Source organism: Phyllostomus hastatus, unplaced genomic scaffold (genome assembly GCF_019186645.2).
Source record: "Phyllostomus hastatus isolate PE091 unplaced genomic scaffold, TTU_PhHast_1.1 phas_scaffold_21, whole genome shotgun sequence".
In the NCBI taxonomy this organism is placed as follows: Eukaryota; Metazoa; Chordata; class Mammalia; order Chiroptera; family Phyllostomidae; genus Phyllostomus; species Phyllostomus hastatus.
This window is the reverse complement of record NW_025334017.1, coordinates 13,006,101-13,582,816: the sequence shown is the minus strand read 5'-3', so window position 1 is coordinate 13,582,816 and position 576,716 is coordinate 13,006,101. Positions and strand designations below refer to the sequence as shown.

The 576,716-nt window shown below is 40.5% G+C and overlaps 3 protein-coding genes, 1 long non-coding RNA gene and 4 pseudogenes across 9 annotated transcripts in view; 4 read left to right on the top strand and 4 right to left on the bottom strand.

Annotated features, from left to right (window-relative positions):
• Positions 1-5,854, top strand: part of PRDM14 (PR/SET domain 14) — a 14,296-nt gene extending 8,442 nt beyond the window's left edge. Inside the window, exons 6-7 of the mRNA XM_045861371.1 lie at positions 3,807-3,908; positions 5,627-5,854. Of these exons, the coding sequence (XP_045717327.1) occupies positions 3,807-3,908; positions 5,627-5,854 (330 nt within the window). The remainder of the gene's footprint in view (positions 1-3,806; positions 3,909-5,626) is intronic.
• Positions 5,855-19,035: 13,181 nt separating this feature from the next.
• LOC123833320 lies at positions 19,036-19,490 on the top strand (annotated as a pseudogene).
• Positions 19,491-136,402: 116,912 nt separating this feature from the next.
• SLCO5A1 (solute carrier organic anion transporter family member 5A1) lies at positions 136,403-256,145 on the top strand. 3 transcript variants are annotated; one of them, XM_045861151.1, is made up of 10 exons: positions 136,403-136,575; positions 138,150-139,543; positions 186,224-186,356; positions 191,273-191,487; positions 209,177-209,341; positions 233,926-234,124; positions 243,559-243,718; positions 245,290-245,531; positions 247,566-247,630; positions 250,179-256,145. In XM_045861151.1, the coding sequence occupies exons 2-10, from the start codon at positions 138,634-138,636 to the stop codon at positions 250,634-250,636; spliced, it is 2,547 nt and encodes an 848-aa protein (XP_045717107.1). In that variant the 5' UTR covers positions 136,403-136,575; positions 138,150-138,633; the 3' UTR covers positions 250,637-256,145. The 3 variants fall into 3 exon arrangements, with proteins under 3 accessions (XP_045717107.1, XP_045717108.1, XP_045717109.1); XM_045861152.1 differs by lacking the exon at positions 209,177-209,341; XM_045861153.1 differs by lacking the exons at positions 186,224-186,356; positions 191,273-191,487.
• LOC123833211 lies at positions 150,630-152,446 on the bottom strand (annotated as a pseudogene).
• On the bottom strand, positions 152,844-153,638 carry LOC123833095 (annotated as a pseudogene).
• LOC123833096 lies at positions 167,753-168,308 on the bottom strand (annotated as a pseudogene).
• Positions 256,146-263,099: 6,954 nt separating the features above from the next.
• On the bottom strand, positions 263,100-418,792 carry SULF1 (sulfatase 1). 4 transcript variants are annotated; one of them, XM_045861204.1, is made up of 24 exons: positions 418,500-418,792; positions 394,774-394,825; positions 386,050-386,144; positions 336,543-336,612; positions 336,007-336,238; positions 325,381-325,620; positions 315,884-316,035; positions 313,422-313,591; positions 303,165-303,315; positions 302,077-302,252; positions 300,668-300,796; positions 300,354-300,410; positions 299,444-299,573; positions 287,471-287,687; positions 284,594-284,846; positions 283,261-283,357; positions 282,608-282,702; positions 282,229-282,294; positions 281,118-281,290; positions 278,508-278,650; positions 278,291-278,414; positions 276,454-276,487; positions 275,122-275,187; positions 263,100-265,371 (listed from the first exon to the last, which is right to left on the bottom strand). In XM_045861204.1, the coding sequence occupies exons 5-24, from the start codon at positions 336,191-336,193 to the stop codon at positions 265,341-265,343; spliced, it is 2,691 nt and encodes an 896-aa protein (XP_045717160.1). In that variant the 5' UTR covers positions 336,194-336,238; positions 336,543-336,612; positions 386,050-386,144; positions 394,774-394,825; positions 418,500-418,792; the 3' UTR covers positions 263,100-265,340. The 4 variants fall into 4 exon arrangements, with proteins under 4 accessions (XP_045717160.1, XP_045717162.1, XP_045717161.1 ...); XM_045861206.1 differs by lacking the exon at positions 394,774-394,825; XM_045861205.1 differs by lacking the exon at positions 418,500-418,792 and having other exon boundaries at positions 394,774-395,054.
• Positions 418,793-437,068: 18,276 nt separating this feature from the next.
• Positions 437,069-443,520, top strand: LOC123832913. The gene is made up of 4 exons (XR_006788145.1): positions 437,069-437,184; positions 438,660-438,738; positions 442,417-442,559; positions 443,386-443,520. It is a non-coding gene; the product is annotated as an uncharacterized LOC123832913 (long non-coding RNA).
• Positions 443,521-576,716: the final 133,196 nt, after the last annotated feature.

Sequence of the window (576,716 nt, the reverse complement as noted above, 5' to 3'; positions counted from 1 at the left end):
ACGGATGGAAGGTGAGAATGATAAGGAATAATTGGAAGCTGGTAAGAAAGCGAAGACTTGCCCTGGCTGGCGTAGCTCAGTGGATTGAGCGCGGGCTGCGAACCAAAGCATCGCAGGTTCGATTCCCAGTCAGGGCACATGCCTGGGTTACGGGGCACAGCCCCCAGCAACCGCACATTGATGTTTCTCTCTCTCTCTCTTTCTCCCTCCCTTCCCTCTCTAAAAATAAATAAATAAAATCTGAAAAAAAAAGAAAGCGAAGACTTGACCTTCATAAGAGGAGTTGTTTTTTCCGAGAGACGGAAGAAATAATTTTAAACTGGCAATCAAAGGCTGAGTGAGTCCTGTCATACTCAGTGTTCCCAGGGCTGCTTTACTTACCTTTTCACAAGCTCTAACTGCCACTTATCGTGACTCTAAATGCCACTTAACACGGGGTTTCCCGTCTCTGGCTGAGAATGCCGTCCGGAGCTCAGGGGCTGTGTGTGGTCCATGACGCTTTGCCCTTGTGTTTACGATTTTCCGGGTATTTGTTCTGATTTTACTGTGCAACATTTTTATTCTCTTGTAGTTTTCCTTATTTTACATACTTTAGATTGAGTAGTATTTAACTTTTACCATGAGAAAATACATTTTTAATTTCCACAGAAGCCCAAAAGATAACATTTAAGTTGAACAGAAGAAAAAGAGCAAGTGAAATACACATGTAGAACTTCAGATAAATGATTTTTAACAAAAATTTCAGAAGCAGCTGGGTGTACAACCAGCAATGAAAACCCTGGGTTACCATCCTACTTCCAGCCTTTAAACCTGAATGTACTCACTTCCTTTCAGATGAGTCTAGTCCAGCAAAATTGATGTAGAACACAGAATAAAAATGTCAGGAGAGCCCTGTACTCTGTAGCAACAACCACCCACAGTTCACACATAAATTCAGAATATTGGTTCTATCCAGCCTTCTGAAATACCTGACCCATGGAGAGACGGCTTCGGTTTTTTTTGTTGTTGTTGTTGGGGTTTTTTTTGTTTGTTTTGTTTTGTTTTTTCAGAAAACATTATTTCACATACTCCATAAATTGCTCAAATTTAGCAAGACTTTAACTTATTTTATCTTTGACTCCCTTGTAAACTTTGTTTTTGCTAGGATTTGTAACTGCAAGAAATTCAGTTATTTAATTTACTGATTTTTAGAGAGAGAAAGAGAAACATCTGCCCGCTGTTCCACTTGTTCCGCACTCACTGCGCCCCCTCCTGTGTGCGCCCTGTCTGGGGAGCAAACCCGCAGCCATGGCCTGTCAGCCGATGCTCTAAGCAACAGCTGCCTGGCCAGGGTGAAATTTCATTTCTTAATTGTGTAACTTATCTGGGGACATTTACATTCTTCCTAAAGCTTATTCTGGATTGAGCCAGTGATTTCTGGGTTTGTGAACTATCATTTGGGCTGTTTGTTATTGGTTTTTTTCTTAATCTGAATAAGTTCTACTGATGGTTACATTCTACACTTCCTCTTTCTTGATTTCTTTTTTTGTATTTACTGGGGCATATCTTCAAGTAATTGCATTTAGGCTACCTAGTGAAAGGTTTTCTGAATCCTACTCTATCTGAGGATATTTTACTCTAATATCTCTCACAATTTGGCTGGATACAGAATTCTAGGTAGAAATGATTTTTCCCTCAGAATATTCAAGGCATCATTCCATTTTCTTCTGTCATTTGATGCCAATCTGGCTCTTGTTTCTTCATACATCACCAGTTTTCTTCTTTTTTTATTTTAAAGATTTTGTTTATTCATTTTTAGAGAGAAGGGAAAGGAGGGAGAAAGAGAGGGAGAGAAACATCCATGTGTGGTTGCCTCTTGCATACCCCCCACCAGGGACCTGGCCCGCAACTCAGGCAAGTGCCCTGACTGGGAATCGAACTGGAGACCCTTTAGTTCACAGGCTGGCACTCAAGGCACTGAGCCACACCAGCCAGGGCCCAGTTTTCTTCTTTGTAGAAATTGTTCTTTATCTTTCGAGCTCTGAAATTTTAACAGAATGTGTCAGATTGGATGCATTTTTTTCTTCCCCTTGCTTTGTGTGCAGTGATGTACAAAAGAGTACTCTTTCCATCTGAGTCACAAATCCTAAGCACAAAAGGAAAGAACAGTTTCTTTTTCTTATTGCTTCCTTTTTATAATTAATCTGTTCTTTTTGCAATATTATCTCAAACATCTTTTTTTTACTCTAGCAACAATCATATACACTCATCATTAAAATTTCAAGCACTACAGAAAAATTATGGAAGACCCACCCAAAATCCCACAATCTAAAACTACTCACTCTCCCCTCTGTTCATAAGTATACGGGGCAGGCAAGGCAGGACCTGGAAGCAGAGTAGTTTCCTCCACCTGGTCCGGAGCTCCTGAGAAGATTAGGCGGGAGTCAGCAGGGTCAAGAGCACAGAGAAGTTATATGAACTGTTCACAGCAGGTGGCTGTACCACATGCTCCCTCTGGACCCCCAAAATCCTACTCTTGTTTTGTGGGCACAACATATCACAGGTCATCTTGCCACCTATGTTGCCATTTTGCTCTACATCAGTGATTTTCCACCAGGGTGCTACAAGAATTTTTAAAACATACAATATCCGACTATTAAGTCAGGGACACTGACCTCTTTTCTCTTAAATTGTCAAATTAAAAAATGACAACTGCCAATACAACAATAACTGTTAGCCCTGGCTGGCGTAGCTCAGTGGATTGAGCGCGGGCTGGGAACCAAAGTGTCCCAGGTTCGATTCCCAGCAAGGGTACATTCCTGGGTTGCAGGCCATAACCCCCAGCAACCACACATTGATCTCTCTCTCTCTCTCCCTCTCTCTCTTTCTCTCTCCCACTCCCTCCTTTCCCTCCCTAAAAATAAATAAATAAAATATTAAAAAAAAAAACAAAAAACAATAACTGTTTAGCATGAATAAATCAAAATTATACCTTTTTTGTCATATTGGCAAAAGGTATATTTTTTTGGTGTGCTGCAGATTTTTAGTAATTTATGTGTGCCCTGTGGTACAAAAGGGTGAGAATTGCTGGTCTACATATTCACCATCCCCAACTCTGTTTTTAGCTCCTTATCTCTAGCAGAGTATCCAGCACATAGTAGGTACTTCATAAATAATTGTTGAGCCCTACCTGGCGTGGCTCAGTGGATTGAGCACTAGCCTACAAATGGAAAGGTTGCCTTTGTTGGGTCCCTGGCAAGCAAGGCACATGCCTGGGTTGGGGGCCAGGTCCCCAACTGGGAGAGTATGACAGGCAACAGACTGATGTTACTCTCCTCCTTCTCCTTCCCTTCCTATCTCTAAAAAATAAGTAGAAATCTTTACAAGAAAAATGTGTATTGAATTAACTGTGTAGTGCTTACCTTGTAAGACAAGCAGAGATGTATTTTGCCCATGAGGAAAATCAGGAGACAGATTCCAACTTTAACTGACTAGTGCTGGCCATGCAGCTACTTATGGGCAGAACAGGACTAATTCAGGCCTCTATTAAACACCACGACCCTATTTAATTCCCACATTTTTACCTCTGAGGCAACTGACAACACAAAGATGTTAGATAACATTAGCACCGGGCAGGCCCTGGACCAGAACCCACACTGCTGGATTCTCCAGTGCAGTCCCAGTGGGTCTGGCTACTACCAATTAGCCTCGGCCTGCTTGATCCTCTGCTTACAGATACATAATTAATACAATAGTTAACATCGCAGGGAAATTAACTTGTTAGAGGAAGATGTGATTGCAAGTCTATGCTTTCTCTTTTGCCTTAGTGTTCTACATGTGGGAAATGTTTCTCTCAGTCTTCCAGCCTGAATAAGCACATGAGAGTCCACTCTGGAGACAGACCCTACCAGTGTGTGTATTGTACGAAGGTAAGTGGAACCTCCTAGCAGGGGTGTCCAACCCATGGCCCAGGACGGCTATGAATGTGGCCCAACACAGAATCATAAATTTACTTAAACCCTTTTTCTTGTTCATCAGTTTTCACTGGTGTTTGTGTATTCAATGTGCAGCCTGAGACAACTCGTTTTCTTCCAGTGTGGCCCAGAGACACCAAAAGTTTGGACGCCCTGAATCTGCCTTGAGCTCTGTTTTGGTGGCCAGGGACAGAAACCTGAAGCATCAAGCCTGGCTTATAACGAGTTTTTACTATCAAGTCAATCCCCATTTCCACCCCCAAATATGTTCACATTTGCTTATGATGGTCAGGTACAACCACCTGTTGCCAAATCGGCATGTCGGGCGGGGTGATGAAATGACACAGTGGACTCCCACTACGTAAGATGGTGGACAATGACCGTGCCTGGGTATCGTCAACAAAGGTCAGAGCATAGTATTGCTATGAATGAAGGGAAAAGGAAAGGGGAAAGCAGAGATACATAAGAAGATACAAAAGAAGAGATACATAAAAACGGAAAAGTACCTGGGGATCTAAAATGTTGCAGCTACTCTGCAAAACAATTGGACTTTTTTTTTTTTTTTTTAGCTAGCCTTGTAAGTCCCACACAACCCAGCAACCCAGGTGTCCTTCGCAGGGTAAGTGGTGGGAAAGGTGGGCCCACACACCACGGAACATCACTCAGCAATAAATGGGAATGAACTGCATACACAGCCTGGGCAGCTCGTCAGGGAATTATGCTAAGTGAGAAAAACCACATACTATATGATACCGTGTACCTAACATTCTGAAATGATAAAATTATAGAAATGGAGGACAGGTTAGTGGTTGCCACGGCTTAAGAAAAAAAATGGGAGAGGGCCCTGGCCCGTGTGTCTCGGTTGGTTGGAGCATCCTGTATCCGAAGGGCTGTGGGTTCAGTTCCTGGTCGGGGCACAAACCTAGGTGTTGGGTTCAGTCCCAGGGCTGGGAGCATATGGGAGATGACCAATCTCTGCTTCTGTTTCATGCTGATGTTTCTCTCCCTCTCCCTAAAAGCAATGAAAAAAAAAAGTCCTTAGGTAAGTATTAAAAATTAAAAAATTTTTAAAATGGGAGTATAAGGGACTAGGTTTTTCCATTAAACGGCAACATGAAGGATATTTATGATGAAGATTTGCTGTATCTTAACTCTATCAACATCAATATCCCAGTGGTGTATTACAGTTCGTAAGGTGTAACCCTTGGGAAATTGGGAAAAGGGTACACAGAAGCGAAGACATTGGCCGGTATTAGCTACATTGTGTGTAATGCAGTTTAGCTTGGAGTGTGGTCCTAGGACCCTCTACATCAGAATTACTTATTTAAATGCATTCCTTATTACCCCAAAGAGTGTACTTACTGGGTACATTCTCTGGGCTTAAGCTATCAATCTGTATTTTTAACCAGACCACAGGTGATTTTAGACACTAAAAAGCCACTGTTCTAGTAGCCTGGGTTACTCAAAACTAGCCAGAATGACACATCCATCATGTCCTTTTATGAAAAGGCTACTCTTGTTGACTTGGCATACTCTAGAGCATTCATACTCAAGGTTCCTCTGCTGGAAAACTGTGGGGTGACATATGCATCAGTAATAATGAAAGTAAACCCTTTGTTTCTTTGGTCTTCTGGTTGATGGAAGTTTGCTTTTCTGCTTTCTGTTCTCGGCAGAAGTTCACTGCCTCCAGCATACTTCGCACACACATCAGGCAGCACTCCGGGGAGAAACCCTTCAAATGCAAACACTGTGGCAAGTCGTTTGCATCGCACGCTGCCCATGACAGCCATGTCCGCCGTTCACACAAGGAGGACCAGGGTTCCTCCTGTAGCATCTGTGGGAAAACCTTCCCAGATCAAGAAGCCTTCTGCTCCCACATGAAGTTTCATGAAGACGGCTAGCCCTCAGTTTGGGGATGTTGTGAAAACTAAGAACTTGGATTCTGTCTTTATTTTTCTTGTTTATTTGTGTGTTGTGTGAACAGATGATAATTCCATTGAGATACACTGAAAAATGGAACTGACTATGAGTTAATCTCTCCTCTCTATGTGATTCATTTTAAACCCTTAGTTCCCAGCCCTCTTCCCTGTCACGTGGCAAATGTCTGTTAATAATTCGGTTAGCCCCACACAGGATTACTCAGAGGTCACAGAAGTTACTCATTCACTCCACCATCTGTGGCCTCTACCAATTGGGAAAGAAAAATTATTACCCAACAAAGAGGCTAAAATAATTTCAATATACTAAAAAACAAATGTATTTATGTTGCTCTAGTTTTAAGCCTGGTTTCATGCCTGATGAATGGACAAATAAAATGTTTTAGATTTTTTTAAATTAGCGGGTTCATGATAGTATATAGAGTGTAAAAACAAAGAAACTCAGTTTTTAAAATGTGCCATATAAGTTATGACAAGGCTGATGTCGGGGTGTGAGGAGTAATCTCTTCTATGTTCAGGGGGATGGGAGACTCATCTCGTGGGTGATAATGGCCAACATTTATGGAGTGTTGACCCTGAGTTCAGCACTATACAAATGAGGAGATCGAGGCCCAGAATAAGGAACTGGTGCCTCCGAGGGACAAAGCCAGGGCCACCGGCCTCCACGGCCCAGCCTCCTACCTCACCAGTATGCTCAATTCATGATTCCTGCTAAGGAAGTAGAAATAGCGCTTTTCTACTAATGATCCCATTCTGCCCTATATTAAGGAAAGTAACAACAAACTTAGATATTTACACAGAAGACCAGCATGAGCAGAATAGAAGTGCTTTGTAGGCTACCTAGCTACTAGATCACATGTTCTATTGACGACCAAGGATTTTTCTACACCCTTTATCCACGGTCCGCATCTCAAAATGGAGCAAATTCATTATGGAACAGATGCTCCTTCCAGAGGGAGGCTCCCAGCTGTGGCCCAGTCCTTTGAGACAGAGGGAGTGCTGGAGTGCACGTGGAAAAGCAGTGACAGATCTTCCTCTAGGGAATGCTTAGCTGCGGTGACGGGGTCTGAGCCATTTATCCTAATGGGAATGTGCCCTGTTGTGTTAGGGCTGTTTTAGTTCATGTTAATTAAGTCAGAACTATGGTCAGGGAAAGAATTGGGGCTCATCTTGTAATTAGGCAGACTTTCCTTTGACTGCTAGTTCAAAATGTATTTCTTACTGTTTATGGGTTTGAACATTGTTTTAAAAATCAAACAGTAAAGCAAGACATCAGAATCTGGTGTGATGCCAATTTTTTCACTAGATGAATAACTCAAATGAACCACTTTGTGTTTTGAACCATAATAGTAGCAAAGAAGGTAATATTTCTGTTTTCTAAAGGCACTCTAAAATGCATGCATGCAAAATAATACTCTGTGGATTGGGCAAGCCCACACTAACTGGAAACTATAGACAGTTGAAGAAGCTTTGGTCATATTGATCTGATTACATATATCAAATTTTGGTTTGGAAAATACAATCAATTCATGGCATCTTTCTTCAGTGATTACCTTAAGCTCTCTTTGTTTAAAATGTGTATTTTGCCTATTTCTAAACATAATTTGGGTCAACTTATAATAATAATACAAAATAGAATAAGACAAAGTAGGAGACACATTGCCACATAGAAAATAGAATGAGTTAATACAATTGTGCTGGCTGAAGACTGTTGGGACATAACAAATAGGATACAGATTTCAGAGTTGGACAAACTTTGTCCACCATGTCCACGCTGTGGGATGTCAGGCACCTCATTTAATTGCTGAGGTTTAACATCCTCATTCATAAAATAGTTATTTCGTTGTAGGGTGTTGTGAGAATTAAATACAGTGAAATGACTTGTATTCTTCATGATACTTAACAAATGTATTTCCTTTCTCTTAACCAGCCAAAGCAAAAGGGAGACAGAATTATGCACCTTTTATTGTTACATGTGCTTTCCTTCAGTGGTTCTCCAGAGTGGCGTTTCTGGACTAGCAGCACAGCGTCGTCACCTGGGAACTTGTTACAAAGGCCCAACTGAGCATCCACTGAATCAGAAATTGTGGGCGTGGGGCTCAGCAATCCGTATTTAAGTTTGAAAACCATCTCTTTATTTGATTTATCCTCCTGGTCCCCGGAGAGCAATGGGTAAAACTGAGTAGCTAAGGCGACTTAGCAGAATCACGAAGCTGTTCAGTTGGGAGGAACCAGTAGAATGCAGATTCTCGATAGTGCTCCTTTGGGGACTAACTGGTACCAGCAGGACTCAGACATCATTTTCCTGTTGGAACTGTGGAACAGCTACTAGCCTGGCCAATCGAATTTAAGGACCACCTCTCAGTGAGTGAGTGTCTCTGCTCATCTTCCTTTTCCCTCCTTGAGTCTCTGTCTGGTGATATATCACCTGTTCATTCATTAGACTAGAAAATATATACAAGAAGGAACATCTGAACCCTGGAAAAATAGCCAGGCTCAGAGTGGCACCCATGATGTTGATGAAGCTCTTAATGGACCCTTAGGGTGTCCAAGGGAAGTTGGAATGAACAAAGCTATCAAAGTAGACAGACACTTGGGTCCCCCATGGGGCCAGCAGTCAGCTCAGCATCGTGGCCATAAAGTCATTGCTCACTTTGTCACCACAGGGCAGGCAGGTTGGGGTTGCAAGGAATTGCCGTTCACAATATGATTAAGTCTCAAATACTGTCCCTGACTGTCTATCATTGCTGGGTCTGAATTTGACATGACAGGTTGTACACGTTGGTCATGGAGGGCTTGAGTGCTTTCAGCAAACCCTGTGATGTCCTAGGGGCCACAATTGCACTGAATTATTTTTTTATGGACCCGACCCACATTTCAGGAGAACAAATTTATACAGTGAGTTCTTTCAACAGAAATATTTAACTAGAATATGTCAAAACACTTTTGTTGACATGTCAAAAATAGAAGAATCAAATTTTTAAAAGACAAATAGTGTTAAGAGTAATATAAAATAGAAAGTTACTCCACATTGATCATCTTTTCATAAAATATGGGGATCTCAGAAAACAATTTTCTACATTGTTGTAAGAGGTATTTTTCAGCTTCCATTTATTGTTGCAAAGAATTTTCATTGCTTTGTTGGCTTAAAGTAACCAGTAAAACTAAAATATTTTGAAGTGAGATAGCCAGCCATAATTACAGCTAAGGAAGACAATGTTTAAGGAGAAGATTATGGTCTTATTTGTATATATAGTCTCAGGATAAAATATTCTCACTGTCTTTCATCTGACATTTTCTCAGGATTTTTGTAATCATATATAAAAAGGTGGGATAAATTGTGTGGGGGGGGTTTGTGAAATTTGTTTTGGGTTTAGTACTTTGTGAAAAAATGTTTGCTATCAAGGAAGGGTACCAAAGAGATTGAAATTTCATTCTTGGTTTTTATAAAATGATTTAAAATGCTGTGTTCTTCCATTTACTTACATGGTGTGTTCTATTTGACATTTATATCTCTATATCAATTATTTTTAAAGTGCCAATAAAAATGTTAGGTAAGACTTTAGGGCCACATTTGTGATTTTTCCTCATTCTTAACCAATTAAATGCAGCAAGACAACAAAGGCCTAACAGGGTGCACTGCTCACTAGAGCTTGTTAAAGACAGGACTTTTCCTTTGAAAAGGTGATCTTCACCTCTGATTATTTTAAGACTGTACTTAAACCTAGGAAGGTAGGCGGAGTCCTCTTGGAGAATTCTCCTGGGTTATCTGATTTAAAGGTACAGGAACCAGAATCTCTTAAATTTTATTTTGAAACTCTGGTCCACTAAGGACGGCAGGGTGTCTTCCAAGGCTGTCCCAGGTTCTTGCTTACAGTGAGGCTGCTGTAAATCCCTTCAGCCACAAAGCCCCCTGGGCAAGCTGAAGGCAGGTCTAACTCAGTAGTAGGAGAGCCTGAAATCTTCAGGTTGATTAGGAGCTTAAGGCTGGGCAGTCCAGAGAAGGCAGGATGGGATTCAAATTTTTTCCTTTTGCAGAAAGGGAGGACAATGCTAAAAATAGCCCTGAGATATGCAAGCCAAAAGCCCTTGGGCTAACCACAGCTCTGGGAGCCTGGGGGTCCTGCAGGGTGGTGGGATTTGAGAGGGAGAAGAATAGAAATGAAGAAGTGGGGGTTTTCCATCTAAATTACTTGAATAACAAATACAAAGTGTTGAGAAACACTAAAAAATGGGGGGAGTGAATTAATCACAGAAATACTTCAGTGCAGAATAGGGGGATTTCCACAACCCAAAATGTGTTTCAGATGTGACAAGAGAAGAGTGGGGACTCAGACAAAGCCAAGGGGGGCATGGAATCAGGGGAGGGAGGAGGGGGCTGTAAATGCAGACAACTGGACTTGAACAACAACAAATATTAAATGAAGAGTGGGTCTGTGGTTACAGCTGTTTACCTATTCAGCCTCTGAGCTGATGTCTGGCACCTAACTGTCCAATAATAGATGACATACTGCCAGACACAGAAGCCATATTTAATCCCAAATAGAAGAGGCTTGTTGGTAGTAAAGGATCCCTATCAAGCTACAGCCCGTTTCTCAAGCTTGCCTAAGGATGAGAATCCCCCCAAACTCATGTACAACCTCAGAGCCCCAGGACCCTCCTCCGCACTACTGAGTCCCTGGGTGAGGTGAGGTGTGAAAAACATCCATCATGTTGAAAAGATGCCATCGTTATAGTATCTACTCTTAATAGTAAATGCTGAGGAATGGGGCTGGAATGGGGACAGGAGGCTTGGGATGCTTCAAATGAAGTTTTATTTTTTTCTAAGAATCTCAGGAAGGTTTTCTAGGTCTTGGAGATTTTTAAAAACTATCTAGGAAAAAAAATGAGTAAGTGAATTTAGGGTCAAAGAATACAACTTCAAAATAGCCAGGATGTGGAAGCAACCCAAGTGTCCATCAACCCATGAGCAGACAAACAAATGTGATCTGTACACACAATGGAATATTATTTAGCCTTGAAGGAAATTCTGACACATGCTGCTTACATAATGGGTGAAACTTGAGGACATTATGAAGTAAACCAGTCATAAAAGAACAACTATTGTAGTCAAACCATAGGAAGAGAAAGCGGAATGGTGGTTGCCAGGGGCAGGAAGGGAAGGGAGGGGAAAGTTTTGAGGGTAGAGAGTTTCAGTTTTGCAACATGAACAGAGTTTTCGAGCTGGATGGTGGTGGCAGCTGCACAATGCGTGAATGTACTTAGTGCTACTGAACTGCACACTTGACGGTAAGATGGTAAGTTGCATAATAGGTGTTTCACTGCAATCTAAAAAATGAGACTGCTGGTAGGAACAGGTGTCCTCGCTTTCAAAAGTTTACACCACTTTGCTTTTACAAAAGACCTGTATTAGTACGTATTTTTGCTAACGCGAAGAAATATACACAGAATTTTTTTGCTTCAAAGGAAAAAAGGCAAAATGTGAAAAAAGCATTCAGGTTTGTTTTGCAGTGAGCGTCCACAGAGGCAGTGCACACCCGGAGCCACAGGTGTGGCCCGTTCAGCCCCTGCCTCGAGAGCCACACGCAGCATCGAGCCCCAGGGCTCTGGACTGGGTCTGTGAGCAACTGTGCTTCATCTCCGCTTATCCTGTGCATATGCCAGCAAGATGGGTCCTAACGTTAAGTGCTTCTTGCGTTAGGCCGTTTCAGCTTACCAAAGACTCCACAGGAATGAGCTCATTTTGGATAGAAGGCTAACAGGCACTACAGGTGGACGAACCACTGTGAATTCTGGGGTTCTGAAAGTACCACCCTGATGGAAGGCCTTGCCTGAGCTCCGAGGGGCCTGCCCTCTGCGATCTAGTCTTTATTCCTGACCGCCTCCTACGTGATCTCAGCACTGGCTGTGATGTGCCCGCCAGACGCTCCCTCTCTCCCGAGAGGAGCTTCACTTTCACGTGTTGACCCCAGGCCCTCTCTCTAAGTGGCTACCTGTCAGTTTCCATTTTAGCTCCACCTTTCTACCTAAAGGACTGCTGACCACCAGCCAGCATATTACCTGTATTGATTCTCTCTAAAAGCCGTCAAGGTGGAGGGAGAGACTATATAGTAAGGCAGCCCTGAGCTCTTAGAGGAGTGGGATCATAAACGCCCCCATTAAAGGTTTCATTCAATAACAATCTTTGCTAAAGTAAATGGACATCAGCTCCCCCACCCTGGACTAAAATGGAGGCCATTATCCATGGGCAGAGAGCACTGGGCTGTGACAGTATCAGTTTCCACATTTTCAAATGATTCCTTTAATGAAAAGCTGCATTCTTTTCAGGCCATAAAACACCGAGGAAAAGTCTATTCATTTAGCTATTGTACATATTAGCTTATTTATTTATGGCTAATGCTGCCATCAGCATTCCCTGGGTGGAGCGTTAACTCACTTGGTGATTGGTGGATAAACTGCTAGAAAACAGGCTAAATTGGTGGGCATGCAGCAAGTGCAGGGGATTGCTATCATGCAGAGCGATTTAAGTTTATTTTTGCATTTCAAACACAAATACACTGTATGCTCTATTCTGAATCATTCATGTCATGTAAAGCATTTTATATTCACATGCCTATTTCACCCAGAGGTCACGAAGATTTATTTTCAGCCATGCTTTTACAAAATAAACATACTCCGTCATTTAAGCAAATCTTTAGTTATTTAAAGATCTTTACCACCAAATCATGAGTTCTTTTATGTCAAAAAAAACATCTTTCCTGCCCTGGCTAGTTTGGCTCAGTGGATTGAGTGCCGGCCTGTCAACCAAAAAGGGCCACCGGTATGATTCCCAGTTGGGGGCATGTGACAGGCAACCACACATTGATATTTCTCTCCCTCTCTTTCTCCCTCCTTTCCCCTCTCTCTAAAAAATAATAAATATTGCTTAAAAAGAGAAACATCGCCCTGGCTGGCGTAGCTCAGTGGATTGAGCGCAGGCTGCAGACCAAAGCATCGCAGATTCGATTCCCAGTCAGGGCACATGCCTGGGTTGAGACATCATGATGATGAGGCTATACCTAGAGTTACCAGGCAGAGAGTGTCAGCCCAGAGATCCGCCCTGTGTGACCTATGGAAGTGGGGGGCAAGGTGGGAATGTATTCATTCAGTCAACAATAGGCATGGAGCTTAGGGCTAGAGTGGCCAAGCCCAATGGGATAAAGAGCATACACTACCCCATGATGCATTGAGAATCCCACACCACCACCTTATAGCCACAACTAGACTTGTCACTTTCATGGCCTCCACAGATTCTCAACCTCACTTGTAATTGAAGGGCACCCTCATTCTGCTAGGTCCAGTACGCAGACTGGGCAACTCTTTTAGAAAGCAATCCAGTCCTGTGCACCAAATGCCTTAAAAAGGCCTGTAGTCTTTAACCTGGTAATTCCAGTTTTAGGAACCCATTCTATTGAGTCAGCAATGCAAAGATTTGTCAAGAAGGATGTTCTTAGCACCATTTTTTTAAATTTTTATTATAAGAGACAGTTTATTTAGAAAGTTACAGAGGTAGTAGAAGTGAGCCAGTTAGGCTGCAGAGGCTTAGGAAACAAGTTACAGGGGGGAAAAAAAAGGCGGGGTGTGGGGGGCATCCCTCGGAGCTTAGCAGAGGGAAAAGAAAAGGCTAAACGCCTGGGGTGGGGGCGGGAGAGGAGAAGGGGAGGGAAGGGAAGGGCGTCCCCGCATCCCCAGGCCGAGAACTGCCCTTAGCACTGTTTTTGACAAAGGAAACTGATAACGCAGATGTTCAGCAACAGGGTAATATGAAGTATTGGTTGGCTATTAAAACTTCAGTTTCGAAGAATGTTTGATATTCTTTCTACAAACCTAAAAAAGCTCACAGTTTACAGTTGACCCTTGAACAATGTGAGGAAGGGCGGGTAGGGCCTCCAAATGCAGCGAAGTTGAAAATCCCAGAGCAAGTTTTCACTACAGTCAGCCCTTCGTGATGGCGGATTCAACCAACTGCAGCTGGGAGACAGCACCTTACATCGCAGTGGGCATCAGCGGCTGGGAACCTGCCACTGGGAGTGTTTTCCACCCGCGGTTTGTTGAAACCGCGTATGGGAACGCCGCGGTAGGACGGGAAGAGCCCACTGCATTCAATGGTGTTGGCGGGGGGGGGGGGGGGCAGGGGGGGCTCCTATAAGTGGACCCGCACAGTTCAAACACTTGTGTTTCAAGGACCAACTGTAAAGTTCAGCCAAAAAGAACACAAACCGTCTCTACAGCAGGTGTGTATCCATGGAGAGCGTGTCTATTGCGTCGTCATTGAAGACTGGTAGAAACCACAGGTTTCCAGGTATTAGTAGCTAGCTAGGCAGAGGGACATTATTACATAGGAAAACCCCCAACAGGCCTTATTTTTGGTTTTTCAGGGCAGTCTTTATGCACTGAAGCCGTCAGGCCATCCAGGGCGAGCCTGCCACTCTGTTGGGTCGCGCTTTCCTTATTTGTCAAAGGAGGAGGATGGACTACTTCATCGCTAAGGCTTCTATGAACAAATATGCAATCTAGGCACGAGCTCGGTTAACATTTGCTGTTGAACTGGGTGCAAAGCCGCAGTCAAGGTGGAAAAAGAAAAGCGCAGAAGGGGCGTAGGGTTGTGGGACAGGGATGGGGTGGTTGTGGTACTGGGGTGGGTGGGGTGGGGGGCAACATGGCAGATTCTGAGGAATGTGGGAATGTGATCGCCGATCCCAGGGACTCGCCAGCAGATGCCTCGGAGTCACCAGATGGCTGAGACAGTCTCGGGGCTGCGTTTCCCGGACCCAGCGGCTGCCCGGGTTCCACCTCCCCCCTGGTCTTCTGGTCTCGAGTGGGCATCGACCCGGTCTCTACTTTGAGTCGCTAAGACCGTCCCCCACCCCCCCCCACACACACAGCCGGGGAGGGGGTTGGGGCTGCCAGAAGAGGCGCAGCCCTCTCCCGCGCGCAGTGATCCCCTTGGGCACATTTCTGGGTAAGGGGACGCCAAAGGTCACTGCAGCGGAGACCTCCGAGGGACTGAGGGGCCGTTTGAAGTCTTTCAGGCCTAACCAGAGCTCTAAATCGGAGGGCATTTAATTGGCCTTGTAATTTCCGATCGATTGCCGAATTCAACACATTGAAGGGCACTGGGGAGAGAGGAGGTGGAGACGCCACAACCGCGTCCGCCTCGATAAACAAGAAAGGCCATCCGCCCCATCCTCTGGCAGAGGGTGGCGGTCCCCCGGCCCCTCCCCGGCTCTCACCGCCTCTCCCCTCCGCAGCTAACCAGGAACCTTGGGTGCTTGGGTTCCCTGCATGTGGTGGGATCGGGGGGGGGGGGGGGGGGGGGGGGGGGGGAGGGTAGGTTCTGGGAGGGAAGCTAGTAGCGACCTTCCTGCAGCCCCAGCCTGCTTCTCCGAACGTGGCGACCCGAGGGAGGCAGGAGGGGAGAGCGGATTTGAAGAGGAGCAGAACGGAGATTTTTAAATGACTGCTTTCTCTTTCTGAGCACCCAACCACCTAAACATCCAATCTCTATCCAAATCACGTCTATACGTTTTCTTTTTTAAACAGAAACTTTTGTAAACTTCTCTCCCCAGACATGCACCATATAGTGAACGTTTTCTGTTGATGAAAACTATTTTCCATAACATGACTTTAAATGTGTGCATTAAATCAAAGGCGTGCTGTCATTTAAGTAGCTTCTGATTTTTCAATATTACCAACAGCTGTGCTAAACATCGGTATCTGTCACTGTTTGCCTACATCCCGGATTGCTTTTCATTCTAATCCACTTCTAGGTGCGAACTAGTGGATCCGCACACAGGTACAGAAGGGAAAGGTGCTGCCGCAGGGACGGCGCAGTGGCAGCACAGTGGCAGAGACTTCAGGGGCAGCCATTGTTACTACTTTCTTCATTTACCCTCCAGCTTTCTCTCCACACCCTCAACAGTGATTATTCAGAACGTTCCTGAGCGGCCACAGGTTTCCCGACAGGGAGGGCTGACCCGGCCAGGAGACTGGGGTGTGGGTGAGAGCTCTGGAGGGGAAGAGACACAGGCTGGGTCTAGATCCAGTTTAAGGACACTCGTCCCTCCGAGGTGACAACCTGGGCCCGGCCCCGCCCCATCCCCGTGCATGGGCGTGGCATGGGGGGTCGTGACAATGGCTGTGATGACAGGTGGCCCTCCCCTAAGCTGCTGGCCATGGGGGTGCGCAGTCTCCCTCTCCCTCCTTTTCTCCCTTCCTTCCCTAATCCCACGCCTTCGGACTTCCTCCCCTCGCCCCCACCCGAGGCTACCGGAGCCCCCACGCCCGGGTGAGTGGGCAGCCCAGCTTCTGCAAAGGCTGGTCTGGGGCTAGAGAGGGGGCGGGAGAGCGCGTTGCATCCTGCGGAGAGAACTGAGGCTCTTTCTCTGGCGCCCCGGGCTGGAGCTGTGGTTCCAGGCTGAGCCCTGGCCCAGCGCCCTAACCCTGGAGGCTGGGCCGGCTCTTCTCACTCTTCGGGGCCGCCTTGGTTGCAGCTAGAGACCGGCCTTTTAAGGAAAGGGGCACACGAAATAGGGCGCCCCATTTCTTCTGGTGGTCTTTTCCTTTTTGCTGCTCATCTGTCCTAGACCTCAGAGGTAGAGAGTCTCTTGATGGATGCCAGGCTGAATTCAGCAAGGCATCCAAGGAAGTAGGAGCCTTTCCCGCGATCCTCCTTTTTCTGTTTCACCCGCTGGTCAGGGAATGAAAGGGTGAAGGCTTAAGTACTAGCTTGATGCAGGCCCTTCACCTGGCATTTTGTGGTTTTTCCATTACTCACTTGTCATAAGTCTGGTTCCTGTGTATATCCTCTTCACTACTATTTAAACTTCTTGAATACAACAGAGTATGTTTTATACTTCTTATGTTAGTTCACTGATAGATGAATATGCATATAATACATATTTTTTTACATACCAAATATATGTTTTTAGTATATAACCTGCCTACCTGTATACTACCGTTTGGGGAAGAGAAGAAACTGGGACTAAAATGGTAACATGGCAATAGGCTGCCTGTCGTGCTCATGGCCCTCTGAACCATTTTTAAGGGAAATGTCCCCCAAATACTGTGGGACGGGAAGACATGTGGGTAGATCATCTTGTCTACTTGGATAACTGTGTTTTACATAGAGCTAAATTCCACACCCTTTAAGTCTCAGTTTAAGTTTTACTCCTCTGGGAAGAAAACTCATTCTGATGTTTCCCCTAACAAAATTAGGAAACATAAATTCCCAGCATTCAATGGATTGATTGAAATGGATAATCCTGCCCTGGCTTGTGTGACTCAGTGGATTGAGTGCTGGACTGAGAACCAAAGGGTCACTGGTTCAATTCCCAGTCAGGACACATGCCTAGGTTATAGGCCAGGTCCCCCAAGTAGGCAGCATATAAGAGGCAACTACACATTGATGTCTCTCTCCCTCTCTTTCTCCCTCCTTTTCCTTCTCTCTAAAAATAAATAAAATCTGAAAAATACTCACAGACACACGGATGATTCTCAAAAATGTTAATGAAAAAGAAAGAAATGGATAACCCCTCTCTGCTGGTCTGCTATCACTAGAAGTGAGGGCCTGGGGGTCTGGGAAGTGTACCAGACGTACTGGTGCATGAAAGATGCATTCAGTGTGAGCTGTCCCCAGCTGGGGGCTGGGGACAAGCTGCAGTCAGCACGCAGGGAAGCTTTATGGAAGGCAAACATGGTAAAGGGAATTTTGGAAACATGGAAGGTCAGCATTTAAGAAAAGGGATGAAGTCTCATTAGGTCATCATTTGAGAAAGACCAACTCAAGATGTGGAAAGTGGGGAAAGAAAAAGTCAGGCAGTTTGGAAAATCTAAGGGTTTATTATGCTTTTATTGTTATGTTTCTGGAAGAAGGTGTGACAAGGACAAGTGCATGAGTGCAAAAGTGTAAATTAGGAAGGAAGTGTCTATTTTATTTGCTTGGTTTGGAAAGGCCAGAGGAAACACAGCAGTTTGAACCGAGATATTTATAGCTCTCCCTCATAAAAACTACTACAAGTATACTAAAAGGCTCAAAAAAGTCAGACAACTCTAAGGACAAGGGATTAGGAAATCACAGTAGATGAGATATTTTGAAAGCAGATAGTCCAGTAATAACGGATTGAGTCAGCCTGAGTCAGCCTGAGAGGGCTGACTCCTGAGGCGGTAAGGGAACTTGAACTGAGAGGGCTTTCGCCACAGACCCCAGGGAGACTCAGCAAATGAAACACCCTATTCCGCAAATGGGATTGTGGGTGGGGATGAAGTTAGGAGAACTGGGGGAACGTTTTGTAAGGAGCATTCAGACCATCAGATCTCATCTCCAACCTGTGCACCCAGGCCCACCTGAGCGTGGGCAGAACATGCCTCACTGAAGTCCACACCCTGAACAAGGGCCTGTGACATTGAAAAAGCCTCCAATATGCCAGATGGAGATCAACGTGAGAAAATAGGGGGTGGAAAAACATTAACCGGGAGGAAACAAAAACAATGTATGGAGCAGGAAAAAAAAATTTTTTTTAAACTCCCAACCTTCAGAGATGCACTAGAAGCCCTCACATTCCTGGGACAGAAACATGGGACTCTAAATGGGAACTTAGAGGACAAGCACCTCCTGGAAATTAAAAATATGATAGAAAAAAGTAGAAAAGTTAAAAGAGTAGATGAAATTGAGGAAATTACCTAGAAAGTAGAACAAAGAGACAAATAAGTGGGAAATGGCAGAGAAGAAAATTTAAAGTCCAATCTAGGAGACCCCAAATCCAAATACTAGAAGTTAAAGTCATTCCCCCCTCCCCTGGACAACTTTATCTCATAAGCACACTTTCCTAGAAAGTATCTGAAGGATGTTTCACTAAAAAAAGCAAAAACCAAGACAGAGATAATCATAGGATCCAGGAAATGGGGCACAACCCAGAAGTTTGTTTCTCAGAAGAGAATCAAAGGGTAATGGCTATGCTGCAGGGCAAGAAGGCGACCAGTCCAAACCTGAGTAGCATGAAGGCCACCAGGAGGGACATCTCCAAAGGGATAGGGAGGGGAATGAGGAAGAAACCCGTAGAAAACTAAGTAAGGACTCTTCCCAGGAGGCCTATGCTGCCACCGCCATGTCTCTCATGATTCCTGAGAAGTTCCACCACATTTTTGCAAGTACTCAACACCAATGTCAACGGGCAACGGAAAACAGCCTTTGCCGTCACTGCAGTGAAGGGCATGGGTGAAGACAGGCTCAGTGGCGTTGAGGAAAGCAGACGCCGACCTCAGCAAGAGGGCAGCAGAGCTCACAGGGAATGTGGTGGAACATGTGATCACCAGGGTGCAGAACCCACACCAGTACAAGATTCCAGACTGGAGCTTGCACAGACAGAAGGATGAGAAGGATGTGAAGTACAGCCTGGTCCTGGCCAAGGGTCTGGACAACAAGCTTCATAAAGACCTGGAGCGGCTGAAGAAAATGAGGACCCACAGGGGGCTGTGCCACTTCTGGGGTCTTGTTGGAGGCCTGCACACCAGGATCACAGACCGCTGGGGTGGCACTGTGGGTGTGTCCAAGAAGAAATAAATCTGTGGGCCTTGTCTGTTAATAAGTAGTTTATATACCTAAAAAGAAAAAAAAAATCCTAAGTAAGCAAGTGACCAAACAGTTAGACAATGATTAATTCCAGAGATAAAAAGAAATGATACATAAACAGAAAAGGACACTGTAGCTAGTACATTATTTAGCTCAGCTGGGAATAATACCTACAGCCATAATAACAATGGCTAATATTGGTTGGTTAAACTGAAAGGACTATACAATTATACAGGGGTTGGCAAAAGTAGATTTACGGTTGTTCATATGAAAAAAGATAATAATTAATAAATAAAAACTCAAGATTACACTGTGTTTCTTGCACTCACAACTGTAAACTTACATTTGCCCTCTATTGGGACAGGAGGGAAGGGGATGACACCTGTGGGACTCTGGAGGTGAGAGAGCCTCCTTTTCCAGCAGGGACACAGTAGGCAGCAGTTAAATCCAAAAAGAAAAGAAATGCGAGAGGCAGGTGTGAAACAGCAATGGGGGCAGCTGCTGTTCATGGTTTCTTGGGGAGACTAGGGATCGGCAATGGGGAAGGCCAGGGCGAGGGCCTGTTACAAACCGGGTAAAACTTTGTGAGTTTCAAAAGTTTTTGTTTAGAAATGTTTGAAGCCTCGCAACAAGTTGCAAAAGTGCTAGAGTTCCCATGTATGCTTATCCCACCCCATCCCCATCATAACAGCTTACATAGCCACAGAATGTGATCAGAACCAAGCAACTGACCCTGTTATAATGCTGTTCGCTCTACAGAATTCTAAAAATCACTTTCAGGTATTATTTTGTTTTGAATAAACATTAAAAATAAAAGTCTAGTGTCTACTTTGCTCTTAAATGTATTAGTATAAAGTTATATAAGCCATTCTCTTATAATTTAAAAATCTTGGTATTTGGATTATGTCTATTTTCTGTTCCTGTTATTTATGTGTCTCCTTCATTCTCATTCTCTTGCCCCCTTCTTACTTTATATCAAGACTTGCTTATTCTGCCCTGGCTGGCGTAGCTCAGCGGATTGAGCACGGGCTGCAAACCAGGCATCGCAGGTTCGATTCCCAGTCAGGGCACATGCCTAGGTTGCAGGCCATGGCCCCCAGCAACCGCACATTGATGTTTCTCTCTCTCTCTCTCTCCCTCTCCTTCTCCCTCCCTTCCCTCTCTAAAAATAAATAAAATCTTAAAAAAAAAGACTTGCTTATTCTTTTATTAGTCTTCTGTTTTATCGATCACTTCTAGTAGCTTTTTAACTTCCTATATAAATGATTTTTTTGTTTTCATCTTTATTCATCACTGTTTTTTGATGGTATACTACATGGTTCTTGTTCCTAGTGTCTTGAGTCAAATCCCTATTCGTTTCTATCTCATATCAGGTAAAGTTCTAGCAGGAGACAGTGTTGTTCGAAGAGTTGAATAAAGGAACTATGTGCAAAGGCGCAGGCACCTGTACCCTCCTTGGGCCTGAAGGGGGAGAGATGCAGTGACCATGGTGCAGGCGACACCTGATCTAATACAAGTGACCACTGTGCAGGGGATCCCTGATCCAACCTACCTCTCTCTGACACACACCAGTGCTGGGGACTCTGCAGGGTGGGGAGCTCTCTGATGCTGTCCACAGGGGCATTTTCTCTGTGCCCAGGAAGCATGGGGAAGGGGAAGCGTGAGCAATACAAAAATCAGCAGAAGATATTCAGCACACTTTTTTCCCTGATAGTCATGTCAGGGTGTGGCATTTCCTCTGAGTATTACTTTGACTGTATTCTTAGTTTTTGACTAGTTTGCAATTTCCTCCTGAAATCAGTAATTTTCTGGAATAGTACATAAAAATTTCAAGAAGAGTATTTTGGAAGGGGCATTCCTTTGGCTAATTTCTGATTTGATGAGCGAGAGAGAAAACTGTGAGTTTGATAATGAGGTCTAACATTTTCATGAGCATTTCCCAAATTGTGTTAATATAATTTTGGGTGTTTTTTTTTTGTTTTTTTCCTGTTCCAATATTCCTGCTCACACTTCACCAGGAACTTTCATCCTCTAAGGAAGGAGCTGTGAGGGTCCCAGGAGGTGGGGCAGTGTGCTGGTGGCTGCTTCCACTCTGGAGGAGCAGGGAGCTCCCACACCCGGAATTCTAGAACAGCTTGAGTGGAAGGAGCAATGCGTGGTTTTTTATAAACTCATTTTTATGTGTTTGTTACTACTTTGAGTTTTGAATGTCATGCTTGTTTGAGTTGTTACATGTGAAAAATTTTACATGAAAAAATGCATACTCAGATGCCCTTTTATAATTTTGTAAATTTATATTATACAGTATGGACATCAAGTGGAATCTAGACAATAATAATTAAATTAATTAGAAGTGTGTTTGTAAACAGAGTAAACATTTTATACATATATACCAGTTCAAGCTATAAATAGGTAAAGTCATCTGTATCCTTCCAATTTAGTCCAATGGGTAGTTCTTTTTATTCTAATATTAAAGGAGCTCATAACTGACCTATTTCTGTTAGTCTAGTTTTAATGCTCAGAAAGAATTGCCTTAACATACTCACCTGCCTTTCCACAAGAGGGGCTTAGTAGTCTGGTTTTACACTATGTCCTTGAATAATTCCTATAATTTGCTGGGCACATTCCCTCAAACTCCAAATTATAATTTTCTGTCCCATTTTTGGAGGAAATACCCTTTTTTCTGGACATTTCTTTTTCTTTCTTTTAAAAAATGACAACCTCTCTGTAGAAATATACTTATTCTTTAGGCTTACTGTGCAATTTAGTCTACTAAACAAGAAACTCCAAATTATTGAAAATATTTTTTCTAATGGAATTTCAGACAGAAAGTCACTGACCTATCATTCTAAGTGGTTTGGTTAAGATCATAATTCAGTCTTTTTTTGGCTAGGGCATAAGTTTTGGGAGAACGTGTAATCTTGCCCATTTCTTCCTCAGTCACCTGGTGCACATTTCTGGTGCCTTTTCCCTTCTGTGCCTCTGAGCAAACACTGGGCACTGATTGAACATATGCTTAACTCATGCAAAAGGCTTCTTGCTAGAAATTGATTTGTTGAGTTTTAAAATGCCTCTTAGAATAAGAATCCCCATGAAATTTCATCTTGGAAAAAGAGCAATATGTGTGATTGACATCACCAGGAATGTCTGTATGCTGCATATGTACAATTTTTTGTAGTCATTATATTGAACATGCCTCATTTTGAGAGTGTGACCTTGAGCTGTCATGGCTTTAGAAAACATGGACTGGTTAGAGCATCCATTAATGTCCTAGAACAAATGCTGTAGCAGAATCCTCAAGGGGGACAGGGGTTTTACTGGTCTCTGGACACAGGAATCCATTTGTTGGAGCGAACGCTGAGTGTGATGAGCTGTAAAATGAAGTTAATGTCTGTTGTCTGTGCCAGACCAAAGTAGGCGAAAGACCGAGCAAGCAGATAAGATGAAAGCTGCATTTCCTTCAGAAGGAAAAATAAGGGCATTTTTTCAGATATTGTCACAGGCACGTTTGGTTTCTTTGACACGGCCCATGTAGAACTATAAAGAGGAGTGTAATCTAAGTAGGAGCTCCAAGTCAGCATCTAGGAGGATCTCATTGTGAAACCTTTAATTTCAGATTGTACTTCATGCAGAGTAGTAGAAGAAAACCGGAGAACACCTTAGTGCTCAAAGTATCCTGTAAGTGACAAAGCTACTAATATCGTTCTTGTGAGTGGTTGTAGTTGAAAATTTTGAAACAGAAGAATTGGAATTTTCTATCTTCCATTTGGGGTACTGATTATTGAAGCCGGGACAGTGTAACATTTTTATTTTCTATTTACTAGTAGGAGTTAATTTAGTTGAAGTTTGGGGGTATCTTTCTGGATGAGATTCTCTCTAAGTTACTAATAGTTTTCCTACTACTTCTCATGGAAAGTTTTCCCCCTGTTATTTACAGTTGCCCTGCTGTTTTTAAACACAACATACATTATATTAGACAGACTGCATTTATATTTTTCTTCTCACCCCTCCCCACCCCCACTCACTCATAATTGTTTGGTAAGCAAAGTATTAGCCTTACCATACTGCCCAGGATGACGATATAGCTTGGAGATTTTTAAGTTGTTATATTTAAAATTCTACCTCTTTTTACATATTGAGGAACTTACTTCCTATTTTCTGACTAGTGTGCTGTAAAAATTAAAAGCATAAAGAGTGCAGAGAGATAAAATTACTTGTATGATTCTGAGCAGGAAACTCAGATGTTTCCTGTTGGTAAAATGAGGAGGATAGTTCCTATCACACAGGTATTTTGGATGGATTTTATAAGTACTTAGAATAATATCAGGTTCAAGCACAGTAGTATCTTTTTCACTAACTGTATGACTGATATTATTTAAGTGCTTTTTGAAAATAGGACTGTAGTTTATTTTTAAAGCTTTAAACATCCTGATTAAAATTTTACCTTCCAAAGGTAATATTTTACGTGCCAGGTCCTGTTCTAAATACTTTATGGTGGATTTGATTATTATCTCCCTTGCACGGATGAGAAAATTGAAATACGAAGAGAAAAAGTAATTTGCTCAGGTGTAGTGTAGATCTGAGAGTTTTACACAGCACACCTCTGTGGAGGCCTTTTTATTCTTAATTTTTTAAAAAATATTTTATTTATTTATTTTTTAGAGAGAGGGGAGGGAGGGAGAAAGGGGGAGAAACATCGGTGTGAGAGGGAAACCTTGATCAGTTGCCTCTCGCACATGCTCCACCTGGGCACCAGGCCCGCAACCCTGGCTGTGCCCAAACTAGGAATTGAACTGGTGACCCTTCGTTTTGTGGGATGACACCCAACCAACTGAGCCATGCCTGCCAGGGCTTACATTTTTTGAGTAGGTAAGACAGTCACATGCTTTAAAAATAAAATAAGATATATGAAATAAAAATGTGCAATGAAATATCTTCCCACCTCCCACAAGTGTCTCTCGCTCTCATAAACAGTTACTGGTTTTTCAGGTGTCCTTCTGGAGTTTTGTCAGCCATGTGAGGCAAATGCAGATGCATTCTTTTCCCCTCCCCATTTTTTTCTGCATGAAGTTTTAAAATTTATCAAAACACCTGCAAAACCTTTCCAATCAGAAGCTAGACTGCATCCTTACTCTTTTTTAGAGCTGTGTAATACTCCATTGTATAATACATTATAGTTTATTTAGTTCATCTTTTTTTTTAGACAGAGGGGAAGGGTGGGAGAAACAGTGGGAGAGAAATGTTGACGTGAAAGAGAAACATAGATCGGCTGTGTCTCATACATGTCCTGACTGGGGACTGAGCCTGCAACCTAGGTATGTGCCCTGACTGGGAATTGAACAGGTGACTTTTTGATTTGCAGGATGACGCCCAACCAATTGAGCCACTCGGGCCAGGGCCTTAGTTCACCTATTGATGTACCATTGTTTCTGATCTTTGCTGTTATACTTAATGCAGCAATGGATAACCATGTGTGCAAGTATAACTGGATGCATTCCACATGTGGTCAAATACTCTCGTGCACAACACTGACAGGTGCCGCCAAGTTGCAGTCCAGTGTAAAAGGATGTGCATTCTCTCACAGCCCTGGCAGGTGTGTTACCCAATTTATGGAGTTTTGCTAATCTGATACATGAGAAATGGTATCTCAGAGCAGCTCTAATTTGCATCTCTTATTGTGTTGGAGGTCCTTAGCCTATGTTCCTGACCACTGTACCGGATGGCCACTGAGCGTACTAGGGGGCCCTAATTGAAGAGAATTTTTATCCTCCCATTCTAACATTTAATTTAAAATGCGTGGGCTCAAAGTTATTGCTTCTATTATTTTGGCCAAAAAAGGATGTTACATTCCCTGGCCTATTGTAAAGTCTCAGACAAAATAAAGTGAGAGGTTCGCCCTCAGAGACCAAGTGGATGGGAACCGGCGGGGCCAGTGACTCCTGAGGTGCTTCAGCCTGGGAGCTTCTTTTGACCTCAGTAAACTCCGTCAGCACCTGCTGTATAATTGTTTGCAGGTTTGTTGAACTCCAGGGCTTAAATGCAAATGGAATTCAACTATATGTATTCCATTTGAACATTTAATTATGACTTATCTACATACATTATTCAGATTTCGATAAAATCCCTCCTGAAAAGTGCCCCCAGCCACCTCAAATAAGTATAAATTCTTTGTACATTTTATTATAACTTGAAGACATGTCCCTTAGCATACCCTCTCCCGGCAGACTGCCTCCCTTAAGCCCCTATATAGGAGTGGATGTGGAAAAATCAAAACCTGCTTTAGTCCCTTGTGAACATGCCCATCAAAATGTTGCTCAGATAAAGCTTGAATACTACCTTCTACACATCCTATTCCATCTTTATGGTGCTTGAACGCTGTGAGAACATTTTTCTTTGTACTTAGTTGCAATATACCTTCCAGTAGCTTCCATTCATTGGCACCATACAGAACATGTAGAATCTCTAGTGCAAAACCATTTTAAAAATTTTGTTTTAAACAATTTCACTTTCTTTTCTTCTTTTTAAAATTTTTTATTTATTTTTAGAGAGAGAGGAAGGGAGGGAAAAAGAGAGGGAGAGAAACATTAATGTGTGGTTGCCTCTTGTGTGCCCCCTGCTGGGGACCTGACCCAAAACCCAGGCATGTGCCCTGGCTAGGAATTGAACCTGCGACCCTTTGGTTCACAGGCCAGCACTCAATCCACTGAGCCACACCAGCCAGGGCTAGAGTTCCACTTTTAATGCATAAGCATAAATACAAGAATTAAAAACATTTACATAGATACAGAATTAGTACTAACAATGTATAATGCACATCCTTATTTTTCCCTCAAACACTTGGGCAAGAAGGTGAGCATTATTCACAGCAGAATACAGTAATACTTGATGGAAGTGGCACAATTTCTTCCCTCTTGCTTGCTATCTTTCTATCCTCACATCCTTTTTCTTTTAAAGATGTTATTTATTTTTAGACAGAGGGGGAGGGAGAAGGAGAGAGAGAGAAACGTCAATGTGTGGTTGACCCTCTCAAGCCCCCTACTGGGGACCTGACCCACAACCCAGGCATGTGTCCTGACTGGGAATCAAACCGGCAACCCTTTGGTTCACAGGCTGGTACTCAATCCACTGAGCCACACCAGCCAGGGTTATCCTCACATCTTTCAAAACGTGTAAACCACACTTTATCTTAAAAATACACTTGTTTCCTTATTAAATAAAATATCTACAGGCATTGCTCAGATTTCTTTTTCTCTGATCAAAGAATGGTTTTGTTTTGGACTGCAGTTTCAGAAACTACATAGTTTGAACTCACTGCAGCAGCATGCATTTTTTTATTGTCATAAAATATATGTGACATAAAATTTATTATTTGAACCATTAGTATTAGTTTTATTTATTATTATGTTTAATTGTGTTAAGATATGCATGACATAAAATTTGGCCTCTTAACCATTTTGAAGTGTGTAGTTCAGTGGCATTAAGTGTATTCCCAGTGTAGTAGTGCAACCAGCACCAGCATCATCTCCAGAGCTTTGCAAAACTGAAACTCTCTACTCATGGAACACTACTTGTCATTTCTCCCTTTCCCCGTAGGCCCTGGCAACCACCATTCTACTCCTGTCTCTGTGATTTTGACTACTACTCTGGGTTCCTCATGTAAATGGAACCACACTATATTTTCCGAAGTGACTGGTTGATTTCACTTTGCATAAGGTTTTCAAGGTCCACTAACATTAGAGCATGTACCAGGATTTCCTTCCTTTTTAAGTCTGAATAATCTTCCATTGCATGTGTATACCTTGTTTTGTTTATCCATTCGTCCATCTGTACTCACTTGGGTTGCTTCTACCTTGTTATTATTTTAAATAATTCTGTCATGATTCTAGGTGTACAAATACCTTTTTGAGACCCTGTTTTTAATTTTTGAGGGCCATTTTAACCATTTTTAAGTATACTACTTAGTGGCACTAAGTACATTCACAATGTTGTACAACCACTACCACCATCTTGCTCCAGAACTTTTTCACCTTCCTCCTGACATTTTAATGAACACCAGTTTTAAGTCAGGCAGGTGCTCCTGGAGATCAACAATGGACAAGATAAAATTCCCCTCATACTAAAAATGCTTGCAAAACAAACACTCCTTTCAAAGCCTCAGCACCAGCCACTCTTCATTCACCTGCTGTTGGAATGAATAGCTTCGGGCTCAGTACACTCCCATCTGCCCTTGTTCCCTGCACTCCTTCTTCCTCACAACACGAATTCAAAAAACACAAACCTGATTTTACCACTCCATCATTCAGAGCCCATTCCTATTGCTCTTAGGAAGTGTCCAAATATTTTAACATGCAAGCAGAGCCTAGCCTGATCTGGCTTCTGCTGGCCTCTCCAACTTGGAGTGGGATACTTTTCTCCTTTCTTGTAATCCAGGTGCTTTGGTTATTTCACGTGCCATTCTGTCTGGATGACCTATCGCCTCCCCCTTTTCCCTTCCTTTCATGCCTCTTGCCAGGTGAACTTATTTTTAGTTTTCAGCTTAAATGCCTCTTCCTACCACTTCTGCTTCTCCTCTGTACATTGGTTTGGTCTCCCCTTACCTTGTTCATAATACAAGGTGTGGAGGAGACAGGTGTGTGCAGAGCTAGGCATGGAAAAGGGCAGGTGGAATAGGGAGGTGGTAGCAGCTGGGGTAAGAACACCTGAGAAAGTAGGCGAGTGAAGGGGCATGGGTTTGGGGAAGAGATGCAAAGTGGTCAGAATGGTGACGTAGTTGCTCTCATTAGGAAAGCGATTTTAGGTAAGTCACTCAGTTTCTCTAAACCTTAGTTTTTTTAATCTTTAATGGGTTAATAGACACATTATAGTTTTAACATGAGGTTTAAACAAGGTAATGGTGTAAAGTAGATTCAGAGTGCTACCAAAAGTTGGGCATGTTCTCAGGTCCTTTTGGTAGCCTAGTCTGGAGATCAGGGTCTGGCTTAAGGCTGGCTCTGTGGATTTGGGGGGGGTCTCAACATATGGGTGATGCTTAAAACCAGAAGACAGCGTGAGACTGTCAAGGAGGTGTGGAGAGAAGTGTGTGAGGGAGGCCCGAGGCTGGGCCCCGGGATGTCGGCATTCGCCAAGTGGGCACCCAGCCTGGCGTGGTGCACGGCAGGCACCCAATACATTCTATGTGTGGACATATGGGTAAAATAACCAGACTTCTGATGGAATCTCGGTCCTCCTTATTTCCCCAAATTCTGGCCTTTGGGGGAAAAGAAAAAAACATTTCCCAGTAGCTCAGCCCAAAGTTGAGTCCTAGTATCGAGTACTGAGAGTAACTGAAAAAGAACTGCTTGTGTTAAAAGTCCTTTCCAGCATTCAGCATGTCGCGCTGCTGCTCTCTTTCCAGTCTTCCAGCACTGTCTCTTCGGAACGAGTATTCTTAGGCAAATGACCAGGGGAGGAAGAAGCAAAGTGAAACAACCTTTGTTCTTATCCAACCATCTCCTCCACCACATATTTGAAATCGAAATACCCAATGCAGACCAAAGTACCACATTTCTAAGCCACTTTTCTTTAACAGAGGTCTGATTAGATGGGAAGGTGCAAACCTCAAGGATTTATTTAAGGTGATTACGTGGTCATTAAAAGAAGCTTCCTCTTTGGGCCCCGGGAGGGATGGCTTTATATCTGGAACAAAGGCCCGAGTGCACTTTGGATGGGCGAGAGTGGCTCCTTTCTTTTATCAAGCTGTTGCAAAACTGCATAACAATAGAAGTAAAGGATCCAGAAATAATTCCTTTAGGACCACCCAAGGTCGTATAATCCCTAGAAAGTCTGTGCACCCAGGGGTACCTGCAGTTCAATTTGAAGACTTGACCTTGGGAGGAGTCTGTGGGAGGCAGAATTTTTCCTGGGATAAAATTCAACCCTCCTGGGAACCTCCGTGTCAACTTTCTGGTCACAAAAAAAGAGGCTGACTCTATTTTTTTAAAATTTATTTGTATTTTATTTATTTATTTGAGAGAGAGAGAGAGAATCAATTTGTTGTTCCACTTATCTATACATTTATTGGTTGATTCTTGTATGTGCCCTAACTGAAGATTGAACCTGAAACCTTGCTGTATAGAGACAACACTAACCAACTGAGCTACACAGCCAGGGCTGAGGCTGACTCTCGTTTTAAAGATGTAACAACCAAGGTGCTGACAGAAGTTCTAGAACTAGTGTACTGTCACACGATTGCTTGTGGCAGAGCAAGCACATGGGATTGTCTGTTGGACTCCACAGCACAGCCCTGTTTCCTCGCTTCTGCTCCTGCTATTATTCTGCCAACACCCTACTGTCCAACAGTCCGAAAGTCTCAGCTGTTTCCAGAGCTCTTTTGTGACCATTTTTGTAAGACAACTTTGTAAGGTTGGTCAGTATAATCTTCACTTAGTAATTTGCAACAGTGTGGTGGCACTGGTCAGGGAAAGCATTCTGGAGGAAGCGACGCCTAAACTGAGTCTTAAAGGGGAAGCAAGAATTAGCCAAGGCAAGGAGAAGGGGAAACTTTCCTGGTTGGGGGAACCGTACGGTCAAAGGTGAGGCAAAAATAAAAACATCTTGATGAAGGCAAGGGAGTCTAAGCATTTTCAGAGATGGAGGGTAGAGTGGGAGCTTGGGAGAGGGGAAGACATGGAAATCAAGAATTAGACAAGGGATTTATAAACTGAATCTCAAAGTACGAAATCACAGAAGAGTTTTAAAGAATGACTCTGGGTTGGTGCTTTAGATGGTTTTGATGGCCCTGTGGACAGTGGTGCTGAGGTGGCTGAAAGGCTGGAAAGTGGGGAGAGCATTTGGAGAGAGTGAGAGTGTGGGTGGACCAATCATAATTATGAATTATTTTAATGATGGCCATCTTCACCTGAAGGGATTGGGCACAGTCAGTGCCGTGTGCCTGGAAGGGAGGAGAGCAGCTCACAGATAAATAAAATTTAATTATCCTGCTCTGCCTGGTGTGGCTCAGTTGGTTGGGCATCATTCTGCAAAGCAAAGAGTCACAGGTTAGACTCCAGGTCTGGGCACATGCTTGGGTTGCAGGTTTGGTGCCCAGATGGGGTGCATACAAGAAGCAACTGATGACTGTTTCTCTCTCACATTGATGTTTCTCTCCCTCTTGCTCTTCCTCCCTTCCACTCTCTTCAAAAATAAATAAATAAAATCTTGAAAAAACCTGAACTCCATCTCAGTATTACCAGTCTTTTATGAAGAGCTTTTCTGTTGTTTTGTCAAAGTCAAAAGATTGTGTTTTGAAATGCAACATTCTTTCTGCCATCTTCAGTATATGAAGGAAGGGATGAAGCTTTGGAAATTCACTCTGGAATTCTAGAGGACGCTTGGGTTTCTTAGGCATCTACAGAAGTCACAGTTTCTTAAACAAGTAACATGGAGGAGCCTTGTGTTGCTGGTTTCTTGTCTGGCAATTCAAAGATATCTAAGTGCTCGGTGCTTCTTTGATATTAATCTTGTATTCTTTTCAATTTTTGTATTTTTTAAAAAGATTTCAGAGCCCTGGCTGGCGTAGCTCAGTGGATTGAGTGCAGGCTGCGCACCAAAGTGTCGCAGGTTCAATTCCTAGTCAGGGCACATGCCTGGGTTGCAAGCCACAGCCCCCAGCAACTGCACATTGATGTTTCTCTCTCTCTCTTTCTCCCTCCCTTCCCTCTCTAAAAATAAATAAATAAAATCTTTTAAAAAATAAATAAAAAAGAAATATAAAGTGAGGGGTACAACTGAAAAAAAAAAAAGATTTCATCTATTCTCAAGCAGAGGGGAAGGGAGGGAGGAAGACAGGGAGAGAAACATCAATGTGTGGTTGCCTCTAGTGCACCCCCCACTGGGGACCTGGCCTGCAACCCAGGCATGTGCCCTGAATGGGAATCAAACTGGCAACCCTTTGGTTCGCAGGCTGGGGCTCAATCCACTGAACCACACCAGCCAGGGCTCTTGGATTCTTTTTTTTTTTAAACTAATGCTCTGTTATTCTTAATATCAGATTTTATTTTCATTGTTATATACCTTAATGCTCAATGACAACTTTTTATTGGGTTTTAGAGAGGAGTTTAATTTAAGAAAATATTGTGGAATGGAAATGGTAATCCTCTTGTGACCTTGGTCTGTCTTCAAGTTACCTTGCCTGAATCTCAGGGTTATTGCTTGGGTTGAAGTTTATCTTTTCCTATCTCCCACATTTCACATTAAAAGGTCGGTGTGTTGTATTTAATTTTGTAGGTTCTAGAATTGTGTTTAAGATACAACTCACTTCATGTCTTAGAGGTGAAGTAGGGCTGAATGTGAATGGGCTTGATTTCGTCTTTCAGTTTAAAACAATACGAATACACAGATACAGGCGTATCAGAGCACATAGACCATTTATGCTCCATTATTTCTGAAAGACACATAAAACATTCGTGATATGGGTTAAGTTCCTGGGGGAGAATTGGTTGGGGAAAACAAGCAGGGGGGTGGGAAGGAGGTATTACTTTTTCACTGTCCACTTTTGTGATGTCTGAGCTTTTGCCTGTGTGCCTGCAAATATACTGACTTTGTTTAATAAAGAAAAGATCTGGAGACAAAAAGGAGACAGAGTATTTAATTTATGGCAATTTTCTTAAGTTGGCAGTAAAGGGAAGGCAGCCTGAGATGACAGAGGAGCCATGGGGTGGGGAGTGAGGCCAGGTGCAGGGGCGCCAGCTCCGCCCCTGCCCAGCGGACCTGGGGCAGGTGAGGCCTTTCTCAGACGCTTTCACTTTGCAAAGTGGAAACAACTCTGGAGAGAAAGAGAGCCTGGAAAAACACACGATGTCTTGTAGTTCAATCTTTCAGCACATGCAAAATGAAAATAATTTAAAGTTGAAGGCAAAATGTAGTCTATTCCCTAAACTTCAGAATTTCATGTGATTTGGGGGGAAATTGGAGGGTTGAAACTACACCAGGCTCTAAAAGAGATGGAAGGAAATAAAACTGATACCAAGTCACGAGTCTATCTTGTCGGAAGGGAATGTTGTTCTCGCCTAGATCTCCAAAACCTGAAAAAAGTGGGTTGACATCAGTCCTGTTTCTGGACCAGCAGCATCAGCATCACCTGGGAATTTATGAGAAATGCAAATTCTCTGGCCCCACTCCAGCCTACTAATGGGAAGACTCTGAGTGTGGGACCAGTCGTGCATGTTTTAATAAGCCCTCCAGGTGGTCTGGGGGCGTGTTGAACTTGGAGATTCCTTAATCTAGAATGCTATCTAGTAAGGTAGCATTAGCTGCATGTGGCGATCGAGCACTTAAAATGTGGCCAGTCAGCAAAGAGATGTGCCACAAGTATGAAATACCAAATTCCAAAGGTTTAGTGTGGGAAAGGAAAGCAGCACACTATCTTGTCCATTGATGCATGAATGGATAACAAAATGTGTGTGGCGGAGGGGCGGGGTGTTTAAAAGAAGGAAGCGACCGCATGGATGGACCTTGAGAGCGAGCGGTATGCTAAGTGAAGTAGGGAAAGTCAAATACTGTATGCTATATTATGTCATAAAAATATACTATCAAAATGAATTTCACTTGTGAGTTTTTAAATTTTTTAATGTGGCTACTAGAAAATGTAAACTATTTATATTAAATGGTGCTGGTCTAGAATATTGGAATATTCCCTCAGTGGTAGAGAACTCCATTCTCAGTTTGGATTTGAAGGAGAGTTTCTTGTTACAAATTTGGTCAGTTTCCTGCAGAGAAGGAAAAATGGTATCATCATTATCAGTATCATCATATTCTTTCTCTGGCTGTGAGCGACACTTACCTGATACCCTGGGCAATAGAGGCATTAAGAAAATTCAAGGTCCCCAGACAGTGCCACCAAATTGCAGTGTTGCACCAGGTAAAGTGGCTATGACTGGAGAGTGCGTATGGCCTTCATAGGTTTGTTACTCCATTGTTGTATTCTGACCCGGCTGCATTAAAAAGTAAGATGAGAAAAAAAAAATAAAAAGATGGCTAAAAAAACAGTAGACACTCTGTCTTGAAATAAAATAGCCTCCTTAGTTTGCCCTTGCCCAGCTTAGCATCAGTGCCTTATTGATCAGAATGAGGAAGTTAATAAGTTTTGGGCTAATTAATCAGATGGGTAGGGACTGGAACTGCACTGCATGCCTTAATCAAGTCATCAAAGCTCGCAAGCCATGAAGAAGGTAATTAAAGGAAAAGGATGCCTGTTATATAGTAACAGGAAACCAGGAGAGGACAAGAGGGAGATAGAGAACCTCCATCTTCCTTTGTACGCTTTTCTGATGTAAATCAGACCCAATGACCAGACCACATTGCTCAGCTTCCTATCAGAGAATTGATTGAGTGCATTTATAAATCATTTCATTGGGTAATTTACTTGCCCTAGACCAAATGTCAATGAAACAATACTCATTTATAACAAAGTTTGTCTTTGCCAGATTCCACAGCAATGAGTTCTTTTAAGATAACCTGCGATTGTCATTAATGACCGCAGCAATTCTGATTTATAAGCAACTGATAATTCAGTAGTTGATTATTCAACAGATATTGAGAGCCTGTGCTTCCAAACATTGTGCCAGACACTCTACCTTATACACTGTAGAGAGCCATTTATTCAGGTAAATTATACCGTATGGCAAATGTTGGAGAATCTTGGGAAATATTTCCTAATCCCGGGGCCTCCCTCAGTCTGTCCCTACCCGACCCCAACCCCTTGAGATAATTCATGGTAAATAAGATCTGTGTGGGGAGGAGGCTGAGAAGAGGGGGAAGATGTGATAGTGAAGGCAGAGATTCCTGTGCGTGATCAAGACATCACTGGGCATGGATTGGATTCTCTTGGCCTGGCGAGAGTGACTAAACTGCAAAGAAGCTGACATTTGCAGCCCTCCACACTGGGTCTGATCTTACAGTCTAATGAGGGTATCAGCAAAGCACCGCTATACTTTGGGGGCTAAGCACAGGACCCTAAGAGAAGAGTTCATTGCAATTAGGAACCAGAAAACCTAGTGTCCTTGGCAAGAGCATTACAGTGGAATGGAGACCGCAGAAGCCAGATCACAGGGGTAGAGTGCAAGCCTCATCTTTCAGGCCTTCCCCTACCTCTCTCAAAATTCCTCTCCCTCTTCTCTCAGGACCTCTGAGGTCTGAGCGGGCCTGTCGAGCTAATTAACATCTGAATGTTCCCTGTTTCTTCTGTCCCAGTCAAGCCTCTGATTCATTGAGTTCTTCTAGTATTTAGTAACTCTTATCAGCATGTGAATGAGAAGTATCTCTAAATTAATTAGTCTATTCAGTACAGTGTAATTTCCCCAGATTAGCTGGGAAAATCCTGAAAATAAGTAAAAGGAATAAGGGAGTCCTGTATTAACAGATATTAAAATGTTCCATAAAATTACAATAACTGAAACAGTGTGGTATTGACACCTGCATGTATGAATCAAGAGTATTCAGATTTTACCCTGGTCAGGTAGCTCAGTTAGAATTTTGTCCCCATATGCCAAGGCTGCAGGTTCAACCCAGTCATGTACATACAAGAAGCAACCAATGAATGCATAAGTAAGAAGAACAACAAATTTATGTTTCTCTCTAAAATCAATAAAGTATATATACTGACTTTTTATTATATTAACTTTTATAAAACATCACTGTTCAATGCAAAACAATAAAAATTTATGTTGTGATTTATATCATATATTAAAGCAAAATATATGACACAAATATAGACCAGTGGAATAGAACAGGAAGTATAGAAATACAGCAGAATTTATTTGAGAATTTAGTATGGTATAAGATAAAGGTGACATATTAAATTACTGAGGTAGAATACAATTTAGTCAAAAAATGATGTTGGGATAAATATCTAGCATTCTCACCCCAAAATTAAATTCCAGATGGAGACAGGCATATATGCAGGGGTAACCAATATTATGTTATTTATAATAGAAAAAGATGCAAAACAACCTAAAATCTGTACAACAGATTAAAATAATTTATGGAGTTAAATAATTTACAGTATCAGCCCTGGCTGGTGTGGTTCAGTGGATTGAGTGCCGGCCTGTGAACCAAAGGGTCGCCAGTTGGATTCCCAGGCAGGGTGCGTGCTTGAGTTGTGAGCCAGGTCCCCAGTTAAGGGCATGAAAGAGGCAACTGATCAATGTTTCTCTCCTTCTCTTTCTCCCCCCTTCCCCTCTCTCTAAAGATAAATAAAATCTTAAATCCTTGATAAACTGTGTGACTTATGGGCATATATCCTTCTTGAGTACACATTTTCTTTAATAGGAATAATCATCCCTGACTTTTAGGTTTATTTTGAAAGTCAAAGAAATTAATATCTGTGTACAATTGATAGCATAATGCCTGACACTCAATATGAGCTGATTAAGTGTAGGCTGGCTTCCATTTCAAATAACTCTTTCATGGTCCTCTTTCTCTCAGGACTTAACTGTCCTTTTTACCCCGTTTTAGAGATTTCTTCCTGAGGTGGCTGTGAACTCCACCTTCTGAAATCAGATAAGATATGGGAATCTCCAAACCGTTGCCCAGTTATTTTTTCCTCAATCTTTCATATCTCTCTAAGTCTTTAGTTTTTTCCTAGTCTAGCTTAGATTTCACAGGGACTCTCTAAGCACTCTCCTGCTAAATCTTTTTACCATTTGTCCTTTTGTCACATTCACCAGGCAAACCCAAACACTGATCACCCCAGTTCTGCCTTCTGCAGCCTCTCCCCGGGCTGCTGCAGAGTGCCTGAGCACCAGTCAGAGTCTAGGTGTCCAGCCAAAGGTGAAACCTCAGCATAGCCTGGCAGGGCTTTCTTTGCCCTGGGAAGCTCGTTTTGCTGTTCATGACAATGGCTCTTCAAACCCCTACTCTCTGAAAACTTTTCTGATCCTTCTAATGCCGTCAGCAAATCCACCTTATCTCCAGATTCACAGAGAAAAGAGAAGCCATCGGAAGAGAATGCTGTCAAATTCTGTCTCGTTCCACTATACAACAAGGGAAAATATGCCCTTTATTCTACCAAAAACCCGTGCTCTGGATTAGCTTTCTCCACAGCTTCCTCCTTCCTCAGAATCGATCAAGACTTCGCCCTCCTTGCCATCAGACATTCTCTAACCTCCCTGTCTCACACCACAGGGACAGTAACATTATCACCATTACTAGCAATAACCTCCTCACCGTCAAGGGCCCTAAATCCTCCCTCTAAACCATAGAAACAATACACTTCAGACTCTCCCTGGGCTATCTCCCTTCTCCAGCTATCACCACATACTCTCCGCCCCCTTTCAGGAAGGACCAAATGTTCAGAATTTGCACATTCACTGTATCTGCCTCCACCCTTCCCACCCCTCCCCCTGTAATCTGGCTTCTGCTCCCTCCACTCCACACCAAGGGTCTTCCTCCTTTAACAAGAGAAACCATCTTCTTCTAGTCTTTCCCCTGCCTCTTGGCATCTACCGAACTTGGCCCTACCCAGATCTCGGTTCCCACTGTGCACACTCCCCAGGGACACGCTCATCCAGATCCTGGGCTTCCCCCACTATTTGCTAATGAGTCTCTCATCTATACCTTCAGCCCAAACCTCTCTCTTGAACTTCAGTACATCTGGCCACTCATTCACTAAACAATTATTTACTGAGCAGTTACTATGGGCCTGGGAACATAGAAGGCAAACAACATTTGACTCTACTGTTTCCTCCTTAGACTAAATGTTCAAAAGTTTAATCATATTTCCCTTTAAATTCCATCTCTTATGGAGTCTCTGCATACCAACATTGGGCACAATCAACTACTCAAATATATCCAAACCGAAGTCTGTGTGTGACCTTCTTTATAAGCTTATTAATCACCAAGATCTATTTTACCTCTTGAGTCTCTCTTTTAGTTTTTTGTAAACCCTCACCCTAGGATGTGTTTATTGATTTCAAGAGAGAGAGAGAGAAACATCGATGTAAGAGAGAAACATTGATCGCTTGCCTCCTGTACCCACCCTGACCAGGGGTTAAATCTGTGGCCTACTTATGTGCCTTGACCAGGAATGGAACCGTACCTTTTGGTGCACGGAACAATGCTCCACCAACTAAACCACCAGGCCAGGCAGGGCTCACTCCCTCTTTTAAATATTGCTAGCTCTTGAATTGTGAGACTTTCCACTTCTTTTTATTTCACTGTCACTTCCATAACAGAAGCCATATTACCTTTCTTCTTCATTCTCCCCTTAGAAGGCTGAATGACTGACCTTTCTAGAATGCAAATCTGATCACACCCTCTTTCATGCCTTAACTATCAGTGGCTTCCAGTTGTTCTCAGCATAAAATCTACATTCTGATCATAACATGATTTAGAAGCTTCCCTTAAATCAGGGCTGCTTATCTCTCTAGTCTCACATTTCACCACCCCTGCAGATCCTGGATAGGTGTAGCATGCTCTCTCTCATCTCTACTTTATGCTTGTATTTCTTCTGCCTATATTACTTCTCTAGTCCCCTCTTTGCTCCATTTGTAACTCCTACTCAGTCTGGTAACCCCTACTCAGCCTTCATGTCTTAGCATAGATGCTGTTTCCTCTGGGAAATCTCCCCTAATTCTCCACATCTGAATTTCTGTACTTGAAGGAGGCAGAATGGCTTCTTTTTTAGGAACATAGACTCACAATTGCCTGGGTTCAAGTCCTGGCTTTGGTGCCTCATGTGTGACCTGGATCAAGTGACATAACCTCTTTATACCTAAGTTCCTCACTGGCAAAATGAGGCTGATAATACTACTTTCATTACGGGGCTGTTGTGAGGATTAAGTGAGCACATTTAAATGTTCCCATCACAGAATAAATGCTATGTGGCTATAATGGCTGCTTTGCAAGCCGGTGTTCTGCCCTGTGAGGGCTCAGGCTGGTTCAGGGCTGGGACCAGGTCTACCTGGCCCACCATCACTATCCTCAGGACTCAGCCCAGCACCTAAAAGCAACATTCATGAGCCAGCAAGGCTCTATGCACTGAGCACACATTAATGCACATAATACACACAGAATCATAAGGTAGTCACTATTATTGCCCCACTTTATAGCTGAGAAAATTGTGACATACTAAGCGAAGCAATTTGCTCACGATGACCAAGAGTTAATAAGGCAGAGCCAGGATTTTACCCTATTTTCTCTGCTTCCCAAGCCCATGTTCTTAACCACTACACTCTATTACAGAGGGTACCGCAAATCAATATTATCGACTCACTGGCCGGCTGGATTTCTGTGGGAGTTTTATTAGCAAGCTTCTTGTATCACACTAGTCCCAAGATGGGCTAGTTTTCTAGGATACGAATAAAAACTAATCAGCAGTGTAGCCCTCATTCCATGGTTCCTGTTTCTCCTTGAATAATTATCCTATTGAGTTGGTTGGGTTGGTGCAGCCAAGCATTTACAAGTGAAAGCTGTTGTGTATGCAGACAATGGTTTTGTTGGAGACTGAGTCATAAATATGAAAAACAAGTCTTCTATATTCTTGCCTCTTGCCTCATGAAGGGCATTCATAATTTCTAAGTCTTAACGACATAGCAAAGTTACCACTTGGAGTCAACCACATTTATTTAAGTCTGTTTTGAATCAGTAATCAAAAAATAATGGCCCTGGTTGGTGTGGCTTCATGAACTGAGTGCTGGCCTATGAACCAAAGGGTCACTAGTTCGATTCCCAGTCAGGGCATATTTCCTGGGTTGCAGGCCAGGTTGCAGGCCAGGTCCTCGGTAGGAGGCATGTGAGAGGCAACCACACACTGATGTTTCTCTCCCTCTCTTTTTCTCTCCCTTCCTTTCTCTAAAAATAAATAAATGAAATCTTTAAAAATGAAATTTATGACAATTATTTTAAATTTTTTTCACAAGTTTCAAACTTGGGGAGAACAAATTGAGGAAAAGTTCAAAGAACTCCCATATACCCTTAACCAAAAACAGTCACCAAATTGTAAAACAAATTCACTAATTATCTAAAAAAAACTTTCTACCTATTTTTATTAGACGTGGTGCTTGTTAGCTAGTATATTACGTACAGTATCTAATTAAGCACCAAGTATATCTTTTATACACTGCCTTTTTATGTCAGTTTTTCATGGTTGTTCATAATGAGAACCTCTATTTCCGGGTGTTCTATATCATGAAATATTTTTTTAAATGTCATCTGTTGGAAATTTCACAAACACTATTAAAACAAGCAGCATCTTTTCCTGGACCTTCAGTTCAATGGGATTTTCCCCAAAGGATTGTGTTATTTTAACAACGGACTATCTAAGGAAATGAAAGTATCGATACAAAGAAGTCCCCTTTTCAGTAGTTAAATTAGCAATTCTCTTCTTATTCTTGCTCTGTTGGTATTATGTAATGTGCATGACTTTTGAAGTCACACAAACCTGGAATTGAAATATGACTGTCACTAGAAGTTGGACTTGCTCTTCAGGCCTTGGAGTTCTTACTTGTCAAGTAGCTGATCACAGGGTTGCTGAAAGGTTTAAAGGGATTCACCTAAGCAAAGCCAGGTACATCACAGTGCTGTTAAATGATCTAGATTGTTATGAAATTCAGTAGGCCAGGAAGATCGGAGGGGGCATAGACCTTACAGGGTTGTCTTTGATTTTATTACCTGGGATGTTTTTGAATTCTCGTCCTACCTCCGTTTCTCTTGTCTACTGTGGTAATCACGGGATGGTGTCATGGGCTTCTTATCAACTGCTGGTGCTGAGTTTTTATTAACTCCCTTTTAACTTTTTCACACGTTTTGTCTTAATTTTCCAACAATTCTGTGTGGTGGGTACTTTTATGATCCTCATTAGAGATGAGGAGATGGAAGCTTTACGGTTTTGTAATTTGGTAGGGATCCCTCAACTATCATCTAATCATTGCATTCTACTGATGATAGAGCATATTTATGCTGATGGCCCTGAAGAAAAGTTTCAATAATACTCAATATAGTTCCTTAGAAAAGCAGGAAATTGTGTAGTACCTTTCAAAAACAGTTTCACTGGGGTACTTAGACGCAATGCAGTTTATCTATTGTAAGTGCACAGTTCAGTGATTTCTGGTAAATTTGTATTACCACAACAATTTCACAATCCAGTTTTCAAACATTTCCATCAGCCTCCAGGTTCCTGCCTGCTTATTTAAATCAGTCCCCACCCCTTACCCTCAGCCACAGACAACCAACCACCAATCTGCTTTCTTTCTCTATAGATTTACCTTTACTAGAAATGTCACAAAAATAGATAAATGCATGTGTCATACATCTGTATCTGGCTTCTTTTCCTTAGCATAATGTCTTTTGACGTTCATGCATATTGTTGCAAATATCAGTAATTTGTTCCTATTTAGCGTGAGGAATATTCCATTGTAAGGACATACCCCCAGTTAAGTTTTCAATTGTTATGAATACTGTTTCTAGAGACATTTGCATACAAGCCTGTGTGTGGAAGAAGGGCTTGTGAGACCCAAAAGTTTTAGAGAGTTCAATGATTGCCATGTTTTTGGCCCAAAACTAGTAAGATTTAAGTTGGTTGCTTCTGAGAGCTGAGGGGGCTGGGAGAAAAAGTGTGAAAACCAAAGGATGAGGAAGTGAGGACTTAGAGGAGAAGGACCGCTAATCTTTAACAGACTCTCACTTTCCCTCAATAATCCTCCCAGGTCTCTATTTTCTCCTGGCTTCACTCTCTTTTTTAAAAAATTTATTTATTTATTTACTTTTAGAGAGAGGGACAGAGAGGGAGAAAGATAGATAAACATCAGTGTGAGAGAGAAACATTGATCTGCTGCCTCTTGCATGCTCCCAACTGGGGACCCACCTACAACCCAGGCATTTGCCCTGACTGAGAATTGAACCAGTGACCTTTGAGTTTGCAGGCTGGTGCTCAACCCACTGAACCACACCAGTAAGGGCCTGGCTTCACTCTTTTTTTTTTTAGGATTTTATTTATGTATTTTTAGAGAGAGGAGAAGGGAAGGAGAAAGAGAGGGAAAGAAACATCCATACGTGGTTGCCTCTTATGTGCCCCCCTTACTAGGGACCTGGCCTGCAACCCAGGCATGTGTCCTGACTGGGAATCAAACCAGTGACCCCTTGATTCACAGGCCAGCACTCAATCCACTGAGCCACACTAACCAGGGCCCTAGCTTCACTCTTTAAAAAAAGAATTCAGTTTATATCTCTTGCCAGATATCAGTCAATTTACCGACTGTGTGGCTCCAGATTTGCACACTGGCTCTTGGACACAGCTGGCTGTGGTGCTGTGTGGGAGGCGTGGACTGGCCACGTGTTCTAATTCATCCACATTCAGCCTCCTTGACCACCTTCCTTTAGCCAGGAGGGTTGGAGACCCTTGGGATCTCTTAATATCTCTACACAGCAGTTGTCTTCAGCTCTCTGTTAGTCATCCACACATCTACTGGATATAGTCTCTGTATCTATATCCATACCCAAGTCCATAATTACCCCTCAATTTCTTTTGTTGACTTGGCTGACTTCCCCCAGTAGATATTTTTTGTCTTGATCATCACGTGTCCTTAGCATGTAGCACCGTCAATGTTTGTGGAATGAGTAAACAAACAGCAAGCAAATAAATGAATGATGGATAAGTGTTGTAGACAGAATGGGAAGGTGGCCTCACTGCAGCCCTGTCAGTGATTCCCAAGCGTGAAGTCACAGTTGACCCACTGATGTGTCACAGTGAGTTGTGAGGTAATTCACAAATATACTTGTTTTTTTCAGTAGTATATCCAAGTTTGCAAATATACCCAATTGATTTGCTTAAAAAGAAAAACAGAGTTGGCTCTGGCCAGGTAGCTCAGTTGGTTGGAGGGCCGTCTCAATGTGACACAGTATGCCAAGGCCATGGTTTGATCCCCAGTCGGAGCACATGCAAGAATCAACCCATGAATGCGTAAATAAGTGGAACAACATTGATGTTTCTCTCCCTCTTTCTGTTCCCTCCTTCCTCTTGCTCTCTAAAATCAACCAATAAAAGAAACTCTTAAAAAAAAGCAGAGCTGACTTGAGATTGTCTGTACAGTAATATTGCTGTTATCACTTGCTTTCCAATGTGCTTTCTTGAGTGTGGGAAAAAGGGTGAAGCTGTAAGTGACCAGCCAAGACTGGTGCCTGGCACTGCAGATGCTCAGACATGTACTACAAAGGTGGACAGCATTTGTTAGGAGTCACAGGGGAAAAGAGGACAAAACTTCGAGGCTAGACTACCATGATGAAGCAGCCTATGAGATGTTAATTCCAGAGTCTCCTTCCCTGACTCTGAATGGGACAGGGGCAGTCATTTCAATGAAGCACAAAGAGGATGGTGAATTTACAAGATTCACATCCTTACATGCACATACATACATACGGCATGCATGCCTTCTTTTCTCTGAAAGAGTGAAGCCCTTTCTGTTTCTGGGTTGACCAGAAACCATGTTCTTTTTTGGATGTGAAATCATATTTCCCTAAAAGAAGGACCTGGACTCTCTTGAAAAATGAAAGCGTTTAGGAAGATTTCTATTTAAATTGATTAAAAATGATGATGAAATCTTCTGTGACCTGGAAAATTAACTTGTGTTTTACTTCCTTATAGCTCGAGTACAAACACCCATTGTATACTCATTCTTCTTAGAGTTCAATTATCAGAAAATTGATCACATGTCAAAATGTGACAGATTAATTTCTCCATAAATCCAAATGTGTGAGAGCCTGGCCCCTGCAGACCCACTGGGGCTTACACGCTTGGCCCAAGTAGAAGTGACCAGGCTCATAGACACGTGCTCTTTTGGCCATTTAATAGATATCATGGCTCATATGGATTTGGTGGGGGGTACAGTGTGATTCAATAGCGACAGCCAAAGAAGGTAATGTGTATTTTATTTATTAGTACTTTAATTGTAATGGAAAATCTTGAAGAATCTATGTGTGATTTCTTTCCAAGATTTATTTGTAAATTAACATTGTTAAGAATAGCCATTTTTCTGTAGTATCATTTCAATTATGCAAAAATAGATACTGAATAATAATAATAATAATAATAATAATAATAATAATAATAACAGCTCTCAAAAGAAAGTGTCCTGGTTTCCGTCCTATGATCATGCTACTCACTGAGCACTCATTTTGTGCTGTGTGCTCTTCTCCGTGCTTTACTTGGAATCATTTTTGTGTAGTTGGGGTCTCATATATCATAAGGCCGTGCCTTCAATTAACCATTCAGCATTAGTTAGAATGATATTGTGCAAGCTCTTAATAGACTCTTCTTAGCATTTTCATTAGTCAGGAGTGTAATGGTGCTGGGAAAATCTAATAATAAAGGTAAGCAATGGTAATTGGCTGTTATGGATTAATCAAAGAGTATATAAAGCAGAGCATATAAATTTTGGATTTAATCATCACTGTTTGGAAGTGTTCCATGTACTTTCAGGGAAGATGAATGAACATTGAGAGAAAAATGACTTTTTTTTCTCATTAATGACACTTCTTTTCATTAAAGATGAGTTTATCACTGGTAATTATCTTCTTTCTTTTTAGCAGGCTTGTACATAGCATCATAGCCATCGTCAAATGGAAACTGTTGGTTCTTTCACATTTGCTCTCCTATACAACAAAGGTTACCTGTTAGAGCCCTGACAATTCTGTGAATATACTAAAAAGCATTGAATTGTCTACTCTAAATGGGTGAATTGCTTGGTATGTGAATTATATCACAATAAAGTTGTTAAAAATCAATTTAGGTATTTGTTCCACTTGAAGTGTACTGTTGCATATATTTTATGAAAAAAGTATATGTAACCACACCAATTTATGTTTGTTGCAATTTGTACATTAATGTATGTTTTTGTAGCATTATTTTACTTGGAAGGGGATTATAGGCCTGGGTGGTGTGGCTCAGAGGACTGAGTGTGGGCCTGCAAACCAAAAGGTCTCAGGTTAGATTCCAGGTCAGGGCACATGCTTGGGTTTCAGGCCAGGTCCCCAGTTGGGGGTGTGCAAGAAGCAACCTGCTGATGTTTCTCTCCCTCTCTTTCTCCTTCCCCTCTCTCTAAAAATAAATAAATAAAAAGCAGAGATTATATAATTGGGCATTGGGTGCTCTGTACAAGAATGAACTACGCTTCATTAAGACAGACTATAATGTCAGTTGAGCAATGGTTTTTGATAAATATTGTAAATTCAACAAATGTAAAAAGTGGAATCTCACCTAGTCGCACCCAGATATAGCAAATCAGAATATCTGAGAGTGGGATTGGAGCATCAGGATTTTAAAAGCTTCCTAGGTGATTTTAGTATGCCACCAAGGTTGGGGGATACCAGTTTAGCTGACAGTGGCTGGGATGAGAGCGCTGGGCGACAAGAACCTTCCTTCAATAGTGTGTACTAGCAATGAGCTTTTTCCTGTCCCCCTTACGTAAATGTACTCATGGATACTTGTAAGCACTAGCTTAGCATGAGCTCTGAAGGTGCTGAGTGGACAGAAAGTAAGAGGAAAACAGTAGGGAGTGGGTAGAGGGTGGGTGGAAAGCATGAATTTAAAAAAAATCAAAATAAGAAAGCGTGAAGGAGGTAAAGAAGAACCTACAGGCTCTCTGATCATTCTCACATCTTAACACTAGAAAGGATGTTAAGAATCTAATCCAATATCTACATTTTGAAGGTAAGGGATCAGAAGTTCAGCACTGAGTTGAAGGACACACAGCTAGTTCGTAGAAGTCAGGACTTGTCAGTGCCTGTCTATTCTAATTCTAATACCGGGTGGGAGGGGCTCCCTCCCTTCCAAACCATCTGCTGCTGAAATAATTGTGTATGTCCAGAAAAGCCACAGAAATAGTAGGGGTGATAATGTTCACTCAGCTTTCCCTAATATTACCCTCTTAAATGGCCAAGGTACTGACTTACCAAGCCTGGAAATTTACATCGGTACAATGCTATTATTTTGCAAATGAAGACACTGAGGCTTACAGAGGTCAAATGGCTTGCCCAAGGGCACGCAGCAATCAGTTGCAGAGTCCAGTCACTTGTAGGGGCAGAAGCATCCAGTTGTCTTTGTTTCATCTGAAATGCACCTGATATAAGAGCATATTTCTAGACTGAAGGCTGGGTGGAAACAACACACTGTCTAGATGACACCATGGATGCAAGGGCACTCACATTTGATTTAATGCTCTGCTGCTGCTGTCTTGAAATTCCTAATAATTTTATCTGGGAACTTGTGTTTTGTAAGTAAAGGCCGATGAAGTGATAAACCTGTCCCACCAGATCTGGCCTGGTGCCACCTGCGCAAGCCTGGGGCCGGGCCTAGATGCAGGGCTGCAGGGCAGGGATTTAGACCAGATTAGAGGTGGCCACAGTGACTGCAGCAGCAGAAGTAGGAGAGAGGAGGGGGTGTGCACATCTGTCTCTGGAGCCAGTCCCTGCAGCACCTCCCGGGCCTGCACAGTTTGCCAGTAAATAATTACGGGACAAAAGTGTACGCACGAACATTGGGATAAAGCACATTAGGAATTACTAGAATTCTTCAGTGAATTTAGGAGCTCTGGTTTTGAAAACTGCTGTCACATTGCAAAGCCAATATCCATAACCTTAGGAATAGAAATTAAATTTAATGATAGTCACAATCAATGGAAAAGAACACTATTTTCTTTAAAAAAATTTTTTTTAAAGATTTTATTGATTTATTTTTAGAGAGGGAAGGGAGGGAGATAGAGATAGAGATAGAGAGAGATAGATAGATAGATAGATAGAGAGAGAGAGAGAGAGAGAAACATCAATGTGCGGTTGCTGGGGGTTATGTCCTGCAACCCAGGCATGTACCCTGGCTGGGAATCGAACCTGGGACACTTTGATTCCCAGCCTGCACTCAATCCACTGAGCTATGCCAGCCAGGGCTTCTTTATTAAAATTTTTATTTATTGATTTTAGAGAGAGAGAGGAAGTGAGGGGGAGAGTGGGGGAGGGAGGGAAAAATATGCATTTGTTGTTCCACTATTTACATTCACTGGAAGATTCCTGCATGGGCCCTGGCTGACCCATACAAGAATCTACCAATGGAACCTGCAACTTCGAGTATCAGGAGGACGCTTCGAGTATCAGGAGGAGCTACCCGGTCAGGGCAAGAACACTGTTTTCATGTGATGTTTAAAAAAAAAAGCCAATTCTTTTTTTTTTTAATAAATTACTTGATTGTTGTTCAGTTACATTTTCTGCATTTTCTCCCCACCCCTCACCCCACCCCAGCCAGACCCGCCTCCCTCCCTTGCTTGCACCCTTCCCCTTGTTTTGTCCCTACCTCCTTTATAGTAGTTCCTGAAAAACCTCCCCGCTGTCGCCTCCTCCCTCCCCTCTGGCTATTGTTAGACTCTTCTTAATTTCAATGTCTCTGGTTATATTCAGTTTGCTTTTTTTCTTTTGTTGATTATGTTCCAGTTAAAGGTGAGATCATACGGTATTTTTCCCTCACTTATGCCTGGCTTATTTTGCTTAGCATAATGTTCTCCAGTTCTATCCACGCTGTAGCAAAGGGTAGAAGCTCCTTCTTTCTCTCTGCTGCGTAGAATTCCATTGTGTAAATGTACCACAGTTTCTTGATCCATTCATTTCTTGATGGGCACTTAGGTTGCTTCCAGCACTTGGCTGTTGTAAATTGTGCTGCTGTGAACATTGGGGTGCATAGGTTCTTTCGGATTGGTGTTTCAGGGCTCCTGGGGTATAATCCCAGCAGTGGAACTGCTGGGTCAAAAGTCAGTTGTATTTTTAGTTTTCTGAGGAAGTTCCACACTGTTTTCCACAGTGGCTGCACCAGTCTGCATTCCCACCAACAGTTCCCTTTTCTCCGCATCCTCTCTCACACTTGTTTGTTGGTTTGTTTATGACGGCCATTCTGACCTGTGTGAAGTGGTATCTCATTGTGGTTTTAATTTGTATCTTTCTGATGGCTAATGATGCTGAGCATCTTTTCATATGTCTCTGGACCCTCTGTATGTCCTTTTTGGAGAAGTGTCTGTTTAAGTCTTTTGCCCATTTTTTTAATTGGGTTTTTTGTCTTCCTAGAGTGGAGTCATATTTTGGAAATCAAACCCTTGTCTGAGGTATCATTGGCAAATATGTTTTCCCATATAGTTGGTTCTCTTTTCATTTTAATGCTGTTTTCTTTAGCCATGCAGAAGCTTTCTAATTTGATGAGGTCCCATTTGTTTATTCTTTCCTTATGTCCTTTGCTTTAGGGGACATATCCATGAAGATGTTGCTGCATGGAATGTCTGAGATTTTCCTGCCAAAGTTTTCCTCCAGGACTTTTATGGTGTTATGACTTATATTTAAGTCTTTTATCCACCTTGAATTTATTTTTGTGTATGGTGTAAGTTGATGGTCGAGTTTCAGTTTTTGCATGTAGCTGTCCAGATCTCCCAACATCATTTATTGAAGGGTCATTTGGGTTCCATATAAATTTCTGAAATGTTTTTTCTATATCTGTGAAATATGTCATTGGTACTTTAATAGGGACTGCATTGAATCTATAAATCCCTGCCTCGGCCCACGAGGCAGTCAACGGGGTCCGCCGATATACCTGCAACAGATGAAAAGGGATGGGACAGGAGGCGCGAAAGAATGACAGCAAGTCAAAGGATTCTGATCAAGCTGCCAGTTTTATTTTAAAATGGAGGGAGTTATATAGAGGAGGGTAGAGGAAGGCAAATAGGGAAGTAGCTCTGGTTGGTAGCTTTGGGGTGTGCTCTTAACTGGGATAGGCTAGGGGGTGCATGATAGGCGCGTGATCAAGGCACTGATTGGTGTGCCGCCCGTGTGCTCAGGCTAGGCACCTACAATGTTTCTAATCGCAGATATCCTGTTGTGCAGGAAACTTCTGACCACAGATGTCCTGTTATGTACGCGCAATTTCCATCTCTGGCTGCATCAGCCTGCTTTAGGCTTATCCCTGCCCCCAACAAATCCCTTTGGGTAGTATGGCCATTTTGATATTAATTCTTCCAATCCATGAGCATGGTACATGTTTCCATTCATTTGTGTCTTAATTTCTTTCTTCAGTGTTGTATAGTTTTCTGTATACAGGCCTTTTACTTCCTTGGTTAGATTTATTCCTAGGTATTTTATTTTTCTGTTTGCTATATCAAATGGGATTTTTTTCCTGATTTCTGCTTCTGCTGTTTCATTGCTGGTATACAAAAATGCCTTTGATTTCTGGATATTGACTTTGTATCCCGCAGTTTTGCCATATTCGTTTATTAGGTCAAGTAGTTTTTTAGCAGAGTCTATAGGATTTTCTATGTACACTATCATGTCATCTGCAAACAATGACAGTTTTACTTCTTCCTTTCCAATTTGGATGCCTTTTATTTCTTTTTCTTGTCTGATTGCTGTAGCTAGGACCTCCAGTACTATGTTGACTAGGAGTGGTGAAAGTGGGCATCCTTGTCTTGTTCCTGATCTTAGTGGAAAAGCTCTAAGTTTTTGTCCATTGAGTATGATGTTGGCTGTAGGCTCTCATATAGGGCCTTTATTATGTTGAGGAATGCTCCCTCTATTCCTACTTTACAGAGTGTTTTTATCATAAATGGGTGCTGTGCCTTATCAAATGCTTTTTTCACATCTATTGATATGATCGTGTGATTTTTATCTTTTATTTTGTTTATGTGGTGTATTACATTTACTGATTTGCAAATATTGTACCATACTTGCATCCCTGGAATGAATCCCACTTGATCATGGTGTATGATCTGTTAACATATTGCTGGATGCAGTTTGCCAATATGTTGTTGAGGATTTTTAGCATCTATGTTCATCAGCAATATTGGCCTGAAGTTTTCTTTCTTTGTTATGTCTTTATCTGGTTTTGGGATTAGGATGATGCTGGCTTCATAAAAAGAGTTTGGGAGTCTTCCATCTTCTTAAATTTTTTGGAATAATCTGTGGAGGATGGGGTTAGCTCTCCCTTAAATGCTTTGTAAAATTCTCCTGCGAAACCATTTGGTCCAGGGCTTTTGTGTGTTGGAAGCTTTTTGATTACTGCTTCAATATCATCAGCTGTTATTGGTCTGTTCAGGCTTTCTGCTTCTTCTTCATTGAGTTTTGGAAGATTATATTTTTCTAGAAATATGTCCATTTCACCTAGGTTTTCAAATCTCTTGACATATAGTTCTTCATAGTAATTTCATACAATTGTTTGTATTTCTGTGGTATCAGTTGTAATTTCTCCTCTTTCATTTCTGATTGTGTTTATTTGGGTCCTGGTGCAGACCACAGCTGGCAGGGTCTGTGTGTTGTGGCTGCAATAAACAAATTCACATGGACTGCAGAAACCCTGTGGAGAAAAAGGGACGGCATGGCAACTCTCTAAGTGAGAGAGAGGGCCGCAACCCTTGCTGGGACAGGTTTTTATTGTTTTTCTGGGCATATTACATTGAGGATGGCCCTCATTTACTATGCACAGGTTTGCTTTAGACGGTTACCTTTTACAGAAAGCAAAGGAGAGGGTGTTGCTAATTATATCACAAAAGAAGGATATTTGCAAATGCAAAGGGAAAACTGGTTGAACTGGTTACACACCACCCTTGGGAGGTTTAGCATAGATTTTAGGAAGTTACTTTAAAGATATGCAGTAAACATTTTCTGCCTCAATTGAGGGTGAGGGAGTTTTAGTAAAAGCAAGCCTCATAGCAGCCTAGGTACAATGCAGGCCTGATTCCCCATGGGAGAACCTATTCGTGGGTGTGGGTCCTGTGTGCTGGACCTTGCTCCCCACTGGCCTTTCCGAGTGGAGACTGGGCTACATTTCCCATGCCACGAGAAACAGTTCCCTACAGGGTCCTCTCTCTTTTTTCCTTGATGAGCCTGCTTAAAGGCTTGTCAATTTTGTTTATCTTGGCAAAGAATCAGCTCCTCAATTCATTGATCCTTAGAATTGTGCTTTTAGTCTCAATGTCATTTAATTCTGCTCTGATCTTGGTTATTTCATTCCTTCTACTTGCTCTGGGTTGTCTTTGTTGTTGTTCCTCGAGTTCTTGTAGGCATAGGGTAGGTTGTTTGTTTGAAATGTTTCTATCTTTTTTAGGTAGGTCTGTATCGCTATGAACTTCCCTCTCAGGACAGCCTTCCCTCTCAGGACTGTCCCATAAGTTTTAGATTGTTGTGAGTTCATTTTCATTTGTTTCCAGAAACTTTTTTATGTCTTCCCTAATCTCATTCTTGACCCATTCATTGTTTAATAGCATGCTATTCAATCTCCATGAGTTTGAGGTTGGTTTCTAGTTTTAGTCCCTTGTGGTTGGAGAAAATGCTTGATATGATTTCAATTTTCTTGAATTTGTTGAGGCTTGTTTTGTGTACTATCATGTGGTTTATCTTTGAAAATGTTCCATGTGCATTTGAAAAAAATGTGTATTTTGCTGCTTCTTTGGGATGAAAGGCTTTATATATATCAGTTAAGTCCATTTCATCTAGGGCATTGTTCAATGTCAAATATCTTTGCTGATATTTTGTTTGGAAGATCTGTCCATTTTTGACAGCGGGGTGTTAAAATCCCCTACTATAATTTTGTTGCTGTTGGTATCTTTCTTGAAGTCCTCCAAGATTTTCTTTATGTATTTGGGTGCTCCTATGTTGGGTGCATATATATTTACAATGTTTATGTCTTCTTGGTGGATTCTTCCCTTGAGTGTTATGAAGTGACCTTCTAGGTCCTTTTTCATGGCTCTTTTTTTTTGAAGTCTATTTTGTCTGATATGAGTATTGCTACTCTGGCTTTTTCTTCCTGTCTGTTTGCTTGGAATATTTGTTTCTAGACCTTCACTTTCAGTCTGTGTAAGTCTTTTGTTCTGAGGTGGGTCTCCAGTAGGCAGCATATGTGTGGGTCATGTTTTCTTATCTATTTGACAATTCTGTGTCTTTTGATTGGGGTATTTAATTCATTTACATTTAAGGTTATTATTGATAGGTACTTATTCATTGCCATCTTTTCATACCTGTGTTAGAGGAACCAATTCTTAATGAAGAAGATCATTTTAAAATTAAAATTTATCTTGCAATTGAAGATATGGTGATAGAATGCATAAACAGTCAATTGGAATTAGGTACAAATCATGAAGCCGCTTTCTGTTTCTTGTAAACTGCAAGTTACAGGAAATGTCAGAGGAAACATTAAAACGCTACTGCTAGCCCGCTGGTGTGGCTCAATGGGCTGAATGTTGGGCTGTGAACTAAAAGGTCACAGGTTTGATTCCCTGGTTGTGGTCCAGGTCAAGTCCCCAGTAGGGGGCGTGAGAGAGGCAACCGCACATTGATGTTTCTCTCCCTCTCTTTCTCCCTTCCCCTCTGTCTAAAATAACTAAAATCTTTAGTGCCACTGCTACATTTGCTTTTAAAAATTAAACTTATACTGACTAATTTGTGTGAAGGAAAAGCTAAATCTTTTTTAGAAAAATTATTCCATGAGAACCATCATCTACACATATATTAATATTTATTTTTTAAAATAATTTACTTGAAGTTCATCCCAGTAAACCATAGGTTGCCAGTGTATAGACTACTCTCAACTCTAACAGTTACGCATGAGCAGAAAAGTCCTCAAAATTAAAAATTACCAAAAATTATTTGTGATCTTGCATTAGCAAGAGCAACTTTCAATTATATCAATTGAAAATGAGGTTGCTTCTGCTTCCACATTGAAATATGGAGATTTAAAATCCCTGACGGGTGTGTCTGTTGGCAGAGCCAGGTCTGTACCCATGCCCTCGCTGCAAGGGAGCCCAGGATGGGCAAGGGAGTATCTAGTGTGTGTATGTTTTTATACATATGTGTATGTATATACATAATATCACTACACATATTTAGATCCTTTAGTAGGAGGTGGCTCAGCCTTATAGTGTGAGGGGTTAGAAAGATGGCTCAGATACTGGACAGAAAAGAAGAGAATGATGACTCTCCACTGGAAAGGAATGCCTCAACACTGAAGTGGGAACAGCTGTTGTACAGGACCCACTGAGTGAGACATGCTCTGAGTTGAAAACAAGTGCATTAAATGGGGTGACACTATCGACTTAAACTTGAATTTGAGTACCTAAAGGTGTCACTTGACTAAGCAGCTCTGTAACTTCGGTTACTTAGTGAACACATGGCTATGAGTGAATGAAAGTATTATTGAGTAGAGAAACCCCATCAGAAGGTTTAAAGCATGGAAAGTAGCATGTCAGCACCTGAATATAATTTTAGGGTCAGATATAGGGAGTGAAATTGGCCAAATGTTGTCTTTTCAGCACAGGAAACCTGATTAGCAGTTAAAATGCAATTCAGGGCTCCAGAGTGGGGGACACTGAGGTGCACTGGACAGAGGTTCACAAAGGGACAGGGGCCTGCAAAGATACTACAAACGTTGAATCAAGGAGAGATTTTACCAAAGACTCCAATCAAATTAACTTTTGGTTATCATGGCTTGCTCCACTTGAAGGTAACCTACAGGAATTGGCCTTCTAACAAATAATCAGGAAAAAACTAACCAGGAAGGCCAAGTAAATGTAAGCAAAGCATTTGCCCTTGTGTCTCCCTTATGCCTCCCGTAATGTTAGCCTTGTTTTTTGCTGCTATCTGTCATCACTTTAATGAGAAGGTAGGATATTTAACATCCAAAGGAGTAATATTCAAATTCAGTAGTTGTGGTGGAGTGAATGGTGGGCCCTCCAAAGATATGTCCCCATTCTAACTTGTAGAATCCATGAATGTAACCTTATTTCCAGAAAGGGCCTTTGCAGACGTAGTTAAAGATCTCGTGATGAGATTATCTTGGTTTATCTCCATGGGCCTAAATACAAGGACATGTGTCTGGTGAGAGACAGCAGAAGGCCTTGAGAGGATGAGACAGAGACTGGAGTGAGGCAGCCACAAACCAAGGAATGCCTGGAGCCACTGAATGCTAGAAGAAGCAAGGAATAATCTTCTGTTAGAGCCTTTGGAAAGAGTACAGCCCTGCCCACAACATCTTGATTTCTGATTTCTAACCCTCAGAACTGTGGGAAAATACATTTCTATTGTTATAGGCCACCCAGTTTGTGGGTCTGGGTTGCAGCAGCCCTGGAAAATTGATGTGCGGTTGCCTCTTGTGCGCCCCCAACTGGGGACCCTGCCTACAACCCAGGCATGTGCCCTGACTGGGAATTGAGCTGGGAACCCTTTGTTTTGCAGGCTGGTGCTCAATCTACTAAGCCACACCAGCTGGGGCTCAGCTCTGGAAAATTGAAACAGTAGTCTCCCAGAGGGTAGTGAAGCTGAACTTCAGTGCTCATAAATTCTTGTTAAGAAGATTTATTAACCTTGTTATTTATGAAAATGACATCTCAATTGCATCTTCCAGAACTATCCTGTGGCTCCTTGATCTTGCCACCAACATTATCTAATGCCCATAAACACCTCCCCTGCTTTCCATGTTTTTCCGGAACCACTGGCCTGAATAGGGCACACACAGGTAATGCCCTAGGTGGCTTATTAGTGTTCCAGCACCTGAAAACATAAATCTAATAAGAGATGATTTTTACCCAAACGAACGTCAGGAAGGTAATTATCATGGTGATTTTGGGGTGAAGTAATGCACACGGTTTCCTCAAGGTATTACTTCCCTGTGTTAACAGTGCGCTCCCCTGGCCTTAGAACTCCTTGTTAAGAGAGGAAAAGACACTTTCTCCTAAAGCTGTAAGCTGTATTTTTTCTTTGTATTCTCCCTTTAAAAAAATACAGTTTAATACTTAGGTAATCATATTCTGTATTCTTTTTCTAAAATAAGATTTGAGAGCTGAGCACTTTTACAGCAAAACATTAATTTTACTTAATAGTATCTTGACTTCAGACAGCGCTGTGCTTGTAGCTGGGCCGCTTCTCCACGAGCAGCATCCTGGAAGCGGAGGCTCAGGTCTCTCACGGGGCAGTTCTTTCGGATGCTTCTCATTCTCCATACTTCACCTTTATCTAAGGAGACCTTTTGTTTCTCCCGAGATGGAAAGGAAACAATTTTTGAGCAGTTCCAAGGAACTGCCTGGTGACCTACTCTGATTGGGTAATTAAATTAGGACAGTTTACCCTCAGGTTAGAGATAGAGTTTTATCTTTAATTTGCATTCCTCTTTGATTTCTCAGAGAAAAGGAACAGCCATTTGAAATCAAATGCAATTTGCCCTGTGAGTACTTTTCAGATGAATTTTTGAAGGCCTCTCATTGGATTTTTCCCCCTATTCAGTTTGTAAATTGATGTCGGCTATTGAAAAATGCTACATAACCCCACTAATGATGGACTTAAAGCTTAGAGCCTGGAATTGCCTCTTGAAAGTGGTAGTGAATTGTTTTCAGCTAAATGACATTTCATGACAGTTCCAGAAGAAAAAGAACCTTTTATGAAGTTTTTAAAAAATCGTAACTTTTAATTTTGTCAGAAACAATTATCATTCTAAAACAAAACAGCTAGAAGCATGGCTACTAAATTTAAAATACCTTGGGTTTTATATTATAATAACTCTAAAATCTGCATTTCTATTAAAGAACTCATCCTCTAAGTTATTAACTCATAGGGTTCCCTAAATTTATTTTTTTAGGAAATATTTATTGTATTCTCTATTTAATTTATTATCTTTCCTGTTTCGTTCTTGACAAAGCGACGTGCCTTCACCAGGGTTGTAGCTGAACAAAGCTCTGCAGACCTAGGCTCTGCAGATAACTCTCCACGATGCCTTGACACATGATTGTGTTAGTGTAGCAGTTGTTCACATACTTGATTTGAATATAGTTGAATGTACTTATTGATTAAAAAGTATTTTAGTTTTAAAAGCAAGGGTTAGTAAAGTCATTGTGCTGTTTATCTTCAGGTTCTCTGTCCCCTACTTTTTCTCGCTGCCTGAACCCTGGGAGGATAGCTGTCTGGACTGCGGCAATGGGCTCCCTCCCCTCTGGCTCCTGTTTGGGTCTGGCTAGCTGGGAACTCCAGCAGCAGGGGTGTGAGGCTGGGCTGTTGGCTCCCCTGCCTTGCCCTCTGTGTGGTGCCACTGGTCGTCTGCTTCCCTTGTCTGTCTGCTCAGATGGCTCAGCTCCTGATTGTCTCTGTCCGTACTAGTTATCTATTGCTGTGGAACAATATCCCCATAAACATAGTAGCTTAAAACAATACATATTTATTATCTTACAGTTTCTGTGGCTCAGAGATCCACGGCCACAGCTTAGCTGAGTCTTCTGCAAAGCTACAGTCCGGGTGCCTACAGGGCCACAGTGTTCCCTCCAGACATGATGAGGGCGGGATCTGCTTTCATATTCACATGGCTGTTGGCGGCACCTGGTTCCTAGGAGGCCGAGGGCCTCAGTTTCTTGCTAGCTATTGGCAGAAACTGCCCTAGCTCCTTGCCATGTGCCTTTCTCCCTAGAGCAGCTCATACCACTACAGCTTGGTTCTTCAAGGCCAGCATGGGAGAGAACTGGACCTTTGCCTTGAATAACGTAATCACAGAATTGATACCCTCTCTCATTGCCATGTTGTGTGGGGCAGAAGCAAGGCACAGGTCCTGCCATACTCAAGGGGAGGAGTTATACAAGGGTGGGTGGGACATATTAGAGGCTGTGCACTGCACTCTCCATCCCGCCGTGCAGCCTGGGTTCTGGAGTTGGCTCCCTCTCTCTGACCTTTGTTACCTCCCCCAGGTCTCATTACTTATAGCAGGGTTCTCTACTCTTTAGCTCTTCTCTCTGCTTTGCACACGGTCCCTTTTTAAAATGCTCTATAATCAGTTGAGTGTGACATCTTTCCTCCACCATTTTCTTTAGTTGGTGTGGAAAGAAGCAGATGAGCATTTTGAAGAAAATATCATAAATTATTAACCGTGGCTGGTGTAGCTCAATGGATTGAGTGCGGGCTGTGAACCAAAGCATCGCGGGTTTGATTCCCAGTCAGGGCACATGCCTGGGTTGCAGGCTACAGCCCCCAGCAACTGCACATTGATGATTCTCTCTCTCTCTCTTTCTCCCTCCCTTCCCTCTCTAACAATAAATAAATAAAATCTAAAAAAAGTAAATATAATAAATTAATCTGTTTTTATCATTTAACTTATAAAAATTGAAACACACCGTGGCTGGGTAGCTCAGTTGGTTAGAGCATCATTCTGATATGCCAAAGTTGTGGGTTCAATCTCTGGTCAGGGCACATACAAGAATCAATCGATGAATGCATAAATCAGTGGAACAACAAATCAATGTTTCTCTTTCTCACTCTCAAATCAATCAATCAATTTTAGCTCTGGCAAGTATGGCTTAGTTGGTTGGGCATTGTCCTGTAGACCGTAGGGTTGTGGTTTTGATTCTTAGCCAGGGCACATGCCTCGGCTGCTTGTTCAAGTCCAGTAGGGGTGCAGAAGAAAGGCAGCCGATCGATTTTTCTCTTTCACATTGATATGTCTGCCCTCTCTTTCTTCCTCCCTTTCCCCCTCCCTAAAGTCAATATGCACGTCCCTGGGTGAAGATTTTTTTTAATGAATACATTTTTTAATAAAAAAATAAATAAAAGTTAAAATATATTGTGATAAATTGGAAGCAAAAAATTTTTTTTAATTTGTACGTTTCAAGTCATTTGATACTTCAGTTCTGGTAAAACCATTAAATTAAGAGATATGTATTCTTTAATTTAGTTGGGACCAAAACATCTTTACTTTTCCTGTTAGGTTAGAAACTCCTCAGGGAACAGGGAGGGACCTTGTCTCATCCTGAAGTGGTTCCTGATTTGCTGACATAAACTTCACTTCTCACCTAACTATTGTAACTATAAGAAATTCTGGGTTCTAGCACAAGAATAAAAATTTTCATACTTGACCTGCAGTGGTGAGCACACAATACAGTGTACAGGTAATGTATTATAGAATGTACACCTGAAACCTATATAATTTTATTAACCAATGTCACCCCAATAAATTTGATTTTAAAAGTTTTAAAAATACTTCTCTTTTGAAAGAACATAAATCAATTTTCTTCAAATGTTCATGGCTACCTGGGGGAAAATTCTATTAGGGATTCTAGTAATCTGTGAACATAATCTCTTTACAGAGGTCCTTAAATAGTGTGTGTATTTGTGTGTGTGTGCGATGACCCCCCTGCTCAGAATGTTTTTAAATGCATATGTATAATGAGATACCACCATACGCCCACCACAATGGCTAATAGTAAAATGATTAACAGTATCAAGTGTTGGCAAGGATAGAAGCAACTAGAGTGCTCATACGTGGCTGGTGGGAGTGTAAAATACTGCATTCATTTTGGAATATTGGCAGTGTCTAATGCAGTCCAACATATACCTACTTTATGATCAAGCAGTGGCATTCTAAGTAAGCAGCCAAGTGAAATAAGGGCCTGTGTCCACCAAGAGATTTATACTGCAATGTTTATGGCAGCCCTAGTCATAATAGCCCAAACTGGAATCCACACAAGTGCCCATCTACAAATGAATGGGCAAACATATTGTAGTATATTCATACATTGGAGTACTACATAGCAATAAAAAATAAACAAAAATTTAGTGTAAGAATATGGATGGATCTCAAAATCATGTTAACAGCAATCAGACAAAAAGAGTAAGAGTATGCATATACACTGTGATTCCCTTTATATGAAGTTCAAGGTCAGGAATAGTTGAGCTTTGGTGATAGAAAATGGAACAGTGGTTGGTGGGTGGGCTATTGACTGAGAAGGAGCATTGAGAAACATTCTGGGGCAATAAAAATGTTCTATACCTTGAACTAAATAGTGGTTATAGGGATGTAGACATATGTAAAAGTTTATTGAATTAACCTCTAAGATTTGTGTATTTTGCTATAAATAAAAAATATATAAGATTTCAAGAGGAACTATTTATATTGAAATAGTTATTAAAATATTTAAAATGTTTGTGATATATTAATATACTGACTTCTTTCTTAACACATTAGATAACAAGATTCAGCAGCAGATCTAAGTGAAGAAATTTCACAGTATTATGTATTTATATTCTGTTGCATATAATTTATGCAGTTATGCAGTTTTAGAGTTATACAAATTATGATTTAATATAATTTATATTATACAATTTATAATAAAATCTATTTTACAATTTATAATTTATTTATAAATTATATAGCAAGTTATATGGAACAATAGTAATATGATAAGAAAAACTTGTGGTTTCTCTTAGTAACAGTCTCAGATGCTGAGAATTCTATTGCCATTTGTTGCCTGTTTCCTCTGCTGTCATCAGTGGAATTGATAAATTTCAGTTGGAGGTTAGTGAAATTAAAAGTGTATTTATCATCCTACCCAAGTTCATGAATCCCTGATTCAATCCACAAACTGTATTTGAAGAGAATTGTGTTTAATATTATTTTTTGGTGGGGTAATACCTTGTATTTAATATATTTATCAATATCTTTTTAAATATTTTATTTATTTATATTTAGAGAGAGGGGAAGGGAGGGAGAAATAGAAAGAAAGAAAGATAGATGCAAGAGAGAAACATTGATTGGCTGTCTGTTGTTTGTGCCTAATCCAGGGACTGAACCTGCAACCCAGGCATGTGCCCTTATGGGCAATCGAACTAGAGATCTTTCTTCTTTGGGGATGATGCCAACCAGCTGAGCCATACTGGTCAGGGCACATTTAACAATCACCAGGCAAGGTCCTAGAGACTATCTAATGGTGGTGGTGGTGGCAGTTACTGTTAGTGTCATGATAAAGGCCATTTAAAATGTAGGCAATGCCATCCCAAAGCTTCAATTCTTGAGAGAACAGAGAAAACCTGCAGTTTTGTTTTGTTTTGTTTTGTTTCTCTTCAGCTTCTTTGAAATCTAGGACAGTGAAAACATTATCCCGCACATGCTACTGGGCTCCAGTTTTTCTAAAACAACGAGGTTCCATTGCATGTTCATTTCAACGAACATTCCTGAACTAATTTTTGTTAGTAGATTAAGAAACACAATTACATAGACCCCAAAATAATATGATTTTAAAAACATAATAGATCATTTGGATAACGCCATCAGCAAAGAAAGCAGATCATGACAGGAGGTCTTACAAACACAGCAGACTATTGCATCCTTTCGTTTGACTGGCAACAGGTTGGGAATAAATACATATTTGGGGAAAAGGATCTGAAGAAAGATAACTTTGGGGCCCTGATTTTTTAGTACATTTTAATTTATTTTTCCTGAATAAGATAAGTAGTTACTCCTCTTTGTTATGCCACAGAAAACTCATTTAACGACCTCTTTTGAATTGTGAGTGAGTTCACAAATCCCTCAGCAGGTTGATGAGACTATTGCATAACATGTTTAATGACTTTTAAAGTTCACTCTCACCGCTGCATGGCTAAATGACCTACAGCACTTTCCTCCCATTTGTTTTCTGTTCGATACACACATGCATTTCTCATCACCCTCAGTAATGGAGCAGGATTCTCTGAAAGGTTAGCCTCAGAACTGGACGCAACAGTTCAAAACCTATTTCAGGATACGTTCTTAGACCTTTAGAAGAACACCCACCCACCCCCTATGAAAGCCAGTTTTTAAATTTACAATGAGACCCACCTGACACAGTACTTGGCACCGTGTTTGTGGAGCACAGTGCTTCCTCCCTGCAGGCTAGTGTATGTGGAAACCAAACTACGGTCAGAAGGTTGCTGGGGAGCCTCTCATCGGAGTGAGGGGGATGGATGATTGTGTTGGTGGGTGGTCGTGGTCCGAGGACCTTTCATCTTGTGGGACTCTCCTTTCCCCTGGGTTGTCCATGAGTCACCACACGCTTTTGTTAGATTCTTTTCCACCTGGATTTAGGAACAGTCCTTTCTATTATAATTTTCAGTTGTACATGTATAAATTTCAGTTTTCATTTTGATATTATCAGGAAAGTTATTTTTACTTCACTATTCGTTAACAAGCAGTTAACACTCAAACTTTGGAGCCAGCCTGCCTAGGCTAGAAACCTGCTCTGCAACTCCACTAGTCATGTGACCTTGAGCAAGGCATTGGACCTCTCTGTGCCTCAGTGTGATCTATAATAGGCCAAGATAACAACAGTACCTGTGTAACAGGACCATCACGAGAATTAACAGTACTTGGCACCTACTGAGCCATAGGTATATGTTAGCCACTATCCCCCCACCCCCACACACACACCTCCAGGGCAGGATTTTCTTGCCCTGTAATAGTTTACAGTGATGGAGAAATTGGCAACAAGTTAAATGTACAAAAATAGGGAAATGGCCAAATAAATTATGGCATATCTGTGGATTAGTTTCCTAAGGATGTCACAACAAAATAACTCAAACTGGGTGGCTTAAAATGACAAAGATTTATTCTCTCACAGTTCCGGAGGCTAGAAGTCCAAAATCAAGGTGTTGGCAGGGCCGTGTTCTCTGCAGGAAAAATCTGTTCCATGCCTCTCTCTTACCTCCTGTGCTGCCAGCAACCCTTGTCGTTCCGTGGTTTGCAGCTGCCTAACTCCAGTCTCCGCTTCTGCTGTCACTTGGAGTCCTCCCTCTGTGTCAGCCTTCTCTTCTTGTAAGGACACCTGTCACATAAGACCAAAGGCCCACCATACTCCATTATGGCCTCATTTTGACTAGTTCCATCTGCAATGACCCTATTTCCAAATAAGTGCACATTCTGAGGTCCTGGGGGCTAGGATTTTTCAACATAACTGTTTTTAGGGAAAACAAATCAACCAACTCATAACAATCCATAAGTTACAAAGTCATTTAAAATCGTACTTTCACAGAATATTTAATTTCTCTTGGTATTAATGACCTTACATCAACACTCACAGGTGCACAAAAGGGAAGCTTATGGGGGTATTTATACTGGTGAGACATTGGGAAAAATTGCATATTCAATAGTAAGGAAGTGGACACACCAACTCATATAACTGTTACAGAACAAACAAGGGGGGCCTGGGACAATATACTATTATTGAAAGAAGCCCCCAGGTCCATTATGTCCGCTGCCAGAGGAAAGACGTCTCTCAATGCCAGAGATTTGTGAAAAGGAAAGGAAATGTTTATTTAATGCTATACAAACTTAAAGTAGTGACCTAATGTCTTTATCAAAAATCCTAAAGTCCCTTAAAACACTCACAAACACACACAGTCCTTCTTTCCCCCTTTGCCCAGTCCAGAGTACCATATGTCAGGAAAGGAAATAGAAGTCCATGGCTCAGGCAGTCCTCTGGTTATTCCCAGTTAGTACTCCATCTCGACTGGGAGACCTCCCTGGGTTCCCAGCACCTCAGCTGAGTCGCCAGGATCTCTGCTAAAACCAGGTGGTGGTTCCCCCTTCTAAAGCTGCGAGGGCCCCCACTCTGGCAAAGGCACGTGGTTCTCTCTCCCAGGGCCAAGGGAGTCCCCACTCAGCCAAAACCATGAGCTTCTCCCCCTACACAATGGCTGCAAGGTGGGGGGTTGGGGGTCGCCACTCTGCCAAAGCCGAGTGGCGGTTCTCTGCTAAAGCCACATGGTGATTCTCTCTTGCAGGGCTGCGGGAGTCCTCACTCTGCTAAAGCTGCGTGGTTCTCTCTCTCAGGGCTGCCGCATCTGGGTTTAAATCCCCACGCCAGTCTTCCTCTGCGGCCCCATTTCCGACTCCTCCCACACTCGGGCACACCTGCCCTCAATCTGCTGTCTTTTCCAGCTTTTCTGGTCGCCATCGTGGGTCTGGGCAGGTGTCACCCCATGTCATGGAGCCAATCTTCTCCGAGCTCCCACACAGGCACTGTAACTCGGGGGACCTGCTTCCCAGTCCCATCTTGGGGGGAGGTCCCTTTCCATCCCCCTGGCCTTGAGTATGGCCATAGCTATTTAGCATATCTAAGTGACCAGCCAAAGGTAGGTTAAATGACCATGCCATGGATTAGCTGCAAAGCTGCCCTGCATGTTCTTGCTCTGTGTGCCCCTTCCCCCAACACACCTGTGGGGGAGGGGGTGAAGACATCTTAAAATCTCCGGGACACCTTGAGTTCTGGACCCCATTTCAAATGCCTATTTGGGGTCCCCCCTCTTGGCTGCACCCTGTAACATAACCATACCAAATATACAATGCAGCAGTTAGAAAGAATGAGATAGATTTATGTTTACTGATTACAAAAACAGAAGCAGCATCTTTCAGGACAATGGCTATTTAGTCCTTGGACTTACTCTATTCTAGTCTCATGGCTTTGAGAATTATCTTTATGTGGACGAATCTTGTATTTATTTATGTCTTCAGCCTGAATCTCCTCCTGGAACCTGGCCCTGGGAGGTCAAACAGATGTCTCAGACCTAACTCATGCAGAATCAGACTCATGACCTTGTTCCCTTGAGCGCTCCACCTCATGCCTTCCCTTGATGCGGATCCTGGCTGGCAGGATCTGTGTGTCGTGGCAGCTATGAACAAATTCACAAGGACTACAGAAGTCCTGTGGAGAAAAAGGGACGGCATGGCTGCTCTCTTAGTGAGAAAGAGGGCCCCAGCCCCTGCCTGGACAGGCCTTTATTGTTTTTCTGGGTACATTACATTTAGGATGGTCCTCATTAACTATGCACAGGTTCACTGTAAGTGATTACCTTTTACAGATAACAAAGGAAAGAATGTTGCTCATTCAAAGAGAAGGATGTTGCAGACCAAGGGGAAAAGTGGTTAAACTGGTTACACTTCATACTTGGGAGGTTTAGCACAGATTTTAGGAACTTACTTTAAAGATATGCAGTAAACATTTGCTGCCTCAATTCAGGGTGAGGGAGTTTTAGCAAAAAGTCTCATAGCAGCCTAGGTACAATGCAGGCCTGATTCTCCGTGGGAAAACCTATCCCTGGGTGTGGCTCCTGTGTACCAACTCACTGGCCTGTCTGAGTGGGGCTGAGCTACATTCTCATACCACACAGACGGCTCCCTATAATCCCTACTGTAGCGACTGCCACTCTGGTCTTCAGTTGCTCAGGCAAAAGCAAGCAAACCGGTCGGCAAGCAGAGAGGAGCAAAAAGCCTGGTGCCATCCTTCACCCCGTCTCTTACCCCACACTGAATCTGTCAGCAAGCCCTGTTGTCTGTGCCTTACCCAAACATCTGAATCGGAGTGGCCCTCACCACCTCCATGGCTGCTCCATAGGTCTGAACTTCCGTCACCTTTCTGTGGACCCAGCCATGGAGTCATTGGCTCGTAAGGGGGCTCCTTCTCTGTCTCTTCCCTCCCTTCGCCAAGTAGTATCTGTTCCCAGCACAACAGTGACACTGATCCTTTTAAAACCTAAGGCAGATCATATGTCACGCTTCTGTTCAAAATCTATGGAATAAATGGAGACCAACTATATGAGAGAAACAAAGGCTTTTATTGATTAAGCGCTTGCTGTACAAGGAAGTCAGCCACTGTCAAGAGCATGTCAGCAGAGACTCAACTGCTGGTGGAGGGGTGGGAAGGCTATATGGTGAAAAAGGGAAGGCCAAGTGGGCCCAATGGGAGGCTGTGCAATGAGGGAGCTGGAGGCAGGATACCTGGAAGAGGGCATCTTGTGTGATTGGCAGGGGAGCATATTTGACCTTCTCTGGTTGGTTCTAAGTTGGGGGTGCAGACAAAAGTCAGGGAAGCTGGTATTCATTAATCAAGTCCTGACCAGTTTGGGCCAATTGTTACAGAAGTGATTATTTAACTTCCTGGATTGTTACTAGAGATAGCAATCTAGCTTTCCACATGTTTGGTTTATAGTAGGCGGGCCTCCTGGCCTGGTTGCTGTAACTCAGGGGTTGGTTTCCTGAGCCGAAGACAGCAGAATGTGGGTCAGAGCTCTTTTTTCACATAGGGTCTGGCCACTCTTCATCTCTGTAGTCAGTTGGTCACTTCCAACTGCACCTCACTTCCTAATGAAATCCGAAGTTCTAATAGCCTGCTGAGTCATGTGACTTGTCCCCAAGTGCCTCTGTTCCTGTTCCCACTATTCTCTACTCGACCTTTCCCCTCCAGCCACACGGCAGGCACAGTCCTCTCAGTGTGCACAGAGGCTCCCTCCCTCACTTCTTCCAGCTCTTTCCCAACTGCAGTGGTCCCAGTGTGGCCTCTGCAGAGCCCTCATCTGCATAGCCTTCTTCCTGTAGGACTTACATCTTCGACATGATTAGAAAACTCTCCCCATCGCAATGCTGACTCCTGAGGGCAGAGAACTTGTGTGTTTTGTCCAGTTAACAGTCTGCAGTACCTAGAATAGAGCAAGGCACATATTAGGGACTCAATATGTATGTGTGGAATAAATAAGTGTGTGACAAACAATACTCTCTTATTTTTCATTATCATTTTAGCCAGATTACATCATAAAATAGCCTTGTGACCTGCCAGTACAATATCCAACATTACGGCTTTCCCCATTGTCCGTCCATCTGTAAGTCGTTCCTTGTTTTGCTGTTTTTACAAAACCTGCACAATCCGCCCCATGCCCTCTGACCTCACCCCTTCTCTTTCTTCCTTGCTCTTTCTAGAAGTTCAGGTCCATATGGCTCCTCGATTCTCCTCAAGCAACCAGGCAGCTCCTCCCTACTGCTTTTCACAACTGCTCTCCGTCCACCTGAATGCCCTTCCTCCAGGCATCCCCAGGGACATTTGTATAAAAATAAAATAATTAGGTTTGTAGAGCCCTTTCTTAGAACATCCCTCAACCCAGGCTGATGGCATAATACCAGAAAACAGGAACAAGATGATGTGGTCTGCATTCACCATTCTCTGAAGCTCTGGCTGAGGGATAGCATATAGACTATCAGAGCAGAATTGAAGGCCTCCATAGATTCCAGAAAATTCTCTAAGTAAATCCCATTCTTCTGAACCAGCCTTTGGCCAAGTATTGAGCTGCATTGAGTTGGAAGTTGGGTCCCCAGCAGGTGTCAGGGGAGCAGATCTCACACTGTGTCACATGAACTGCAGACCCTTTGGGCTTAAAGGCCATTCAGGTGGTTGAGAGAACGCATATCCTCTCATTGGATGCAGCTGCAGATACACACCTGGAGGCAAGATCACCCCTCCCCCGAGGGGAAGCAGACAGAGCCCTCAGGCAAGGCTTCATTTTTCTCCTGGAAGAAAATCCTGGATCTACTATAGCAAGTGGAAGAATAAGACACTATAATTCTATAACATGAAGAAAGGCCAAATAATTTTGGCCTGGCAAATTTTAAGCTATATGTTAAAACATGTCCTGTGCCTATTAAAATATATATATAGAAAAAGTACCCACAAGACATCTGACTCAAGCAATGCACCTACTGGGCAGAGCCCCTGTGGATTGTTAACTTAAAGTGGGTTAATGATTTCCAATTTTTTGAATTATATACCCTTATCAGTAAAAACTTTTTGATAAACACCATCAATATGTTTATATTTTTGCTTTAGAAATGCTATTCACCTAATCCATAATAATTTCTTATCTATATTATTAAAATTTTAAATGATGAGACAAATATAAACATGAGCAAAATATTTTCACTCATCCGATCCCACAGGCTCATTGGGAACATGGGCAGGGACCCTGAGGCCCACACATCATACTTCGGAGGACACTGTGCCTTTTTGAAAGTTGAGGGGAAATTCCCACAACATCCAGTGAATCATTTTAAGATATATAGTTTGAGGCATTTGGTGCATTCACATTGTTGTGCAATCACCATTTCAATAGAATTTCAAAATATTTTCATCATTCCAAAAGGAAACTACCACTAAGCAGTCACTCCATTCCTCTCTTCTTCTGCTCTGGTCTCTAGATTTACCTATTTTGGATACCTCTTACAAATGGGATCATAGACAATATGATCTTTTGTGTGTGTGTGTTTTTTTTTCACTCAGCATGTTTTGCAGTTCATCCACATTGTAGTACACTTCATTCCTTTTGGTGGCCGAGGTGCATCCCACCATATGTATAGACCACGTGTTGTTCATCCACTTATCTGCTGAAAGACATTGGGTTGTTTCCACCTTTTGGCTATTGTGGATAGTGCTGCTATGGACATTCGTGTACAGGTATTTGAATCCTGCTTTCAACTCTTTTTGCTATATACCCTGGAATGAAACTTATGGGTCTCCTGGTAATTCTATCTTTAACTTTCTGAGTAACCGCCAAACTTTCCCACAGCAGCTGTACCATTGTACGTTCCCACTGGCTATGTGAGAAGGTTGCAATCCTTAATGACCCTTGTTATTTTCCATTTTTGTCATTGTAGTCATCTCAATAGGTGTACAGTGGTATCTCATTGTCATTATGATTTGCATTTCCCTGATGACTGATGATGTTGTGTATCTTTTCATGTGCTTGTTGTCTATTTGTATAATGCTGGGGAAATATCTGTTCAAGTCCTCTGCCTGCTGTTGTTAATTGGGTTGTTTGTCTTTCTGTGTTGGAACCACTGCACCTTTTCATTTCTGCCACACAATGACAGGCATTTTTATTTTATTTTTTATTTTTAAAGATTTTATTTATTTACTTTTAGAGAAGGAAGAAGGGAGGGAGAAAGAGAAGGAGAGAAACATCAATGTGTGAGAGATACCTCAATCAGCTGCCCCTCACACGCCCCCAACTGGGGACATGCAACCCAGGTCCCTGCAACCCAGGCATGTGCCCTGACTGGGAATCAAACCAGTGGCCCTTTGGTTCACAAGCTGGCACTCAGTCCACTTAGCCATACCAGTCTGGGCATGACTGGCATTTTTAATGATGACTCAGAAACTCTGCAAGGAAGAATATATTACATTCCCTATACTTCTGATGTTATAAAATTAATAATCATATTTCAATTTTTTGAGAATTGATAATTCAAGTTTGATAAACATATTAATCATTAGTGAGGCTAGTTAATCATCAGAACACATCATTCTTCAACTTATTTCATTGAGTAACAGAGTTTGTTATGTAAATATCTTGACTTTCAGGTATCATAGTATGGTTTGTGGTTGATAGTTGTCTGTTTTCTTTTTTGGTTCTCCACATAACAGCTAAAGCAATTGCAGATGCTTGAAAAGGTTTTTAATTAATGCAAGCTTGAAGTTTTCCACACTTGAGTTTAAGTGTATATAATAATCACTCTACAAATAATTGCAAATTAATTGGCTATTACCCGGATGCTAGAACATGTCTTTTCTGATGGTGGATTATTATTACGTACTTGGCCAAGTATACTACTTCAAAAGCCAAATTTTCAAAATTGTGCTCTTTTTTTTTTAGTTATATACTCTATTCTTAGTTGACATATTAACAGGCTAAGTAAAGGATCATATTGACCTTTAGGAAAAGTATAAGAAATAATGGGGTTGAACCCAAAGAGAAAAGTATAAGGAAAATCAGTCTTTTTATTCTGAACTGTATAGTTTACTCTTAAATTTGTGTAATTCTTGAAACCTCTCAGCTTTGGTGATCATTGGTTATCTTTTAGTTGATAGTCAATTAAAAACATGAGGGGATATAAGGAGACTAAATGGTAATGGAAAAAATATAATAAAGATTATATGTTTAAAAAAACCCATGAACAATGAAGGAAGTTAAGGGAGGTAGAAGAGGGTGAAGCGGGGATAAATGGTGATGGAAGGAGACTTGACTTGGGGTGGTGAACACACAATACAATATACAGATGATGTATTATTCAATTGTATACCTGAAACCTATATAATTTTATTAACCAATGTTACCCCGATAAATTCAATAAAAGTAATAAAAATAAATAAAAAATAAAAGCATGAACAATGAGTTTATTGGGCAAGAAACAAAGATAGCTATCATAATCTTCATTTCTGATGCTGAAGGCCACTGTCCCTTAACTCAGCTAAATGACCTGATGGGAATGATTGCATTTTAAGCTAAGAAATGCAGTGTTCGAATCTTTTATTTTAGCTAAATTTTTACAATCAAATGAAGATCAGTATTGGAAGGGAAGCCATGTGGTGCTTGTAGGTCTGTCTGGTGCCTCATGCAGTTTGGGCCCTGGAGTGTTTCTGTTTGTTTTAACCCTTCATCCCTTTATTACTCGCCTGAACACATTTACAGGATTCTGGAGTTCTTGCTCTATACAATGGGAGAAATATTTTGTGCTGTATTTTTAACTCCTAAATGTTCTGTTTAGGTTCCTAAGCATGAATTGTGTAGAATGAGAAGATGGCACTTATTGATTAAGGCAACTTACATTCTGCATCCTACTCTTCAGAAGAGAACAGCAAATGGTTATTGCTCATCAATGTCTTTTTTCCCTGTGGTCACAGGGAGACATGGGGAAGGAGCAAGAAACTATTTTTTAGCCAATTTGGTAAGAGGACCTAATTAGATCCTGCACCCCCCGCCCCAGCCAAAGCAAAGCATTTGCTTTTACATATCCTTTCCCACTGGATTTCAGCTATAGCACTTTATGGATAAGGGCAGATCAGGGATGCCGAGGATGAATATATTACAACAATGCTTTTGTGACAAATACTGATTAAAAATTCATACACTGACACACTAATTTATGTTATACTTGCTTATTGCATAGAATATAAAAAGAAGTTTAATAGTTAAAGCAACTGCCAATCCAACACTGGTAATCTACTTAGAAGGGACCCAAAAGTTCATTTCTCTCTCCCACATGAATCAATTAACACTAAGCAAATAGGCTCTTTAATTTCACTAAGATTATACTCTTTTGATTTTATTTTGACTTAGTTTTTTTTTTTTTTATGAAAGACATGCCAACAGGTACACCAGTGAAATACACATACTCGTACGTAGTATCTCCTTCCGAAGAGAGATTCTTTACCCAGTGGGATTGAGGCTTATTAACCTTGGCCTAATTGTGGTCTTGAGCTGTCACTCATTTATTATTTATCTTCATACCCTCTAACCTGGTTCTCTATCCATTTTAAACAGACAAGACAGCCTTAAGGGCTCTTTTAAACAGTCTAAAATGTAGGCATTCTTCAGGCAACCAATGAATGCATAAAGAAGTGGAGCAACAAATTGATGTTGCTCTCTCTTTCTGTGTCTAAAAAATCAATAGATAAAAATTAAAAAGAAAATAAAATATAGGCATTCTACTTAGACATGGGCACTAGATCTTCTCCCTGCAAAAAGTATCTGAGGTATGCAGGGCCAGTAGCAGAATTTTTGTAATAATTAAGACTTAATTCCTGCATTTTAAAAAGAGATCCGAAAAGCTATTGAAAGAAACCTGAGGGGTGTAGTCCTAGGCATTTGTCAGCAGAGGCCTGAAGTCCTCCTGGGCTTACTCCTCGGCCGGCACATCAGAGGGCCTCCGCTCACTGGCACTGTTTCTAGTGTCAGCACCGAAATCTAATGTGAAGGGAGGAGCTGTCTGCACAGCTTGAATGGCAACACTGCAGGCACCCAGTCCCTTACATTAGGGACACCGATTTAAGACTATCCCAACAGGGTCAGTGGTCAATTTCATACTATTTTCCTTATCTCCTTCTTGCCTGGAAGCCATGTCAGTTAGCAACCAAAGTCTAACCAAACTGTGCTTTTCATGTTTCTTGTGTCTCTACACACAGGCTCCGTGGCCCAGCCAGTCTCCCTTCATCCCTTTGTCTTTTACTGACAAGGGTGTCCTTACTGAAGGAGACACAATCTCTTTATCTTCACCTGTCCCCTTCAGTCAAACTCTGATCCAACCCTTTCATCTCAACCTCACTGTTCCCTTTCCCTCATTCAAAACACTGTTCTCCTCAAGCCACAAAGAAAAACCAGACCTAGAATGTAGCCCAGCAGAGATAACCAGATCCAGAGCTTCCCGAACTTGCCTGAGGAAAAGATGCACTTGGCTGCTGGCTAAAATTCAGACTCCACTGAATGAGTCTCCAGGGAAGGGCCCTGGGAATCTTTCCTTTTAATCAGGGCCTCAGGTTATTTTTTAGCACCAGGATATGAGTAGTTTGACGCTTCTCAAACTGTAGCAGGCCTCAGAATGCCTTGTTAAAACCCATTGCTGGGCCCTAATCCATGGCTTTCAGTTGGTTGGGCATCATCCTGGTCAGGGCACATGCCTGGGTTGCAAGCCCACTCATTCCGGGTGAAGGCCTTGCAAGAGGCAACAGATGGATGTTTCTCTCTCACAAGTTTCTCTCTCCCTCCCTCCCCTTCTCTCTTTCTCAAAGAAAACAAACAAAAAAGAGATTGCTGGGCCCCAACTCACAGTGGCCGTTTTAGTAAATCTAGGGTGGGTCCTGAGAATTTGCATTCCTACACAAATCCAAATGCTGTTGCAGGTCTGGTAGCCCCACCCTGACAATTACTGATTCTAGTCAATTTGAAACTGAGTTACTCCCTGTGAAGGGACTTGCTCAAGACTGATATGTTAATAGTGCTACCCCTGTGTCAAAGAAAAGGCAAGACATACTTCTCAAATACACAAACTGGACAACACAAGTAGAGAAGGAGCAACCTTGCCTCCAGACCAAAGTCCACAAAAGACTCCAATTCTGCTTTTCCCACATACTAGAATCACCGATCCATAAACAAATGTCTTATTCTTTGTTTTCAAAGTTTTGTTTCACTTCATTTTTGCTTTCAAGTCTTTTTTCATTGCAAACGATCAGAATGACTAGGAATTTTTCTGTCCAGGCCACAGAATCTCACAAACTCTTGTAAAGGTTTTCCGATTAAATGTGAGCTTTGAACACACCTTGGGGACAGGTCTGGCTGATTCCAGTACAGCGCAGTGAGTGTTTCTTGTAGGTTCGTCGCATGTAGTGGAAATTGTAAGAGAACCCAGCAAGTGACTGGAAGCAAATTGCATCTGCTGGCCTTTTGCTGATCAATTAGGCATTGATGCCTTTGCTCCTGTAAGTAGGTCTTTGGGGAGTGACTAAAAAGAGATCCAATACTTTAATGCTGAGCTACTTTGCAGACATTATGAGAGTTAATAAAACTCATTACCTCTTAGCTTCTTAGCTTTCTTCTGTCAAGGGACGCAATGCTCTAGCATAGTTGTGTGTGTGTGTGTGTGTGTGTGTGTGTGTGTTACAGTACAAATATCAGTCAGAGAACTCGTGGACACAGTTTTTTAAAATTAAAGAAAATAAAACATAAATATCAGCCAGAGACTTATGGTAGCCTAGGGTGCCCTTACAAATAAACATTTCCGTTTATTGCCACAGACACGTGAGCAAGGTTCTAATACACAACTCAAGTCAGCAGGCAAGGGAAGGAGCATTTGTGAAAAATGTTAATTATTATTTCACTGTATAAAGTGTAGAAGAAAATACATAATTTAACAAAAGGGAAAAAGCAAAATTTTTTCAGGATATTATCTTTAGGCAGAAAAGTTTAAATTCCTTACAGAGGGAGGAAAAAAAGTATTGGAGACTCATCTTAACTGGTGATACAAACTGAGCTGTTTTCAGTTCTTCCTAAAGTCTTTGTGTAAATATAGTGAATAGTCAAACAGGAAATTAGATGTAAATTAAACTTACAAGTAACCAGGCAAAGGCAATCAGAATTAAAGGAAAAAGAATGTAATCAAATCAAACTTCTGTTTTCGAAACTGCTTCTGTTTCGTGCTGTCTTTCAAGATTCCTGGACTTAGTTTTCATCCATGGAGGAGAGATGAGACTTTGTGATTCGGCTTTGTACGTGGTTCAGGAAAATAACTCCAAAAACATGTTTCCGTCTAGCACAACACTTTGGAGGAGTGTGACGGAGGAGGTGGAAGAATGGAATGAAAAATCGGAATATGGGAAGGCGTACCTAGCAGAAGTTCTGTAAGGGGCGGAGAGTAACTACAACGTTCATAGAATAGATGCGTTAAAACAAGACAAAAACAGGTTCATAGAGAGAGACCAAAGTGATGGTTACCTGGATTGAAGGAGGGAGGTGTAAAAGGTAAGGGTCTATAATCAATACTATTCTGACATGTTTGCACGGTGATCGATGAGGTTACTAGGGCCAGTGGGGTGACTACAGTGTACGGCGTACAAATGCATGCACCACTGTATGATGCACCTGAAACGAATATAACCATAGAAGGTAGCATACCAACTCTTCTTAAGTTAAAATAATAATAAATTAAAATAAATGAGAAAAAAGATTGCATACATTTCTTTTTCTTTTTTGAAAATTAGTGAAGGTCAGCGTTTTGTCAAATATTTGTTTAATTTAAAAAACTTCTGGCCTGGCTGGTGTAGCTCGGTGGATTGAGCGCAGGCCTGCAAACCAAAGCATTGCCAGTTTGATTCCCAGTCAGGGCATATGCCTGGGTTGCAGGCCAGGTCCCCAGTATGGGGTGTGCTAGAGGCAACCATACATTGATGTTTCACTCCCTCTCTTTCTTCCTCCCTTCCCCTTTCTCTAAAAATAAATAAATAAAATCTTAAAAAATTCTTGTTTCTTATGATTACAAAAGTACCGTGTGCTTATCATAAAACCTGAAATATTACAGAAGTGTGTATGAAATATCTCACTCTCCTTCCCAATATTTTTGAATCTGGTTAGCACCAGTATTCCTGTTTTGATCAGAAAACTATGTTAGATTAGGAATGAGACTAAGTTCACGAAGTTTCCCGGAGCATTACTAGGAACCATAACCATTGACTCTGGAGTTCACGGCATAGTTTTGTAGGCTTTGTCTCTGTGGACTTACAAAAATGTTTATTTTATAACTATTTTCTATGCTGCATCAGTTTAAGAATAAAATTTAATGTTTTTAATTACATTTTGGCATTCAATAAGATCTGTCAGTTAATCATTCTTTTAGAGGATAAATCATTGCTCACAAATGTTTCACTTTTCCTTTGTGGTTCTATTAGTCCGCTCATTGATGAGTGTCTCATGAAAAAATAAAAAGGTCAAAATGGACGTAGTTAATAATCTACAGATGAGACTTGAGTGCTTCTGCAGGAAATACCCAGACCAAAACCATGACCTAATGATATGAATTAATTTGTGTAAAAATAATTGCAGTTGGTGCAATGTGGTTAGCAAGAAGGGACTCCGATGATGATGATGATGACGATGACGACGATGATGATGACTAAAATTGGGAGGCATGATTTTAAAACATTGAGGGGTTTTCTGAGTTTCTGTTCTCATTGTTATGTGAGGATGTTGCTTGGACTCGTGACTGACTTTGGTTCTTTGTGCTGGTGGGGTCTCTATTTAGTTTAAAACGAAGCACTTAGCCCGTCTTTTAAACAATAAAAGGTAGTCATGCTCTAATACCTTAACCCTGCGGGGCTATTGTCTGCTTTCCAGTATGTTCGATAGACTTTGCAGTCAGGATTGAGCTATGCAAATAAGACTATCTTTTGTTAAGTAAATTTAGAAATGCAAATAAAGATGCAAGAAAAAGAAGCATTAAAAAAATTTTTTTACTTACATTTCTAGCCATTCAAGTAATAAAACAATTCGAGAAAAAATAGAAATTGTGTGGGGTTGTAAATTTATTCTTCTTATAATGCTAATATAGAACAACCTTGTTCGTACTCCTGAATACAATTACGGTGTATGAGATACAGCCTAACCATTCACAATTTATCTTTTTGTTTGTCTTGCCTCTTTTATAAAGAGGCAAGAAACATCAACTAAAGTAATACATTTACAGAACAAAATTTCCAGAAGTGTGCTTTCTACATATGGCATCTTTGGTAATCATCATTGTTAGGACTATGGGGTGGCAAATTTACCGTGGTCGTAGTTCTAGATAGAACAATCTCAATGACATTGGTCACATACAGACATCTCCTGGTAGGTATGGGCACGTGGAACAGAAAGTCATTTTGGCGATGCCTTTCCTAGCTCTGTTCTGGACGAAGAACTTCTTCCTTCATTCCCACACCCCTTCATGCTTATGATGAATGTATGACCTTGAGCAAATATATCAACCTCTCAATACTTCAGTTTTTTCATCTGTAAAATGGGAATACTAAACATAATATTGAATGAGAGAAATGCTACATGGATTGAAGAGACTACTGCAAAACACCCAGTACTCTGAAATCTAGCAAGTGCTTAATAGAAGTGCTTTCTTCTTCTTCCTCTTTAAAAAATTACTTATTTTTAGAGATAGGGGAAGGGAGAGAGAAAGAGACATCAGTGTGTGAGAAATATATCAATTGGTTGCCTCGTGCATGCCCCCGACTGGGAACCTGGCCTGCAACCCAAGCGTGTGCCCTGACTGGGAATTGAACTGGTGAGTTTTTGGTTTATAGGCTGGCATTCAGTCCACTGAACCACACCAGCCAGGGCTTCTTCCTCTTCTTTCTCCTCCTCCTTCTTCCCTTTCCTCTTTGTTATAGTCATCTCCTGGTTATTTAATTTTAGTAGACATGGAGTTATACTTACACACACTCATAAACCTTTGAAAACATTGAAATGTTTTCCGGTAGAGATAATAACCAACATTTATGAAGTATTTGCTTGGGGACAGGCTCTGCATGGGTTCTGTAGATGCTCTTTCTTGTCTGACTCACAGTTGTTTCATGGCGGAGCTGGGATAGAGCCCAGTATGTCAGGCTCCAGTGCTGGCCACACACTCACTGCACGAAGTCACAGTTGAGTTGTTCCTTAGCCTTTTTCCTCTTTACATGCCATTTCTGAGTGAATTCATCCTCTGTGCTTCCTACCACCATTGGTGATTCTGCAGTTCCAGCCAGATCTTTCTTCTAAGATCCAAATCAATTATTATGCCTTCTCTTTTTATATTTCAAATTGAACTCTTTTCCCAACAAATTGAGTCCCTCCTGAGTTCTCTATTGTCATTTTAATGGAATCACTAGAAACTTGAGAGTTACTCTGGGCCCTGAACCTCTCTTCTTTGTCCTCCACGTCACTGATTACCCGGTCCTGCTCCACTCCAACTGTCAATTATCTGTCAGATCTTCCCTCTTTCACCGAATAATCATCACTTTAATTCAGAACCTCATGAGTGACTTTCCAAAACATACCCTGATTACGTCTCTTCTTTGCTTTCAGTTCTCTGTCTGGTCCCCTCACTTCATTCAGAATGTATTTTGAACTTCTTCGTGAGGCTTCCAGGACACTTTATGATCTGGCCCCTCCCCATTGCCCAGTTTCAATGCCAAGTATCCATCATTCCTGATAAACCCACTGACTTGAGGTTTCCTGAATGATCTGGGTTGCTCCAGGCCTCTATGTATGTGCTCCGGTCATTTTCACAGGTTGGAAAATTACAAGTTCCTTGATTTCCCCATCCCTACTGACTTGGATAATAACTCCTTTTCCCTGAAGACTGAGAGCTCTTATGTCCTATTTAGCTTCTCTCCACCATCAGCTTTCCCAGAGTAACTTTTGACCCTTTTATGTAATCTACAAAGCACTGTGCATCTCCCCTGCTATACACTGACTTATTCCATTGTATTTTTATCTATAGTTTTCTATTAGTTTGAACTTGTTAAAGCCAAGAAGGCAAAACCATTGGAATAGAGTAGAAAAATCATGTTCTTAGAGACACACTAGGCTTATTCACTGTGACTTTCATCCAAAGTTGGCTCAGTTTCCTTTTCTATTGAATGGAAATGATAGCATCAGTCTCATGGGATTGCTATGATGGTTAAATGAGATAATGATGGTATTATTATTAATCTTTAACCAATACATCAGCATGTAGAAAGTTCTCAACAAATGTCACATAAATTAATAAATGTATTCATACTTATATTCTGTCCTTTCCCCTGGTGACCAGTAGGATGTTAATTATAAGACAAAGACATCCAGTCCTGGCCAGTGTGGCTCAGTGGAGTGAGCACCAGCCTGCAAACCGAAGGGTTGCCAGTTTGATTCCCAATCTTTATACGTACACACACACACACACACACACACATTTTCTTTATCCTTTCATCTGTGGATGGACATTTAGGTTGCTTCCATGTCTTGCCCATCGTAAATAATGCTGCAGTGTACATGGGGGTGCAGACACCCCTTTGAGACTGTTTTTCTTTCTTTTGGAAGTATACCCAGAAATGGAATTGCTGGATCATATGATAATTCTATGTTTAATTTTTTGAGGAAACTCCATACTTTTTTCCATACACCAATTTACATTTCCACCAACAGTGCACAAGGTCTCCCAAGGAGGAAAGGTTTCTGCTCACTGCAGTTTGAGCCAGGTTCCCAGTGGGACTAATCAGCCTTGACCAGGGCCACGTTAGGCCTCTCCATAAACCTGGAGGGAGTAATTTCTGCAACCTGCAGTTTGGACAGAACTCACTCCCGCCCTCACACAAATGATAGTACAAGAGGGGTCCGCTGTGCAATATTATAGCATTTTTACTGAGTGCTCAGAAGTTATTGACCAAGATCTAATATATATAACACTTCTTAAACTTTTCCCCAATCTTCATCCAAAAAGAGATATATTCACTGTGTAACACTTAATTCTCAACATTACTGGACTACTTATGCTACATGCCGTTTGCTTTCATGAGCTCCTGAATTATTTTCTTAGACTATTGACTTTCTTCTTGTTCTCTTAAGATTTTTTTTTAATGTGGTATGATCATAACCCAGCCAACACTCTTGCTAACATTTCTGTCTATAAATGGAATAAGGAAGCAGCAATTTCTCCATGTCATGCAAATCTCAGTTTTTGGATTTATTTTTTTTTTTCTCCCACTGATTCATGAAGCCTGGCCAGGGAGGACTATTAGTCAATTAATTTTGGTTACTCCTAGCAGTGAACTCATCAGGTATCTCATTAGTTAGGTGCTTCATGCCTTTTGCATGCACTCTTTTCAGTTTGTTACTGAATTAAAGAGGCAGGTGACTCATGAGAGAGATAGGGATCACACCTGTGATGCTGTATTCACATGTGGGAGCTGAGAGCCCTGTCCTGTTTCATTTCAAAGAGATGATAAGGCAGCAGCAGATGGGTTCTCAGACCCTCCCTGGCTACTGGAGGGAATGGCTTCGAAGTTTTAATGACCTTCCGGAAGCACAGGGGAATTTTGAAAAGCTTAATGAGCTTCTGAAAACACCTGGTAACATCCCCCAGCAAAGCTGATCTTCAAAGAGAAAGAAAGTAAATGCAGAATCCATTCACTTTCCTTGTGTCATGACACATCACTCCTGACTTTAATTTGTTTGTTGGAATCTGAGTCAGGAGCATCTGAACAAAACTGAGCTTAGATTGAGGGTAGGGGTTAGGGATGTTCATGTACTAAAAAGGCAACCTTCCAGCCAGAGATAATTTTGTTAATGAATTTTGTAATTTAAAAATAATTTCTTTAATTTATTGATTTTAGAGAGGGAGAGAGAGGAAGAGGGAGGGAGAGAGAGACAGACTTGTTCCACTCATTTACGCATTCATTGGTTGATTCTTATTTGTGCCCTGGCTTGGGAGGGAACCTGCAACCTCGGAGTATCAGGCCAATGCTCTAAGCAACTGAGCTACGGGCAAAGGTTATTTAAATTTTGTCAACACTTAGGAAATATGAAATGATGACAGGTAATTGTTTCTTTAATTCTCCCAATAAATATGGGAAAAAGTGATGTGAGCGTGTGTGGTTGGGTGGGATTCGTAGGTATCCGGCTTTGTGTTAGTTTCCTAGAGCTGCAGTAACAAAGTTTGACAAACTGGGTGGCTTTAAACAACAAAAACCTATTTTCTCACTGTTCCGGAGGTTACATGTCTGGAATCAAGATACTGGCAGGGACTTAGCTATCCCAGAAACCTCTTTCTTGTCTTTTCCAGCTGCTGGTGGCCCCAGTTCTTGGCTTAACTTCCATCCCTGCTTCTGTCTTCACACAGTGGTCTTCCCCCTTATAAGGGCACCAGTCACATTGGATTAGGGACCTCTCTGGTGGCCTCATCTTAACTCTCTTACATTTGCACAGACTCTATTTCCAAACAAGGCCTCATTTGTAGGTGAGGGGAGGTTAGCACTTTACTACAGGGTTTTGGACAACACCGTTCCACCCGTGACAGGGTTTCAGCCTGCCCGTTCTCTGGTGGGTGTGTTGTATCCTTCTTTCTCCACCACTGGGTTTGAGATTCCTCAGAGAAGACACAGATCAGTTGAAGCAAGTGTAAATTCTTAAAATGGTGGCTGGGGCTTTTGTCCTGGATATCAAACCTCAAAGGAATGCCTTTTAACCTCAGTCTCTAAGCATAGATGGAAACTTTCCCTAAGAACCTGGCTCTGAGGAATACTCACCTCCCTGTGGAAAGGTTCAACCTCAAGGGAGCTAGTTCAGGTCTGCATTATTTGAATCGCTCTTCCCAGAGAGCTCCCTATCCTGCTCCTCATTCTTGGGAGCTCCGTTCATGATTTTGTGTCTTGAAGATGAAGTGGGGTGAGGAGAATGTGTGCCCAACAGAACACCTCTTCCTTTTTCTTCTAAAAGTTAAAAATGTATTGATTTTTTTTTGAGAGACAGAAAGAGAGAGAGAGAAACTTCGATTTGTTGTTCCACCTTCAAACTTTTGTTTTTGATTTATGGATTTTTAGAGAAATAAAGGAAGGGAGAGAGAGAAAAAAATCCATTTGTTGTTCTAATTATTCTTTCATTCACTGGTTGATTCTTGTATGTGCTCTGACTGAGGATCGGACTCATGACCTTGGGATATTCAAAGTATGCTCTAACCAGCTGAGCAACCAGCCAGGGCTATTTCTTGAATCTTAAATGGTAAGATATATCCCCTGCTTTTCTAAAACCAAACTGTCATACCAGTAGACTTTTTGATATTCAGAATTTCCAGTTAAAACAAAGATTCACTATAAAATAGTGAAAAAATAGGTAGCCATTTCAATGATCCCACATGCAAGTGCAGAAGAAGAGACTAAGATGCTCAGTTTTCTGATTTCAGCCGGGTCTGTGCTCTTCAAGAAAGTGTGGTGTCACCCCTCTCTGATGGCTCTCTGTAATCAGGGGTAGTTGTCAGGTTGAGAATGGTGATTGACCCTTCAGCCTTGGCTGAGAAACATTATCTATTCAATTAATGGCCCATAAAGTGATTTAGGTAAAAGACAAGATGGAAATTTCTTCTTCCAAAGGAGAAAGACAATATGGTCTAATTTACCAAAATTCAAGCTTTTAAAAGGTTTTAGAAAATGTAATATATCACTTGTATAGGATTATAGAAACCATAAGAGGAAACCAGAGGCTAACAGGCAAAGAAATACTACTGGTACATTTCGAAGAGAAAAATATAGGTGAACATTAATGCTCATTTGATTAGCCCAATTGTTGATATGAAATGAGGTGAACAGTTGTTCTGTGTGTTTAAAAATGAAATGCCCCCAAAAGTGAATATGGCACTGTATGGAATATACACAGAGCCTTTGCTCTTTATCACACACACCTGAGTAAAGCTGGTGAATCAAAATAATCTTACACATGAAAGAAAGTGTGTGGAACACGGTAGCACTCCCAGATGGCATCAAGGGACCATTTATTATGTATGGGGTGTTGTACTCTGGACATCAGAATCTGGACACAATTTTTCAAGAAGTCTCTTCCCTATGAGATTGTTAACTTCATCAATACCTACAGAGGTTCTTTAATTCAGGACCTTATAACATCAAAAAGTTTAATTTGGAGTGGCTGGATGCACAACAGCCCGAGACCTTTGTCTTCTGAGCACTGGCTTGAGTGCAGATACCGTACAGTGCAGCCCAGGCTGGGCTGCCAGCTCCTCAGGAGGAAGCTGGTGGGCACCCCAGACAGGCATGTCTCAGGGAAGGTCTCTCTGCTGGTTCCAGGCTCCCTCGGCTGCCCTGGTTCTTTTCTGGCTCCTTCTCTGCAAATTCCCAAGAGGTGCTCCAGACATCAACTACAGAAGCACTCAAGCCTCTCTCTGCAGTACTCAGGGTGCTGATGATTGGAGGTTTGCTAGTGTTTGGAAGTCCCCTGCCTTTTCCTGGGAGGGTCTCTCTCAGGGTCCCTCTGAGCCATGGAGTGGGGTGGGATGTGGTGAGGGTACTGCTTAACTCTCTAGTATTAGCAGAGTAGCTTCTGGTTTGAATGGCACCTGAAAATCAGTGGTGGATTCTGGGATTTATTCAATCACTCTTCCATTTATTCATTCAATTTTGCCCCCTCTCTCTTTACAGTAGCTAAGCAATCAAAAACACAAATTTGATCATGCCATTTTCCTGCTCAAAGTCTCATTGCCCTTAGAACAAATCCCATGTCTTTATCTCAGCCTACATGACATTCCTTCATTCACCAAGCATTTATTGTGTGTCCTATGCTCTGTGCAGGACTGGTTTAGGTTCTTGGCATGGATCAGGAGAGTTAACAGACGAGATCCATGTGCTGTGGCGCTTGCATTCTGGCAAGGGAGATAGTGAAAATGAGTATGCTACAGTACAAAAACTCAGCGTTTGTTAGAAGGTATAGCCCACAGTGCAGCTGTGGGCTGGCAGACTGCCTTTTTAATGGAGCTCCTCCTGCACACTCCCCAGGGTCCTCAGGGAGCTGACTACAAAGACTCTGCCTCAGGGCCTTGGCATGAATCTCTCCTCTGTGGGGAGCTGTCTCCCACGGATCCAGTTTGCTGCTCACTTGGGTCAATTCTCTGCTCAGATGCCATCTCCCTGAGGAGACCTTGCTCACTTCAAATCCCACCTCTAAACACCCTCTTTTCCCCTTCTCTGGCTCTATTTTTCTTCACGACACTTACATCACCGTGTAATAGTTGTACTGGTTCATTTATTTGTTGTCTCTCTCTCCACACTAGAACACAAGCATTCTGGGGTCTTGACTTTTCATCCTTTCTATCACCAGCACTTAGTATTTTCGCCATCTGAGCTGCTGCTGGGGGTGGAGGTAGAAGTCCATGTGACCTTACCCTTACCGGGAAGCTTCCTCAGGGTTTAACTGTTCCCTCTGGGGGCTGCCCCAGGGAGTCTGTCCTCTAATGCTCCCCTTTCTGAAGCTCCAGGTGGGTATTTACAATATGAATTAAAAGCCTGATTACGCTGACACCAAATCCCTGGATTCTAACCTCACCTTGTATAGCTCATTATAATCACAATGGCCAATATTTTAGGAGCTCCTACTTTGCACTTACTTCCCCCCCGATAATCTCTTTATGAGCTTCAAGCCTTTGGATTCTACCCTCCTGAGGTGGATACTAGAACCATCATCAGTTTGTAGATAAGGGAGCTGAGGCTCAGGGTCACACTGTCCATACAAGACTGAGCCGACACGGAGAAGCAGCCCGCCTGACTCCAGGATTCTACTCTTCACTACAGTCTAGTGCCACTTGGTTCTAGAACATTCATCGTTTTGGGAGACTGGTTTCCATATTCCTACAGTCCAAGTCCCTTGTCAGCCCTTATTGGGATGGTTGGTTCCTGGGCTAAAGGGGCATGCCGACAATTACTCTTTACTTAAAAAAAAAGTTTTATTTTTTTAATTACTGCTACAAGTTTTCCCCAAATTCCTATTATGTCTCCCGTTGATAAGCTGAGGAGAATAGTATGGGAATCTAAGAATTTCTTTCTTCCTCGCATCCTAAGGCCTTGAGAAGAGCCAGTTGCAGTCTGCCTGCTATGGGCGTGCTTCGTAACCTGGGTGCCACAGGGGTCTGGCAGGGCCTGTTAGGGCGAGGGCACCCCACAATCTGGAGGGGCCCTGAAGTCCCTCTTTTCTATACTTTTTGGTGGGTACAGGGGTTTTTGAGCTCTATTTCTCCCTCGATGGACAGTTCCATTCTCTACCAATGTTTCCAAATTATGCATCTTTTTGACATCATTTTGTCCTTTATCAGAGCTCCTTTAAAGGGGTAGAGTACAGGGTGGGAATGAGGCCTTGACCTCCACCCTTAAAGGTGAGAGGGTCTGACCCAACACAGAGCAACATGCATTTGGACTTAGTTTTCATTTTAACAAAGAGGTGATGATTTTCCGAAGTGACATATAATCATTAACCTCCTAGTTGGATTGGAAAATGGATCTCTCTTTGCAGCTTCTATGCTCAAACCACTTCATCACACTGTTGTCTTTGGGTAATTTCAATTAGAGTGTTGTCTGTCTGGCAGAGTATCACGTCTCCTATCAGTTGGTGGCTGGCTAAAGGACAGGGAGAGGTGAAGGAATTATGTGAATCATATTCTATCCTTTTGCATGTCTATGGGAAGTCTGTGACTGAAGCTCCACGTAATGTGGTCTCACCTTCCGGAACAGTGGGATTAAGCTGGGTGTGTAAAAATCCACGTTCCTAGCCACTAAGACACTATTTGACTGAAATACTGGTTCAGGGATCTAAGACTTACCAGTGCACTGAAAAGCAACTCCCACAAAGGTCTGGTTTGCTCCTAAGAGCCTCCAGTTACTGAACATGGAGCCTCAATGGTCAGTTTTGGGGGAACCAGAGATTAAAATGTGATGATTCTTTGTCTCCCTCCCTGGGTGTGTTACATGTGGTGCAAAAGTTCAGCTACAGAACATCCCATTTCCACACTCACCTGACTGCAGAGCCCTGTGGGAGGCCAACAGGGGCAACTAAGCTTACATTTGTCAGGATTCCTGTCTTCTCTGCCTTGGCCCTCACAGCTTCTATGCCAATGAAAATGAAACAGGAAAATGTGAGTGGGTGATCCTGGAGCCTGCTGATCCTGGTGAGAATTATTGAGGTGAACAGAGGATCAGGCCAGTTTAAGAGAAGGGGCTCCTTTCTGCTGACGTCGGCAGAGGACATTGGGGGCATGTTGCTCATTCCGGGTCATCCGGACCGCTGCTGCGTGTGTCCCATAGAGTCCCAATGAAAGTCTGTCATTGAAATAGGCATCAAAAGCAGTGCTAGATAACTTTAAAAAGCAGCTAATGTCACATGAACATAAAACTCCATTCAATAAATGCACAAGATAATAAAAGAGATAATTTCCAGTGACCATTAGGGAGCAATACTAAAGAAAAATAAGATGAAAGGAAACCATTGGACTGAGTCATAGATGTCCTATTAAGCACTGCATAATGTGGATGATGAAGCCGGACTCGATGGGCCAAATCTAATATCAATAAATTCAGTCAAGGACATATAAAAAAGCCTTTGATTTGTCAGATAAAAACCAGCTGCAGAGGAACAGGGTAGGCGCTGTTAACTGGGCACGAAGGTGTCAAATGGGCGGTAATGTATCTGTGTGTCAACTGTCAGTGCTTGCTGGGCACTGTGTGGAGGAGGAATCTGAGTGCCCTCCTGGATTCCGGGGAACAATGTGTTGCATCGATTAGCATTGTCTGAGACACATGCATAGGAGAACACATGCAATGGATAGCATTGCACAAAATCATCTGTGCAACTTGATTGATTGCAAATTCTGAATGTGTTTGCAGGATAATGTGGCTGCCTGCAATCCGGCTGTGCTAGAGGAAGTCGAGTGTCCAGAGGAAGGGACATGGTCCGTTGCAGGCTGCTGTGGTCAGCACTGGGACTGCACTTCAGGCAGGGTGTGATTGGCTCCCCAGGCTGGGTCAGATGAGGGCCCTGGGAGGTGAAGAGATTCACAACCATGCCAAATAAAGAATGACTAAAAGTACTAGATCATCTGCGTATGAACATAATTAAGAGGGTCATTTACTGCCTTGAAATATCACTATTAACTGTCCTGTGGAAGAAGAATTAGGTCTATTCAGAAGGCAGAAATAAGACCTGTGAGATGGAACTGTAAGGAGTCAGATTTCCACTTCATTTAAAGTAGGGTTCCTTAACAATTTAAGGCTTGATTTTTTTTGTCCAGTGAAATGAGCCCCCTGCTGGTGAAGGTGTTTGAGCAGCGACTGGATGGCTGGAATGGCCAATTTTTCAGGGAGGTACATACAGTATGTTTGTTATAGAACACACTAGAAGTTTGAATGAAAGGATGTCTAAGATTCCCCTGACTTTAAGATTCTCTGATCCTAAGGGAGGCAAAGGGAATTGAGAGTTAAAGGGAAAGACTGACTCACCTTGAACTCCCACCAGGGGTGCCGGCCTCCCACCTGGCCAGAGTACCTGCAGGTCTCAGTTCCACCCTTCAGGCCCCAAGGGCATTTCTCACCCTGTTATCAGAAAGCCCAAACCAGTTTTTGGAGCATTCTGCTATCTCAGAGTTTAGTCTTCTTACACGCCCCACCCCAGTCCTAGGCCTACCCCAAGCTGGTATGCAGCTTTGCTATGGCTGCAGAGCTCCTGATCGCCTCACCCCCTTCCTGCCCATCATCTCTTTGGGAGCAAAGCAGGGCAATACAGTTTGAACTATATGCTGCTCCAATTAGGCAAATTATTATGTAGCTAAAAAAAAGGACATTCAACATCCATGATAAATGCTTAATTCATGGGTTATTTCTAACATGAAAAGTGATTTCTAATAATGTCTTTAGGTTGTCAGTGTTTTAATAGACTTGGATAAATATAAATTTTACTTAGTCAAACTTGTGGATAACAGGAAGTTGAAGGGGATTACACATATATAGGGTCAAAATTCCAAAAAACCATATGGCCTGGCTAGAATAATGAATCAGATCCAGGAAACAAATGTAAAGGGGATTAATATAAAGTTCTACAATGGAATCCAAAACCCAAGTGGGCAAATTTGCACAGGAAAGACAGACCAGCAGCTACTTGGAATAATTTGAAGCGGGATGATCTACTAAATAATACAAGCCATAAATGTAATTTTACATTTTCTAGTAGGTCCATTAGTTAAAAGTAAAAAAAAATTATTTTTAATAATAAATTTCACTGAACTCAATGTATTTAAAATAGCTTTTCAACATATAATCAATATAATCATTATCGAGATGTTTACATATTTTATATGAAATCTTTGAAATCCAGTGTGTATTTTACACTTAGAGCCCATCTCAGCCTTAAAGCTAAATTTTCATTGGAAACACTTTATCTGCATTTAGATTTAATAAAATTCACAGTTGAAAAAGTAGATTCAGCCCTGGCTGGTGTGGCTCAGTAGACTGAGTACCAGCCTTTGAACCAAAGGGTCACCTGTTCGATTCTCAGTCAGGGCACAAGCCTGGGTTTTGGGCCAGGTCCCCAGTAGGGGACGTGTGAGAGGCAACCACACATTGATGTTCCTCTCCCTCTCTTTCTCCCTCTCTTCTTCCTCTCTAAAAATAAACAAGTAAAATCTTTTTAAAAAGAAAAAGTAAAAGTAGATTCACATGTCTGAGTTTTTCAAACATGTTTAAAAATTTTCCAATAACTTGAGTGTCTGGTTTTCAATTTAAGTTATGTAAATTAAAATAATTTAGTTCCTTAGTCCCAATGGCCCCATATCAAGTGCTCAATAGGCATATTGGATCATGTGGCTTCAGAAGTTTTTGTTGACTAGAGGTGTTTTGTTGACTAGAGGTGTAATGTGAAATGATAAAGGTATAGCACTTGGAACAACAAAGTTGACAGCTCTGTTTACTCCACTTTAGTTAGACACAGCTGGATCATTTCACTTCCTTCTAGACAGGATTCGAGGGGGCATAGAAATTCTGGGGGTGTGCATATGTGTGACAATGTGAAGTGGGGGGCATGATCAGTCTTCCTGATAAATGGACACCTGACTGGCGGGGTGAGACTGACCTGAGGGGTAGGGTGAGGCCCAGCATGGACATTCAGCATTCAGAGCTTTTCAGTAGTCTCACGAGCTTCCTGTGGCTGAGTAAACTGAGGACTCCTGGGGGCCAACAGTCTTTTGGGGAGACATGTAGAGGAGTCTAAGAATGCAATGGCTTTCTGAGCTGGATCGCCCCCATAGTCCCTTTCAACTTTGCTTTTACAAATTCCTTTTATTCTCCTTAGGGACCATTCAGGTTTCTTTTTCTATTTTTGTAGGGGAGAAGGGTAGGGAACAAAATAAAATTTATGAATGTGAAGGGACTTGAGAAGCTGTCTAGATCACCCTTACTATTTTCTAGGTGAGACACAGGGACCCTTAGAAGTTAGGTGTCTGCTAAAGATCTTACGGCTGTTGAGGCTCAGAGGTGTCTCTGGACGCTGGCATTTCTCCCTCCGCGCACAGTATATGGCCCCTGCTGGTGAACACAAACCTTATTAAAAGGGAGACTTTCTTAGGTGAAGGCTCAGGAAGCAAGGTTAAACTTCCTTCCTTCTTTCTCACTTAGAATAAATGGAGTTTTTACGGTTGATGCCTGCTGTCTGCCTCATCTGATTCCTGCAGGGGCAATGCTGGGTTCCTTCGGTTGAAACCAGTGCGTGGGCGCCACCTACAGGATTGTGGGGAAAATACACGCACCGTTTTCCTTTCGGGACTCTTGGCTTTCAGTACAAAGGTCCTAGATAATCATTTAAGGCCAGCTGAGAATTACTGTTATTAATATTCCAAAAAGGCAGTTAACTAGTGGTTTTGCTGAGAGAAAAAGTATATCTATAGAAATCATAGATCTAGGGGTAAATTACAGACCTGTGTGTCTGTGGGACACGTGGTCAGGACCATCCTAAAAATCCCCCCTTTTTCCCCCAAGGGCCTACTGTTTATCCAGGCTTTGCTCCTCTGGCTCTTACACACTTCCCCTTTAGAACTCTGTGTTTTAATAAAATACAGTTACTGGGGGTCTATTACACTTGAGAGAGGCAGAATGGAGTCACAAGAACCACGTGGGCTTCTGTCTTAGATTTGGGATCGAACCTGGACTACCATGCCATGTCGCAGGTGACCACTGTGCTCAGCCCAGTGTCTGCATCTGCGAGAATAGCAGTGTTTCCCTTGTATGGCTGTCGTGAGGATTAAAGACACACAAGGTCCTAATATCATGCCTGGAAGTTCTACAAGGCTCATGGGAATGAATTTGACCAGCTCTCACCACAGAGGGATTTGGGTGCCTGTGATAACAGGAGGTGGGTGGGTCTCTGGAGACTGATTGCCCGAGAGTAGAAGCTGCTGAGATCCTAACCACAATGGTTTCTTCATTACTCTCCTCAGCTTCACAGGAACAGTGCTTTTCTGCTGTAATCTGCTCATGACTTTCTGATAGTGTTGGCCATATTCTGACCTGCAGAATATGGTAATGTGTGTAGTTGTCTAAACCCTACTTTTCGATTATGAACTCATGTGGACAGAGACTGAATTTGCATGTTTCCAGCCTCCGTGGCATCGGGCATCTTGTTTGCCCATAAAAAGTGCTTAAAATGAGTATATTGAGTGAATGTTTAAAATTCAGAAGGATTCAGTGATATGACATATTGGGGGAAATTATTAATAAAATAGGTCTTAACTGATGGAAATACTTTACCTGTTTTTGGTGACCGTTCTAAGGGGTGACTTGTTGGGAAAGGCTATTAAAGCTCCAAGGATTTCTATGGGCAATTCCACTCCATCTCCCCCTTCTGTGTAAACACACCTTCCAATCCCTCCTGGCTTCCACCCAGAATGTTACCCCAAGTACCTTCTGTATAGAAATTTTGGAGGTGGGCAGGAAACCAACGTGCGCTTTCTTTGAATTCTCAACTAAGAAGTGGACCACTCCGCTGTGCTTTCTACCGATACCAGAGCGCCCTCTGCTGGAAATACCCCAAAGTAATTCTCGCAACCCAATGTGCTGGAATTGGCTCTTTCCCCCTCATTTGCAGAAAGAGGTGACCCTTTTCTCTCAATGTGGGGTAATAATGAATATTTCCAGTTTCTCTTCACTTTTCCTCATCCCTCTTCTCAGCCAATACGGACCTCTTTCCTTGCAGCGAGCATTACCAGTTGTGGCGCGGCCCTGAGCCAGGAGAGCTGCCCTATTTTGCTCAATTCTGTCCAGTTGCAGATCCCAGCTCAGAGGTTACCACAGAGTTGAGTTCTCTGGCCTTGTTCAAGGTGAAATGACACTGTGCAGACCACTGGATCCTTCGGAAAGGGCACCTGCAAACTCTACACTTACTTGCATTAAGGCGGAATCGTTAAAAGGATGGGATTGAACCCAGAGTTGATACAGTGAAGTCTAGTGAATTTTAGAAGGGGGCATAAAATTGACTCTGAGTTTTCCATCAGTGAGCTTGAGGAGGAAAGCATGACCAGGCAGGGCATGTGGTGAAGAGCAAGGAGGGTCACTGCATACCTCAGTGAACAAAGCTGCACTCACATGTGCCCACTGGGGCGTCAGGTTCACTTACTGCCAGAGTTTCAGACCACACTCCAGCTTCACAGCCGTTGTGAGTTAGATAGGAGGCTCATCTGACTCTTCTCTTTTGGGCAGTTGAAAATACAAAGATCAAATCTGCGAATGCTGTTCATGGTTTTTATCTAATAATGAGCTGGCTTCTTAGTAGAAGTATAACTCTTCCCGGGGCTGAAACCAAAGATGAATTTCTTCTGTCTTGTAGAGGACATCATATTATATAGCAAACAGCATCCTCAACAACATTCGTATAATAAATAAGAATGTCATATGGTTATTTCTGTTAATGTTATATTGCTGCAGGCTGGTGGCATGTTACCAAGACACAACTCACTAAAAGTAACTGAAGGGTGGGGTGAGGCTGGGTTTGGTATATAAAAACAATTCAGTCCAAGACACATACCAGGAAGAAGAATATTCTGGCAAAGTGTCAGGTCAAAGTGGCATTTGCCTGAGTACATTTTCTTCCATAGTAAACTTTCCAAGCTGGTTGAGGATACTATTTCAGCAATGGATTATCCTCTGTCCTGGTTGTTAAATGATCATTTTTATTTCTTAATACTCAGCAAAACCCCCATCTCGGCACAATTAATGAACACAAGATCTTCCTGACCTTGAGCAGAACAATGGATTAATTAAATGAAAATTTAGAGGACTGAATCTGTCATCTTGTGATGTAATGCAGAAGGCTCGTTAGCCAATGATTTAATAACTCCACGATGTTGTGTAGCATCATTGCTTTGTCAGTTTTCATCATTAGATTGATTATATATCATAAAGTGGTGGGGAAAACACATGGAAGGTCATATTGATTTGGCCCAGACCAGAGATTGTCCAGGCTCATATACTCAAAAATTGTCGGTGATAACTCTTTCCTCTTTAAAAGGGTTAGAAAAAAAATAGGTGATCAATATTTTTGCCTTAGCTTGTGTATTTGTTTTTTATGAAGCTCCCAAATGTCACAATAGGGGCTGGGTCTGAGTGGCTGTTCTGCATCTGCTGTGGTTTGCAACGTGACACTGTTCAGAGGAATTGTGTTAGGATGTGGGTGTGGAAGGTTATGTGAGACACTCGTCCAGTGGAGGCTTTGTGGTTACGGAGACCACGCACTCTCAAGGAGGGAGGCTTGGAAGGGTGGTGGGGACACAGTCACTCCCAAGACAGTGGTCACTGGTTCTCCATGGGGTGGGGATCACAATATCTTAGATGCTTTAATAGAGTGTGTGCAACGGGACACAGTACAGAAACAGGACATCTGTACTGTTAAAATCTCATGGTGGGGAAGATTAGGAAAAAATGCCTATCGGTGGAGAAAGGTACATTTATATGCTGGTGCAGCTCTCCTGGTGAGATAGAGGCCACACGGTAATGATGAGAGGCTGACTTATGCTTTTTAAAAAACTAACTATAAAGGTTCATCTTCATTTATTTTAATTTTATTTGTGTGTGTGTGTGTGTGTGTGGTAAGACTACTTAATATGAGATCTACCCTGTCTGCAACTTTCTGAGTGTATCGTACATTACGGCCGACTGTAGGTACATGTCACACAGCACATCCCTGGAGCCCGTTGGTCCTGCTTCCTGGCAATCGGATGCCCATTGTGTGTTACCTCCCCCCTCGCCCCTCCCCCAGCATCAGGCAGCTAGCTACCTTTCCACTCTCGGATTCTAAATGTCTGACTACTTTAGAAACTCACGTAAGTGGAATCACAAGGTATTTGTTTTGCTATGACTGGTTCATGTCACTTTGCATCATGTTCTCAAGGTTCATCCATATTGTGGAATATGACAGGATTTCCTTCTTTTAAAAGACTGACTGATATTTCATTACATGTGTAGACCACACTTTCTTTATTCATTAATTCGCAGATGGACATTTAGGTTGTGTCCCTACCTTGGCTCTGGCGAATAGTTCTGGTGTCTCTCTGAGACCCTGATTTTAATTCTTTGAGATAAGTACCCAGAGGTGGGATTACTAGATCGTATGGCAGTTCTAGCTTTAATTTTTCGAGCAGCTTCCACGCTGTTTTCCACAGTGGCTGCGCCAACCTGCATTCCTACCAACAGTGCACAAGGGTTCCGGTTTCTTAGCATCCTCAACAGCATACCTCGTGTTTTATGACATACCCCTCATTAAGGGTGTACTCTGTGCTAGGACTGTGCTAAGCACTATATATATACAGATGATGTCACTTAGTCTGCATGAGACTGGGTGTGGAGGGTGAGGCTTGGAGAGGCTGGACGAGTTGCCTCGAGAGGCGGTGACTGTGAGTGCTCAGGAGCTCAGGCTGAGGCCCAGCCTCGGAGCACAGCGTTTACTAGGCATCTGACTCCTGCAGGCTTGTTTCCTCGATTGTAAATTGGAAATATTAAGTGGTGTTCTCTAAAACGTTATTGTGAGAATCATGAGAAAATGCACATAAAGTGCTCAGCAAGGTGTCTGAGTTGATACTGGTCATTGTTATAATAATCACTCCTATTATTAATGCCTGTGTCCTTAGTCACTTCTCTTTCTGTGTCAGCTGACCGAACTCGCTACCTTTTGGTGTGTGGGGCAAGGCTCCCACCAACTGAGCCCCCTGGCTAGGGCAGAATTGGCAAAATTTGAAACAGTCTGTCTGTTGTTGCTGAGAACGTGAGAAAGCGAGCGATCACGCATTATTATTGGCAGCATAAAACGACTCAGCCCACCAGCGGGGAGGATCACTGTTTCTGGAGGAAAGTTTGTGTGTATCAGGCTTCAGAAATATGGAAGCCTTTTGACCTAACAAGTCCACTTCAAGAAACTATTTTAAGGCAAAATCAGATGAGTGGAAAGAGGTATGTTTAGGATGTTCCGTGCTGCTGTATTTATAGTAATAAAAGATTAGAAACAGCCTAAATGTTCAGTAATAGCTATTATAATTATTACTGTCAAAGGCAAATTGTTCAGTAACATGAAAAGACTCTTTCTTGCTTGAAAAAGAATTTAAATTTTTTTCTAACTTAAAATTTTTTTCCACATTTATTGATTTGAGAGAGAGAAAGAGAGAGAGAGAGAGAGAGAGCAATGATTTATTGTCCCACTTGTTTATGCACTCAGTGGTTGATTCTTGTATATGCCCTGACCAGGGATTAAACCCACAACCTTGGCATTTTGGGATGATGGTTTAACCAGCTTAGCTACCTGGCAAGGGATGGAAAGACTTTTTTAAAGTAATACAGTTGAAACCAAAAATCAGACCTGTGCTCTGTTTAAGAAGAAAAAAGTATGCACATAGCCATTAAAAATGATTGGAAGCACATACCTCAAAATTTTGAAAGCATTTGCCTTTGTATATAGAATTACAAATGATTATTTTCTCTTTTGACTTTTCTGCAGTGAGCATGCAGTATGTTTCATTTCCTATTGCTGATAGTAGACCACAGTAAATGTAATGGCGAAGGCAGCAGTCCTTTTGCAATGGTAACAGATTCTATGGGTCAAGAATTTCAAAAGGTCATAGCAGGGTCAGCTAGTCTCTGCTTCATTGTGTCTCGGACTCAGGTGGGGAGACTTGGAGTCTGGGGATGGCCCAGCGTCTGGGGGCTGGAACCACCTGAAGGTGACATGTCTGATCCCTGGGCCAGGGGGATTGGAAGACCGGATCTGCCTCCACGTCAGCTCCTACACGTGGCGTGACTCCCTCCCAGTGTGGTGGCCTCAGTGTCGTTCTTACGTAGCAGTTCAGGGCTCCAAGGGTGCATGGTGCCATGGGTAAGGCAGATGTCTCCTTGCCTTTTCCGATCTGGCCTTGGAAGTGGTGAGGTGTCACTTCTGCTGCTGCTACTGGGTGCCCATCACGAGCTTGTCTCTGTTCAAGGGGGAAGGGACACAGACATTTGGTTACTTGGTTACAAGTGTGGAAAAGTGAGATGGGAGATGCACCCATGTTACTTTTGTAAATAGGAAAAAACTCTATAAACATCATTACATTTTTTAAAAGCTCATTATAAAATACCTAAGAGCCTAAATCGCTGAGGTTTGAATAGGAGAACCATTTTGCATCATTGAGTTGAGAACATCCTTCCCGCGTGTCTGTGATGTTTTCTGTCCTGGGTGAGTTTCCTGCTTTTGGTGCATTCCTGTGTGTGGGCTGGAGAGGAGATGTGGGGCGAGGAAGGCAGAGTCGTCAGATACCATACAGGGGCGATCTAGTTAAACTGGGTTTCAGAGAAATAGCAAATACATTTTTAGTGTAAGTATGTCCCAAATATGGCATGGGCTGTACTTACACTAAACAATTCATTATCCTTTATCTGAAATTCAAATTTAACTGGGTATCTTGTATTACTCTTTTGCTAAACCTGGCAGGATAATTCAGGGGACATCTGGAGATAAGCCTGGTGGGCCATTGCCATCTTCTCCCGACTCCCTCTCTGTGGGACAATGAAGAGAAGAGCTTTTGGCAGTACTAGGGGATTCTATTTTCAGTGTGGGCTCAACACTGCTGAGAATAGAACAGGGTGAGACATGGGGGGAGGGGATCAGCCAGTAGAAGTTGGAAACCTGGACTCGATTCCTGGACTTCTTGAAAACCCACTGTGACCTTGGATAAGTCATTAAATCCCTTGTACGAATCATATTAGCCTGATATAGGGTTTTGGGAAGATGAGTAATACGTGAGTGAAACTGCTTTGAAAACCTTGAAGAGATTTAAAGTATTGGTGCTAGCTCCCCCTCACTCTGAGCCTGGCCAGCACAGGACAGGGCAGGCACACCATGGGGCTTTCTCCACCAGCAATGAGCTCACATCCATTTTTAAACAACATATCACAGCAAAAGGGTTGTCGCTTTTTAAAGTCTTTTATCCCCTGTCCCACCATGAGCTACATGAACTAGGACAACAGAGACATTTCTGTTGAGGAAAGAGTTAAATGTGTCATTAAGTCAAGTCCTTCTTTTTCCTCTTCATTTACCCACTGTGACTCTCTCTTCCGTGGAGTTCACACAAGTTAGAGGTAATATGCACTAAAAATTACACTCTTTCTTCTCTCTGCTAAGATGCAATTCCAGTAGCTAAAATTAAGACTAGTGAATTTATTCCTGTTTCCAAGTAGAGATCTGGCCAATGGCAAACTTTTTTTGTTTTTTTGTTTTTAAAACCAGTTGCTAGGTAGAAAAGGATCCTGCATAGCTGCAAGCTGGCATAGTTCTGCCAGGCAAGAAGAAAGGCAGGCAGCCTGCTCTGTGAATAAGAGGAAGTCATTTTTACATTGTTCTTGTAAAGATAGAAAGCACAATCAATTACAAATTTTGTTTTTAATCCTCACCTGAGTATATATTCATTGATTTTAGAGAGAAAGGAAGGGAGAGAGAGAGAGAGAAACATCAATGTGAGAGAGAAACATTGATCAGCCACCTATAGTATGCGCCCTGATAGGGGATTGAACCCGCAGCCGACGTAGGTGCCCTGACCTGGAGACTGAAGCTGCAACCAGGAGGTGTACAGGATGATGTTCCAATCAACTGAGCCACTCAGACAGGCCACAATAAATTTTTGTATTGTTTGTATTGTTGGTGATTTAATTAGAACAAAACTTCTAGTAGTAAAGAACAAATTATCTGGAACCTACAAATTTGCCCCCATCTCCAATTCTACCTTTTAGCACCTAGAGTATTATTATTATTTTTTAAATCTTTATTGTATTTTTCCATCACACTATTGTGTATGTGCATGTGTTCTTTTTCCTTTTTGCTCAATCCCTCCACTCTCTTACCGCACCCCCGTAGCTGTCATCTGCTCTCCATCTATGAGTCTGCCTCTGTGTTGCTTGTTAGTTCAGTTTGTTCATTAGATTCCACATATAAGTGAAATCATATGGTAGTTGTCTTTCTTTGACTGACTTATTTCACTTAGCATAATGTTCTCCAGTTCCTTCCATACTATTGCAAAGGGTAAAATTTTCTTCTTTTTTACAGCTTAGTATTCCATTGTGTAAGTGCTTCTTTTATCCACTCATCTACTCATGGACATTTGGGCTACTTCTATGTCTTGGTGAGAGTAAATGATGATGCATTGAACAAAGGGGTGATTTTGTTCTTTCAGATTAGCGTTTTGGGTTTCTTCAGATATATTCCCTGAAGTGGGATCACTGGGTCAAAAGGCAGATCCATTTTTAATTTTTTGAGGTGTCTCTGTACTGCTTTCCATAGTGGGTACACAAATCTGCATTTCCACCAACAGTGCAAAAGCGTTCCCCTTTCTCCACACCCTTGCCAGAACTTGTTGTTTGTTGATTTATTGACGATAACCATTCTGACAGGTGTGAGATGGTATCTCATTGTGGTCTTAATTTGCATCTGTCTGATGATTAATGATGTCGAGCACCTTTTTATATGTCTACTGGCATCCATATGTCCTCTGTAGAGAAGTGTCTATTCAGGTCCTTTGCCCATTTTTTAATTGGGTTGTTTGTGTTTTTGGTGGTGAGTTTTGTAAGTACTTTATAAATTTTGAATATTGACCCTTTATCAGATGTATTGGTGAATATATTCTCCCATTCTGTGGGTTGTCTTTTTATTTTGTTGATGTTTTCCTTTGCTGTGCAAAACCTTTTTAGTTTTATGCAGTCCCATTTATTTATCTTTTCTTGTGTTTCCCTCACCTGGGGAGATTTATTGCTAGTAGCGATAAAAAAATTGCTACTAGCAATGTCTGAGATTTTGCTGTCTATGTTTTCTCCTAGAATTTTTATGGTTTGGGGTCTAATATTTAAGTCTTTGATCCATTTTGAATTTATTCTTGTATGTGGTGTAAGAATGTGGTCTACTTTTACTTTTCTGCATGTATCTGTCCAATTTTCCTAACATCATTTATTGTATAAACCATCTTTACTCCATTGCATGTGCTTGCTTCCTCTGTTGAATATTAATTGACTATAAATGTGTGGGTTTATTTCTGAGCTCTCTATTCTGTTCCATTGATCTATGTGTCTGTTTTTAGGCCAGTGCCATGCTGTTTTGATTACTATGACCTTATAGTATAGTTTGATACTAGGTAACATGATTCCTCTAACTTTGTCCTTCTTTCTCAGGAATACTGTTGCTATGTAGGGTCTTTTGTGGTTCCATATACACTTTTGAAACATTTGTTCTAGTTCTGTGAAATACATCACTGGAAACTTGATAGGAATTGCATTGAATCTATAGATTGCTTTGGGTAGTATGGACATTTTAATGATGTTAATTCATCCTATCCGTGAACATGGTATGTATTTCCACTTATTTATATCTTCTTCACTTTCTTTCTTCAGTGTCTTACAATTTTCCATGTACAGGTCTTTAACATGCTTATGTGGTTTATTCCTAAGTATTTTATTCTTTTTGCAGCAATTGTGAATGGGGTTGTTTTCTTAATTTCCCTTTCTGTTAGTTTGTTATTGGCATATAAAAATGCAACTGATTTCTGGATACTCAAATATTTGCTGAGTATTCATCTAGAAAAACAAACCACTCTTAAGAAAAAGTCATACTATAAGTTTAATAAGAATAAATAAAACTATTTTAAGGATATCATAAGGGGGTCATACATTCAACTAGGTTTCTTATTTTTGTATTTTGTATTTCAGGTGTAGCATTGTAGTCATAAGGCAGACAATGAGGCTAAGGCCTGAATGAGGACTGAGGCTGGGCAAAATCCTTAGCCATAGAAGTAAGATGCATTTACATACACACACACACACACACACACACACACACACACACACACACACACACACACACACACTATACATTATTTATTTTATTTTTAAATTTTTAATCCTCACCCAAGCATATATTTATTGGAGAGGGAGAGAGAGAAAGAGAGAGAAAGAGAACGAGAGATCAAGAGAGACATCGCTGTAAGAGAAATATGAACCAAATGCCTCGGGCCGCCTCCCGTGCGTGCTGGATGGGCACCGAGGACAAACCCGGGACCTGGGTACCGGCCCTGACCAGGGATCAGACTTGATCTTTCAGCATGTGGGACGGTGCTCCAACCAACTGAGCCTCACCGGCCAGGCCTGTTAGACATTATTTATATTAAAGCACTATATGGCTCTCAGTCAAGGAGAAATATTTATGTTAAAAATAAATTATTTGCTACAATAAAAGGAAAATAAAAAATTAGGGATCTAGGATGTATGTTCATGTCACTAGAAATTTAAATGATTGTATTTACAAAAATATTTATAATCATAGTGTTACCTTATACTAATAATATCGCAAAAATGTTCTGGAAAACCATCTACTAAGCCATCTCCCATTGAAATTGTTTCTTGGTTATTCGTGGGTTATTTTATGACGAGTTCGACTTCCACTTCGACTCTGTGTAGATTTCACTGGTCCTGTTCACACATTGGATTCTGGGGGGGCGAGGTAAAATCTTGTTCACTTGTTCACTTGACACACAGTTTACTCTTAGTAAATAGTAAATGAACAAAGCGAATGAACTGATAAGTAGGATTTCTTGAACTTCAGTCTTGCACAGCTTAGAGAGGTTACATAAATTCCTCAAGGCCACCCAGTAAGAGGTGTGTGGGGATTCCAAATCAGTAACTCAGGATCTGTGACCCAGAATGTTATACAATCTTCTCAAAATGATGCATGCATACATATGTGTGTATATACATGTATATATATATATATTTGATGTACAATATTAAATGTCTTAGAATTCAGAGATATCTCAGGAGATATGGATTTTCAGAGGAAGTTTGGGGAAGGAACAGGGATTTGAAATAAGCCTTGAAGGATGGGACATATTTCTCTCTCTCTCTTTTTTTATTGAATTGCTTTTAAATCTTTTTTAAAAAAGATTTTGTTTGTTTATTTTTATTTATTTTCAGAGAGAGGGGTAGGGAGAGAGAAAGAGAGGGGGAGAAACATGGCTGTGAGAGGGAAACATCTCACAGGCCCCAACTGGGTACCTGGCCCACAGCCCAGGCATGTGTCCTGATGGGGGGCGGGAATGGAACCGGTGCCCTTTCGTTCACAGGCCAGCACCCCATCCACTGAGCCACATCAGCCAGGGTGAGGCTGGGACATATTTCAATAGGTAAATTGGAACTGGGGGTGTAATGAGGGGTGAACGGGGTGAGCAAGGGTGAGGAGGTAAGGAAACTTGGAGTTTGTGCAGGGGAGGAATGAAAGAGGAGACTGGAAAGGTGGTCAGGGAAAGGCCGGGTAACCGACTTGTTTCGTTTCCACTTGTGTATACCAGCATCTCATGCATGTCAACAAAAAGCAGTGCAAAGGGTCTGCAGAGCAGTGATTCATCAATAATTATAGTATGCTGATCTCTCGAAAGAGTTCATGAGAATTAAAATTCTCTCAGCTTTTATCTTTGGGTCCGGACCACGTCAAGTGCTTCCTGCTGCTCCCACAAGGACGAAATTCCTTCTCACCTTTGCTGTGTCTGTCCCACGTCCCAGGCCGACAGAGGTGAAGGGGCCAAGGGCCTGTTGGCAGCCCCTTTTGGGGGACCTGCCCGGGCTCCTTTGCTTCCCCTGCAGACAACACAGAGGCTGGGGCCCCAGCTTTGTGTGACCCTTAGGCTGGCCCCAGCAGGAACCATGTCCTGTAACAATAAAGCAAAACTAATATCCTTAATGGACAAATTGGAAGGGTTGTTAGCTGCTTACCACACTTTTTGCCTATTCAGATACATTCTGATTATTGATAGCTGTTCTCGGCTGGCATTTGAAGGATGTTTGAAAATTGTTGTGTTAAGATGACAACTTAGGTGTTGGTGGGGAGAACCTGAGAGCTGTGTTGTAAATCTCATGAAAACCTGCCTCTATCTGAAAATACTTTTAAAAGTTTTTGTTCCCTAAATACGTATAATTATTGTTTTGTCCTCCTGCTCCACAGACTTCCTCAAAACTGGGGGTTTTTGAGACAACTGACAAAAGAAGAGTTCAATTCTACTCATTTGTCTTTGTTCTCACATATACACACATACACACACACACATATATATGTGTACACCCATCACATGTGTATTTTTTCTGACTCCTAATGAGACTGAGTTTTCATTGCTTTTATTCTATATTGTTGCAGGAGTGGGTGGTATTTCAGTTTCTTTTCTAAAGACATCTGTTCAACCATTCAATCTGAAGGTAATCAGTGTTCGTAGCTAAGACATTTGTAGTGATTACCTTTTCCCTTAATACATGTTTTGGGGTCTGGGCAATGATGATGGTACTAAATGCAAAAGATCCTAAGGCTTATGTTAAAAAGGAAGCTTTCCTCTTATTTCTGTGACTTTTCTTGTTCACGGGGCAACTGCTGTTTCTTTTTTCTTTTCTTTGCTTTTGGCTGGGTACAGTAAACTTTACTGATGGTGCATGACAAGATAGAGCTCCCTAAGCTCCCCACCTTTGTCAGGGAGTCCGGCATGGAAACTGGAAGCCAGGAGATTCTCAGTGTGTTGTGGGATCAATTTGGACCAAGGACTCCCCAGTAGCTGAGGGCCTCTCTTCCTCTTGCTGGGGCTGGTGGTCCAGGGGCTCTTACTCCTTGGAGGTCACATGGACCATAAGGTGCACCATCCTGTTGCTGTAGCCAAATTCATTGTCATGCCAGGAACTGAGCTTGACCTAGTGGTCACTGAGGGCAATGCCTGCCCAGCATCAAAGGTGGGAGAGTGGGTGTCACTGTCAAAGTCACAGGAGACAACCTGGTCCTCAGTACAGCCCAGGATGCCCTTGAGGGGCCCTCTGATGTCTGCTTCACCACCTTCTTGATGTCCTCATATTTGTCAGTTTTCTCCAGATTTCAGGTCAGATCCACAACAGACACATTGGTGTGGGGACATGGAAGGCTGTGCCAGTGAGCTTCTCATTCAGCTCAGGGATGACCTTGCCCACGGCCTTGGCAGTGCCAGAAGAAGCAGGGATGATGTTCTAGTCAGCCCCTTGGCCATCACACCACAGATTCCTAGAGGGGCCATCCACAGTCTTCTGGGAGGCAGTGGTGGCGTGGACTGTGGTCATGAGCCCCTCCATGATGCCAACGTTGTCATGGATGTCCTTGGCCAGGGCGGCCAAGCAGTTGGTAGTGCAGGATCACTGCTGACAATCTTGAGGAAGTCGTCATACTTGTCATGCTTCACACCCATCACAAACATGGGGGCATCTGCTGAAGGGGCAGAGATGGTGACCTCTTGGCTCCAGCCTTCAATGAGCCCCAGTCCTCTCCAGGGTAGTGAAGACTCCAGTGGGCTCCATAGCATATGCAGCACCAGCATCACCCCATTTGATGTTGGTGGGGTTTTGCTCCTGGAATTTGGAGGTGGACTTTCTATTGATGATGAGCTTCCCATTCTCAGCCTTGACTGTGCCTTTGAACTTGCTGTGAGTAGAATCATACTGGAACATGCAGACCATGTAGTTGAGGTCGATGAAGGGGTCATTGATGGCGACGGTATCAACTATGCCAGAGTTTAAAGCTGCCCCGGTGACCTGGTGCCCAATATGGCCAGATCCTTCATTTCACCAGCGTGTGTCAGGGTTGCAGCTGACAGCTGTGCAGGAAGATGCTGCCGTATGTCCAAGCTACCAGTGTTTCTTTGTATCAGTTCAGAGAAGTCTCCTGAACATTTGAGCTGTGTGTGTGTTGTGTGTGTGTATAAATGTGTGTTTGTATTTCCCTTAAAAAGGCACATACGTGCAAATGGGGGCATATGCATGCTGCTCTGCCCCTTGCTTTTTTTCATTATGCATATTGGGTAGGAGACATTTCACTAGCTACATAGTGTTTCATTACCTAAGCGGTTCTTTAACCAGACATCTCGTTTCCAGTGAAAACTGTTGTGCAAACAGCATTTGTGCTAAGTGTGAGCCTAAATGCAGGATAAATTTTTAAATATGGAATTGCTAGTCCAAAGAGAATATGCATTAAACATTGTTTTAGAGATTTTATTTATTTATTTTTAGAGAGAGGGGAAGGGAAGGAGAAAGAGAGGGGGAGAAATATCAATGTGTGGTTGCCTCTCACACGCCCCCCAGCAGGAACCTGGCCTGCAGCCCAGGCATGTACCCTGACTGGGAATTGAACCAGCAACCCTTTGGTTCTCAGGCCAGCGCTTAGTACACTGAGCCACACCAGCCAGGGCCCTGGTAACTATTTTATAACCACCAGTTTGTACTTAATCCTTTCCCTTTTTCCACCATCCTACCAACCCCCCTCCCATTTGTCAACTATCAAAAGAAAATCCTCACCCAAGGATATGTGTATTGATTTTAGGTTGAGAGGAAGGAAGAAGGGAAAACATCGATGTGAGAGAGAAACATCAATTGGTTGCCTCCTGTGCACTGAACCCACCCTAAGTGTGTGCCCTGACTGGGAATCAAACCTGTAACCTTTTGGTGTATGGGATGATGCTCTAACCAACTGAGACACCCAACCAGGGCAAGTAAGTCCACCTTTATTGTATACTAAATTTCTGAATGAATTGGGGTTTATTTCTAGGCTATGTTCTATTCTGTTGGTGACACCAAGCAAATCTGACAACTTTTCAAGATATTTCTTGTAAAATGATATAAAATTTAATTGAAACACAGCATTCTATCATTTTAGACAATTGAAATAAATCAGAGTTTTAAGAGATTTGATTTTTGATTTGTTAAGAGTCTCCCCAAACCCTTAGATCTATTAATATTTTGAGCCCAGTCTTTAGAAAAAAAATGCCTTCAGTTTGTGCTAGTGAGAAACTGTAGGTTCCTATGCAAATGTTATGCTTGAAAAAAAACTCCACATTTGTTTTTATTAAATCTCTTCCTTACTTGCTGTTTTGTCGTTTACCATTGAAATATACTTATGTAAAGTTACTCTTGTCAGCATTATTATATCTCTGTACTCTATTATTAAAGATGAAATTTTCAAATATGTTTTCATTTACTTTTTTTCCAAGTAAAAATTTTTAAGTTGTGGTAAAATATACTTAACATGAAGTCGACTGTTAATCACTTCTGAGTGTGTACAGTTCAGTGGCACTGAGTACATTCACATTGTTGTGCAACTACCACTTCTAGCTGTTTACTTTTTAAAAATAAATGTACAGCCTTTCTTTAAAAAGACAGAGATCAGATTAAAAAATGGTATGTTGAATCCCTGAGAAGCAAAAGCCAGTCAGCAATGTGAAGCTGATGGGCCTAGCAACTTTCTGGAACACAAATGCCTTCTCTAAAGGAATGTGTTTCTTGGCTGCAAATGCCAATACATTAAATCTGTCCATTTGGAAATTGGTCTGAAGCCTGGTTTTTAAACTCCCAGATTCAGCTTGAGCTCAGAGGAGACTGAGCCGCAGCCGCTGCCCTGTGTTACCTTTAGGATGACAGGATGGGTCAGTACCCGCCAATCAGAAGCTGTGGTCTTCTTTGTGGAATTGTCCAAGGCCCAGAGCTTTTGATTTTTTGGATTAAGTTTCTTCTAACGTTATTTAGATAAGTGGAGACACCCCTCTCTCACACCTGCTGAATATTTATCCCCTGCTCTTTCACCTTGCTTCAGGAGTCACTCTCAGGGAATAACCCACTTATTCTGGGAAATTTTTTTTTTCATCTCGACATATGTCATTGCTGCTCTGAATGAAAAGGTGCTAGCCGTCCTATTGCTGCTCATTTCCACATAAAAAGTGTCATCCAGGCGGGACTCTAAGGGCTACCATTCTGAGTGTTTTCCTTCTCAGTCTTGTGGGTGGACATATGTTAATGAACGTGAGCAGGGGAGTCAGTTAAAGGAAGCTGCTGGCCACACAGCAGAACCCGCTCCTGGAGCCAGATCTGAACCAGCTGTGTGGCAATTCCTGCCAGAACCCTGGCTCTGTGTGCACCGCGGAGGCTGCTGCCACAGCGGAGGACATCAGGCGTCATCGTCCCGTTCCTGCCGCCCTTGCTCCCTGTTGTGTGCATTCTGTTCGGCCATGGTTATTTGCATAATTTGTCTCATCAACATTAAAAATTCACATCCTGTTATGAGAAATTATAGGACGTGATGCTACATGTGTTAGTGGAATTAATCTTTGGGTGAGAAGGGTATAAAGATTTCCTCTCTTTCCACTTTCTAAATCATGCTGAGCGAAGCTGGAAAGATGAAAAATCCAAATGAGGCATGAACCAGGCAATGAAATTGTGAGAAACAATGTTATGATAGAGCTCTGGTCATTTTTTTTTCTGGAGATGAAGCTAAATGGGTTATTCCCCCCACCCCATGTATTAGATTAGAATAGTAACAGTGTCATCTTTGCAGGGTTGTGAGGATTAAGCAAGCACACAGTGTTCAGGTGAGTGCCCAGAACTGAAGAACCTGAGTGCTAGCTATTTTTGTAACTATTATAATTATTATGATCATTTCTCATTCCACCTCTGAGTATGTTTTGAGACACTGGTATTCTGAAAACTTCTCTTTTATGTTTTTCTCTGTTTGGGTTTTGCTTCCACTTGTTCTTAAGAGGCAAAAGAGCAGCCACGGTCCCTGTGGATGATGAAACAAAGTGGAATAACACAGCCGCAACTCGATTTCAAATTATATTTCGATGTGGAACAGAGCTAGAGATTACATTGCCTTTTTTCTCTAATAAATGATGCCTTATTTATTTATTTATTTATGCATTTTTGTGTTTTTTCCCATTACCATTTATCACCCTTATATCCTCCCGCCCGCAATCACCACATTGCTGTCCATGACCACGAGTCTCGTTTCCTTTTTGCTTGATTCCTCCATCCCTTAAACCCCCTTTCCCCATAATGCTTTCTTTTTTTTTAAATAAAATTTTTGAAAAGTTATTTGTTTTTAGGGAGAGGGGAAGGGACGGGAAGAGAAAGGGAGAGAAACATCGATGTGTGAGAGATACATCAGTTGGTTGCCTCTCATGTGCCCCCAACTGGGGACCTGGCCCACAACCCAGGCATGTGCCCTGATAGGGTAGGGAATTGGACTAGTGACCTCTTGGTTTGCAGGCCAGCGCTCAATCCACTGAGCCACATAAACCCAGGCCCAATAATGATTTCCCAAGTGCACTTGTTCACAGAAAGATAATTTGGAAGATGAAATGGGCCCCGGAGTCTTAGAGTTGGAAGGTTTCCATTCATCCATTCGACTGCCCAGTGCTGTCGCTTCAGTGGGGAACACAGAAATGAGCGAGCAGTTGTGGCTGCTGACCTCAAGGAGCTTTATATGTAGAAGGGAAGACAGTCAGTACACATGTGAATGAGTAGACAAGATGACTTTATAAATAAGTGTAATAAGAAATCTAAAGAGGCATATTGATAAAGAGTCACTGGGGTGGTGGAGGGCATTGCTTTCGATCAGTGATCCTGGAAGACTTTTTAAAAGCAGGTGACATTTGAGGCTCGAATGGTGAGGAGGCGAACTGGGCCCTGGAAGATCTGGGGGAAGGGTTCAAATCAGAAGGACCAACAAGCGCCAAGTCCTGAAGCAGAAGCCAGGTTGACTTGCTCGGAGGACTGAAAGGTTGCATGGACCAAAACTGAGGCTGGAGAGGGAGGCAGCACCAGGTCTTATAGGGTTTTTTCTAATGGTAAGGAATTTGGCTTTTATTCTAGATGGAAGTGAAACCACTTGAGGGGCTTTAAAGGGAAGTCATGACCAAATTTACATTTTGTATTGCTCTGGTTGCTGAGTGGAAAATGAATTCAAGTGATGGGCAAAGAGTGGACCAGGGGGACCAGTTAGGAACCTGTGCAGTGGCCCTGGTGAGAGAGGTGATGGAGGCTTGGGTTAGGGTCATCATGCAGGGGAGATGGGTCGCTTTGAGGACATGTCGTGGACATGGTAATGGTTGGATATGGGTGTTGAGAGAAGAAGACTTGAGGTGTTGAGATGACCCAATAACAAGGTTTTGGCTTGAACAACGAGGTGAATTTGAGTTTATCTAGGCCAGTAGTTCCCCAGTTTCTGAATTCTATGAACCATTAACATAGAAGAAAAATTGGGGGTAGTAAGCATAAGGATGCTATTTTTGCTTTTGCCATTTAAGTGAAAAAACCAAAAGCAACAACTATCATCATCTCCTACCACTGCTATTTCATGGAACAGTGGAGACTCATGGACCAGTGAAAAAGTAGGAAGGACTGATTTTGCATTATTTCAGAATTAAGAGCAACTCTTTAAATTCAATAAAAGGGGCTTTAGAAATAATTCATAACATTCTTCTTTTTTAATGTTTTGTCTAAGATCAATAGAAATGTCATAACTGGACATGTATATGGGAACCATTGGTCAAGTTCATCTTTCAAATTTAGGCAGCAGTCCCAGTCATAGAATCCCCAGCAGATGCTCCTCCAGCTTCTGCATGAACACTTCTGTGGAGGGTGCACATCACCTCACCAGGCAGCCCAAGCCGTATGGAAGGGTTCCAGTTGATGGATGGCTTCTCTGCCAGCTCCACATCCTAGCCCTGCCTGCTGCGTGTACACAGTAAAGCTGATCTGTCTTCAGCATCTCAGTCTTTCAAACATCTGAAGGTATCAGTCATGTCCACCTCTTTCAAAGAGCAAACACTTTTAGCTCCTTTAGCCAATTCTCATTCTATCCAAGTGCAGAGTGTGTGAACCAACAACACGGGCAGGGAAGGTTCCAGATATCGTGGCTCGTTAATGGACATTTAGTGGGTGTTTGGTAGCTGTTCTACAGAGGAAAGAGAAAGCTGGAGGGAAAAACACCTGCCTTTAGATGGATTTAAAGGCTAGATGTTTTGACATCTATTTTGGAAGTGAGGCAGGATGAGGAATTTAAATGTACACGCAGACCTTGATCTCATAACCCCCTTGGGCATTAACATTCTTTGAGTCGGAGAGACCTGGATTTAGAGGATAAATTAATTCATGTTCAAAGCTTTAAGACTTTAAAGAAACCTGGCCCTGTTCATGATGAATGGCCAAGAGATTATTTTTAACTTAATAGGCACGTAATTTAGAACTACTGTTTGTGAAAGCACCCAGCTACTGACTACTTGATAAAGATTTATTTCTTTTTTCTTTTCTCCCTTCCTGACATCTCCTTTCCTCCTTCCTTCTTCTTCTTAATTAGAATCTGTTGACAGAGTTCTGCTGGGGTTCATCGTGTATGTCCATCATGTCAAAGCTCAGGAGACTTGTTAAAGGTCTCATTCTAACTTGATCTTTATGTATTTAATGGCAAAGATGTGTCCCCTTAAAACAGTTGTCTAAGAATGCTGTTTCCTAAGTTCTGCATATATTGGACATCAAGAATTCTAAATAGAGTAGGTAGGCTTCTCCTAGTTTAGATATTTTTACTTAACAGTAAACAAAGTCAGACTCACAGGATGAGAAAACTTCCATGCAGGGGGACACAGGCAGCTATCTCCCAGCAGACAGTGAGGGTATCAACTTTGTGTTTCTAACAGTTTTGTTTTTTTATATTTGGGTGCTATACAGTACAGTTTTTAAAGGTATAGAATGATTCTGTCTTCTATGTGGGTGATATGTTTTATAATATAAAGGGTGTCTTAAACCTTTTGACTCTAATTCCACTTAGCCTGATGTTATTAAACTGGAACTCCTTCTTTCTTTTTGTTAGTAATGACCCAGACCACCTTTGTTCCCAGTGTTAATTGAGAATGCTGATGGGTCCTTGTTTAGGTGATGGAGGGAGAAGGGTCGGAGAAGGAGCGGCGGCCAGTTCTAATAAGCCTTCAGGAAAACTTGCCTGACTGCGTGGCTTTCTTCACTTTGTAGCCACTAAGTACCTTTTGTTCAGCTCTCATGCTGCTGTCTACATGCTTCATGATTATAGTTCACCATATGCCTGTCTCTGGACCTGGAGCGGTGGGTTCCTTGATGACAGGGATTTTTCATCTACATAGTACGGGAGGCTGTAGTCCATGTACAGGTAAACTTCCCCGTATAGAGAGCATTTTCTCTGGGGAATGCTTCAAAGTTGCAAAAACCACCTCCTCCCTTGAGGAATTTGCATCATTTTGTGCTTTCTGACCACTTGGAGATGCTAATTCTATAAACCAAATGTATAATTTACTATAACAAATTCTGTTGGTGAGAATTGGAGGTCCATTACCATTATGCATACATATATTCTTGTTGGTGTTATTAAGACCCTTCTAAGTGTTCTTTTTCTCAATCTTTTCAACACCTGTATACCTAACTAGGTTTAGGTCTTGGTGAATCATAGTCCTTAGGTTTGTTCTGTTGTCACAGATGTTAAACATTTCTAGGTGTTTACAGGAGATAATTACAAATATGACAAAGATTTTGATACAAAGATGTTTATTGATATCTAAGCATTGTATTGAAAAAATTCCAAATGTTTGATTAATCATTGGCTAAATCACTGGTTTTCAATTCTGCCTTTTTGTTACATTCATTTGGGGAAAAATACTGATGCCTGGATCCTACTTCCAGATCCATAATTAATTTTTCTGAGGTGGGGCCCGGGCAGGTAATTATAATATGCAGCTAGGACTGAGAATCTCTGGAACAGAATACATTTGTGAGTTATTACATTAAGGAATACCATGATGCCCTTAAATTGATGATATGGAAGAATATTTACTGAAACAGGAAAATGTTCCAGATATATCAACGTTTGTGGGGAAAAAACTAGGCTACAACACGCTTTATGTCATTGTAGTTTGATAAGAATGAAAATTTATATTTTCTTACAGTTACTTAACAGATATATTCCAAAAAGTTAGCAGTGGTCATCTCTGATTATTTTTCCTTCTTCTTGCTTATCTGTATTTTCCAGATTTTCCATTATGAGCACACATTTCTTGGTACTAAAAAGAAAATTTACGGTAGCAAAGATTTTCCAGGTATTTATGAAGCTCTGCCAGAACACGACAGTGTATTAATGGTTTTGTGTGTAGAAACACAGAGCTGACATAAATCCTGGACAGCAGACCTAAATTGTCTACAGAGAACTTAAACTATTGAGAAACCAGACCCATTCAGTCAGCAGTTCTCACACCCTGGGAACGCCTCGGGGTGGGGGGGCCTGCTTGTGCCTCGGAGGTCATGCAGGGACCCTGGAAGCCAGGGTGATTCTGTGACAGGTGGTCACAGAATATACCTTTAAACCACGGGATTATGTATGTAATCAACTGTTATCAGAAATACATACCCACGAGAGCAAATAGCAAAAGTGCTCTCAACTAGCTTTTTTGAAGCTATTTTATTTTTTATTACAGTTGACACTCAAATTATATTAGTGTCAAGCGCACAGCACAGTGGCTAGACATTTGTGTAACTTACAGAGTGATCCCCTGATAAGTCCACCATACACCCGGCACCATGCACGGCTATCACACTGTTACTGACTGTATTCCCCACGCTGTGCTTTCCGTCCCGGGACTGTTTCCTAACTGCCAATCTGTGTTTCTGAATCCCTTCCCGTTTTTCACCCAGGCCCCAGCCCCCATCCCAACCATCTCAAATAATGTTTAATAATGATGCTATCATCTATTTCAAATGCATCCCCCTAAAATATACTTCTGAAACTTCCCAGCTAGAACACTTATTTAACGAATATCTCTGGGTGTGTGCCTGAGGCCAGCATTGTGCCACTTGCTGGGATAGAGCAGTGCGCAAAGTAGGCGTGACTCCTGCGGGTGGAGCTTGGTACGGCGTCACCCACCTCTCATTCTCCACTTCTATCACTCCTTTGTTGACGTCTGGCAAGTTCCAGTGAGCTTTGCTGTCACCCGTCTGCTCTCTTTTCACCTAGGTCCGGGGGCGTGCTCACTTAGTTTGGTTAAAAAGATCTCTATGAGCCCTGTCTGGCGTGGTTGGTTGGAGCATCATCCTGTAAGCGCAGGGTCACTGGTTTGATTCCTGGTGTTTCTCTCTCACATCAGTATTTTTCTCTCTCTCCCTTCCCATCTTGAGTGAGAATAAAAGAACCCTTTAAAGACAAGATCTCTTTAATTGGCGATTAACCTCCATGTCAGAGTGAACCACTCTGTAAATATCTTTGTGATTTTCTTCTTATATCCCTTCAGAATGTTAAGTCTTGTGCTACTATTAACAAAACACTGCGGACTGGGTGGTTTAAACAACAGACATTTATCGTCTCACAGTTCTGGAGGCTGGAAATCCAAAATCAAGGTCCGGCAGGGTTTGGTTTCTCGGGGAGGGGGGGGGGGCGGGGGGGGGCGTGGGGGGGGCTCTTCCTGGCTTGCAGACGCTGCTTCTTTTCAGGGCTCACCGGCAGGGGGCGGGAGGGGGGAGAGCAATTTCTCCAATGTCTCTTCTTGATTTTATAAGGGCACTAATGTCATAGCCGCCCCCCGCAAATAAATATATTGGCAGTTAAGGCTTCAACATGTGAATTTTGTGGGAAACAGACCCATTCAATCTATAATGGTCAACTCTTGATGGTCAGGTTGAAGTCTAAAGTCTGAAAAACTAAAGGAGTCCTGTACCTATTTACGTAGCATGACTTGCACACACATGTAACGTTTTAGGAACACTGCCAACATACACATACATGTAAAATTAAACATGGCACATAAAACCGACCTATTTCAATCGCGACGTCAAAGGACAAAGATTCCCAAACCTTCTCAGTTCATAGGCCCCATTGACTAAGTAGTTAGGTCCAAGCAATAGTATTTAGCAGCCATGGAAAAAAAAATGCATACATACATTGAAAGGAAGATTTATACCTTTTATTCCTAAACAACCAAAATTACAGATGAAATGTTTGTGACTGTTGGGCTGTGCGTGACTTCTTCAATCTTGGACAAGGATGGGATGCTGCCTCCCTCATTGCCTGTCCCACGCTCATTTTTATGTGGTACTTGCTCTTTATCCAGGCTCCTGCCAAAGACCTAGCTATGCCTAGCTTTGCGACACCATCGGAGGAATGCAGCTCTCTGATGTGGAAGCTGTGGACTGTCTCGTGTGAGCAGTTTGTGTGGCATCTGGCAGGTGCCAAGTGTCTCTCAGGAATGTGAGAATGATCTGTGAGTTTGCTGTGGTGCTCCCCAGTGTCTGAGCGCCAAGTTTGAGAGCATTATTAATCAGGGAGTTTTGTTTGAGTATGATCGCTAATTCCAGAAATGAGTGCAAACTGGCCTGATTCTTAGATTTGTTCGTCTAGGACAGGTGAGAGATAAACACTGAACCGGCCTTTTAAAGATGCTGAGTGAGTCTTAAACTGCAGGGTGTTACTAACTTTCATGGAGAAACATATTTTTAATTCCCATTCCACTGCCTCCTTCCCTTTGGTAACTTTATCTACTTGTTCTAACACTATTAGTCTGATACTATGGGTCTGTATCTGTTTTGTTTTGTTTGTTCATTTGTTTTGTTCTTTTTTAAGATTCTGCATTCAGTATTTGTCTTTCTCTGTCTGACTTATTTTAGTTAGGATAATACCCTCTAGGTCCATCCGCGTTGTTGTAAATGGTAAGGTTTCATTCTTTTTTATTGTTGAATAATATTCCATTGTATATATTCTTTGTCTGTTCACCTACTGATGGACCTCCAGGTTGCTTCCATATGTTGGCTCTTACTAGTAGTGCTGCAGTAAACAGAGGAGTGCATTTTACCTGTTTAAAACAGGTAAAAGTGTAAGCCATTTTGAAAATAAGGGGTGAGATAAAAGATTTAAAATAAAGGCTGTGAAAATTGACAACTACAGAAGTAAAGGCTAAGGATGAAAGAGAGAAGGATGTAAAAAACATTTTTTTGCCGAAAAGAGTACTTGAACAACAATTAAAATAAAAAAAGAAAAGAAATCATTCATAATCCCCCCAAAAAGTTTTTTAAAGCATCAAAATAAAGAACTTTTAAAAGCTCTCAAAAGAGAACATAATGCAAATTAAAGTAAAAGAAACAAAAGGGAAACTAGAAGCAAAAAGTCCAAAAGGGAAACAAACAGGCCGAAATGTGAGGGAGGCTAAGCTTCCACTTCCAGGGCACCGTGTGTGGTGCCTGACCTCAGGAAGCAGTCCCTCCAGGGTGGCCGCTGGCATTTGGGTAACGTGCTACATGCACTGCTCTGTAGGGCTCGAGCCTGTCTGATGTGAAGCTGGGCTAGTTGAGCATGTGCAAAATTGAGAACCTTCAAATATTTGCCACAGGAAGTTACTGTGTTTGAGAAATATTAAACTAATAGGACAGGAGGCTGGTGATGAGCTAAGAAGTTACGTTAGTGAGTAATCCAGGAGAGAAGTGTTGTATGAGCTTGGACTGGTAGTGAGATGTGTATGGGAAGGGGTAGGTGGGTGAGAGAAGTTAAAAAGAATTGACAATATATAGCAACAGATTAGGTTGTGAACTGAGTGCATATTTTGGGATGTTAACAAGAAATATTGCCTCAATGAACTTAATAAGAAAAATGTACTCCCTCAAGTAAAAATGAATCTAGTGTAATTCTGGGGTTGCTTAGTTAATGGCTCAAAGTCACTGGCAATATCAAGGATGCATTCTCCATCTCAGTCGGTCTGTTTTCTTTGGCTGGTTTTCTTCTTGGCCCAAGAGGGCTACTCTAGCTCCATATTCCCAACCTCAAGTGCAGATAATAACTCTAACTGGATGAGGAGGTGCTGTCTCTTTCCACCCAGGTAAAACCCTCCTTCTTCCCCCAACAGACTTCCTTTCATGTCGCACTGGTTGGAATCAGGTCTAAACTAATTATTGGTGAGGGAAGTCAGAGCATGAAGGCTCTGGGCTCCTCTGAAAAAAAAAATGGCCATGTGCTTTGCTCCCTGAACAGAATCAAGATTCTGTGAGCAAGGAAGAAGGCAGAGGCATGATCTATATCTCTAAGAATTCTAGCAATTGGTAATTTCTCACAAGCTGTGTTTTGTTCCAGGCCAGCTTCCATGTGCTTTTTGTTCTCCTTTTACATGAAGAGCCCTAAACACCCCTAACATCCATGTTCATTTGTCATGCTGCAGAATTTGGGTCCCAGCACTCGTTCAAACCACCTCCATTGTCTCTAGAACTCACTAAGATTTGTTGCATAGAGAATCACCTTTAGCAGTTGAAGCTTGGCTGAAGGTTAAAAGAATAGTCTGTAATCTCTTCTTTAACGTAATCATAGCTTTAAGGATGCCTTTCCAGCCCTTGGAAGGAAAAGGGAGCAGTATAAAATTTATCTCCCCACTGATGTGAATGCTGTGTCACTCTCCTTCTCTTATAGGGAGAATTCACCACCAGATTTTGCTCTTTCCCCCTTCTGATAAACACGCATGCATACATATTTATGTATGCATAAGTATATATGCACCGGTATACCTACAACCTTACATGCGCAGCCTCCACTCCAAAGAATGACCTACTGATATCATTGAGATTTTTGTCAAAAAAAAAGGGGGGGTCTAGATTTTCCACAACACTTGAAGAAGTAGAAGACAGAGACAGGAGAGTCTTAAGTCATAGATCAGTGGGCTTCAAACTGTGTCCTGGCTTTGTGAGTTGGTGAAGCCCTGCGGGAAACAGGAGTGTGGGGTCAGAGGTGAGGATAGCACAGGAAGCAGCAAACCAGCAAGACTTAGCCCTCATGTTCCTCCTCCAACCAGACCAAGTCTTGCTCTCTTTTACATATTTGGACACCAGTGAAATTTAGTCTGGATAGTGAGTTTTGAGGCTAGAAAAGGGTTTAAAAGTTATTGTCATAAAACAGGAGTCTACAATAGGCGAAGCATGGTCTGTGTACAGCTTGTTTTGTACAGCTTATGAGCTAGGAACTGTTTTAATATTGTTAAGGAGCTGTTCAAACAACAAGAGAAAGAAGAATATGTGAGAGGGACCACAGGTGACCTTCAAAGCTCAGAAAAGTAACTATCTGGCCCTTTGCAAGGAAAGCGAGTTAGCTCCTGCCATGGAGCATGGCTGTAGCATCATTGGAGAGGCTAAAAAGGAAAAAAATTACTAAACACACAGTAAGAAATAAGTAAAACATGTGTATTACTTAGGATTAGGTTCAGCTGCAAATAAATCCTCCAAATACCAGAAACTTAAGGAAAATACAAATTGATTTCATATTCAAGAATTTCAAATGCCATCTGTCCTGGGATGTTATGAAATTGCATGGGCCAGAGACCCAGGCTCTGTCCCTCCTGGGCTCCACTCTGGGTCACTTTCACTCCCAGGGTCACCTCTTGGCATACAGCATGATTATTGGAGCTCTCGGGTTTTCGCTTGCATTCCAGCCAGCAGGAAGGAGGAAGCAGAGAAGACAATGGGGCCTTCCACTTCTGCCTGTATCCTATTGGTCAGAACTTAATTACATGAGCACATTTAGGGGCAACGGAGCCTGGGAAATGTGGTCTTGATTCTGGGCATTCTGGTACTCAGATGACAATTGCAGAAGTGATTTCAATGGCAGAAATAAAGACTGGATTTTAGTGTGTCTCCATGACAGTGGAGAATGTCATGCACTTATTTATTTGTTCAGCCTCCTACCATGTGGCAGGCACCTTGTTATAAACACTGGGAATATAAATTGGATAGAGTTCAATGTCTAGGGTCTTCTTATATATTTTTTGCATTAAAAATTTTTATTCAATTATAGTTGTCACCACTTTTCCCCCATTACTCTCCCCTGCTCTGCCCACCCCTCCTCTCCCACATTCAATCCTTCCCCCAACCCTGTTGTCCATGTTCATGGGTCTTTCATACATGTTCCTTGACTTGACCCATCCCCTTCTTTCCCCCATTATCCTCCTCCCCCTCCCCTTTGGTTACTTCTTATATTTTTGATGGTTTTAAGTGGCTTTTCCAGTCTCATTCAACTTGTAATTCAATGCTAGCATTTTTAAAAAAGGTTTATATTTATTTATTTTTAGAGAGAGGGGAAGAAAGGAAGAGAGAAAGGCAGAGAAACATCGGTGTGAGAGAGAAACATCAATCGGCTGCCTCTTCAACATACTCTGGTCAGGGACCGAAGCTAAAACCCAGGCATACACCCTGACCAGGAGTCGAACCAGGGACCTTTCAGTTTGCTGACAACACCCAACCAACTGAGCCACACCGGTCAGAGCACAATGCTAGCCCTTTTTTTAAAATTTTTATTGATGATACTATTACAGATGTCCCCATTCCCCTCCCTGCCCTTTGCCCACCTCCACCCCATCCCCACTTTCTTCCCTCTGGCCAACAACACACTGTGGTCTGTGACCATGGGTTGTGCATACATGTTATTTGTCTGATCCCTTCACCTTCCTTCATGCAGTCCTCCCCACCCCCTCTCCTCTGACAGTGGTCACTCTGTTCCCTGTGTCCGTGCTTCTGTTTCCATTTTGTTCATCAGTTTATTTTGTTCATTAGATTCCACATATAACTGAAATCTCATATAGTACTTGTCTTTCCCTGACTGGCTTATTTCACTTAGCACAATAATCTCCAGGTCCATCCATGCTGGCACACAAGGTAAGATTTCCTTCTTTTTTTATGGCTGTGTAGTATTGTATAAATGTGCCACAGCTTTTTTATTCACTCACCTACTGATGGGCACTTATGCAGTTTCCAGATCTTGGCTATTGTAAATAATGCTGCAATGAACATAGGGGTGCATATATTCTCTTTTTTAAATAAGTATTTTTATTGATTATACTGTTACTGTTTTCCCAATTTTCCCCACTTTATCCCCTCTCCACCCTGCCCCCCACAACCCTCCCACATTCCCCACCCCCTTAGTTCATGTCCATGGATTGTACATATAAGTTCTTTGAGTCCTCTGTTTCCCATACCATTTTTATCTCTCCCTGTCTATTTTATGCCTACTAATTATACTTCTTCTTCCCTGTACCTTTTCCCCCCTATTCCTCCCTCCCCCCCTCCCCACTGAACTCCCTCTGTGTGATGTCCATTTCTCTGATTCTGTTCCTGTTCTGGTTGTTTGCTTAGTTTTTGTTTTCATTGTTTTTCTTTTCTTTTAGGTTCATTTGTTGATAGTTGTGAGTTTGTTGTTATTTTACTGTTCACATTTTTTATCTTTTTCTTAGATAAGTTACTTTAACACTTCATATGATTAGGGCTTGGTGATAATGAATTCCTTTAATTTGACCTTACTGGGAAGCAATTTATCTGCCCTTCTATTCTAAATGAAAGCTTTGCTGGATAGAGTAATCTTGGATGTAGGTCTTTGCCTTTCATGACTTCAAATTCTTCTTTCCAGCCCCTTCTTGCCTGCAAGATTTCTTTTGAGAAATCAGCTGATAATCTTACAGGAACTCCTTTGTAGGTAATGTCTCCTTTTTTTCTTGCTGCTTTTAGGATTTTCTCTTTGTCTTTAATCTTGCATAACTTAATGATGACATGCCTTGGTGTGTTCCTCTTTGGCTCCAACTTCTTTGGGACTCTCTGGGCTTCCTGGACTTCTCGAAAGTCTATTTCCTTCACCAGATAGGGGAAGTTTTCCTTCATTATTTATTCAAATAAATTTTCAATTTCTTGCTGTTGTTCTTATTCTGGCACGGGGTGAATATATTCTTTCAAATTAGTGTTTTGGGACTCATAGGATATAGTCCTAGAAGTGGAATTGCTGGGTCTAAAGGCAGTTTCACTTTTAATTTTTTGAGGCAACTCCATACTGCTTTCCACAATGGCTGCAGTAGAATTCCCTTTTCTTCACATCCTCACCAGTACTTGTTGTTTGTTGATTTATTGATGGTAACTCTTCTGGCAGGTATGAGGTGATATCTCAATGTAGTTTTAATTTGCATCTCTCTGATGATTAGTGATATTGAGCATTTGTTCATATGCCTATTGGTCATCTGTATGTCCTCTTTGGAGAAGTGTGTATCCAGGCCCTTTGCCCATTTTTTAATTGGATTGTTTGTCTTCCTGGTGTTGAGTTGTATAAGTTCTTCGTATGTTTTGGAAATCAACCCCTTATCAGATGTATTATTGGCAAACATGTTTTCTCATACACTGGGTTTCCTTTTCATGTTGTTGCTGTTTTCTTTTGCTGTGCAAGAGATTTTTAGTTTGATGTAGTAACATTTGTTTATTTTTTCTTCATACACTTTGCCCTAGGGTTTTTTTTTTATTAATTGTCTTCCTTAGAGTCACAAGTTTTTGACCATTCTCAATTGTGCTTGGACACTGCATCTTTCACTTTTTAAAAAATGTTAAGGGTTCTAATGAATATTGTGTGAGCAATGTGCATGGAGTTCTTTGTCCTGTTATCATTATTACTGCATTTAAATTATGCTGTAGACATCTGCATTCTGAAAGGAACATTGGCATGTGCAGAGTAGTCCTGTACTGAGAAGCAAAATAAAGGGGTTCTTTACTTTTAACTGCATACAGATTTGCATTAGGCCTGTATTGGTTAAATTAATGCAAACCCACCATACTCAGTGATTACTGGATGTATTTATAAATAGGTTAATCTCTGGGTCAGCTGAACAATTTTCTGGGAATATTTTGTGGAAAGTGCTCAGGTTCTAATGTATGGTGAGTAGGTCGGGGCTCTTATCCTTTTCTGGGTTGAGTCATATCATTCTAAACTCTGATAACAGTGAAGAGGTACTCAAGGAAGGGCTGTTTAAAGTGAACAAGAATTTTTGTCTAATATATATTCATAGGTTTCATCGAACTAAGGCATTTTTTCCTCATTAAAAATCCCTTAAGCCAGTATCATATTTTGGGATATTACTTATTATTTATGATGTTTACTTTGACTAAATTCCCAAGCCACTTAATGGTTGTTGCCATAGTTTTTGTCAGTAATGCAGATTTTTAGTGATGTTTTCATTGCTTTTTTTCTCTTGCTGTTGTCTTACATTGCCTTTTGAAGTGTTTCTACTATAAACCAGGTCAGCTCCCAGATGAAAGACATGGGCGCTGGGAAGAGAAATGTAATCAACTCCTGTAAGCCCACGCTGACTCAGTGTCATTTTCACAGCTGATAGGTGGCCCCCAGAAGTGCCACATGTTCCTCAGAATGGGTAATGCTGTGTGGAAGGCAGGCATGTCGGGACATTTAAACACATTTTTAAAAACATGATTAGTCTATACCTGTAATTTTAAATATTAGTGGTGATATGAAGAACATCAATTATTTATTAAAGACAGCTCATTATAAATACTTTTTATTTTTTTAAGAAACAGGAATAAAAGTAAGTTGAAATCACATCAAATGATTCTGTATAAAATTTTTTTTAATCCTCACCCAAGGATTTTTTTTATTGATTTGAGAGAGAGAGGAAAAGACAAAGATAGAGACATATGATAGATAGATAGGTGGATGGATAGATAGATAGATAGATAGACAGATAGATAGATGCACTGATGTGAGAGAGAAACATCGATCAGGTGCCTCCCCTACATGCCCCAACCAGGGATCGAACCCGCAACCTCTTGGTGTATGGGATGATGCTCCAATGAACTGTGCCACCCAGCCAAGGCTGAAATTTTTTTTATTATCATTAAGCACAAAGTGGCTTTGTTAACTAAAACAATGTTGTACGAGTACTCTAGTCCACGCTTTAACCCTGTAGGACCTGCATGTTTGTTCCTTTCTTTTTCTGTTAATGTCAACCTAACTTACAGGGCCCCTTACAAGCAATAAAATATATAACGAGAGCCCAGGGATTCTGTCTTTTGGAGAATTGTTATAATAGCATATAAATCTCAATGTCTGCTTTCTGGTGCCCTTGGGCAGGACAAACCTGCATAGCCTTCTGCGGTGATCCTCCAGGGAGATGGTCTTGTCAAATGTTTGTGCAGCTTCCACAGGTGGGAGCTGGAGACAGTTTGCTCCCCAGTGCACACAAGGGAGTCTGCATGGTAGGAATCTCAGTCTTGGAAACAGAGGGAACTTTCTTCTTTCTCTTCTCTTTCTCTTTCCTTCTCTTTCTTGCTTTAATTCTTTTTTCCTTCTTTCTCACTTTTCCTCTTATTGTCAATATTTTTTGCTTTTCTTGAGAATCCAAAATTTATTTATTATATCATTTTTTCTAATATTCAAAAAAGTTGAAAGAATATAATAAGGACTCCTATCCAGCAACTATCTTCAACAATTTTCATTAGTTTGTCATATTTGCTTTATATCTATTTTCTACATTTTTAAAATTGATTTGAGAAAGAGGGAGAGATATTGACTTGTTCCACTTATTTACGCATTTACTGATTGATTCTTGTATGTGCCCTAACTGGGGATTGACCCTCCAACCTTGGCATGTTGGGATGATGCTCTAACCAACTGAGGTACATGGCCAGGGCAACATATAGGAATTTCTTTAAAAAAGAATTAGCATGTTCTGGCATCTGGAATCCTGATTCACTTCAGGACCTTCAAGGCCACTGGAAGCTGTCTGCAGACAAGAATCAAATCCTCCCCACACCTGGAAGGCAAGTCAGCTCTGGGGCCAGCAACAACCAGTGCTAGAGTTCCAGTCTTGAGATTAGTTAATTTCATGGCTTCTGTGCCTGTCCTCACCCACCACCCACAATGCCAGTGCTGGGAACACTGTCCACCTTCCTCTCCTGTCCTCTCATTTCAGTGTGGCTGGGGCTTCAGACAAGCACACCTCGCTGTCTCTCTGCCTCTCTCTCCCCCACATCCTCTCCCTCCTCTCTGACTCATCACATTTACAGTTAACAGTGTGGTGGTAATTTACTCAATGTCTGAATCTGTCTAGTAGAATTTTTTGGGGGGGTGGAGGAGGTTAGTGCTCCCGCCACCCCCAAGCTGCTTTAAATATTTTTCTGTGACAAGTGCAAGGAGATCAGATTCATAGTTCTAAATAAATGCAAGGCAAAATTTTATGCTTTTTGATTTGGAAGTTTAAAGCTCTTTTTTGATGTGACATAAACATCTTGGGCATCTAAATAATCTGTAGAAAATACACTGAGTTTATTTTTACTTCTTATTTTGGAAAGACAGTTACATAATGAGCCTAACCACGTCTTAGTTCGACTGCATTTCTCATTGTCCTATTTTTTCCTCCTTGTTAAATAGGTGATATATATATATAATTTTTTGGGGGGGATTAGTTATTTAAACATGACAATATAAGACACATTCTTTTTTCCTGGAGTCTCTATTTTTTTAAGTTGAGGCAACATTAGTTTATAACATTTTACATGTTTCTCTATTTCTTTTTTAATCCCAGTATTCCAGAAGAATGTATAAAGCTATGGTACTAGTAACAGTGGGGTCTTATATCAAACTATCATGTTGTACACCTTAAATATATATACTTTTTATATAGTAATCTAACTCAGCAAAGCTGGGAAAAAGTTTTCTTTTCTTTTCTTTTCTTTCTTTTTTTCTTTCTTTATTTAAATCTAAAGAGTTTATTTATTTATTTTAAGAGAGAGGGGAAGGGAAAGAGAGAGAGGAAGAGAAACATTAATGTTTGGTTGCCTCTCACGTGCTCCCTACTGGGGTCCTGGCCCGCAACCCAGGCATGTGTCCTGACTGGGAATCGAACCAGCAACCCTTTGGTTCACAGGCCAGTGCTCAGTCCCCTGAGCCACATCAGCCAGGGAAGCTGGGAAAAAATTTTAAATGAATAAACATCCCACATATAAGTGTGACAATACAGTGTTTGTTGTTCAGTATCTGACTTATTTTACTTAGGATAATGCCCTCAAGGTTTTTTTTTTAAGATTTTATTTATTTATTTTTAGAGAGAGAAAGGGAGGGAGAGAAATATCAATGTGTGGTTGCCTCTCATGTGCCCCCTTACTGGGGACCTGGCCTGCAACCCAGGCATGTGCTCTAGACTGGGAATGTAACCGCCAACCCTTTGGTTCACAGGCTGGTGCTCAACCCACTGAGCTATACCAGCCAGGGCTAATGCCCTCAAGTTTTATCCATATTGTCACAAATGGCAGGATTTCCTTTTTTTCTATGGGTGAATAATATTCTATTATTTATACATATCACATTTTCTTTATTCATTTATCTGTGGATGGACACATAGGTTGCTTCCATGTCTCGCCCATTGTAGGTAATGCTGCAATGTACATGGGGATGCAGGCATCTCTTTGAGATGGTGTTTTTGTTTCCTTTGGAAGGATACTCAGAAGTGGAATTGCTGGGCCATAGGAGAGTTCTATTCTAATTTTCGGGGGAACCCCCATACTGTTTTCAATAGTGGCCACACCACCAGCAGTGTAACAGGGCTCCCTTTTCTCCATTCCTCTCCATCACTTGTTATTTCTTATCTTTTTTTTTAAGTAGCCTTTCTAACTGGTGTGAGGTAGTATCTTATTGTGGTTATAATTTGTATTTTCCTGATGATTAGTGATGTTGAACACCTTTTCATGTACCTTTGGCCATGTGTGTATCTTTTTTTTTTTTGAAAATGTCTAATCAGGTTTTTTGCTCATTTTAAACTATTTTGTTATTATTATTATTTTGCTATTGAGTTGCATGAATTCTTTATGTATTATGCATAGTAACCCTTTAACAGACATATGATAACGAGCAAATATTTTCTCCCATTTCATAGGCTGTGGGTGGTTTCCTTTGCTCTTCAGAACCTTTTCAGTTTGATGTTGTCCCACTTGCTCACTGTTGCTTTTGTTGCTTGTGCTTAGGTGCCAAGACCAAAAAATACCATTGCCAAGACCAATATCAAGGAGTTTTCCCCTATGTTTTCATGGAGGAGTTTTGTGGCTTTAGATCTTACATTTAAGTCCTTAATCCAATTCAAGTTAAGTTCTGTTAGTGATGTAATATGGGAGTCCAGTTTCACTCTTTTGCGTGTGAATACCCAATTTTCCCATCATCATTTATTGAAGACTATCTTTCTCCCACTGACTATTCATGGCTCTCTTTTCACATATTTGTTGAGCTAAATTCAATGTAATCTTCACGCAAAATCTTCTTGACTTATGTCTATGGTTGCTGGCACTAACGATAATAGCAGAACAGTGTGTGTTAGGGTTTGCGGTTCTTACCATTTGTCCATATGTTCACATGTGAAGAAACAGTTTTACATATGGACCTAAGAAATTGTAAAATATTTTCACAATTTTTCTTTTCACTGTATAAAATGTTAATTGGGAGATTACTGTGGTAATCCAGTAACCATAATCATTCCAAAAAATTAGCAAAAAAATTTTTTTAACCTGCTTATGGTACTCCTACTTAAAATGAAGAGCGAATCATGTGGGACATTTCTATTTTAATGATGTTTCATTTATTTGTATCTTAAAAAGGCTTTGTTTTAGAAAAGGCTAATCCCACTTTCTGGTTTGTTAAACCATGGTTTTATTTCTGTGTATGATGGATAAACCACCGAATGTGTGATTTTTGTAATCTCAATATAATGTATTTTTTCCATTGATGTTCTTGCCTGAGGTGTTCCCTTCCCTGTTATGACTAGTATTATAATAGCATTCTATTTTTGCTTCTGCAGATTGGAGTGAGAGTAGGTGAAGAATGGAAAAATAGGGCTCCTTTGTTTTGGCCGATCGGTTGTTATCAAGAGTGTATAATTTCTGAACTAGACAGACCCAAAGGGCACTGTTAGCCCTCTGAATGCAGCCAAGCCAGATCCTTTTCCTTGTTGCTCTATCATTACTGTGGGATCGCACCATTTTCTCCTCACACAGTTAAAAAAAAAAACAATCCTTACAGCTGCCTGGGCAGCCCGCCTGCCACAGAATGATGATTCCGGACTGTGCATGGCTCTGTCGCTTACTGGGCAGTGTATCAGCCCTCACTTTCCATGCTAATGAATGTAAACTGATAATCCCCCTGGGTCCATCTTAGCCCGGAGTTCCAACCTGTTCTTTCATCAAATCTCCTGTGAGCATTGCCCACAAGAATGGGCATGGCGAATGAAGTTCAGTTTGATCTCTTTCGTGTACCCAGCCTCACTCTAAGCTGCCAAATTTCTATTTTTCTATATTTTCATTGATTTTCTTCTCCTCCCACATTAAGGAGTATAGACAAAGGGATTGGTTGCCATAGATTCCAGGGCTGTCTCTGCCAAGCACATCAGATGGCCTGCATTCGTCTCCCACTCTGTGCTCCTCTCTGATTTAGGCAGAGCTCACCTGGCCTCACCCAGGACCTCCCTGCCACTTCCTGCTTGTCCAGGCCATAGTCTGTTGTACCCCATGTGGATCTTCCTTGGTTCTATTCTGTGCATCCACCATTTCCCTTCTCAAATTAAAGGCTTTCCTATGATTGAATTTCATTCCCGCAGAGCTTTACTCTTTTGCGAGCCAAGGCAATTTCTTGCCATGCTGGCTGGTAGCCCCTATATGCCAGTCCCGGAAGGGGGGCCCTAGTCTTGCCACCCTTGCTGTTCGGTGCCCAGTCCCTGCTCTGTCTTCCTGGTCCTTGGCCTCTTCCTTTCATCTTGCTTTTCCAAGACTCAATTTAACTTTTATTTGCCAACTTAGATTCAGCCAGTGTCAGGCCTATATACTGATTTCAAGTTGGCTCTCCTGAGTCACCACGATTTCCTAATCAACTAGCTTCATCTGGCTGCTCACCAGGGGGACCCACTCTAGTTCTGGCAAACATTGCATGTTTCCTATTCACTACTATATTCGGCTGAGTTTGTTCTGACCTGGGAAGTTTTTGATGGTACCCTGAGAAATTAAGTCAAGGCCATCCTCCTCCTCCTCCCTGTCAGCATCTACTCTGCTCAGCTCTCCTAGGGATCACATGTCACAGCTTACATGAACCTGGCACAGAAGTCCTGGTTGGTTAACATCAGCACTGTTCCCCCTCCAAGTCCACACTTGGCCTTAGAATCATTCTAACTCAGTGTTCAAGGTAGCCACTAAAAGTTGAACGAAGTGGAGATGAAACACGTGAGGTGTCTCTGATTTACACAGTTGATCTCCCAGAGATATTGGTGACAATATGAGTAGGAACTTTGGGAAACTTAGCAGGTTGATTATGAGGATATTAGTGAGAAGAAAGAGTTTGTGGTTCCTCAGTCATCCTAGATCTGGATGTTTCATTATTTCTCTGTGGATAGAGCTGACCGATCATTGAATTGATACTACTTTATTGCCAGCCTTTGTTCTGTGGTTTATTTATGGTTTATTCTGGTATCTACTCTTATAAATACAGTTATGTGGAATTCTGTGTTACACACATTTAACAAGTAAATGCAAGCATGCGTACTCTGTACTACCCCCATCTTTACCCTGCCCTACTCCAAATCCTCACTTTTTTTAAAAACAACATAGCCCAGAAATGCAGGCCAAATATTTCATTTAGAGTTTAAAGATGTAGTTATTTGTTCCAGAGATGGGGAAAAACTGGCTTAGTTGGACCTCACAAAAGATGACATGGTATATCCAAAAGCCATGGGTGAGATGCAGGACTTTCAGAGGTCTGGGGACCTGGAGGCCTGTGACCCACTGTGGGTTCCTGGCTTCATATGGGAAAGAATTCAAACACAAGCCAGCACAGAGCTGAGAGTGGAAGAAGGTTTATCTGTGAAGCAGTTAGAGGGTGGCTACTCCACAGACAGAGCAACCCCTCCCTAGTGGGAATTACTTCTTTTATTGAGGCTCATTTAACCGAGAAGCAGGGCATTCAATAAGAAAAAGGAGTATTCAGAACTTTTTCGGGAAAGGGGTGGAGACTTCTTGGAAGAGCCCCGTTGGCCATTTTGTGCCCTTATATGGGCTTTCCATTGCAGCTCAGGGAGTCACTTAGAATGCTAGTGTGTTACAGTGAACGTGTAATGAGGCTAGGGGTTACCGCAAAGTGAAATTAGTCACTGTGTTGAGTTGAGCTGGTCTTCTGCCAGTTGTAAACCATAAATCCATTGATGATCAGTCTTACTATGTCCTACAGTTCCTGTAGCCCTTAACAATTACAGCTGTTTTGCCACATACCCTATCTCATGTCCTTTAGAATCAATTTAGAGATGTGAAGAGTGATATGACTACACAGGATATTTACCTAATGTTGTCTTTAGACTCTACCCCAACTCTGTGGTATTTAATTTATTCATTCAACAAATATTATACATCCACAGCATGCCAAGTCCTGAGTTAGGGTCAAGTCCTGAGTTGGTTGCTATGAACATAAAGATGAGTTAGATGCTATCTCTGTCCTCAAGGAGCCTTCCTTCTAGAAAGAGGAAATGGACAGTAAACACTGGAGGAAATGAAGTGTCATGCAAAGTATGTATAGTGCTTGTATGGGGAAGAGGAAGATGCAGTCAACACTTCATGGTTGAGAGGAGAGTTGTGGTTAGAAAAAGTCTCAGAGGAGGTGGCTATTGAGCTGTGACTTAAAGGATGCAAATGGATTCTAGGCAGGACAAAACTTACACAAGGGTTTAAGGAACTACAAGTGGCTTAATGTGGCTTTGGTGCAGGAAGTAAATGTGGAGGAATGTTGAGAGTTGCTGCTGAAGCAAAAAGAGGAGACTACATGGTGGACAACTTTATTTTTTATTTTTTTAAAGTATATTCACTGTTTCTTTTTCAAGATTTTATTTATTTATTTTTAGAGAGAGGGAAAGAAAGGGAAAAGAGAGGGAAAATAACATCAATGTGTATGACAAAAACATCGACCAGTTGCCTCTCCCAACTGGGGACTGGCCCCAAATCCAGGCATGTGCCCTGACTGGGAACCAAACTGGTGGCCTTTCGGTCTACAGGCTGGTATACAATCCACTGAGCCACACTAGCCAGGGCCATGGTGGACAACTTTATATTCTCCTCTGTGAACAAGTGGGAGTCATGACGGACTACATTTGAGGGTAGAGTATGACAAAAGGGACTTTTATTTTAGAAAAAAAATGTATCCTGCATCAGGAACAAAGATTGGAGGGGAACAGGAGGAGAAGGGAAGGTTTAGGAAGTTATTGTAATGATACAGGGAGAGATTATAAGAACCAAAGCTAAGGCAGCAGCAGTAGGAAAGGAATACAAGACACAAATAAGAGATATTGAGGATGCAGAATACTGCAGCAGTAAGGATGCCTGGGTGACTGGGGGGATTAAGAAAGAGTAAAAATCAACCAAAACTCCCAGGTGACCGGTTCAGTGGTTGCTATAGAGAGAATGTTTATCTCCCCTCAAAATTCACACATTGTAACCCTAATGCCCAATGTGGTAGTATTTGGAGGTGGGGCCTTTGGGAGAAGGGCCATGTGGTGGCACCATCACAGCATTAGTGCTCTTAGACTGCAGGGAGCTCCCTCGCCGCTTTCACTCTGTGAGGATGCAGAGCAAAGACAGACTTCTGTGAACCAGGAATTGAGCCTTCACCAGGCACCATATTTGCTGGGGGTCTGATCTTGGACTTCCCGGCCTCCACAACTGTGAGAAATCAATTTACGTTGTTTGTGAACACCCAGTCTGGTATTCTGTTACAGCAACCTGGACAGGCTAAGACAGTGGTGAGGTCTCCATTAGCTGTAGACTATTCTTCACTGTGTAGAAATGTCTTAAAAGGTTGCCTTCTGAGAAAATTTTATAAATAGAATTTTTAAAAATGTGGACTTTTATTTATTCCATCTAACAAATATAGACATTTTATTCGAGGTGCTCAACTTTGGCAGATGGAAAGTTGATGGTTTACAATCCCGTGAAACAAGGCCTATGTATAACAAGACTCTAAGACAGACTGTGAGACCAGACAGTATGGGATTAATTGTCAAAATGCAATGCTTATTAAAATATATACATACTTTTGACTGGGCTAACCATTGTTTACTCTCAAAGGATGGGATATTCATGTCACTGTTCAAGCCAAGTGGCTCTCCCTAGGATGTCAAGAGGGGGTAACTGCTAGTATTTTTTCAAAAAAATAAAAAATATTGCTATATACAATAAAGGAATCATTTAAAGCCATTTGAAAAATAGTAACTGTTAAAAAAAAAGCCACCTGTGGCCACCCTTTGCAGACTCCCAAGAAATACTGTCTTAATAATAACACTAAGGAAATGATAGGCTTGCATTATTTTACAGAATAAAACAACTTTTATGCTGGAAAGGATCTTTTCACTTATTTATTTTAAAAGGTTTTATTTATTTATTTTTAGAAAGGGGAAGGGAAGGAGAAAGAGAGAGAGAAAAACATCAATGTGTGGTTGCCTCTAATGTGCCCACTACTGGGTAGGGACCTGGCCCCAAACCTAGGAATGTGCCCTAGACTGGAAGTTGAACATGTGACTCTTTGGTTCACAGGCCAGCTCTCAGTCCACTGAGCCACACCAGCCAGGGCTGGAAAGGATCTTAAAGCTCATTCAGGTCCAGTGATTCCCAAACGTGGAAATCCAGGGAAGGGGAGGTAGTTATGATTTCTTACTTGGGCATTTAAATAGAAATTAAAGTCCTAGGGTATGTTAGTGACTCTTAAATCTAAATGATAGAGTCTAAACAAGGCTTTAAAAAATAAAAATGTACAACAAACTTTACATGAAGCTATGGAAACAGAATGGACTATTTTGCTAAAAATAGAACACCTATATTTAGGAGGTTTTAGTCTGCCATGACCTTGACATTTAAGTCAACACAGTAGTTTTAAGTCCGATTATATCCTCCATCCTCTACCTTTTGTCTCTAAACCACTCGAAGCGCTTAACTGCCCTGCCATGGCAGAATAAAAATGGAATGTAAACAGTATGTTTCTACCTAAAGATTTTAAAACACTAATCTCCTCTTCTTCCTGGCTGTAAGCCCTTGTGAGCAGGCACTACTGGGAATCTACCATAATATTATGTGTGACCATTCCTCCGATTAAATAAGGAATGTGCCCGTGTTGTGTTTCAGTCTGGGTTTATGAGATTCCTGGTCTAAGGTCAAGCCTACCATTTATTTACTGGCTGAGGGACTCACGGAGAGCTCCAGCCTCTCCAGGGGCCTCTGTTTCATAATCTGTAACACGAAGGCTGGAACAGTCGTTTTCAGCCCTGGCTGTCAACAGGGTAGAGGCAACAGGGGAACTTTTAGAAAATACCACAGCAGGCCCCATTGCCGGAGACCCCATTTAATTGGCCTGTGTTGGGGCCCAGGTATGGTTTATTTTTGAAAGGCTCCCTGGTTGATCTTAATGTGTAGTGAGGGTTGAAATAACTTGACCACAAAGGTCCCTAACAGCTTGAAATAAAATTTTTTTTTAATGAAATGATTTAGACCTGTCAAGTGACAGGTTTCCTGGCTGCAAGCAATGTCAGAGACCATTTAATAAAAAGAGTACAAAATGACAAACATGAAATTAGATATGACATTTATTTGGAATAAGAAAAAAATCACACCAAATTATAAATTTTACAGAGCTTACAAATGTCACAGATATAAAAATAATCCAGAAAAATAAGATAATATTTTGATTAAATACCAGACATACATCTTTAGTACTTTTTTCCCTACATTTCTTAACTGGGTACTCCTTGATTGTTTCTTTAGTTGACAACAATTTTGTAATATTTTCTATAAAGAGAAGAAAAGAAAACTTAGACTTTTGAAATGGATTTATTTATTTTTGCAACTTTATTCTTTTTTATTTTTATTGATTTTAGAGAGTGTGGAAGGGGGAGTGAGAGAGAGGGAGATAGAAATACCGAAGTGAGAGGGAAGCATTGACTGGCTGCCTCCCATATCCTGCCAGGGCCTGGCTGATTTATTTTTATTATGAAAACTTTGTTTAGAAAAGTTCAGAAAAGTTTATTTCAGCTTCACAGTTTATTATTGGTAATGTTATATAAGTTTTAGAATTATCAAATTTGGGGAAATTTCAACTGAGATTTCATCACATGAGCTGTAAGGTGTGGAGGGATCTTCTGGGTTGGTACATGTGATGTTTCATTCTATGTGTTGACTTGACTGGGCCATGGGGTGCCCAGGCCTTTGGCTAAACATTTTTTCTGGGAATGTCTGTAAGAGTGGTTTTGGAAAGATTAACATTCGAATTGGTAGACTGGTGAAGCAGATTTTTTGCCCCAATGTGTGGGTGGGACTTGTCCAATCACTTAAAGACCTGAATAGAACAAAAAGGCTGGGTAAGAGGGTACTCTTTCTGCCTGACTGCCTGAGCTGGGACATGAGTCTTTTCCTGCCTTTGGATTGAACTGAACAATTGGCTCTTGGTTCTGGAGCCTGCTGACTTTCAGACTGGAACTTATTCCATTGGCTGTCCTGGGTCTCCGGCTTTCTGACTGGGGATCTTGGGACTCCTCAGCTTTTACAATTGCATGAGCCAGTTCCTTATAGTAAATCTCTCTCTCTATATATGTCTATCTGTTATCTATCTGTCTGTCTGTCTATCTAGTTCACCTATTAGTTCTGTTTCTCTGGAGAACCCTGATTATATGGTGTACTTCAAATTTTATTTCTTATTCACTGTCTGTAAGCTAGCAGGCAAGTGTCACAGTGTGAACTGTGGCACTACAGCCTTTTGGTTCATTTCTTTAAAAAATTATTTATTTATTTATTTATTTATTTTTAGAGAGAGGGCAAGGGAGGGAGATAGAGAGGAAGCAAAACATCAATCGGTTGCCTCTCTCACACCCCTAACCGGAGACCTGGCTCACAACCCAGGCATGTGCCCTGACCAGGAATTGAACCAGCAACATTTTGGCTCACAGGCTGGCATTCAATCCACTGAGCCGCACCAGCCAGGGCAGCCTTTTGGTTCTGAACTTGAGTGAATGGGTAGAGTGTGCTTTATTCCTGGATGCTAGTCCTGTTCTGGGGCAACTAGTCACAATCCACCTGTGCATAGATGTAATTAGAAAACAGTACCAACTAAATGGTTCCCTGCTCTATTTCCCCTTAGTTAGTGCATTATAAATGCCCATGGCAATTCCAGTACCAAGAGTTAGAATCGGACATTGTATTGGAAAGAGGCCAAGGTCTTTGTGGATTACACTGAAACATCTCACCTTTGCAATTTTTTTAGAAGAGTTGCATAAGTTTTATTTTTTTACTTTGCAAATTTTATAAAAACATGAACATATGAACACATGTGTAGTGATCCTCCCAGGAGTCACACAAGGGAGACACTCTGAGGCTTAATTAACTTCATTGGCCTTACAGCACACCAGACTGAGGCCTGTCATTTCCTTGGGGTTACTGTGCCCTGGTATGCATTGGGGATCTACAATGGGCAGGAGCACTGTGGGTGCAGATGAACCCTGCCGTGATGTGCTAAATGGAATCAGAAAAGTTCAAAAGGTGAAGCAGCCTGGTCTTACTGGGGGTTAATGACAAGGCTAGGACAAGCCTACCCAGTGCCTGGCCTGAGCTGTGGCTCCTTGACTGGCATCTGACATGGGGCCCCCATGAGATGACACGTCTGGTGGAGGGTGTGCATTGTTATTTATAAATAAAATCCCTTTGGCCAAAAGATTCCTAAATCATTCAAAGTAGTGTGTTTTAAATATTCTCATTCCTCCTTGTCCCTTCCCCCACAGATATAAATCTGCTGGGTACATACGAGAATGAATATGTGCACACTCAGGGCAAAATCTGAAATCACTTACCTATGCATCCGTAAAGAGAATTCCATCGTCCGAAAGGAGAACTAAGTCTGAACTCTGAGTAAGGTTTTGGATCCTGTCCACAATTTTGTATTGGCAGAGCAAAACTGCATGAGCTCTACATACTGTCTAAGAACACGCAGTGGAACGTATAAATTAAACCTTGATTTTGCATCATTAGAATCTTAAAACGAGGCCAATTCAACCACAGGGGAAATGGCAATAGGAGTTTTTAAACCGTGCTTGTGTGAGGACAGGCTCTTCGTCTAAGTATTGAGTCACTGCAGTCTTGCTGTTTGCAAGGCCTGTTAACCAGCGAGTGGCTGCTTTTGAAAGGTGGGTGATTGTAAGAATTCTGGCAGAAAGTCAAAGGGTGATGCACTTTGGGCACTGTCAGGTGATTGGCAGACTTCATTGCAGGGAGCTGGGGGGTTGTCTTTCTAATGAGGAATGTCTGTCACTAATGGGATTGATTGAAAAGCAAATGTATAGGAATGTCTTCAGCCTGATGAGTGCTGTCCCTTCTGAAGTAGGATCTTTGGGGCGCTAAACATCACTTCCAATATTACTGCCATGGCCAAAACATGTTGCGGAATCTTTTGGAAAAATGTTCATAACTCATGCCACAAGCTTTTGAATACCTTCAATGGTTAAAACTGTGAGAATTTGGGGTTGGATTATGTCCTTTGGAGACTAAAAAGATTTCTAGAGCCAGTAATCCAAATAAAGTGTTTAATCAAATCCACTGAGTGTTTTTCTGTCAAAGCCAAGTGTGACTATAGAGTACTGAAATGCAGTTTTCTCTTATGGTAGAGAAACTAGTTCTGAAGGCAGTTTTGTGGCAGATCCAGTGGACGGGTTCACCCTTCTTGCATGCTTCCCTTTACAGAGAGTCTGGGAAGCTCTGATCTGCACTTCCTGGGCCCTTTTGTAGCTGGGCAGATGTGGTGGTTTTGCTGAACAGGGACATTGGCGAGGGACGTGGTTAGAGAAATGAGCAATAGGAGGCAGGGGCCAGGCAGGGAAGTGGACTTACAGGGAACAGGAGTTAAAGCATAATTGTCCTTTCAGGACAGGTCTGGCTGAGATTCATGGTTCTAGTCCCTAACATTAGAGGTGCCAAGTGACCTGAGGTGGCAGCACTGGGTTTCTAGCCAGGACAGTCCTGAAGGCCGTCTCCCAGATAGTGTTTCTGGCTGTGTAGTACCTACATCTGCTTCTTCAATCCTCCTGGAGATTCCATAAGCAGGCTATGACTTCCTAATAAATTTCTTATTACTTAAACTAGCAACAGTGGATTGCATTGACTAATGCAAATTCCAAATGAGCAATGGAAGTTTTTTGGAAAAAGTATGGAGTCTCCCAAGTCAACAACTTAAAAACCAAAAACTCATTAAAATATTAAATTTGGGCTCTGGCTGGTGTGGCTCAGTGGATTGAGTGCCAGCCTGAGAAACAAATGGTTGCTGGTTCGATTCCCAGCCAGGGCACATGCCTGGGCTATGGACCAGGTCCCTGGTGGGGGGTATGAGAGCGGCAACCACACTTTGCTATTTCTCTCCCTCTCTTTCTCCTTCCCTTCCCCTCTCTCTAAAAATAAATAAATAAAATCTTTAAAAAAATTAAATTTGGTATTGGTTTATTTTTTCTCAGTTTTTTTTTAATAGTTAGATTTCATATTTGGAGAACTATATAGGTCTCGGGAACATATTAAACAAAGGTTTTGCTCTTCTCTAGGAAAGTTCATTTCTACTCTATGTGTATGATACAAAATGCTTGGAAATGAGGCTCCAATAGACTCTGTCCTAGGATTGGGCCATAGGAGTCTCTGAAGAGGCTTCACGAGAGATAATGAATCACTGACAGTAGTTTGCACTCTCTGAAAACTTGGTTTATGTAAGTTGCTTTATGCATGTCCATTATATTTTCCCCATATAATTCATAAGGACCTCCAAAATGGTTTCTTTTAATTTTTTAAAATTTAGTGTTTGTATTTAATGAATATAAATAACAGGTGTTCAATAAATGCTGCTTGGCTGACTGACAGGGCTGGGGTGGGCTCCTTTGGAAGACTAGAAGGGCAATTTCTGGATTAGCAATGGTACAGGTACCATTCCCAATGAAAAGAGACTCGACTTTGGATTATTGTGGACAAATTATCCATACCTGAAATGATAATGTCTGAGGTGGAAGACTTTGAAAATCATCTTGTCCAACTCTATGTATGAATTCTTCCTACCACATCCTGATTACATGGGTGTATTAGTTTGCTAGGACTGCTGTAACAAAGTACCTGAAAACAAGTGACTTAAAGAACAGATATTTATTGTCTGCCACTTGTGGAGGCTGGAAGCAAATCAGGGTGTGGGCGGGTTTGGTTCCTTCCGAGGGGTGAGCAAAGGCTCCCTTCTGGGCTGTGCTCTGAGCGTCTGGTGGCTCACGGCTCACGGCAGCCTCATTCCATTCTTCACATGGGGTTTCCTCTGTGCGTCCATCTCCAAATTTCATCTTTTTTTAAGGACACCGGTCATGTTGGACTAGAGCCCACTCTCGTTTTAACTTGCTAAATATGGTCACATTCTGAGGTACTGGCTGTTAGTACTTCAGCATATCTTTTTTTGGGATGCAGCACAATCCATACCATTAGTTAGGATTCCTTTGGTTGCAAGTGATAGAAACTAAATTCAAACTGCTATAGTAAAAGGGGTAATTTTTTTGCCTCATATCAAAGGGAAGGACAGAAAGCACTAAGCTCAGGGATAGCTCCCAGCAGGGACTCCACTGTTCCTGTCAACACTATCTTTCTGTCTGTGCATCACTCCTCACTGTGCGTGGCCTCATTCTCCACTGCTGCAGGTTGGGGTTTTCCATGGGGCATGGAACACGGCTTCAAAGCAGGGTCTAATCTGCAGCATTGCAGCTTGGTGATTAGAAAGGAAAGATGATTTCTCTCTCATCTTCCATTTAGACAAGCCCAAGGAAGGATTCTGGACCCAGGCCTATGCTTGGAGTGGTCAGGAGAATGTGGCCAGGAGAATGTGATTAGTCATTCCATGTGAATGCTCTTCTGGCCACTGGGCCAGGTGTGTGCCCGGATGTAGATGTGGAAGAGGGTTGGGGAAGGACTGTGGGGTGGATGTAACCATCTGCCATACAAAGAGCTCGGTGTGCTGCTTCATAATGCTGCACACCTCCATTTGATTCACCTTTAGTCTCTATCGTGTTACCCTGTACTTAGAACAAAAACCTGCCCATCACATTTTCTAAATCTGTTTTTACCGTAAAGCTTTAAGTTTTGAAAACAGAACTCAAGGGCTTGCTGTATTTAAAGACATTTTGTGTTTTCAGTCTTTCAGTCCGTCTATTCCCCTGTCAACCCTTCTGGCCCATTCACTGCTTGCCTTCAGTCCTTAGGCTGGGCTGGTCTCTCTTGCTTCTGCCTCCATTCAACTCCCCACTTCGCAGCAGTCGGTTCTGTGCCCTGGAGGCTGACTTGTTCAGACTGCTTCAGTGGGCAGTTCCCTGGCTCTGTTGGCTTCCAATGGCTTCAACCCAGCAGGAGATCAGACGAGTGAAGACCAGACTGTGCTTATTCACCCAGTTTTCTCCCTGCAGGGTCTCTGCAAGCTGACCTTGTCCTTCTACTGAAGGCAGCAGCTGCCATTTGTGGCTGTCCCCATATGGTGCTCTCTGTCCGACTTTCGAAAGCTGCTCCCTCCCCACCCCTTGAGGCCTGGTGTGGGACAAGTGCAGCTTCCCACTAGTGTAGCTGCCCACTCCTGGGTACGGCACACCCTTATGGTTTCCCCACACTTGGCCACATTGTGGTAAACAGTTCCCTCAAATTACCCAATGCAGTGGCAATTTCCCCAGGAGAACACCGATTACCTCCCTCCCACCTCCCAATTTCTAAACATGGTTACTTTCAGACATGGAGGAAGAAGTATCAGTGATGCAACCCACACTGAAGTGTGAATGAGTGATAGCACAATCCCACAGGTATTTGTTTGAAAAAGAGTTGTGTGGACAAGATGAAGAAAATTTCAGACTGTATGGTTGAGGTATTTTTTTTCCTGAGGCCCTCTAAATAAATTACTCCCCTGCTAAGGATAAGACTGGCATCAGATAAAGGTACTTCTTAAACTTTCCAACAAAAGTGGTCTGACTGAAGGGAGTGGCCACATACCCCAGGGAGTCTAGGATGCCAGTAGCCCCAGGTAACCTTAAGAAAACATCACATTTCTTAAAAAGGTCCTGTTTTATTTAAAAAATATATGCATATATATATATATCTGAGTTTTTATTTTCATTCCATTATATATCTGCTTCATATATATCTCTGTTCATCACATTACTTGCAGAATTTCATAAAGATGACTTTCTAGGAAGATGTTCCATGTTCACCATGTGGCTTCACTCCTGGCAGGTGGCCCAGGGCTTCTGGGGACACACAGCCTCAGTTTGAGGGCCTGGAGTGAGGACAACCGGGACACACCAATAATGTGACTGCTTGTGTGTTAGGGGTTGGCCACTTTTTTCCAGATCTGTGTTTCCCTATGTATTTTTAGATCAGCTTGAAATTTACTTCTAAGCAAGGGTGTAAATGCCAAATTCTGTTAACAGTTTACAACTATTGTAGTTAAGAGTATTGTGTATTTGAAAGTGGATAAGAGAGTAGGAAAAAAGTTCTCATCGCAAGAAAAAAAATTTAACTGTGTGGTGACGGATGTTAAGTACACTTACTGTGGTGACCATTTCTCAATATATACATATATCAAATGTTTATGTCATCCACCTGACACTAATTCAATGTTATGTGTCAATGAGATCTCAACTAAAATGAAAGTAAATTCAAAAAAGAAAAAAATGACAGAATCAGTTATACCATAAACTATTTTTTTGATCAAGAATATAGATGTAGTTTAAACATGTCACAGAGCTTAATAATCTGGATACATCTTCAGGGTCTCTGAGTATAGCTGCATTTCAATAAAAAAAAGGTTACCTTACAAATATAATTTGTTCCCATTTAAACAACTGATACCTAATTCAGTTATAGCAGAGACAACTCTGTATTATATTTTAAGTCCAGAAAATATTCTGGACCAAAACTCAGTTCTTCTTGTGTCTAGGAGACCTCTGAAGTGAACCCTATTTAAGGAAGGAGGGAGGGGGATGGAGAAAAGGCTCCCCCAGCTTCTCCTGCCCTATTCTCCAGAGTAGCTAGATTTTAAGCCCATAGAATGCTCTAGGTAATTCCTAAGGCTACCGTATTATTATACGATGATTGGGAAAGAAGCAACTTAAGTGTTTAATGACTTAGAAGAAGCATAAGCAAGCCAGGAAACTTGAAGAGTCTTCAGTCATGTGCTTCTTCCTCCAATACACCTAACAAGGCAGGTGTCCTGCTCCAGCCAGCCGTATTCCCTGACATCATGTGACATAAACCAGGGGGCTAGCAGAACCCCATTCTGTGAACCCAAAGATTAGGGCTGATGGAGATGCACCTGCTCTTTTCCAAGGTCACATTCAACTATAAAAGAGGAGGCAAAAGAAATGTATCTTGCTAAATATTTTCTTCTTGTTTCCTATATGAATAGCTAATTGAGCCCTTTAAATTTTATCTATAAATCACTATCTTTCTATTGGTGGCAATAAAAAAATCTATAGGTTCTTAGAGTTGTTTCTAGTATAACTATGGTAATTGACCGTGAAAAAACAGAGCTTCCCTGGTTATTTGACTTTCAGCAGGGGAGCCCTCTGCTGGCACCTGTCCCAACAGACTGAATTTGCTATAGAACAACTGTATGTCTGGGCTGGAGCTGAAATGAGAGATGGGCCAAAGGCCCTGGGAGGATGGAATAGGCAGGTCAATTCTGTTTGAATCCAGAGTATAAGTGCAGATCAGTACTCAGGCAGAGGAAGTGCTGCAAATCTTTGCCCACTGGGTGGGGTGGCTGCTGGAGTCACCTTGCCTGTTTGTGGGAAAGTAACGTGGGGTTTGATGGATATCTCAAGAAGAGGGGGCAGTGGCAGGGGATGTCCTCTAAGCGTTGACTGTAGAGGTGGTTGTGGGACCCAAGTGAGATCATGAACAGTGATAGGCACACTGAAAAGTCCAACTGCTTGACCATTGTAAGGGAGAGAGTTCTGAGTCAGGGGTAAGGGTGTGGACTTTTGGAGCACATGGGTTCATAGTGTCTACAGATTAGCTGTACACCTTTACCAAGATACTTGCTCACTCTCCACTTCTCTCCTCACATCTGTAAAGTGAGGACAATGCTCTCACTGCATAAGGCCAGGTCCAGTGAAGTGGCTTTGGTATGGCAGTGAGGGCCAGCGTAGTCACCAGTAATTGTAGGACGTGGCCAGTGTAGTCAGCAGTCATTGTAGAACAATCTCCCTCTGTCATATTTCAACAGGGTCCTCCTGGTTGCTACAGCTCATGGACATATTGTCCTGTTTGATGTGTGCATCATCTTCCTTACTGACCTCTTGCCAACTCTGGGCTGTTGACTCCAATGCTATGTCCCTCGTCCAAACTACCTGTGTGTCATATATCAAATGGTTTATTGGGGCATGCACACTTGGATGTCCCAAAGGCATATCAACGTCAACACCTCTAAAATGAGAACCATCTTTTCCTCCAAGAGCATGTTTCTCTTCCTGTGTTTTCATTGGACCAAAGCCACCTAGTCACCCAAGTGTGAAACTTGGGAGACACCCTGAATTGGCCCATTTTCTCATGCATCAGATCACCTCGATTTCCAAGTCTGGCCACTTACACCTTTTCAGTGCGTCTTCAGCTAGTCCCCCTGTAATTTACTGCCTCATCACATTTTGCTCAGAGATTGCTTCCTAACTTGTCACAATGCCCTCAGTGTGGCCTCGAGTCACCCACCACTGCCAGAATCAGCTTTCCCGTGAGCAAGTGAGAATGCCACGGGCAATGCAGTGCCAACAGCACACAACCTCTGAAGCCCTTGCTGACCTTTTCTGCTCTGCCACTCTGGCAGTCCAGTCCTCTGCCCCATCCCTGCAATCTCCCTTCTTCCAGGAAATGAAGCTGTAATGGGTTCTCCAGCACATCTTGTATAGAATTTACCCCATTGTTTTAGGCTACTTACAGAGGTACTGCATAAGACAGTGGGTTTTTAATGGAGGAATCCTGTCCTGATCATCTTTGGTCCCAAGAACCTACTATGGTCTCTTAAACATTGTGAGTACCCACGAACAGAAATACTTAAAAAAAAATTCAGAATGGACTCTGCCTCAGCAGCTAACTTTTTTGGATACCTGCTCTCTAGAGGCTTCAGGATTCCTCTCTCCCCTGCAGGCGCAGGTGAACCGCTGCTGGGTGGCTCGCTGCCTTCAGGCTGGGCTGGGCGGCCGCCCGCGCGCCTGCGCCCTCTGCTGCTCCGCTCCCAGCGCGTCTCTGTGCGCGCGTGTCTGTTTGGGTGACAGGCGAGGCGTGGGGGAAGAGTTCAGCCTGAGTCAGTCTCATTCACTGATTTCTCGGCGGCTGGACCGATGCTACCTCCCCAGGTAGCTCCCAACTACTCCATCGCCGACCCAGTCCGCGCCTCCCGCAGTTGCACTCAGCCAGACTGACCTACAGACTCTCAAGTGAGTAGCTGAGGCTTGTGCGCAGCGCGGCGAGCTGTTACCGGAGGTCCAGTCCCGCGACCCGCCTTTGTGTGTGTGTGTGTGTGTGTGTGTGTGTGTGTGTAAGTGCGCGCGCGCGCAGGGGGTGTCCCTGGGATTCCAAGTCGGCTCCGAAAGCTCCCTGTTCATCCGAGTCTGCGCTGAGTTGTGGGTGCCCGCCTGGGCATGAGCCCGGTCGCCCCCGGTGCGGGAGGGTGTTCGTGGGGATTCCCGGGCTCGGCGCGCGGCCACCGGTGGGGTTTCCCGGGAAGGCGCCTGGGCCGGTAGGCAACGGGGAAGTCCAGGCTGTGAGCGGCTGGCAGGCGGGGAATCTGGGAGCGGGTATGGCCAACAGTGCGGAGGGAGACGGCAGAGCGGCCGCCCCTGTCCGCCCAGCCTCTCTGCCTTTCCCTATTTCCCTTTCTCCTTTCTTTTCTCCGCAGCAACACAAAGGCGCGCCGCAGAATGGAAAACCCAATCCAGCGCAGTCCCGCTTTCCTTTCTCACCTGGTGCGCATTCCCCCAGGCTGGAGGAATGGAGTGGGAGTCCCCGAGATTAGGGACCGGGGTGTTATCTCGGGGGCACACCTGTTTTAGGCTTTCGTTGAATTCAGCCTGGTGCGGGATCGCGCGAGGGGTTCCTACAAATACACGCCCGTGTGGGTGTGTGTGCCCTCTCTCCCTCGCGAGCGCGCACCTCGGGCCCACCCTCGCGGGGTGCGCTCGATGTAAATAGCACGCCTCTCTGCCGGCTCCGGCTTGCCAGGACTGCTCCGTGGGCTCCCGTGCCCGCATCTCTTTGTTTGCTTGTGGCTTCCCCACCCATCCGTAGGGAAAATTGATTTTCGGTTTCACTTGACACTGGGCGCTGGGACTTGGTGTGGGCCGCGGCCTCAAACGCTCCTGGTATTTGTCATTGAATAGTTCTTTCTCGCGGGGTGTTATTTTTAGTGCTGGGAATAAAGAGGCAAACACGTTGACCTTTTTGCGGCTGCCTTGAGCTTTGAGTACGTGTCTCTAATTAATGGAGCGATCGGATTCACATCCAGTCCCACACGTGCCTGCGCACAAGTGTGTACACACATTTCTACACACGTAGCTTTCCCCTTTTCTTTTCTTTTTGCAAATTGCGACTGGAAATGCAGTGTGTTTATTTAAAAAAAAACTTTCCTTTGTTCTTTCGGGCATTTTCTATTTTGAGTCATGGAGTAGGAGTACCAAAAGGTTGCAATTAGTTCACTCGAATAAAAGGCACTGTCTCTGAGTCAGAGCTGCCAGGTTGATAATTATTAACATATAAAAGCAGATGCACTGTTTAAGGGCAAAAGGGGCGGGGCGGGGGCAGGTCCTCGGTAGACAATGAGGGAGGGTTTCTGCCGACCTCCTACTGCTTATTGTTCCCCGCACTGGAGGTTGCAGCCTGCAGTCGCCTCCTTCTCCAAGACTTCGCTCCCCTATGGGAACGTCCGAGTCATTCAGTGCTTGTGCCTGGGGCGCTGGGATGCCAGCCCTAACCGCAGAAGCCCTTCGCTGACCACCCTTTCTTTGCTTCACAGGTTGGCATCTTTGCACCCAAGGGTGTCGCGAGCGGAGGTGGCGAGGACAGCACGCCTCTGGCCCAGCCAGACCGGCGGGATGCAGTACGGGCATCTGCACTAAGCGCCCCCACGCTGGGCACCGGGCGTTCTTGCTCCGGGCGGCCGGCCGAGCGGTGGCGGAGGGGATGCGCCCCGGACGCTCCAGGCTCCTTCCGCAAGCTACCGCCCCGAGGTGGACCCCGAGCAGAGCTCATCACAGGACAGCGAGGACCCCTGCCCCCCGGGGCACTAGGCTGCGGAGCCTCGGGGCAGAGTCTGCGGTCAGGATGCCCTGGGCGCCTCCCTGCTTGTGAGGATGTCCTTCTGCGAGGCTCTGTATCCCCCAGCCTCGGTCCCTGGTGGGCACGACTGCGTGGGCCTGGCTTCGGTCCCTAGTGCCGGTGGATGAAAAGCTCCGGAGTCCTTGAATGTGATCAGCTATCGAATCTGAATTCTAAGAGCCATGGACGAAGGCACCGGGCTGCAGCCCCAGGCGGGAGAGCAGCTCGAGGCCCGGGCCACAGAGGGAGCTGTCCAACAGAAGTGCGAACCGGAGACCTTTAGGTCCAAGAGTTTACCCGCCTTGAACAGCACCTCCTGTCGGCCAGATCTCAACCCCACTAGCATAGGCGCCAAACCAGGCTGTACAGATTCTTCGGGGCACCAGGAGTTGAAACAAGGCCTGAGCCGGTTGGCGCCCAGCCTCTCCGCCCCGTCCACTTCCACAGAGATGGCAGGGCTTGTGGACTGCAACCACAGAGTGGACGTCTGCAAAGCCATGTCGGTGTCCTCCACTTTGGCCACGCTTCAGGGGAGAAGGTGCCTCTATGTGGTCCTCACCGATTCGCGTTGCTTCCTGGTTTGCATGTGCTTTCTGACCTTCATCCAGGCGTTAATGGTCTCGGGGTACTTGAGCAGCGTCATCACCACCATTGAAAGGCGTTACAGTCTGAAGAGTTCCGAGTCAGGGCTTCTAGTTAGCTGCTTTGACATCGGAAGCCTGGTGGTGGTGGTGTTTGTCAGCTACTTTGGTGGCCGGGGTCGGCGGCCCCTGTGGCTGGCTGTGGGTGGACTTCTCATCGCCATCGGGGCTGCCCTCTTCGCCTTACCTCACTTCATCTCGCCTCCCTACCAGATCCAAGAGTTGAATGCCTCGGCCTCCAATGACGGCCTGTGTCAGAATGGCAACTCCACAGGGACTTTGGAGCCTCCTGCTTGCCTGAAGGACTCTGGGGGAAATAATCACTGGGTCTATGTGGCTTTATTCGTTTGCGCACAAATTCTCATTGGAATGGGCTCCACACCTATTTATACCCTGGGACCAACCTACTTAGATGACAATGTCAAGAAAGAAAATGCTTCCTTGTACCTAGGTAAGAATTTCCTGTCCTCTCAAATAAGTGTGAAGTCAGAAATCAAAAAGGAAACACATTTTTTCACATTTTCCCGGAGATTTTTATGTATATTTAGCTATATACAATGAATTACATATGTGTTATAACCGTTAAGTTTCAGTTTATTTATGTTTTGGCTTTAGGATGGTGTGTTTAGGTTTGGGAGAGAATCAAAAAGTTGAGAGCTATTTGAACTAGTTTTCAGACTTGCACTTTATACTTTTTCCCCAAGTCATAAAAATTTTTAACTATAAGGTAGTTTCTCTCTCTCACCACCTATCTTTGGAAAAGCTCTAACCTGTCAAGTTTACCTTCTAATAGCTGTCCTTCTTGAAAGGTTCTGGACGGAATAGAAGTAGCTGGTGTGTAGAGTGAAGTTGCCGCCTCTCCTTCCTGTCCCCAGCAGCTCAGGTGGTGAAGTATCCAGACTAGATAAAACATAGTTCATTGCCACCATACGTACATTTCTCACATATCACCTGCATCATTTTCAACAAACAAACTTGAGTGATATCATATGACAAGGTTATCTTTATGTAGAAGCAACACCACAAGTTGTAAAGTTTATCAAAAGCTATTTTTATTGCTGGTTGAAGACTTTCAACTAAATGGACTTGAGAGCAGGATCCCTTATCATTTTCTGAAAAGCAAATAATGGATTGGGTGAGTAGACTTGCGTGAATCAGCTGCTGTGGACAGGGGTGCTCGGGCTAAGCACAGGGTTCTCACATGAGGCCAGGGAGCCACTACAGCTGGTAGGAAAATGTAGCTCCTAGAAAGCTGTGTGGTTGTTAGCAGCTCCCTGTACTAGCTGCCCTTTCAAAACCGAACTTATTCCTTTCTTTATTTTTAATTTTTTGACTTATCGATGAGAAAGAGAGAGAGAGAGAGAGAGAGAGAGAGAGAGAGAAAGTCAACTCATTGTTCCACTTATTTATGCACTCATTGGTTGCTTCCTGTATGTGCCCTGACCAGAGATCACACCTGCAACCTTGGCGTATTGGGGGTGATGATCTAATTAGCTGACCTACCCCACCAGGCCCAAAACTGAACCTCTAAGGGATGGATTTGAACCCTTAGAAGGGATGAATAGCAGTTATGCTGGTTGTGATATTTTTTTTTCTGTTTCTCTACTTGAGTCCAACAAAAAGAAGATGAAGTATTTTACTTTATACAAAAATGGTAAATAACGGGCACATTTAACAACGTATTAGCTACGTACTGATAGGGTTCTCGGTGTGGGGTAATAAGGTTTCAAAGGACAGTGAAAATGATGCCCAATTAAGAGGGCTATGCTTTTTCCACAGTACAGCTGCTGTCCCCAGGATCTGTTATAGATGGTGTCTGAGCCATTTGTAGTTCCCAGTAACTGGATCAAATGCATGAACACAAGAGTTTTCTAATTCATTTTTATTATTAAATGCAAGTGAAAGAAATTTCCATTCAGGGCAGAGAGGAATAGCTTTTTGTTACTTTGCCTGCATGTTTTCTAACATTTATTAGGATGAATTTTTAAGCATAGAAGAAGTTGAATTAAGGACTTTCTTTTACATAACTGCAGGAGTTTTAACATCCTAAGAAAGTTGATAATCATTTTCATAATATCCTCATGTGTTCACTCCATATTCAGATGTCTTCAGTTGTCTCCTGGAAGTCATATGGATATCATATATGCAGGGTCCAGCACAAATAATGTGCCTCTTTTAAATTACAAAATCTTCTTTTACAAAATCATAAGCATGTAATTCTGTAACATAACAATATCACACTCAAGCATACCATATGACATTTTAGGTGAAATGTTCAAATTAAACATATAAATTATTTTAAAAAGTATAAATTTTTATACCCTTATTACTACCCTTCTAATCATGCTCAAGCAAGTGTTACTTCTGCCAGAACACACACACACACACAAACACACAGACACACACACATATATAAATATTTATATATATTTATATTTCAAACCAGGAGTTGATCAAGATTCACTCATACATTGTGAGAGGTTCATTTGCATTTCACGATCTAGAACAGGGAGTGCAACCTTTTTCTTTTTTCATCACATAGGCTTCTGAAGGGACAAGGCTAGTTGATTTGTGGAATGTTCCACATTCTAGGTTTATCTGGTTATTTCCTCATGGAGTCACTTACCTGGCTTGTCCATTCCACATATTCCTTGTATGCAGGAAGTTCAGTATAGAGGTTTGATTAGACAGAGACAAAACATGTGTGGTCAGACTACTTCATGGCTGATGCTGTGTTTTATATTACATGCACCTGGCCATTTATTGATGCTGTAAAGTTGAATCACTTGGTTGAGTAGGTGATTGCCAGGTCTTTCCATTGTAAAGGTACTTTTCTCCCTCTGAAGTAGCAAGTAATCTTTGGTGATACCTTGACTCTGTGGACCTGTCTCCATATTCTTGCTGATCTTTGCCTCTATTTACTTTGAAAACTTGGCTCTCCCTTCCACTCCACTTCTGGGTATCAGTGACATAAACTTCTTCCATCAAGGACACAAGCAGAGCCCTACACAATAAACATCTACTAGTAAGAGCCCCAAGATTTAACTTTTCTGGTAGTAGTTGCTCACCAAGAAGAAAAACAGCAAGTACATGTTGAGCCCTTCTTCTCTGCTGGGCACTGTGCTCCTTTGGGGGAGACCAAAAATGAGACCTAGCTCCAGCACCTGAGGAGCTTTCAGTGTAATGAAGAAGTACTGACAATTGAAGGTAGGGGTGTGAACACATGCAAGGGGAGGAAAGTTATGCAAATAGTGATTGCTTTTCCCCTTCCCATTCTTCCTCCCCCTCCTCCTCTTCTTTTAGGTATTGACTAATCATTTTTTTGGAAAAAATTTTGATGAATGCCTTAGGAAACTCATGAGAATTCTGCTTCATATTAAATGGTTCTCAGTGAGACCTCCAGTAGTTTGAGCTCCAGGAATCTTCCATGGCTGGCTTTCTTTAATGTTCCCAGTGGCCTTATGATATGGGAGTTGATTTTTCTATTTTATGCATGAGGAATCTGGGGCTCAGAGAGCTTCAGTGATTGCTCCTGGGCTTCAAACCCATGCCTGTCTGACCCAAGAGCCCTTGGGCTTCCCTCCATGATGCATGTCCTTTGGCTCGAGGCTCCAACAGCCAACTGAAACCAAAGGTCGTGCGTGTGCAGTGGAGTTCTCAGAATGGTGCAGTGGGTGAAGAACCGGCCTGAAGTCATTCATCAGAACAAGACCATTCTCAAACCCTTTCAAAAAGTAGGCTTTGTAGGATACTTCTGTATAGATTTAGATGAGAGGGGTCACTATATTTGTAGAACATGAGCAGGGTTAACCTAGTATGATGTGAAATTTCTTCCTAATGAACAACTAGTTACATATCTTTGGTACTTTTCACAAAGCTATGCTTCTAGATTACCCTTTTCATTACCTGCTCCTTTCTTAACCTTTTTGTTAATCTTTCTAACTTCTTATTACAACCACAGAAGGGGAAAAAAGCAGGTAGCAGGTTAGTAATTGCAGGCAGAAACAAATATATCAATTAATGTTAAAACTATTGAAATGGGGCGTAAATGTATATCTTAATCTTTTGCAAGTGCGATATTATAGAAGGTTGTGGTTATAGGTGAGATACAGCAGCCTTTATGCCCACTAAATACCCAACTCCTTCGACATTGAGAGAGGTTTAGTGTTGACCTGGAGCACAGAGAAAGCTTTGTAGGTATTCAAAGGTAAGGTTAACAATGACACCGTGATTTGTAATTGTATCTCAAGGAGAGAGGAAATGTGATCGTCTGGGGACAAGAAATTCATGAATCAAGAGGAAAGTGAGGAAGAGAGGCTAACCAGGTGGGAAAAGGGGAGAAAATGATGCATTTCTAGAGTAGAAAGCTCCAACTTCGAATGGGTGATATTCGGGATAAGTGGTAACTGGCATGGGCCGGCCACTGGCCAAGCAGTGTGGAGGCACTCCTCCTTGGTGTGTCCACCCTGACTTCACACCACAGGGGAGAGTCAGAATAGGCACAGCGCTTTACTCAGGAAGAGCACCAGAGGAGGTAGAGAGCTGTGTTGCAGTCTAGCTCCACCCATGGACTCACCGTGAGAGTTCAGACCAATCCCTCAACCTCGTCCAACCTCTCTTCCTACATGAGGATGATTACATTTGTTTCCGTCCCTGTTATGGGTTTTGTGGGCTAGATGGGATTATGTGTGTGCCTAAGAGTTCAAACTCATCCTAGAAAGCAGAGGAGGGAGCAAGAGAGATTTTACTCTGTCTGAGTCTGAAAACCCATAAGCATATATTTTTATGATTAGAACAAAGGCAAGAAATGCTTGTAGGAAATCACTCCTTAGAACCATTGCATGGGAAACTGTGGGTTGGTGCTGCAGTGGTGTTACATTCTGATCTATGGGACTTTCTGAGAAGCCAAGGTTTGTCACCAGCGCATTCTGCGTGTCAATCATTGGTGACTGACTATCTTCCCTTAATGTGTGAACATTTAGGTAACATGTATTTGTGCCCCATGTAACATAACAAAAACTCTTTTGAAGTTTGGGGAGCTCTGTGGTGCCCCCAGTTTCACCACTGTGCCCACATGCTCTCAAGGATGTCCCATGCACCAGAATGGAGTTCCCTAGCCTTTTCTGGCTAATGCGATTTTGGGAAAGGCAAGCTTTAGATTTTCCAGTCTGTATGGAGGAAGAAGGCGAAGGAAATAAGGGCGGTGCATGTACTGAGTGGCCCGTAGTTGTATCTGCCACCCTGGTTGTGTTTTCTCTTTTGCCTCAATAACCAGAAAATCCAGGCCCCTTTTTTCTTGTTCTAAGTGGCTCGTAACATTAGCTTTCCTGATCTTTTTGTGGGGATTTTGCAATGATCCAATAAAGAACACCCTTCGCCCTCTCTTGAGTTCTAAGAAACGAGTCAAAGGAATGAAACTGTGATAGAAATGAGGCTGAAGAGTGTAGTTCATATATTTGTGCAAATGGACTTTCTAATTATCCCAGCATTAACGAGACTCACCATTCAGCCACAGGCAAAGCTGCGCCTTCCCGGCATGGCAGCCCTGGGTCTCCCATGTGGGCTGGGCTGTGATATGCAGGTAAGACATGTGCCAAGAAGGAATAGGGAAGGAGTTTTATTCCCATGTGCCTGCTCCCCAGCAAGAGGCAGAAAGGAGGACTTGAGCTGAGCACCCCAGTTTATTTTCCAATCCATAAATTACATGAATTCTTCTCTCCTTTCCCGACAGGAACAGCATGGGGGGTGGGGTAGGGTGCCAAGAAACAGCAGGAGTGGGCCCATGCATCATCCCTTAGGACTTTTAACTGTTTTTTAAATATCTGCCTTAATTTTGCCCGACTTGTTTACAATGTGTTTATCTTCACAAGCCACATGAAATCCTTTGGGGGAAGCAGGTTCTGTTCAAATCATGAATAAATAAAATAATCTGCCCTGAAAGCTCACATGGGGGAGACTGACAATGGAGGGATCTGAGGAGATGACCCCGGACCCATGGAGAAGTAAGTCACTAAAATGGATGCAGCACCGAGGGCCCTGTGGCAGCTTCATGTTAGAATTCAGTGAGTCTTCCTGATGCCTGGGACAGGTAATCTGTGTCAGAATGCGCATAGCAACTACTGGATATATAGCAGCTGCCTGAGGCTCACTTTCACCTGTAAAACAAACTAGCTGGTCCAAGATGCTAAAAAACAAACTTTAAATTCTAGCTGAAAATTATAAGGGTTTACTGCTTCGTGGTGGAAAATACAGTGGGGTACACATTGGTATGTTCACCCATCTGCAAATGACAGTAAAAGGTCCTGTTGGTAGTATTTATTTATGATACATTTTCACCTTGCTATGAGTTCTGTTACCTCTGCGGTTCCAAACAGTCCCTCCGAAAATTTAAATCTGGGGGTGAATCCCCAGGGTGTCTTTTCAAAATGCAGATTCTGCTCCTGCCCTTCTGGGGTGGGGCCTGGAATTCTGCATTTCTAATATGCTCCTGGGTGAGGCCAGGGCTTTTGGTCCAAAGCCACATTTTGAGCAGCAAAAGTCCAAAGACCACAGATGTTTGACCCTTTGGACCAGTGGGACATGTCTCTCTGGGCTGAGGTCAGAGCCACCGCTGGCAAAACCAGCTGCTGATCCAAGTTCTACTTCATCGGGTAGAACCCTACCGTCTCTGATTGCATTTGCAGAGGCAAGATTTCCATGTGGGGTGTTTCATAAGCTGTGGCCACTTTTTAAAATTTCACAGTTGTATGATATGATTACTGCTGAGTTCAGTGGGAGCAAGTGGCCTTGGACAAATGGTGTTCATTTTGGCATTAACCAAAAGAAGCGCCACTTTCTTTCCTCTTCTTACCACTAGGAAGGCTCTGTGCTGAGGGTTTCTCTCGGGTTGTGGGACTCTGCACGTCAGAGTGAGTCTGTGAGCTCTGCCACCCCAGGTGAGCTCACCTTATTAGGCCTCTTGGTGCAGGCAAAGCAGACAAACCCATGTATTTGTCTTTGCTTTTTTCTTTTTCAACAATCTAGAAATTTCAGTGGTGAATTGGGAGTTTTGTGACAGACAATATAAGATCTGAATGTATTGGAAGTGATTTTACAGGCTGGAGATCAGCAGGAAGGGTGATTAGACCGGAAAGGGGCTGAGCTGGACTGGCTGGCTGAGTTCTCTCCAGCAGGAATGGTCTAGTCAGTATGTGTCCTAGAGATGGTCTCATTCAGCCCCAGGTGTAAAACGATTACTTGGCTTGCGAAGAAACCCAGACTGCAAAAGACTAAAGGCTTTGTGCTATGGATGACAGTATGGCAGCTCTTCAATAAATTAAAAATAGAATTACCATATGATTCAGCAATCCCACTTCTGGGTATTCAAAAGATTTGAAAGCAGGGTCTCCAAGAGATATGTGCACACCTGCGTTTATAGCAGTATTATTCACAATAGCCGAGAGGTGGAAGCAGCCCAAGTGTCCACTGATAGATGAATGGATAAAAAATATGGTATATACATATAACGGGATATTATTCAGCCTCACAAAGGAAGGAAATTCTGACACCTTTATGTACAACATGGGTGAACCTTGAGAACATTGTGCCAAGTGAAAGAAGACAGTCACAAAAGGAAAAATACTGTATACTTGCACTTACCCAAGGTACCTAGAATAGTTAAATTCGTAGACACAGGAAGTAGAATAGTGGTTACCAGGGGTGGGCAGAGGAGGGCAACGGGGAGTCAGTGATAGGTACAGGGTTTCAGTTTGTGTGATGAGCAGTTCTGGAGACCTATTGGACAATAATGGGATATACCTAATATTATCAAACTGTGCACTTAAAAATGGTTATGGTGGTAAAAAAAAGATTAAAGGACTTACCAAAGTCATACAGCCAACTTGTTTTCTGTCTGAACTAATTTATAGATTATAAACCAATCTGTATTAAAAATTATGAACACATAAATGAAATTGGAAAACTCCAAGTCCTTGGATGGGAGAGTCACATCTCCCAGCCTACTCAGGGTTCTAGCATGAGTGGATTGATGTGCGTCTGTACATCAACTATGAGAATTTTTTCAAGTGTGTAGAAATTGCAAGTTATTCCTTTTGGGCATAATTTTTAAAAAGAAGAAATAAGGATTTGGGAAAAGAAAAATGGAGGCAAAATGGATTTTAGAGTAAGCATTTTAGGGATGAAGCTTTGAGAGACAAATGAAGGTGAAGAAACATACCTGGCCGTTTGGATTGTTTGATTGTCCTTTTGGGGGAAACAGACTGGGATATTCGGAAATGGAGACTGTGGCTCCATATCGCTGTGTTCTGCTGTGCTGGACTGTCCTGCAGGAGCTAGTATTCTCACGCAGCTTTTGCCATCTCCTTGTTCTAGAGAAAAAAAAAGGGATTCCATAGCTGCTTGGTTCTCCTCCCACTGTAAACTATTAGCGGTACTCAGGTGCAGTGTTTTCTGAATCTCAGTTCCCTGTGGAAAACGGCATAGGTTACAGGTCATTCTAAACAGTGGTCCTCACCTAGGGGTGATTCCCCCCACCCCCAGGGGGCACACTTGGTAATGTCTGGAATCAGTTTTGATTGTCACAATTTGGAGGGGGCCTACTGGCATTTCGTAGTGTTTTGGCCAGTGTTGTTGCTAAATATCTTACAGTGCACAGAACAGACCCACAACAAGGAATTATCCTATAAAAAATGGTCCGTAGTGATCCTGTAAACATTTTGCATCTTAAGTGTTCAAGCTACTCGATTATCTTGTGTTTCTTATATCTTGGAACTGGAAATAGAAAGCTCTTGGTCATATAATCAGAAAGCATTGGATATATGGATGGAGAAGACCCAGGAAAAACATGTCTTTGTGGATAGGAATGCCTTCTAGCAAGCCAGTGATAGGAAATACAAGTTAATTGTGCATTACTCATTACTACATCATTGCTCAATAGGTTCTATAGTATCTGTAGTATATTTTTAATAGGAGACCGTGGGAAGTACTATAGTGTGCCATAGGAGATTATTTTTACTAAGGGTAAAAACATGAAGGGTTTTATGGTTTTTACTGTGGCTTTAGTTCCCATTAACTTAACAAAGTTTCTAACCCTAGAGACTTCTAGACCTTATTGGAGTTGGGAATAACCCTTGAAGAGAGAATGATGTGTGCTCATGTGTGTGTAAGTGGAATGCTGTTTACCTATGCATCTGAGCTCTGTTTTAGTGGTGGTGGCTTTAATAAAAGAAAACATTGAGCCTTGGCTGGCATAGCTCAGTGGATTGAGCATGGGCCTGTGAACAAAAGGGCTGCTGGTTCCCAGTCAGGGCACATGCCTGGGTTGCAGGCCTGGTCCCCAGTAGGGGCATGTGAGAGGCGAGCACACATTGATGTTTTTCTCCCTCTCTTTCTCCTTCCCTTCCCCTCTCTCTGGAATTAAATAAATAAAATCTTTAAGAAAAGGAAAAAGAAAACATTGAAATGAGGAATTCTGGGAAACTATAAAGCAGTTAACCAGCATTCTAAAGCAGAGCTCACCAACTTAATAATTAGACCTCAAGAGGAGATGTAAGATAAATTTAATTAGGGGTTATAAGACCTAGAATATCTCTTAAAATAAATAAGAACTTAATTAACTAAAAAACACAAAACCTGATATGGTTTTATATCTGGGGTATACAAGAGCTATTTTTAACAGCAAATATTTTCGAATGTTTTATAGATAGCAGCCATTGTGTTAAATGCTTCATTGTCTTCATTTATGCTCAGAACAATGCCATGTGGCAGCTGCTTTTTTATTGTGGTACAAACACATAACCTTAAATTTATCATCAACCATGTAAAATGTACAGGTTAGTAGTGTTAAATATATTCACATTGTTGTATAACAGATCTCTAGTTCCTTTTCGTCTTACAACACTGAAGCTCTATACCCATTAAACGGTAATTCCCCCTCCCTTACCATGTGGCAACTGCCTTTCTACTTTGTGTTGGTATGGTTTTGACAACTTTAGATATTTCATATGAGTGGAATAACACCATATTTGTCCTTTTGTGACTGGCTTCTGTTGCTCAGCATAATGTCCTTGAGGTTCATTCATGTTGTCACTTGTGACAAGACTTCCTTTTTAGGGCTGCATGATATTCCATTTTATGTGTAGACCACATTTTCTTTATTCATTCATCTGTTGATGGACATGTGTGTTGCTTCCACTTCTTGACTATTGTGAATAATGCTGCTATGAGCATAGGTATGCAAATATTTCTTTGAGGTCCTGCTTTCAGTCCTTTTGTGTATATAACCAAAAGTGAGATTATTGGATCATATGGTAACTCCATCTTTTATTTTTTGAGGAACCTCTATATTGTTTTTCATAGTGGCTGTGTCATTTTGCATTCACACTGACAGTGCCTAAGGGTTTCAACTTCTCTGCATTCTCACCGCTTGTTGTTTTCTGTTCTTTTGATAGTGGCTGCCCTGAATGGGTGTGAGGTGATATCTTGTTGTAGGTTTACTTGCATTTCCCTAATGATTCATAATGTTGAACATCTTTTCATGTATTTATTGGCCACTTGTATAGCTTCTTTGGAGAAATGCCTGTTTAAGCCTTTTCCATTTTTTATATAAAAATTTATTTTTAAATTATAGATGACATTAAACACTTACCAGATATATGATTTGCAATTATTTTTTCCAATTTTGTAGGTTGCCTTTTCACTCTCTTGATTATTTCCTTTGATGTGCAGGAATTTTTATGTTTGGTGTAGGCTCATTGTCAGTTTTTTATTTTGTTGCCTATGCTTTATCCAAGATACCATCGCCAAATCCAGTGCCTAGATGCCTTTCTCCTATTTTTAAAAGGAATTTAATAGTGTTAGGTCTTGCCTTCAGGTCTTTAGTCCAGTTTGGGTTGATTTTTGTGTATGGTGTAAGATAAGGGTCCAACTTCATTCTTTTGCATGTGGATATTCAGCTTTCCAGTGTCATTTGTTAAAGACGCTCTCCTTTGCCTCATTGTGTGTTCTTGGCTTCCTTCTCAGAAATTGGCAGCTGCTTTTACTTTTTATGTTTTATAGATGTGGAAATCAAGATTAAGTAATGTGCTTAAGGTCATCTAAAAAGAGGCAAAACCAGCATCCAAGCTAATCATCCAAAGCCTGAGCTTTAACTTTCAAAATTATGGAACAGGAAAGGGAGGGAAAAGTTTATAAACCTCTGGTGTGACTTTGACTGAGTTCTTAATTTTGTTATCTACAGAGAAGACAATGGAGCAAGGCTGGTGGTTTTTTACTTTTAATTTTAAAATTTAAAAAGACATATTTATGCAGCATCCTGATCAGACTATTACATTTGGCAGTCAACAGCATGGGTGCAGAAAAACTACATTAAAACCCTTTGTTGGAATGCTTCATACTTTCCACAGAACAGAAACTAAAATAACGTGTTATTCAATTTGTCACAAATACAGTCCTGGAGTTTTGCCCATTCACATGAGTATTGTCTAAAACATGGCTTCTTTGTGGCAGCTAGGTCCTGCCACCACTGTGCGTGGCTGAGTTCACAAATCTGTTGTAACCTGTAGCTTCCCTGTCACTTCTCTGCTAAGTGTTGCAATTAAAAGCTGGCAATAATTAAAACCTCTGCCACTGCCACAGCTACTGCTGCTACTGGAATCTCCATAGCCACCTGGGTATCATGGCTTGGCAAAGCATGAGCCTCCACCACCATAGGGGCCAGAGCTTCTGCCTCTAAAGTCTCCTCCTTTCATGGGTCCAAAATTTGAAGATTGATTGTCGTAATTGCCAAAACCGTTGTAGCTTCTACCACATCCAAAATTGCTTCCATCATTACTGAGTCCATTATAACCACCCCCACTGCCACCATATCCACCACCACCACGTCTGCCACCAAAGCCACTTTGCCCACTGAAGTTTCCTCCACCACCAAAGTTGTCATTCCCACCAAAACCACTTCCATGACCACCTCCAAGGTTTTCAGAACCACTTCAACCTCTTTGGCTGGATGAAGCACTGGCCATCTCTCGCTTAAACAGGGATTTTCTTACTTCGCAGTTGTAACCATTCACAGCACGGTACTTCTGAATGACAATCTTGTCTACAGAGTCATGGTCATCAAAGGTTACCAAAACAACGCCTCTCTTTTTTTGCCACTGCCTTGGTTAGTCATGATTTCAATCCCTTCAGTTTTCCCATACTGATCTCTTAGGTGATGCTCTTCAGTGCCTTCTTTAATGCCACTGACAAAAATCTTTTTCACAGTTCAGTGGGCACCAGGTCTTGAGAGTCTTGAGACAGCTCTCTTGGTTCCGCATCTCTTCTTCCATCCACCTTATGTGGCCTTGCGTTCCTGGCTGCATTCGCTTCCTCCACAGTGTGGAACGTGACAGATCCAAAGAATCTGGAGTGCATGGAGTTTTGATTTCTCCTCACCACAGGGTCTGCGAGTGTTCCTGATTGCTTCACATGGCTCCTCAGACTCTCATCGGTTGCTCCAAATGTCAAACCTCCAATAAAGAGCTTCCGCAGCTGTTCCAGCTCTTTGGGAAACTCTGACTTAGACCTGATGGCTGCGGGAGGGCAGACTTCAACGATGCTTACTCGGCGGCATGCACCGGCAGAAAGGAGTGTTCTAACCAAAGGACCTCAAGGCTGATGGCTTTTTAGATTTCTACTGCCTCTGAAGTTCTCCAGTTCTTTGCCTTTTTAGCCCTGGTTGATATCATCTTGTCCTGGAACTTGGATCTTGGCTCTGGAGAGGATATGTCTTTCAGGAGCTCTGCCTTTCAGAAGCTGGTCTCTTGAGCAGATCCTCCAGCCCCTGGTGGCTTGAGTGATGTGGCCATGTGACAGCTGTCTGTGGGGAATCAGGCGTTCCTTTTGCTCCTATTTCAGGCAGCTGCATATTACCTGATGGGGAATTCAGTCTTCTTCCTGTCCTGGGAATTATGATTGCTCATGGAACCATCACCCTGCAAAAATGCTAATCCCTGTTACCTAATATAACTGAGAAAGGCGGGTGCAGGTTACTCTTACTTAAAAGTACAGAGCATATTCACATAATTAATATTTTCACCATGACAAAATGACATACTTGCAAGTATATGAAATTGAATTGTCCAGCACCTGACTTATTAGCATGAAGAAATTCTTAGCCACGATACTGATCTTGTCGGGTATTTTCCTATTTTTTTGGCCTTGAATTCTTATCAAGGAAATAGAACTTTCAAGTTTTTGTTTCTGTTTTGTGAAGAGAGGGGAGAACTAAGTGAACAAGACTGTAGGTGGTAAATGCCAGACCTGAGACTTGCTGACTGCAGGTCAACTTCTGATCAACGTGTAGAGGTGGACCAACCATCCTCATTTGCCCAGTGTTATTGGGTTAGTGATATTTGCCAGTATCTTGTCTAGAAATACGCTTATGTCCCTGGTATGCAATTTCAGCTGGATGGGGAGCCTTTCCTGACTTGAATTGCATTTGAATGACTTTCCTTTAGGTGGAGGACAGGGTAAATTTTAACAAGATGCAAAGATCTTCCTGAGGTCAATCTGGAAATTATCCTGTGCAAAAGACTTACTTAAAAATATATATAAATCTTAGGACAATGATTTGAAATTTGTTTTTGCTAGCTTAAGATGTCTCTAGTTATTATTTCATTTCTGTGAAACTCTCAAGAGAAATTAGTTTTATTTTTTTAATTGGTCAAAGGAGAATTTTTATTACTTTTTCATACAGAAAACTCAACAGTGCACACTTAGCCCAGCTTGGTAGCCAGTTCCTTAGCCTTGGCCTTTTCTGGCTTGGTGATGCGAGCCACTGACTTTGGACCCAGGATGTTGCCTCCCGAGTGGTGGCAGATCTCATCATATCTGTCGTTGTAATTGGTTCAGAGAGCTTCCACCAACTTAGCCAGAGCTCCTGTGTCTTCCTGGTTAACCTGTGTGAAGGCCACAGTGGTGCAGGTGTTCTTGTGGACTAGACGTCCCAGCCTGGTCTTCCCCTTGATGATGCGGTAGGGGACACCACCTTCTGGCCTGGGGTGGGCAGGAGAACACCAGCTCAATGGTATCCATGTCATGTGCAATCTCTACCAGCTGGGCTTTCTTGTTCTCCACCAGGATCGTGACAGTATTAACCCCTGCTTGAAGGACAGGTGGCCTCGTGGTGGGGACATCCCCTTTGCTGGCTGCTTTTTTCTCAGCCTGGGCCAGCAATCTATACATCTCACGCTTTGTCTCTGGTTGGTCCTTGTGGGCCAGCTCGAGCAGCTGCATATCTGTTCAGCAGTCCAAGGTCTGGGTGAACTGGTTAATGGCAGGAGGCATTTTCAGACTCTCATAGAGAGTAACCCTTTGCCTCGGCAGCCAAATGTAGCAGGCCATTTGACAAAGTGGGTGAGGTCCCTTTTGGGCTGGATGTCCTGTCTGATGCCAAAATTCTTAGGCCTTTTCTCAAACAGGGGATTTACCACCTTCTTGGCCTCCTGCTCCTTCACAACAGCAGGGGCCAGCATCACCTTCTTCCCCTTAGCCTTCTCTCCCTTCGGCATCTTGGGCAGCAGGAGGAGAGCTTACTTTCTTTAGGAACAGTGGGGGCAGTGGTAGCTAAAGGCAAGAAGGGAATGGCAGGGCAGTGCTCCTCCCGATGGCTGGGATCCATTTTTTCAGTTGTACAATGTCCTCTCTGCACACTTTCTTTCCTCCTATGTTCTAGAGCCATTGTTGTCGGGGAGTGGCCTGTGGGATCATCACGTGCATTCTCATGGGACCCCTATTTATTCACTTGCCACTTTGGGGATGACCAACTTAGGACTTAAACCTTCCAGGTCACCCATCTTACAGGAGTGATAAACCAGCTATAGAAGACTTATTAGTAATTTGACACAAACACAACTGTAATTATGGCTTGACATGACTTGGACCAAATCACATCACTTTTAGGACCTCAGTTTCCTTTTCTGTAAAATGATCTTGTTTGACCATACCAGAAGACTTCTTATCTAATCTACGGTGATTTTTTGAAAGCTTGATTGGGGATTGGAGCATGGGAGTGGGTAGTCACTGTATGCCATATACTGGATTTTAAAAACTAACTGTAAGAAGTGGATCCTGATCTCCAAGGAGTTTACAATCTAGTTTGATTATGTATTTAGCACCATCTATTCTAAATGATTTGAGATGGTCTGTGGGTTGTGTGACCTCTAGCAAGTCACTTGACATCTCAGGGTTTCAGCTTTCAAATTTGTAAACAGATAGAATTGAATTAGAATCTCAAAGGGTCTTTCTGGGATTAAACTCTCTGATTTCTTCTGGGCCTATTGTGTCATAATCCAGAAGCTAGCACATTCAAGGCTGTTAAATCTTGTTGCTGCTGGGGCTGGGCTGCCTTGGGTTTGAATCCTAGTTCTGCCAGGGCCAATGTAACCTGGGGCAGGTTCTGTGGCTTCTCTCTGTCTGATCCTACCTCTGTTAACACCAGGATCATTATGGACTAGTTGTGAATTAAGGCGCCTGATGCACTTAACACAGGCCTGGCACATGATTAAACACTCAAAAAAGTGTGCTGTCATTAAGTAAAAAAGTTAATCCTGTTCAGGAAGAGAGTGGTGTTCACTTTCATTGCAGCTGGCAGGGTACAGCTTCTCTCGTGGCTTTTCTGTGTAGGTTGCCTGCCTCACAAGCTATGTTCAATGTACCTGTGTTGATTGCCCTGCCCGGGTCCCTGTGCGTTAGGCTGGCCCTGAGCCAGGAGGAACTAGAATGTGGGTTCCATGACATCACCTCTTCTGGAGGCATCCCCCCCTCCCCACCCCCCACTATAATGCATGGACTCTATGCTTCCCTGGGTCTGCATTGGCTGTTATCTTCCTTCAAGGAGAGAGTGATCCCAGGGAGAAAGAAGACAAAGCTTTTAGGTTATAAATAGCTTCCTGATGAGATGCTCTTGCTATGGGCTTCTGATAATTATGATGATGGGAGCTGCTGGCTATAATCAAGTTTAATTGCTAAGGATCCTAGGGAGGTGGCCCTATGAACATATATTCATGGGCTATTTTCACGCTTTTCTGTCCTATTCTAGATTTAACACTCTCCGATCAGGTCTCCAGCCAGCAAGTTCTGGTAACTTCAGAGCATTTTGAGGTTCTTGCAGGGGACCTATGACTCTCATGAATAGTCCACTTCTATCCTGGCTCGTGTGGTTATGACAGATGGGGAAGTGGGGTAGATGATGTGAAGGAGCAGAGAGCCAGTGCCTGGGAAATACAGATATGGGCCTTCTGGATCTACTTCTCTCAGAGAGGGCACACAGTATATGTGTGTGTGTGTATGTGTTTGAGTTAGGGGTGCAGGAGGAGAAACAGAGCGAGTGGAAGAAATAGCTACATTTGCAGGCTGCCTTTATGCTGCCCCTCAGAAATATGACCACACCTTGCTATCGCTGCAGTAGGAATTTTTGCATTTCTCCAAATCCTTAGTTTTCACTGGTCAAATGGTAGTTTACAGATTATTCTCAATGTCTCTTGTTGTTCCTTCTCTCTCTACCTAGTGAGTTCATGGCCTATTAGTGCTCTATGCAGAGTTTGCATGGCAATAAAGGTCTGATTAAATTTTGTTTATATTTAATTACACTTATAAAAGGTTTTGCTTAAAAAGTTGAAAGGTGGTGATGTCTGAAAAAAAGTTTGGATTTGTATCAATGAGCCATGTTTTTCGTGCCATGATGTCACAGGCAATGCTCAAGTCATTAGTATTTGTTACTAATTTGCTTTCTGTCTTTCCTGTGTGCACTGGCCCTAGCTCCCTCCCTATCCACTTTTGAGGCTTTCAGCTACCTGTAATAATACCTATCGACTGTCTCAGAAAAAGTCCTCAGGCTCCACTTCCTGCCCTAAATTCTCAACCAGCTTGCTCTGCCCTACTGCCTCCCACTCATGTTCACTGCCTGGGACCTTATTTTCTTCTCCTCGCCCTGTCCCTGTGGATTCCACTGGACTCTTTCCTTGGATCTTAATTCACCAGGATGCTGAGCTTTGCTCTCTATTAGTGCTTTCTGGCTGCTGGCCACTTCCCTTGTATAAAGACTGCTTGCTCAGCTCTCAGAACCTCTCTGGGGCCTGGGGCATGGGACTCCCTTGTCTTGGCATTAAGTCTGACATCAAACCCACACACAGGTGCTTCCCTGTATACAGCTCATCTCCATAGGGGTTATTTTGTGTTTGTGGTTGGTGAACTCACTGGGTTAGGCACAACCCAGTTTTAATGAGGCTCATGACCATGAGTTTTATGCGAGTTAGTCACCATTGCTCTGTCCCATAATGCACTGCTACCTTGTCCTGTCAACTTGCAAATGAGGTTATTTACTGACCTCTAGGAAGCAGGGAATAGGAGCAATGCTCACCCATCCCCATTGCAAAGAACAAACACAAAAACAAAATACAAAATCCCCCTCCCTTATCCCCCACCCCCTCCATAAAAGCTCCACTGCAAGGCCATATATTCTATATCAGTACACAAAAAATGTATTATAATAATCGTAAAAATTAACTTGGCACAATAATGATGCTATGGCAATTATAATCATCACCTTGTAAGTACCGCAGTCCTGCAAAGGCAGGGTGTTTAAGTGTTCTGACCCAGCTGGTTTTAAATGACTGGAATGATTCTAGGTCTTTTCTAGTTTCTTTTTAGCATGTTTGACCACATCCTGATAGATGGCTTGTCTTTTCTTGTTTGTTTGTTTCAAATTTGTATGTCAAACAAAATGTTCACGTGTTTTGTTGGCCATTGTATTTAGGTCAAAAGAGTATTTCTTTTCTTTTTTGGTTTTGATACCCTTTCATATACCCAAAAGATGAATTGTTACTCTATCTAAGTTACTAGGCTAAACAGCACACGCTGATTATCACACGTTTTCTTTAAGGAGTTGATTTCAGATTATGCTGGCTCAGTTTCGAAGCTGTAGGTTGTCTTGGTTTAAGAAAAACTGATATGCAAAAATAAAAACCTAGAAAACATACATTTTTTCATGTGAGAAGGTGAATTTCTTACACTATAATTCATTTTTTTGCTATTTTATAAATTTCTTTAGCTATGGTTATAGAAAACTTACCTGGTCTGTAGCTTTTAAGAGTATATCCATCCATTAAAATCTCATACATGTATATCCTTTAAGAATTTTTTTCATTAATTTATTGGGGTGACATTGGTTAATAAGATCCTATAGATTTTGAGTGTACATTTCTGTGACACTAGATCTGTATACCACACTGTACACCCGCCACCTGCAGTCAAACCATCTTCCCTCACCACATGTTAAGTGCCCTGCAACCCCCACGCCCCACCCCCTTCCCTCTGGCAACTGCCACATTGCTGTCTGTCACACACGTGTATTCTAATTCGAGATATTTATTTCTTGCTGATCACAGAATTTAGCTAATAAGTGCCTCTCTCCCTTTTGAGTTTTCTTCTCCTTTTTTTTTTTTAATTTGACATTATCTGTGATTTTGATTTGAGGGCTATTAGTAGTTTCATTAATGTCACAAATCAAGCTTGCCACTAAGTCTGTGGGTTCCCACTGGGACCTTCCCTAACTCTTAAAACATTGTTGGTTGATTATTATCCTTTGCTTCAATTTACTCCTGCTGATTAAAAGACTTTTGGCTGCTCTAATGTGAGTCCATCTGAATTCATGTTTCACAGAAGACTCTGGAAGGCCTACAGTCAAATGTCTACCTAAGGTTAATTTGTCTGCTCATTTACTCAACGAAAATTTTTTTCCCAAAATGGCTAGATATTTTATCACTGATTTTATTACTTAATTTGTTATGATTCATTCTTTCTTTTGTATTATTCTTTCATTAGAGATTTTTGTTAGATATACTTGTGTCAATATAATTTGAAAAATTCATCGGTTTCTTGGTTTTAAAGAAAATTACCAGTGTGTTAACAGGCACGGTCACTGATTTCCCCTGTGACTTTGTACAATCTAAACCTACTGTGGTGATTAAATATCAGTTTTGTAAATAGTATAGATATGTCAAGATTTGTGTTAATAATGCTAGTTCCTAATGGGTGAGTTTTTAATTTCATTGTTGTTAAAATTAGGGTTTTAATGACCAGTTTATTTATTCACCATTTTGATTGTGTTTTTACCCACTTAATTTCCAGAATTTCTTCTTTATGAGATATTCCTTTTAGTTACCTGTAAATTATTTAAGTTAGAATAAGCTCAGTATATTTCACTTATTAACCTCCCCTCTATGTTCAGGTTTCTATTAAACGTGCTTTCATTTCTTTCCAGCAAAGGATTCTTCTATTATCAGTGCTTTGACAGGCTTCTTTGTAGCTAAATAATCCTGCTCTCATAACGAGAGCATTTTTCTTTTTATTAGAACTAGAATTCATTATACCAAAATTTTCCAATGAATTTCCACTTTCCCCCACTCTACCTGATGTATATTGTTTCTCTGATAAATGAATAGAATGTGTTCAAAGTTTCTACTGAAGCTCACAGTGGCTTATGCTTCTGAGATGCACAACTGCCTGTCAACCAGATAAATGTAAGACTTTGAGACACAGGCACCATCCCTTCAGCCAGCTGGGTATTAATAAACTGGAACTGTGTTTTGATATTTGCTAAAGGGAGGCAGCACAGGAGACTGGACAGGAGTCGGGGTGAAACCTGACGCTCGAGGCTTGGAGTTAGACGCGGTTCCGCCACTTAATCATCCTGTGATCTCGAGTCACCCAGCTGCTCTGACTCATCTCCTGCACTTGTGAATAATGACTTGTACTCTACCTGTGTTATACATGTGGCCATAAGAAGAAATGGGAGAATTGAAAACAATGTCCTTTCATTCAGCAAAGGTTGCTAGAAACACACCCTGTGCTAGATGCTGGGGTGTGACACAAACCAGCACTGCCTTTGTGGAGCTTAGTCCGATGGGGAGACAAACAGTGTACAGGTAAAGGACAAGCAATTACAAACCATGCTAAGTGCTGTAAATAAACAGAACCACATGGCATTGCATTTGGACAGGAAGTATTTAATAAAAAGATCCCTAGAGGAAGCCATATGTAAGCAAAGCTTAACAGATATTGGAGAACCGTGATATGGACAATGTAATGTCAGTACATAATTCTGATATCAAAGACCTTAGAATGGGCTTCTTTTTTCAGTTTTGTTTATTCATTTATTTTATTCTTTAGATTCCACATGTTAGTGAAATCATATGGTATTTGTCTTTGTCTGACTGGCTTATTTCACTTAGCATAATTCCCTCTAGGTCCATCCATGCTGACACAGAGATGTTGGGATCCTAATTTTTTTTTATTTTTTATGGCCAAATAATATTTCATTGGATAATGTACCACAGCTTTTTTGTCCACTTGTCTATTGATGGGCATTTGGGTTGCTTCCATGTCTTGACTATTGTAAATAATGCTGAATGAACATAGTGTAGAATGAGCTTATTAAACCTGTCTGATGATCATAAAAATGCAGACTCCTGGACCTGCCTGTGTGGGGCTTCTGATTTAGTAGGGCTATGGTCACTTTCTTGCATCTGTACTTTTTAAAAGCTTCCCAGATAATCCTGGGACACTGTTGTCCTGGAGAAATCCTGGTCAGAAACGACAATTTCCTTTCAAGGGAATGACCATGGCCTAGTCTTCTTTTACCTTGCTGCCCATCTGCTGAGTGCAGGTTCTTACCTATTCTCTACCTTTTTGAAACTTCTGTGACAAAGGGCCTGGGCCTCCCCAACACTGCTGTGGAGCGGGTCCTCACTTCCCAGCAGGTGGGGGAAACTCCTGGATGCTGTTTAAGTAGGGGGAGGAAGGTCTGTTTCTGGTGCATGTATTGCAATTCGGGTACATAATATTGTATCCTTAAGTAGACTGCTGTGGGTTGTTTTGGAAATTTGAATGCTTTTGGTAACTATACCTTTTGGAAACATTCAGAAATCTCCTACAAAGGTAAGCCTGGAGATTCCTCACAGCAGAATTTGTCGTACTTTTCTCCTCTGTCTAGTTGTAATATAACTTTAATATATTTTAGCATGTCTTTAATATAATTGAGTAGTTTTAAATATGGAATTAGTACTAGCTCTGATGTTGGGATCCTATCGTCTTAGCAAACCTCAGTCTGAGTCAAAAGGCACCAGGAGTCCCTTCCTCTTTTCTCCCCCCTCCTGGGGTCTTCAGGAGAGCCAACAGCAGTGTATTTGAGAACAGAGTAGCCGCTGGGATTTACCAGTGAGAGGCTTTTAAGAAATTTGTTTGTTTTCTATGCTCCAAATGACATTCTGTAAAGGTTGGTTATTAGCAGTCCAGTTGAGTTTAGTGGCTGCTAGAGCATGTCTAGTGGCAAATATTCTTTTGGAACAAAGCTTGTCCTTAACTGGAGAATGAATAGTCTGAAGAATGATTCTTAGTAGTCTCAGGGTCTGAGCTGCAGGTCACCTTTTCTGCCCAGTGATTGCTGCCTTTAGGACCACCTAAACCTGAAGCATGCTGGTTGTTTCCTGGTGAGAAGGAATTAACATGTGGTCTCTGGACACATTTATCTTTATAAAGCACCTTGGGATTATGAGGGGTCACCCTTTATGTGGGAAAACCCAGACACTTCCAGGTTCCTCTGGCAGGGGGACTTTCAGGTGGGGTGAGTAACTCACCAATGGGACTGATATGCCTGTTCACTTCTCCCTGAGCTGCTTCACTTCTGTTTTTGCCTCATTTTCACCTCACTAGGAGGCTAGGGGCAGGCTGGGCAGCCTCCGCTCTGTGTGCTAACAGCTATGGAATGGATGATGCCTTCCCTGGTTTTCTTTAAAATAGACTGCAGCTTGTAAAAGACAGGGAAATAAACTCAGAAAATACAAGAAATTGATTGATTTCTAAGGAATAGATTTTAGATCCTAACAAACATGCCTTGCTTCCAGGCTTGATTTTGTCCTACATCTTCTCTTGGGAATTCTAATATCTATACCCAGTGGATAGTGAAAAACTCACATTTATACCTGGCCAGGTATAACATCTACCCTGGGCTCTGATCTGCTTCACAAGGAAGGCACATCTTATAAATATTCCTTTTCCTAGATCAAGATTCCTGTCTATCAGGATTTCTTTGTGGCTGCTCCCTCCCTTCTTCTTCTCCCTGATAGGGCAGTGAAGAGGTGAGGGTAGGATGTGCCTGGCTGCCAGAATCCCTTGAGAGGTGTAGGATGGTCTTTTAGCTAGAGCTCTGGGTACCACAGAAACCAAGGAACAAGCGCACGGTGTGAGATGGCAGGTGTGGTAGAGAACAGGGGAGGGAGGGTGCAGAAACATGTAAATCCCTCTCTCCTTTCACTGAAACTGGAGATGACGAGAAGATGAAATGTACACCCATTGGATGATGACAGTGCAGTTCCTGTCATTGGATGCTGTCAGGCTCCCAAGAGGGAGACGGTCTTTTGGCTGAGGCTAGAGGAGTCCACCTTGGCGGGTGAGAGGGGCATGATGGAAATAGAAGACGAGGAAGGGGGAAAGGCGTGGTGTGGAGCTTGTAAGTCTCAGTTTGGCAGGAACCGAGAGTCTTCCTGGGTGAGCATGACCGTGTGTTTGGGCCAGATTTCGGACAGCCTAGAAGGTGCTGTGACTTGTAAATGATACTTTTACCCCAGGCCTTTTAACCCAACAATGCTAGCTTGATTTGGCATCTTTTAGTCCAACTTTTACAAAAAATTGCCCCATTCTCCATTTTCACTTAACAGAAAATGAAAATAGATAAAATTGAGACCATATAAATCATCCTCTGGACTGTTTCTCAATGTTAAGATTCATTGGGTTTTCTGTATTATCATTGGGAATATAGTCAAGGGAATAATTTATGTTGAGAAAGTCTTTCTTTTTGTGTGTATATTTCTTATTTTGAGGAAAATAGTCTCAGTGAGAGCTTTACTTGTCATAGGGTTATTGATTTTTCTAAGTTCAGGGGGACATCGGGTGTTAATCAGGCTTTATTTTCATTGTAGGGCAAAGCAATATGTTGCCGTATATGATAATTCTAAGACTCTAAGGAAACTCGACAAATTAGTCTATTCCCCTGTAAAATGCTTGAAGCACCTTAAGGGAATTGCTCACAAATAAAGGAATTCTAGCATTTCCTGGGTTGCATTTATCTTAAAAATAATTGAGACCAGTGGTTGTCCAGCCTTAGCAAGCATCGGAGCCACCTGGGGGGCTTGTTCAGACCCAGGCTGCTGGGCCCCCCTCCCCTCAGTGGGTCTGGTTCTGTAGGTACAAGGTGGGGCCTGAGAATTTGCATCGCTGTCTAGTGTCCAGGTGATGCTGGTGCCCCTGGTCTGGTGACAACTCCCTTTGTTCTGCAGGACACTGGTTTCACAGGCTTTGCTAGTTGGCTCCTTAGTTTATCCACTCAAGAAATATTTACGGTAAATCCCACTCTTCTCAGACAGTGTTTTAGGCGCCGGGGGTTACAGCAATGCTGAAGACCAATCCTGGCTCCAGAAGCCTCTATTCTGGTGCAAGAGGCAGTCAGTGCATCATGTTACTGGAGGCAGGGATGAGGGCTGTGAAGAGAAGGACACCAGGTAGGACCCCGGAGGAGAGTGGAAGTCAGGAAAGGTCTCTTTGGGGAGACAGGTTGTCTAGGCAGAGGTCGGGCTGGTCAGAGGGTCTGAGGCTGGGAGGGGTTGCGTGTTTGAGGCCGGTCTGACTGGAGTAAAGGGAGGGGGCAAGAGGAGGGGGAGCGATCAGAGAACGAGGCGGTCACTGACGAGTCACACATGAAACGTCCCTGTTAACCACATACGTTCAGGAAACGCTGGTCTCAACAACATTAAACGTTTTTCCTTATTGCAGAATTTCTTAAAGCCTTTACCCTGCTGAGAGCCATTACACATTTCCAGGAGAAAACTAAGGCATTTAGTCTTTCTCAAACTTAAGACTATCACAAAACGCTTAACCCCGTAGGTATCTTAGAGACTGGTGTTCTTTGAAATCCTTCTGGGGAGTCTTAACCGTGTGTTTTCCTTCCTCATTTTCCAGCCAAGGAAACTGAGGAGCAGAGAAATTAAAGGACTTGTGCAAAATAATGAAGCTTGAGGTGACGGGGTGTGGTGGAAAGAACGCTGAGTTTGGAGGTGGAAAACCAGACGGGAGGCTTTGCCGTTCGCTGTTATACAGTGTAAATGGGGGACCTAGTACAGCCTCCCGAACTCTGTGGGTCTCATGAAATGAGGGGATTGCAGTGTCTCTCTCTAACGACCCTGGAGTCACTTGGAGTGTGTGTGGCTACTGATTGTATCATTTGTTTTTTTGACTGCTGAGTTTGTGTCAGCTGAGGCAAAGGAAAAGCATTGGGCGACACATGTAGATATATTAATCAAATACTACTATTTAGATTCTTTCTTTTTTGCTTGCAAATGGGTACACTTCCTGAGCTAGTAATTAAAATAAAATCTGCCAGAGAATGTAAAACTCTAAATGATAAAATGTTGGGAAAGAAAATAAGAAACATAGAAAGACAAAGAGCTATGGTAATGTACTTTGCTGAAGAATGTTTTAACACAGCTTTTAATTTTAATGAAATCATAATTGATTTGAGTGTAAATAGTAAATCACAACAGACAAAACTTACCTTTTTCTTGTGTGCTTTCTGAGGAACTGATGAGGGAAGGGCAACCAAAATAAGACTCAGATTGTGGTCTGTTACTCACTTGGGTCATATTGGACTGGTGCTCTCTGGGCTCATTTTCCTTGGGGATTTTACAGCTCTCTTAGTTTAAGCTGGCATCATAAATATACCTTTACAGCTTAACTAATTTCATCTATATTTGCCTTAAAAGGGTATTAGCAATAGATCTTTGTCAAAGTGTGGTTTGGGACTGAGGGCTCCGACACTCATGATGAACCCCCTGTGAAGTCACAGGTGCTTCGAAGGTGTGGGTTCTCCCTCATTCTGTGCCCTTGACACAGGATACTCCTGGCCTCCTTGTGGTTGGGTGGGGCTATGTGACAAGTTCTGCGACCAAAGAGTCGTGTGTAGTAACAGGTGATGCCTTCAGGCCAGAGCACATAAGTGCCAGGACAAGACCCTGTAGAGCCTTCTTTCTCTCTGTCATGGGACAACATTCTGGTGCCATCAACTTGGGTTCTGGAATCAGAAGTCATGGAGTAGGTCCCCTAGGTGACCCTCGATAGATTATTAATTGTGAGCAAGGATTAAACCTTTGTGTTTAATTCCTAAAATGCTTTCGGTTGCTTGTTATAGCAGCATAATGTAGCCTCTCCTGACTATTGGATTCAGTGATCCAAAGGGAAATCCAAAGAGACTTAATAATAAGTAGCTACTGGGAAAATAATTATTTAAATGAAAAGAAGCCAGTTGACAGCCTACCCTTTCTCTACCCTCACCTTAATGGACTTTTCCTAAGGAATTCTGCTGTTCCTGTGAGCAGCGAACTTTAAAGACTTGGTTAAAAAGTGAATGAATGGGTATAGGTGTTTATATTGATATATATTATATAAGCATATAGTGCACAAGGCAATATATTGCATGGTGGCTAAAATCCCAGGTCAGGCTGAGTTGCCTGGGCTTAGAACCCAACACTGTGTTACTCTGGGCAGGTTTCTTAACCTGTCTGGGCTCTAGTTTATCTGTCTGCAGAAAGGGAAGATAATTGTACCCATCTCATAGGGTTGTTGGAAAGAATAGCTTTATTAATGTATGCCAAGAGATTAGACTAGCACTTGGAATATACTAGGCAGTCACATCTTAGCCATTTTTCCCCTCTGCCTCCTCCCTTCTCTTCCTGTTATTATTATTGACATTTAAAAAGAGGCTGAAGAACACAGTGTTGAAGTAGTCATCTCTGGGTAACAGGATTCTGAGTGGTTTTTATGTTTTTAATTCTTTTTTTGATATCAAATTTGCAGTGAACTTGAGTTCTTTATAAATAGTTCAAATACTTTGAGGCACTCCTCGGCTCATCATTACTGGGGAAACAATCCAACTTCCTAGCTTGATGTGGAAGATTCTCTACTTTTGCTGTTTCCCTGCTCTCCCCAATATTTCATTTTTACCTTATTGATGGTCTTTTTCCTATCATATTTCTGTACATAAGTGTCTTCACCCTCCTGTTCCCTTTATGTCCAAATTTTACTCATCCTTGAAGATCTTGCTTAAATATATCTTTGTCCAAAGTGTTCACATTTTGGCCTTTGTAAATTGCAGTGGTACTTTTCTGTTCACTGGCAGTTAATCAAACACTAGTTTGCAATTTTTTTGTATTGAAATGATATTAATCTCTGTGTCTTTTAACATTTCATGTGTTTATCTCCTCTCACCAACTAAACTGTAGTGTTTCTGAGGGTGCTCACTGTCCTGCAGAGGGTGAGCGATGTAAAAGATATTGATTGATGACACTATGTATTCTTAATATTTAATAGAAATAGATGCTTGAATAAAAAGCCTGCTTTTTTAAAAAAAGAAAGGAGATTTCAATTTAGATATTTTATTTTTGACTTTGCTATATTTGACTTTGACTTTATAATGTTGTTTATCCTGATGGTCTGAGCTTCTTTTAATGGTCAGATCAATATTTGCTCAACTTTCTCTCAAAGCAAGCCTTCTGTGACTTACTGATTAAAAAAGGCCATTAAATTGTTGAGTATGTAGGATTTTTTAAATGAAATAAACTCCAGCTAGTAAAGTCAGTGACAGGGAGCTTGTGACCCAGATGCTACTGCACGAAACCATGAGCTCCTGGACAGAAGGGGCTGCTTCTCAGGCATCTCCCCAGTCCCAGTGCCTGACACGGTGCCTGGCCCACGGTGAGTGCTGAATGCGCATCACATGGAAAAACTGCAGGCCAGCACCACAGACTTGGAAGGAGGGAAAAATCACTTCTCACAAATGTTCAATGTACTGAATATTTGTTGTGAATTTATATTTTTCTTCTCCATGAACAAACGAAATACAATTTTTAATGGCTGCAACTTAACAACCAAATGCTTTCTTTAAAAAAAGCTCCCACTTTCTGTTCTGGACTGAATTATGTGCCTCCAATATGAACAATGAAGCCCTACTCCCAATGTGATTGTACTGCAGTTAGCGCCTTTAAGCAGATAATTAAGGTTACATGAGGTCAAAAGGGCAGCACTCTAATTCAGTAGGACTTGTATCCTTGTAAGGACAAGAAGGGACAGCAGAGCTTTCTCTCCCCACACGTGCAGAGAGGAAAGGCCATCTGAAGACACAGTGAGGAAATGGTCATCTGAAAGCCAGGAAGAGAGGCCTCAATAGAAACCAATCCTGTTGGTATTTTGATCTTGGACTTCTAGTATAGAACCATGAAAAAATAAGTTTTGGCTCTTTAAGCCAGCCAGCCTATGGTGTTTTGCATGGCAGCTTGAGCTTAAACATCTCCTGACTCAGTAAATCCACATGTTGGATGAGTAGGCACTATATTTAGTACCCACTAAAGGTACTAAATCCTGATTTGCAGAGATTTCATAGTTCTATTTCTCCTGTCGTGCAGAGCAATAATGCTGGCTAGCTATATGCATACCCTTGCCTCTAATTTCTGCTTCCTTGAAACCTTATGTCAGGACACCCAAGGCTGGCCCTTCCCAGGTGGTGAGTGGTGATGGGAGCCCAGCCAGTAACAAAGACAAAGCAAGCGGTTGTGATCAGAGAACCTTTGGGCTTGGGGACTGAAGAGCAGGTTTAGGAAGCTTCAGCTCTGGACCATTTGGTGGCCCAGAAGAGGGAAATCCCAGTCCTTTGCTCGTCTTCCCTCCCTCCCTCCCTCCCTCCCTCCCTCCCTCCCTCTCTTCCACCCTCCTTCCCAGCCTTCTTTCTTCCTTTCCATTAATGATGTTAGTACATTTGAAGGGAACACACTATAGTGTAATGGCAGACTTGGCAATGGCTCTCTGCTCTATTCAGATGCCCTGTTATGCCTGTCTCTGGCCTTTGTTCTTTCCAGTTCCCACTTTCTCAGTTGCTGAGAGAACTTCTTGAGTTATACATATGTTTATGGCCCCTCAGAATATTGAAGGGCTTTCTTCACCAATCCACCTGCCTGCTGACCTTCACCCTGAGTGTCCTTGACCTTTGAACATCCATGTTGGTTCTCCTCCTAGGGTTTTGTTTTGTTTTGTTTTGTTTTTGGTCACACCCCCAGCACTATTGCTTGTCGTGTACTGTTTTGGAGAGTACAGGTCAAAATTTTTCACAAAACACACAGTAAATGGACAAAAGAGAAGCCAACAACTGTGTAGACACATTTACTCCAGTCACGGCTGAGGGTGGCTGTGCTATATGGTGGCTCGAGCTCTTTGGCCAAGAAGAACAAGGAGTGGAGGGTCCCAGGCCAGTTTCTACTGCTTGAAAACAAAACGTATTTCTTAGGTGATGGGAATGCACACTGAGAAAACTGAAATAGATTATTATATGTATACACATAAGTGTATATGTTTGAGGAAAATTAGGAGATATAATATTTAGATGGATTCACACTGTTTGGTGTCCCTAAATTCAGTATGAATATATTCCAGGGTCATACTAAACTACTTACACTCAAATACTTGCCTTAGGGTCTGCTTTTCCATGAATATATTCTTTACTTTTATTAGCATTTATTTCATGCTGAATTCACTCCCAGGACACAAGTTTTTGTTTCTTCAGTTTCTTCTGGGATGTATTTTTCTTCTGTGCAGCCTTCTCTTCTGGTTTAGGAACACTCTACGCTTTTTCAGTAGGATCGTTTCTCTCAGTGTGGCAGGGGGAGCTCATGTGTGCATCAGTCCACCTGTGAGCTCTGTAAGTTCTGCGCCGCATCTTGGGAGCTTTGTTCCCCTGGATGTGCTCAATGACTAGAGCATCTACATCTAAACCCATACGCGCAGCGTTATGCTCTACATTTTTAAGCATGTGCAGTAAAAATTCAGCTCTCCTTGGGCCGCCCACCCTGTGTCCAGCCCCACTGTTAGGCTAGGGCACACCTACCAACTCCATGATTGTAATGACAGAATGGCACATGTCGCTTCTGTAAAGTGACACCCTTCAGATTCTTGGTGGCTTTTTTGATATGCATACCCTTGATGGCCTGAGAAGTTTCACAGGTGCTCTTAAAATGAACATACACACTTGAACCTGTTGATTTGCATGGTTTTGTGGGTTTTTCTGATTCAAGTGAACAGCAAACCATTTCAGAGTTCACATCAGTTTGCTTTTGGGAAGAGCTCTTAGGGTCTGCTTCTGGGGGACCCCAGCCTAAGACGCTTGCTACAGCGAAGACTTGCATGTTCATTAGAAGATAATTTTCAGTTGTACTAAGACTTTGGTTTCAGTTGGCATGCTGCCCTTGTTCTGTAATTAGAATGCACAGTCGGGAAGCATCTTATTTAAAGAATAAAATGATCATACATCATATTGTTACAATATCTGATTCATTGTTTGAACTAAATGAATATTAAAAATGATAATTACATGTGTGATCTGTGTATACAAGGGTTGTTAGAGTGAACTGTTTACTGGAAGGTATAAGAATTATTATTATTACCATTACACTGGCCTCATATATTATAATACTTGTGACTCTTGGAACATCCTGTTTATAAAAAAAATCTCATGAGATATAATGTGGGCTGGCAATTTGCAAGCTGAGGGGGCAGTGTTTGGATGAGAACTAATCCAAATTACTAGGGTAGAGGTGGAGTGAGGAGCCTGGATCACTTAAGCTGCTTGTGCTGACCACGGCTGAGGACAGGTAATGCGATTTGCACAGGGTCTGCCTGCCTGTTTTGGACTCAGCAAATTACTATCTGATTCAATCTGAGCACTTGGAGCCCTTTCACAGCCTTTTATTTTTAAATCAAGCCTTTTTTTGTGGCGGCAATTAGAATAAGCATAAATTTCATAATTATGGGATAAGCATATAGAAATTCATGAAAAGAAGAGAAGCTGTTTTAAAGGGATGATTGTAAACTTACAATTTTGGTCAAATGAGCAGAGCAGGTGAATAACCTAAGGCTAGATCCTGTGGCTTTCTAAGTCTCCTGAAATCATATGAAATTATGTGGTTTTGTTTTTAAATCTACCTCTTGACTTACCATGCAGAGCTTTAATCATATTAAATCCTATAATCAGAGAGAGAGAAGTAATGTTCAAAAAGAGGAGGCCGGTCAAATAAAGGGCTAATAAAAATTTGGGCTTAATCTGAGATTTAGGAGAGTATTTTAAAAATTTATTTCATTTTTATACTTTTAATTGAATTTATTGTGGTAGCATTGTTTAATAAGCTTATATAGGTTGCAGGTATACAGTTCTATAACACATCATCTGTATATTGTGGTTCACCACCCCAAGTCCAGTCTCCTTCCATCACCACTCTTCTACCCCCCCACCCCATCCCCAGGGGGTTTCTTAATTGGTTGAGTAAAATGCCCTCTGGAGGACACATAGCTGGTACCTGACATCTGTTTTCAGATTCCTGCTCTTGTAATAATAATTGCAAATATCATCGACTGCTACTACTCCTCTCCTATTAATTTTATAGTCTATCAATAACTTTGAAATATAAAAGTTTTGCAACTCATTTTATGGAAAAGTTAGGTCTGATTTGATAGAGGCTGGTTTTAAAATCATACTTAGCATGCACATTCACTCATTTTTGTTGCAGAAACAATAGCATGCTTGAGTTTGGAGTGCCATTCCACATTCTGCCGGGGGGAGTTACATAGTACACACCATTATCCACCCTCTTCATTTTGTAAAGTGTGAAAAATTCTTAATTGCAAGACACACTTAGCCTCGAGTTTGGGCTCAAGGATTGTGGACCCAAGTTCATGTTATTATCTCACACGGACAACCTTGATTAATTGCAACAGCACAGAAGCAAACTCGGATGCCAGTGTCTAGGTCTGCCTGCGAGGCTAATGGCTTCTTTCAGTTCAGCGGTAGCTGCAGCTCGGTCATGATCATCATGTGGCATAAAGAGGTTGGATACTTGAAGCCAATCAGTGTTAGTCATAGGGCTTTCCAGAAAAACAGAACCAATAGTATATATGTATAGATTTATATATAAATATTAAAAAGGAAGTATATGAGCTTATGTATATTACACAAGATCTGTCCGGGAAAAGTTCAGCCATTGTTAATATCATGAGAATGGTTTGTGCAACATCAATGTAACCTGGCAGCCAAGGAGAATGGACCAGAATGTGCCTGTGTGAACAGTGATGACTTCACTGTGCTAGTCAGTGGGGGTAGTGGATGCCATTGAGTGAGCCTGTGTACTGTGTGGCCCTTGCATTCAAAATGACTGAGTAGAGAAACAAATCTGCATCACATTTTGAGTCAAGCTTGCACATTTCTCCATGGAAACCATTCAGATGATTCAGAAGGCCACAGCTGTGGGCAACTGGTGACTGGCAGCTTCATCACGACAACATGCCCACTCATGCATCACATCTCATGCAAAGTTTTTTTGGCAAAACATCAAATCATCCAGGTGACTCAGCCCCTCTACAGCCCAGATTTGGTGCCCTGAAACTTCTGGCTTTTCCCAAAACTAAAATCACTTTTGAAAGGGAAAAGAGATTTCAGAACATTGATGAGATCCAGGAAAATATGATGGGACAGCTGATGGCAATTGGGAGAACTGTGTGAGGTCCCTGGGTACCTACTTTGAAGGGGACTGAGGCATCATTGTCCTATGTACAATGTTTCTTGTATCTTGTATTTTCTTTAATAAATGCCTCTATTTTTCATACTGCATGACTGGATACCTTCTGTACAGATCTCATATATACTTCATATATATGGAGAGAGAGAGGGAGAGTCAGAGAGAGAAAGAGCATGTGAGAGACTGAGATTTATCACAGGAGTTGGCTCACATGGTTATGGAAACCAGAAGTCCCACAATCTGCCATTTGTAAGATGGAGAACCAGGAAAGCCAGTGGTATAATTCAGTTTGAGTTCGAAAGCTTGACAACTTGGGAAGCTGCTAGTGTAAGTCCAGGAATCCAAAGGTCTGAGAACCAGGAACTCTGATGTGTGAGGGAAAGGTGGAAATCCCAGTTCAAGAGGAGAGAGAGAATTTGCCCTGCCTCCCTCCACCTTTTGTTTTATTTGGCCCTCATGGGTTGGATGGTGCCCACACATATTGATGAGGGTGATCTCTTTCCTCATTTTACTGACTGGAAAACTACCTCCTGAAAACACCCTCATAGACACACCCAGAAATAATGCTTTGCCAGCGATCTGGGCATCCCTTAGCCCAGTCAGGCTGATACATAAAATTAACCATTGCATTTTTCAGTGGGGGAAAAGGATATGTCAGTTTGGGGTATGGGTAGGTCTGAATTTGGTTTTTCAGAAATGTATCAGAAGTTAGAAGGAATAAAGTTACACTGACGTGTCATAGTGTAACATGCCATGAATCAAAATGACGGAAGATTCCTGATTTCATGCTTTGCGCATCCGTCTGTCCGAACTGCCGGGGAAGCAATGAGGCAAATTCCCCGGGGGGAGACGGCTCAGCCCGGGGTCACGAGGGGGTTTCATGCCTTCTCCCCTTGAGGCTGATCTGCAAATTTAGTCTCCTAACACTTTCAGTGAGCCTTCACTTTCACTTCCAAAATCACAGATAGTCAAAAAATGGAACCGTAACCATTTACTATTTTCTTGGACAGAGTAGTCATTTACTTGAAATCATCAAGCCTTTTACTTAATATCTTTTAGACTATTTAAGTAATTCAAGTATATATTAACTGAGATCTTCCCCCATATATTTGACATAAACATAATTTTCCTTAAATTATCTAGATACTCTTAGGCAAGGTCATTATTTGAGAAGCTCTAGATTACCAGATATGTGTTTTAACTTTATATTTCCCTCTGTGTGTATGTGTTTTCTAGATCATGGAAATTTTACTGTCTTGAAGGGAATCAATAATTATTTCTAAGTTTTCTCACTAATTAAGAGCATCACCAAAATCCCACCCAAGCTGCAGATACATAACTCTTAGGAAAACTTGGTGCCTAATATAACAAAATGTAGTTTAAGTACTGAAGCCTGCTAGACAGAGCTTAGAATTCTTATTTTTAAAAACAATCTTAGCAAGTATCTGCTTTTTCCCCTTCTTATCATATTTGCCTATTGGTGAAACTTCCTGACAGTAGTTGAAAACTGAAGGATTGGATGGGTCATGGGGTTCAAAAGACAGTGGTAAATCTGTATCACTGAGAATGAACTAAAATATAGAAAAGTTGCCCCATAGCAAATGGTATTATTCAGGATATCCCTAATACAAAACGCAGAACTCTTAAAAAGAGTACGAGAGAATTAGACCAAACTCAAAGCCATTTTTTTTCTGATCACAGTTGACATTTTTATATACTAGTTTGGTATTTTTAGAAATACATTAATTTCCCATTTTGAACTATTTAATATTATATAATAGCTTTATTATCTCTAGTCAGGTCTCAGAATTAATGCTCTATAAGTGATGAAATTACTCTAGAAATGTCCTTTAGAACTCAATAACGTGTGTGAGTAAATTTGAAAATTTTATAGTGTAAATTTATGAAAATATCTTTAATAACTTTGCTCTGAAAATTATAGTAGCTCCTATGACAATTCAGAATTTTCTAGTGTTGAGATGTCTTATGTATTATTTGGCTGTTGTATAAATTAACATCTTTCTGCTGGGAAGACACTAATGATGGTTTGTTTTTTCTTATGGTTTTATTTTGATATTTGTTGTGTGAAGTGAAATTTCATTTGTGGTTTCATTTAAATCGCCTGGGAGGCCACGTGGTATGGTGTAAATGTTTAGACTCTGGAGTCAGATGGACTTGGTCTTGAATCTACTACATACTAAGACTGAGAGTTGGGTATATATTTTTCCTTAACATTCAAAGGTCAGAATCCTTCTGTAAAGTGGGAATTCATTAAACTTATCATTCAAATATTTTGGGGGAGGATTTAGTATTCTGTTTAAAAAGCACAGGGGAAGCACTTAAAGTGTTAGTTTTTTTCTTCCATTTCTCTCTTTAAGTATTCTCAAATTCTTATTGGAACCACTATTTAGCCCTTACCATAGAATGTCTTATTTTGGTAATTATCTTTCCTTGTGTGTTTTGTTTCTCAATAAAAATTCTCCACAAACTTTTTATAGGAAGGGAAATGGCTTTTTTTTTATCACAAACAACATTTAAAATTAAAAAAGTTTCAATTACAGTTGATCTACAATATATTAGTTTCAGGTGCATAGCATAGTGGTCAGACAATTATGTACGGAGTGACCCCCTGTATGTCTTGTACCCACTCAACACTACATGTAATCATTACAGTAACATTGACTACACTCCCTGTGCTGTAATTTACCTCCCCATGACTATTTTGTAACTAACAGTCTGTACTTCTTAACTCCATACCTTTTTTTCACCCAGTCCCCCAACCCCACTTCCATCTGGGATCCATCAGTTTGTTCTGTGTATTTTGAGTTTGTTTCTATTTTGTTTGTTCATTATGTTTTTTTTAGATTCCACATATATATCACTCATAATGCTTAACATCAGGTATTTCATGCAGTGTAATTTCAACAGGTAACTACTGATTGATGAATCATTAGAAAATATAATGATTCTTTGGGTAACTAAATATAATAATGCTTTGGGTAACTAAAAATTCTGATTATCTGAGAGCCATCTATGTGAATTCCATATCCAAAAACTTCAATAAATACATTGAACACTAACATGATACTGAATGTAACATCACCATCCTTTGGTGGCTCTGAAGATACTTTAAAGTCTTGTATTGTCTCAGAATCATAATTTTAAGTATCAAGTTAGATATAATAATAGCAGTAGTAATGATAATTATTATAGCTGCCATTGACTAAACACTTAGTAAGTGTTAAGGGTTTTTTGTGCATTATCTCATTTATTCCCTCAATAACTCTTGTAAGTAGATAAATTATGGTTCTCTATTTATAGATGAGGAGGCCTGTCTGGCAGGACTGAGTGTCTTGTGTAAGATCACGGAGCTGGCCCCTGACAGTCACGGACATCTGATGCTGAAGCCAGCATTCTTAGGAACCACTCAAATGTTGAGTAGAATCCTAATTGCCCCCGGGATGTTGAGCATTACTTTTTATTTAAAATAAAATACCGGATATTAGATTGGTCATTTGCCATGTTTCCTCTTCATAAAAGTCAACTGTAGCCCAGCTTTCCAAATGAGAATTTGAAAATAGTGAAAGTGTGGTTTGATAGAAGAAACATGAAATGTTTCGGCATATTAGCTTAATAAAACTGCTTGTATTTATAAATGACCTTTGTATTGTTATATAACAAAGAGTCAGGGATCATCCATTTTTAAATCAGATGAATTGATTCTCTTGTTTCATCAATGAGGTAGTTACAAAGGAAAATGCCTTATATTAGGACAATAATACTACCTATAGCATAAGGTTGTTGTGAAGATTAAATTAGAAAAAATATATAAAGGCATTCAGCACAGTATGTTTTTTATATGTAACAAGTGCTCAGTGTTACCTTTCAGCAACAGTTCTCCTGTCCATGGCTGTGGACTTTGACCACTTATGCTTTTCTAAATATAAGAAATAGCTTTACAGTGAGCCCTAGTGTAAGCAGCCTGACTGTGGATGCCAGAGGATTGATGGGGAAAGGGGGTAATATTAAAGGTGTTCTAAAAAGCTGATACCACTTGACTGTCTGTCAAAATCAGTGGAAGGCTACGATGATGCCAGTGTGTGTGCGGACACTTGCACACGACGTTCTTCCACTTGTGCCTAAGTGTTGCCCCACACTTGGATCTTTCCTTATGGGAATCATGCTTTTTCAAATGCCTGGAAAGCAAACTGGAGTGTGTCCTACCTACGCTTGTTTACCTGGAAGGCGTTTCCTGGCATAATTTGCTCTTCCCAGGAGATCAATTTAATCTGCTCTTAACAGCTGGTATACTCTTCTGAGTCTTCACAGTAATTATTGAAGTAAATATCATGTAACATATTTGGAATGTATTTTTCAGTTAATGTGCATTTCTCTGCCATCCTATGGCAGCCAATTAGTGATGAAGCTCGAGATGAAACTCTAAAGAATGAGCTTCTTTTTCATTTAGAATGCTTTTAAGGCTACTGCTTCTAATGGTGGCAAAAATATTTTGAGATTTTCAACTCCTATGGGACTAATTTCTTCAATGGTAGAAACCTACTTACTTCTTTTGTTTCTTTTGAGTTTTTAATAGTTTATTTTCTATTGTATTTTTTTCCATGACCATGTATCCCCCGAGACCTACATACTTCTAATTAAACTTTTGTTACTTATTTGTATTTTAGAGACATGTGTCCACAAATGGAAAGGCTTCAGTTTCAGATAGAGCCAAGTTCTGGTTTTGGCTCTACAGTTTACTGGTAATTGCTAATCTCCTAACTTCTCAGGGCTCAGCTTTCTCATCTGTAAATTGGGAATGGCTCAGCCATTGTTAATATAACAGCTTTATTTTCCATAAAGCTGTTAGTGTTAAATGGCACAAAAGATGTAAAGTGCCTATTGTAGTTTCTGAGAGATCACTGATAAACAATAGTTGTGATATTATTTTACTTCACAATGAATCATACTTCAACTAAAATGTTACTTGGGGTTTATACTCCTATAAATTGAATCTTTGAGAAATTGCCAACACTGGAAAAATGGACTTAATAAATGCATTTCTTTTTATACAAGTATTCCTTACTTTTATATTTATAATTTTTAATCTCCATAGATAACTTGTTCATAATAAAATACCTATAGAAGAGTGACTTTTCCAGATATGCATTTAAACTAAGACTCACCCATACCTCCGTGTATATGAGGTCTGCCCAGAAAAAGTCCAGCCATTGTTAATATAACAAGAATGATTTGGGTGACATCGATGTGATCTGGCCAAGGAGAGTGGACTGGAATGTGCATGCATGAACAATGATGACTTCACTGTACTAGTCAGTGGGGGTGGTAGGCATGTTGAGTGGGCATGTGCACTGTGTGGCTGTCGCATTCAAAATGACTGAGTGAGCAGTGCTTAAATCTGCATCAACTTTTGCATTAAGCTTGAATGTTCCTCCCCAGAAACTGTTTGGATGATTCAGAAGGCTGCAGCTGTGGGCAACTGGTGATCGGCAGCTGAAGCTGTCATGATGTATCATGACAACACGCCCACTCACATATCACATCTCCTGCAAGTTTTTTTGTGAAATATGAAATCACCCGGGTGGCTCAGCACCCTCTACAGCCCAGATTTGGTACCTTGCAACTTCTGGCTTTTCCCAAGACTAAAATCACCTTTGAAAGGAAATGAGATTGCAGACTGTCAATGAGATTCAGGAAAATACAAAAGAGCAGCTAATGGCAATTGGGAGAACTGTGTGAGGTCCCAAGGTGCCTTTGAAGGAGACTGAGGCATCATTGTCTTATGTACAGTGTTTCTTGTATCTCGTATCTTCTTCAGTAAGTGTTTCTCTTTTTCATAGTGCATGGCTGGATACTTTCTGGACAGAACTCGTATATTCATAGCTTAGATAATTATAATTACCTTAGAGGCAAACATTTATCTGATACTTCTACAGAGTAAATGAACATAAATGAATTTATTGCATGGGATGGCAAACTTCCTATAGAAGGCCAGATAGTAAATATTTTAGACTGAAGGCCATCCAGTCTTTGTAGTGCTACTCAGTTCTGCTGCTGTGGTGTGAAAGTAGTCACACCCAAAATGTAAGTGAACACATGCACTGTGTTCCAATAAAACTTTATTTACTGATTTGGCTAGTAGTTTGCTGACCCCTATTTTGTTATAATAACTTAGCCAGAGAGAGTTTATCACGATGTGTTGGGCAGGTCAGTCTTAAGAAAAAGGGGAGGACCACTTTACAAATACTGTACGCCCATCCACCAGAGCTGCTGGGTGGTCACCATGTGTTAGGTTCCCCTGCAGGAGGTGCTATAGATGTGAGAACAAGCAAAACAAGTCCATTAACCTGTAAAGGTTTTCTTCAAGTTTAAAACAATACAGACTTTTCTTAAGTTTACACAAAGATGATACATTTGATGGCTAGAGTATTGTAAGTTAAAAGAGATAAATGTACTAATTCCAGGAGATATATTAAATATTTTTCCTTATTAAATTTGTATTCAATTAGCTGAAGCTGTGGAATGCTATAAAGAAAACACTAAGAAAACCCCAAGCCATTGTAATTTCACTACTTGAGCAAACAACTTTTGATATGTAGGTTGTTTCCTTCTGGTCTTTTAAATTTTTTTTAAATGACTTGAGGTATAACTTAATATATCATAAACTTTACCCACTTAAAGTGTGTAATTCAATAACTTGTGGTAAATTTATAGACTTGTGGAACCACTTTTAGACATTCTCAGTCTCTTTTGAGATGAAATTGACATGAAATAAACCACCTATAATTAAAGTATATGATTTGATAATGTCTGACATGTACACACCCATGAAATCTTCACCATCATCGACTGCTCATATCCATTGTCACCAAATCTTCCTTAGGCATCTTTGTCACCCCTTCCTTCTGCTGGTCCCTCCCACACTCAGGCCAGCACAGACTGTTTTTATTACTCCAGATTAGTTAGCACTTTCTAGAATTTTACAGTGGACTCATACAGCATGTACTCTTTTGTGTCTGCTTTCTTCCACTTGCATAATTGGAGATTTATCCATGTTTTAGTGTGTATCAGTAATTCATTCCTTTTTATTGCTAAATAGTATTCCGCTATATGAATACACTGCAATTTGTTTATCCATTTACCTCGTGATGAACGAGTGGTTGTTTCCACTTCTGGGTGACTACAATAGAGCTGCTGTGAATATTTGTATGTAACTCTGTGGGTGGACATAGGCTTTCATTTCTCTTGTAAAAATACCTAGGAGTATAATGGTCAACTCATATGACAGTTACGTTTTAACTCCTTAAGACACTACCAACTGTTTTCCAAAGTAATTGGAGCATTTTACATTCCACATGAGCAGTGTATGAAAGTTCTAGTTGCTGCACATTCTCACCAAGACTTGGAATAGTTTGTCTTTGAAATTCTAACCCTTTGAATGAGTTTGGTGGCATCTCATTGTGACTGTAATTTGTATTTCCTAATGATTGGTGATGCCAAACACCTTTCCTGTGCTTATTTGCCACCCACATATTTTCTTTGGTAAATTGTCTGCTGAAAAATATTTTTCCAAAGTTGTTTTCTCCTAGTAGTTTTATAGTTTTAGGTTTTACATTTATGTCTCTGATTCATTGAGTTAATATATGCCTGTGACTATCTAATGGTTTCAGCACCACTTGTTGAGAAGACTGTCCTTTTCCCATTGAATTACTTTAACATCTTTCTCAAAGATTGGTTATCCGTATAGAGTGCGGGTCTGTTTCTGGACTTTCTTTTTTATCCCATTGATCTATTTGTCTATCTTTAAGCCAATACTCTATTGTCTTGATTATAGTATCTTTATAAATAAGCCTTAAAATCAGTACTCTCCATTCTCCAATTTCTGTTCTTGATCTTCAAAATCATTTTGGCCATTCTGTGAGCTTTGCATTTCCATATGGACTTTAGGATCACTTTGTCAATTTCTACAAAGAGCCTACAGGAATTTTGATTGGAATTGCATTGACTTTCTAGATTGATTTGGAGACAGTTAACATTTTAACAGTATTGGGTTTTGATCAATAAATGAGTCATGCCTCACCATTTATTCAGAATTTTAATTTCAGCAATGTTTTGTAATTTTCAGTGTAAAGGTGTTATACCTATTTTGTCAGATTTATCTCTAAGTATTTTATATTTTTGATATAATTATAAATGATATTGTTTTAATTTCTGATTGTTGCTGGCATATAGAAAGATCATGAATTTTTAAAGTATTAAATTTGTATCTTGCAACCTTGCTAAACTCATGTATTAGTTTTAGTAGCTTTTTTGTAGACAGTTGTTTTTTTAAGTACATGTTTTTGACATAATTATGATCACAACATCAACAGACTTTTGTATTATTTTTACTTAAATTTTAAAAATATTTCCTCCAAGTACAAAAACTCTTCTTAAACATTAAAATTAATATTTGCATTATGCCTCAAAATGTAGTTAATCTCGATTATTAACATTATTTCTGTTTTTCTACATATGTAACAGGGATAAATGTCCTCATGATATATATAGTGAATTTCTGTCGAAATGCTTGTACCAAATGTATAAGGCTTGTGCTGCTTTAGAGTTGTATCTCATTGTTTGTAGCTTCTATTTCTGTGATAACTAGTGAAGTTAGTTTCTTCTGGATTCATTAATATTTTGATTATCTTTGCACTAGGAATCCATACTTAACTTTTAGTAAAACATAGTATTGCCCCAAAATATAATTTAAAAAAATTCACAGAATTTTTTAATGTTTTCACGATAGCTGTCCTTGAGGTTCTTCCCAAGGACTGGAGAGACTACAGAGATAGCGGGCACTCACAGGTCATCAGACATGATGTCTTAAAGCCACAGCTCACTGAACACTTCCCTCTCCTATGCCCCAGATATGAACAAGGTGCAACTGTCTGCTTATACATGTCCTTGGTTGTTCCCTTTTACAGTACAAATTACTTTGAAAATATTTCTAGAGGAAAAGAGTGAATTTAAACCAACTGTTGCTCACTCCGGTAGTGAGGAAAAAATATTTTAAATCTACATAAACCCACTTCCCTTCTCATGTGTGACCTGAGGTGCTCTCTGGATGTCTGAGCAGAGTGATAGACCAGCCCCTGAGAGCTGAGGCGGCTGCTCTTTGGCTTCAGGTCTGTGTTAAAATAACTGAATCACTTAAGAGAAACAAAGTTGCTGCTCAAAATAACCAAGATCAAAGGTCTCATCTGTCTGTGCTTGTGAGTGGAAAGAATGATTTCTTTACATGTGATGCTCTCAAGTACTTTGGCTGATTTTCAAGGAATTATGCAAATTGAATGTGAGTTGGCGTCCCCGATGCTGTAACTGATGTGTGGATTGCTTTTCATGTCCTCTTGTCATCTGCAGTAGCTGTGACACCAGAAATATTTAAGAGGGTGATCTGCTCTCACTGTATCCCTGTCTGGGCCTGATAGTCATCTGAGGACCTTGGACATGTATGTGGAATGTCTCTGTGTGACCATCCTGGGTGCAATCCCAGGTCCTGAGACTGAGCCTAAATTATACGCATAACCCCACACCCCTGTCAGCATCGGTTCCCAGCTGCACTCAGTGGCACGTGGGGCAGCTGAGAAAGTGGGTCTGAGCCAGCAGGGACATGAGGAAGTGGTGGAAAGAATGCAGGGAAGAGTGGGAGGAGGGGAGCAACATGGAAACAGAGTCTGGTAAATTAGAGACCAAGTTCAAATGAGGGTCCTGCAAATCCTGGACTGTTCCAAAGAGGCTCTGAGATCTCTGGAAACCCAGTGGGGAGGGTGGTGGCCCATGGACAGCCTGGCAGAGGTCAGAGTCAGGCCTGGAGCGGGCTGTGGCAGGAGTTGAGGCTCTGTGGATAAAGCATAGAAACCCACTCTTCCAGACCGAGAACTTAATGGGGAAGGAAGATGGAGATGGCGCACAAGGACAGGGCAGCCCCGGGGCTCTGGGGAGCAGGTGCCCGTGGATGGCTCTTTGAGGCACTGTTGCAAGGACGAATCCTCTTTGACCTTTTGTTCCTGTACTCCAGATTGGAAGTCCATGTCTTCATCTCTTCTCTATTCAACAATATTTATTAGCACTTATGGTCAGATTGCTTAGGCATGGATATGGCATCAGTGAGAACAATAGTCCTCATTCTCATGGAAATGACATTCCAGTGGGAGAGACACAGAAAATAAGTGAATAAACAAATGTCCTGTCATATGGCAGCATGTGCCATAATGAAAACGCCAGCAGGGTAGGGTGACAAAGAGATGGCAGTGGGGGGTGCCACATGTAGATATGTGGTGAGTGATGGCTTTTCTGGGGAGAGATAGTTGAGCAGAGACCTGGAAGAAGGAGGTGACTGTGTAGCTTCATGTGATACTAAAATCGCTGCTGATTTTGATTAGACCCCTTGGTTTTCCAGGTCTAGTGAGGCTATGGATGGCAGGCTGATCACTCATAGGAGTTCCTGAATCATTTTGTGTAAGAGGCAGGTTGAGTTATTCAACATAGACTATAGGGTACAGAGAACTGTTCCCTTGGGTTGTAGCAGACTGTACAGAATGATCCTATTTGAGATCACCCCCAATGCAACCAAGATGGGCTTTTGTGATGAGGAAGGCACAGAATCTTTGGACTCTGCTAGGAACGGAGGTGTCAGCCTTGACAAGTGGTGGACTGCGTGCAGGTGGGTGTTGGAGGAGGATGTCATGCCTTCTCTCTCCAGCAGGATTGGGAAGGTCAGCCCGTAGGACCCTCTCCAGGCCAAGTGGGAGCCGAATGAAGAGCCCTCTGGTTTGTCTCTCTTGCTCCAAAGGCCTGACTTGTCTTAGAGGCAGCACTATGCATCAGAGACCTTGGATCTGGGACTCACACGCTCTCATTACTGGACAGTGAGAGCAATCACAGGGCCCAGCGGGTCAGATGTGCCCTGTGCAAGTGAGACTTGACACGTGGGGTGAATTCCGTGTGAGCCCCTCAGGCTACCATCGTTAACTGTGGGAGCAGGAGAACAGGGGCAGCGGGGAGATGGCCTGGAGGCGATATGACTCTGGGCCCAGCTTCTAATGAGCTATGACCAAAACTGGTCAAAAATAGCAAAATATAAGCGAAGGCTAAGAAAAGCAAAGTCGGTCAAAAGAAGACGTCAGAAGGCTGAGAAAGGAAAGAGAAACCGCTAAACACCAAAAAATATGGTAAACTTCAGGAGTTCAACCAAGATTTAAAGTTTATAATCATGAGAGTTTATAAAAAAAAAGTTAGCCTCATAAAGCAAGAACTAAAAAAGTAAGCAAACTTACTTAAGGTATGAGAAGTAGGGGACAAACAAATAATTTTTAAAAACTTGTAAGTTAATTTGAACAATGAAAACCCCTATGGAAAACAATTTAAGGAAAATGTTTAAATGTGAAGGTAAATGGAATTAAAAATAGAGGTTAATGTGCTTTAATGTAAAAAGCACAAGTGATCACAGAATAAGGTATAAAGTAATTTAAGAAGAAAATGGAAATGAGAGACCTGAAGGTCAAACGGCTTGGGGAAAGGTCAGTGAAGGAAACAGGTGGTGGGCCAGCCTTCCCAAGAGCGGTTTCTCTCCTGAACCGACCATGATATTCAAGGTGAAGGTAAAGGGCTGGCTCCACCCAGCTGAAGGGGCCTTGTAGACCTTCTCCCATGAAGAGTGGTTTCTTACCTCCACGGAGGAATGTGGTGGAGCTTGGTTGGGGGCCGGGGTTGTCACCCTCAGGCTGGGGTCTTGTTCTGTGCAGTGTGTGCAGGAACAAAGCTCTAGACAGGCCAATGCAGCCTGCAGGAGAATAACCGCACTCAGACATTTGTGAGCACAAAGCTGGCCCCTCGAGGGGTCATTAGTGAAGTGTGTCACAGCCCCACAACAGCACACCACTTAGCTAGAACAAATGCTCTAGAAAAATATTTGCTGCTGTAAGACTGTTTAAGATATTTATGTGAAAACTGTATTGCAGAACTAGAAGTATGGTATAATTCCTGCTGTTTAAAATATATACAGTATATGAATAGTAAAATAACACTTATTACTACTGTTAGTATCTTACCTGAAGTTAGGGATTCTGGGTGATTTAAAAATTATTATTTATGCTCTTGGGAGTTTCTCTGCAATGAATCCCTATTATATATTATAATCATTAGGAAAAAACTGTGAAGTTTATTTTAAAAGAATAATAAGAACTGGTGTGGGCACATGCTTAGCTTCAGTAAGGTGCTCTTTGCCGGCTCTCCTGTGGGGAGGTGTGAGCGAAGAGGTGACATGACCTGGCTCATGGTGCGGGAGGGCCGTTGCGGCCGCTGTGTTAAATGCTTTACCATGTTGACAGTGTAAGTAAGGGCAGCAGCAGAAACACCAGTCGGGAGGCCTCCAACAGTTTCCCAGGTGAGTGGCAATAGTGGCGTGGACAAGGGTAGAGTAAGCAGAAGGATTGGGTATTGGATTTGATTGGAAACTAAGAGGATTTACTGATGTATTAGATGTGAGTGGTGAGAGACACTAATGCTACATGCACATTATATTTACTGAGAAGTATACTGTAGGCAAACATGTAAAACCTTTTACTGATTGGGAGGCATGATAAAGTGTGGGTTTTCGTACAAATGAAACATCTCTGTAAATTATGTAGTTTACAGGGATGCTGAAGAGAGAGTCCACTCGGGAGGGTTGTCCATGCGGGACTTGGCTGTGCCTTGAAGGTTGGGTGGGACTCAGACAGATAGGCCCCGGGGGCCACTGCTCGGGAAGGAGATGCCTCTGCCCAGGCCTGATCTGCGTGTCAATCTGCATGCAGCCCTGCGTACAGGCAGTAGTTCTGGAGACTGACATAGCAGCAGGAGGCCAGTTTGTCACACCCTTGAATTCCAGGTAGAGCAGTTTAGATTTTTTCTTTAGACAGTGGGGAGGGGGATTAGGAATTTTTGACCAGGGAGTAAGTAATGTGTTTGCTTCAACAATACACTCCTCTAATAAGCTCTGAATGAGTGCCATTGGTTAATCAATGGATAAGATGACTCAGTGGCCAGAATGATTTATTTACTAAATAGGACCATGTCAATGAGTTGGCTTTCAATAGTATATGAGTATATACTTTCAATATATTATGTATACTTATTGATATAGATTTATAAATATATATAAACAGTTATATATAGTATAGTTACATAGACATAAATATATGTATATAACATACATATAAGAAATATAGTTATGTATAGTAGTTACTATACTATATGCAGTATACAGTAGAGTTATATAGATATTCATATATGTGCATACTTATTTCTGTTAATGGGAATGATTCAGTTGAATCAGAGATCATTTTCCTCTGACTACACAGCTGACTTTACGAAGCTCCATCTGCACCTGAGGAAGTAGTTAAGGTGCAAATTTCCCGTCACTGGGTCATGGAGGGTCTCTCCAGCACACATCCCGTGTGCATTGCAGCTTGGAGCTCCGAGAAGCTGTTCTCAGTGCCCCAGGCATAAACAGTTTGGCAGAAATACCCCATTTGTGTTTGTAAGACGGTCGCTTTCATGTGGGAGGAGCTATTTCGGGAAGAGGATTCATGTTGCATTTTGGCCTCATTACAGTTTTAAGTCATGTACAGTGCTGGTTTGCCTGGAGGTGTAAACATAACTTTTATCTTCATATGCATATGGAAATGCCTGGGACTGGAACAGTGCTTTCTATTCTCGAGTTCCATGTTAGGCTATAAGCAGGGAGGTCAACAAGATATTTATTAAGACTCTAATTTAATTTTATCAAAAGCATGCTTCCAAAAGAATACCAGCTATATGAGGCTATGCCCCCTCCACTCTGCATTTCCAAGTGCAAATGTTCAAGCCCAAGAGCCTAATGTCTTGTTGTTACAAGCAGATGGTTCTGTAAAATAAATAAACACTGTGCTTTCTCTACTGAAACTTTGCAAAAAGTGAGATCCTGTGTTCAATGACTGCCTATAGCTGTAACAGGAGGGACAGGGTTCTTCCAAGTTTATTCCTGTGCAGATGACAAAGAAAGGTGCAGCTATTCTGATGATGCCACCTGCTTTCTGGTAAACAAAGTGCTGTTGAAAGGATGTGGCGGACCACTGATTTCTTCAGTGGGGAAAATGCCCGGTGGCACTAGAGATGAGAAACATGTCACACCTGAGTTTGTTATTCCTTAAATATGTTTATTGATTTGTCCCCAAGTAAGAGTTTTAACAGGACAAACACTGGGTTTGGAGTATGGCTGGATTTTTCTAGGAATTTCATAACCTACCTCAAAACTTAAAAATTGGAAATATTTGTTATTTAAAAAATTTATACCTCAGCATGAAAACAATATAAAAAATGACAACAGATTTGTTATTTTTTTCTATAAGCCTATTTTGATGGTGAAACTTTTTGGATAGATTGAAAACCTTCCTGATCTCCTGACAGTAATCCCCCCTCCTCCCACACTTAGACATGTGCTTAAAACATTTATTTTCTTTTTTAAAAAAAATTATTATTTATTTTTAGAGAGGGAAGGGAGGGAGAGAGAGAGACAGAGACACAGAGACATACATCAATGTGCAGTTGCTGGAGGTCATGGCCTGCAACCCAGGCATGTACCCTGACTGGGAATTGAACCTGCGACACTTTGGTTTGCAGCCCGCGCTCAATCCACTGAGCTACACCAGCCAGGGCTAAAACATTTATTTTCTATTCAGCTGTCGGTTGGTGCTTTCCACTTAGGTTCTCACTCAGGCCGTTTACGAAGATTTAGTAATCTTTAAGTAAAATTCCTCAATTAACAACAAACCAGACCTATTGTGAGATCTTTGATTGTAAAGTGGTGATTTGAAAATATTAGTGATTGGAAGGTGCTTCGGAAGCCTTGCCAATTCAACTGAATCCAGCTTCATGGCAAAATCTGGCCTCAGGTTCCCTTAACCTGTTAGAACCTTCCAGCTGTGACAAGTGGCATCCACTTTTCTTCCCTTTTCTTATTGTCGAGGCTATCTTTTATCTCCTCTTGGTTACCCAGTGACCGCCTCAATAACTGCCCAAGACTGCACTCTCAGAAATTTAAATTGAGTGGGTCTGGGTTAGGTCCTGAGCACTTATATTCAAAAACAAAATAAAACCAACCACAAAGTTCTCCAAATAGTTTTGATGTTCGAAGAGAACAGCAGTAAACAGTTAAAGAAAGGACATGATTTGAAACCCAAATGTCGACAAAGACATAATCTCTAAAGTTCCCTAAAGAGTGAATCTTTTTACTCTTTTTTTGGAAGCTGTTGACTGGGTCTCACTGTGGCGCCTGCGGGGTGTGACTGAAGCTAGATAGTGACTGAAACTGAAGGGACATGTTGCGGTACCTCACGTTTCCCCTTCTGTCTTCTCAGCCACCATGTATGTCATGGGAGCTCTTGGTCCTGCGGTGGGATATTTATTAGGCGGACTTCTTATTGGTTTTTATGTTGATCCCAGAAATCCTGTTCACCTTGACCAGAATGACCCTCGTTTCATTGGAAACTGGTAAGAACTGTTTACTAAATTTTTCATTTCACTTATTGTTAATGGTAGAGTCATAGTACCATTGTAGTTAACATAAAAATTTCCTCAGAGGGAATATAAGAAATAGCTTGAAGTCCCCTAGGAGGGAGTAGTCGGCAAAAGAATAATCTCCCAAATCTGTGTCCCAATCCCTAGGATTTATGAATGTGTCACCTTTCATGGCAAAGGGGACTTTGTAGCTGTGATTCAGTTAAGGATTTTGAGATGTGGAGAGTATTTTGGGTGACCCTGGTGGACCCAATATAATCATGAGAGTCCTTATAAGAGAGAGGAGGAGGCAGGAAGTTTGGAGTAAGAAAAAGTGATATGGCTACTGAGGCAGAGGTTGGATTGATGTGCTATGAAGTCAGAGGACCCTGGGCCACGGAAAGAAGGTGGACTCTAGAAGTTGGAAAAGCCAGGAAATAGGTGCAGTTCTGAAGGAATGCAGCCTTGCCAACCCACTTTAGATGTCTGACCTCCAGAACTATAAGATAATACATTTGTACTATTTCAAGGCCCAGAGCTGTGGTAATTTGTTACAGCAATAATAGGAAACTGACATAGAAGGGTTGGGAATAAGAGCCTAATCCCCATTCTTTAGGGTGGAGGCCTTTGTTTTCTTTATAGAAGAGTTCAGGAAAAGAGTGATGTGGCTGTGTTGGGACTTTCCTGACTCCTTTTTTTTTCTTTTTTTAAAGGTTTTATTTATTTATTTTTAGGGAGGGAAGGGAGGGAGGGGGAGAGAGAGAGAGAAACATCAATGTGTGGTTGCTGGTGGTTATGGCCTGCAACCCAGGAATGTACCCTGGCTGGGAATCGAACCTGGGACACTTTGGTTCCCAGCCCGCGCTCAATCCACTGAGCTACGCCAGCCAGGGCTTTTCCTGACTTCTTTAACCAAGGCTTTCATGATCTTTTCTGTACCTTTAAAATTTTTTCTCCCACTTCCCTATTATATTGTGTTTCTGCTTTGTCAACCCTCCCCCACTGGCCAGAACGCTAGCTCTACTTTTTCACTGTCATACACAGTGAATCTTTTCACTGGGCGATAGTTTGTTCTCTCCCTATCCTGGAGATTTAGCTACTCCCTCACTTGCTAGCCTTTAGTTGTCTTGTTAAGTAAGTAATGTTCAGGACACAGAGAACAAGAGCTCCTCTTTGGTCATTAGGTTATTTATTCAGATAACCAGGGCTGTGTTTGAGTCCTTCACAGCCCTCAACTTGAACATGAGTTCTTTTTTCAAGATTTTAAACATTAAGAAGTATTGGTGTACTAAGTTCATTTAATATGGATTAATAATAGGTATAAATAGATAAGAAAGTTTAATTTTATACAAAAGAGAATACTGTAGATTGGACATTGGTGCCAAGTAATTACTTTCTATAGTTTCATAGAGTACTGTGTTCTGTGCTTCCTTAGGAGATAATACACTCAAAACTTGGAGCTTTGTGGGAATAATGTTTAGCTCTGTTTTCAAAGCAGTTAAAATATTAATTAGGTTATAGAACACTTGTTATTTTCATAAGCAATCCTCTTTGAAGATGGGAGTGCTAAGGTCTAGATGACCCTGGCCTGGTAGAATTTTGAAATTATTTAAAAGGAAGTTCCCTCATCAGTGCAAGGGGAATAACACAGGCATTTTCAGTCATTGACTGATAGGGAAATTTTTGGTCTCAACTACTGTTTTCTTGGTATCTTTGAAATAAATCAGAATAAGGATGTTTTTGTTTTGTTCTAAGAGAACTAGATTATTAAAATAGACATAAACATCCAATGTATGTTCTGTATTCTGTATAGATGTCCATGAGAAAAGCATGGCAATACAGGACATCTGGTGGCAGAGAGAAAGGCAAAGGGGACCAACTAGGGGGCAGGTAGAAAGAAGGAGGCAGGAGTTTTCAGCTTACAAGGGCTTCATGCTGTTTTTGAAAAATTTCCCAGTAGACATCAATCCAATTGGTAGCTAAGTGGAGTGATTAAGAGTGCAGAGCCTGAAACCATAGTCCCCTGGGTTTATATCCCAGTCTGCCACCTAATAGCTGTGTGACCTTGGGGAAGTTACCTAACTTCTCTGTGTCTCTGTTGTTATTGTGTTTTTAAATACATAATATGGAAGTAGTTACAGTACCTACTTCACTGGGTTGTGCGGAATGAATGAGTCTATATATGTAGAGCTCTGAATAGTTCTTGCTATATAATGTGTTAGTTATTATTCATTCCTTTGTCTTTCACCAATGTCCAAGTAGTTTTATTCATTTTAGTGGTCCAATACTCGTCCTACAAATAAATTTCTCAGTATAGAAATATATAATAGGAGTCTATTTAAAAATGAATTTTGTCTAATTAGTAGCCCTATTTGTAGGACTTCTACCTTGAACAGAGACACAGTTATTTGATACAATGTTATTTTATACCATGTCTAGTAGAATGATATATTTTTCTATAAATATATGCTGAAAGAATGAAGGAAGGAAGGAATAATGCTAACATTTATTGGGTACTTTCAGGCATTATACTAAGAGATTTACACACATTTTCATTTAAGCCTATAACAACCATATGTAGCCACTAATATTATGCTCAGTGATTTGAATATCTTGCCCAAAGCCTCAGAGTCAGTGGGAGCTGGGATAGACTGAGTGCATGGTGGAGGTCTTAGTCTATGTACTAAATTGACCCCCTCAGTGAGCAGTCTCTGAGTAATGGTTCATGTAAAGGAGTTAGGAACCCTGGCTTTTCCATTTGGACTCTTAGTCATATTTCTTTTTCCAACACAAAATGCACATTTCTTGTCTTACTTAGCTTTTTGCTTTTAGCATTATGATTATTTCATGTGTTAACAAAGATTTGTTACTGTAGACCGTTAAAGAGTGCAGCTGCTTTGCTCTGCTTAGAAATGCCCCCCAACTTTCGTATTACTGTTTATTCTCTATAATTATTCTCCTTCTCGTGTATTTACTCTCACTCTAGGCCACTGTGAGTGTACCTTTAATGTTTGTGTATGATGTAAGGCAATGGCTCTGGCTGGGCATGAGGGATTCTGAGTGCAGAGCTACATAAAAACGAACAACACAAGCTACTATGAAGTGATTGCTGATAGGGCGGGTGTTTTATTAGGTTCCTTTTGTACATTGTCTATTAATTTTGATGACTCCAAAACAGTTATTATCATCCCTCTTTTAGATGAGAAAGTGGGTTCAGAAAAGCACAATAAGTTCCCGAGGCTCTTAGAGCTAGTAAGTGGTAAAGACAGGATAGAAACCCAGGTCAGTCTGGAGCCACAGCTCAAGGACGGCCCCTGAAGCTCCACTGCCTGCCCTCTTATGGAGAGAGCATGAGAGGTCTAGGGATTTGAAGGGTGGGGAGACTGAAGTCAAGTCTACAGAAAGAGATTCAAGAAAGGCTGATGAGCAGGGCCAGGTTAGTAAAGGCCTCATGAGCAGACAAGCGCTAAGTGGGCCGGATGTTTTAGTAGCTATGTTTCCTGCAGACAGATGATTATTTTCTCAAAATTTATCTCATTCGATGTATTTATGTAAGAATTTTTTTCCATACCTAATCTAGGTCAGGCACTGTGTTTGGAATTATATTCTGAATAATTGAGATTGCTGTGAGTCTGTCTTGAGCAATCTTCTCAAAATAAAGCTGCTTTCTGATTGGCTTCAAATCTTTATTTAATATAACTAAATATGATTGAAAATAGTACACTGGATTATTAATGACAGATTCTAGGAATGATTCTCCCAGCTAAACTATGACCTTTAGCAACTAACAATACTATAATTGAAATACTAATTTTATAAATGAATTTCCACTTAGCAACTGGTCTATATTTTTGCTGGGTTGGATCCAACATTCCCGATTGCAATGCTGCTCGCATTGCAGTTACAACTGACAGAGTGTGATGCAGAGGACAGAGCCTGAGCCTTCATGAACTTGGAGACTCTAAGGACAGAGGATGGAGTTGAGGACCCTAGTTTGAAAGAAGTGACTGTGTTAGGTAGGACCAGGGGCTATTTGCTGAGAAATAGGGAAAGAAGAGGGGACTGAGAAATTGCTGCCCCTGGGGACTTATGAGCGCAAGAAGCCTGGGGCCAGAAACACTGAGCTCTGATGCAGGGCTAGAGGTTGAGTTCTACTGTCTGTACTTCCTTCCTAGTTTCTGCAGCATGGTGACCTCTGACCAGTTCAAAGGCAGATTCTTGATTCTGCAATACACAAGTTCCACTTCTCCTAAGAATCTTTCTGACACACATTTCCCCTCTCTGAACTTTTATAGGATACGTGGTCTATACTACGTGATCTAACACTTAACTGTACTTTCTTGCATTTCTTGGAGACATATTTTTTAGTTTGCTTATAACTAGGTTGTAATTATTGAAGTAAAGAATCAAATGAACTGTCTTTGGTGGCTCAGAGCATTCAATATGTTGAGTGCTTGCAGAAAAATATTTGAGCAATTTAAAATACATTTTACATGAGATATTAATGATTTTTCTTCTAAGAAAAAAGTGTCTCTACTGGTCCACAAAGCATGCTACAGAGTCCATATTATTTTTCTATTAAATTTATGAGTTATTGGCTTATTATAGAATGCACATTGTAGCAGAACTAACACATGTGCTTAAAAATACCTGAATGAAGTTCTTGTCAGGTTGTTTATTATAATCTTCATTATAATGCAAGTATAATTATTGGGTAGATTTCTCATTTATACCACAGCAAGGGAAGATTTCTAAACTTTCTTAGTTTGTTCAGCTTCCTACTGTTTTATAGTTGATGAGGGCCGAAAGGTTTTTTTCTGGAGAATTTTATCACCACAAACTTCTACTTTGCTAATTTGTTATCACAATGCAAAAGCCATAAATGCTCTTCACGTTTCCCAATTTTTTAGGTGGAGTGGATTCCTCCTTTGTGCCATTGCAATGTTTCTTGTGATATTCCCAATGTTTACTTTTCCAAAAAAGCTTCCACCTCGACACAAGAAAAAGAAAAAGAAAAAATATTCTGTTGATGCTGTTAGCGATGATGATGTTGTGAAGGAGAAATCGAACACTACTGAGCAAGTGGACAAAAAAGTTTCTATGGGATTTGGAAAGAATGTCAGAGGTAAAGTATGTCTCTTGAGTGAATATGTGCACGGTAGTTCAGATCTGTGTGACTCAAACTGTGGTCCCAGGCCAGTGCTGCCCACCGCTGTCAGTGGTCTGAGATGAGATAAGTACTGAAATCGAGCTGTAAGTATTGTGAAACTTTTAAAGACATTTTGACAGTCATTATGCCTGTTGAACCTAATGGTGACAATAACAAATTGGGCTTGTATTTTGTATGTTTTTTAAAGATTTATTTTCCAATGATTCATCTTTAGTGGATTTTGCAAAAGTATTGGTGCATGATAGACAGGAAATGATAATAATGATCAAATTATTCTTTCCCGCAAATAGTTTGAGAAGCACTACTTTAGATCCAAAGATACATTTATTTATGTCAATTACTATACTTAGAGATATCTGATTTTTAAAAATATTGTACTTATTGCATTATATGATGAATGGTTTGTTACAGGGGAATAGTGGGTTTAGTAATATGGCCTGATCCTTCCTTAAATACCATATAAAGTCTACCACTAGACGGGGACCCCACTCAGCAGTGGCCTGGCCAAATGCTTGTTAAGTGGACAGAGAGAAGGGTAGCCAGAGGCTGAGCCTCCAAATCAGTGTAAAAAGCACCTAAAAAGTCTCAGTGATGTGCAGTGATCTGTTTTTTCATTTTTATTTCTCTTAAAAATAGTGACCTTATTAAAGCTAGATTAGGCCATCTCAAACCTAAACAATTTAACTGAATCTCAACCAGCCAGCCTTTGTTCAGCAGTCAATATATCTGCTGAGTGGCAATAAATCCCTTCAAGAAACCTACAATGCTGCACTCCCATTAGTTTCTGCTATTTCCTGAATTCCCTGAATTGATTTTTGTGAAATTATGAAGCAGGACACTGGTCACACGCTCACTGTTTTAGGTACAATTCACCCAGGCACATTGTCATCTCACTTCGACTACATACGCAGTGAAGCAATAGAGACATCCACCTGGCCGAGCAGGAAGTCACTGCCATAGTACAGAACTGTCCCCACAGCCTAAGAATGGTAACGTTTAGATTGGGCTGTTTTTAATGACTGTACTGTTCAAAGCAAGTGCAGTGACATGTCTTTGGAAATGCTTCTTTCCTGTTAAGTTTTAGATTTGCCTCCCACCCTCGTCATCATTTTCTGACAATATGTATTTCTAAATTGCCAAAATGACTCCTTGTACTGTTATAAAGAACTCCCTGGATGCCGCTGTGGCCTGAGCTCTCACCCCGAGGACCAGGGTCAGCCCGTCATTTTTCGTGGATGTTTTTATGGATCATGATGGTTATTACCAAAGGAGTGGTTTTGGTTTTTTTTTTTTTTTTTACAATTTAGATGAGAGCAAGGATGATATAAAAAATTTACAATACAGGAATAGATTTAGACTTAGAGTCTTAACTTACAGAGAGTAAAAGTAAATTCAAGGGGAGAAATAAAGGCATAGGTAAGCTAAAATTGTATGTTTTATAGCTTAGAAATAGATGACCTGAATGTGAAATATATGCTGTATTGGATAGTAGAGAAAAGACAGAGAGAGGGTCGATACCAAATACCAGCAGTGGAAATGAATGCTGTTGGGAACAGCATGAGATGTGGTGTAGATGACGCTGTCAGGGCCCTATCCACACTCTGGACCTTCCTGTCTTCATGGTGGAGGCTGGGAAACTGCAGGGATCCTGCTTGAGACAGGTTCAAGTGCCAAGAAATAAACACCCTGGCCTCCCCCCGCCAAAGCAGTCTTAACCAATGGCTGATAAACACCCAGCTGCCTCACCTCATGGGTGAGACCGTTCTTCTGTGTGTTTCTCTGTCCTTTGTAGGCTGCTCTGTCTGCCTGAGCATCATGTTCACATTCCCTGTCCAGTGTTCCCTGAATCTCCCAAATAAACAACTTGGACTTGAATCCTCCTCTCAGGACCTGCTTCTGGGGGAACATGCACTTTCTTAAGCAGGCAGGTTCAAAAGTGATAAAGTCATCACCAAGTTTTAAAATTATTTTTCCAAGTTGAATCTATGCATTGTTTTGTTGGGTATCTTCTTGTACTGCTAAGGTTGCTTCCTGCCATCTTCTCTATGCTCAGTTTCATGGTTCAGGATGTTAACTTTTTTTCTTTTTATTGAATTTATTGAGGTGACACTGGTTTACAAAATTATACAGGTTTCAGGTGCACAATTCTACAACACATCATCTTTACACTGTATTGTGCATCCATGACCCCAAGTCATTCTCCGTCCATCACCATTTATCCCCCCTTTACCCTCTTCCACCACCCTCCTCCCCTCCCCCACTGGTAATCACCACACTGTTGTCCATGTCCATGAGTTTTTCTTTTTTTCTTTAATGCTCAAACCCTCCACCCCTCTCCCCACCCAGCCCCCACTGACAGTTGTCAGCCTGCTCTCTGTGACTGTTTTGCTTGTTAGTTCATTTTGTTCATTAGATTCCACATGAGTTAAATCATAGGGTACTTATCTTGACCTAACTGGCTTATTTCACTCAGCATAATGCTCTCCAGGTCCATCCATGCTGTTGCAAAGGGTAAGATTTTTTATTTTTTTACAGCCAAGTATTATTCCACTGTGCACATGTACCATAGTTGTTTTATCCACTCATCTACTGATGGGCACTTAGGTTGCGTCCAGCACTTGGCTATTGTAAATTGTGCTGTGATGAACATTAGGGTGTATAGGTTCTTATGGATTAGTGTTTCAGGGTTCTTAGGATATAATCCCAGCAGTGGAATTGCTGGGTCAAAAGGCAATTCCATTTTTAGTTTTCTGAGGTAACTCCATTCTGTTTTTCCACAGTGGCTGCACCAATCTGCATTCCCACTAACAGTTCACTAAGGTCTCCTTTTTTCCACATCCTCACCAACACTTGTTTGTTGATTTACTGATGATAGCCATTCTGATAGGTGTGAGGTGGTATCTCATGATGGTTTTAATTTGCATTTCTGTGATGATTGGTGATGTTGGACATCTTTTCATTACATCTATTGGCCATCTGTATATGTTCTTTGGAGAAGTGTTTATTTAAGTCCTTTGCCCATTTTTAACTGAATTATTTCTTTTTTGATGTTGAATTTGACAACTTCTTTATAAATTTTGGATATTAGTCCCTCATCAGATGTATCACTGGCAATTCTGTTCTCCCATTCAGTGAGTTGTCTTTTCATTTTGTTGATGGTTTCCTTTGCTTTGCAAAACTTTTTAGTTGGATGTAGTTCCATTTGTTTATTTTTTCTTTTCCTTCCTTTGCCTGAGGAGATACATCAGAAAAAATATTGCTGTAAGAAATGTTCAAGGTATTACTGCTTATGTTTTCTTCTAGGATTTTTATGGTTTTGAGTCTAAATATAACTCTTTAATCTGTTTTGAGTTTTTATCATGTATGGTGTAAGATGGTGGTCTAGTTTCATTTTTTTGCATGTATCTGTCCAGTTTTTCCAACACCATGTTTTGAATAGACTATCTTTATCCCATTACATGTTTTTGACACTTTTGTCAAATATTGACTATAAAGACATGGGTTTATTTCTAGTCTCTCTATGCTGTTCCATTGATCTATTGAATATATGTCTCTTTTATGCCAGTACCAGGTTGTCCAATATGTCGGCATAGAGTTGTTCATATTATTTTCTTATAAATCTTTGCTTTTTTTGGTGTCAGTTTTTACTTCCCCTCTTTCATTTCTGATTTTGTTTATTTGGTCCTGTCTTTTTTTTTTCTTGATGAGTCTGAGTCTGGTTAAAGGTTTGTCAAATTTGTTTATCTGTTCAAAGAACCAGCTCTGGGTTTCATTGCTCTTTTGTATTGTGTTTTTAGACTATTTCATTTATTTCTACTCTGATCTTTGTTATTTCCTTCAACTCATTTTGAGCTAAGTTTGCTGTTCATTTTTCAAGTTTCTTTAATTGTAAAGTTAAATTATTTGAGATTTTTCTTCCCTGAGGTAGGCCTGGAATGCTATAAATGTCCCTCTTAGGCCTTTGCTGTGTCTCATATATTTTGGACTGTTGTGTTCTCATTTTCACTTGTTTCAAGTTATCTTTTGATTTCTTCTTTAATCTAATTGTTTTTAAGTATATTTTATCAATTATGCTATTACAGTTGTCCCATTTTTGTCTCCCCTTTATTCCTCTTCACCCTTCACCCTCACTTCCACGAACATTCCCCCTTTTTAGGTCATATCCAATGGTCATACATATGAGTTCTTTGGTTTCTCCATTTCCTATACTATTCTTAACCTCCCCCTGTCTATTTTGGACCTACCAATTGCACTTCTTATTCCCTGTCCCCTTTCCTTCATCTCCCCACTTTCCCTTTCCACTGATAACTCTCCAAGTGATCTCCATTTCTGTGATTCTATTCTTGTTCTAGTTGTTTGCTTAGTTTGTTTTTGTTTTTTAGGTTCAGGTGTTGATAGTTGTGAGTTTGCTGTCATTTTACTGTTCATAGTTTTGATCTTCTTTTTCTCAGATAAGTCCCTTTAGCATTTCTTTCCTTCCTCCTTTCTTTCTTTATTTAATTTTTAGAGAGAAGGAAAGGGAGAGAGAAAGAAAGGGGGAGAAATATCAATGTGTGCTTGTCTCTAGTTCAACCCCTATTGGGGACCTGGCCTGCAACCCTGTCATGTGTCCTGACTCTGACCGAACCAGTGACCCTTTGATTTGCAGGCTGGCACTCAATCCACTTAGCCACACCAGCTGGGGCAACATTTCATATAATAAAGGCTTGGTGATGATGAACTCCTTTAACTTTAACTTAACTGGGAAGCACTTTATCTGTTCTATTCTAAATGATAGTTTTTCTGGGTAAAGTAATCTTGGAGGTAGGTCCTTACCTTTCATGACTTTGAATACTTCTTTCTGGCCCCTTCTTGCCTGTAAGGTTTCTTTTGAGAAATCAGCTGATAGTCTTATGGAAATACCTTTGTAGGGAACTGTCTCCTTTTCTCTTGCTGCTTTTAAGATTCTCTCCTTCTCTTTAATCTTGGGTAAAGTAATTATGATGTGCCTTGGTGTATGCTTCCTTGGGTCCAACTTGTTTGGGACTCTGAGCTTCCTGGACTTCCTGGATGTCTATTTCCTTCACCAGATTTGGGAAGTTCTCCATTATGTTTTCAAATAAGTTTTCCATTTCTTGCTCTTCCTTTTTTTCTTCTGGCACCCCTATGATTTGGATGTTGGAATATTTCAAGTTGTCCCAGAGGTTCCTAAGCCTCTCCTCGTTTTTTTGAATTCTTGTTTCTTCATCCTGTTCTGGTTGAATGTTTATTTCTTTTTTCTGTTCCAAACTGTTGATTTGAGTCCTGGTTTCCTTTTCTTCACTGTTGATTCCCTGTATGTTTCCTTTATTTAACTTTTTATAGCCTTTACTTTTTTCTCTATTTTATGTCTGTATTCAATCATTTCTGTGAGCATCCTGATTATCAGTGTTTTGAACTCTGCATCTGATAATTGGCTATCTCCTTGTCACTTAGTTCTTTTTCTGAAGTTTTGCTCTGTTATTTCTTTGTGCCATATTTCTTTGTGTGGGCACATGTGTTACATTGTAAAAGGCAGAGCCTTAGGTATTCACCAGGGCAGAGCAACCTGCTTTGCTGTGCTGTGGAGACATATGTGGCCCAAGAGGAGTCCAAGAGGGAACAAGGCCATTTGGTCAGCTCTTGGCCAGCTTTCAGTTACTTTCCCTGCTACCCACAAGAAAATTGGGCTCTTCTGGTGCTGATTCCAGGATGGGTGGGCTTGTGTACATTCTAGGACCCTGTGGGTCTCTCCAATGAACTCTCCCGTGAAGCTGGGAGTTTCTCCCACTGCCACAACCCCCACAGCTTTTTATAGTCAGAGGTTTTGAGGCTTTATTTACCCATGTTGGAACCCTGGGTTGTGTTGTCTGCCTTGCTCTCCAGTTTTTCTTCCCAGCTTATTCACATGCCAATGTAGGTTATCCCAGTTGTAGGGTATCCCAGAGCAAATGTAGTGTCTGCCAGCTGCCACCTTGCCTGCCCACTCTGCCACCTTGCACTGTGTCCTCTTCACCCCAGCTTCCCATCTCTGCCCCTCCTACCACCTGGATGAATGTTTCTTCTCTAACGCCTTGGTTGTCAGACTTCCATACAGTTTGATTTTCTGGAAGTTCAGTTGTTTTTTGTTTTTAAATTTGTTGTTGTCCTTTTTGTTGTGTGAGGAAGCAAAGCATATCTACTTACGCCTCTATCTTGGCCTGAAGTCCTTCTTTAATCTCATTATTAACCCATTTATTGTTTGGTAACATGTTATTTAGCCTCCATGTATTTTTGTGTTTTTCAGTTTTTTTTTTGTTGTGATCGAATTTTTGTTTCATACCACATTAGTCAGAGATAATTCTTGATATGATTTCAATCTTCTTAAATTGATTGAGACATGTTATGTGTCCTAACATGTGGTCTATCCTAGAAAATGTTCCATGTACACTTAAAAAGAATGTATATTCTGTGGCTTGGGAATGAAGTGCTCTGAAGTTGTCAATTAAATCTATCTCATCTAAAGTGTCATTTAAGGCCTTTTTTTTCCTTGTTAATTTTCTGTTTGGAAGATCTATCCATTGATGTCTGTGGGGTGTTAACATTTTCTACTATGACTGTATTACAGTCAGTGTCTCTCCTTATGTCTATCTGATTTGCTTTACATATTTACGTGCTCCTATGTTGGGTACGTAAATGTTTACAAGGATTATATTCTTTTGTTCACTTGCTCCCTTTACCATTAGGTAGTGTCCTTTGTCAGGATATTTCCTTTTAAAAGAAAGAGTAATTGGAGTCTTCTAATAGTGATGGGCAGTGGTTTATAAAATCAGTTTCCATTCTGATTTTCTCATTGGTATATCCAATAAATTCTCAACTTTTTCACACTATCCATGCCTTAATGGTGATGACTGCTGTCACTTGGGCAGTTAAACCTCCTGATTTAGACATACAGCTGGTTTCTTTCATTACTTGCACTTGTCCTGGATTCTCTAATTGTATCTAAATGGGAATCTCAAGAGACACTTTTTCCTGTTAAAAAGGAATTCTGTTTTAATGAGATGAGAAAATGAAAATGCTAAAAATGCTAAATCCTAAAAATGCCAAAAATGATTAAAATGATGTTGATAATATTGGACTAATGCTCAGTTAGAATATATAAAGTTAATTCATATTTATCTTTCACATGTCAACTTCCTTCAGATTATCTAATACATATCACCTATAGGAAATGAAATCAGTCCTAAAGTATTTAAACTGATGTTCAAAAAAGCAAATCAAATTTCTGGGAATCACTCTATTGTTGACATAATTTGTATTACAAAACTGAGATTCATTGTTAAGGCCTTGAATACAGAATGGTTATGAAGAGTTCCTCTTGAGTTAAATGTGAGCTTGATTTCCAGATACTCTTTTCCCTTGTTCTGTTTTCAGGATCAGGGCTTCTTTGGGTCTTTATTTTATTCAGGGTGGGAAAAAGTATGTTTACAGTTGTGAATACACAAAACACAGAGTTTATTCTTTTATTACTTATCAATCACATTATTTTTCCATATGAACAATGGTGGAGCTACCTTTGTCCCACCCTGTATATGAAACTTGGACGCTAATATTAGCTTCTTCAGAGAGGAGGTAGAAAGATAGCTAAGTTACTACTTTCTTAAAAAGAAAATGATTTGGGCCATACTGAATGGTGCCCTTTTGGCAAGTTCTAATGCAGAGAATGGTAGAAGAAAATGTACTATACTTTCCACTCTGTCTCCACATTGTAATGACAGATATTGGGAAAATCTGACTCAGTCTTTCTTGATTCCTATTATAAATTATGCAGGAATAAGACTGTTTTAAAACACCACAAAGGAGAAAGTAGAATTTTTAGTATGTCTGCATCACCTTTCTATAAAGAGATTAGCATTGATTGCATCAAAATCTCACCAATAAAAATAAACACTTAAATATTAAAGTGGATCAATTTTCATGAGGTTCAAGGTCTTTCAGTCTTCCAAATTTAACTGTTTATCTTCCTAAATGGAGAACTTTTGATAGCAGTTAATGATAAGGACAATTTTATTTTTGTGACCACTTTTAATTTTTTAAGCTTAATTGCTTAGCATTGTAATTTAGCATAAAATATAACCAATTTTTCTTTGCCCAGCTTTGTCTGTACTAGAATGTAATGTGCTTACAATACTAATTAAATAAAAAAGTTACTTTGAAGTAATGAATAGATTTAAGAGTCCATTGAAAATTACAGAACTTCGATCATTATTTAATTAAACAACTGTTCACTTTATAGAAGGTTCCGTCTTTGTACTGTGGCAAATACAAAAATGAGCCAGCCAGGTTTGCCCTCTGTGAGCTTACAGCCCACCTGGGGGAGACAGGACAAGGACAGATGGAGATATATAAAGACCATAAAGGAGGCTAGACACACTGGAGTGAGGTTCAAAGGCAGCGAGGGAATATGTAGTTGAGGGGTCAAGAAAGGTTTCATGGGAGGAGGTGGGATTTGTGATGAACTGTGTAATGCTGGGAGAAGTTCAGTAAGTAGAGGGGGGATGGTGCAAACATGTGCATGGGAGAGAGCAAAGCCAAGGTCAGACTATGCAGATGTATTTGAAAGTGCTGAATATGTCATAGTAGTTAGTGTATTGTATATCAGTGGCCGAAGCCTAGGAGATAAGGTTCAGAAGGTAAGATAGGATCATATTGTATATGGTGAGCTTGAATTCTAGCCTTTAACTGAGGCTGTCCCTAATGGGCAGGGGGAGGTATAAGCAGATGTTTGGCAGCCTTCTTTAGGCAGATCATGGAGGAAAAGGAGTAGATTGGAAGGAGGCCCAGGTAGAAGGCTATGAACAGAGCTGAAGTGAGAGGTGATGATGGTTTTGATGAGTAGAGAAGGAAAGGACAGAAGCTTTTTAAACTGGTCTCCCTCTTCTATCCTTGCCCCTTTCAATTGCTTTCAACTCAACAGCCAGAAGGATCCTATTCAAATGCCATGCCTCTGCTCAAAGCTTCTGTGGTTTTTGATCTCACTCACACAGAAGCTCCTTCCCTATACAACGTACTAGGGTCATGATCTTACCCATGGTTACCTGTTTTGATCTCGTATCTTTCTTGCAGTCTCATTTGTTTATTCTGCTCCAGCCACATTGGGTTCATCACTGTTCTTTTTATTTATTTATCTACTTACTTACTTGTTTATTTATTTAATTTTTGTTGTATATTTTTTCCATTACCATTTACTCCCCTTATACCCTCTCGCCCCTGCAATCACCACACTATTGTCCATGTCCATGAGTCCTTTTTCCTTTTTGCCCAATCCCTCCACCCACTAGCCTACCCCCACAGTTAGCTGTCATCCTGCTCTCCATCTATAAATCTGTCCCCATTTTCCTTGTTAGTTCAGTTCATTCATTATCCATGTATGAGTGAAATCATATGGTATTTTTCTTTCTCTGACTGTCTTATGTTCTCCAGTTCTACCTATATAGTTGCAAAAGGTAAAAATTTCTTTTTTGATGGCTGAGTAGTATTCCATTGTGCAAATGTCCCATAGTTGTTTTATTCACTCATCTATTGATGGATACTTGGGCTGCTTCCATATCTTGGTGACTATAAATAACTCTGCAATCAACATAGGAGTGTTTATGTTCTTTTGAATTAGTGTTTTGGGTTCCTTTGGATATATTCCAAGAAGCAGGATTGCTGGGTCAAAGTCAGGTCCATTTTTAATTTTTTGAGGTATCTCCACACTGCTTTCTATAGTGGTTGCACCACTCTGCATTCCCACCAACAGTGCACAAGAGCTCCCCTTTGTCTGTATGCTTGCCAGCACTTGTTGTTTGTTCATTTATTAATGACAGCCATTCTGACAGGTGTGAGGTGATGTCTCATTGTGGTTTTAATTTGCACTTCTCTGATGATTAGTGACATTGAGTATCTTTTCAAATGTCTATTGGCCATCTATATGTCCTCTTTGGAGAAGTGTCTATTTGGGTCCTTTGCCCACTTTTTAATTGGGTTGTTTGTGATTTTGGTGTTGAGTTTTGTAAGTTCTTTATAAATTTTGGATATTAACCCATTATCTGATGTATGGGTGAATATGTTCTCCCATTCTGTGGGTTGTCTTTTTATTTTGTTGATTTAAAAAAAATCATAAATGGGTGTTGAATTTTATCAAAAGCTTTTTCTGCATCTGTTGATGTGATCATGTGGTTTTTATCCTTCATTTTGTTTCTGTGGTGAACTACATTTATTGATTTGCAAATGTTGTATCAACCTTGTATTCCTGGAATAAACCTCATTTGTTCAGGGTGTATGATCTCTTTAATGCATTGCAGTATTTGGTTTGCTAATATTTTGTTGAGGATTTTAGCATCTATGTCATCAGGGATATTGGCCTATAATTTTCTCTTTTTTTTGTAGTGTCTTTATTTGTGAGAACATTGATGTGAGAGAGAAACGTCAATTGGTTGCCTCTCGTACATGCCCTGACTGGAGACTGAACTCGCAACCTAGGCACGTGCCCTCACTGGGAATCAAACTCACAACCTTTCACTTAGTGGGATGATGCCCAACAAACTGAGCCACACCTGTCAGGGCTCTTTTCTCTGGTTTTGATGTTCTGTTCTACTTATATCTTCTTTATCTCAAATTCTTTGTTTTATATTTTTTTACATTTATTTTGATGTGCATATGTTTTCTTCTGATGAGCGGAATCTTTAGATTTGAACCTACAGCTTGTAAGGTAAAAAGTAAATGGTAACAGGACTGGCAAAGAACTCCTAAAAAAAGAAAGCAGTTTCTTTTTTAAAAAATATTTTATTTATGTTTAGAGAGGGGGAAGGGAAGGAGAAAGAGAGGGAGAGAAACATCAATGTGTGACTGCCCCTCACATGCTAATGGGTTGTGGGACCTGGCCTACAACCCAAGGCATGTGTCCTGACTGGGAATCGAACCAGTGACTCTTTGGTTCACAGGCCTGTGCTCAATCCACTGAGCTACACCAGGCAAGGCAAGCACTTTCTTTATATTCACCTCAAATTGACTGTGGGGTTACTCATCAGACTAGTATTTACCATATATATGTATATACTCATTAGTGCCAGATTTAAACAAGCAGGTTTGTACTCTGGCCAGCAACCACTAATGATGTATTTTGGGCCCCATGGCTTCCTTCTCTGTTCACCATCTGCAGGTAATTATCTCAGGAGCTCTATATGCTTACCCAGAGGTGACTGTGGCATGCCACGGCCACCCATTGCCTTCCACTCCTTTATTGGTGGCAGAAAATGTGTTTGCATTGTGTAATGGAAGGGCAGGAGAAATTGAAATGCTTAAATAGGGAGCCCAGGGGATCATTAGTTTCAAAGAAAATGAGCAAGAATGAGATGGATGAAGTGAAAATGAGTAGGGCAGTTGGGTCCTATCTGGCCATGTTATGTATGAAAAGCAACTTTGGTTCTGCTTTTACAGAAGGATGTGACTAAAAATTGTTTGATGCCCCTGAGTAACAAGCATCAAAAAATTGTATCTGCTCTACACTCATGAAATACATGGAGTGGTGCGAGACCCCCAGAACATAAGGGGAGTTGTTGAGGGCTCACTGCATGGTGATAGTTTTTTTTCACCCACTTGTTGATGCACCAGAAGGTGTTAAAGTATACAGGTAGTAAGAATTTAAAGATATGAGATAAAGGAAAATTACATACTCACTTTGAGTACTTATAAGAGAAGGGAATCACGAGATTTTGTGGAGAAGTGTTAAAGGAAATGGTCTTATAATTTGAATTTTAATTTACGGATGTGACTGAATGACAATACAGAGAGGTCAATGTCATTGAAAGAGGAATTTTTACTTACATTTCTCCAAGAGAAGGATCCCGCCATGCCATACAGGGCCACAGGGGATGTACCAGGTTTTGGTCAGGAAATAAAGGACAGGAGCTGGGAGGAAGCTGTGGTCAAAAAGTCTTTATGGAGGTTTCCACGGGAAAGACAAGGCCGAGAGAGTGAACAGCTTGTGACTGGCGAGTGTGAACAATTCCAGGGGGCTGTGCACTGTAGGGGTGGTCTCTAGTTGCCTGGGGCCTGGCTCTGGGTGATCTAGGGCAGGGGTAATACTGGCTTGGTGTGTGACAGGCAAGTTGGTGGTTGGGACTAGAGACTCAGGATTGGTTGTTTTGCATGTAAAAGATATGTTCTCAGCTGAGCCCTTGCTATCTCTGAGAACTGGTAGTCAGCAAGATTTTGAAGATGTCAAAACACTTAAAAAGCATGATATATTAAAGCTTAGGTGTGATTGCCAGAGTGGACTCTCAGCCGGCCTGATTCTACTGTGACTGTCACATGGCATTTCCTCCTCTCTTCATCTCAGCCTCTCTCTTCACACCTTCAAGGACCCAAGGGTCCTGCACATGGGATCTGAAAAGCGCTCTATATTCTGCCATATCATGTTGTTTTATTATTTATCAATAAAATCCCAACCTTTTATATAACAAGGACCCCAACGTTAGTGTTCCCATTTTTACTGTTGGCTTTGTTGTCTATACCTAATATAAATTCCATATCATGTTTGACTCAGTCTATTTAAGCCACCATTATCTGCTTGTTCCAGTGACACTTCCCTCAGATTTTACTTTTATTTAAGAAGTTGGCATTATGTAAGACTTTGAGGAAAGGACTAGACTGGTACCCAAATATCATTCTAATTATTGAGATATATGCCTGGCAATATTTATCTTGAGGAAACTTCTCTGTTTCTTTGTTTATTTTTCTCTTGTATAAATATTTTTATTGAGCAACTGCTATAGGATGAAGAACTCAGGATACATATATGAAAAGTTACAGTCCATGTCCTTAAAGGGAGGTCAAAGGGAAATACATATAATAGAACATAAATCTTAAAATGGAGATGTCACATTCTAAGGAAGTTTGAAGAAAGAGGGGGAAGGGACTTCTAAGTCAGCTGCCTGAGCCAGGGAAGACTTCTCTTGTAAAATGACATATTGTTGCATCCCTTCAAAATTTAAGAGTTTTTGGATTGTTTTTGGAATATAAAAGTAGTGCATGCTCATGGTAGAAAATTTAGAAAATACATAAAAGTATGAAATACAAAATAAAAATGAATTCCAGCCTCATTCCTGAACATAGATGCTTACATTGACTTACAATGAAAACACATACTTTGAAACGCATACTAGAGAGAGGTGGTCGTCACACACCATTGCAAATATACTAAAGCCTTGCAGTTTTAGTGCCAGCCTGTCTTTATTGTAGGATTTCTTATTCAGTGATTTAAGAAAATGGTCACCGTCATGTCTCTCCTCCATCATGCTTTTCGCTGCTTCTTTGATTTTACAATGATGTAGTTACAAATGACACCAAGAAACCTACCTAAACTTTGTCCGGCAGCATAAAAACCAGGTATCTGCCTGCAAATTGATGGATGTAACAACATCTTTGCTAACTAAGGTTTTAAAACTTTGTGTTTTTGAAATAATTTTGATATCACATAAAAGCCACAGAAGATGCACCCAGAACTCTTATGTCCCCTGCACTCTGATTCTCCAATTGCTGGCATTTAACCCATCGGAGAAGTTGAAGACATGATACTCTACTGCCCCTAATACTTTCAAGTGTGTTTCCTAAGTATAAGCACACTTTCCTGTGTGACCACCAGGCAGCCATCAAAGTCAGGAAGTTCACATCGATCCTATATCACCATCTAGACCACAGGCCCCATTCAGATGTCACTGATTAATGCCCAAGATCCAATCCAGAGTCACATGTATTTAGTTTAGGTGTCTTCTTCATCCCTGTCAGTCTGGATAAGTTCATCAGATTTTTTGTCTTTTATGACCTTTATCACTCAACTTGGGTTTAATGACGCCACGCCCTGATTTATGCATTTTGTAGGCATACCACCACAATGATGCTGTGCTCAGCGCTTTGTAACAGAGGCCACACAGGGTGACTTTGCCTTGTTACCATTTGGGGGAACTTTTATCACTTGGATAAGATTATATCTACCAGTTTTCTCCACTCTAAAGTTAATAAGTATATTGCAACTATTAAGCAATAAATAATTTGTAAGTACCTTGTGTACAGTCAGTTCTCATTATTTGCAGAAGTTATGTTCTATAAAATCACCATGGACACTGAAGTATCCAATACCAACCATTGCTCTAGGGGAAATGCAGGGCTGGATTCCCGTCACAGCTTAATGGCCAACCCATTAATACATAACTTTGTTTTACATGTGTTTCTATTCAACAACACCTTATTTCATGTACATTGTTGATTCATTGACATTGAACCCATGGCCAGCAGCACTGTAACTCCTGCTTGAAAGAAGCTTATCTAACACACACATTTTCTCTGGAAGGCACATCCCAGCCTCTTGCATTTAGAAACGCTACACAGCACTTCAGCACTATGCTTGGGGGTGGCAGGACATTTTAAACAATAAAATCACCAAAAGCGCAAAAATGCAAAAAATGCGACAATGGGTTGTGAAAAGGACACTTGTTTGTAGTATGAGAGCTGAGACAAGAGGGCCTTGTGCAGCCCAGCCAAGAATGCGTGTCCTGCGACTCCCATGTTTTGCCATTTTGTGCATGTCCTCCATAGTCCATGTGCTGCCAGTGTTGATTTTACAGACACAAAGAAATTCTGGTGAATTTGCAAATGCTGGATCTGTGAATAATAAGGATTGACTGTATCTTGTTCCTATTGTACTTCCACTTGCCGTTTTTAGCATTAATTGAGAACGAATTGTTCCACATTTGGCCACTGGGAATCCTTCATGCTGTCTTTCTGACATGTCCCCATCATTCTTTGAGTACTTCTTTACTTTTTTGCTCAGCAAGACTTTCCAGGCTCATCTTGTATTTTCTCTGCCCCAGCTCTGAAGTTAGCCAGTTCTCCAAGGCGCTCTGGTTCTCGAGAAACCAAGAACTGGGTGTGAGGTGGGCTCGTTGCTACCAGGCTCATTATTTCTAAGCTCTGCCAGTAGACAGAGTTAGTAGATGCATATACAGTGTGGGGCAAAAGTAGGTTTATAGTTGTTCATATGAAATGATACAATAATTAATAAACAATGCAAGAATAAACTAGTTTACACACTCACCTAGTTTTGCCCCGCACATAGACACAAAGTCTATCATCTATCATTGATTATCATCTTATCTATCTATCTATCTATCTATCTATCTATCTGTCTATCTATCATCTATCTATATATCCATCTATCTATCATCTGGTGAATCCATGCCAATACCTGCAGTTTTAATCTTATATCTAACTGTTCCCTTTCAATATTTATAACTCCCTTTTCTGGCAGTTAAAAAACCATCTCCCATTATTTCAACATCTGCATTTACTAGCTTACTACCCCTACACGGAAACAAACCTCCAGTCCTCCCAGCCAAAGACATGTCCCCGGACACCTGGCCCCCACTCCTGCAGGGCATGTGGGCTAAAAGGTAGCCCCACAAAGGGGAAGGAAGAAGGTGGAAGAAAAACAGATAACTTAAAAGTTGTTGAAAGTCTGAACTTTTGCTAAATTCTTCTTAAATAACAGCAAGTTTTTTTAAATGAAAGAAGAGAGAAACATCACATGTATTTTTAGTTACCTTTGAAATTACAAGGTTATTTTACCATACCAAATGAGTATAAAAGAAAAACCAGTTTATATAAATGGTATCTTTTAAAATATTCATGTGATATATATGTTATCTTCTTGGATTAAAATAATTTATATTTTTCCAGATGTTTCGGATTCAAGCTAGTGTTTAACAATGAAACTTAGTATAATGACTGAATCTCTAAATGTTAATATGAAATCTTAACTTTCTAATTTTTAAAATTTTAGATATGGCATTTTGATTTGCAGTGCTTATAAGAGGAAATTGGGTAATTTTATGTACTTTGATTATATTTTTTTCTGTTGTGTTTTTTACATTAAAAGTTGTTTGCATCTTAATTTTTCTTTTAAATGTTCATTTAACTTTAAATAATTAAATTAAGTTATAGAACATGAAAATTAATTTACATTTAAAGAGGATAATAGTGAATAGTTTTGCCTTCCTAAGTTTTAAATTCCTGTGAATAAGCTATAAATTATACCTTTAACAACTGTTGTTTAATTTTATGAAATGATTTTATTATGTTATAACAACAAAACTGTTCTGATAACTGAGATGACTGTACATGTCAAAAGTAATGCAGCTTACCTTTGTCATGAAGGTAGGTAAAGGTAATGCGAATGTAAGTTAGATCACATTATAAACATGCAAAAAATACAAAACTATACACACAAGAATTTCCTTTTATTCCTCTTTACCAATCTTACTTCCATGCAACAGAATTTTTTGGTGCTATATGAGTTAAAAGGTATACATTTGACTATATATAAATACATTTTTGGTTTGTTTGATTTTTACTTAAATATTATATATATGTGATATATGTTATATAAAGGTGCATAATATATATTTATACACACATAAATATATTTCTGCAGCATCTGGCTTTATTAATAAATAAAAATATTTCTTGGAGTTTCTTTTACGCTAGTACATACAACTTATTTCATTTTTTTTTTTTGTTCTCACCCGGGAACATACTCATTGATTTTAGAGAGGGGGAAGGGAGGGAGAGAGAGGGGGAGAGAAACATTGACATCAGAGAGAGACATCAGTCTGTTGTCTCTTGTACACACCCCAGCCAGAAACCAAACCCACAGCCTAGGCATCAAACCCCTGACTTTTTGGTTTATGGATGATGCTCCAACCAACTGAGCCACACCAGCCAGGGCTTATTTCAGTTTTAATTACTGCATAATATTGTATTATATGACTGTGCCATAATTTAAACACTTCCCATCAATGGGCATTTAGGTATTCCCCCCCTCCCTAATTTTGCTGTTATAATCAATGCTGACATGAATATACTTGTACATACATCTTGAACCACATATATGGCAAGTTCTGTGAAATAAATGCCCCCACTCAAGGAATGGACTGCTCTCTTCCTTGAGAGGAACTGGACAAGTGCTGAACCCCCACCTCTGGGCTGTCCTTCTCCTTTGGAGGTCATTTCACTTTGTCCCAAAGTCCCTGGGAATGTCTGACCTGGTGGCTTCATACCATGTGCTTTTTTAGCTATATCATCTCCTGAGGCTGAAAGATTGATGTCCAATCACATGCCAGCTCCTCTGTTGTGGGTGTTGGGGAGATGGCAACCCAGAAGTCAAAGTGTAGGATTTTATTGCAGGTCCTTTATACATTTAGTAGATTTTGGAATCTTAAAGAATAATATCATTTTAATAAATAAAAATGCAAATAATTTATTTTAAATAGTTTTTGAAATGGGAGTCATAGGTTGGATACTTCTTGTAAGGATATTTGTGTATGGGTATGTTTTAAAAATACTTTATTAAATTACTTTACCCTACTTGAAAATTAACCCTTCCACAAATCTATTTAATAAAGGGGATAATTTCTAATTGGTCATCAGGTTTTTCTACTTTTATTCTTTATTCAATAACCTCAAATATTGCTGAATGGCTATTTCCAGTTCATTTCAAAAACAATTCAGTTTTATTTTATTTTCCATCCCTGGTTTATAACATTCATTTGTCATTTTTGTCATTTTGTAGACCTACCAAGAGCAGCTGTCAGGATCTTAAGCAACATGACATTCCTTTTTGTGAGTTTGTCATACACAGCTGAGAGTGCCATTGTCACTGCTTTCATTACCTTCATTCCCAAGTTCATCGAGTCACAGTTTGGTATCCCGGCTTCCAATGCCAGCATCTACACTGGTAAGGCACCGCCGTCAGAGCGTCTTCAAAACATGATCGGTTTTTACCACGAAACTAAAACACAGTGAGCGGAGAGAGCTCACTTTGTTCATTCTAACATCAAAGGGTGAAATACGTCCATTAACAGCTCCCTTCCCCGCCCCCAGACTTCAGGAGGAGAAAGTCTTTGAGTGTTTTCTCTTTGATTCAGATTGTATTGCTGTGTGACTACTTTCCCAACAGTGTTTTGGAAAGGGAGAACTCGGCATATTTGTGTTTTTATGGGTTGGAGTTAAAGGAATGAAATAGGCAATGGTGTTTCAATGTAAATCCGAATAAATCCTTTTAGAGGTTAGCACAAGGCTTACAGTTTTAGGTTTTTGAACATTGATAATTTGAAATGTAGATCAGTTCTGTGGTATCAGGATCTTCCTTTCCTAAATGTGAGTGGATTTTAATCGAATTACTGCAGATGCTTGAATTTAGAAAGGAAATCTATTATTTTTATAAATTTTGCCTTAGAAATTATTTCATGTCTGGGGAAACTGATTTTTAGAAGACTCTGATACACGTACCTTAGTGCTTAAATCTCTTCATAGTAAATTGGGTGCTCAGAAATGTGGGAACATTAATTTTCAAATATTAGGGGAATTTTCAGTGTATTATATTGTTGCTGGTAGAAGTGGGGCTCTTTCAAAGGATCCAGAGAAAAACATTTCACCCACCCTATGCACGGGAGATTGTAGTATGGCAAGATTTCTTCAGGTGGAAGTAGAAGAATGCCCCGGTGTCCAATCTCCATCCATCCTGCCGTGGATGAAGGTCCACCTATGTCTTTAGCAAGGTCAAAACAAAGGCCCGTTTCCAGAGTGTCTGTGCCACGTTAACGCTTAGTCCAGTCTTAGTCCTTCTCGTCTTCTGGCTGACTTAGCTTGTGTTCCTGGCCGCAGTCTGCTGCTGTGCTGCCACATCCAGGCTCCTGCCTAGAGCCTGTGTTTGAAGCCTACATGACTGCCAGCCACACAGCTGCTAGGGCCACATGGTTATGAAGAGAAGCGCATGGGGCGAGCATGGGTCAGGGAGGGGAAGAGAGAGAGAGAGAGAGACAGAGAGAGAGACAGAGAGAGAGCATGAGCGAGTGTAGACTCTTTTTTGTTCCTTGGAATTATATTATCTTGGGCTTGGGGAGGACCAGGAGCTTTTTCAAAATAACTTTCCAAGCTTTAGTGGGCTTCTGATGGACCCACTGCCTAGCCAATTGATCCCTTTCTCAGGTTAGACTGACAAACAGGCTTCTATGGTCGAGCACCTCCCCCTGCACCATTTTGACTTCTGTTCCACATGAGCTTACCTTCCCCTGCTCGCTGCAACAAGCTGGTACCAGATAGGGGGATGGAGAGGTGTTAATTCACGTAGGGCACCACTGTGATCCTCTGGAGTGTGTGAGGTTGTATCTTCCTGGCTAAGCAAACAGGCTCATGCTCCCCAGCCCATTAAGTTCAACAATGTCCGATTCCCTTGCTTCCTATTTTATTACAATTAACTACCAACTGTAACAGTATCATATGGTATTCTGGATATTTCCTTAGTGGTTTCAAAGATGGCCAGTGGTTGTATCTACCTAAGGCTCAATACATTAGACACATTTATTTAAACAGTTAAGTGGGGAATTACGATAACTTTTTCTAGTGGCTTTTGTCCTCACTCTCCTCCATGTCTATATCCAGACCCAGTAAGCATTATTATCTGAAAATTAACAGGCAAAATTATATTATAATAGAAAGAAAATGTTGACTCAAAATATTTGGGTAATCACTTTGTTCTGTCTTTCACTTTGCACATAAAAATATACATAATTGGGCTGTGGATCCATGATAGGAAATTTATTTTTTGTAAAGAGTGTACTGCTGTGGACCACTGTACTAACTGTGACATAAATATGTTTTTTTTTTCTCTTGTGTTTTTAAAAAATGTTTTCCGTATATTAAGGTAAAGTTGACAGGTTACAGTTTGGTTGTCAGAAAATCTTAACCTCCCATTTCTGGTTTAGTTTTTACACTAACCTTTTGCTGAGCAACAATCTTTAGGTAGGGAAACCAAGAGTTGGCTTATAGCTAGATTTGAGGCCACATAGCTGTTATATGTAGTTTCAAATATTTCCCAAATGTAAGAGTGTTACTGGAAGGAAGGTTTATAGCCAAACAAATGTGAAACGTGCTGAGTTAAAGTATTAGAGAGTTCTTTGCTGCAGGACTTAGGCCCTTTAATATGCTAATGTGCACTGTGACACTCCCAGAGGAAGATTCAGAGTACAGTCTTCCCCAAATTTATTTGACCACAGAATCCAATTTTTTAAGAGGCATCTTTGTCACGAACAGTGCTCCTCAGGATACACATCTGGGAACATTGCTATTCCACCCTGTGTGTCCTGCTCCCAATCAACCAAAGGGCAGTGCTGTCGAAGCTTCCAACTCCCCTCTGGACATGCCATTTGGCTCTGTTGAGGCGGTGGTACAGTGCCACTTGCGGTAGGGGTCCATGCACAATGAACACATACAGATCAGGACGTCTCGTCTCTTAATTGCTGCAGAGGTGGGGGCTTGATAGACAGCTCCTTGCACAAAAATGGAGAAAAGGGTTCAGCTGGACTTGGGATGTTTGGCTGCAGAATTCCACACAGTGGGGTCAAGACAGTGGTCACTGAGTGTGGCCCGTTGGGTGGGGAGGGTGCAGGAATTCGCTCTTCTGTGCTCCGATATCAGGAGTACAGGAACAGTGTCACTAAGTGCCAGTCCCCTTCTGGTTTTGTCACTGGTATTTTTTGGGGAATCCTTGCCAGTGTAATTTATACAATGTTTTGATAGTCTCCTGTGTTTGGAAAAATCCTTTTATTCCCAGCACACATACTTTTTCCCTACTCTCCAGATAGATAATAAATAATAAGGGTCAAGAGATATCTAGACTGATTAGGAATAGACGGTGGCCTGTCATGGTAAGAGTAAACAAAGACGGTGATTCGTTTGAAAACTCAGCTTGATTGTTTGAATTTTTATCATCAATTTGTTTACTCTCTGAGCAGAGATTTATATTTTTAAGGACAAGTTTAATTTAGTTTAGTTTAGTTTAATTTAATTTAATCATTTGTTCTCTGAATCCTTGTCTACACATATAACACAAAAAATTAATGAATGTATTTGAAGAATTTAAAGTTTTAACATTTTTCTTCAATTTCATTGATTATGCCCATTTATTTTCAGTTTTAATTTCTCATCTGGCACTTTTCAAGCTAAAGTTCGTTTTTCATTTAAAAAATTTTATAGGATAAATACCTTGATCCTCCGTAGCAATTTGCCTGTGTTGGGTTACATGGTAGAAATGAAACTCTGTACATGGTTCAGAAGATGGGCCTTTGCTCACCTCTCTTATATAGTCACTGAACACCAGGTCTGTGCACAGAGCTGTGTGTGTGTGTGTGTGTGTGTGTGTGTGTAAAGTCTCAAACCAGGAGGGTGAGTTGCTTACAGATCTGAGAGGAGAGGGAAAGCTTACTAAATAAGTTTAGAGAAAGCTCTTTTAATGATTTGATAGAAGATTTGGGTTGCAGAGATTATTTTGATGGGTGAAGTGGTATGTTTGAGTTATGTTTCATGGAGGAAATGCTTTTCACCAAGGTTTTAATGAAAAGTAGAATTTGACCATTTGGATTTTGGGGGAAAGGTGTTCATTCCCTATTTCCCTACAGAGGACCGGCTAGAGCAAAGGCAGGGAGCAAGGAAGAACAAGGTGTGTTTGGCCCCCCACCCCGAACAAAGAGCAGTTTGCTCCTTAGGAGAGAAACAGGGAGGGTTCTAAAGGCAAGCAGGTGGGGGGAACCTGTGGAAGGGGGAATGCTGTCTGGTGCTGGGGTGAGAAATCTGCTCAGGGACCTTCAGTGCCACTGGGTTTATATTGTCATTGCTTTGGGAGCACCTGTGCCCTGGGGGAGGTGGTGATACCAGGGTTTGATGAGGGCATCATTGAAGCGCCTTAGTCAACCCCACTTGTTTTATCTCTGCAATAGTGGGTCTGTGTTCAAGTTACACTCTTCCCTTTGTGGTTCTTCTGTGAAATCAGTTAGGGTCACATGTATGGGTTGAAATGAAGTATTATGAAGCTGGGATTTGGAAAAGCTTAACGTAATGGGCAGAGCCCTGCAGGAGGAGGTGGACGGAGCCACCTTGAGCCCTGCCGCTGCTGGATCCTAGCTGTATGACCCTGGGCAGGTCACTTAACTGCCTCGGTTCAGCTGAAATGGAAGTTTATCTGTGTGATGAGGACAGAGGCTCGCCTGTCCTGTGGCAGTGTGGTTGTGAGGGTCAGGTGACCCAGTGAAGAGTCAAACAGGTCCAACAATATACATTACAAAATATAACAATCGTATATTATAGGAAAGAAAATTACTATCGATGATGATGATGATAACACCTTACATTTGAAATCATGCAGCTTGAACAGGTCAGAGAATAAAACCTCTGTAATAATGATGATAATGGACTGCTGACATTTATTGAGTGCTTACTAAGCAGAAGACAATATCTAAGCATTTTTATGTGAATAACATTTACTTTAGGTAACTAATGTCTGTGCAGTAGGTATTATTGATTATGCCTGTTTTCCAGATGAGGAAACAGAGGTCTAGGGAGGTTTAGTAACTTGCTTAAATGCATGCAAACAGTGAGAGCCTGAGGCTGAAGTTTGTACTCAGTGGAGGGTGTATCTCCATATGTGATTTTTTACTATTATATTGTGTGAAATAATATAATAGACATGCTATCGTCATCATTTATAGTCAGTTTTTATTTATATTTTACTATTCTCAGGAAAATAATATTCTAGGATTCAACTTCCACCCACTCCGCAGCAGCCTGGGGGCGTGGCCACAAAATCTGTTTCCAGAGCACACGGTCTTTGAGCCTCACCATTGCTTTCCAGGAATCCTGTCCTTTGATGTGCAGAAGTAGGCAGCTAGACACTAACTTCTCTTTACAAGAGCAATGGCCTTGGAAAACTGTTTTGTTTTCCCTTGGAGTATAACCAAGATATATATTTATGTGGTAAGGGGATTAGGTTGAAGTGTGATTTTTTAAAAATCAAGTTATCGTTAATGGTTGTCTAATTAACCAAATGTTTGCCATTCATCTTCAGCCACTGACTTGGGGTCTGGTCGTGAGATCCACAGCAGTGCCACTGAGCTCAAACTGCCACCTCTGGGGGTCCCGGCATCTCTAGACACAAGAGAGGCACGCACCTGCTTCGAGTGTTTCACCCTTCTGAGGGCCGTGACAGCTTCTCTGTACCAGATCTTTAATTTTAGAGTAGTCTTAAAAATCCACTTTTGTACTAATTTTATAAATGTACAGTATACACAGATTTTTAAATATTGAAACTAAACTTTTAAATGCAAACAGACCACCTTAGGTATGGATGTACTTAGCATCGCTGCCTGTTTGCAAGGCCAGGTGGTGACATTGAACTCTGAGACCAGTGCACAAGCAAACACAGTGTTCTCTTGGAGAGAAGGGGAGGTCCCTGCCAAGGGCAGCCGCTAGAGTCTCGTCACTGCTTGACTTTTAAACAATCTTGCGATGACTAGAGGTTATTAGGAACTAAGAGTGACAATTACAGGCTCTTTGTCTTTTGGGAAGAGAGGTATTTATCACATTAAATTATATTTGCTTTTCTTCAATGCTAATGAAAACTGTTGTAGGAGGTTATAGAGGACCGTAAGTCAAGATACTCCGACTCTCTGTATTTGTTCCTTAGCCAGTTAATTTAGGACATGTTTGAGTGCCTACCATGTGGCAAGTTCATAGCTGGGGCACTAATGGTGGCAGTGAAGCAGGGCTCAATCACTTAGGAAGAGTCCGGGGTCCAAAATGGTGGTGAGTACAAAGGCACCAGTGACAGTGGCACTGAAGCGGGAGCCGGTCCTGCAGCCACGGGCGTCTCTGAAGGAGGTGGCAGGACCACGTTCTCTCTCTCCAGGCTCACCTCCCAGTGCTTGGAGCCCCCAAGAACCAGACTTCAAAATGGAGGCTTGGCTGGAGTTTTTAATGTTTTTAAAATACTTTAAATTTTTTAGGATATTTTTACATTTAAAAAATATTTTACTGGTCACATAGGTTCCTGCTCTACAACCAGTCCCCACATCCGAGCTCCCCAGGGAGTTTCAGCAAGACCAGGTGCAAACAGTCAGGGTCACTGTCATCAATAAACAACGATACACGCTGGTACCCATCATGCCCAGACACCTCGGATCTCGTTAGAGAGCAGCGCCGTCGATCAACACGTTTCCCACTGTGACTGGGGGGTCAGCACCCGGCACACACAGTGGGCAGCTCAGGGTGACTGGGGTCCCCTGAAGTTACCTCGGGGGAGGTGGCCAGCAGTTCTGCCCTCAGGCCACTAATGCAGCTGTGACTTCAGGCTTGTTGGTTTTTCTCTCTAGGTCTGTTTTCTTATCTAGGAAACAGTAATTTGGACTGGAATCAACTCTCTGATTTTTTCCTGCTCTAAAATCTTAGATTAAGTAGTTTTTCCAAGGCTGCATGTACCAGAGAAACTTTTTACAGTCCCCATAGAGTTATATTATTTTCTTACAAGAGGACTAGTTACGCCCTTTGTGGCAGTATTTTTAATAACGTGTCATCACACCCTTTAGCCATGTCTGGCATTAGCGTTACCTGTTCTTTGCCATGGGCAGGCCTGATGGAGTCCACAGACCTCTTTGAACTTGAGAACTGTCACTTCCCTAAATGTGTGATTTTTGCCAAGTTGCTTAACCGCTCTTTCTCAGTTTCTCACTTGTAAAATGGGAGTGATCTCAGGGCTACTGAAAAAAATTAAGTGAGATAATTTTCTCTTACAGCATTTGGCATATAGTAAATATACCAAATAAAAATTGGTCTCCCCATTTATGTTGTGAGACTGTGTTAATGGTCATGTGTTAATCACCATTAAAAACTTTCATTGAGTTTTCTGAATTAAAACAAACTTCTATTAGTCTAATTTAGAGTGATAATTTGAAGGCATTTTGTTAAAAGCCACCTGGTAAGAGAAGTGATATTTTCAAATGAAATGGTAAGTTGGGGTTATTTTAGTCTGGATCATAGCAATAAAGCAGCAGAAACCTTTTGGGCAGGAGGCGGCTGGGGGATGATGGGGAGGAGTGTCTGCATTGCTGTATTGCTGTGCTTCATGACTCTCTCTCTCTCTCTCTCTCTTTTAATTGCCCTAAATCAATTTGCCTAATGACCAGACTCCTTTTTGCCCAGTTATCCAAATGACCATTTTTGGGAGTGATTCTTTTCCTTCATTTACCAATTTTAGAATAAAAACTTACATGGTAGCAAATTTGTATAGGGACCAATGAATTTAAACAACGTAGTCGTGAACTAACTCATGGCTGTTTGCATGTCTGATAGGCTTTAATCCACTGCAGTCATTCTTCTTTTGAACACTCCAGTTATCGGTCTTTGGCCACTGGGAGCCCCTTCCAGTCAACACCCAGATCCTTCCGCACTGCCCTAGTCTTTGTGGTTTCCAGGGTGACACAAGTGAGTCATTTGTTGCTTGTTTCCTGCCCCAGGTTTGGGGTCGGTCATGTTTCTCCAGAAGCCTGGTTCCTTTTAGCGGAAATGGTGTTTGGAGATCACCATCCAGATACTAGGGGTCTCCTTGCTATGGGGTCATCATTGTTTCTAGGACTTTTGTTCCTGAAAAGAGAAAAACAAATCTTGAGGTTACACTGATATTTCTGCTTCAAATTTAAGATGACAAGTTATTACTTCTTTGATATTTATTACATCCCTTTGCTCCAATACTGAAAATCTTTTTTTCTAATGACTTTAACAAAATCACTTTATAAGTGTGTATGTATGTGTATAAGAGTGTCAGATCAACTATCAGTATTATTACTATGAAATATGAAATGCAGTTTTGCACTTGTTTGTGGTTCTTTTTCTCCAAAGGCTATCTTTTATGGATATGCAAAATACTGTGACCTAAACTTATTTGAAATAATCCTTTGTTCAGGTTATGCCCACAACCTGATATGATGTGGAGTTTATTTGCTTTAATTTATTTTCAGTTTTTAGGAATTGATTTTTATATATTTTTAATAGTTTACTTTTTATTTTTTCCCATTACCATGTGTCCCCCTTGTACCCTCTCCCATCCCCACCCATCTCCCTCCCTCTACAGTCACCACACTGCTGTCTATACCCATGAGCTCTTCTTTTTTGCTTAGTCCTTCCACCCCTCAACAACACCCCCGCCCAGGCAGAGCTGTCAGCCTACTCTCTATCTATGAGTCTGTCTCTACTTTGCCTGTTAGTTTAGTTTGTGGAATCAATAGATTCCACATATGAGTGAAATCATGCAACATTTGTCTCTCTGTGACTGGCTTATTTCACTTAGCATAATGTTCTCCAGGTCCATCCATGCTGTTGCAAAGGGTACAATTTCCTTCTTTTTTACAGTGGAGTAGTATTCCATTGTGTAAATGTCCCGCAGCTTGTTTTATCCACTCACTTACTGAGGGACACTTGGGCTACTTCCAGATCTTGGCTATTGTAAATAACGCTGCAGTGAACATAAGGGTGCATATATTTTTTGAATTACTGTTTCTGGTTTCTTTATATACATTTTAATATTTTTAAGTTAATTTGTTTTTTAAATTCTGTAAGACATTTGTATGACTTGAGAGGCAAAACCATAAAACCAAGGACATTCAGAGAGACCGTGCTTCTATTCCATGTTCCTCCAGTTCTCTCTCCTTATTTTTTAAAAAAAATATTTTATTTACTTATTTTTTAGAGAGGGGGAGGAAGGGAGAAAGAGAGGGAGAGAAACATCAATGTGTGGTTGCTTTTTGCACATCCCCTACTGGGCACCTGGCCGGAAACCCAGGCATGTGCCCTGACTGGGAATCCAACCAGTGACCCTTTGATTCGTAGGCTGGCACTTGACCACTGAGCCACACCAGCCAGGTTTCTCCTTCTTTAGGTAGCACTTTATTAGTTTATTCCTCTTTTATTTCTTTTTGATTATGTAAAGGGCTGAGGGGTTATTTCCTCTGAACTGAAGGAGGCTTGGAGATTTAATATAAATGATAAAGGTGCAATTGCTTTAAGAGTAACACGTAATACGTGTAACTGATTTCAGCTGAATCAGAGTTGAGCTAGGGTTAACTGCTTCTCTGATTTATGTATTCTTTACTCACTTTTCAACCTCAAATATGTCTATTCTTCACAACTCTTGTGCAGGGGAAGGAGACATTTTAAGTGTTATAATTTCATATGTTTAAAAAATATATGTGCAGTGAAATGTCAGTTGACCAAATCTCTCAATTAAATGAAATGGAAATATGTTTGCTTCATCTTTGATGATCAACAGCACAGCCCTTATATTTGGGATTTGTTTTGTATAAGCACACATGTGCACAGGCATTCACCCAGAGAAAAATAAAGTCCACCACCATTGATAAGGGATTTTTGGGCTTAGAGGACATTCAACCCAGTTTTCTCCTAATTTATGCATCTATATCCATTGCCCCTGTGATGATCATCAATGTTCAGAAATGGCCCAGAGGCTCTTGAGAACCTTAGTCATCAAAAATACTATATTGTGTTTGCAGAGCAGGATTCATTTATGTATAAAAGTTGAGCTGAGAAAGATGAGAGAGCTTTTCAAAAGGAGTAAAACCCTGCAGAAAGAATGAAGTGTCAAGAGAATAGTAAGAGCATTTCTGCTACAAAGTGCACCATGTCCTTGGTTAAATCAGCGTCCAAGAAACACCCAGTAGAGTTGATGAATGAAGGAATGTAAACATTTATCTTTCTGGCCCTCAGCCTCACCTTTGGAACGAGGGATTGGATAAATAACCTTCCACTAAAGATCAACTAACAAACACCTCAGGACCCTCCTCCCCTGAGCAACCCCAAAAGTCCTTGGATTTTTGTGAGCAGCTTCTTTTTCTAGGCGTTGTAGTCAGTCATTGTCTTACCATTTTACTTTGTATATGTGTAATACTTTTTTTCTGGCATCTTAAATTTCACACATACATTACTTCTTCTCCTTTGGTGCATGTGAAGGAATGAGGTTGACATGTCCCACTTTTTGCTTTTTTTTTTGGAGGGACTTTATCAAGGAGCAAGGTAGCTTCGTGATTAAATTTCTCCTTTGAGAATTCAGAAACTTTTCACCAAGCGTGATCCCATTTCAGTAGGTCCATACCCTACTTAAGCAAGGCGATCCCTTCCTGCTTTGCAGTGAGCCAGCATTTTATATGAGAAGCATTATGGATTTTAGAGTCAGAAGGTTTGGGTTCAAGAGCTGCCTCTCCATTTATTTGCTATGTAACCTCGGGTGAGTTAATGAATTTCTCTTGCCTTAGTTTTACCAGCTGTAAAATGGTGTGAAGTTTTAAAAAGTTAAAATTACTTATCAAGTGTCAAGAGCAACATAAAGAATTAATTAGCAATGAGAATGATCCTGGCTTTCCTCTCTATTCATTTAATATTTTGTCCTCTATCATAGGTCAGGAGAATCAGAATTATTATTGAAAGAGATGAGGGAAGCAGGAAAGTAGGGGATGGAGTATAACATTATCCCAGTTTTAGAGATAGGTAAATGAAGGTATAGACACTAGTTGAATGATCTGTTGCCTCACAAGTAGCCACGTACTGGGTCTACAGACAAACTGTTGTGACTCCCAGGGCATGCCACCATCTGTCATTTCCTCAGAGATGCTTTCTGTTAACTCATGAATATCACATCCAGAGCTAATGAGTATCCTGGCCCTTAAGTATGATCAGGATATAGTTATTACTGCACTGGCAGGAAGTACCTTACACCTTTCAACTAAATAGTGAAACATGTGCTTAGGCATTTTCAGAAGTTAGAGTAATGTCCTTTTGTAACCTGAACCATCTCCTGATGGCCCATGGAAGGCTTGCTCTGCTGCCAGGCTCAAATTCCCACTGTGGCCAGAAGGAAGAACATTTGGATTTGTTACTATTAGATCAACCAGGTTTCAGGCTAATAGTTACTTTTTTCAAGTCATTATATTGAAATTTTTCCCATATCTCCCTTTGCAATGAAGGTGAATATAACTCACATAGGTTTTCTAATTAAAGTAAATATTTAAAAACATTATAGGTGTATACTTCTTTTACCTATCTAAGGAACAACTTGTATATAATTGTTTTATATTGAGTAGTTCAATTTTATTTTGTAACATCTTCCTTAAATTTGTTCACATATCATATATATATGTAAGTAGATAGATAGATAGATAGATAGATGGATAGATATAATCCTTTTAGAAACGGAGCTGAGCTTGGTGGAATCATTCACTAACAAAGCAGAGTAGGAGTAGGACAGCTGTGTGAAAGACTGTATCTTTTGGTAAGGTTTTCCAGTGGAATATCTGTATTCATGACATTACAAGTTTTTCTTTGTTCCTATTTCAGCCTTGCTCTCAGGATTAGTTATTTATGTAATCAATGGCTTAGTAATTGTAGTTACAAGATAGAGATATTTTATATATGTATATCAGTAAACTGTTAACTTGTACTTAACAGTTTTGTTTATGTGAATAGAGTTGTTAACATGAACTTTGCTGAGCAAAGCATTCTGCACATTAATTGAAGATTTTTAGGGAGAATTTTAAAAAGTGTTTAAGAAAACAACCTTGTAAGTTGACTCAAGTATTGTGGAAGCATCAGGTGCATTGTCAGTGCTGACAGCTAATAGTAGATGTCTTATTTGTCTTCAGGTCAGACTCCTGCACTAGAAGACAGAAGGGTAGTTTTCAGGGGCTAAGTAATAATCTCTGCTTCAGCCACCTTCCAGATTCTGATTTTAGGATAACAAACAAATAAAAAGTCCAAACAATTTCTTATGATACAGGAATAATTTTGAAAATGTTAATAAACACTAAAACACATGCCAGTAAACACTACACCACAAAGTTCTTTCTTGCTCGAACAGGCTGAAACTTGAGTTGCACCTGTCAACTTGCCTTGTTATTCTGTCTGCTTCCCCAGCTCCCAGTGGTTGCTTTTGGTCCCAGCCCAGGTGTCTAAGACTTCAGCTACTCCTCTCCAGCTCTGAGTAAGAAATTACATTTTTTGGCATTTGTCTTCATTTTGGTGACAATAAAAATGTGAAAAGGTGCAGGGGTTCCTTTGATGTTGGGGAAGTCCCACTAGTGTAATATCCAGCATTGACCATAAACTGGTGACCCTTGCACTGTGAGAGGAGCCCGGAACTGTTAGCTGGGAGGTACAGCACATTGACTTCTGCGGCATTGCATTGGCTTTCTTTGCTGGTTCACACATGTCATTTGGGGTGAAATTTAAAATATGTATTGCTTTTTTCTTATGCTTTTAGCAAGATGCATGATTTAATTATTCAAAACCAAGAAGAGATAAGACCTGAACAATATAGGAAGGAGACTATGGGTGGTTGGCTGAGAGGTTTAGAGACAGAGCAGTTGGTGGGGCTTGTTATTATGACATCAGCAAGGCACACAGGAACCACGTCTCGTGTTTCTCTTCTAATGCTTTCTACCCAATGGCTACTTTTTATAAGGTTGATTAATTAATGGATTTCTGAAGGCTAAGTTCTCATTTATAGTAAGTTTGGTATCCTCCAAAGCTGCTCAGGCCATTGGTTTATTAGAGCACATTTTTGTTCATAAGCTTATTTTGTGGATTTTATTATCTAGTGGAATCATGCATGTCTTTTGAAACAAAACAACATGTTCAGGTTAAAAGGGCTGTGTGTAGCGTACTGGTTTAGAGTACCATCCCTGCTGTCACTGTCTTCCTCAAAGCTCTTCATTTTTCTGGATTAAGCTATCTTGTTCAGAGAGCCAGGAAGGTTAATTAACTTTTAAATTTCTTCTAGGTGTCAAATGTTGTGACCTTTAATAGTCTTGACTCTCAGTAAACTCACTTTAGTGGGTAGATGAAAACAGTGTGTAACTGGGGGGCATTTATTCCCAGTGCCTGCTTTACTACCTTTCCTCCAACTTGTTGTCCAAGTGGCCGCTGGTCCTTGAGACCTAACCCAGTAAGTATTCCTCGTTTAAAAATGGCACTCCTCTCCCACAACTCCTGATTTTCCTTGCTGGCTTGAAGATTTTTCTCTGTTAGTGCTTTTCACTTTCTAACAATTGTACAATTTGCTTAGTTATTGGTTTATTTATTGTCTGTTTTCCCCATAGTAGGTTGCACATTCCATGTGGGTAGGAATTTTTATCAGGTTTTTTAACCATGTATCTCCAGAATCTAGTAAGGGGCCCAACACGTAGTAGATGCTCCATAAATGTTTTCTGCTACATTAATATATGTTTTAAAAATTACATATTTTTATTTTTTTCTGAAAATTATACTTAACACATTTGTAAAAAGTACAAAATGAACTTTACCTCAACTATTATTAATTAAAAACAGAATGTAACAAAGCACATCTTCAGAAAACCCACAGCTGACATCACACTTATTGGGAAAAAACTGGATGCTTTTCCCCTAAATCAGGAATAATGGAAATTACTACTTCCATTCACCATTGCAATGGAGATTCTAACCAGGGCAGTTAGGCAGGAGGATGATGTAAAAGGCATTCATATTGGATAGAAAAATGTAAAACAATCTCTATTCACAGATTATGTGGTATTATATAGAGAAGATCTTAAGGAATCCATTAAAAATTATTTGAACCAGTGAGTTCAGTGAGGCAGTGAGATATAAGATTAGTATTTAAAAATCAATTATACTGTATTTCTATACATTAGCAATGAACAATTTAAACATGAAATTAAGGAAACAATTCCATTTATACTAGCATTAAAGAATGAAGTACTTAGGAAGAAATTTAATGAAAGATGTACAAAACTTATACTACAAAATGTTGTTTAAAAATAGAAGGAAACCTAAATAAATAGGAAGATATCTCATCCTCATGAATTGGAGCACTTAATGTTATTAAGATGACTGAATACTCCCCAGATAGAGTAAATCAAATCCCCATCAAGATTTCAACTGGCTTCTTTGCAGAAATTGACCAGGTGATTCTAAAATTCATTGGGAAATGCAAGAGACCCAGGAGACCCAGAATACCCAAAACAGTCTTGACAAAGAACAAAGTTGAAGGATCTAGACTTCTTGATTTCAAACTTAATAAAAAACATCAGTAATCAAGACAGTGTGGTACTTAAAAGATATATAAATATCAATGGAATAGAATTGATAGTTCAAAAATAAACCCATACATCTATGGTCAACTGATTTTTGACAAGGATGCCAAGACTGTTCAATGAAAAAGGAATAATTGTTTTAAAAAAATGGTGCTGGGACAACTGGATAGCTCCAAGCAAAAGAATGAAGGTCGACCTCACATCATATATAAAAACTAACTCAAAATGGTTCAAACACCTTAATGTAAAGAGCTAAAAATTATAATACTCTTGGAACAAATATAGGCATAAATCTTTCTGACCTTGGATTAGACAATGCAAACAGTGAAAAAATAGATAAATTGGATATCATCCAAACTTTAGTATATCAAAGGTTACCACCAAAAAAGTTTAAAAAACCCCACAGAATGGGAGAAAATATTTGCAAAACATATATCTGATAAGGGATTTGCGTCTTGAATATATGAAGAGTGCTTACAACTCAATAATAAAAGGATAAATATGCCAGTAAAAAATGGACAAAGAATATGAATAGATATGTCTCTGAAGAAGATATACAATGGTCATGTGAAAAGATGCTCACCCTCACTAGTTACCAAGGAACTGCAAATCAAAACCACAATGAAATACCACTTCACACCCTCATGGATGCCTATGATTAGATATCATCTATGACAATTACAAGGGCTGGTAAGGATCTGGAGAAGTCGGAACCCTTTCCCTTTGCTGGTAGGAAAATCAAATGGTGCAGCCACTAGAAAAACAGCTTAGCACTTCCTTAAACATAAGAGTTATCATATGATCCAGAAATTCCATTTCTAGGCATATATCTAAGAGAAATAAAAATGTAAATCTACAAAAAAACTTGTACATGCTTGTATAAAAAAACTTGTTCATAGCAACATTATTTGTAACAGCCCAAAATAGAACCAATCCAAATGTCCATAAACTGATGAATGGATAAATCAAATGTAGTATTTCAATATAATTGATTATTACTTGTCCATAAATAGAAATGAAGTATCAATACATGCTACAGTATGGATGGATGAACCTTGAAAACATTATGCTAAGTAACAGAAGCCAGACAGAAGTATTGCATGTCTCCATTTATATGAAATGTCTACAGTAGGCAAATCTGTAGAGACTGAAAGTAGATTGGTGGTTGTCTAGGGCTGGGGGAGGGGCTTGGGAGGAAATGGGTGTGATACCTAATGGGTACAGGATTTTTTGGTGGGTGATAAATGTTCTAAAATGATTGTGGTGATGGTTGCGTATCTCTGATATACTAAAAACATTGAACTGTACACTTATGTAAGTAGGTGACTTGTATGGTCTGTGAATTACAGCTCAATGAAGCTGTCAATGAAAAAAGAAAGAAAAAGAAACTGCATTCTAGCAGTGAGTTGACTATGTTTATTAAGTGGTTGCTCTGGCCTTTCCTAGAAACTTGGCAGAATTAACCTTGGTTTTCAATGAGCAAAATTTTCATGTAGCTCTTGTGGGACAATGACAGTCTAACAAGTACAGTTGAGGTGTGTAGAAGCTTGTCTTAAAAATTTTCCCCCAATAAATAGGGTTTTTAAAATCTGCCCACTTCTCCCTGGGTGAGGATAGTGTTGTCAGGCTTTGGCGGCTCTGCTATTAGTGGATGCAGCAATGCTAACTGTCTCAGTGGGAGCTGGGAAAATCCTGAGAGCTGCTGGATTTGAACAACAGTGGAAAGGGGAGACATTGAAAACTGCTGACAGAAAGTGGATCTCGCCTGAAGGGCCTCCAAAGAGGGCTTTGCACTTGGCACTGGCCCACCTCAGTAGCTTTGCCTCTGTGAACGGAAACCAAGTCCTGCAACTCAATACCACGGTTTTAGTTTGCAGTTTATTTTGATCACCAAAAAAGCTAATAAGCTCCTATCAGTCGCTAATAAAATTTTCTGTACAAGAGGCTTTTCCTTTTGCAGTATCTTGTTTAAAGATTTTGCTATTTCACGTTGTTTCCCACAGCCAGTGGAAAACAGAAGGAAGTAAGCACTCTGATTTTTGCATTTCATCATGTCGAGTTGTCTGTGCCCTCTGTGGTTTTAGTGCCTGGGTGAAGAAAACTCTTTTAGGTTTCTAGGCTGTAAAAGATGGAATATTAATTTGAGTTGATTTTTGGATTCTTTGCATGACACAACTCGACATTTGCTTTTCTGTATTATTTTAGCCAGAGCTCTGCAGAAACCTGGAATGAAAAGTGTGGTTGTTTTCTCTGTTGAATGCACCGTTTTAGTACCTTTCCTTTGGTGATCCCGAGACCTTCACTCCTGAGGTTGGGTTCTCAGGTTTCTCTCCCACCGCACAGTGTCTCCCTGTGTTAGCAGAGTTGAAGAAAGTGTTATTCTGGGTGAATGAGACCCATTTGCCCAAGTAGGAATTAAATATGAGCTTCAGATTGCTATCTCCATGCTGAAGTCAGGGAAGGGAAGGTTTGCAGAAATGTGTAATTCCTTTTGAAAGCCTTGATTGGTAATTTCAGTAAGGCCGTGCTAGAAATTTCACAGCATTCTCTATTGTTAGCTGCAGGTGGTCCCATCTGAGCCACACTGTGGCTCTCGTGGGGTACTTAACAGAGGAAGCCGTGGTCGGAGAGGTCCTCTTCTGGCTCTTTGTCTTCTCTCTGAAAGTGGAGAGGATCCGATTTGAGATGGGCTGTCCGCAGCAGTCTGGTGTGAGGCTAGCTAGCCAGCCAACTCATCTGCCTGCAGAGAATTCCTAAAGGACCTCCCTGTAAATTCTTCCCCTGGGCCCACAGCCTTCTCTTCAGGTCCTGGGAGCTTTGATTAAGGAATATGCTATTTAGTTCAACACACACAAGCTGCCTCTTCTAATCCAGCCGATCGTTCTATACTTTGCTATTCTTCCTATGCAGTTTGATCTAGTGTTATGTTGTGAAATAATATGGACTTCAAGAAATAGTCTGTTCTCTGTCTTAAAACGGCCACTGCATTACTAAGGAGTTATCATCTATTAGTTTTAATGATACCACTTGTTCATTGTTTGTGAAGGAATTTCTGAGATTTTTTTCACAAGGGTAGTTGTTGGTATATGTGAATGAGAAAAAGATATGTTGTGCTTTTGTGCTACTTCGTGGATTTATGTATTGTTAGTGAAAATGTATACTCACTAGCTGTCTATTTCCAGACCATTCAAAATTTTCTTGCTTCAAGGTTTGAATTTTTAAGTCTTTTTCTTATTCCCTGCTGACAGTAATTGGTATTTATTTCCTATAAGAAAATGTTTTCAAGGGAAAGTGGAAACTTAACAGAGTAAAATAATGTACCCTGGTGATAGGAAATCACTGATTTTGAATCATAAGCTTAGAAGCCTAGTCTTTGGAAAAGTGAAATAAGCATAAATTTGTTGCCCCAGTCTGCCACTCGTTCAGTTTTCTCATCTGCAATGTGGAAATAACACTACGTTCCTCCCAGTCTAAGACATCATTCATAGTGAGATGCACCGTGATTTTGAATTATGATGCTTCTAAGTAGATTGTGACAAAGAGCTGAGATACTGTTGATTGTAGGACACATTCTGATTTCAGAGCAACTCAAAATCCTTACGTGCCTGAGAATTAAATGAGATATTATATGCAGAGTCAGTATCATACTACCTGGCATCTCCTCAACATCAGTGTGTGTGTGCGTGTGCGTATGTGTGTGTGTGTCTAGAGAAAGAGAGATGTAGGGAAGAGGGAAGGAGGGAGAAGAATATGAATAAATAGGAATAAGAATGAGGATGGATTGTAAGCTCCTTCTTTTCCAGGTGCTCATCACCCTTTCCCCTCCCCTCTCAGGGCCCTACCTTCCCAAAAGGAGGCAGCAGAACCTGAAAGTCATAGATGGCAGCTCAGAGTGATGTTTCTTACTGACTCATAGTCTTATGTTCACAAGCCATCTGCTTTCAACTTTGGTGTGACACACACAGAAAGGGTGGGTGGATTTAGAGGCAAGACCATGAGGACATCTAAGGTTCTGGGAATGTGTCCATGTGCACGTAACTCACTGCAGGACATTCTGCGTTAGTGTGACATCACAGCAGAGAAGACATGTCAGAGGACTACAGATGTCACACACTTTGCCACCTTTACGAGGTTGGCAGTTAAACTTCTGCTAATAATGTTCAAGTTAGAATTTTGATAACAGTGAGATTTTTTAGGCATCAATGTAGCTATTTACAGCCTGCCAGTTTTAAACTGATTTTAGCATGTTATATCTTACATTTCCTATATGTAAAATGAGGGGTAGTCTACTTTAAGGAATAAGTGAAAATGGAAATTAGTGTCATTTGAAGACTTTCATGTAGTAAATTATAAATAACAAAATCCATACATTCAGCCATACATGCACCACATCCTGGTAAGTGCTCAGAAGGTGTGAAGAATAAAGGTAACGTCCCTTCTGGGCACTGGAACCTTCTGGCTGGCAGGAAAGATGGAGAAGTAAACACGGTAATGGTGGCAGACCTCCCCGCAAGGGTCACACTGGGTGCCATGAAGGTGCACTGTTGTCTTTCTTAATAATAGCAACAGCTACAGCTCAGTTGAAGATCCTGAACTTAAAACAGTCTTGTTTTTTTGTTTTGTTTTTTTTTTTTCTCCCTTCCTTTCTCCTCACTTTTCTCCATGGAACACTCTTAATAGTGAGTCACCTAATTTTCTTCACCTGTCCTTTGGTCCAAGGTTTCTTGTGCTGCAAATCATGTTTTAAGCTCAGGTATATTTTACACATCTATGGAGGTAGCTAATTGTCTGTATATTGGTGTGGAGAGGAAAGTTTCTCCATTAGCTTTAATATTTGGTAATTCACTGAATATCTTTTTTCTTAAAGACCTTTCAACTCCATGTAGGGCATGAAAGGACTTTATAAGGGCAAGCAATATTGTGAACCCAAGTAATAACTTCAAAATTGAGTGTTATAGTAGTGTATGATGTAAGAGCAAGAACAGAGTTAAGACGATTGACATATCAATTTGCTCTGATAAATAAGAAGATAAAAGATTTCTAACTGGAAAGAAGACTTTTTGAGAATTAATGCAGAAATGAGTTCTTTAGATTCAGATATATACACACGGCAGGTAGCTAAATAACGGACAGGTTTATGTGTTCAACACTCATAGGCTAAATATCATTCAAAGATATACATATTAAAGAACATAGAGGTTCATGTTAGACCACTAATTGTAGCTTAAATTCAGTTCTGTAGATTACATAGCATATAGAAATTTGCCTAATTATAATTCCAATATAGTCTTTGTGCAACTGTTGAACTCATTAATATTAGGCAGATACTGCTGATGTTCATACTGATGATGATGATGATTACTCACTGTTTTAGGCACTTCATATGTCTTAACTTGTCTAATTCTAATAACCCTATGAGCAACATACAATTCTTACCCGTATTTTACAGATAAGAAAATGCAAGGCCTGGGAGTGATCGGAAACATGCAGCTTGTAGGTGGCACAGCTGAGTTTCCAACTCAGGGCATCTGGCTACACCGCCCATACTCTTACCTGGGTTTGTCTCTTAGACACTTCCCATTGCGTTGGCTTCTTTCCTCCACCAGTTGTATTTTAGGTGGGCCACGGGCTTAGCCCACGTGTTCCCATCTTTCTAAGCTTGGTCCCCATCCTCTTCCCCTCATATTTACACCAGAGGTGTCCCTGGACACCAGCTGATCAGATGTCCTTGGGCATCCCCCTCCAGAGACGCCCGCCCCCCATGTCTAGGCCACCAGAAGGCATGAGGAGCAAAAATTCTGGGACAGCTGGGGCTATCATGCTGGGGCAGGAAAGGAGGTGGATCAGATGCAGGGACTCAGAGAAGCAGAGGCAGTAGGTAGAGGAGCAGGCCCTCTAGGGCCAGAGGCAAGGGAAGGAGAGCATGTGTCAGTGAGGTGAATTTGAGTAAGGCAGTTTCTGCCCAGAGAGCCCATCTTACTAATTATTTCTTCGCAAAGGAGTGTGGAAGTTGGAAGGCCTTGATGGCGGGGTGGTGGTGGGTGGAGAAACTGACTTCCAGCCACTCCATGTTCTCCATAAGCTAACTCCAAACTCGCAAGGCTGGTTTCCCAGAGACAGGGGGCAGTGAGAAGGCTCTACTGTCGTACCCTGCTCCCCAGCCCGAAATGTCCCCTACTCATCCCATAGGCTGTCAACTCCAACAAGGAAACATTTGAGTCTCTTACTCCAGCAGGAGATCTGAGGGATGTATGGATTGACATGAGTGAATACTCAGAACCTTTCTGTGTTGATGGTGTGGTAGAATTTAGATGCTGAGAGGCATTAGGTGAACATTTTAATAGGTGTTTACTCTGTTTGATGTAACCTCATATTTACTGATGACAAATGCCCTATTTTTAAGAGCTGGGTACTAATTAGGATGTTTAGTCAAATAAATCATACTGCTTTTAAGTTATGACTCAGCTATGAGCATGGGGATTTGCTTTGTTGCTGTCCTAGGGGTCTGCAGAGTGTTTGTCCCTCCATGGATTGCTCAACTGAAATAGGAATTTTATTGATGTACCATTTTCATTCTAAATGTAAAGTTCTACCTACTTAATCATGTTGACAGCATGGTACCTTCCTTAATGAGGCAGATACTTTATTAACCAGATCCTGTAAGCCCAGACAGAGCCCTGGTCAATTTACCTAGAAGATTCCAGGGGCCAGGTGGGTCTCTGAGGCTGCTGTGGTGATGTGGGCAGAGCTGGGAATCAGAGACCTCAGTTTTTATTCAGTCTCCCTCCCTTGTGTGCGCTTTTGGTCGAGTCACTTCTCTGAGCAGTCAATGTCCTCATCTGTACAAGGGCTGTTATTGATTTTATAAAGTCGGGACTGCAGTGAGGATTACAAGATGAACACTGGTTGCCAGGCAGAGCTCAGACATTCGATAAATCCAGGCCTCGTTCTCCACCACGTCAAGTGGGTTGTTGAGCATGCTCAAGCAAGCCCTGCGACCATGCACGCTGACGCAGCTGCGGGCCTCTGGGGCCTTGTGTTATCTGGACCCGCAGTACTCCCCAGGTGCCAAGCCCATGACACACTCCTATGTCTGCTGTCCTCACTTTTCTGCAAAGGTTATCACAAGCCTTGGCCATATTTAAGTCTCAGTATCCCTTTCCTCTAAGAGTTACTTTTGTTTTTGATTATACATGAAAAAAAAACCCAAAAGCTATAAAAATACAAATTGGCAGGATGTTATCAATTCTTGAAGGAAAAAGAAAAAAATAAGTGAACTATGTAAGCAGTGGATTTTTGTGTCTTCCTATGCCTTTCAAATGTGCTGCTATAACATGTATTACAGTGTGTTTCCAAAATAACAGGAAAATAAGGAAACAGCAAAACTGCTGCCCACGCAGTGAATTTTCTCTCCTTCCCCCTCTCCGATCCTATTCCCAGAACAGAGGAGGGGATCTGTCCCTATCCAGGGCCAATCTGATCATCTGTGCTGACTTGCATTGATATTAAGTAAACTTTTCCCTCTACATTCTACCACCCACTCCTTTTTAGTCTAATTTTTCCAGTACTCTATATAAATATGCTTCAGCTTCTCCATATCCTAGCAAACAGACAAGACTCTGAAAGCCCCAACTCTAACTGGGGACCCATAGCCCTCCTCCTTCTTGCAGCCAAAATTCTGGAAAGGCTGTGTGGATTCCAATTTCCAAATCCGTATGACTGACTACTCACCCACTGAGACCTAGTTTTTGTCTTCATGATGCTCTGAAAATTGTTCTTGCCAAGATCTCCAGTGATGTCATCGTTTCATTTCAATCTTTATCCTCTTAGACTTCTCCGAGGCACGTGACACTCTTCATCTTCTCCTTGAAACTCTCTCCTTGGCTTCTATGGCACAATTGTAACGGTAATGACTACAATTTATATTGTGTGCAATACACAGTGTACTGTGGCTACAGATGGTGTCAGTAATCTTCATTTTTACATGAAAGGTAGACATCTCCATGATAACGTTAAGACATCTGGCTTAGAGCATTGAGGAAGCGTATGCTTATATGTGATTGCATGGCTATAAGAGTCAGTGCAGATTTGAATTGCAGTCTTTCTGAATCCAAAGCCCAGGCTTCTCCCCCTTAACACATTTAGCTGCCCTAGATTTCCTCTCCCCTCTGTGGCTGCTCATATTGTTTCCTCTGTGGGCTCATCTTTTTATGATCCCCATTAGCACTGCCACTCTCCCGGACCCTGGCTTGGGCCCTTCACTTTTCTTTGTTCAGTCTTGTTGGAACATCCTCCCTGCACCATGAATTCTGCTCCAGTTTATAAATGCCCCAGCCCAGCTCTTCCTCCACTCGCGACACAGATGCAGCCGTGTGAGGCACTTTAGCTGACTGTTGCCTGGGTTGCTGTGCAGTAGCCCCTTCTCTGCCCTCGTCCTCTTTTGCTAATTTGTTTATCACGCCATCGGTGTAGAGCCTGACCATGGCTCTCCTGGACCTTTGTAGCTTCCCTCCTGACCACATCTCTGACTCTAGCTTTGATTCCATTTAAGCTGCCTTCCACCTCAGGGCCAGACATGATCCTCGTATCACACAACTCCCAGCCTGGCAGACTCCGGCTCAGGATTCCTCGGTGGGGTCTCGTTGTCCAGAGGTGCAGCCTGACCTCCTGTTCGTGGTGATCTCTCATGGTCTCACTCTTTCTTATCTCTCCTCCCCATGTCCCACCACTTCCTGGCAGCTGGCATTCCACATTCCCAACTTGTTTGGACTGTTCTGAATCCACAGTTCTAGCTCATGCCTCTGCACATGTTTCCTCTGTGTAGGATGTTGTCTCTGTGCTGGTGCCTTGGACGGATTCTGTCTCATTTGTCAAATGTCAGCTCAAATATGGCCACTTCTGGGAAGCCCTCCCTGATTTTTCCCAGGGAAAACTCAGATGCTTCCTTTCCTATGTTCTCCCTGTCCTTTGTATAATTTCCTTTTTTGTGTTCTGAATTTTTCTGTTTGGTTCTCTTTTAGACTGTAAGGTTCTTGAGGCAGGCACCATGACTATTTAAAAATATTTTGTTATAAAATACAATGCACTGAGAGGTACATTAAACAGAGTTTAGAGATAAGGGATAATTATGAAGTAAACACATGTGCACCTCTTACCCAGGTCGTGGAATGGAGTACTTTCAGTTCTCCAAGAGTCCCCCATGCCCTTTCCAATCCCACCCATCCCCCCACTGTCTTGGCTTTTGTGGCAATTACTTCCTGGATTTTCTTCATAGTCGTATTACCAGTATGTGCATTTCTAAACAATATTATTTCATGTTTCCTGTTCTTGAACTTTACACAAATGCACTCACACATGTGTTCTGTTGTGTTTTGCTTCTTTCATTCAGCATTGTGTTTGCACGATTCATCCACATACATAGTTATGTGTAATTAGGTTTCTGACTTTTATTGCTCTAATGTGGCATTTCATTATGTAAATTTGCTACATGTTATTTATCTACTAATGGATATTTGGTTCATTTCCAGTTTTGAGCTATTACGTTTCTTCACATATCTTGTGTACCTCTTTTGGCTGCCACGTGCATCGGTTTCTTCAGGGTATAGACTCAGGAGTGGAACTGCCTGTCACAGGGTGTCCATGTCTTCAGCTGGGCCAGATAATGCCGAAGTAGGTGTCACAACTCACGTCCCACCAGAGGGGGCCCATTGCTCCATATCTTTGCCCATCAGTGGTACTGTCAGACTTTTAAATGTTTACCAACATGATTGGTGTGGAGTAGTTTTTCACTGTGGTTTGAATTTGTATCTCCCCCTTACTAATGAAGCTGAACACCGTTGTGTGTTTATTGGTTAGCTGAATTCCCTCTTTAGTGAAGGGCCCATTCAAGATTTTCTTTTTCTCTTGGGTTGCTTGTATTTATTTTATTGTTTTGTAAAAAGCAGTACACTATAAAATCACACATCAAAGATGCACTAATTACAGTATGTTTAAAATAATTTAAAAAATAATTAAAATTTTTTCAATTACAGTTGACATACAATGTTATATTAATTTCAGGTGTACAACACAGTGGTTAGACACTTAAATAACTTATGAAGTGATCACCTCAATAAGTCTAGTACCCATCTGACACTGTACATAGTTAGTACAATATTATTGACTATATTCTTTATGCTCATCCTCATGGGCTATTTTCATAACTGCCAATTTTGATTACAGTATTTTTATTCTTTACCTTAATATTAGTAAGCAGAAAAAGAGTCATTGGAAAACAAATAGTAGTATACATTACTTAACAAATTAATTAAGTCATACATTAATAAAATAAATCAATATCCTGTCCTTTCCTTCTCTGCAGGTGTTATTATTGTGCCCAGTGCTGGTGTCGGTATTGTCCTGGGAGGCTACATTATAAAAAAATTAAAACTTGGTGCAAGAGAATCTGCAAAACTAGCAATGATCTGCAGTGGTGTGTCTTTACTGTGTTTTTCAACCCTGTTCATTGTTGGATGTGAAAGTATTAATCTAGGAGGCATAAACATCCCTTACACAACAGGGTAAGTATCTCGGGAGTGCCATTCCACGTCATTGTGATCATGAGTTAAGTGTCAGTGTCCGGGGGCAGGCCTGCGCCTCCCCCTGAAGCCGGTCTCTGTGCGTTTCCTCTTTCTAAGTGGAGCGTGCACGCGCCAAGGGCGGAGGCCATGACTCTGTCCCTTTGACCTTCACACGGTATCTCCCATAGCATTTCGATTACAGTAGACAAAAAGGAAATGCTTGAAACAGAACCGAAAATGCAGTGGACAGTCAAGAGTCTGGCCCTTACCCAAATCCTCCATCCCATTTCTCCACCCGAAGACACACCAGGTGATGACTTCAATTCCTTGTGTAGCCTTTCAAGGCTTCTTTAGATAACTATGAATATGTATTTTCAATTTTCCCTGCTTTGTAGCCAAAATATAGCATTCTATAGACACTTTGCTGACCTTCTCTTTTAAATGTTAAGATAGTTCTTGGAGATCTTCTGTACCAGTAATGTTTCGAAACATAGCTAAGCTTTGTATGGACACTACTGCATGACAAACATTTCTTCTAAGTGCTTTACATAGAATGACTTATTAATCCTTACACAACCCGACCAGGTAGGTGCTATTCTCCTGAAGAATTTTACAGATAGCAAAACACACGTGCACGCGTGTGTGTGATGTGCTGATAAATGTGTAACAGATGTCTCTCATAAAACAAAACCAAAACAAAAGAAAACAAACAAAATCCCAATCTGTAGCATTTGCCAATTTCAGAGGTGTAACTATTCCTACCATGGCTGATTGCAAGCTACCAGCATGAAGACGCTGAGTTAGGAGGAGATTCCAGTCACACAGCATCATATCGTATTTTTATCACACAGGTATGATAGGCTTACAGAGCCTGATCTGGAGCACAGACCACAGTAAAGTGTGGTAAAAGAATTAGCAGGTGGTAATTTGAGTATTTATCTTTGTTTTTTTTTTTAAAAGATTTTATTAAGCCCTGGCTGGCGTAGCTCAGTGGATTGAGCACAGGCTGAGAACCAAAGTATCGCAGGTTCGATTCCCAGCCAGGGCACATGCCTGGGTTGCAGGCCATGGCCCCCAGCAACCGCATATTGATGTTTCTCTTTCTCTCTCTTTCTCCCTACCTTCCCTCTCTAAAAAATAAATATAAATAAATAAATCTTTAAAAAATAAAAAATTTTCTACCTATTTAAAAAATATTTTATTTATTTATTTTTAGAGAGGGAAGGGAGGGAGAAAGAGAGAGAGAGAGAAACATCAATGTGCGGTTGCTGGGGGCCATGGCTTGCAACCCAGGCATGTGCCCTGGGTAGGAATCGAACCTGCGACACTTTGGTTCTCAGCCCGTGCTCAATCCACTGAGCTACGCCAGCCAGGGCAATCTTTGTTTTCAATAACATTTATTTAATTGTTTTTAATTGTAGTTTTATATGATTTACTTTTTAATAACTGCTGTCCTGAATAAGCAGTTGACAAAATCCCTAAAGATTTAACAGAAGGATTTTGTGACCTAGTGTGTCTGTGTTGCATATAACTCAGGACTTGACCCTACATTTAACACCAGGCAATTTACAGAGCCCGTGCCTTTAGTCACTACAATGATTACATTCCATTTAATTTTATTTTCTAATTTAACTGATTGCCATTTGATGGTCAGTGGGGTTATTTCTAAACTTTAATTATTAAAATAGTGCTGCAATAAACAGCCTCTTGCATATACCACTGCTGTGCACTGTGCATTTGTAGAATAAATGTCCCGAATTAGGGTTGCAACAAACGTGGCCAAATTGCCTTCCCAGTGTTGTACCAATTTGTTACCATCACCAGCAATGGATATGAGCACTGATTTTCCTACAGCCTTGCCAAAAGAAGGTGGAAAACTCTTCTTTGAGACCTATGAAAACCTTAACTTTTATTGCTTGAGTTTGTTGGGGTTTGTTAGGATTTGCTCACTGGACAGAAATTGAGTGACTAGTTTTTGGTGCTTGGTACCAACGAATGCTTCGTTTCCTTTTGACTCTCAGTGGAGTTTTATGTTATAAAATGCTTCGCTTGAAATTTGAACAACAAACTTTTTATTTCATTTAACCAATCTAGAATATTAGAGAAAACAAAAAAGAAACTGCCAATCAGAGCTTATTTAGGTGACAGAATGTGGCCATTTGTCCCCAGAGTTCTTTTCCACCAGATGTTGTGTATGATGCATGCACCAGGCGTGAGGCCTGGTTTGGAAATGCTTTGCCCTCAATGTCACTTCCAATGTCACCGTCTCAGCAAGGCGCCTCCTCACTGCTTGATCCCTGGAAACCCACTCTCCCCCCATTCTTCTCCACCGTGCTACTGTTTAGTGTCCTCATAGCACTAACCTCTATCAGAACTCACCTTTTAGAATGATTTGGTTTGCTCTTATCTCCTGTCTCCAAAGTATGAGCTTCTCAAGAACAGGTGTTATAACTCTTTCCGTAATAGTTGTGTCCCCAAAGCAATGTTTGCTGCATGAATGAATGAATAGCTAAGTCAGTGGCTCAGTGTAGGGCCTTGTTTGTGCCTTGTACCAGGTACTCTCTGAACTCTCTTAATTTAATGTGTATTGTTTTAACCTCACGGAAATTTCTTCTACCATAGCTTTATTCCATCCCTCCTCTTCATTTTTTTCTGTGCTCTCCAGGACTCCTGCAAATCAGATGTATGGGCTGTTTGCCTGTGTGTTTAATTTTTTCTCGCATATTTCTGATGTCTTTAGCTATGAGATTTTTTCCAAACATTGTTTTCTATTTTCTATGTAAATTTTTTATTTTGAAGATTTTTGTTTTATTCTGAGTGTTTCCTTTTGAAAGCATCCTCATGTTGTTTTAAAGAGTAATGTCTTTGCAAATCTCTCTGTGTATATAATTAGCTTTTCTTTAAAAAAACTTTATTTCTATGCCTTATATTTTATCCTTTGATTTTAAGAGTCAATTTTTCTGTTTATTTTGGGCTTTACAGCTTGACAACGCTCAGCCTAGCATCTCTCAGGTTATGTTTCCCCCTCCCTCAAAAGAAGACCAAACAAGTTTTATTCTGAGTTGTTCACATCTAAAACAGAAGCTTAGTTACATTTTTTTCACCTTCCTTAGAGAAGAGCTTCTTGGTGACTTTCTGGGTTCTCAGTTGGGGACGGGATGGGTGAGTGGAGGAAAACGGAAGCACCCTGGGTGCTTTTCTTCCTCAGATCTGCAGTGGGCTCCGTCGTGTTCAGCTACACATTCCCTCTGGCCCTTGTTCCATCTGCTCCAGGTGGGAGCTCAGGGCCTTGTGGAGGTTCCTTCGGGCTGGCTGGCTCCTCTCCACGGTGGCTTCTGCTCATTTCACATGAACCTCTGCCTGTCCACTGGCTCTTTTCATGAAGTTTGGTGTCACTCTTTCCATTGTTCTCTGCCAGTTTATTTCTTTCATTCTTACTTTTATTTTAAGCGCATCCTCAGAAGGAATGGAAAGCAGACTGACTGGAGGTGCTACTTGCTTTTAAACTGCAAGTTGCCTCAAGCCTTTTCAAGCCCTTGCTTAACAACATACACCACTTGCCAGTCCTGCATCAATTGATTTCTGGACTCCCTAGCACGACTGGGCAAAAGTTACGTAATGGTGCTGACTGGCTCCATTACGGATTTATGAGTTCCAATCTTAGCAGGCCTCCATCTCTGCTGAGCAACCCGTTTCCTTGGCTCTAGCTGGCTTCCTTTCCTATGCCCTGTGATGGTGCTTCCATTTTTTTAAAAACCCTTTCTTCAAGTTGTTTTTTTTATCTTACACTACTCTTAGTTTTCTTTTTTTAAATTGAATTTGTTGGGGTGACATTGGTTAATAAAATTTTAGTCTTGTTTTTCTTATTGGACAACCTACTATTCTGCATTTTGGGATAAACTGAGGGCCTAAGAATAAACTCCTTGAACTACTCTCCCCTCTTCCCTCAAACTTCTTTGTCAAATTGTGTTATTTTATTTTTTCCTTTTTTATTTTTAATTTTTATTGTTCAAGTACAGTTGTTTCCATTTTCAATCCACCTTGGCCCCCTGCCCCACCCACCCCTACCTCCCACCGTCAAACCTACCCCCTTTGGCTTCGTCCATGGGTCCTTTATACGTGTTCCTTGATGGACCTTCCTCTATTATCCCCCATTATCCCTCTCCCCCTCCTCTCTGGTTACTGTCAGTTTGTCCTTTATAAATTGTGTTAGTTTCAAAGGCAAGTACTAGTGCCATCATTTTCTAATTGTGACCTTGCAAAAAATTTCCTAATGTGGTCAAATGGTGCTTTCTTCATGTGTAAAATCAGTGATAATGTGAATCATGCCCAGTTAAAAGCATGATTAATGTAACACATATGGTTGGAAAATTAAAATACCACAGAGGGTAGAAAATAAAAAGCCTATTTCTCCTTTCCTCATCCTCAACTTCTAGTACAAAGCATTTAAATATTGTAAACACATGTTTGCAGCTTTGATTTTGAGGATTATACAAAGGAAGGGTTCTGCTATTTCCTAGCATGGTGGTTAGCACTTAGTATAAGCTGAAAAAAGCTATTTTTTTTTTTGGTCTCTACTCCCCTGTCTTCCAGACCATGCAGAGCCACTCTTTTTTCTTCTCTGAAAGATGAATGAATGTTCTGGCATCTCCCTCTGCCCAGGGATGTTACCCATAATGATGCTGAAACTAGTAAGAACTTGATGTAAATAAACCTGAATTATCTAAATTCATGAGTTCTGATATAATTCTTGTGATTTCATTGTGCTCAGCAGGGAAAAACTTGGTTAGGAAGGCTGGAAATTACTGCCCGGATCCGGTCACTCTAGCGTTTTCAGGCTGACCTCGGTGATGGTTATGGCAGCAAAGCCAAAACACTGTGGTGTCCTTGGGGAATTCTTCTCGCTCCCCAAGTTCTTCTAGAAGATAGTCTAAAACTGAATTAGCATAAACGCTTTTGGATGGTTCAGTCACAAAGGTGTGCCACTTTTTTTGAGGCGTGGTTACCTTTGTGTGAATAATAATGGGACCCGTTCTCCAATCAGGGTGTGACTTACATTTCAGCCTCTCCATGGCCCCCTGGCTGAGTGCTCCTGTGGGGGGCACAGCCTGCCCATCAGTATGAGGTTGGCCTGCCTAGTACAGACTGTCTCGTTCTGCATGATTTTGAGACTCACATGTGGGATTTTCTCCTGTTTTGCAGCCAATAAAGAGAGAGATAAAGGGAGTGGCAGTGAAGGGAGGGGCCTTTGTCAGGCATATGTTTTCCGGTATGATGTCTGGCACTTAATAAATGTCTTTTTTATCTAATGCTTACGACCTGACTCTACTGTCTGGATTATTATCCACATGTTTCAGATAAAGAATCTGAGGCTTAGCACTGAAATGATTTGCTCAAAGTCATCAATTAATAAGGAGTGGAACCAAATCCAACCCAGAATATCTATTTCAGAGGTTGTGTTCTTTCTAAATACCACAGTGGTGCTATTTTAAATTTGTATTTTGCACAAGCACACACCTAAGTGCTCACACCACTTCCTTACTAAAAGAGTGATAGAGAATGTATCTGTTTCCTTCAGTAGTTCTCTGTTTCCTAATATTCTGGCACAGCTGAGTTCCAGGCATAAGGCTAAGTGCTCTGCGCATGGACTGCTTTTGCTCTGCAGCTCTCAAGACAGCCAGTAGAGATTTTCACCTTGGCCTTGCCACACGCTAGCTGTGTGAGTTGAGCAAATTAACTTTTCTGTGCTTGGTTTCTACATCTGTAAGGTGTGGTAGTGATAATATCTATCTTGTCAAATGGCTGTGAGGATTGAATAAGGTACTTGGCAAATTTCTTAACCTCTGTGCCTCAATTTCCTTATCATTAATATGGGTTAATAATAGTTCTGGTCTCTTATAGAGAGGATAAACTAGAATAAAATTCTATAGACAATAAACAATTGATTTTTTTCTCATCTTAAATACGAGGAGAAAGAATCTCAGAGGGATCAAATAAGTTGCGTAGAGTCACACGACTAGGAAATGGTAGAAGTGTGATTTGAACCCAGGTTTCTCTGATTACTAATAGAATAGCTTTGACTATTAAACTATTCTGAAGGAAAAAGAAAACATGAAGAAGAAGCCACCAAATAGAAGCAAACTCCATTTATTAAAGTTTGTATGAGGAGTTCCAGGTTTACTAGGAATTTTAATTGGTAATTGACCAGCATGGTGAATTATCTCACATTAAAGGACTTAATGACTGACCCATCTTTGGATTAGCATTGAGTATTCAAGAAGCATCTAGGTGCCTGGGTAGATTTGGGAAGTTTTAGAAGAATGAACTTTTCCTTTTGAGCCAAACATGGAGCCACAGTGGTTCTGTAGGATGAACCTGACATGTTATTAGTGGTTCCCTTAGAAAATTCAGATTTGATAGCTAACATGTAGAAACAACATAAGTGTCCATCAGTGGATGAATGGATAAAGAAAATGTGATGTATACATACAGCGAAATAGTATTCAGACTCACAAAGAAGGAAACTACAATATGTGACAACATGGACAAAACTTGAGGACACTATGCTAAGTGATATAAGCTACAAACAAGTCCAAGTGAAATAAATCGCAGAAAGACAAATACTGCAAGATTCCTATATGAGGTCTAAAATAGTTAAATTCATAGAATTTAACTATCGAAGGGTGGAATGCTGGCTGCCAGGGGCGGGGTGGGGGAGAGGGAAATGTGAAGTCACCGGCCAATCAGCATAAAGTTTCATTGAAGCAAGATGAATGAGCTGTAGAGTTCTGCTGTATGACATTATATCTACTGTCAACAAAATGCATCGTATTCTCTTAAAATCTGTTAAGAGAATAGACCTCACGTTAAGTGTTCTAGCCACAGTAAAATAAAAGAAAAAAATAAACTTCAGATTTGAGAATCTGATGATTCTTTCCCTATAAAAAAATCTCAGGAGCTGTAGCTAATATCCTGGCCCATTTCCAGCTGAAATAATTACATTCCCAACACCCCCAATTTCCCTGCAGTTTGAATTAGGAAATACATTTTTCTTTCCCTTGGTGTTTGCCGAACTGTATGTTACACAGGTGCATCCTAATCATCCTGCAGCCGAAGAGCCAGGATTTGCTGTGAAAACTGCAGCTTACGTAATACTTAATATAAACACTTTTCATAATGTGAGTTATTGCTCTTCATTTTACCTTTTCTTCAAATAGTTTTTTAAAATGGGGTTAAGTCTGATGCCTATGTACAGAATTTTTCACCACTACTGTCTTAATAAATCATTTAGTAATTCTACCTTTATTACCTCTCATTTATCATGTCAAGTCTTTTAACTTAAACTAAAATCTATTATATCACCTTCTGATTCTGTGACTGGAGGCAGTGGGCCAGAACTTTCCTGGGGATACTTGCTTGAGCTATAAATGATGAGGGAGCATTTTCTCAGGTGTCTGTGTTCAGCAGTGACTGGTAACTATGGGATGGAGTGATTTACCCAGTCCCTCCAGGTCCAAAATCTAAGAGGTTGGGATTTTCCCCTGAAGTTACTTCTCTCAGTATAGTTTCAGTGCTCCAAAGTACTAAGACTAGAGGAATTGAATAGGGATAGTCTGGTAATTCAGACCTTGCCTCAGCTTCACACAGGTGCATTCCATTCCCTTTGTCACCACTCCTGGGCTTGCCTTCCTGCTACTTGGTCTCTTAGGTGGTAGGCTGCTACCAGCCCTCTGAGTGACTAACATCTCTGGCCAGGTCACTCCTAAATTCTCTAATTAAACCATTCATCTCTTCATCTGTGTCTCACGGACAGCTTAACCTACTGAAGGTTAAGTAGGTCTTTTTTTTTCCCTCCATTATTTAAATCTTATGGCACCATTCAAAATCTTTCATTTATTATAATATCACTAATGTTAAAGGAAATCTCTAAAAAGTACAAGGAAAAGGTTTACTAAAGGACCTTAGTTATGTGTGTTTCTGGATTATCCTAGCTACATTTTTTTAACTTTTAATTTTATTTTATTTTTGATTTTGGAGAGAGGGGAAAGGAGGAAAATACAGAGGGAGAGAAATATCAATGAGAGAGACACACCCATCAATTGGTTGCCTTCTGTACATGCCTCAACCCGGGACTGAACTCACAACCTGTGCATGTGCTGCTACCAGGAATCGAACCGGCACTCAGTCTGTGGGACGATGCCGAACCAGCTGAGCCACACTGGCTGGGGCTATTCTAGCTACTTCTATTGATAGGCTTAGAGTTTGTTTCTAGCTATAAGTACATGATTTCATCTATTTTTGGCTGTTTTGGAGACACAAAGTTTGTTGTATTTCATTTTAGGAATATCAAGGAGATATGAAATATAAGCAAAATTCTGTCTAATGAGTTTTAAATTTTGTATCCAAGAGCTACACAAACCCACCCGAAATCTATAAAACGATGTAATATATGTTTAAACTTTTTGTTTCAAAAACACCTATGAGTATTATTAAGCTAGGGACCAAATTTACAATTCCATAACCTCATGTTAACATAGTCAATAGAAAATGTTCATCATGCAATGTTAGCGAGAAATAAAATAGAAGTTAGAACTCTGTGTAAAATCTTGTTTGATCATCACTCACTCTGCAGAAAACAGACTGGATTAAAATAACGGTGCACGTGTTTCAATGTGAGGAACACGGCGCAGCCTCTCCTCAGCCCGAAGTGAACCCAGCACGGGGGCAGACAGTGTGCAAGGGCAGCAGTGCGCTGCACTTACCCTCATGTGAAGGGACTGCGCACCTTCCCAATAAGTGAAAGCCTCCCTGACAAGTTAGCCTTCCAAACAAAACGCTCACATTCACTCAGAGTCAATGTAAGTACTAGTCCCAAGCGAGGAACCAGGCCTCACTAATAATGATGGTCTAGAGTCCTACAGCTTTCTTTGATCATTTATTCCAGAACAATTAAAGTCGTTGGCCAAAGGAAGCATGTTGACAACTGTGATTGATGGATTCCATGTTTGTGTCCTCATAATGATGTTACTGATTTGGCCCCTCAAAATTATTTCCTCCATCTTACAGATAAAGGACTTGAAGCCCAGGTTTGTTAAGACCTAGAACCAGGCGTCTGCAGTGAGAACGGTGGGGCCCAGCTATTGAGACAGGGCCATAGCACCACGGAGGGTAGAATTGAGGCAGGACGGACAATTTGCTACAAAACTACTGAATATGTGGTACCAGAAAATTGTAACATTTTCCTTTAAGTTTTATTTTATTTTAAAGTTATAACAATAATTATCAAGAGCGGCTACTTCACAGAACCACAACTTTGACTTAATGGGAATGTCTTCTCTAACATGGATAAATGACTTGATGTCAAGAACTTACTTATTAGTTTTATTTTAGTAACTGTCACTCACGATCTGCCATCTGCTTCTTTTCACTCTTAGACCCTCGCTCACCATGCCTCACAGGAACCTGACCGGAAGCTGTAATGTAAACTGTGGTTGTCGGACCCATGAGTACGAGCCAGTCTGCGGATCAGATGGAATCACATACTTCAACCCCTGTCTGGCTGGCTGTGTTAACAGTGGTAATCTTAGCACTGGGGTGAGTGTATTTCACCAGTTCCTGCACTGTTGCTAATCCAGCATCCTGTGACAAGGGTGTGTTAGAATTCAGAGGAAACACATGACCTCAGACTCCCTTTTCAAGAAACTTCAGATAACCTACAAAATACCCCTGACACAAAACCAGAGGAAAGACAAGTATGCAATGACATTTTTTTTCCTCAGGGATGATTGTAGTGTTTGGGTGGAGCACTTTGCTTCAACATCAGCACTCTCTTACTTTGTGTTTGTTGCCAACTCAGGGAAACTTGATAAGGTTGAGTGCTGGGCATCTCGTTTGCTCCTCCGACAGGACCCTTGTGATGGATCTGAAGGTCAAGATGACCACACAGGTGCTGACTGAAGAGATTAGGAGTGTACCTCCCCTCCCCTGCTGAGAGTCAGTGAAGAGGGGCAGTGGCCGTTTTTCTAGATTTTTGGTTCTGACTTTTTTATTTTTTAGCCTTCAGAGTAAAGATATTTCTGTCAGTTCAAGAATAGGCTATTTTGAGAATTCCTTTCCCTGTGAATTATAAATAGGCTGTAATACTGTGGAGAAAGGTTTTCATATTCTACTCAGTTCCTTATTGAGCCTGGTTTCATTCTTTGTATAAAAACGGATTGTAGGAGGCTTGAGATAAGGCATTATCTTGTTAACTGCATGTTTCTGGAATGTCATACTTGACTTCTGAGTTTTAAACAAAAGTGATAACTTGAGAATTCTTGTTGCTGGCTCCCCATTATATAATTGGTGTGCTCCAGTGTGTGATCAGTTGAAAGAGACACTGAGGTGTGTTTCTCTGGTGGCCAAGCACCCCCCACCCCAGGAGTGAGCCTGTGCCCTGGTGCACAGCCCTCATTCTCACAAAGACGCCAGCAGTCCCTGCAGCTCAAACAGCCACACAGCGTCGACTTCGTGTTTGCTCCAACTGCCTCTCTAAGCGACTGAGAGGCCACAGTGGCAGTGAGGTCCACTGAAGTCCATTCAGTAAAAGCAACATAAATGGCAAAAGCTTAATTGGCTGTTTCATTGAAACACTTTTTTTTGTCCCTTGAATTAGCGGGTTTCAAATGCAACAACCAATACTATCTATGTGCACTGTTACTGGAGTGGAAGCCGTCATGAACGATCTGCATTTACGTTAGGTCCTACTCTGCATTCAGGGTTGTGCGAGGTGCCCTGGTGAGCACAGATGGAAACCAGGCTCGGTTCCTGTTTTTGCGGGCTTCTCCTATTGCGGGCCCAGGAGTTTAAGAGCAATGGAAGCTGCATTTAATTAGGACCGAAAACGAGCACACAAAATATGAATGTTCTAAAGTGGCGTGGTGAAAGCTCCTTGGAAAAGTTCAGGTTTAAACAGTTTTCAGCAGCGGATTTGGGTATTGTTGGATGCACTTTTTTGCACTTATTGTTAACAACGAGGAAGATATTTCTAAGTAAATCGTTTGCATTTTTAAAAAATACTGGAGTTATTGGAGTGCATTGGAACTAAACTTTGTCTTACTATTCGTGTGCTGAATTTTGCTTTTGAATGGCACACAAATGACTGGTCTCTCTAATCTGTCACTTAGATAAGGAATTATACTGAATGCACCTGTGTCCAGAGCCGGCAAGTGATCACTCCACCCACGGTGGGACAGCGCAGCCAGCTCCGTGTGGTTATTGTCAAAACCTATCTCAACGAGAACGGCTATGCTGTGTCTGGGAAGTGCAAACGGGCCTGTAACACCCTCATCCCATTCTTAGTTTTTCTTTTCATAGTCACCTTCATCACAGCATGTGCCCAACCATCAGCCATCATAGTGACACTCAGGTGAGAACAGCATCCAACTTCTTGGGTGAGTTATACATTCAGAATTGCCAGAATCCATGGTCCAGGACCGGGGTCTCATGCACAGAGGAAAACAAGATTAGATTGTGCAGGAAAAGCACTCAGGGGTTTGCCTGGTGAACTTAGGAGAAGTGAGTTTTCCCATGTCAGAAAGGGGAAGGCTGTAACATTGCACGCTCCTGGACTTGCTTTTGTCAGATGGGTCTTACTCTTACAGTTCAGTGTAACTTCTTTTGAGTGCCTTGGGTTCCTGAAGATTCTGCCCAAAAAGGTTCCACTTCAGGAGCTCGTAGCCAGCACCTTGTTTGCTACAAGAAGCCTGGCCCCAGAGGAGTCAGGAAGTCAATTTGGTGAAGTTGCTAAATCCTGCATACAGCAAAAAATATTATCTCCAACCCTGGAGATAGTTACTACCTCCAGGACCACTGACAGCTTATGCTGGGCCTGCAGTTCAAAATGCCAATTTCATTAATTTTGCTATCATATAAAAATTTGGAGTTGAACAAGGAAAGGGCAGACTGGAAAAATGTAATTTTTCAGTTCATGCTGTGCTTTCTTTGCCATACTGTAGATCCTGTTTGTGGGTGTGTTTTTTCTTATATGAGAATGTGGAAGTTACCTTAATGGAAGTCCTATTAACAAAGCTGACACTAGCACATTCCAATCAGATGTGGGTGTCTTCGGCAAAGACTGTGGTGGGCAAAGGAAGGAAGGGAGCAGCGTGGAGGAACCATAACACACCCACGGCAGCTTTAGGGGGCTGTGGGCACACAGCGCATGAAGGAGTCAGGAAAGGAAATGAGTCCTTACTCTTTCTGTATCTCCTCCCTGACCCCTCTGGTGGCCACACTGCTGGGCACCTGGTGGGAAGCAGCTACGGTGATGGCTTTCTTAGCAGGACCCTTGGGCTGCTTGCCTGCCTATTCTGCATAGTCTGGCTTCCTGTCTATGGGATGCTGAGTTAGAGGTTTCCTAGCCAGTTCCTTCCTTGACCGTGGATGACAGCACGTGAAAGGCCTGATAGTTTGTTTTCTCCATCCCCCCATCAGCACACCCTTGTGGAGCAGCATCTCTGTGTACAACTTTGGGCAAATGCTCTGTGAAAATAAAGAAGGTGGAGAATAGATGGCAAGTGCACCAGTCCTAGGGGCTTTTACTTTCTCTGCCTAGGACCTGTGTGCATGGGATAGAAAGGGGAAGGTCCTTCATCATTAAAAAGTACAAATCATTCATGATCTAATTCCTTGACCTTTAATCCTACAGGAGATGTTAAATCATCTTACTCTTTGAACTTTAATTCTGTGAGATATGTTCAGTCACCCAGGTGAGGGCTGCCTAATTTACAGTGTTTTCAAACACGGCAAGTCACCAGCTGGCACCTAACCTAAAACTTTGAAAAAGGAGCCCTTTCATCTTTACTAATTACAAAATCAATAGACTCTGATCTTCCTGCCATGTGGGAATTACTTGGAGCATAAGTTTTAGGAAAAGAAGAGAAAATGAGGTGGCTGGAAGGGATTCATTATTTCCCTAACTTTTGACTTGTTCCCTATATGTATTTTTTATTATATATTTAAAGCATTTTTCTTTACACTTTTCCCTGAGAAATTATGGGAGTAATTTTCAGTGTATATACCTTTCGGGAAAGTACAGGCAAACAGGAAAAAATGTAGTGGTTAGGATAAAATGCTTTATATATTAAACAGAACTGGTTTGGGAAGCTCAGGACCACTTCCTGTACTCTCTGCCCTGACCCTTTGGCCTTTCTTCCATCAGCATTTAAATGGAAACAATTAGAGTAAATTGGAGTTGCCTTGGTGTCTTCATTGAGAATGCGGTATTCACTGGTTTAGCCACCAGCACTCTTGCTTGGCTATTGTTAATAAATTCTAGCAAATTAAATACTTGGGCCTAGCATCTCTTTGGTTCCTGGCTCTGCGCTAAGCAGGGTTTACTTGACAGTCATTTTCTCAAGGCCACAGTTTTAAAACATTTCTCTCTTTCCCTTCCCCTCAGGTCCGTAGAAGATGAGGAGAGACCTTTTGCTCTGGGAATGCAATTTGTTTTATTGCGAACGCTTGGTATGTCCCTCAATTTTCAAATGTGCCTCTTAGTTCCTCTTTGCAGATGGCACATTCTCACTGTCCTTTAACAACGGCAAGTCAGTCAGTCATCACCATTGTAGTAGGGAGGGTTTGACAGGCCAGTGGTAAGGGCACAGCTTCCTCATTTTCTGATTTGGACTAAGAGCTGACTAGTTTTGTCATATGATGAAACAAAACAAAAGTGACTTGAGGTCAGTTTCTTTTTCACTGTGAACATGAACTTGGGCTAAATTCCCCAGAGAATTTTCTGCAGTAAGAAGTATTGGCCCAAGCAATCATGTTGAACTTATGATGTTGGCGTTTTTGTTTCTTTATGCCTTTTTGACTTGAAAGTGATGGGGAGTGGTGCTCATTTTATTTGTGAAAATGTCAGTATCTTCTTTCCAGTAATTTTATTGGATTGGGCAAAGAGTGTGCCTATCAAGTTTTCTGAGAAAAAGAAATAAAATATTCTAAAAAGAAAAAAGAGAGCTGTCCAAATTGATTGCCCTTTACTTATTAACAAGAGAAGCTCCTTAGTGCTGTGTTTATATGGGAAGTTGCAGAGCTCACTGGCCATGAAGAATATCATTCTGATTTTTACAAACACTGCTGCACCCTGTGATGTCTTGTAACAATGCATGGGAAGTAGCCTGTGAAGTAGTAGTCCATTCTCTTGATCAATTTCAATGTATTTTTAATTGACTTCCTTACCATCAGGCATATTTTTCTTTCCTAAGTGGCAGTCTGATTTTTCACAGCTGTTATTTCCCCCAGTAATCAGTATCATTGTTTACAGGACAAAAAAAAAGTTTTCTGATTAAAAATTTTTATTTGTTTTGAAAGGTAAAACATTTTTAAATGGTATCATCTGACCCTTTGAAACCTTAATCATCTCTGAAATTTTCAGTTTGACCTATGTTGTGGTTGATGGCCGGAGACTGAGCCGAGGCTCACGTTCCAGTGAGCCTCAGAGACGTTTGGTATACTGAATGCATAGCTTATCTGTTTTGGTACCAACGAGACATTAAAAGTACCATTTTTTCAAAGCATGCTGGGTAAGGAAATTCTGACATACTTTAATACAGTTAAGAAGTATGCCTTATACTTCTCTTGAAAACTAAAAAGTTATTTTCAAAGAAGAAAATTTGTTTGGCAAAGAGGTAGTTGAATAGGAAAGAAAAAATAGTTCCTCATTTTTTGCTGGCCTGTCTCTGATGCCCCTGGAGTCAGGGTGATTTCATGTGGATGTGGATGTGGAGGTAAAGGTGGATTAACACACAGAAACTATAACATCAGGAGGGCAAACATTTCAAGCACTTGTTATTTAATGCTACCTTAAGTTTTATGGATTGTAAAAAAGTACAGTTCAACACGTCATTTTCTATTTCTCCAAATTCCAAAGCAAAAGGAGGCTTTTAAAGATTTAAAAAGTGCTAAATGTTAATTATAGTGAACATGTTCCCTTTTAAATGAATGCATCATAGTTAAAAATGCATCATCCACAGCCACCTGGGCTATTAGCTCACCTGTTCTCTCCCGCTTCCTCCCTCCCTCCCTCCCTCCCTCCCTCCCTCCCTCCCTCCCTTCCTTCCTTCCTTCCTTCCTTCCTTCCTTCCTTCCTTCTTTCCTTCCTCATTCCTGCCCTCTCATTACTTCCTTCTATAAACTCTTACTGAGGGTCCATGGGCTGTCCTCTTGGTCCTTGGGAGGCAAAGATGAAAAGGAATGGCCCTCGCCATCGAGGTGCTTATGGGTGGCAGATATGCAAACAGTGCGATCATTGAAAAAAGGGAGGTTTATACAAAATGCAATGGGAATATAGTGGCATCTAAGTGAGTAAGGAATTTAAAAGAGGGGTAGGATATTCAAATGCAAGGTGAACAAGTAGGGGGTAGGGATTCATTTTGGCAAATGGGAATGACATGCTGAAGGAAGTTTACTTGGGTAGACTTTCTTATGGGATTCAAGAAATGTCTATCACGTGGCCCAAAAATGAAGTTACTACTACTCATCAGAGCTGTTTCCTAAGCTTTAAAAATGAGTTTTATGCCTGAATTATTTCTGTACCCCAAGTGCCTTTATAAAGTTGCCATTTAGCATGATTTCTGACTTATAAGAGACAACGCTTTCCTCATCCAATACTAGAACCCACAGGAACTCAGTGTACTGAATTTTAGTGGATCATAAAGGCTTCTGGTATAGCCTCTTGAATAGTTAATGACAAAAATCTGATTTTTAAATTTAAAAGGTTTCCCGAATTGCATTTTTTAGCAGTAGACATTTTTATGATCCTAAAAATCAATAACACATTCTGAGTGAATTGCAAACTGAAAGATTTAAAGTATCCACAATTTACTGAACATTTTATAATAAATATATTATGACAACATGCGACAAGTTTAAAAAAATCAAATGACACAAGAAAACTCCTCCCCTCTATTGTATTCAGAGCACACAAAACACCTTGCTAACTTACAAATGTGTTTTCTCTTATCAAATGTGCTAACTATTTTTCCTCTTTTTTCCCCCTCTACACCTGTAGCATACATTCCTACTCCAATTTATTTTGGAGCAGTTATCGACACCACCTGCATGCTCTGGCAACAGGAATGTGGAGTGCAAGGCTCTTGCTGGGAGTACAATGTGACGTCATTTCGTTTTGTCTACTTTGGTTTGGCTGCCGGCCTCAAGTTTGTTGGCTTTATTTTTATTTTTCTGGCCTGGTACTCCATTAAATACAAGGAGGAGGCACTGCAGAGGCAAAGGTGGAGAGAATTCCCTCTGGGCACTGTGAGCGAGACTGTGGGCCACCCCGACGGTGCCGATAAGCACGCCCGGACTAGATCTTGTCCTGCTTTCAGCACCCAGGGAGAATTCCAGGAAGAGACTTGTCTGCAGAAAGGGATCCAATTCACAGCACAGACCTATCCAGGGCCCTTCCCAGAAGCAATAAGTTCCTCCCCAGACCCGGGGCCGGAAGAGAGCCCTGCTGCCGTGTAGCCTCCCTCCCGAAACTTGAACATGGAAGACTTTAGTTTTGTTGGTTGAGTTGAATACTGGCGACTTGAGAAACACCCGTGCCTTTTTCTCTTTCTTTCCTTTTTTAATCTCTAAAGACACAATCCTCAAACCAACAAAGCTCAGTGAACACAGCCACTATTGAATGAGGGCTGGATACCTCAACAAGACTGAGAGCCTTTCTCCCGATTCTCTCCAAGCAGGAGTTTAGGTACACCTGTTACCATTTCTGCTATGTTAATTTCATGCTCATACTCCAATAAGTGTAAGGTCAAGGGACACGGTTAACACAATTACGGAAGTGTAACGGCGATGCATCTTATGAGTGCACACTCCACACAAAGGTGGGCTTGACCATGGCTTTGCATTTACAAATTGAAATCTTTAGATCTGAACACCTACTGTGAGTTCTGCTACAAAGCACAAATGAATTTGCCTCAACTATGCAATTTAATTGGGAAAATAAGTGCAGCATGCTGCTTTTGCTTTCAGAGACTACAGCAGATATGTTTTTGAAAAGAGGAAGCTCTTTGAAGTACTGTTAATAGCATTTTAAGCCATAGCAGAGTTATAAATCAGGTAGGATTTTTCAAATGCTTCCAAGGAACCATATGCATAGTGTGATAAAGGAACACCTACTTCATTTCATAAAACACATTCTCTTTTAGTCTGTCTGCCCCCACTCATAAGGTAGTTAAGGAGGCTGCTAAATCATCTGATAGCTTGAATATAAACTCCAGTATTCCTTCATAAGGGGATTTAAAACTAGTGTGCTAAACAATAGGACTAGACTCTGTAATTTGAGATGCATAATAAGGAAACTCATGGCTTTCTCATCCAAAAAAAATTGCTGCAGAAATTCTTTTAGCTCATAAGGGCTCACATAAGAGTAGCTAGGATTTGTAATCTTGATATAGTTGGAAATAGGAATATAATTGGAAAATAGTTAGAAAAAGAAATTTCAGAGATGTGTGATTGAGTCCCACCCTGTCATTATAATGATCTGCCTGGAAACACTAGCAAATCTGTATTGTTCTCTTTCTTATGCAGAGAAAATTGCTGTGGCTGTTACTGAAATTAAGTCATTAAACCAGGAGAGCTATACCTGCTCTGTGGAAATCACCTTGAAAACAGGAGGAGGGAGATCTGGGAGCTGGACCTAGAATATGATCCTAAGTAATGATTGAAAAATACCAAATAAACTGGTCCATTGTCCTGAATCCTGTTTCATTAGGGTTAGAATAACTTTACACTGCCCTTTGACTCCTTCCTACTGTGACCTTCCTTCCTTCTTTTGGGTTCATTATCCATGATTCTTTCCAGGACCTCCTAGTGCATCACTTGGACTTAGGTGCCACCCAGGATGCTTTCTACGTGGTTCTTAAGGCAGATGACCCCTGACAGCACCATGCACTGATGGCAAGTTAACTCCTGGGAGCTGGCTGCTCAGAAAAAGAACCGTGACCACTCAGGTTTAGGAGGGACTGTCAGGTCCACACGCCAGTGTCAGCATTTCTGCCAAGGAGCCTATGCTTATGTAGGGCTAATCCGGGAAATGGTTTCCTCAGCTGGTTTACACTCTTCCACAGAAGGAACGTGATTAACACAACTGTCCCACGATTCAGGTTTTTGCCCTCCACCCATGGCTACCCTGTGGGGTTGTGTGGCTATTCCTGGGTGCAGGGTTCTTTCCCTCTCTACCTGGGATGGTACCAGTCAAATGGTTCTCTCGGTTGCATGCAGTTTGTGGAGGGTTACCACTCTTGGACTGAAGAATGTCTCCAAGGGCTGGAGCCAGTGGTCTCAGTGACAAGGACTTCCCTTTTAGAGGTCTTGTTTGACTAAGGTATTGTTGCCTACAGTTACTCTGGTGTCCATCAACCTTTGGTCAACATGGTGCATGTGGAAGGTCTTTAGGAAATATTGTTGACCAACCCAGTGTCTACCCTGGGGCCTGAGGGTTCCCATTTCCCCTCTATGGGAAATCTTTCAGCCTTTCAAAGAGAAAGTTTCCTTTTGTGTCGGAGCTACAGACAGGTAGGTTGGAGGGAGGTAGTGTTTTCTTAATTTCTCTCCGATTATTAAGAAATGACATTAAGAAAATTTTGGTGGGATTGTACTTTTTTTTGTAGCTAAGGTAATATGTTCCAACACTGTTACAATTTCTCTCTTCTTGGTAGGTGGTTTTGAAAAGGAGCGCCCTCAGAACTCCAGGATAGGGAATGAGGGAGGCATCAAGTGTAATTAGAGAGCTCCTCCCCCTTTCTCTACCATGAACTGTCACCTGGCTCTGCAGTCAATGACCTCCGAGCACCATTTGACCCATTACCATCTGCCACTCTCTGAAACCCTTTGCGGTGATTAGGCCAGAATGCAAAGAAATCAGCATGAGTTGTACATCACAACATTAGTATTGTACTTCCTCAAGTATCTGGTGCTTATACATAGCAGGTGTATCATTAATGTGTTATTGGTGTGTGCGGAATAAGTAGTAAAAGTTGTGGAATATATACCAAGTAAGAGTTGTCCCCAAAATGCTTTGGGCTCTGGTAGCATCACTGGAATATTACGTAGTCACTAAAGTGATTATTTCACAGATGACACCCTTTGTGTATATGAGGTTCTTAAATGCTTCTTAATAAATTGGTTATGTTACTTTATAGTCACAGCTCCTATTATAAGTTTAATTGCCACTTTCCATGAGCTTAGACTTATAATTCCTTGTTTTGGAAAAGGTCATCTTGTTTCTTAATAAACTATGTAGATTCATATAGTATTTGGCTTTAATATGCAAATATAATATCCTTGACTGTAGCCTATTAATTTAGAAAGCCCTGGGGGTGGGGTGGGGGTTGAAGCTCATTCTTTGGCTATTTTCATTACTAGGAAATCCTGATCCTTTGTAGGTGGCTTTAATTCCTGAAAACAGTCAAAAGTCTTTCAAAACCAAGGCGGGGAGGTGGGGGAGAAGGGAGGGGCAGAGAAGACACAAACTAGCTGACTATTTGCAGAGCATTTTGTCAAGCACTTAATATATATTGTTCATTTTAATCTTCTTAATAACTTTGAAAGAGAACTATTTATGTTCGGTTCTTTTGTTTTTATTGTTTTTTAAGCAGATGGTGAAAACTGAGGCTCTGAGAGGGACAGTGACGCGTGGAGGACCGTGGAGCGGGCAGGCCACGGCTCGGACGTGGCCTCTCCCTCTCAGGGGCTCACCTTCACGCTGCAGATGCTAGTTGCAGTGAACCGAGATAAGATGTGACTAGAAGACGGCGAGGTAGATCACTTCAGCTTTTGATGTGCTACTGTTTCTGAGGAGTAGAGAAGTTCTTATTTCTTTATGTAAAATAGAAAAAATCTGTAGGAAACATTAAGATTTAAGGTTTAGGTCTGGAAGGTAAATTTACATTTATTTAGCTAAGTGTTATGGTCAAAACTTTTTGTCATAACATACCTCAAGTGTTTATTTATAGTGTGTACTTAGTATAGAACAAACCCCATTTTGGTGGTAATGTTGAGTCTCAGTCGAGTTTCTGAAATGAAACATGAGGAAAGGGGGTTCAGATTTATTGAATCTGAGCTTTGTGATTTCATGGTTTTCCACCCCTCCTCCCCTTCACAATGTTAACATTTCCATCAGTGTTTGGTGAAAATTGGTTTAAGTTTCCTAATAAAAGTTTTAAATGAATATATATTTATAGTGTTACATGTTAAGTGAACATATACAACATGTTACATGTAACACCCCAGACCACAGCGGTGGCAGTTAGTAGCTGCGGTGACAGCTGGGAGCGCGCACTGGGAAAAGTCAGCCATCAGAGAAGGGAGTTACCTGGCTGAGGTAACGGTGGCCCCCCATTTTCACCACCCACCAAGAAAATCCTTCCTCAGTCAGCAGTCTCAGCTTGCATTCCTTGGTGGGCTCGGAGCAAGAACCTTTCTTTTTGGAGCTGGTTATGTATCAACCACAGGTGCACCGAAGAAAAGCTTCATAGTTGGAATAACCCGAGCATTTGGTGGAAATTCTCTTGTGTGGCAGGGACCGTAGTAGAGCCCAGGCCCAGGCTGGTAGCCCGTTCTACTTCGTGATTTTGTGTGTAGGTAAGACACCCTAAATGGCCCAGAAATGTGATCATAACTATTGATGTATTGGTGTGTACTGAGGATTCTAGGAAGCTGATAGACATCTCACGACTGTGTAAGTCTGGAACTGCCTGCACTGCAGGCTTGCCGATTCTCTGGTATGCAGGCCAGTAGTCAGCCTTTACATGTTTGCATTTTCTCTTTCATAGTGGCCAAGGGAGCGCCGTGGCTGACCCACAAAGTTAGTGGCCTTGAGCACTTTATCTGTTCTGTCTTCTTTCTTCATCTTTCAGGATGCTGCTGGCTGTATCCATCCCAGATATCTTGCTACATTGGTATCAAATCTGTGTATGTTTGAAGAGGTTATTTTAAGCACCTCAATTTTTCTCAGCCCTGGGAAGGGTCAAATAGGAGGAAAACCCTCCCTGGGTATTTGCTTTTGCAACATTAAAAAAAAATGCCTTGGTGCTAGAAGTGTTTGATGAAGCATGCTCACCCAAAACACACGCCACTGAATCCACAGTATTTCACTGGTAAGGGGCTGCATGTGCTTTGCTTTTGGAAATCTGGAGAACTTCCTGAAACAAGCGCTCATTACTCTCATTACTACAGTTAACCCATGAACATGACATTGCAAAAATGAAGCGTGTAAGGGGGAATCCTTTTTTCTATAAAAACTCAGTGTTTTGATATTTATTTTAGCAAGAATAATCAAATGCTAGAAATAATTTCAGAGAGCGGGGAAATATTTCAGGTGATCTTTTCTTATTTCTTCTCCAAAAATGTACACCTAATGCAAGGTGTTTTTAATACTGGGGTTTTGAAGGTGTTGTCTTTTTCTGGTATTCTACTATTACATGTTAAAATCCAAGGAGAAGGTATCATTAAAAGTGAAAACTAATGTAATAGCAGGGACTGTTAAACCAAAGGGGTGAGCAAAAGAAGTTTAAAGTTTGTATCTAGAAAAGAAAAGGAAGAATAATTGGTAAGATTTTATTGTGGGCATTTTTCTTAAAATATATACCTCTACTCCTAACCCCGAATATCAATGAGAAGCATGAAACAGGCAGGTCAGCCTCTACTTCTTTAGTTGAAGGAAATGTAACACTGTGTCAGGCCAGCTGGCGTTAGGATCCTAGTGGAGTGTGTGTTCAGCGTGTGTGTGTGTTTGTGTGTAGGGGTGTGTATGCTTGTGAAGAAAGGCTGTTTTGAGTTGGTGCCTATAGAAATTTGATTTTGTGAGTTTTAAAATGAGTATTTATTTGGTGACCTCTTAGGTAATTGAAAAGATGTATAATTTCCTTGTGTTTAATGAAATCTATTGTCAATGTACTAATCAACCTTGGTTTACAACATCTTGAATACTTGATCACTGAAAACTAAGAAAAAAAGTTTAAAAATGAGAATAAAGTGTGTTGGATTGAAATTACTTTGCCTCTTACGATTTTCGTTGTTTGAAGAGATGAAGTGACGATGCCAGTGTGTCACCTTCCCGCTCCCACCTCACAGTGAAGGCACAGGGTTTGGTCGGATTAAATAGGACACCGCTACTCTGAACTCCTTACAGAGTAATGAACTGCTTATATAACTGATCACTCTGCCTTGAAGCCAAATGTCTTATGTGTGAACTATTAGGGCTATAGTTTTAAGAGCCTGCAAGAGCACATTTTTCTTTGAGTCACCCAAGAGAATAATTTTAAGTAGTTTATCACTTATCTATTTCAATTCAAACAGACTTTGGGCCTGCAGAACTGTGCCCGAAATATGGTTTATGTTAGTCAGGATAGTCTGAGTTATGCTTAAAACATGCTAACCCCAAATCTCAGTGGCTTCTTGGCACAAAGGTGACTTCTTATTTCCATCACATGGCTATAAGGGTCTGTTCCACTTAGTCCCTCAGGGACCCAGATTGACAAATCCTATGGCCTTGAAGCTGCACCATCTGGAACATTCAGGGTTGGTCCTGGCTGCTGAGCAAGGGGAGGAATAACCCAGAGGAAGGCAGAGGGCCTTTTCTCCTTCTCAGCCTGGAAGTGATACCTGCCACGCTGCACTGGTCCGAACTAGCGGCACGTCCCTGCCTAACTTCTGGGATCCCGGAAGCACAGAGAAGCAATGGTGAGCAGTGGGTGGGTGTTTTTGTTTGTGTTTGTTTTTGTTTTTGTTCCCCCCGCCCCACACACACAGTTGACCATGATAGACTGAGAATGATTCCCAAAGGAGTCCAACTTGTCATTCTAAAAATTGGTGAACACAAGAAAAGTCCCAAGTTTATAAAAGAATGATTTGTTAAGGAGTGACTGTCAAAACTTGGTCAACAAAACAGTTAAAACTCCCTCTCCCCAATCTCCACTGAATTAATGTCTCTAAAGTGGCCTGGGAGCTGGTCTGAAATTGGAGGAAGAATATGAGTTTGGGTTCCACCAATGGGGAAAGAAAGCACTGGATTTTGAGGTCTCTTCTGATGGGTGGCAGAGTTTTCCAAATGCTCCAGCATCTGAGATTTTTGGGTGCAAGGCAGAAGGAGGTAACAGAGCCATGGAAATAACAGCATGACTCATGGACTGAAGCACAAAGTAGTTCTGTTTTATATTTAGAAGCCCGTCTTGAGCATTCCGTAGGTGGAAAGCAGGCTAATTGATTTCCGTTTCTCTGTCCCCCCTGCACAAAGAAACGAAAGGGTCACAGTGGCTCAAGATACATAAGCTATTGGGGCTTGAATGCACGTCTGTTGACTGCTGGGTAAAGGCTTATTTCCCGCCTTGGCTTGCTCTGTGCATTCTTCAAGGGAGCCATTTATGCAAAAAATACATAGTACCCCCTGCTCAAATCTACCACCTTCTTAACTTTGTGTGCAATTTAGGCAAAGGACTCCTCCTGAACTTCTTTAATATCTCACATTTTCAATGGAAGAGGCAGAACCAAGCTGAATATTGGGCTTTTGGGTATAGATCTATGAGAAAAATCTTCTTTTTGAGAAATGAGGAAAGAGGAGAGGTTACGATGTAGCTATCATCTGGCGGTAGCCCCAGACTCGGTAGACCTCAGCATTTTAAGAGCTATTAAAAAGCATCCAGTTCCTCTCTTGTTTTTAAAACTGTCAGCTGGGCAGAAATAGCCTCTAGAGCTTCAGTGTGTGGGTGCCAAAAACCATTTTTAATTGCACAAAGTCATTGGAAAGCAAGGAGATCAATATGCAGTGCTCACTTTTGAATTTAAATGTCAAAGTTTGATGTAGTTCCAACTCATAATATCCGTATAAATCAGTGGAATGCTAAAACCGTTTATTGGCCTGCTGGCATGGCTAGGATCCTAAGCACTGAAGAAAGAGAAACTGCCGTGGACCATGTTGTTCTAGATGCGTTCTTGTCAAAATGGTAGTGAAGCTACTTTAGAAATGAATTAAGTGGCAAGTTTGCCAGGCACTGTTTCCTGGCTCCCAGCAAAAATGTCTTTAGTTGCGCTACAGTGACACCCACTGGTCATTATGGAAAATACATGCTCTACTAATTTCTGGGCCCCTTTGGTTCCTGGACTTGAGTTGGGTGGGGCCTTAGTACCACATACATATTAAGGTGGCGAAGTCTATGACATCTCCTCCTGTGCTGAGACCTATTAGTGGATGGATTGGTTCCACTCTGGTTCTGGGTCACCTGTGCTGTTGGGGCTGAGAAGTGGAGTAATACGGGAGGAGTGGATTGAGGGAGAGGATGTAGATTCTGAGCTCCAGACTCCTAGGAGGCTGACTGGTGTGGGAGCTGAAAATTCAGAACATTTGCCTCTAGAAAAATGAGGCAGCACTCAGCACAAAAGACTTCAGCATCTGTAGCTCCCTTGGTCCTTAACTCTGCAGGGCTTCCTTAACATCTGGGGTCCGGGATGTTCTAGTCTCGGCAGGAAAAATTCTGGTTTTTTTTTTTTTTAAAGATTTTATTTATTTATTTTATTTTTAGGGAGGGAAGAGGGAGAGAGAGAGAGAGGGGGGGAGAGAAACATCAATGTGCGGTTGCTGGGGGTTATGGCCTGCAACCCAGGAATGTACCCTGGCTGGGAATCGAACCTGGGACACTTTGGTTCCCAGCCCGCGCTCAATCCACTGAGCTATGCCAGCCAGGGCAAAATTCTAGTTTCTTAAAGTCATTCTTTCTACCTCATGCAGCAGTAGGCTCACTTTGAGGCCCAAGGTATTAGCTGGCTACATATTCAACGCCACAACACAATTAGGTGACCAATGCATATATTTTTGATCATTTTCAGACAGACATATCTAGCTCAAGTAAATGTTAATGTTCAGGCCTGTTTCAGCACTTTGATGCCATCTCTCTGTATCAGGGGTTCCCAGTCAGAGGTGATTTTGCAAGTGCTGGGGACACTTGGCAATGTCTGCAGGTATTTTTGGGTGTCACAAGTTGGGGGGTGTGAGTACACAGGCATCTGGAAGGCAGAGACCAGGGATGGTGCAAAACATTCTGCCACGCACAGGACAGCAGCCACAGCAAAGAAATATCCACCCCGAAATGTCAGCAGAGGCTGAGAAATCCTACTATCTCTCTAATTACCGCCTTAAGGTTGTCATCATAGGATTGAAGTCCCCTCATGATCTCAATGTCTTCGTGCTTTTCGGTGGACATTTAACTACTTTTCACATCGAGTTAAAATTACTTTATAAAAAAGTAGAGTGGGGGTTCCCAGGGTGGGGAGTATTAGGTGAGTTTCTTGGTCCGAAGTGGGGGAAGGAGCAAGGTTATGTTTGTGGCCAGTTATTCTCACTCAGTTGGCCCCAGACTCAGTATAACCACAGTGTTTCCTTACCTGGGGGAGAGTGTAAAATGGGGGAGATATTATGTCCGGGGGCAGAGGAGTCCAGGAAAGTTTACGTGGGAAGAAAAAGCAAAAACTTCAAATAATACGGAAATTGAAGGATGGATGAAATTTCTACAGGTTGGGATGGGAAATGGGGATACACCCCAGAAGGGCAGATGGAAAGTGGAGAAAACTTCAGACCTGGAAGGTGGCTCTGACCCAGGGGAAGCTGGTGGTGGCAGCTGAGGTGGAGTGGGGAGCAGGTGGGTGGATAAAAGGCTAGAGCTTCACCGAAGACAGTAGACAGTCGTTGAAGATTACTACGTTGGAGGCTGAGATCTGAGTCACGGCGATGACAGACTGGCCTGGCGGAGAGTGTGGGTGGATGTGTTGGAGCTGGGTGAGGCTGGAGATGAGAAAGGGCCTGAGGGGCTGTTACAGCTTCCACAGCAGCTTCTAATAGTCATGCAGGCCCAAGCGAACCGGGTGGTGGACCACATCAAGGTAGTATTTTTGCCCAAAGTATTTTTAAAAAGAATTTATTTTATTTATTTTTAGAGAGAAGGGAAGGGAGGGAGAGAGGAAGAGAAACATTGACATGTGAAGGAAACATCAATGGGTTGCTTTTTGCATCCCCCCAACTGGGCACTAGGTGGAACCCAGGCCCTGACTGGGAATCAAACTGGCAACCTTTTGCTTTGCAAGATAATACTCAACCAACTGAGCCACGCTGGTCAGGGCTGCCCAAAGTATTTTAATTACCAACTGAAGATACTTGTTTTGTATTAAAATAAAATTTGAAAGTATCAAGTAGAATTGGACTAATCTGAGATCATATCAGCTCTAAAGCAAGTCCTGAAAAATAAGCACTTGAAAATCTTCGGGACAATGGAATAGTACTTGGCCATAAAAAGAAGTCATCTTACCCTTTGCAACAGCATGGATGGATCTGGAGAACATTACACTAAGTGAAATACACCAGCCAGAGAAAGACAAATACCATATAATCTCACTTACACGTGAGCTCTAATGAACAAAAAAAAAACCCCTAACAAACAAAATAGAAACAGTCTCATCAATAGAGAACAGACTAACAGCTGTCAGAGGGGAGGGGGGTTGCAGGCCTGTAAAAAAAGTGAAGGGATTAAGAAAAAAACTCATAGACACAGACAAGAGCATGGTGATTACCAGAGGAAAAGTGGGGTGGGGGAGGTAGAAGAGGTTATGGGGGAGATACATGGTGATGGAAGAAGATGACTTGGGGTGGTGAACACACAATATGATACACAGATGATGTACTGTAGAACTGTACCCCTGAGACCTACATAATTTTGTAAACCAATTCCACCCCAATGAATTCAATTAAAAAAAGAAAAGACACATCTTCTTTAGAAGGTCAACAAGTTTAGGTATGTTTGGTGTGGAATAGGAGTGGTTAAGTATTCATTCCTTCTCTCTGTCAAAACACCCTGCAGATGCTGGTGATTATAGCTTATTTCTTTTTGGAAGGCTGAGAGAAGCCTCAGATATTTTCTGGTTTGGGTCTGGCAGATGGGTTTCCATTTTGCACGCCAGCACCAGACCAGCAGTAGCGGTGGTAGCTGGCTGAGGAAGAAGCCAGCTGCACTGAGGACGATTCTAAGGGCCCAGATGCTCTGGCTCAATGGAAAAGCATCTTGATGCATTAGCAACATCTTCCTTGGGCACACTTTGGGAAAAGAAAGCACATGTGCTATGTGTTTTCCATTTTCAATTCAAACTTCTTGTTTCACAACTGAAGAAGCTCTAGTTAGAGAGGTTATGTGACTTTTCCAAGCTCACACAGATAATATAAATTAGGAGTTTGCCATGAAGTTAGATCTAATTTCACATTCATTGTTCTTTCCATTACTCCTTACTGAATGGGGCCCCACAGTGGCCTCTCTCTCTTCCCCAATCTGGTGTGTATGTGTGTGTTTTGAGAAAGTGGGGAGGGCCTGGCCTTCACCTCTGCTGAATCTCTTCCTCTTCTAAATCTGCAGGGCATGGGCAGATGTGACGTCAGCTCAGTCCTTCTGAGCATCAGCCTCCTCACAGATCGAATTGAGGCCAGTTGACCGGCCAATCTCTAAGGGCCCATCAAGATTTGAAATAGTCTCTCTTGGGCCCTTTACACATAGTAGGTACACGAGAGTTATTGAATTAAACTAAAACGGAGTTTTCTCCAGGATAGCAACATTTGGCCTGGTCGCATTTTACAGGAAAGGAGCAGGAAGAAGGCACAGGAGTGTGCCTCCAGACAGCACTGTCATGCTGGACTCGTCTGGATAACACTGTGGGGTCATGGATCGGGTTGTGTCCCCTCTCAATTCGTATATTGAAGTGCTAATCCCCAGTGTGACTGTATCTGGAAACAGGGCCTTTAAAGAGGTAATTCAGGTGAAATGAGGTTGTAAGTGTGGGCCCTAACCTTATACGACTGGTGTCAGAGAGAGAGAGAGGGAGAGAGAGCGAGCGAGCACACACGCAGGGGTCTGCAGGAACAGCGAAAAGGCCATGTGAGGACACAGTGGGAAGACAGCCATCTGCGAGCTGAGAGAGGCCCCAGGGGAAACCAGGGCTGCAGACAGGTCTTGGCTTCCAGCCTCCAGGACAGTGAGAAAGTAAGTTTCTGTTGTTTAAGGCATGCAGTCTGTGGCGTTCTGTTATGGCAGCCCTAGCAACCTAATACAGATAGTTTCCTCAGTTATCCGAGGACTGAACTGGCAGATCCCAACGTCCTTTGCTTTTTTTTCTGCTATTACTGGACATTTCTGATCTCTGGACATTTCTTAGATTGTTAGCTCTACCCGAGTGCAGGCAGCTAGCTCCTCAGGACATGTAGAGCAGAAGGCAGGGCATGAAATCTGTCAATCAGAAAACTTGAGGTCTTGGAGAGTGGTTTTGTCTCCACCAAAGTTCATGGTCCCCAAAGAATCCAAACTGCCTTTAGTGGGTCTGTCCTCTTGTTTTTTAAAAAAACTTCATTTGCACTGCCCAGGTCTGGAATACATAATTTGCAGGTTCAGTGACAAATGAAAATGTGGGGCCCCCTTTTCAAAAATGATTAAGCATGTCAAGATGGCAACAATAGAGAGTTAAACTAAGCATTAGCCCTGTGTAGCTGCCCAGGCTGAATGCCCCAAAGCCACCCCAGTGCAGCCTCTCATGGCCTCCTGACAGCAACGAGACAAATCTGTGCTATAATCCCTGATATGAGAATGTTCTGTGACAGGGGGTCCCCAGCCTCCAGGCTGCGGACCGGTATTGGTCTGCGGCCTGTTAGGAACCAGGCCGTGAGCAAAGCTCACCTGAGCCCCACCTTATGTCCCTCCCCTGCGCCCCCGCCCCGGTCTACCAGTCTACCGTCCCTGTGCCAAAGAGTTTGGGGACCGCTGTTCTATAACACACTGACTTTGATTCCATCTTACTAATATGGCTAATATTTAATCACATAAATTGAGATCAGGACTCAATTTTACTTCCAAGGCATGGGTGTGTCACAAAAGCCTGGTAAAATTCATTTCTCTGAAACAGGTAAAGTTTAAACATTTTTTATTTCAAGAAATAATGCTTCTAGACTTTCCTGAAGCCAGAATTGTTCTATAAAAGTATCACAGAATATTACACAAGATTAAAAAAACACAGTATGCTTCCTAATAAGTTGAAGCCTTTTTACAAAGCACATCATTCGTGACCATAAATATGTTTCTTCTGCCATTCAGCCGGTGACACACACATCTGATAAGGAGCTAGTTAATTTTAACATATGTACAGAGTCTCTAATAAAGACTTAAAGTTATCAAAGATTCAACTATAACATATTAAATTTTCTTTAAAAGCGTTTACCTTAAACACTTAAAGGAAACATAATTTACCTATGTGTTTGTATTACCTAAAAAAAATCACTGTTAAGCTATTACTGGGAAGTCAATTAGGATACTGATAGCTTTCAATGAGGTAATCCTTTTGCTGGTATTTAAAAAATCTGATACAGAACAAGAATATTTTCAAGAACACAATGGGAAAAGCAGTTTTGAACAATGCCTTTAAAAATCAGAACTTGGTCTTAGAAGAAATCATACAATACCTATGGTTTGTTTAAATTGTGAAACATTCATGACTGTGTTTTATTGGAAAAATATTTTATGTAAATTCAAAGTGAAATATATTTTCTTAACACTTAAGCTTATTAGCTAGGTCAAGGAAACAAAACAAAGGTGGGGAAAAAAAAGTCTTTAGTCCTTTTATCCTGTTATGAAAGTAATAAAAATTTAGCAATCTTAAGCATACAGTGAACACTTTGAGGCTAGGCACAGAGAAAGCAGGCAATCTTTGTTTTGCCTATTTATTTTTACTGCCAGCATCATAGCCATGCCTTTCTGCTAATCAAGTTTAGCAAGTCGAGGGAAAACATGCAATAGTTTGTGGCACAAGTGTATGTTAAACAATATGGGATCATACTGTGTGTCGTCCTCGGGGGTCTATTTTACTTTGTCACACTGAGAACAAGCAGTGAGACTGTGAGAAGCCTGTAAAAAAATAAGACTAATCAAAGAGACATGGCGTTTCGATCTCAAAGTGCAAAATCATTGACCTAGAAAGTGATGGCATCGAAAAATTCCAGTGGTTAAAATGAATCCAAACCACGTGACACAGGCAGTAGAAAGTGTGTTGAAAGATTCACTGAGGATGTCCAGTTTCAGAAACTCAGGAAGGCACAATTCTAGCCATCTTGTTAGGATAGCATTTATAGATGCATGTCCCCACAACTTTCCAAAGATAATACTGTTTTAGTATCCCCTAAACCAACAAAATCCACAAATCACCTTGTCCCTACTCTCGACACACAGTGAATTACAACACCGAGTCTCTGTGCATTTGCTGACACGTGCACTGACTTCTACTTCACGTAGGTACCTAGGGTAGCTTGGAATGTTGGTTGTCATGATTGCCTTTATTAGTTTACTAATAAAAAGTTAAAAACAATACTGTGTTTAGGGTAAGGTAACAATTTCATGTAATCAGTCCCCCTTCTGTGACTTTTCTCCGCCTTGTTCGAATGCTCTCCATACTGCTCTCCATACTGCTGGAGTTGATGGGCTTCTCCAAGGTGGACACTTTGACCACCTGATGAGTGGAATCCATGTCAGAATGCACAGGAAGATACACTGATCTTTGAAACATCTTCTCCTGGACCACCATCCCGGGGAAGTCCTTTCTGGTGCCTGCTGATGGACTGCAGCCTGGGGCTGGGCTTGAACACCAGCTTGGGCATGTCGCTACCACTGAGGTCAGGTTCAAGATGACTCAACTCTTCCTGCTTTGTCCATTTGGCAGTTTCATGATTTCTCCAGTGTTCAGAATTCCAACGACAACTTTTGGAATGTCGTTATTCCATTCAAGTTTACTTTCCGGACTGAATGTTGGTCGGTTCAAATGCAGGGTTCAAAGGTTGGCTGGCAAGGTCAAATGAGGGGCTTCCCCAGCCGTACAGCTCGGGTCTTCATCTGACTCAGTGGGGGCCATCTCTACCGGCCCAGAGAGCTCAGCAGATACAGCCAGGAACCTATCACTTTGAGCAGTTTTAGTCTTATTTGTTTTATTTTGCTCATGGTAACCAGTCAGCAGTGCAAATACTCTATCTATGTCCTCCAAGTAATTAGTCCCGTCAACCAGACTAAGTCTATAGTTCTGTCTGTACTCATAGATGCTTCCATTCACTCGGTATAAACCCTCCGGGCCTTGCCAGCTGCCGTCTGCAGTGGGACTGGGAAGGCTAACCTTCCCACCCATCCCATAACTGTCCTCTGTGAAGAGACATGAAGGTAGATCATTAGCAGGGAAAAGATTTCCTATTTTGGGACTAGCAACTTGCATTGTTTTCACAGAGCAAATCAACTTGAAGTATACCACTAAAAGGCATTTTCCCCTAGTAATTTGTTACCAAGGAGTGGCCTTATGTTACAAAAGTGATTGAACAATAACGGAAACACGGAAAGACAATCAACCAAGTGAAAACTGCTCTGACTAGGCACCGTTAGGGGACTCGTTGTACTCCTGGCTCTGGTCGAGCCAACTCTGTTACCACAGAATTATGTGAGTGAGTCTCTGAGTATGGGTCCCTCATCTGTCAAATGTGGGAATATTGGTGTGATAATACCTTTACTTTTGTGGAGTTACCTGGTGAATGATGGATTTGAAAGTACTTTAATGTAACAGGCAGTGCTTAGTAAGATATCTTTATTTTATATTCCCTAGTACTCAGAATAAAAACAAACTTGAATGCAGTTAAACTCTTCAAATTGATTGCTTGAATCTGTTTCGTTGTTGTTGTTTGCCCTGAGAGTTCTATGTCCTGGCTAGATCCATCTTTCAGTGGTTTGCACACTATGCAAAGCCTGCACCCACTTTCTCTGAGATCTTTCTACAACATTGAGATGAGCACAGACCTGCAGAAAACATCTTTTCTCTAGTTGTGCCAAAGTACGGCTCTAAAGGGGTGGCCTACAGGAATGCAGTGAACAACCCGCAAGCAATATAGATTGGCAGGAAGGATAAGTAGAACTATAAAAAACCGCAAATTTCAGTTTAACTAGAAGACAGGAAATTATAGAAGCTTCAAATCACTTGTAACTAAGAAAAAAAATTCCCAGCAGAGTTGTACGTCACACTTCGGGCACATCCCTGGAAAATGGTGTGGATGAGAGCAGAGGGAAGTGAGGGTGGAGTTAAAACTAATTTGAAATCACCGCTGGAAGGAACATCAGCCTGAGATACAAAACACTGCGGAGACCTGGACGATCACAGAGGTGACCCTGCGAGAGGACCTCAGTGTGCATGGACTGAGGAAGCCGTCCGCGAGGCACTGCCTCTGGGAGGAAAGAATTCAAAGGAAGAGAGCGTACCCTTTGGAAACACAGGGGATAAAGGAAAAAGAAAAGAAGGGAAATTTCAGATCCTGCAAGAAAAACAGAAAAACAAAACATTGGAGGGCACACAATGTTTCCCACTCCCACCCCCAAATAATAATAAAATAAAAATGCAGAAAGTATATATGGCTACACCGACAGAAAAAGCTCTTAAATTAGTAATCTTACAAATATGTCAAATCTGGGGAAATTAATAAAAGAAGGCTAAATCTACAGAAACTATAAAATAAAATAATAAGGAAAAATCCATTTTATGAAAATACCCCTATAAAAGTAAACAATAAAGTGAAAAAAGCCACAACGCAATGCTGCAAAGTAAATGAAATCAAGCATGTGAGGACATGAAAAACATTTTATCTTTTTAAAGTAATTTCATTTTATTTTATTTATGTTTACAGAGAGGGGAAGGGAGCGTGGAAGAGAGGGAGAGAAACACTGACATGTAAGAGACATCAACCAGTTGCCTCCTGCATGTCCCCAACCCGGGACCTGGCCTGCACCCCAGCCACGTGCCCTGGCCAGGAATCCTACCAGCACCCTTTTGGTTTGCAGGACAATGCCCTGTCTACTGAGCCACACCAGTCAGGGCGTGAAAAACACTTTAAATCAGAAATTAAAATATGAGCCAAAGATCTTATATTCAGCCAAGCTCTCTTTCAAGCACCAAGGCTATAGAAAAACAGTTTTAAGATTGTAAGAATGCAGGGAATACGTATATATCAGCTCTTCTCAAATAATCTTCTAGAGGATCAGTTTCATTCAATCAAAATATCACTGGGGAAACTTCAGCAAAAGAATCAGTGGTGAGCATTTAATATATGGGGTGGGCAAAAGTGGGTTTAGAGTTGTTCACATGGAAAACAGTACAATCATAAATAAATAAGAACACAAGAATAAACTCCGTTTCTCATTCTCACAACTATAAACTTCCTTTTGTCCACCCACATATTTATCAGATCGAGGAGTAAAACAAAGGTGGGGGAGATAAAAATATATTTATATGTTTTATATGACAAAGTGGAAATAATGAAACTAGAAATAAGAGGAAAAAATAGAAAAGCTGAAAGAGAAACAGCTCGTTGAGAGTATAGCCAAGGAATAGCTGGGAGTCAAAGAACACCATTCAAAACTAACCAAAAGGATAGGAAAAGATGAAAGAAGAAACAGGGACTAGGGACATTAAATAGGTATAAGTTCAAAAGCAACCAACATCACAAAAATACAAAGCCTACTAAGCTTCAAAGGGAAAGAAAAGGGCAACTGGCTTTATAAAGAAGCTATCTGTGGAAGATACAATGAGAAATACATAGAAACATGATAATAGGAGATACTCAATCCAAGACAGGTCAGACGGACTAAAAATAAATAAGAATGTACTAACAAAATCAGGTACAGGTTTTAATGATGAAGGAAAGCCCTATTTATAATAGTAACCAACAAGATAAAGTATTTATGAATAAGCTTAACCAGATCTGTGCCACACAGACAAGGAAAATACTCTAATAACCTCCTGAAAGACCCAGAAGTATACTTGACCAAGAGGAAAGATAGCTTTTGTTTTTTGATATTAGTATCATAAAGTTATTAAATCTTCTTCACCATTTTTTAAAAAACCATATAGAAAAATGGGCAGAAGACATGACCAGATAATCTAAAAAAAGTAAGTAAAATGGCCTTTAAATTTTCAAAAACATGTTTAATTTTACTTACAAGATCAATGCAAATAAAACCACATTGAAATACCCTTTCTTTCTCATTTGATTAGGGAAAAATTAAAAAGTTTGACAGTTGTTGAAAGCAGATACACACACTGATGATGGGAATGCAAAATGACACAACCCGATGGAGGGGAATGTGGCAATGTTTAATACGACCATGTATGCATTTACCTATTGGCTCTGTTACCCCATGGCTAGGAATTTTCTCTGAAGATATCCTCAACAATATGCAATACATTTGCACAAGACTCTTTAGTGTAGCACCATCCATAATTGCAAAACTACAATAACTGAAATGCCCATCCATAAAAGAAGCTGAATACATCACAGTGCATCCACATAGTGGAATACTATGAAGCAATGAAAACAGAATGGGAAGATCTCTCTGAGGATAGGGGAAGGGAGGGAGAAAGAGAGGGGGAGATATATATCGATGTGAGAGAGAAACAGGATCGGTTGCCTCTCGTACACACCCCAGCCAGGACTGAACCTGCAACGCAGACATGTGCCCTGATGGGAAATTGATTCAGTGACCTTTTGCCTTTTGGGATGACACTCAACCAAGTGAGCCACACTGGTCAGGGCTGAAAGTCATATTTTAAGTGAAAAAGAAACAGAGTGCAAAATACTATATATAGTGTGCTACCTTTTGTGTAAAAAGGTAAGAAAAATAAAATATGCACATCTGGGTATGACTGCACCAAGAAACACAGGAAGGTGAAGCAGACGCGGAGGAGACCGGCTGTCTCCAGTACACGGATAGGAAGAGGATGTGGGAAGCAGTAACATTTTTCTGTGTAGGATTTTTGGAGTTTTGGCTTTTGGAACTATGCTAATGCACTGCATACTGAAAAACAAGATCAAATTAACAATGATGAGAAAAACATTGAACCTAAAATGGAATAGAAACCAATAAACCATGGGTGGGGAGGATGACATGGAATAAGCCCAAATAACTTGGAACACAGACAGAAAGAGTGCAAAAATATATTGATTTATACTTAGCAGGATTATCTCTGCAGTAGCATGTTTTAGTAACTCTGAAATTGCCTTCGGCATACCATAGAACTTAACAAATGAGTTAATCCATTGAGGATAACAGGAACTACACCTCTCACTATTAGAAGAGACCGTTGTAATGTTGACACTAGGAAGACTACAGTGAACCTCACGTTGAATTAGAGTTGGAGGTATTAGTATAAGCATGTTATTTTTAAATATGTCTAGATAGCTGTATTACACCTCTGTATCCATAGGAATGGCTGTTGATACACACGTCTGTCCTGCTTTCTGCCAGTCCTCACAAAACAATGTCCTTTTCTTGGGCCATTCTGCAGTTCTTTACTCAGGAAGAAAAGGTGTGAATATGTTTCTTTAGAAAAGTGAATTTTGGAAATCAATGTAGATGATTTCAAGTCACAGGTAAGTCTTACCCAGTCCCAGGCAGAAAGGTTATGAAAACACTAAGGAAAAAATAAAACACCCACTTGGGTCTCAGGATGAGCCACGTTTCTTTCTGGATGACTTTTTTAAAAAAGATTTTATTTATTTATTTTCAGAGAGGGGAAGGGAAGGAGAAAGAGAGGGAGAGAAACATCAGTTTGTGGTTGCCTCTCAGGTGCCTCAACTAGGGACCTGGTCCACAATCCAGGCATGTGCCCTGACTGGGAATCGAACCAGTAACCCTTTGTGTGCAGGCCAGCACTCAGTCCACTGAGCCACACCAGCCAGGGCTGGATGACATTCTTTACTTGTGAGAACATGACCACATAATCAGTTCATGCTATTGTCTACAGATGGGTAACTTGGAGAGCACAAAAGCGTGGGAACAGTGCTGGAACAGGAGACGCTGGTGTCATAAAAAGCAGAAAGGACAGCGTCTGCAGAGACTGCTGGAATCCTGCCAGCTTTCCAGGCCTGCTCACCTCCTTTTTTCCACACCCGCTGTGTCCTAGCCTCATGGAACAACGTCCAGTTCCTGAAAGTACCAGCCTTGCTTCCTCCTCAGCACTTGCATTTATTTCTAGAATGTGCTTCTCTGCCTCATCACCCTAGTCAGTTTGAGCATCACCTCTCCACGAAGCCCTTCCGTCCTCTGGGTTTCCTCAGCACTGTGGGAGCCCCTCCATTACAGAGCCCCTCTGTAGATGGTTCTGGGTGCCTGTGCTCGGCAGCAGGCTTTGAATTTCACCTGGGCAGGTGCCTACAATCTCAAGGAGCAAGGGACAGGTCCACCGGAAATTCATAAAGCATTATAGTTTCATTGATCTTTGCTAAGTGGAAGGACATTTTAATTAATTTGGCTATTCTCCCAAGTTTTTGTTCTGAGGGCGATAATTTGATTTTCAAAATTGAGATCGTCTGAGCAATGTCTGCACTAATCTATCCATTCTTTTCTGCTAAGTCCTTCCACGTTTTTCTGGGTTCTCTTTGAATGTTTTTCTGAAGGCACAGGGTTTCCAATATTTGGAACTAAATTAAGTGTGTATCACGAGTGACTTTCATGCTGCTTGAAACATTTTATTTTTAAAAATATTTATTTATTTGTTTGCTTGTTTGTTTGTTTGTTTGAGAGAGGGTAAGGAAAAGGAAAGAAACATCAATGTGAGAGACAGCCACCTGTTGGTTGCCTCTCATATGTGTCCTGACAGGGGACAGAGCCCACAACCTAGGTATGTGCCCTGACTGGGAATCGAACCAGTGACCTTTCATTTTGTGGGATGATGCCTATCCAAATGAGCCACGCTAGTCAGGGCAACATGTTTTAGGCTGAAGTGGAATTTTATATGGGTCTTAAATTTTCAACGAAACATCAATCATAGAATAACATAAACTCTGGGCTTGTGTGAATCACTTTCCAGGTTAGCTCACGTAATCCTTATGTATTATTATGCATATTATTATTATGTGTATGTACTATTATCATCTTTTTATAGGTGATAAAATTAAGTCATAAAAAGTTCAAGTAAATTTCCCAAGCGAAACAGTAAAGTGTAGAGACCAAAAGCACGTGCTAGAACCAGACCCCTGCGTCTGACGACCTATGCCACCAGGTATCGGGCACACAATTTTGTGAAGTTTACTTAGTCTCACTGCCTCACTTTTCTCATCTGTAAAATGCTAAGTGGAGAATAAGTACTATAAGAATAGTATTACCTCACAAAGTTGTTGTGATGATTAAATGACTTAGGAGAGTGCCGAAACACAGTAGGTTACACGGCACTGTGAGCACAGGGTCCCCAGGCCGGGAAGCGATATAGCTGGAACCCGTGCCCAATGTGCCCACAAAACTGTTCTCACCACTACTTATGTGACCTAATCCGATCAACTCAAACACTCCCTGTTTTTTCTCCTCCTTCAATACTCTTACATATCTCCCTGTTGATTTCAGGATAAAGACCAAATCCTCTGATACAGCTCCTCACTAGGAGGCAAACTGTCCTGTCTGCCCAGGATGATCCTCGCTTATGTCTGTTGTACCGGCATCCTGATCAACTGTTTAGCATTTGTCCAGAATTTTTGGAATTTTAGGTTAGAAAATAGTTTTTAAATATATTTTATAAATCTACTGACCAATTCACTGGTCAGTAAAGACATATGTCAAATTTACATAACTTTAATATTATAGTGCCCCTTCCAAGATAAAAAAATCCCTGTTTGAAAGAGAAAATATATGCGCCCCGTACATACAACACACTTCATAAAACAGGCTGTTGACCTCTTCAGTTCATCGCTGTCTTCTCCCTTCCCTTGTACCCTCACTGAATTGATCACAATCCTCCAACTGAATCATGCCTTTGCAAAAACTGTCCCTTTCAGGAGGACAGACTTCTAGTCTGTGCCATCAGCATGCAGCTTAAATGGTGCCCCTTTGGAAAGCACCCCTTGATTTCTCAGGTTGGGTTAGGGGCTGTCCTGTGGCTCCTGGCACCGAGTCTTCCTCCGTTAAAGTGCTCTGCATTCTCTGTGGTGATTATAGGCTGGTCTATGGCCTTGAAGGCAGCACCTTGCATAGAGGTGGTAATTTGGATGTTTTCCTTTTTTCTTTAATAAATGGATGAAAAGGATTAGTTTTTTCCTGTCATTCCCCCCTATATATTGAAGTTGTTTAAAGGTAAATTTCAGCCCTGGCTGGCGTAGCTCAGTGGATTGAGCATGGGCTGCGAACCAAAGCATTGCAGGTTCGATTCTCAGTCAGGGCACATGCCTGGGTTGCAGGCCATGGCTCCCAGCAACTGCACATTGATGTTTCTCTCTCTCTCTTTTTCTCCCTCCTTTCCCTCTCTAAAAATAAATAAATAAAATCTTAAAAAACTTTAATAAAAAAGAAAAGATGATGTTTGAAATATAGTTATGAAGATGGTTAAGATTGAAAAAAAAGGTAAATTTCATTCTTCCATCTGGGGCAGATCTTCAAGTTCTAAAAATGCAACGCTTTAGTTTCCTCTTCTGTGGCACAAGAAATAAAGCATATGGATTTGAATCCCTATTGCAGAAGTAAGGCCAAGTTATGAACATTCTTTTAGAGCTCAGATATGGAGCTTAGATCAACTCTGGTCCTGACCAGGGTGGCCACGTGGTGTGAAGAAACACTTACCCCACCAGTTGGTGTGGCTTGTGTAGCAGAGCTCTGGCTGCGTTCCTGTGCCTACTTGTCCCTTCACATCATGCTTCTCTGCAGGGTGCACAACACAGAACTGCACACAGTGACCCTGGCTCTTTGATCCACATCTGAACAACTTGTACCCTAAGACCCCCCATCACCTTGGGAGGCTGATCTCACTTCCTGTCCCTATAACACCAAACCCTGACCCTGACCCATCTCTTGGGTCTAGCAGTGCTAGCAAGGCAGCTTGAAATAACTGGAGTCCTGAGATGTGAACGAGAAGAGAAGCACATGAAGCTTCACTAGGGTGAACAGGAGAGGGCAGTGATCTGAGAGGTTCCGGCCATTCAGTGGATTTGTGTGTGGAAACCTGGTTACCAACGAGTGATGATGGAGATGGTGGTGGTGCTGATGAATAATATCTCTTTTTGTGTTTCTCATGAAATTTGGTACCATGCTTTGAAACTATAACATCACTTATCCCCTTTCACATACTGTCTCCTTCATTTAAATGTTGCGCACCCCAGCACACCTTACTAATAATGCCCATTGTTGTTAGGATTTGATACATGCCAGACTCTGGTCTCGGCTTCCTACAAGCAAGGCCGGGGTTTGAGCCCAGGCTGTCTCCAGCGTCTGTACTCTAACCACAGGACTGTACAGCTCCTAACACACAGCTGCGTCACCTCCACTCGTCTGCCAGGCACGCATGGACTGTGGCTGCAGGGGAGATTAATCAAAGAAGCAAAAGCAAGTGGACGGGAGCACAGCTGCTGAGGGTGGAGCAGGATGGGGTCCGCTGGCCTGCAGGGTCTGGCACAGAAGGATCAAGAAGCAGCCCTGTGGTGTTAGGCTGCCAAGGCCTGACTATCTACTCGGAAGTCCAGCTGTACACACACTGGCTGCCAGGAGCTCTCGTTGGACAGCAGAGGGCAGCAGCATCTGTCATAGGCAATGGGAGAAACCGACATCCCAGCAACCTGTAGATCCTACACTATTTTGCAACAGAGATTGTTGCTTTCAACTCAAGCCAGAGATGATTTTCTGAGTCATGGGGGCCACTTTCCAGGCTGTGTCCTTACTCCGAGCTTGTCCTAACCACAGGATGCCCAGTGTCAGGGACAGCGAATAGGCTGCGCTGGCCTCACACACACCACAGCACAAAATACACAAAAAATCACAATGATGAGTGGGAAACAGACCTGCTTTTTGAAGACCTTTTAAATAAATCTGAGGATTAATTTTTCAAAATCCACACAACTGAAGGCAGTTTGAAAACTCTTTAGTCCATCTTATAAGAGATACATTTTCTAAAGTACACTTGAATTTTCAAATTTCATATTCTTCAGATTTGCATGCCATCATTTTTCTCAAAGGCATTTGTAAATGAAGTTTCACAATTAAAAGTGCATCTTAATTAGTTTTCTAGAAAAATCAGAATCGTTAAGAACCAAGGCATCTGAAGCCCCGCACAGCGTCATCCCTGCAGGGCTGCGTGCTGGGAACCCCTGCCTGGACACGGCCGTTTTCCCGGCAGCTCCATGCACACAACGGCCGGTTTTGCACTGGCTCCATTGGACTCCCAACAGGACACAGCAAGCGGGGAAAGTCACATCAAACACTGCATTTGGGTGTCCGGTGAGTCCCCAGGTGTGACAGGTAAATGCTCTCAGTAATCCTGTCCCATGATTTCCTGCCTGCAGCATGGATTATGATGGAGAGATAGTTTGCCTCACCAATGATGGAATGGTAGATGATGAAAATGCCAGTCATTGTGAGTTACAGAGCATCTTTAGGTCTGTCCTTTGGTAAGAAATTTAGGAGGAAAATAAAGCAACAGGTATTCGCCCTGAACAAACAGTTTCCCACGTGAGCAGAGAAGGGGCGCCATCAACAACTCAGGTTATCAAAGCTGCACCAGGCGACCTCAGAAATGACTGTCTGGCCCTGTGCAGAGGTGGCAGCAGAGATCAAGGAAGGAGAGAGTCCCAGAGGCTTGCATTTAATTTCGACTGGAGAGCAATAACTAAGCATTTTTCACCTCAAAGGTGTCCAGGGATGACTTGAGGGAGAAAAATGCTGACTAGGCTCTGACCAGACTGTCCTAAATAACCCCTTCACCTCCCTCAGGACACATGTAGAAAAGGCCACCCTGAAAATCCCTTAGCTGTAGAGTCTGGGTCCATAATAAAATAACTGTAGAGTCAGTATTTAGTGTTAGGTCCATTTAAAATGTCACTCATTGGAAGCATCTGAAGTGCCCCCCAGGAAACAGCGCTGGTGCACAGTGGGGGGTGGTATTACCTCGTCAGCCCGTATCCTGGGTGAGACCAGCTTAAGAGTGGGTTCTTCTGCTCTGGCCCTCGTGGGCTACGGTGACACAGGGTCGGGGTGGGGGCAGAGCGAGGAGAGGAAAGGAGACAAGAGAGAACAGAAAAAGAAAAGACATAAAAATGTTATCAAGGAACCTCAAAAGTCCAGCTTTCCTCATTTCATTTGTTATTATCATCCCACCACCTTTCCTACTGTTTCACTCCAGGTCTCACCGTGGACTGGTCTTCTAATAGCAGGGATCTGAGACCACAGCTTAGGAGGCTGGGCAGGGGCTGTGGGTGGCCAGGTGGCCCTGAAACACCAGTATTTTTTTTTTGTTTCTGAGACAATATCGATATGGATGGCACCAGTTAAGTCCACGTGCCTTTGATGGGAAGTTTTTCTTCCAGGCGGATTCATTAACGATATGCTGACATATCGCACCTCAGTTTCCCCATAACAGAGGTGGTAACTCTTGCCCCACATGGCGTATTTCTGACAAACGTGCCCAAGGTCTATGCTTGGAGTGGAACATGGGCAAGAAAAAGCTGGGTGACCAAGTGACGTGGCGACCAGGCCTCTGGGTGCCCCTCCAGAGCACGAAGAGGTAAGAAGGATGGGAGTGGGGGTTGGAGGGAGATAAGGTGACTGGGCTGAGGCCTCTTCATGAAATTTTGTGGCTCAGGCAGCATCGTCTCCACGTGAGGCTGAGACCTTTCTGCATGTGCTACTCCTGGCACCCTGTCCCCGACCCCAGCACCTTCTCTCCGATCACTAACACTGCCTTGAGAGCTGTCCAAATTGTACCAACCGCTGCTTTTCACCAGCAAAGTTAATTAAAAACTGTTAACCAAGAACTTCTCCTATTTCCTCCAACTTCAGCTTAAGAATGCTCTTAAAATTCCTTTTACTCTTTTTTTTGTTTTTGACATTAGATTTCATAAAATTTCTAACCAGTTTCCGTGAAGCCTCTGCAGCAAATCAACATGTAAGCACCACGAGGGACGCAATTCTCCCACCCTCTCCCCTGGGCTCCCGCAGGTCATTTTGTTTCCCCCCTTCACTCACTCCACACTTAAAAGCATCGTTCAACAGAGGGGTGAGTAAATGCTCTGAGACATCTTGTTGTGACAGTGAGCTGATTTAAAAACAAAAGGACACATCTGCAATCAACGACATGAGGTGGTGGTGCGTGCTGTCGGGACGCGCATGCACCTGGCTATACTCTATGCAGTGTGGTCAGAAACAGAAATTAGTGGGAATGGCTGGAGCATGCAATTAATGGGAAAGAAGCTGCCAGGGAGAATAAAAAAGTGTGGATACCTGTGCAGGTCATAGCTTCCTCCATCTTTATTTCCTGATATAGGAAAAGACAAGAGTAATTTATGTTAGCATTAGGACTCATAAAATCATTCACTACGTAGTGTTCCACGCACATCTAAAATCCTAGAAAGAAACATATTGTGTCAAATACAGACAGTGCTGAAGTCCAACAGAGCTTTTCTATTTGACAGGTTCAAAATGAGGATCGAGAGCTACAAATACAAACGCTAAAGATAAAACACACAGAGTTTTCATACGAAAGATGAGTGGGACTGAGAAAGGAGAAGAGGCCGTGTAGAAGCAGTCAGACAGTGCTTCCGGAAGTCTGTTTGAGTCTCAGTAGAAATTACACTTTGGTTATTTTTAGACAAAACACTTGGGAAAAAAGGCCAATAATCATCTCTGTCAGGAACCGTCTAGAAAGCGGGGAGGACCACGTGAAGGCCCACAGCAGTCCGTGGGCCCACTGGGTGAGTCACTCCGCCGTGAAATCGCTCGGTCAGGTTTCACAGAGGAGAGTGGTTATGTCATCACCAGTAAGAGTGCTGTGTTCTTTGGGGGAGAAGTGTCTTGGTGTAGTATTTCCAGTGCCTCTAAGAGTTGGTTTAGTTTCCAGGCCTTTGTGGGCTTTTTCTTCTCCTTATTTTTTTGCAAGAATTGAGGAAAAGGTCAACAGATAAGCAGATATCTGAAAAGATTTGAGTGGAGTGGGGTCAGTGACCAGTGACCCGACCTAGTCTGCAAGCCAGGACCGGACCCTTCTGACTGGCAGCTCATTTCCCTAGGGCGTGAACTGAGAAGCGCTGACGGACAGCTGAGATGGGGCCCCTCTCACAGGACTTACGATTTCTTATGGGACTCTCACAGCTTGAGGTCCTTCAGGATCCTATGATGGTGGAAATGACAGGTGGTGATGTTGGCCCTTTTAGGGCTCCCCCTGACGCTTTCAAGTCACATGACTCAGGGAGCTGCTGACCTCTGTCTCTGAGCGGGGCCCACAGAGGTGCAGGCTGCGAAGGGCACAGAGGACTCAGCTGCACAGCAGAGGTTCCCACAAACAGGCAGCATGGCCTGTGTGCCCAGCTCGGCACCCTGTTGGTCGTACGCTACGCTGATGCCACGGCCCTGGCCAGCTTCAGCTCTTTCCCCTTCCTTCTATGGATAGCTGGTATTACCTTTACTGTACAAATTATGAGAAAATTATGAGTATTCTCCTCAATTGCGGGACAGACAATGCATCCCCATGAGCCAGAGGAGAAATAAGTTAGTTTAAGTCTGCGGACCAAGGCGGGGACATCTGCTTGATTCCACAGAGGCCCTTTTGTGCTGTTAGATCCCAAGTCAATGAATGGCTCAGATATCTCTAGTTTCAGGTGGAAAATGTGGCCAAAGAAATCAAGTCACTGTGTCACAGGCAGAGGTGCAACGGGGGAGCCCCAAGCTGTCATAAGCAAAAATAGGGTACTCTTAAAAAAATAGGATATCCTGGTTTACCTAAAGTATATCGACGATTGCTGACAGCAATAACAAAGAAATCCCCAGTGCTCTAATCTCATCTTCCAATGGATGCGTCAGTATGAAACTGGGGTTTACTCACAGAAGTCCTGTAGGGGAGATTGGAACAAAAGGCTCACCAAATCTTTTGGTGTGTTTAACTTTTCATGAATGCACCCAGAACTAAATTTAGAGAAGAAATCGTGTTTGGAATCTCCTGGAAAGCTTCCCCTGTGAGCATCCTAAACCGTTTGTGTCTGTGCACGTAAACATCGAGAAGGCAGGAAACTCGACAACACCAAGAATTTTCCAGGTAACACAGAAATAAAATTACTTTCCTTACCCACTTCTAGGCCCTTAGGTCTTGGGTTGCACTGCTTATACCCTTGACAGCTTCTGAGTTCCATCAGCTGTACGTGTAACTGGTTCAAAATGCCCCGTTCGACCGTGTGCACTGTATTCGTGAGCTGTGGACGAAAAGCCGGGAGAGAATGTTGAAGCCCATGTTCCTGTTATTCTACTTTCAATAACCTTCATAGAATGAAAACATAGTGACTCACCTGATAAGGATCTGTATTCATATCAAAATACTCCAAAAAGCCCGTGGCAAACTCACAGAAAAGAAAATTATGTGTCTCGTTAACTGTACGCAAACACCAGTAGGTGTTATTGTTTGAACTCGTGCAGGCACAGAAAGACCCCACTGTTGGTAAAAAAAAAAAGAGAACAAGACAGAAAGAATGAGAAATGGAGGTGGGCTAGCTATTCCCACATTGCCTTATTTTTACGCTTCAAGATTTACATTTTCTTTCTTGACAGTACTCACTCTGTGGGTAGATGTTAAAAATAGCTATATTTCCTCCCTCTCTATACAGATGTGCTGTGAGAAATCAGTTGATTTGATCTTGGACTAGGTGGTTTGCTTATTTGTTTATTTGCTTGTTCCTTCACCTAATATTTACTGAGCATCTCCTGTGTGCGGGGGGTACAGCATCTCCCAGACATGGTCTGGTCTCATATCTTGAGAAAATTACATGTAGGAGTGGATACAAATGTTAAGCAAAAACAAAAGCAAAATACTAAAAACATCCCTACAAACTGTACAGTTACAAATGTGGTTAAGTTCTATGGAGAAAAAATAGGCTGACAGAGTGTATAAAAGGGTCTTAACATCATCTGAGGCACAGGGAAGGTCTCTGTGAGCAGTAATGTTACAGTTGACTCTGAGGGTGAGTATGGTCTGTGCTAGGCGGAGGGATTCAGGTGGGTGTAGGGTCACAGCCTTTCAGGGGGAGGAACGGTGTGTGCAAAGGCCCTGAGCTTAGGATGCTTGTGGCAGAGAGCAGTTGAGTGGCTGATGTAGGTGGGCCTGGAAGGAAATGGGCCAGAGTAGCCATGGACATATCAAGGATTTTGTTAGACATGTTAAGGGTTTTGCTCTTTAGCCTAAGGAAAGCAGGATGTCATTAAACAATAACTCTAAATCCTCTGAGCAGAACAGATTGGCAATAGCAAGAGAGGAGTCTGGGGGACACATAGGAGGCTCTGCAGAGGCTGAAGTCAGAAATGGTGGTGTCTTGGGCAGGATGGTCTCCGCTCAGATGGGGAGATGCTGACAGAGTCGGAGGCACCTCCCACACAAGTTATGAGCAAACTATAACTTCATGTTTCCCAAACACTTCATCTTCAAAGAGGCTTGCCAGTGCTGAGACAACAGATTTTGTTCCTTCCCCAGGACCCCTGCTCTTGCTATTCCATCTGCCTGGGGCACTGACCCTTCCATCCACAACCCCCTTTCACATGAGCTGCTTCTCTGGACCCTTTAGGTTTCAGCTTAAGTTCACCTCTTCAGGAAGGCCCATCGTCTCCACCCTCTTGAAGATCACTGTTTCCTTATAGCATCAGTACACCTTGTCATTATTTTATTTCACTTTTCTTTTTATGACACCTCCCCTCCCACTGGAATGTAAGAGTCATGAGGGCAGAGAAGAGGTACATCTTGTTCATTGTTGTGTCTATAGGGCTCAGCCCAAGGCCTGGCTGAGAATAGAGCCCTGGCCATTGGAATGACCCCCAGAGATCCCTATATTCTGCTTCAGGAATGCACGTTCAAAGTTACATGCTATGCCTTCAAGAGTTTCCTCAGCCTTCATGTGACTGTAGACGTAAATGCAACATGGACACTAAAATAAGAAGCATTGCTGTGGAAAAATAAAGGAAAAATCCTCACGTTAGGCCCTAGATCCCTCTAAGAATAGCCTGGGATTCCTGAATGTCTCTGAATTCCAGTTTGAGAAACACTAACCGGAGTGGAGTTTCAGCTACTCCACGGTATGGTAATCTTTCCATCAGGTAAAATGCTATAGAATTTAGGGTGTTATTTGTCTGTGCCCTGGACCACTACAGCACCTATAAGCATTAATTTCAAAAGTGCACTACTGTGATTATTCTGTTTCCTTAGCAATTTCACGTAAAACCAGACATTTTGTGGAGTCCCTAATGGTACTCTGCAAGCACAGTGCTGGGTGCTGAAGAGGCTGAGACTCAGTAGGAAATGGTTCCTGCGTTTAAGGAACTTTTACTTCCTCTTATTATACTTAGATCAGATGTCTCAAACTCACTTTCACCGGGGGCCACATCAGCCTCAAGGTTGCCTTCAAAGGGCCGAATGTAATTTCACCTCCTTAATAGTTAAGGAGCAGTAACATTTATACGGTCCTAAAGTTATTTCAGCTCTTTGAAGGCAACTGTGAGGTGGATGTGGCTCCTGGTGAAAATGAGTTTGATACCCCTGACTTAACAGTATACACTTGAAATAGAGCACAGGCGACATATATCTGGGGCAAATTTGTTCACCCATTATTTAGTTGTTTAGTTGTAGAGCAGTTTTCCTGGGCAGGAACTCTGTGAGGGGCTGGGTAGTATGTAAAATATCAGGAGAAAAACTCAGGGACAGCTTTGTATTTCCAAACAAAATAAAAAAAACTCTAACAAAAAAAGTCATTTTTGGCAAAATGATTCTAGTTGCCAGTATAGGAAACAACAGGATGCTCTTGTCTTAGATGATTCTAGAGTCCTGGCTGCATGTGACTGAATTCCTCGTCCGAGTAATTGTGACACGAGTCGCTGTGTCTCTGCACCGTGGCATTTAGGAAACGGAGGGGACTCACGGCTCCAGAACGGGGCGGTCTGCCAGTGGTTGTTGTCGTGCGTGAAGCAGGTCAGGCCCGGGAGGCTGCACTCCTCCCCCTTCCTCTGGCGTTTCTTCTCCTTCCTCTCTTTCTTCCTCCTGCGGTTCTCCTTGAAAAGCTGCAGTTTGCTGTCCACTTCTTGAGCGGCCTCCCTATGTCCATAGAAGGGATTTTTTTAATGACCAGAAAGCACCTTCTTGGTTAAAAATAGGAGTATTGTTATGAACTTTGCACAAATATTCACACACACGATAATAGATATACAATAATAGATGACCTTTAGTTTCCACAGAGGCCCTCAAATATCATCTACCGATAGTGGGGGACAAACTCATTGCTCTTTCAGAATTCTACTGAGCCTTAACAGCATCAGCGTTTCATTCCTTATTTACAGGTAAACATTGATGCCAATAAATGTCAATGTGAATCAGCAGGTTCTGCTAGCTACCTCTCTGGATAAATGGCTTAACTGCTTGGTGGCTCAGCACCTGTCAGCCAGGACCTCAACAGCTGAATTCTCGATGGCTTCCATTTCAAGGTTTCTAAAAGTCTTTGACAAATTTGGCAATATAGGCTTGGGAAGAATTGTCTTTTTTAAAAAAATTATTTTGTTTTTACCAGAAGGGCTCACATTTTGTTGAGACTCAAATAGTAAATCCCTTTTCCTTGCAAAACTTACTATTATTTAAAAACCATGCATATCCTCCAACTTTCAGAATTCACTACAATGCCTGGCTGCTCTATAGAACACACGGACCTCGTCTGGAGAGGCTGTCTCCCAGTCACTGTGCACAGAGAGTCAAGCTGTGTGTAGAGTAAAACCCAGTGACCGTGCATCCACCAGTGAGAACGCACACAGAATTAGAGGGCTGCTCACGGCTCCCCCAGAGGAGCCCTTGGTGTTGCCATGCTCCCTGGGCAAGGTGTGGGCTTGCTTTCAAGTCCTGGGGCTCTGTGCCTTTCCCAGTGGAACCCACTTTTTTCCAAGCAGGCTCCCTGGCCACACAAGAGTCCCTGAAGCCTTTCAGAATTGCCTAGCACCCAGTCCTTTGCTCCCAGCAAATGTGGGAAACAGAGTTGTAATACTCACTTGAATGGGTGGAGATGGCTCTTTAATTTCTCTTGTTTTTTTACACCTTTCTCTTTATTGTAATAGCTGCAAGAAGAAGATGAGAAAGTGAGTCTTCATAATCATGCATTTGTTACAGAGTTTATTTTATAAAAATACAACAGTTACTTTGTTGTAACTATCTGAGCTTAATGGGACTTACTTACAGTTTTTATTTCTTCCCTATTTATGTAGGTTTATGACACTTTGACCTAAATAATGTAGGTCATTACAAATATATGATAATAAATTCATTGTATTAATCTTTCTATTGGTAAAAGAGAGAAACAGGCCCGGTGCTAATCACTGTAGCCCGTGCAGAAACGGAGTGCGGCTGGGAGGCCGCTGCTTCCACGCTCACCTCTGTTTGCTGCAGACGCACTCCTCGGGCTTCCGCCTCTTCAGGTGCCCTCTCACTTCTCTTAAATTCTTAATTTTATCTTGCAAAGCTTCAATCTGGAAAACATGCACCTCAACAATAACATTTCTAAGGATTTTCTGTGCTAAGTACCTTTCTTTTCACCTTATTTTCTGTTTTCCATAATTACAGCCGTTCATCTGAGACGATAATTAATGTGGAAACAAACTGAGCATAGAATATACCTCCTTCTGTATTCCAACTGATGCCTCATCCTGAACATTGACAGGTGTCTCTTCCATAACCGAATTAATTTCTCACAGCGACTTCAGAAGCTCCCGGAGCACCACCCCCCTCCCGTCTCTGTGACATCCAAGCCCCCCTGCTCTTCAGGATCTAGGCAAGTGAGGCGCTTCTGCATCTAACATCCACCCCAACCTACGCCATCTCTCTGGGACCCCGTTCTTCTCTCACTTTCTATTTTGTTTTCAGTCAGGACTATCGCTGTATCACTGGAGAATGAGAAATACCTTACTGTTCTATTTTTCACATAATTATAAAACGGCGAGAGGTACACACAACATGTACCACCAGTAGGACTGGCAAGCCAGGCTTGCATTGGGAATATTCCTTCTGGGCACACGGCCATGGCTCACCTCTTTGTCAATGTATGCCTTGTGGTCCTTCCACGCTCTGGCTGACTGATACAGTTCTCTTTCACAATGGATTGTATCATTTGGAAGAATAAAGCACCTGTAAAAACAAGTAAGAAGCATTAGAAATAGGTCTATATTCTAATATTCACAACAATATTAGAAATGGCAAAGGGAACTTCATTGTCCTCTAAATGCTCGATTTGGATACAAGCTATAGTTTGGAGCTGAGCCATAGGCCAGTGTACGTGGGAATGTCTCCTGGCTGCCGGTGGGCAAAGGATGCTGTCAGAGAGCGGTCACCAGATCACCCTTCAGGGCAGCTCTCAATGTTCACATCCCCATGAAAAGATAAAACCCCAAAATGCCAGCTTTGAAAGCCCCATCAAATATCGTAGGGAAAAAAAATGAGGTTTTCACAGTTATAATGGAAATGACTTGTTTGACAAAATCCAGTTAGAATTGTGGGTCGCTCATCCCACTTATTTCTTTATAAAAGCCTGCCTGAAGTACCCCGTTACGTCTGAAGCGAAGAGGCAGCCCAGCAATAAAAAGCTGGTGGGACGTGAGGGTGATCGGTATGTGAGAGAAACAAATCCTGGTCCAAATCTCTGAACAGTGACAGGCACCTGGAGACCAGTCCCAGGGATAAATGTCTGGTATGGCTCATGGTACCCTGCCTGCCCAAAGTGATGAAATGAAAGACAAAACAAAGATTTTGCTAATACAGCCAGAAAGAAATTACTTCTGTCAAGAGAGTCCATTGATTTTAGCCCATTAAAGCTGAGGGGAACCATCGCCCTCCCGTCTCCATGACTTCCGAGGCCCCCCTGCTCTTTGGGATCTGGACAGGTAAGGTACTTCTGCATCTAACGTCCATTCCCAACCTACGGTGTCTCTCTGGGACCTTGTCCAGGGCCCATGGTTCTCCCTTGGTCTCTGTGTAATTTCCGAGGCCGTGACTGCAACTGCTCTGAGCCATAGTAACCATGCACCATGAAGAACCCCTGACCAGTGCAGCCAGTGGTTTCCCTCTGCTTTCTGGATGCCCACGAAGGTGACTGATTAATGGCAGAGCTCCATGCCTGCTAAGGAAGATGTGACAGAACCACTCTGCCTAAATCCTCAGCTGATCAGCCTTAATGTGAAATTGTACCCAAAGCACACACCCAAATCTATGAGTGTTTGGGCTCCTTACTGCTCCTTTAACTCCCACTGTTATGTGGGCCAGCCCTCGGACATATCGCCGAGTGACATTTTGTATGGGGACCAAGTAGTGGTGCTACGTGGGGATGACTTTGAACTCAACACTTGTGAACACATAAAGCGTCCCTACTTGTGGGTCACTCGGACGGTGGTGGGAAGGCCCACAGCATTGCCACTGTTGGCCAACGTGGCATCCCCATGGCCACCGCTGGCGGCTTGGCGACCTCCCGGCCCCTGGTGGCCTTCGTCATGACGCTTGGCAATGTTTCTTGGCTGCAACACTTGCAATTCTTCCTCTTCCAGGTTTATGTCATATACTTCGCCTTCAAATTCAACTGACAAGGAACGTGTCTGCCGAGTGTGGACAAACCTGGGCTTGTACTCTGGAAATAAGGGGAGATATGTTAATACGGTGTCCAGATGTACTTGAGGAGAGAAGAAAATGATCACCTGGCCCGATGAGCACTTTGGAAAGGGGCACACAGGCCACAGAGGGGGGTCAGAATGGCATGAGCAGCTCACGGGAATTCCCTCTGGGAGGGGTGGAATCTAGTCCGGGCTTTGCCACTTCCAGGTGGTGTGACAGCCTCAGGCCTCCCTCCCTCCAGTGATGGGGCGGACCTGGATGATCACCAAGATCCTTTCCACTGATGGGAGGCTGTGAACTTCCACAGCGAATTTCCAACAAGGCAGTTTGAATAAAATTACAGCCCTCATTATGATTATTAATAATGGTGACCATCGCTTTTGACCTTTGCTATTCATCTCACACTTATCTTTAATCTATAATCTTGAAAAACAGGTATTATTATGATAAATCTTTAAAACATCAGATTATCCAAACAGGCTAAAGATTTTGGTGTTATTCTTGTTTTATGGACGAGAAGACTGAGGTGCTTTGAACGTTACCCACATTTTGCAAGGTTAAAGAGCTGGGTTCAGATTTTAAGTAATTCAGAGTCTAAAACCTAAAGAGCCTTCTTACTACTTTGGGATGCTTTTTCAAAAAGGCAAATGCTCTAGACACCTGCTATCTCACGAATAATAGAGGATCACTCTAAGAAATACTAAATTTGGCGAATGCTTCCATCCACCAACTGACTCTTAACACCTGGCAGATGGAGGGTCATTCCAGGGGGAGGCCAGCTTGTCTTCTGGTCACTACAGGCCACTGTCAAGGCTCACAGTGTGCTGGGTCAGAGCTTAACATGCAGACACGGGTCCCTGCTGATCAGATGCACGTGGGCTCTGTGGGGCATGCTCACGGGCCTTCCCTCCTAGAACAGGATGAAGGAGAGCCTATTGGCTGTGGTATGGGAACTGTATTTTTCTCTCTGCAGAGTCCTGCTCTGAGGGCAGTTTCCAGCTGAGGACACGTCTCCTGCTCTCAAATGTATGGCTCCACGCAGCTTGGAAAAGTACCCCAGACTTCCTTAGTTTGTGCTCCGTATTGCAAAATCACTGTGCGTTGTGGACAGCCCTCGGGAGTGACATCCAGGTTTCTGAGGGAGAGGAGGCTGCCCCCATCTCTCAGCTGACCATGGTCATCAGTTTCTGTTAAGGGGTTGTGTCAGGAGTCCTTGTCCCTTGTGGGTTTTCCATTTGATATCTTCATGTGAAATATAAAACCTGGTGTTTTCTCTGAGGGAGCAGAGAAAACCTCCCCCATTAACATTTCTTAGATTTTTGCATTATGAACTCCTTTGAGAACTGGTTGGAGGTTATGAACATCCAGAAAAATGCAAATACACATAGATTGTACTTAAAATTGTGGGTAACATATTAGGGGTTTCGTGATCCCCTAAAGCCCATCTGTGGGATTCAGGATAAAAAAGCCTGTTTTAAGGGCTTCCACTGTTCTAGTGAATGATTTGTTTTTCTAATTTTGGACACAGAATTGAATCTAACACATGTTGGTTATTTCCAAACCAGTTTAGAGAGGACTGGCCACAGAAATGAGTCAGTTTCTCTTATGCCACTAGATGGCAATAGACCCCCATTCTTTACAGGACTAGGTTTTCTTAGCTATATAATAATAACAATCTCTGATACTTTTTATAAAGAAAATACTAGACAGTGATTTATAATACTGAATTCAACTATTTTGACTCTGCCAGTCAAGAAGGATATAAAAAAGTATATTGTCCTAAAACACAAATGCCTTTATAAATAATATTTATGCTTTTCCTATTAGTTAAATGAACAAGCATTAAACCTTGGATTTATTTTCTTCCGTTTTTTCTTTTTTTTAAAGATTTTATTTATTTATTTTTAGAGGGAAGGGAAGGAGAAAGAGAGAAAAACATCAATGTGAAGTTGCTGGGGGTCATGGCCTGCAACCCAGGCATGTATCCCGACTGGGAATCGAACCTGCAACACTTTGGTTCGCAGCCCGAGCTCAATCCACTGAGGTACGCCAGCCAGGGCTCCATTTTTCTTTTTTTAAAGCATCGAGTAAGGCAGACAAATCAGGACATTAGCATTAATATAAAATAAAATCAACCTGAACTATATACCCTTCAGTCCTTGATAGCTCTTTTGTGTGTGGTGTGGGGGTTTTGGGTCTGGCGTTCTTAATGAATATACAGGGTCCAGAAGAAATAACACCTGCTTAAGTGTGGTTAGTAGGGTAGTAATATGAAAGTAATAATTTATAGCTTTAATTTGAACATTTCACCTAAAATGTCAAAGGGGGTGCTTGAGTGTGATATTGTTATGTTACAGAATTACATGCCTATGAGTTTGTAATAAAAGATTTTGTAACAAACAAGGGGCATTATTTGTGTCAGCCCCTGTATTTGTATTCTGTGGTTAAGTAAAAATGCTCACAAAGCAAAAGTTCAACTTATCTTAGCTTTCGTATTATAGACAGAATGATTATTCACGTTTAGCCCTAAAACTATGCATTGCTCATAGCTAAAATGCAGATGGAGCCAGCCTCTCCTCTGCAGTGTTTGCCCCCAAAGGCCCCGGCCTGCCTCTGAGACAGTCGCTGCCTGTGCCTTACTCGGAGTCCCCTCGTTTCTGAGGAACTGCCTTTGACTCTTCCTTTGGCTCCTGCTGGCGCGATAGCCGGACTCTCCACAATTGCACTCTTTGTCCTTGTTGTGGAAGCCTCGAGAGTAGAGGTTCCTCGTGCTCTGCCTGACGGTGAGCAGGTCGCTGGATCCTTTACACTTGTGAATTCGAAGCTTGCCCGATGCGTCCTCAATGCACTGCCACTTCTGCAAAAGCCAACCAGGTGTTTTTTATTAAACACTGCCGCTTTGGTTTTGAGAAACCCTGGCAACCCCCTTAATGAGAGTGCATGCAGAAAGGCAAGCTTTTAAGTGGCCCTGCACTAAGTCGGCTCCCAGTCCTCTTTCACTGGAGGCAAATACAGATGACAACAAAATCATTGGAAATCAGGACTACCTCAATGACACCAGAACCAAAAACTGATATATAAATCCTTAGCATCCAGACTAAACAGAGTCTTGAGTGAAACACGTAAAAGCCCTTCATTCACCAGGCCACAGAGCACGGCTGTCAGGGCCATTTTCCCCAGACCCCTTCTTCTCTGGAAAAACAAACGTGGCTGCTTTGTTCTCTGCCCCTGAATTTCTAATGCGAGTTGGAGAAGAGTGGCCCAGGAGGAAGACAGAGATGACTTTAATCTGAGTCCATCCCAGGGCGAGCCAACTTCCACAGAGCCCAGACACATCCGGTTCTCCTCTGTGCCTTTCCTCATCCTGCTCCGGACCCACACCCCCAGCAGAAAGAGCTGCTCCGAAAGACACAATGCCCACCCTCCCAAGGGGGGCGCAAGGGGAGCCGGAGCTGGGTTTTTAGGTTTGAGTCTTTGATCGAGACCGATGCAGATGTAAAGTGCAGCGCAGGAAATACAGTCAAGAATATCATCACAACTATGCGTGGTGCCGGGTGGGTACTGGAAATATCAGGGGGAGCATCTTGTAAACTATATGATTGTCTAACCACAATGCTGTACACCTGAAACTAATGCAAAATGTTGAGTGTAAACTACAGTGGAAAAACATTTTTTTAAAAAAGCCTGCTTGGCCCTGGCCGGGTAGTACAACTGGCTAGATCATTGTCCCCATTCGTCAAGGCTGTGGGTTCCATTCCTGGTCAGGGCACGTACAAGAATTTACCAATGAATGCATAAATGAGTGGAACAACAAACTGATGTTTCTCTCTCTCTCTCTCCCTCTCTCCCTTTCTCTCTAAACTCAGTTTTTAAAAAGCTACCCCAAAGCTTGCAAAGTAAGACAGGCCACTGCAGACACTGCCAGCTCAACTCTGGACAAATAACAACTCAGCAGCAGGTCTCGGCATTCCTGTTTCCTGAGGATCAGTCTGGCTGAAATAACAGTGCTTCACCTGGGGGTCATTTCATAGGGTCCTCCATATCTGAAAGACCAAATTACCAGCTTCACTTTTTACTTTCCCCCTTCTCCCTTTCTAAAATGTTAATTGCAGAAGCAGAAAACATACTGACCTTAATTTTAAGTTGACCACAGTTGTTACAAAACGCTATCATGCAGTGTTATCAAAGCCCTTTTTTCCCCCTTCCATATATGAGTATCACCAGTGTATAATTATTTACTGACACTTTTCTTTAAATGGATACATTTCTAACCTGTGGCCAAAGCAATGATAATTATAAAATTATGTGTTTGTTTTGCCAGTTATATATTTTCACATATATATTAAAATCAATACAGAATTCTTAAATAAAAGACGTTCTTTCATGCACCACATAAACGCTTATGTAGCTGCTTATTGTACCTGTGCCATACTTGGGTAACTTTTTGATTTCCAAGTGTCCTGAGGCAGGGTTAAGTTTGGTTAAGGGGCTCAGACGGCTTGGTCAGCAGACAGATGACACTCACTCATGGGCAAAATGGTTATCAACCACTCACCATGGACTAAGGTCAGTGTCACAGTTTGTATTTTCTTACCAGTCACCTATCTTAGCTGCTTTTGAGTTTCTACCATATTGTTCTCACCCCAGATATACAGAACCTGTTCTGTGATTTTGCTTTAGCCTCATACACTCTTGGTGCTATTGAATTTAGTTGATTACTTCAAGCCACATCAGGCTACCTTTTTTTGTGGCTTTGACGGAATGTCTGAGGTATACAATATCTCCATCCTGAGAGGCAGGAGCTCAAGGGACAAGGCAACTACCTATTTACAAAGCCATGTAAAAGCAACACAAACAAGAATAGTCTAAGGATTAACTAAGGTAGAAATGATTTAACTAAAAGCAAACAAACAAAACCCCCAAAATGTGAAGTCAGCTCGACGAGGCACACTAGCTTATGTTAAATCAATGGTGCTCATTCCTGGCTCTACAGTAGGATTTTCAAAAGCTCCCTTGGTGGTTTTAATGTGTAGTTGGGGTTAGGAACCACTGCTTTAGATCTGCAAAGTCTGGTTACTGGACCTCTTTGCAGCTGGTTCCCAAGAGGATGGCTCAGACGATGAGTCTTTGAGAGGGCGGTAGTATTCTTGAGTGTGGGTGTGATAGGAATCTTGGGTGTGAGAAGATGTCTCCAGTTGCACAGGTGAAACACTACTAGCTCATCTACACTGGCAAAATGAAGAGTAACCTGTCCTTCTCACTCTCTCTCTACAGTGAGTTGACCAGTGACAGAACTGAGTCTCCGTGCACTCTCAGCCAAGAACTGCACGTGCCTTTCCATGGTTCTGCCATCCCAGACGGAGACCAGTGCTGTCCAGGCCTGGGTCTGCAGCCCTCCCAGATGTGCCCAATTAGCTTGAGGAGATGCCATGAAACGTCCTCAGAGACTCAACTGCAACTGCATTCAGAAATAATCACACGCCACATAGAATTTTTGCTGGTGAAAAGTGTCATCAGAATAAGTGATAACCTTTTATAGCTCCATCAAGTTTGGGAATCAGTGATGCTTGAGTATCTGTCTTAAATCCAAAGGGGTTAAGGCATATCTGTCCATCTGGGTAATCTCTACCTCAAGGGTTCAAAAGCTGGGAGATGACTACTTAACACCCATGATAGCAAAAGAAGCCATCAGTTGGCTCACAATTCAAGTCAAATAGAAGATTACAAGGTGTTCTATTAGGCAGAAAAACATGGCTTATTTTATTTTTGAAAAAAATAGCCTTATGTCTTTTTGTGGTCCCAATTTATATCAACGTTAGCACAAACAGTAATTTTTAAACACACAACTAGGATGAACACCTTCCTTTGTGATAACCACAATGCATTAAAAAAATTCTGCCTTTTTAAAAAATAATCTTGGCCTGGAATTGCTGAGGCTACAAGTAGATGCTTGTAGAACACAAAAGTGTAGGCAGAATCTTTAGTGACTTTGCCTATTTGGAATACAACCTGCATTTTTCCATTAGCCAAATTCCTGTTGACTTCCTATGGGATAGAGATGAAAGGAAAGGCTGTTTCCTTCCTGAAGAGCTGAACTGAACCACACCTGAGGTCTGGCACTGTACTTGGCACTGGCAATGCATATGCAAAATCAAATATACATACGTATATTCATGGACATGTACAAATATGCACACCCACATATACCCCCACACACTACATGTATAAAAATATGTATAAAAATACATACCCCACATTCTTGTATCAAACAAGAGCCAGGACAAAGATGCTAATTACTTTCTATACCATGAACCCTTTGAACATATCCTAGACCTTACGAGATAGAGCAATTAGCTACGGACTTTGAAGATCTTCTTAGTGGCAAGTGTTCCAGGAATGTTAATGAAATATAATTGCCACAGTCATTTTAGTGTTCGATATCATGACAATTTTTATGGCTGAGCAATAAAACCTTGAAATAGCTGCACCTGAAACGGTCATCTTACTTCGTGTGTTATTGAGGGAGGAGAAGAAAGACAATTTTTAAAAGAAGTACTCTGAAACTCATGCCGTGTGCCATCCAAATGATCAAAATAATGAGATGATTCTGCACTGCAGAGAGTTTCAGGAATCAGATGGAGGCAGGAATGCAGGTGAGGCAGCTGCTAATGGGACTGAGAGGCAGCCTCAGAAGCAGCCTTTGTTTAACAAGTGCCCTGGCGGAAATACTGTCGTCACACCCTCTCACTGTTGTCCACACCCTTGATGTTTATCAGTACAGTCAGTTCACGGCCAAATCCACTCACTCCTGTGAGTTCTCTTCTTGCTCTGCGGGACATCACCTGAGACTCCTCCTGCCTCTCGGGCTTGGCCGCTCAGCAGGCATTCACGTGTCTGTAGCCCAACATGTGGGTAAGGCACTAGATTAAACTATTTAAATAATTTCTTAAATTATGATGATTTTATTTTAGTCTTTCCAACTACACTGGAACTTGGGATTAATGGCGAGGACCACGTCTCATACTCCTGAATCATGCCCTGATATTAGCTTTCTTTCAAATTGCTCTGTTTAGTAATTCTGTCTTAGCGTTTTTGATTGATTACATATCCCTGGAGGTCAATAACACCTGAGGAGGAAAAGGTGGCTGGCTGTTTTGGCACAAGGATCCCTGTGTGCAGCTAGTTTGGTGGAACCAAACCTAATGAGAAATATGTCAAATGCCTTTCAGATCCTTCAATTTAACACCATCACTGGCCCCATCATTAGCATCAGCTATAGAATCCTTTACATGATGCCAGGTGCTGATGTGGAGCACATTACACACATTCATTCATTTAGTCTTCACAACCACCTGATGTGCTGCCAAAATTTGTTTATTGCAGCAGTGACTATCCCCTAACCCAATGAGAGGTAGCCATTTTTAGTGGAGATAAGTACTAGGTTAGGGATCTGAAGACTTCAATTTTATCATCATCATTATTATTATTATTGTTATTTGCTAACTTTATGGCCTTGAGCAAATGGCACTATCTCTTTTTCTTCCAGATTCCATATCTAGTAAAAACAATACTTGCTCCTTATAGCCTCAAGGATATGTCACGAGAATGAATTGTTGAGTGTTTCTGAAGTTCTTAGGAAAAGATGCCCTATAAGAATGCAGAGCAGCACCATTAGAATTGACCTTTAAAAGTGGCCGTCCAGTCCTCAGGTAAGTTAATGTTTCTTGGGTGTACACTGTGTGTAGTACAGTGATTATTTAGTGGGGAGCCTGGGACTTTGGTTCACACAGATCTCAGTTTGAACTCCTACTTGTCATCTTTACAGCTGTGTGACTTTGGTCAAATTACTTTCCCATCTGAGTTTGTCTTTTCATATTTAAAATGTATGTAATATCTACTGTATTTTATAGAATAGTTTCCAGGTATAAATAGTCCATGTGAAATATTAGGTGATGACAGAACTCTGGTTATTTTCCTTTCCTGAGTGACCACTAGGTAATCATCATTATAGTTTCTACATTTTGAATTGCATACATTTAAAAAAATTTTTCTAATTAATTTATTTTTAGACAGAAGGGAAGGGAAGGGGAGAGAGAGGGAGAGAAACATCAATGGGTGGCTGCCTCTTGTATGCCCACAATTGGGGGCTTGGCCCCAGGCATGTGCCCTGTCTGGGAATCGAACCAGAGACCCTCGGGTTTGCAGTCTGATGTTCAATCCACTGAGCCACACCAGCCAGGGCTGAATTGCAGACATTTCTCAGTTTGCTCACAAATATTCTATATTCTTATTTATACTAACTCATGCCCATTTTCATGAGTAAGAAACAAAAAATTTAGCTGTAAGTTTTTCTAAGGTGCACTGCAATGAAAGCTGAATTATACACTCACACACACACAAATGCACACAGATCATTTCTTCATTGTTTTATGTCCCATTAAGTGAATGTGGTCATAATGCAGGTAAAATCACATTCTCCAAAATGTAACAACCATATAGCAATTTTCCAATAACCCGATTACCCTTCAGGCCAGTACCAGCAGCATGAAAAGCAGTTACCTGCATGTGGACATGTGTTTAGAACTTTTATCTCAGTACTAGGGAATGTACGAAGACCATGTAAATGCCCTTGTTCAAACTGATACTTAGCTCAAGCCACTGTTAATTGTTTTTCACAAATATGAAAGAGATTTACTCGTGCCAGCGAGATTTTTCTCCTGTTTCCTTTAAGATGCAGTAAGAGGGATAGGGGGAGAAAAGGGGGAAAGGAAAGAGAAGAAAAGAAAAGAGAGAATATGTCCCTCTATTATTTTATTCTGCATAATTGTCTGTAAAAATCAGTATTGGAATGCTAGAAGTATGGTTCTTGCAGTTCAGGGAAAAGTAAAATTGGTGAATTGACCTTGGCCATATACTTGACAGCCCTCATTGGTGAGTGCTTGCTATATGCCAGGTACTTAATATATTCAATAGATCTACCCTTTGCAGCAGCCCTCTGCGACAGGTACTATTATTATGCCCATCTTACAGATAAAAAAACTGAGGCGGAGTTAGGTTAACTCCCTTGCCCAGGTCATATACCAAGAGAGCAGTGGACCCGAGATGCAATCCTAAGGCACCCTGACCAGGACACCAGTAAAAAAGGAGAAAAGTTTGTGACAGAGGGTGAGGGGTCAGGTGGGTATCAGTTGAGGGGCAGCATTTGGGAAGGCAGAGGAGAGCACTTACATGCAGATGAGAAAGTTTTATTGCAGGGGAGGGAGGAGGGAAACCTGACCTGAGGGGGATGTTAGGGAGTCATGGGAGATAAGGCACAGTAGCAGAAACTAAACGGGGTGGGGCCACAGCATGCAGTTTAGTAGTAGTGTCTGTCCTTATGTTTATACTCTTCACTTGTTGAGGACATCATTAGATGTGGTTTGACACTTAACCTTGTGGTTTGTATTTTGAGAAATGCACAGAAGCCAAAACATCGAGGTGGATACACAACTGTTCTGTGCAGGTTGAGGAGGGACGGAGGTGAGGTTTAGGGGCTGGGGTGTGCACACTCGGGCCCTGAGCAGACCAGAGTCCAGCCAGAGGACAGCACCAGGGCTCAGTCCTCCTGACCACACCATCGGGAATCAGGAGAACTCCCCTCCAGACATTGTAATCTGATTGGTCTGGGATGAGGCTGTGCATCAGTAGTTTCAAAAGCTCTCCAGGTGATTCTGATGCACAGCCAGAACTTGGGGTCACACTGTGATTTTAACCAGGGCTCGTGAGTTTCTGGAAATGGGCTCTCAGTTTCTGGCAAACTAACAATTCCAGCCAGATCTTGCTGGTAACTGTCTTTTGTTTCTTTTCCGCACCTGGTCACAAAAGGTCTGAGGGACAATTTTTGGATGAGAACATAAATTCTGGAGCTAAACCAGTTATGCTCAACAGGTTGCATTCTTATTTCCTTTGCTTGATGCTGGGCTGCTTTTAGAGTTTTACTAATCTCTGATTTTACATTGATACAAGTGTAGAAAAGCAAACTACATTGCAGAGATGCTGGAACTCAACAACCCCACACCAGGACATGGCATTTGAGCACAAAAATAAAACACTTTTTCCTCTTAAATGACAGAATATATGTAAAATGTGCTTCAGAACTGAATGGACAAGGAATTTCTTTTTTATGTAACTGCTATTTAATGAGTCAATATTTATACCTAGAAGAAAAAGGAAAGATGACGTTCACCCTATATGAATGATTCTGAATCTTGGCTCCTTATGGGAATCACTCAGGAACTTGAAAAACAAAGCCCAAAACAAAAGCAACCATCGCTGATGCCTGGGTCCCCTCCCCAGAAATTCCGATTTAATTTGTCCGGAGTAGGACTTGAATGGCAGCATTTCCAAAGACACCTTGTGATTCTCACGTGCAGTTATGGGTGAGAACCATTGTCTTTGATTCTGTGAGCGGGTCCTAACCCCATGGCTTCAGCCAGGCAAATGCCATTTATAATTTCAAAGGGAGCATCTACTGTCTTACGTTTTTGCATGTTCTGGGGAAGAAAAGATAGAACATGAAATGAAGAGGTATAGGTTCTGACTTTGGGTTTGTATTTAGCTTAAGTCTTCTGGACCTAAATTTCCTCATTAGGAAAATGGTATCATTCAACTAGAGAATTTCTAAGCCCCGTGCCACCTCTGTTCTTCTTACTTGAGGCCTGAGGTTCTTAATCTTATTGAAAAATACTGATGCCTTGGCCTCCCCTCCAGACATTGTAATCTGATTGGTTTGGGATGAGGCTGTGCATCAGTATTTTCAAAAGCTCTCCAGGTGATTCTGACGCACAGCCAGAACTGAGCATCACTGGTCACGTTCTCTGTGGAACCAAAGTCTCTTCAGACAGAAGTTAAGGTTTGCACATCAGTGTGTGTCTGTGTATGTAGTGTGTCTGCACATAAATGTGCTAGGGGTGTAATTTCAGCTGAGAGGAGTGGGAATTCACGCTCAGCTTCGTATTAATTCGGAAACAGGAGTAACACACACATATATGTCCATGCTGTCTTATTCAGTCCCCGCTGCTTGTTCTGTTCACACAGTGGAGAAGGGATGCCAAGTGTCTGGGAGTCGAGCCCATTTCCATCCCCTGCTGGCTTCCTGGGAATGAAGCTAACAGGTGAGGTGGCCTGGCACAACACCACCGCCCCGCATGCGCACACGGCTCCACAGTTCGCCCAGCTCCGTACACACACGGTATCATTTATCCTCCAAAGATTGATTAAGTTTCCTCATTTTAGAGACAGAAAACCTAAGACACAGGAGAAATTAAGTGTCTGGTCCAAGAACACACCACTAAAAAGTAGTGGATGCCAATCTTCTAACCCAAACTTTGTGATTCCAACCTGTCTTTAAAAAATTTGCTTTACTTCATGCACCCACATCGATCCTACCACCCAGTCCTTGGGAGACCAGGCACTGCGGTGTGGTGTGAGGAGGTCACACGCTATGTCTTCAGGGATTAGGAATGAAGCAAGTGGGGCTCATTGTGCTTAATTTCCCTCTATACCCCTTGGAGGGTCAAACAAAGAAAAGACCGTGTTGCCTTCGAACGAAGGCAGTTGCCCTTGATTAAAGAGAGAGATGCAGGGCACGCCCAGGTGTGAAATCAATGGCAAGAGAAGAGATTCTAGACAAGTTCGATCTAACCTGAGCTGTCACCTCGATCCTGAACAACACAGTCTCATTATTCTGGGCTTTTTAATTCCTTCTTAAAAGGTCAGTGATACTATAACTGAAAAGATAATCTTCAAAGTAGCCAGAGAGAGCAAAAAAGGCTGACGTATAAAGATTCTGTAGAACGCCACTAAGCTATGTCAGGTTCGACCCACAGATTCAATGACCACAAAAAGAGGCTCGACATTTTCTTGAAGTTCTCAGACTCTTAAAGAAATCCCCTTTGGAGACACAGTCGGATTCCTCGTTTCACGACTTCAGGCTCTTCTGAAAGAGGTCACTGCTAACGTCCTCATGTATCCATGTGATAGAACCCAGATTCAAACTGCCTCACACAGGAATAAAGCAGCAGAGGAAAGTTCAGGGAGCCAGTTATTGAAGCATTTCATGGGGGGCAAAACAAGTTTTGAAGAATATGAAGGAGCAAAGTGAAGTTTTCAACATAGCACATGCATGAGAGCTTGGGCCAAAGCACCATAACCAAGTTTATGCTCCATTCACCCTGTAGAACATATATTCCAATTTCAGCACAAGCCCTATGGAGAGGTTTGCAAAACTGAATACTGAAAGGGAGGCAGAGTACCTTATTCTCAAATGGTAATAATGCTTGCCACATAGAGAGCTAAATAGTAACAAGATCACTCATTTGCATGAGACATATTTAACACTGAACATTTCCAGCTACTGAATACAGGTAAGTTAGCCTACGGAGGCTGGCACATGGAAATCATTCTAGAGCTACAAAACAATTCTGAGGTTTTAGTCATAATAATACTTAGAGCTCCCATAAGAAGGATTTGAAGACTTCAAATTAAAATATAATGAATAGGTCTAAGTTTCTCCACTGAACACTTGAAAATTAAGACCTGCTAGAATGCCGTGAAGGCCTGGTGTTATCCCTTCCTTCAACACCTCCCCCGCCCCCTTTTCTGTTTCAGAGGAGTCCATGTGTACAAAAGGCATGAGGACATGCAGAGAGCGGGAGGATCAAGCTGTTTACTATGAATGTCTCTTCACACCATAAGCTGGATACCATATGTAGAAAGAGTACAATGAATGGGGCCATTTTAACAACAACCAGGCTATTCGTGTGTCTGGCCAAGCTTGAACTGGTGTTGGCTAATTGTGTGGATAGCTAGAGGACAGAGAACTTTTTAAAAAACAGACTTACAGAAGATTTGAACTTCCCTTTACCTAGTTAACATAACTTACCTTGGAAGGCAAAGTGGCCTGAGTTTTTGAATCAGACAACTAATTTGGATTCCAGTGTGGCCACGCACCAGCTGCCCATTGGTAAAGTGGTGATGACAAGGCCTACCTCACTCGGCAGATGTGAGGATTAAATTGAGCTAATGCACATAAAATGTCATATGCAGCACCTCACATATAACAAATGCTTGAAAAATGTTAGTTACACTTCTCTTTCCTACAATTTTGGTCTAAGTTGCAATGACTTGGGCAGAAATTCAGTTTCTCTCATCATGACATAGCATTTCTTGGAGCTAACAGAGATCTGAATCAAGAATGCTTATAATAGCCCTGGCTGGTGAGCTCAGTGGATTGAGCATGGGCTGCGAACCAAAGGTCACCAGTTTGATTCCCAGTCAGGGCACATGCCTGGGTTGCATCGCAGGCTAGGTCCCCACTACGGGGTGCATGAGAGGCAACCACACATTGACATTTCTCTCCCCCTCTTTCTCCTCTACCCCCTCTCTAAAAATGAGTAAATAAAAATCTTAAAAAAAGAATGCTTATAATAGTTTGTGTTCCTACATTCTCACTTGCCTTAAAAACAGATCTGTGTTAGTTCATCACCCGGTTTTCCTTTAGCTCTTATGATAATAGTTGGTGTTTTGGGTGGCCCTGAATTCTATACTGACATTTTCATTAATGAAGATTTATTCTCATGAAATATTTGAGGTAGATATTTTGTGAGCAGAGGTAGAAACAGTAAACAAACAGAGTACGGTTTCCCTGGTCATCCCCCAACCTTGGTCATACAAAGTCTGTCCTCCTCACTGAGTTAGATGATGTCTGACTTTACTCCAGGGTAAGAAGACCCCTTCTTGTCTCTAGGGCCTCAGGAACTACCCAAGAACTTGACTAAACAGCCTTTCTACCCTCTCTTGATGACCAGTTAAGAAAAGCTACAGGGTGGGTACCTTCTCCTCAGACAGAAAGAGCCTCTGATCTTTCTAACTCTGCTACCATTTTACGTGTCTGGTGTCCTGAACTGGTGGGGCTGACTGGGTGGATATCTGGAATGCTTTCTGAGAGCACCACCTCCTTTAACTGGAGGAAGCCCAGACAGTGGTGGGGAGGCCCAGCTTGGGCTGGTTGGACACGTCCCGGTCAGCACAGAGGTTATCACCGTGAGCCCCCCATGACTACTACGAAAAGCTTATTTATATGTAAGTGTACATTATATGTGGAAAATCTTTATTTTTAATTTATTTATTTTTAAATCCTTACCTGAGAACATTTTTTTCATTGCTTTTTTGGAGAAAGAGGAGGGGAGAGAGAAGAGAAAGAGAAGCATCGATGTGAGAGAGAAACATAGATGGGTTGCCTCCCGTACATGCCCGGACCTGGGATTATTCCCTGCTGGACCAGAGATGGAAGCCGCAACCTACTATGAATGTCTCGTCAGTAAGCTGGATACCATATAAAAGAGAGTACATTGAGTGAGGCCATTTTAATAATAACCGGACTATCCATTTCATGTGTCTGGTCAATCTTGAACTAGTGTTCCAGGTAGTGCCCTGCCTGTAAATCAAGCCCAGAGCCCTTTGGTCTCGGAACAATGCTCCACCCAACTGAGCTACCCAAGCCAGGGTTGAAAATCTTCTCAGTTAGAAATGGAGAAGCTGTGCGCGGGGGTGAAGAAAAGCTGCATCACTCACCTGCCCAGGCTGTTCGCAGGCGGTCTGGTACCGGGCCTGCTGGCACAGTTCTTTGACCCTCTCATATTTGGGCAAGTGATTTGACTGTTGGATATTCTTGTTGGATTCTTCTTTCTTACGTAGAAATTTCCTTTGACAGAAAGGGAAAAGCTTCTTATTTGAGAAGTGATCTGAATTATCTCCCTGCAACCCACTTGCTCTCTTTCCCTTCCCTGTCCCCAACTCCTCATTCTTCAAACAGCCAGAAATAGATGTTAGGGCTCGACCACGGAGTTCAGCCCCTGACGAGGCCCTCACGACAAGGCTGGGTGAAGACGAGAGGCCAGGTTTGGAGGAATCATTTCCCCTCAGAGCATCACTTTCAAAACTTTGGCATATAATGTGTAGCTTTACAAACTCAAAAATTCTTTTTATTAGAAAGCAATTACAGAAATGCTTCCTCTCAATGCGTGTTGGGAGAAAAGCAAAGACATCGAGCATTATAAGGCAAAAAGAGGAAATCCAGAAGCAATTAGGGAAATAATCACAGCCTCGTATGTTTGTGTATTTAAAACTAAGGAAAGAACACCAGGGGAGGAAGTAGAAAGGTGCGAGGCAGGACTTGGGACGGATGGTTAAGAGAGTCAATTGGCTGGTCCAATTCGGAACCAAGGCTGAGAAACCAACAGTAAAATCCATAGCCATGTAAGGGCTTTGGTCCCATCTTACGAGAAATTATTCTTCACAGTTCTGATGCAACAGTCATTATTCTGCTGGCTAGTGAAGAATGACTAGCAAACCATTCAATTTTGTTACCAGGCTTGCGAAATCTGTAGGCTTCATAAACCAAAGTAAGGGGAAAAAAATACCCAGCAGGGAGAGCTGCCCACTAGGACTGGTTCCCAGAAGCACCCCAGGAACCAATAATTACCCTCTTTCCACGAGGAATGTATCACGCCAAATTTTGGCCTTTTTGTTTGTTCGAAACCTGCAAGCAAAATAATAATATTTACAGTTGGAGTCTGACGACTTTCCAAACGGATCTGTGCTAACAGTTTATTTAAAGGAACACCTCTCACTTCCCGCAGACCACGGCTGTGTCTCCATCAACGTGCTATGTACAAACAACCATGAAAAGCTCCGCCCGGCATGGCAAAGCTACTTGGCCTCCGTCTCCTTCAGCTTCTGGCCAGTTCTGGGAGCCAGTGTGCCCGGGGCTGGCTGCAGGAAAGAAAATTGACACACCTGTTACCTGGCTTTTCCAGGTCCAGCAGTTTGAGGACAGACTTGCCGTCCACGTCGGGAGGGGGGTCGAGCCCAGCGATGTCCAGGATCGTAGGGGCCAGGTCAATGTTTAGGACGATCTGCGGGACTCTGCAACGGGACAGATCGTTACACCCTGGACCCAATACTAGTGGAGGGTGGCCTGTAGGGCTGCTTTCTCCACACTGTTACTCTTTGGCCTTCAGTGCCTCTCCTCTCCCATCCGGTCTCCTGGGGAGTGAGCTGCCTTCGGCCAGGTGGCTCAGTGATCAGCAGTGAGACAGCACGGAGCAAGATTAACTGACTCTCACAGGGGTCACTGGAGAGATGCCCAGAGCCCTGAGCTTGGGCCACACTGTCACACAAGTCGTGGCCTGATCTATGGTTTTTGTAGGATGTATACATTCTTCTAAAATCCAATAGTTCATAACTTCTCTGGTAAACGAGGGCTTTAAAATTTACTTCTAAGGAAGGACACAAGGTTTTTACATTTGAATCTAATCCACGCCACCTAGACTTTCCAACATAAAGCCTTCTAGTTCTAGATTTGATCATTCCTGAGGTGTGTCTAATGATCTGAAGAGACCTAATGACATTCTTCCTGGAAACCCTTCTTAATGATATTGCCTTCTCCCTGGGAGGTGGTGGATTCCAGCACAGGAATGAGATTCGGGTATCTGGGTTCGGGGCCCAGATGCTGCTATGCCCAGGACCAGGACTCTAAAATGCTGTCAGTTGAGTTGCTTCATCGTTAAATCAGGGGTTCAGGCTAGATGCTCTGTATGGGCCCTTCCAGCTTTTGATTTCTACTTGCATTCTTTTCTTTCACTCTTTCCATAATTATTTTATGCACATGTTCTCACTTTATACAAACCATTCTGTTGTGGTTGGCAGGGCACGTGAAACCCATGGTATGATGGGAAAAGAGAGATGCAAAGGGATGCAGTGGCTTGCCTAAGGTGGCGGGAATAAAACTGCAGTCCCTCAGGTTTCTTTTCTCTTTTTTTAAATCATGCTTTTGAAAAAGTTCTTTAGTAATAGTTAAAAACAACTAAGAGGATGGCACTCATTTTTTAAAAATGACAGTGTAACTCTGTCTTTTTCAATTCAAAGAAAGTAAGGATGATATTTTGTACCTTAGATTCTGGTCAATCTGAGAGAATTAATCATTGATGCAATTATTTTTCCCTTCTCTTTACATAGCATACATTAGTTAAATTAACATGTGGTGATGGGGGGAAGGTGTCAGTTTTCATCTCCTAAATTACCAACCTACATACACCCTTTGTTGTTTTGGATAAAAGGAAACCAGACACTGAGATCGGTAATCGAATTATCTCAGATGCACATGAGCTACGACAACTGGATGTTACAAACACAGAAATACGTACATTGATCCAGGTTCTACACTTGGCCCACGAATAAAGAAAGGCACACGAATATCAAAGTCATATGGCATGGATTTCCCCTTGACCAGTCCGAACTGCCCGATATGGTAACCGTGGTCGGCGGTGTAAATGATGTACGTGTTCTCCAGCTCCCCCGTCTCCACCAGCATGTCATACAGCTGAAACACAGCGCGGGGACAAGTCAGAAGCGAGTGTGCTGGCCCGAGATGACAACAGTGTTGCCATGATTTCCCCCAAATCTTTTTTCCATTACTTTGAAAAAGCAAGAGCTGCTTTAATAGGACCAACAAATGCAAACGTTAACCACATTTTCATGTTGCTTACAATCTTGGAGGGAAAAAGTCCCACAATTCAGTTGAAAAGTAACATTTTTGAATCTGGCACATGCTATTTAAAGGTTTCTGTTCACCTATTTGAAAGAAAAAAAAACACTCACAAAACACCTCTACCAGCAGACTTACAGGTTTTACTTCGAAAAATTCATTGTTAAAGCAAATTTTACTATCATCACTCTTACATCTAGTTGTCAGGGGTTAAAAACGGACTGCTCTGATCTAGCTTTTAGGCAGGTCTCCCTTGGCTTATGTATGCTTTAAAATTCATGAAATTTCAAATAAATTTTTTTAATTTCTGGCTTTTAGGAAAAAAGTCAGAAAACTTGATGATACTGGATCCACATTTGTACGTGGCAAAAATTAGTTGGAGCTGAGTAGCTGCTCCTTCCTCTAAACGAATCACTGAATTTCAAGTTCACCACAACCCTCACCATTCCCTATTGCTTTATACTGGACCTGCTTTAGTTATTTACAATATTTGCTTAATTCCTGAAGGTGTTTGTGAGTGTAGCCCTTGATTTTGATGTTTCGATATTTATCTTCTCTCTGCTGCTGGCTCTACAGAACCAAGCCTGGAGCAGTAACAGAAGAAAGCACAAGATGAGGGGGCCCTGAAATTTTCTCTTTCATTTCTCTCTCAACAAAACAAAACAGAACAAACAACAACAAAACTGGATTGACAAGAACAGGAAGTTGGGCCAAAGCCTCATAACTGAGGCAGGTTCACGTGCTTACCCTTTCCACAGAATCATCCACCGACATCAGGGTCTGAAGCCTTTTGCGATGCAGAACGTTTGTGAATTCCATGTGGATGGGCAGCATGGGCCCCGTGTACTGCAGAATCCAGTGTTTATCCATGTTTGGTGCATAGTTGTAACTAGGAGTTCTGAAAAGATCCAGAGAGGAGTGTTAACTATATTTATTTTTAGCCTCTTGGAGAACTATCTCAAGTTAAAGGTTGTGAAATAATCATTTAGGAAAGATAATTTAGACTCTGTCAAAATGTTTTCCTCTCCCTTGTGTCTTCTGCCTACAAATTTCTGAAGATCTGAAGTCTTCTCCACCCCAAATGGCACTTATCTTCTGAAGGTATACGGATTCAAACTCATAAAAGCAAGACTGGCAGCTAAAAACCTAATTAGTGCAAGTTCATTTGGGTTCACCGAACAGAATGTGTAGAAACACATCAAGATGATCATGGTAATGTTACAAATCTACAGATAAGACTCAGTAATGTAGAAGGGAATGTTCTCATTGTGATGTTAACTCGTAAAATTTTATTGCTAATTAGGCTATTAAATATAGTCACAAATATGTTATGTGGAATGATGAATCATAATCTCAACACATTTTTTCCTCTTGAATTTACTAGGGCATTTATATGGGCTGGGGAAAAGGAGGTTTACAGTTGTCCATATGGAGAACGACACAGTAATTAATAATGATACGAAAATAAACTCTGTGTTTCAAGTACTCGCAGCTGCACTTGCCCCTCCTGTACACCTCGCCTCTACCAGTTTTTCTCATTCCTAACCTCGTATGCAGACACCTCTAATACAATTGGCTTCACTGGAATTGTAACCAAGTCTATTCTGTAATATATGTGATAACCACTAAAGCTGTTTATTTTACAGAAAAATCAATATAGACGCAAGGCATAATTTTTGTTTTACACAGGGGAGTGAGTCCTAGCGTTCTAGGACAGGTTGGTTCAAGCCTGTATTTAACCTACTTCAAGATCCCAATGGTACCAACACTCTCCACTGGGAACAAAGCATATCACCTTCTCTTTGAATTTACCCAACTCCCGCAGCCCGTAGAGGCTGCCACCTCAGATTCCCAGAGAACATATCTACACTACATTTCTCATGCTGAGCACTACTCATCTATATTTGACTTCTCCATCAGACTGTTATGAACTTGAACCTTCTTCTTGGATATTAAGCATATAGAAACAGTTTAGTATTAAAACTTAGTATTTACCATGTGTCAGGTATTGTGCTAAGTGTTTTATATACATTAGCTCCTTTAATTATCTTGGCTCTTCTGGGAAATAGGTTTATCATTCCCATTTTATAGCTGAGAAAACTGAGGCTTAACAAAGTTAATTTCCTCAGATTAACAAAATTAGCAGGTGGAAGAACTAGGACTCAATTCCAAAGGCTACTTCCTTTAACAAAATGAAAGAAAAGTGAAGTGAGAGCCGCTTCCTCCTTCCAAGATTGCTTTTCATGTGAACCACAGCTTTACAAATAGCCAGTCTCAGGGGTGTTTTGGTACCACTGGTCTTCTCGGAACAAAAAGCCAGCCTGATAATCTGTGTGCTTGCTGGTTAACCTGCAGAAGTGCAACAACTCAAATCCCAATATGACACTGAGCACACTGTACACTGTACAACTCATGCCCAGACGCGTAACGTCTACTCCCTCTGAAAGAGATTTGCAGAGTGGCAGAAGCTGGTGTGGCTCAGTGTGCTCATCTGTAAATGAGGACAAGAGCACCTCTCTTAAAAACCTCTTTTGAGGAACAACTTTGTCTACCTATATCTATACATCTATTACCTATCTATCTATCTATCCATTTATCTATCTCTCACTTAAAAGTGCCTAAAACAGAGGAAGCACAGGAGTTTCCTCCATGAGCCAATAAGCAAATACATTTTATATACGTATCCGGATTGAAAAAATCCTGTGACATTAAGCAAACGAGCTTTTCAGGTATCACCTGCCATTCTTTTAAGCGAAACTTTGAAATAAACTCTCTTCTCTTTTACATGTAAATGACTCATGAACCAAATGGCCCCATTCTGTTGGCCTGAAAGGGTTCCTCGTTTCTGAATCGGATGTGGACTCGTATTATCCCAGGAACTTGTGTGGCAGGAAGGGGCACCAGCCTGAGTTTCTTACTCTTCACGCAGCATATCAAGTAACTAACAGGATTAGATTAACTGGTTGAGGAGGAGAGAGGGGGGCTTCTAAATCCCATTGGAAAGGGATTTTCACTGGTGGCGGGTAGTTTGAGGTCAGAGAAATACAGCAAGTTGGCCGTGAAAGGTCCCTAACCATTTACTGATACGTGCCCTGAAAAAGAATACGGCCATAAAAGATTACACAGGGCTTCTTTATAATACCTAAACATCCTCCTCTGACTGCCTTTGATGTTGATTCGCCTTAATTTTAAAATAAATCTAGTTGACTTTTTTAAAACCACAAAACCTCAACACAAATAAAAATTACAATAGGGAACTGAAGCACGGGCTCGCAGTGGGCAAATTATATCTTCCACTGGTTACCTTGATGTGCTTGGCACGGCTCCACCTCACTTGGGGGAACAGCAAATTACAAGCCTCAAATTGGACTCCCGGATTTACAGAATGACATATGTTAAACCTGGCTTATATTAAAAGGGAGAGTTCAGGTCAGTTGTCAAAGCTGTACTCCCCTGCCTTTTTTCCCCTTCATTTCTTGATGTGGGAGATGACCCCCAGCTCTGGGGCTGAAATCCCAGGTGGGATCTCAGCAGGGGGCAAGCAGGGAGGGTTATGCATTTGCCTTTTAAAGGAAGACAGACTGCCCCTGCTTCCCACAGCACAGCAGCTGTTCGGGGACCTGCAGGTGGAAGGTCGGGGGTCATTGAAATTGACAATGTTGTTGAAAAGTGATCTTTTGCCAAAGGCCTGTGGTTGCCTCCTGCTGGGGCCTGCCAAATTCCTGGAAGATGCAGCCTTCTGTCCCCCAGTGATAATTAAGGCTGCTTCCCCAACAATGGCCTTCCACCAATTCAAGTGGGCTGGAGCTGGGGGCTGGAACACAAGTGAAAGAAGCAGGTAATTGTTTGAAGGAAAACCACATATCCAATTGTTCCAGAATGTTTTTGAAATCAGACCCCGATTCTCATCCCCACCCTTACTAGCATGTGATGGTGGGCAACTCTTTTTTTTTTTTGCTAAACCTCTGTTTCTTCATCTATATAATGGGTATAACAACTTCAAAGAGTTCTTGTGAGGGTAAAAAAGGATTTCAGTGACAGAGAGAACAGATCCTAGGACCACATCATACCCATACCTACAGGTAGCTGGAAAGAGCTTATTTTCTAGCTCCTTTGATTGTTGTGGCAACCCCGAGGGGCAGGCAGGGCATCCTATTCCCATTTTACACACGAGAAAGTGAGTATACAGAAAAAATGTGCTGGGGCTGATGTTCCTTCTGTGATGACCTCACAATGACCCAAGTCCTGAACCACGGTCTCCAAAAAGTGCCTCAAAATCCCAGTCATCAAAAGAACTGATAGAAACATTTCTTTCTGGGAAAAAGTAAGTCCTGAATTCCTCAGCCTTCATCCTAATTTAAAACATCAGCAGCTTCTGCTTCCCATTCAGAGACCTCACACCAGATGCTGAGCGGCTACTTTTGTTGCAAATACAGAATGCAGTCTGACCCTGCAAGGCACCCTAGACAAACGGCGGAAAGGTGGCTATTTTGCTTTAAAATTGAGAGGACAAAGCACCAAGTTGCCATTTTTGAATTTTTGTTGCTTTCTTAAAAAAAAAACAAAAACAAAACCAAAAAAACCCATGTGAGTTACAGCTACACGTGCCTGGTCTGGTGAAACTTCCTGTAGTCTCTTTGGGTAGGAGTTTTGCCCAGAACTGTGCACTCCAGACCTTAGATGCTCAAGAAAACATACCTGTAACCCTCCATAGACTGTTCCAGTACTTGAATGCGTCAACTTTTCCCAGCAAGCTTCCCTGCACATTGTTTTTCTCTAGTCTTACTCCTCGGACTTTGTTGCTCAGGCCACTAGAGCACGTGTCCTTTCGCCCACTGCATTTGCAAGTTCAACCCTCAGCATCAACAGCAATTCTCTTGGTTCTTGATTCTCTTTCCAGGATTGCTTTATTGACATAACAGGAATAAGAATTCTAAAAATCAATAATGTCATCTTTTGTTTTGATGGGTGGGTATTTTAGGAGAATAATTCTTACTAGTGAAGAAATATTTCAAGAAATGCATGTGTTGTAGATTAAACCCATACTTGGGGAAATGCAAAGACCTTAGCCGTTCATTCTTACCACTGATGGCCTTAGTTGTCACCAGTGAAAATAAATATATTCATAGTGTGTTACAGCTGAACATATGTTTTCTCCATTTGTTATTCAGTCTCAGACAAGAAAAACCCCAATGATCTTACTCTTGAAGGGCTTTGGTAGCAGGACCGTCACTCGCTGAGAAATGAAATGGGTCTCAGTTCCCAGAATAAGCCAGTTACACAGATTTAAGACACACACACTCAAAGCATTAAATTGGAAATTCTATACTGAATCTTCAGAGCCACACAATCTCAGCTTTCACTATAATTGAATTTATTTAATTGCCTTTGTGGAAGTAGCCCCATATGAGTTCAAACGTCTTCAGGTAGGTAACATCGAACACATGCAGAAAATACCGAAGGACCTTGATTATAGCTCTATCATCAAACTAATTTAAAGAGTCTTCTAACAATGTTGCAAATGAGAATTAGAATTTTGCCAGTACAGACACAGGAACCACTTCTAACATTAGTTGTGTCTGTGATGGGCAGTGAACAAGCCCGAGGCGGCAGGGAGTGGGGAATGCTCACCTGGACCAAAGGGAATCGACTTTTGGCTCCAGCTCTGTCCTTATCAACTGATGTGATATCGGCAAAGACATTACGGGGTCTTTTTTTTTTAAACACAGATTTTAGGTCTTCGTTTTTTAATTTAAAGATGTATGGAATTGTATTATTTGTAGGTGTCCTTTTAATTTATAAAACCAATTTAACTATTTTTACATTTAAAAATGTTTTAATGTCAGCTTGTTGGAGTGGATGTTTCCTCATTTTCTAAACAATGCTCACCAGGCATCGGAGGTGGAGAGGAAACACTCCATCCTGCCTTCAGGAAGGAGCTGCCTTGCATCACTCCGGGACACCGTTTACACAGTATTTTGTGTGAATGCTGCCCCCCAGAGTTGTGCAGTTGGACTTCAGGGGATGGGTTGAGCAGGAAAAATGGAGAGAAGAACAAAGTGGGAATGCAAGAAAAGGTGCAATTAGTTCTGCCCAAATCAGAAATTTTAACGGAGATTTTACAATTCTCTCAGAAATTTTCATGGAGATTTAAAAATTCTCTCCTCTTCAAAACAATTTCCCTTTATGTATTTGTGGAAGAAATGAAGTTGGAATGTGCAACTTCTTTTTAATGCAAAACATTTCTTTCCAACTTTCAATAACAAAGGTGTTTCCAAAACTTCATTTGGAGTCTTACATGGAGAGTTTTCCATTGAACACACTGTGGTGATCTGAAAGCTCCACTTTCAGCACGATTCTTGCAAGTGAGTGGACAGGGACTGTTCAGTGGAAATTTTAGATTCCCCTTGAACCTGTGTCACTGAGTGTGTCTAAACTCCTAGGTATGGGGAGAAAGAACTGACGAATTGAAACAAAACATAATATTTTGATAGGGGCGTCCTTGGCAGGAAGGAGATAAGAGAGCTTTGGAGCTTCCCATTAAATCATCTGGTGGGCCAATGGGCTCCCCCTGTCACGGGTGCGCGTGAGGACATCACAGAGGCCAGGAGAAAGGAATTATGTCAATGTCAGAGTGAGGATATAGCATTCCTCTGAGGACGCTGGAGAGGTAACTTACTGAGAAGCACAGCAGAGTCTTAGCCGTAGTGAAGGGCTTAGTGATGAGGATGGTTCTGTGGATTACTATAGCAGAGGTGCCCTCAGATTTCTCAGAGGCCAGGAGGGGCTGAGCTATGTCTGACTAAACAGTGCCTCCTGTCACGAGTGGCCGATAATCTGCTCTCAGTCTTAGTTGGTCGGCATAACCTCTAGCCTCAGTTTGTAAAGCCAACAAGCCAATGTTGGCCTGGCTTCCTTCCTTTGTTGGGAATGGCAAACACCGTGGAAACATGATACATTTGCTCCAGGCTGAGAGGGTCACACAGCTATTACCCAAAGCTGGATGAAAGGCATCTTGATAATGCTTGGCCACCAAGGAAGGTGACCTAAAGGAAGTGTTCACATTACTTGGGTCCCTCCAATGGGGGTGAATCTATAGCTTCTTGCTCTGTTTTCACTGGGCCTGCCAAGTCTGTCTGCACAGTCCTTAACTTCTTCCATCCCTTTGCTCCAATGTGTTGCTAATGTTTTCTCTAAGAACACTGGCCATTCAGGAGCTCTGTGCACCACAAATGGCAGCCTGTCTTCTATTTGTCTCACTCCTTTTGTCTGCAGACTGAACTGTGAACCTGTGCCGTCACTCACAGTGACAAGAGATGCACACTGACTCTCTCCAACCCCTTCCTCCTGCAGCATCCAGGAGACCTTTACAACAATGATGCTAGCAATCCCAGGCTCCAAGGCCTGCGGGGAGACACCAGATCTCCACATTCAAGGTGCACCAAAGCCCAAGGTTAGCAGCAAATGGAAGCTGAGTCACTCAACCAACCACATGAGTTTTCATTTTCTATTGCTAAGGTTGCTTTCCAGACTGGTGCTTGCCAACAGCACACACTTTGCACCTGGAAGAGATAATACAGACCATACCGGTGCTTACCCGATTGGTGTTTTTAGAATGGCCAGGTGCGGGAAGAAGAGCACAGTGTGGGTCTTAGTGCTTCGTGACACTTGTCATGTCACAGTGGGCAGGTATCAACCCGTCATTTCTCTAGCTGCTTCCCCTAAACATTAAGTTGAACCAAGTGAAATTGCACTTTTTGTAGGTCAAGAAATATAAAACAAGAAAGAACAGTGTTATATGGTTCATCTTAATGGGAAGAACTGACAAGAGCGAACACCGCTGAAGTGACTTCTATGTCACAGGCCCTCTGTGGGAACTTCAGCTGTGCTGCTTCTCTGAATTTCCATTCAAAGCATAATGTCAAGGTGCTAGTATTTCCCCCATTTGACAGTTGAGACAATGGAAGAGTTTAAAAAAAATTGCCCCGAGGGTTAACAAGGACAGCTGAGATGGGAACCCACTCTTGTGTGCCTCTAAGGCCTGAATACTTTTCCCTCTGCCACGTGGAGATTTCACTTCAGAAAACCACTCGTAAGACTCACAGGTGGTTCGTTCAGACTAAAGAATAACAGACACCATTTCCATGTAAAAACGACCAAGTCAGATATTATGCACTACCCTATCAAATGACCCCCAGTGACTCTCTGCTTATGGTTACAAGTCACTAAGGTCCTCAGTACTCTGCTCCATTCCCCTTCTAGCTTTAGCCCCCTTTGCTCTCCTGGCACCCCATTCTCCACTTCCTGGGCTGCAGCTTAGACAGCCTCACTCACATGGTGACCACTTGTCCGAGCCACAGTCCCCTCCTAAAATCATCCACCCCGCCTGTAGAATCAGCTGCAGGAATTTTATCCATCCTTTGAAGCCTATTTTGAATGCCTCCTGGTCCATGAATTTTTCCTGATTCCCTTAGAAGATGTGAACACTTCCTCCTCCAAACTTCCATAGCCCCTTGAATGCCTGTTTGAGGTCTTATCGCTTTGGTCCTACTGGTGATGTGGCTACTTGAACACTTGCCTGTCTTCCCCTTAGAGCAGGGATCTGGGGGGAAACTCATTTTGTAAAGGACCAGAGAGTAAATATTTCAGGCACTGCAGCCCCCACAGTACTTGCCACAACTACTCAACTCTGCTGTTGTATTTTGAAAGCAGCCACAGACAATAACTAAATGAATGTGCATGGCTATATTGCAATAAAACTTTACTAACAAAAACTATCAGCAAGTTGGATTTGGCCTCAGTGTGCCAACCCCTGTCTCAGCTTTTGGTTCTCCATGGTCAATAACTGTGTTCCTCATGAGTGCACTCATAAATATTTGTGGAACTAAATAGAATTCTTAACTGTCAGAATCAGAGTGTTATTGCAGTTATCACTGAGGCCCTGAGTACTCCGCAGACTCCTCTCTTCCTGTGACTGTTGCCTGCGCTCGACACTGAGCTGCCAGATGGAACTTCTTCACTTGTGGCTGGTTCTCCTACAGGCTCATCCTGGAGCTACAAAGGCAGGGACTCCTAAGGAGCCACAAAAGCCATTTTGCCAACCCCTTCTCCTCAAATTTGAGAAAACACCAGTAAAATCTGCAGTGGTAGAAAGTCACCTTGGGCTGGGAATCTGCTAATGCAACTAAGAAGCTACACAAGGTGATTTCCGACTCAAAAGAAAAGGGAAAGTGGGTTCCAGCTCTCGGGGTCCGTTTTCTTTCAATGGAGCAGCCAGTTACCGACTTTGTAAGTAATCTGCAATGGAGAGGCGCGTGCCCCTCGTGGGCTTTGCTCGAGGATTTAGCTGCACGGTTATGTGCAGAGTAGATCTTCAGAGGTTTATGTATCTGTCCGCAGGGTCAATTCCAAAACACACTGGCTCCCCAGACCACCTTCCCCAGAGCCCAGGCACCCTTCTTTATTCACCGATGGTGTTTTATGCATCAACACACTTCTGTCCTACAAGTTCCTGGCCTGTAGCTTATCCATCCTGGCTCCATATATATTGTTAGTTCCTGTCCTCAGTCAACTCTAAATCACTTCCTTCCTTCTAAATCACTTAATACACAGAGAAGATCTATGTCCTACTGACAAGGAGTCATCAGTCTATTATAATGAAAGACAAAACAAGAACATAAAAACGTTCCCCAGGGGTGTGTAATGGCCCCACCCGAGTGTCTTCAGTCATTACTTCTCTCTTTACACAAGTACAGCTGACCATCGAACAACATGGTTTCAACTGCATTGATCCCTGTATTCAGTAGGTATACCGTTGGTCCTCTGTATTCGTGAGCTTTGTATCATGGATTCCACCAAACGTGGATTGAAAACAGTATTTCCAATCCACGGTTAGGAATCCCCAGATATGCTGGGCAGACTGTATGCACTGTTCTACCCCATTTTATATATGGGACTTGAGCATCCACAGATTTCAGGAACCACACGGGAAAGGGGTGTCCTGGACCCAATCCGCGGCAGCTAGTGAGAGGGAGCTATAGTTAGGTCTTTTGGGGGAGTCAAAGCTTATACATGGACTTTCAACTGCACGGGGCTCAGCACCCCTAACCTCCGCAGGGAAACTACACATCTAATCTATTTTATTTTCATCTGGGATCATGGCTAGAGAATCAGGGTGGATAAAAAGGGATGGTATTTAAGCACTAACAGATTAAGAATCAATTTGGGAGCTTTAGTGATAAAGAAAACACATCGATTCCTGTTCCCAACCTGTCTCAGGGCTGAACTTTCCGCAGACCCAGAGCCCACTGCTGTGTGTGGAAGAGTGCAGATCACTGCACCGGGCAGGAAGACAATGCCTCAACAGAGTCAAAAACACAGTCTTGTTGTTTGCTGTCAAAGTGCCCAGACTTTTCCACCCTTGGCTAGTGCGAACTATCAGCACGATATAGGTCTCTGCCCTAGGGACAGTCCCTTGGTCTCTGTGCCTCCCCACCCCCTCCTCTCACAAAGAAACACCGGGTTATTGTAAAGCTCTGGCCTGGGCAGGCCTCTTAGGCAAGCTCCTCCAGCTGCTTTCTGGAACAATCCTGACTGCATGTTTGCAGTGAAGCTGCCACAGTTTTCTCCTAGGAAATGAACCATGTTTCTATAAACAGACTGGGGTCGCCACTCTATTGCTATGAAAACAAACTGTTTATCATCATTATTATTAGATGATACTCATGAATATTAAGACAACTGAAGGGAACTCTTCATAAAAATCGCCTCATTCACCCTGTGTGCTTCTCTTCCTTTGCTTTTAGCGACTTAGAAATGTTGGAGATGTGATTCCTTATCACATCACTGAGGCAAGGCCCTTGGTTTCAGGCCTGTGCTGTGGTGACCCAGCAGAAGCTGGTGTTCCTGCTGTGTGGAAGGAAATGGGGTGAGGAGAGAAGCAAGGTGGGGAGCAAAGGAGAGGCCCATGTCCAGCAGGTCCCCAGAGCCGATGGTATTACTCACATGTGCTGGGAAGCATTGGGGTACAGTTTTGAAAACTGTGGGGCCGAGTCCTCGGGGCCGTGGGGCGCAGCGTGGCTGATCACCATCATAATGGGCCTATGGGGATACATTCTCTTAGACATTTTGAAGTAATTAATGCTCTCGTTAGTGATTAAGTCTGTGAAGTAGTCCTGAAACATACATTTGACACAAAACAGAAATTACAAAAGGTGACATTCATCAGATCACATTTGAATACTGCTTTCCTCAGAAGCAACTCACTGAATGAAGAGGTAAGTCTAAAGCAGGAAAAAACACTGGACTTCCTAAGGCAGCAAAAACACTTTCCCTAACAGAGAAAAATCAGTTGCCAGGGACTTTCTAGAGTTGCTAGCTTGGTAACACTCAAGAAATGCACAATTTAGCAATTAGGAAAGAAAAAAAGTCCAGTCCTGTTTGCCCAAGATAATGATCCGATCTGGCAATGCTAGAGCACATGAAATACCGGATACATATTTTACTCTCAGACTTCGTTGATGTAATCCATTGACAAAAAATTTAATTACTTCAAGGGCAGGAAATACCCACACCCACTACAAATTCACAGTTGCAGAACACACACACACAAATGAACAAACAAAAGATCTTTTCTTTAAATTAAAAATTCACCTGTGGGAATTAGACAATATTCGCTAAGGAAAACCTTGGCCAAAATCTGGGTGCACGAGGAAAAGCTGCAACATTTTTATCAATTAATTTACTTGAAACACTAAATATGGGAAGCAGTTGATTTCCTGCGGATTATCCTCTGTTAATTGCACAACTGAAATGATGCAGCTGCTGGGATTAGAGCCTGACTTGTTAGTAAAATGACTTAACCTGCAGTATGAGGGGCTGATGCAAGTCTGTAAGGGGGAAGGAAGAAATGGAATGAAAAGGAAAGGAAAGATGAAAACTTAAATTAAACCACCTGCCTCTCTTAAGTGTGTGTCAGTGGCCTGGAGCTCCAGCCTAAACTGCAGCAAGTGCCTAGGCAACAGTTCTCAGAGGCAGAGGCTTCCAGGCATGACTAATCACATGTAGACTTAAGGACCAGAACAGCTGCAAAAGCAGTGCCCAAGGGACAAAATCTGTGTCACATGTCATTGTTAGGACAAGTCCACAGGCTATCACCTTCTTCCATGGGAGGGTCTGTTTCATCCCTTTCCTCACTAAAGAAAGATATATTCTTTTTGGACACGGTTGTCTTTGACACTTAATCAGCTGTGGTAATGGGCAAGTTACGCTGATTTAGTCTTGGGAGGGAATCTTGATTACTTTGCTCTCCTTAGGACAACAGGGAAAGAAAGGTTAATAGCTTGAACAAGGAGCATGAAAAGCATCCCCACAGATAAAAAATGATAGCGATGACAATCAGTGCTCTTTGTAGGACACAGCTCAAATCTGCCTCCAAGGTCCCAACCAGCTCTCAACTTTGATGAGCCTGGAAGCCTATTAGCAGTGTTTGTGAATTCATTTGCATTCATTGTTTTCTAAAGGGCATGAAAGAGGAGACTCACTCCGTATCTCCCACCAAGTCCCTTGTGCTCAAATCAGGCCAGGCATAAAGACAGCAAATGTGCCCAAATTAAATCGCATTCCCTCTTACTCATTTCTACCAGTGGCGCTTTTTGTAGTGGTATGTGTTAGAGCACATTCTCGGTTTTTAGGTAAATGAGGAAGAGCTGAGTATGGCTGGAAGGGAAGAGGATATTTTAGGCTAATTAGCACGCTACCTTCAAAGATAGTTTACTCTTCACTCCTGTGATCAGAAAATTGTTTTATTTACGTTGGCAATCACAGAACCCTTGGGAATTTTAAAGTCTAATTTAGGATCTGTTTGTCAGAGAACTGCAGGGCATGCCAGTTCCAGTTTCCAGGAGCCGACTTGGAGATTTGGGGGCTGACAGCTTTAGTGACACTTGCGGAATCCGGCTGCCATGGGGCAGGCGTCCTGGTCTCAGACCTCCAGCCTTTGGTCAGGCAGGAGTAAACGGGAGGAGTGTGGGTTCCCCACCTTTGATTATTCCACCTGTCTGCTCTTATTTTTACATCTAAATCTGAAGACAAAATTGAAAATGGGAGGAGTGAAAAGCAAAACAGTACAAGAGGAACATTTGATTATGTGGACAAGTCCTCTGGGTGTAGGAGGGAAACCGAAAATTATCACAAGCCAGAGTGGAGGCATCTATGATTTTCTTGATGATACTTTCATCAAAGGCTGATTGCCCTGTGTTCTGATGAGGGAAAAAATCACTATGTAAAGTCAGTGTTCCTTGAGAGTCTTTTCTTGCCTGGAGTTTAAAATTACCTTAAAATTTCTCATTCTAACATTGTGAGAACGTAGAAAGCCAATCTTGTGGATAGGTTAATTTGACGAAAATGGCTGTTCCCTATTATGCACAAAGTAAATTGATGCAGTGTAAAAAGTGCCTGAAAATTACCTTTGCATAATCAAATCCATGCTTTTCTTTGATGCCATTGCGACAAACAGTGTAATTATAGAAACGAGAATTCTTGATTAATCCAAGCCATTCTCGCCACCCGGGAGGGATGTAGCTGCCATTATATTCATTGAGGTATTTTCCAAAAAAGGCTGCAATGGGAAAAAGGGATTATTTTTCTCATACGAAATGAATAATCATAAATAAATACATAAATGCATTAGTATGAAATGATGGCTTCAGAAAGAGACACTAGAACAAAAGTTAACCTAGGTAATGGTGCCAAAACAGCGTTAGGGTAATAGATAGTCCCATCCTCTGGTGAAGTGACATACACACATTTTCTCTTGAATAAATAAAAGTGGCCCCCAAGTACACGGATTATAATTCAACAGAATCACAGCAATGATCATGGTACTCTGGAGGCAGCTACTCTTGTGGCTTTACTGGGAGATGGGCAGATCGTACCCTTTTATCAATGGACGTAACAGTCAGAGAAGGAGCCAGGGTGAGATTTGGGATGCTACTGCCGGGCACACACATACTGGAGAAGTGGAAGTTCAGTGTTTGTAATAAATTTTGTTTTTAAACGCACTGTTGGAGAATTATAGAAACACCACTGAAACACTTGTCTCTCTTTTTGCACAGCCCAAGAGTACAAATTTTCTAAACCAAGGGACCACGGTAAATGCCGTTTTTATGCGACATGGTCAATGTTTTTATGCGTCATGTATTTCATGTAATCTCTGTTTACATTATGTGTATTTTACAAATGGGTATGGCTAAGTAAGCCCTGGCTGGCGTAGCTCAGTGGATTGAGCGCGGGCTGCAAACCAAAGTGTCGCAGGTTTGATTCCCAGTCAGGGTACATGCCTGGGTTGCAGGCCATGACCCCCAGCAACCGCACTTTGGTGTTTCTCTCTCTCTCTCTCTCTATCTCCCTCCCTTCACTCTCTAAATATAAATAAATAAAGTCTTAAAAAAAAGAAGACTAAGCCTTCTTTATAAAAAAAAAACCCCACAAATGGGTATGGCCAACGCCTCATAATCAAAAATTCTAGCAACCTAGAGCTGTTGCATAGATGACTAATTTTCACAGAATAATTGTATAATTGGAGTATATGCACCCTAACTAGTCCACTGCTCACGGAAAAGGCCATTGGAAGGACGTCACATTTGTAACTTCGGCATGTCACATCCAAGAAAGGCCACTGTGCCACCAGGCTCACTGATTCTTTTGGAGAGGCAACCCATGAACAAGGGTCCTCTGCCAAAGACAAGGATCAGAGAGGGGCCACGGGACAGGGAGGCGGTTTGGAGTCTCAGGAACAAAATGGGTTGGATCTTAAAGTCGGATACCTTGTAACTATCCAAAGGTAGTCATAAGTGTATTGTTGGCAGACTTTTGAGAGAGAAAGAGGGCCCCATTTGTAACTATTGTAATCACACCAGGAAAACAGGCATAAATGAGCACAATTCAGGGCAAACCTAAATGTCTGATCACCCTTTTAGACACATACACAGCCTTCCCCTCAACCATGAAGGACTAGAGAACACCACATTTCATATATGTATACATAGGGATACCTATGTGTGTGTGCCACACACACACCTCTATCTATATATACATCCACACATGAATGCAAGTTTTAATTTTTCTTATTTTTAGAAGGCTTCCATCTTTAGTTTTAGGGAGAGACCATGTCCTCTGCCTTCCTGGACAAAGCCACTTCTTGGCTCATTAAGCAGGTTTTACAGGTGCCTCCACTCACATCCACCGGGAAAGGAAGCTGCTGGGAGACTGGCTCGGGATGATGAAAGCGGACCCTCGAGTCCAGCCACTTCCCTGGTATTGCCCTTAGAGCACACATTTCTGAACCTTAAACTTACCCACTGTACATCATTTCCATGTCTCCAAGGGATAGCTATTTACCTTGCTTCCATCTTTGATATACAGTATCTCCACCTGAATGTTTTCCTTGCCCCTTAATGTGGCCATCAAAATGGAATGGATCATTTTCCCTTCCAAATTACTTCTCAGCTGTCCTTTAATTCCCGGAGTGGCACAGTCACCCTCTGGGTAGTGAGGCGTGGCAACACCGAGTCTTCCCTGATTTCCACCTGCTCCTCACCGAGCAGTTGCCACCACCGGTAGGTCCTACACTATCTGGACGATAACTCCCAAACCTTGCCACCTTTCTGAACACCAGCTCCAGTCACGTCCCCCTCTTCTCATAATCTGGATGGAGGCTTGTCGCTTGTAGGATCCAGTTTAATTCAATAGAATGCTGTCTGTGGCCTTCCTTAGGTGGAAAAAAAATCATTCTCTCTCCAAGCCCCTCTTGCATTTCTCTGTTCACGTCCCTCCCTCCAGCTCTGCTTTGCTCTGGTTTCCACCTTTCTACCTGTGTCTGTGCTACTGTCTTCATCTCCCTCTCTGTGTATCAAGGCCAGAGCACATGCCATTCCACTCTCAGGCTTTGGCCTGTAGCAAATTTGTGCCTGTGGCTTTAATGAGATCCTCTCTTTCTTCCTGGTGGTGGACTCATGTTCACACATAAGCCAGTCCTTCTTGGACTGTGAGGCTTTTGTGGGCAAACATTGCCTTTGCCTCCTCTCTGTACCCCCACCCCCATCTTTGCACACAGTACAGGGGTTCCATAAATTTTGTTTCTTGAACTGGGGTTCATGGACCCCCATGTATTCTGGGCCTCTACAGGTTCTAGACTTGTTAAATTTTGTGTATTCACATGGATTATAATTTTAACATTTGATTTGGTCTAAATATTTTCATAGACTAGAACTTCAGAGACGAAGTTGACATTTCTCAGATTGATTTTTTTTTGAAGAGTTGACTCCAGGCCGTGTGTACTTATTTGTTGAATGAATGTTTATCTGTTGAATCTGTGAATGAGTGAATGAATCAAGCCCTCCCTCAGCCAAATGCCCTTGCCTGAGGATTCTGCCAGGGCCCGGAGCAGATCGACGGGGGTAGGACAAAACATCAGAGGTTCTCACGCCAGATATGACTCACGATTTCCTTCCGAGCTGACTCTGTGCAGCGGGAATTCTTCTAATGAGGGGTTCTTGTCTTCAGAGACTAACCACCTTTTCACACAAAACCACAAGATGAGCTTCCTTTTCCGACAAAAACCAACATAGACTCGGAGTCGCAGGCAGCCGCCCAACACCACACCCCAGCTGCATTTCTCCAGAAGGGAACTGTTTCCAGGAACCTTCCACTCAGTAACAGCAGACCCGCTCTTCCTCTGGCCCGCGCCTCCTTCCTGGGGGTTTACTCCATTTTTCTCTCCTTTTGTTTTCAAAGAAGTGAAACACCATAGTGGTTCGGGACAAAACCCAGCCTGCTTGGGTTCCAATCCTCCTGCTTGCTACTCGTTTAGCTATGTGTCTACGGTCAAGTTACTCAGTTTTCTCTACCCCCAATTCCTTTTCCTAGAGCCATGAAGATGGTAATCATGACAGTGGTAGGATTGTTGTCAGGATTAAATAAGCTAATACATACATAAAGTGCTTAACACAGTGCCTGGCACATAACAAGGGCTTTTTAAAAAGTGTTTCTACTGCTGTTGTTATTATTAGCATCACCGTTATCTTTATCCTTTCAACTCTGTGTTCTGATTTTAAATAATTTACCATTCTGCAGTGCAAGGAACTCGCATCCTCCGGTTCTGCACTTGTGCATTTGCAAACATTTCTTGAGAGGTGACAGTATTACCTTTCCTGATCTGACTTACGTTGTGATAACAAATTCTCTCCCATTTGGCTTCCATTTTCCTGCTCGATTAGTTTTAAAAGTTTTCCTGCTACTCTTAGTTTTATTTCTTGGGTTGTTTCCCACCGCCTACCCCCCGCCTCTCAGGGCAGCCACGCCAAGCCCTTCCTTCCTTGTTTTCTCTGTGAGGTTATTTTGTTCTGTTTTCTACCCATTTCCATGGCTATCCCATTCCCTTTCATCCTCCCCTTACAAACTATTTTGCAAGTCTCTTTGCAGCGCTTATTAGTCACGTCAGAACTCCCTCCAGGTTTTCGGTGTCTTTGTGGTAATGGAGTGTAAAGAATGCACTCAGTTTTCCAGATGTGCCCTCACCCGTCACACTTGTTCTAAGAGAGACTAGGACCTCGTGTGTCACAAAGTGACACCCTGTGTTGGCAGCTTCCAGTGACTCTGGCCTTTCTTGTCGCCTCCTGACATTGAGACTCATTTGTAATCACCCCTGGCCTCTTTCAACATCACGCTTCCTGGCAGCGCTCTGCAATTGATTATCTGGGCTTCTAATTATTTTCCTCCAGATGTATTAAATCTCTTTCTCCTTCCCTAAGGTGAATTTTACTTTCTTGCCCAAAGTGCCATTACATCATGTGTAGTTTGAAGATTTCCTCTCCTTGGACACTGGTCATTCAACTTAACTTACTACTATACCATCTGAGTATCTCACCAGCATGGCACCAACCCTCCTTCTATGCCACTGAACACGCCCCTTCACAGCTGTTTGAGAAGGTGACATGGGGGTTAAGTGTCAGGACAAAGATCACACAGACCTGATTATAATTATTTTTGACTTTAGGCCACGCTATTCTGCCCAGGATTGTCTGTGCCAAAATACATAGAAAAATTTCTTTGAACTATCTGAAGCCAAGGCATTTATTTTAAGTCAGCAATAGGAACTTCGCAAAAGATTTCTGATACTGTGGAGGAGTTAAATCTTGTCTAATATAACAAATGATATACTAGCTGAGCTTTTACTCTAGGTAATTGATAGACTTGGGTTATAGGATTTCACTGGTTGTAACTAAAAATATACATAATTTTCAACCAATTAAAAATTATGACTTCCTCTTATGTCAACTTGTATATATGATTTTGGTTTCCCCAATTCAATTGTTAAGTCTAATGACGACAGGGATCTTATTTTATATCTTTTCATATCCCAGTATCAACCGTAATTTTAAGCATGCTGTGGTGCAATAAATACCTATGTTTATGTACTTAACATGAAAATCTATAATACTATAACTCATAAAAATAAGAATACTAGTTTGTCTTACTTTAAGTGAACTCTGCATTTAAAAAAATCCCATATTAGAGAATAAATATACTTGCCATAAGTAACATAAATAAATTTTATAATATAAAAAGACATGAAATTAGAAAATTGACTAATTTGTCTAAATTGTTTTGTTACAAAAGAATTCTCTACAAAAGGATTTATCATAGCTCTCTGATAAATATTGGAGAATATTGTTAAATATCGGAGAATATTGTTAAATATTCTCCAGTGATGTGTACAGTAGAATTAGCAAGACTGAAATTTAATTCACATGCTATTTCATGTATCATGTGTTCTGATTATAATTTGAACACTAACATTTAAAAAAGACTCAATATAATAACTACAGTGGTTATAATAAAATTACAGTATAATTTTGGGCAGGAAAGAAAACTTCGGAATCCTTCTCATCCAATCACTGCATTTTATGTGTTGGAAAACTGGTCTCTATACAAGTTCTCAGAGCGAATTAAAGGCGGAGCTAGGACATGACTCCAGGTGTCCTCAGTGTTTGTTTGGGGTTTTTGCTGCACTTGAAGTTACCTCTGAAATGTGGATTATCACTTTTACTTTAAAACCATGCTAGGTTTCTTTCACATGCATGTCTATACCCTCACAAGAAATTTAAAGTAAAAACATTCTGAGCATAAAGTCAGGCAGGATATTCATCTTTATGACAGATAATCCAATGTCATTCCCAGTTCAGTTGTCAGAACATAAAATGCAATAGACATGTTACTGTATTTTCCCCTTCTCGAACATTTAAGCTGTTGCGGACTCATATTTTCCATGAGTAAGTTTAGAAAAATTTAGGCTATAGCCAGTCCAAAAATATGCCGAGTTCTGAAAAAGAAAAATCATGTCATACAACAGTAAATATAATATTGGATCAATTCAATTCATTTAAATCCATGTATTCTGGATTCCTCCCAAAGTAAGTCTCATAGTAATCTGTCTTCTCTGAGCTGTTCTTCATAAATCTGATTGCTGCTTCGTGTTTTCTCCTAATGGGTATTTATGTATAATGCATATTTTAGTTTCCTTCATTATTTTTCTTAGGTTCTCAGCTAAATGTTCCAAATAATGTATTCATTATTAAGAAAACAATAAAATATACGTTGACTCTTTTCTGCCTAGTCTAGAGACTCAAAAATAATTGCATTGGTTTAATACCTACTCACCAATTCTCTTAATTTCCCAAGGTGCCTGTCATCTTGATATGCTTATTTGTCTATTTTCAACAGTGTCAACGTCCCTGCTTAGATCAATAATTATCATTACAAAGACATCTTTACTTCCCAATTGTCTTAGACACTTCAATATGTTCCCAGCAAAGATAAATTTAAACTCTACAGATCTCTATCACTGCCATTTTAGTCTTCCATTTATAATTGTTCTGATTTACTAATGAGCACATCGAAATTTATTTTCTGCACTAGGTATTTGGGTAAGTCCTTGTTACCCTTTAAGAAATTCCTGTTATTTTGTGGGATGACTCACCATAAATTCCAGTATTACCTAAGAGTCTAGACCCCTGGGGAGAAGGTTGGCTTCAGAATCTGTCTTGGTTTCCAAGAACAAATCCCCTCTCCCTGGAAAAGACAACTGAATGGACAAAAGGTCAGACACTCACCATGGCAGAGCCTTGTGATGTGCGGTTTTGTTCTGGACCGAACCGTGAGGTTAAGGCAGCACACCGGAAGGAGCCCTGATGCCTGGCCTCACCCTTAGGAATCAGATGTGCCACTTCATTGAGTCTCCTTAATCTTGTGGGTCTAAGTTTTCTCATTTGAAAACAAGGGAATCAAACTAAATTATGTCTGAGTTTTATTCAAGCTCTTGCAATCCATTGTAGGGTGGATACGGGACAGCACAATCAAAACAAGTACCAGAACACACTATGCTTCTTAGAAGCAACTGAGTTGTTTATATCTCTGTGACCCAGGGTACTTCGTAATGGGTGGTGTTTCCATTTTTGCTTTTGTCACCAGGAGGCTTATTTTTAGATATGCAGCCTTTCTCTATAACTCCAGGCCATATAGGTTGTATACCAACTTTTGCCTTGACTTTAACTATTTCTCTTCATTTCCATTTGCCAGGGTCCTTACTGTGCTGTATCCTATTTTGTTTTATGTGTCTCTAGGGTACTTTGGAGTGAGACATGATAGATACACGTGCAAAGAAGGAAGACAATGGGAAGAGGAAAGACTTTGGAATCGGATGTGCTGGATTCATTCTATCACTGACTAGCCTGTGTTCTTAGACAATTAACTCGCTCGAGTAACTGTTTTTTTTCACTGGTAACATGAGCAAATCCTTTCTTTCAAGGTTTCTTTAAGAATTAGGTGACAAAACTTAGCTAAAATGCCTGGTGTAGGGTAGCTAATGTCTTTCTTTCCCCCTTTTCCACCCCAGCTTTATTGAGATATAACCGACAATCAAATATTGTATATTTTTAAGGTATACAACCTGATGGACCAATATACATAAACATTGTGAAATATTTACCATCGCCAAGCCAACCAACATATCCATTACTTTACCTTTATCATTTCCTCCTGCCCCCTGTCACTCCCTGGGGTGAGAACACCAAAGATCTACCCTCTTAGCAAATTTCAAGTACACGATACAATCTTGTCAACCACAGTCACATTGCTGTGTGACATGTCTCCAGCACTTATTCACATCCTCTTTTCCCCCTTTCTTGGATCAGCCCTGAAACAAATTAGCAAACCCTAGTTGAGCACTCCAGTCCTGGCAGGACGCTCTGAGTCACCTCGCATCTCTGCTTATTATGGACCTCATCCATTTTGCTCCTGATACGGTAACAGTGCCAACCCCCCAAGCTGCTTGTCCACTGCTAGGGATTAAATTGTAGGGAGCCTGGGGGGTGAAAGATCCTGATCTCACACAACACTTTCCAGGAACAAAACAAAATTGAGTGGTTAAAATCAGGAACCAGGCATTAGGGGGATCGCTGTTGATTTTGCTTCCAAGCTGGTCACACAGTTTTTGAAATCCCCACCTCAGTTATGAAACAGAACCAAGTCCATTTGCTGTCTGCAAACCTACAGGGATGCTTGATGGATTTGCAAATTGTTTTAGAGCTCTCAGATGGAAGGTGCTATAAATTTAAATCATTTATGTGAGAAAACACATTCAGGATAAGGCACTCTGAGTAACCTAGTTTCTTTCCTAAGTATCAGCAAACACCTTTGGGATTCATGGGAAGATCTTCCTCTGTGAGTGGCTATCTTAAAATACCTGTGAATGACAATGCTGTCATATTCACAATGAATATTTTCATCTATAAATAACAAGCACTAAGTGCCCACGGGGCACTTGGCAAAGAAGCCAATGGCCACATGTTTCCTGAGACCAGTGGGAAAGATTGGTTTCATTTTTTGAAGAGATTTAACAGAATACATTTGTCTGAAATCCTTTACTTTTAAATCCTTTTTAAATCTTTGGGCTAGAGAATCTGTAAAATCATTTTCAAAGGCTTTAATGATAACATCATGAATTCTTAAGAATAAATCCAGGTGGTTCTGAAAAATCTATTTTGCACTGTCGCCCCTCCAGAAACACCCTTGCTTCCTCTCAGGGAGAAATGCCGAGGGCACCTCAGTGCTGGCAGAATGAAGGCGTTGGCAGGGGGTCGGGAGAGCAACCTTATTAGAAGGAGCCTTGCTTCTTCCTTAAGAAAGACTGGTATGATGTTCACGACCTCTCTTGGAAGAGGTGCCCAATTTTCAGAAGACCAGCTAACCCAAACCTTCCTCAGGCCTTATGGAGGTTAAACAATGAGAGGAGGTATAGCAATTACCTTCCTTTCTTGGAAGATGGAGGAGAACATCTGAAACCTCAAATGGCCACAATGTGAGCTAAAAAACCTCCAGATCTTACTAAATAAATGCATCAATAAGATATGTGTCATTGGTTTGTTCATTCAGTGGTTTATGAATTCAGTAAGTGATTGTAATCATCTGTGTCCCAGGCCCTGGGGCAGAGGCTAAGCAGTTGATGGTTTCTTGCTGAAACAATCAGCAGAAGTTTGCCAACATCTAAGACAAGCCTCCAGCTGTGCCATGATCCCTTGAGATGTGGGAGGTTGAGGTAAATAAGCAAATGGAGTGAAAACTTATCAGTGGTAGGTTCTCCTGGAAAATTCCAAATGCTAGGCGCTCTGATGGGTAAAACGCTTTCATAACATGTCCACTGAGAATCACTCTGACTTTCCCTGAGGCACCTCTTCTTGGTACATCCTTCAGAGTGAAAAAGTGAGGGATGAGGAGGACACTGATACAGACGCGAACAGCCTACATACCTCCACCGAGGAACTTCATACATTTCATTACACACTGCCTTTGCCTGTGTCTAAGATGTTTCATCAAAGGGTCAGGGGCCAGAAAGTTCACCCTTTACCTGTTCTGTAGCCAGTGTTGTTAAGATATACAGCAAAAGTCCGAGGTTCGTGCATCGCCTGCCACGAGGGTGAGGAGCAGTTCTCGTTGTTGGTGTAGACGTTGTGGTTGTGCACGTACTTCCCAGTGAGCATGGAGGACCGGGAGGGGCAGCACATGGGAGTGGTCACGAAGGCGTTGGTGAAGGTGGCCCCTCCGTGCTCCATAATCTTTCTCGTTTTGTTCATGACTTGCAGGGACCCTGAAAGGCACAATTCCAGTGTCGTTTGGCAGAGTGTGCCACACAAGCATTTATGTCTTGTCACTCAGTGGCTCTGTTCTCCTGATTTATTAATTTCGTTCCCTTGGTTTGAAGAAGTCTATTAATCTGACCAGCTCTCATTTCCAGAATAAAATTAAATATTTGGGATCCTACCATCTCAAGTATTTTGCAGAATAATAACCACATTCTAGCTTTCCCCCCTTAATCACAAAGGGAAAAAAATGCAAGCTAATCTGATAATTAAAGTTAGAATTCTAGATATGGAGCAGATTCAAAGGCCAGCTGTCCTTTGAAGATTACACAGAACAATAGCCTGTTACATGGGCCCCATGGCCCATGACACATGCACAAAGCTAGTGACAGTGCGGAGATGACTAGATACAGCGTTTTAATCATGTGAAATAAAAGAGGAAAACCTCATTTCTACATTGTAAAAGTCCCTCCAAAATGCCTGTATTTAATAATAATAATAAAAAAGATCTTCAGTGTAACTAGGTGTCCTCTAGCAAATTCACCAAATGCCTACCAGTCGCTGTGAGGACGACACTAGTTTATATTTGCACCTGTTTACATGCAATTTTAAGAAACAGGTTGTTTGCCTGTGAAAGAGCTGTGGTTCTATTGCACTCAAAAGTGTTTGCATGGCAGAAAAATATTTCATTTCAACTGTAAAAGGTAAAATTATAACATAAGATTGCTAAGGAAGACAAAAATTCTATTTCGATTACTCTATCCAGCCAAACACTGCAGCTGAAACACATCCAAATACTGCAGGCCAAACACAGGCCACAATTCAATGGTCTTTTCAGGACTTGTCAAGAAATGCACTGCAGAGCCCCACCGCCAAGCCCACTGCATTTGAATCCCAGAGCCTCACATTTCCAACAGGTCCCACTTCTTCCAAAGAAAGAGAGAAAGTCTATGCAGTTTTCCAGCAAGGAAGGAAATCGTAATGCAAACCAGGCAAGCACTCACAGCAGAAAAGATGTGTGATACCAACCAAAAAGTCGCAGTTTGCCTGTGTTTTTTTTCACATAGTAGCTTTTACTATTCACATGAAACACATGCAAACAGAAGGGTTTCTAACTGGGTTTCATTAGAACTCCCTGAAAAGGATCCTAACTGATTTTCCTCCCCTGGGTGGTGTCTTCAGGGGACCCCACAGCCTTTTTGTGATCAGTAAATAACATGTCAGGAGCACCTGTTTCATGCTGAACATTCTATCAGCTTTGCACTCCGGGCTGGTCCCCAAGTGTAGCATTAACAAAGGAAATGGAAAAGTCTCTGCTGCCTCTGGTCTTCAGTAGTAAGCTACCTAGAGAAGAACCTACATAGAAAGATCCCTGGGGATAGTTGCCAAGCGACGTACACGTCAGAGAGTAGATACAGCAGTAGCAGCACCTCTGAAGTTAGAGGGGACCTGGAGTGAATGTTTATAGGGTCCTGGAACAAGAGCTGAGGACGAAGAGAGGGAGGGAGAAAAATGTTCAATGGGTGAAGTGGGTTGTTGGGAAAATGGAGAGGATGCGAAGAAGTGGAGAGATGAGTACCCCACATTGATTTCCTGGCATTGAATAGAATACGGAGAATGCTCTTGAAATGTGGGAAGCAGAGTTAGCAAAGAGCTTGGAGGCTGGGTAGAGATGTTTGGATTGCATAGAATAGACAAAATAAGGGCAGAGTAGGTTCTTTGCCAAAGGCATAAACAACTCAGCAAGAAAAAAAGTCTTTGAAAGGTGTTGTTGTGGCAATGTGGCCATGGAGGAAGAAGAATAAGCTGGCCCTTGAAGGATACAGCTTAGGGGTCACTGAAGCCTTCAGGCCACAAGATGGTAAGAAGCTGAACTGGATTATATCACTAAACTAGAGCGACTCTACAAAGCAGATCCAGGAGACACTGTAATGCATCAGAAGACCATGAGTTGACTAATACCTCAAAGCTTTCAGCACAGGAAGAAAGCCTGAAAACATTATTTCACTGTTGGTCAAAATATAACTAAGAAGAAATATGCCCTATAAATCAAAGAAGTTCATTTTAGAAACATTGCATTTTGTTTTGGCTGATCCTACAGGGGAAGCATCCTGGACATGAGGAGATGACTAGGGACATGGTCCTGGGAGAGGGTGACAGGCACCTGCCGAAGCCTATCACTCAGTCCCCTCTCCTCTTCAGATACCCACAGTGCATACTCATCAGAATACCCTGAATTTTGGAAAAACTCAGAAAACATTTGTAGGTGGATTTTCATTGCCTAATAGTCTCTTTATTTCAAACAATGAGCTCTCAGAGTTTCCTTTATCGGCTTAGCTAAATTCAAATTAAAAAAAAATGCCATTGGAAGCCATCTTTTAAGGTCCTGAATCACAAAGGTACAAATGCCAGTTTATAGCCCCATCTGGGCTGCAAATATGGCCCAGGAGGTGGAAATCTGATGTAAGGTCAAATAATATAAAAACTGGCTAAAACTTAGCCCAATTCAAATCTCTGGAATTGCACCAGTCAGGACTTGCCTCATTATAAGCATTGCTCTTTCCTTAATTAACTGAGCCAACGGTGTTGAGGTCCTTAACAATCCCTGCCAACATTCTGCTTCCAACTAGTCCCCATGTCAAAGGTATCAATGAAGACATTCAGGCCCTGCCATCCTCATTACCACTGCAGCTCCATCTTTGGGGTTCCTAAAAGTGGGCACTTGGCTTGAAGATTCTCAGTGAAGATTCTGAGACAATCCTTCCCACTTTAAACGTAACCTGCAGAACATGTTAAATGCCAGAATCCTGGGCCCACCCAAAGATACTGACTTAGTGGTTCCAGGGAAAGACCTGAGAATTTGCACTTGTAACAAGCTCCCTGTCTGTGGACCACACTTGGGGAAGTATTCTAGGTTGGACAGAGAATCATGGAGGCTTCCTGTAGGAAGCTGTAGGCTACAGCTGGAAGAGACTTCAGTGGCTGCCTTGTTTTAAGTGACCTAAGTGCCTTAGAGCATTTCCAGGGCCATGGGATGCTAGAGACAGGAAAAGAAAACACTGATTTTATACTTACTCTCAGGTTCTCGGAGTGCTCCACATACATCAGCTCATTTAATCTTGACAATAACCCTTTGCAGTGGTGCTACTATTGATTATTCCCACATTATGGATGTTAAAACTGAGGTGTAGAAGCTTAAATAACATGTGGAGGGCCACACAGATCCCAGAGAGAAATCCAGGCAGCCTGCTCCAGAGACTGGTCTCCTCAGCTCCAAGGAGACTGAGCACTGGCTGTGACATCAATGCTATCAAGACAGACAAACAGAAACGATGTCTGTGTGCAGTCAAGATATGCCTCCCTTTATGTTCCCTCATATTTTGCATCCTCTGGCCTCTTAGGGGAAATACTAACAGACACTAATGCCTGCTTTCTGCCCTCCTGAGGGCTGAAGGGATCTCAGTAGCTGAGGCCCGGGTGAAAGGTGGGTGGGCTGAAGATGGGTCTGTCTTCACTCAGTAGCCGACAGCCACACTGGTGTTGAACACCGCCTCTGGGCTCAGCAGATTGCCTGGCTAGATGCAGAGGATGGAGCGCAGGAGTCATACCTCTTCCCTTGGCTGAGCTCATGTGCACCAAGCACCTTCTTTTTTATGGCTGTGCAATGATTAATGCTGGTCTATAACACTGCCTTGCTCTGCCTCTATTGCCATGTGATCAAACCATTGGTTTTTCACTGGGAAACACTACCAAAAGCTATTCCATAATACAACTTGAAATTATGCATTTATGGCCGTTGAGAGGAATAGATGGGACAATGTTCTATCCTGCTGTTGGAAGGGCAACAATGTCCTTTGTTTTAAGCCGAAGCTCCTCATCTCTCTGGGTTTCAGGCCTTTGGTGCCTAAAATGAAAATTGTGTTGGTTCTTACTTATCTGTGAGAATGCTAATTTCATAAGAATGACATGAAGCTTAAGAGGGAAGACTCAACAATATTCCCACAGCAGGCTTAGGAGGATAAGAATGAGAAGAGAAAGAGCTCTGAGCTCTTGAGCTTGTAGAACAACATCTGATTTTGCCACAGATTGGTTTGAGCACATTAGTTACTCTTTTTTTTTAAATTTGTGTTTTCCATCTGTAAAATGGAGCTAATAACGGTTCCCCTGCATAGTTCACAGTATCAATGAGGTATGCTCACCTCAACCCCACATTTAGTTTTCTCCTACCCTTCCTATCTCCCTCTCTGCAATCTACATCTTAATTCCAAAAGGTGGGATAAGAATGAGGAGGTTACCATAGACTGAATGTGCCCCTGAAAATTCATATTTTGAAACCTAAGGCCCCAAGAGATAGTAGCAGGAGGTAAGGCCACTGGGAAGTGATTTGGTCATGAGGGTGGAGCCCTCATGAATGGGATTAGTGCCCTTATTAAAAAAAAAAACTGCAGAGAGCTCCCTTGCTCCTTCCACCACGTGAGGACATAGTGAAAAGGAGGATATTTATGAACAGGAAATGGGTCATCACCAGACACTGAATCTGCTGGTGCCTTGATCTTGGACTTATCAGCCTCCAGACTGTGAGAAATAAACATTGTTTATAAGCCACCAAGCCACCCATTCTATAAAGAGTATTTTGTCATAGCAGCTCAAATGGACTAAGACAGAGGTCAAACTACTTTTTCTGTTCTTTAAGACTTAAAATGTTAACGCTGGCTGACTGTTAAAAACAGCAATTCTCTCTCCCACCCCTCAAACCGCCCTCCCTCCTTAAGCAAGAAGTTTGACTTCATTATTGTTTAAAGTTGTCCTGTGAGGTGGGAGCCTGTGGGGACCGTGGGGACCTGGGGATGTAATGAAGGGACTGGAATTAGGTCCAGCATCTGGTGTAAGGACACTGCTAATTGGGCTGGCTTGAGGACAGGAAAGGTCCAGGTCACAGCTGAATGTCAGGACTGGCAAGAAAAGCTGTCCCAGTGCCAGAGTCGCAAGTTGGGACTGCAGACATCTGCCATTGCTCTTGCAAGAGTGGGGAGGCAGTGACAGCATTCAGCCGTGGGCCAGGATGCTGCTCGATCAGTGGTGATTGGGAGGGGAGAAGTGGTGCTCTTTGGGAATCCTGCAGGATCCACCAGGCTTGTCAGTTTGGTAGCATTGCAGATCCAGGCTCCAAGACGAGTACTTTGGGTGGATTAACTGATTGGCTATTGGAGCTGCACAGAACCATGGCCAGGAATTTAAATCATTCTACACTCTCTGACCTATTTATTTATTCTTAAATCACCTATGCGAAAAAAGTCAAAGAAAAAATGTCCCACTAATCTTAACCAAAGATTTTGACTTAACCAAAATTATATGGAGAGTCTGAGTTACTTTATTTACATGTTAAATTTTACAGCAAAGCTTAACCTTTCCCAATTCAGCTTTCTTAGGGTTTGATTATTCAATATTTTATACTGTCAAACATTAAAATTTTCATCAAGCCTATTTATCATGTCCAGGTAAACTCACAAAACCTGAAATTCAATAATAACTATTGTTATCACCATCCCTTAAGGAAACCCCAGACATGTGGGATTCATATACACCTGGCCTCCAGGAGACACACATCCCTGTGTGAGTTGTAACCGTTTGATGAGTGACAACAACAAGCAAACACAACTCTTATTAATTGTACAGGGTTGTTTCTAAATGTCATTGTCTTGTGATGGGGAAAGACTAATGCTTTAAATATATAAATGGTCCGTACTGAACACATCACTGATATTTTTTTATGCAGTATGGAACCTTAAACAATGACATTTCTCATATTAAACATTGTTTTATTGATCTACTGAATATTTTGGTTCTGAAAGCATAAGAAAAAATAACATAATAAAACAGTAAGCCTTCTTCTAGCCCAGGCATGTAATTGGTAGAAAAACAAAACAAAACAGATGCTTCAGCTAAAACCAGAGGCGGAGAATCAAGTTGGGGGAAAAGGGACCAAGAAACAGATAATAAATCTATCTGGAATGTTTCTAGGTCACTAGGATTCATTATATTTCCCCCTAAAGGCCATTAAAAGTGGAGACTAGTCTCTTCAGGGGATGCAAATGAAATGTCTACAGAGTTAGAGAAGGTGGGCAAGTGAAGGCAGTCAGCTATAAAAAAAATCATGGGGTTTTTGCCTTTTCACATTTGATGGCAATATGGGTATCCAGAACTCTTCCCTGACTAAGAAAAGCCACAGTATGGGCATGGTGATAAACAGCAACTGCTCCTTCGTCTAAGTGATGGGAGCCATGGAGAGTTGCAGGAACCGTGACGGCATAGGGAGGACATGCCCCACTTCCTGGGGCAGCTTCAACTCCCCTTCAAATCTGACAGATGGCTGCCTCATGGGAATACACACCCTCATTCTCCTGAATTTAAGAAAAGGAGAAGTCTGGGTTTTTCTTAAAACATGCTTTGATTCTCAAAAGTATGCTTGCCCAGTAAAACATGTCTAGGTACTAGTTCTGCACAACAGATCCCATTTTGTAACCTCTGCTTTGACAAAAAACCAAAGTATTTCCATGTATTCATGGTTTCTCAGTTCCACTATGATCTACGGGAAGCATTGGTGGGGTCAGCATTACTGAGACGTTAGCATCAGCCCCATTTCCTAAGAATATAAGGAGTGCCACCTCGAGTCAGATCAATGGTGCAATTGGTTCAACAGTTTGTTTCTCAGAATGGTACTAAGCATTTGGGAAAGATTTACACCCTCATCCCTTTGTCTCTAGTACTCAAAAGTTAGGGTGGTCCCACAAGCATTTCTGATTTTCTTGTTTTTGATTCATAAAATTCTCAAGTGCAGGGATAAAATAATATACACAACACATCTCCTAGCTTTATCAAATGTTAGCATCATAGTTGCTTCAGATATATTTTTTTAATTTATAAAATAAAATGTGGATGGTCAATGTTCTTACCAGAGGTGCCATCATCCCAGACACCATGTTGATTATGTCTGTGAATTTTTCCTAGCTTGGATAGCTTTAATCTTCCACCCATGAGCTTAGTGTAAAAACCTAAACTATTTACACAACCTGAATAACCTCTTAAGTTGTAGAAAAAACAAATACAGAAATAGGGAACCACTGACCTCATTTAATCTCTCCACATAATTAAATTTTTCTTCTGGAATAATGATCTTTGTCCTACCCACCCAACTTGGGTGGGATGACAATAAAATGCAATAATGAGAACAAATGTTTGGAGAAAGATACTGCATTACCCACATGCTAGGTTCTAGCACTTTTATTAATGAGTTCCTTCTATGTCGCACCCCCTTCACAAAGTACTAGTTTATTTTATTTGTCCTCAGACAGAATTGAGGGAGTAGCCCCCATTCTTCCTGAATAAGAGCTTTCCTTCCCAGCTTGATTCCATAAACTTTGATTAAAACCCTTCTCAGACTTTGTCTTTCCAGACAAAGAGGTAGAATTGTTTTGTTTTTTCCCAAAAGGAAAAGTATTCTAGTGCAATTTCCTAATTGTTTCTCTAAGCCTTTTCTAAGTCTGTTATATATTTCTGGAGGCACAGGAGCCAAACTTGCCTGCAGTATTACAGGTGCAAAAAGTTTTGCTTAGGTGAAAATTTATTTAAGTACTTGAACATAAGTACATGTAAATAAACAAAACAAAACCCATCCATATCAAAACTACAATGAGATACTACCTCTCACCTATTAGGATGGTTCTTGAGGAAGACAATTTTAATTTTATAAGGTGAAAGAAATTCTGGAGATTGGTTATACAACAACCTGAGTGTACTAACCTATACACTTAAAAATGATTAAGGTAGTAAAAAAAAAGTCTATAGCAGCCTTATAAAAAATTATGAGAACATTACAAAACACTAGGCAAAATCTCCATCAAGCAGTATCCACTACCAAGAGCACAATGTTTCTGCTGCGGGTGGAAGTTATCCACAGTTCACTGTGGTTCATCACCAGTTTATTTTGCCAACAAGGTAATAAGACCCAACATATACATTTGTTGTCTCTCTCAGAACCTAGAACATTCATACACATTTCCAGGTGGTCTTTAGGAAGGGCTCACTAAATATTTGTTGATGGACTCATTGATGGAAGGGATCACGGTTAAATGAGCAGCTAACAAAGGTCCTAGCTTACCGCTTACTAGCTGACCAGAGCCTATGCAACTTCTCCAGGTGTGATTATTGAGTTATTGTGAAGATAAAGTGGGCAATTCTTAGTACAGTATTGGGCTAGAAAAATCAAGGAAGAAGGTAGAGGTAAAAATATAAGAAACAACTGGGTTGATCGAACCTGGCCTGTGACCCTTTACCATTATATCCATGTGCCTCCAGTAGAGGCCAATACTTAGTAATTTTTCAGTAAATAATTATTGAATGGCTGCATTAACTATACAATAAGGGTGCAATTTTGAATTCTGTTAAAATAAACTGATTGAATAACTCCTTAATATATTTTAATGACAAGGACTGTCTACTCAATAGATCATGACAGACACCTGTATTCATTTCTGGGAACTGTCTTAGCTTTCTCAGACCCTTGTGGGTTTATTTCAAGTTTATTTAGCACCTGCTATATTTATAGCATAGTCTCAGCATCACAAATGCAATCTGAACCAAACACATCCCTGGCCTCTAGCTGCTCTCAGGCAAGTGGAAAAGACAATTACGGAAGCACATGGGGGATTGAAGGCCACACGGGAGGCATGTCCAAGGTGGTGCAAAGGACAGTTCCATCGACCCTGCTGGAGGGGAGAGTGGTTTTGGGGAGGGAAGATCCCTGAGGGCAAGGCATTGGAACTGGGTCATGAAGAACAGAGAGAGCTCCTCCAGGTAGGGAAAGAGGAAAAAGACAGTGGGGACCAGATGTGCAAATGCATGAAATACAGGTGAGGGAGATGAAGAAACCAAATACCTTCAGGGAAGTGTAAGCTGTTTCCATAAAGCACAGGGGTAAGAAAAGTAGCCTCACAGAAACAGGCGAGAGCCAGACAGCCCAGGCTCATTTGCTTGCAGCACAGAAGGGAGGAAGAAGCTGGAAGGGAAGGTCTGTAGATCTTGGCTTCAGCAGAAAGCATGGATATGAGATGTTGAGGAAGGCGAATTCAAACATGTTCACATCATTCTATTTGCTCTGTAAGTGATTAAAACCTGAAACCACCAGCCACATACACACTAAAGTCGTACCTGCAAGACCTTTCGTTCTGGCATATTGCCTGAAAAAATCTATACTCTCGTTTAAAAAGTGAAGTGAGAAAGAGCAGACTCAGTGACTCAACCTCAGCGATCATTACCCCGGCTGGCTTCTCGTGCATTCGCTTCCTGCTGAACCCAAGGAATTCACTTTGTTGGAATTTTATTGTTTGGTTTCAAATCGGAAACCAAAGTTCTCTTCCATGCCGATCAAGTTCCAGCATGGAGGGTTTTATCCTCAAGAACCCTAAGCCAGAGGAGCCCTGTAAAGAAGGCGGGGGCTCTGCTAGCACCGGATCAAAAAGACATTAGTGTCAGCCAAGTTGAGTGTGATGGATAGATAAGCCCACTGAGTGATGCCTGACAGTGAGGAATTTGGGTCCAGGAATGGAAATTCCTGGGTTACAATGAGATGTGGTGACAACTTGTCAGGGCAAGATTATTTTTTAAATCTGTCCTGGGGTAACCTAGAAGAACTTGACCCTAGGCTTACAGGCAAGACCATGGATCTGGCCCAGTTGGAGGGTGAGAAGATGAGAAGCCCAATCAGATGATACAGAAGCTAAGATGGAACCACCGTATTTGGGTAGGCTCTCCTAAGAGCTCGGGAATTGACTCAGATGAGCTAAATCTTTAGAAAGCATCACATGTAAGGTGATAGTAGTGAATTACTACCAGAAGGTATGTAGAGTACCACAAATTTCAATCACCTAACAATTATTACAATCTGTGAATAGATCATTCACTCTAACACTAATAAACCACTGAAAGTTCCTCTAATATCTATCTGTGTTCATATACATCGCATAGAATTCCATTCATGGTCTCCTACTCTTTGAAACAACTGCCCAAATATAAAAAAAATTTTGATCAAGGGTTTCCAAGGACCACCATCAAATCCTTGACTTCCATAATATTTAATCTGGGCTTACTCCCTTCCTCCTTCCTCCTGTTCTCTTAGTCCCCAGCCCTGCTGTTTCAAAATCTTGAGACAGAAAAGTAATGTTGAAACACAAACCAAATGCCTTATACTCAACACAAGCTCATTTTATAAACTAGGTCATTAGTTAAGGTGGTATAATGAAGTGCCCAACCCCCGAATGTTCACTGACAGTTATTGAGAAGGGTCAGCAAATCACTTGAGCAAAAGAGACTGGCAAGCGAAAAATTGGACATCTCACCCAGCTCCACATCTTGGTCATCAGTGAGCACGAGAATAATGTTGGGTCGGATGTTCTTTCGTTCCTGCAGCACCCGTCCTCGGAACCTCGGGGACCTGACAGTCGAGCAGAGGCTCCCCAGCAGTTCCGTGCCCAGGACAGCCAGAACCAGAGCCCAGCAGGAACGCTTCCTCACATTTGGTCCCATGTCGCAAAACCGACAAAACGTCTCAGCCTCCTGGTTTCTGCAGGTCTGAGCAGTCAGGGAAAAAGCGAGAGGGAGAGACTGAAATGAAATCCAAACCCCAAACACAGTTGCAGGAAAAGGGCTTCAGCTAAGTGGGACCTGGCACATTCGCTGGCGGAGAACAGGCTGCACATGAGTCAGAAGCAGCAAACCCTCACAGGCGCTGGGTCGTTTTTTAAGCACTTGATTACTTTGCAAATTCACTTTTGTCCTTTATTCTCATTCCAACTTTTCCTACTCCAGTTCATTGCCAAAATATCACTTCCAGCACAGGGCTCCAATGCAAAAGCTTTCTGACAAGAGCTAATACCTTGAATTAGGTATCCTGGTTGAAAAATCAATTTCTCAGGGGTATACTCAGCACATCTGTAGATGGGGTCCTGGAAGGGGGAGAAAAAAATAGAAAGAAAACATCGGTCAAAGATTTTGGTACAGGTTTTTGGCCTGAAGTAGTCTCTTAAAACAGCATACTATAATCTGTATATTAAATATACATGTATAGTATATATAATATTAATGCATGTATATTTTTCATCTGCCCTCCAAAATGAAGAAACAGAAGGAAACAACATTCAGAAGTGCTAACAAATGACTCAAAAAACACCTTCATTCTATAATCAGCTCCATAAACCAGCACAATCTCATCCCCATTCACACCCTAATTGTACTTTAAACGTCTCCCCCAAAACTAATGACGGATCAGGAAGAGCCAGCAGCGCCTGTGAAACCACAGTGCATCTGGAGAGCACATCTGGGGGCATCTGGCGCGAGGGGGCGTGTTGAGGGAGCGTTAACTCACCTGCATAAGATATTGAGTACTTATCGAGTAGAATGAAACTCAAAGCTGTCATTTGTCATCTGCATTATGTCACTCACTACCCAGGAGAGTTCTTTCTGCTGACAAAGACTTCAGAGGAAGGAGGGCAATTTTTCCCAGCCTCTGAAAACCTCCTAACTGTGCTCCATCAATCACCAGGGGAAGAAGAGGCGCTTCCTCCGAGCAAGGATGGTCCCTCTGTCCAGCTCGTGTCCTCAGTGCGCTGGCGCCTAAGGGGACAGAGCCCTCCTTTGACTGTCAGCACCAGACTCACTATTAGCGAGACCCGGTGCAGCGCCGCCCGCACAGAGATTGTGCTTTGCTGCCGCAGATCTAAACCAGCAAAGCAAAGTGATTGATTGGCTCTGAGGCTGAGGGTTAGCGGCTACCCTCCCACGTTAAAAAATAAATAAAATCCAGAGGGAGACTGCAAAATCTTTGCCAGTCTGCACAAGAGGAGAGAGTTTGAAAGGGTTGGGAAATGCCCCTTCACTTTGGAACACTAACCTGCTGCAAGCTTTTCTCTTGGACTTCTGAGAGATGGCAAACGACTCATTACCAAAAAAAAAATCTGCCTCTAGGATGTCACGAGGGAACATCTGTATGGGAATTTACACTGCCCTAAAATTAATTAGCTGGCAGCCCCCTTCATCAGCTCCTCTGTCTCCACATACTTGAGGGTCTGTATTTTGATTGGCAACAGTAAACTGGCGTCAGATAAATAAACATAAGAATGAAGAGTGAGTAGTGCGGTAGCAGGAGGAGAGGGACTCACTTCCACGCACGCAGTTCTGGAGGGTGGCACGGGGCAGGAAAGAAGAAAGACTGCGTCCTGTTCCCGCCTGCCACACACAGCATTTTGTTTATGTCAACACACACACGCCCCTATTATTTTAAACTTTATGAGCTGTTTTGTAAACAATTCCAATGCTTTTCACTCTGCAGCCTGCAATTACTGAGGTGGGGGGGGCGGGGGGGAGAGAGAGAGAGAGAGAGAGAGAGCGAGAGAGAGAGAAACTCAACAAGAAATAGGTTTTTAAACAAAAATCTAGCATTTGCAGCAGGGAAATCTTGACTACATGATCTGCAGAGCAACCAACAAGCCCCCTCGGATGGGTGCTGCAGCTCTGAGAGTCCACGTGTAAGGGCTTTTGGGGAAGAACTCAGGGTTATTTCAGTGATCACTGAGCATGCTGAACACTGAAAGCCTGCAATTGTTCTGCACCAACTTTTTGGTTTCTGTGCATTTGTTTTAAATCATGAGAAAACTGATATGAGCACAAAAGGACAGGAAAATGAAAGGAATAAGGTATCAAACAATGGCTTTCTCCCATTGATTGTGCCCCAGGCTCTCTTAAATACAGAAATTTCTCAAGAGGGTGGGTCTTTTAAGCAGTCCAACTTTGCTCACTTCTCAAATCCTGCACGGGTGTGCGAAGAGAGCGGGCAGGACTCTCTCATCGGTGGTCGGGTAAACCCACCTATGCGGGTGTAGTAACCTGGTGAGGACAGTCGCCTTGCTGTGTGGAGCGAGCAGTGGTGCTGGGAGCTTAGCTAATCAGCCACACACACAACTCAAAATTCTTGACAATTAAGATGCTGATAATATTCCCTGGAACCCAATCAAAATTACTGGCTATTCTTCTCTTTATCTTATTTACTTTACTTCTTCCTTTAGGAAAAAGGATATTAGCACTAATGATCCCTTACATAAACTACATTGAAAGTCATTTCCTAATAAAAAGGGAGACACAGTAGGTGTTTTTTGGTGTGTGTGTGTTTCCCTTATAAAACGACCTTCCTTTCTGGAGAGTTGATAGAAGAGACCTACGTTTCTTCTGCCACAGTTTATTACCGATTCAGGGGATTTGTGTGTAAAAGCCTGGAGCTGAGCGGTACAGAACTTTCTGACAGGTCTGGCCAGCAGGAGCACTGCATCCTTTATCCCACCACCTTTCACTCAAACACACACAAAACACACCACTGAGCAAAAACCGCACACAGACAATTCTTTATTCAAAAATGACCCTTTACAACCTGTCATCCCCTCCCTGCCTGGTTTCCAGCTCCAGAAGGAAAAGAAGTCACGAAGAAGAAAAACTCTATCAGAGAAAATGCAGAACTCGACAAAGAAGACAAAGATGCAATGTTTGAATTGGATACTTTGCGGTGGACGACAAGTGTCCTTAGAGACTAACAATTTGTCTGGAGAAGTAGTAGAAAGTGGGAGGAATGTAAAGAGAGCTTTTTCTCACACATGGGGAGGGAGCTTGAGGAACAGTGCTCTGAGCGCCGGAGTGAAAACACCAGTGGTAGTTATGGCCAATCGTTGTGGAAAGTCTGCAGGACTTTGTTTAGGGCAGTCAACCCAAAGTCTGAATGTGACATTAAAAGTTTCCGGTCACATATAAAAGAAAAAAAAAGACTGGAAGACTCTAAGCCATGTGAAAAGTTGAGTTCATGAATTCTCATGTACCGTAACCCACGGTCCATGTCCCAGTGGATTTAAGGGGAATCTCTGTTCCTTCACCAAGCCCCCGGGTCCTGGCAGCTGGGGCTGAGGTGGTCTTACACTGAAAGAGTCCTCCTGCTTTGTAAACCATAGCAGTTCTCAAAGTGTAAGCTGAGTGAGCATTTGGGGGACCTTGAGATCCCTTTGGGTGATCCATAAGGCCACGACTATATTAATAAGAATACCGACAAGTTATTTGCTTTTTTAAAACTTTGTTGATATTTATACTAATCAAGTAGGAGCAATGGTAGGTAAAATTGCTTTTGCCTCATTACGAATGGAGGGAGTGTCACATTCAGTTAAAAAAGCCAGCTCCACTGAAGACAAGGCAGTAGAATGATTAACTTCATTAAACCTGGACCCTGGAGAGCGCATCTTCTCTTTCCCGTTTTCTGTGTGAGGAGGTAGGAGGTGCGGAGAAAGGCTCCGCTGCCTGGGAGGCCGGAGGGCTGTCCTGAGGACAAGCACCTGTGTGACTGAGCTGCGAGCTGAACGAGGCAGTATTTTTCCCCATAAACACCACTTTTACTTGAAAGAATTATTTGGACTTAGATATTTGGCAGGCATTTTCTCAAATAATGAATGAAATGAGACTGTGTTTTCAAGGAAAACAACTGGCAGGATTCATTGTGTTTGTTGCCAAGGAGAGAAATCTAGCTTTTCAAGTTAAAATCAGAATTTGGGAAAACTTGTCCTCGCCACTGTGAGTTTAGCAGCTTCTCGATACATAAAAACTTTCTGATGACTTTGGTGTTGATATTAACTTATTATCACGTGTTGTTTTTATATGGTAAAATAAAATATCAACATTTAGAATATTTGCCTAATTTAGTGACCCAATATTTCCCAAATGACCAAATACAATGCTACAAAATCATACATGAGTAAAAAAATTCAATCAAAGTGCAAGATGACTTTGGATCAGAGTACTTAAATGTTCACTGATATGGTTTTGGATTTCTTACTACTTCTAAAGTTTTAAGAAATTACAAAAAAAATTACCACTTGTCAAGTTTTGGTATAGTATCAGAGAAGATCTACAAGTATCTAAAAATGTTAATATGTTTCTCCTTTGCCAATTACTTATCCACGTGAGGCTGAATTTTATTCCTGTACTTTCAACCGAAGTAACATATTTCACAGACGGAGCACAGAAGCTGATATCAGAGTCCAGCTCTCTTCCATTCAGATAAACATTAAAGAGATTTGCAAAAATATAAGACAATGCCAATTCCCTCACCAATTTTTTGGTTTGGAAATATAGGCATTTTTAAATAAACTATATTATTTAAGTTAACAGATAACAGATTTATTACTTTCATTTTCAAAAGAATTAATAAATATCCTTAAAATTTCTCAGTTAAATGTCTTAAGTATTAATAGCTATAACCCACATACACAAAAGCTCAGGGGGGTCTTTAATACATTGCAATAATGTAAATGGGCCCCGAATTGAGAAGGTCTGAGACTTGCTGGCGTAGGCGTACCTGGTTCCACCATTCTGCCCAGGCTTTCACTTCGGAGGATGTAGATCTGGCCCTATTCACAAACTTCTCATTCACTTTTTTCCCCTTAAAGCTTTGAAACTGCCCTACGTTCTCAGTGCCTGGTGTCACATACAAGTTGTTAATAATGAGTGATGACATTCTGTGATTTAAAAAATAATCTGAGGATAACACCAAACTTTACAAATGAATGCCCACACAGCTAAAGCCCATGAGAGACAGGGTCAGAACCACCCACTCGGCACAGACACACAACTCCCAGGGAAAGGGAAGAGAATTGCTCCCAGAACAAAGCAACGCACTCCATTGTTAGGACAGGGGAAAAAAGGAACACTATACTTAATCAAAACAGCAGGGAAAATGAGGGCAGCAGCATGCAATTATTAGAAGCCGAATTTAGCCAGAGCACATGTAGTGTCTGGTCAGAGTGAAGCAAAAATTTTGCTGGACTTCAACCAGCAAAAAGTTGGTATTCACATCCACCTACACTCACTGCCAATCTATATACTACCATTTCTTTACATCAATTTACTCAGTCCCTTTCTCTTAATTTTGACTTTCAGGTTTCCCAGACATCACTTTTCTTTAGGGAAAGCCTTCAGGACATGCTATCTTCTTTATGACATACGTGAAACGATGAAGGAGCGAATTTCTTCTTTTTAAAATCCCATTGCTTGCAAAGTTCATCTACAGTTAATCCCCAGAAAGCCTGTTTCCCGATCTAACTTATTACAACTCCAAGCAAAGAAGAGAGACAACAGTCTCCTTCTGGTGCAGTAACATTTTTATACCCCTCTAATAAGAAATCCCTTCCAAAAACCAATGTCAGCTGAAAAGTGTGCGCTCCTGACCTGGGGCACCTTTGGGAAAATATGTGGCCAAATGATGAGCTCCTCCTTGAACAACGTTTGCTTTTCTTCCCTTTCTGCCCTTCTCCTCTCTCTCCCCCCAACACTGTGAATACTGAAGTTAGAAGGAACCTTGAAAAGTCATTTCCCTGGGGTATTGGTGAGGGTGAGAGACAAATTTTATTTTTTACTTCATTTATACCTATATTGGAAATTTTTTTTAAAAAAGTCCTGTTGCATTATGAAAGCAGAAATAAGTAAATTTAAGTTTTCTAGATTTTCCTCTATTTTCTTATGGAGGAAGAAAAGGTAGAGTTTGGGTGGTGACAAGAATAAAGTGAGAGGTTATATAGCAAGAAATGTAGTTTTGGGGTTCTGTCCCACAAGGGTAGGAACTAAAACCAGAAACGAGTGAACCAAGGGCATTTTAGAGAGTGCAGAAAGTCTAAGACTAATTCAAACAGGAATCAGCAAAACTAAAGGAAACAACATCACTAAAATTTATAAAAGGAACCAGAAGGAGCTCATATTCTTGAGGCAGATGCTACAAAGTGTCTAAAGGGCAAAGGGTCTGACAATGGTCACTAGTTTCAATGGTGGCAGTGAGATCCAAGAGAGTGGGAACAAAGAGATTCTTGGAGTTTTAAAAAGGGGGCACTAGAAACTTCAGTTATATGGGTTTGGTGAAACTATAGCAATATTGATAAAAGAACTAGCTAGGCCTCAAAGTATATGGTTCATTATATTGAACTTCATTACATTTGCATTGGTTTGGCATATTTACACCTCATTTGTTTTTAAGTATCTTGAGGTATTACGTTAGCAGTAGTTTGTTGTAATAACAAATAAACTCCAAATATCAATGGATTAAGATGACAAAAGTATATTCATCACTCATACTACAAGTCACGCACAGGGTGACAGGAATATTTGCTCTGGCCAGTCACGCATGGCCACTGGCTGACTGGGGTGCTGTTGTCTTGTTGCTACAATAACCGGACCAAGAAGCAGAGGAAGAAAAAAAATTGGAGCATCTTGCAGGAGGTTTGCTGGGCTTCAATCTGGAAGTGACTCAATCACTTCTAACATTTCATTGGCTGTCACTAGTCACGTGGCCCCATCCAACTGCAAGAAGGCCGGAAATCTGGTGCAGTGGATGAATCATGTGTCAAGCACTAGTCTATACCACAAGCATCACGTTTCACTGGTACTGTGTGCATTTATCTTTCTCTTGGATACACACACACACACACACACCCATGTGTGCACATGCACACTTAAGATATGTGTATAGGCCCTGGCTGAATGATGCTCAGTTGGTGTGAGCATCATCCAGATGTGCCAAGATTGTAGATTCCATCCCAGGTCAGGGCACATACAAGAATCAACCAATGAATGCATAAATAAGTGGAACAAGAAACTGACGTGTCTGTCTGTCTCTCTCTAAAATCAGTAAAAAGATATGTGTATAGATGTATTTATACACAGACAGACACATATTTCAGGTAATGAAGAAATAGTCTTTGCAGCTGAAGTTCAACCATTCCTAGATACTAACAATGTATGTTTAACAGATTTGGGGATTTGTTTTGGACCTGTTTATTTCCAGTTTGTTTTCCTGATGTACATACTGTGGCACAATACAAATGGACTTTAAAGATCCACAATTGTGATACATTTAAGTTGAAGAAAATATTTTGAAAGGACAATTAGATGTTGTATTTATGTTTAAAAAGCATTTCTCCAAACATTTTCTTGTAGTTAAAATCTATGTGAGGAAAGAGTAACATCGGACTTGACTTGGTAAAATAAATCACAGTCAGAGAATTCCCCATGGCTACTTTCTACATGGTCAAGGTCACCACCACCAGTAATGATCTTTATCATTCTCTAAGGGTTTAAATACAGACGAGGGGAGATACACGTGACTTCTTAGGGATCCTGCTGGCCTCACTCCTGATGACCAAGAAAGGGAGGTCTGGGCCATAGACAGTAAAGGGCGGATACTCATTTCAAAAGACAGTGAAAGAGAAGTTTACTTCCTGGCTTAAGATTTAGGGGTTAAAATTATGGAAGATAGCTGTTTCTTTTCTTTTCTTTTAAATAATGTATTACTTAGAGGAGAGCCTTTAAGAAAAATCAAACATCCATATTTAAGTCAACTTCTTTGCTCAGAGATATTTTCAAGGAAAATGATTTAGGAAAATGATCTTAAGATTTAGATTAGTTCATGGATTAATATTTCAAAAATACTCCTTCATAAATTATACTGAAAAATACTGTGCTGCAATTTTTTGTACTATTGATTAAATATATAATTCCAAGTCTTTCAGTGATAAGGTCATCTTAAACGTGTGTTTTATGTGCACCTAAATCCCCACCTATCCTCAGGAATCGTCTCTCCTTTACCTGCACACTCGTCTCCCAGTGATTCACATGCACAGCTGCACAGTTATTTCAAGAGCGCCCCTTAAAATTTCAAGTGAAATCCAGGCCTGCAATCTTGGAAAATATCATCACAGTAAAACAAAGTGAGTAACCAACTGGAGGCCTTTCTAGGGAAATTAATTTATTAATCTTAGCCATAAAGCATACAATGAATGCAAATTATTTTTGTTGCTATCCCTTAGATGTATGGAATTCTTGCCCAATCAAATTCATCTTCTTACCCTCAAATCATTATTTATCAATGTCTTTAGATAGATTAGCACCTGAAGAGGAACAGTAGGAGATTTTGAAAACCATAAATTTACTAAAATGTTTGCATTTGCATGGTGCTACTTGCATCAAAAGGCTCATAGCAACTTGAAATTGGAAATATGACTTCTGTCTTAGTTTATTGTCCAGGCAGAAGTTGAGAAATATTGTAGCTAATGAAAGTTAACATTTTACTTTATTGTCATAAGAGTAAACTTTATGAAATTGTAAGCTGTAGGAATTTATGAAAAGAAAGACTTAAGAACCACATTATCACTCTAAACAATTATTTGTCATATTTGTGAAATAATCTTCCTGAAAAAGCTCAAATTATGATCTATATCTATGGATGTTTGGGGCAAGTTTCCATTTATTGTCACTGGACTATCTTTATAAATAGATGGATACAGCTGGACAAGTCTTCAGGTTTTATCTGGACTTCTATTCTACAAACACTCAGTTGCACTCCCAGAATTTATTTTCTAACTACTCCACTTTGTTTTAAACTTTCATTTCTCAGCACATACAAGACCAGTACTTGTCGCACAAAGAAGCTAATATAATTAAACCAGAGGATGGGCCCCACAAGTAAAATCAGCCATTCATGAAAGCTGGTCACCAGAGGCTATTTCAAACAATGTGTATTTCAAAGTAATCTACAGTAATCCCTTCTCTCTACTGATTTGGTTTCCATGAAGTCTTAAGCACATGTGTTCTACAAAAAGGAGGCTTATTAAAACCTGATGTGATATTAGAGATCATAATGTGACAGGGTCAGGCTGATTTTAATATCTGAGTTTTCAAAAAAGGAAAGCAATTTTCAATTATACCTGTAAGCTTACTAAAACATTAGGCACATAAAAGTAGATGGTGTTGACTATTAAGAAAAAAAATGAAAAATGTTACTCAAATTTTAAATTTGCATATAAAAGTGGGGGAGAAACTCAAACCGATTTCACTGATGGCTGGATTAGCAAAGCACATGCCTATTTTATAACTAAAAAATACTGAGGAGCTTTAGAAAATTCTTTATAAAGTTGCAACTCTCGAGTTGATAATTTTTTTTTTTTTTGGCATGCTACGGTGAAACATTATCAAAATGTGTCATATGACAGCATTTGACAACTTCAAGATATTACTTGTCATCACTAGTAGAACTGGATTCTGACCGTGACTACGTCAGTCTGGCTGCCTAACGAGCTGACCAAGACCTCCAGGCTGGGTGGATTTCTGGAGGTTTTGTTAGCTTGCTTGTTTTTCTTGATCCTTTTTCTATTTCCTCTTTGTACTTAGCTTCAATCATGGATGAGAATGCAGAGGATTAGATTTGGTATAGTTCTGATCTTCTACTTCAAGATCTGCATACAACTTTACATCCTTGAAATATACACACAAAACAGTGCCTGATCATCAGCAGGTTTTGAAACTAGCACAAAGCAACATCTTGGCACACAGACAAGCTGCTTTTCCTCATTGGAACATCACTTCACAGACCAGATCATGTACGAGAAAGGAGGGGACAACCTCCACCTTAGAGAATTCATTTAAAGGAGACCTTCCAGGAAACATTATAGAATCTCCGAGAATCTCCAAGTTAGAAGATGTTATGGACTGAATGTTTGTACTCCCCTTCATTCATATGTTGAAATTCCAACCCCCAATGTGATGGTATTAGGAATTGGGGGCATTTGGAAGATGATTAGGTCAAGGGGTGGAACCCTTCTGAATGGGATTAGTGCCCTTATAAAAGGGACCCTAGGGAGCTCTCCCACCTCTCTCCAGGTGAAGACACTGAGGAAATGGCCATCTGTGAACCAGGAAGTGGGCTCTCACCAGACACTGAATCTGCTGGTGCCTTGATCTTACACTTCCAGCTTTTAGAACTGAGAAATAAATGTTATTAAAGCTACCCAGTTTATGGTATCTTCGTTATAGCAACTTGAATGACCTAGACAAAAGAGACCTTAAAGTTTACCGAGATAAACTTTTAACTAATGAATAAAACTTCTCTAGAGCATCAATGAAAAAGTCCATCTAGGTAACACAGAACTCACTGGGCCACTTGTTTAGTTTTGGGGCAGCATTTAAAATTAGAAAAGTCTAACTTTTATCAAACAAAAATCTGCCTTTCTTTTTTCTTTATGTTTAATCATGCTTTATTCTTCTAAGCCACACAAAATAATTCTATATTCTTCTGTATATAACAAATACTTTGAATATCTAAAGAGTATCTAAAGAGTGTTTTTATCACCCTGGCTGGGCATAGCTCAGTGGATTGAGCGTGGGCTGCAAACCAAAGTGTCGCAGGTTTGATTCCCAATCAGGGTACATGCCTGGGTTGCAGGCCATGACCCCCAGCAACCGCACATTGATGTTTCTCTCTCTCTTTCTCCCTCCCTTCCCTCTCTAAAAAATAAATAAATAAAATCTTTAAAAAAAAGAGTGTGTTTATCTATCTGTTAAATCTTCTCCTCTTAAAAAATATATCTATGTGTTGGTTTTGTGGTAATTTATGGGAGAGTGCTCAAGGAGTTATTTTGGGTTTGACAACTGATTAGCTAAATATTGGATCAATAGATCCTATAAAGTTGTAATTAAAGAAATATGAAGGCAGCATATTTAATGTCCCTATGGCTCAAAGAATTTGGACTACCAGACTACTAATCTGTGTTTTCCAAATTCACTAAGAAAAACTTTCTTATGTACCACTACTTTCCTGTTTGAACAAAAGTCAATTAAAAAATGTTCCAAAATTTGCATAATTAACTTGTTAATCAGTTTTATTGGACAGCAAAGCCACACAAGAAAGAGTAAGATCCAGGTTAAGAGTCATAACCCAAGTATTGGATTTTTGTCATTACTTGGCAGTTTAATCATTGATTTCTCTCTAGATTTTGAGAAAGCTTTTCTTCTAAGAAGAAATGTCTTCTTTACAACATTTGGCTTTTAATTTCAGAACAGTGGCTACTTTACAACAGCTATGAAAGGCAAGAATAAGCATTCCACCATTAAACAAAGGCCCCGAGCTCAAGTACTTAATTATTGGGTAGAACAGAGATCTATGATAATTTTGTCAGTTACTCCAGACTTCCTTATTCTAGGGTGGGGCTTAAGAAACTGCATTTCTAATGAGTTCCTAGGTGATGCTAATGCTGACAGCACTGGTCCAGGGTAGAACAATCAACACACCACCACTAGTGAAGGAAAGATGGCTAGAGCCAAGCCCGGGGCAGGTGCTTCAAGTCTTTTCATGAAGGTTGATCATTCCGGCCTCTGCATTGGCTGGAACAGCTGAGCATTCACAAGACACGACTATTGATATCGCTGGTTGTTTCATAGCTGAAAAAACTTTTGTAAGGCCATCTTTTGCACAGTTGACAGGAAAGCAAACATTCTGATGCACTCAGTCTTCACTAGGCATGAGCAACTGGAAAAGTTATCCATTGAAGACCATTAAACTTCCCTCAGCAAATAAACAGAAATGTTCTTTTGAGTGGCTTTCAAATGACCCTTTAATATCCATTTCTAAACATTCTCACTCAATGTCTGAAGGAACTAGGTCCCACAAATCCTTGACATCCATGAACTAATGCAGCCTGGCAGTGACTCAGTGCAACTTCACATTTATTAAACAACTGCTATACACAAAGATAGATTTACCATCACCACATTCTATTTTATATCTTTAGGTGAATTATTCCTAGAGATCAAGGAGGCAGAGCGAGTTACCTGCTTTTGTTTTAACGAAGCCCATCCTCACTTTTCCAATTCTGCCCAGCTGTCTCTGCCAGTCACCCACTCTAGGCATTGTATCCACACCCATCACCTCCTCTGAGACTATGGTAGACAGAGTTGCCATAAAACACAAACTCTGACTTGATTCAACAACATAAACCAAAATATATTGTGATGGGCAGGACACATTAGGGGCTCTGGGGAGCCTCACTCGGAATTCTCCTTGCACTGTGGAAGAGTTGGGAAAGGTGTGTGGTCACACCAAAGTGAGCTGGAGAGTTGGGCAGGACTCACTGGGGCTAGGGGGTAGAGAGGGTTGAAACAGAGCAAACGTCTGGTTTGCAACCTTTCAAATTACTCTGAGCACCTTAAATCCTGCAGCAGCCACTTCTCAGAGCACCAAATTGGGACCCACAGTCAGATACCCCACTGAGAAGGTGTAAGAATTTTGGAGTTTGGATTCTCCGGGGGTCTGACTTGAGCGCATATATTTCAGTACCACATGGACTGCTGCTGGGATCTGGACTCGACTGAGGAGTGGTATGGCTTGAATTTATGGCATTTTCTCTTCCTTCCTTCCCCCCTGCCCCATTGTATTGCCTGTTTCTCCTTCATTTCTCAGACACTACCACCCTGTTCTTCCCCCTTGACTACTAAAAGTCCTTCATTATCGTCTTCTTTCCTTTCACATTTCCAAATCTCAAAATTTCCACAAGTTCCAACATGGGGAGGAAACCTTACATTTTATCAAAAAATAAGTAACGTTGTGAATATCCACTGAGTGTGTCCTGTGTGTTAAGCCTCTCATAGTCATCAGTTCACTTCATCCTAGTCATGTACCTGTGGTGTAGGTACTAACGTTACTCATTGGAAATTCAGGGAGGTGGAGCAATCCGTCCTAAATCTCATGGCAAGGGGCAGGACTGGGACTACCTCCTACCAGAATCTTTGTTCTCAATCTTTGTTCTGTGTTTGTGTTTTCTCCCGAAGTGCGTGTTCACTTTAGCAGATGTTGTACGCCTGAAGAATTCTGAACTGGCAAAACTAATGAGGAGAAATCTGGGGGGTGGGGATAATGGGAGTCAGGTGTTACTGGTGTTTCCAGGCATCTGCCATTGCGCCTGACGGTATCTACCCAAGAAGAACAAAACAGGGCATCAGTATTGCAGCCACACACCACGTACAGGTCCCCTTTCACCTTACAAACAGAAGGGGACCCTTAGAGCTCGGTGAAACAAAGGCTTGTTGCTGGGTGAGAGAGTGGACTGGCGTGGCTGAACATGAATATTCAAGACCACGAGTCACAACTCCATGAATTCAAGGGTCTCCTCTATTTGTATTTAGCATTGTGTAGTCTCGAGACAACTTGCAGTGATTAATTAATCCTTGGTGCCAAGGCAGAAGGTGAAATAATTTGTGCAGAGTCACGCAGTCGGTCATTCTCAGGCTCTGAGTTAGTACTACAGTGCTGCATTTCCAGAGACAGAAAGAAGATTGGACTTGACTTTCTGCTTTGTGCCTGTGATCCAAGAGATTCGCCCCGCAACCCCTGAAATATTCTAAAAGGAAGGCAGGTGGCTGCCAGCTGTCCTTAACCCACACCCTCGTGACATCATCCTCAATATCACCAGTCCAGGGAAATCCCTTCCCCTGAGACCCTCCTCACCCCCACCCCAGCAGGCCTGTTCCCCAGCCATGGGGAGGTATGCCCACAGGAGCCCTCCCTGAATCCTGCTTCCTGTCTTGCTGGGTGGAGGAAACACAATCTAGCTAAGTGATTGCATGTAGCTGCTCGGGACCATTTTCCCACCATGTCCTCAAGTGCAATTTTAACTCAGGCTATTCACAGTAATACCTCAATTATCTGTCACACAGTAGGGGGAAGGAGGGTCTCCAAATATGTGACTTTCCATGATACCTTACTTTAACTATTTAAAGGTGGGTGCTTCAAACAAACAGGAACCATAAAACACACACCAAATTTGCACCAAGGCCTCCCAAAGCTCAGTGGCTTGTAACAAAAAAGATGATTCTTCCCTGTGTAACGTGGTGGTAGCAAGGGTGGTGACAGCCTTGCTTAGGGCTGTAGCTAACAGTCTTCTCACTGCAGGACTCAGACCTCTCCCTCCAGGACAGCAGCTCCTACGTGAGAAGCGCCACCCTCAGGACAGACACCAGGAACTCGAGTGCTCGTGGAAACTTGGAGTGCCACTCAAAACACCTGTTTGGACTCGGGATCCTGCACTCCCAAGTACCTGTCAATAGCCAAACCAAGCCAAGTGGTAGACAGGGAGTGGTGGCTGCCTGGAAGGCTCTGTAAGTCCCAGTGCAGTGGGTGGTGATATCAAAACTATGTTCATTTCTTCGGGGCGGGGGGAGCAGCAATACTTGGGGATTGTGATTTACTCTACTGCGTGCACTTCCAACAGTTAAATAAGTATTTCCTGGTCTTTAAAGAATACTGGGAATGATGTCACTGTTTTGTTTTGTTTTATGGCTCTGGGTCATCACAGTTAATATAAATATTGCCCTTGGTTATAATTCAGACGTTCCTTAAGGAATTCTGAAGGTGTGCAAAGCTGTTTGCCCTACTCACTGGAACAATATTGTTCAGATTCTTTATGGATGCTTTTCGTAGTGCTCTTTTTACTTTCTTTGCTATCAACTATCACATATAGTTATTATAAGTATATTTACCTCTCATAATTGCACCTTCTCTCTTCTAATATGCTAGAGAGATATCAGGGAGATACCTTGTTAGATATGTTTAAAATAAGAACAAAGATATGAGGGTCCCTCTCAAGTGCCACATATTGGGGGGTTTGGTGCATGAACTCTGCGACAAGCATTTGGGTGCCTCGTAAGATTATTAAATTCCTTTGTATGTTTGCCTGTGACTGGCTGGTTGAGGGTGTTAGATGAATGAAGTCAGGAGAGACTGGGTTTGGGGTTAAGTTCCACAGGAGCACTCTATTTGCCATTTCCCATATTTAACAGGAATTTGTACTAGATAATTGAGTAAGCATTCTAACTACCTGCCAATCTTGTCCAATTCCATTGATTTTAATTGCCATATACATTTAATTCATCAACCTTTTGTGGACACCTATATAAGGCACTTTGCTCAACACTCTTGGAGATAATAGATGAATGAATGAGAAAGAACTCTGCTTTCAATTGGATAGTTACACTCTATGTAGGTTATAATTTAGTTCCAGGTTGTGCCAGAAACTGCCCTCTTTGTAAAGGTGTGCAGACAGCTCACTTTGAAAAGCCCCAGGGTACCCGAGAATGTGCACAACACTCACTTTGGGTGATATTACCCTGAACACCACAGGGGGTCTGATGTTCATCTTTTTCTAATGAAAATAAATCCCCAGAAGCCATATTAGCCAGTCAAGTTACAGGAAAGTCAAATGTTTCCAAGTTGGTTATTGGACAACTATTTCTTAGCTAACACCTTCCACTAATATATTTTTAATTATCCTCTGAATTCCAGACCTTCCACTGGATAATAATTAACAGTGAACAAGATTTGTTATATGTTTAGGTGGTTTCTTATATCTGAAATCCCATTAGAAGATATTTTGGATTCTGATGATGGAGGCATAGGTAAACACTCTTTGCCTCCTCATACAACTATAGCAAAAATTACAACTAGACCACAAAACAACCTCAAAATCAGCGAGAGAAGCTCAATAGCAACAAGAGAAAAGCAGATAGTTACCTACAAAGGAGTTCCCATAAGACTGTTAGCTGATTTCTCAAAAGAAACTTTGTAGGCTAGAAGGGACTGGCAAGAAATATTCAAAGTGATGAAAAACAAAGACCTACAACCTAGATATTCTCTCCAGCAAAGCTGTCGTTTGGAATTGAAGGGCAGATAAAGTGCTTCTCAGGCAAGGTAAAACTAAAAGAGTTCATCATCACCAAGCCATTATTATATGAAATGTTAAAGGGAACTATAAGAAAAAGAAGATCAAAACTATGAATATTAAAATGGCAACAAATTCACAACTATTAACAACTGAATCTAAAAAAACAAACTAAGCAAACAAGCACAACAGGAACAGAATCATAGATGTGGAGATCATTTGGAGGGTTATCAGCTGGGAGGGGAAAGGGGGAGAATTGGGGAAAGGTGCAAAAATTGGTAGGTACAGAATAGACAGGAGGATGTTAAGAACAGTACAGGGAGTGGAGTAGCTAAAGAACTTACATGTATGACCCATGGCCATGAACTAAGGGGGGACTGCTGGAGGGAATGAGGGTGCCAGGCAGAGAAGGTAAAGGAGCAACAATTGGGACTATTGTAATAACATAATCAATAAAATATATATTTTTAAAAAAGATATATTTGTTCTTTCATGGATAAAACAACTTCTTCTATGTCCACAATGAAAGACTTTGGCACAAATGATCAAATTTTCTCTTCAAACAACTTATATAAGAAGGTCAAGTAGGCACCATTACTCTTCCCCATCCATCTCCATCCCCCACAATAGAAGGTTCAAAATGCTGAAGGTGACACACACTCACATCTTCTGTTCTGAGGCTGGTGGCCCTAATAAATACATTCTTTTCCATTTTATCTTGCTATTTTGTGAATAATTGCTAAGTCAATCACCCACAGACATAGAGGTTAAAACATACAGACTAATGTACAAACAGGCAAAGAAAAATGCATTTGCACTAGTTTCAAAACTTCTTTGCTACTTTTCACTACAACTCTGTCAAACAGAATATTTGGTTTTAGGTTTCCTCATTCTTTCTGCATAGAACCACCAACCACTAAAGATACAAAGAAGCAATAATGTCCATAGTAATGGGAGTGGAATGAGTTAAAGTGTTAATGATGCTTTCTAATAATTTTAACAATACTATTATGTTGATCAGAGAACGCTCAATAGACTCTTAGGTTTAAAAAGTGGGAAACACAACTTTTTGATGAAACTATGTCTATGAGATCATTTGGATTAAATAAATGAAGGATTAATAACTTGACAGAAGCCTTGAAGATATGATGATTTTAACATTTTAATAGTCTTTTTATAAAAACAGACTAGAAAGACAGATTGGTAACACTGCTGCAAATGCATTTGTATGTGACATGAACCGCAAATAGGAAAGGACTGATTTGTAGGAAGTTAGCACCTTTCTCAGTGGACAGCGGCAGGAGAACTTGTAGTTTTCTAGGGAGGAATGGGGTAGAGTGCCAATTATTCCTGGAAACTCACCTCACCCAAAGTCAATGATTTGCCCAACCATAGGGCTGAATGTGGAGGCCAAAACAGTATTTGATACAACAATGATAAGGCACAACCTTATTTTGTCTGATGGAAACGACCTATTTTTCTCCAAATTCTGAGCTTGTATAATTTCCGTCGCCATTTGTTAAAAGGAAAAATACACTTTTATTCTTGACAGATGCAAATAGTTCTGAATTACATGGCAGGGACAGCTGATTGCCTACCACATCATTCCTTACCTCAGTCATTCATAACAAGATGCTGATTTTATTTGCAGTGGCATTATGTCTGGCTTTAGGTGATATCTCCCTGCTTCCTTCCAAACGCTATGTGCCCATGTGACTGAATTCTTTCCAATGAGATGCAATGAAAAGACTCTGTGGGACTTCTGGGGCGATTCCATAAAAGAGTGTGAGTGGCTGTTTGTTGTATAACACGGCTGGGGCATCAGCAGTCATCTTGGACCATGAGCTGCCCTCGCTGATGGAATGTTCCATGGCGGGTCAGACAGAAAAGGAGCCAGGGTCCCGAGTGACTGCTGGCACAGCCATGAAAGCCTGACTTTGGGTTTCTCTATTTGAGATGACAAAACCTTTAGCGGATAAGGCACTGTTTTGATTTCTGCTATGTGTAGTAAAATTCCCAATTATATCTCCTAATTAATGCTCTTGGATTTTTTCTCTTGCTATCACCATCCTAGATTTAAAATGTTACAAAAAACATAGCCATTTAGAACCAAACCAGAAGAGTTTGATTATATTTGGAATAGGAAAAAACAAAACCTGTGGTTAATGAGAGACTTGAAGAGATAAAGAACTACACAAATAAAAGTGTAATTACAAGTTATGATAAGTGCTATGAAATCCATAGGGACAAGTGGGAACATGAAATCCTCTCAGCGGGCATTAATCTCCAAACTAACATTTAACGAATATTTAAGCCAGTTTAAGGTTTCTGGGTCAATTAAAGAGTGTTAGAAATCTCTCATTAGCTATGGAAATGAAAAACAGAAATGGATTCTTCTATGTTTTGGTAATTTCCCAGGATTCAAGGAATTTTATTATGGTATAAATTGCTCTTTAGTTTCTTTAAAAATAAACAACCTGCAGTCTTTATTTAATAACATACCAGTAGTCACCTGAGAGGGTTTTTTCAACATGAATACTTTTCCATAACTGAGGAGAAATAAGGCATATATTTTGAAGATGAATCCACTGATAGGATAATAGTAAATTATAAAAAAGAGACTTCTATAATCAATTGATTATTCCAGTCACACTAAAACACTGAAAATTGTAGTCTTTTAAAAACATTTTTTTTAATGTACAAAGAGCTGCTAACGTTTTTCTGCAGCCAGGTAGGTATCTTGGATGATAGTTCAAGGTCACTTCCTCCAGTTTCGTGAAGCCTGCGCCCTTTGCAGCACTTCCAGATCAGACTGTGCCAGCCTGGGAAGATGAGGCAAGAGTGGGAACCCCGGCCGACGGTCCTCGAATGGCCCCTGTAGAGCTGCTGGTGACCCTTTTTGCTTTCACAGATGTGACAAGGCAAAAAGCTCCCTGAGTTTTCTTGAGAGAGGTTAATTGGTCACCCCAATGGTGGATTTTCCTATTTCACACCCAAAGGAGTTCTCCTGTTTTCAGAAAACACTGTTTATTTTCTTACCTAAATGCAAAGCGTTACTGTTGGATACAAAGATAATAACAAAAACAACTCCTCTGCGGGAATGCTGGCACGTGTTTATTCTTAATCATCTCTCTTCACCTGCACGCCGTTTCCCTTTCTTCTTCTAACTCCTGCAACTATGCCTTTTGTTTTCAGCTGAAAATAAGATTCTGCCTTTACTTGAATAGCAAGGATTTCCTAAAAAATTCAAACTCCCAACACTTAAGGTCTCTGTGTTTTAAAGGAATATAAAAAATGATGTTTCATATACATGTTTCAGTTTTATCTCAAATTAAGATTTTGTAAACTCAAATTAATGCACGCACACCCAAATCAAATGTGTTTAGGAGAAGCTAAATGCCTGACCCCAAATCACTGTTTCTCAAAGTGGGGAAGGAACCTCACTTCTTGTGCTTTCTTTCCTGCGACACCACAGAGTGCTCCATCACGACCACGTTCGAGCTATGTGTTGCACTTGATGCAAAACTAATCGAAGGCAGTTTCCTTCTGGTTCCACGAATATGTTCACTGAAGCCAGTCTGTCGTGAGTGAAGGGACTTGAACAAATGAGCACATTGCATTTGTGCTGCGAAGAATGTCTTCTACCCCCACCACACCCACATACCTAAAATCTGTGCAACCCTCCTCAACATTCTTCAGAGTATGTGGAACTCCCCTGGTTTTAAAGCAGGGACTCCCAGGAGAAGTTCTGCCAATGAAGAAGGTGTGAGAAGAAGAAAAGGAAATGACAGCATGTCTTCAGCTCTCTGGACAGAAGGTGCGAGGGAGCATATGTACCATCTGATCCCTGTAATAAATGGCGCAGTAGTAAAGGAGGTGCACGGTAATAGGTCAGGGAGCCCTAAGTTCCAGGAAGGACATCCTTTCCTGCCTTTTCTTCCTTCCACTCCCTCCCCAACTCCTGCCCATCAGTGGCTTGGATCTAGGAGTGCTGAGGAAGATGAATGAAAAGTCAAATGTTTTGAGTGATCTACACATCCAGGGATCTACAGATCTGAGCTTGAAACATTTTCTTCTCATTTTTTAAATCCTTTGCTTTGGAAAACAAACATCAATATGCAGCCAGACATGCATCTACTCCCAGTACCTGCATGTTCTATCAAATGTCTTGTTCTCCCTAACAAGTATTTAGAAGGAAAGACTTTCTTTGTATGTTATCCTTCCTTTGAGCACAGGAATTCTGCAACACCCAGATTACACAAGACCACCTGTGCATTCACATACATGTTCAGGGATCACTGTACTTGCCTCAAAAATGTACAGTGAGAAGCAGGTATCTTTCCTGTCTACTTTCTCTTCCTTCTCATTTATTACATCTGATTGAAAAGACTGTTGTATATTTCCTCCCCAGAGCCAGGTCAATTTCTCTCCTTTGCTATACAGAATAGTGAATCCTGAAATTCCCTGCATTTTCCTTAGTTCCACTTCCTCAGTCTTTCTGGTTAAAGACAGAGATCGAGTTTGAAAACCTTTCACGCCCTTTGCTCCACACACTGGGCAGGCTCGCTGGCCATCGAACTTCTCAGAGGAAATGTCCTTACGTAGGTAAAGACTACTTGGGGCACTGTGGTCTCACACATGGCAGGCATTTCAAGTTAATATGTCTTACCATCACATTTCTGTACAATGTGCATGCCATTTCTATTTGACTGAAGTCAGTGGGGGACTGCTGTATAGACTTGGAGACTCCATCCTTCCTTCCCTCTACATCCTGCCCTATCCTCCCCACTCTCATCCTGTCATTCTCCATCTCCCTCCCCCTAAACAGACACAATCTGTTTCTCCCCTCCTTTTCCCCTGAATCCCCCCCTTCCAGGAAACCTTTAGCTGTGCCATGTAGGTAAGGTTATGAGATTTCAGGTTATAGATTCGTATTGAAAGCACAGATATTTTTTGTCCAGATTAATTTGGGTTACTTTAGAGGAATTCTAGCAGACGTATATAAAATGCTGGTCGTCACCTACTATGTGACTCTCCTATGAAAGTTACAAAGAGTATATTTCCTCTGGAAACTTAACACTCATCTTTCATTTGTATGTTCTATTCAGCAAAAGGAAAAAGAAGGCATAACCAGTATCTCTTTAGAGAGGAGCCTTCAAATGACATCCTAGATCAAGAACATGCACTGCTAACAATGGTCGACAAGGCATGCAACTAGGCTCAGAAACCTGGGCAAAAAGGCAGGAAGCACCATGGCCAAGACAGAAACAGCCTGTGCTTATGTCCTGGCAGGGAGACAGCTCCTCCCAACAAAACTAGGCAGCTACAGGAGAAGGAGGGGCGGATTTGGAAGGAGGTCCTCACTTGGAGTTTCTGCTCTCCCACTTACTGGTTGTATGATTTTAGAGAAGTCAACATCTTCTGTGTCTCCTAGTGTTTCATCTCCAAAATGTAATAGCTCCCTTGCTTGTCTTCCAGGGTTGCTATTATTGTCAAGTGGCTTAAAATTAGTAGAGTACTTGATAAATATGAAAATGCCTTATAAATATTAGGCACTCTGTTATTTTGATCTCTATGAAAAATAATCCATGTCACCATGTCAGGGGGGAAAAGTGACTTACCGGTGTCTCTACTTCAGTTGGTGGCACAACCATCATTCCACGAATGACATTCCAGATGAATCTGGAGGCTCTGTGGCCCTTCTCTCCATCTATTCTGGCACCTTCCCCACTCATCAGGTCTGATCAGTCCCTTATCCTGCTACTTTTGTCATCTAAGCATTTCTCACTTGGTTCCCTTTTCTCCATTCCTTTCTTCACTACCACCGTTCATGCCTTCATCTCTTTTCCAGAACATTGTAACAGCTTCTCATGATCTGTCTGTCTTCTGTCTGCTTCCTCTTGAACTCATCATCATTACCCAGGCACCAGAGCAAGCTTCTTAGTTGCTAGCCTAACCATGTCTCTTCCCTGTTTAAACTTCACTGTCTTGCCAGTCACGGCCCTTGTACTAAAAACAGCTTCTAAGTTCAAGCACCTACTGATTGTCAAGTATGATATCTGCCCAACCAACTCCACTCCCGCTGTTTCTATTTCCTAAGACAGTTCAGACACAAACAAAGTCCCCCTTGACCTCCTCCTGACACCCACACACCTCCCCCCTCCCCCAGAAATTCTGTGTTCCTGCTCTGGACTCGGGTATACCCTGTGCATCTGCTCTGTCATCGTGCCTTAGAGCCCACCCAGCACCTAGCACAGCACAGGGCTTTAGGAAATGTTTGTGGAGTAAAAGAATAGTTGTCTCAATGACAATATACTCTTCCATACATATTTCTTCAGCCAAAATGTAAAATATTTTAAAAAATGAATTGGCTACCTCATCCTTTGGTATTTTCAGTCACATCTAAATAGGACAAGATCTTTCCCTACTTCATATCATAGTATAATATGAGAACAATCAGAGCGTTTAACATTGTTTGCAGGTAGTTTTTATCGTGCGCTCTACCACCAGTCAACGTAAAATGTATAAAATCGTTTCCCACATACAATGTGTTAAATGTCTCTTTCAAATAAAGTGTGTTCTTTCATCTTTACAAGACTTTCTTTTCTCAATGAGCTTCAATTTTTCTAAAAGATCTTTCCATTCAGTAGACTCAAAAAAAAAAAAGAATGAAAAGTTGTGCAACTCTGACTTTTCCCTCTCAATGGATTTGAGAGCCATTTCTTAGCTCTTAGGTGGACTCTTCCGAGAAGACTCAGTTATCGGGATTGGAATGCAGCCCCCTCAGCCAAGGGCAGCAGGCTGGACGACAGACGGTGGGTGAGTGTGGGCAGCAGCGGCTAGCAGACAAGTGCACCCTGCTCTTTCCAAAGACAGCCTCAGACACGAGCAGGCATCCAGCTGCAGTGCTCAATCCTGGCTTACCTCACTTTGTTTTGGCAAGAAACTGAAGCTTGCAAAAGGAAAGAAGATTGTAGTATGGGAAGGCTTACACATGACAGGGTTTTCTGTGTTCTCTCATTGTCTCCTTTTTGTTCAGTTTCTAAGCTCTTCTCCATAGAAACCATTATTAAGTACCCTCCCTCACCTTCTAAACACGTGCTTTCAAAACTCACTAAGCTTCCTGACTATGCAGGCCCGACTCCTGACACAGATGAGAAAGGGGTTAAAGCCTCAGTGCACTAGCACACTCAGCCTGGAGAGAACCACATCTCCCATCACTGACTGTGGGCAAGTGGGCGTGGCTGCTGAAGGGCTGGGCTTTTAGGACATTGTATAGGAGATCAGGGGAGAGAAGCATGTGCCTGGAAAAAGAGCTCAATGGCTCCAAAAAAAAAGGGCAACATGAACCCAAAAAACCAATAAGCAAACAAGCAAAACAAAAAGCAGGCTGATTACATCTGCCAGGATGTCTAGTGAGAGGGTAGACCTTGCCTCAAATCGAGAAGTTAAAAGTCAAACTTGCCACCTGATCTTGTACAAAACGCTATATATCACACACAGACTCATCTCAGATGTGCAGACATTAGCCTCATTGAGCCCTGATATTCCAGCAGGGCAGTAGGCATTTCTGCAGGCTTAGTGGTAAGCAAAGGGAAGCACGTAACTTCACTAGTCATGAAGGGGAATCTTCCTGAATGGTTCACGTTCCTGAGGTACCTCTAGATGTCCATACCCACCTATGAGTAGAGCTGAAAGTGTGTACATCTATTAAATATGGTACATATACTCTTGGAGACCAGAAGCTGGATCAATAAAATCTTTTAGCAGAATTATGTATATTTAATGATAATTTTGGGCAACAGAAATCCATTTGTTGGACACTGGGGTTGAGAAGAAATGTATGAAACCACCAGACAATTGGTACAAAATGAAAAGCAGTTTTCAGCCAGGGCAGCAGCACTCACCCAGCAAACCTCTGTGAAGCCCCATAGGGCACCCCGCACAGTCAGGGATGCCCAGAAATCCGGGTACTTATACCCGGCACCCTAGCTCATCTCCTTTCATCATGGAGAGAAATAGAAGGTTCTGAAAGGGCCAACTCCAGGGCTTTGCTCTCTCCCGAGGGCACAGATGCCCTTGAAGATGTTCACAATGGGAGTGAGAGATCCAATTAATAAAATGTGACATTTACTCAGCATATATTAATAGTACCTGCTGGGAATGGTGCAGCAACTCCCCAGAGAACTGAAGAGATAGGACTATTTTCTCCATTGTCAGCAGAAGGAACTGAGGTTCAGAGAGGTAAAGGGCTTTTCCAAGGTTACCCAGCTAGTCGCTATGGGGTTAGCTCAGGAAGTCGTGAGCCAGGACACTGGGACCCCGCACTGTCTTTCTGGGTGGCCCACACTGAGCAGAACACGGTTTTCTATCCTGTCACTAGACCCCCTGGCAGTTACCACTCTAGGTCTTATTTCTATAGCTTGTTCTTCTGAAAAACTGGCTTAAAAATGGAAAATGTATCTGCCACACTGCTCTAAATGAATAGAAATTAGTGACCATCCCTAAAAAAGGAAATATCCCCAGGTGTTCTTGTTCTGGGGCTCCATCTTCAGTGATTTTATGTTTTGTCAAATGATTAATTTAACATGCAACCCACGTTAGCCTGGAGAATGGGGCTCAAAGATTGCATTCTGCCACTCCTCCGAGCAAATGCACCTGGTAGGGAGGTGTCCTGCTTGCCACAGATATTAATAAACACGAACAGCAGGCTGCAAAGAAGATCTGAATGTCCTCTGATATGTAGGACATCAGCTAATTTTAATGTAAGTGGCAAATGTTACTCAGGATCACGGAGTTTATACAAAGTATAAGCAGAATGAATTTCTGTAGCATCTGATGTAAGCGGACAGCTTTACCTTCTGATCCTAAAAACATTGTTTGAATAGGAACTAGATGATGCCTTCTCATGAGCTGTGGGATGAATTTATGCACTAAGCACATGAACTGGGCTTCATGGACACCCACATGGGCAGCTGCTGTCACTCTCTAAGCCCAATAAAAAATAGGTGGGGCTGTTAAGCAGAAAACCATGAGAACTAGTGAGACAATGCATGTATAGGCATAAATACTATAAAAAATCATGATCAAGTCAATTGATGCACATGTCTAGTATCTAAGTGAATTTCTCCATCAAGAAGAACGAGTTTCTGGTGATCGTATGCAGGGATCTCATGGTTTCCCTGTGGACGAGGGTGTCCACATTGTTCCATGATGGGCTGCATGTGTTTTCCAGTGTCAGCTCTGAGCTGGCTGTCTGCAGTTGAAACCCTAATCTTATCTAGGCCAGTTTCATGGGTTTCATATTAATAGGTACATAAGGTTAGAAGCCCACTTCATATACCGTGCTCCTATTCTTATAACTGGCCCTGATATTTATTTCATTTCTCCTCCTTTGGTATCTCATGTGTGCTTCCAGGAGTATTTACACCTCTCTCCCTTCCCCCACAGGGCACATTATCTGCTGTACATTCCTTTTCCCTTCCCCTCAGCAAGAGTGATTTTTTTTCAAAGACATAATTAGCCCAAACCAGGTCATTCAGAGCCAGTGAGACTCACTTCAGAGGCTTTGTTGTTTGAGCAGTGGAGGAAGCCAGCGTTCTGTTGTCCATTGGCTTAACACTGTGCGGGCGTGAGTCTGGAGCTGCAGCAGCCACATGGCAAACATGAGGATGTAAGCATGGCTATACACAGAGCCCTCCTCAGCAAATGGAGTCTTGAGAGGAAAAGAGGAAAGGAGGAAAGGGAGGAAAGGAGGAAAGGAAGTAAGGGGGAAGGAGAAAAGTAGGGAAGGAGGAAAGAAGGAAAGGAAACAGCGCAGGTGATTTAAACGGAGCCCAAACATTCCCTGTTGCCTAAGGCAATCTGGGCCAATTTTTTTCCATGTGTCAACTCAAAGCATACTAATGGTACACACCACACACCATGTAAAACTTTAATTTTAAAAACATCTTGCTTTTGTTATAGTCACAGTCCTTATGAAGTCTAATATTATTTTAGTTTTCCATTAGCACATGCTTATTTGAATTATTTAAAAATTTTTCACTGAAGTGTTAATGAATTATGAATGGTGACTTCTGTGTTTAGAACAACTTAAAAATACAGTTCGTGTTAAATATGTATGACATCAATTGTATCAATGTCTCACATTCATCTCATAGGTCTGGGGAATTTGTAATCGTGCCAACCTCTCAAATTGCCTTTTGGATACCACTATCTTTCTTCATTTCTCTTAAGTCTCAAAAGAATGGTAAAAGAAAATCTTAAAATTCATGCATCTGTCAAGGAAACACAGTCCATGACATATGGAAGATGAAACCGATTCCATCAATGTTGAAGTTTGAATTGGTAGTAAAACAGATATGAGTAAAAGGGCTTGAATATCCCTGCTTTTCTGGCACTCACTCTTAATGTATTATAAAATTCTGAATGACTGGTGATGCTTCTAGAAATATATCTCTATTCTTTAGAGTTGGCATCTTCAAGTGCACTGGATTCTTTCTTCCAGTGTACAAATAGTTCCTTCAAAAACTGAGTTAATACTAAGTCACCCAAAAATTGACCATGCATGATTTAGTGAAAGTAGCTATTGTGTATCTCTTAATTTACGAGTTTCTCAAAGAGCCATTTGGCTCTAAAGATGTAATATTACATTATAGACCCTTAAACCATTGGTAAATGCTTCCTGGATTTTTTTTTTTTTGTTTTCATCTGAACCTTGGAGATTGCCTATTTAATTAGTAGCTACTTCCTGCAAGAAATGCAAGTAAGCAAACAGTGTTTGATAATGTGAAATGAACATTAGCAAGTGCATTCAGCCTCAAGATGAACTTCCATCATGTGGCTCTAATGTCATTAACAAGAGAGTTTTCTGAAACCATTGACAGCTTCCATGTCATGAGTGTTTGTCATTAGCAGCTTAGAACAAAACTCCCTGAGGCCAGAGAAAATAGTCAGCTTTACAAGTGACCCTTGCAAATATTTTTTTCCTAGTCTGTTGTTTGCCTTTTAACTTTGTTTACAGAGTTTCAGTTAATTCACAACAAGCTTTATTTTAATATCACAGTAGAGACATATTAGGGATAAAAATAACTACATTCTTTCTAACTTGCTTGGTTTTGGGACAAATGGCCCAAGGGCCCTGAGAGCGAGGTTTTACCACTCTGCACAGCCCAGCGCAACCCTGGTCTCACTGGGATTACAGGTACCACTGATCAGGTTTTTCAACAGCTTTTGAATAAAGCCAAGCACATATAAGACTGCATTACAGACAGTGAGAAACAAATAAACGTTCTTAATCATTTGACCAATCAGGGTTCTAATTCATGATTCTTTTCTTAATATTTGTATATCCTGATTAGTCAACTTGCACACTTAAAATCTTATTTGTACTCACAATTATTCTAATTAGTAATAAATCTATGATGTCTCCACACCCAGTGGGTAGTTGTCCACTTTCCCCTTGCGTTCTTGCCTTCCTTTTCCTATGGAGAATGCACTGAAAGATCGTACCACGCATTCTCTTCTTTCCCAGCGTTGTGGAAGCACTAGGTCCTTTTTGTTTATGAGCAGACTTTTCTAATAATTATTTAGAGCAGCAAAGTAGCTGTTGTTGTTTGAAGAAAAAGGGTTAGTGACCTGTTTTTCACAAAGCTAATGAATCTATTCTATTCATATTGCTGCCCAGTTCTTTTTTTTTTAAACAATTGAAGGTTGTTTATTTCCCTCTAAGTATTAAAAATTCTTTTAAGGTTCAGTGAAGCTTCAAGCTTTCTCATGTATCTGTTTGTTTTGAAACAATTATTCTAAGACATAGAAATGACTTGTTTCCTTGCAAGCCCCTCAGGCAAAAAGACTTTTTAATGAAAACATATACAGTTTGAAGCTATATGATGACCTGAAGACCCATTTTGTAATCTAAATGAATATGCTCCTTTAAGAGCTTCTCAATGTTCTTTAGTGGAGAAGCAGTGGCCTCATTAATACTTCTGCTTCCTTACCCTAACTTGTTCCTCTTAGAGTCGCAATAAAACTAACCAAAAATTATCCATCATAGGTTATCAGCTGGCAAGTGCGTCTCAGGTCTTCAGCTGAAGAGCTGACACCGCCATTAAGGACGTGAATTCCTGAGCGTGGCAGCAAGGATTTCCCCCATGGATGGGTGGTGGTGTATTTAATCAGCGGAGAATTTTCTCTCTTTCCTGTGACGATGCTGAGCTATGGAGCCAGCACACACACAGAAACAAAGGAGGAGAGGTCTTCTTGGTAATTACAGAGAAAGAGAAAGAGAAAGAGAAAGAGAAAACGCTGATTATAATGTGCCTGCATTTGAAAAATGATTCCAGAATAAACAACACTTCTGAGATGAAATTAAGATGTAAGGTTCCTTCCCTAGGGACTGCTCTTGGTCACAATACAATTGAATTTCCAGCTTCCATATTAATTGCTGTAAGCACAATTCTGAAGCAGACAAATGTACTGGCTGAGCAAGACTTTTGGGGGGATGTATAATATGTACAAGTTTGGTGGAAAAATACATGATCTTAAAAAATGAAAAGTCATTTTTTTCCCTCTACCTGAAGGGAACACTTTGTGAATTTGGATGCAGATGGGTGGGGATGGGGGTGACCTGGGTGAAAATTTGCCATGAGGAGAAAAACTATCTTCAGCATTCACTATGGGCAGAGTGCCCTATTTATTGATGAGGAAAGGGGGAATTAACAAGGAATACTGTTATTAAAGAAATGGCAATACATTGGGAAATTCTTCAATTGTACACAAACATGTGCGCAAACATGAAAATAAAATTGCTTTTAAAAATTCAATTCTCCCTGGCTGGCGTAGCTCAGTGGATTGAGCACGGGCTGTGGCGAACCAAAATGTCGCAGGTTCGATTCCCAGTCAGGGTACATGCCTGGGTTGCAGGCCATGACCCCCAGGAACCGCACATTGATGTTTCTCTCTCTCTCTCCCCCCACTTCCCTCTCTAAAAATAAATAAATAAATAAATAAATAAAATCTTTAAAAAATTCAACTCTCACAAAGCAACGTGGACAATCCGAGGAGAGGGCGCAGGTGCGAGCCAGGCCTGTCTGCTGAGAAGTCAGTGGCCAGGTGTACGAGGAGCTCCCACTTTTTGGAAATTCACTTTACACAACTTAACTTTTACAAAGACCCACGTTAGTGCCTGTTTTCCCTAACCAAAAAAAAATTCGAAGAGAACTTTCACTTTTAGGAAAAAAGGCAAAAAGTGAAAATAGTGTTCAGTGTTTGTTTGGCAGTGAGTTATCACAGTGGCAACGCAGATCCAGAGCAGGTGGCCCTGCCAAGCTCCTTCCCTGGGAGCCACGCTCGGCATTTCAGCATCAAACCGCCAGAGCTCTGAACCCTCTGTGTGCATCTGTGCTTCATCGCCATGCACTTACTCCATGTATCCATTGGCAAGATGTGATTTACGATTTTTAGTTCTTTGCTTTCATTTCAGTGTATGAAGGGTTTCTACTTTTGAATAGCGGGAGAAACCTGTATTTGGACAGCTTGGTTGGTGAGAACACAGGCCCAGGTAAACCTGGATCTAAGTCCCAAATCTGCTTTTGACCCCTGACTGTGCCTTCTCAGTTTTCTTTTCTGTAAAATAGGTAAATAATCACACCTATTACCTCATATCACTCTTGTGGGGATGAAAGGGTTGGCATGGGAGTGAAGGAGCCAGCATTCTTCCTGTCGCGCGGGGGGCCCTCACTAAGTACCGTCCCCTCTTCTGGCTCTGCTCCAGCCCTTCTCAGAACCCCCTTCTGCAGGATACCAATGGCTTCCACCCCTTTGGAAAGTACAGTTGTCTAATTCCATATGTTGGCCAAAGAGGACAGAAAATGTTCACCGACTTGTGGGTCAATGCCAGTACTGAAATTCAGTTAGATGTGCCCCTTTCTAAGGTAAAGGGACCAGATTATATCTCTATATTTTAGCTGAATTTCTGTGCCCTTCAACCAGCTAAAATATTTTTCAAATTGAATTTGCAACCAAAATAGGCAAGGCAGTCCTATCTGAGAGAAGCACTGTGGTTCCTCAGCCATCTTGTCTACCTTCCTTCAGACCTCCTCCAGCTGACAACATGTCTCATCAGTGGTGACAGCTCAAGAGCCACCCTGTGGTCTACTTCAACCCCATACCTAAATGACACCATCACTCAGGATACACTGACATGACTTTGTCTTCCAAGAGCTGTATATCCTAAGTTGGATTTTTGAAAGATTTTGAATATTGCAGTTCTCTACTCAGGGTTTACCAGTGTATAATTAAAGAAAACCAAGTACTGAAGGAAAAAAATTAAGCTGCCTCAATTCCCAAGCACAATATTAAGTTGACCTATCTTTGGAGACTTTGGTCTGACTTTTTCACTTTTTCTGTATTAAGAAGAAAACAGAATCCACTTCCATCTAGAAGATCTTTCCCTCTCATTCTTATTTGGGAAGTAGTAGAATTATGAGATCCAGCCCTTCACTTCAACTGTCTTATCTTAAGGGAATCAATGAATTGGTGCTGTAGGCTAGTTCAGCCTATCAGCATATTAATACACTCTGCCATTCTCTTTGAATTCAGCGCTGGGGGAAAGGGTAGAGTAGAACAGCAGGTGGTTTAATCAAAATCTCCCTGAAACTCTAAACTCCTCATTTTTAAGGTTAGGAGGCAATGTGCCAAAGGTCATGTGGGGTCAAAGGGCAAGAATGAAAAGGATTAGAGGAAGTGAGTGACTGTGCAGTTGGAAATCAAGGAGTTACTAGAGAAAGCAAGAAATTGTCTGGATATAGCCCATTTTTGTTATTTAGCATAAAAACATTATCCTCTCAAAAGTAGCCTTCCTTTAGTTTTTTGCATTATACTGGGGGGGGGGGGGAATTTTTAACCAAACTATTTACAAATTTCCTCTTTCTCATTTCTCTCATCCTTGTCTCCCTGGGCCCCACCTCAGTGAATCACATAAGGATTTTGTTAGTCAAGCATCATTTTTTTCCTCATGCATTTTCCCTGCAATTCTAAAGATAAAGACACACACACACACACACACACACACACACACACCCTACATGGATAGAAACCACACAATGGGAATCTTATGCATTTTTAAGTCTGTAAATCTGTATAGATAATGGCTGCTTATTTTTCATTTAATTTGTCTATCCTTCTTCTATCTATCCTTTATTTAATTAGGAACATGTGGCGATATACATGCCTTGGAGACACCTGCAATTCTGGTTTTTGTGAAACTGGTGTTTTAAGTAAACGGAAACCCTGTGCCTGCTTAGTCCCTAAGCTGCCACCAGCCATCACCAGTCTCCAAGCATCTGGAATAAAGTCTTTCGTCCTCTCTGCAAAGCCCTTTGTCTTTCTGACCTCCAGTTCTTTCCTCTTGCTCTGCTGGTCATTCACCTTGTCTTTTCACTTGCCCTCAATGACATGGCTATTGTGAGGTTTTTGTATTATTTTGGTTTCTACTACAAGGCCTTCTATGGAACAATCTGCTAGCTAGAGGTTTCATTCCCTGTTATTTTCTCTTTATGTCTTTTCTGTGTGTAGCCAATTTATAGATTGAGAATATGGTTGTAAACTGTTAAAATAAAGCTCTGAATACAAGCCACTTTTGCATGTGAAGTGTCTGTCCTGAAGAGTGCTTACACACTCTGCCCGCCTGCAAGGCCATCCTGGGAAAAGCAAAGAGTTGTCCGTGAACCAGAGGGGAGTTCTTGTGAACATCGAATCACCAGCTGAAGCCAAACAAAATTTTTCACACTGACAGTTTATCAGTTGTATTTCTAGAGTGCTTAAAGTACTTTTGGATTAGTTCTACCTTTCAGACACCTACAAAACCCTTTTTTTTCTTCTTTGCTCTCTTTCTCATGCAGCAAATCCTGTAACTTGAGTGGGACTCAAGGAGTCTCTATAAGCTGCAGGAAATAAGCTTTTTGAAATAGAAGCATATTTTTAAAGGTCAATCATTTTAACAGACTGACTAATAAATTAAAGTTTATGTTTGAAGAGTGCTGAAGGAGAGCTCTGTGCATAGGATATTATTTGCACTTCTGCCATGGCCACGTGAGGAAAGGAATTTCATTGTACTCCAAACACCTGATTGATGAGAAGGTTACAGGGAAACACTTCTGGACACATCCTAAGCATCCCTAAACTGGTGAGGTTGGGCAGAAGCCTGGTGTTTGGTTATGTGGCAATTTGTACTTACAAACCCTACAGTTCTGGGCAGGATCTAGAAAATTTTCAGTATTAGTTTCTAATCATCTTTCTGACATGTATTCTAGCAAACAATGTAGTTGGAGTTATTGTCCACTGAAGAGCTTTAAGAAATATGTACCAAGTGCTAAAGACTGTTCATTACCCCTTTAAAGATGCATGATCTTTAGCAGTTAATTCGATAGGGAGCTTTGGGGCAGCTCAGCTCACATGGGCCAGTCTTGTGGTCATCTGAGAATGTAAGATCCCTGAGGTCACTGATCTCAGAACAATATCCTGCATGTGTAAGGCATGCATTGATATCTATCTGTTAATTGAATGACTGATTGACAATTGCCACTTCAGGTGAAGCCCACCAAATCCACTTCACATAGTATCGGCTGCCTGGGAAGGTTTTTTCCCATTTAAATATTTATTTCTCCCCACCAATTGGCTAGAAAAGTGGAAGGAAGAAGTTCTCTGGTTTGCTGATTTTTGAATTGAGTCACTGAAATTGTTAAAAGATTTTGCTTACCTTGGTTCAGTCATCTGAACTATGTTCAGTCAATTCAAACAGAGACTGTAGCAAGAAATCAAGACAAGGCTGAGACTTGAAAGGTAGCAATAGACAAATTAGGAAAGATCTCCAAGAGCAAAGATGTGTAACAGACCAAGGCTAAGATCATCCACACCCTCGCATTCTCAATTCCTATGCACATGCAAAAGTTGGACAGTGAAGAAGGCTGATGGGAAAAACTGATTCATATGAAATGTGGTATTGGAGGAGAGCTCCATGGGTACCCTGAATAGCCAGAAAGACAAACAGGTGGGTCCTAAAACAAACAGAGCCTGAAACATCGCTGGAGGCAAAAATGATAAAACTGAAGCTGTCTTACTTCAGGCACATCATGAGAAGGCTGGAGAAGGCTGGGTTCTTTGGAAAAGGACACTAATGCTGGAAAAAAGTAGAAGACAAGCAGAACAGAAGACAGCCCAATGTGACTTGAGTAAAAAAGCCATAGGCATGAGTCTACAGGAGCTGAGCAGGACTGTTGAGGGCAGGGCATGGCGGTCATCATTCCAGGGGTTGGAGCCCACTCAGTGGCACATAACACACATACCTGATGTCCTCCCTGTCATTGCTCACCACAGGCAGAGATAACTCATAAGCACAAAAAGGAGAATTACTCCAGGGAAATTCTACCTGGCCATCTTTCTCAATTTCAGTTCACAGAAAATAGGATTCATTTCCACAACAAAATTGAACTGACAACGGATTAACAGGTAAATGACTTAGTGCCACTGAGCACTTTCTGAGTCTCCATGGGGTCAGGCTGGTCCCAAACCTGACCAAGGTGTCATTCCTGGCTTCCAGGAAAATTTTTTTCAAATATTCTTATGGCACCAAGAATAGAATGTGGCTTAACTATGAAAATACAAAAATTTGATCATCTTCTTTGAGCCGTCACCAAGATAAATATTATGAATTATTTTTGTAGGCCTAAAGTCTGTATAGGTATCATCATCAAAATAAATTCACATTGGAATGATCTTCTGTCAAAGTAAGGAAGAGACGCAAAGCCATAAAAGGAGTAATAAAGCTACCACTATACATATGAAGCACTATCCATCGTCCTTTAGAGATTTCAGATCTTTTTCCCAGGGAAGATATTTGGTTTATTATTGCCATAAAGCATGGCTGGCCCATCTATATATTTCAATTGGATTCCTTCTTCTGTGCCATTGTTTGACACTTTTCTAAGGACTTTTCTTGTTTATTTCACTACAAAACAAGAAGCAGCAAGTTATTGGGCATCTTGATATAGTTTCTGGTGGGGAAAGGGGAAAGCATCTCATTTTGGCAAAATGTTTCTTTACACAAAATGTAAATCTTTATCCAGGTGTGTGTGTAACTATCTTTGAATAATATAATTCTAAAATATCAAATGCAATTTTGGGTTATTCACCGAATCCGTGTTATACTAAAATCTTTCTTAAAGCCTGCCTTCTTTCCTTCCTTCCCCTCCCTCTCTCTAGTTTCCTCCTTAAATCTGTGTGCTTTCTTATTTCTTGTCTTATAAAAAAATTAGCTCGTGTTACCAGATTACATAGCCTACTATTTCCATAGTTATAGGCTTACCCTGAGATATTCCTCCTCATTTCTAAGCGATTTTAACTCTTGCCGCAGTTTCACTGTCTCTAGTATTAGACCTGTCTGGATTTTTAGAGATTTCAAGTTCACGGATTTGAGCTCACCAACACCATAGCCTCTTCCTTTTTGGACCCTAGATCACCTTTCCTCTAATCTCTAGGCCAATCTGGTCTATCCCTAGCCCTTAGCAGTACTGGTAGATACCACCCTTCTTGTCATCTCAATTTCAGGCATCCTGCCCGCTGATGCTACTCTCGGTCTTTCCATGTGCCAACCCCAACAATTTTTTGACACAGCAGGGCTCTTCGGGCCTTTGATCCTACCACTCCTTTACTGGCCCTTATTCCCTTAATGTCCTCACTCCCCTCTTTATCAGATTAAATCCCACAGTTAGTCATTATAATTAGTCCTTTGTGAATACTCCCAATTCCCTTCCTCCTCCAACACTCTGGCATCGTTGCTTGGCACACCACAACCCTAGTTAAATCCAACTCCCTGCTTACTCCGCAGCTGCACCTGTGCTACTGAACATGCCTCAGGACAAACACATCACCCTGCATGTCTCCTGTCATATTCAGTGCCATTAAACTCAAGGAGGCTCTAAGTGCTTCCAGGCAACCACACTTGACTCCCCTAGTCCTGCTACTCCTCCATTCTCCTTGTCTTATGTCCATTTCACACCACTTCCTCCCTCCTTCTGCCCACAGCACTCCTCCTTGACCTTTGCCCTTGGCAGATAACCTCATACTTCTGTACTTCTGAAGTTCATACTTCACAGAAGAAATAAAAGCAAGAGAAATGCAAGAGAAAAGCAAGAGAAATTGGAGAATTTTCATAGGCTTTCCCCTAGTTCCTCGGGCTGCTCATCTATGAGCATCTGCTCCCCTATATTCTGCCTTCTCATTTTTTAAGTATGTGAATTACCCACATTCTCTCTGTCTGAAGGCAATTCTTCCATGTGTGTATTAGATCCTATTTCTTCTCACCTATTTGAGAAATTATACTCCAGCAATGCTCTCATCTTTTGCTCAGGTCATCATTTTTCTCCAAAAATTATATCAGCATATAAACATGCTGCCATTTCTCCCACCTTTCAAAAACATTCTTGACTCAGCTTCTTTCATCAGCTCCTACTCCCTTTCTCTGCTCCTTAAGTGGCAAACTCCTTGGAGTAGCCCTTGTTTTTCTGTCTTCTTTTCTCTTTTCCTGCTCTCTCTCATGACTGGGACAACCAGGCTTTCTCTGCCTCTACTCCACTGAAGTGGTTCCCATACATGTCAGCAATGACTACCAAGGAGATAGATCCAATGGTTAGTTCTCAATTCTCATCATATTGGACATAGTTGGTCACTCTCTCGCCCTTGAAACCCTATCTTCACTTGACTTCTAGAAAACCAGGAACTCCCCCACCCCTTTGTGTTGACCCTGTTTAACTGGGCTCCTTCTCAGTGTCTTCTGCTGCTCATCCTCCTTTTCTCTTTGACTTCTTCTTTTTTTAATATATATATTTTAAAGATTTTATTTATCTATTTTTAGAGAGGGAAGGGAGGGAGAAAGAGAGAGAGAGAAACATCAATGTGCGGTTGCTGGGGGCCATGGCCTGAAACCCAGGCATGTGCCCTGATTGGGAATTGAACCTGCGACACCTTGGTTTGCAGCCCGCGCTCAATCTACTGAGCTACGCCAGCCAGGGCTCTCTTTGACTTCTTAATCTTGGAGTACCTCAGTGGCTAGTCTTTACCTCTTTCCTCTGTTTACACTCACATCTTTGTTGATACCATGCTAAGTTATGACTTCCAAATGCAAACTTCTATTCCCATATCCATACTCATCAATCCAACTGCCTACTCAATGATATCGCCAGTTGGAGGTCTAGACTCCTCAAACTTTACTTCCAAAACTGAACACCTCATCTTCCTCCCCAAAACCTCCAACTGCAGCCTGTCCTATTTGAGTTGATGGTGACTCTATCCTTTCAGTTGCTTGAACCAAATCTTTGACACATCCTTGATTCTTCCCTTTTCATTTCTTTTCTTCCCCCATACACCACATTCAATCAATTAGGCAATGCTGTGGTCTCTGTGTTCAAAAATAGCTAGCATTGGACTCCATGCTACTTCCACTATCACTAAATCTGAAGCACTCTTATCCCGGTAGTCTTGTAATAAATCTTGTCTTTTTATCTTTGCCTATTTATAGTCTATCCTCAACATGACAGATTAATAGAGCCTTTTAAAATATAAATCAAAATGCAGAATTTCTTTAGACAAAATCACATAATGCCTACATTTTCATCTAGGGAAATAGCCAAAACCCTTCTCGTGGCCTACAGGTCATGTGCGGGCCTATTGTTACTCGTTTGACCTTATTCTCTACCATGTGTTTGTTTGTTTCCTCCATTTCTGTCTATCACAATGGTCTCACTGTGGTTCCTCTAATATGTAGAAATAATTCCCCACTAGGGCCTTTGCCCAAGCTGTTTTCTTTGTCCAGAATATTCTTCCTTGAGATCTCTGGTCGCTGCTGCCTCACAAGTTGCGATTTCTATGTATTTTGCTCATTGATGTATTGTGAATACCTTAGAACAGGGCTCAGCACATCATGTGGTAGGTGGTCAGTGAATATTTGATGAATTAATGAAGGCATTAAGTAAAGGAAAGGGACCAAGGAAAAAGTGAATTAACCTGGTCTCTCAGAGCTATTTAGTTGAAAACCCTTTTGTTGAGACTTCAAAAGAAATTCTTTCCCCTAAATGTTACGCCTGACACCAGAGCCTCTATGAATGAGTCTGTCTGGTTTCCCAGTCAGAATAGGTTCCAAGTAGCTGAGAAATCCTCCCCCTCACTATACTGAAACAAGGTGTTGTCATGCCTCTAGAAATGATTATACACACTCTGGGGACATCATAATAAGGGCTTTTTGAAAGACTGAACTAGGGGAGTGGCCTGATTTTAGGGTCTGATATAAAATCAAAACTCAGAGCAGGTTCATCTAAAGCCTGGCCAAGTTTCCTGCAAGCCTGGCTCAATCTGCAAAAAAACTTAAGCTGATATATCATTTCAAATGGAAACTATGCAAAATTCAGTGGCTTCATGTGGTCTCAACCCCAAACCAGGTGGAACCTGAGGCTTTGGCAAAGGTTCACTTTAAATTCCTAACTGGGGAATGTAAACCAAGGGGGTAAATGCTGGAGAAAAACAAAGTGAAATAAAACCTTTCGTTTTGAACAGGTCTGGGACCACAAACTTAAATAACTGCTCTTTAAACAGCGTCTCACGCAGGCTTTAAACAAGTACAATCGTTATTTTGAAAAAGTTCCCTGAATAATGAACTTTTTGAGTTCACTATTGTTCAGTTTTTTGTTACCCTGTATTAGAATTTCAGGGGTCCTTCACTCTCACTTGGAGAGCAAATTATTATTTCCACTTGGTCGGTTGTGTAATCAAAGAACAAAGATGAAAAGGTGACTGGCTGAAGGTAACTAGAAGACTGAACCAACCGATTTGCTATCTCATTCACAGTTGAGTTCCTTCACCAAAAAACAAAAACAAAAACCTGCCGCCTTTCATTGAAAGAAATTAGAAATACACTAAAAAAAAGGGAATTTTAAGAATCCTGTGGATCAAATGACATTAAATACTCTAAGGCTGTGTTTTTGATAATAAAATACTGTGCGAACACTGAACTTACCTATAGAGTAGGAATAACTTATCAGTAATGTGATTTTTCTGTGCACGTGTGTGAGTGTGTGGGGGGAGGACTGGAATACTTAGAAATTTTGGAACTCTTTAAATAATCAGGTGAAAGTATTCCAATTATGAGAAATATACCCATGTGTAAAGATTTTAAGCATTGTCAATTTTTAAGAGACTTCCACAAGCAGATATTTCTTATACGCAACCCCCTGTGCAGGTGTTGTATTAAGCTTCCCGAAAGGAACCTTTAACATGAAAATGCAGGATTTCTTTCCTGCTCTATTGGTGCACTTCATAGCAGTTTGATCATAATTTTAATTTGTAAATCTACATTTTAATCATAGAAAGAAAGCCAGGTAGATTTTGAAAGACTAGCTCACTTCATCTTGCTATTTAAAGGAAAAGCCATTATAGCCCCTTGAAAAGACTAAAGTTAAGTAAAATGAAAGTTTATAATCCCCAGATATGTGTAGAGGCAGGTGTCCCTGAAGGGATATAACTGCATTTGTCAACTGTGTGGACTGAATGTTGAAAACAGGCAACACTACTTTTAATTCTAGAATAACTTGTCCTTACTGTCCCATGGGTACCTGAAAACACGTGATCTCTGTTTCTGGAGAGTGGCGTGTTACAGCTGTAAGGAATGTTAAGTAGCTTAACCCTAGCATTGATCTGTAGCTCATATGAATTCAATTGTGTAACAGATTTTTCTCTGTTGCTTAAAAAAGCACATTCTTAGATATTTACATCAATGTCTCAACTAAATACAGACACCCTAAATATTGTGAATCAATTTAAAAATAGTCATTCATCCTTTCTTTCAACAACATTGATTATGGCTGCCATGTGCTAAACTTTATGTTAGGCTTTGGAAACAGAGTTGAATGAGATCCTACCGCTGTCCTAAAAGGTCTTACTGATTAGTGGGAGAAAAAAAAAAGAAAGAAACAAAGTTTGAATGCAAATGTGGTGGGACTCCATTCCCAGCCAAGATAGAGTAACTTGTCCTATCACACTAGTCCTCTTGCTAGAATCAGCCAAAAAACAAAATATATGAAGCAACTATCTCAGACATAGGAAAATAGACTGGTCATTGAGAGAAGAGACAGAAGTGAGGTATGTCCCACCAGAGACACTTTCTAGAATATGACACAGAGAGGGGAACCCAGGTAGAGCTGAGGATTTGGGGGAGGTGAGGTAGAATTTGTGGGGTAGAGTATAAGAGGAGAGCACAAGAAAGGGAAAGAACTCCAGAGGTCTGTATGGAGGAGTCCTTGGCTGGACATTAAGCTACAGATGTGTGGGGTGAGACTCCACAATCACCAGGGGGCTGTAAAATGAACAACCTGCATTACACCTGGCTGAGAGCTATTCAAATTCTGACCAGAGAGTGTGGAAGGAACTCATTGAACAAATATCAGGGGCCATTTAGTGGAGACCTCGGAAAGATCGAGCCTTAAGAGTATGGTCAAACAGCTCTGGAGTGCTCTGTGCTCATAAAATCACCTCATTTCAGGCTTTTCTACCGCCTCCATGTTGGTGTTCCTCAGCCATGAATGGTTGCACCATTAGGCTTATAGCTGTCCCTGTTGAATTTCCACGTCCAAAGGATTCTGATCTTTTAGAGTGATCCCTTGTAACAAGCTCCCTTTATGAAACATTGATGTATGACAGCAATTTTCAACCAGTGTGCCACAAGAATTTTTAAAACATGCAATACCTGACTATTTAGTCAGGAACATTAATCTCTTTCCCCATAATTTTCAAGTGAAAAAATGACAACAAGCCAACACAACAATAACCATCTGGAGTGAATGAATCAAAATAATACCTATTCTTTTGTCAGATCGGTGAAAAATATATTTTTTTGGTGTGCTGCAGAATCTTAGTAATTAGTTTATGAGTGCCATGAGATGAAAACAGTTGAAAATTGCTGATGTATGGCAAAGAGATTTGGGGGATTTTTTCATTTATTACCCCATGAGGTTCCTGCCTTTCCTAACAGCTCCATATGTACCCGGTATCTTTCACTAAACTTCAAGACAAATGCTGGGCCACAGGCTCCTGCTCAATATTTAATTCTGGGTTTGTTTGCACAGGAGCCTTCTAAATATTGAAATACTTAGCAAATAAAAGAAAAAATGTATAAGTGATTTTTGCAATTTACTGCTAGGGAGCCGGCCTAAACCAAAGCATGGATGCCTCCCTTCGGCAAGTCACAAAGCTCAATATTTTTAAACCAGAAGTTACCACTTTTTTATATTAAAAATAAGCTTACATTGTGCACTGAACCTGCAAAGCACTAAGCTAAAGCAGAAAGAAACAGACATGTAAATGCCTGTGTGGCACAAACGATATTTAAATAAATACAAACCATAATTAAAGTATAAAGTTCACAGGAGTTCGAAAGAAAAAATAATCAAATTTTGGCAATATCAAGGAATATTTTAGAAAAGTTATGCATGGCATTTTAGCTCTTGCTAGAAAGGGCATTCCGGGCGTATCTAAATTACAGGGCTCCATCTATGAAGTGCGGGCTTGAGGAAGCATGACCTGCCTAGAGCATTGTGTAGGGGGACAGGGATCCTAGCGGGGATAGGCTGGGAACTTACACAGGGCTAACTTGTGAGTGGAGAATGCTCTGTGCTCAGTCAAGATGAGAGAAACATGTGTTTCTCAGATACACGCTATCCACATGGTCCTGGGCTTGGCATTTGCACACGCCTTCTCTCTGGGTCCCTTGCAACACCGGGAGCTAAATGCAGTTACCCACATTTTACCAAAGGCAACCAACCTGAGACTCAAAAGGCTGTGCAACTTGCCCAGTTCCACAAGATAGTAACATGGCAGAGTATCTCCATTGTCTCTTCACAGTACTGTGCTCTCCTGTCATACTGAGATGACCTGATAAAGGTTTGCACATGAGTCTCTACACAATGGGCAGCCACCTCACTGTTGCTCATTTAGCGCCATGCTAATGATCACCTTTCATTTTCACTTGGGAGATGCTGAGGGGCGGGGATGGGGTGTACAGTACTTGTTTACAAAGTACTTTTTCTACATTCTTCCATGTAGCAGGGACCTGCCAGCTCTTGGCACACCTACATACTGTGCAACAGATACAGAGAAGTGGACACACCAAAGCCCAAGTTTATTAGTTTAAGATTAGAATTTTAAATTGTATATATAAATTTTTTAAGAAGTATAAGATATAAGCAGAATTAGTGCTCTCCACTCTGTGAAAAGTCTCCAAAACACATAGGAAACCACTCTTTGTGAGACTTCTTCTACCCATCATTTTTTAAGGGTATTTTTTTCTCTCTTTTCAACAAGGGAATCATAATAATGGCACATATAGAAAAGTAAGGCTCTTTGTAGTTGTCAACCCGGAGCTTTGAATTACATTATCGTTTAAATAGTGATAGCTGTAAAAAGTCATCACATGCATATAATATACAAATACAGGATTAAAGCAAGTTTTCATGGGGCACACCCATCTCACACTTCTGTGGATTTCCACATCCAGCCCCGTGAAGCTGCCTGCGAGTCTGGATGAGAGAATAAATGTGTAGCCTGTTTGGGATCAGCATCTGGGCCCAATGAATCATCACAGTCCCTATAAGGAGAATGTTTGTACTGGACTTTAGTGGTTATTAGTTTTTATTTGTTAATGTTTGTTAGCCAAGTCCTGGTTGAATGGTGGGAAACCTAAGGCTAAACAAATCTAACGGGAAATCAGCAATTAGAAAATTAAAGTTGGTTTTAAAAAAGTTTTCTCTATGTATTGCTGATAATATACTCTCAAAGTGCTTTCCCATTCATCATATCATCGGACTCAACAACTGTTACAAGTGTGCAAATGCACATCTTAAGTGTGTGGACATCAGATATTGTTATTGCTATTATTTGGGAAGCACATAGGTCCTCTTCCTGGCCATCACCAGCTTCCCTGGGTTGGGTGCCATGGCCCATGACTGGTTTCCATGGTACCAGTGCCTGGTACAGTGACTCTGTGGGTGTGTGTATTTAAGTGTATGGATCTATAGGCAGAACAAGATTATGAAACCTATCTACTTCGTGCATTTCTGGATTTTTAAAATGTCCATGAGAAATAATAGTTAATAGACATAAAGCACTTACTAAGTGCTAGGCAATGCTCAGAGCCCTTTGTACATATGAAATCACCTATTCTTGTAAACAAGGAAATGAAGTTGGTATTATTACCGGCTCTCATTTTTCTGGTAAGGACACTAAAACATGAATTAATTAAGTCACACAGTTAACACAGGCATGGCAGGGACTCAAACCCAGGCAGTCTGGCTCCCAAATCTGTGCTCCTAACCACTATGCTACACTTCTTTCATGTGCCATTATAAATCAGAGAAAGAGTTACATTTTAAGAAGACACAACCACCTTTGTTGGTAATAGCACTTGAACTTCCCCCAAAGGCTCCCTAAGGTAGGAAAGGCTCCTTTTATATCAACTCTAACAGCACAGACTACATTCTCAGACACCCACAAAGGCCATGGTTCAGCCTACTGATTGTCAGGAAGATGAATGAACTTCCGTGAGTCACGGAGAGAAAAACAATTACTGTTTTGATAGTCAGAATTATTGTTTGTCACATTTAGGAGTTGGTTGTCACTGCAATATATATGTTATTCGTATATATATGCACACAAGTCATACTATAAAAACTGTTTTATCATTTCCAAACCAGAGAGAAAGTTCTTTAAATGAAGACGGACTTCCAAGTGAGAAATGTAAATTACATTCCTCTTCTGTCACCCAAAAGGGACATTTCAGCACTTGCAAACTACTAAGCTGATACTGCAGCTGATGTTTGAAAGAAATCCCTCTATAAATCAATGCTTGAGGGTGGGAAAAGCAACCAGAAAATTGAAGATTTCCGTACGAGAAAGGCTGTCTTGTGATGGGCGATGACAGTGAGCAGAGTGATGTTAATTTTTGTCTCTGGCCTCTCTGCCTGGGGAACACAGACGATGACAATTTCTCAGTCCATGTTAGGGCACAACAGGAGACAATCAACAAGATATTAAAAGCAACAGCACCCGTCTGTGGTGAATTAATCTTACACATCTTTTTTCTAATCATAAAAATTACTTGGAGTCAATCTCTGGCCGAATTCCAACATCTACAAGAGTATCACGCAATACATGCTAATTTTTGTTCACTTCTGTGTTTAATGCTTCAGCAAGTACAGAAACTTAATTCTAAAGCTTTTCTTTAAAATGCACTGAATGCAAAGTTATAATCTGAGTGATTCCATAGCCTAACTTCTTTGCAAAACATTTTTGAATTTTTGCCAACCGTCAAAAATACACATTGGGATTAGTTTACTGGCAGAGACATAAAACTAAAAAAATAATGACGGAGAAATAAGGTGCTGGGAATAGCACCGTATGATGGGAACTAATGATTACCACGAATACCTTAGTCTTTTAATATTGCAATGAGAGCGATAGGTCACCTTTGAGTGGCTCCACACATCTGCTCCCTCCAAATGTACTTTTGCTTTCTTTAAGTTTATAACAGCTTGGTGAGGGAAGAGGTACAAGTATATTTTAATTTTGTAGAAAATTATGTAGTAAATAAAATGTCTAAAATTGTCTAAAACTGGAACCAACTCTCAGTGCATTGTTCTTTGGACTGCAGAATTTTGTGACTGGCTGAATTATGGTACCATTATCACCAGGAGAGATACTCAGAAACACCTATATCCCTAGAGCATGGGCTCTGACTGCTCTGAATGGCTGCTAGGGAGGCTGCCTGGCCTTCTCCTGTAGCCACCTGGTCTTGCTGACACCACCAGTCTGGTTGGACCGACTCCTAGCAATATGTAGGATGGATTTAATCTGCTGGGGCACTCCTACTTTATGTAATAAATAAGTACATTTTAATGCTGAAAATGCATCAAATAGTTGGGGGGGGGGGTAAACCGTAAAAGCACATAATGTTTAAATTAATTTTATGGTGAATCCCATGGTAGGAAACCATGCCTGATTTACTTGCTTCGCATATAATGGATTTGCTTAAAGTGAGACCTGCATTTTAGATGCTATTGTCAAGTGGCTATGGACAATGGACTTAGAGTTCTTTAACCTACTAGAAAATAAACAGAAAAGAAAATTAGATAGTGTCTTGAACACCTGGGAATTCTGATGATGCTGACCATTTGTTTGAAAGTATTTTGGTTACTTTTTTAATTTTTAAATAACTGTTCTATATCAAAGGCCCTATAGACTAATTACTTTTAATTTAAAAATACGGGAGGCAGAAATCACTGAAGTTCATGTTACAATCTGCCCCCAAAAGGGCTCCTTCAAAATGTGCCTCTTTCTATTTTGATAACCACAATCTACCACTTATTTCTTTTCACCCTAGATTACTACCCAAAATTCTCTAATGATTTGAGAGCAGAATCACAAAACAAGTATGAATTCCCACTATAATGTAATTTTATTTTTACATTTTGTATAGTCTACAAGAAAGAAGGACCTTGACCCTGAATATGTATATACATGCACCTGAAGACTAGTGGTTCATCAAAACTGAACATTAAGTGTTGCAAATTCTCTAAGCTGCAGATGCCATTGTAACAGCCTATACTGTTCCAGTCCTACTATTAGAAAGGCTCACACAGCAAAAATATCCTAAAAAAATTAAGGCCACCCTCAATGACTTACTTGTTTTAAGCCCTATTAATACAAAAACAACAGAATCTTAATAACAGGATTTGAGCTTATCAACTAACTATTCCAGGGATAACTTCTTAGAAAATCTAAACTTCATTTGTAATGGTGATGACCTCTTGTGAAATCTGAGCAGATGGATGAGGATAAATTGGGACACCACTGAGAGAAGGGACCCAAAATCAAATAGATCTGCCCACAGGGGCTCTGGGAGCTCAAGATCAACACAGATCGAATGCCTCTTCTGCAAGCAGAATTAATCAGTCTTAAAAATGCCCTAACTTGGTACAAGGCAGCATTTTTTTTTCAAGAAGTGCCAACTTTGTATTGATAAATATATTCTATCTTAACTTCAAATTGCCATTCAAAATTATCCTACAAAAAAAAGCACCAATTTAAAATATCTGGCCTGATACCATGTTGTGTGGTTGCATTCTGCTTCTTGAAATTCACTGTGTTGTAGGAATGCAGACATTTTTTCTATCCTAAACTGGGGTGTAGGGACCTTAAACAAATGTTGTGAACCTAGTGTAGGCCATTTCAGCACTGCATGGAATCATTCTGCCCTTCATATGCTGAAAATGTCTTGAGGCTATCTTAATGTGAGCAGGACCATTAGACCCTTCCTGAAAAGCATTACTACAATACAAAGTAATCTCTTGTAACACTTATGGTCCTGGGTATAGTACACGACCATTGTGTTTGACCCGATTTCATTTCAGGGACTGTCCCAGTAAGAATGACATCATCACATTCTTTTTTCTTGATTCTACACTTGTGACTGTCCCAGTCCTCCAGTACCCACCCTCATCATAATTGACTGCTCATTCCCTCCCCACTACTCCCCACCCTTCATCCCCAGGGAAATGGTTGTTTTCCTCTTAACTTCCTGCCCGTATGTATCATTATAGCAAGAGCAAAGGGTCTTCCTCTGGTTGGTTTGTTTCCTCATCATATTAGACAAAGCACTGTTCTATTGGCAGCCAAAGCATCCTGAGAGGGCCATCTGCTGGGACAGGTCTCAGATGAGAGTGGAGAGGATCCAGCTAAAGATGTGCACCGCCTACTGAGGACAATGCTGCTCATCCCACTGGAGTTTGGTATTTTCTTTTAACACCAACTGGTCGGCTTTGTGGATGTACTGTCCAAGCAGATCCATTTAACTGCATCCACACATGTGTGCAGATCTCTGTGCTTGTGCACACAAACGCTTGCTCTAGTGCTTGGGTTTATAAGCAGACTCGCGTGGGAAAGTATTTAATTTCAGGGGGATGAAAGGAGAATGCAGGAGAAGACACTAGTTTAAAAACTGGCATTAAAAAAGCAACCAAATAGAGTGGCTATGTGAAGAAGGGAATTGATTGTGGGGTATTTTATGATGCCTTTTGCAGGAAAAATAATCAAAATCAACTATTATGTCCCACATCAATTTATATGTTCCACATCCATCGTGAACACAATGCATGAATTTAAAATATGAACTATGCAGACAATGCAGAAATTATGCAGTTTTGATATAAAGGTAAGTAAAAAAATCAGAATAAATTGTACCTTCTCTAAGACTCCAATTATGTAAAATATTAGGCAGGACCACATGAATCTGCTGCTTTTGTAGGTCATAAATAGTCAAATAGCAGCAATTTTCTATGATTCCACATAACATATAATCATATACGAAAGACGTAAGCTTGGGTTAGGTGTGTGTGTTTCTTTGAACACTTAAATAATTACCTATTAGGTAGATACTATATTGTTTTTACAGTTAATACATTATTTTAACATTAGGATTTTGTGTAATAAATTGCCCTCTTTAATGAGAAACATTAATGAGAAACGATCACAAACAGTTTGCTTCTTAGCACCCCAACTCAACCCCTTATATTCTGCACCAAGACTTTAATGCTCACTGGATACCAAGATGAAGATAATTTTAGTAGTTGTTAGGGTCCACATTAGAAATCGAGTCCTTGATGAGATTTAGTTCAGTATTATAGTCTGTGAACTATTTTCTTAAAATCACTTAAATTGAAATTGATGTATTGAATATACCTTAAGTAGTTAAAGTAATGTTAAAAAAATACCAGAGAGGCACAGCTAAGGAGGGCTTATGCTAAAATTTTCCATCCCAAGTAGGTGTGAACAAGGCTAGGAAACATCTTAATTTCCTTACGAACAACACAGTCGCTGTTTCAAGTTATCCGTCTGTACACCAACCCTTGTCTGGCAGGGCAGTGTTTGAGTCCAGAAGGTACAAGAGCAGCCATTCAGATTTTGGCAGGTGTATCTCAAGCCAAAAACTAGACTCCACAGAAATAGCAGTCTGTTCCACAGGTGTGAACATTTTTGACAAGAACCCTCAAAATCTCCCCCAAGCTGTGAAATTTAATTGTCCTTTTGGTATCTTACTATATGTGAATCCAACCTATGTCTGCTTGGAACAGGAGAGTACCTTCTGGCAATTGAACAGTCAGGAAATGCTGGGGCAGCCTTATAACATCTCCTGGTTCTGTTTCTTGCATTATGTATTTTGGAGGCGAGGCCAAGTTCAATGAGCTGCAGGTAAGCAGTTTTTAAAGTTGGAAAAATATTAAATGAAAGAAGTTTATTACCCAGGTGACACGAGCAGACAGGCAATCAAAAATGTACAGGGCAGCATTTTGAACCCTAAGGTCCATTAAAGTGGTCCTGATTTTATAAACCTGACTGTTCGGAGCACACACACAAAGGACTGGTTTCTTTCTACAGAATTTCCCCAATGGGAGGATTGTAGACCGATGAATACAGTGTGGTGGTGGGAAGTGACTCGGCTACCTATCTAATCCTTCTCAAATGACAGATGAGGAGGGGCAGAGATCTCTGACACGGGCAGCTGGTTAGGCTGAATTTTCCAGCCCAGAGACAGAAAAAGCAGACTGGAGCCTGCTCATACTAGAGGTCCACAGATTTTTAAGGAAAAAAAGTGTCATGTATGTTAAATCTGAACAAGTGATTCTAACTTGATCCAATATTAAACACGTTTCTATTTTCTCAATAAGAACATGCTGAGAAATGAAAAGGACATTATGTTTAAAGTGGTGAAATTACCCACTGAAGCAAAGTGTGAAACGAAAGATTGCTGGCAAGATACTAAACAACACGGCATTCCATAGAAGTGGCCTCTCCATACACAGGAGAAGCTAAGAGATGGCATTGAGACACCAGGTCTTCCCGGGGACCCATTGGGAAGTATAGGAGAATTCCAGTACTAAGGGTTTTCCACACTCTTCTATAGTTAATTTTGAATGGCATGATCCTGAAGGCCAGCTTCTTTCTTTCCTACAGAAAAAGTGATGTGTTCGACTAGAGATTCACAATGAAAAGGTTAGAAAACTGACACCAGAAGATGAGGAAAGAGCTCTTAGGAAGTTGCAGTTCCACCATTTATTGAAATTATTCCTAAATGGGCATCTTTTTTAGTTTCTGTTTTGGAATTTTTTCCTCTCCTGTTTAGAGTTTTGAAGTAAGGAGCCTTAAACTGCAACAGTCTTCTCCCACTGTTGACTGAACTTGTGGATAACCAGCATCCAATACATAACTGGTAATTCCCCAGAGCACCTGCAGACAAAGCTTCGAGAATTAAGGAGTGACTGCCAGTGACCATGATTTTATGCCAAGGAACTAACTGCAGTCTCCCATATACTTTCGACCATTTCCCATCTTCACTTGCCACTTATAGTATGAAGACAAGAAAAAAGTTTAATTCTATAAGTATTGGAAAGAGAAGTATATTAAGGCCAGACTTGTTGAAGACTTCATTTTGTTTTGTTTTGTTTTGTGAGGTTCATTAACATTTTAGTGATTAAGACTTTTTTGAAGTCAACCAGGGCCAATACAAGGTTTATTTTTTTTTTTTAAATCCTCACCTAGGGACATTTCTTTGCTTTTAGAGAGAGAAAGAGAGGGAGAGAGAAACACCGATTGGTTGCCTCCCACATGCACCAGACTAGGGATTGCCTATGCCTGGACCAGAGATCGAACCCAAAACCAAGGCATGCACCCCTACTTTGGAATCAAACCACAACCTTTTGACTACCAGTTGGCCAGGGCAGACAGGGAGAGAAACATGGACCAAGTGTGTCTCCTACATGCCCAACCAGGAATGAGCCCTCAACCTAGGCATGTGGCCTGACCAGGAATCGAACTCCCGACCTTTTGATTTCCCAGACAATGCCCAACAAACTAAGCCACACCAGCCAGGGCCAATACAAGGTTTAAATAAAATCAAACAAAAGGCAAAGATTTTGAAAAGCTACAACTAGAAATCAAGAGGAACTCAACAGTTTCCACTGCATTAGTTTTGGTTGGACGTGGGAGGGAACTCCTTTCTTTTTTTTTCTTTTTTTCTTTTAATCATTGTTCAAGAACAGTTTTCTCCCTTTTACTCCCAATCAAGCCCACCCACCCAACCCTCCCCTCTGGGAGGGAACTCCTTTCAATGTTAACATTTGAGAAAAGACTCATGGGAATGCAAGCGTGTGTAAATCAAGATCACTAGCATGTTTTTGCAACTAGGGTTATATTGTTCAGGCGGGTCTCCATAACCCTCCCTGGCCCCACAGCAGTCTTGGCGCTAGTGATATGCCCAAGGCAAGAAACGGTGAAGGCCAGCTGTGAAGAAGACAGGGAACAGCTATACAGTTTGGACTCTTGAGTCTGCACATGACCCGGTGTAGCTGGCCTGCCAGTCACTGTCCCTCTACTTCCCCTGAACTTCCTGAACAGCTCATGGCATGTAAATAGTGTTCTATATTCTTTGGATACCTATTTTTCAGACGGTTCTTTTGCCATTCCTGAAGACTGATTTCATGAGATCGCTCTGCCACATTTAAGTCCCCTTTCAGCTTTCACCCAAGAAGGACGATGCCACAGGAGGGCGGAGGACTCCTCTGTTTCTTAAAAACTCCCCATCCGTGAACCGTTCCCCTCGTCAAGGGACATGGAGCACTCAGAGTTAATTAGTGCCTTGGTTCAATTAATTGAGAGATAAATATTTGATACGAGTACCTTTGAAGGTTTTCAGCAATTACTCTGTCTTGGAAAACCTGCATATCATTTGCCAAATTCAGTTTCTTCCGATGATGGTGGGTGGCCGTCAGCACCTAGGATGGAGGAACGCGAAAGTGCTGTCAGTGGTGTTTTGTCAGTGATTTCTCCTATTTCCCAGCCATTCGTTGTTGCCATTTCACAGCTTAAAAGGAGGATGTCATTAGGAATAATATTCTCCAAATTTCACCCAGACTGACTTTTTTACAATCACTCACCAGAGACTCTGAAGCTTTGTGGGTAATTTAGTCCTTTTGTAGAAGTTTCCATTTGACTCTCTCCTCAAGGGAAAGACTTTCCATTAGATTCATTGCATATTATTCTTTGACTGGATTTCATAAAGCCAATAAAGGAGAGTATCTTTTTAAAAGTTTACAAAGTGTTTCAGGTTTAAAAGTTGAATGATGTCTCATTTTAGGTTATAAGATCTATTTTAAAGGAAAATGTGCTGAATCAAAATCTTCTAAAGTTGCTGCAAGCTATCACTTGATAAATAGCAAAGTAAGCATTTACAAGTGGTTAGTTTTGTTTCTATTCTGCATTTATGGCAGTTGAAAAATTTAAGTGCCTGAAATCCACTTAGATATCTTGAATAAGAGGAAACACCTATTTTAATGTATTAAGTATTTGGTGAAGCAATCTTGCTGCTGTGAACACCACAACTTAACATGTACACATTATATATGAATGTGGATATAATATATGAATTGAAGAGAAAATATAAGATATATGATATATACCTTGTAAGAGAAAATAGAAGATATATAACACATCTTGTAAGATACAAGGATAGGAAAATGACAAGCACTAACAACTCAAAATTTCCTTTACATTGAAAAATATTTCTCTTGCCCATGTAAATGTTAAGGCATTCATCTGGAACTTTCTTTTTACCTCTTCACCAGTGAATACAACTGTATGTTGGTGTACAGAATACAGAGAAGGGAATCTCAGAGGTAATGGGCAGAGATTATTTCCCTCAACACAAAAGACCTGGAATCTCCTCTGGTTCTGAACTGGCCCTGGTGATTCAGGATAAAAGTGGTCAGTTCCAAGTCCTTTGCTTTGTTCCAGAAACTTCCTTCTTATGCGGAGATTGTTGCAGCTGGGCCTCACTGGTGCTGCCCTGTTGCTACAGGACTCTTCCTCCCACGTCACCCTTATCACAACTCTTCCCATTCCCAGCAGGAGTTCGCTAGGACTCTTCCTCCCACGTCACCCTTATCACAACTCTTCCCATTCCCAGCAGGAGTTCGCTCCCCCACCCACTTACCCCGCCTTCTGTCATCCGGCACACCCAGCCCGGGTGGCTCTTTGATCACACCCCTGCACTTCTCTTGGGAGGGGATGAGCTCTAGAACTCTATATTCTCTATTTCCATGTCTGATAACATTACAGATTATTAGAAGCGTCACATAGATGTTCACATTTTAAGCATGTTCCAGGAGGACATATACATGTTCATATTTATACTTGTGCATGGCACTTTGTGATATCCTGAAGTAAATGTGTGGATTTGAATGTGAGGCTGTAAGCATCTGGCTGTGGTCATGCTGGCACAGCCCAATGTTAAAATCACAACTTTCTGTGGCTATTCTGGATCTTCTACAAGGAGCAGCAGGCCTGGAATTAGATGCCTGAATTTCAGGCTACAGCATTTATTGGCTGTGTGGCCTTGAATGAGTTCCTTAATTTCTCTGTGCTTCAGTATTTTTTCTCTGAAAAAATGAAGATTAAATATAATATCTACCTAATAGGGCTGATGTGAGGATTACAAGCAAACATCCATGTAAAAATATTTAGAGGAGTCTGTGGCCCATGATAAGCACTCAATAAACACTGGCAATATTTATTACTTGGAAAGAGTTTTGTTTTTTTTTTAGCCAGCAATAATGATACAACTTCCCTTGTAGTGGTTATTTGCAATCAAAAGACATTTTCATAGCATGAGACCAGAGTTTTCATAAGTTGTATAAACGGAGACTTTGATTTATCATCGTTATAATGGATAGGACAATAATGTAATAATTAAGTTGCTTCAGGCTATTAAAGAAAGAACTAAGGCAGCCTAAATGCCTGCTTGATACATGTATACTTGCAAGAGTCAAATACTTCCTGCTGAGCTGTATGAAGTCATATTTGCCAGAATAGAGCAAGATGATATGATGACAGAGCCAGCAGAGTTCTCACACCCATAACCTTGACCCCAGGAGAGGTACTGCCTGGATCCTTTAGGCCTTTATAAGTTCCAACTGGTGATAATTCGTTATCAGTGGGCAGAGTACTAAATGTGCAAATAGAAATGTTTAGGAAAATATTTCTTTTTAAGAATTTCGTTAAGGAACACTTGGCTAAAACAAATTTATTCCTTAGTTTCAACAAAACAGCATCATCTAGAAAGTTATTAATAGTATTCCTTAGAATATTATTGGTTTATGATTTTGTTTTTTATTTACTTAGCAATTTATTTTGGATTTCCAATGATCTGAGTATAGTGATATTGTTATTGTGGATTGATGGTTATATAATATAATTCAAGTAATTTATAACTAGGTTTTAGGGGTATGTAAGTCAATGCTGAGGGCTCCATGGTCCACTGATCGGGCTGGGTGATGCGGGGGAGCTCCGATCAGCCGGGCTTCCTCCGGGTCCCTCCCATGAGACTCTCTTCAAACTTTCTTTTCTGATGTTCTTTACCTTGAAAAGTCTACTGTTACTTCTTCCACATATGCAAATTTTAAGCACCATTCTGGGATCAGCTGAAGTCCCATATCCTGACAGCCTCAATTTTCATTGATTTCTCTCACTAGCAGTCCCCCAACACTGCAAATCTGTGCCACAGGATGCAGCATTTAGTTACAGAGTTTCTGCTGAGTGCACAGTCAAGGGCTCACCTCTCTGGGAAAGTCTTAAGGGTCCTGGGGGAAGGGTTTTACCTCAATTTCTGTCTACATCCTATAGTTCCATCTTAGTGTAGCCCTAGTAACTACCAAGAACTGACAGATTCACTGGATAGTCAGGACCTAGTCACACAGTGATCCTTGGTTTGTTTCCGAGTTTAGTAAAGTTTCGGCCAAAAATATGTAATTGAGACCCTGAATGGTTCTTGAAGCAAGGGTAAATTGTAGGCCCACAGCCCTGAAGCTGGGCCACACAAACCTGAATGGCACGGGGGACCACTGGCCTCGTTCTGGGTCATTTACCCTTCCTTTTTCTTAAGCCAGAGCTATGACATTTTCTGTCAGCAATGACTCAGCACAAAACTCAGAAACGTGTGTGTTTGTGTTCAGAGAAAGAAAGGGAGAGAGGGAGGGGGGGGAGGGAGAGAGGGGGAGAGAGGGAGAGAGAGAGAGAGAGAGAGAGAGAGAGACAGAGAGAGAGAGACAGAGAGAGAGAGACTCAGTTTCTCTGTTGGTAAAATAAAATATAAGATTGGAAGATCTCCAAATCCCTCCCTGTTCGCAAATTCTATAAAACTTTGGCACGTATGCCCATTGATTTGACACTACCATTCATAACTAAGTGTGGGTGTGTGCCAGAATTTCACCTGCTGATAATACGGTGGGAAGTTAAGCTTGATGGTTTAAGAGCTGTACTTGAAAAGTTTGGTTTGGCTGCTCTCTCTATATTAGTGTTATTGCACTTAGCACTTACGAATCCATGCCATAAAGCAAGTAGATGATGGCACTTAACTCTCCTGGCTTTCTCAGTTGTTCAGAAACTGAGCTGCATTTCCTGGCTCTCAAACTTCGTAAACTCATCAGATTTTGCTGCAGAAAAATGTCACTAAAATAACAGCCCTCAGTGGAAAACACTAGCACCATTCAGAGTGAAATGCTGAAACAGTAACTGATATTTTTAAACTGTGAACTGGAGGTATTTTTCTATGCTGTACACATATATACATTCAGACAGATGTGTAAGGTAAAAGTTTATTTTTCTTAGGCAGTTGTGCTTTAATTGTCTCCTCCAAATGGCTTTAGTCTTGCTGCAGAAGTGCTTTCTGCCCTTGCTCCCTTGGCCTTCTTAAGTAATAAATAACTGGTTCCAAACTGCTTTCCCCAAGGAGTTGTTGGAAGGTCCAAAATGTCCTTGTTAGAAAACTTGCGTTGAACCGCACGAATCTTGCTGTGGTGACAGTGCATGCATGTGGGACGATTACTTCATGCACAATGACATGAGACCACAAAACATGTGAACAGGAAGCCAAACCCAAGGGAGACTTGGGGAGCTTCCAGCTTTCCATGGAGCTCAGAAAGAAAGCAAATGCAAAAATATTCTGAACTCAGGTGTCTGGGGGACTGCACAGCTGTACCCTATGCACTCTTTAAACACTGCCTACAGAGCACGGTGGCTCGGGCAGCACCCAGCCTGCAGCAAACCCAAAAGATTGGGTATGTCAGCAAACCCAAAAGATTGTGAAGTTGTAGCCCTTGCTTATAAAGCCACGACTGTAACTGAGGAATGTCCAGCACCATATATGGAAGCTCAGTATACTCTTCATACTTTCAACCGTGCTAATGGGAATTCCCCAAGTATGTCCTGCTCCTTCCTTAAACAATAAGCTTTCCCATGATGCGAACTCATCTTATTTTAAAGTATATATTTGGTGATTATTTTGTATAACTGAGATAGTCACAGTTCCTTTTCAGGACTCTTCATTTATTTTGTAATTTTCTGGAGGAAGCATTTTAGCAACAATAGAAACCTTTTTAAAAAAATAATTTCAAAGCCAAAGATAATTTCTGGAGTTTGGAGAAGTTTGAAGTGCGCCATCAGGAGCCAAATAGAATTCAGATTTTAACCAAACACTATCATTTCCCTCCCTTTTCAAACATATATTATCTTTCTGATGAGTGATGATACTCTTTATATTTACAGGTAGACATAGGATCGTAAATGTATGCCAGGTTGGTTTATACCTGGCACATAAATGGGTTTATACGTGGGTTGATACACTTCGCCCATCAGAAGACATATTATGTGACTTTTCAAGACTAGTCATGAAGTCTGGGGCTAAGCCCCTTCTGTAATAAATGGTATTTAATCTGAAGTGTTTAGGTGGGGTAAGAACTCTGAAATCCAGGAAATCTGGTAGAAGCTTTGCCACAGAAGATTGAGTGCTGAGCAGGAGATAGTTGTAAGGGTGTAAGAAAACTAAGGTTATCAAGTAATCCGATCTCAAAGACTTAAAACGCTGCAGCTTCTTGTCTGCTAATCAGGCTGTTATCTATTCATTCTAAATGTTAAAGTTCTTCCACTTGCCATCATTGAAAAATTTACAAATGTTACCCACCCCTCCTTCCCTATTTTGTACCATTCAAGCACATGGGAAAAACTTCCCGCTCACACTGAAGGAGGAGGAAAAGGTTTGTAGGCTAAGCAATGCTTTAGGCTTAGAATTTGCCTCCTTTACTCTAGCCTCTGAGCAGGGCCCCTAATTCAAGGGAAGTGAAAGAGCCCACTAAGGAAAGGACTGCTTCTTCATGAATAAATATGCATTCTTTATGAATAAATATTCTATTAGTCCACAATTTTTTCCCTAGTCTCTGCTCATTTCTGAAGGCTCAGCAGACGTAACAATTACCCTTTTTCTGAGGGTATACATAGCTATTGGCAAGACTGCCCTAGACCTGGCCTTCCTGTTGAAAAGTTAATGGGAAAATCATCTACTCAACAGCAGGGATACAAGATGAAAGCTCAGAGGCTGGCGATCCTGGATACTGACACTTTGGGGAGGCATTGAGCATAGTAGGGAGAGTCTAGACTTTGTTTCTCTTTAAAATTTCCAAGAAATATTTAGCAATTTAATTTTTTTTAAAACCTACTTTTGATGTTTACTCAGTATTGCAATCTAACTGCTTCCTGACATCTCAACCGCACGTTTACCCGACTAACTCAATTTTATCCCATACACGGGTGCCTTCTCTTGTTTTATGGGATTCCATGAGAGCTACCCAGTTGCCCAAGCCCAAACTAACATCATAGACATTTCCTTTTCTTTCATTCCCTTTATTCATTCCCCAGGCTGAAAATGTTCTACCTTCTGAGTGTCTCTGGATCTGGGCCCTATTGTCCACCTGCCCTGCTCAGGACCTCAGCTTTTCTCACTTGTATTCTCCACTTGTCTTTTAGCTGGACTCCCAGCTTATAGTATTGTCACCCACAGGCATTTCCCAGCCCAACTCCACACTGGACAGTATGTGATCTACATTAAATCTCCCTCAAACATCGCTCATAATTACTGTCCACCTTCTCAGCCCCATGCAACGTCTGCCCTTGTTGCCCCACCGATGAGTGATCCTGAAAATGCCCAACCCAAGTGAGTTAAGGAGCTTATGTTGTAACGCTCCCATCACTGAGATGGCTGTGCTGCAAACGAACAATAAAAAAAACAACACTGTCTGTTGAACCAAATAATGTCTTAGTGCTGTAGTTGACATTTCAGGCCAAGCTTTTTACATCGATGTGAACCCACAAAACAAACTTTTTGTGGATCATGAGCTGGTCCGGTTTTAAGTTCGAGTTTCACTAGAGTAATTGGTCCACACACCTCAGCATGAAGCACCTGAACACCTAAGACTGAGCCCCTGACTAACTCTCCAGCCCCCTTACGTTCAACACTCTAGCACCAACTGAAACCAGTTCCTGTCCCCAGGCTTTCTCACTCCCTCTGCTTTCCAAAGCTCCTCCCATTGGGAATGTCCTTCCACATTCCTGCTGGTCCTTTAAAAGGCACACAATCAACATCATCTTTGTGAAAGTTCCTTTGACTTTCACTAGGAGAGATAATCACTCTGGCCTCAATTCTGTCCCTTAATCTTGAACTCACTTTGGTTTTTGCAGGTATTATACTGTTAAGAAAATTTTCTGTCTCCTCAGACTATGAACTCTTCCAGGGCAGAATATTAATCTTGTTCACCTTTGAACCATTAGTGCTCAGCATAACAGGCAGTATGTAATAGGTGCTTAATAAATAAAGAAACTGAATAAAAAAATCAAAGGAAAAAATAAGAGTTAATAGAAAAGCCCTAAAATTGACTGAAACACTATTTTCAGACACTGTGCTAGATATTTTACACATACTACTTCCTTCTATTCCTTTCAACGATCCTCTCCTTGGGGTTAATAGTCTTGATCTTATTTAATAGAGGTGTAACCTGAGGCTGAAAATCTTAAAGATCTTGCTGCTGGTCATATAACCAGGTGATGGAAAAAAAACGAGCCTCAAATTGTATCCCATCAGAGTTTGTGTTCCTTCTGCTATGGCTTAGTATGCCTTTGAGGCTAACGTGGAGCTTATGTGGCTGATCTTGGTTAATTAAATTAGCTGGAGTATGGAATTTAGTGTTGACAGATCACTTTTAAATTTAGGGATAAAAACAACTAGAATTTGGTCTCATTTTCATCTTTAATTATACCTTACAATTTTTTGGAAGCCCCAAAGAATTCTGAGTGCAAATGTCATATAAACAAACTCTTAGATATAAACATAATTTTATTATGTTTCCCATGCTTATTGGATAATGAAAAAATAACTTTGTTGCATTATGAAACTTGATAAAAAAATCTTTCCAGTTGGTCTATTTTGGGTATTATACTACTGTGTAAAATACTGGGCATTAGATAGATAAAACAAATGTAAGAGTTCAGGATAATTAAATATATATATATTTCATATATATACACACACACATACACACACATTATTGTTGTTTGCACATCTGCATATCTGAAGACAAGCTCAGTTAATCAGAGCACTTATGTTATTAAAAGTGAGAGGTCTTACTTTTCTACATTATTACAAAATTACATTCCCTAGTTTTCTGACCTAAAATAAAGACAGGAATTTTCTGTATCTCATAGTGCACTAAGTTACAATCATGGTTTTATAAATGTAAATTGTACAACTACCCAAAATAGAACTTTATTTTTTCAGCTTGTTCAATTAGCAAATCATACTTTATAACGTGTGCAGAAATCATACGCTTCTCAGTATCATTCAAGAGTTTGAAACTCCCCATGTGTTAAAAGACAATTTCTCAAAGCAATGAGCATCATCCATGAGATATATATACTGTTAATTCAGCATTCTTTACAGAGACATAAGCTTTGGGTCTTGCCAGACCACGTTCCTTTCATCTTTAGACCCTTCAGCTACACAGTGAAAAACTTAACAATTCACTGGTCCACTAGAGTCGCTGTGTTTTATAGAGTTTATACAAGCTGCTGCAAGTTTCAAGCCTATAAGGAAAGATGGCATCTAGTTCACAGTGTGAAAAAAAAAATTCCACCAGTTATATTTGTCTGGAACTGTGAGCACAAAAGCAGGGAAACTGAAGATCCAAGTTGTTGCCTAACAAGCCAGGTGAACAGCCAAGGCTCCTCTCTAGGGTGAAATGTGTGTAAAACAGTCAGGCACCACCAGGACCTGGTGAATGCGGCCAATTTCAGCACCTGGCCTGGGTGCTATTTGGTTCAGTGAATTATCACAGAAACCTCATACTCCTCCCATTATGTTTATTTAGGAGGGACAAAACCGGGTGGAGAACTTTGGCCAGAAACACACTTTCCATCATGTAAGAATCTGAATGAAGGGAGTGAATAAATAACATGAAATGGACCAGACAACAAGGAAAGTACATGTCCTTCCTTTTTAAAGAAAAAGCAGAGCATCATACTTACAACAGCTGCCTTCAAAATCTTCTCTAGAGGACAAGCCTTGGGCACGGGCAGCCTGCAGAGGAGCAGAGATAAGGTGACAGTGGCACCTTCTTCCTCCTGAAGGCGAGAGTCATTGTTCCTTAACTCCCCTGACCTCACTGGGGCGGCAGCCAGGAAGGCCTGGCCTCAGACCCTCGCTGCCCTCCCTCCTGGCCTCCTGGCCTCCTGGCCTCCTGGCCTCCGAGCGAGCGTCAAGCTGGGGTATCCTATTAGCCGCCTCAGCCACCAGGCCTGACACCAGTCTGAAGCTTTATTAGGGACAGTCTGCCAAGTGCTTGCAAGATGAAGAGAGTTATATAAACCCGAGGATTATAATCATCGCACACCCCCATAGAACCACGGCTGCCAAACAAAAGGCAGTTCCAAGAAGAGGAGGAGCAGAGGCAGAAGTTACACTGAGGGTGAATTTCGGGACACTGTTGAAATGACTGGGAAAAAAGGCAACTCAATCTGTGTATGCAAACCTCCGCAAACAAACAGGGAGCTGCAGCTGGCTGCCGGCGTCGGCGGGAGGTGGGAGGTTGGGGGGAGTCGGGGAGACGCTGGGGGGAGGGGCGAAGGTGGAGGGAGGGGAGTCGGGGGTTTCCAGGGACGCGTTCCAGCCCCTTCCCCCAGCACCCAGCACAGTAGCCGCCTGGGGCAGGATGGAGTGGACGAGGAAGATGTGGTTATTTGGAAAGGCAGGAGTTCCAGACACCAAGTGCTTAGTAAACAGTGATGTTTCTTAAGAGTCATACCAGGTGCTTCTGCCGCTTTTCTTGATTCCTGGACTCTTGTTTTCTTAATGACGGTTTAGTAGGGAGTTCCCTGTGCCAGGCCAACCCTCTCTCTATATTAATCCTCCACCAGTCTCAGCTCTTTTCCTGGTGGCAGCAATAACCCAGGAGGCGGGTTCTTTACCCTAGAGCCTGGGTCATCTCTGCCACCTTCCCGCCCCACCTGTGCACCTCCTGTTTTCATTAGATTATTATTATCCTGCCCCGTTCCCGGCACTGCGCTCCAACAGTAAGGAACTTCCTCATCCTGGCATTCAAAGCTTCCATTGGCCTGCACGCCGATTTCCTGCAGCCTCACCTACCCCGGCGCGTTCGAATGTGAGTCAGTCACCAAAACACCGGCAGGTTACCTCCCACCCTTGCGCACATCTCCTTCCTCAGCCTGGAATGTCTTCATTCCCATTTCCTTCAAACTTTAGTTCGGGTCCCATTTTTGCCACAAAAGCCTCCCCAGATTTCGATTCTGCTTTTCTGTTGTCATTCCTCACATGTTCTGTGGCTTCGTAGCGTTGGGGACCTGCGTGGTTCTCCGGGGTGGCTGAGCTGCCCAAAGCGGGCACTTAATGCGTGTTTACTGAGTTTAACTGACAGCTGACCTGATTTTAACCCGGGCCATCAGTCGGGGAGTGAATCGGGCCTCCTGTCACCTCCACGGGCTCAGGTGAAAGCGCGGGGTGGTGAAGTACTGATGTTGACATTATGGGGTAGGCTTATGGGGGGTTGTGATATCCTTCACTTTTATGCATATTTACAAATTTTTATATTTTTAAAAAAGCTGTATAAAACGTGGCAAGGATCGTCGAAGTTTTCGTGGTGAGTAGTGTCTAAACTTTGAGTCAGCTCCCTTTAAAGCATAAGTGTGTGAGGGATGCTGGCATCGACTGAGCCACTATACTGCACATTAGAAGACCCATAAAGTGGTGCTTGCTTTTAATAGGATGCCAGGAAAATTCCCCAAAGGTATGGTTTTCAGAAATCACACACTTCTGGGATGCATTTTCCAGGGGAAACCCCACCACTGGTGAAAGAATGCAGGCTATCACAACAGCAGCTCAGCAAATGAACAGCAGCTTCTCGGCTGAATCGTTTTATGACAAGGGATGAAATATCGACCATGAGCTGTTAGGTACTGAATGTCTTGTGGCTTAGTATTAAAGGGTTCTTACTGACATCTCCCCTGTTATTCTTTGATGAAAGCAATGTACTTTAAATTCCATCAGGGGTGGTAGGATCAACCATGGTGTCATTTAAGAGACTTGGGGTGTGTCTACCCAGCACATGCTCTCTAAGGCATACAGAATGTTCAGTGAATTAGAAGAATTTTCCCTCCTCCACTAATTTGGAACAATAAAAACTAATTCAGGTTTTAAAGAGGAATTTTAGCCTCGAGTTCTTGAGGTTGGAGCCTCAGGAATAACAGAGGTCTCGTTGCAATTTAGTAGTTCAAGGATAGGATCTTCCCACAGGATGTGTTGCTCAAGCCAAAGGCATAACCTTTACTACAGCTGCCATGTAGGAGCCCCCACTGGTGAGAGCTAAGCGCTTTACATGCATTTCTAACCTAACAATTGTTCTACAATAGCACTATTTTTGTCTTCACTTTACTGATGGGAAAATTGGTCACACAGCTTAGGAAGTGACGGAACTAGGATGTGAAACTCAGTCTGACTCCACAGTCTGCAATTTTTTCCATTCAGCTGACAGCTGGAATGAACCTTGGATAGTGTCTCATCTGCTGGTTTTCAAAATGGGTTCCAAGGAGCCCTAGGCTTTCAAGGAAGTGCTTCAGGAATCTTGGGGTGAGGGGGCAGATAGGGAAGGAGTAAATGCAAGGGGAAGGTCAGGTCAATTGGGCTTGAGCTCCCTTTATTGGATTCAAACAAAGAAGCTTCATTTCTACCTGTTTTATAGGATGAGTTTAAATTTTGTTTGAAACAATGGTTTTACTACTAAAAAATATTTTAAAACTCTTGATCTAGTTTGATTTCCTCATTTAAAAAAGGTATAGATCTTAGGATTCAGAAAGATTAAATGCCTTACCCGAGATTTTTGTAACAGCCCAGCATTAACTTCAGGTGTCAGGGTCTACCTGAGACTATTGGCCTTTCCATGTTATTTCTCCTCACTTGTTACATCCCAGGGAAAATGAGAGATAGGCGACCTGGCTGTTTCCTGACAATATTCTACTTGAAAAGTGGGAGGCAGGAACAACTTTATTTCAGCAAGATAGACTATTTTTTGGCCCTTAGCTGTAAGTCTGAAGTTGGTCAGCATTTACCTCATGGCAAATTAAAATTAGGTGAAGAGTTAAATATATAATTTGCCTGGATAACTTAGGTCTCTCTTCCTGTTTTCATTCATGTCAAAGTGAGTAGCAAAGGATACTTCTGCATAGTCATCCAGCTAATTACATAGCCGTGGCTTGTGATACTACTGAAAAACTGCTTAAGCCTGTTAAAACTGTTTTTCAATCCAGTCGAAAGCATCTCTTTTCACATGAGATTCAACAGGTATGCAAAGACATCACTCTTAGAGGTCAGGTAAAGTTGAGGAACGTGAACATCGTATAAACCAATATAGCTTGCATGAATGACAAGCTTGTAAGGCCTAAGATTTCATGGCTGCCTGGACACCTGTGAGCTTCTCAGGATCCCAGCCTGTAAGTTCTCCTACTTTTACCTGATACCCCCGTACCCCCAGTGGAAAAGTCTCCCCACCTAGCTAGTCCCTCTACAGCTGGGCGAGCTGCACTCTGCCTGGTCCTCAACCAAACAGATTTCAGTTCCCTGCCAACCCAAACCCATTGAAACAAGCTAATCACACTGTCCTCTGAAAATGAGTACATCTCGCCCTCTTGTTACTACAAGGCCTGTCCGCAGTAGCTCCTCTTGTTCACTGTTTCAGAATTCCTCCTCTGTGTGACCCCACATTGGCGTGCAGTGTCCTTCTTCTTTGGCTGTTAGAATGGGTGACTAATAAACTGCTATTTATCCCATGTGTCCAGTATCAGATGTCTTACCAAAGAGATGACCAGGAGGTGAACAGAACAATGATCAGACACTACTACTAAGTGGAATTTTTCAGAGAAAATTTGTGCCAAATATCACATCCTTTGGAGTTTTGCTATTGGGCTATTTGCCCAATAGCAAAGTGAATTTTGCTATGAATTTTAACTGAAATTACACCAGCTGGAACTGACTTTTATTAATTTCAAGACCCCTGAGTTTTTCCCATCTGCTCTTTTTAATTTTTATCATTCTCACCTGGAGATTTTTGGGACCAAAGCATTTATTTGTTCTCTTTTCTGAGAGGGCTTAACTCTAGTTCTGCCTAAAGGCAAAGAAATGAAAAGAGGGCCTGTCCATTCTTGTCATTTAAATCTTTACTAACTATATTCTTTCAGCAGAAAGAATTTTTCTCTTCTCCACAGACAAGAGGTTATAATAAGCAGATTTTTTTTCCATCTGAAACATCCTAATATTGATATATTTTCAAACTCTCAGCTCTAGGAACAAAGCTTTAGGTGTAATTTCTTTTTCTACTCCTGAGATTTACAAAAACAAGGTCATGGTTGTGCTAGATCGTGGTTTTAAATTAATCTCCCTTTCTCCCTGGCATTTCTATAGCATCCAGGCACTTCATTATTTAGTCATTTCCAAATATTAAATGCTTGTCATTCTTGAACAATGACTCGATCGGCCCTTAATAAGTGGAGAAACTGAGTGGTGGAACTTGCAAATCATCGCTGGGACATACATCACTCAAAAGGTTGTGGCTACCCATTGAATTGCTGTTCTCCACGAATTCTTAGACTACAAAAAAACTGTAGATTTTTTCGTAAGCAGCACGTATGGCGTCCTCCAACCCTTAGAAACTATTAATTACAAGCTCATTTGCATTCTGCCTTATGAGAGAAGCTTTCTAGAGTAAATAACTATATTGAAACTCTGCAAGCAACCTCAACACCAAGACCATGCATAGTTACTTCTCTTTTCTGGACTGTGCCTCATACAGATCAAAATATATTCTTAGTTCAGCTCACTAAGCTGAACAAGGGTTCATTGAAACAACATCTGTTGCCCATCAAATGTTATTTTAGGAGTGGGGAATTCTTTTTTAGAGATAGATTCTGTTTGGAAGGTCTATGGCAGCAAATAGTTATTAAATTTCATAACATTTTACCAATATATATATAGTGCTTGCTTTCATGTGATTATAGGATCCAAGCAAACCCCTGCACCCCCACTTCAAAGGATTCCTCACTTGACTAATTCTAAAGAGTAAATTGATTTTCTCATCATTTGTTGTGTTTGACAATAGAAAGGCTGACGCAGCAACATGGCTAAAATGACAGCTCATTTCCATTCAAGGGGAAGGAATTTGTGTTAATATTCTTAATGACTGGCATCTTTATGAGAAATGTGAAATCGTTTATCCTTAGCAATAACCTAACCAGGATTAAAAAGTAGTTGGTGCTCAGAACGGAAGTCATCGTCAGGAAAAATTCTTTAGACTGATGCAAATTAACTGAATAAATTGGCTTCCTAATTATGGTGTGGATATTCAAGTTTGTTAAAAATCAGTTTGAACTGAAGAAGAATTTGGAAAGGATATTTCAAGAAGCAAGCTGACGTTCTGTTGAAGGAAAAGATAACACTTTTACTTAGTAAATTCCTTTCACATTTCCTAAGAATTTCTGGAAATGATTTAAGAAGCAAGGGCACATAAATCGACGGAAAACACATTAAGTGTGCGTTATGTCTTGCTTACTTGGAGCAAGAGTCCTAACGCGTTACTGAAAACACTGAGCAGCACATTCATTGTGATGCCCTAGATTCTCAATAACCAATAATGTTTCCAAGGGGGTTTGTTTAACCACCTCAGGGATGGTTTGGGCCTGAGCCCAGGGGACAAGTCTGAGAGAGACAAGCACGTAGGCCAGCCATTCACAAGCAATGTACAGACCAGTCTGTGTTCTGGAGCAGTACTCCTTAATAGGCTCCATGTTGTACACCAGTTAACACGTTTTTATTGGAATCTCAGTCTTCTCCTGCTCGCCAGCTTCATAGCAAACCTTCATTTAGCTCTTTACCCCAAAGCCTACTAAATTGTGAGAAGAAGCACTTTACTAGCGTTGGAAATTAATTAATCTGGAAAAAAAAGGTGTGAATTACAGGAAAATGTAAACTACCTCCATGTAATTAATGACTGGGTTTTACAGTTTAGCATTTACATAGAGCTTTCTTTTGAGAGAAGGCATTGGTTTTTAGAGGGAAACTGAGCTAGGTTCAAATCCTAGCCCCACCCGTGTGTGATTGTTTGTGGTCTAGTTTCATTACTTATCACTAGGACGACTAGAACAGAAATAACAAAGTCAGAATGTGAATAGCAGTGTCCAGTGTGTGGTGGGTACTCAGTAACATTCAGTTTCTCTTTCCTTCCCTGAACGTCTTTTGGTTATTCACATCCTAAGCCCTAGTTTAGGGTTAGTAGCCCTGAGTGAGTAAAAAAACATTTTTCCCCCAAGGAGCATTAGCCAGAGGGTGATCCTGATAACAGTTACCGAGGTCTCTGTGTGTAAACATAAATATTAAATGACAAAAAAGAAAAATAATAGGGATCTCTTTAAACAGATGGTGATTGGTAATCATTCATGATATAACCTGCATGTTACTGTTGTGACTTCAGCCATGGGGACAGACAGTTGTCCAGGGAATCAGGTCAATTCCATGTGTTAGGGTTGTTTTAGAAGTCCAAAAAAAGCTTTCACTAGAAAACTTTAGTGATAAAAATTTAAGAGAGACATAGAAAAAATGAACAGAAGGAATATCATCCAAGAAAGCTGGTATGTCCCGAATCCGGTTTGTCCTCACCAGTCTTTGTGAGCAGGTGGAGGAATAAATTACAAATGGACCACCAAATAAGCCAGAGATGGGGAGCTGGGGCACCAGGTAGGGACACAGACTGGGCAGAGAAAATGAAGAGAAAGCAGGAGAGGTGGGGCATGCAGCCCTGGACGTAGCCGACTGCAGAGGTTGCATGGCCTGAGACTCTGCTTGGGGATGTGCTGAGACTGAGACAGGAAAAAGCCTCGTTTGCAGAATCTGCAAGTAACCTTGACTGAGGCTGGCAGGTGCATTAGTAAGAACCAGAGGCTAAGAGCCTGCCACTGAGGCGAGGGTGATGGACAGCAATGGGGTGATAACGGGCAGCACCTGAAAGGAACTGTTTTAATGCTTTAAAGCAGTGCCAAGCTGAGTAACCTGAGACTGATGTGTGATTGACTTCCATGAGTGCAGGTTTTACCCTGAAATTCCCTTACTTTGCAGTAAGGTTAAGCTGTGCACTTCAGGTGTCTGCTGTGCTGGAATGCATGGGTCAGGACAGAGGCAGTATTACTAATGGAGGAAGGAGGTAGTGAATACGGTCCTGTCAGCTCACCTAGCCATTCTAGTTTGAAAAATGTAGACAGATGAATATTATCAGAAACTTTGGAAAAGGGAGAAATCATAAAATGGATGGCTGGAAGCCTGGGCTAGAAGAAAAGAGGTGGAAAAGAACAGCCGATGTATCCTGCCACTTATCTTGACCTCGTGTCTTCCCAGAATGGTCCTTCCTGTGTCATTGCTCAGCGGGCACCTGTGAGGGCACCTTAGAAGGCCAGCTGTGTTCACTTCTTTTTATCCGAGCTGGTGATAGCAAAGGGAAAAATCATGGAATCCAACCAACAGTGAGACTGAGCATCAAATCTGCCATGTAGACCAGAGATTATAATCCAAAGAGGTTATCCAGGCAGTCAGATTATCGACAGAGCTCTTCGACTTTCCAAAGGGTGGCGTAAAGATAAAAATAAAAATAATTAAAAACCCATGAATTTTTTTCCTTTTTTTTTTCTGGCTTTGAAACTATGCTTTGCTAAAAGCTGAGGTTTGGCAAATTGAACCAACTTAATTTTCAGGTGTGGTATTTAGATCGTGATGTCTTAAAAACATTTTAACAGAGAACTCAAAATATCCCTCATTCACATCACAAACACTTATTGGATGCTTAAAATGTGCTAATAAGATATGGCACCTGCTTTTTCATACATGTGCTTTTCCTTACCAACTATGTTCCTCGAAAGGATTCTGTTAATCCCAAAATTTAAAAATTACCAAATACATCCAAAAGATATTGGTTAAAATATTAACTAAGCTTAAAGGAAAAAAAATAGGGAAAATGTGGAATATGGACTATTTAATTAATGGAAGGGGGTCTGGAGTGGTCCAGGCCCTGCCGTGGCCCCTGGGCGTCAGTCATGTCAGTCCATTAGCCAAGCTCTCAGACCTTGTCTCCTTGTTTGTGTGGTGGGGACCATGAGAATTCCATGTCACAGAGATATGAAAAAATTTAAATTAGATAATGTATATAAAGCACTTACTTGCACACTGCAGGTAGGTACTTCATAAATCTTAGCTGTTACATGTAATGTTAGTAAATAAAACATAGGCATCTTTCTCATTTTGTTTTGATCTTCAAGAGATTTTTTCTATTGCTAAATATAACATGAGTCCTAGAAGTTTTAGTTGTGGCCATCAAGGGTATGAAAAGGCACTGAAATGCCAAGAGAATGTACAGGAAAGGGTGCTGGTGCTGGAATTTTAGGACTTGAGTATCTATCTGCAGAATATGACTCTGCCATTTGATAACTATGAACAATAATGATACAAGTAATCTTCACAGTCTGACTTTTAATCTGTTGAGTGGGGGGCCCTGGCCAGGTAACTCAGGTGGTTAGAGCGTTGTCATGATATGCCAAGGTTGTAGATTCGATACCCATCAGGGCATGTACAAGAAGCAACCAATGAATGCATAAATAAGTGGAACAATGAAATCGATGTTTCTCTCTCTCTCTTGCCACCCCCTTCCTCTCTCTATAGAAATGAGAGAAATAAAAAAATTTAGTCTGTAGAACGGGTCCAATAATAATGCCTGTGCTATCTATTTCATTTAAAGCACTATGGAGATCAAATAAAATAGGGTTGTAAAAATGATTTGCAGTGGCCCTGACTGGTATGGCTGTGTCAGTCGGTTGAGCATCATTCCACAAACCAAAGGGTTGCCAGTTTCATTCCCGGTTAGGGCACATGGCTGGCCTGACAGAGGCAACCTATGGGTGTTTCTCTCACACATCGATATTTCTCTGCCTCTCTTCCTCCCTTTCTTCCCCTCTGTCTAAAAATAAATAAGTAAAATCTTAAAAATGATTTGCAATGATAATATATAAATATAAGTTATAGTTAAATAATAATTATGATTTTTTCCTGAGCTATGGATTATTGATGACTGATTGGCAAAAGGTGTAATTATAGTTATAAATACTTTTAAGTGGAAATTACTTTTCAGATTACATAGAAATAGGTTACAAATTTGGAGGAAATGTTGTCAAACAGAAGACTGAGATTCTGTTTGTTCACTTTGCCTCTAAGCAGCTCTATTAGCATATGCAGATTATTTAACTTACCTGTGTCTCAATTTCTTTTTTATTTAAAAAAAACTGTATTTGAAAACAATTATAAAACATCTCTGAGGTTTGGAGAGTTGAGCTAACATATAGAAAAGTTGCAGGAATAATAGAAAAAATACTTGCATATCACTTACTCAGATTCCTTACAGTTTTATACCCCTAAATATTTTTCAGTGTGTATTAACTTAAGAATGTCCCTGTTTCTTTTTGTTTAAAAGGGACACAAATACTTAATTGTGTGACATGCTCCACAGGGTTGTCAACCTCAAATGTTTGAAAGCACTTTGGAAAGTACAGATTGTTAGATAAAGTTTAAGGATAAGGGGTTCATAAATTAATAAAAGTCAAATTAAATACAACTTTAGAAGACTAACAAATTACTGTAGTAGATTACAAACTGAGAAAGTCCATTGTTTCTGCATAACAAGATTGGAGCTACTGAAGGATCCCAGTGATGAGTGAGAAAAGATGAGAAAGATGCTCTCACGCTCTGTGTCCTGCCTTTGAGCTACATTTCTCCTGCCTGGGCTTCCATCTTTCAAGGGCTGATTTGTACTGCAACAGCTTGCCATTTTATGTAGTACTGTGGGTGGAGATTTGGAGCATGTTGGAGAAAAGGTTACAGAAACTCAAGGGCAGTTGTTACTCGATGGCAGAACAATACAGTTGTGAAGAGTTTAGTAAGAGCTCAGCTTCATTTCTCCAGGTCCTCCCTTTGAGTCGTGAAGTGCCCTGGTTTATTTTCATTTAAGACAACAACGGAGATACAGCTAGGAAATAGGAAAGCATGTTTTACGAAGTGTTCAGTGCAGAGTCTTAATTGAAAATCGTATGAACAAAGTGTTCTTATGGACCAAAGACATAATTTTTCATGGAATCCTTTCTCGTCATTCACTTAATATGTTTAGCTATATGACAAACAGATAATAATTCTGCCACATTATCTTCACATTCTTAACAGAATCCTTCCTTTCATCAGGAGATGTAATACCATTAAGCCTAATTTTGTTCTGATATTAACCAGATTGGTAATTACATTCTCCAGTAGATTGAAATGTGACCAATAACTTAAAAAATATGAATGGAAATTCTGTTTTTCCTGAGACACAGTTCTTTCATTTCTCTGACAAACATAATGGTTTCATGTAGTTACAGCGACAAAAAGCAAATCTACAGTATGCTTTTTAAAAAATCAATTTTTCAAATAGTCAAAACCATACTTAGGAAGTCTAAATTAATCTTTTATTTTGAATTCTTAAATTGTTATTCTTAATAGTACAAAATGAAAATGTAAGTTAATGGCTATGAAATACATTTATAATCCAGTAATGATTGATTTTACTTCCTTGACAAATAAATCAGTTTGAAACATAAATTATAGAGATACATAATGGCATATACACTTTTGTAATTTATTAAGCTATGAAGAATATTGCTCTTATATTTCTCTTGGGAAAATTCTAGTACTTGAGGAAGTATTTCAAGTGTTTTTCAATGAGTTGACATTACTGAGAAACAGCTGAACTGTTCTAACGTAAGAGGTTTCCCTAATACTGAGAAGATGTGATATGTTTCAAATTGCTTGAAGCACAGGGCAGTGAGGTAGGAGCGTGAAGACATCAGTTCTAATGCTGATCGCTCCACTCATTAGCTCTTAGACTCAGGCTCGTCCTCACTGAGGTTTAGTTTTCTGACGTGCAGAAGTGGTGTATGAGGAATGGTTAATATTGTCATCATGATTTCGGTAACATTTTTTTGGCATGGGTCAAAAAAATGCCTTTACAAAGAAGGTTCTCTGTAATAAAGCTACATATTTTCAGATCATCCATAGCAACAGTGCTTGGGTATTTGTATTAGAATGGTTTTTTTGCAAGGGCTCCATATGAACAATAAGTGCTTTTTCTGGTATTTGCTTCAGTCCCAAGAATTCTCTACAGTACCTAATTATTCATCCTAGCACTCAGCAAGAGGGTCCACAGTCACAAAGAGAGCTGGGTTCGTACTTTAAAGTTCTTGTTAGGTCTTAAGTACAACTGACACGTGAACTCCCTTTAGTCCTAGTAGAATTTCACTGATTTGCACTTTTTAATAAAGTCTAGCTTGTAGAACTCTCTCTCTGGTGAAAATGAGTTTCATGATTTTAGGCAGGTCTCTGAACACCCCCAGGCCTCAGTTTCCTCAGATGTGAAAAAAGGAATTTTACTTACGTGCTCTCTGAGGTACACCTCTAACATTCTGTGTTTCTGTGGTATCTTAGGTGCCTTTCCTGAAAAGTCATCCCTAATTCCAAATTATTTAAGAAAACTGTAAGACATAAGATCCAGTAACATTGGCAGAATGTGTAATAATTTTTTTTTGTCCTAAGTAATTTAAAGCCTCTCATCTTATTGGCTAATTGTCCTACAAATAAAGAGTGTGAGTCCTGGCCAAAAGAATTTTTACACTCAACCCCCACTACAAAAATATGATTTCCTATGAAGTTTATAGGGCATTTCATTGTTGCTATGCAGCAGGCAGTGAATATACTCTTTCAGGTGGGACAAGTATATAGTCTGGTACAATCTCTGAAATTCTGTTGTAGCCATCATTTTACAGATCCTTAAAAACTGATTTGTCACAATCTCCTATGTTTAGCTCTCAGGAGAAGTTAATTGATAACATAGAATCCTGCGTGGCTGGCATGTGAGTGACACCCAGCTATACCAGTTCACATCTAATCAAGGAAGATGGGAATTTTAGTTGGCTCATTGTCTGTTTGAATCTGTTGAAATCAAGCTGACTCAAATTCAGCCCCGAAGAGTGATGTAGACAGAAGATGAAAAAAAAAATAAAGCCAGAGAATCAGTGCATGAGATAGTGCCTTCCACATTGTCAAAAAGAATTGCCTGGTGTAACTGCAAATTTGCTGCTGCTTACTTTCCTAAAATTTCTCAATGACTAAAATGCAACTTTCTGTTCCAGGGGCCCTTAAATATCTGTGAAGAATAGCAATGAAAACTGTACCTACAGAAGAACTACAATTATATGACAAGATTTTAAGTGGTGAGAGAGCATCTATCAGAAGGAAATTATTGATGGTTGGAATGGTAGGGAAACAAAATTCCATGAAGAAAATGAAGGAAAATTTTCTTTAAGAATGTGTGATATTTGTACATTTAGAACCATGATGGGGGGGCAGCCCAGCCCTTTTAGAAAACAGTATATGTGGGTGATGTCAATTCAGGAGATGCTGGACCATCTTCGTACAGAGCAGACAGAAAGTGTATAGGGGAAGTGGGATAGTTATAGTGGAAAAGACTAGGCAGGTCCTTAAATGCTGGTATTTCAGTTAGACTGGATGCTGTAGGAAATTGGGAGATGATGGTTTTAGAGTAATAGAATGAGGAGATGCAACAATGCTAATGGAAGATAAGTTTACAGAGGTGTGTAAGAAAGAGGGAAAGTATAAAACCCAATTAGAAGCATGAGTGATGCAGAACTGATTCAAGTCCTTCCCTACCGCCCCCGTGTCTCAAGGGGATGCTGTATTTATTTAGGCTTGTCTTAAGGGAAGGACGGAGTTCCCAAGTAGAGGAGAATAATGTACATCATCTAGACGGAGGAAAGAGCAAAATAAAGGTAAGAGGTTGGTGGATGGTAAGTTCCCAAAAGGTTAAGTAATTCACTCCATATTACACTATTAATGACAGCCAAGTTCTAGAATACAGGTGTCCAATGTTTTTTCACTGTACCACCCTGCCTCTCTTTCCTAACAGTAATACAACTCCCATTATTCAGCATATTTTATTTGATGGCTAGTAACATTTTAATTTATAATTTGCCCACCATTGAATATGATTCGCCTGAAGCCAGTGAGACAGTCCAGTGGGTGTGCTAAGCTTCCAAAGGGGTTATGACAGTGGCAGAAGCAATTGTGGGAACGCCTCCAATTCCACTTCTGAGACGACTGTGGTGGTGGATTCCGAACAGCACATCAGCGGATTGCTGGTTTGGGGGCAAAATGGCTAATGAGAATAATAATTACTATGCATGAAGCATAGAGCTTACTTTCTCTGTTGTGGGTTTTTTTTTCCCCTTGGTCTCTATGCTTGTGTCAGAACGTGACTCTGACAGGATGTGCTTGACTACACTGATATTTTTTTCTCCATTCTCCCAACCTATTTATTTTTGTTTTTTTTATAAGGCCCACACTTTTGCAGTTCAAGAAGTACCTCTGAGACAAGTCTAGATGCTGAAAGTGTATGAATGGAATCCTGAATTTAAATCTACGTTTAGACAGTCTGAAATTAAGCAGCTCAGTAATATCAGCTCGAGGTCTACAGTCCAATCGTCACGTGAGCTCATTAGGTCATTTGACCTAAGTGGGGACCAAAGAGATCTGATCTAGTACTAAGCTCCGCAGCAAGTCCAACTTTTGTGCTCACTGCAAATGACATTCACTTATCTAACCTATGTATAATATTCAATATCTGTCACTCACCGATTCCTTAAGGAACGCATTGGTTCCTTAAACTGGATATCTTAAGAATTACAAATTCAGTCATTAGCCATCAATAGGTTCCAAATATAAACTGGCTCACATCAATTAGACCCTCTGCGTGGCAACCCTGAATGAGAAATAGATTATAGGTACTGATATTGTACTTCGGCAGGCATCTTTCCACAGGAACCAGGGAACATGGTTCCAAAAACTCACTTGAGTAAAACAAATTAGGCCAAAGTCTTCATTAAAAACTTGAACAGAACCCAAGTCTTTTTAGAGGAACCAAAAGGCTGTCAAGTGCCCACAGGTCAATGCTATTTCCACAAATTCCTAGAAATAGCACTACACTTTTATTCCAAACGTTGGTGAGTCAAGCAGTGCATCCCTTCAGTCATGCTGCCCCCAACATCTAGAGCAAGAGCTTGCAATGGCAAGTGCAGTCTTTGACTTTGGATAAAATTGTATAATGACGTGAGTAAAACATGGCTCTCCCATTCTGAAGAAGACCTTAAAATGAAAAGTGGCTGAATGAAATAAAGAATAGGACCAAGCAAGGGGGAATAGAAAGTCAAGCAGGAGGTGGGGGAACCTTTTTCGAACCTTAAAATGAGGAATGATTTGTCTTTGTAGTGACTGAAGAAGGGAGTGCCTATAACATTTGTAAAACAACTTATTCGTGTATTCTGCAAGCGGATGTCAAACCATCTCTGCCAAAGTAGAAGCTGAAAGTTTATGAGCACAAGCAACTTAAATATTTCATTTCTCCTGGCCTCTAGACTCCCTTTAAATTATACAAACCTCTCCACCACCATTTTTAGTTGAAAGAGAATGAGAGGTGTTTTACAGAAGTACTTCATTGTTCTACCTTGAAAATTCATTACTTCCCCAAAGTTTTTTTTAAAAAAACTAGAATTATTTGGTCAACCATTTTCTTAATCTAAGAAAATATACATTTTCTAATCTAAAGAGGAATATGTCATTTAAAAAGTCACAGTTGTATATTCTAATGTCTACTGATGATCAGAAAATTAGATTTTATGTTTAAATTATATTATTAAGCATTTATATATACACATATTTAACATGTTTGTACTATAAAGTTATCCCAAGCACAGGTATTAATTTCCAGATAACAGAAAAAGATTTGTTCCATAATGACTATTATCACTTTGGAAATGTACGGTGTCGCAAAATGCAATTCTGCACCCGTTTTCCTTAGGCCATGTCACCATTCCTGTGCCTTGGACTTGATACTTCAGTGTCTCTATGTCAACTGTCTTTCTTTTGTCCTGTATTTGATCAATCACCAAGCTGTTAACGTTGTTATTTATTTCTTCATAATGTTTCTTAAACTTATCCTTTCCTCATTCTTTTTTTTTAAGATTTTATTTTATTTTATTTTTAGAGAGAGAAGGGAGGGAGAAAGAGAGAGAGAGAAACATCAATGTGTGTTTGCTGGGGGCCGTGGCCTGCAACCTAGGCATGTGCCCTGACTGGGAATCAAACCTGCAACACTTTGGTTCGCAGCCCGAGCTCAATCCACTGAGCTACGCCAGCCAGGGCCCTTTCCTCATTCTTAATGTCACCAAGGAGACTAGGCAATTCCTTTTTTAACTTTTGAATATTTTTGGCACCCTCTCAATGTCCATGTCCATGTCCAGGTCCAGGTCCAGGTCCATGTCTGCATCTCTCTCCATTCCGGAAAACCCCACTGCTTAAACTTCCTAAGGCACCTTCAACTATAAAGTCCAGTCTCTCTACCTGCTGCGTCAGGACCCTCTAGAATGCGCCCTAATTGAGCTATGACATGTTATGTGTAGAACAGAAAAGGGCACAGAGTAGAAGCATCAGAGGATCGCACTCTTTCTCCTCTTTCTGCTTGCTTTTCCTTTTTGTTTTGTCTTCTAGCACTCACTGTTTCCCCCAGTCCTTCTTCCTTTCTTCCTTTTCCTCTTTGCTCATGCCTCCCTTCACTGTGTTCCCACAGTGCGTCTCTGAGGGTCCTCTAATTTAAAAAGGCTGTGTTTTTATTTGAAAAGTCCATACTCGATATAACTCCAAGCCCTAACTCAAGTCATTCTTTTCACTTGGGGAAAAAAATACAGCTATTTGATTACTTACTATGTTCTATGCTCTGTGTTAAGAATCTTATCTTTTTACTATCTCATTTAACTATTATAACAACCTTTTGTGATAACCACATATCCATTTTATAGAGAAGGAAACTGAGTGAAAAAGAGGGTGAACAAATTGTCCCCACACAGTTTGTAGACGTAGGTGAATCACTGCTCTGATTCATCTGCTTATAAACACTGAGCGAAGTCTAGCCCAGGTCAGGTTCCAGCTTCTCCAATAGGGGGCTCTGTTGACATCCCTTTTTATTTAAGTAGTACTAATAATTGATATTTAACTGCAAAATTCTTTTCAAGACTACGAAGAATTGTCTTGTGTTCATGTCTTCCCTTCACAGCTAAACTAGATATAACTGCAGAGCTAGGAGGGTGTCCTATATTAATTTATATTCCTCTGCACTGGCACAGAAATACATACACAGGAAGTTCTCGAATCCACATGGAATAAATGAATTAACACACTGATAGAGCTTTCTGAAGCCTGTTCTTTCTGGCTCTGATTCTATTTAGAAGTACATTATGGTTGTTCCTTAGGGCATCAACTCAATTGCTAAAAGTAATTTAATCTGTTTGATATTGAGTATATTTCCCCAAGTCTCTTTTACTAAATAGAGATGTCATCTATGAAAAAGAATGTGACAACACATGTGAAGCCTCTAGGTGTCTCAGATAAAAAATACTGCATACCCTGCGCATTTATTCATCTGCTGTATTCAGAACGCTTTCCTTTCTTTGAGCAGCATGAAGCTCTCAAGAGGAAAAGAGAAGCATGTGATTTGCAGGGGCCTCTCTTTCCTGGGATGCATTTCTTATACACGAAAGTTAAAAGCTGAGGTTTCAAGAATTTCTGGATGCAATGCCAAGCACATCTGTTTACTAGGACATTCTATTTAGGGGAAGATTGATTATTGGCAGGTGAGGGTTCAGAGGGAGGCTTTGAATTGGCAGGAAGTCTGTTCAGAGGACATGTTATATTATAGAAAGGTGATTTTCGTGTTAAGCCCTATTAGTAATATGAGTTTGAAGAAAATATCCACAGGTGCACACTTTTAAATTAATTTATCAATAAATGCACACTCGGCATGCAATTAATCACTTCTCACCATGACCCTGGGATATCTTATAAAGGCCTAACCCTCAGTTTTATTTTAAATTAATGTAGCAGGTGTTCCCTATGAGCTATACCAACACACCACAAAATTGGACAATGAGCAAAAACTCTCTGTGATTCAGATTTCCATTTTGTTGATTAGTAGTGTTCTGTTGTTGCTCAGAAAGATGGGATGGTGCTTAGATTGGTATATTTTAGGCCTTTTTCATTAAGTGAATGGATTCAGGGAGATTTTCCTGAGTTCTTGAGACAAACCTGTTTTAGGCCTTTTCTCTATTCTGTGACTTCGACAACTTGCATATATCTACTAGTAGCCCTATTTGCAGATGGGAAAATGCTGATTTGGGGTTTCAGTTACTTGTAGCAACATCATCAGTATGTAGCAGCAGCAATGTGTAGCTGAAGCAAAGATTTGGGCAATACCAACAAAATGATGGAGGAGAAACAGAGGAGGATACAATAAGAGCAAAAATATACAATAGCAGATAAAATTCTAGGTCCGAGTCAATCGCTTAAGGTTCAGAAAATTCAATAATTGCAGTTTTATACCGTGCTTGGGTATGTGATAAAGCAAGTCTCCTGGTTACTATGGTACTCTTCTCTCACAAAAGTGTCTAGGCTTGCTCATGAGTTTATTATCCAGATGACAAACTCAACATCTTTAGGTTACGTTCAACCAGAGCCATCTGGGCCCTTCCTAGTTCCCGAATTCTGCTCCCACTCTCAGCCACCTAGCCTTGTGGGAGAATCTGATTAGCATTACGTAAAGTGCACAGATTAATTTTTGGAGGTTTTATCTTTTCTGATGAAGATTTCTTACCCAGAAACATGGCCTGTCTGTTCATTTATTCACCATTGCAACTTAATACCAACCTCCTTCACTACTGTTAAACAGGGACACGTCTGAGTCCCTTAGATTCACATTTTAAAAAATGTAGAAATAGTTTCCCACCAATTTGTAGCTGAATCATAAAAAAAATCAGGTTAAAAAAGGATTTACCTTTGAAAGTAAAGTGGAGAGCACATTTTTTTAATTAACAGAGGTGTCATGCATTATTGTACAGTAGTCCATGGATTACAAATTTTGAGGGCAAAGAGGGCTCATATAGATGCGACAGCTGAAGATGGGTTCTTTGAAAGGTTTGTAGACACGAGAGGGAGGGATCTCCAGAAGTACTGCCTTGCGCTTCATCTTAGCGGAGTTCTGTTTCTTTCTTGTCCCTGGCCCCGGGGCAGGTGCACACCAGATGATCAGGATCAGAAAGAATATCCTTTGATCTATCCCAAGATCCTGAAAACTGAAATTGAATGACCAGCATCCAAGGACATATTCGCTTGGTGGCATTCAGTGCTTTGTGAGGTAATTTCTCAGTCAGCTGCCCTTCTGGGGAAAGGCCACAGATTGAAGGCATGTTTGACGGTGGATGCCAGGTTTGCGAACAGACCAGACCTCAAGCTGATTGCTTTCAGCTTTTTGTTAAATTTGGTTTGGAGGTGAGGGATGGCAAAGGTCTAAGCCCCTTGTTTTGTCTAAATGGTATCTTGCTTTACCAATTACTTCTGGAAGCTTGACCTGACTCTCCACAATGTTTTGCCAAGTTATTATTTCTTTCTAAATAGTGGGCCAGGAGGAAGGAAGAGGAGCACATGACCCTTTGGCGAATTCCACTCCCTGCTGGGGTCCACTGCTCAGTCCTTTGTTTTCCCAGCACTGCGCCCAGCGCCTGCTCTTTATTATCCTCTCATGCAGGACCCAGGCCTCTGCTCCTCCCGGCAGAGTGCATTCAACAGTCACCATTGTCTCTACAGATCCATTAACTCAGTTGCTCCAAATCCCTAAATGCCCAGAGCAGCAACCCCCCCCCCCCCTTTTCCTTTCTCTCCCTTTTTCTCACTCTCCTGATCTCTCTTTCTTCCCTATGCCCCTGCTTCTGGTGGTGGAAGAAAAGGCTAAAGACACACCATAAATAGATAGAATTAATGATTGACATAACTGAGGTGAACTCATTCATGCAACCTAGACCTATATCTCCATATGCACTTTCTCTTCCACTTGATGCACATGCACTGTACCAGGTGCTCAATATTTTCTGCATAACATCCCCAGGGTGGGTCATTATTCGCATCTCTTCTTTACAGAGGAGGGAGCTGAGCAGTTAAGTCACTGGCCCACAGCCACACAGCTAGTGATAGGGCTGGTTTTAAACACCAGTCTGTCTGAACCCAGAGACTGTACTTTCCTGCTTCCGAGATCATATTTGAAATTTTCTATCACAGACAGGCAGCTAATAGATGTAATTTCTACTGCAGTCATAGAAAACTGAATTAGATAAGGATTTTTCATATAATACACAAACTTAATTTGGGGCAATAATTTTATATTCTGCTTATGTGACATCTTTCCTAAGGTACCCCAAAATACAACCAATCAAGTTTCATCATAGTTCTTTCTTTCCTCTCACAGGTACAGAGGGCTGTTAGAGCTGGCGAATCACTCTATAGTGGGCTAACCAGGGAGAAAAGCACCTGGGATGCTTGAATGCCCCTGTGAGCTTGTTGACACACATTTGAGTGTCTTCTGGGGGGCACAGAAGGGGACCAGGGCAGTCCCTGTTCTAGGAGACTTTACCCTATCTGAGGAGTCAACGGTTAAAAAGGCCAAGTAGAAAGGAGGATAAAAAACAAGGTGACTATGCTAAGTGCAACCCACAGATAACTAATGGTCAGCTTCAAGGTAGGGAGAACATCACTGGGAGATGTAACAGTCGGGCGGTGGGGGCGGAGGTGCTTTTTGGAGAAGGTGGAACTTAAGCTGAAACTTTGAAGGATGTGTGTATTGAAGTGATGAGGATGTTCTACACACAGTCTTATAAACATAGAACTAGAAGGAACCATGCACATGATGACAAACTCTCATCTTGCTGAGAACCAGACAGAAAACTAGAGTGGATTGGGATTAGAGAAGAGACCAGGAAGGGGAGACATTGAGCTGGCCACTTTAGCTGCAGGAAAGGGTAGACTGCTGTAACTGTAAGAATTTGCTGGGAGAGATGATCAGAAAGTTGGGACTGAAGAGCAGAGGGCCAGTCCATCAGACTGAGAAATCCAAACTTCATCCTGTGGGTACTGAGGGTCCATGTGGGACTTCTCAGCTGGGAAAAACTTTGATGGAAGAAGTGTTTTGAGAAATTCAGTCCACAGTGGTGGGCAGAAGAGGGAAATGGAGGTGGTGGGCCAGTTAGGAGGTTGTTGTAATGAGCCACATGTGATATGCTGATCGCACTACTGTTGTAGCTGTGGGCCAGATGTGGGAGACATTTGAAAGGAAGGACTCACAGAATTTGATGACAGATTAGCTATGGGGGTGAGGGGAATATTAGAGGAAAAAAAAACCTAAAAGTCTAATTCCCCTCCTTCCCAGTGTACTGAGGTAGAATTGAAAATATTTTAAATAAGAAACATATTTCAGGACAAAGTTTTTCCAAAAAATATCTTCTTTCACGTACCTTTTCCCCTCCATGGATCTCACCTAACCATATGACCATAGACTTGTTTTCATATATGAACCTCTTTTCCCTCAAAGTTAATCATTGTAATAAAAAGAAGAATCTTTTTAGAATCAGCTTCTTAAAATTTTTAATCCCTTTAAGTTTGTTCTATGCGCTCCATACAAAAATATTACACAGGGAAAGGGGGGCCAGATGTCTTGACCTGACCCTCTGGCTGGCCCCGTGCACATGGCATTGGTTGGGGAAGACTCAGTACCCAGCATCAGGAATCCGATTTATGGATCTTTACAAGATAAACCATTTAAAATCTAAAACACAAAAGACCCAAGCTCTTACTCATTCCCATATGGATATACAGGTATAACTTAAGAAAAAATATGCCAAGTGTCATATTTGCCTCGTCTCTACTATTACCGTGGAAGTGACCACAATGATGTCTCCAAGTCACATAAATTTCCTTAGAAAGAAACAGAGTAGATCCCCTTTCAGTTTTTTGATGACGGTCCCTACTCATAAGTAACCTTGAGTTCAGGGACTACCTGGATTAATGTATGCTAATTTTTCATTCCACCATAAAGATGGGTTTTGTAACTTAATAAATCCAGCTTTCAGATCACTTTTCGCCTGGAGGATGTGTCCCCTTATTGTATGCTGGGAGAGCGGGATGCATCCTCGTGCAAACTGAGATCTGCACCCCAGTTATTCCTCACTTCCCCGAGCCAGAGATCCCTGGTGCTCAAACACTTTTACAGCTGTTAGAATACTGATGGGAAATTCATGTGTGTTACCAGCCGAAGGGCTGTCAGGAAGAAACCAAATGTCAAACTGAGGTATGTGGAAGTCACCATGAATATGCCTCTGAATGTTTACCATCTGGAACAGTAGATTCAGAATTTGACAAGAGACTGGGATTGCCCTGTGGGCACTGTCTTTCAAGCAGACCCTCTAAGTTTTGCTCAGTGACTTCATATTAAAGGGGAATAACACACAACTTTGCCTTCCTATGGTGTGAATTTATTATTCTTCAACACTTCCTTTCTTCTTTCCATCTTCCTCGCCCTGCTTACAACAGACGTGGGGCAGGCAGGGGTGGGGCGTGATTCTCACACACTGTCAGAATCCTGGGCAGGCGGCCTGGTGGTCCATCTGCAACATTTGCAACATAAGCTTGTGGGCTCCAGTGGCTCCACAGCAACTTGCCTTTGTTAGATGCCATTGCGCTGCATCTCATCGAAAAGCCCATCTACAAGGAGGAACTTTACTTTCTTCAGAAATATTTCTGCGATAGTGAAAAATGGCATCACTAGTCAGCACTGTACCTGCCACATGCCATGTGTATAGTCCTAAGCCTGACTCGCCGTGGGCTAGTTGTTTGCTTTTCTGCCCCTTTTTAAAAATACTGCAGCTCCATTGTAAAGCCAAAATGGAATGATTGGAATTCCCATAGACTTCAGCTTATGAACTTAGTCCTATTTCTGGTTATGTAATATTGGAAATCGGCTGATGCTCAGCCTTAGTAACTGCATGGTTATTTATAAGGACATTTTCTCATTGAACTAAGACCATAGCCAGAGAACATTCTGAATCACAAGTAAACACTACGCTAAAATACTGTTTGAATCATTAAACATATCAACTGTCTGGTTGTAAAAAGTATATATAATGCAACTTGAAACATAATTTTATGGGCATCTTTATTCAGATGAATATAAAAATCACAAAGCAGGAGCCATAAATCCTGTTATACAACCTATTGCGCAGCTCCTGTTTCAGAATAGCTTATATACCATGTTATTCATTGGGTCTCTTCACCTGCGGCGGGTGACAACAGCATTGGGTGTCCCTACCAAAAGGGAGAGTCCAATGGGAACCAGACCGTGAGCTCCACGGGTGCATGAGGATTGATGTGGGAAGGCAAGTTGGCTAGGGTGCAAAGGGAGTAACTCACTGACTTACCTAGCCCGGCCAAACATTTGAAAACTGGAAACTTAATTTTTGATCCCTGTAAAAACAGGGCATTCATTCGAAAGGCCTTTTTATACCACAAACTGAACATGGTGTGGAAACCTCATTGTTGAGTTCAGTTCTATTTCATTTTGGTGGGTGCTTTGGGCAGAGTGGTTCTGCTACTGGCTCCCCACTTACATGATGACAACTCATTTTATGTTGCTCAGGCACTGGATCGCCATTAATTTCTAATGACTAATTTATAATTAAAACCACTTTTTAAAAAAAAGTTTGTTTATAACCAAGCCAGAAAATCTATTTACATTTAATTAACACTTCAGATAGCCTGTTTAAAACCCATAAATGTAGCGACTTTAATGATCCATTACAGAGATGCTGCTGCAGTTTTCAATGACTTGTAAAACTTTCACAAACAGATCTGCAAATGAATTACCGCCCACTGCTCCCCTGCAGCTGGTGAGGGCTAAGTTAAAGAGCCTGTTCCTACTTCCTCCTTTTCTGCTTCTCTTCTAGCTCTAAGCATTTTTGTTTTCAAGCTATTCTATCAGCTGCTCAGAGAGCCGCTGCTGCCCTTAGGGTGTTTTCAAAGTTTGGAGCCTATCTCCAAAACTGGTTAAAAACACTTTGGTCCTTCATAAATCAGATATAATCAACATTGCAAAAATCGGTTAGGAAAGCATTTCATCTCTGCCAGCCACTCAGGAATAGACCCCGGCAAGAATCTTTATAAATGGAGTAGTAAAATGCAACAGTTTGAAAGTGAATTTTAATTTTGAAAGCTAAAATAAAGGCTTTCTCGGCCTTACCCATCCTTTACAAACAACGTATAGCTCCTATTTTGAGTATGTAACGAAGATGTTAAAGGGTGCAAACGCGGCTCCAAAAGACATTTTCGCAGCTTCACCTTCAAGAGCAAGGCAGGAGTGTTAGTTCTACAAAGAGAGCCAAGCACCAAGCGACGTTCACTGTTATCTGTCAGCTGTACAATAGCAGCATTGAGAAGATAGTAACAACTGGCTTTGACAAGTGTGCTGGGCTAGCATTCCATTCAAACGGGAGAGAAGGAGAAGGAGAGGGAGAGAGAGAGAGAGAGAGAGAGAGAGAGAGAGAGAGAGAGAGAGAGAGAGAGAGAGAGAGAGAGAGAGAGAGAGAGAGAGAGAGAGAGAGAGAGAGAGAGAGAGAGAGACATTCTTTGACTTTACCTGGAGAAAAAAACCTGCTTTCCTTGGGGCTGCAGAAAATGAATCCCTCCTCTTGTTCCACAAGCAAAGTCGTTCTGATGCTTGCAACTCTCACTTGGAGAAGACCACACAGCTCCAGCAAGGCAGCCTTCCTGCTCCTAATCCCCACTCGAACGTGATGACACACACTAACCCCAACCATCTGGTGAAACACGTCCTCAAGCACTCAGCACAGTGGTGTGTCAAGACGGGCTGCCCAATCCAATTGCTGGGGCTGGTGTCTCTCACCGACGGGAGGCTGAGGGCAGGGCTGAAACGGGAGGTCTGAGAACTCCCGGTCAAGTAACCTGAGATTTGCTCAGAGAAAGGACTGCTATAAAGAGAGAAGTGGGAGGTGCCAACGAGAAGGTGGAGGGAATGGATTCTCCTGGTGGCCAGTTCTGCGTTACTTTTCACAACTCCCAGAGCCCCCCGGGGACATTTGCGACCCTCCAAAGGAGGCAGAGAAACATGAAAATCTTTTCCTGCCAACCCAGTGAGGGCAATCTTCTCCGAGAGCACTCCCTCCCTGCACTCAAAATAAAAGCTTCATTTTGACATTCTGATAAAGTGTTAATGTAGGAGCAGTTTGCACTGAAATGTGACATCTACATTTTGAAATCTAAACTCCTACCTTCCTTTGATTAGATCGGGGCTGCCTCCAACATTCCTTGGGAGGCAGGGGGTGGGGGTGCAGCAAAGAGCAGAAACTTCTCTATTCCCACATACAGCTTCACTGTTTGCCACAGGCTGAACTTCAGAAACAGTCAATGAAAATCATTTTAGTTTCTACGTGTGTAAAATAGCACGCGCACCCACAGATAGAGGTGGCTTTTTAAATCACTTGCTGCTTTCACAGACATCTCTTTGTAAAAGCACTTGGTACCAGAGGGCTGCATTCTGTCATTGATTATTTTTATTGGCTTCTAGTTAATTGCACTTATAATGTCCGTATCGCTCAAACAGCTCATTAACAATTTTGCTTTGAAATGTTTTCAATTTTGGGTCATTTTAATACCTCCTTCTTACATGCATTTTCTCTCTCTCTCTCTCTCTCTCTCTCTCTCTCTCTCTCTCTCTCTCTCTCTCTCTGTTTCTCTCTCTCTCCTCTAAAAGGTTTTATAAAACTAATTACTTTGATAGCAATCTGAACCAGAAAATGACTATACTTGTTACACCACTTTTAGGAGATATCTGAAAGTAAACTAACTGCTGCAAATCTCACCTTTTAAAAATTTAATCAGACTTCTAAGGAATTTTGAAAATCAGGAATTTGAAATATTATCAACTCCCTGACAGTGTGTGAGGAGTCAACAATTAAAATTTTGAATTTCTATGAACTGTGAGGGGGACCACAGGAATAAAATCCCCCAAATTTAAACCTTCCTAAGCATTAAAATCTAGACTATAAGTAGATAGCTATCTAATACTTAGAGCACCAGTAGCACAAACGGAATTATTTCAATATTTAGGAAAACTGACTTGACTAGCATGTTTTTTTTTCCAGGAATTTTTATGTGATATTATGTTATGTTGCTTAAAAATGATTCCTGGTGCGATTTTTCTGAAGCACAGGATTAGAGAATTGTAAAGTTCAGACAGTCAGTTTTTCCTATCACTGGGCAGTAGGGAAGGAGAGAAAAACAGAACGAGAGGCTGGAGTCCTGATTCATTTGCTCGGTTCCTTCCCAGAAGTGATTTAGAGGTGTCCGTTTCACAATATATAGTATATTCATGAAACCACTACAACTAATCAGCTAAATCCAGATACATAATCAACACAGAGACATTCAGCAATGGCAAGGGGCACCTCGGGGCTAAAAGTTCCCTTGGGCACCATAAATTTTTAATTGTGCCAATTATTGTAAGGCAATTTTTTTCATTAAAAAATTTTTTTTGGTTATTCCAACCAGACTCATGTCTGGAAATCTGGATTACCTCAACTGCATAGATTTTGAAGACCCCGGAGACATTATTAAGGTAGTTTGCATTCTCTTAAACTGGAAATTGACTTACAAAAGTAAAACTTAAGAAACTGTGAAGGTGTTGAATCATGTTTTATCAACCCTGGTCTTGTAACACACCTTTTTAAAGACATTTCCCAAGTGTCCCTGGCTCTGACCCACGTTGTCGTTGAAAGTACTCTTTAACACACTTTGCTTCTAACTTAATTGTAAATCTTTTCATTAAATCTCAGTCACTGCTTTTCTTTGAGAACTCCAGCTATTTGTCCTACTTACAACATGTTTTTAAAAAGTACAAGTTGAGCAATAGCCACTGCCCACTTGCTGTGATCTTAATTCTTGCTCTCTGCAGTGTCTATAAACATTACCTTTGTAAAATGAGTCCACAACAACACATTTTTTTTGGTTGATGTTCTGAAATGCTTTTGTTAGGGGAAAATCAACTCAAACAAAAACCTGAAGCTGGTGCTGTAGGATAAGTTCCCAGCTTTCCTCTCTCCCTAGCCAGCTTCAGTGCTCAGCGGTGTCAGTTTAGAAGTTAAGAATTTTCCATTACCTCCCTTCCTTTCTCCTTGCCATCTGCAAACAGTTTATTTTTCAAGGGAAAAAAAAGTGAAATTGATTCTGTCTTGAAAGATCTAAACCTGAAATACAGCACATTCTAAAAGATGATATTCAGCATTTGAATGTAATGTTTGTTGATCAGGGTGAGGTTTTATGTGGAAGGAAGAGCTTTATCATAAGAATTAAGTAAGGATACTCCTAAAAATGAAAGATTAATTTAGGTAACGGTGATATTGAAAAATAGCCCCTCCTATTCTGTTCCCACCGTTAAAATGTCCCTTTACTTATTAGCGCCAATTAGTTTCCATGGTAACCGACCAGCCCTTGTAAACCCGCACTCTGAGCTTCACTCATCTTTGTCTAGACTGAGCTCACCACCCTTCTTCCTCCACAGATGGCAGTTTAGCTGGGTCTATATCTACAGCCATATCTTTTGCGCATATATAACTGGCACATAAGTGCCCACATCCACTTTGTTACTGGTAGAGCGGTGGCCAAGGGAGATGCAAGTGGCATTTCATCCCCAACCTGCAAGGCCTGCATCTGCTGCCACACTAATTTTTCCCCCCGTGGTTATTGTTTCTTCCAGTCTTGTTCTATTATCAGCTGTTTGCTGCTCGTAATTTCTTTTCAGGGAAGCCAATACAGTATAATAAAAACCTCATTAAACAGACACACCTATCAGCCTCGAAGAAAGCCCTGAACTACCCCTTTTTGTTTAAAGAATCATTAAAGTAAAAAAGAAAAACCACTTGTTTGTCATGCTTGGAAAAAAGAGAACAAAGCCAACATAAAGGTTTACCAAGCCAGGGGGCTAATATGAAGATTTAATGCACTTAAGACACCATGGTTCCCCCTTGTGCTGCCCATTGGCCCAGAATCCCAACTCAGCCCAGTAAACAAATGATCAGTGAGGCTGAGAGCACTCCTTTCACTGGGTGGGGAGGGAGGTAACCAAGGTCTGCAGCATCCTGGCTGTCACAGGTGGCCCTGTGCCACGGGAGAGTGGGCGGGCAGTGCTGCTGAGTCTCCACAGTTAGTGTGACTAGAGTAGAATCTGCCGTAGAGTGGGAACGACCTCAGCAAGGCACGGACGGGTTCTCATAATATGTGCCGTCTTTACTCTGGACACAACTCAATTCTATTCAGTATTATTTTGAGGTAAACCATCCCTTACTTACAAGCATTGAGAAGATACCAACAGTGTAGAAGCCCATCTTTTGTGACGACCATGTTTCACCTTAGATAGAGTAAGATCAAAAGGTTGCATAAGATTTCTCCTCTTCATGTTACCTTTGCTACCACCAGCTTTCCAACACCTGTTTCAACATTCAAGTAATAACAGAGAATAAGATTCCCCTAATGCTGATGAAAGATTTTATTCTTAAAATTGTTTCTCAGGTTGACTCCCAAGTTTTCTGTGATCTAAGTATTAGTCAAGGAAAAGTTCTGATCACTGACCAGATATCCCATCTGCTAGGTCATGGGATTGTGTGAAGCTTCTCATACACATGAATTCTTTGTTGGTAATGTTCCTTTTGATTTTTGTTTTCCTTAAATCAAGTGACAAATGTCATCTAAAACTCTACAATGTTAGAAGCATCCACAACAATTAGTCTATTGCTATTCATATCATATAAAGTATCTGCAGAGGCACTGTACATCTTGTCATTTGGAACACCCTGCACTTCTAAATCACTCATGGCCGCACAGCTTCAGGCATTCACTTACTGTCCTTCACTCAACTTTACTGCTTTTAGTCACATTGAACCAAATACTTCTCAGAAAGAGAGGGGAAATTATTGCTTGTCAAATGAAGTCACGTGCCGTGTGACCAGCATTAGACTTGCTCATATTTCTAATGACCGCATAGCTATGTGGGAGGTGACACTGGAGCCAGTGGTTCCCTTCATAGGAGATGAATGGTTGTATTACGGAAGTGATGTTCCCTCCCGGAAGCACAAGCCCAAGAATGCTGAAAAGGCACATGTAGCTGCCCTGTAAATAAAGCTGGGAGGGTGAGGTGGGGTGCTAAAGTACTTAGGACACAACGGTGACCCATAAAGAAGGTAATTGAATGAAAGATGCTACATCCAATAGAATATGACAAAAAGGTAGTAAAATTTATAAAAATCTACTTTCAATACATATTTGTAGAAATCAATGTTTGGGACCTTCTGTATTAGTCTTCATTTGAATAGATAATTAAATTTGAGACATAATATTAGGAAGTATGGATAGCAAATAAGGGAAACATTTGAATTTTGGTAATAAGAACTTGAGGTTTTGTTTGATCTCCCTGGAAGTGAGGTTGGGGATATTTGAGGTGGAGTATATCCTAAAGCTAATGAGTCAAATAGTTATCTTTCACTTGTTATACAGACATTCCCAAGTTATGGTAACTAATGTGTGGGAAAAAAGTAGAAAATTGGATGCAGGAAAGGACACCGTTTATGTCCAGGGAGTACGGAAGAAGCTCTCTTTTGGAAGGAATAAGAGACAAATGGAAGGGGGTCAGAACAGGTCTCCCAAGGTGTGCCACTTTGACCTGTGGATTATTCTGGGATGAAGGCAGTCAAGACCCTGTGTGCTTAAGAGAAACATTTACCTCTTCTTTAAAGAATTCACATTAGGAGCCTTGCCCACAAGAGTTATCGCCAGAAGTAACTTTTTATGACCTATCTAGAGGGTAGGGCAAACTTCTAATTACTGAACATCTGTTCTTATCTTCCCAAGAATGACCTTCCTCCCCTTTGAAACTCCAAGGTGACTTACCTCATCCTTGGCTCAGAATGCCATGTACACCTCACACTTCCTTTCTGTCTCTGACTCTCCTGTATATGGGTTGCCATATGTATGTATGCAAGTAAATTTGATGCTTTTCTCTTGTAAATTTGTTAAATGTAAATTTCATTACTAGACCAGCCAAAAGAACCTTGGAGGGTAAAGGAAAAATTCCATCTCCCCTAGGAAAATGTAATCTCCTTATTTCAGAGATAAGAAAAGCAAGGCTTGGAAAGGATAAGGAATGTGTCAGTCATTGCATTATGGGATAAGTCCCATGATTCAAACTGTTAGTTCACATATTTTTCTCTCCACAGTAACAGACACTTTTACTGGAAACAATTCAAAGGGCAAAGATTCTCCTAAACTGGAGTGATTATATTTTATTGGTGTTACATTACATAATTTGAGAAGTTACAGTGAATTCATATGCACAAAATACCTTTAGTTATACAGTATTTCTTTTTTAAGCCACCTGAGTGCTCAAAGACATGAAAAAATGTTAGGTAGATATAATTATAAATGCAACAGAGCTTTACTTAATAATTATTAGCTAAAACTATTTTTCTTGTGGTCATGCTTCTTTATTAACAGTGAGATAGATTCCGTGGGACACATTGATTTCCCTTCTTACTTTCATGTGTGTTCCCCTCGCCCCCATATGTAGGATTAGAGATTTGGGGATATGTCAATGAGATTGATACTGTATTGATTTTGGAAGAAATGGACATCAGATCCTGAAATGAGGTTTTCTCTTGCTAGGGCCACAAGTAATTGGTACTTAGGGCAGGAGCATGTCCCTATCATTTGCCCAATGTCTGGAAAATTAACACAGGTTTATTGGCCCTCAGCCAGGAACATATTTTTTTAAAAGAATTTTATTTATTTATTTTCAGAGAGGGACGGGAGGGAGAAAGAGAGAGAGAGAGAGAAACATCAGTGTGCGGTTGCTGGGGGTCACGGCCTGCAGCCCAGGCATGTACCCTGACTGGGAATCGAACCTGTGACACTTTGGTTCGCAGCCTGCACTCAATCCACTGAGCTACACCAGCCAGGGCCTGGGATCATATTTTTAAAAGTTAGAGTTCACTGCTTTTCTGACATTTATTTGAAAACTTTAAAGAGTAAAGCTGAGCCTCAGACAAATTGAAGAAGTGACAAAAATTAGTGGCAGAATATCACTGAGTCAATATAATAGAAGACAATAGAAAATGGATATACAGGACAAAAGTAATTCCATAAAAATACAAACAAAAACTGTTGTTAGTGAAAAAAAGACAGGGTGAGGGACAGGGGGAGTAGAGTTTTCATTTCTTACATCCCCGAGCCAATCCATCTTAAAATTGCAAACTCTTTGGGAGCAAAAACTGTGTGTTATTCATCTTTGTATCCCTTCTCTCTAGGACTTCTCACAGTGCATTTACATGACAGTGTGGAGGAAAGAGGGGCTGCGTATTAAACCTGACAAGCTCAAGAGATGCTTGTGTGGCTGGTCTCACAAACCCAGAGACCAGAGTAATTACACAGGTTGGTGTGAATGTAAAAAATTCTGAATAAAAGCAGATCATGGTTTGTAGTCACATCCTAGGCCTGTGGCTTCTTTACCTTTGAAATTATCTACTGTCTTTATGCATCTGAGATAACATACCTTTGAAATGTCAGAGTAATCTCCTTTTCCAGAGCCTTCAGGGTACAACCTCTGCGACAGAGCAGGAGACCACAAAACCCCTCATTGTTATCTTGTTCTCTGCATACCATCTCTACCTGCCGGAAATGTGAATTATTAACTACCCTACGCCCACTGATGTAAAAGTATGTATCTCTTAGTTTCGTTTATCTTATCCCAGAAATTTCCCCACTCTGCTTTCTCCTGCCTTCCTAATCTACCACCTATAAGTTTTGTGTAACTATCTTCATGTCTCCTGCTTTGTTCCTACTGTGTAGAATGAGCTACAAAACTACCATTCTCAAGAGCATTTTGTCAATCCACTGAGCTTTTGCTGCCTGGCAGTTGTCATTTGGGCTCAAATAACAACCTTCTAAGCCTTTTTCTTAGGTTGGATGTACTTTTGTTGACAACAGATCTTCAATGAAAAGTTTCCAATGCTGGTGGGTTGCTTGTCTTGAATTTCCAAGTGCTGCTTGAACAACATAGCTCAGCTTGTCTAAGGAGGTTAAGTAGTTAGCTTGAAGGCCCTTACGTCTGAGTACGTAGCTGCCCTGCTGAGTACATAGCTATTCATAAGCAGGATATAGTCCCTCGCATACCTGCCTTTCTCATTTTTAGGAAGGTAATATGGTTCTAGTACTCACTAACGTTACTGGGAAGCAAGTTCTTCCGTAAAAGTTCTAGTAACAGATGGTAAACAGCTGCACACTTATACTTATTACTATTACAGTCTTTACCAAGAAACCAAAACTTACATATGTTAATAAAAATGTGGGTTTCTGTAAATATATAGTTTTTAAAATAAGCAGCAATCTTCAGTTGCTTACACAGTAAGCCAAAGTAATTCCTGCAAGTTAAATAAAAGCTGAGATTTTTGTTAGATTTTTTGTAGAAGGATAGCCAACCAATTGACATTATTAACCTATCCTTAATGCTAATTTTTCTTAGTTATCACACAGTAAGATAGGCAAAAACCACAATTGTATAAAAGAAAAATTCTGCTTCTTCTTCTCTTGATATTTGTAAAATATAGTTTGCTTGTTATTTTGACAACCTCAATGTTTTTCACATTGGCTAAGTTTCCTAGGAAGACTGTCAAAAGAACAGTCACAATATTTTTGCAGTTGCTTTAAAAGGCAGATTTGTCAAGTATTTTCCAACAAACTTCTTTTTAAAAAAATAGGATACCCCTAGCCAGCGTTAACTCTTTCTTATGCTAAGTAGCTCTTTCTGGCTTAATTTAACAGAAGCCTTGATTTCAAGTGTAAATATGTCAGAAGCTAAAGTTGAAGTAGTTTATTTCCTCTCTGATCTGCAGCAATGCCGATTTCCAATTAATGTTTTAATTGCCCCTAATGTCATCAATTACAACACTAAAACCAGAAGCTATAAAACAATGCACTAGAGGTTTGTTACTATGATTTTTATCAATTTAAACAAACAAAATTGTTTTTAAAACTTTATCTTTTGAAAGGATTTTATTTTTAAAATCTATTTAATTTTTTCCTGTTAAAGTAAACCTTGCATGCATTGACCTGTCTTTTTATTTAAAGCTATTGCTCTTTATTTAGTCTTGCCTTTTTCCCCCTGACCTATACTATTAAAAGGATTTTGTTCTCCTAAATTCTTACCATAATAATAATAGCTAATAGTTTTGGAACACTCACTATCAGTGAGGCTTTTTAATGTTTTCATCAGATTAATTTAATTAACCCTCAGAATACTCCAATGAAGAATATCCTATGTTATCTGTATTTTATACACAAAAGACTGAAATTTAGAAATATAAGGTGCCCTACTCCAGGTCAAACACCTGGCAAGAAGCAGATCCTGTATTTGAACTGCTCCCTTCAGAGTTTATATCACTAATGACCTTGTCCTTATTTCAACTTTCTAATTTCTATTTATGAGGATTTTAAGATGGTAGGGTTGTTTATCAAGTCTCTATCACTTTGCTAAAGCCTAGCTCCCCTCATGTTTCTCTCTGTGTGTATGAAGTCTAAGGGAACCTTATACAAGGAGAAGCTTTCTGTAAATTGTAGAAATGACTCCCCACTATTGCTCTGAAATGAGAGCTGCAAATGAACCCTGCTCCAAACAAGACAACAGGCCCAAAATGGAGCCACTTATGCTAAGCCCCACAGCACCAAACTGAGAAGTAATTTAGTTATAGTTTTTGCCCTTTCAGAAATGAAATCTTAAACCAGTCTACTAAGAATCTCCTGATCATCACTAGTGAGATAATCTGCCTGATAGACCCCTGCCATCCCCTAAGGAAAAGTAACCTTGCAAGAACCAATCCACTTTTTTTTGGTCTAGTATAAATTCTTTGCTCCTGCTCCCTTTTGCTTATAAAAAAATCATTTTTTACAGCTCCTTGGAGCTGCTTTCTCTCTGCTAGACTGCATGCTGCCTGATTCATGAATCATAAACCAATAAGATCTTTAAAATTTACTCAACAGAATTTTTGTAATAACCTTAGAGAAGAATTTTCCTACAATGAACGATCTATCTCTTGCATTCAATGGGAGGGAATTTCATTCCCTCACCTAGCCAACCCAAGGGCACTGGAGCACTTAGGACCCGGAAGATGCTCAGGTAATATTAAATAATGTGCAGGCAAGTACATTGACCTATGTATACCTGCACTCCCTACAGCAGATCCTCAGGCATCTTTCATTTTCCTAAGCCTTGACATCTTCTTCAGGGCCTAAAAGTCATAGACATTTGAAATTTAAAAATATGGCAAATATCCCCATGGAAGCCCTTAAATCCCATTCATAATCATTCCAACTCCTTTAATTAATCCCAGGGGAATTTTAATCACATGCATTACTTTCTCAGGATGACACCATGCATGATGCTTCATTTGGACCAAAAGTGAGTTCTAATCCCCCAAAGATGTTTGATAACAGTTTAAGTTATTGTGAACTCAATTATGAGATTATACATTAGATTTAAAAGTGGCCAAAGGGTAAATGTAAAAGGTTCTAGAATTTTGAAATGAGAATGTTTGAACACTTCAAATGGCACTTTAAAGCTTTCTGCAACCCCTGTGGCACTTAAGGATCTCCCACCAGGCAGTCATATACTAGCAAAGTATGGCTCCCAAATTCCCTCCCCCTACCCCCAGCCCCCAGATAGTTCTGGAAACTTTCACTTTTGGTCAAATCTTCTATTTCCTTTGTTCTGATGTTGCAGACCCTCTTGGGGGGAGAACAGACAGTGCCTAGCTTGTGAAGTTCTTCAAACGCCACACAGAAGTGTCCTCAGCTCCTCACTGCATGGTTCTATGGGACTCTGTGACTGAGAAGGGACTACAGAGACTGGCCTTGCTGACACTCTGGGGCCATGATTATCTTGAGATTCATCCTTTATTACTTTTTCCCCTCCCATATCTTAATGGCCCAGGAACCAGCATGGACTTGGACAGGATCTAGAGGATTGCTCTACCTCATGTTTTTTTCTCTTCAGGGCAACAGATTTGATGATCTCCCAAAACCTTTCTACACAAACTTGCTGTGGTTTCAGGTATGCTTCCTAGGCCACAAGGTGCAGGGTGGATTTACAGGGACCTGCCAGGAGGCCACCAGAAGCAATGGGACTGAAAGTGTTGAAACCCTTAATCTGAGACTTGGCAATGGAGATGGAAGGGTGCAGGTGGATACAAAGACCATGTGGAGGAAAGATCAACACATTTACTGACTAGAGGGAGATCCTGGATGAAGGAAAATACTGAGTGAAAGATGACTGCAACCTGTCAGAGTTGAGTGCACTAGCTGTCCACGTGGCTTCAAGAACTCACATCCCCTGGGTTTTGGATGCTGTAAATTCAGATGATTAGCTAACATGGTAGAAGAGAAAAGCAGCAGATGGGAAATGTTTTCAGGAAAAAATTATGAATATGTTAAGCATGAGATGATGGTGAGAGAGTTGGCAATATCTGTCTCTGAGCTCAGGAGAGAGGCAAGGACTAAAATATGCAAGCTGGATGATTGCATGTGGACAGCTACAGCTGAAGCTTCTAAGAGAGGAAAGATATGAAGATCAGGTCTCTGCCCAAGGAGTAAGATTGAAAGAAGCATTTCTTTTTGACATAGGAGAATACAGGAAAGTTTTAAGAAGCCCTGACTATCAGTAGCATCAAATATTATAAGTTGCCAAAGAAAACGCAGATGGTTGGGCTTCACAGTAAATAAAAAATTTTTTAGAATCCTCTTTTATCTTGGTCTATTTGTTTCATCTTGTTTTTTTTTCTCTCAATTTTTTCTCTTTTCCTTTCCCTTCTCCCCTTCTTCTCCTTTAATTTTTCTATATTTTGGTACCATATATATATATATATATATATATAAATTTGCCTTTTTAACCACTTAAAATTGTACAATTTAGTGACAACAACTACATTCATCATGTTGTACAACCATCATCACCATCTAGTTCCAGAACAGTTTCATCAACTCAAGAGATAACCTCAACTTTGGTCAGGTAGCTCTGATGATTAGAATGTTGTCCTGATACACCACGGTTGCAGGTTTGATCTTCAGCCAGGGCACATATAAGAATCAACCAATGAATGCATCAATAAATTGAACAACAAATCAGTGTCTTTCTTTGTTTCTTTCTGCCCCTAAAACCAATAAAAAAGGAGGTATCCTCATTTACATGAAGCAAAATGCCATAAAGCATTCACTCCCCATTTCTCCCTCTCCACAGCCCCTGCCATCACTGGTCTGCCTTCTTTCACTATGGATTTGCCTATTCTGGATATTTCATATAAATGAGTTCATATAATATGTGGTCTTTTATGTCTGGCCTATTTTATTTAGCATAATGTTTTCAAGATTCATCCATGTTGTAGTATGTATCAATATGACATTTCTTTTTATGGACAATTAATATTGCATTGTATGGACATACCGCATTTTATTTATCCATTTATAAATCAGTGGATATTTAGCTATATGCACAATGCTGTTCTAAATATTTGCATACCAGTTTTGTGGGGACATATGTCTGTATTTCTGTATTTCTCTTGGGTATTTACCTAGGAGTAGAATTGCTGGGTTGTATAGCAATTCGTATTTATTTATTTTTTTGTTTATTTATTTATAAATAGAGGGGGGAAAGGAGGGAGAAAGAGAAGGAGAGAGAAATATATGTGAGAGAGACATCAATCAGTAGTCCCTTGCCTGTGCCCTGTGGGGGACTGAACCTGCAACCCTGGTATGTACCTGACCAGGAATCAAACTGGTGACCTTTTGCTTTGTGGGTTGATGCCCAACCAACTGAACCACACTGGTCAGTGTTGTATGCCAATTATTTGTTTGATTCATTGCAGAACCACTAAATTGCTTTCTATAGTTTATATTCTTACCACCATTGTATGAAGGTTTCAGCTTCTCTACATTCTCACTAATGCTTGCTGTTTCAGTTTTATATGTTTAAATTTAAGCCATCCTAGTGGGTGTATCATTGTGGTTTTGATTTGCATTTCCTTAATAGCTAATGATATTGAGCATCTGTTTATATGTTTGTTTGACAATTGATATCTTCTTTGAATGCCTATTCATGTTCTTTGCTCATTTTTAAATTGGGTTGTTTGAATTTTTGATGTTGAGTTGTAAGAGCTCTTTATATATTAAGGATACTAGACCTCTCATCTCCTTTTAGACTGGGATCGAAGAAAATGTGGAAGTTAGCTTGGTGGAAAGTCATGTGGAGATCTTTCTGGGCAAAGAGCTCAGTGCACACCTGCTGATGTAGTCTGCTCAGGCTGCCATAACAGAATACCACAGACTGGATGGCTAAAACAACAGACATTTATCTTCTCACAGTTTTGGGGCTCAGAATTTTGAGATCAGGGTACTAGCTATGTCACATTCTGGTGAGAGCCTTCCTCCTGTCTTCCAGATGGTTGCTTCTCTTGGTGTCCTCACATGACAGGGTGGGGTGGGGAGGAGGGAGAGACAGAGAAGAAGAAAGAGACAGAGAGTCTCTGCTCTATAAGGGCATCCACCCATCATGAGGATTCCACTCTTATGACTGCATCTAAACCTAATTATGTCCTAAAGACCCCATCTCCAAATGCCATTGCATTAGGGGTTAGGGCTCTAACATATGACTTTTGGGGCACACGAACATTCAGTCCATAGCACCTGCCAAAGTTCTGTGGGGAGAAGGGGCATGGCGATTGAGTGCTGTTGGATCACAGGGATCCCCGAGGAGTCTGCTCCCAAAGAGGCTGGTGCCAGATCATGAAGACCAGCGCTTCTCAATCCTAGCATGCACAAGAATCACCCAAGGTCTTGTAAAATGTAGTGCTGATTCGATAAGTCTAGGAAGAGGTAGGGATTCTGCATTTCTAAGTTCCCAGGTGATACTGATGTGGTAGCAAGGACATAGAGTCCCAACGAGCCTGCTAGAGACAGTGATGTTTTTCTAACAGTTATCAGTTATTGAATGGTTTGAAAAAGGAGAGTAAGAAGATCAACTTTGAATTTGTAAAAGAAGCACTCTAGTTGCTCGGTGGAAAATATATTAGAAGAGGACAAAGGCATGGAGAAAGAGTAGCTGAATTATGTTTAAGTACATTAAAGTCCATCTATTCATAGAGCAGAATGTTCTATGAATAATAACAATGGTTATGAAGACATTTTCATGACATGGGAAAATATTTATGATATAATAGTAAATAAAAGGGCAGAAATCAAAATTATATACACAAATTGCTTACAACTTTGTAGAACAATGCATGTAAGAGGAAGCAAATGTACCGAATTCTTAACAGAGCCTCTTGGGAAGGATGATGGGTAATTTTTATTCTTTATGTTTTTCTCTGTATCTTTTTTTTTAGCATTTTTATTCTGATATTTTATTTGTTTAAACTGCTCTCTGAATAAGTGGATATTACTAACATTATTGGGTAACCAAAGGCCCACACAGTTCTCTCTCTGAACCTTAAATCTCTATCAGAACTGCAGCTCTAATACAGTAAAATAGGAACGCGGCTGAATTCATTTCCTGGCCCTTCTTAAGGTGCCATGCTGTTGCTGGTTGCCAATTTCACACATGCTATTTCTGTCCATTCAGAGCTGACAGCTTGGATTTCCCCCTCCATTGTAATAGCTGTTCTCTCTTCTGGCTTCCCCAGGCTTGCATTTGGTAACCTTTGCCCTTTTATTTGGTACAAGCCAAAATGGCATCTTTGGAAAACTAATGTACCAGAGAAAATGGTAGCACGAAGCCACATAACCTACTGTTTTTTTTTCTTTTCTATTTGTAAAGGTTATTATTAGAGCTCATTTTAGAGAATTTCAAATCCATTCAAATTATCATGGGTTTAATTTTTTCTAATGGAAGCAAGTCTTTTGATGTTTGGGTTTAGAAAGCTGCCTAGCCTCTTTAGAGTTCAAATTTTCATACATTGGCACAATTGATCAAAGACTTTATTTTAAGATGGAGAAAAAAGGCAATTTACCTATAGTTGTTTTGTATTTTCAACATTATTATTATATACTTTTTTCCTCAACCATCTCCCTGTTTGAAGATCTACTTTTTTACTAACATATATTGGCTTCACCTTCTTTTTGATCATGAGAAACCATCTGGAAACAATTGAGAGTGACGTCACAAATACAGCATTATGATTTCAATGTAAGATCAAAGAATAAAAAGAAAGAAGTCGAGGAGTGGAGAAGCTTGATTTAACCTTTAAGCACAAATATCTAATAGGGTAGAAAGAGGCAAGAAAATATGATAAAATGAAAGGATTATTGATGGGCAGTAAAGTAAATGTAGTTGGTTTACCTTGAAGTTCAAGTTGGTTAATAAACTGGCACCCATTTTTATATTAATTGTAGGAAAAAGAAAAAATAACAGTTATCCAGGGTCAGCCTGACAAGCAATGCCAAAGTTAGAAAGACTTTGTAGCGCTGGGTTTGGCAGAGTGTCCTGGAGCTACGGAAAAAGACTTAAAACTGGGGCTAAAGGTCATAAGCAAGGACAATAGACCTGGAATTTGGAGGAATTCATACTCTACTAAAGAATTCCTAGACCTCTCATGAAAATAACAGATTGCCCAGTCACCAGAGAAACAGAGAACTAAAACTAAAGCTAAAACTAAGCCAACCCTGGAGAATACATAGAAGGTTAAAATGGGAGAATTAGGGAGTAGAAAGAGTAAGAATGTAGATTCTTGATGTGAGTAATCCTAAAATTACAGCTCATACAGGAAGGGTGTCATTGTACCTCTAGAAACTGACTGTTCTTTAGAATGTTAGCTCATTCTAGAAAGAAACGTTTTTCATAGCTATTGAGAATGTTATCTTCTATGTATGGATTTCAGCCAGAAGCTAAAGGAGGTGAGTGATTTCAGGGAGGTGATGTGACTGGCAAGGCATCCTTATGCTTTGCTTTGGGGAAATCAGAAAGCAGCCACCCCAAAACTCCTTTCCTGCTATTTAAATCAACAGTCCTGCATTTTCCAGGACCTTTCCCAAATAGATTTATATAACTTTTTAATATCACTTTTAATATAAAGGTGATTTATTTAAAACATCCTTGAGTGCTATTTAATGTTAATATCTTTATAGAATCTCTTTATACCAATATATTTAGTTATTCACTTAAAAATGAATTTGGGATTGAGTGTTCCAATCTAGGTTTGGAAAATATGATCACTGTACTAGTTCATAAACTTCCTTTGACAACCAAGTTAAGACCAAGCAGATTTTTCACTTAGTTGGTTGCTGTTATACTTATCACCATAGAAGTTATTAAAATATTCCATTAAAGGCATTATCTAATATACTATTTATTTCTAACCTTTGATTTCTTGCTCTTTTTATGTAATTACAACATGCCCCAAATGAAACACCAATAGAACCTTACTTTTTAAGGTAAAAATGTAAGTGGTCATACCTATGGAAAACCTGACAGTTAGAAGAAACACACAAAAGCACATTCTACTGTCCTTTATTCGATGTGAGAATTTTTTAAACACCCAGGAAAAGCAAACATATGTTTTGTGTGCCCATTCCTATAACAATGGAACTTCATAAACAGATGGCCACAATCTTCTTCTGAACTTGGTCAAGACATCAGAATCCTTCTCAGCACAATATTCCAAGAGACACTAACAATTGATTGTAGTTTGCACTTGAGTCTAAAAAACACTTGCCTAGCTGGCTTTAAATGAAGAGCAGTCCACTTCTGTTGATAATTTTGAAGAAGGATATGTGGTTTTATTTAGAAATGGAATGATTTCATATTTTTGCTTAAACACAACTGTATAAGCAAGACATTCCTGGTTTGCAAATGTTCCATTTGTAGGTTCCTTAAAACTCATCACCTATGGAAACAGCAGTTGGCAGTGGGAGGACAAGCAGGGCTGGCAGAGAATACTTTACTTAGTTCTATCAACATAGCAGAACAGTTAAGAACCAAGATGTGTAGAGTGAGATGCACCTGGCTTTGACTTTCTTTTTGATCATATAGTAAATTGGAGAAATTCTTATTTTTAAGCCTTGGTCCCCTCATTTTCAAAATGGGGGTTATTTTTGAAATTAAATATGGTAGCTCAAGCAAAGCATATTGTTTGGTGTATGGTACATAATAAACCTTCCATAATTGTTATCTTTGGTTAACTGAGAAATTGTTATTCCTCTTCCTGGTGAAATAAAGACAATACCACCCAATTCTAAACTTTTCCCCCAATAGGATCCTTGGAACACTTGTCTAATTAGACACCACCAGGATCACAGAGGGTGCTGACACAACGCTGGTGGTACAAAAAGCAGTGTTCTAGGAATGATAAGCCATAGGCCCTAGGTCCTGCTTGGTCTGCAACAAATGGTTGAGCAAGTTATTTAACTTTATAGGGTCCTCAGTATCCCGCATGTAAATTTATGAGCTAAGGTATTATGATATTAGATGGTATTATTTCAGAGGGATTCGGAAATCGGGAAATCAGCGCACTAAGTCTCGTCCACCCTCTCTTTGATGAGGTCCTTTGATCCGCTCTTCTCACTCTTCTCGGGCACTTACTCCCACACTCCGAGTCAATCTACCCAGGTCATACAGAGTCAAGTGTTAGTCTAACAGTGTGGTGATTGTGGGGAGGGGGGGTGGGTTGGGTGGAGGTGGAGGAGGGTATAAGGGAGATAAATGGTAATGGAAAAAATACAATAAAATTAAAGTAAAATAAAATTTATATGTGAGCCCAAGAGAAATCAAAACATGTGTCCAAACAAAAACTTGTACACAAATGTTCAGAGAAGCATTTGTATAATAGCCAGAGGTGGAAGCAATCCAATTGACCACCAATGTATGCATGGATAAATAAAATATTCATACAGTGCACCATTAACTGCCTATAAAAAGAAATGAAGTACTACTACCTGCTGCAATATAGTAAAACCTTGAAAACATTATGCTAAGTGAAATAATAAGAAGAAGACCACGTATTGCATGATTGCATTTATATGAAGTATCCGGAACAGGCGAAGCCATAGAGACACAAAGCAGATCAGTGGTTGCCAGGAGCCAGGGGAGGGGAGAGTGGGGAACCCCGCATGGGGTTTCTTTTGGAGGTGATTAAAATTTTCTAGAATTATTGTGATGATGTTTGTGCAACTCTGTGACTATACCAAAGAGCTTTAAAGTGTACATTTTAAATGGCTGAATTATACAGTATATGGATTATAACACAATAAAGCTGTTATTTAAAAAAATTCTAGCTGAAAAAGATGCTGAGAACAAAATAGTGAGTCACTCAGTTTCTAGGTAAGTTTCTAAGGAGCTTCCTGAGATTCAAAACAAGCTTGTCCGAAAATATCTGTAAGTCAACACTGAGTCAGAAATATGTTTTGGGTGTCTTGTATTGAGGACAAAAGAAATCATTTCAAGAGGGAATGGAGACAAAAGAAAAAGGATACCAGCCACTGAATTTTGTCATAGCGTAGGTGGCCAACTGAAACTGCTACTCTAAAAATGAAGGCCGCTAGCCAAACAAGTCTGTATCGGGTGTTCTTCGGTTTTCCCTCAAGATAAATGAAAGTAAATCTGGTCTGAGGATTCTGACCGTCTACAATTGCTCTTCACGAAATTTAAAATTTCACTATACTTTATTGTAATTTCTAAAAACCAAATTCTCTATCAACAAGGCCAACCCAGGTAGTCTAGGAGCTCATAAGGCAGTGATTAGTCAGTCTCCTTCCTGCCTCTTCGCAAACACACGAATACCTAATTCTGGGATCTCTGATTTGTGCTTTAGAACCCATTTCTGTCTTGCAAACCCATCTGGGAGATTTTATCAATATGTGTGTAGCAGGTAACTGCCAATCATCTATTTATTAATGTTAAGTGTCTAAACATCCTTCTGTAATTCTTACCACGAGTATTGTTCTAATAATCAGGCACAGTGAAAAATCTTACCCACTGTGGTTATAAAAACACAGAAAATCCCTTCAGAAACAAAGTAAGTCTTACCCAATCAGCAGACAGAGACAAACACTGAGAAACAGTGAGCCAGCAGAGTAGTTTTACTGTCCCTATTCTCAAGAAAGAACACTTGAGGTGTGGGGAAGGCGGGGAGGAGTTCTGCGGCTGGTTTACAGCTCTGATGTACCACGAATTCCCAGTAATTGAGGAAAGCTGGATCTCCTACTCCCACTTCTGCTAGTAACAGGTAAGAATTCACTCATCCTTGGCATCTTGCCACTGGTCAGACTGCCTCACTGCTCATCCTGGTGAAGATCGGTGGCTCTGGCAGCACACAGCATGTGGATAGCTTCCTCTTCCCAAAGCAAGGAGGAAGGAGAGCATGTGAGGCTGCAATGCAGGACATGCTGCCCCAGCAGTGCCCAGAGCCAGAGATTTAGTTTACTAAAGGCGGGGAAGAGGAAGTCGCCTGGGCAAGTGAGAGGTGGTGGGAGCAAGAAGGGAGTTGGGTATTCTGACAAGAGAGGTGAAAAGGTGAGCTACTCCTTCATTTTTAGTGTGAAATGCCCATAATATAGTGTTGACTATTTTGACCATTTTAAGTATATGATTCAATGGAATTAAGTAGAGTAACAAAGTTGTGCAATTTCAGTGTTAGTCTCAGAGATTTTTCATCACTGCCAAAAGAGACCTCGAATGCATTACACAGTCACTCCCCACTCTCCCTTCCCTCATTCTCTGGCAACCACTAATCTCATTTCTGATTCTATGGAAACTTGCACGTGAATGTTCATAGCACTATTTTCAAGAGCTAAATGGTAAAAACAATCCAAATGTCCATCAACAAATGAATGGAGTGCCAGAATGTGGTATATCCATACAATGGCATATTATTCAGTCATTAGAAGAAACAGAATACTGACACATTTGACAACACAGATGACCCTTGAAGCATTGAACTTTGCGTTTTTAGACAAAACAAAAGCATCAGCAGTGGAGTGGTAGGATATCATGCAGGGGCCCACAGATCCGGGCTCTGGGAAGCGTTCTTCTCTACTCTAGGGCATCGATAATGTCATCCATTTAGCAACGTTCAGGATGTTAGATGCTCCAGCTGAAAAACCAAGGGAAGCAATCCTTCTTCTGCATAAGTTCATTTTTAGAATTTGAATTGTTGTATTAAAGTACTTTAAACATGCCTAAAAACAGTAATTGAGTAATGCAGGAGTTAGAAGGCAGGGGGAAGAATGAATCAAGATGGGTAGAATTATCAGAGCCTACCCTTCTTTCCCTACTATTTATGACTCACCTTCCTGGGCTCCCTGTCCTCTGCTCCCTGCCTATTTCTCACCCCACTCCCTCCTCTACACCAGCCTGCTGGGCTCTTCTACTGTTTATGAATCTGTTTGCAACCTGCCCTTTCAGCTATGCTCAAGTAGACCAACAATCTGCCTTTAATTCCCTGAGAAATATCAAAGAACTTTTTGAGAATAAAGAGAATAAATGCATAAAGGGTATAGCATATTCCTTTTTATGTTTCGAATTAAAAAATATATTTATTGAAATTTTCATTGCTTTTTTTTGAATTGGAAACCCCTACATTTCTTTTGAATGTGATTTGCCAGAACAATGAAACATCAGTAATTCGAATTTAGAAAGTAATTTTTTAAAAAAGACCCAACTATGTGTGTATATAAATTCATGTATATCTATATTATGCAGCTATGCCACAGAAAAAAAACAGAGAACAGTACAGAAGACAAAAAGTTCCAGTAGCAATCAACAATGGATCTATCAACAGGTACTCAGTGTCACTGATTCTGAAATCCCTTCTTTTGAAAAGTCACTTTAAATCAGTAAAACACTGACCATTTTCCTTTTCTCTAGTTTATCCATTCAGCTGATAAAATTCTGATGAGGCAATTTTCCCTTTCTTTTCCCTTTCTTTTATCACCCAATGCCCTGAAAATGATAAGAGAGCAGGAACATGGGGCTCTCCTGTCACCCAGAAATTATTTCTATTTCATATGGATTTTTTTTAAAAAAACTCCTCCTTTCAAAAGAACAGAAGGACTTAAATTTCTGTCTTAGTACTAAATGACTCTCAGTGCTGTGGAAATATTCGGTTTTCTAGCGATTTCAGGGTCTGTACATACCCTGCTGTTAGAGACTTCATCAGAGTAAAAAGAAAAGAAAAAGGAACAGGAGAGAGAAAAGAAGAAACCCTACATGACAAGAACATAAAGCCCCAAGGGTGGTTTGTTTCCGTTTTGAAGTTTTCGCTACTGTGGGGATACTTGTGTCAACGTCTTAATAAGGAAAGTAAAGCAGTTTACATGCCTCAGAGCATGTGCACTCACACCAGAAAATCAGCGTGAAGAGGAGAAGGTCATGGCTGCCACATAGCGCAGGGCCCCTTCTGGTTGGGACCAGACCACACAATTTACAGAGGGCAGGTTTAATGTTGTCACTATTAGGTGCAGAAGAAAACATCTTTGAAGAAACACTTGTTTAACTCTTCTCTGCCCCAAATCTTGAACTCATCTTATACATATGTTAAAAGAATTCTACCCACATTCAACAAAATTGTATTTTTATAATGTTGAAATAACCTTGCACTGCAAATTGAAAGGACATTTCTATAACTTCGAGTAAATCTGCTGTCCTGAGAACTGCTATATCGGGCATTATATTTCAATTTCGAATATCATGAATTATTTGTGTATATAAATTAATAAATTATACAATATAATCTATCAATAATTCAGTCCCATTTGCATTTTGAAAACATAAAAGCAAATGGAAAACTGAGAGCTATTAGTTTGTTTGAATTTTTAAATATTCCAGAAGTAATATTTAATAATATAGAATTTTCATCACCACAATTTTGCTTTATGGTATTTGTACTTTGAGGTTCTAAGTTATGCCTTGCCAGAACAAGACAAAAATGTGAAAATTAGACAAATAGATTTATCCAAATATTTCTTTGTTTTCTTTTTTATTGTGAAATCTGCCTGAGTGAAAAGGCCTGGAGGTTTGGGATAGCTCATTTAGTCCAGAGATGACATGAATTTCACCTTGCGAGTCATAATTAAAGGGCTCATGAGTTAGTGATGATCTCTTAAAAAATAGCAACTTATATAACCTTGAATTGACAGAAGACCTTCAACAGTTAGATGCAAATACAATTTTGAAACCAATTATATATATTAATGGAAGTCAACATATATATGCTCATAAAGAGGGTTTGACACAAATAACGTCCCTTTTTTATTACAAAAATCTTTTATTACAAAATCATAAGCATGTGATTATGTAACATAACAATATTGCACTCAAGCACACCTTGTGGCATTTTAGATGAAATGTTCAAATTAAAACTATGAATTATTACACCCATATTACTACCCCACATTCAAGCAGGCCTTACTTCTGCCAGACCCTGTATATTAGCCTGCATTCCTTCGGTTGCAAGTGACGGTAAGAAACTCAAACTGAAACTGGGATGAGAAGGAAGACATGTCTGTACTATGAAGTCTGGAGTTTCAGTTGGTTTCACTATTACAGGCTGTAGAAACTTTCTTCCCTCCACATTCTTTTTTTTTGATGTGTGTTTTGGTTTTAATCTTAGATTTTTTTCCAGTAGTGGCAAAAAGGGCCTTCAGCAACTCTGGGCTCATGTCTTTAAACCTTAGCAATTTCAGGTGAAAGACTTTTTGACAACATTTTTAGCCATTTATTCTGGTTGGGATAGCATGGGACATAAAATTCCTGAATGAATCACCTACACAAGTTCAGAGGACTAGACTATTCTAATTGGCTAAGCCTGGGACAAGAGCTCATCCCTGAGGCTAAGACCTAGGCTAATCTTAATCTAACCCATGAAGACTGGGGTAGGGGGGAAAAATATTCTAATGCATAATATAAAAATTGCATCAGTGAGTTTGATGGTCAATGCCTGCTATGATTTTAAGTTCATTAATGTAAAAAGAGAAAGAGAAAGGACTAAGATCCAGAAGATCAGAGTCTTTATTACCTGATAGTCTCTAGGCAAATAACTATGAATTATATTTATAATTTATAATTATGTATTATAATTATTATGTTACATATTACAAATCATTATTACTTTAAAACTCGATGAATTAATTATTGTGAATTAAATTTTCCAATCTGTGAATGGGCCTCATCTCTATTGCATTATTTCAGTTGCAAACTAGATGGTGATATATCCCCAAACTTTATAGATCTCCCTTTGACCTAGAATATTCTAGATTATTCTCTGTAGAGGATATTCTCCAGATCTCTGAATCTCCAGGTCCCCCTTCCCCCTTCCCTACCCTATTATGGGTCCCAGGAAGCCCACCTTTGTGGACACATGAATAGTCTCTCCTGCCCTCTCCTTTTATTTGTGTTTGGTCAGTGAAAACCACCAGCAAGGAATTGTGGGAGAGCATAGAGGAAAGCATATTTATCTCTTAGTGCCCTTTCTCTTGGCCGGTGTATTGTTAATGGTTGTGTTCCCATACTGATGGCCACAGCTTTTGCCTACAGCTATACCTAAAAGCCTCTTTGGGTTGGTAACTGCTCCCTTCATTTGTCCCTTCAAGCCTGGGAGTGGAGGGGACTTACTTCTGACTGCTACACTTGGGGTGCTTTATCATTTCTTACTGATTTCTTCTACTGCTACTCATAACTCTGTAAATAGTTTCTTCATTAAGTCTACTCAAACACTTTTTTTTTAGTACACCATATATTTTGTGTTGGGACCCTGACTGAAACAGCTCTAGACAAATTTTCAAAGTCATCCCAAGTTAAACGCTTGGAAAATGAACACTATTATCTCAATTTAACTCAAGAGCTTTTCCTTCATTAGATGCAACACCATCCATCAGTCATTCCAACTTAAAACCTTGATGATGCTTTCAAATATTCATTCTTCTTTATCTTCACATTCAATTATTAAATATTGTCAATTTTATCACATAATTATTTTAAATATATAGTCTTCCTTGTTACCCTTGATGACTAAATAGTCCCTCTGTCACTCCATTTTGACAGTCCTGTCTTTCACATGATCACACACTTGACCATATCCCTCCTCCTCTGTAACAAGTTCACGTTTCTAGGACTCTTGGTCAGCTGTGAGATAACTCTGAGATCCTTATAAACACTATCAAGATCTTTATGATGTGGGTTTTCCTTACCTTCTAGGACTATAATGCTATGTGCAATGCCTTGAACAATCCCTTTTTCTTTTACGTTTCTGTGTTTTAGCACACACTCTTTTTTTGTTACAATGTTCTTGCCCTTCCGTACTTAAGATATGCTGACTCATTTTTTAAATGTTGCTTTATGTTTTAACTTCTCTGGGAAGAATTGTTGATGACCCATTAGTAATTTGGTATTTGCCCAAAATACACTGTATACATATTTTTAAAGCACTATGTCTGTTGTTGCGAATGTTTTGTGATAATAGGTGCCTTTTCCTTCAAGTCAGCCCTCAACCCCCTCTCAGGGTCGCCTGCCCTAGCCTTATGAGTGGAAAGCTCCAGGCCACCTACACAGCTATCGGCCTTACAGGTGATGCCGGCACCAAGAAATAACAGTGAGTCAACACAGGTGACTATGCTATTCACTCAGCTTTTATTAATGTAGATTCAGTCCAAAGCTATAATAACCCAGTAACAATAATAATCACTCAGAACTCAAGTTCTAAGGATCCATATCAGAGGCCGGGCCCAGGAGACAGCCAGTCAGCGCCTTTCAAGGCAGAGTCTGCAGGGCTTGGGAGTCACTAGAGTGGGGTGGATCAGAGCGGTCGCGCGTTGCTGCGTGTCACTCTCTCCCTCTCAGCCCTCTCAGCTGTCTGTTCAAGGCTTCTGCGTTCATGCTCCTCTTGGTTGCAAAGATATGCTGTTTTGCACAATCTTTTGTAAACATAATTTTCTCAGTCTCTATACGTACATTTGTTTATGTCAGCTCTGATAAGAGAGACTCAGAACAGAGCCTCACTAGAAACCAGCCACACTGGCACCCTGATCTTAGATCTCCAGCCTCCAGACTGTGAGAAAATAGATTTTTTTCTGTTTAAGCCATACAACTCATTCACTCATTCATTTGCATTCATTTATTCACTTATTCATGTTTTCAGCATTTAGCAAGTAATGAGCACTTGATATAAACAAAGCCAAAACTACAAAATAGTTTGCTAATGATGTGATTGAATTCATTTTTTCTATGTAGAATGCATTCAATATATTGTCATTTCTCATAAACAAGTGTCACATTTAACTAAAACAATTTTAATTACTGTCAGTTTAAAACTTTCAGGGTGAATGTAATATAGGAATTAAAAAGTAGTATTATTTTAAGTAGATTAATATTTCAAATGAATCTGTATTTGTGTGACAAACTCATTGAACAAAATTTACATCTTGTTTTGCAGTTGAAGACACTGTGTGAGTCCTATCAAAGAGAGGTCTGGCAAACGGTCTAAATTTCATTGATAAAGGAGAGGTGTTTCTTGGTTCCAGTTTGGAACATAAGCCTTCATATTGCTCTAAAAAGAAAATCAACAAAGAATGAAGAGAAATGTGTCTTACTTTACTAAGGTTCTTTTTCTAATGATTGTCAGTAAAACAGTTGTCCCGTTTCATTTTTATTGGGATTTCAGGAAGTCACATAGATTTGGCAATATGTGACCTCAACGTATATGCTTATTTTAAATACTAGCCCTGGTTGATGATGTAGTCGTTGGCAGACTATAAAAGCCCACTATTTTTTGTCAAATTATATCTGTGAAATGTGTTATTTTCCAATGTATGGTGTGCACATTATGAACACTTCTGACCTCTATTAATGAAATAATCCTGGTGATTCTGAGGTAAGTTAAAATAATGGGAAATATCCCATAATAATAGTTCATAGTAATTCACCAAAGAGTAAGCAGATGATTACTCTGTGTGTAAACACAGGCAGCCACCAGTGTGGCAGTTTGAAACACACACACCATGAATGCTTTGGTGTGGGCCCACATCCACAAAAAGCCTGGGTCAGAAAAGTAATGAATCACAATGAAAACAATAGCACTGCTCCCCAGCCAGTACACTTGTATTACCAAACTTCAAAGCTTGTTATAGATGTTAGAGTATTTGATTATCCCAACTCTATATGGTGGGGATGTAATTCCCAACCGGAAGCTGAGGAAAAGGGATTAAGTGATTTGTACAGACCTCAGGGAGCCAAGCTAAAGCCCTGCGATTCTGTAGTAGGAAAATAATTTTCTTTGCATACTTTCATCTAAAGTGACTTAAGACTTAATTAAAATTATACACATTTTGAAATACATAAAATTCTACAGGCCAATCAAGACTGACCTTGACCTTGCCTGCTTGAATACTGGGAGCATAAATCAATTCTATGGTTATCGTTTTAAGTTTTTTAAAGATTTCCTGGATGCCTTTTCCCTTAAAACAACCTCAGAGTCTATTTTTACTTACTGAGGTGTACACGCCATTGATTGGCGAGATCTATAAGTGTCATTTTCACCAGCTGTCTCAGTGTGGGTGCACTTGCAGGTGTGTATTAAAGCTTTAACTTTCTAAAAGTATTAGAAAAGAATAAACAAATTGTGGTAGGTTTTGGATAGTGTTATGTGCTCAGCAAGTGTGCATGTTCCTTCAATGATATATCTACTCTTGGCATTCGAACTTTCTGGAAAATAGTTAAAGCAGATTAGAACAGTTCGCTAACTTTTTTGATTAGTGAATTCCTTCACTGTCATATAGAATCTCACAGACCTCCTTTATAAATTTTTATAATCACATCACCATTTTTATGAAATGATTTATAAAGAAACTATTTTAGGTAAAAATATTATATATCACACTATTAAAATTATATTTATAAAGTTTAATATAATATCTAATATCCATAAGATAGAGGTAAATTTCAAAATTTCTGCATTTCTCAAGTGACCCATGCTATTTAATTTAATTTGAATGTGAGAGAAAAAGAATGATTTGTAAACAAACATATTACTTAGAATTTAGTGACTCAACACATACTAAAAAGGAGACTGAAATATAATCGACAGTTTCCAGAATTCCAAATAGATACTGAGTTCTCATAACATCTTTGAAATGTCTGTTGTAAACTTTAATTGATCAATTGATTTATTTTCATGCATTAAAAAATTTCAATTATAGAAATTTGTAAGAATTTAAAAATTTTTTAAGACTGTAAAACATTTTCTAAAATTTTTAAAGAAATTTATATATATATGAGTTGTATTTGTAAGCATCTATCCACAAATTATGTATTGTGCATATATATCATTTTATTTATAATAAATGTAAAGTCAATTTTGATATATTAATCACTATATTTACTCTTTTTAATCCTACTTCTGAATTACCAGAGATAACTTGGTGTAAACAATTTGATTAGATAAATTCATTGTACAGGTCTCTTGAATAATATATTGGGATAACGGTGTAGAAATTTCATTATTTTTATGGCCCTCACTAATGTTCTATACTTGAACATGTGTTTCTTACAGTTTGTATATTTATTCAACAATTCATTATTGGTATACATCGATCAACATATGTAATAAATCAAAGCAAATAAAACCTGCATACTATGTTTTGCCATGTATAATGTACACCCATGTTTTTGGCCCAAACTTTCAAGAAAAAAATCTTTTTTACAAATTTATTAATTCAAGGTTTTATTTATTTATATTTAGAAACAAAACCGATTATTAAATTCCAGGGTATTATTTTGCATATGGATGTTGTGATTGCTTTCTAGAGTTATACTTTGAATTTGTAAGTATAAATAAAATAATTAAAAACATATATATAGATACAGAATTGGTTACCCACATATAATGTGCATCCTTATTTTTCCCTCAAAATTTTGGGCAAAAATGTGTGCATTATATATAGCAAAATACGGTAATCATCAAAAGCTCTGTGGTCACTAATGATGTACAAGTGGGTGGTAAATCTAAAGAGAGTGAAACATAAACAGATTTAAACATTTTTCTCACTAATTCACCATATATCCTCAGTATGTACTGGGGACTCTTAAATTGTTTCTCTTTAAAATATAACTTTTTAAGTATTTTAAATGTCATTTCAGCCTTTAAGAATATAAATCCACATGAACTCTTTTCCAAGTTCCAACGTTTCCCCAGTCTTCACTTAGGGCACACATCTAAATGTCGGGAAGGCAAGTAAATGCACTAATCTTATATTGGATATTCAATATTTGGGCTATTTCAGAATAGAAATGAAATCAACTAACAGACAAAAGAACACACAAGAATAGAAAAACCAAAAGAGAAAAAGCTAAACAAACAAACATGGACAGTGACCACCTTTCTTTTCACAGGACTCTTCCCTTGTCCTCTGTTCTTCACCCACACCCACCTTTTGTTCCTCTGAACCTCCCTCCGGCCTCTGTTCCTCTGCCCAGGACCATCCTGGCTCTCGTCCTTGTGTCCCAGGTTCCTGTCAATGTTCTTTCAACTCCAAGGCCATGTCATGGGGAGCCCTCCCTTTAACCCCAACCCAGGCTGGATTACATCAGTCCCCCTCGATATAACATGCAATGGGCTTTTGCTCCACAGCACTTATCAGCATTGTTTGTTATTAGTTTTATTAATGGGCTTATTTAATTAGGGCCTGTCTCTACCCTGTATCATGCATTCCAAGAGGAGAGGAAAGTTACCTGTTTATTTAGCTAAATACAATATTTTTTAGCCTCAGCATGGTATCTGGCATTTAATAGGCATTCGACTAAATATTTGTTGAAGGAAGAAGAGGAAAAAAAAGGAAAGGAAGAAGGAAAGCAGAAAATAACAAGCAAAGAAAGAAAACAAAGAGATATTAGAAGAAGGCATAATAAGACACATTAAATTAATTTATCTGACTCAACAAACAATTACTTGATGTCTATTATGTCTGAAATAGGGCTAGCATAGGATAGGCCTATGTTTGTGGATGTATCAGGAATAAACAGTGGAGAAGTGGAAACTAACCTGACCACATAACAGCCCATCAGCATTTCCGCCTGGGTGTCTCACAGGTATCTCAAACCTAACATATGCTCATCCCCTATACCCACTCCAATTTACTTTTGCTCTGGATTGTTTTGTCTTTTTTTATTTCTCACAGCACAGCAAATGTCCCCATTTCATCTAAGTGTAGACAACTCTTTTTGAGAAGTCGACATTGCAAGGATGGTGAGAGGGCAGTATCTTATTGGAGATATGGACAAAAGGAGATTTCAGGGGGGCATTATTCCCAGTTGGGGACAGTAATCTTTCATCTGAGCTGTCACACTAAGATTAGCAGATAAAATCAAAAGTAGTGTTTGCAGTTTCAAGGTCTGAGTTTGGAATGTGATGTTAGTGTTGAGTAGATGTTGATTCAGACAGTATTGGCTCTTTGATATAATACTTTTTATTCATCTATTCACTCTTCCAGAAAACTTTAATATCTCTGACCAAAGCACTAATTTAAGATGCTCATCAGAGATACAGTAGTAGGTTAGAACCTGATCTTTAGTCTCAAGAAAATGTTCAAGTAGGAGGAAAGATATGAAATATACACAAAATTAAAGTACATCTTGAAATATATATCCTATAAAAGTTGTACCAGAAAGTGATTTGATAGTTTCATCATTTATTTATTATTTAAGAAATCTAGGGTACCCCTTCTATTTATTAAACATAGCATCTCAGTGGTAGGGAGTATTTCCAGGCCACACGGTGGCTGGGGCAGGTCTGTGTGTTTCTGGAAGCCTTCTCACAGGTTCTTCATCTTCTCCACCACATGTGCTTCTCCTGTGGCACCATGGAACCGATCTTCTGGGGTGCAGAGAGCCAAGGGAAGGCAGAGGGTTAGGCTACCTTCTTCCCAGGCACTGTATACAATCTCTTCTTGCCTTGCAGTGGTGAGTTGTCCAAAAGGTCTCTTGTTTGCAGAAACATCAAGATGGGAAACAGACAAAAGGTCAGATTCTCAGGCTTTCCTGTCTTACCAGTGATTTCCCTCTGTGCCCTGCCTCTTTCTGCCTCTTTCTGGGGACAATCTCTTTTCATCAATTCTGTAAGGCTGGTGACCCAAATGACTCTTTAATGACTCTTTTCTCTGTCCTGTGTCTTTCTTTAGACCAACTGGTGGGAGTAGCACAAAGTGGGTTATGGTGCGTGATTTTGGTCAGGTAGGTTACTCCATTTCTTAGTAATGGTGGTGAGAGGAGGTGGGCTTGTTTGGACCACCTCCAATTGTGGTGGCTCTCATTCAAATCTGAGTACTTCATCTTCATGCTATTTTTTCCCCACTTTTTCTTTTTTTTAGGGAGAGAGAGTAAGAAAGGGAGACAGACAGACAGACATCATTTTATTATTCCACCCATTTATGCATTCATTCGTTGTTCCTTGTATGTGCACTGCCCTGGGCTCGAACCTGCAACCTTGGTGTATCTGGATGATGCTCTAATCATCTCAGTTACCCAGCCAGGGCTCATGGGTTTATATTTAAAAGAGACTACGATCATCACTAATGCAGGGGCAAAGAAAAGTCCTATTCCATACACACTTTGCAAAAGTTTTGATCCCAGATTTGAAAAATTTTTTTAACTTAGTGTGTTATATTTTCAAGTGACTCTTTGTTGTTTCTACTAAAATTTTCACCTGGTTTATATATTTTGCCAGATGATTTATGATGTTATTCATTTTCCTGATACTGAACTATTGTTACATTTCTCTGATTCTTTTAAAAATTGGTGTAATTATACTTAGGTGTTTTTCCATTGCCATAGAGATGACATTTGCAGGCAGGCATTCCTTCCATTGGAAAGAATTGTTTGCTCCTGGGAACTGCCCGGATAAGACAGGTAGTGGAGCAATGCAGTGCCATTCCTCTCTCACTCACAGATGTGGGACGCAAAATGATGCTGAATTTGAGAACTGCTGAACTCTTTTTTTTTTGGCATGAACAAATAGCTTTATTCAGAGAATGCAGAAAAACTTCAACATAAGGACGGCTATCAACATAATTCTTCACCTTAACAAAAGCAAAAATATCATACGATGAAGTTAAATAAGTATTTGAAAAATTTAGAAGCCATTTATAACAAAATAAGTTCCTAAGCAATAGGTAACTGAATGGAACTCTTTGGATGATCAAGACTACACATATAATGTAAAAACTATTTTACCATTTTATTTATTTACATTTTCACCAGCAAACATTATACAGTGCCCATTCATGGTTTTGTAATATCATGCACTGATCATTTGGAAAATATTGGTTCACTGAGTTATGCAGATCTTATAAATGGTGGCACATTTTATCACACAATAGCAAAAAACCAAACTTATTAACATTATTATGATGCTCCTGTTGGTGACTAAAAGTTTTTCAAAATTGCCTGTAAGCTTGAATTTTATCATCAGCAACAAATACTGTCTGTTGTTTCTCTTGAAGTTACAGGTTTACTTTGTTCATGTTCAAACTGTGTTTCATTTAATTTCAAATACCCAAATTAGATTAACCACAGTTTTTTAGTTTTTAAAGAAAAAAAAATGACACTTCATGGGAGAAGCCAGTGGTTTGAAGCTCTGAGTTCCGTCACACAAGTGCTTTTCCTGGAGACGGCCATCATACTTATTTAGCGCGCTGCAAAATCCTTCTGCATCCGTTCCATTTCACCACCCAGAACATCGAAAAGCATGTACAAAAGTGTTGAGATTTAATGTAATTAATTTCACTGCCTCATCAAAGGGCAATCTTCAGTGAAACTGACTTTTAAAAAAAGGAGTGCCTAGTGGTAACGAATACGTTGACTACCAGCATGGTTCGATGTGACTGACTGCCTTCATTCATGCTCCGCAGCCTGCTTAGATCCTACACCACCTCCTGGGCTGTGTGACTTAGGGCATGTTTATTTAATGCCTCCGTGCCTCTGTTTCCTGGTCTACAAAATGGCGGTGTAGTACTACCCCTCTCTCAAAGGTTTCCTGCAACAAATGCAGACAAGTGAACTGTTTAAATGCCATGCACAATCCCGTGACACAATTTAAGTTCCCGATATGTAGTAGATGGAATTTTCAATTGAATTTATTGGGTGACATTGGTTAATAAAATTATATAGGTTTCAGGGGTAGGATTCTATAGCACATCATTGTATATCGTATTGTGTGCCCACCATGCTGCGGAACTGCTGTGCTGAACTTGTGAAGCCAACTTTCTGGTAAGTTAGTTTATTGTCTACCTTACAAGTGTGACTTTTTGGGTTGATATTTGCTTAATTTATGTTTGTCCAGATATTTACTTTTAGTTTGTTATGGTAATTTATCTTAAAAAAAGAATGGTTAGATTTTTAAAATAGAACTTAGTTGAGACTTGCCATTTAAATTATTTAAAAGAATTATAGGGATTAATCTATTTGTACTTAATTTTGCTGACACATGGGAAATTATCCTTGTGCAATAATACCTCAAAATATTTAAGCTAAGCAAACTATCCCACTGGTCATGGAACAGAGACAATCACAGACCAAATTAAAATGCTTAAATCATATGGTTTCTTAAAACAGTCTAACGCATATAATGAGAACAAAGAGGGAAGAAAAGGGGGAGATTAACACACCTAAGATAAGGTGCAGGCAGGGTAGAAGGTTTACACTGCCTGATTCCTGATCATTTTGGACTCCTAAGTTCTTCCAGCTGATGGCGTGGTTCTGAAGAAACCCACAGATAGGTCTTAGCAGGGTCAACATGCTTGCTGAATCTGAGAGAAGCAAGTAATTATGCCTGACCCCTTCTGGGCCTTGCCATTTAGCCTACTGATTAACTCTCGGTTTTCTCTGGATTTTTTGAGCAAAGCACTTGTAAGGGCCAGAATAAGACCATGGTGGGTGTTACCAATGAGTGGCTAATTTATAGACGACATAGCTGTCAGCATAGAGGTGATATGATCTATAATTTCTCACTGGGAATTTCTATCCCTTTCTATTAATAAGTATTATTCTTGTTTGTCCTGTCATATGTTTCATTAATTTTATGTATCTTAACATGCCTTAGAGGTCACTGACTTATTCTATATTTAATCTTGTGTATGCTGCCAATGTCTCTCAAGCTTCCAGTGTGCTCATTATCTACAATTAACTCATCCTGTGAGTTTCATCTATAGCTCACACACTGCTTGCTTAATGACTATGTTTGATCTTTCTTATGGGTTTCCTCCATCCCATTTATTTTGCTTGTTTTTTGTAGAAGTTGAATATTCTCAAACAAGACAGCAAACACATATTACACTGACATTTGGCAATGTTTGATATTTGATAATACTTCTGTATTAACCAAAGTCAAGAATATACCCATAATGTTTGGGAAATTATTTAGCTTGTTTTTACTTTTTCTTCCTAACTCCAGTTGTTTATCAGTATTTAATTTGTTAAAGACACTGGCAATTGCTACTAAATAGTTAATCTCATTGTATTTTGCATTCCTTTCAAGATTTATCAGTATCTTTTGCATTTGATTTTGTTTCTGCAGGTATTTAACATGTAAAATTGGTGCTATATATGTGAATTGATTTTAACATACCTGAGCAAAAGTACTTCAGCTCTTCCTGACACCATTGGCTGCTATTAACAACTGTTTATATGCTGTCAATTTGGACTAACAAACATGTGGTATATTGAACAACTTTTTGGAAGACAGCCTGTCCTTAAGTAGAATAGCTTCTGTGTTTTCAGATGATATATTTATCTTTCAGAAAAGAAAAAAATCAGTGAAAACTATTTGAGCTATAAGGTGATTTAATAATGTGGCCTCTTTCAAAACAAATACATGGTAATCTATTATTATAAGCAGAAAAACAACAGGATAAAATTCCACTTAGCAATCTCATCAAACTTATAACGTATTTGGAATAAAATTAATAAATGGACAAGGAACTTGGGATGGTGAACACACAATACAGTGTACAGAGGATGTATTGCTAAACTGTGCACCTGAAACCTGTATAATTTTGTTAACTAGGGTCACCCCAGTAAATTCAATAAAAAGGGAAAAATGGACAAGGAGAAGAAAATTTTCACTCATGCATGAAGAAAGACAAAAAAATTCAGAGATATGGCAAGGTCTCAGAAAATGTATATCACCTGAAAAAGTTACCTAGCAACATAATTTAGCCCAAAATAAAGATGAATGAAAGTTTAAAATTGAAGAATGAGGAAATCATGATGTTAAAGGACTCTGATGGGCAGATGGACCTGACTGCATCTCCAAAGGAAAACCTGACCACCCAGGTTACACAGTATTCTGGTTCTGTACTGTTAGCAGAATATATTCTAAGGCAACTGCAGAGGAAACTTGAACTTAGCAGGTTTGCTATTGGCCTGAAGTTGCTAATGGTATTTATATGTATTATAGAATAGAGCAAATGAGTAAATGATACTGATGTCATCGGGAACCAGGGTTCTGAGAAGATACACAAATATGCCATGGAAAAGAGGGGCAAATGTTGTGTTGCAGAATTTGTATTAGAGGTGTAAGTGTCAACTCATCTTTAAACATTTATTTCATGGCTCTGTCCATTGAAAAATCCTAAAGCAATGACACTCCAAAAGCAATGAGCATGTCTCAGTGTCTAATACCATTCCCTAGTAGAAGTACCACGGCTCCAAGGAAAAATGGCTGATTCCAGGTGTGGGGTAGGGAATTGCGAGGGAGCCTGGGATATTTTGTGCTAAAAAAAAGAGAAAATGCTTGAAGAGTAGTGGAGATATGGTAAAAGGACAGAGGAACTGGCTTAATGGGGGCTTCCCTGACCAAATTCAAGCATCAAAACGAATAGTAGTGGTAAGGAATCACAATACATTCAACACAAATTAATCCATGAATCTACTGATACTCAAAAAAATGAAAGTGATGAATCAGGGACAAAAAGCTCTTCTCTAGCTGATAAAATGCAGAATAGAAGTAGAAAATTACTAACATAATTATCAGCATAAACGTGATTGAGGCAAGGATTAGCAAGTGATGCTAAAATTATTTATTAACTACAAAGAAATAAGTGCACCATTACATGGCAGAGCTGATAGAAACTACATTAATCAAGTGATCAAATTTAGCGTCATCACTATCAAATAAATGGATTTTTATGCACCCTGATGTGATATAGGGGAAAGCATACAATGTCAATTATGTTGTATCCTTGCCAAAAGGGTTTTGTCTGAATCTACTCGTGAGGAAATGATCAGACAAATCCAGACTGTAGGACACATGTAAGACAACTGTCCCCACCATTTCAAAAGTGTTACTGCTAAGAACAAAACAGCTGGAGGAAATTTGTTCAGCCTAGAGTCTTCGGAGACTCACACTGAAGTATTAAGTGTTGAGTGAAGTGTCATATCTGTCAACTCACTTTCGAGTAGTTTAGCATCTATCAATTAATCTATTGACCTGTTGATTTACCTACCTACCTGCCTACCTACCTACCTATGAGAATTGTGAGATTCTCACAGGTAGGTAGGATGAGTAAATGTATCTCAACTGGCAAATCTAGATGAAGGGTACTTGGACCTTTCATTGTCCTGTTCTTTCAAGTTTTCTTTAAGTTGGAAATGTGTCAAAAAAAAAAAGGAAGTGACATGGAGGGGTAAGATGTTCTTGATTGGAAGGAGACAATGTGTAGTTGGTGGTTTAAAAATAAAACTAGGCTCTGAAATAATTCCTATATGTAAATCTTGGCTTAAATTTAAATTTGCTACCCATGTAATCTTAGCCAAATTACTAAGGCAGTGACACTACAAAGTGAGTGGTATAAGGCAAATGTCATCAAATGGGACATGTTTTCCCCTTATGTCCCTGTCAGTGTTAAGAAAACAGAAAATACCAAATAACTCATGATTTATTGACTCTCACCATATGTGAGTACAAGTTTTAGAGGTGAGGTGAGGACAAAATGGGCTGGACTTCTTGGACATTCTGGGATTTTTTTCACAGCCTTTTTCTTTATTATTGTGATGAAGAGTAAATGAAGATAAACACCAATGCCAAAGAGTTTGTTTCCATTGTAGTCATAGATTTCTTACAGCACAAGTGTACTGATTCTATTTGTTTTAGTTGTAAGTGACAGAAAGCCATCTTGAAGTAGCTTAGACAAGCAGAGGGATTTACCTCAGGAGCTAAACCACAAGGGTCAAGAAATGACTGGGTCTTAAGAAAACCAAGGACTAGGGACATGAACGCTGACAGGTGCCTTTCATTCTATCTCACACCTTGTTATTTTTCTGTTAGTTCCATCCCCTCTAATAGCTGATCATGCTCCTCTACAGGGCAGGGGACATGAATATTAAAAAAGACTGTGGTTCCCATTATGTAACTTCTACTACTAGAGATAGACCAACTCTCCACATTGCATTCAGGACAAAAGGCCTGGAGAAGGAATCTGATAGGTTATTTCAGGTCAGACCCCCATCTCTAGACCAATCAACTGTGGCCCTGTGTTTGAGGGTGTGGGTTGAGTCATGGAAGACCACCCCTCTTTCTTGGACCCACTGGTGGTCAGATTTGGGAAAACAGCAGTTCCAGAAGGAGAGAAATGCTGGCCAGACAGTGGTGTACATGTCCACCAGAATCTCAAGTTTTACATTTATTCTAATTTTGATCAAAATGCACAAGATAAAATTTAATTTTTTTTATGAAACAAGTATCTTAGTAATGTATACTTTTTCAGAAAAAAACAAAAATCTTGTGAATCTGAAGAACTCATTGAATTTCCAGAGAAAATGTAAAAACCAAGCATGTCAAGTTAACATACAAAGTAAGCAAAATAATTATTCTATTTTTCATAAATGAGGTTTTGAGTGGGTGTTTCTAGGGTGAGAGAGAAGGTGGTGTAGTTTAATTATGCATCTGGGTCTGAAATTTAGAGTGAAAATACACTGTGATATCATTATGACTAAGAAAATTGCAAGTCACACATAGTGTAGAGGTTAAGAGAGGTTAAACTGAAGAGTTGCCACTTAACACTGTCCCTTTAAAGAACAGCTAACTCAAAATCGCAGCCACAATATTTGTTTTTGACCTGTACTTGACTCCTACAACTGACTATCTTTAACTCCTATATATCTGGAAGTTTACCAAAAACTTCTGGGAATTCATTTCATATTATTAGCATTCTTAACTGGTGAACACACTCACAACAAACAAGTAGAAATAGACTTTGCCCCTCATGTTTTCCATATTTAAATGTGTTTAGCATTCCCCACCTCTGGCAATCCCCCGATGAAAGCAAGAAGTAAAAATCATGTTTCACCATGTGACAGATGGCACGTACTACTTTCAAAAAATAGTTAAGGGTAATTGTCCAATTATGAGGCAGTGGAGTTGTGGGTAGCAAAAGGAGCTCAATTTGCTCATTCTAAGTAGATGAGATTGAGTGTTAGGTTCCCTTGGCGTAATGTGCTGCAGTTTGTCCACTTACAGAATTGCATGCGGGGCACTTGGGTGTACCTGGGTAGCTATATTGTTTTAAACAACTTATGACAACGTGAATAGATTCAATGGTATCATCTCCAGTTTGGTTCCCAATGAGAGAATAAGAAAATAAAAGAGTGAGAGAAAAGATAAAAAATCTCTAAAAGGCATACATTAAGAAGCCACTTTCATAAAATAATCCATGATTTCAGATCATTAAATATTATGTGCAATGAGTATCAGCACCATTGCAGAGGTCTAGATGGCCAGAGCCAAAGTATTTCTGCCTAGAGGTGACAGTCACATTGTTCTGTGAAAGGAGGCGGAGAGAATTCAGTGCACTTGCAGTGTTGTGATCTTGGGTCCAGAGTCAGAGATATGATAAGTATATACCCTTATTCTTGAAGAAACTAGAATTTTAAAAACATATTGCTTTGTTTGCTGAAAATGGTCAGGACAGAAAAATAAGAGCAGATATTAAAATAAATTGGAACTTACTAGCCTGTCACCCCTAGCCTGGAGACATAGATGGTATTTACAAAGTGTATTATGTTTTTAATTTTAAAAAAAGAATAAAGAAAAAAAGAAAAAGTAAGTGCCTTTGGCAAATTTTAAAATCACTCTTACCTTTAGATTAATAGGTGTGAAAACACCTAGATATCTGAATCATAGTAGTACAGCGTATGAATTTGATGCACAATATATGTATTAAATTCAATAATGAGTGGTTTTGCAAGTCACATATAAATCCTAGTGGAATCCCTCCCAATCTGGCGATGTGTGGAAAGTACATAAGCTGGTCTTAGCTGAGACAGAGCCTGGGGGATCGGAGGGCCAGGGACAGTCACCTCTGAGGGGCTGTGTGCCCTGGATCTGTATCTAATGTTTGCTATTTGGTTTTTATGTTCAAGTAGGCCACCAAATGCTGTTTTTTTTTCATTCATCTTTCTTAGCAAACTGGTGAGACCAGCTTCTAACATATGGAAACATTTCCACACTGCGAGAGAGAAAGAACGAGATTTTGAAATAATGTCATATGGAATATATAATTCCAGTGAACAGTCCTAGACAATATTTCATGTAGCAAAAGTAATAGTCAGTGAAGTTCGTATCTCTCTCCTTTTTATTCTCAAAACCATTTATGTATTTACTTATTTTAAAAAGTGCTTTCTGGATTCATTTGACACAGTAGAGTACATTTTAAAATGTCGATTCTTCTCTGTTACAGTCTTGGTTTGCTTGCTATATTCTAGAAAAAGTTAAGTAAGAAGAGAGTATTGGCCTCCATAAACCTCAACAGTATGAGCTTCTGTTTATTATTTTAAAAAGAAAAATTCAAGTAGTAATTTTTATGCTGCCTGATAAAGTTTATTTTAAATTACATAATAAATTATACAATAAATATAATTTTGTAAGCAAGCCAATTTACACATAATGGAGGTAATGTTTATAAGGTAGCAGAGTTATCTTAGATCTAAAAATATACCTCAATATTTGTATGATTTTAATATTCCTACTAACTTGTTTTCTTTCCTCATCTTTTATCTTCCTTCCATTCTTTCTCCCTCCTTTCCTTTCTTTCTTCTCCCAGTGAGGAAAAGAACAAAAAGAAGGAAAACAATTTTTTCCTTTCATAGGTTCAAAATATCCAGAAATGTTAAATCTCCATTTAAGATGTCATTGATGTTGGCTGCAATTATCTATAAGATTTGGAATTTTCTTGTTCTAATGAAGACTTGGCAAGTTGGTAAATTTTGAGAATCTAGATGAAAGGATTTACATTCATTTATGTAAGAGCACTGTGCCCACTTTACAATTGTTTCAATTATTTAATTTTTAAACATCTCATTTTGGCAGATAGTTCCTTACTTTAATATCACTGAGCAGCCCTTCTTACTTGCACCACATTCATTTGAAACTCTTGGGTTCAGCCTTTAATAACTATGTTGCATAGCAATGAAAACCATTGTTCTACCAAAGACACTTTGGCCCCCATATTTCTAAAGGGGGAAATAAAAGCTCCAACCTGTTTTTAATTAGTGTTTGGCCATATAGCTCACGACTATAAAAATGCTTATTTCATTGTGAAGGCAAGCACAGTGGCATGCTTTAGTGGGTACGCAGAAATAAAATACAGCTTCTTAAGTATATGTCTGAAAACCAGGCAAGGCCGACAGAGATAAATTGAGCACTTGCTCAACCAATACAAACAGACTAAAAAAAATATCAAGTGGGCCACATATGGAGTTACTGTTTAGAAAAATGAAGAGTATAATATCTTGCATTAACCCTTCAACTTTCAACTGTGACACAGTCAATAGGGTGATTTCTTCAGGTTGGTGGCTAATAGGTACAATCTAACAAATTACGTGCTACATAATTTTGAAATGAAAGTCTTGCCAGAAAGAAAAACGTAATCAGCCCCTGAACCATAGGATACCATTTTCAACAGTAGAGAAAATAATTAGTGAAGCGACCAGTTGGTTGAAATGAGGAAATAGGGAGGGAATGATTATCAGTTCGTAATCGCCGTGACTATTACCCTGGTCTATAGTCTCCTCTTGAGCGAGGCTTCTGCACCTGGCCCTCCTGTGCGCTGGCAGCTGAAAAGACACGGAGGCCAGGCCGTAAATGGCCTGCTTCCCAGCCCTCTGTGCGGGTCACCATCTCAATGGCTGCAGATGTTTGCGCAGAATGATCACTCTTAGGTAGCCTCCTTCAGTAGTAATCCCAGAGTCCTTGTTGCAAACAGCAGCTTGAGCTCTTTAACATAAAGGCCAGGCCTGAATTAAGGGTCTTGGGGCCTTTGATAGGCTGAGCTTTAAATGTTTTAAGCAGATTGGGAAAATAATTTACAACAAAGGGCCAGGTTAATTTAAAAATAGAGTTAAAAAAAGTATGTTATGCTGCCTGATGCGTTTTTATAAACTGATAAGCTTGTCTCATGTAGCTTTCTGAATTTTAAACACATATGCACAAGCTAGCTAGGTTATAACTGGTTCTTATTAAGCCATTAAAAGGTAATACTAAAAAGGAGGCTTAAACTCAGGTGCACTCAATAAAACTCTATTTGCATTGGCATAGAGGCAGTGCGTATGCTGGGCTGGTGCTCGAAGTTTATCACCTGTGTTACCTATGCTTAAATGGTATTTTGCTTCAATAAAAGTACCATTTATAATTCCTGTCAGCTATTATTAAATCATATTCATGGTCGATGAATTAATTTAATACACCCACTAGATTTACTGTATTTGTATAGTTATTTATGCCTGTTGATAACTTTCAGTAGAAAGAAAAGGAGTTCAGGAAGGAATTCTTAGTGCAGAATAATTTCTTCATTTAAATAAATAGATTAAATATGTTTATTACTATTACCAATATCATGCAACTGAGACAAGAAGTGATCCCCAATAAAGAAGGCAGTCAACCTCCTACTTTAAGGGCCTAATTATTGGGTTCTCTTTACGATCCTGACTGAAAGGAAATCTTTTCTTCATCGTTCATGGAATGATTTTGAAATTTGGCTTAAGCTGGAATCAGTGACCCTGTACTGTGCGTCCTTCAGTGCAATCTGTTTTCCTCTGGAAGAACAGTTGCCCTCCCTGGAATTTGTGAACGCTCTGAATTGATGAGGAGGAGTTGCCAAGGGGCAAACTGAGCCGCATGAGATGTCCAGTCCAGCAACGGACTCACAGTTTCATCAACACACACTCTGTCCCTTAGACCGACAAAACACCATGTCCTCTGAGCGGTGTGCCAGGCATAGCTCGGGTCATTTTTATTCAACATAATATGAATTCTGTCTAGGGCATACAGGCTCACTTCCTGCACAGACTAGTTATCTCGATTCTGTGCCCTTTCTCCCTGTATAGGATATCTGAGGCCCACTGGATATTAATTCTGTGCAGTAAATGCTATTTTAAAAAGTCAACAACCTCCCTCCTCCCACATGTTCAGGAGAGATGGTGGCTACGGCTTTCCACTCTCGTGTCCCAGGGACAGGACTGCAGCAGCACATTCCCAGACACACATTTCTCACGACTGTTTCTGAAATAATGAAATTAAACTAGATCTCAAAATTGTGTCCATTATTTGGAAAAGATTGTTATGAGGTTTTAATTAGAAGTTATGTGCACTGAGAGATTTATGACTGTAAATTTCCCTGTGCACATGGTTTTCATTACAATGGCAGGGAACCAATAACTTTTAAGCGATTCCCATCGCCCTCTCCTCCCTGTGCCCCCACCCCCATGAAACTGAAATCATTTTAGAGGTCACTCAGGTTTTTGAAAGAAAAGTGGACATTTATAGATTTTCTTGAAACAGGAATCCTTCTGTTCAAGAAATAAGCCAGAAATACCATAGAAAAAGATTAGCTACATTATTCTTTGTCATGTAAGTGTGGGAAGATAAAAACTATCTGAAACTCAGGCTTGTTCTAATAGTAATACTTTTTTTTCCAGGGAAATGAATATTTTCCTCTGAAGAATATCTTACTCAACTCAGGGTTGTGGTGGCAGTTACAGACTGATTAATGTGCTGCAGTCATTTCCCCCTCACATTCTATACTGTTAGATCAGAGATCTGTGTGGAAACACAGCCACTGCCCTCTTGAAACACCCCACCCTCCCACCCCCAGCTCAAGCTGGATTGTTGCAATATAACGTGGCCTATGTTATGAAATAGCTCTTGTTTTCCCTTGGTGAAAATTATGAGTATTATATATGGTTAAGCAATCTTCGTATTAAAAGCTGTAATTCTGAAATTTCCCTGGTTCCCTAAGGTGGCTGACTGAATCCATTATCTTTAATACCACAAGGAGGAGATGGGTAGAAATGACAGTTGAACTTATGTTGTGGCAGAAAAACACTTTTCACATAGACACTATTTTCTGTGTTCCTGTATTGCAGTTATTATACTTTCAATAGCCATTGGTTGAAAAAGTAAATTGTACTAAAACTAATATAAATGAGTTCAGTAATGCTTTAAAATAAATTAATAATTATAATAGTATTGACATACATTTGAGAAATAAAAGAAAAGCTATTTGCAATATATTATTTAGTTAGTCTAAAAATCTGATGGACCTATATAGATCCAAGAACTTTCCTGACTTGGCCCCTCTCAAGGTTAGTGATCCTTGTTTTAAAATTGTATTTAAAGAGTCAAGTCTATTTTACAACCACAATAAACAACATCAATGACAACAATAAATAATAACAACAATTCCTTCAGGGCCCTGAGAACATATCTGTGGACTTCTAATCCCCTCTAGGAGAAGTAGCATCTAAAGAAATGAAAATCAATTTTATAAAACTTTCTGTGAATTATGCATGAACACTGCAAAATAATTTTATTTATAAGGTTATCATAGTGCTGAGAATACAATATTTAATAATGATGGTAAACTTGTAGAATCCTGAAAATATGTCTGAAGATCCCCCAGGTTAAAAAAATTATCCAGATCGAACACTAGTCAGAAAGCATGACAATCATTTTGGCTTTGGAAATGGACTTTGAACTTAGAATATTACTGAGATGAGAAACAAGAATATTCTGGAATATCCTTTGGGAACTTAAGACCTTTTGAACTAGAGATGAGTGGGTCAAAAATTATTATGCGTTGAGTACCTATAGTGTGCTGGGCAATATTATAGGTGGCATGTATGTCCTGTTGACCCCTCAAAATAATCCTATAATGTAGTTGTAACTATCCCCTAAATGTAGCCTAAAAAAAGCAGTAAGCATATGGAAGCAACATGCTGGACAAATAAACTTTTGGGAAGAGAATTTCCCCATCTGGACCCAATGGCAACCAGGAAGCACTGGCTTAGACATTAACTTAGAATAATGGTGAAGGATCCCAGCATCACTGAAGGGTGGGTCAGCCTTAGCAACCACATAGCTGCTGTGCTGCGGACAAACAACACAACCTAAGACAGAACTGGGCCAAGGAAAAGACTTTCTGAGGACTAAAGCCAAACAGACTTACAACAGTGGAAGAAGAGGAAGCTGTAAGTGCCCTGAGGACCAGATGGCCCCAAGAAAGGACCAGCGGTGCTTGCAGGGACTAAAAATGCCCATCTAAGACATATTAGAAACTCAATAAGCTTTTTTTTAAATGGATGAATGGTTGTTTTAGCAACTATTGCTACAATAGTAGTAACTATTGCTACATTATAAATGATCCTAAAACTTAATGGAATAAAACAATCATTATGTTCAAGAATTGTGACGATTAGGAATTTGCATAAGCCAGAGTGGGGATGGCTTGCCAAAGTCTGGATGACTCAAGGGGCAGGTAGAGCCTGGAATCATCTGGAGATGTCTTCACTTACAGATCCAGAAATGGTTGTTGGCCGGGGCCTCCCGGGGACTGTCCATCGCAACACTCTACTTGGCCTCTGCATGCGGCCTCTGCATGTGGGCCACTTTGGGCTGTCTCACAGCATGGTTTCCAAGAGGAAGCAACCCAAGAGCCCCAAGCAGAAGCTCTATCACCTTTGATGAACTCGTCCTAGCAGTCACATGACATCACTTCCACTGTAATTACAGGTTCAAAGGGAGGGAACATACACCCCACCTAGGAGAAGAGTCAGAATCATATTGTAAGAAGAGCATGTAAGATGGAAAGTTATTTTTAAAGACCTTGTGGGGAAATTACAATAGAGTAATTTCAGGTGCTAGGAAGATGTGAGACAGGAGTCGATAAAGTTGGCTTGGAAAGATCTGAAGAACGGGGGAAGACCCTTCAGTGTGAGGAAAGTGTTTTCTCCAGGTGATCACAGCCAGAAACAAGAATATTCTTAACATTAGAGCTCTGCTCTGAGCTGGGGAAGAGGCAAAGCAGTTTAGCTCCAAATCTAGGATCAGCTAAGAGAAGCTCCCACCTGAGAGGGGCTACTGAGTATCATCTAATAAATGAAGTTCCAGGGACTGGAGGAAAAGGGACAATGATGAAGCAAACTTATTCAGCCTAGAACCTTGTCATTTGCTCTCATTTGTTATAATGATACAGGGCATCCATCTTTTAAAGGGGACAGCAAAGAAATGTGAGGGTAGGGAGGCTGCTCTCCTGAACCATCCTTAATTAATTAAGTAATCAATTCAACAAACACTTGAGTGCAACTCTGTGCCAGTTGAGGTGAAGGGAGAACCTCAAGAAAAAGCCTAGTTGGTGACTAAATTGAGAGGAAAAGCCCGCAGCTTAATCTGGGTCGTCGACAGGGGTAGGACAAGAGGGTCGGGTGTCATAAGGAAAGAACCTCGGAGGAGGCCTATGTATAGCCTGTTCAAAATGACCAGGCTCTCAGAAAAGCAAAGATAGGCTAGATTCCCAGCTGGCAGATGTTCTTTGAGCTGAAATTCAAATTACATCCACTGCAAACATTTTTAATCAAGTGCTGTGATTTAGATTAAAATACTGCTTCATGGACCTTTGTCCGTCACTTCTTTCTCTAGGCTTATCTATTACAAATTTTATTTTGAACTATTTTACTTTAAAAGCTCAAATGTTTAAATTCCTTGTACATCTGTATTTTTCTATAATCTTAAATATTTTCTTATTGGTGTAAACCTCACAGTAGGGGACCATTCAGCCAATGCTCAGTTTTTCCTTGGCTGCTTATTAAATAAGAAGAATCTTGTTTCTCTTCCCAACTGCTTTCTTTCAGCTTTTTTTTTTTTTTACTACTTATTAGTGCATTGTGGGAGAAGGTGTGTGGAAGCAAAATTAAAATCTAAAACACTTACTTTGCAATTTATTAATTCATATTTCCACCCAGAGAAAGGAAATTTTAAGTGCTAGTCAAAATGCTTTTCCACATGCTCCCTTGTTTGAGCTCTCCACTCTAATTAACAGAATTCTTTTGTAATCAATGTAAATTTATACATTATATCTTTGACATAGTATTTTTCATTTCATGCACTCCAACTTCATCCTGGACTCTTCTTCAGCTAGAATTCTGAATGTCACTTAGGTTTGTAATCAATGTTCATTCAGATGCTCTTGTTAAGGTGGAAGCAAGACAGAAAATCCCACTGTTTCTATTTTCTCCTAGCTGATACTGTGTGGCATTTACTGGTGTTTCTTTGGCAGCTTCCTGACTGTGACAGTAGTGGAATGGTTCTAGATTTTTCCAAGCTTGCAGGTGACTTCTTGATTGCAGAGTACAGCTTCTGTCCTTGAAATTCTGAGGAATGTCTGTCTACCTAGGCCTATGTTTGTTTGGCTTTTGCCAACAATTCCATATGCCATTTAATAACCATCCATCGGTCTTTCAATAAGCTTTCATTAACTAGTTAGAGTGATTCTGTCTGAAACAGATTGCTGAATGAAACAGGTAGGAAATTTGGCAGGGCAAGGTAGGAAAATAAACTTACTATAGTGTCCCGGACATACATTAATATTAACCCACTATCACACCTAGTATTCAGAAAACTGGTTTTAATGCTAGTTTTCTAGAGAATATTAGCTTATACATCAATCTGTAGAGACTGGTGGTTCTTTAGAATCTGTAATGGGGTTCACTTTAGGGACCTAGTCTCCTCCCAAGTAAGAGAAATCGCACTTGTTTTTAAGAACAATAAGGCTCAGGTTTCTTCCCTCCCTTGAATGTAGGCATGGATATGTGACTAAGTCCTATACCATGAGATGTAAATAGCTGTCATTTTCTGTGCCTTCTGGGAAGTTATTGTAAAGAGATAACTTTCTTACCACTACCTATATAGTACCTACAGCCAATGAGATTTGCTAACAGAGTTGTTGTAGGGTGTGAGAAGTAAAGAACTAAGGAAACTTCATGGATTTTGGTCAGAGCTGCTCAGGGATGAGTATGTTACTAGTTGACATATGGGGAAGGCTGTGGGAGGAGGTTTGGGAAAAACATCTGTTCAGTTTTGGACGTGTTAAATTAGAGATAAATATTTGAGATCCAGGTGGAGATAACAAGTTGGCAATTATATATATAAGCCTGGAGTTCAGGAGAGAGGTGGTGGGGGTGTGGGGTGGGAGTGTTTTTGAGGGTTTGCCAATGTAGTGCATTGACATTGTTTTCATGATTTGTTAGATTTTTTTTCACTTTCTCTAGAACTTTCATGCTCATACCAATCAAGTAAGAATTTAGTAGCCTTCCTGTCTACTTCATTTTATGAATGCCATGATTAAGTAGCCCAAACCATAGGCCTGTGAGAGTCAGACTCCTGATTCCTGCTTTGACTTTGCTGTCCGTTCCAGGAACCACACCCACCTTGCCTTGGGAGGTTGAGTGCCACCACTCCCACTATCCCATTGCATTTAGGTGTGACAGTTGAGTGGCCATGAGTCACACTGTGAGTTGTGGTCTACAGGGCAGAGCAATCATGCAACTCTTCAAGGATGAAGGGGTTCTTCCCACAAATTTATTCCTTAAAGTCTTGGTGAAAGGAAGCTCTTTGGAATGCCCTAGTGTGGTTTGAGTATGTCCTAAATGACAAATCTCTAACATTCTGGTCTAATGTCATCCACTTCCTCCATATTAAACCAAAGGAGGGTCATGAAGGGAACCCAAACTCTGTCACCCCAAGCTGCCCTTCTCATATATTCATTTTTTTATTCCTTAACATTTTATTGTCACACAATAAAACAAAATATGAAGCTTAGAACTGGATCACTTGGCCCTTTCTCTTCTTATCTCCTCCCAGTTCAGAATGCTCGCATCTCTTAACAGCCAGCATTCTCTTAGATCTGCAGTTACGCCCAACGCATTCAAGCCTCAGCACAATCTTCTTTGTGGTTTTAGCCTATTTGGCGGAAACTTGGCTTAGTCTGCCCACCACAGCCACTCTGCTTCCTGTCCTAACCCTGCTTTCCCTGCACGTACAGAGCATCCTTGTCCTTCCCATACTGCATTACTTTGTGGGGCTGATGCTTGCCATGCTTCTTACAGAAAGTCCGGTGGGTTTTAGGGACGTTTGCCAGGTTTGCAAGAGTGCTGTCGGCACAGAAAGGAAGCAAGATGCTGATTTTATGCTGTTTATTAAAAAATAAGACTCAGAGGGAGCCTTTGACTTCCACCCCCCACCTTTTCTGCCCAAGAGATTCAGACAGAGAAACTTGCTTTAGGAGGAGGAGTTAAAAATGTCACCTTAGCCTCATTTGCATTAAGGATAGTAAACAAAAGGGCTTCAGGCAGGGGGCCTGGTAGCTAAATACTCCGTGTCCCCTTGTTTCTGTGTTGCCTAGCAAGGGTTTTCCTGCCAAGTACGTGCTGCTCTTCCTCAGCTACCTGTAAATGGCTCATTCTCACTTCTGAGATCTAATGCCCTGTCCTCCACTTTTCTCCTTTGCCCAAAAATGTCTTATAGGCCCAGGGTGGCCTCACTGTCTTTGGATTTTTATATTTATATGAATATCCCATGTGCAAATTAAAACTTTGATTTTCTCCTATTAATCTGTCTCTGTTAATCTGATGATTAGCTCAGCCAGAAGAATTTAGAAGGTGGGAGGAAGAGTATTAATATTTTTTCACCCCCACAGCAGACATTTCCAGTTTGCTAACAATGGGCCATCTTTTGGTGCAGGTTCCAGCCAACCCACCCAACTGTCAGAGCCTCTTCTAACTCCCAAAGCTGCACACAAAATGCAGAATCTCTGCTTAGTGAGTTCATATCAAATTTGGCCTGATCCAACTTTATGTTCTTTCCACTATTATCTAATACCTCTAGTATCCATTCCCACACATGTTCCCCAGATTTCTGCCTTATTTATACATGTAGAAAATTTGAATAGTTATTTTGGAGTGGAGTGTACCTCCTAACGGGTCACACTTTGTACCTCACTTTTAGAGGCTTGCTGGGACTTGAGTCTAATCATAAGTGTAGGAGCAGAGAGGGGTTGGCGGGGAGGGAAGTCTGGAGGAGAATCAGTATTGTCCTGCAGGACAGCAGCTTCAGGGGAAGCCGTTACTGTTTTCTCAGGCATTGCAGCATTAGTCCCCTCAAATTGAGGTGCAGAGAACCATACCACTGGGGGTGGGGAGGCGGTGAGCCCCGGATATAGGGAGAACTCTGCCATTGGCAAAGAAGACTCCTCAGGATTTAGGGGCTCAATGTCCCCAGCTTCATCCCACATGCCTCCACCCCAACACAGGATCCCATTCTTTTCTAATCAATGCCTTCCCTTTAACAGAAGACACCCTGCAAAGCTGGGAGTTCAACTTTTTGTTCTAATTCACCACGCACAGGATAAGGTTCTGCATTTGATTTTCAGCAATTTTAGCCTTGGCAGCTGCAGAAAATAAGGTTCTCCATCGGGGCACTCATAATGTTCTTAGGTCATTTGTGCGCCCCTTGAGCTTGGAATTTGAATCTCTGACCTCATTGTTTTCTTTTAGTTCTTTGTCTAGCAACAATAGGAGCAACGAATACATGTTATTATATTCCTTATTTTCCAGAAATCTTTGAAAGTATCATGTATAGAGTCACTGAACTCCTTGCTTCTCTTTCTTTTTCTTTTCCTTGCTTCTTACAAGTGGTTGATTAGGAGTATCCAGGCCAGATATTTTGCATATCTCTATAAACACTTCATCATGGCATGGATTAGTGCTCTCTTTACTGACAGAAATAGGTTTAAACCACTTTAAACCTAATCAGATCAGACTGCCAATTCCAGAAATTCCAGAATGAGTTCAGAAAACTCATCCTTAAAATTCTGTTCAGGGTTAACTAGATATTCTCTAAGAAGATTGAAGCTTTTCTTATAGCGTCTTTTTTTCCTTCTGAGACCTCACCAGGATAACCTTTAATGGTCTGTTTATGGTGAGGCAGGATAGTAAGAAGCTAGGAAAACTCCTTGGCAAGTGGAATGGAGAAACTGAGACATACAGCTAAACAAACTGGCCAAGCAATTTCTAGCCAGACACAGAAGGTCACCAGGGCAGAAAGACCCGGGTGCCTACCAATGGACAAAACTGGTGCTGGACCTCATCCACAGGTTGCCTTTTCTCCCCTGGTATATCACTGGTCATGTGGTTTAGACTCCCTAACTTTTCCTCCCTGGAAATAATATCCAGGCCTCTGTTGTATTTCAGCTCCTTGCCCAGAGAAGCAGCAAAACCAGCAGGGGAAGCCAGGACCAGCTGCAATGACTAATGACCCCCTACCCTGGTGTTGACCAATCAGTGGAGACCACAGGCCTAAAAAGGCACACCTGGAAAAGCTGATGAATATTCTATTGCAATGTCCCCTAAAATCTTCATCTTTGAAAATCAGATTAAACTCCTCAAGACAAAGAAGACAGTGCTGCCCTCCTTGGGGCACACCCACTGGAATCTCCTTTTCGAGTGAATTTTCTCTCTCCTAAACTCTAAGGGTCCCCATGAGACTTGCAACCAGGGAAGCAATGGGCAGTGACAGCTTGTCCCAGGCTAACCCCCTGAACCTGTCCCCAAGGCCTCCCTTTTCTCTGAATTTCCAATGAGCTGACTGCAACCCCACCGTGGCTCATTTCTTTCCCATAATGTTTCTAGAGAGCTAAAGCAGCCCAGCCTAGGCCCTCTCCTGTTGTTTCTTCTCTCCTAGGCCCTTCCTTGTTTCACTGTCCCTAGCTTTAATGAACGTACTTTCAGAATCACCTGGACTTGTATTGTGAAATTTTTCCTGCACGAAGTCAAGAACCCACACAACTACAGGCTGGCCTGAGGCAGACCTGTTTTAGCTGGGTTTCCTTTCAGGCAACAATGGAAATGTAAATTTTTCTAGCATGCACCTCAGAACTCTTCCAGTCTTTGCCCATTACCCTGTTCCAAAGACGTTCCCACATTTTTAGGTACTTATTACAGCAGCAACTCACTTCTTAGGCTTAGTCCATTAATATGTCCCAGTCTGTTCAAGCTGCTATAACAAAATACAACAGATATTTATCTCTGTTTACAAACAACATATATTTCTATCTCACAGTTCTGGAGTCTGGGAAGTCTGAGATAAAAGTGCTGGCATCTGGTGAGAGTCAATTTCTTGTTCATAGATGGCCGTTTTTAGTTGTGTTTTCACACAGTGAAAAAAATGAAGGAGCTCCCTGAGACTTCTTCTTTTTTAAAAAAAATTCTTATTCAAGGGTATGTTTATTGATTTTAGAGAGAGAGGGAGGGTGGGAGAGAGAGAGACATCAATGTGAGAGAAACATTAATCAGTTGCTTCCTATATGTGCCCCAACAGGGGATTGAACCCACAACCTAAGTATGTGCCCTGAATGGGAATTGAACTCTCCACCTTTTGGTGTATGGGACACCAGAACCGAGCCACTTGGCCAGGACTCTTTTTTCTGTTCTTTTTTTTTCTTTTCTTTTCTTTTTTCTTTTCTTCTTTCTTTCTCTTTCTTCCTTTCTTTCTCTTTCTTTCTTTCTTTCTTTCTTTCTTTCTTTCTTTCTTTCTTTCTTTCTTTCTTTCTTTCTTTCTCTCTCTTTCTTTTTTTCCCTCTTTCCCTTCCTTCCTTCCTTTCTTCCTCCCTTCCTTCCTTCCCTCTTTGGCTTTTATGAGACTTCATTTTGTAAGGACACTAATTCTATTCCTGAAGGCTTCATCTGTATGAACTAATAACCTCTCAGAGGCTCCACCTCCTAATACCCCCATATTGGTGATTAACTTTCAACATGAATTTTGGGAGGACATGGCATTTAGTCTGTAGAAAAAGCAAAGGTCAAAACCTCTAAAGAGCAGAAATTTTAAATTTTCAAGGCTAATGAAACAAAGACCCAGGAGACTGTGGGCTACACTCAAGGAAAAGGTAACATGCAGAGGCAAAATGAATCTTTCTAAGACCCAAATTCCTTCTTGAGCCAGTTCATTTTTTCACTAAATTGAGGCAATCAGCTGTCTGAAGTCTCTACTGTTCTTTTGTACATAATGTCTATTGTAGAATTTCTTGACATAGTAAGAAGTAGTAATATGTGACTGATAATTATGAGAAAAAACAAATAAAAGAAGAAGGCCAACAGATGATGCAGAGCTGAAGTTACCAGACAAGAACTTTAAAATAACTGTGGAAAATAACTCATAGTGACTGATAAAGCAAGCAGGAAAATCTGTAAGAATAGAGAAGTTATAAACAAAACAATGAATCAACTTGTATTAATTGACATATATGGAATACTAGACCCACAACTGCAGAATGCACATTCTTTCGCATGCTTATGGGACATTTACCAAAAGAGATCTCATGCAATACCATGAAGCAAAAAAATTTAATCATGCAAAATGTGGAACTCAGAAATCACATAAAAATTCCCAAGTGTTTAGAAATTAACTAATACACTTCTAAATAATTCACTAAACACACACACAAAATCATAATGGAAAGGAGAAAATATTTTCATTAAGTAATAATGACAATACCGTATATCAAAATTCATGGAATGCAGCTAAGGCAGTATTGAGAGCAAAATTTATAGCTCTAAATGCATGTATTCGAAAAGCAGAAAGGTTAAAAACCACTGTCTATGCTTTTACCTTATTAAGTGAAAGAGGAGCAAAGTAAACTCAAAGAAAGTGAAAAGCAGACAATAATGAAAGAAGTGTAGTAGTCAATAAAATAGAGTAGAAAAATAATAAAAAAACACAAAAAAGCCAAGAATTGATTCTTTGAAAAGATTATAAAAATTGATAAATCTCTAGGAATATTGGCCAAGAAAAAGAGAAAGTGCTAAATGACCTGTTTTAGGAATGAAACAGGGACGTTTCTATCTGCTACTATAGAGATCACAAAAATAAGAGAAGAGTATCATGAACAGCTGTATGATCTGGTGGAGAAGAACACAGGGTCTCTGCTCATGGCAGGGAACATTTTACCTAAGTCCCCTCTTTTCAGATGATATCCCTGCACTCTATTGAGCCTGGTGTCTTCAGGTCCTCTTTCTAGAAAATGTACCTCTAGTTTTCTGCTGCAGTGAGGACAGACTAATGTTCTGCTCTTAAAATGGGGAGAGGATATAGGGGTTGTTTTATAGTAAACTTTCAGCTGATCTTGCTGGTTTTGGTCCTACTTCATCACTAGTTCCAGAAATATGTGGTGTTTTCATTTATGAAGATTTTCTGGGATCATTCTGTGGTAAAAATTGGCCTAATTCTTGACATTCCCCTGCTTGCTAAGGATTTACCATATTTTGCTGCGTATAATGTGCACCTTTTTGCCCAAATTTTTGAGGGAAAAGTAAGGGTTCACATTATACATGGGTAGTACTAATTCCATACCAATATAAATGATTTTAATTCTTTTATTTATGCTTATGCATAAAAGTGTCACTCTAAAAAGCAATACCAATATCTGTATGCAAAATAATATGTATGCTAAAACTCCTTTATAATACAAAAACAATTATCGAACTATAAATGAATAAATACTTAAATTAAAAAATTAAAATGAAAATTTTTTCCCCAAAAGTTTGGGCTAAAAATGTGGGTGCACATTATACATGGCAAAATACAGTGATTTTCTTAGAGCTGCTATTTCAGTTTAATTCAATGGTCTCTCATTGTTCTGCTTTCTCGACTCCAGCACTGGCATCTCTCAGTTTCTCTATTCTCTTTGTTTCTGCTTCTCCTCATCTTCAGAGCTGACTCCAGTTGTCTCCTCAATGAAGGCTTTATTAACACCTAACTCTCTCCTCACCAGGTAGAATGGAATGGATCACCTTCATGGCATTCCCATGGCATACACTGCTTACACATTAGCTACAGTAATTTATAGCATTTTGAAAACTTGTCCTCTGTAGCTTATTAGCCCTGTGATATTGGGCTAGTAAATACATTTACCTTTCTGGTCCAGATTAGAATATACAAAATAGAGATTCCTACCTCAGAGGGTAGTTTTGAGAGTTCAACAGGATGGTGGGTAGAAGTAATGTGTATGGATGATATAAAGTACACATAAGGACTAAGAAAAATGTTTATTTCTGTTGTCTGGTAAGTCCAAAACTTGGAGAGGAGAAGGCAAGAGTGTGTATCAGGGGAAGGGGAGAAGAGTGGACAGCCACCCCAGGGGGCTCTGTGGAGGGCAGTGAGGAGCTCCATCCCCCTGTCAACTGAAAGTCATTGCCCATACACACAGTTCTTGTTCCTAAAGTCCCTGTCTTCCTTTTTCCCCCCGTTCAGTTTAAATAACATCAACAAAAATTTGAAAGTTATATCAGATGCACAAGGCTTAAATCAGCCTTACGAAATTCCCTAGAGTTTTAAATCAAACAAATAAAAAGACAAAAAAAATGGATTTTATTACTTTTCTATATGAATACTTTCTATTCAAAACCCACAACAGAATTTTTAAGGTTAAAATCAGACCCTCATTTTCTGACCATAAATTGTACCATTTGCATATGTAATTATGAAAACAGAAAGTGAAATGCAGTCATTAAAGAATCTGAAAACACCGAGGAATAAAATTATTATGGTTAAAAGAGAGTCCAGGAGCGAAATAGTTTAAAATTAGTTTATTGCTGATTTTGGTTATCTAGTTTTAAATCATTTAAACTGAATGTTTAGCTTCGTCACACTCTATGTGAAAATGTTGTTTCTAGCCAGAGATGCTCGTGAATGAAAAATTGTTAATAGATACATTTATAGGTATGAAGACCATAAACCAACATAAGGAAGTCTCTGTTCGGGCCGGTAAATGTAGACATTGTAATATAGGGAATATGCAGCAAGGAACTGAAATTTAAATTGCTGGGAGCCCACAGACATCCTGCAGTCAGAAAAAAGTCAGTTGATACCTGTGTGGCAACCATTGTGTACTTGGAACTTCACCCATGATTTTCACTCTTTTATCAAAAAAAAAAAAAAAGACAAGGGGAAAAAAATAAAACACACTCTTTTTTCCACACCGAAAACTCAGAGAACAGCTCGTGCTCTCAGCCTGTGAAGAGGGTGGGGGTGCAATCTCTTGAGAGGACGGAGTGGACTGAAGACCTAAACCTGAGCAGAAGGGCACAGTGGGCCACCTCCCTGTTTCTTAACCATCCTCTCTAGACTGCAGTTCAGCCCCTTCCTCAAAGAGCGAACTTTTGTGATAGACTTTGAACCAGAATTATTAAATACACATGCTTATATACAAACAGGACAGGTAACATTTTTTCTTGTCCTTCCTGAAAACTTTCTGCATTGAAGTAAAAAGGAGTCGTTGAGAAAAAGAACTTAATTAAGACCTATTGTTCCGACTCTGACAGTGCAAGCCCAGAGGCCCTGCCTTTTCATTTCCCTCAAGAGGATTACAGTGAAGATTCTAACTCTGCAACCGAACTAATCTGTAAACACCACAGGACTCCTGGAAAAAAAGGCTGAAATTTGATTTGGGCATTCATTACAGTAGCATATTCACAAATACTACAGGTTAATCAGCGTTTCTGTTGGGCTTTAAATATCCATGTAAAATTCACTCCAGAGAAATCTCCCAAGTCTTGCCTTAAAATATGTGTCAAAAGACTTTTTTAAAAATCAATCTCTTCTGGAACTGATAAGCAGCTAGCCTGGGGACTCGAGCATTCTCTACGATGTTGCTTTATCTTAAGGAGGGAGAGAAAAATGGGAAAGCTTTTTTATGCTTTTCTTAATTTATAACCTCTGATTTGGGGCTGTCATGGTCAATTTAGCATTTTGAAAAGCAAAATTTTGCAGATACAGCAGAGGAAACTTTTGGAGTAGAGCAGAACCAACTCAGCGTTTGAGAGCTGCTGCCTCTAGGATCCCCAAATTGCTGTAACGTTTTCAGCAAAGAAAACCAGGAAAATAGATACAGCGAATTACTGTGACGCCTATTTTACTACTGTCTGTCCACTTACTGGAGCTAGGGTTGTGATTCATAGTTTTTTGTTTGTTTGTTTTGTTTAAAATCCCTTAGAACTGATAGAGAAAGGGGACAGGGATACGGGAATAAATAAGCAGACAAAATCACACAGGAGGGTCTGTCTCTTTTTTTAAACAGGCCGCTGTCACATGAGCAAGGATGGCTGCAGAGAAACGCTTATTTGTTGGAGGCTGTTCACGTCCTCACATGATGACTGAAAACTTGGCTGGGAAAAAATAGCTTAAATACTAATTTGTAAGTATAAATTAACTCAAAGCAAATAGATGCAGGAAAATTGTTGATATTGTATACTGACCAGGACTCTTTCTGAAAGTACTGATGAAAATATAAAGGAAAAAGCAGGGCAAGAGTTGCTTTTAAACATAATTTAAATCTATGTGGATTGCATAGTTTCTAGAAGGGTAAAGATTCTGACTGGAATCTGAAAAATGAATTCCGTTCTTATCTCCTTACAGATTTAACAAGCCCTTAAATGGTAAATAAGGTTATTATGAGATAGACCTTTCAAAAGACGTACCCCGTGTTAGAGTTTAGCGCATGGGCATTTTAAAGAGATTTATCTGAATTTTATAGTTTTAGAAAAAGGCCATTCTTATCAGTTCTGCACTGTAACGAGAAAAGTCTTTGTTTTTCAAAGAGGTACAGTATTGGGTGCAGAGGTGGGGCCACAGTCGAGGGGCCATTGTGTCTCTGGCTACCTTTGCTTGCCGAGAGACACCCAAAGTGCCAGCTGTGCACAGCCATGCAGGAGAGACTTTTTCTCTCCATGGGAATTCCAGAAGATGGAAAAGAATCTGCAGCATACTGGGATCTCTCTCTCTCTCTCTCTCTTTTTTTTTTTTTTTACAAATCATGGCAAGATTAATACAGAAAATGCAAACAAGAGAAAACACAGGGTCTGGCTTATTCCCTTGAGGTAGTGGAGGGGACATTTTTAGGGTGATTGGGTTTCGTTTTTGTACAATTACACACTCCATTGAATTTAATTATTTTGTAGTTAGAATCCTAGAAGACAAATGTCTCCTCACTACATACCTTCATCTTCTGTCTGGTGTAATCACATATTTCCAGATCCTTTTGATGAGAAATTGTGTTTCAGGTGATGTTCAAAGTCTGGTACGAAATGAGAGCACACTTTTTGTGAAGTGTTTTCATTGTTACTTTGCTGAGCTCATTTTACGTGAAAAATTAAAAATTGGTTCAGTCTCTTTAAGGTCACAAGTGCCTATTCCCATGTCATCTAGCTTCCAGAGACTACTGTGGGACTTTTCAAGGTCAAGTTAGGAGGCTGTTTAAAGGGTCAGCTCCTGCCTGAATGCCCCCACTGAGCTGGCAGTGTACCAGAAAGGAGATGAGGTTTTGAAAGATTTATCTCAGAGACTGGAGATTTGCACCCAGTGTCAGACATTCTGTAACTTTTCTCCCTGTGAGTTTGACAATTTCATCTGGCTAAATCAGGTCCCATGTAGATTGCTGCCAATGGTGGTCATGGGAAGAACGCTGGTGGAGAGACCTGGGTTCCTTCTAGGTCTAGCTCCGCCACTAATTTGTCACGTGATTCCAACTTTTAATCACCATTTATCAGACCTTGGTGAATGCCTCCTGTGTGGCAGGCAGATGGTGTGTTGCTGGTTTTCTTCTTAAATGTGGGCATGACTACAGCACAGCAGCAGGGAGCTGGTTTTGAGACACAGCTTTGTGACTCATAAAGTCGTTCTGTACTTGTTTGCTCTCTCCAGGCCTCAGTTTCCTTATTTATAAATTGGGAATAATAATATATACTTTACATATGACTGCGATTTAGAAGAGGGGATGAAGGTGGTGGATCCAGTACAGGGTCTGGCCAACTGGAAGTGTTCTTTACACAGCAGCTATTGCCCTCCCATTGAAAGGCTTCAGCCTGCAGGGCCCAGTGGATTCTCATGGCAATGAGATCAGAGGGTCTGGTTTGAGTGCTCCATCACTTGGCCTTGGGCAAGTAACTTAACCTTTTTTATCCTGAATCCATCTCTGTACAGAGAAGTCAAGGAAGTCTTGCCTTACTCAGAGTTCTTTATTGGATTAAAAGAGATGTAGGTGAAAACATTGCCTTTGATCTATCTCTCCACTGCCTCCCACCCACTGCCCAACACCCCCTGAATCTAGAAGGAATATTGTAAAATATAATTTTGGTCTCACTTAACATTTGTCAACAACTCCCAATTTTCTCCTGAATTAAGTCCAAGTTTATTAGCATGGCATACTTAGCTGTGCCATGCTAATGAACTGCGGCTACAATTGCTATTTCAAAGCACCTTTCCACTGTTTTTGACTAATTTCCAGTCTCTTGGAACCAATGCACATTTCCTTGATCACCCTTTGCCTTTATACAGCCTACTCTTCCTGATTAAATGCCCTGTCTCTTTTTTACTTAGCAAACTCCTCTCATCATTTACCACGGCTCTCATGAGTTCGCCACGGACTCTCCTGACTACTTCAGTGGGGAGTGAGCTCATCACTCTCTCCTCTCTGATAGAGCAATTTGTCGCTGCCTGCATTCTGGAACGAACAAATAGTCTGGTGATTTTTATCAGCACATATATTTCCTTAAGAACAACAAGGCTGTTTTATTTGTCTTTTTATCCCGAGAAGCTAGAACAATGTCTGGCATGCCTTTGGCATTCAATAAATCATTTTTAAACAAAAGAAAGAAGGAAAAAAAAGGAAGCATGGATGTCTTTATTATTATTGAATTCACTGACAAAGCCATAGGTTTTATTTTTGTTTTTGTTTTGTTTAAAGAAAAGGCCTCAGGCACTTGCTCCAAAGAGCCAGTCTGAACTGAGCTGACACCCCAGGCAATAAGAAGCTCTCTAAAGTCAGCTACTTTCAAAAATTGTAATTTCAACATTTATTGATATTAAAACAACAAAGTGGTATGCTTTTTTCCCTTCTAGTACATACCAATAATACAGAGAAATTCCTAAGCAAAAATCATTTACTAATTTTAAACTGAATTAAACATGTCTGTGTAATCAACATAAGGATATTCCTAGGTTTAGGTCTTAATAGAAAAATCATAACTGATCTTTACATCAATTAAAAACAAATCCTAGTAAGCTTTGCAAAGTTTCAGCATAAATGACTGAAAGGGAATTACCAACTCTAGATGGAAAAACAAAAATGGTGTGTGTGGGGCAATACGTATGTAGGAGGAGAAAAGAACAATTATTAGTGCCCTGAACTGCCTCAACATGGCAGCAGCAGTATCCACACCTTACTTCCTGACTCCTCCATGAGATGTCCTCAGGTAAAGTTTTGGGGTAAGATTAAGTTTGCTTTGGGTCTATTTCTAGTTCTTTTTTTTTTTATTGTTTCTTTCACATTGAAGTGTCCAGATAATTTTGCTGTTTGGCTTCCCTGTTGTTCTGGGGTCTCAGCTGGTCTGTGATGACTCCCATCCCTAAGATCCCTCTCCTCTGCGTTATGACCCTGTGTCTTCAGCAGGTCTCAACTAAAGCAAACTGCTAAACACATCCACCCTAGGGTGCAGCCTTCCCAGGAGGGTTCACATTTGAATAGAGGTCAGCAAGTTAACTAAAGTGCATATCTGAGGGATAGAATTTCAAGGGATGTGAGAAAGTGAAGTGTGGAATTTTATGCCTCTTGAGAAAGACAGTTTTTGCCTTGGAAGTCTTCTCAGTACCTTGCATTTATTGTTGCTGGGCTTCCCATCACTCAAGGAAGTGGAAGGGACCTGAGGAAATGGGCTGCTGGGGCTGGCGGGGCAGGGCAGGAGCTGGTAACTAATGGTTATAAACAAGTGTTAGGAAATACCAATATATCGGAGAGGACGGCAGTGTTTAACCTGCTCAGTGCTTGCAGCTAAGCTTTCTACCTACACTTCTCATGGATAGTATTCCCCAAAGCCCATTTGTGTTTATGTAAACTCTGAAAATTCACTGTTTTCCAAGATAGGTTTAGTGACAACACAGCCACTGAGCAGTTTGCTTCTGAGCAGAGGACGTAATTAGGGGAATGGTTTTACACTTTCATTAAGACATTAGCTTTTATTTGAACCAGTGTGTGAACTATGCTTTTTTTTTTTAATGCCAAGCAAGTCTCTTATAACAAGTCACTATAAAAAAGACCTCTAGGTGTTGGCTAGGATAAAATCATAAAATCTTGTGTTGGGAGGGAATTTAAAGATCATCCTCCCTCTGACTTTTACAAGTTGCTGTAACATGAAGAAATGAGAGCACAGGGTGGAAGAAATAAAACACCTCAATTATTCTCTCTAAGTTGCACTCCTGTTGGTGAACTCCTGTTGGCATGATGTTAGACAAATCACTTTTGTCGATAAGGGGGTGGTAAGCTGTTAGTTAAAGGCCAAGATTCAGCCGAACATATGTTTTGTTTTACCTATAGCATTTAGGAAACTGAAAGATTCCACCTAAAAATCTGGATTTTCAGTTTCTCTAGGTGGGAGGGAAAGATAATCTGTTGATCTTGGGCTTACACCTTCCAGGACACTTGACTAGAGGTGAGTAGGACCATCTCCTTGAGCTGGAGCATGTGCTGTCTTGGTGACCACTGTCTTCAACCCTTTCTTCGGTCTTAACCTGGGTACTCCTCTCATTCATCATTGGTGTCTGCGCGGCCCTGAGTTTGCACCTCTGAGCTAGCTATCCATGCATCAATATTATTATCTGTAAAATGGGTAGTGAGGAGGAGTGCAAGTGATACTAGAAAAGGAGTTTCCAAATTTAGCTGATTATAGAAATAATCTGATATATTAATAAAAACATAAATTCTTGAATCTCACTCACATGGATTCCGACTTAGTGGGTATAGGGCGGGGACTCTGACTCTGTTTTTGTTTTGTTTTTTAAAGTTCCTGTGCTTAGAATTCTGACTGAAATGATCTCTGAGATTCTACCAATCCAACTAACCCCAGAATTCTAGTCTGATCATTCTTTTTCAGGTCAATGGACTTGAATCCACTGAAGACTACAGGGCAGTTATTAAATCCAATTAGACACTGAATTAAATTATTTTCCATCAGCCTTACACTATTTACCATAACATCCCCCACCCTGTGATCTTGAAGAGGAACAAAGGGACTTGCAAGTCAATACTGCTCATCTATCACTTCCACTTGGAAGTGACTTACTCTCACAGCAGGTAAAAATTCCCACAGCCCGGGTCTCACTCTTTTGAAAATGTACATATTCAAAAAAATTTAGGGAAAAGAGAAAATTCTTATCAAAACACCATTTGAGTGTAAATAACAGACAGGAATATTCGGGATAAAGTCACTGTGATAACACACATTTTACAGGGGCCTCTTAAACTTACTTTAGGGCCAGTTTCTAAGTAAAACCTGAGAAACAAACCAGGAAGGATTTAAATTTGATGTAGTGGGGTCTTTAAAAATTTGGCACAAGTCTTTGTTCTTTCAACTCACCCTTCAAGGTATCACAGTGTGAGAGAACACAGACTTCAGCTCGGGCTGCCCAGCATCAGAGAACTGCGGACTGATGTCTACAGACAAGAGGCTGGGAGAGCGGAGCAGTTTCTATGGAGATGGGAATTAGCGAGGAAGTGCTTTCCTTCTGATTATTCTCCACCCTAACATGGACAATTGCAACCATTTATCTTTTTTTGAAGGAATAAGGATGTCTTTGGGAACAATATCAAGGACTTGAGTGAAACTGTTCCGTGTTAAATATCCTAAAACCTCACTCCCCTGCTGCTTCCATTGTCAATCACAAGGTCTTCGAAGGGGCCCTTCGCCTAAGTGGTGTGGCTTTGATGTTGCCAGCGGACAAAATCAGGAAACCCGTATCCGTTTATTATGTTTTATAAATTATTACATGATTATAAAAGTAAGATGCACACTAAATATTTGCAATGGCAATAGCCTGGATTTATCTTTAGTGTCTGGACCAAACATAATACTTTCATATAATCTAAGAAAAAATATGAACTATCTTTCCTATTATTCAGGTGTAGAAACTAAGGCATATAAACAATTTAATGATTTTTAAAATAATTTATGGAAAACAAGTTTGTGAATATGCGTAATGTTTTTGGAATTCAAATTTTAGTGACTTTTGTTTTTGTATTGCTATAATATTTTTCATTGTTTTTTGTTAATACAGACCTGTAACACAGTTAAATTAAATAGAAATGTATAAATCAGAAAGTGAAAGTTACACAAATTCCATTATCCAGAGGTAACAATTGTTATCCCTTTGACATCCTTCTAGATGTTTTTTCTTAGCCTATATATACATACACAGATATATAGATGATTTATTTATTATATTTTATAAAAATGGACCCCTATAAGTTATATAATTTTGAAACTTGTTTTTCTTGACAATATATTGGGGACTTTTTTTCTAGGTCACACATCCAGATCTACAATTTTTCTTTTTTAATGGTTGTGTGATAGGCAGTTAGACGGACATGAACAGAGCAAGGATAATGGATCAGGTACAGAAGGTCACCAGGGCAGAACTCTCAGGTGCCTAGCAACCGGGAAAACAAGGACCTCGCCCCCAGGGTAACCTTTCCTCCCCTAGGGTATTGCTGGTCATGCAGTTTGGACTGTCCCCTAAACTTTCATATCTCTGGTCATGCAGGCTAGACCCCCTGACCTTTCATATTGCTGGTCAAATGGCTCAGACCCTCCCCTGACCTTTCCTCTCCTGATGTGTCACTAGTCATGTGGGACACACCCTTGGAGGAGGAGCAAGGGGCTAAAGGGTGGCTTCATGTGACTCCTATGTAGGCCCTTGGATAACCACTCCCTTAAACATTAACCCCGAGGGATAACATCTACGCCTCAGTTGTGTTTTAGCAGCAAAACCAGACAAGCAATGACATGGCTGACATCAGGACCAGTTTCATTGACTAATGTCCCCTGCCCTGGTACTGACCAATCAGTAGAAACTGCAACCCTGAAAGGACACACCTGGAAAGCTGATTCTGAATATTTTATTGGGATCCTCCCCTGACACCTCCAGATAAATACTCTCAAGATGGAAGACACAGTGTGGCTCTCTCTCTGCAGTACACACATACCTTCCCCCACCCCCTCCCCAGGCTGTTTTCCTTGCTTCTCTCTTTCTCCTAAGCTCCAAGGGCCCTTCTTTTGTCTCTGTAACTTGTTTCCTGACCCCATTTCTTCTACAGCTCACTTCTGCCCCTGTTACTTTCTAAATAAACATTCTTTTATAGTTGGAGTCTTGGCTCTGAGTTCTTTCTTAGCCAGAGCTCAAGTACTGAGGTTGCTGAACCAAAGTCTGTTTTGGTTCAACCAGTCTAACCACCTGGTGCTATTTTCACCACCAACTGTTGCATGGAAACTCATTATATGGATGTGCCATAATGATTTATATAATCATTCTCTTATTTTGGATAGTTAAGTTGTTTTCTGTTTTTCCAAACAATGTTGCTTAAATTAACATTTAGAAGTTTGATGAGTACTACCAATATGCCCTCTCAACCAGAAGTTTCACTGCAGCAAAATTTTTGGGAAGGTGCATTGTCAACACGCTAGATGGTTTGAATGAAAAAAAACAATCCTTCTAGTGGTACAGTGCAAATCAGCAACTCATGGCCCCAAGGTTTGCACATTACACCTCCAACTAAGTGGAGGAGATGACAGTCCAGGGAATCTACTCTTTCTTCTCAAACCAGAGCTTGTTTCAGACACAGAAAGAAGGCATTGATATTTTAAGAACTATCAAATGACCAAAGAACCCTACCCTATCCTTTTTACTTTAGTGACTTCACTCTATTAGCCATTTGATTTACATGGAGACTTTCCCTTCCATGGGAGGAAAGACCAAAAAAAAAAAAAAGCAAAACTTTTCTCTTTAGACCTTACCAGTAAGCCAAAGATAGAGAGTGTTGGTAGCATGTATGTGAATTAGTAAATATAATAAAGACAATTGAATGAGTTTTGTGTGGTGTTTTCACTGTCCTAGTAAGAACAAAATACGTATGAGTGTATGAGCTATGAAATAAAAATCGTGTAATTGTGGTGATTCTGCCTGGGAATTAAATGCTGTTATACTTTGATTTTAAAACTAGCGTTACACAATATAGCGAAAATGACAAAAGTCGTGCTGATAATTGGAGATTTAAAATATTCTTCACTTAGGACATCTTTGATTAGCAAATAAAAGACACCATGACTAGCGAGGACAGAGAAGGTGGAAATAAGGAAAAGATCTTTATGCTTTGGCACCTTTTTTCCCTGTGTTTGAACAAGGCTCCCATTTGTAGCCAGTCCCAGAGACATTTAGTCAAGTTTGATAACTGCTGGTCCAGTCGTTAACTTACATTGTATAAAGGTCTCTCTCCCTTGGTCCCCAGTGTGACTGTTTCATTGAACTTCAGGTTCATAGGGCTTACTCTAGAGGACTCTAACTTTTTTCCCCCTTAGAAGGCTAGAAATGTAGAAGCTGTGAAAAATATGGAAGCATATGTGTTCAGTTGCTTTTCTGATTTAAGAGTAAATGGTAGAATTCAAAGTAATTCATATATTTTTCAATATGGTTATAGGAGCTATTGTATCACTCTCAATGGATTACAAACTCCAAAGAAACATGATTTTTGTACCCATCCCAAGAACTCCTAGAATGCCAACTGTATAGCAGTTGCTCTATAAATATTGCAGGGTAAATTAATCACAAAGTTTGTGAAGATCTAATGTTTTAATATTTAGGTTTACTCTTCTCACTCATACATGCATTCATGTGATGTGTCAGCCACTGATTAATACTTCATCTTGACCAGTGTTTTTGTGGTGGGTTCTTATTTTTTGCTCTGCATCTTGGAATAGCTTTACTATCTCTTGGTTGACACTGCAACATTTGATAGCTCACATAATTGTCCTTTGTGTCTAGGGAAAGGCAGTCTTTGAGGAGCATTTTTTAAAAGGTCTTATCAGTAAAACTGAGTTGTTTATTTGAAGATTTGTGATGAGATTAGAAATCCCCAGAACATGAGAGTGAGAGATACACAATGAACCTCGGGAATGGTGTCCAGAGAGAAGCCATGGGCTGTGTACCACAGGTGACCTTTGCCTGAAGCTGACTTCATGGAAGGACCCAGGTAGACTTCCCCACTGCTGTAGCTGAGCCTGCGCCTGGGCCTGCGCCCGGGCCTGAGCCTGGGGGAGATGCTTCCCTGGGGAAAGATGATAGGGATCTCAAGTGTAGGAAATTGGCAGGAAGTGTGGGGAGTTCATAAAACAAAATGATAGACTTCAAAATAATCTGAGTTATTTCTATAATTATGAGGCAAAAAAATTAAACTACTTTTACTTTAAGATTCCTTGGACTGCCTACCGCTGAGCATATTTTCAGAGTCTCCTTAAACAGATGGAAGTTTGTTGCCTAAGACTCTGTCAGCATCAGGACCCAGAGGCGCTATGCGTCTGGACAGTAAACGTGAGGTTTTGACGTTGCATAATGAGATCAAGTTGTTCTGGCCTCATGGAAATTAAAGAGAAGAGGATTATATTTAGCTTATTTTCAAACTCGCCTTAGTGAGCATTACAGGCACAGATATTAATTTTTTTAATGAAAAGTGGACTGTTTACTATGCACAAAGGATCATTTGTGTTACCCAAATCTATGCTAATCTCATTCCAAATCTCTTAGCAACAGTTACTTGGTTAAAAAGGTTCAATTTTCATGAAAGAAAAAAAAATCTTTCTGAACATTTTGCAGCAAAATTTGGATTTGGAGTATTAAGTTATTAAAAATGTAAAAAATCACATAAAATAATAAAATGGTTATTTAAAATGAGTTTGAATTTTTCATTAAATGCAATAAAATCTTTCTAAATCTGCTGTTGAAATGAGATGCTTTCATTCCTTCACTGTAATGAAAGATAGTAAATAATAGAAATAAAAATGTCTACTAGAACAGCATGTGAACTGGAGATAAAAAGGCTTCCCACAGTTTTCTTTAAGTAGACATTCATTTATTCTTCACTCAACAAACAGTGCATGAAGACTTATCATGTACTTGATTCCAGGCAGATACAGAAGAATAGATCTATTGCTTGGCCTAAAGGAGTTTATAATCTAGTGGGAATGTGAATTTATAAACTTACAAATGCATGAAACATAATGATTAACATGATGTAGTTATACAGAACTTTATTCACACTTTTAAAAACTTAAGTGAAAAGGAACATTTCTAGGAAAAATTTAATGAGGAAGAAATAAACTAGTATACATATTGTATCAGCAGTTAAAACAAACCAAATAAAGGAAAAATAACCCACACAAGATCCAGTTCATTTGCAGATACATTTTCTGAATATTTAAAGAACAAATAATTCCTATATTTTATAGCATGTTTGAAAGAAGTATTGGTTAAATAAGTGCATTACTGAGTAAATAAGAGGATAATCAAAGAAGGAATGTTTCCCATCTCCTTTTATGAGGCTAATATAACCTTGATACCAAAACCAGACAAGAAAGGAAAATTATGATTTAATAACATTTATTAAATAGATATTCATATTAGATTCATGTGCATATTTGTGTATGGGTGTATATAAAATAATCCATTATTATAATGCATTAGCTCAGGAATATAAAGAAGGATTAAAATGAAAGATTTGATGTGATTCTCTACATTAAATATTAAGTGACACAAAATATTTGATTATCTCAATAGAGATAGAAAAATTATCTGATAAAACTCTACTTCCTTTCATTCTAAAACCTCTCAACCAAAAAGAAGTAACAGTGAATTTCTTTTAGGTGATATAAAGAATTCATCAGAATTCTATAGCAACTAGCATACTCAAAGATGAACAGAATTCCCTTTGAAGCCAGGAACGAGTGCGGGAATGCTGCTCATCATTGCACTGGAGGTACAAGCTAGTTATGGTCAGAGCAGGAAAAAAAGGCATAAAGATTGAGAAGAAAAAGCAACACTTTTAACATTTATATGGTATGTTTATATATTTGTGATTAAAACCTAAGAGAATCTAAAAGTGTCAAAGAAAGTCCTCTTAGATCTAATAAGAGAATTTGACCAACATTTTGATTACAAAAATCAATTATATTTACATACCACAGGAATAAATAATTAGAAAGTATAATTGAAAAGGTTATGCTTTATAATAGCAATAAAAGCTCTAATGTGTCCAGGAAAAAATCGGACAAAAGTCATGATATAACTGTAGCTGCTAGAAAAGAAAGTGAGACTTAAATCATGAGGACATTTATTGTTTTGTCAAGAATATATCTGCAGGTAGTTTGCTCTGGCAGCTCAACGATGAGGCGATGAGCTCGGCTCTGTGCACTGTTTCTGCTCTGCCCTCTGGGCTTGGCTTCATGGGTGGGTGACCCGTAAAGTCACACAGGGCTCCATGCTTGGTTTAGTGCTCTGCTATTGCTGTTTCGAAAATCTGAAACAGTTACTTTTGAACTTGTGTTTGGTAAATGGAGTTTAATGGGACAAAGGGACATGCATGTGAGCAGAGGAGACACACGCAATATTTGTGTCTGTCACTTCTTTAGTTCTACTTACATATCATCTTTGTGATAAACTGTGAGCACAGAGTTGCAGTGGACCCACGATGCATGGTGGAGGTCACTGACATTCAAAGGAAGGACTGGTTGGGCGTGCTGTTACATCTATGACAGAATCGAAGACATAACAGCCCAGAGAGGCTATGTTTTCCATTCGAACCAGAACTTATTTCAAGTACAGAAAGAAGGCACAAAAACTAAGAAACGTGAACAACCAAAGAACACTATCATATCCTTTCTTACTTAAGTCAATTCCCTATATTGGTCACTTCATTTAGGTCTGATGAAAATGATGACATAGAAGGAAGGGGAAAGATAAGGCAACCCATTGTGTCTTTTTCTTTCAGTCCTTCTTTACTTAGCGGTAAGTCCAGGGTAGATAGTGTTGGTAGAAAGTGTGCAAATCAAGACATGAAATAAAGACAACTGAGTAAGCATTGCCACTGTTCTGGTAAGAATAAAATTCATATTCATATATGAGCTATGAAATACAAATTGTATAATTTGGGGATTCTTCATATGAGTTGAATGCTTATATTTTCAAATAACACTGACACTGCACAATAAGAAGAAAATGGTAAAATTCATGCTAACAAGTTGAGGTTTTAATTTGTCTTTTCTGAGAACACTATTAAATAACAAATAAAAAATGGCAAGTCCAGAGGGACACCATGGACACAAAAACCTTCTTTTTGAAAAAGGTTTATATTTTAGTAGCTTCAGAGTCACTTTTTTTCCTGGTTTTTGAACAAGAGGCCCTGCGTTTTCATTTTGCATTGGACCTTGCAAATCATGTAGCGGGCTCTGTCTGCCAACCTCGGCTTACTCCTTGCCCCATAATTGCAAGATCACTCTCAAGATTCCAGACATCAAGGTTATGTCAGAGGCAGGAAAAAGGTGGAAGAGCTGGTGACAGCAAGCTTTTCTTTTATAGTCATTGCCTTTATCAGGAGTTGAAAAGTCTTTCCAGAGCATTCATCCAACTCTGGGCCCCCTGGACACTTTAAGTTAAAAAATAGAATGGAACAGTAAGCATCTGGAAAAAAGGATAGAACGATCCAAGCCAATACCTGGCTAGAAATACTGTTTAAACCGAGAGCTGGCAAAGTTTCCCTGTAGAAAGGCCAGGTCAAAGTCAGTGGCCATGCAGTCAGACTGTTACAACTAGTGAAAGTTTCTCCTGGAGTGTGAAAGTAGATACAGACAACACGTAAATACAGGGCATAGCTGGGTTCCAATAAACATTTCTTTACAAAAATAGGAAATGGGGCGGATCTGGCCTGTGGGCCATAATTTGTCAACCTCTCTGCAGAGTTCTACTTTGCTTTGGTTACGAAATGGTGGACCACAGATTGATGACCGTAAGTAGCTGCCACTCCTGTGTGTTCACCACCTGAGGCTGGGCATGTCGCCATTTCTAAAAAACATATTTCTATTTTGTTATCAAGGAAGAAAAGGAAGAAGTTTGTCAGGAAGGCAAGTAGCAGAATCTGCCACACTATGAATAAAGACTTGATTAAGAGGAAAGAGATATAAATGCATAGATGGAGAGCCTTGGTATTATGAAGATGTCACTTTTCTCTAAATTCACCCATCAATGTCATGCAATTCCAGTGAAAATTTTTGTAGATTTTTTATGGAACGTGACTAGCTGCTCTTTAAATTGATATGACAGAACTTAGAATTAAGAATAGCCTGAACAGATTTGAAGATGAGTAGTGGAAACAGCAGGGGAATCTGTTCCACTGATTATTGATACTTGCTATAAAGCTGAACAAATGAAGACAGTGATATTGTTTCTGGATTAGAAAGACAAATTGATCAACAGAAGACAGTGTTCTATGCAGATATGGAGGGGGCATTACAAATAGAGGAAGAATAAATAATTTCATCCATAATTACGGGGAAAATTAGTTATTTCATTGGAAGAAAATTAGATTGCTACCTCATCTGAATCACAAAAATCAAAATGAAAGACATAGCTGTAGAAAGCAAAATGTTAATATTTTTTGTAGAAATTTAAACTTGAAATAGGAAAAAAATTAAAGACACAAAAAGGCATAAGCAGAAAACACATATTTTAACAAATCTGTTTCCAATTACAATGGAAAACTTTCATGGAACAAAAGAAAAATCAAAGAAAAAAGAAATTTTATATAAAAATCAAAGTGAAAAGAAATTTCAGGGAGTGATAAACACTGGTAAAGCATATTGAAAAAATGGTGAGGTCTGAAACACATAAAACACTCGGAGAAAAGTGGGCGAGCGATGTGAACCCAGAAATTCTCAGAAGAACCCTGAGTGGCCCATAAATATGTGCAACTGTTTCTCAGTCTGTCTAGTATCAGAGAAGTAGAAATTAAACCCAATTCTGTTTTATGTCCTACCCTTTAGATGGGCAGTAGTTTTTTAAAAGTAAAAATTCAGGAGTTGGCAAGTATGTGAAACAATTAAAGTTGTCGACCACTGCTTGTGGCATAATCCATCAGCACAAGGGCCCTAGAAGAAAAATCGGTGAAATACCGTGAAGTTGAGGATGAGAGTTGCAGTCACTATGGTAGCAATTCTTTGCCTATCGGACCCAACCATCTGCTTTTATAACCAATGTTTTGGAATACCCCCAGAGAAACCTTTTTTGATTCCAAACAGAAATCAGTATAATGTCATCACATAAATATAAAGGAGAAATAAAGTAACAATGAAAACGTACATGTTTCAATATGTACATGTTTGGGTACCACTAAGTTGGAAGGAATAATGAGGGAGAACATGCCTGTGCACACCGTGTGAATGAGACTTCTAAAAATGCAGACTTGTTTTGGCCACTCAAATATTGTGTTACTGTTGGCAATGTAATTTTTCAAAATGACAAAAAACTATTAAGGAAGTTGTGAACAAAGTACAATCTTCCTCAACTTATACAGTAGTTATATTCCTTGAACATCCAGGGTGCCTGAACAATAATTTGTGTATAGATAAGATGGAGTAAGTTTCTAGGCTTGAATTGCTTATAAACAGATTTACACTCCTGTTCTACTGTAGGATATAAGACAATTCACTGTGCTCCCTTGGCTTTAGCAGAGGGAAATGGCAAAAGTGCCATCTAGTCTCCCCCATAAAACACTCAACTGTTTCCTAGGGAGTAATCCTGCCCCATGTGGAACTGCTGCTCAAGAAAAACTTTCGTATAGCCACAGGGAAGAACGCGAAGGCATTGTCATGCCTTCTGATGTTAGGCCTTACCGTACCTCATGGGATGCATCCCATGTCTCATTATTTCTATTTGTGTAAAATGGTGTAGATTGTGAGTTCCTTTCAGGCGTTACTCCTTTGTGGAGCTCTGGCTTTCTTGAGGCTCATTTAGACACAGCAGACAGAACACCAGGAACCCCCCCACCCTCAGTCATTAGGTGACATGTGGGACCGTTGAACTGTCTTAAGCTATTTGAGGGCTCTTCATGGGACTGTGACACTTGCGTGCAGGGCCACACTTCCACTCTGGTTCTGACTGCTGCTGGGATGACAGCCTTATCCTGAACCTTAGCTTTCTTGACCAGACTCTGATATTGCAATTTCTGTTCTCTATCCTCTGCCCTGTATTGCACCGAACCAGGTGCCTTTCCTACCATATGTCCTCATAACTGCCTCTGCTTAGAGACTCTTCCTCCATGCCCCACCATTGGGGAAAACCAGCTTGTGCTGCAAAACCAGCCAGGGGCAAGTCTGGCATTTTATGCACCTCAGCTGTCCACAGCATATCACCCTTCTGGAACCTACCTATCACCCTGTTAGCTCCTCTGTCTATTTTTGTTATGTTCCCCAACTTGGTTACCTGGGACCATCTGTGTATATGTCCATTATTGCAGCATAATTATTATCACACCCCCTTTTTACTTAAACAATGTCTTAGTTTGGGTGATGAATTATGTGCTCACTCATACGTCATGTCTGATTACTCATCTTTATTAAAAAAAATACTCAGTATTCTTCAGAGTAGTTTCCAGTAAAAACAATAGCCTAAAATGAGCTTGCCTTGGGGAACACAGAATGCTTATTTATTCTTTGAGTGTCCCAGTAAAGGAGGGGCAGAAAAATCTAAATGTGGTATTGGTACACTGGAATGGAAACTATCAATTATGAGGTATATTACATGTATTTTATTATTTAATACTCAATAAAACCAAGATCTTAAAATTTTATTTTATTTTAGAAGTTGGAATAAAGTGCAGATTGCTCATTATCATTACAGCAAGTGCTTACTTGCATTACAATATACTTTCTTAATGAAGGAAAAAGTGTGGAATTATGGTTGGTGACTCGACTCTAGCTCTTTAGACTAAGAAAATTAGAGTCATCCTTGACAGTTGTTTTTTCATTGACTTCTCAAATCTGATTCACTAGAAAATCTCTCAGATTATGCCCCAAATCTGATCACACCTCACTGCTAACCCTCCTGGCGCAAGCTGCTGTCATCCCACTTCTGGTCAGTTGCAGAGGCCTCCCCAGTGGCCTCCCCAGTGGGACGAGGCTCCCAGCCTCGTCCGTGGCCACCTGGATCTGTACCTCTGGGGGGAAGAGATCGCACTACTCATTGCTATGAATGCATTAATGGATTCTCATCCTACTCACAACTAAAAGAAATCTTGAACACTTTTCCTCCTGCAGTCCTCTAGGGACTCTGGCTTTTTTGCTGTTCTTCAGACACATGAAGCTTCTGACTCAGAGCCGTTGCTCTTCTTGTTCCCTCTGAGCTCGTCCCCCCACCCCAGTATCTCTGTATGGCTGCCCCTCACTTTCTTCTGCTCTCTTCTCAGCTGTCACCCATTCAGAATGAACATCCACGATGACCCTACCGATAACAGCACCCCACCTCCCACGACCCCCATAACTCTCATCCCTGTTTAATTTTATCATACTTTCAATTCCTGACATGTTACGTTTTTATATGCCTGTGTTTTGTCCCATAAGAACAAGAACTCTGATTTCTAAAGCAGAACCCAAGACATAGGAGTGGGGAGAGGGGGATTCGGTGAACTGAGTGTAATCCTGTTTGTATGTTTGAGTCAGTGTCCAAAGAAAATATCTAACTGCATGTGTGTGTGTGTGTGTGTGTGTGTGTGTGTGTGTTCCAGACCAGCACTGTAAGGTAGTAGTCTAAGGCATGTGCTTTGACTGCAGAAAATCCATGACTCTTTCTTTGTTTTTCAACAATAATAGAGCAGGTGGATTTATTGGCTCTGAAGGCAGCTAGCTGATTTGCCTTTCCTGTCACTTCACTGAATCCTCTTGGAGGCATAAAAATCACATTGGAAACTAAGAATATTAAGTAATGGATTGCCAGACACTGGGAAAAATGACAGTAACTACCACCCAGATGGGGCTGGATTGACCAACCATTAGTGGCTGACACATACTTTGAAATTGCTGGAACAGAACAGCAGGGTCAGGCAGGAAAAAGCTCAGGGCACCCAGGTGTCCCACTTGGAAGTTGACAGCCTGTATGGGGTTTCACTGATGAAATAAAGATGAGATATAAAAATGCCCATTAAAAAATTAAGACCACTTTATTACAAGAGGACCTACATTCAGTGCCATGGAACATGTTGTTTCATTTTGTCTAATACTTATAAGCATATAAGGTATACTTATAACATGTAATATCTAGCATTTTCTGCAACAGCTGTAACATGGGCTGCTATTGACATAGTTTGCAGATTGTATATTTTTGATCTATGCATTTTACTGGATGTATTTCAGTCTACACATTTTTATCAGGTGTGCCTGGTATTTTGGCTGAAACCACATGGCAATCCTAGGAATGATGAGAAATTATTTCCAACTATACCATGTCTTGGGCCCATTCAGAGGTGAGACTAAGCAAGAAGCCTTCCCTGTACCTGCGGCCACATCTGTTTTCAAGGCCAGCTTCTTTGGCACGTGCCCTGTGCGACTGCATAGGGCCTCCTGCTTAGGAGCACTTGGTTTGGTGTTCTGCTGTTGCCATCTTGAAATTCTTAGTAATGTTGCCTCTGGACTTGTGTTTTGTAAGGAACAATGGAGCGCATGTGTGAATAGAGGAGTTATATACAATGTGTCTGTTATTTCTTGCCATACCATTCTCATTCAGCCCTCTTAATGCCCCAGGAACACAGTGGGCCCACAATGCATAACAGTTTGGTGAGACTCAGAGAGAGGATAGTGTGCTGTGTGAGTAGGGAGATAGAATGACAGCCCCCAGAGCCATACTTTCCATTAGAAGCAGAACTGACTGTGAATGCAGAAGAAAGGCAATGCCATTCTAAGAAGCATGAATAACAGGAAACACTATTACATCCCTTCATACTGTGATGAGCTGACCAGTGTTTCTCCAAATTCACATGTTGACTTCCTAACCCCCAATACTGCAGAAGGTGACTATATTTGGACATTGGGTCTTTAAGGAGTTAATTTTGCTAAATGAGGTCATTAGTGTGGGTCCTAATCCAATAACCATAAAAAAAAGAGGAAATTTGGACACTGACACTCACAGAGTGAAGACCATCTGAGACATAGGAAGACGACAGGTACCTACACACCAAAGAGAGAGAGCCCAGAAGAAACCAACTCTGACGACATCTTGATCTCAGACTTCTGCCTCCAGACTGTGAGGAAACCAGTGCCTGTTGCTTAAGCACCCAGTCTGTGGTACTTGGTTAGATGGCAGCCCTGGCCAACTAATGTACTTACCATGTTAGCTCTCCATGTTGGCCAGTCCCTCATGCTGAAAATGATGACATGAAGAAGAGGGGAGGATAGGGCAAGCTATAACCTATTTTCCTTTAAGTTCTTTCTTACTCATCAGTAAGCCAAAAAAATGAAATAAAAACAGCCGAGTTAGTTTATCGACGCTGTAGCATGCATCAGTATTTTATGCCCTTCTGTGGCTCACTAATGTTCCATTGTGTGGAAAAGTCACTTTTTGTTTATACCTTTGTCATATAACACATATTACACCACATTTGTCCGTTGATGGAAATGCACATTGTTTCTACCTTTTGGTTTCTGTTAACGGTGCTGTTGTGAACATCTGTGTAGAAGTATTTTTTTGAGCCCTTGTTTCCGGTTCTTGTGAACGTGTCCTTATGGGTGGAATTGCTGGGTCAGATACTAGTTCTATGTTTGACTTTTGGGGGCCACCAAACTGTTTTCCACATTGGCTGCACCATTTTGCATCATCACTAGCAGTGCACAGGGTCTTTATTTCTCCACATCCTTGCCAATATTTTTTTTCATTGTTTAAAATTATAGCCATATTGGTGCATGGGGGTGGCATCTCATTGTGGTTTTGATTTGCATTTCCCCGGTGAATGGTGTTGTTAAGTATCTTTTCATGTGTTCATTGGCCATTTGTGTGTCTCCTTTGAGGAGTCTCCTGTTCAAGTCCATTGTCCAGTTTTTAATTGGAGTTTTTGTCATTTGCTGTTGAGCTGTAAGAATTCTTTCCATGCGAATAAAGACTCTTATCAGATAAGAAAAAACCAACTGAGTTAATTTTTAGCATTGCCTTTGTTATGGTAAGAACAAAATACACATGAATGTATTGCTTTGTTAGCATTGGCATTTAATGATGTAAAAAATGTAAAACACTTCTTTCAGTGTTGGTGATAACTGAAACTATTTTAATTTGGGGTTGGGTCTAAACAATAAGAATAAATAAGGACAAAAAGTGTTCCTTAAAATCAAATACATGTGATGTTAAGTGATGCAATGTTAGGTTTAAAGTCAAATATTAGGTTAACAAAGATTTAGACATTGATGGAAGAGGTAGGTCTAACATTTCTAACATCTCTTTTCTTGTATCAAGACTACCAAAGATACCTTTTCAAGCCTGATTCAGGTAAAGAGAGAATTTTACCTCTTTTGTTCTGGATCTGGACCCTCCTGTCCTTATAGACATGTTGCTTTAATTCCCTGTCTCCTCAACCATCGGCTCTGCCCTCTGCGGCATCATTTCTGTCAGTGTGCTCGGATGTGCTAGTGCCCCCAGCATCTTCACCAGTTTTCTTTGATGGCTTTTCCAGCTCTACCAGCTTTTAAAGCATGGAAGGAAAGGGGCCCCATACTAAACCTGACAAGCTCAGGGGAGGCCTGCATAGTGGTATTACAAACTCAGAGACCTAATGTAGCCACAGAGGATGGTCTGAAATTACAAACTTTCTAAGTGAAATCAGGTCATGGTGGGTAGTCATGTCCTATGCCCCCGTTTTTCCCTAAGAAAGGTCAAATTTTACCTTGACTGAGCTTGTCTGTTGTCTTTTGGCATCTACAATAACATATATTTGGAATGCCAAATTTCCTTTTTCTGGACCCCTCCAAGCACAGGTTCTGCATGAGGGGGAGATACAAATCCCCTCATTGTTACTGTTACCATGGTAATTGTTAACTTCCTGTTCCCACCTATGTAAGAGATGTGTTATTATTTTACTTTTTATTCAATCCCAGACGTCCCCCTTCACCCCACTTTGCTTCTTCCCACCTCCCTAATCTGTCACCACAGGATTTCACATAATCCATTTACACCTCGTCCTTTGACTGCAATGTATAAAATAAAGTGTAAGACTGCCATTCTCCGGAGCATTATCTCAAATAAACTCACACAAATTCCCCACAGGTCTGAACGTTTCTTACGTTGACAAAACTTTGAGGCACCTTGACCCCTGGTCTTGTCTTCCCTCCTTTCTGTCTTCTCTCCAAGCTTCTCCCTTCTGTTTCTTCTCTCTAGATGATTTCAGATAGTACCAGGGCTTTAAGTAGCATCTAAAGGCTGATGATTCCCAAGTTTTCTCAATACCTGTGGGCTTCTTGCCTGAACTACAGACCTTATATCTGAATGAAAATGGGAAACTCTACTTGAAAGACGCCAAGCATATCAAGGATAATATGTCCAATGCAGAGTTCTTTGTTACATCTCTTCCTTCACCTCTCCCTCTGGTGGTGGTCTCCATAATAAGGAATGGCACTGTCATTTACTCTCTTTGCTTATTGCCCATAGCATCTTGTTTCCTTTTTCATTTGTTTACCACACAGCCAATCTTGTTCTCTCTTGTAACTTTAACCTCATATTAAATACAAGATAGGTAAGACACTTAATAATCTGGGTTCTAAGATAAAAATGTTGATATCTAGCAAACTTTAAACTGTAAGAGTACATCACATTTAACTGGAGGAAAAACAAAAAAGACATAGTTATCGTAAGACAGAAGAAATAAAGGGAAGGATAAATGAGAATAAAAATCAAAAAGCATAAATCTATGACACATGTGTAACTAAACATTAATCATCACAATGAGCATACATGGGTTAAATTATCTAAGTAACAATTAAGGCACAGAATGAATTTTAAAAATTTCCTGTTTTATTTTGATTATAAGAGATACATGCAAAAGTAAATGGCATGCCCGATTACTTCCTTTTATTCAGATTATAAGGTTTTTCAACCCATACATATTTTGAAAAAGTCTGCACAACAATTTTCCTTTGGAGCTATGACCTCCAAATGTACATATTATAAGAGAAATTTCTTTAGATCCTATCAGACTATTTCCTAAAATAGTCAAAGGCAGTAGGCCATATGACAAATTGGTTACAGTAAGTATAAGTTCAGACATGAATACATTTTTGACATGCAAAGGTGGAACTGGTTTCAGGTGTATAATTTCCAAGGTTTAGTAGCAACTTCAGAATGGACAGTCCACCTGCCCTTCCTGACTGCTCTCCCGTAGCCTGAGAAACCTGCCATCGACACCAAGCTGTGGCTCCTGAGAAACACCTGTGCTAACAGGACCGGCCTTCTAGTCCCTGCAGTTGTGTTAGTCTGGCTCGTACTCATGGGGAATATGACTTCTGATCCTTTAATAGCCAGTGGACCCAGCAATCTTTGGGCTTAGGATGCCTGCCTCAGCCACCCCTTTCTAAAGTATTGGGAACGGGAACCCTCTCCTTTCTCCTGGATTTTAGTCTTCTTCTACTACCAGATCTCTGGTTAGGAGGTGCCATGGATTTTGCTTTTCTTTTATTCCAAACTGCTTCTCTGTACAGGGACCAATCAATTATGGGAAACAAGCTATTTCTTGTTGTTATGTTGACAAGAGTGACTAGCAGAATAATGCCCACTGCCCTTACTTCTCCAAAAATGTCCATGTCCCAACCCTGGAAACCGTGGCACAGGGGAAGGAAGAATGCAGGTGGAATTAAGGTTGCTAGTTGGCTGATCTTAAATAGGCAGATTGTCCTGGATGATCTGATTGGGCCCAGGAAGGGTCTTTAAAAGTGGAAGATGGAGGAGCAGAGGAAACAGAGTCAGAGGAGGTATGACAAAAGAAGTTCAAGTGATGCATATAAGAAGGACTCAACCTGCAGTTGCTGGCTTTGAATGTGGAGTCAGAGGCCATAGGGCCTCTGGAAGCTGAAAAAGGCAGGGAAATAGATTCTCCCTCATTGGCTTCAGAAAGGAGGGCAGCCCTGCAGACACGTTGATTTTAGCCCTGTGAAGGCCGTGTTTGGCTTCTAACTCACAAAACTGTTAAATAATAACTTCGTGTTGTTTCAGGCCACTAAGTTTGTAGTCATTTGTTATTGCAGCAATAGGAAGCTATGACAATCTGGATAAGGCAGTAGTGAATGCCAGTTTTCACTGGGAAACATTTTTACAATTCTACTTATATATATATATGTATTTTTAAAGATTTTATTTATTTATTTTTAGAGAGGGAAGCGAGGGAGATAGAGAGAGAGAGAGAAACATCAATGTGCGGTTGCTGGGGGTTATGGCCTGCAACCCAGGCATGTACCCTGGCTGGGAATCGAACCTGGGACACTTTGGTTCCCAGCCCATGCTCAATCCACTGAGCTACGCCAACCAGGTACTTATATATTTTTTATGTAATTCTATAAATAGGTAATCATTTCACAAAGACTGGCGTTACCTTCCCCTAAGAAAACATGATTTTGTGCAAGGCTTCCTTTTGCATTTCTGGATTTCTCATGTTCTGGTAATAAGTGCGAGTAGAAGTGTTAGACTGAGGTGATTATCTATAGGTTTTGGCTTTTACCTGGAGTCTCTTGAAAATTGAGAAAAAGATTACTTCCTGTGCTTAGCTGGTCAGCTAAGATGCTGTCATGTGAAGTCTTTATCTTTCTAGATAGGAAGTCATCTGAAGAAGGATTGGAAAAATAAAGGGAGCAGATATTATACAAATCGCTTCTAGAGAAGTATTATATCCATGTCCTGTTATTTCCACAGGACCTCATCTGACCATGGAACAGCTCTGACTGTATGTGAAGAGCCCCACTGAAGAAGGTCACATAGCTCCGCTTGGTAACTGAGAGGATTCTATGCTAATGTGCCTCTCCTGCCCCAAATGTGTGAGTAAACATGTATCAAATTGCTCTTAGGTACCATTCCTGATAGAAGCACCCTGTGGGAGCTTCTATCAACAAAAGGTCATGCCTAATTAGAGTAGTGCAGACATCCTATTACTCGTGGTCCAAGGGGAAAAAGGGATAATTCACCAGCAAGTATTTTTTTCACAAACAAGCAAAATGTTATGTATATAATAAATAGCACTTTGCCTCTACTTTCGAAACTGCAAATTAGTTCTTAGAACCTATCTACTTTCGAAACTGCAAATTAGCTCTTAGAACCTATCCACAGTCTCAGGTTCCTTTCTTCTCCTTCTGAGGTAGCTCTGCTTATGAACAGAGACTGTTCTCAAATCCTTAAGTGGTCATTTCTTCCCAGCTTGACTCTGAATCCAGGTTCCCTTTCTCTCCCGTACCTGCTCCTGCCTGGGCAGCACGCACAGAGGACAGACACCATAATTTTAAACTTATGAGTTGTTTGTTTATGGACTTTTTCATGTAATATTTTTAGACTACGATTGACTATAGGTAACTGAAACCATGGAAAGTGAAACCACAGATAAGGAGGGGACAACATATGGAACTATAGATATCCATACATTCAGAACCAAGTCTGTCTGGCTGTAAACCTTATGCTCTTTCTAGTGGGACACGCCGTCCTCATTCTGCCATTAATTTCACCTGTCTCTGCTCAGTCCCACCTACAACTCTTTTCTTTTTCTAATTATTCTCACCTTGGAGGGGGGGCCATGCTAGAGATAAATGAGAGATATTAGATAAGCAAGGAAGACACAGTTATTAGGTTGGAGGCTTGATATTTAGGTTTAATCTTATGGGCGAGATGCACAGGAAGTTCCGGAATGGAGGAGAGATGAGAGGAAAGAGATTTTAAGGAGAATCATCTCATCAGTTAGGTATTAGCCTAAGAGAAAAGAGAATAGCTGACTTGTCGTAGGCTAGGCATGAAAATCCGGGGAGGCAAGAGAAATGATTTAGAGGATGGCAAAAAAATTGACCTTTTGGCTGAATCTGAGAGACACTATGGAAACTATTTGGGAGACTGTATTACAGAATTGCTTTGAGGTATGTAGGAAGCCATTTCAATTTTATTATGAGACAGTTATCTGTAACTTAACATTTTGAAGACTAAACTCTAACTACTCTTTGAAAAGTTAACTCAGGCTGTGATTCCTGAAATATGAGTTTAAGTGATGAGGGAAAGAGTGATAAAAAGCAGTGGGAAGGAATGCTAGTCTGGGGAGAAGGAGTGTTCTGAGTTTCCCACATGCTGGTTTCCACAGACTAGTGTATTCCATTTGCAGGAAGTGTGACGTGCATGTGTGCAAAGGCGTGAGAAGTCTAGATGTGGAGTGGATGCGAGCAGCCAGGCTTGTCTAATCATCTCTGAGGAAAAGACCTGGGAACCTGGTTTTCAGGCCAGCCTCAGGGAGGCAACAGAAAGATGAAGAGAAGCCAGTCATGGAAAAAGAGGCAGAGTAATCAGAGAAAGACAGCAAAGTGGAAAGAAGATTGCATTTGGGGTTAATCCTGATCTGCCACTTCCTATGACTTTGGGCCGTTTTCTTCGACTATCAGTGGGACACAAAGGTTGGACACAGTCAACTCCAAGTTCTTTTAGAGCATGCAGATTTGATTTTCCAAATTAGAAAGTGTGGGAGAGATTCAAGAACGAAGTGTTGGTTAAAAACATTTAAAACTGTATACAGTCAAATACAGTGACGTTCCACCCCACCCCCACTACGCCCCTGCCTTTGCTACTCCGCATCAAAATTCTAGTACCACAAAAGAAACATTGATGAGTGTGTCAGTAAAAGAAAACTGCATAATAAATAATGTTGGATGTTCCATTAGAATTTAATGAAACAATTGTTAAATTTTATAGCCTGACAAATTTTACTTCTGCCATTTCCTTTCCAGGTTTAAAATGCCTAAGTCACAGATCGGCAGACATAACTTCCTAAATGCTAAACAAACAGGGATACCGAGTTTCCTGCACACAGAGTACTGTCCACTTGGAGACACAGAAGAGGCTCATAGGTGTGGGGCACTGACACAGTAGTACCTCTGAGGGCTTAAAATAGTATTTTTGATTATAGGAGATTTTGTTTACATATGAATGGATTTGATATCCCTATTTGCAGGAGTTTTTCAGATCATAGTGTCTTGTTTTTTCCACCTCCTTTTCAAAATAAAATTCAGGGGTCTAATGTGTGAACGTGATACTGAATCCCCCTACCAACAAACCCCAGGGCTCTAACAAATTCCTCCAAATCCCTCACCAGAGGAAAGATATTTAAACCTAGCTACCATTAGTGTTTGATGGAAACATAAAATTGTTCTCAGCTGAATGGAAAAATAATCCTGTTAGCAACTGATTTAACGATGTATTAATAAAGTTCTTATGAGTCATTTTATTTGTAATCTTTTATGGAAGGATAATTTTTCAATTTATTTACTTTTGTATTGGGGAATAGAAATTTGACTTTGAGTTTTCTGTTTAGTAAAAGGATCTTTTAATTAAAAGAAATGTTTCCTTCAAATTTATAGATATTAAGTGACTTTATTTTTAGGAGACAAGAAGCTTATTTTCTGAGAGAGTAAAAATTAAACTTAACAAATTCTTCTTTAAAAATTTGTTAAAAAGTATAACCACTCAGACTTCAATTGTTATGAAACTGTGACTTGTTAGGATTATGATTATATGCCTTTGGGCCAGAGATTCCAATTTTGATCCCATAACTTTCAAGTTGGATGACATTGAGAAAGTTACTTAAATTCCCACAGTCTCATTTTCCTTACATATCAAAGAAAGATAGTAATAGTATATATCTCATTGGCTGGTTTTAAAAATTAAGTGGAATAAAACATATGCAATTGGCATGTAAAAAGCATACAACTCTGCTCTGGCTGGGTGGCTCACTTGGTTGGAGCACTATCCCATACAAAGGTTGTGGGTTCCAGCCCTGGTGAAGGCACATCACTAGGTTGTGGGTTCTATTCCTGGTCAGGGTGCGTACAGGAGGCAACCAATTGATGCTTCTCTCTCATATTGATGTTTTTTTTTCTCTCTCTCTCTCCTTCCCCCACCTCCCTCCCACCTGTTCTTCCTCTCTCTCTGAAATCAATAAAAACATATCCTAGGGTGAAAATTAAAAAAAAAATACTACAACTCTAATGTAACTCTTACGACTATTATTCTTATCTTAAGTAATCATAAAATTATTAAAAAAGTTATAAAACCCAGGGGAAAAAGCTTAAAGTAATCTCTCCAAACTAGACTGAACATATCTTGGACACAATAGTTTTATTTTTCTTATAAAATATCTGGAATAGTCACAATAAATAAATGTTTCACACTTAGATTTATTATTATACTTGTCCTTAAATTTTTGTGAATTTGTGGAGAAGTCTTCCAAACATGGTATACATCTGGGATAGAGAGAAAAAGTGTTGTTATGTAATTGGTTGGAAATATTTTAATAAGAAAAATGTTTAAGCATGTTTACCTGCTCTTCTGTTTATTTATATATCTATTTATATATAGCCTAATTCTAAAAATAATATGAAGTGGTAAATAGAAGATCAAAATTTGGCCAGTTAAATTTAATAACCAATGAAAACAGAAATAATATGTCGCACAAAAAAAGATGGGATGGGAAAATACATTAGGAATGTAACTATAAAAAATTCTAATTCACTAAGGATAAGGTAGATTACATTGTAAATTATTAAATTATAAAAATAAAACAAAAATTGAACAGGCATCTATTTTAATAATGTCTTATTAGCTTTGTAGCTGTAAAACTTAATTTGGAGCAAGACAATTTTCCTGGGAGCCAAGGAAATTCAGTTTTGTACCAGAATGCTTTACAACTAATTGTACACCAGCTGACATGCTCAGAAAAGTGAGGTATCAGTGTGATAAATATTTGCAGAAGAAAAGTTTTCTTTACCAAGTGAATAAAACAGACCTGACAAGAAGAACATTGGTGAATACATATTAAAGATTAGTGTCATCTTCAGCTGTGACCAGAGAGTACTATATTTTAAAAACAAACAAACAAGGATCAGTGATCTTATTGCCCTAAAAATGCTGTGAGATTCTTGGAATAGCCACATAGTGTATTCGTTTTTGTGAAAGACACTGTTGTAAGTTTTGGGGAATACCAGGATGAAAAAAGACACACTCTATTCCCGACTTGTTGGAAACAATAACAAAGTATGCTACAACATTGAGGCAGGTACAAAGTGCCCTCACGCAGACAATCTCTCTCCCTCTCTGTCTCTCTCTCTCACAGTGTGTCACACACACACATATGCACACACACGCACATATATGTACAAATAAATTATACTGGTTCTGAATTTAACTTTATTTGCAAACCTGAAGGTAAGACAGTAGACTTTTTCCTCATAGTACTTCCAGCCCATTACTGTCCTGCATATAGCAAGTAACACTAACAGAATAATTTGTGAGGAGCATTTTTTTTAATTAGATGACTTCTCTTCTTGGTAAGATTTCCTAATATTTTCTAGGAGGGGTTCATAGGGCAGATTTTCTACTTTAGTTGAAAACACTGTTCAATTTAATTTGCAGTTTCTCATCACTAAGCTAGTGTGTGGTTGGGAAACTAAAATCCATTAAAATGTTTATTAGTTACTATAACATACAGATCATTATTAAAACTATTTTAACATTGTCTAAAACCTAAACTTAAGCCACTGTTTTCCCAAATTGTCCTCTGTGGGCAAATCATTGTGGTAAATACTCCATACAATCTATCTCTCCAACCCTAACGATGCACAGAACACATTAGAATATGAAATGGTTATCTAAGTGTTTATTTAAAAACTTGTTTAGCTTGGGGTTTCCCAAGCTTAATGAAGAGACAGGTTTCCAAGAACATCTATTAACATGTTATTGGATCCTGGAATAGAGTCTAGGATATTTTTGCCAAAGAAAAATGGTATGAAAATAGCTGTGCTGCGCTCTAAAGTCAAATATAAATGACTCTTGGAAAACATGCCATTCTATACGATGGGCACCCCTGTCCTCATGGTTGCAGCCAATCAAACTGAAATAAGCATGTTCCAATATCAGGAGTGAAGCTTCAGATCAATGAGTAGCCATCCTGGCTCCTGGGAGGCTGGAAGAACCTATAAAGGCAAATTCTTTGAGCAATTTTGCAGAGAGAAATGTCTTCCCTTACCCTCTGCTTACGTGGAAGGTGATTTGCTTTACTTGGTCCTGAGGGAATCATTTACTGTTCAAATCAGGTCAGTTTTGAGAGTGACAGGGACACTGCTCTTAATTGCCCAGGCCCAGGACTGCCCTACGGGAAGCACGACCACACTGCCTTTCTGCATGTGTGGGCTATGCACTACTTGTCACAGAGAATATAGCTGAAAGATTGTAATAACTATGAATGGTGTCAGATGGGTACTAGGCTTATTGGAGGGTCAGTTTATAAGGAATATAAAGCTCTAATCACTATCTGTATACCTGAAACTAATATAATATTATATATCAATTTGTAACTGAAAAATAAATTAATTTCAAAGGTGCACTTATTTAGTTCCAAAAATTTACTAATGAAAGAAAAATCAAAGAAGAAACTATGAAAAAAGCATTTACAATTTCATGCCTCTTCTTCCTTCACCAGCTCAGAGTTCCCACAGAAAATATTTGATACACAGTGACAACTGTTTTAGATGAAGAATATGAAGGAGGCATGCAAACAGGGAATGAAAAGGTGAGCAGCTAATGGAATAATAAATTAGAGGTTTTTTTGTGTTGATTTCAAAATGGAAAGGAAAGCCGAGGGACAATCCTAAGAGCTCCCCATTTGAAGGATGACTTGAGTTTTCTCTGCACAGTGTGTCAGAGAGAGTACAGACTGAGAAATGCAGAAACTGGGCTGGAATCCTATTAGTTGTGTGGCTTTAGCCAAACCTTATCTGCAAAGTAAAGCATGATACCTCATAGGGTTGTTAGGAATGAATGAGGCAAAGCATGTGGAAATGCACTGTGAATCATAAAGGAGCGTCATCAATAGCTGTAACTTTACCCAGTATTTTAAACTAAGCATCTGCATCGCCACCTCTGAGGAGTCCCAGCTTGCCCTTCTAGCTTATCTGCTTTTATGATCAAGCAAGGAAATTTCGAGGTATCAGACCAAGTTCCACATTTCTGTTTCTGGTTACCACCTCCAGCCCCGCACCCACCCCGAGAGCAACTTCTAAAAAGTTTTCTGTGCCTAGGGTCTTGAAACAAGTTCTCAAAACCAGGCTACCACAAGGAAGCATAACAAAGAGAAGGGCTGCCTGCGCCAACTGTAAACTGGCAAGCAGGTGGTGTGTGCAGAAGAGCCACACACGGTCTGGGTGGCGGACCCCATGTTTCTGCACAAGGGGATGACTCCACTCGGGATTCAGCGTGGCCCTGTTTTAAGACACTTTTCATTCCCCATAAGTTTAATAGGCTCACCACTTGCCAAAACTTCACTGGTTGTTGCGCGGCACAAACCAAGGATTATCTTTAATGACTTTGCTCTAAATAGCTTGATAAACACGAACGACAACTTAAAAAAACAAAGAAACAAGCACAATTTGATAGATGAGTTTAAATGAACTGGTTTCAGTCATGTTTGGCCTTTTCTGAAACACGTGTGTCTAACGCACAGCCCCTCCCCCATGCTGCCTCTTCCTGACCAAGACAATGAAGCTTTGCATTAACTCCATTTATTCTATCGTTTTCCACCTCTGCGATTTTCCAGATCCTGGCAGATGCTCTCTGTCTTGTATTTTTCATCTTCCTGTTTGATTTACATTTCTATAAAGGATGACAGTGTGCATGTTCAGTGAGGATGAAGAATTATTTCCTTTTACTTCTTTTTGTGACTCTGGGAGGAAGAAGCAGCATATAGGGCCCGCAGTGTGGAACACAAATAAAGAATACTAAAGTGTTGTTTTGGTTTGACATGCTGGAAAATGCTATAACTTCCAAAATGCAATGTCTGTTAATTTTAAGTATCAATGTTACCAACTGTGAAAGTTCTGTATTTAGCTATTTGCAATCATCATAAGTACCCAGAGCTAGTTTTGGTAAAGCACTAGCAAAATCTTCTCTTTGCCATAGTTTTAGTTTTTGCCCATCTTTGGTGCAATGCCTCCATATCCACACAGAGAATGGATGTTTTTTAAGTACTTAAGATTATTTGTATATTAAAAGAAGACCAAAGAAAGCTAACCCAGAGTAATTAAGTTCTAACAATAGAATGTGTGATGTTGTGGAATGGGATTTCTAAAAATTGGACTACTTTGGTCATACTGCATCACACAGGTGAACACTTATTCTGCCCTATACAGTGATGAGAACATATACAGCGTAACAGACTTACATTTAAGGTGTTCACATTGTCCAGTCTGGAGAAACGTACCTGGCCCCCAGCTTAGAAATGGAGATTTAAAACTGAATGAGACATAGTCTCTGTCTTCCCTGGATCAAAATCGAAGTAAATAGTAACGTAGGAATATGAAGATGTGCTACATGATTGCCACAGAAACGATATTCTAGTAAAGCAAGGGCAATAAACAGTGAAGGTCCGGTTTGTGCTAGATGCTCCAATACACACTTCACAAAACACCAGAATCCACAACGGAGGTATGCTATATATGTACTACGCTTAGTTCCCATTTTTAAATAAGATACGTAAGATGCAGGGAGTTTCAATTATTTGACTTGAATTTTCTAACACAGTTATAAATGACTAGGGATCAATTAAGAAAACCCATAGGCTTTGGGTAAAAAAAAATTTCAAGAGAAAAGAATTGGGCTTTCAGGAAATCTGAAGAAAATAAATATACTTCATCCTGCCTTCATGTCTTTAATCTCATTCTAGACATCAAAGCACTCTCCACGGGAATACTACAATGCCTGTACTAATAGCCAATAACCATGCTGAACTATTGTGGGGGGAAATAATTTTTGTTTCAAAAATTCAAATTTGAATTTCTAAATTTCTATTTTGTATTTCCAGAATATTTGACTAATTTAAAACAAATTTCAAAAAGATTTATTTGTAGTCCCATTGCATAGTAAATATAATATTGACTATAATAATATTGAAAATTAATTTTTATAACATAGCTATTTAATTAGCAATGTCCAAATATTTAAAGTTATATATGAAACTATTAATCTGTTCAGTACAATCTTTTTTTTTCAATGTGGAAAATGTTTAATGACAAATTAAAATATCAATAAACAGAATATAGTAGCATAAGGAGTTAATATAGCTTTTGTTAAATGTCTCTTTGTGTTTTTTTTATTTTATTTTAATCATTGTTCAAATACAGTTTTCTCCTTTTTACTCCCAGTCCAGCCCCCCTCCCAGCCCTTGTTCAGTACAATCTTTTCTAGCTTCCTACCTTGATAAATAGAACTTAACATAACAAAATAAACTATATGTATAAAGTTACTTTATTAATATAATTTAAATTAGGCAAAATATCAAATGAATGATTTTTTTCTTGTGTTTGCCTGATGTTCTGTTGATGGGCTAGTGATATTTGGAGGAGTAATCAAATAAAAACTACATATTTTATAAATTATTATAAACTTGATCCATATGATTTTTTTTCTTTGAGCAAAATCACTAATTTATGTTATTTTTGCCTAAGTTATGAAATTTTCTAATGTGAAAATATTGCATTTAAGCTATTTTTTAATTGAATAAATTTGACATGTAATATTGTGTAAGTTTAAGGGGCACAGCGCATTACTTTGCTATACTTGGATATTGTAACGTAACTCCCGTTGTAGTGATATTCACTGCATTACATCATTATAGCACAATGCTATTATCTACACTCATTACACCATGCATTTGATCTCTATGACTTATTTACTGCTCTTTAGAAGTTGTACCTGTAAACACCATCAATAGTATCTCCCCCGTCCCGCTCCCCCCCGCCCCCACCCGCTTCCCCATCCCGCACCAAGCATACACTGGTAACCACCGTTTTACTCACTGCTTTTTGCAGGTTTAACTTTTTTAGATTCCAGATATAAGTGATATCATACAGTACTTATCTTTCTCTATTTGACTTATCTCCCTTAGCATATATGTGCTAAAGGTCCATCCACGTCACAATGGAAGAATATCCTGCTTTCTCATGGATGAATAATATTCCATTGTGTATATGTACCATGTCTTTTTTATCCATTCATTTGTTGATAGGCATTTGGGTTGTTTCCATATTTTGGCTATTGTGAATAATGCTGCAATAAACATGGGGATACATATATCTTGTTTTCATTTCTTTTGGGTATATACCCAGAAATGAAATTGCTGGGTCATTATAGTAGATCTATTTTTAATTTTTTGAGAAAACTTCATATTATTTTTCATAGTGGTTGGACCACCTTACGTTCTTCACTAATAATATATAAGGGTTCTCTTTTCACCACCTCCAAGAGGAAAGATTTGATAAGCTCATTAATTTGTCCTTTTTCTTACCTAACAATTCCTACCTTTCAAATCTTCCCCACACTACAAAGCCTGATTCACCTTGGATGCCATCAGAAACCCAACACAAAAAACTTCATGGTGTTTGAACACAGTCACCTTTTGTTTTGTAGCCAAAGGGCAAGGGATATGGAAATGGCCTGGCTGTGTTAGTCAAAAGAGGGAACGGTCAAGGTCACAGGCAGTGCTGTGGCTGAAGTGAATCCACTGAAGGTATCTGTCCCAATTCTGAGATCTGTGATATCACATTGGGAGCCTGAAATCTTCCGTGGGTGAGTATTTATGCCTTGGAAATCAGCATAAGCTACAAATGAGGTTCTCTACCACCTTGAGCTGGTTGTTAACCATCAGTCAGCACTGGTTATGAAACCCGAGAAGCCAGTGTTTGCACTGCCTGTCACTACCAGAACCAGTAATAGATACAAGGATAGAATGTTTATGGGCACTTTATTCAGATGCTGGCGATATGAGAAGATGGAGGGCTATGCACCTTAAGAACTGTCTTATTTCTCATCTCAAGCTGACCTTTTTACCAGAAGGGTACAAAAGAGGTTTGGAAAAAGGTTAATCAGATAAGACCCTATGTGATTTTCCTAGCATTTCTTTATCTGTTGGTCAACAATTCTTTATCTGCTTTATGTGAAGTCCCCTCCCTGGAACACAATGGTCCAGATACTATCTGGATTGCTTGCAGACTCCCAAGGGCACAAAGGTTATACTGAAGTCATGCATTCCAGTTCCTGGAATAATAGCTTTCCACATGCATTAAGCAACTATAACTAAGGCTAAAATCTTTAACTCTTGAGTCCCCCTACCAGTTATGACAGAGGTGTGCCTGTGTCACTTGATGCATTTATTTTGTGCCTGGCTTATGCTATGTAGAGTTCTACAGAGCGAACACTCCTGCCTCTCCTGTCTGGGTCTCAGGGCAGTACTGCTTTCATTAGGTTGTTCTCCTCTTGGAAGCTGTCATTTTCTGTAATATTCTAGACCAAAAAATAATTTTATCATGATTTTTCCCTTGAAAGAAGACTATAAATTTTACCAATGTGATACTCATCCTATAACAAACTAAAGGTATAAAGTTATGTGTTGGGTACCGCACTGTGGAATAAGTCTCTCTTTAATTAGTCTAAATTGATATGATGTTCTTAATCTCTTTCTTCTTTTTCATAGTTAACAAGGCAGATTTTATGTTACTGAGCATTGATTGATCCAAATAGTAAAATAAAATGTTTCTAAATAAAATAACCTAAGGAAGTGTGTATGTGCTCATGTGGATGTGTGTGTTAGTAAAATAGCACAACTATTTGATTCTTAGAAAGACAGATTTTAAATTTGAAAAGATTCTCAATTAGGGAAAAGACAGACATCAATAAAAGACAGAACGTTGTAGAAAAATAGAACTGGTCAGATTAACTGTGTTAAATTACACTAACACAGTACATAAAAAATACAAAAGTTCAACACATAATATTTTTCTAAATAATATGAAAAAGGCAAAATAGCTTGGGCTGCTAAGAATTCAGCATGGTAATTAAGGAACTGATACATAAAGCAGAGAAGGAATTTATATAACTATACAACACAAAGCATATCTTCCCATGTAGAATTATTTCCATCTTGCTCTTTATATGATAAGTATGCTTAGACCAGAGCCCTGTCAACTCCTCTAGCATACTCAACTATTCATCCACTTCCCTCCAAAGCAAATAGATTAGCAATTTATTCTTGGGCTTTATAAAAATACTGTTGTTAAATTATGCTGACATATGTTGACTATCAAAGCCAGGTACTGTCTCTTTTCCACATATAATGAATTCAACTCAGTTGATTAAAGGTGTTTAATACATTGTGGGGTTTGAATTAATTTTGTTTAAAACATTTTTCTGTGTATATTTTTGTTTATAAAAATAATCTTGGATAAAGTCATGCTTTTCGTTTAAAAATTGGATGTGAAATGAATGTTTTCTTGGTTTGGAGTTGGGGATTTGCTTTCCCCAATAGCAGGACGCTATTGCTAGCCTATGAGAAGCAGAACAACTTATGGGGAATGTAGATGCTAAGGAATATAACAGGATATACTGGTGCATTTGTTCCTTGGTTTCCGGTGTAGGAAAAAGCAAGGAGCTATTCAGCTGTAAATTTAATCATGCATATTTACCCAAGCTTACTGTCTGTCTATGATCTCGGCCATTTTTGCTGTAAATTTTAAGCTACTGACCGAAGACTTTGTGTAAAAAAATTAAAAAAAAATCACCTTGTGTAAAAAAAATCAAATTAATTGCTAACTAGCACTGACTGAGCACCTATTATGTGGCAGAAAGGCTTCATTGCTTTGTCATTAGCTCAAACTGTTAGTGAACAAAAGAGCTGGGGTTTGGTTTAATTCTTCCTGACATTTAAGTTCATTTGATTTTAACTGCGATACTATAACTTTGAAGTCATATAGAACGTATATTTGCATCTAATCAGGATGATTAAAGACTCACTTATGCCCTGCAATCCTGAGTCTAGGCCCCTGAGGAATGCAGGAAGAAGGGGCCACAGTCCTGCCGCCTCGGGCGAAGGTGGCAGGGGCTTCTGTCAAGACTCCTTTTAGGAATCCAGGCATCACCGGGTTTCTCAATGTCTATGTGAAAAGGAGAAGGAAAGCAGGGTGAAAGAGACTCAGAGTTGTCACAGATATCTATTTTTTTCATTTTTCTTTAGTAACAGAACATTCAGTGCTACTTTGAATGTCAATGTTAGCAGCATTTTAGCTTTTGTAGACCCCCTTACATGTAAGTATGCCCAGTGATTATATGATTATGTTCTAGACAATGAAAGAAAAAGGGCAGCTGTGTGGAACCTCAAAGAAGACACTTAAAAGGAACTGGGTCAGTAGGAGAAATACTGTTTTAGTCCTTCTGCCATTACTTTTCCCCTGGAGCAGATGGGATGATTGGAGCTCTAGCAGCCATTTTGTACCATGAAGCAACCTTGAGGATGAAAACCAGCAGTAAGATGGTGGGGCAACAAGATAGACAATTCCTTGGTTACACCAATACTGGACTTTCTGCCCCTGCGCTTGAGAAAAATAGGATTTGATGACCATTGACAGAGTGCTATTTTGGGTTTTTTAATATATTCAAAGTAATGTAATTGCAACTGATAATGAAAACTGCACAAATCCAAGTCCCCACAGAAGTAGACATCAAGACAGCACTGGAGATGTAAGAGATCTATTGCAATAGAGGTCAAGGTCTGTGGGGTAGGGGGAAAACAGAAAGGACCCAGACGTAGGGAGAAAAACCCTGGAAAGAGAGAGGGAAGGAAGAGGGAGGGGAGGCGGAAGGAGGCAGAGTCTCAGTTCTACTAGGAAGGTTTTGGCCAGGCCAAAGCTGCACATGTGAGGATCCTGGCATCTCTCAGGTGTGGTCTTCCTGGGTATCCCTCACAGGCATGGATCTGCTGTGTATCCTAGTATCTGGCTGGGAGCAGCGTGTGCAGTGGGGGATTCAGATCACAGAAACTGGGTGCTTACCAGTCCCCACAACCCTTAGCAGAACTGGAGGAGGTGCATTTTCACGGCCTCCAGAGTGGTTCAGTTTGTTTATGTCTCTTCATGTGTAGACTCCTCTTCAAAAAATATTCTTACAGATGGCAGTGGTGGAAAACTGTTCCCAAACATTTGAATTGGGACAAGATCAAAAACTACATCACTGGTGGCATCTTGTTACCAGTATTCCTCAGTCGTTGGTTGGGCTACCTGTTTTAGGCTGAATCTGTTTTGCAGGTGAGAGTAAGAAAGCACACTTTTGAGGTTTCTCTCAGTTTGGAGAGTAAATGGGAAGGAAGTGAGGACTTAAGCATAGATTAGGTCCCAGCCAGCCCTAGGCTGGAGGGTGGAGGATGCCGTGTTCACGCCTCTGCTGCATCAACCTCGCCAGACCTGCCACAACTTAGAGCTACCGTGAAGAGCCCCACGTTGCCAGAAACACCAGGCCCATGGATTTGGTACAAAAGCAGTAAAAGGGAAATGTGCTTTTTCTATCAACTTGCTTGTATAAATAGCTTAGAGATGTTTTGCAAGTGCAAATCCCTAACACTTTAAAATTTTTACTTCACCCAGTGGGAAGAAAATACTCATTAAAGAAACCACAAACCTCGGCTTCTTGGCAGGAGTTTTCAGCTCATTACATGGTAATTAATACTAATCTATATGCAAAAAGGTAAAAAAAAAACAACCTTTTTTCTTCGTTCCATTTTTTATACTGCTGTTCTTCCAGACAGCCAATAAAGCTAAAACAGAATCTTTTCATTTTTTTAAGAGGCTATAATGCAAATGAAAATTTTCATGCCTCAGCTGAAGAGATCTGTGCATTTCTAGGCTCTCGGTGATAAAGGTTTTTTATTATTTTTTAAATGACTAACATTGCTACAATACATTGCAACAACTCTAGACCCATAACTAGTAAAAATAATGCAAACAGTAGTAGGAATCCAAAAGCTCTTTAAACATACTTTTTAGATATGGCTTTACCTGGATTAGATTGCTTATTCATGTGATCTCATTAACTGAAATTTTATTTCATATTCTATCTCATATCAGCTATGCCAGGCTCTTTATGGAATTTAAAAGCATGATATCTGATGATTATTTCAAAGTAAACCATATAGAATAAATGAGAGGCAAATAGCCTGTATCTTAAAAATGTGAAATATAGGTCCTGGCCAGGTAGCTCAGTTGGTTGGACCATGGTCTCATAGGTATGCTAAGGTTGCAGGTTCTATTCCCAGTCAGGGCTCAAACAAGAATCAACCATTGAATGAATGGATGGCTGGAATAGCAAATAGATGTGGGGGTTTGTTTGTTTGTTTGTTTGTTTGTTTTTATCTCTCTCCCCTTTCCTAAAGTCAATAAATGTTTTTTAAAATGTGAAATATAGAATGCTTTTGCTTGTACCTCTGCACTCATATATTTGGGAATAATTATAATGACAGAAGAGAGCAGAGAAAGGATATATATACCATTCCCTTGAGGGTGACACTTTGTGCGTGTTGTCACACAGCATCACTAAGACAAGTAAGGCCTGTCTATAAGATTCCTCCAGAAGGGGACGACTGGAAGCTTGTGCCTGGTCTTTCCTGGTCTTTGCTCTGAGTGTCTTTTATCTTAGCTGATTTTAATCTGTATCCTTTCACTATATAAACTGTAGCAACAACAGATTTTTTGAGTTCTATGAATCTTTCTTACCAATTATTGAACCTGAGGGTGAACTTGAGGGTCTTTGAATACAAGTAGTCACTTGGATAAATAATGGCACCACTCATGGAGCTAGGAAATACTTGAGGAGAAACAGATTTGGAGGAAAAATGAGTCCAGTTTTGGACATGGTGAGTAGAGGCGCTTGGGAAACATCCAGGTGGAAGTGTCCACTAAGAAGTATACACAAACATGGAATGGAGGAGAGGGGACTAAGTGAAAACTAGGAATCTGGGAACCACAACTGCTGTAGGAATGTTATTTAAATCCATTGGGAAGGATGAGAATATTGGAAATAAGAGTTAAAGACAATATTTTAAGGGGCTATCTTTTAAAAAAAATTTTATTGTGCTTTTTCCAATACCATTTACCCTCCTTATATCCTCTTCTACCTCCACCCACTCTCCCCCCTCAACTACCACACTGCCGTGTGTCTGTGAATCAAAGAAACTTAATATTTAAGGGAAAGAGAAGATACCATCTTAGAGCCAAGAAAAATCAAACAGTGTTATCTCAATAGGTAGAGGGAAAGAATATTCCAAAAGAAGCTATTGTGTGCAATATCAGAAGCTGTGGGTGGACCAGGACTACAAATACCTGGAGTGAAGAGCATCACTGGGTTTTAAATGATGGTATTGATATTGTCATCTCCACTTGACAGATGAAGATACAGAGGCTCTAATTTTATGATAATTTAGTAGAAGTCACACAGAGAATGGCAGAGGGAAGATTAAATTTGGGACTGGGTGACCACTCAGGTTATTCCTACTAAATCCCCTTTCTGCCGTGTTTCCTGGGTAGGCAGAGACGCCCGCACACCAGCTCTGAGTCTCACTGACCCTTCCAGGTATACCCTGGGCCTGTTTTCTGCATGAAGCCTTCCCTCACCATGCAGCCCACCCTGCCTCCTCTCCCACCCCCACTTTCTGTAGCATGCACACCTCTGCATATCTACTTGGTTTGGAGGTGTGCTATTTCTTACAGGGAGATTCTTACATTCTCAAAGGCAGAGAACTTCAAAGTACAACTATACCAAACAATGAGTTATGGCATAATTCCTAACTCCCTCTTCTTGCTAAAGTACTTTATATAAAAACATACATCTCACTCTAGAGGATGTATGTTCTGTAAAGCGGGGGGCGGAGAAACCAGTCTGCAGAGGTTTCAGTATGGAGTCTACCCATAGATTATGGTAACATTTTTTTCTCCTTCCAGGCATATGCAGGAATGATATATCTGGATGGCAAAGCTGGTTAAGAAATGACAGAGGGGTAAAACTCCACCTCTTTCCTCGGGAGGGTGGAGCTGGGAGTGGGGGAGGGTGACGGGTTTCCAGGAGGTTACAGGGTGCGGGTGGTGGGGGGGGGGCGGGGGGCGGGTTGTTGGGATGATCACGGAGGGACACTCGGCACAAAAATAGATAAAAAAAAAAGATGGTGGTGAAATTATAGATGTTGGCTCTGAGATAAGTAGGGACATTGGTTTCTGGTAAATAGGAAATTCTTTTTTTCTTTGGTTACTTTTGTTTCTTGCCGGGAACCCTGAGTGTTTGCAGGCTGAGCTTGTGAAGCCCCAGTTACCAGTAATGAAGGCATTTGGTCAGAAGTGGTTCCTCGGATTGAAAATATCCCCTGTTCTCACTTCTCTCTTCCCTCTCCTTTCTCTCAGGCTGAGTCTGGAAGTTCTGAATCCATCCAGAGAAAATGGGGAAGGGCAGTTAGAGTCTCAGTCTGTCACCTGCAGAATAAAGGGGTCTTGTGTTTTCTGTTTAATGACCACTTTTACTGCAGGCCTGTGTCATCCGTGCCTACAGGATGGTGGTAAAGTAAAGCATGGCCATTTCATTCGACATTTCTTCCCAGTAGTGCTGGGCAGGGATAGGAACAATTTCCTAAAGCTAGTGAGCTGGCTTCCATGCAGTCCCTGTTCAGAGTCTCAAATATGAGAAGCTGATACTAAGACATACTGATTCATTCAAGGTACATTCATTCTCTCCTCAGAAGATATTTATAAGTGAGTTTAGCAAAAATGAAGGACTTGAATGTATTAAAATAGTTCCAGAATCCTCTGTAATTTCTTGTGCAAATACTTTAGCAACTTAAACTGAAATCCCAATGACTTTCCAGAAATGGGAGTTTGTATCCCCCAAACAATGTATTGGTATGAATTGTACCATTACAATTATTCTGTAAATTTAGGTCATAAATTAAGGTTGCAGTGTCTCAGAAGATATTAAAATGATTAATTTACAATGGAATTCTTTGGTGAACTTTCAATGCCGAGTAAAACTGATGTAACTAATATCAGTTTTGAGTTTGTGGAGAATTTCTAAAGAAAACTTCTTTTTAAAATTTATATCTAAAAACGAAGTGGAATGTGATATAACTCAATGGACAACTGACTTTTCAAATACATGTTTTTCTTCCAGACGTTTTTGCTTAGTGAAAATTAGAAAATCATAAAAATCTTTCTGAGTAAAAAAATTTAAGCAAATCATGAACTCTTAAGAATTACTTGTTCTAACCATCTTACCTTGCAGATGTGGAAACTGAGGCCTTAGGGCAAAGAAATTTATTCAGGGTCGTGTAGCTAAGTGCCTGGAAAACGAGGGACCTCAAGTCCCAAGCTAGAGGTCTTGCAGTTAACTAATTTGAGCTTCCCTGTCCCTCAGAAGACTGAGAATTCTTCCCAGCTGGAAAGGCTCTGCTTTTTCGCCACCTTAGAGAAGCTCCTTTACTGAGATTGGCGAAATCATTTAGCTGCTTGGGCGGCCTGGGAAACATTGTGTGAATTTTGATCGTTAAACATTACTGGATTTCCTTGGAAAGGGGTAAAAATGACCCAGCTTTATGTGGTAGACCTCTGTGGTTGTGGGTATGAATTTCACTTCACAATCTGGGTAAAAGATATGTCACCTTACCTTTACCTACAATGAAAGTTGTTACAAGCCCCCATTCTCTTGGGCTATCAATTAATGAAAAGTTAGACATTACTGAAATCCTCTTCCCCATGGGCCAGAGTCAAGTCTTGACAGCAGGTTTAGTAGGTTGAATGGTGGCTCTCCAAAAGATGTGACTGGGTTGTAGTACCCTGACACTGTAAATGTGACCTTATTTGGAAAAAAAAAAGGTCTTTGCACATATTATGTAGTTACAGGTCTCAAGATGAGATTATTCCAGCCCGAACTCCAATGACAAGTATCCTTCAAAGAAGAGGAGACACAGAAAAAAAGCATGTGAATGAAGGTGGAGGCAGACAGTGGAGCGATGCAGCCATAAGCCTTGGAGTCCCTGGGGCCACCAGAGGCTGGAAGAAGCAAGGCAGGATTCTTCCCTAATGACTTTGAATGGAGCACAATCCTGCAGACACCTTACGTTCATACTTCTGGCCTCCAGAACTGTGAGAGAATAATTTCTGCTGTTTTAAACCTTTAAGTTTGTGGTAATTTGTTACAACGGCCACAGAAAACTAACACAGTGGGATAACAGCAGGCAAGTCAATTACCTTCTCTGAGGTGGCTTCCTCGTGTTTGTTATGAGGATATAATATTAGTACTTACCACACAGGGTTGTTATGAGAGTAAATGGTTAAGAGCCCAGTAAACATTTAGTCTCATGATCACCTCTGATAAATTCATGTTCCAAGGCTACAGGGACTTTTGAGGGCCTGTTTCTCTGCAAAGCTTGAGGAAAAGGTGTTTTGTGGTCTCCAGGGTCTCCGGGGCCCTAGAACCCTGCAGCCCCCTACCCTACAGTGCTCCAGGCAGCCCTCCCAGTCTGAGTAGGTGGGATCTTCTCTGGCAATGCAGAGAGCAAGCAGAAGTTGGAGCTATGAAATTGACATCCTGTTCCTTTACCTGCTGTCAAAGCAGAATACAGATCTCTCTTTCCTGGGGCAAAGACATTAACATCCATTAATTTTTTTCGTACTAACTTACCATGCTATACACTTCTAATTCACAAATTAATCTGTTCCTGCTACACTTCTGATAGAAAAAGGGGATTTCTTTCTAATTTGTCTTGCTGTTCTGGATTGTGACTTGATTGAAGTCACTGGCTGTATCATGCGTCTTTGTATCCCTTTGCTCTGTGCCTTGGAACATGGCAGGTGCAATCAGTATGAAATATGTGATCAGTTAGGGGACTTAAATTGTAATGTTCCTACCCTGGCTGGTGTGGCTCAGTGGATTGAATGCTGGCCTTCGAACCAAAGGGTCGCTGGTTTGATTCCCAGTCAGGGCCCATGCTTGGGTTGTGGCCCAGGTCTCCGGTAGGGGGTGTGTGAGAGGCAACCACATATTGATGTTTCTCTAAGTCTCTTTCTCCTTCTCTCCCCCTCACTCTAAAATAAACAAATAAAATCTTAAAAAAAATTGTAATGCTCTTGAACTGGAGACATAAACAGTTTCCAAGCACACAAAAAAGACTGATTTTTCCTGAAACCAAAGCAAAAATACCTTACCAATATAAATAAATAAATAAGTAAATAAATAAGTAAAATAAAATAAGATAAACTAATTTTTTTTGAAATTTAAAAAATTTCTTCTCTTCTGACCACTAAATCTTTACTCACCAACCCCACAAAACACTGATTTTACTTTTTTGCATGTTGTTCCCTCTGTTTACAATATTCCTTTTCTCCTTGGCCATCTAGAAAGCCCCATTCAATATTCATGTTCCAAGTCAAATGTCACTTCCTCAGTGAAGTCTTTTTGGATGCTTCTACAACTGATTCTTGTCCTCACCACTACCATGACACTCGTCACATGAAATTGTAATGAGTTGTTTGCATTTCTGTTTTCTAGGATGTAAGTTTCTAAAGGCTCCTCTGCCATTCATCTCTGTAGTTCTCAGGTAGACTGTGGTACCTGGGTATAGACTTGCTCAATAAGTATTTGTTAATTGACAATTTAACTGACTACATTAATAAAGAAAGGCATAGATGTACAGTATACAAATGGAGTTTCTGGTTTCTGCCAATTGATCAATAGCCACAGGACAGATTGGATCAGGGTAGGGGAATGTCTCCATGTCTGTGACTTAGTTTGGTTGACTCCACTTATTTCAGTGAAACTGTTCTGCTTTGTTAGCAATGATTGAATCACCAGTTGCCCATCTTCTTGTATCTTTTCAATAGTCCTCTGTCACAGTGGGATCCTGTCCTTCTGCTAATTGACTTTACTGACTATTAAATTTCTATACCCTTGTTCAGGCACTTTTAGTTGGTTCCTTTTCTGCACAGAAAACTGTCTGAATTCTTTCCTTGTACAGTGTATAAGAATAGAAGCAGGAGAACCTCTAAGGAGGCAAAGAGAGATAAGGGAGCTTTAGGACAGGGTAGTAGCTGTGGAAAGCAAGAGAAGTGGAAGTATTTGGTATATGCTGTAGAGGAAGGGTCTTCAGATCTTGCTGAAGGATTCTATGTGAGACATAAAGAAGATAATTAATAGAAATTCCCAGGTTTTGGTCTGGGCAACTGGTAGGAAGGTGATACTCTTTAATGAGATGGGTAAAACCTAGACAGAAACAGTCTTGGTTTTGTTGTGATGTGTGTGTGCACACATGCACACATGTGTAGGGAAGATGAAGATCAGATTGTTACAGATGGGAGAGACAGACCTGAGTCAAGAAGCTCTCCCCCCGCCTCAGTTCTTGTCTTGCCCACAAGACATGAGTTCGAGTGAGAGATAAATATGTATAGTAGAAATGAGATAGCAAGTTTATTTATGGCATAGACCAGCACAGAGCTGCAAGCAGGCACACATAATGTTGTTAGTAAGTTCCTTAGTAAGTTTGTTCTAAACACTTAAGCTGAGGCTACACGTGAGTACTTGGCTAATCTAAGTACGCTGACCATTGGGTTCAGGGGTTATATACCTCGGCTGGCTTCTAGGTTCCCCTCCTTCTTCCCCTTGGGAATAATGTACAGCTACAGAGGTTTTCTTTCTCTGTTAGTAAAGGTTCTTTGTCTTAGTGAAATTGTTATAGGAGCTTCCTTTCCCAGCATAGAATCTCAAGGACTATCCCCACCTTCAGGACACCTGGTAATCTTAGTGAGACTGTTACGGAAGCCCCTTTTCTCAGCACTGTCTCAAAGGACTCTCCCCTTCTCCTGCACTATTTCGCCTGTAATGCTCGGGCCACTGGTGATCTTGTCAAACCAAGCTCAGGACTGCTGAGTCAATTTGTGAGACATGTCTTTCTTTTGCTCCCAGCCTCCTGTATCCTTTGTTAGATTGTAATGGTGATGGGCCTGCCTTTATGTCCCCTCTGGCCACTCATTCCTAGCTGCTACCTAATAAAATGTTCTGTTTTGGCCAAGTTAACTTTGAGGTGCCTGATAAATTAGACATCAGAGGTGTCAGGGTGATAACTAAACACACCAGTCTGGAGCTCAAGTAGGAGCTCAGAGGTGGGGTACTGCGTTTGGGATTCACTAGCACCAATGTGGCTTTCAAAGGTCCAGGAATGTTTGAGATTACCTGGGGATCTTGAGAGTGTAGAGGGAGAGGAGGGAGGCCTTGGAATCTGCCCAGAATAAGTGACGATACAGGTGACATGCATTATCAGTTATGGCCAAGGTGTGCCTGTAAGTATTAGCAATCATTTTCAAAAACCTGAAACTTCTATTTTATAGAATCCCCAGTCAGTTTCAGAAAGTTCAAAAGAATTACACATTCCATATAATTTAGCACTGCTTATTTTGCCAAAAAAATTTCCGTTAAGATATGCAGTTATTCCCTGCCATTGCTTTATGAGAAGCCTTAACTTCTTAAAAGACCTGTAATTTTCCTTTCCATTTCTGATGTAAAGAGTCTGTTGATAGATCTTAATCTGTTAATTACTGAAGCTTTATGCTGGTTTCAACTTGCTAGAAAACATTTAAATTTGATACCATTAGGGGAAATGCTTTATATGTCTTTTCATACTCCCCTATTCTCGAAGCATTTATAAACACAGCAACTGACGTTTCTTATCCAGGCAATAGAACAGATTTTATTAAATAGGGTGCATTTTGGATTTCAAACCCACTATCGACATCCCCCCAAGAGCTGGAATGGTTTAGCTTACCCCACACTGACTGCTTGTTGACACATGAACATGCCGTTTATAAAATATTGGCAGAACTCTACAATGCTTTTACACACATTGACTTGATAGAGACCCTCAGGGGAAAACACACACATACACCAAACAAGAAACAAGGCATGCACAAATGGCTACGTGCTATTTCCCATGCCTGCTTTCCCACTACCACCTAGCAAGTCCATTTACAGACCATCTACATAAAAGAACAAAAACTCACTCAGTCCATATCCCTGACAGCTAAGCCTGCTTTGGAATCTCATCACACCCTCACTGACACCAGCAATGTGCAGGAGAGAAAAGGAACTGGACCTTACTCTCGGCTTTACTCTCAGCCAACACGGAAGATGCTTGATGCTTAGCTATGCCTTTGCCTTACCAGGAATAAAGGCCTTGCTGGGGCTTTGCCAGTGCCATTCCCTCCCACTATAAATCTCCTAATGCCATTCTAATGTTTTATTTTTCAGGTTTCCTCCTGATCTTCTTCTCACTGTGATTTAGCAGAAAAATCCACACGCTGCCAAATGATCCTATACAATTACAGGATTTATGGGGTGCTAAAACGGCCCTTGGGCAAGGCCATCAAAGGAAAGGAGCTATTCATTTATTCTGTAGTTTGTGGCTTTACAAAAGGAAATGGTCAAAATGGCAACTGTTTATTACCAAATCTAAAGAATTTAAACAGTTACCCAGGACAATCTGCTGAGGAGGAGGAAGCACAGAACTACATACAAGCATGAGGTATGGTTTACGAATCCTCTCTTCGTGGATGGACTTTCTAAGACATTTGGCCCATTCAAGCCAGGGCGCCCTTGTTCTGTAGATGAAGAGCTGCTCCTTTATCCTGTCTCAAATTCTCTACTTGGGAGAAGATGTGAATGAAATGCAGATGTTTAGAAATATAAAAATCTCATTTGTGTGAGTACTTAGACCGGGAAGGCAGCCAGTGGAATCACTAATTCTGTTTTCTATTTGTTATGTTTACTATGAGGTTTTAGAAGTAGGAATATAAAAAATCATTAAAGAAGACTTTTGATATATGTTAATTTTGGAGCCAGAGGTTTTTTTCTTTTTCTTTTTTTAAATGGTAGAATGGAACATTGTACTATCCTTACCCAAATCTAGTTTTCTAATTATGCAGATCAGAATCCATGCTGATTAGAAATTGTCCCTCATTAAAAATATTTTCCGACTGAAATATGAACACTCTGAATAATTTGGTTTGACTTCCTAGGGTTGTCCTTTTCCCATTTTCCACGATTCATCATAATGAGAGAGAGGTCCATCAATAAACCCAAACATTCTAGCAATTACACTGAAGACCATGACCCAGTCTTGTGAAGGCGGGCATGCTTCCCTGCTCTTTCAGTGCGTGAGCTGAATCTGCTGATCCATTTTTGCTCACCATTATAACCTTGTAACTTACTTCAGTGACTTACATATGTGCAGTTTTTTTTGAGGGGGAGCATGATATGTGGAATTTTAAAGGCAACTACACTTTCTGCAAGGTTGGTGAGAGCATGTCATGAGTCAATATTTACAATGGTCCCCGAGGGGGGTGGCATTATTCTAGCCTGCTCTGCTGTTCTCTGTCCCACTGCACTTTTAAGTCAAGGGGCACTACAGAAGAGTGGACAGTCAAGTACACCCAAACGTCCCTAGTAAAGACCTGGGAAGAGGACATTTTAGAAAGGTCTAAGGCCATACCAGAAGCCCCCCAAAATATGAAGAACATTTATGTAGTGACATATTGGACAAGGGAACAAGCAGTAACTCAGTCCTTACTGTATCTTTTCCAGGGAACTTGATTCAAACCAGCCCTTTAGAGCTCTGGCTAGATTTCTTGTTAAAAATCTGTATAGAAGTTTATCTAAAAATCGTCACCTGTAGAAGCATCTCAATATCTCCAATGAGTAGAATGCTGAACTCTGATTTTCAATGTCCCATCCAAAGGAAATACTGTGTCTGAGAGGCACTCGCATGTATATTTCTGTGACCTTACGCATTTCTTCCCAGCCTTTGTGGCTTGCGGTGGAGGGTGGCTGGATCACGATGCAGAGAGTCCAGGTGCTAGCTTGTGTGCATTCCCAGGATCATTAGTGTCTGCAAAAGCCTGTGAGACTGCATGGAGAGGATTGCTTTTCATGTAATTTCTATTATTAAAAAAAAAAAAGGTCTTTCTTCATGCCAGTTTCTCAAGCTTGAAATTGAGAGATCTTTCCAAGGCTTTTAGGGGTTGTTAGAAAAGTAGCTGAAACGTGTTCTTTTGTTTCCCATTGAAGTCTTTTCAGACAAAAAATGACATTAATTCTAACTCGAAGTGTGAAGTACTTAAATCAAGACGCCGAAAAGCTACTTGAGCATGCAGGGATAATAACGGCTCTCATTGATTAAGCACTGTGCATTGCCCCTCACCCTAGGAATTGGGTGTCGTTTACTCCATTTTATAGACAAGAAAATTGAGGCTCAGAGATGCCACATAAATCATCCAGGGTTCCAGAGCAGGGAAATAAAAGCCTGTGTCTGATACCAGGGCCCGCGTGCTCCTGTTCTCACCATTAGGCCATACAGTTTCTCAGACTTGTTGAGAGTCTCTGAAATGTGCACCTAGGACCCCGTTTCTCTGAGGTCTCCCATCAGACCCTGACTCCAAAGGAAATGGAAAATTGAGCAACAGTAATAAACAATACATCCCAATGAATCTAGGTAGACAAAATGGGATTTTCAGATTATAGAACTCTTTAGCTAGGTTTTGTTTAATTATCTAGATAATTGTCTAACTCATTAAGACAACTTAGGCACTATGAAAGCATCGTCTGTTTCTCTAAGAGTATTGTGGTTAGAGGTGAATTCATAATTTAAGTGACTAATGATATTGGCCAGCAGCTCTCTGTGGCTTCATCGTACTTTACATTGGGCATTTTTAGATGACTAATGTTGCAATCTCCAGGCTTTGTATCAATACATCGATACATCTGAATGCATATGTTTATATACTTCTTTCTCTCCCTCTCTTTTTTTTTTTGGTAATAGTTCTTAGAGCTTCCTGCTGAACATCAATATTTTCTGGATGGTTCCAGCTTCCTTGTGGGTCCCGTGGAGGATGCACAAGTAGGTCATGATCTCAGCTGCTGGCCCTCCAAAGATGGTAAAGAGTTTCAGATGAAAGAAATTCAGACTGCCCCTCTCTGCCAAAGAAAGCAAATCCAATATCTCTTATGGGTTTGTTTTGCCAAACTCCAAAAGGAAGACTGTATTAAAATGGTGGTTTTCCATTGTTTTCAAACACCACTAGAATTAAAATAATGACAAACTTTCCCATTCCTTTGACTCTCATACTGTTGCAGGTGGTGCATGAAAACACGCCAGAAGGCTCTTCCACGGCCACCTCTGTTTCGCCGGCCTGATCCCTCTCCTTTACCCCCACGCCCCACCGCCCTTTACTCTGAGGGCCTCTGTCACTTAGGGAACAGATTTTGCTTTTAGGCTCTGAAGTCAAATGCTCTCAATAGGATTCTGACAACTGTTTTAGATTTACCTTGGACAAAATTTTCATATACTTTGGATTATCAATGATTCCGTTTTTTATTGCAGTTCTTGTAAGTCATTGAAATTATTATGAAAACATAAAAGTTAAAAGGAAAAATTACATTTTTAAGATCCTTATCCAAGAGTTCCATCAAATGCTACATCCACAATAAAGCTTTTATTGATTGCCCTGAGGGAAACTGATGGCTCATATATTTGCTCCTGTTATATGTTTTTTCTTCCTTGTATGATTAGTTTCTTACATTTCTTTACTTTCTTTTTTCCCAATAGTGATTTGTATGAAATAATTCAATAAATGCTTTCTGAATGAATGTATGTTAAATACATTTTAGGGGCAAGAAGCAATCAGTACATGTAAGTACAGTTATGTACTAGTAGTTGATACGATGTGTAACATGAAATTACTTTCTGAAATATGTAAAAGGCACTTACTTTTTAAGAGATCATAGAGCTTTTAAGAAACATTAATATGTGGTCAAAATCAGGTCAACATTCATACAAATTAAGAATTCCATCAATTTTCAAATGTCTGCATTAAAGGGTCAGGACCCCCAAATCAAGTTTCTATGGATTTAAATTCTGAAGTGAATGTAATTTGGAGGTAGTTGTCGGGCTAAGAAGTAATCTATGTAATTAAAACTTTCTTTGGTAGCCAAGTTTAAGTTCCCTGTGCCTGCACTGAAGAGTTGGGCCGTCAAGTGTGGGCTGGAAGGTAGTCTTCGTTTGCTCAGGATGCAAATTAAAAAAAAAAGTCTATCGAAAGACTTATCTGAGACCAAAAAATGATCTGAAGAGTAAAACACTGTATATTGTTTTCTAAAGGCTACCACATTTTAAAATTAATTGTGATTAGTAAACTGTAACTGTGGAACGAAAACAGCTGATCACTGAATACCATCTGTTGGTCAGGTGCTAGTGTTGGCCCTTTATATATTCATAATGAGTGTAATATAAGTTTATATAAAGTTGGCTAAGCACCTAACATTTTTCTAACTGCTTTACTTACATTCACTTCATTAATCTTCGCCACAGTCTTGTCCAGTTTTTTTACTATGATCTCCATTTCACATTGGAAGAGACTGTGGATAGAGAAGTACAGGAATGTCCTAGCTCCAGATCACGGAGCTAGGAAGTGACAGAGCCGAGGCTGTATTTGATTCTTAGGGCTACTGTAACAAAGAAATACTAATTGGGTGCCTTAAAACAATACACTGGTTGGTAATAGTTCTGGAGGTTAGAAGTCCAACATTAAGGTGTGGTGGGGCCAGGCTCTCTCCAAAACCTGCAGGGAGAGGGCCCTTCCTTGTTTCTTCTAGCTTCTGGTGCTGCCTGAAATTCTTGTTGTTCGTTGGCTCGTAGAAGCAACACTCCCTTCTCTGTCTCCCTTGCTGAGTGGCTATCTTCTCCTTGTGTGTTTCTCACCTTTTCATATAAGGAAGTCAGTTATATTGAATTAAGGGCTTGTCCAGCTGCAATATGATCTTATCTTAATTAAGTACATCTGCAATGACTATTTTCAAATAAGTTCATGTTCAGAGGGAACTGGAGGTTATACAATACACCCCACATCCATGTTTGTTTGTTTGTTTGTTTGTTTGTTTCTTAAACACTGCACTATACTATGTTTTTCCATGATGTAAAGTTTTCTTTTTACTAAGCTTTGCTGTACACTTTGTACTAGGAAAACAGTTTAGGTGGGTAAGAATTTTAAAAATATATTTTAGCCTTAAATGGAATACAAATTAAGAACATAATGGTTCTATTATTACTTTATTCTCTTATTAAAAATTCAAATCCATTTTTCCTAGTCCTTCTCTGGATATTTAACAATAGGCACCAAAGTAAGCTTTGTTACTTTTTAACGCCTAAGGCAGTGGTTGTCACCTGCGCTCTCCCTCAACCCTCTTGATGGATGTGGCACACTCCAACGTGAATGACAGCTCACCGCAACAACGGCTCTCCAGCGGACCAGGGAGAGAAGAGGAGCCTGAGTCTCTGCCAGAGGAAGCACATCTAGGAGAAGCTTACTCCCTGAGCCGTCTTGAGTGGCCGCCCTCAGGGGAAACGCTGCCTGTCCCACACTTCTAAGCTGAGCAGAACCACGGCCTTAAGCTTGGTGCAGTGGTGTACAGATCAAGTCTCATTTCATATGAAAATGTGGAGGAAAATATCCATTTTTCTTTTTAGAACCATTTCCAGTTTTCTCATATTTAAGTGCATGAATTATTTTTACATCTACAAAAACATTAGGTAATGGGTATCAACATGATGATTTTTTCTTTCAGAAAATTTAGAGTATTAGCTATGTATAAATGAAAAGCCACCTTGAATAAGGGATGAAATAACAATATTATATGATGAACACATAAAAATACTTTTGGTCTACAAAAATGTTGCAAGCATTCTGTATTCCTTGTCCAATATTTCAGTTAATTTTTGCATTTAATGAAACTGCACTCTCCTTTGTACTTTCATCCTTTGATTTTGATGGCTTTCCTGTTTCTGCCCAATAGATTATCACAGCAGGCTCATTACTGGGGTCCCTTCTCACCTGTACTTGTTTACTTTCTCTACGTACTGCCATCCAGCCCCTCGGCAGAAAAGACTCTATATGTGCCAATTTCTCCCAAGTATTTGTCTTTAGCCTTGAGCTCACGCCTGGTTACCAGACTCATCTATGAAACTCCTTTCTTGGTTATTTCTGCTTGTTTGTTTAATAGACATTTTACACATAGTCAAAGCAGGATTCTTGATTTTTATCTTCTCCAACATATTCTATTTTTCCAGTTTTCTCATCTCAGAAAATGACATCCTTACTCTCATCTGGACGGCAGCCATAGCCTCCTCACTGGTCTCCTGCTACCAATTACGGTCTATCTTCAAACTGTTTTCCCCTCCACAGTTAGTGCAATCTCTGAAAAACATAAATCAATGACGTTCTTCCTCTAAGTAAAAAACCTCCAGTGAATGGTCCTCTATCTCATTTACAATAAAATTCAGACTTCTGACCTTTGTCTATAAAATACTACTGAGTCTGGCCTCTCTCTACTTTTCTGACCACATTTTCTACTGTGTTACTTATTTCCACTACTCTGTAGGCCACCTATGTTTTATTCATTGAACACTAAGTTTCCTTTTGTCTATGAACATGTATGCTGGGTCTTCTAGATCTTCATTTGGGTGACTTTTTCTTGTCATTCAGTTCTCTGAGTCTAATCTCCCTCAGTCACTGTAGATGCAGTTAATCCAGGTTTGGATTCTTCTTAATGTCTGATAACTTCTTGTTTATTTACTTATTGCATATTGCCTCCTTCTTCTTTCTCCCCACCAGCATGGGATCTTGCCTCACTTCTTACCATAGCCAAACTGTTTATCACTGTGCCAGGCAGCAGCAAGGCACTTGGTAACTATTCGTCTGTGAATTTAACTCCTCATGAGCTATGGTTAGGGCCATGCTCTCTATGAAAACTGCAGGGGAGAGTCTTTCCTTGTTTCCTCTAGCTTCTGGTCTTGCCTGTAATTCTTGTTGCTCCTTGGCTTGTAGATGCAACACTCCAGTGTTGGGGTTAGGGTTAGGGTTAGTACTTCTCATGAATTGAATTCATGGATGAATAGTTAGTTACCAGATACCCTGTACCAGGTACTATGTTGAGAGCTAGGAATCAATGATAGAAAAGATCTGATCCCTGCCATCTTGGAGGGCTAGAGTGAGAGAAACAGGTAAATATGTAACTATTAAATAGTGTAAATGCTACCAGAGATACAAACACAGGGTGTACATAGCCTTTTCCAAAGTCATAATTGACAGTCTAGAATGTGTCATCTTGTAAATGAGATTGGGAATATATTTCCCTAAATGCATTATTTTATACTTCTCCACATTGAAACTTCCTTAGACAACTTGTGCCTCTTTCTAGGTGCTTTGAGTTGTCTTTTTTTCCTTCTTTTTCTTGAGAAATGTAATTCTCAACTTTGATTATAGATTAGAATCACCCAGGAAAGTTTAAAAAACCCTTGTGCCTGGGATTTATCTCCAGATATTCTGAATTAGTTGTTCTGGGGTGTGGCTCAGTCATTGGCACTTTAAAAGTCCCCCCAAGTTGGGGATCTGCTCCAACTGAAATCAAGCCCATGACCTTTCAGTCCATAGGATGATGCTTCAACCAATTGAGCCACACTGGCCAGGGCACTCTGTGAAAGTTCAAATAAAATACTACTAGCATCTTCTCCTTATGCATAACCACATCCTTTCAAAAAAAGGTGATGATCTAGAGAAGTGATTTTAACCACAAGAGGCACACTGCTGCAAGAATTGTTAAAACATGCAATACCTGACTACTTAGTCAGGGGCCCTGACCTTGTTTCCCGTAGATTGTCAGATGGAAAAATGACAACGGCCAACGCAGCCTTGGCCGACTGGTGTGAATGAATCAAAATTTATACCTATTTTTTGACATATTAGCAAAAAGTATATTTTTTGGTGTGTCACCAAAATTTAGTGATTAGTTTATGTGTGCCATGAGGTGAAAAAGGATAAAAATCATTGATCTAGAGAAATAATTAAATAGATAAATTATAAAATACTAAGTGAATAAGGTATTTGCACATTCTAAAAATATAAAGTTTTTAGCCTAACACTCATTTGAAAAAAGTGCCATTGGGCTATTTGGTAGAGTGTGAGAATTAATATTGTCATGAGCTTTTTTGCTTGTTTAAAAATTTGTATTTTTCATAAAGTTATAACATAAGCTTTGTTTCTGTAGGACTAAACTTTTAAAATTCACTTTGTGTTTTAATTTTATGAAGTGAAATCAGCATATTTTTGAGCAACAACTTCGTGTCTATGGGTTCCTGGTATTGTATATCAAGTGCATTCATGACTTCCTACTTCTGAAAGCTATAGAAGTGTTTTCCCGTACTTTATTTAATTTCATTTTTAAAAATAAAAATTGTATGTATTTAAGGTGTACAACATGATGATTTGATACACACATGGACTGTGAAATGATGACTATAGTCAAGCTAATTAACATATCTTCTCACATAGTTACTATTTTTGTGTGTGAAGAGAGCACCAGAAACCTACTCTTAGGAAATTTCCAGAATTCAACACAGTTTCTGTTCTTTTTTAAGGTCTACAAAGGAGGTTTTATTATTTTTTATTGAAAATAATTGATATATATCACTTTATAAGTTTAAGATGTACAGTATGATGGTTTGATTTACATATATTGTGAAATGATTACCACAAAGTTCAGCTAACACTCATCTTCTCATATAGACACAATAAAAAGAAAAGAAAGGCCCTGGGTGGTGTGGCTCAGTGGATTGAGTGCCAACCTGTGACCCAATGGGTCACCAGTTCAGTTGCCAGTCAGGGCACATGACTGGGTTGTAGGCCAGGTCTCTAGTAGGGGGCATGTGAGAGGCAACTACACATTGATGTTTCTCTCCTTCTCTTCCCCTAGCTCTAAAGATAAATAAATAAAATCTTTTTTAAAAAAAGAAAAGAAAGGAAAAAAGGAAACAAAATTTTTCCTACAAAGGATATCTTAGAAATGGTTGTTTCAGAAGAGATGAATGTGTTCTTTAATTTCATCCTCAAATGGAGTAATTCCAGCAAAATTTTCTCTTTTTTCAAAGTCACATCCTATGTGGAAGATCTGTATATTTATATGTTAACAATGACAAAAATCTAACCTCTGAGGTATAATAAAAAGACATTTTTTGGTTTGTCCACATAATTCTCATTAAATTTGCTTCTCTGATTGCAGATGAGACTGAAGTAAAGAGCCTCTAGGAATGGATGGCCATCATTTCTGAGACAGGCAGAGTTTCAGACTCTGTAAATTTTAATTCTGTGCCTGAAGGCAAAAGGGGCATTTCTATTTTAAAAAAGAAAACACCAGAAAGAGTGGTTCAAACCCACAGACATTAGAAGAGGATATTAAATATTCCAGGGAAAATGATCAATAATGAGGCAGTTAAATACCCTGAAAGAAACCCTGCCTCAGAAGCCTTAGGGAAGAAATTGAAACCACATCTGAAACGCACAGCAAAAAAAAGTTTGCTGGGAAAAGCACCTGGCCCCAACAATGCTATGACTGAGCTCATAAAAGCGGCAGGCAATTATGTAGCTAGTACCTTGTAAAATTTGTCAGTGCACATGGAAAAACAGAGGAATAGCCAGAAGCCTGGTACAAATCAAACGCTAAAGACTGCTAAATAAGGGAGAACCCAGAGAAAGGAAGGATCACACAGATCAGACCTAGGAAATCTTCCTCATTTCCCATCAATCCAGCCAAATGCCTCAAATGCTTCAATAAACTATTTTAAGCGCAAGATGTTCAAGACAGTTCCAGGAGGAGAAAGGAAGAGCAGGGGTACATTTTCAGAAAGCCAAACTATCTAACTGCAGCAATGGAAGTGGAGTTATCTTAACGTCTTGGTGATCTTTACATGACTGGAGTTCAAGCCCTGCATCCACAGAGCAGTTTTACAATGAAGAAATGGTTCTGGAACTACACCAGTTAGCCCACTCCCTCTCTGATAATAAAATCAGCACAGAAGCTGTGGGTTATAAGATGCTTGTGGGAGTTAAGACTGACTTCAAGCATTACATCTATTACCTGAAAACCCAGCCCTGTGTCATGAGAACCAACAAAGGAGGCGGTGGCACAGGAAGTGACCAGAAAACAGTGAGTGCCTGGCAAAATTTATTGATTGGATGAAATCAATCAATTTGCTCTTGTTGGGCAATTCATTCACTTCCAGTTTACATCATTATAATTAATACTATCATTATTTTATCCCAAGGTCAGTTTTCCCCCATTTAAGATCCTGTCTTAAAGGACAAATTCCTAGGATAGTTTATAGTCTGAAAGACATTACATTTCTTGAAATATTTTACTAAAATATCCTCAGTAGGTCTGTATCTGTCTATAACCCCCCAAAATGTCAGATATTTTCCTTGCCCCTAAATTCTTGTAAACACTGCATGTGATTATTTTAAAAAATGCATTTTCATTATGCAAAAATAAAGACTATTACATTTTTAATTTAATTTGCATTCCTTTCACTAACTGTGAAGCTGGACATTTATTTTCTATGTCAATTGGTCCATTTGTATAATATCGGGGATGTTATTCTTTCCCTTATTGATATGTAAATTTATTTGACATACACTTGAAGTGCTTGGAAATGTAATAGAATTTGTGAGGACTTAGGTGGGTTTATTGAAATAACAACAACAACAACAACATAATGTTTGATTTAGGGGTGCACTTCTCAGGAGATCATTTATGAGGTTATCGCTGCACCTCGGTGGTGGTTGTAACAATAAAACCCACTGATTCATCACACAGTGCTTGAGCATCACTGAAATGTCTGATTACAACTCAATACATTAAGTAAATAAATATACCTGGTGTTTTAATTATTCTGAGAAAATGTAGTTGTGAGAGTTGCAAAGAATTATAAAAAAAATTAACAGAAAGAAAAGAGTATGGTCTTTGAGCAATCATGTTCATAAGAAACAGAAATGAGTTTAGATTAGCATATCAAGTCTTAAGGAGGATACACTCCTTCGTTTAGTCTCTGCAGTTTCCCTGGCACATCTCTTTCATAGACACCTCAAAGATAAAATTCAGCATGTAGACAGGATTCTAGATTAGGAAATGGGGAGGACTGACAGAAATTATTTATGTTTTGCAATCCTAATGAGTGGTAATTTGAAATTTAAATTGTTATAGGAAAAAAGAAAAAGGAATTATCTTAAAAATGATTAAGTGGTTATTTGTAATTTTTGTGAGTAACAAAGATGGGAGGTTTTATTTGAATTATTACTTACAGAGTTGATTTGTAAGCATTCTGTCTCACTCTAGAGTAATTATTAGGTCAATCCAAGTATTTTGTGAGGCAAAGTTTACACAGAAATGGTACATACCAAGCCAAGAATGTAAATGCTAGGATGAGCTGGTAATTGGTAGAATGTGATTTTAAAATGTGACTCCCTTTAAGAGAAATAAAAATAAGAATATGTTTCTTATGTTAGGATAGGGTCATTTTCTGAAATTTTTTTATAGGAGAAAACTGTTTTCTACTTTGAAACACAGATGGACCTCCATCACCTTTGAAGATTGCTTGCCAGAGGGTGGTCATTGCTAAGCAAGTTGGTATTCTTTGTTTATGCCATCACTTCTGGGGGTAGCAAGATGATGTATTTTTGAAACAAGGATTGTAAGAAAATGTTATGAACAACTATATGTCAATAATCTGGAAGAAATGGAAACATTCCTAGAAACATATTATCTTCCAAAACTGTATTAGAAGGAATCCAAGACTCTGAATAGACAGATTATAATTAGTGAAACTGAAACAATAATAACAAACTCCCAACAAATAAAAGTCCTGGACTACATGGCTTCATAGGTGAATTTTACCTAATAGTCAAAGAATAATTAACAACTATCTTTCTTAAACTATTCCAAAAAATTTAAGAGGGAAAACACCTGAGCTCATTTTATAAGGTCAGCAATAGCCTATTACCAAAATCAGCTAAAAACACTACAAAGAAAGAAAGTTATAAACTAATATCCATGATGAACATAGATGCTAAAATTCTCAACAAAATATTAGCAAATTGGATCCAGCAATACACTAAAAAGATCATGCACCATAATCAAGTGGGATTTACTCTAGGGATACAAGATTGTTATAATATCTACAAATCAATATATGCTATACCACATAAACAAAATGAATAACAACCACATGATTATGTAAATATATGCAAAAATTATTTGATAAAATCCAGTATCTATTTATGATAAAGAGTCTCAGCATATTAAGAATAGAGAGAACATAACTTAATGTAATAAAGGCTACCTATGACAAACCCACTGCCAAAACCATACTCAGTGGGTAAAAATCAAAAACCTTTTCCTTAAGAATAGGAACAAGACAGAGATGTCTGCTTTCACCACTCTTATTCAACATAGTACTGGAAGTCCTAGCCACAGTACTCAAACAAGAAGTAAAAATAGAAGGCATCAAAATTGGAAAGTAAGAATTAAAATTGTCATTATTTGCAGATGACATGAAATTGTAAATAGAAAATCCTAAAGACTCCACTCTAATAAGAGTGTATAAGTGAATTTGGCAAAGTAGCAGGACACAAAATTAATAGTTAGAGGTCAGTGGCATTTTTATACAGCAATAACAAATGATCAGAAGAGAAACAAAGAAAACAATCTCTTTTACTATTGCAACAAAAAAAACCACCTAGGAATAAATTTAACTAAGAAGGTAAAATAACTGTACTTGGAAAGCTAACAACACTGAAAAAAGAAATTGAGAAAGATAAAAATAAGTGGAAGCATATACTATTTTCACGGATTGGAAGAATCAAGATCATTAAATGTCTGTACTACCCAAAGCAATCTATAGATTCAATGCAATTCCTATTAAAATACTAATGGCACAGATCTAGAAAAAATATTCCAAAAATTTATATGGAACCAAAAAAGATTCCAAATAGCCTCAGAAATCTGAGAAAGAACAAAGTTGGAGGGCTCACAATACCTGATATTAAACCATACTACAAAGTCATTGTAATCAAAACAGGCCTGATACTGGCATAAGAACAGACACATAGATCAATGGAACAGAACAGAGAGCCCAGAAATCAACCCATGCCTATATGCTCAATTAACATTTGACAAAGGAAGGAAGAGCCTACAATGGAGTAAAGATAGTCTCTTCAATAAAGGTGTTGGGAAAATTGCATAGGTACATGCAAAAAATAAAACTAGAACCCCCCCCCCGACTTACATAATATATAAGAATAAACTCAAAATGGATACTAGACTTAAATAGAAATTGCAAAAACAGAAACATCCTAAAAGAAAACACAGGCAGTAAAATCTTAGACATTTCTCGTAGCAATATTTTTGTCAATATGTCTCCTAGGACAAGAGAAATAAAGAAAAAATAAACAAATGAGACTACATCAAACTACAAAGCTTCTACAAAGTAAAAGAAACCATCAACAAAATGAAAAGGGAACACATTGTATGGGAGAACATATTTGTCAGTGTCACATTTGATAAGAGTTTAATTTCCAAAATATATAAAGAATGTATACAACTCAATACCAACAAATAAAAATAAAACTAAACAATTCAATTTAAAAATGGACAAAGGACCTGAATAGACACTTCTCCAAAGAGGACACACAGATGGCCAATAGACATATAAAAATTCCTGAATGTCACTAATCATCAGAGAAATGAAAATTAAAGCCACAATAAGATATCACCCCACACCTCCCACAATGGCTACCATCAATAAATCGATAAATGAGTGCTGGTGAGGATGTGAAGAAAAGGAAACCTAGAGCACTGTTGGTGAGAATGCAGACTGGTGCAGCCACTGTGGAAAACAGCATGGAGTTTCCTCAAAAAATTAGAAATGGAACTGCCTTTTGACCTAGAGATCCCACTTCTGGAAATGTAACCTAAGAATCCTGAAACATCAGTTTGAAAAAATATATACACCCCTATGTTTATAGCAGCATTATTTATAATAGCTCAGATCTGGAAACAGCTCCAATGCCCATCAGTAGACGAGTGAATAAAAAAGCTGTAGTACATTTACACAAAGGACTACTAAGTGGCCATAAAAAGAAGGAAATCTTACATTTTGCAGCATCATGGATGGACCTGGAGATTATTATGCTAAGTGAACTAAGCCAGTTAAAGAAAGACAAATACCATATTATTTCACTTATATGTAGAATCCAATGAACAAAATAAACTGACAAATAAAATACAAACAGAGACATAGATGCATGGAACAGACTGACAGGTGTCAGAGAGGAGTGGAGAGGGGGACTGGGTGAAAGAAGGTGAAAGGATTAGCCGAAGAAGCTGTGTATGGAACCCATAGACACCAACAACAGTGATGGGCAGAGAAAAGGGGGGCTGGGGGCTGGGTGGAGGTGGGCAAAGTGGGGACATCTGTAATAGTGTCAACAATAAAAATAAAGAAAAGATAAAATTTGAAGATAAACATTAATTGAAGCGTCTTTTGATGTTTTTAATTTTATTTTTAATATATATTTTTATTTACATGATAGAAGGTGGGTGTCTAAACTGATTTAAACATTAATTAACTTTTTCAATCAGTCATTAAACAATTTTTTCTTTCCCTCTTCTTTTTAGCCTTAAGTTACAAATATTATTAAATACTCATTCAAGTCTGTTTCTGGGTTTTTGTTTTGTTTGCTAACTTGAGTCTTTAGTTTTAAAATTTTTAATTAATTTATTTTCTTAAGATTTTATTTATTTAGAGAGAGAGGGGGGAAGGTAGGAAGAGAGGGGAGAAACATCGATATGAGAGAAACATTGATCAGTTGTCTCTTGCACATGCCTCAACTGGGGACCAGGCCCATGACCCAGGAATGCGCTTTGACCGGAAATCATGTTGGTGACATTTTGCCTTTGGGACTGAGTCATGCCGGCCGAGCCTGCTATCTTACTTCAGCAGAATATTGTCTTAATGAATGAAGATTTATTGTATGTTTACTTTCTCAGAATTAATCCTCTTTCATCAGTCTTCTTACTGAATATTTAAAAAAATGTTCAGTTGTTTTCAGAAAAAATTTGTCTTGTTCTAAAAATATCAAAATGAAATTTTGATTAGAATTATACTATAAAACCTAAAACTTACTTTGGGAAACATTTATATCTCCTTTATATTAATTCTTTCCACTCATGTATGGCTCTTCACTTACATCTTTATCTGTTATCAAACTTTAATAATTTCCTTTATATATATTCTGCACACTAAAAATTTCTTTGCTTATTTTTTTGCATTCTTTTTTAGTATTGTGAATAGGATAGCTTTTCTATCTGTTAATTTTATGCTACTATCCAGTAAAATTATTAATATTGGGAATTTTTTGTTAAAGCCAGCCATAGTAATCTTTAGAGTAAATATTTCAAAATCAAACTATTGCTGGAAATGGTATAGCTTGTTTCTTTTTAAAGTAAATATAAAGTTAATTAGATTTATTGTTTTCAGCTGTTAGCAATTTGATTGCCTGAGTTTGAATTTCCATCATGTGTAAAGTTTTATGCTAGTTACATAAAGGCACCACAGCTTTTCCATTCTCAGCATTGTCCCGTAGTAGCTATATGCCACTCCTAACAATACACTTTTAAGTTAGGAACACTTAACCACCCCACAGAATCTCTCTGGCAATATCTGCACAATGATAAACAAATGTTTTGGAAGGAAAGAATCAGGTGCATGAGAAATGGTAGAGTCTTAGTGTACAAAGCATTTTATGATGACCTTATGTATTATAAAACAGCTCTTGGAAGTATGGACCCACAAATTACTTTACTGATATAGATGATGAAATTGATGTGGGTACAGTTAGTCATTCTAATTTTCTCCATGGCCAGTAGCTGACTGACATGCAATGGATCTGTACATGTTCTCGGGATGTTGGCCCAAGTCCCAGGGGTACCGAAGAAGCTTTTGTGGGAAATCCTTGGGACAGAGCTAAGGTTTTGCAGTGACTTTTTACAAAATAAAACTTTTATTTTATTCCCATCTCACTTGTTGGCTTGATGAATTATTTTAGCCCAGGAAGTGTCAATCCAAGCTGCAAATTTGAGTCATTTTGAGAGCTTTTAAAAACACCATTGTAACCTCCATAGCAGCTAGCATGCCATAGTCAGTTTTGAGTCTCCTCACAGTCAGCCAGCCAGAGTATTGATCCCATGCACAAACAGGCCAATGGCAATCAAGATTCAATTACAACAGGAGGGCTGACATAACTCACACAAGGCAGATTCCTGGAGCTCCCAAATGAGGTGATCAAGGAGACTGAATCACTGGACTTCACAGGACACTTAGTACATAAGGCCACACCATGAAGACTGGGAGTCATAGCAGATCTACGTAATACATACATACAAACACAAAAAAGCAGCCAAAATGAGAAGACAGGAAACCTGCCCCAAGTGAAAGAACAGGAAATAATGTCAGAAAAACAGCTAAATGAAATGGAGGCATGCAATTTATCAGGCACAGAGTTCAAAGCAATGGTTGTAAGGATGCTCAACAGAATAAAAAAGGACATAGAAAGCATATAAAAGAATCAGTCAAAATGAAGAATACAATATCTGAAATGAAGAATACACTGAAAGGAATAAAGAGCAGGTTGGATAAAGCAGATTAGTAAATCAGTGATTTGGAAGACAAGGTAGAAAAAAAGCATGTAATCAGAGCAACAAAAATAAAAAGAATGAAAAAAAATAAGGACAGTTTAAGGGAACCTTTGGGACAACATGAAGCCTAACAAAATTTGCATATCAGTGATACCGGAAGAAGAGGAAAAAGAGCAAGGTATTGAAAACTGAAGAACTGATGACCAAAATTTACCTAGCTTGGTGAAGGAAAAGACACACAAGTCCAGGAAGCACATAGAGTGCCAAACAAGATGAATCCAAAGAAGCCTACACAAAGACACATCATAATTAAAATGGCAAAGGCTACAAACAAAGGAAAACCTTAAAAGCAGCAAGACAAAGACAGTTAGCTACAAGGGAGCTTCCCCAAGACTGTCAGCTGATTTCTCAACAGAAACACTTCAGGCCAGAAGGAATTGGCATGACATATTCAAAGTGATGAAAGGCAAGGATTTATAACCAACAGTGCTTTACCCAGTAAGACTATCATTTCAAAATAAAGAGGAAATAAAGAGAAGAAAATCTAAAAGAGGTTGTTATTACCAAACCAGTATTATGAGAAATGTTAAATGGCCTTCTTTATGAAGAAGGAGAAGGAAGAAGGAGTAGATGAAGAGGAAGAAGAAGGAGAAAAACAACAAAGGAAAGTAATTAAAATAATAAAATGGCAATAAAGATGTACCCGTCATAATCATTTTAAATATCAGTGGCTTAAATGTTCTAATCAAAAGGCATAGGGTAGTTGAAAGAATGATAAAGCAAGACCCATACATATGCTGCCTACAAGAAACCCACATAAGAATGAAAGATACATAGAGATGAAAAGTAAAGGGATGGGAAATAATATTTCATGCAAATGGAAACATTAAAAATATCTGGGGTAGCAATATTTATATCTGACAAAATAGACTATTAAAAAAGGCTATAGTAAAAGACAAGAGACACTACATAATGATAAAGGGAGCAACACAACAAGAGGATATAATCATTGTAAACATTTTTTTAAAAGTTTTAAAAGATTTATTTATTTATTTTTAGAGAGAGCATAAGGAAGGAAGAAAGAGAGGGAGAGAAACATCAATGTCTGGTTGCCTCTCATGCACCCCCTACTGGGGATCTGGTCTATAACCCAGGTATGTGCCTTGACTTTGAATTGAACCAGCAACCCTTTGGTTCACAGGCTGGCACTCAATCCACTGAGCCACTCTAGCTAGGACAACCATTGTAAACATTTATGCACCCAACATCAGAGAACCTAAATATGTAAAGAAAATTAAAGAAAATCTTGACTGATGTAGGGAGAGAGAGATTGATAGTAACACAGTCATAATAGCATATTTTAACATCTGACTGACATCAATGGACAAATCTACACAAAATTAAATTTTCTACATTTTTTGTAGAAGATTAAAAAATCTGGACAATCTGGAAGAAGCTGATATATTTTTAGAAATATACAGTCTTCCAAGACTGAATCAGGAAGAACCCAAGAATCTGAATAAATATTAAACTAGTAAAATTGAAGGAATAATCAAAAACTCCCTACAAATAAAAGTCCTGAATCATTGGCTTCACAGGTGAATTTTACCAAACATTCAAAGAAGAATTAGCACCTGTTCCTCACAAACTATTCCAAACAACTCAAGAGGAGGAAAAACTCCCAAGCTCATTTTAGAAGGTCAGAATTATCTTAATACCAAAACCAGGTAAAGACACCACAAATAGAGAAAATTATAGGCCAATATCTTTGATGAACATAGATGCCAAAATCCTCAACAAAATATTAGCAAACTTAATACAGCAATATGTCAAACAGATCGTACACCATGAACAAGTGATACTCATTCCAGGGATTCAAGGTTGTAGACACTTCCCCAAAGAGGACATACAGATGGCCAGCAGACATGGGAAAAAATGTTCAACATCACTAATCATCAGATAAATGTAAATTAAAACCACAATGAAATATCATCTCACACTGGTCAACATGCTTGATCGATAAATCAACAAGTAAGTGTTGGCGAGAATGTGCAGAAAACGGAACCTTTGTGCACTGCTGGTATGACTGCAGACTGGTGCAGCCACTGTGGGAAGCAGCTATGGATTCACCTCAAAATTTAAAAATAAAATTGCCACATGAGCTAGTGTTTCCTCTTCTGGGAGTCTATCAGATGATACCCAAAAATAATCATTTGAAAGAATAGATACACCCCTATGTTCATAGCAGCACTACTTACAATAGCCAAGATTTGGAAGCAGCCCAGGTCTCTATCAGTAGGTGAGTGGATAAAAAAAAACTGTGGTACATTTCACACAATGGAATATTACTCAGCATTAAAAAGAAGGAAATCTTACATTTTGAGACAGCATAAATAGACCTGGAGATTATTATGCTAAGTGAAATAAGCCAGTCAGAGAAAGACAAGTATCATATAATTTCACTCATATATGGAATCTAATAAACAAAATAAACTAAAAACAAAATAGAAACAGACTTGTAGATAAAGAGCAGACTGAGAGCTGTGAGAGGGGCGGGAGTCGCTGGGCTGGGTGAAAAAGATGAAGGGATTAGGAAAGAAACTTTCATAGACATAGTTAACAGTGTGGTGATTACCCGAGAGAAAGGGAGCTGGGGTATGAGGTAGAAGAGGATATGGGGGAATAAATAGTGATGGAAGGAGACTTGAGTTGGGGTGTTGAACACACAATACAATATGCTGATGATGTATTATAAAATTATACACCTGAAACCTATATCATTTATTAACCAAGATCACCCCAAAACTTCAATAAAAAAGTGAAAAAAAAACCCCAACATTGCTTAGGTTTCACTCTCAGAGTTTCTCATTTAGTTCTGAGTTGAGACTAAAATTTTGGAATTTTAAAAGTTTCCCAGTTTATTTCCAAAGTGGAACCAAGGTAGGTATTCCCTGGAAACTCTGAATATATTCTCTAGCAGCTACTACTGCATTTAAAAGCTTCTCATTAACTTCTAGATATTATTCCCTTTAAAAAATAATAATGGTTTAGAATTGAGCCTAAATAATACACCAAGTAAGGGAAAGGTATTCCCAAAGTATTTAAGAGCCTGTATGCTACAACTACAGGAATGAGATACTATTACTTCTGAAGGGAACAAACATCAAATGGGATTTCTGAATGGACATCCTGACTCCTGCTTCCTCTACCTGCTTTCTGGAATTCTCCTTTATACATTTTTTCTGATTATCTCAAAGTGTAGTTGCATTTTAGGATCTCAAAAATTGTATTTGTTTTTTATTGCATTACTAAGAGATGACCAGGAGAAAATATATCCAGTTTTCAAAATATTTTACATTTGGTGAGAACATACTAAGCTCATTTGGGCATAAGCCATTTACTTAATTCCAGTTCTAGCTGATGAGAGTTTAAATAAAGGTTCAGATTCCTTAAATTCTCTCTAAGTAACCTGACCCAAGTCAACCAGGAGAGCATTGACTAAGAGATGTGGCAGGTCTCCTAAAAGTCATCAACTTCACTAAGCATCAGGTGAAGGCAGGCTGCTTAAACGTTGAATGCAAGCATGAGCTCTACAACCATTTCTTTATTTGTAACAGTCTGCATGGCCTCCAAATATTTCCACCCTCCTGCCATTGTGCTTATTTTAAAAAGCCATTCTGAAATAATTCAACTGCAGTGACTTTCTACACATATGTATTACAATGATAAAAGATATACTGCAGTGTCTTTTTCCATATGGAGCTAGCAATTTAGATTTTAGTAGCTGTTTTTATAACTTGCAGCTCACCACGAAAATGTCAGAACCTATGAGAATAAAACAACTTCTATTTTAGGTTTTCAATTCGTTTGCTCTGATTTCTCAACCAGAAAAACGGACTCGAAAGACCTCTTTATTCTGAATGAATATAACGTTTGGTCTCCTACTACCTTCTCAGTCTATTAAGGCTAAGAGTGTTCCAGTATCTCTTATCTTTGTTCACTTACTGACATTTATTGAACATGTGCCATGAAGGGCAGGCTGTCACCACAGTTAACAAACAGATCTTTATGGCAATGGAAATCAGTGTAAGAGAAACCATATTAAAAAAAATCACATTGCTAGAAGCCCCTGTACTGAAGCCAAGCAAAGACTCTCCTCATTTTTAAACCAATGCAAGAAATTTTAGAGAAAACAGTGTAGATTAACTTGTTCTGAGAAAATTAATAGGAGAGGGAATGTGGCTTTCAAATGATCATTAAAGCATCACATTGACTTAAGACGGTCCACACTATTAGGTATCACACACCTTCCTAGGCCAGAAGGATGCCAGGGAAAAATTTTGTCATCTCTGAAATGAGTAATATTGTGTGAAAATGCTTGGAAATTTTTCCCTATTGAGATTTTCAGGTATTTCAAAACCATCCAATGATTATAAAATGTGTATTCATACAACTAACAGTTATCGAGTACTTACCATGTACCAGGCATTAGGCCTATTGGGTACATACAGATTGTAAGGAAAATCCAGTTTCTGTCTTCAAGCAGTTTTCTGTTGACTTCGGTGTTGTAAATGTTTTTGAAGGGACAATTACAAGGCATTGGAGGAGGTAATCATAAAAATATGAAGGCCAGACTGTGGAGGAGGTGCTTTAGGTAGGCAGTCATCACAAAGGCTCTGTGATGGAAGTCACAGCATTAGAAGAGGCAGGTTTTCTCACTTGTGTCTGTTTTAAATTAACCCAGTATTTTACATAAAATCATAGGGGGCTAGAATATCCTCACTCAGCAATTCCTGAAAGTTTACAAATGATAGAATAAGTGGAGTTTATTTACCCTCTGACAAGTCCTGTAGATTGAAGCATGGCAGATTGGGTCATAAGAATAAAAGCAGCTGGATAAATATTCCCTCTGAAATTGTTATTTTTTTCTGGTTTAATTAATAATTAAAACATTACCAAATACAGAACTTATGTGGCACTACTTTCTGACAGGCTGGTAGGGAATGGTCCATTAATCACTGTTATTGAGAGGGTGGTGTGTTGGAAGGAGTATGAGCTCTGAAATCAAACACACAGGAATTTCAGTTCTCCAGGATTTTGAGCAAGCAAGAGAACCCTGAGTCTGAGTTCCCTTATTTGTAACACTAGGAAAATACATTACCCAAATTCGCTTATGAAGATAAAGTGATTCATATGTGTAAAATACAACACAGAGTTGATATATAGAAAGTAGTAAATAAATCATTAATATTACCATGTGGGAAATAATAGAATTATTTGATAGAAAATATTAAATGTATAAAATTAGAGTCTAGTATATAAAATATAAAAGTATAAGTTTGGTTATGGAATGTAGTAGAAATGTAAAAAAGAATGTATGGTGATTCTTGAGAGTCTATGAGTAAGGAGGAAAAGGATAATTTAATTAGGTTTTCTGAAGAGTAGTATTTTTGAAATTATCCTCTTTGTTATGCTTTGAAGGGTTTGTTACTATTTTCACCGTCTGGACCTAGGGTTTTCCATGTAAGAAGTATTAGTAATAAATTCAATTCCTTTAATAGTTATAAAACTATTCATACTTTAAAAAATTCATACTTTCAATTTCTTCTAATGTCAGCTTTGAAAACTTGTGGTTATAAGAAATTCATCCTTATTTCTAAGTTGTAAAATGTATGGTCATACAATCATTTTATTCTCATTCTAATGTCTTTAGTGTTTGCAGTAATGTCTCCCTTTTTATTCTTAATATTGGTAGTTCATGACTTCTCTCTCTTTAGATTGATAATTTGTATTATTATTTTTAAAGATTCACTTTGTCTTTGCTGCTATTTCTTTATTGTTCATGTTTTCTATGTCACTAATTTCTATCTTATTTTTTCCTTACTTCTACTTATTTTGTACTTTATTTTCACTTCTTTTTTCAGCTTCCTGAGCAGGAAACTTTGATTATTGATTTTTAAACCTTTATTTTTATCTAATATAAATGCTTATATATTTCCCTTTATATACTCTTTTGGCTGTATCTCACAAATTTTAATACGTTCTGTTTTTATTATCATTCAGTTTAAAATATTTTCTAATTTCCATTGTGATTTCCTCATTGGCATATAAATTATTTAGAAGTGTGTTTTATTTCCAATATTGAAAAAATTTTCACTTTCTTTTGTTATTGACTTCTAACTTGATTTTATTGTCATAAATATTCTCTATAATTTCAGCTTTTAAAAATTTATTGAGACTAGCTTTATGGCCTAGTATATGGTATAAGACTTCACTTCCTGAAGTCTATAGCTAGAGTTCTACAGATGCCTGATAGACTTTACTGGTTTTAAAAATTATTATTATTCTTTTTATAAAATATATTTCATTGATTATGCTATTACAGTTTTCCCAATTTCTCCCCCTTTATCCTCTCTCCGCCCTGCACCCCCAACCCTCCAGCATTTTATCCCTTTAGTTCATGTCCATGGGTTGCACATGTAAGTTCTTTCTATTCTCTGTTTCCTATACCATTTTTGATCTCTCCCCATCTATATTATGCCTACCAATTTTGCTTCTTATTCCCTGTACCTTTCCCCCCTATTTCTCCCCTCCCCCCCAAAAAAACCCTCTATGTGATGTCCATTTCTCTGATTCTGTTCCTGTTCTAGTTGTTTGCTCAGTTTTTGTTTTCATTGTTTTTCTTTCTTTTTTTTAAGGTTCATTTGTTGGTAGTTGTGAGTTTGTTGTCATTTTACTATTCATAGTTTTTGATCTTCAATTTCTTAGATAAGTCTCTTTAATATTTCATATAATAAGGGTTTGGTGATGATGAACTCCTTCAATTTGAACTTATCTGGGAAGTACTTTATCTGCCTTTCCACTTTAAATAATAGCTTTGTTGAATAGAGTAATCTTGGATGCAGGTCCTTGCCTTTCATGACTTCAAATACCTCTGTCCAGCCAGCCCCTTCTTGCCTGTAAGGTTTCTTTTGAGAAATTAGCTGATAGTTTTATGGGAACTCCTTTGCAGGTAACTATCTCCTTTTCTTTTGCTGCTTTTAAGATTCTTTCCTTATCTTTAATCTTGGGTAACTTAATAATGATGTGCCTTGGTGTGTTCCTCTTTGGGTCCAACTTCTTTGGGACTCTGTGGGCTTCCTGGACTTCCTGGAAGTCTATTTCCTTTGCCAGATTAGGGAAGCGTCCCTTCATTATTTGTTCAAATAAGTTTTCAATTTCTTGCTGTTGTTCTTTTCCTTCTGGCACCCCTATAATTCAGATATTGGAAAGTTTAAAGTTGTGCCAGAGGTTCCAAAGCCTCTCTTCATTTTTTTAGAATTCTTGTTTGTTCATTCTGTTCCAGTTGGATGATTGTTTCTTCCTTTTGTTCCAAATCATTAATTTGAGTCCTGGTTTCCTTCCTGTCACTGTTGGTTCCCTGGAAATTTTATTTATTTCACTTTGGGTATCCTTCATTTCTTTCATTTTTTGACCAAGCTCAATCAGCTCTGTGAGCATTTTGATTACCAGAGCTTTGAATTCTCCATCAGATAGGTTGGCTATCTCCTCATCACTTAGCTCTCTTTCTGGAGTTTTAATCTGTCCTTTCATTTGGTCCCTATTTCTTTGTCTCAGTGCACCTGTTAAGTTGGAAGGGATGGGGCCTTAGGTATTCACCAGGGAAGGGCAACCCTCCTTGCTGCACTGTCTGTCGGGGAGGGGTCAGAGAGGGAACAATGCAGCTTGCCTGCTCAGCTCTAGCCCTACTTTCCAATGAACCCTTGTGTGAGACTGGGAGTTTCTCCCACCGTGGCAACCCCTGAGGTAGTCCACAGCTCTGAGTCTCAGTTTCCTACTCAGCCAGCCCCGCCCTCTCGGTTCCCTGCCACACTGTGGGTTTTCTCTGTCTCCCTGTCTTACCAGTCTGGTTGGTCTGGTTGACTGTTTCTTTAAGTCCTTGGTTGTCAGAGTTCCATGCAGTTTGATTTTCTGGCACTTCTGGTTGTTTATTGATTTTACATTGGTTGTTATCCTCCTTTTGGTTGTGTGAGGAAGTGAAGGATTTCTACCTACATCTCCATCTTGGCAGGGACATAATCTTTTTATTCTTTGTGGCTTAATTTGAGTTATTTTTATTGACTTCTCTTAACTTTCACTGGTCCTTTCTTCTACTGTACCCAGTCTAATATTGAGATCATCCATTGATTTTATTTCAGATAATGTACTTTATAATCCTAAATTTCTTTTTTTAGAGCTTCCATTTTTTATGCAGAATTTCTTCATTACAAAAATCACTTTGTCTATTTTCTGAACTATTTTTATATTTGTAATGATTTCAAAGTCACTGTGTGCTAATTTGAATATGTGAGTGATCAGTCAATATGCTTTTATTGGCTGCTTTTCATTGGTTACAGGTCATATTTTCTTGCTTTCATATTTCATTTTGCATACCAGACATTATATAAAAACATAGTAGAAACTGAAATAGACACTAAGTTTGTTTCAGTTCAGCTCTAATTTTAAGTGTTTGGAGGATGGAATTAGTTTCTCAGTAGGATTTTGGGTCCAAGAACTATTAGACTCATCTCTCTATTTTTAAACTCCCCCTCATTTTCCATGATGCTGCTTACTCAGAAAAAGTCCCATAGGGAAGAATTTAGAGATGGCAGGAAATAGTAAATTTTTGTTCTCTTTCATGTTTCAATCTACCTTGTCAGTAGATACATGGCCATTAAGAGTTTGATTAGGTTCGGCTTGTCAAAGAAAAAGTCCCAGACTTTACAGGCTCCTGACTCTCCTTACCTGTCTTGTAGACAAGACTAACATCCTTGGATATAAAAGTGAGTAAAGGTTTCTGCTTACCTAGATAGGGCTAATCCCTCTCTGGAATTTAGTTTATTTTGACTTATTTGCATCCAACAATTTCAGTACAGATGAAGAAAAATATTATTTTGTAGTTCATCCTGTGTTTTTAGGTTGGAAATGATGACCTTTTGCAAATTTCTACCAGAGAAGGAATCAGAGAAATGTTTAGGTGTCCTGAAGGACTGACAATTTTTAGCTTCCAGAGATCTTAGGTTCTTAGACCTTAACAAGCACACCCAATTTTAATCAAGGGCATACCATTTAGTTTGCAAAAGTTAAGAATATTTGTCATGTTTATAAATGTGATGTTTTCTATCGCCAACAACTTTTCTACAGTTTTTAAAAAAATTTTATAAAATAGAAGTTCGATTTGATAATCTAAAATATTGTATACCATTAATATGCCAGAAATATTCTTTGTTTACAAGCCCAGAGATACTCTATTTGCCCAATAGATGTACAGTCAGATGTTCCAGGGGTGTCTACACATGGCCTGAGATGTGAATGGCCTTTGGGTTTTGCCAGGTAGTGCATCTCTATAACTCATAGGACAGTTAGGACAATCCAAAACATATTTTGTGTGAAATGTCTGCTTTAAGTAGGGAATAAATGCTTGTTGCTTTTGATTGATGCAAGATTTTGATGATAGTTATCTTGTTTCAATAAAATTTTCACTTTAAAATTTATTTTAAATGAGTGGATTGCTTTTATATTCACAAGTAAACATCTTTGGTATTTTAAAATATTGGTTTGACTAAGTCAATATTGTATTGAAGTAGCACTGTCGGTTAGATAATGAGTGCCGAGGGGCTGTCCTCTGAAGAATGTAGACTGTAGGTAAAGTCTGTCCCCTGGTTGCTTCCTGGATATGGCCACATGCTGATTTGAAAATATGCCCAGAACACAGGTGGATTTGGAATTTTAGGTCTTTTAAAAATAGATTAGAGAAATTAAGAAAATTGAAACGCAGGAGGAACTTCTAACCTGCCCCAAATGTCTCATCTCACTAGCAACAGCAATGCTATGAAAACAAACAAGGGCACTGGCACATGGAGAATATCTTCCTGCCACCAGACATGGCGGACACACCCTCTCATGGGGGCCTCCGTGGACCCGATGAGGTTGAGCCTCACTAACAAGCTTTTTCCATGTTGTAGACTAAAATAAGCCACAAGCTTTTAGAAGGATCAATACTTATCCAGAGACTGCCAAACAAGTTATTAGCAGAAATAAAATTTGAAACCCAATTTAAAAGCCCAACACCTCAGTCTTAGTTTATGTAAACTGAAAGAAATCTAAAATACTGGATTTGAAGTGCAATCATTATTCTCTGAATTATAAAGTTCGTGGCTTCAAATATATAAATTAGAGGAGATAACATTCTCTCAATGAATTAATTTCTTGTCAAATTAGAACTGATAGTGTTTTGTGCCACGTAAGCATCTAGTAAATTCTACTTTAAGCAATTAACTGGATTATTATTATTATTGTTTGCACATTAGGCATTTATGCATAAAATAATTTCTATATTTTCATATATCAGATTACATTATTAAGGTGTTTCAAAGCCCAATCCAGAATTGAAGCACCTTTTCCAAACCTTTCTTTGCTTTTGAGAAAAGAATTTGTAAATTCATTTATAACCCATAAGTGTGTATTGTGGCAGATACTTAACAACCATTGTTGAATGACCCATTCTGACCAGTGCACTCCCCAGCTGATAAACAACTTGACTATAGGGAATAGGTTTCTGCCACTTTGTCTCTAGAACTCAAAACTATGCTGAAGGTCTTTAAATAGGATTCCCTTTAAAATTACATTTGTCAATAAGTGTTCATGAATCCTTAAATTTAAGGAAATGAAGATCATGATGTTATAAAATCAAAGGCTAAGTTTTAAAATATGAAGAATGTGAATAGCTAAAATTCATTGAATACATATTTTGTGACAAGCTTTGGGCTCAGTTCAGTGCATACCCATTTTGTGAAAATAACCACTCTTCAAAGTAGAGGTCCACCCATTTGGTGGACAAAGAAAACCAGGCTTGCTCAGGACCAGCTGAGTAGTTACTGGCATATCTGAGACTTGAACTTGTGCCAATCTGATTATAAAACCCATGCTTTTAACTTATAATGCTTAATTGTCTGGTTCTCAATTCTGCTTTGTCTCTCACTGACTATCTGTCTTGGAGAATATAATTTAAACTCTGTGGCTATCAGTTATATCTGTCATGATTGTAGTGAGGGTCAAAATTAAAAAGTCCCTCTGTAGCAGGGTATTTTAGCTAGGTCATTTAGGTGGGTTTGTGGAAGTTGGGAACACTCTCCCTTAAAGGTCCCCCATATTCTATGTGAGTTATTTCCCTTTTATATTAGGTTAAGGAAACTTAATTTGTTCCTGGAAGTCCAGCACATTTAAAAAAGACTGTCAAGGAGTCTGAGAGCTCTGTGACAGACTTTCAGCTTTGATAACTAGGATTCAAGTACACACAGATCTGTTGTGTAAACTGGAAAAGTGTCCTGGAAAGAAATATAAACCCCTGAGAGAAAACTACCAGAATGAAGGAGTGGTGTAGTTGAGTGGCCGGTCTGTACGTGTGAAGAGTGAGATTTAGGAACGTGTCTGTGCTCAGTCATGACACCAATATCCCTGTGGCTCTCTTACCTTACCCTGTCCCTGAAAAGCATGTGTGGTTGGGGAGAAACATGCCTGTGTGATATAGAAAAAGGCAATGTCATTCATGGTCCAAATAGCTCTATTGAGAAAACTCTCTCTGAAACAGTTCACAAAGTGGACATCTGTTCTCAGGTCAGTGAGGGGATGAGCACTAGGGCGTGGAGTCTGGAACCTCCTGCAGTGAAGGGGGGTTGTGGTGTACAGCAGTGTGGTCTATTGAGAAGAAGGATCTGGAAACCACAGGCAGGGACCCTATTAACATATGAGACAGTGTTACTTTTCTCTGCATGCTACTGAGGAACTCTGCTAGAGAAAGAGTCCTCTCCTAGAACCAATAACTAGCTACCGTCCAGGGACAATTGCACCTCTGGAAGATTGTCAGATTGATTACAAATGAAAAATTTCAAGAAAAATGTAACTTTTGAGTAATCTTAAAATGCTAAAACTTATTATGACAACTATGGTTTGTTTTTATTAAGTAATAGAAAGACCTTGGGATATATCAATTTTATATATGAAAACATTTTGCAAACAATAATGTACTATGAAAAGGATAAACCCACAACACATTATTTCAACAGATCACTTTTCCCTATTTGTCAGGCACTAGGCTAACATAGAAGCATAGTCCAGTATCAGAGGGATATGTACATAGATGTCTGAAAATATTGAGACAGGTGCTGAATTAGTAATATGGACTCGATCCAATGGTACAGGGGGGTTGAGGAGAAGAAAGAAAAATCTCTGGAATATGAGGAAAAGCTCCTTGAAGGAGAGAGCTTCCAGATAAACAGGAGTAAGGTAGGTCACCCACGCTGAGAAGAGCATTTCAGAGAGATGGAATAACACGAGCCAAATAAAGAGAAGTCAAAGGGTATGGCATCATCGGGAGTATGCACGGAGCTTTCTGGGCGTAGTGCCTCACAAGGTACCTGATACCTGTGCACTCACCTGGACATAAAGATAGAAAGAAAACTAGCAGCCAGAATGAAGAGGGTTTTGTGTGGATGTCCTACAAACACCTCTGAAATAATCTTGTATCTGATGAGATGCCCCTGGAGGATTCCAAGCAGGGGATTTCCATCATCAGGTTGCTCAGAGGGGAGTGTGGAGAGCCCTGTGCCCAGCAGCACAGCAGCAGGCCAAAATGGTATGTCCTCCAAACCCACAGGAGGATAAGAGAGAGCACCTGTGCCCCAGGAAGAGCTCTGAAACTGTGGAGTCAAGATACTCTTCTTAGGGATGCCTAGAGATATATTCTTATAAACCAGCAGCAACTAACAAATTCATTCACAAATCAGCACAACATAAAACATTTAAAAAAAAGATGCACAAGAAATGCATGAAACCAAGGAATCCAAAGATAATCTGAGTGGAGAAGCATACTTTTTTCATGGATGGAAAGGCACAATATTTAAATATTTCGATACTCACCACAGCCAGCCTAGATAAAAATCCTACTGGATTTCTTATAGAAACATAATAGGGAAACTTAAAAATTTAGTGATATAATGAACAAAATTATGTAGGAAAATTTTGGAATGTGAGATTCCAAAAGTTTCAATAAAGGTGTAGTAAAAAAAAACACACCTTATTGCAGTCAGTAAAAATATAACAATAAATAAGTGGAGCAGTATAGAAAGTATAAATAGTACTTGGAATATGATACACTCACTGTGGAGTGGATGAATTCTACAGCAAAGAATGACAACTTGTAAAAATAATGAAGCCAGATGTCTGCCACATACCATTAATCAAATACAGTTCAATTTGAGAAAAGACATGACTAATATATTTATGCAACTACATGTATAGGTGTGTGCATATATAAAGAATTAGAAGAAAATATATAGTTTTAAATTTCTTACCTTAAGCTAGAAATTTTCCTCTCAACAGTAAACAGAGTCCTAGAGGGAGAAAATTAGTATAGTTGTTGATATCAAAATCAAAATTTTAAATTCCATACAACCATCAACATAATAAATGAAGTTAAAGATACGTTACTAAAGAGAGTGGAAGAAAATTGATATGCTGGAAGGAAGATTTTTATAACATTTAAAATAATTGAAGGATATGTATCCATTTCATATTTACAAAAAATGAGCATGAAAAAGAACATTCCAAAAGAAAAATGGGCAAAGGATATAAACTAACTTTTCACAGGACAGGAAATATAAGTGCCTAATTAGCACTTGAAGTTAGCACATTAGTAATGAGGATAATACAAATTAAACTAACAAAATACTGTTTTTCACCTGTCAGGCTATCAAAAAGTACAAAAATATCAAGCATTGTGAAGGTATGGGGTAACTATTACTCTCATTTATTGATGATAGAGTGAAAATTACATAGCACTTTAGAGGGCAAATAGTAATAGCAAATAAAATTTTTAAAAATGCACATAATGTGTACCCAGCATTTTCACTTCCAGATATTTACCTGAGAGAGACAAATTCATATGTGCACAGGGAGGTATGTATATAAAAGTATATTATAGGGTTCTTTGCAACTTCCATGTCCACAGATAGGACAGTGGCTAAATAAGTTGTGAGATATTTATACAGTGAAATATAAGGCAGAAGCTACAAAATACTGAACTAGAAAAATCTTCAAACCACATTGGTGAGAAAAAGAAGGAAGTATCAGAGTGACAGTTATGGAACACTGCTCTGGTATAAATGTTTGTGTCCTTTCAAGATTCATTATGTTGAAACCTATCCCTTAAGGTGATGGTGTTGGGAAAGAAGGCCTTTAGGGAGTGATTAGGTCATGAGGGCTCCAGAGAGATCCCTCACCCACTTCTGCCTTGTGAAGATACAAACCAGAATTCTGCAACCCTCCCTACAACCTGACCACATTGGCACTCTGATCTCGGATTTTCAGCCTCCAGGAACTGAGAGTAATAAAATTTCTGTTGTTACATTAGAGGCCATAGATCGGTGATATTTTGTTAGGAGAGGTTAGCAGCCTGAAAGATCTAACACACACAGTTATATAAAAACATAAATACATAAAGTATATTTCAAAATATATATTTAAAAATGCACAGAAAAGGGTCTCAAGAGACAATAAAAAAGTGGTTTTCTCTGAGGCAGAGGATATGAATGTGTGTGGTTCTTTAAGAAAAACTTTGCCTTGTATTGTTGAATGAATATAAAACACTGATTTATGGTAGGGAAATGGAGGGCATTTCTACCTGATAGTTGCAATTTTTGCCTATGAAACAACATGAAATATAGTCTGTTGACTGCAAATAAATATTATTAGTATGGTGATAAAAGCTTAGAATGGCCTCTTTGGGACCTAAGGCCTCATCTGAGGTTAAAAGCCTTAAGTTCGTGAGGCAACAAATCCAAGGTTTTATAATAATAGCCAGCAGCCAGCAGCAAGAAGTGGTAAACTGGGAAAAATGATAAATGGCTTAATAGAAAATGTAGTGATTGTTAGAGAAGATGGAGGTGAGCATGTTGAAGATGCAAATAAGAGAATTGGGAAGGATTTAAATTATAGGGGGAGAAGGTGAAGGGATTGAGAAACAAAGATTGATAGCTACAAAATAGTCACGGGGATGTAAAGTACAGCATAGGAAAGAAATATAGTCAATAATATTGTAAGAACTATATATGGTACCAGATGGGTACTGGAAATATTGGGAAGAACACTTTGTAAAGCATATGATTGTCTAACCTTTATGTCGAACATCTGAAACTAATACAAAATCATATTGAATGTAAACTTTTATAGAAAAAAATAAATACATATATTGAAAAATAAATTACAGGATGAGGATAAAAGATTGGAAAGAAGAGAATCAAATAACTGGAGGTCTTTTGAAGTCCTCTTTTCTAAATTGCCTGCTCTTATAATTGGCCCGTTTTCTCCTGGTGGTTTGATCTTTCCTTATTGAATTCAGGGGTATCAATCCTTTGTTATATGTCTTGTGAATATTCCTGTACTGTGAATTAAAGAGTGAGAAGGTGAAAAGGATGGGAGTTACAGTGATACAACTGCAATTCTGGCTGAATTCCCAGTTCCAGGGAACGGGTTGCTAAAGTGGAATGAGGACGATGCTCATTGACTCCTAGAAGAGCAATGAGCTCTTGTGACCAGGGAGTTAGATGACTTGTACCTATGAACTCAGAGGTCATTCATGACAACCCTTGGACCTTCCTGGAACAGAAGATTGTAAAACAAATTCCAATGTCTTTCACTTATTAGGGGTAGAGGTAGGGGAGATGTGGAGAGAATCTGGCAGGTTCTTTGTAACCAGATGAAATGCATCTCAGAGGAGGGGGTGCTTGCATCAAGACAGAAACATCTTGGCCTGGAAAGGAACATGGAAGCCCATGAGGATGTCTAAGCAGCTGGCTTTGTAGCTCCCCGAGGTTGAGATCTAATGGAAAAAGAAACTACTTACAGTTGAATGGTCTGCTGTGGAAGTGGTGTCTGTTAAGACTCTTTTCTAGGATCTGTATGGAGTCATAATTGTACCAGTGAGAAGGATAAGTGGTAACAAGGGTCCTTCAAATGTCATTAGTAAGTGAAGAATTGTGTGAGAACCTGTTGAAACTCTGTCTCAAGTTCTTTACCTCTTATATCTTATCAACATGCAATTTTGCTTTATTGAACCAGAATCATATGTTTTCTGTTGATACAAAGGCTGCCTCCTTTTTTGGGTTGTAGGTTGGATGAGATTTCAATTAAGAGAAGGAGAAAATCAGAACTTTTCAGCACACTGCATAAAGATAAATTTTAAACTGGAGAATAGATTGAAAGGGTGCTATTTAAATTTTTTTAAAATATATTTTATTGATTATGCTATTACAGTTGTCCCATTTTCCCCCCTTCACTCCCCTCCACCCTGTACACCCTCTCCCACCCATATCCCCCCCTTTAGTTCATGTCCATGTGTCATACTTACGAGTTCTTTAGCTTCTACATTTCCCATACTATTCTTACCCTTCCCCTATCTATTTTCAGCCTACATTTTATGCTACTTATTCTCTGTGCCTTTTTCCCCTCTCTCCTCCCACTCCCCTGTTGCTAACCCTCCATGTGATCTCCATTTCTGTGGATCTGTTCCTGTTCTAGTTGTTTATTTAGTTTCTTTTGGTTTTGCTTTAGGTGTGGTTGTTAATAATTGTGAGTTTGCTGTCCTTTTACTATACATGTCTTTTCTTTATCTTCTTTTCTTAGATAAGTCCCTTTAACATTTCATAAAATAAGGGCTTGGTGGTGATGAACTCCTTTAACTTGACCTTATCTGAGAAGCACTTTATCTGCCCTTCCATTCTAAATGAGAGCTTTGCTGGATAGAGCAATCTGGGATGTAGGTCCTTGTCTTTCATGACTTAGAATATTTCTTTCCAGCCCCTTCTTGCCTGTAAGGTCTCTTTGGAGAAATCAGCTGACAGTCTGATGGGAACTCCTTCATAGGTTACTGTCCCCTTATCTCTTGCTGCTTCTAGGATTCTCTCCTTCGTTTTTACCTTGGCTAATGTAATTATGATGTGCCTTGGTGTGTTTCTTCTGGGGTCTAACTTCTTTGGGGCTCTCTGAGCTTTCTGGATTTCTTGGAAGACTATTTCCTTTACCAGATTGGGGAAGTTCTCCTTTATTATTTGTTCAAATATGTGCTCAATCTGTTGCTTTTCCCCTTCCCCTTCTGGTACCCCTATAATTTGGATGTTGGAACGTTTAAAGATGTCCTTGAGGTTCCTAAGCTTCTCCTCATTTTTTGAATTCTTATTTCTTCATGCTTTCCTGCTTGGTTGTTTCTATCCTCCTTCTGGTTCACTGTATTGTTTTGAGACCCAGTTTCCTTCCCTTTGCTATTGGCTCTCCTCCGTGTATCTTCCTTCATCTCTTTTATGGTAACCTGCATCTTTTCATCTAATTTGCACCCAAAATCAACCAATTCCGTGAGCTTTCTGATCACCAGTGTTTTGAACTGTGCATCTGATAGATTGGCTATTTTTTAGTCGCTCAAAAGGATGAGTCCTGGGGGACTGATCTGTTTTTCTATTGGAAACACGTCTCTCTGTTTCTCCTTTTTTTTTCCTTTTTTTTCCGGTCTGGTCGCTCTTGTTACGGTGAGGGGCGGAGCCTTAGGTATTTACCTGGGCTGGGTACCCCAGTCGCTAGATTGTGACGTTGTATGTGGGGGATGGGTGAGGGGATGGGCGAGGGGACGGGGTGGGGGGGGGTGGGAAACAATGGCGGTAGCTCCGTTCTCCCAGGAACACAGTCCCTTCTCTGGGATCCTAGATTGCGCGCTCTGCCCTGGTCCACAATCGCTGCTTCACTGGGTCCGCCAGTTGCTGCTTGCGCATTCACATCGCTGCGATCTTGCGCGCCCCGGTTGGCTTACGCGCCAAGTTCGCACCCAGTTCGCGCCCAGTTCTCCCCGATCACCGCGCTCGCTGCCGACCCGCGCCCGCCCGGCTCTGCCCTGCCTACCTGTCTGGGTGAACAGGTCTACTTCAACTTCTTGGCTGTCCGACTTCCATTCAGATAAATTCTCTATCAGTTTTGGGTGTTATTCCACCTCTAAATTGTTGTTGTTCTAATCTTGGTTGTGCGTGGAGGTACGGTGCGTCCACCTATGCCTCCATCTTGCCGGAAGTGCCCACTATTTAAATTTTTACCTTACAAAATTTTGTCTATCCAGCTAAGCGTTTCATTAAGCATGTTTCCTGTTGAGATTCTTCCATGGCTCCATATTGAACCCTGGCCCTTCCTCCAGCTTCTAAAGACCTGTAGGTTGCACAGCAGTGCTAGGTACAAACATTTGGGCAGTTGGCAAGAACAGCCCGTTATCCTTCTTTATGAGATGATTAGACAGAAGGTGACTGATTTTATTCTAGCATTTTGCTCAGTCTGGTCGACACTAACAAGCTTTCTTTGGAAGTTAAATTAGGTCAAATATGAAAATAAACCAAATTTCTTTACACTTATATTTTAATATATTCATAATATCACTGATGATTTCAGAAAAATAAACCTTTTCCTATATTGGTATGATTTCAGCATAGGCTAATAATGAATATGACTATTAAGATTGGAGGTCAAAACATCTTCTAAGAGTAAATAATACTAATATTATAAAAAACAGTCAACAGGCAAAGAGGATTTTTTAAAAAGAGATTCACATATTTATAGGTAATATTTTAGTTAATCTCTGATTCAGTCTTGGATACTAACCTTGGGATTTTCTTCAGATCAACAGTTTAAATTTTTCTTATTGATGTTCAATTATAGTTGTCACCCATTTTCCCCCATTAGTATCCCCTGCCTGGCCCACTCCCCTCCCATATTCAATCCTCCCCATCATTGTTTTTTTTTCTTTAAATGGTATCATCCTCCTATTGTCTGGGCTTAAAATATTATAGATATATTTGTCTCCTTCCTTCTTCTGCTTGCTACTCTCATTTAAACTAACAAATCCTGTGCATTCTATAAGCATTATTCTTTCTTATTTTTCTTTTCCTCAGCATTTCCATTTGTATGACCTGAATTTGTATCTTCATTTTCTCTGGTTAAAACTATAGTAATAGCCCCTTAATGATATCATTGCTTTTATTTTTATCTTTTAAGATTTATTTTAAACATTTTTTCAAGATATAGATTCAGGTTGAAACTGTCTAATATGTGCTCATTCTAAAAATATTCATTGAGCTCCATTATGTGACAGGCACTTTTCCAGGTTCTTGGATTATAGTCATAAGTTTTCAGCAAGGTCTTTGCTCCCATAGAGTTTCCATTCTAATAGGGAAAGGGAAACCATATCTTTAAATAATAGTCAAATTAATGGAGAGCTAATTCTGAGAATTAACAAGTGCCATGAAGAGCATAAAACAGAGATGTGAAAATTGACAAGGTGGGACAAGAGGGAAGTTTACTGTGAAGCTAAGAACACTAAAGCTAAAGGATCCCCGATGGCAAAGACACTTTCCCAAGCCTTGGCGAGCATTGCAATGGGTTCACATAGCTATATTTACCAAAGTAAATAAGTAAGTAAATAAATAATAAGTAAGGTATTTTACCCAAGTTGGTTAATGCTAGTGTCTAATTCTACTCTGATTCAAAAGAGGACCCCTAAAACTATTCATGTTTTGGCATCAACCCTAGGTAGCAGACTAATTACTCATGTTGATCATAAAGAGCCTTACTGAGTGAGAACACAAGGACAAGAGAGAGTAACCATTTGAAGAAATTTTCCAGACAGAGAAAATACGGAGGCAAAGGCCTTGGGCAGAACTGAGCTTGAACCAGCAGTGTGTGTGAAGCTGAGTCAGTGAAGTGGCAAACAGTGAGAAATGAGATAGGAAGGTGGCCAATCACCCGGCCATGTAGGCTTTGCAGACATTAGAAGGAAGTGGGATTTTATTTCAACTGAATGTGAAGCTGATGAAAAGTTTTAATGGTGTTACACAATATAATTTAACGTTAAAGAAGCTTATTCTGGCTTTTATGTGGGAGGAGATTGGCAAGGGGAAGAATGGGAGCAGGGAGATCAGTTAGCTTGCCAAGGCATGAGATTAGAGCTGCTCGGACTAGGTCAATAGCATTGAAGACAGAAGATAGTCAGGATACATTTTCAAGGAAAAGTAAGCAGGAATTTTCAATGTATTTGAAATGGAGATGAGGGAAAGAAAGGATTCAAAGAGAATTCCTAGTTTTTTTGACCTAAAAGTAGGTAAACAATGGTATGATTAGTAAGAAGGAGATTTTGGGAGTAGGTAGAATCAAAATCTCTTTTTCATGATGCTGAGATTGTGATTACTATTAGCTATTTGAGTAAGCATCAAGGAGGCAGTTAGATATCGAATTTGGAGGTCGATGGAGAGGCCAAACAAAAATATAGTTTGGAATCATTGGCATAAATGCGTTACTTAATGCCACAAGATTGGGTAACATCACCCAGAAAGAGTCTACTTAGAATTGAATCCTTAAATCTCCAAAATCTGCATTATCTCCCAAAATGCATACTGTAATCTTTAGAATGAAACCTTCCTACTCTAAGTATTCTTGCATTTGAACAAAAACACCCTTCTATTTGGTTCCTTTCCTTCAGTAAACACCCAAATTCTATATATTCTTCAAGGTCTACATCAAGATTAAAAATTCTACTCTATATTAGTTTAGCTTGAGCTTCCATCCCAAAGCAAGCACTACTCCTTGTGAATGTACCTAGGACTTTGTAGGTACCCAAATGTTCTATTTGTCCTTTTAATTACGTATAGTACTGTTGTTTACTTCCTGATATTCTTTGCTTCTAGAGTACAGAGTCTATACCTTTTCATGGCTTAAAAGATCTGGTGTGCTTTGCAATTAATAAGAAATCAGGGAAAATATCACCTTAACACTATTAGTCAATGAAATTAGTGAAAGTTCTTATTTAGCCTTAGATTTCTAGGTATATGTTAGTTTATAGCTAGAGCCAATATAGAATTTTATCTATGCTTCTAATATTCCCTTATGGTGATTATTTATTAAATACTCAGTTTATCTCAGGAAGAGATTTTTAGTCTTAAAAATTTTATCTGTAGCCAGATATACTACATCATACAGTAAAATAAACTATTTTTCCTTTTCTTAGTTTAAATACTTATAAATAGCTGTGCATATATTAAGTTCTTGAGGTTTTTAAAAATCACACATAGTGAGGTTTAATTTACGGGTACAATTTGATGAGCTTTGATCTGTGTTCTGGTACTATAGATTAGTGTCACATAAATGGGATCTTGTAGTGTGCACTCTTTAGTGTCTTGCTTCTTTTGCTCTGCATAATATATTTAAGTTTCATCCATGTTCTGTATAATAGTCAATTTGTCCTTTAGACAGTCTGGCTGTATCATGTATCTGTATATTTGTTACTTATTTAGATTGTTTCTAAGTTTTGGCTTGTATTAATTTTTCACTGCTGTGTGGCACACTGCCCCAAACTTAGCAGCTTGAAACAATAGACATTTGAAGATGGTGGAGTAGATAAACGTGGTACTCACATCTTCCTACAACCAGATCAAAGTTACAACTAAACTACAAAGCAACCATCATTCAGAAACACCAGAAACCTTGCTTAATGGAAGTCCTACAACTAGCGATTTAAAGAAAAAGAAAAAAAAAACACATCAAGATGGGTAGGAGGGGTGGAAATGAAGAACAGGCTGATCCCACACCCACTTGTGATGGATAAAAATCAGAAGTCTATTTTCCTGATTTTTCAGCTGCAGAGTTCTCCCCGTGAGGATCAAGGGGTTCCATCCCTGCTATAGGCCTTCTAGCTCAAGATTCCAGTGTCAAGAAAAGAAGTCCCCATAATTTCTGTCTGTGAAAGCCACTGGGGATTGTGGCTGAGTAAGATAGAGGGTGTCTGAAGTCCCAGGCAGTTCCTCTTAAAAATGACTCCAGCACAAACTTACTCTGACTCACTTCCTCTGGGCTCCAGTGCTGAGAGAGCAGCTCAGAAGGCACCTGGGGCATATGGGGAGGAACCGAATTTTTTGCCATTAGGGACAGCTTTCTGCCAGACAAAAGTGCTGGCAGAAGCTCTTGTTCCTTTTCTGAGCCCTCTCCACAGAGCTGGCAGCCAGACGCCACATCTGAGGCTGCATCAATCTAGTTCACACTGTTCGTCCTGCACTGGTGATTCCCTGAGACCCTGTCCCACCCAACTTTCAGGCCCACCCAAGCTATTTCCAGTGGCTTTTCCCTACTAACTACCTGTTTTGACTCACATTTCAGACTTTCTTAAAATCTTTCATGCAAGCAGCATCTGGCCTCAGCGTTCCCTGTACTTTTCACTAAGTACCCTGGCATTAGCAGCAGCAGGCCTTGGTTGACACCTTGGCTTCACCTTGGCACCTCAAAGCCTAGCACAAGTAGCAGTCATCTGCAGATCTTTTTGTAGCTCATGTCAGGTGGCCCTGGGCAGAGCATAGGCAGTGGCTGACCTTGGCCTTCACCTCCTGGGACATCCCAGACAGCACACACAACAGACAGTTTTAGACTCATTGAAGTACTACCCAGTCACCTTCACAAACAACACACTTAAGGGGCTGACTCAGCTGGAACTAAGCCCTGCTGAAGTAAGTCCTGCTCTGTGGCATGGTGCCCTGCACAGATTATCCTCCATGGTGGTTGGTGGTTGCAGCTAGTCCTTACAGACAATCAGCCTGGGGGTAAGTATCTCCCACTGATATGCCAACAGCAATCAAGGTTCAGCTACAACAGAAGGGTGTACACAGCCTAAGTGGTGGGGGATGGGAAACCTGGAGTGCCCAGCTTGGGTGATCAGGAAAGCTGTGCCACTGGACTATACAGAACACTTACTACATTAGGCCACTCTATGAAGTATGGGAGATGTAGCAGGTCTACCTAATTCATAGAAACAAACACAGGGAGGCTGACAAAATGAGGAGACAGAGCAACATTTTCCAAATGAAAAAAACAGAACAAAACTCCTGAACAAGAATATAAAAAATGGAGACAAGTAATCTACTAGATTCAAGTTCAAAACACTGATTATAAGGATGCTCAATGAACTGAGTGAGAACTTCAACAGTATAACAGAGGACATGGAAACCATAACAAAGTATCAGTCAGAAATGAAGGATACACTAACTAAAATGAAGAATAATTTACAGTGAATCAATACTAGAGAAGATGAAGTTGAGAATCAAATCAGTGATTTGGAATATAAAGAAGCAAAAAACACCCAATCAGAACTTCAAAAAAGGAAAAAGAATCCAAGGAAATTAAAACAATATACAGATCCTCTGGCACAACTTCAGGAGTACCAACATTTACATCATGGAGGTTCCAGAAGGAAAAGAGAGAGAGAGCGCAAAAAATTGAAAATCTATTTGTGAAAATAATGACAGAAAACTTTCCTAACTTGGTAAAGGAAATAGACATACAAGTCTAGGAAGTTCAGAGAATCCCAAACAAGATGAACTCAAAGAGGCCCACATCAAGATACATTATAGTTAAAATGCAAAATGTTAAAAAAAAATAAAGACTTTTAAAAACAGCAGGAGACAAGCTGTTGATTACCTTCAAGAGAGCTCCCATAAGACTGTCAGCTGATTTCTCAACAGAAATTTTGCAGTCTAGAGGGACTGGCAAGAAATATTCAAAGTGATGAAAAGCAAGGACCTAAAACCAAAATTACACTACTCAGCAAAGTGATCATTTAGAATCAAAGGACAGATTAAGAACTTCTCAGACAAGAAAAGGCTAAAGGAGTTCATCACCACCAAATCAGTGTTACATAAAGTGTTAAAGGGTCTTCTGTAAGAAGAAGAAGAAAAAAAGATTAAAAATCTGAACAATAAAAGTCAATAAGTACGTGTTTATCAATGATTGAATCTAAAACACAAAATAAACAGACAAGCAGAAAAAAAAGAGGATAGAAACTATTATAAATTGAAGCTTAGGGAGCATGGGCCTCAGTGTCATCATTCTTGAAATTATATGTCAGCAAGTTCTTTTCACTATAATTGCTGTGTTGGAGGGTAACTGTGCTTTGTGATTTTCATCTATGAGAATTCAGCTAAAGTTGGTGTCTGTTTTCCATACTAAGAAAGAGCAAAATAGCAAATTTGATCATTGCAAACTTCCCCTTTCCTCAAAAAAATAAACATTTGTTGTCTCACAGAATCTCTGGGTTAGGAGATTGGGTCTTCTGCAACTCTGTTCAAGGTGTCAGCCAGTACTGGGCTCTCACCTGGAGGCTAGACTGGGAAAGGAGTCTTTTCTAAATTTAGTCAGGCTTTCAGCAGAATTCACTTCCTAGAGGCTGTAGAAGACATGGTGGCTTGCTTCTTGGAAGCCAATAATGGAGAACTACACTTTGTGTAGAGAGTCTGTATCAAAAAGAAGTGTTTTTTTTCCCCTACAAAATTCTATATTGTTTGCATTTGGTCCAATACATGGGAGAAAGCTCCAGGTTGGTTAAAAGACTGTCTAGCGATGGCAGCAGGGTGGGGCTCAGGCAGAAGTCAGATACCAGGGGCATGCAGAGGGGCCCTTGAAGGCCTCTGGGCTCCACAGGCTTGTAGTCATGCTTGAAGGTGAGGTTTTTGAAGAGATACTTACCTTTCCCAGCCGGGGACACAGCCAGCTCGAGGAGGTTAGTCAGGTGGTCACTCATCTTCCTGATGAGTTTTACCTCCTCATTCAGTAAGTGGTCCACCAGGAAGTCATAGAGATGAGGTTCTGTGTGGGTAGGACCCAGAGCACTCAGATCTACAAGGGCCTGGTTCAGGTTTTTCTCTATGACCACAGTGACTTCTATGGTGTCCTGAGTTTTACTTCACTCATTTTAGGAAGGCTTCAGCATATCATGGAAGAAAATGCAGCCACTGCGCTAGTTTTGCATTTGTTGAGAGATACCTGGCACCCTTGAGCCTCTCCTTAGCCAATTCTCAAAAATAGGAACCCACAGAGAGGTAGGTATAGGAGGACACAGCTGCAGATTGACCAGGCAGTTGATGGGGCCTCCACCAAGGTGAAATGATTCCAATGAATTTGCAAGCTCACAGTTGTTCGTCAATAAGGAATTAAAGGCAAACAACAGTACTGGCTGGTCTCAGACGTTGAGGATTACTGACTGAGGTGGAAAAGATGTTGGAGGGTTGTTGGAGGCTGGAAGAAGGGGCATCCCTGGGTAATTTCATCCAAACAATGTTGAAGCAAGAAACAGACTTGAGGGACTGGTGAGGGCACTGTCCAAAAAGGAGTCTTATATAACAAAATCACAAGAGTGATATGGCATCACTTTGCCATGTTCCTTTGGTTAGAAGCAAGTTTCAAGTCCCACCTATACTCAGGAAAAAGGAATTACTCCAGGGTAGTGATTTTTAACTCTGGTATGCCACAAGAATTTTTAAAACATGAAATACTTGGCTATTTATTCAGGGGCACTGACTTCTTTTCCAGTAGATTGTCAAACAAAAAGATGACAACAGCTAACACAATGATACCCACCCAGTATGAATGAATCAAAATTGTAACAAGTTTTTGACAAATACATTTGTCATGGCAAATATATAATATATATTTTGGTGTGGCATAGAATTTTAGTAGTTAGTTTATGTGTGCCATGAGATGAAAAAGGGTGAAAAATCTTTGCTCCATGCCATGAACACCAGAAAATGGGAATCACGAGGACCACTATAATCCTCCTCTTGAGTGTTGTGAATAAATTTGCTATGAGTGCATGTATACAAGATTTTGGGTGGACATACAAGGTCTGTCTGGAAAAAGTCAAGCCATTGTTAACATAATGAAAATGGTTTGTGCAACATTGATGTAACCTATCAGCCAAAGAGGGTGGACAGGAATGTGTGTGTGTGAACAATGACAACTTCAGTGTAGTAGTCAATAGGGGTGGTAGACACTGTTGAGCATGTGTACTGAGTGACTGTCACATTGGAAATAACTAAGCAAGTTGAACAACAAACCTGCATCAAATTTTGCATTAAGCTTAAACTATCCTCTGTGGAAATTGTTTGGATGATTCAGAAGGCAGCAGCTATGGGCAACTGGTGATTGGCAGCCACATTGCCACAATGCACCTGCTCATGCATCATGTCTTGTGCAGAATTTTTTTTGTGAAACATCAAATCACCCAAGTGATTCAGCATGCTCACAGCCCAGATTTGGCGCCCTGCAACTTCTGGCTTTTCCCAAAACTAAAATCACCTTTGCAAGGGAAAAGAGATTTCAGACCATCAATGAGATTCAGGAAAATATGATGGGGCAGTTGTTGGTGACTGGGAGAACTGTGTGAGGTCCCAAGGTGCCTGCTTTGAAGGGGATTGAGGTGTCATTGTCCTATGTACAATGTATCTTGTATCTTCTTCAATAAACATCTCTATTTTTCATATTACATGGCTGGATACCTTCTGAACAGACCTTGTATGTTTTTTGTTTCTTTTGGATAGATACCTAAGAGTGGGAATGCTGGGATATGTGGTTAAAGTATATTTAACTTTTTAATAAACTGCCAAACTATTTTTGAGAGTAGTTTTGCCTTTTAAAATTCCTACCCAAACACATAAGATTTCCAGTCGTTCCACATTTTTACCAATATCTTGTAATGTCGGTCCCTTTATTGTTAGCCATTCTGAGGGTATGTAGTGATAGCATCTCTCTCCTTTTTTTTGCATTTTCTCAATAATTAATGATGTTGACCATTTTCTAATGTGATTATTGACCATTCAGATAATCATTTTCTGAGTGTCTATTCAAATTTTTGAGCCTTCTTTTTGTTAGGTTGTTTGCATTTACACATACTTGCTACAAGCCATATGTCTGAAAAATATACTGTGAATATTTTCTCCCAGTCTGTTGTTTTCAAAGAGCAGAGGGTTTTAGTTTTGAAATATATTTTGTAATTTTTTCTTTTATATTCTTGGCTTTTTCCATTCTATTCAGGTTATCTTTGCCTATCCCAAGCTTATGAAAAATTTCTACTAAGTTTTCTTTTACAGGATTTATAGTTTTAGCTATAGTCAATTTCAAATTAATTTATATGTAAGGTGTAAACTAAGAGTAAGTTTTATTTTTTCTATATAAATGTCTAGTTATATCATCATATTGTTGAATAGACTATTCTTTTCTCATTTAATTAGACTGGCTTCCTTGGCAAAAACTAATTGACCGTATATACATGGATCTCTTTATTTTGTTCCATTACTGTACATATTTTTATGACAGCACAGCACTGCCTTGGTTACTGAAACTATAGTAAGTCTTAAAATCAATTTTTTAAAGTTTTCTAACTTTATTTTTTCAAGCTACATTTTCTATTCTTGAAAATCCTTTTAATTGAAATAGAAATTTTAGAATAATATTGTCAATTTTGCAAAAAAGCTGGCTTGGATTTTGATTGAGATTGTGATGAATATAGATCAATTTGAGAAGAATTGACATGTTAGCAATATTCAATGTTCAGATCCATGAGCATGGTATATCTCTCTATTTATTTAGGTTTTCTTTAATTTTTCTTAGCACAGCACATTTTTTCTTGAACTTTTTTTTTTGCTTTTGGATGCTATCATAAATGTATTTTTGCTGAAATATTTGATTTTTCATTGCTTGTATACAGAATGAAATTGACTTTTATAAATTGATTTATATTCTATTAACTTAATAACTCATATTAATTCTTGTAGCATTTTTCTATTTCCCTTGAAAACTTGTAATTTACCAGTGAAGCCGTTTAGTTGTTGAATTTTATTTTTGAAGGGGAAGGTTTTAATACAAATTTATTTCTTAAATAAACATAGAATATCTCAGATTTTTAAAAAAATATATTTTGGTATGTATGTTTCTTAAGATATTTGTTTATTTATATAGTTTGCCATATTTATTGATATAAGGTAGTTCAAAATATTCTCATACTATACTTTAATGTCTTTAGTCTCTGGTGGTGTCTTCTCTTTATTCCTCATATTGATAATTTTAGATCATTCTTATTTCAGAGAATTAAGTTTTAGAGTTATTTGTTTTCTATATTATCTGTCCATTTTCTTTTTATGTTCCCCCCTCTTATTATTATCTTCATTCTACTTAAGATATAGATTCCTAAAGTTGAAGTATATACATTGTTGGTGAACCTTCTTATTTATTTTAAAATATTTTATTGTTTATGCTATTATAGTCCCAATACGTCCTTCCTCACCCTTGCCCACCCAGCCTGTCCCCTCTTCCATAGTCAATCCCCACACCATTGCCCATGTTCATGGGTAATTCATATACGTTCTTTGACTAATCCCTTAATCTTCTTTCAATCAGGCTCCACCTTCCCTCTCGCCTCTTACAGCTATCAGTCTACTATGCCTTTGATTTTATTTTGCTCATTAGTTTATTTTGTTCATTAGATTTCACTTATAAGTGAGATCGTTTGGTATTTGTTTTTCACCAGCTGGCTTATTTTACATAGCATAGTCTCCAGTTCAGTTCATGCTGCCACAAAAGGTAGGAATTCCTTCTTTCTTTCTGTTGCATAGTATTCCATTGTGTAAATGTACCACAGTTTTTTTAACCACTCTTCTACTGATGAGCATGTAGGCTGTTTCCAACTCTTGGCTATTGTAAATAGTGCTACTATGAACATAGGGGTACGTATGTTTTTTTGAATTGGTGTTTTGGGATTCATAGGGTATATTCCCAGCAGTTGAATCACTTTTCAAAGGACAGTTGCTTTTTCATTTTTTTAGGAAATTACATACTGCTTTCCACAGTGGCTGCACCAGTCTGCATTCCCACCAATAAGGGTTACCCTAGGGATATATAGCGTTACCTTTTCTCCATATCCTTGCCAACTTGTTTTTGTTTTGTTTTATTAATGTTAGCCATTTTGGAAGGTGTGACTGATTTCTCATTGTGGTTTTAATTTGTATCTGTCTGATGGCTAGTATGTTGAGCATTTTTAATATGTCTATTGAGCCGTCTGTATATCCTCCTTGGAGAAGTGTCTATTCAGATGTCCCCCCTTTTTAAAATTGGATTGTTTGTCTTCCTGGTGTTGAGTCATATGAGTTCTTTATATATTTTGAAAACTAAACCCTTGTCCAGTGTATCATTGACAAACATGTTTTCTCATACAGTTGGTACCTTTACATTTTGATGATGGTTTTCGTAGCTGTGCAGAAGTTTTTTAATTTGATGTTATCCAATTCTTTTATTGTTTTCTTTTATTTCCCTTGCCCTAGGAGATATATGGGCAAAGATATTGCTACATGAGATATCTGAAATTTTACTGCCTATCTTTTCTCTTAGGATCTTTGCCATAACTTATATTTAAGTCTTTTGTCAATTTTGAGTTTATTCTGGTTTCTGGTGTAAGTTGGTGGTCTAATTTCCTTTTTTTTTTTTACATGCACCTGTCCAAGTCTCCCAACACCACTTATTGAAGAGACTGTCTTCACTCCATTGTATGCTCTTGCTTCTGTTATCAAATATTAATTAGCCTATCGGCACTGGTTGATTTCTGGGCTCTCTATTGTGTTTCATTGATCTATGTGTCTGCTCTTGTGTCAGTACCAGACTGTTCTGATTACATTGGCCTTGTAGGATAGTTTGATATAAGGTATTGTGATCCCTCTAACTTTGTTCTTCTTTCTCAAGATTGCTGAGGCTATTTTTGATCTTTTTGGGTTCCATATAAATTTTTGGAATATTTGTTTTAGTTCTGTGAAATGTGCCATTAGTATCTTTGTAAGAATTGTGATGAGTCTATAGACTACTTTGGGTAGTAAGGACATTTAATGATCTTGATTCTTCCAGTCCATGAACATGGTATATGCTTCCACTTATTTGTATCTTCCTCAATTTCTTTCTTCAGTGTCCTGTAGTTTTCTGAGCACAAGTATTTTACCTCCTTCATTTGACTTATTCCTAGGTACTTTATTTATTTATATTTTTGTTGCAATAGTAAATGGGATTGTTTTTCTAGTTTCTCTTTCTGATAGTTTAGATAATTTATTATTGGTATATCAAAATGCCATTGATTTCTGAATATTGACTTTTTGTCCAGCTATTTTGCCGAATTCATTTATTAGGCTGAGGTATTTTTTTTTTTTTTTTTGGTGGAGCCTATAGGGTGTTCTTTGTACACTATCATGTTGTCTGCAAATAGTGACAGTTTTACTTCCTCCTTTTCAATTTGGATGCCTTTTATTCCTACTTGCCTGATTGTGTGGCTAAGAATTCAGGTATTATTTTGAATAAGTGGGGTGAAAACAGACACCCTTGTCTTTGAAACTTTAAAAAAATATAATATTGTGGCATAGCATATGTTCAATCATAGTAAGTGTCCTATGTAGATTTTGTATAATTCAGTTTTGGGTTAAAGTGTTCTTTTAAATGTCATTTAGGTCAAGTTGGTTAAGTCTTCTAGAGCCATTATAGTTTTCTATTTTCTTTCCTTCAATTACTGAGAAAAGAATGGCTGAATATCCAACTGTATTTGTGTCAGTTTTTTCTGTAACAATTTTGAAGCTCCATTACAAAGTACATACACATTCAAGATTGCTTTGTGTTCTTGATGAATTATCCCTTTATCTTTATGAAATGTTCATCTTTATCCTTGGTTACTTTCCTTGTTCTGAAGTTTGTCAGATATTAATATAGTCACTCTAGCTTTTTAATCATTTGTGTTTCTTGTATAACATATTTTTCCATCTTTTAATTGTAACCTAATTGTCTTTACATGTAAAATAAACTTCTTTCAGGTTGTATGTTGTATTTTACTCTGTTATCCCATTTGACATTTTTTCTTTCAATTTTTCCATTTGCAGTTAAAATTATTGTCAAAATGGCTTGATTTTAAATATAATTTTTTTCCTATTTTTACTATTTGTTCTTTTTTCTCTTATTTCTTCCCCTTTCAGTTGAGTATATTTTAAACATAATTTATATTCTCACTGTTAATTTATTAGGTATCACTCCATTTTATTTCTTTAACCACCATTTTTCCATGTTTTGTAATATGCCACTTTATTGCAATACTTTTAAAATATCATTACACCATTTTACATATATTAAAAACCTTACAGCAATACACTTCCATTTACCTCTACTGTCTTTTGTGCTTTACTTATTAGATGTTTTGCCTCTATATATGTAACAAACCCCATTACACATTGATTAAAATTTTAAGCAATTTTCTTTTCAATAAGCTTAAAATTAGAACAATTATTTTATATTTACCTACATATTTACCATTTCTGTCACTCTAGATCTTTTTTGTAGATCTAAGTATTCCATAGTATCATTTTCTTTCTGTCTAAAGAACTTCCTTTCACGTTTTTTTGTAATATGGATCTGCTTCTGATAAATCTGTGCTTTTTTTGCTTCATAGTTAAAAGATTTTTAGGTTAACAATTTGTTTCTTTCCACACTGTATATCTGTTGTCTCATTATCTTCTGAATTTCATATTTCTAGTAGAAAAATCTGCTGTATTGCTTATATCTTTATGGAATGTGCCTTTCCCTCCCCCACAATGGCTGCCTTTGAGTTTCTCTTTTGTGTGCCTTTGAGTAATTTGATTATAATATAATTTTTTTGGTTTATTTATATTGGGGCTTATTGAACTTATTTCAACTGTAGAATTATAAATAATAAAATTATGAATGTTTTCAAACATAACTTCATCATTTTTTTCCTATCTGTCCACTTGCTTTTTCTATTAGGATTCCATTCCAATTGCACAAATATTAGATTGCTTGATAATGTTTTTAGAAGTCAGTATGATTTTGTCTTCTGCTATTTTTTCAATACTTTTTCTCACTGTACTTCATTTTAGATGGTTTTACTATTATAATTACACGTTCAGTGATTTTTTCTTTTGAAGTGCTTGATTTGCTATGAATTCTATCCAATAAAATGTTTATTACAAATACTTTTTTATTTCTAATGTTCCATTTACTCCACTAGGTTTTGTTTTCATTAAGCTGATGTTTTTGTTTAAATTTTTGATCATATTTGTAATAGCGTGTATAACATTAGGGTCCTGCTAATTCCATAATCTCTAACATTTTTATATCTATTTCTATTTTTGAATTTTTCTTCTAGGTATGAGTCACATTTTCTTGCTTCTTCAGATTCCTATTAATTTTTGATTGGATGCAGAGCACTATAATTGTATTTTTTGACTACTAGATTTTGTTAGACATCTTTAAAATTGTTTTAATGTGTTTGAGCAAGCAATTTTCTTGTCAATTACTTTGATCATTTTGAGGCTAGGGAAGATTTAGGGGTGATGTTTCTCTAGGTCTAGTTCTGTCCCTCCACTATGGTTTGACTTTGTGGGGAGTCTCTATAGAATGTCCTGTATACTTTATGTGGTCTGTACACTCTGAATGATGAAAACTTGAATGATTCCTGGGCTTGTGTGAGCTCTGGGAATTGTTTGGTTTACAGATTTTCAGTAATATTCTTTCACCAGATGTTGTTCTTTGTCCAGCATGATAGAATTTTCCTCTAAGCATGCTCCGATTGGCAATCAGCCAAAGAGTCAAGTGAACACCATGCATAATTCTGGAGGACTTTCTTTAAATAACTCCTGCCTCCTGAGTAATACGACCCATGAATTCTAGCCATGTTGACACTTAACTCCAAGCTCTGTCTTCTCAGCTCAGCATTCTTTGCTTAGCTTCCCTACTTGTGCTACAGTTTTGGACAATGTATCTAGGTAAAAAACTTGGAAAATCATAGCAGTCACCTCATTTGTTTCCCTTCTCTTAGAGATCACAGTCTTGTCCTGCCTATTATCTAATGTGTGAAAATAAATGTTTCATTTATTTTGTCCAGTTTTTAAGTTGGTGATGGTAGAAAGATATGTTTAGACCATGTTTCTCATTCATGGATAAAAGAGGAAGGTTTTTGATGCTTAAAGTAATATTTTTGAACTGAAGATTTTAATGATATAACTTCTGTAAACCAGCAGATCCTAGCAGAGTATTTATTTAGTATATGCCACGTAGTGTGCTTAGCTATTACATTAGTTATGTCCTTGGTTTTCTCAAGAATACTATCATATATGTACTATTCTTGCTCCACTTTTATAGATTGAAAAAATGAGAGACGCTAAGTAACTTCCCCAAGGTCCCACAGCTAGTAAATAGCATAGGTGTCTCTCAGACTCAGGACTGTCTGACACTACTGTGTATTCTTAACAGTTTTGTCTTGATATAGTGGGTTTGTCTTACCACCTTGGGCATGTCTTACAAGAAAAAAAGAAAAGTTTGTGGATGATTTAGAATAAAGACAGCAACATTGTATTCAAGATCATCTCTCTCTTACTTTTATTAATTTCTATGATGGTATTTTTTGAGGATCATGTAGGAATGATGTAATGTTTAGGAATCAGTGATGGTTATATGGGAATTTTTCCTGCACATAAACTTCATCTTTCATGAGGGATCTTTGGAAAATGGTTGTAAACAACTACAATAAACTGTAAATGTTATGAATGATTAATAAGAAATTTATAGCTGAAGGAAAAAAGATGGTAACACAAGACCAACCTAACAGTAAAAGTTTAATGTTAGGGTTAAAATAAATCTGGGCAAGTTCTTATCTATTCAAGGAGGTACAAATTCACATGAGCTATATTTTTTTCTGTTAGCAAGGAGAAAAATTTTCCTTTTCCTTTCTTAAAATTTCCTTCCTTACTCTTGAACATCAAAATCCTCATATACATGAGATAGTAATTTTATAAGTTCCTTCTTAGAGGTCAAAATAAAACTTTTCTGTCTGTGGTTTTTAACAAGTAGGGAAGTGGCAGTAACCAGAAGTAGGCGTATAACTATGGTAGTTCCCTTTATGTAACTGTATTTTTCTAGTTTAACTGTATTAATAAAACCTTGCTGCAATAGTGCTGTGATGCTCAACAAACTTTGTTAAGACTCCATGCAGTTTTCTAGAAGGGAAAGGGACGTGGCAGTCTCCTGTAGTTTTCAGGTAGGTAACCCACCAAACCCTGGGCTGAGAGAGTCTAGTGAGAACTTTCAAAGACAGGACCACAGTTTAGAGATGTAAATGGAACTGAAGTGTTTTCCCAGCTGGAAACTGTCTGTGTGCAGTTTATGTCATGTGGCCCAGTGCAAGGTTTAAGTAAATGCTTCTGTCCTTCCAAGGTTTATCTGTGGTCATTATACACTACAAGTAAAATATAAATGGTATTAAGGTGCTTTGAAACGGACTGCACCTGGCTGTAGTCCTAGGAGCTAAATGAAAGAAAATGCCTAGGAGAGTAGAAATTCTTCATTTTTGTTATATTCAACAGATTTTCTTTAAGACACTTGCCCTAATGGTGTTAATGGGCTCTAATGTACCCTTATCTTTACAAAGTCCTTTCACGTTTTTTTAAAAAAGTAGAACCATTAAGGAAATTAAATGTGAGGGGGAGCGGGGGCGAAGGATCTGACAGCTTTGCATGTCTATCGTTTTTCATTGCTCCCTCTAGGCTTTCCTAAGTATTTTGTTCAGAAAGTAACTAATGCAAGTATCAAAATCCACTTTAGGGAGAACAAATACTTTGATTTTCAATTTCTCATATGAGAACTGGTTTGTATAAGTTTTGTTATGTTTTCTTATACTTTATTTATTTAACATGTCCTTAATTATATATAAAATATATTATGTGATCAGTTATATTATGTAATTAATAATATATTTATTTAACATTAAGTGTTAATTACATATAGTGCCATATAGAAATATATATTTCAACCTCCTACTTTCTGTAGTGTGCATTCTACATTTGTACTTTTTTCCTGTTGTGTGTTTTATACACACACACACACACACACACACCACACACTCTTCTCCCCTTTTCTACAGAGCACATTTTTATAAGCCACCATGAACAATTTGGGGGAAAAGACAGTTGGTGAGTTAATTAATTAAGTAAACAAAAAAGCTATATTAAATTACAGCTTAAGTAGGTAACACCCGTCTCTTTAATAGCCTTCCTCTTTAATAGATCCATTAACATGAAGCTCAGTGAGGGAAAGCAAGGAAGGAGAAAGGCTGTGTACATCCAAACCAGAGCACAACTGATGAAAAGGGTAAAGAGCAAGCAAATTTTTATTTTAATGTTACTTAACCCTTTTAGTGCCCTAGAAAAGGCAGAATGAGTTCAACAAAAGGATACTATTTGAAACCCTGCAGAGCTGACCACAGAATAGCTCTGAGGGAAGCAGGATGACTTGCAAAGCTGAGATCTCAGGCTGGAGGGGCCGTTGGCTTGGGAGGGTTAAGCAACTTTATCTGATCTTCAGCTCTTTTACTGAACAATTAATGACCTACAGTCTGAAGAAGTTAAAAGGTAAAAGTGAAGCCAGAGTTCCTCAAGACTCCAATTGGCATTAAATGGCCAAGAGGAATTTAGAGGCCAGACAAAGCTCTTATTATGAGCCATTGGTGGGGAAGAAATTTTTAAGAACAAGGAAAAAGAAAAGCAAGAGTGGAAAACAGAATTTAGGAGCAAATTTATGCTCAATTTTTAAGTAAACTAAACATCAGTCATTAAAATCTTTTTGCCTTTGTTATTAAACTTGTTTGATAAAATTTCAATTGCAGAGTATTTTTAATGCTGTTAATAAAAGTGCTTATAATAACAGTGTCAGTGAAAAGTTATAATCCTTGCAAAATAAAACATGATTATCAATAATTTTTATTTAACTTCTGTTTTCAACCAACAGACATGTGACATTTATGGATTAAATTCTTTGCAAATGATGCTGGCTATAATTTTAGCAGGAAAAAAAGAATCTTGATTTATTTCCTTGCTGTCTTATCAGAAAAATATTCTAAATGTATAGGTTTAGTTAATAGGCCCTGAGAATTACCAAATTGCAAAAGATAAAAACTAGTGACTCTAGACATTAATGTTAGGTCAGGATTGTTGAGAGAAATGAAAGGTCTTAAGAAAACCTAGGATCCTCAAATGCTTATCAGAATTTTATATACCTATATTTTGGGTGAAATATGTGTTAAACTCATCTGAAAATTAACAGAAAAGAATACCGATTGCCATACTATGGGGATGTTCACTACAGACTAGATACAAATGAACTGTTGTAGACAAAAAGCCTGTGTTTCTGTGGGTGTAAGACATTTAGGAATCTCCAAGACAGAAGAGTGGGTGGATTTGAGAGCACTGTGTTCATCTGCCATCAGAACTTACTGATTAAATTCCTAGTTGCAATTGGCAGTAAACTAGATGTGGAACATGGAGACTCTGCTTTCTGAGGGAGTCTTGGCTGTAAAAGTATGTAAGAAGGTACACAGACAACAGGATAAACCAAGACATAAAATACATATGAAAAAAGTGTGTTTTAAGATGAGAAGCCTGGCTGTGTAATCACAATTAGAAGGAACTGTTGTAGTGGTACCTTGGGACTGAAATGCTAGGTTAAAATTGAAGATCTATATGCAATAGCATGAAATAACAAGCTTTGGTGAGGTGCATGGCACAGAGCTCAGAAACACAAACTTGGAGCAAAGTAAACACAACATCTCATTTCACCTTAACCTGTCCCTGTTCACCCTATCATCTATGCCTAATGTTTGCTTCCCAAACCTGCTCCTTGATAATGCTGATCTCAAGGATCTCCCTTGCAAGGACCACAGGCTCTTGGATCTTATGGGCTTCCAGGGGAAAGCTTGAGAAAATACCTCATTGTCCCCATTAAGGCCGGGGACTCCACTCTAATTTTGTACTTACTAGAAGGAAATCAACAATTATGGTTGTTTTCATAACTTAAACTTTAGATCTGGGAGTACCTGGGACAACTTTCCCTTGGCATGCCTGAACCATCTAAGCAAGGACTCCTAACCATCACCACAATTAATGATTTTAAATTTTTCCTGGGGGCAAGATAAGATGAACAATTTGAGACTATTGTTCTTTTTTATGCCACAAAGACAAATTTACTCAAATTGTTAAATAGTAAAACATGAATGCTTGCAAATTCCTCAGAAAGATATCTCTGTCCCTCTCCCTCCCCACTCCTCTCTCTGAAGCTAAATTATAGCTCCTTACTCTCTATAAAATCATCTAAATTACTGAGTGTGGTGTGAGTCACCTGGTGTTCTGGCTTAGCCCAGGGAGAATGAGACAGCCTCTTTCCACCTCTCTCTGATATATTTATTTGTATCAACTGAATTATTACAATATATTTAGATTCTCTCCAGCAAAGAGAAAAAGGGCATTTGTGCTTCAGAGTAAATCATACCTGAATGAAGAAGAGTTAGCATGAATAGCTAGATTCAGCCACAGAGTCAACAGGAGTTTTGGGTACACAGTGACAACCTTCACTCGAACCCCACATCATCTTGCCATCCTAATGACAAGAGTATGAAAGAAGAAAATCAACTTCTTAAATAGTTAAGAGAGCCCTGGTATAGCTCAGTAGATTGTGTGAGGGCTGTGAGCCATAGGGTTACTGGTTCGAGTCCCAGTCAGGGCACCTGTCTAGGTTGTGGGCCAGGTTCCCAGTGGGGGGGCCACGTGAGAGGCAACCACACACTGATGTTTCTCTCTCTCTCTCTTTCTCTCTCCCTTCCCCTCTCTCTAAAAATAAATAAATAAAACTTAAAAAAAGAGATCTTTAACAAGTTGGATTCTATGCTTGCTATGCTTTTTCAAAAAACAGAGAAGGAGAAGAGGTTCTTTGACCATTTTGAGTTAGGGTTGTCCCCAGCAAAGTGACTGTGACAGTAGCAGAGTCATTGGTGACAGTGGCCCGTGTGGAAGAATGTGGCCTGGAGGCACTATGGCAGCTGTGGATTGGGAAACCCTGGAAGAAATATCAGCTATGCAGGTGGAATGATAGGGGCTAAACCTGAGGGAATTATGAAATAATGAAAAAAGGAATTTTATCTGCTTTGTTGAATCCTGTTTCCTCAGAAACCAGCATTGGGTCTTATTTAATTTCCAGTTCACTATAGGGAGATAAATGTGTGTACAAGACGAGGCGATGGAGTCGTGGTGAGGGGGGAACACACACAGCTGGTGTGGAAGAATAGCAGGAACAACGGTACAGATGAGGGAAGTCAGGAAGGATGTTTCCCTAAATGTTGGGACAAGTTAAGCCAGGAAGGAAACCTAGAATCAGGAGGCACGCACCCCACGCAGGAGGGACCACACAAGGAAGCCCCAGGTCTATGAGGAGGCAGGGGAGAAGCAGGAAAATGTGGGCACGAGCCTTGATTGTCATTTCTGCAGAAAGGAATGGGTGGGGCAGGATAAACAGGCTTAGGACTGGCTAGTCTGAAAAATTTCCCTAGGATGTGGGGCAAAGGAGCTGTTAGCGTTTCTTCGCTGGTAGTCACAGGGGCTGGTCTCTGCTGCTGGGGCTGCCTGCATTCCTTTTCATGCTTCCCGTGTGGGTCGCCCACAAACGAGTCCCATCCCTTTTATGCTGTGAATCTCTCTGACTTCTCCCTTCGCCCCATCTCTTGAAGGGAACCAAAGTTTGCCACCCTTAAGCTGCCTTTTTGAGATATTGATTTTAAGCAGTTTATTGAGAAACAAGACTCAGAAAGAACCTTTGACCCTCCCCCTTTTCCTGCCTAGGAGATTCAGACAGAAAAACCTGCTCCACACAGGAAATATTCGGATGCTTTCCTTAGCCTCACCTGAATTAAGGATGGCAAATCAGAAGGCTGGAGGCAGGGTCCTGTCAGCTAGCTACCCCCTGTATCTCCTTGTTTCGGAGCTGTCTCGCAAGAATTTTCCTACCATGTATGTTTCCCTCTTCCTCAACTACCTGAAAATCTCCCATTCTCACTTCTGAAATCTATTACTCTGACCTCCCCTTTCTCCTTTGTCCAGAAATGTCATCTATATAAATGTTGCTTCACTGTCTTTGAAATTTTCAGGCTTGTGTGAATTCCCCATGTGTCTGTATTAAAATTTTGATTTTCTCCTGTTCATCTGTCCCTGTTAATTTAATTGTTGGCCCAACCAGAAGACCTTAGAAAGTGGGAGGAAAAGTATTCATTTCTTTTTAGCACCCCCACACTCTTACTTAAGCCACAGAGAGTTGTCTGTTTTCAAGGATTCATGTGATTTTATGCAACCACAGATTGGTCCCACACAAATAATCCAGGGATCTCCCCCTATTTTAAAGGTCATAATTTTAATTATATCTGCAAAGTCTATTTTGCCATGTGACATCATATTCAAAGTTTCCAGGGATTAGGTCATGGACATTTTAGGGAGTCATTTTGCTTACTGCTCACTGACATTTTCTTTCACTCCCAGAGACCTTCCTGGGGCATCTGTGCCTCCTGCCCTGTACCTCTGTGTGTCTGGAGGACCTGGCCCTCAGAAGTCACACACTTCTGCCAGGGGCCACAGCAAGATCCCCAGTCTACCTGATTGGAACAAACAGTCAGCAATGCTGAGCACTACCTGAAAGAATAATTCCAATCATACAAAATGCAAAGATTAAAGCTTCACAGTAAAAAGGGGTAAGATGTATCTTGCACGCGCTCTTACACTTATAGGAAACATTTCCCATCTTCTGAAGGCATAGTGGGAGGCAGAGATTACTTTGGTATTTTCAGTTTTGAGAGGAAGGTTGAGAAGACAGTGTGTTCTGATAAGCTCCATAAATGATAGAAGGGAGGGAACCCATCAAGGGGAGGGAGAAAGCATTCCAGACATAGCTCAGCCCTGGGAATGCACAGATGAAAGTGTGACCTGCTTCCCTATCTGGGTGGAGGGACCTGATAGGTGGGGGAGTCAGGGACATTGCCAGTAAGTCCTGAGAAACCTGAACAGAACTGTGAATTCCAAGTTGAAGCACTTGGTCGTGATGCATCTAGGAGAATAAAAAGCTACATTACGGTTTTTCAGGTTGAGTGTAAAATGATCAAAGTGGTAGAAAGAAAAGATAATTTGGGGTGAAATAGTTATGACTGACCTTAAGGAGAAATAAACATGGCCACATTTTTACTAGGTTATTGTTTTTATAAGTTGAAACTGCAGTAGAACAGACAAGATTGGGGAACTGAGGAAAACTAAATATTAAAATCTCGAGAAGTTATACAAGGAAGCTTAACAATTATATAAGAAAGCTGGAGCAGTGAAAAAAATTTCTCCCAAGTCTTATCTAAACTGTTTTTTGCTCAAAACAATCTCTCATGCTTCACTGGAATAAGATGTTCTCTGTTGCAAAGAGGATACATTACCAAGAATGAGACTATTGAATATTTTCAGTAACCTGTTCCAGAGTTCCAAATTACATCAACAATGCTGATGAAAACTTTCTACTATAAAACTTACTATAACTTCAATTCAGTTGTCATACATTTTGTAAAAAATAGGTAGTGTATATATTACAGGGTGCAGCCAAGAGGGAGGACCCCAAATAGGCATTTGAAATGGGGTCCAGAACTCAAGGTGTCCAGGAGATTTTAAGATGTCTCTACCCCTTCCCCCACAGGTGTGAGTTGGGGGAAGGGGCACACAGAGCAAGAACATGCAGGGAAGCTTTGCAGCTAATCTATGGCGTGGTCATTTAACATACCTATAGCCTTTGGCTGGTCACTTAGATATGCTAAATAACTATGGTCATGCTCCAGGCCAGGGGGATGGAAAGGGACCTCCCCGCAAGATGTGACTGGGGGGCAGGTCCCCCGAGTTACTGTGCCTGTGTGGGAGCTCAGAGAAGATTGGGTCCATGACATGGGATCACACCTGCCCAGACCCGTGATGGCGACCAGAAAAACTGGAGAAGACAGCAGATTGAGGGCAAATGTGCCCGAGTGTAGGAGTTGGAAATGGGGCTGCACAGGAAGATTGGAGCACGGATTGAAACCCAGACGCAGCAGCCATTGAGAGAGAACCACACGGCCTTGACAGAGTGGAGACTCCCGCAGCCTTGAGAGAAAGAACCATGCAGCTTTGGCAGAGTGGGGACTCCTGTGGCACTGGGAGAGAGGACCACACGCCTTTGCCAGAGTGGGGACCCCCGCAGCTTTAGAAGGGGGAACCACCACCTGGTTTTAGCAGAGATCCTGGTGACTCAGCTGAGGGTGCTGGGAACCCAGGGAGGTCTCCCAGTCAAGACGGAGTACTAACTGGGAAGAACCAGAGGACTGCCTGAGCCATGGACTTCTATTTCCTTTCCTGAGATACGGTACTCTGGACTGGGCAAAGGGGGAAGGAAGGAAGGACTGTGTTTGTTTGTGGGTGTTTTAAGGGACTTTAGGATTTTTTGATAAAGACATTAGGTCACTACTTTAAGTTTGTATAGCATTAAATAAATGTTTCCTTTCCTTTTCACGAATCTCTGGCATTGAGAGATGTCTTTTCTCTGGCGGCAGATATAACGGACCTGGGGGCTTTTTTTTTCAATAATAGTATATCGTCCCAGGCCCCCCCTTGTTTGTTCTGTAACATATACAACACCCCAAACCCCAAGTGTCAAAGAGAATGAGCTGAAAAGAATAATAACTCACAATGCTTACTATAATTCAAATGCCTCCTTGAGCAACTGAAGCATATAGTTCATTTAATTCTCACAGCAAACCTAGAGGGTGGGTACTTAATAGACTTTAGGTGTCATGCACATGGGTACAGAACAGATAATTGGTGAAGTCAGAACTTGAACCCTTGCTCTCTGACTTGACTGTCTGTGCTCATCTAAATCACAACTCCAGGGTCAGCAACTTCATCCTGTCAGCAAAATGAGCCTGCCACCTATTTTTGCAAATCAAGTTTTATTAGAAAACAGCCATGCCTATT

What these genes read in the sequence shown, in the direction of transcription:
- SLCO5A1 (XM_045861151.1), top strand. Translation starts at nt 138,634, where the DNA reads ATGGACGAAGGCACCGGGCTGCAGCCCCAGGCGGGAGAGCAGCTCGAG. An exon ending in CCTCGTTTCATTGGAAACTG is followed by an intron (nt 186,357 to 191,272) that starts GTAAGAACTGTT and finishes CCAATTTTTTAG; the next exon opens with GTGGAGTGGATTCCTCCTTT. An exon ending in AACATCCCTTACACAACAGG is followed by an intron (nt 234,125 to 243,558) that starts GTAAGTATCTCG and finishes TTTCACTCTTAG; the next exon opens with ACCCTCGCTCACCATGCCTC.
- SULF1 (XM_045861204.1), bottom strand. Translation starts at nt 336,193, where the DNA reads ATGGGACCAAATGTGAGGAAGCGTTCCTGCTGGGCTCTGGTTCTGGCT. An exon ending in AGGCATACATTGACAAAGAG is followed by an intron (nt 282,703 to 283,260) that starts GTGAGCCATGGC and finishes CATGTTTTCCAG; the next exon opens with ATTGAAGCTTTGCAAGATAA. An exon ending in GACCGCCCCGTTCTGGAGCC is followed by an intron (nt 278,651 to 281,117) that starts GTGAGTCCCCTC and finishes TTTTACCAACAG; the next exon opens with TGGGGTCTTTCTGTGCCTGC.